Source organism: Pan paniscus, chromosome 12, assembly GCF_029289425.2.
Source record: "Pan paniscus chromosome 12, NHGRI_mPanPan1-v2.0_pri, whole genome shotgun sequence".
Lineage (NCBI taxonomy): Eukaryota > Metazoa > Chordata > Mammalia > Primates > Hominidae > Pan > Pan paniscus.
The window spans coordinates 79,043,458-79,514,129 of NC_073261.2; the positions used below are offsets into that span (position 1 = coordinate 79,043,458).

At 47.1% G+C, this 470,672-nt stretch overlaps 4 protein-coding genes across 15 annotated transcripts; 3 read left to right on the forward strand and 1 right to left on the reverse strand.

Annotated features, from left to right (window-relative positions):
• Positions 1-168,471: 168,471 nt before the first annotated feature.
• On the forward strand, positions 168,472-187,398 carry CALM2 (calmodulin 2). Of its 2 annotated transcripts, XM_014343809.3 has the most exons (7): positions 171,336-171,451; positions 175,439-175,484; positions 177,132-177,162; positions 184,911-185,054; positions 185,180-185,286; positions 185,706-185,841; positions 186,757-187,398. In XM_014343809.3, the coding sequence occupies exons 1-7, from the start codon at positions 171,351-171,353 to the stop codon at positions 186,783-186,785; spliced, it is 594 nt and encodes a 197-aa protein (XP_014199295.1). In that variant the 5' UTR covers positions 171,336-171,350; the 3' UTR covers positions 186,786-187,398. The 2 variants fall into 2 exon arrangements, with proteins under 2 accessions (XP_008974499.1, XP_014199295.1); XM_008976251.4 differs by lacking the exon at positions 175,439-175,484 and having other exon boundaries at positions 168,472-171,451.
• Positions 187,399-188,173: 775 nt separating this feature from the next.
• STPG4 (sperm-tail PG-rich repeat containing 4) lies at positions 188,174-260,680 on the forward strand. 2 transcript variants are annotated; one of them, XM_055108006.2, is made up of 9 exons: positions 188,174-191,016; positions 191,136-191,307; positions 192,119-192,389; positions 194,544-194,603; positions 196,046-196,303; positions 217,322-217,386; positions 217,587-217,641; positions 257,234-257,338; positions 260,477-260,680. In XM_055108006.2, the coding sequence occupies exons 3-9, from the start codon at positions 192,309-192,311 to the stop codon at positions 260,591-260,593; spliced, it is 741 nt and encodes a 246-aa protein (XP_054963981.1). In that variant the 5' UTR covers positions 188,174-191,016; positions 191,136-191,307; positions 192,119-192,308; the 3' UTR covers positions 260,594-260,680. The 2 variants fall into 2 exon arrangements, with proteins under 2 accessions (XP_054963981.1, XP_054963980.1); XM_055108005.2 differs by lacking the exon at positions 188,174-191,016 and adding an exon at positions 233,259-233,351 and having other exon boundaries at positions 191,037-191,307.
• Positions 260,681-271,804: 11,124 nt separating this feature from the next.
• On the reverse strand, positions 271,805-430,521 carry TTC7A (tetratricopeptide repeat domain 7A). 8 transcript variants are annotated; one of them, XM_055108008.1, is made up of 21 exons: positions 430,015-430,521; positions 429,316-429,409; positions 396,065-396,228; positions 389,572-389,740; positions 371,488-371,618; positions 368,429-368,544; positions 353,866-353,944; positions 352,880-353,037; positions 352,195-352,258; positions 341,282-341,419; positions 340,617-340,700; positions 335,903-336,007; positions 325,357-325,474; positions 323,871-323,928; positions 322,977-323,049; positions 317,951-318,111; positions 300,882-300,998; positions 297,267-297,364; positions 295,434-295,568; positions 286,370-286,572; positions 271,805-273,664 (listed from the first exon to the last, which is right to left on the reverse strand). In XM_055108008.1, exons 2-21 carry the CDS (start codon positions 429,395-429,397, stop codon positions 273,443-273,445), a joined length of 2,475 nt encoding a protein of 824 aa, XP_054963983.1. In that variant the 5' UTR covers positions 429,398-429,409; positions 430,015-430,521; the 3' UTR covers positions 271,805-273,442. The 8 variants fall into 8 exon arrangements, with proteins under 8 accessions (XP_054963983.1, XP_034808962.1, XP_063451035.1 ...); XM_034953071.3 differs by lacking the exon at positions 429,316-429,409 and adding an exon at positions 388,028-388,085 and having other exon boundaries at positions 430,015-430,437; XM_063594965.1 differs by lacking the exon at positions 429,316-429,409 and adding an exon at positions 388,028-388,085 and having other exon boundaries at positions 395,869-396,228; positions 430,015-430,437.
• MCFD2 (multiple coagulation factor deficiency 2, ER cargo receptor complex subunit) lies at positions 430,506-444,696 on the forward strand. Of its 3 annotated transcripts, none has more exons than XM_008976249.4 (4): positions 430,506-430,615; positions 437,426-437,580; positions 438,631-438,790; positions 441,005-444,696. In XM_008976249.4, exons 2-4 carry the CDS (start codon positions 437,432-437,434, stop codon positions 441,134-441,136), a joined length of 441 nt encoding a protein of 146 aa, XP_008974497.1. In that variant the 5' UTR covers positions 430,506-430,615; positions 437,426-437,431; the 3' UTR covers positions 441,137-444,696. The 3 variants fall into 3 exon arrangements, with proteins under 3 accessions (XP_008974497.1, XP_014199294.1, XP_008974498.1); XM_014343808.4 differs by lacking the exon at positions 430,506-430,615 and adding an exon at positions 430,748-430,872; XM_008976250.4 differs by lacking the exons at positions 430,506-430,615; positions 437,426-437,580 and adding an exon at positions 430,763-430,872.
• The last annotated feature ends 25,976 nt before the right edge of the window (positions 444,697-470,672 follow it).

Here is a 470,672-nt window from a genome sequence, read left to right on the forward strand (position 1 = left end):
ATTTTGTTCTGTACTAAGAGAAATTCTTCTGCCTTGGGATCCTGTTGATCTGTGACCTTACCCCCAACCCTGTGCTCTCTGAAACATGTGCTGTATCCACTCAGGGTTGAATGGATTAAGGGCGGTGCAAGATGTGCTTTGTTAAACAGATGCTTGAAGGCAGCATGTTCGTTAAGAGTCATCACCACTCCTTAATCTCAAGTACCCGGGGACACAAACACTGCGGAAGGCCGCAGGGTCCTCTGCCTAGGAAAACCAGAGAACTTTGTTCACTTGTTTATCTGCTGACCTTCCCTCCACTATTGTCCTGTGACCCTGCCAAATCCCCCTCTGCGAGAAACACCCAAGAATGATCAATAAATAAGAAAAAAAAAAAAAAAAAAAAGAAAACTCAGATAATTAACTTAAGCACGGGGGAGTTAGTTGAATGGAGAGCTGCCCCAGTGAAGACCAAAGGTGAGGGATGGTGGGTGATGTGGGTGGCAAAGCTGCATGAGGAAAACGGATGGACAGCTCAGGCTGGTGGGTCTTCGGGAGCTTGGCACAGCTGCTGGGCCTCAAGTCTATTTGTTGAGGCTGATAGTATAGTCCCAAGTTCACCATTAATTTCTTTTTGTTTTGTTTTGACATGGAGTCGTGCTCTGTTGCCCAGGCCGGAGTGCAGTGGCACAGTCTTGGCTCACTGCCATCTATCTCTGCCTCCGGGGTTCAAGCAATTCTTCTGCCTCAGCCTCCCGAGTAGCTGGGACTACAGGCGCCCACCACCATGCCTGGCTAATTTTTGTGTTTTTAGTAGAGACGGGGTTTCACCATGTTGGCCAGGCTGGTCTCGAACTCCTGACCTCGTGATCCACCCGCCTCGACCTCCCAAAGTGCTGGGATTACAGGCGTGAGCCACCGCGCCCGGCCTCATTAAGTTGTTTTTCTGCTGATTCTGAACTACTTTTCTGGAAGCAGCCACTCAGTCATTCTTTAGGAGCCGTGGCTACTTGCAATCTTATATCTTCCAGGCCCAGCATCCTGCAGCAAACAAGTCCAAACCATGTGCTAAGGGTACTAAAAATTCATTTCTCAAACCTCAGCACTATTGATATTTGGGGCCAAATCATTGTTTCTTTTATTTTATTTTTATTTATTTATTTATTTAGAGACAGAGTCTTGCTCTGTTGCCCAGGGTAGAGTACAGTGGCACGATCTCGGCTTACTGCAACCTCCACCTCCCCGTTCAAGCAATTCTCCTGCCGCAGCCTCCAGAGTAGCTGGGATTACAGGTGCCTGCCACCACACCCGGCTAATTTATTTGTATTTTTAGTAGAGATGGGGTTTCACCATGTTGTCCAGGCTGGTTTCAAACTCCTAACCTCAAGTGATCTGCCCTCCTCGGCCTCTCAAACTGTTGGAATTACAGGCGTGAGCCACCATGCCCGGCCAAAATCATTGTTTCTTATGGGGTGCTATCCTGCAGGGCAACATAGTAGGATATTTTGCAATATCCCTGGCCTCTACCCACCAGACGCCTTGCAGTATCCTCCAATTATGACAACGCAAAATGCCTATAGACATCACCAAATGTCACTGTATGCCAAATTTCCCCCATTTGCAAACCACTGCATCATACAAATTTTTCTCCATGAAATGCTTCACACAGGGCTTCCATGAGGATTGGAATTCATTAGTCTAGTTCCAGAGCAAAACCAAGAAACTCAGTATTGGCCAGGTGCAGTGGCTCACACCTGTAATCCCAGCATTTTGGGAGGCCGAGGCGGGCGGATCACGAGGTCAGGAGATAGAGACCATCCTGGCCAACATGGTGAAACCCCGTCTCTACTAAAAACACAAAAATTAGCCAGGCGTGGTGGTGGGCGCCTGTAGTCCCAGCTACTCAGGAGGCTGAGGCAGGAGAATGGCGTGAACCCAGGAGGCGGAGCTTGCAGTGAGCCGAGATCACACCACTGCACTCCAGCTTGGGCGACTGAGCAAGACTGTCTCCAAAAAAAAAAAAAAAAAAATGAAACTCAGTATCACTTTATGTTGAGTTTATAACAGTGCTTCTTCCCAATTCTACCTTCGACGTGGGTAAGTAGATTCCTACTCAGGGCCCCAGACCTTAAACAGACCTGCTCTAGGCTTGTTTAAGCCAAGTCTCCTCCCATGGAGGAGGGAGTCAACAGGGCGAAGAGAATATGTCCACTGGAGCCTGTTCCCTCTCTCCTAGACCATTCTGGGTGCTCGCAGGACATCAAAATTTCTTGCACAGAAGGGTCAAGTCTACCTACAGGGCATACACAGCTTTTTCGCAGGGTCACTTCTCCAGACTGGGCCATGACACTGGGGTGGCCCACGTGGGGTCATGGAGTGTCAATGTAGATGGAGCTTAGATGTGTGGCCTATGCTATTTTTGGCAATGTAAATGGAGCTTAGATATGTGGGCTGTGCTATTGCCCCAGATCCTGCAAATGCAACACAAGGGCCTGCTCTCTCCTTCTTGAGCCACCAGCTCTCTTACAAGATGTCATTGAGATCGCTAGCAACTCCAAAGCCTCTATGTACCTTCTCCACTTTCCTCAATCTCTACAGAAGGTGGTGATAAGCACTCACCCCAAGTGGAGAACCAGAAGGGAAAATAAGAGGTTCCGAGAGCCCAGAGAATTCCCCCTCAGAGCAAGCAGGGGCTAGACAGCTTTGTACCTCTCCACTGAGCAAAGAGCACTACCCCGTGATCAGTGAAACACTCTCCAGAAAAACACCAGCATTCCTGGTAGATAAGTTTTCCTTTGCTTGTCTCTAATTGACACACAAGACCTTCTCTGGGCTATGGATTCCACAGTCAGATATTTAGAGAGATGTCACCACTGCCTTCTCCTCAGTGAAGCAGTCTGGCTGATGCTCCCCCAGGGGAAATGAATCACTCTCTTGATTTTGAACTTGCACAGCCTGTTACTCACACCTTGGCTAGTGACTGACCTGTTCCATCACACCTTGTGTAGAGGTGAATCCTATCAGCTCCCCTAAGGCAGCGGCACCTGACTCACCTGGCTTCCCCACTGGGCCTAGCACAGGGCTCACACACGGTGCAGCTGCTCAGGTGTTCTTCCCTGAATCAATTAACTTTAAAATTCCACCTGGTTGGGATCAAAGTCATTGAGATTTATGAGAAAAACCAGTCCAACCAGTCCCCACTTCATGATTTTCCCCTGTGGCTCTTAGATCCTGAATCTGGTTTATTTTGTCAACTTAATATCCTGCTATCAACACTCACTTTATACTTGGCCCATGCATAGGTAGGGGCGGAGCTTCTTTACATTCTAAAGACTGGGAGCATCAAAAAGAGGAAGTTTTAGAGATTGTATTAGTTCCCTAGGGCTGCTGTGACAAAATGCCACAGACAAGGTGGCTTAAAACAACAGAAATATGGCCGGGCATGGTGGCTCATGCCTGTAATCCTAGCAGTTTGGGAGGCTGAGGTGGGAGGATCACCTGAGGTCAGGAGTTCGAGACCAGCCTGACCAACATGGAGAAACCCCATCTCTACTGAAAATATGAAAAAATTAGCCGGGCATGGTGGCGGGCGCCTGTAATCCCAGCTACTTGGGAGGCTGAGGCAGGAGAATCGCTTGAACCTGGGAGGTGGAGATTGCGGTGAGCAAAAATCACGCCACTGCACTCCAGCCTGGGCAACAAGAGCAAAACTCCATCTCAGAAAAACAAAAAAACAAACAAAACCCAGAAATATATTCTCTCTGGTTCTGAAGGTCAGAAGTCCAAAATCTAGCTGTTGGGCAGGGCCTCACACTCTCTGAAGGCTCTCAGAGAGCCTTCCTTGCCTCTTTCTTACTTCTGGGCATGTTCCTCAGCTTATAGATATCTATCATTGCATGGCATTTTCCCTGTGTGTCTTCTCTGTGTTCAAATGTCCTTTTTTTTTTTTTTCTTGAGATGGAGTCTTGCTCTGTCACCCAGGCTGGAGTGCAATGGTGCAATCTCGGCTAACTGCAATCTCTGTCTCCCGGGCTCCAGTGATTCTCCTGCCTCAGCCTCCCGAGTAGCTGGGACTACAGGTGCCTGCCACCGTGCCCGGCTAATTTTTGTATTTTTAGTAGAGACAGGGTTTCACCATGTTGGCCAGGCTGGTCTTGAACTCCTGACCTCAGGTGATCCACCGGCCTTGGCCTCCCAAAGTGTTGGGATTACAGATGTGAGCCACCACACCTGGTACCGCACCCCCCCCCCCTTTATAAATAAGGACACCAGTCACTGGGTTAGGCTTTACCCTAACTCAGTATGACTTGATTACGTCTGCAAAGAGCCTATTTCCAAGTAAGCTGACTCTCTTGGGTATGGAGGTTAGGACTTGAACACGTCTTTTGAGGGAATACCCACTACAGAGATGAAAGTACTTAATTCCCGCAGCCTTTGGGGAAACTGTCTTGTGGCATGTGTGAGCCTAACCTCACATCTCCTCTCCCCACAAAAAGCTTCAAATCTGGAAAGCTTAATTTGGATCCTAGCTCCATCATATGTGCCACCTCGGATAAACTGCTTAACCCAGAATACCTTCAAATGTTATTATACTCCTCCACACAAAATCGAAGAGCTTTATAACAGTCTATTCTCATTTCTTCTCTTCTATCCTTTGGGCCATTATTTTCTTTCTTTTTCTTTTTCCCTCCATTTTTTCTTTGGAGACAGAGTCTCACTATGTTGTCCAGGCTGGAGTGCAGAGGCCATTCACAGGCATGATCATAGTGCATCACAGCCTTAAACTCCTGGGCTCAGGCAATCCTCCCACCTCAGCCTCCTGATGGGCTATTATGATTATTCACTTTACTTCTACATATGTTATAAACCTCATAAGGCATTGTTATTATTTTTTGCTTTAAACAGTTTCAAGTTTAGAAAAATTTTGGCTTTTTTTTTTAGCCTTCCCTCATTTTGGGGGGGCTCCAATTATGTTAGACCACTTGATACTATCCCACAGATCACCGAGGTGGTGTTCATCTTATTATGTTATTTTTATTTTCATTTTTAAAATCTATTTTTATTTTGGCTGGGCGCAGTGGCTCACACCTGTAATCCTAGCACTTTAGGGGGCCGAGACAGGTGTATCACCTGAGGTCAGGAGTTCGAGATCAGCCTGGCCAACATGGAGAAATCCCTTCTCTACTAAAAATACAAAAATTAGCCGAGTGTGGTGGCACGTGCCTGTAATCCCAGCTACTTGGGAGGCTGAGGCAGGAGAACCACTTGAACCTGGGAGGTGGAGGTTGGAGTGAGCCAAGATAGCATCACTGCACTCCAGCCTGGGTGACAAGAGTGAAACTCTGTCTCCATAAATAAATAAATAAATGTAAAATAAAACAAAATAGAAATGGCCGGTTCAAAATTCATGAGAAAAACATGGAGAGGGAAGGTGGCTCCTGGAGGGAGTGGTGTGGGACCAGTAGCTAAAGGAATCCAGTTTCGGTGAGTTATCTGTACCATAAAGATGAAGTGTCATGAGCCCCTTGCTCCACAAAGCTTGTGGAAATAGAGAACCATGAATTAGATCCAGAGGCAAGCTTCATGAGGAATCATGGGTCCTTTTTTTTTTCTTTTCTTTTCTTTTTTGTGAGACAGTCTCTGTCGCGCAGGCTGGAGTGCAGTGGTGCGATTTTGGCTCACTGCAACCTTTGCGTCCCAGGCTCACCTGCTTCAGCTTCCTACAGGCAGGTGCAAGCCACCATGCATGGCTAATTTTGTTTATTTTTTGTAGAGACAAGGTCTCAAGAGTTCTCACTATGTTGCCCAGGCTGGTCTTGGACTCCTGGGCTAAAGCGGTCCTCCTGCCTTGGCCTCCCAAAAGTGCTGGGATTATAGGCATGAGCTGCCATGCCCAGTCTGAGATCATGGGTTCTTTAACTGTACCCTCTTCAGACCTTAGCCCAGTATGGGATATAAAGGAGCTTCTCAGGATAGATTGACTATTATTTGCAAAGGTAATCAGAAGTGAGTCTGTGCTTGGAACAGATACCAGAGAATGCAGCCTCTGTGATGAGATCATCTGGGCCCTGTGAAAGAAACTGTTTGGCAGAGACGGTTGCTTATCAAAGCTGGCTGGGTGTGTTTTGGCCCTGTGTTATCTGTTTAGAGTCAAGGCTGGCCTCAGTGAGGAGCAAAGAGCCAGCTAGTGGGTGGTCTAGCCTCCTGCACTCAAATATGTCTCCCCCAAAAGCTGAGAGTCCCTTTAGAATCCAGTTCCTTTCAGTTATTTCTGCCTTGTTCAAATGTGAACACCTTGTCCTGAATGGTGAATGAATTTTTGTCTTCCTCATTTGGGCTTCTAGTTGAAAACCACACCCTACCAGATGAAATGCAGAAGTGAAATTTGTGGAAAGTGGTCTGGGTGGAAACCCTCCTCTAAATCCCATCTGAGATCTCAAAATACACTGGTTCTCAGAAGAGCCTAGAAGACAGAGACGGGGCAAGGAGGGGTCTCACAGCTGCCCAACACCAGCCAGCACATAATTTGGGCCAAGATTTGGTTAATTGTGGATTGGGACAAGGTGAAAGAAAACATGGCTCACAAAGGAAGTCCAATGGCACCCATGAGGCAAATGTACGCTGGGCTCAGTTACAGATATGGGGAGGAGCAAGTTTGGAAGCCGCAACTGTCACCATCAGGGACAGCTGGGGCCATAGCTGGGAGACAGGACCTCTAGTCAGAGCTGCTGGTGCTTCAGGGATGGAAGACTCAGACGCTACAGGCTTGACCTGCCTTCAAGGTATGAATGATGGCAGGTATGCTGAGAAGTTTACTTGCCTCCCGCAATGTTTTCCCTACCTGCTCACAGATGCCTGACATTCCTTTTAACAGGGAACAGGCCTTGTATTACAGAGCAAAAGAGCAAGCTTAAAATGGCCATTGGAGGAGAAACTCATATCTGAGAAAGACAGCAAGAGGGGGAGAATGGTGTGTGTGTGTGTGTGTGTGTGTGTGTGTGTTTGTCTAGGATGGTATAATTTTGCTCAAGGCCATGGAAATAAGAAAATTTGGAGGCTGGGCACGGTGGCTCACAGCTGTAATCCCAGTACTTTGGGAGGCTGAGGCAGGCGGATCATTTGAGGTCAGGAGTTTGAGACCAGCCTGGCCAACATGGTGAAACCCTGTCTCTACTAAAAGTACAAAAAAATTAGCCAGGAGTGGTGGCATATGCCTATAGTACCAGCTACTCAGGAGGCTGAGGCAGGAGAATCACTTGAACCTGGGAGATGGAGGTTACAGTGAGCCGAGATTGAGCTATTACATTCCAGACTGGGTGACAGAGCTAGACTCCATCTCAAAAAAAAAAAAAAAAAAAAAAAAGAAAGAAAATTTGGGGTCCTGTTGGTGGGGTGGGAGGAGGGACAGCATCAGGAAGAATAGCTAATGGATGCTGGGTTTAAGACCTAGGTGATGGGTTGACCTGTGCAGCAAACCACCATGGCACATGTTTACCGATGTAACAAACCTGCACATCCTGCACATGTACCCTCGAACTTAAAATAAATACTGATTAAAAAAGTAAAAAGAAAATTTGCTTTCTCCCCCACATATAGCAGTAGCAGCAGCATTTCAGAATGGCTTTAACTTTTCCCAGCTTTAAGAAGCTGAGGAAAGCAAGGCCTTTCTTCCAAGCAAGAATATGAAAAAGGGGGGGGGGTTGTTGCTTTGAGGGAAGTTACGCTTATTTTTTTTTTGTCTTTTGTTTTTTTTTTTTTTTTTTCCTTTTTCTGGAGAACGGGGTCTCGCTATATTGCCCAGGCAGGTCTCGAACTCCTGGGCTCAAGCTATCCTCCCGCCTCTTAGCCTCCCTGAGAGCTGGGATTACAGGCGTGAGCCACCGCGCCCGGCCTCTTATTCTCGATTGAAATTCTTTCATAGATCTCAAATTGTCGCTCTGAAATGCAGTACTTCCCTCTGCTGGCCATAGGGTTGTATAGCTCATCAAAAACAAGGATGACTCCCAAGTCCTCTCCCTCATCTAAGACTAAGGAATTGACTCAGGACATGAGGTGGGAGATAAATCAAATATAGGATGATTTTCCAACCCTCACACCCCCTCAGAAAACATCCTTGAGTGTCTTTTGGCTCTGAATTTAAATAGGTTTATCTAGCTTCTCCAGCCTGTGCTTAGCCAATTAGGTCACATTGGCATGAATGTGCAAAGAACAATGGCTTGGAGCCCCACCCACCCAATTGCAGGACCTTGGCCCCCTCCCAAAACCTCCCTCAGAGATCCTGGAATACTTTCAGGGGGCGGAGGCTCATGATTTGGGGTTTGGGGCCTCACAGAGAGTCCACCATGTTCTTCTTGCTGGCTTCTGTCCCTACACCATCTCTTGGTTAAAAAGCCCCTCAAGGGCTCAAGCCGGGCGCAGTGGCTCATGCCTGTAATCTCAGCACTTTGGGAGGCCGAGGTGGGCGGCAAAAATTAGCTGGGCGTGGTGGCACATGCCTGTAATCTCAGCTACTTGAGAGGCTGAGGCAGGAGAATCGTTTAAACCTGGGAGGCAGAGATTGCAGTGAGCCGAGATAGCACCACTGCACTCCAGCCTGGGTGACAGAGCAAGATTCCATCTCAACAACAGCAACAAAAGCCCTTGAAAGAAATTTCCTGCTGCTCTATTGTCCTGCCTCAGCCAGAGTCTGCTAATTTTCAAGTCTGCCTCAGTTGCAGTCCTGCTAGTGCCAGTTTCTGTGCAGATGTAGGAAAAAGGGCTCCACAAGAGAGTTGGAATTTATTCTGATGTATTTGTATGACCAAGTAACAAGTTACATGCTCTCCATTGCATGGTGGTGTGTTTTGGTTAAAAAGCTACCATATCCTAGCAGGGTGGTGGTGATGTGTACCTGTAGTCCCAGCCACTCAGGAGGCTGAGGGAGGAGGATTGCTTGAGCCCAGGAGTTTGAGATCAGTCTGGAAAACATAGTGAGACCCCGTCTTTAAAAAAAAAAAAAAAAAGCTACCGTGCTTAGGGGGCTTTTTTCATTCTTGTGAAACTGAATTTCCACAAATTGATTCTGAAATCAGAGTGAAAACTCTACTAGTATTTTCTATTTCTTTAAGATGTTTTATTTATTTATTTATTTGAGACAGAGTCTCTCTGTCACCAGGCTGGAGTGCAGTGGTGTGATCTCGGTTCACTGCAACCTCCGACTCCCTGGTTGAAGTGATTCTCCTGCCTCAGCCTCCCGAGTAGCTGGGACTACAGGCACGCGCCACCACGCCCAGCTGATTTTTGTATTTTTAGTAGAGACGGGGGTTTCACCATGTTAGCCAGGATGTTCTCGATCTCCTGACCTTGTGATCCGCCCACCTCGGCCTCCCAAAGTGCTGGGATTACAGATGCGAGCCACCGTGCCCAGCCAAGATGTTTTATTCAAATTCTACTTTGATTTTATTTGAGGCCTTCAAAACCTTCCGTAATGAAGGGTGGATATGTCCCTTAGGATGAGAAATAGAGCCTAAAGGAGATGTTCTCAACGTGACTCTCCAGTAAACAGTGGTAGTAAGTACTAGGGTCAAACCTCACCTTGGGGAGAAAAAGGGTGTTTATAGGTTTATGGGCCTTTCTCAAAGGCACACTGAAAAACACGAAACACAGGTCTCATTGTAGAGGCTGAGAAGTGGGAGCATATCCAGTTTTTAAAAGCAAATAAAATACAAGTTATTACTTGTGACACAAACAAGCTGGAACCCCAAGACCCAGAGGTGCTTCTTGGCATCTGGAAGAAGCTGATGCGGTGGCAGTGCTCTGAGTCAGGGGATGCTCAAGGATTACTCCGTAGGCCTTCAGTGATGTGTTTAGTGCTGCAGCGGGAAACTTCACCTCTCTTTTAACGCCAGTCTAAGGCCTCAGCTCAGCTCTGATAGGAGCTACTGGAAGCAAGTGACTTCTCAGAGGACCTCGACTGTAAGAAGTTCGCATTGAAAGTTGGAGCCAAGGTCGGTTTCGTGGGTGTGCATCAGGCATAGACAGGGCCTCGTGCTCAGAAGAGCTCCGTTCAAAAGGGTCCTGCACTGGGGGGCTAATGTTCTATGACACTGTCTTAGAATTCTTTTGTTTTTTTGAGGTGGGAGGTCTCGCTGTGCTTCCCAGGCTGGACTCAAATTCCTGGGCTCAAGTGATTCCCCCGCCTCAGCCTCCTGAGTAGCTGGGACTACAGGTATGTGCCACTGCACCCACCTTGTCTTGAAATTCTTAATAATTTTTTCGTTGCATTTACACTTTGCAAGTGAAGTCCAATGGGACAATGCAGCATGCACTGAGGGCTTGGAGTCTTGGCCCATGCGTGGTCTGCCTCTCCCTGCTTCCCTGGAACAATTCTCAGCTGCCTGTTCCCCGCTTCCTGGTTCCCCAGGCCCCACCTGACTTCCCCTTCCTTGCTGACCTCTGCCTGCTGTAAGGGCCTAGCTGTGGGCGCAGGGAGAATTGGGGTTGAGCTGGTGTGCCCTATGGCATTTTGGGGAGAGGCAGGGTGGCAGCCATCCTTGCCCTGGGCTGGCAGCGCCATGGTGCCTTTGATGAGCAGCAGCAGGACCGGGCCTCTCAGCCATCCCCTAGCCAGGTGCTGAGACTGCTTTGGAATGGAGATTTAATCCCCTGGAGGTCTCCCAGCAGCCATGGGTTGGGGCAGCAGGCCTGTGGGAAGGGAAGATTGACGGCCTCACCTCATCCTTGCCCCTGGGCAGAGATGGCATGTCAGTCTGGTGGTCTAGCCAGAGGAAGACTCCTGGAGCTGGTGAACTGTGCATGGATATGCAGTCATGGGCAGCCCACCTCCTACTCCTCACCCTCCCTGTGCCTGTGAGGGTCTGCACTCACCCTGTAAGTATCCCTGTGCCCAAGGAAGCATAGCATCAAATAGTAAATAAGAAACACCAAGAGAGGGCAAGAGAGAGACCACAGAAGAAAGGAAAAGTTTGTAGTTTAGTGCCTCTAATGGCACTTTTTTCCCCTACCCATCTTTTCTTTTCTTCTTTTTTTTTTTCAGGGTCTTGCTTTATTGCCCAGGCTGGAGTACAGTGGCGCAATCACGGCTCAGTGCAGCCTCAACCTCTTGGGCCCAAGCAATCTTCCCACCTTGGTCTCCTAAAGTGCTGGGATAACAGGCATGAGCCACCACACCTGGCTGAGGCCCCACATTTTCATTTTGTGCTGAGACTTGTACATTAGGTAGCTGGTCCTGGCTGTAGCAGACGGTATAGATTCTTTTTCTGGCTCTGTTTTTGTGACATCTCAACTTACTGGGCTCTTATTAAAGGTGATTTAGGTGACTTATCAACTTTTCATGAGTACAGATGAAGAACTCTTCTAGGGCAGGGGTCCCCAACCCTTGGGCCACAGACCAGTACTGGCCTATTAGGAGCCAGGCTGCACAGCAGGAGGTGAGTGGCAGGCAAGCAAATCAAGCTTCATCTGTATTTACAGCCACTCCCCATCACTAGCATTATTGCCTGAGCTTGGCCTCCTGTCAGATCAGTGGCGACCTTGATTGTCATAGGAGCGTGAACCCTCTAGTGAACTGCGCATGGCAGAGATCTAGGTTGCACTCTCCTTGTGAGAATCTGATGCTTGATGATCTGTCACTGTCTCCCATCACTCCGAGATGGGATCGCCTAGTTGCAAGAAAACAAGTTCAAGGCTCTCACTGATTTTACCTTATGGTGAGTTGTATAATTATTTCATTATATATTACAAAGTAATAATAATAGAAATAAAGTGCACAATAAATGTAATGTACTTGAATCTTCCCTAAACTATCCCCTGCCGCCCTAGTCTGTGGAAAAATGGTCTTTCATGAAACTGGTCCCTGTTGCCTAAAAGGTTGGGACTGCTGCTCTAGAAGGTATGGGATTGGGAGGTGGGGGTAACACAGATAGCCACTGACAACCTGAGAATAGTGACATGGGCCTGTAAAAACAGATCAATAGGTATCTGTGGAAGGTATTGATGAATACATGAATGAATGAATGAAACAACAAACTAAGAAAAATGGCATGGCATGCATGAATGTGTGATGGGCTCAAAATATGATCCTCATAGGGATATTTGCCTTAGAAAAAGGAGGCAAAGGCTAAGCTGGAAAAATCTGTGGCAATTGAGAGCCCTTGGGGGCTCTGGGTATGGGTGGGAGGAATCTAAAGTCTCTCTGTAGAGACTACTCGTGGGCCATCCAATCTTCTCTGCCCGCTACAGCTAAGCCTTTTTCTGCCCACTACAGCTTCCCACATGCTGCTTGAATGTTGATATCTTGAAGAGGTTCCAGCCTGGCATGGTGGCTCACACCTGTAATCCCAGCACTCTGGGAGTTCAAGGTGGGAGGATTGCTTGAGCCCAGGAGTTCAAGAACAGCCTAGGCAACCTAGTGAGACCACATCTCTACAAAAAATTTAAAAATTAGCTCAACGTGGTGGTGTGTGTCCATAGTCCCAGCTACTCAGGAGGCTGAGATAGGAGGATCACTGGAGCCCACAGGCTACAGTGAGCAATGATTGTGCCACTGCACTCTAGCCTGGGTGACAGAGCAAGACATTGTCGCCCAAAAAAACAAAAAGAGAAAATAGAAGAGGTTCTTACTGTACAATAGGACTTTTTTTTTCTTTTTTGGAGTCAGAGTCTTGCTTTGTCACTCAGGCTGGAGTGCAATCGCACGATCTCAGCTCACTGCAGCCTCCGCCTCCTGGGTTCAAGCGATTCTTCTGCCTCAGCCTCCTGAGTAGTTGGGGTTACAGGCATGGGCCAGCACGCCCGGCTAATTTTTATATTTTTAGTAGATGGGGTTTCACCATATTGGCCAGGCTGGTCTTGAACTCCTGATCTCAAGTGATCTACCTGCCTCGGCCTCCCAAAGTGATAGGATCACAGGCGTGAGCCACCTCACCCAGCCACAATAAGAGCTTTTTAATGAGAAGACAGAAGTCTTGATAGAGAATTTCTCTTCCTGAGAGGAAGTACCAGCATGTTATGAACCTTAGCTGATTTGTCTTTAAAAATCTCAAGCTGTAATAATTCCCAATTGCTCAGTGCACAGTGAATGAGGCTGATATTTAAACAGAATGCCTCAATGGCACCCGCTGTGTCCACACTTTCTCCCTGCCTGTCCTATGCCTCTCCAGGTGATGTCCATCTTCTCCTTGAAGCCCTCTCTGGCTGCTCCAGTCCCTGAGCTTTCCTTCCTGCACTCATACAGCATGAGGAAGGCTCCATCTTTTTCTAGATGTGCTATTTTTTTAGCATTTGCTGTGCGCACTTTAGAGGCTCATTGCCTCTTTGAGACCAAGGATGGCACTGTCCCTTCTGTCTAGTTGCTCTGAGTGCCAAGCACAGCCCTGAACACCAAATACTTTGACTCTTCTCTGGCTACTCAACCCTCCTGGCTGTTCCTTCATCACCCTGGACCTGCCCCCACTCCAGGGTCTTTGCACTTGCTCTCCCTCTGCTTAGAAAGCCCTTCTCCCTGCAATCTGCAGGGGCTTGATTACTCTTCTCTTTCAGGCCTTTGCTCAAATGTCACCTCATCAATGCACCCTTCTCTGACCATCCTATTGAATATTCCAAATCTTTTTTTTTTTTTTTTTTTGAGACAGAGTCTTGCTCTTGTCGCCCAGGCTGGAGTGCAGTGGCACGATCTTGGCTCACTGCAACCTCTGCCTCCTGGGTTCAAGTGATTCTCATACCTGAGCATCCTCAGTAGTTGGGATTACAGGCGCCCGCCATCACACCCGGCTAATTTTTGTAGTTTTAGTAGAGGCAGGGTTTTGCCATGTTGGCCAGGCTAGTCTCAAACTCCTAACCTCAGGTGATCCACCCGCCTTGGCCTCCCAAAGTGTTGGGATTACAGGTGTGAGCAGGCCAGGAACTATTGTGCCATGGATATTGTTGGTAGCCTATCCGTCTTCTATGTCCACATCTGCAGGGGAAGGGGACCCTACCCTCAGCTCCTGGGGTGGTCCCTGGTTGGCACAGCCAGTTGGCACAGTCCATTCTCCTGAGCACAGTCACAGTCTTCAGAGGGGCACCTGGGACCTGAGCTGTCCAATCAGGGAGATTCTTGGGACTCTTACCTGTAATGTTGGTGTAGACTTGTTTCCTGTTCTTCGTGGAGACCTTGTTGGCCTGACTGAGCCATCTGGCCACCAGAGTGAGGATGTGGACAACATAAAGCAGAGGGCAGAACCGAGGGAACCCCAGATAAGGGGAGCCAGACCTGGATTAAGGCAACTCTGAAAGGCAAGACTCTCTGGATACTTTTTAAGGCACTTGGGGACTAAAATAATAGAGAGTCTAACAAAAAAAATTTAAGATGTCCATTATATTGTTCAAAGTATAAAGAAATATGGAAATTCCTTTGCTTACAAACTTCCAGCTTCCAATTAAGCAGAGACCCCAAAGCTATAGCCCAAAGCAAAAGTATGTTGCCTTTAGTAGGGGGCACCTGTCGCAGACTCCCAGGAGTGTGGAGTTGGGAACTAGTTGGCATTTTCAGTTTGTTCTAGAAGTCCAGGACTATGTATCTTGTCTTCTTAACCTGAATGGGATTCTCCCAAGTTCAGGGAACCAGCTGTGAGCTTTTTTTTTTTTTTTTTTTTTTTTTTTTGAGACAGGGTCTCACTCTGTCGCCCACGCTGGAGTGCAGTGGTACAATCATGGCTCACTGCAGCCTCGACCTTCTGGGCTCAAGCAATCCTCCTGCCTCAGCCTCCCAAGTAGCTGGGACTACAGGCATGTGCCAACACGTCCAGCTAATTTTTGTGTTTTTTGTAGAGATGGGGTTTCACCTTGTTGCTCAGTCTGGTCTCAGACTCCTGGACTCAAGTGATCTGCCTGCCTCAGCCTCCAGAATTGCAGGGATTACAAGCGTGAGCCACCACACCTGAGTTCTCTCTTATTGTAATGAAAGTTTTCAGGGGATCCACATTTCAGTTCCCTGTACCCCTGTAATCACAAGAGGGACCAATGCTGTAATGTCCTCTTAGCAAATAGCCAAGAGCACACAGATCTGACACACGTGGAAGGTATTGTGAGGCTGTGTTCTGAAAAGGAATAGTAAACTAGGAAAAGTTTCTCTTCAAACAAACAAACAAAAACCTGGCCTCTGACAAGCAAGTGCTTCTCTCAGGTTCTTGGCTTCCCAGTTTACTACCTGGCATATCTGTAGCAAATGGTCGCTGAGAACCTGGAAGCAATTCCTCATTTGCAAGTCAACGGCAGATTTTTTTTTGTCCTTTTTGAGACAGTCTCGCTTTGTTGCCCAGGCTAGAGTGTATGGTGTGATCTCAGCTCACTGCAACCTCAGCCTCCTGGGTTCAAGTGATCCATTCTCCTGCCTCAGCCTCCCGAGTAGCTGGGACTACAGGCATGTGCCACCATGCCCAGCTAATTTTTGTATTTTTAGTAGAAACGGGGTTTTGCCATGTTGGCCAGGCTGCTCTCGAATCCCTGACCTCAAGTGATCCTCTCGCCTTGGCCTCCCAAAATGCTGGGATTACAGGCATGAACCACCACACCGGCCAATTTTTTGTGGTTTTCGTAGAGACAGGATTTCATTATGTTGGCCAAATTGGTCTCAAACTCCTGTCCTCGTGATCCACCCGCCTCGGCTCTCCAAAGTGCTGGGGGATTACAGGCGTGAGCCAATGCGCCAGGCCAATAATCACTGCTAGCATTCTTGAGTGCCCATATGTGCCACACACTGTTTTTGCAAAAATTATAACTGAAGAAATTATGACAGTGAAAGAGATCAGACCTAACCAACTCCATCTTGCTTCTAACCTTTAAGCTGTCCTTGTACATTCCTGGGCATAGGCCGAACTAACTTTGGGAAGGAATTCTGTTCACGGTTTGACTCCGAAACAAAATTTATAACAGCCCTTTTCCAAGGCCCCCTTCTTGCCTGGGGACCAGTCTGCCTTTGCAGGGCTAACACATTAGCTACAAGATTAGAAATTACGGGTTAGTGGTAATGCAGCCTCTGGCTCCAAGAGTCTGAACCTCCTCAAATTGCTTCTGGGGATAACATCACTATTGTAAAACCTAAGATCAGTGCTTGAGATATTTTGCAGACCCTGCACTTGATGGATCAGCTGACATCACCCGGACTGGTTATCTGGCTCAACCTGTTCTGCCATCCCACCCAGGAACAGAAGACAGTAAGAAAAACTCACTTTGACCCCATATGATTCCATCTCCAACCTGATCCATCAGCACTCCCCACTTCCCGAGCCCCTACCCGCCAAATTATCTTTAAAAACTCTGCTCTCCGAATGCTCCGGGAGACTGATTTGAGTAATAATAAAACTCCAGTCTCCCTCTCCCGCACAGCCAGCTGTGTGTGAATTACTCTTTCTCCATTGCAATTCCCCTGTCTTGATAAATTAGCTCTGTCTAGGCAGCAGGCAAGGTGAACCCACTGGGCAGTTACATATTTACATTTATTTATTTGTTTGTTGAGACAAGGTCTGTCACCCAGCCTGGGGTGCAGTGATGTGATCTCTGCTCACTGCAGCCTTGACTTCCCGGGCTCAAGCCATCCTCCCACCTCAGCCTCCCAAGTAGCTGGGACTACAGGTGCACGACACCATGCCTGGTTAATTTTCATATTTTTTGTAGAGATGGGGTTTCACCATATTGCCCAGGCTGGCCTCAAACTCCTGGACTCAAGAGATCCCTCTGCCTCAGCCTCCCAAAGTGCTAGGATTACAGGCATGAGCCACCGTTCCCAGCCCTTGCCTTACATTTAATCTTCACTATTAATACACACATGTTATAAATGAGAGCATCAAAGTATGGAGAGCAGAAGCAACTTGTCCAAGGTCATACGCAACTAGAAAGGAGTGTAACTGGTGTTTAAACCCTAACAGTCTGGTTCCAGAATCCGTGCTTTGAAAGTCAAGATGAAAAGCATGTCTGGGCCTTGACCCTTGGAACCCACCCCTACCACACAGGCTTTAGCTAGCAGAGGGGCAGCAAAGGAAGACAGCAAGAGGTGGCCTCTGGTCGTAGCTCTTTGTGGTTTGCCAAGGCTTTCTGGTTCACTGACTCAAAAGGGTTTGGGGCTTTACAGACTGGTAAGATCTCCCAAACTGGGTAGTTGTACTTAAATTTTGTTAAGTAAAAACACTTTTAAAAATCTGCTAACATCACTATCATTTCATAAAGTAAATGTAATTTCAATGCAAATAAACCCCAAGAAAGACACAATCTCAGAGTACAGTCCAGGCCTTTAGGTTGAATAAATCTACCTTTGTAAACACCTCCTTTGGTTGTCCTTATTTTCCTCATCTCACCGTGGGCTGGTGAAAACGTCCTCATGTGTAGCACCTGTTTAAGGACTGCCATCCAGGAACCACCGTGGTACTTCATACGATCCCCATAAACCCTCTGCAAGGTAGACAGGGAAAGTCTTGTTTACCCCACTCTACTAACGAAGAAATCGAGGCTCAGAGAAGTCTTGTTTAAGGACACACAGCCTGAAAAATGGCAGGGCCAGGTTACAAACCCATGTTTTCAGACTCCAGGGGCCCAGTGCTGTTTCCTTCTATACCTCAAAGCATTCACAAAATGCACTCACTGACCACCGGCTTGGTTGCTGTGTGAGGACCTAAATGTTCAGAAAGAGAAGAAGCGTTTCCAAGTGCCATTTCCATTGAATGGAGTAGTGCAGCTGGCTGAAAGGCAGCCCCTGGATTCAGGGCGAGATGGGAAGCCCCTCAGGGGCAAGGTAGGAGTACATTTCCTCTTTCATTCCCAGGCTCAGCCCACACAGGGATGAGCATACAGGGCTGGCAACAAATCCTTGCAGCTTAGAAGTGTGAGTGTGGTTTTTATTTATTTATTTTTAATTAAGAAATTTTTTTTTAGAGACAGGGTCTTGCCATGTAATCCAGGCTGGTCTCAAACTCCTGGGCTCAAGCTATCCTCTCACTTCGTCCTCCCAAAGTGCTGGGATTACAGGCGAGAGCCACTGGGCCTGGCTGGAGTATGCTTTTTTTGGTTTGTTTTTGAGATGAAGTCTTGCGCTGTCCCCCAGGCTGAAGTGCAGTGGTGTGATCTCAGCTCACTGCAACCTCCACCTCCCGGATTCAAGCGATTCTCCTGCCTCAGCCTCCTGAGCAGCTGGGATTACAGGCATGTGCCACCATGCTCAGCTATTTTTCATTATTTTTAGTAGAGACGAGGTTTCACCATATTGGCCAGGCTGGTCTCGAACTCCTGACCTCAGGTGATCTGCCCACCTCAGCCTCCCAAAATGCTGGGATTACAGGTGTGAGCCACTGAACCTGGCCTGGAGTATGGTTTTAAATGCTAGTTTTTATCTAACAGAATTTTACTGTGGTAAGAAGGGAGGAAGAAAAAAAATCCCAGACTTAATTTGAGAGGATGTTACTGGGAGTTGGGAGAAAAGGATGAAATCCAGAAAAGACTTGATGGAGGCACCCTGGGCAGTGAGGGGAGGAGGGAGGCAGCAAGAGGGGCCTTATCCCTGAAGGAGGACAGCTGGCAGGGAGGCAGGAGCACTGTCTGTGGTGTCCCACTGTCTTAGGATCAAGACCACACCCCTGATATTGCCCCCCAGTGCCTAAGGCCTTGCCCTGCCTACTGCCCTAGTGTCACCCGCACTACTCTTGTTCTGGGTTTCTGAGCTCCAGACACATTTCCTTAAAGATATCCCCATGGGATCCCACCTCGGGGCCTTTTTGTTTTTTTTTTTGTTTGTTTGTTTGTTTTTTGTTTTGGCAGGGTCTTGCTCTGTTGTCTAGGCTGGAGTGTAGTGGCACAATCACAGCTCACTGCAGCCTCTACGTCCTGGGCTCAGGCAATCCTCCCATCTCAGCCTCCTGAGTGGCTGAGACTACAGGTGCACACTGCTATACCCAGCTAATTTTTTTTTTTTTTTTTTGTAGAGACAGGGTTTTGCCATGTTGCCCAGGCTGGTCTCGAACTCCTGGGCTCAAGCCATCCTCCTGCCTCGGCCTCCCAAAGTGCTGGGATTACAGGTGTGAGCCACTGTGCCGGGCCCACCTCAGAGCCTTTGAGCATGGCATTCCCGCTCCTGGGTTTCCACCAGTACTTACTAATGCCTATTCATCTTTTGGTGACTTCCCTGACTCCTATCTACCAGCTGGAGGCGTAGACAGCCCAGAGCCACATCAGCCCACTTCCAGAAGCAGTGAGCATTTCAATGTCCACAGTGTGCACAGGCCCCAGGGGCAGTGGCTTCACCAGGAGGTGCTCATGAAGCCCACGGTAGCACCAAGGAGCACTCCTTATCTTGTCCTGGATGGAGTCAGCACCCTGAGCCTTCCCTTCAGATCCTTGTTATAGTCTGCAATTACGTATCTGGGTGATTGTTTCGTTAATGTCCTTCTCCCAACTAAATAGTCAGCTTCCTTTTTGTTGGCCACGGTATCTGCAGCCTAGCACGGACCCAGAGGCCTGGACGGTGCCCGCTAAGTGTTTGTGGAATGGCTTCCTTCCTTGTTTTGCCAAGGGGTGCCAGAATGTGCCACTGGCATTTGCTTTTCATTTACACTATTCTTGTGGCTAGGGTGGAGTGGGTTGGAGGTCATGGCCATCTCTAGAGAGCTGTTCCAAGACTACTTGAGGTTGTGTTTTCTTCCCAGCCCAAGATTCAGAATCCACTGGCCTTGAGTTCGCCCTGTCCTGGGGACAGTGGGACCTGTCACCTGCTGGCCAAGGTAGGGCTCCAACTTTGTGAAAAGTACATGCGGCAGGTCTGACCCTTAAACAACTCTTCTGATGTGTGGAATGCAGGGCGGGGCGGGAGCAGCCGGCACACCTGTCATTCACTGTTTAGCCACTGAAGGGCAGTGTTGCTCCACAGGAAGGGGCCAGGCAGATGTGCGCCATCACTGTGGCTCTCAGGTCGGAATGAGGATATTAGCTAGTCCCTACCAAGCACCAGTGGTGTGCTAGTCACTTTGAATATAGTACTCGTGCAATCATGCAAGAGAAAGTTGATGACCCGTAGTGTAGTGTAGTGTAGTGTAGTGTAGTGTAGTGTAGTGTAGTGTAGTGTAGTGTAGTGTAGTTTTTGAGACAGGGTCTCACTGTTGCCCAGGCTGGAATACAGTGATCAGGGCTCACTGCAGCCTTGACCTCCAGAGCTCAAGTAATCCTCCCGCCTTAGCCTCCCAAATAACTGGGACTAAGGTGCACACCACTACACATGGCTAATTTTTGTATTTTTTTTGTAAAGATTGGGGGGGGGGGGTGGTCTCACTGTGTTGCCTAGGCTGGTCTCGAACTCCAGGGCTCAAGTGCTTCTCCTGCCTCAGCCTCCCAAAGTACTGGGATTACAGGTGTGAGCCACCACACCCAGCTGACCCTTATTTTAAAGATGAAGTAAAGAAAATCAGAAAGATTAAATGATGTTTTCAATGTTTCATGACTAGTAAATGGCTAAGCCAGAAATCAACCTCAGGTCTGCCTAAATCCCAAACCCCGTCAGTGCCTTCACCTGCTCTCCCTCTGTCATGATGGCCAATCTTTTCTAGCATGTCTTCCTAGCAGCCACCTGCCAGGGTAGTGCTGAGTGCACAACCTTGTCTCACTCAGCTGGCTCAATTTAGCCAACTTTTGATTACCGAAATTAATACAGGGGTCACTGACTTGGGTCTAAAATTTTAAAATGGGTTATTAAAATGCTTGCTTTGGCCAGGCGCAGTGGCTCACGCCTATAATCCCAGCACTTTGAGAGGCTGAGGCAAGAGGATCATTTGAGGTCAGGAGCTCGAAACCAGCCAGCCAACATGGTGAAACCTCATCTATACTAAAAATACAAAAATTAGACAGGTGTGGTGGCACTCACCTCTAGTCCCAGCTGCTCGGGAGGTTGAGGCAGGAGAATCACTTGAACCCAGGAGGCAGAGGTTGCAGTGAGCCGAGATTGTGCCACTGTACTCCAGCCTGGGTGACAGATTGAGACACTGTCTTGAAAAATAAAATAAAATGCTTGTTTTGATTCTAGAGACTGTTATTTGGTATGCATGGGATAGGGGGAGGAGGGAAAACAGATTTGTCCTTCCATAGTCCTCTCTCTGATCTCATTCTGCAATCTTTCCTCCCCCTTCCCCACCCAGCCCTCACACAGCTGCCAGGCAGCTTTCCAACAGATTTGATCAGATGGCTCTCTCACTACTGTACTGGGCCCCCTGTAGCTTCTGGAAGAAAGTCCCACTCCTTGGCAAGCAGCCCAGGTGCTTCCTAAGCTGCCAGCTACCTTGCCGCCAGACTTCTTCCCCACTGGCTTACGAGGGTGCACTGTCAGACCCAGCCCCCTGAGCCAGAGCATTCAGTATCTAAAGCTGTAATCTCTCCACTGCAGAGTGAGAATGAAGATACTGGCCACCCAGGTGGTTGTAAGGCTAAAACCACCACCTTTAAAGATCGCTTGGCACAGTGCTGGCCACAGTGGGGCTCATCACCACGTTTCTCACCTTCCCTTCCTCAGCCCTTGGAAATATGCAAGTATAGTACAACCTACAAAGGCAAATCCATGTGGTATAGCGCTCTGCACAGTGCAATCCCTGTGTAAATATTTCTAGACACAGAGAAATGTCAGCTGGGGCATTATTTTGCTCAGGCTGACACTGAGGAAGACATTTCCTGGATTTTTTTCCTGTGCCCATGGTGAGGTCCAAAGTGACCCAAATACCACCTAAATCCCTGGATGCTAAACTCCTTGAGGGCAGAGACAGAGTTATGAACCTCTGGGTCTCCCCATAGGTCCAACCCAGCACTAGGTCTTCAGTGGCGTCTCTAAGAATGTCAGTTGGTCAATTTGTTATTGAATGGGCACATGACAAGTTGCAGGAGTGCACAGGTGCTTTCAGGGTATCATCATCTCAAACAGAAACAGCATTGTTTCAAACAGCCTGTAGGAGTCCAGAAGAAATACAGGACTTTCTTCTTCCTTTTGCAGAAGCTGGCAGTTTAAAGCCACAGGGCATTAGATCAAGAATGCCATGAGGCTGACCAGTGAGGGGCTTGACTTTGAGGGCTCTGGGCTGGTTGGGCTGGCCATGCTCACACGTGGAAAGCAGTAGGACCCATTCCCTGGTTTTGAGCATTCAAAGTAGCCTTGGCTTACTCTCTGCTCTGACTTCTCACTTCAGTCTTCCTATTCTGAGGTTCAAAGAACTGCAAATAGTCCTCAGACAAAGCCTGTGCTGTGTCTCCCTAGATTCCAGGAACTCTCCAAATCAGATAGACCACGATTATGAAACTCAGCCTTTTCTATTAAGGGTCCCACTGGATCCCATAATAAGTGGGAATTCTACCCTCAGCCCAGACTCTCCTGACTCCAGCCCAATCTCAGTCTTAACCTCAGGGTTCCAGCTTTCCTCCGTCCACTGCCACATCAAACTTACCTGTTCTGGGTTTGCATGTCAGGTACATTTTCTGATCAATATGCATTTGCCTATTCCTATTCTGTGACTAAGGTATTCCTTGGGTATTGATGGGTCTGCCTGCGTGTGTTCTCAAATCTAAAGTCATCAGCTACCCTTTGAACATTGTAAGCATGTTATATACAGATTATTTTTGCCTTTAGTTATCTCAGTAACATTATATTCCATGTTATATGGCATTTAAACTATCTGGGTGGTCTTGTATATAATACTTTACTTCCTTCAGAACCACAGGAAAAACTAATTGCTATTATTTCCATGAGAGATGGGGACTCTCAAGGGACTTGCCCATCACTTTACAAAGTAGTGATGGGGCTGGGCGTGGTGGCTAATGCCTGTAATCCCAGCACTTTGGGAGGCTGAGGCGGGTGGATCGTTTGAGATCAGGAGTTCGAGATCAGACTGACCAGCATGGGTAAACTCCATCTCTACTGAAAAAACAAAAATTAGCTGGGTGTGGTGGCGCATGACTGTAATCCCAGCTACTCAGGAGGCTGAGGCATGAGAATCACCTGAACCCGGAGGCAGAAGTTGCAGTGAGCTGAGATTGCACCACTGCGCTCCAGCCTGGGCAACAGAGTGAGACTCTGTCTCAAAAAAAAAAAAAAAAAAAAAAAAGGAGCAAAGCCTCTAGCTCTTGTGTCAGCAGTCTCACCAGCCAGGGCTCTGTTTGTGTTCTGTAGTAGCCCCCACAAGGCTACAAGCGAATATATTGCAGTTGCAGCCAGTAAGGATGATGCAACTGAGGAAGGCTGGCGGGCAGGTGGGTGCAGCCGGGGATGGCCAGGGATAGCCAGCCAGGCAGGGAACTCCTGAGCTGAGGCTGCTGAAAGATGGATACTTCTGGGCCCCAGAAACAGCTCTCGGCTCCCAAATACCCTCTCAGCTTCCTGAAAACCTCTAAATAGCTAGGTGCAGTGGCTCATGCCTGTAATCCCAGCACTTTGGGAGGCTGAGGCAGGCGGATCACTTGAGACCAGGAGTTCAAGACAAGCCTGGCCAACATGGTGAAACCCCATCTCTACTAAAAATACAAAAATTAGTTTGGCCATGGTGGCACGCACCTGTAATCCCAGCTACTCGGGAGTCTGAGGCAGGAGAATCACTTGAACCCAGGAGGCAGAAGTTGCAGTGAGCCGAGATTGTGCCATTGCACTCCAGCCTGGTCATCAGAGTGAGACTCCGTCTCAAACAAAAAACAAGAAACAAAAAACAAGCCTCTAAATAGGGAATAAATCTTTACAGTTCAAGTTGACACACCTGGGTGCAAAACCCAGCTGGGCTCCTCACTGGCTGTGTGAACTTGGGCAGGATACCTAACCTCTCTGAAATTTTGTTTAATCATATGTTTTTTAAAAATTTTTAAATTTTTAATTTATTTTTATTTTTGAGACAGTCTCACTCTGCCATCCAGGCTGGAGTGCAGTGGCGCCATCTTGGCTCACTGCAACTGGCACTTCCCGGGTTCAAGTGATTCTCCTGCCTCAGCCTCCCAAGTAGCTGGGATTACAGGCATGTGCCACCGTGTCCAGCTAAATTTTGTATTTTTAGTAGAGATGGGGTTTCATCATGTTGGCCAGGCTGGTCTCCAACTCCTGGCCTCAAGTGACCCGCCTCCCAAAGTGCTGGGATTACAGGTGTGAGCCACTGCGCCCGGCCTTGTTTAATCACATGCTGGATGGTGATTTAAATAGTATCTATAGGTTGTGAGGATTAAATTTGAAAATAACATAATGGGCTGATCACATTTTCTGGCTTATACTACTCAACAAGTCGTTGTTTATTGTAAATGTGCTGATGGTAGGGTTATGGTGTTTTTTATGTTTTCTTTTTGCCTCTTTGGGTTTTCAGCAAATTAACATGCCTTGCTTTTGTAGTAAAAACGAAGAAAATATAATTTTTTTTTTGAGATGGAATCTCTCTCTGTCACCCAAGCTGGAGTGCAGTGGCCTGATCTCAGCTCACTGCAAACTCCGCCTCCCAGGTTCAAGCCATTCTCCTGCCTCAACCTCACAAGTAGCTGGGATTACAGGTATGTGTCACCACGCCCGGCTAATTTTTATATTTTTAGTAGAGATGGGCATGTTGGCCCAGGCTGGTCTCAAACTCCTGACCTCAAGTGATCCACCTGCCTTGCCTTCCTAAAGTGCTGGGATTATAGGCATGAGCCACGGTGCCCAGCAAAAAAAGATGATTTTTAATAATAAAATGTAGGCTGTGTGCGGTGGCTCACACCTGTAATCCCAGCAATTTGGGAGGCCGAGGTGGGTGGATCACCTGTGGTCGGGAGTTTGAAACCAGCCTGACCAACATGGAGAAACCCCATCTCTACTAAAAAATACAAAATTAGCCAGGCGTAGTGGTGCATGCCTGTAATCCCAGCTACTTGGGAGGCTGAGGCAGGAGAATCACTTGCACCAGGGAGGCTGAGGTTTCGGTGAACCAAGATCGAAGCATTGCACTCCAGCCTGGGCAACAAGAGCAAAACACTGTCTCAAAATAATAATAATAATAATAATTATTATTATTATTATTAATACCCAGACAGGGAAAAAGAAGATATGATTAAAATTTATAACAGAGGCCTGGTGCAGTGGCTCACGCCTATAATCCCAGCACTTTGGGAGGCCAAGGCAGGCGGATGACTTGAGGTCAGTTTTGGAGACCAGCCTGGCTAACATGGCAAAACCCCATCTCTACTAAAAATGCAAAAATTAGCTAGGTGTGGTGGCCCATGCCTGTAATGCCAGCTACTTGGGAGGCTGAGGCAGGAGAATCACTGAGCCCAGGAGGTGGAAGTTGCAGTGATCTGAGATTGCACCACTGCACTCCAGCCTGGGCAGCAGAGCAAGACTCTATTTCAAAATAAAAAGTAATAATAATAATAAAATAACATTTATACTGAGACTTAAATAAGGGCAGACTCTTTCCGAGGAAAAATGTAGAACTTGCATTTATTAAGTACCTTTAATTTAAATAATTAGCACAGCAACCCTATCAACTAGGTATGATTATATCAGCTAAATATCTTTATCCCCATTTTATAGATGAGGAAACTGAAGCTCAAAGGGATTTTACAATTGGCCCAAGTTCACAGAGTTAGTGAGGAATTAAATTCAGATTGTCTGATGGTGAAGTCTATAGTTTTTCTAACAACTCTTCGGCCTAACTGGAAGGGGTAGCATGGGAATGGGATGAAAATGAGATGGTGGAGGGAGGAAGGGAGGGAGCGGAGGAAGGGAGGGAGCACAGGAAGGGTGGAGCCAGGGCCACTGGGCATTTAAAAGGTTAAGTGGGGCTGGGTGCAGTGGCTCACGTCTGTAATCCCAGCACTTTGGGAGGCTGAGGTGGGTGGATCACTTGAGGTCCGGAGACCAACCTGGCCAACATGGCGAAACCCCATCTCTGCTAAAAATACAAAAATTAGCTGGGGGTGGTGGTGCACGCTGGTAGTCCCAGCTACTTGGAAGGCTGAGGCAGGAGAATCACTTGAACCCGGGAGGTGGAGGCTGCAGTGAGCTGAGATCGTGGCACTGCACTCCAGCCTGGGTGACAGAACAAAACTGTCTCAAAAAAAACAAAAAGTTATGCCAGGCGCGGTGGCTCACGCCTGTAATCCCAGCACTTCGGGAGGCCGAGGTGTGTGGATCACTTGAGGTCAGGAGTTCGAGACCAGCCTGACCAACATGGTGAAACTCCATCTCTACTTTAAAAATACAAAATTAGCTGGGCATGGTGGTGCATGCCTGTAATCCCAGCTACTTGGGAGGCTGAGGCAGGAGAACCTGTTGAACCAGGGAGGCAGAGGTTGCAATGAGCTGAGATCGCGCCACTGCACTCCAGCCTGGGCAACAAGAACGAAACTCCATCTCTAAATAAATAAATAAATAAATCAGGGATAATAATGGCACCAACCCACATCACATCATAGGTTTGTCAAAGAAAAACTCTGAGGCAAAATCTTCAGAAAAGGAAGGCAACAAATGACTTGCGAAGAGTGCAAGAGTTAAACTTCAGGACTGACCCTCCAAATATAAAAACATAACCGTAGCATTTCAGTAAAACAAACAAACCCTCAAGACCACCAGAGCTAATATAATGGGTTGAATGGTGGCCCCCGAAAAGATACGCCCATGATTTAAGCCCTGGAAGCTGTGACCTTATTTAGAAAAAGGGTCTTTGCAGATGTAATTAATTTAAGGATCTTGAAACGAGATCCTCCCGGATTAGTGACATGGGCTCTAAATCCAATGACAAGAGTTCTGATAAGAGGCAGAACAGGAGAAGACAAGGGCGACAGAGGAGAAGGCCATGTGAAGACAGAGGCTGAAAAGGAAGTGATGAGGCCACAGACAAGAAATGCCTGGAGTCACCCACCAGAAGCCAGCAGAGGCAAGGAAGGAGCCTCCCCTAGACACTTCAGAAGGGCATGGCCCAGCCAACACCTTGATTCTGGACTTCTTGTCTCCAGAACTATGAGAGAGTAAATTTCTGTTGTTTCAAGCCACCAAGTTTGTGCTAACTTGTTATGGCAACTGGGAAACTAACATAGTTTACATTTGTCTGCTCATTATGAAAAACAATGACTTTCTCACATGATTACTACATTTACTAAGGCCACGACATCTTTAGACACCAGCATTAACAAAAACTAGGGACAGGAATTTTTGTTGTTATTGTTTGTTTTTTCAGAGACAGGGTCTCGCTCTGTCACCCAGGCTGGAGTACAGTGGTGTAATCTCGGCTCACTGCAGCCTCAACCTTCCGGGCTCAAGTGATCCTCCCACCTCAGCCCCTCAAGTAGCTGCCCGGCTATTTTATTATTTTTTTTTAAATTTTTTGTACAGACGAGGTTTCACTGTGTTGCCCAGGCTGATCTCGAACTCCTGAGCTTAGGCAACCTGTTCACCTTGGCCTCCCAAAGTGCTGGGATTACAGGTGTGAGCCACCATGGTTGGCCAGGAATTGTATTTGTTAAGGAGTCTCAAGTTCACTGACAATAATCAAGATTTTATTATTCTGGGTACCACAACTAGTTGGAGTTGAACCTGCTAGTTTTGGTTTATCTTGGGTTGCAAAATATTTTGTTTTTGTTTTCCTGACAATGGCATACTAAATGTTTGCTAACTTTGGAAGCAGAGCAATTTTTTGCTTCTACAGATTGTGGTGTGATTAAACAAGTTGGTCAATGTAAAGGCCCTTAGAACAGCTGGCACTAGTAAGCATTCTGTGTGTTGGCTGTAGCTGTTTTTCTTCTTTTTGTTTACCTGTTTATTATAAACTTTCTGCAGTGGGTATTTGTGCCCATTTTTTCCTAGTTCAAATGCTCACTCATATTAAGTCCTAGGCCAGTTATGGTCAAAGAGCCACAAGTACTTGAATCAGTTTCTCTAGGCCCCAGCTCAAGAGACTCAAGTTAACAGACCCTGCTTAATCCCACCTCCTTCATAGCTCTGGGACTCTGGTTCATCCCTCTAGGTGCCAGTAGCTGTCTTTTTAATAATAAAGATTTATTTATTTTTTATTTATTTATATATTTTTTACAGACGGAGTCTTGCTCTGTGGCCCAGGCTGGAGTGCAGTGGCGTGATCTTGGCTCACTGCAACCTCTGCCTCCTGAGTTCACGCCATTTTCCTGCCTCAGCCTCCTGAGTAGCTGGGACTACAGGCGCCCGCCACCCCGCCTGGCTAATTTTTTTGTATTTTTAGTAGAGATGGGGTTTCACCGTTCTAGCCAGGATGGTCTCGATCTCCTGACCTCGTGATCTGCCCGCCTTGGCCTCCTAAAGTGCTGGGATTACAGGCTTGAGCCACCGCTCTCGGCTATTTATTTTCGAGACAGGGTCTTGCTCTGTCACCTGGGATGGAGGGCAATGGTGCAATCCACAACTCACTGCAGCTTTGATCTCTTGGGCTCAAGCAATCCTCCTGCCTGACTCCCGTGTAGCAGGAACTTCATGTTGCCACCACACTCAGCTGATTCTTGATTTTTAATTTTTTTTTTTTTTTGAGACCAAGTCTCGCTCTTGTCCCCCAGGCTGGAGTGCAGTGGCGCCATCTCGGCTCACTGCAACCTCTGCCTCCCAGGTTCAAGCGTTTCTCCTGCCTCGATCCCCTGAGTAGCTGGGATTACAGGCGCCTGCCACCACAACCGGATAATTTTTGTATTTTTAGTTAAGATGGGGTTTCACCATGTTGGCCAGGCTGGTCTCGAACTCTTGACCTCAGGTGATCCCCCCCGCCTCAGCCTCCCAAAGTGCTGGGATTACAGGCATGAGCCACCGTGCCCAGCCAACTTTTAATTTTTTTTGTAAAGATGGGGACTTGCTTTCTTGCCAGACTGAAATTGTTTGTGTTTGTTTGTTTGTTTGAGATAGTTCTCACTCTGTTGCCCAGGCTGGAGTGCAGTGGTACAATCTTGGCCACTACAGTCTCCACCTTCCAGGCTCAAGTGATCCCCCAACCTCAGCCACCTGAGTGGCTGTGTACCACCATACCTCATTAATTTTTTTTTTTTTTGAGACGGAGTCTCGCTCTGTCGCCCAGGCTGGAGTGCAGTGGCGCGATCTCGGCTCACTGCAAGCTCCGCCTCCCGGGTTCACGCCATTCTCCTGCCTCAGCCTCCCGAGTAGCTGGGACTACAGGCGCCCGCTACCACGCCCGGCTAATTTTTGTATTTTTAGTAGAGACGGGGTTTCACCGTGTTAGCCAGGATGGTCTCGATCTCCTGACCTCGTGATCCGCCCGCCTCGGCCTCCCAAAGTGCTGGGATTACAGGCGTGAGCCACCGCGCCCGGCCTACCTCATTAATTTTTGTATTTTTTGTAGAGACTGGGTTTTGTCATGTTGCCCAGGCTGGTCTTGAACTCGTGGGCTTAAGTGATCCACCCGCCTCAGCCCCCCAAAGTGTTGGGACTACAGGTGTGAGCCACTGCGCCCAGCCAGAAAATTTTGTTTTTAGAGAAAGGCTCAGGAGTGTGGCTGGGTGTTGGACAGCCCCCTACTGGAGCAAAGGCAACCAAGCTCTCAGTGGTCCCAGTGGGAGAGTAAGAAGGGTGGGGAGCAGCTGGGGTGAAAGGATACAGTCAGCATTCATCAAGGGATGTGCTGTGAGCAGGGGTGGAGCTCCATGTAACCCCCAGCTTTCCCACAGAGAGAGACTGAGGACAGAGGATATGCAGTTACCTAAGGGGCAGCTCAGTCATGGGGTTCAGATGTGACCAGTGTGTGCATGAGCCCAGAGGCCAGGAGCACAGTTGTGAGAAGGCTGGAGCATGGCCTGGGATTAGAGGGGCTGTCCCTCTGACTGTACAGACAGTCAAATACCTACACCAATCCAGGAAGTTCATTCATTCATTCCTTTATCCAGCAAGCATTTCATTCATTGAGTCTGCAGATATTTATTGAGCACCTACTATGTCTCAGTTCAGGCATTGAGGGCTATAGCAGGGAACACAACAGAGAGAAGTCCCTGAGGAGTTTATCTCTAGTGGGAGAGACAGATGGCAAACAAAATAAACAAGTAAAATTTCCAGTGGGTTAAATAGTGATGAGCGCTAAGTAGAAAAACAAAGTAGGGAGGAGGATAGGAAATGTTGGAGAGGGAGCTGTGATATTAGCCCCATGGAAGTCCTCACTGATAAGCTGACGTTTGAGTCAACACCCAAGAGAGGGCGGTGACGGAAAGAGTCATGCAGGTGTCTGGGGAAACATGCATCGAGCTTCCTAGGAAGCACAGCCTCCATGGGTAGGAGTCGGGGGCCCAACCCTGGTAAAAATCCAGTGGAAAGCCACAGGAGGAACAAGCACCTGGGTTGGGTTTTTCACCTTGCAAAGGAATATACAAAATGTTCCCCCTTGTGTGTGTTTATAAATGAAAACTGAGGATCATGATAAACTACATTCAGTAAAGAACAAGACACGTGATTTCAAAATCTGTACCAAACTTCATCTTCTTTCTTCTAAGAGATTATTTGTATAAATTATAGATCATAGCATAGAATGGTACTTTGGTAACCATCTGGTGTTCATGTGTTGAACTTGCCAGATGATTAGAATCCACCAGGATGCTAGGTTTAAAGATACAGATTCCAGCTCCCTGTCCCCACCCCTGATTTAGGGAAGGGGCCTGTGACTTTGTATATTTAACAAACACTCAAGGTTATTCTGTTACAGGAAAGTCTGGGAGACACAGAAAGGTTTCAAAATGAGGAAATAGAAGCCCAGATAGAGGGAATGTCTTGCTCAAGGTGGAACTGGTCAGTCAGGCAGAACTGGGAATAACATCTAGATTTCCCAACTCTGTTAGGCCAATGAAAGTTTTTTGCACAGCACAAAGATCACTTATGAAATTTAAGTTCAAGATACAACAAGACACAAAACATAAAAGCAGATGCCAGGTCAGACATCTATTAGGAGCACCAGATGTACCTGGGACGAACTGGTTACTGTGACTGATCACTAAACTCAGCAACCAAGGGCTCTGGCAGCCAAGTCTGCAGCAGAAATGGGTTGGGTTATTCCATTCCATTCATGGGGTCCAATAAAGTGATGCATAATAATTTCATTTGATAAGAAAAGTTTTTTCCTTTAACAAATTTTAAAATCTTCCAAACCCTCAGCTTCCTATTATGATAATTACAAGAGAATAGGAAAAATAAGGATGGAAAAAAAATGGTAAAAGGAGAGATCTATCCTGTCCCAGTGAGAATGATTTCTTCAGTATAATTTATCTCCTGTGGGTAGTCTGGAGTCTCCACCCTCTCATAGGCCCTCAATGACTATGTGTTTGAAGGACCTTCAGGATAGACTTCTTGAAAACAGATCTTTCTCTGATAGTGCCTAACATTCTTCACAGTGTGGGCCATGAGGCCTGAAAAGGACAAGCACGGTGAGACCCATGGCGAGTTGTAGGACCCTCTGGGCCTTTGTGGCCCACCTGGGAAGGGGAATGTATTAGTCTGTTCTCATGCTGCTAATGAAGACATGCCCATACTGGGTAATTTATAAAAAAAAGAAATTTAATAGACTCATAGTTCCACATGGCTGGAGGCCTCACAATCATGGAGGAAGGCGAGGAGCAAAGGCACGTCTTACATGGCAGCAGGCAAGAGGGAATGAGAGCCAAGCGAAAATGGTTTCCCCTTATAAAACCATCAGATCTCATGAGACTTATTCACTACCATGAGAGCAATATGGGGGAAACTGCCCCCATGATTCAATTATCTCCCACTGGGTCCCTCCCACAACACGTGGGAATTATGGAAGCTGAGATTTGGGTAGGGACACAGCCAAACCATATCAGGGAATAATAAAGCCATAACCTCCTGAAGGGGGTGGGTGTGATGCCCTCCTGAGCCCCTGCAGCTGGAGCATCTGTGACGCACTGCCCAGCTAGTCTGGGCAGGAGCAATGTGTTGGAGTTTGTGCACATGTGTGTGTGCTGGGCGTGCGATGAGCACCCTGCCACACATGTGGGAGCTCAGATGCCACACTCTTCCAGAGCTGTGCCACAGTTTGACTGATCTGTGACTGCAACCGCTCCAGCAAAGCTGGACACTTGGGGAAAGAATTTTCTCTTCCCAAGCCTGCTGTGTGGGCCTGTGGGGAGACACACAATTGCCTTTGTCATTTGTTCTTCCTGTGTGGGGACAAAAGCCCTTTCACTTGCTGTGGAATGTACAAGAAGTTCCGTGCCGAAGGGCTGCCAGGCGCTGGCCTGGAATCCGACAAACAAGGAGGAGTTGGGGAGATGGCCGTTTCAGCCTGAGGCCCCCCACCTCCTGGTCCTGCCATGCATCTGTGTGGTCGGGGACTGCCAAGAGGGTCCCCACCGTCTGCTTCCTCACCACTGTGTGCACCTGCATCACTGCCACAACCCTGTCTTAATCATGGCCTGAGACACTGCAGCCTGCCACAGGCGGGCACTGTGCCAGGCATGGGTTTTGTCAACTCATTCAACCCTCCCAACGAATGCTGTTATTCCCACTTTGCAGCAGAGGGAACTGACCTTCAGAAGGGAGGGTCTGGGAGGACAGTGCTGAGACTGAAACAGAGGAGCTGGGACATGGTAGGAGGAACAGGACACCACAACCCCTCACCCTGCACTCACAGCTCTAGGGCAGAACGGAGCCTCAACCCTGGGTGTTTATGCTGTGAGCTGAAGTTTAAGCAGAACAAAAATAGAGAACTCAGGTGGGGTTGGGGTGGGGGTAGAACCCACCAACACGAAACCTCATTGTGGCACAAGTGGCCTTTTCTCATTGCTATTTACATCCCCGGGTGTTTCTATCAGCCCAGAGCCAGAGGCTCACCACAGAGCAACCTGTTGCCAGAATGCTGTGGGGGCTGCGCTATTTTAGGAGCAAAGTTTTCCCAGGTGGCTATATTGTCTGCATTTTTCTCACCAGGGTAGGACAATTCATAGAGCCACTAAACCCAACCACAGTGTTGAACTCTGCTCTAATTTTAAAATGTAAATGAGCAAGCACCAATGGGAAGTGGCCAGGAGCAGACCAGGGCAATCAGCTCCCAGGGGAGCCCCAAGCGTCAACTCCCAGGTAGGGGGTAAGGGTGAGGCCTGCTGGGTGGGTAGTGGACTAATACAGAGGGCTGGGAAAGAAATGTGTGTGTCTAAAAGCAATTTGCATTAGGCCTTTCAGAGCCCAAGTCTCTGGGTTGGCTTGCACAATCTTGCAATCTTACAAGCAAGAGAGGAAGAAAGGAGAGAGGGGAGCCAGGGGAGAAGGGTGTGGGGATCAGACAGGCTTTTGTATGTGATCTTGTTTAAGCAAGACTCTTATCAAAGAGTAATCCTAAACTTTGTGCTTTCTGATCACCCAGCTCCCTGGGGAATGGGTAGGTGACTTTTGAGTTCCACAAGGGAGGATTAAATTGCCTGTTAGAGATCAGAGCTCCAAGTAAGCAGATAAGGTTGATAGAGGTGGGTGGGGTGTGGTGGTTTACTTGTGTCCTGTGGAGATGTTCTTTGCTCTTATTATCTAGATTCACGTTTTCTGTGCACAAGCCGAACACTGAGGGCTGAGGAGAAAGCTGCCATCTAGTGAACAGAGCAGCATTGGAGGGTGTGCCTGCTCTGTGCCCCATGCTGCAGATGCTGAGCAGGGGTTGGGATGTCAAGGAATGAAGGAATGAGCCATGCTGCACTGTTCAAGAAGGTCCAGTTCTGTGGTGGTTGTGTGAATACAGGACATTCTTTTTTTTCTTTTTTCTTTTTTTTAGACTGGGTCTCATTCTGTCACCCAGGCTAGAGTGCAGTGGCAAGATCCTCAGGCTTCCATAACAACTGTGAAAGTACTGGCTGAGTAGTTAAGTTAAATATTAAAAGCTGAAAGGGCCAGTGCCCTTATACAAAGACTGGAATGTAACAAAAGCCCACCAAGAGTTTTGCCTAGGCCTTTCCTGGGCCTTAAAGCATGACAAAATAATGGAGGAATTCTTAACAGGATCCATTTAGGATTAAACAAATTTTATTGGGGGTCTGAAGAGACTCCCCAGGCCTCCACAGACAAGTTTATTGGGGTCCTGAAGGAACTCCCCAAACCTCTGTGATTTAGCAGGAGACAAGAGTAATCAGCTGGGCACAGTGGCTCATGCCTGTAATCCCAGCACTTTGGGAGGCTGAGGCGGGTGGATCATCTGGGTGGATCATCTGAGGTCAGGAGATCGAGACCAGACTAGCCAACATGGTGAAACCCCATCTTTACTAAAAATACAAAAACTAGCTGGGCGTGGTGGTGCATGCCTGTTGTCCCAGCTACTCAGGAGGCTGAGGCAGGAGAATCGCTTGAACTTGGGAAGTGGAGGTTGCAATGAGCTGAGATTGTGCCACTGCACTCCAGCCTGGGTGACAGAGCAAGACTCCATCTCAAAAAAAAAAAAAAAACATAAGGGTAATCACCCCAGCACCTGGATCCATTTAGATTAAGTAAATTTACTGAGGCTCCAGAGGAAGGTCTTCAGGAATCAGACCTTAGTTATAGATTAAAAGAAGTTAATTACTTATGTCTTTTTTTTTTTTTTTTTTTTTTTGAGACAGAGTTTTGCCCTTTTTGCCCAGGCTGGAGTACAATGGTCCTATCTTGGCTCACTGCAACCTCCGCCTCCTGGGTTCAAGTGATTCTCCTGTCTCAACCTCCTGAGTAGCTGGGATTACAGGTGCCTGCCACTATGCCCGGCTAATTTTTGGTATTTTTAGTAGAGACGGGGTTTCACCATGTTGGCCAGGCTGGTCTCGAGCTCCTGACCTCAGGTGATCCACCTGCCTCGGCCTCCCAAAGTGCTGGGATTACAGGCGTGAACCACCCCGTCCGGCCTACTTATGTCTTTAGATGAATGCACTCTTACATATAGAAATATAGCTTAGAAGGTATATAAGCTCTGGAAAACTTTGTAATTTTGAGTTGGCCTCGCAATAATTTCCAGGTCTTCTCCTTGTAAGCTGTTGCAGAAATAAAAACTCTCTTCCTCCCCAGGTCATCTGCATCTTGTTATTGGGCTATGAGAAATAGCAGCCCAACCCTCAGTTTGGTTCGGGAATAATGGCTCACTACATCCTCCAATTCCTGGGCTCAAGAAATACATCTGCCTCAGCCTCACAAAGTGCTGGGATTACAGGTGTGAGCCACCGTGTCTGGCTGGCATTCATTTTAAAATGTCTATTAAATTGCTATTATGTAGCCAACACTCTGTATAGTGCTCTGGGAAAAACCCTAAATAGCTGACATACAATTACATGTGTATTTACTGGTTACCACTTTCACAGTTCTGTATTAAAGAATGAACAACTGGCCGGGCACGGTGGCTCACACCTGTAATCCCAGCACTTTGGGAGGCCCAGGCAGGTGGATCACCTAAGGTCAGGAGTTCCAGACCAGCCTGGTGAAAATGGTGAAACCCCATCTCTACTAAAAATACAAAAATTTAGCCAGGCGTGGTGGCAGGCACCTGTAATCCCACCTACTCGGGAGGCTGAGGCAGGAGAATCGCTTGAACCCGGGAGGTGGAGGTTGCAGTGAGCAGAGAGTGCATCATTGCACTCCAGCCTGGGCAACAAGAGCAAAGCTCCATCTCAAAAAAAAAACAAAAAAACAAAACAAAACAAAAAAACACACAAAAAAAAACAACCACAGCAAGGAAGGTGGTAGAGCGCCACCTTTAGGTGGGAGGTGGTTAGGTTCTGCACTCAAACTGCCCATCTTTGAAGATAAGTTACCTCTCTTTGCCTCTATTTTCTCACCTATAAAATGGGAATAATTTCTGAAGTGTTTATCAAGTTTAAATGTAAAGTGCCAGCCGGACACGGTGGCTCACGCCTGTAATCCTGGCACTTTGGGAGGCCAAGGCAGGTGGATCACTTGAGGTCAGGAGTTCGAGAACACCCTGGCCAAACTGGTGAGACCCCATCTCTCCTAAAAATACAAAAATTAGCCAGGCATGATGGCGCATACCTGTAATCTCAGCTACTCGGGAGGCTGAGGCATGAGAATGGCTTGAACCCAGGAGGTGGAGGTTGCAGTGAGCTGAGATCACGCCACTGTACTCCAGCCTGGGTGACAGAGTGAGACTCCGTCTCTAAATAAATAAATAAATAAATAAATAAATAAATAAATAAATGTAAAGTGCTTAGCACAGGCCTGAAACATAGTGCTCAATAGACATTAACCATTATTTATTATTATTATTATCATCATCATCTAAGACTCTTACCCCTGCCCTTCAGGTGTTCACAAGCTAACAGGGAAAGCAAATAAGGTGTGTTCTGAAATACGACACCAACTGCCCTGGTTATTGTTGATAAATGTGCTATGGATGGCAGAGGAGGATAAAGACCCTTCAGTCAGGAGTCATTAAAGAAGGCTTTGGGGAAGAGATGAAGAACTGGGTGGAATTCAGAATTGGGTGGAATTTAGTAGGTAAGAACATTCTAACTGTGAATAAATAGCACACACAATTTATGGAGGCAGGAAAAGGCAAGGCGTGTTTGTGGGGTGCCTGGTTGCTTTGGCTTGGCTTTAACTAAGGTCTCTATAGAAGCGTTGTGAAAAATAAAAGGTAGGCCGGGCACAGTGGCTCACATTTGTAATCCCAGCACCTGGGGAAGCCGAGGTGTGTGGATTACTTGCAGTCAGAAGTTCGAGAGCAGCCTGGCCAACATGGTGAAACCCTGTGTCTACTAAAAATACAAAAATTAGCCGGGTGTGGTAGTGCATGCCTATAATCCCAGCTACTCAGGAGGCTGAGGCATAAGAATCACTTGAACCCAGAAGGTGGAGGTTGCAGTGAGCCAAGACAGCTCCACTGCACTCCAGCCTGGGTGACAGAGCGAGACTGCCTCAAAAAAAAAAAAAAAGAAAAAAAGAAAAGAAAAGAAAAAGAAAAGTTAGACATTAGGTGAATCAGTGCCAGGTAGTGGAGTACAGAGTTTGAACTTTCTTGTGTCCAACAGGAAGCCACTGGGAGGGTTTTGAGGACTAGAATCTGCATCTGCCTCCCTCGAGAGCGATCTGGGCTCAAATATTGAGATGTCACTGAACCTACCGTCACCAGATCTGCAGCAATCCCTAGCAGCTTTGGCTTCTTGCCAACTGGCATGCTTTAGATGAATGCACTCAGGAGCTGGTGGAGGGGCTGGCAGGCAGGGGCATCCAGTGTGCAACATGGCTTTTTCCATTTCTTCCACCCTTGGGGCATTTAGGACCAGTGGCAAAATGATCTGAGAATGGGGATGAGGTGGAGGAGGCTGCTGCAGGTCACCGGAAGGAGCTAAAATTGGTCTGAAACTGCACTGTCAGCCACTAGTTCCTTGTGGCTACTGGGCCCTTGAACTGTGGCTGCTCCAACTGAGAGCTGCTATACAGATAAAATACATACCAGATTTCAAAAACTTAGCACAAAAAAATACATTTCATTAACAATATATTTAATTTTTTTTTTGAGATGGAGTCTTGCTCTGTTGCCCAGGCTGGAGTGCAGGTGCGCAATCTTGGCCTACTGCGACCTCTGCCTCCCAGGTTCAAGCGATTCTCCTGCCTTGGCCTCCTGAGTAGCTGGGATTACAGGCGTGCATCACCACGCCCAGCTAATTTTTGTATTTTTAGTAGAGATGGGATTTCACCTTGTTGGCCAGGCTGGTCTTAAACTCCTGAACTCAAGTGATCCACTCGCCTTGGCCTCCCAAAGTGCTGGGATTACAAGCATGAGCCACTGAGCTCGGCCAACCTTTCTTCTTTTTGATGTGGCTACCAGAAAATTTAAAATGAAGCCAGGCGATGGGGTTTCACCAGCCTGGCCAAAATGGTGAAACCCTATCTCTACTAAAAATACAAAAAATTAGCCAGGCGGGATGGTACGCACCTGTTGTCCCAGCTACTCAGGAGGCTGAGGCAGGAGAATTGCTTGAACCTGGGAGACGGAGGCTGCAGTGAGCCACAATCTCACCCCTGCACTCCAGCCTGGGCAACAGAGGAAGGCTCTGTCTCAAAAAAAAATTAATAATAAAATAAATAAAATTTAAAATGTATTTGGCTTGTGTTATATTTTATTGGACAGCACCAGTCTGGAGGGTTGGGTGATGTATGCCCTAGGTAGTTACTAGGGCTATAGCTGTACACCCGTATTAGCCTGGGTGGGATGCCTGCCTTCTCAAGAAACCAGGCTCAGATTTGAACCTAGTCAGCATTATGCTTAGGATAAGAAGTTCAGGGCTGGGCGAGGTAGCTCATGCCTGTCATCCGAATACTGTGGAGGCTGAGGTGGGAGGATTGCTTGAGCCCAAGAGTTTGAGACAAGTCTGGGTAACAAAGCCAGACCCTGTACAAAAAACAAACAAATAGGCTGGGCATGGTGGCTTATGCTTGTAATCCCAGCACTCTGGGAGGCCGAGTGGGGCAGATCACCTGAGGTCAGGAGTTTGAGACCAGCCTGGCCAACATGGTGAAACCCCGTCTCTACTAAAAATACAAAAACTAACTGGGCGTGCTGGTGCACACCTGTAGTCCCAGCTACTCGGCAAGCTGAGGTGGGAGGATCACCTAAGCCTGGAAGGTCAAGACTGCAGTGAGCTGTGATCGTGCCACTGCACTCCAACCTGAGTGACAGCAAGACACTGTCTCCAAAAATAAATAATGAAAAAAAAAATTTAAAAAGTTTAGTGAGGAAAGAGTGTAACAATTGTTGTGTATCAGTTCTCCACATGTCTCCAAAATTTGGCTCCAGAATTCTGACTTTCAGTTGAGGCTAGAAGGTGGCAGGATAAGCCAGGCATGGTGGCTCACACCTGTGATCCCAGCACTTTGGGAGGCCGAGGTGGGTGGATCATGAGGTCACGAGTTCGAGACCAGCCCGGCCAAGATGGTGAAACACCGTCTCTACTAAAAACACAAAAATTAGCTCGGCATGGTGGCATGTGCCTGTAATCTCAGCTACTCAGGAGGCTGAGGCAGGAGAATCGCTTGAACTTGGGAGGTGGAGGTTGCAGTGAGCCGAGATCGTGCCATTGCACTCCAGCCTGGGTGACAGAGCGAGACTCCATCTCAAAAAAAAAAAAAAAAAAAAAAGAAGGTGGCAGGGTATAGCCTTATATCCTTGTGGGGTCACTTTGAGGGATTGAGGAAGTCTTTGCCCATGAGAGTAAAGGGAGAAGCTTCTGGGAGAAGCTCATGAGTCAGGAGCTGGTGGAGGGGCTGGGATCCACAGGCCTCTGAAAAACACCTTGTACACGAAGGAAATATATCAAGCTGTTTTAAAAGATTATCTCAATTTTGTAATTATGGATTATTTTATTTTCTTCCTGTGCTTTTCAGGATTTTCTTAATCTTCTACAGTGAAAAATAACCAGAAGAAACTTTTTTTTTTTATTTTTTTTTTTAAGAAAAGAGCAGCACTTTTTGGAGCAAGAGGAAAGCAGTACTGAGTTCACAAGTGCTACTAGAAGGAAGCTGGTCAGGGAGGGGACTCAGACAAGGTGCTGCAAGTCCCAGTCTTAATGTAAAGCAAATCTTAATAGAGAGAGGTTCTTTTTGTGGAGGCCAGGGAAGCTGCATCAAGCAGCCTGTGTAGGCAGTACTGACTGTTGAATACTGATGTAGTGTGGAAATTAAGAGGATTCAGGAGTCATACAGAACTGGGTTCAAATTCTCACTGTACGGCCGGGCGTGGTGGCTCATGCCTATAATCCAAGCACTTTGGGAGGTCCTGGTGGGCAGATCACTTGAGGTCAGGAGTTCAAAACCAGCCTGGCCAACATGGTAAAACACCGTCTCTACTAAAAATACAAAAATTAGCCGGGCATGGTGGTGCATGCCTGTAATCCCAGCTACTCGGGAGGCTGAGGCAGGAGAATTGTTGAACCCAGGAGGTAGAAGTTGCAGTGAGCTGAGATCGCATCACTGCACTCCAGGCTGGGTAACAGAGGGAGACTCTGTCTAAAAAAATAAAAAAATAAAAAATTCTCACTGTACAGTTGACGATTTGTGTGTCCTTGGCAGACCATCTACCATCTCCAAGCCTCAGCTTCCTCACTTGCCACAACATTGCAATATCTTTTAAGGTAGCAAATACTCAATAAATGCTAGCTATCCTTATCATGGAGATTTAGCCTTTCAAACATCCCAGGGATAGGAAATTGCAAAAAGATGCTGAGCCTCCACCATGGGTATTTCACTAGCCTTTTCAAACAAACAAAACCAGAAGGGAACAGGTTGCAGGCAGGCTTGCAGGGAGATGGAAGCCTCAGTTCCATGAGGTCACTCAGCTATACACAAGCTGTATTCCAATGTTGCACTTTTACATTCCATTCTGAATGTCAAATTCTCTGGGTAAAGTCTGTGGTCCAAAAGCTCTAATTAGGTGAAGGCAGAATAATGGTAAACATTTTCACAGTGTACCTATATCAACAACCTGCCTGGCACAGAGGAGAAGAAAACGTGTGTCACCCTCTCTAAACATCCTCACTGGTGTTAATCAGGGGCTCTAGTTGGCTCAATGCCAGGCCTAATTGGGCAGAATTTCACTGCCCAGCTCTGGGACAAGCACAACATGTTGCTTTATTTTTCTTTCCTTTTTTTTTTTTTTTTTTTTTGGAGACAGTCTCACTCTGTCACCCAAGCTGGAGTGCAGTGGTGCAATTATGGCTCACTGCAGTCTCAACCTTCCAGCTTAAGTGATCCTCCTGCCTCAGCCTCCCAAGTAACTGGGACTGCAGGCATGCATCCCCGCGCCCAGCTAATTTTTAAATTATTTTGTAGAGACAGAGTATTACTGTGTGTTGCCTAGGCTGATCTGAAACTCCTAGGCTCAAGAGAACCTCCTACCTCAGCCTCCCAAGGTATCGTGATTACAGGCGTGAGCCACCGTGCCTGGCCACGATGTGTTGTTTCATTGCTATTGGGCTCTACTGATGTTAATAATAAATTGCTTCAGAGCTTTCCACGTTTTTGCTTGTATCTTTGTTCTCGGTGTTTTATCTCTACTCAGAGACCAGACCATCCTTGTTACCCTTAGCTTGCTGTATTTACCTGTTCTTTCTCCCCTAGTGGCATTTTCCAGGCATGTTGAAGTAGTGGGTGGTGAGTAAGGAACCATTCGCAATTGGGCCCAGAAGTCCAACAGGAGCATGGTTTCTCTTGGGCTGCAGGTCGCTGTCCTAGGGCCACGAGCACAGGAGCCCTGATGGCATATGGAAGAACCGAATCAGCTCACAGAGGACCTGTTGACTCAGAAAAATCACATGCAGATCACATACACTATCACAATGTCTTAACCCAGTGGCTCTCAACCCAGTGAGCAATTTTACACCCTAGGGGACATTTGGCAATGTCTGAAGACTTTTTTTTTATTTTTTTTACATAGGGTCTTGCTCTGTTGCCTAGGCTGGAGTGCGGTGGCACAATCACAGCTCACTGCAGACTTGATCCCCCGCAGCTCAAGCCATCCTCCCACCTCAGCTTTCCAAGTAGCTGGGACTACAGGCACGCGCCACAATGCCCAGCAAATTTTTAAATTTTGTTTTGTAAAGACAGGGTCTCACTTTCTTGCCCAGGCTGGTCTCAAACTCCTGGGCTCAAGTGATCCTCCCGTCTTGGCCTCCCAAAGTGTTGGGATTACAGACTTGAGCCACTGTGCCTGGCCTGAAGAAATTTTTTGTGTCATGATTTGGGGGCAGAGCACACAACTGGGGATGAGAGTACTATTGGCATTTAGTGAGTAGAAATCGGGTGTGCTGTTAACTATCCTACAATGCACAGATGGTTTCCCTGTTCCCCTCACCCCACACACAAAATAAATGATATGGGCTGGGTGTGGTGGCTCACACCTGCAATCCCAGCACTTTGGGAGGCCAAGGCATGTGGATCACCTGAGGTCAGGAGTTCGAGACCAACCTGGCCATTATGGTGAAATCCGCCTCTACTAAAAATACAAAAATTAGCCAGGTGTGGTGGTGGGCGCCTGTAATCCCAGCTACTTGAGAGGCTGAGGCAGGAGAATGGCTTGAACCTAGAGGCAGAGGTTGCAGTGAGCTGAGATCGTGCCCCTGCACTCCAGCCTGAGAGACAGTGCAAGACTCTGTCTCAAAAAAAAAAAAAAAAGATCCGGTTCAAAATGTTAATATAAATGAGGTTGAGAAACTCTGGGTTAAGTTGACTCAGCAATCAATGCTCTCCATTCTGTGCCCCTAATCCACATATCCAACCATTGTTCCCCAACATGGGGAACAACGTACACTCAGGCAGGTCCTGTCCCTATTCCTAAACCTGTTCTTCTTAGTTCTTACCCTGTGCCTTTGTTCATGTGATTCCCTCTGCCTGGAATGTTCTCCTATGCACCCATCTGAACCATGCCTATTCTTCAAATTTCAAGCATCTCCTCTCCTGTGACACCCTAGTCACTCTAACCTCTCTGACTTTCCTCACTTGCAATTCCTAGTAGGTTGGCCTTGAGGGCAGGAACTGGACTTGGATATATTTGTATCCTCCACAGCATTTAAGGCTCCCAGTATATATTTGTCGAATAACTACACACCTTTGCCGTCCAAAATGTTTCCTCACTGTTCTATTGAACATTATTCCTGTATTTTAAGAAAAGCGGTTGAAAGGTAGAAGTCTTGATTGGCTGAGCTCAGGAATTCCTTTGACGGAATTGGATTTGATCTGCATGGCCCAGAGAGAGGAATTTTGTAAATTTCTAACTCTTTAAATGAAACAGCCACCAATCCTTCCTGTAAAAAATCTGTGATGACATCTACAAGTCAACAAATAATATAACACTGTTTGCCAAACTGCATTCCCAGAAGCGGAACAGCAAGGACCCAAGCTGACAAGCTTCTTAATTTCCCTAGTGTCAGAGCAACAGCTCTATCAGTCTGGAGGAGTCTGAAAAAGTGGCCCAGGCCACACATTTATGACTTAGGATATTTGATATTTCTTTGATATTGTCTTGCACGGTTTGAGTTGAAAAATCTTTTTCTTGTGTGTGTAGTAGAGTGGGGTTGCACAGTAGGGGAGAAAAAAAACTTTTAAAGAAAAAGCATAGGCCACCGTGTCAGATGTGTGAATGTGAGTATTGATCTCAGTTCTATTATATTCCAGCTATGAGACTTTAGGCAATTTCTTTACCTATCTGAGCCTCACTTTAGTTTCCCATCTGTAAAGTGGAGATATAGCACCTATCTTATTATGATCTAGTGTGGATTGATAATGCCAATTGGCTGGCACAGAGGCTGCTACATGAGTAAGCTTACATAAATGATATTTTTCTCTCCTTTACTTTCCTTCCCTCCTCAGCCAACAATGGTATGGTCACAGCAACAATGTTATAATACTTTGTATTTTTGAAGAATTTTTATGTCCCTTTGCTTTCTTTAAAGTAGCCAAGGCAAGGATTTTTCATTTGTCAGATAAAATAATTCCAAGGTTAGAGCTGCAATAAAGTAATACAAATAATATAGTTATAATTTCTTACAGGTCCTCTCTGCAAACCTAGAAATGGGTTGGTTCCTGAAAGCTAGCATTCCTTCCCTAAAACCTTCTCTTTTTCTTTCTTTTTTGTTGTTGTTGTTTGTTTGTTTTTAATCTACAGATGGGTGGAAAGGAACATTATTTTCTTGTACATTTTTGCCTTATGCAATCTCATCCACTCACTGGTCCATAATGACCATCTATACATAGATGACTCACAAGGATGTTCAGAGTTTATCTTTGAGTTCTAACTGGCACGTCTAGCTGCCTGTTTATCATCAATGCACCCCAAGTTCAGCAAATAAAAATCGAATCCTGCAGCACTCCTGCTTAAAATGCTTTAATTCATCCCATTATTCTCAGGAAAAACATGAAACTAACATAGCTGTGCTGTACATCGTCTAGCCAGTACCTCTCTGGCATCACTTTACATCAGCCCCCTGTGGAGACCCACTTAGAACCTCCGATTTAACATGAAGATTATTTTAAGCTGAAGACATTTGAGGCTCAACCAGTGTAGAAAGAAGCCTTCTCAGAGCTTCCCTTATCTGACTAAAAGCAGAAACTTTTGGGAAATGAGGCTGTCATAAATTCCTTCTTCAGGGCAGCTTTTACTCCCAGGAAGGAGATCAAGAATAAACCTACATAAATCCCCACTCTGGGGGAACTTTTTATGGCCACTGAAGAAAATGGAAAGAACACTCATATCTGCATGAACAAGCATTATCACAAATTTTTTTTATCTTTCATTTCTTCTTGCAGAAACCCATTTGTCTTTTCTAAAGAAACTCATTTGGTCTTGTGATAAAGACCTTTTCTCTCCTTTCCCTTTTCCCTCCTAAATTAGGAATTTAAGTCTCTAACTTAAATCATTTATTGTGCTGCTACTTTTGTAAGCTCCTCTATGCATACAAATAAATGTTTCTTCCTGTTGATCTGTCTTTTGCCAGTTTAATTCATGGATTCCTTGATACTAAACATTAAGAGGATAGAGGAAGTTTTTCCTCCTGACACTGCCTTGATCTCTGTGCTCTTACTCTGGCTCTTTTTAGTTTTTGTTTGTTTTTTTTTTTGAGATGGAGTCGTGCTCTGTCTCCAGGCTGGAGTGCTCTGGCGGGATCTCAACTCACTGCAATCTCTGCCTCCTGGGTTCAAGCGATTCTCCTTCCTCAGCCTCCCTAGTAGCTGGGACTACAGGCGCGTGGCACCACACCCAGCTAATTTTTGTATTTTTATTTTTTATTTTTTTGAGATGGAGTTTCACACTTGTTGCCCAGGCTGGAGTCCCATGGTGTGATCTCGGCTCACTGCAGCCTCCACCTCCTGGGTTCAAGCGATTCTCCTGCCTCAGCCTCCGGAGTAGCTGGGATTACAGGCATGTGCCACCACGCTTGCCTAATTTTGTATTTTTAGTAGAGATGGGGTTTCCTCTATGTTGGTCAGGGTGGTCTCAAACTCCCAACCTCAGGTGATCCCCCTGCCTCGGCCTCCCAAAATGCTAGGATTACAGGCATGAGCCACTGCGTCCAGCCAATTTTTGTATTTTTAGTAGAGATGGGGTTTCACCATGTTGGCTAGGATGGTCTCAGTCCCTTGACCTCGTCATCCAGCTGCCTCAGCCTCCCAAAGAGCTGGGATTACAGGCGTGAGCCACTGCGCTTGGCCATGGTTCCTTTTAGTTTCATGATTCCTCCTGCCAGACCTCTGCCCATAACCTTTCCCTTGCTAAGAATGCTTTTCCTTTCCCCTGGCATTTATATAACTACTCCTTATCCTTCAAACTAGTTCAAACGGCAGCTCCCCAAGGAAGCCTTCTCTGACCTCCCAGTTAGAGACTCTTCGGGCATCCTATACTTTTCCTTTATAGCACTTCTTACACTAGCAATAAAAAATGTGTATGATTATTTGATTAATGTCTTCTACCCTGATAGACTGAAAGTTTCTTGATGGTAAGGGTCCTGCGTATTTTTGCTCACCATTTTATTCTAAGTTCCTAACACAAAGTAGGCACTCAAGAAAAGAACTACTGAATGAACGCATGTTTAGAAGACAGAGGAGAAACTCCACATATGATAGACTAGAACTACGCCCTCCAGGATACCCCTTTCAAGCCAAGGATGTGTTGTCCCCTACATCACAGTTCTTTGAAGTCCAGTCACATACCTGGGGCAAAGCAATCTCAAAATAGCCAGTGCTAGTGTGGGAAAAGCTGTTACTCTATCGGGGCAACTGTCCTGGCCAGAGATTAAGTGACAGTTTACTTGAGAAAGGTTGACCCAGAAAACCATCCTACAATATGCAACATGCATGAGAGAACCTGATCAAATCTAAAAATAGCTCCATCACGGGAACTGGAAAAACTTTAGTGAGGATTCAGCCTCTCTCCTTGCAACCTCTACCTCTATGGAGACTGATCTTTTTCACTGAACTACAGAATTCCAGAATGGTAGTGCTGGGAAGCGATCTAGTCTACTGCTCTCATTTTAATTTAATTTTTAATTTGAAGAATTTTCTATAGAGTCAAGATCTTGTTATATTGCCCAGGCTGGTCTTAAACTCCTGGCCTCAAGTGATCCTCCTGCCTTGGCCTCCCAAAGTACTGGGACTATAAGCATAAGCCACTGTGTCCAGCCTGCTCTTATTTTAAAATGAGAAAATTAGCTTCAGGGAGGTTTAACTAACTCCCCTGTGAGTTGCAGAAGCAGCTCAGACAGGGGCTTTCTAGCTTCACCACAGTAATGCTTGGGTTTGCGATCTGAAAGACCAAAATAGACACACTTTTATCAACTAAGACAGGTTCTAAGGTTAAGGAAACAAAGTTACCTACGGGTCTATCTACTGGTGGAGGGTTCAGGACCCAGCTAGCATGGCAAATTGCTAAATTCCTGAGGCTCTAAACTCCCTAACAATAAGAGATATCAGCCCTCTCCTAACTCAGATTTACAATCCAAACCACTACAGCCCTGACTGGACAGCAGACCAGCCTTACAAAGATTCTTTCCTGAATAAGCTACTTCAGACCTTAAGCCTTAAGCCAGTTTCAGCCAGCTTACAGAAGCTGCACACAAACTGTCTTTGTGTCCTTTAGCTCACCTTTTCACATAAAGCGCCAAATTCCATCTGATTTTTATGCCAAAACCCTGCCCAAAGTGAACATGGAATATATGTTACCTATATGTTTATCCATCATCCATGCGCTAGGCTCCCTTCATAATTATGTATAGCTTTTCCCCAAAACCTGATGAATATGTATGACTCTGTTGTGTGATACACGCCCTGTGAAGCATGAAACCCAAGCTTCCTTCCTCACTTCAAAGAGACGGGACTTTCTGTCCACACTGGAGACTTTCTCTTTCTGGGTTGCAAACCAGTATCACCAATAAAGCTCTCCTTTCCACTATTTAGCCATCCTGGTGGTCTTTTGGATGACAGGTTTGACACCACCTAGCTTTTAGGCATCTTGGATGCTGAAGACCCTGCAAGATTTATGTTCTTGTGGGTCACCCAAAAGGGAGGCATGTGAGCGGGGGCTTATTTCCTACTTCTCTGGTTCATTGTCACAGTGAGCAAAAGTCTCAGCAAGGGAACCCAGGCAAACCACTCAAGTTCTGGGTGAGGGATACCTGGAACAGAGACCGGAATATGGCAAGATAAAGGATAGGAACTTGGGTTCCAAGGGCTGATCTTAGCTCTACCACCAGATAGCCTGGGTTATCACTTGGGAAACACACTGTCCCTCTAAAATTTGTTATATGGGTTAATAATACTGACTTCAGGCTATTGCGAGACTCAAGATAATGTACTAAAGACCTTTAGCACAATGTCTGACATCTGGTGTTCAATAAGTGGTGATATTGCTCAATTTCATTCCAATTCAAACTTACAAACATCCATGGGAAGTCTGCTTTATAGACAAGCAATAGGGGAGCACAGTAATTATTTGGGAGGGGAAAACTCAGCAGTTCTTCCAAGTGACACATTCTTTCTTTAGATATGTTAATAACTTATTTAAAAAAAAATTTTTTTTGAGACAGGGTATTGCTCTGTCACCCAGGCTGGAGTGCAGTGGTGTGATCTTGGCTCACCGCAACCTCTGCCTCCCTGGTTCAAACGATTCTTGTGCCTCAGCCTTCCCAAATAGCTGGGATTACAGACGTGCACCACTATGTCCGGCAGATTTTTATATTTTTAGTAGAGACGGGGTTTTGCCATGTTGGCCAGGCTGATCTGGAACTCCTGGCCTCAAGTAATCCGCCCACGTCAGCCTCCGAAAGTGTTGAGATTACAGGCATGAGCCACCAAACCACTGAGCCCAGCCCTAGGTATGTTAATACTTTAAATCAGGTTGCAGTCAAGTCCTGCTGGCCAGCTGAGGCTCTTGCAATGACTTTGCATATCTGTGCTCAATCCATTAGTCATAGGATTTACACTTCAACATCTACAGCAATCTTTTTTTTTTTTTTTTTTTTTTTCCTGAGAGAGAATCTTGCTCTGTCGCCCAGGCTGAAGTTCAGTGGTGAGATCTCGGCTCACTGCAACCTCTGGCTCCCGGGTTCAAGCAATTCTCCTGCCTCAGCCTCCTGAGTAGCTGGGATTACAGGTGTGTGCCACCACACCTGGCTCATTTTTTTTTTTTTTTTTTGAGAGGGAGTCTCGCTCTGTCGCCCAGGCTATAGTGCAATGGCGTGATTTCAGCTCACTGCAACCTCCACCTCCTGGGTTCAAAGTGATTCTCCTGCCTCAGCCTCCTGAGTAGCTGGGACTACAGGTCCGTGCCACCACGTCCGGCTAATTTTTGGTATTTTTAGTACAGATGGGGTTTCACCACATTAGCCAGGATGGTCTCCATCTCCTGACCTCATGATCCACTCACCTTGGCATCCCAAAGTGCTGGGACTACAGGCGTGAGCCACCGCACCCAGCTAGAGCAATCTTAGTTCCCTCCTTCCCAAATTCTCAAGTGGCCTATCCCTGTAACACCCAGCCACAGACAAAGAGCACTCATCATTATCAAGAACTTTGGAGGCCCTGAGATTCGAGACAATTGAAGGGATCCAGAATAAGCCATTGTGCCATAAAAATTTTTGTGAGCTGAAAGCATTTGGGGTCCTGAAGTCCCTTATCTTCCTAAAAGCAGAGGCTCCCAAAAGAACTCAAAAGAACTCAGTTATCATAAATCCCCTCCCTGGGAACAACTCTAATCTTGAGAGAGAATTTGGCAGCACACCCAAAGAGACATTATCAGAAAACTGTCATATCTCCCATCTGTTCTCCTAAGGGCCCATTTATCTTTCCTGAAAGTCATTTGTTTTTCCATAAGTGCTCTTTCTCCTTCCCTCATCTAAGAAATCATTTATTTTCCTAGTAAGTACTCTTTTCCCACTCTGCGTCACCTATTAGGTGGTATAAAGCCCTAAAGTCTATCCACTCCTTTGAGTTGCATTTCTTTGTAAATGCCTGTACATGATTAAAATTCATCTTTTCTCTTGTGAATCCGTTTTTTGTCAGTTTAATTTTAGACCCCCAATTACAAAACCTAAGAGCAGAGGAAAAAATTTTCTTCCCCACAAGGTCAACCTCTTGTTCATAAACTAAAAACACAAAATACATAAAATAAATATAAGAAAATATAAGTTTCTCAAGGTGTTACTGGAAAGGGGTCCCGAGCCAGACCCCAAGAGAGGATTCTTGGATTTTGTGCAAGAAAGAATTCAAGGCAAATCCATGAAGTGAAAGCAAGCTTCTTAGAGAAATAAAGAAACAAAAGAATGACTGTTGCATAGGCAGAGCAGTCCCAAGGGCTGCTGGTTGGCTATTTTTATGGTTATTTCTTGATCACATGCTAAACAAAGTGTGGAGTATTCATGAATTTTCCAAGAAAGAGGTGGGCAATTCCTGGAACTGAGGGCTCCTCCTGCTTTTAGACCATATATAGTAACTCCCTGATGTTGCCATGGCATTTGTAAACTGTCGTGGTGCTGGTGGCCGTGTCTTTTAGCATGCTAATGCATTATAATTAGTGTATAATGAGCAGTGAGTGTATAATGAGGAAAGGTCACTTTTGTCGCCATCTTGGTTTTGGTGGGATGTGGCCGACTTCCTTACCACAGCCTGTTTTATCAGCTAGGATTGCCTAACTTACTGGGAATGCAGCCGAAAAGGTCTTACCCTTATTTTACCCAGCCCCTACTTAAGATGGATTCACTCTGGTTCAAACGCCTCTGACAATTATGACTATTTTGGTGTTTTGGTTTTTTTTTCTATCAAACTTCAAACTTTTTCAAAAGCCATTTTCTGGTGCCCTGGCTTTACTGGTGCCTAAACATGTCTGTCTATTGTGCAATCCAGCCTTGGGCATTGTTAGTCCTAATTTTGCAAACCTGGAAATAAAAGGTAGGCGTTCAGGGTACACAGTTGGTAGAGTGGAGTAAAGATAAAGCCGAGGTTTATTTGACTCCTACTATACATCTATAGTGAATCCTTTAGCTATTCCAGTTCCTTGTGATCAAGGGGCCAAGGTAAATATTTTTGGGCATGAATTTGGGGAACATGCATCTTCAAACACCTCTGAACTGTAGGAGTGAAAAGGCGTGATACCATTTCTCTCCCATCGTAAAGGTCATAATCAGACCTTCAATAACAAAAGACATGTGAAAAAGAGAAAACATAACACATTTATTTAATCAAAGTTTTGAGAGCACCTTTTCTGAATTACTGTGCCCTAATGAATGTCTAGTGATAAACCTTGTCATAGAAATATATGAATCCATGTGAAAAGTACAAGCTGTGCAAAGCAAGAGATGTGCGAAGGACATGAAAAGATTTCTTGTGGGGTTTTCAGAAAGTCCTTGGAAATAGTTCTTATCTCAGACATGGAAGCGTAAGCCCCCACTTCTTCATGCCTTCCTGGCCTTATTTTGTCTGAGTCTGACAAAAGTGATTTCATCCTGGTATCTGCAACTTTCACAGTCAGAAAGAAGCTTTGCTTCTGAGGCCCTTTCAATGCCCTTCAGTTCAAAGTATTCAGCATACCATACTACCATACTTTGGGGTATCACTTTGTGAGCCCCAACAGTAGAATAAGCTTTTAGAAATGGAATTTTTAACTCAAAGCCTATGAACGCTCTTTTTTTTTCCCCCCCAGAGACAAGGCCTTTCTCCATCTCCCAGGCTAAAGTATAGTGGCTTCATCATGGCTCACTGCAGCCTCAAACTTGGACTCAGCTTCCTGAGCAGCTAGGACTACAGGCATGTGCCATTACACGAAGCTAATTTTATTATTTTTACTTTTTTTTTTTTTTTTTTTTTTGAGACAGAGTCTTGCTCTCTCGCCCAGGCTGGAGTGCGGTGGCACAATCTCGGCTCACTGCAACCTCCACCTCCCAGGTTCAAGCGATTCTCCTGCCTCAGCCTCCTGAGTAGCTGAGATTACAGGTGTGCACCACCACACTTGGCTAATTTTTGTATTTTTCGTAGAGATAGGGTTTCACCATGTTGACCAGACCAGGTTGGTCTTGAACTCCTGGCTTCACATGATCCACCTGCCTCAGCCTCCCAAAGTGTCAGGATTATAGGTGTGAGCCATCATGCCCTGCGTTATTTTTACTTTTATTTATTATGTGAGACCTTGCTATGTTTCCCAGGCTGGTCTCGAACTCCTAGGCTCAAGAGATTCTCTTGCCTCAGCCTCTCAAAGGGCTGGGATTACAGACATGAGCCGCCACACCACACCACTATGAAGAGTTTTGACATGTGAATGTTTCTAAATTGTCTGGTAATATTTTCTCATTTCTTAGGAACTCAAAAATCTTACTTCTTGTTTCTGCTTCTACTTTTTGTTTGTTTTTTGAAAATATGGTTCTGTAAATCATGCGTGTTTGCCTGCCAGAAACTGCTAGAACCTAGTTATTGTCTTTCAGAAGAGTCTGAAAGGCCTGGTCTGGGTGCCAGAGGTGTTGTCCAGAAAAAAAAGGCCTGGTAGACAACTGGAGTTTGACTGTCTTCCAGTTTAAAGGCTAGAAGCCTGGGAAAGGAGCTGGTCTTCCACTGTTTGTGCTGGAAAGTCTGTGAAAGCCTCAAAGGGTGATGTAGAGATCTGGGCTTGCAGGTTTCTACGGTTATTTCTTTGTTTAAGGAATTCTATGGGATGGAACCTTGAAACGTCTTTGGAGTGGGTAGGGAGAAAGTAGTGACCCACAGCCTCTGTCCAGTTTTATACTCTCAGAGTCATATACCTGCAGATATTTATTTTTGTTTGGTTGGTTTTGTTTTGAGTTTTCCTGAAGGCACACTGAAGCTATGGTTCTTGTTTGTGCAGATGTAAATAAGAAAAGCCTTTGTCCTCCCCACAGAGGAAAAGTAACTGGCCGCTTAGGGGGATCTGCTTGCAACTGTAGCCCTGCATACTTGTGGTTGCCTTCTTTGTGGAGAAGCTTGGTTAATAGTGTAGGTGAGGCAAAACTTTTTCTCTATTCTTTTATGTTCTGTGCCTGAAGCCTATGGATTAAACTGACAAAAGAGAGATTAACAGGAGAAAAAAAGGCTTGCAAACTTACTGAATGTTTTTAATTTTATGTGCAAGAATTACACAGAAAACAAGTGAAAACTCAAACAAGTGGTTGGACCCAGGGCCTAAATGTTGTTTTAATAAAGGGCAATAAATTGTGGAAAAGTAACTACACAAAGGAAAAGGGGCTTGGGCTCCCAGTGGAAACAAATTTTGGTAAGGTAAATATATGGGGGAACTAACTGTAGATAAGAATTTTTTAGTAAGGTTTGTTATGCAGACTCAAGTTGGGTGCAGACTGAAGTGAGAAGAGTCATGTCAGGTGATTAATAGTTTTCTCTTCCTGGTATGGGAGAGGGAGACACTCTTACAAACAGGAATTTATGTTACTTTTACAAAAGGGAACTCTATGCTCTGCTTTCAGAAAGAAAGGGGGAGGGCAGAGAGTTCCTCCTGAGCCTGCTAGTTCTTAATTGCCTTCAGCTGAAAATAATCCTAATGCCAAACTAGTATATTTTGGGGTGGCATATTCTGATCCCCTTCCACACACTGTAGGAATCTGTCACTTTTACTCATTATAGGGATCTCAAGAGAAGGAAAGGAAATGCAATAGGTATCAAGATAATATATATATATACATAATATATACAAAAAAGTATATATATTTTTTGAGACACGGTCTTGCTCTGTCCCCAGGCTGGAGTGCAGTGGTGCGATCTCGACTCACCGCAACCTCCACCTCCTGGGTTCAAGCAATTCTAATGCCTCAGCCTCCCAAGCAGCTGGGATTACAGGTGCCTACCACCACGCCCAACTAGTTTTTGTATTTTTAGTACAGACAGGGTTTCACCATTGTATTTGTCAGGGTTCTCTTAGAGGGACAGAATAAATAGAATATATATATATGTTATTAAATATTAACTTACACAATCACAAGGTCCCACAATAGGCTGTCTGCAAGCTGAGGAGCAAGGAGAACCAGTCCAAGTCCCAAAACTGAAGAGCTTGAAGTCCGATGTTCGAGGGCAGGAAGCATCCAGCATGGGAGAAAGACGGAGGCTAAGCCTCTCTCCTGTCTTCACGTTCTTCTGCCTGCTTTATATTCTCTGGCTGCTGATTAGATGGCGCCCACCCGGTTATGGGTGGGCCTGCCTTCCCCAGCCCACTGACTCAAATGGTAATCTCCTTTGGCAACGCCCTCACAGACACAGCCAGGATCAATACTGCAACCTTTAATCAAATCAAGTTAACACTCAATCCTGATCTAAAGTGATCCACCTGCCTTGGCCTCTCAAAGTGTTGGGATTTCAGGCGTGAGCCACCGTGCCTGGCCAGTACCAAGCTAATATTAATAATTAGCAGTCTGTTCTAAAAATGCACTCAGAATTTGTTTCAATCAGGTATGGTAAGACATGCAGACAGAAATGATTATCATGAAGAAAGAAGTTGGCCCTCACAGACGCCTAGAGACGGTTGGCATGCCACACAGAGAGACAAGGGGACACAACCACGCTGGTCAGGAGGCAGAAGCGGGGAGCATGGCCCAGAGGCTTTACTGGGGTTTTCACAGGAAGGAATGAGCCAGGCGGGGTAGGTACACTGAGAAAGTTTAGGACTGGATAGTTTGAATAATTTCAGGGGGCTCTGGGCAATAGGGGGTGTTCCTTAGTTGTTTGGTGCCTGGCTTTGGAGTGATTTAGGGTGGGGAGAATATTGGCCTGATGTGTGGGAGTTTGAAAAAGGAGATGATTGGGGTGTGGGCTCTGGGTTGATTGCTTTGTATATTAAACATTTGTATGTTAAACATTAGCAAGCCCTGGGAGGAGCAGTCTCTTTAGGATCAAAGCCTCAAATGCCAGAGCAATAAGAATACAAAAAATAAGAAAATATAATCAATACCCAGTCATAAAAATATGCTAAGGAAAATTTCCATGAAATTTTGTTTGTTTGTTTGTTTGTTTGTTTTTAAGACAGAGTCTCACTCTGTTGCCCAGATTGGAGTGCAGTGGCGCAATCTTGGCTCACTGCAACCTCTGCCTCCCAGGTTCAAGCGATTCTCCTGCCTCAGCCTCCCGAGTAGCTGGAACTACCGGCACGTACCACCACGCCCAGCTATTTTTTTGTATTTTTAGTAGAGACAGGGTTTCACCGTGTTAGCCAGGATGGTCTCGATCTCCTGACCTTGTGATCCGCCCGCCTTGGCCTCCCAAAGTGCTGGGATTACAGGAGTGAGCCACCACGCCCGGCTTATTACTTCACTTTCAACATCCATGGAAAATTTCTAATTGTCATCTCTCTGGCAAACTTTGAATATCAGCAGTGATTGTGTTGTTTTGTAATCAAAACTTGAGCATAATTTTCAAGATCCTCAAACCACTTTAAGATATTAGGGTAATATAATACAGTATTCCATTAGTTAATGAGACCTCTTTGGTTACACTGAATACCTTTTTAAAAACAAAAATTAACAGAGAGGTAGAAAAAATTACTGTGTCAGCAAGCACAGTTTTTACCTTTTTTTAAAAAAGTGCCAATAAAGAGGTAAATTAATCTTCCAGAGGTTCCTAAATAAATAAATAAAATTAAAAAAAGGTACATTCAGTAAAATATCTACTTTGTCTTGTAATATAAGATTAATTATCTTTTAAAGCTAAGATGGAAGATCTTAATATTGTCATATAACTTTATGCAGAATTATTTGTTTTTTAAAAATATTTTTGTCTTTCCTGCACAGCAATATACATAATTACATGCTTAAATATATATACATATAAATATTAAAATGAATAAATAAAGTATGTGTGATGCAGAAGAGAAGATGCCTGGTTCAAAATTGGTCTCGAAGTTTTTACTCTGTTTTTCACCAAAGGTAGTTAAAAGCTATTTACCTTTTGTGTAATCTGCCAAGATAGCAGAGATGCCTTATGTCAACTGAATATTTTTCTTGAGAACCTGTTAATTTTTAGTGCTTTTGAAACAATCAACAAATGTTCTTCAAATCTAAAAGAGCTATATTACATTGTTATGATGATGATGATGTTACTTTGTGCTATGTTTGTTTTTAAATATTGCATTGTTGGCTGGGTGTGGTGGCTTACACCTGCAATTCCAGCACTTGGGAGGTTGAGGCAAGCGGATCACTTGACGTCAGGAGTTTGAGACCAACCTGGCCAAAATGGTAAAACACCATCTCTATTAAAACTTTTATTTTTTAATTTGCATTCTTATTCTTGTTAATCAGCTAGCCAAGCTAAACCGTTTCTTTTACTTTTTCTTTTTTTTTTTTTTCTGAGACAGAGTCTGGCTCTGTCACCATGGCTGAAGTGCAGTGGCGAGATCTCGGCTCAGTGCAACCTCCGCCTCCTGGGTTAAAGTGATCGTCTTGCCTCAGCCTCCCAAGTAGCTGGGATTACAAGCGTGCACCACCACACCTGACTAATTTTTGTATTTTTAGTAGAGATGGGGTTTCACCATATTGGTGAACAGGCTGGTCTCGAACTCCTGACCTCAAGTGATCTGCTCACCTCGGCCTCCCAAAGTGCTGGGATTACAGGAGTGAGCCACCATGCCTGGCCCCTTCTCTTTTTTTGAGAAAGGGTCTCACTCTGTCACACAGACTGGAGTGCAGTGGCACCAGCCTAGCTCACTGCAGCCTCAGACTCCTGGTCTCAAGCTATTCTCCTGCCTCGGCCTTCCAAAGTATTGGGATTACAGGTGAGAGCCACCACACCTGACCAATTTTTTTCTGTTTAAAATACTCTTGCCAACCAATAGCAATTGTAACACACAGTTTAGTAGGTGGATTAGAAGGACCTTGAGATTTGTCAGTACCTTCAAAGATCATGATATATTTTACCCCAGAATCATTGTGAAATAGTTATGTATTATAGCCCAATAGAGGATTCTATTCTGCTTCATTCTGGTATTGTTGGTTACTGTAATAAATTAACCAGAGTCATTTAATTTTGTCATCGGCAGATGATCTTTGCTCTCCCTTTCCTTTATCTAAAGACCCTTGCTGCAAGCTATAGGTCAGAAATGGAGTCGTTTGAAAGAAACATTAAAACAGCAAGTAAAAGATTCCACAAGGTACTCTTAGCCATTAACAGTACAAATAGACTTATGGGAACAGACTTCCCAGTATGACTGATATTGCCGCAACAACTGATACCTGTTGGCTTGCACCAAGAGACTGAGTTGGGATTTCTAGGATTCTTTTAGCTCAGAAGCAGATGATTTTGTGAAAGTAGACCACTTGCCTGAGATTACACAGAACAAAATTTAATTTTATAGTACCAGTGAACTAATTAAAAATTATAATTTTTTTTGTTTTGGAATATCTTTAGTATTGTTTTAATGTTGATTCTGTTTTAATTTTCTTCTTGGGCCGGGCATGGTGGCTTATGCCTGTAATCCCAATACTTTGGGAGGCCAAGGTGGGCGGATCATAAGGTCAGGAGATCGAGACCATCCTGGCTAACACAGTGAAACCCCATCTCTAGTAAAAATACAAAAAATTAGCCGGGCGTGGTGGCACACGCCTGTAGTCCCAGCTACTCGGGAGGGTGAGGCAGAAGAATCGTTTGAACCCAGAAGGTGGAGTTTGCAGTGAGTCGAGATTGTGCCACTGCACTCCAGCCTGGGCAACAGAGGGAGACTTCGTCTCAAAAAAAAAAAAAAAAATTCTTCTTGATCTACCTTTAATTCTCAATTTAGCAGGATATACCTGTGCAAAGTGGAGTGAGACATTCTTTGAACCTTATTTTATTTCAATTTACCTGTAAGAATTCAGGAAATATATCCTTGGAGAAATTTTTTTTTTTTTTTTTTTTTTTGAGATGGAGTCTTGCCCTGTCGCCCAGGCTGGAATGCAGTGGTGCTATCTCGGCTCACTGCAACCTCCGCCTCCCAGGTTCAAGCAATTCTCCTGCCTCGGCCTCCCGAGTAGTTGGGATTACAGGCACGTGCCACCACACCAGCCTAATTTTTTGTATCTTTAGTAGAGACGGGGTTTCACCGTGTTAGCCAGGATGGTCTCAAACCCCTGACCTCGTGATCCATCCGCCTCGGCCTCCCAAAGTGCTGGGATTACAGGCAGGAGCCACCGTGCCCGGCCCTGGAGAAATATTAATGTAAGTTATGAAGTAGTGAATTTGTCAGGGGAACTCAAGGATAATGATGACTCTTGTAATTGGAATTCAGAGAAATGCTTTTACAATGACTTAAGGTTAGAAAAATACATTGAGTTAAATTTTACTTATTCTAAGACCCATAGTATATAAAATACCACATTTTGGGAGGTAGTGTCATTGGTGGATTATGTGGTGATTTTACAGGATATATGAAAAATATTGATTAGCCTATCCATAAAAGTCCTAGGAGAATAGCCAGATATTGTTACAAATACTTGAGCAAAGCCCCTTTACTTTTAATGGTAATGTAACTATTTTCTTTTTTTTTTTCTTGAGATGGAATCTCGATCTGTCGTCCAGGCTGGAGTGCAGTGACACGATCTTGGCTCACTGCAACTCTGCCTCCCAGGTTCAAGCAATTCTCCTGCCTCAGCCTCCCGAGTAGCTGGGATTATAGGCACATGTCACCACGTCCAGCTAATTTTTGTATTTTTAGTAGAAACGGGGTTTCACCATGTTGGCCAGGCTGGTCTCGAACTCCTGACCTCGTGGTCCGCCCACCTCGGCCTCCCAAAGTGTTGGGATTACAGGTGTGAGCCACCGTGTCCAGCCAATATAACTATTTTCATAGAGTAAGTAAGAATCAGTGCTTCCGGCCAGGTGTGGTGGCTCACGCCTGTAATCCTAGCACTTTGGGAGGCCGAGGTGGGTGGATCACCTGAGGTCAAGAGTTTGAGACCAGCCTGGCCAACATGGTGAAACCCTGTCTCTACTAAAAATACAAAAATTAGCCAAGTGTGGTGGTGGGCACCTATAATCCCAGCTACTTGGGAGGCTGAGTCACGAGAATGGCTTGAACCTGGGAGGCTGAGGTTGCAGTGAGCCGAGATCGTGCCGCTGCACTCCAGCCTGGATGACAGAGCGAGACTCCATCTCAAAAAAAAAAAAAAAAAGAATCATTGCTTCCTTTAACAGGAAATAAATGGACAGATTGCTAGTACAACCAAGGCTATAGTTGGAGTGCCATTAATATTTGAGAACAAGTTTCACCTAATCAGGTATGACAAGTTCACATTAGGGAATAAAGATTGCAATTAATATCCGCAATTAACACCTACAGTGTCTTCCCAGGAAACTGGTGTGGTGCCTGTTCCTTAGTTTACAGTTTCTCTCAGCCTTACAGGTTGTAAAGAAGCTACTTCCCTGCAGGCTACAAACATTGGCGAATTTTAGGAATCTTGAGGAAAAGAGACAATTATAGCTAAAAACAGTAGTGGAGAAGAACTTCTTGATGTTGGCTTCATGGCCTCAGAATAGGTTATTTAATTTTAAAAAAATCAATTAAGAAACCACTTTGGAATGATAAGGCTGTTGAAAATGCACTCCTAAATACCTTGCATAATCTCCAGACAGAAGTTAATCATCAGGCTGCAATAGTTGCTCAGCATCTTATGGCACTAGATTTGCTAACCAAAAGGAGGCTTATGTTAATTTACACCTCTTGCTACATCTGTATATATGAATCAGACTAAGTAGGTTAGAAATTACGTAATAAAAAGGGAACAGATTCAGAGAATACATGGGATGGCTCCCATGGAATCAGTATAATAATGTCTCCTCACATGTGGCACAGCACTCTGATTAATGGGTTCAAAAATACAGTTAGATAGGAGAGCTAAGTACTAGTATTCCATACTACAACAGGGAAATTCTAGTTAGCAATAATTTGTTGCATATTTCCAAATAGCTATATGGGATTTGTAATGTTCCCAACACACAGAAAGATAAATGTTTGATAGATATCCCAATTACCCTGATTTGATCATTATCCATTTTATAAGCTATCAAAATACCACATGTACCCCAAAATACGTATGACTATTATATGTTAATTTAAAATAAACTTAAACAATTTTAAAAGTCTATGGTTTTACAAAATTTTTTGGTCATCATAATCATGTCTGTGTGCTATAAATTATGTCTATATCTAATTTCCATCAAAAGAACTATAGAGGCTGGGCACGGTTGCTCATGCCTGTAATGCCCATACTTTGGGAGGCGGAGGCGGGTGGATCACTTAAAGCCAGGAGTTTGAGACCAGCCTGGCCAGCCAGGAGTTTGAGACCAGCCTGGCCAACATGGTGAAACTCCGTCTCTACTAAAAGTGCAAAAATTAGCTGGGCATCGTGGTGGGTGCCTGTAATCCCATCTACCCTGGAGGCTGAGGCACGAGAATCACTGGAACCCAGGAGGCAGAGGTTGCAGTGAGCCAATATCTCACCACTGCACTCCAGCCTGGGCAACAGAACAAGACTCTGTCTCAAAAAAAAACAAAAACAAAACAAAACTATGGAAAATGGCCAACTAAGCAAGAAGTTCAAATAATGATCTTGGCACAAAAGCATGAGATCAGCCTTTTTACTATGTGATCAAGAATGGTCTTCAGAGATTATTTATGGTCACAGGGGAGACTGTTTAGGAAAAATTATGCATAGTTTGGAAATAAGGCAAAAAGATGACTACAAGATCTTCTTTCTGCAATTTTTTATTGTGTTAAGATACACATAACATAAAATTTACCATCTTAACCATTTTAAAGTGTACAGTACAGTGGTGTTAGATACATTTATAATGTTGTATAACCATTACAATCATCCCATCATCCCTCTCCATAACCCTTCATCTTGTAAAACTGACACTGTAATTCCCATTAAACAATAATTCCCATTTCCTCCTCCTCCGCCACCTCCACTACCCCCAACCCCCACTCCCTGGCCCCTGGCAACCAGCATTCTAGGAATGTGACTATCTGTCTCTAGGAATGTGACTACTCTATGTACTTAGTGGAATCATGCAGTATTTGTCCTTTTGTGACTGGCTATTTCATGCAGCGTAAAGTCCTCAAGGTTCATCCGTTTTGTAGCATATGTCAGAATTTCATTTCTTTTTAAGGCTGAATACTGTTTCATTGTATTTATATACCACATTTCATTTATTCATTCATTTATTGATGGACATGTTGGTTGCTTCCTCCTTTTTGCTATCGTGAATAATGCTGCTATGAACATGGGGTACATTATATTCCTTCACGTCCCTGTTTTCAATTATTTTGGGTATATACCCCAAAGTGGAAGTGCTGGATAAGATGGTGCTATGGTTTGGATAGGGTTTAATAGTCTCCACCAAAATGTATGTTGAAATTGGATCCCCAATGTGGTGGTGTTGGGCCTAATGGGATGTCTGGGTCATGAGGGTGGATTCCTCATGAATAGACGAATGTCCTCCCACTGTGGTGAGTTCTTACTCTCTCACTAAGCGTTGAAGCAGGAGGGTTGTGAAGGTCTTTCTCCACAGAGCACAGGGCTGGAAGGGAATTCTAGCAAGCGCACCAGGTAAGGCTTGAGATAATAGCTACCTTGTCTGAATAGAAAGAAAAATGCCCAGGGGCAAGTTTCAGAACATGGGCTAATATTGCAGTGATCGATCCAAAGCTATGTAGCTGGTTTCATCCATACGCAGAATACAGGGTTTCCTTCTTTACTGCACTGACACAGAGTATACCAATTCCTGGGGTGGGTGGGGGCTCTACAGCCAGGAGAGAGGGGACAGGTGTTAGGAACTGCGTGTTTGTGTCCCCTCCAAAAATTCATATATTGAAACTTTAACTCCCAGTGGGATAGTATTAGGATGTGGGGCCTTTGGGAAGTAATCAGTTTCTGAAGGTGGAGCTCCTATGATGGGATTAGTGCCCTTATAAGAACTGACTGGGTGGGGCACGGTGGCTCAAGCCTGTACTTCCAGCACTTTGGGAGGCTGAGGTGGGCAGACCACCTGAGGTCAGGAGTTCGAGACCAGCCTGACCAACATGGTGAAACCCCAACTCTACTAAAAATACAAAAATTAGCTGGGTGTGGTGGCGGGCGCCTGTAATCCCAGCTACTCAGGAGGCTGAGGCAGGAGAATCGCTTGAACCTGGGAGGTGGAGGTTGCAGTGAGCTGAGATCATGCCATTGCACTCCAGCCTGGGCGACAGAGCAAGACTCCGTCTCAAAAAAAAAAAAAAAAAAAAACTGTGTGTGTGCGAGTGTGTGTGTGTGTGTGTTTCTGCCTCCCCTGACAATGTGAAGATACAACAAGAAGACAGCTATCTGCGAACTAGGAAGAGTGCCTTCACCAGATACCAGATATACTGGCACCCTCATCTTTGACTTCCCAGCTTCCAGAACTGTCATATATAAATGTTTGTTATTTAAGCTACCCAGACTATGGTGGTATTTTTGTCATAGCAGCCCAAACTGACTAAGAAAACAGGAAATATCACTTATAATAATTTTCTTTTGAGACAAGGTCTCACTCTGTTGGCTTGACTAGAGTGCAGGGACACGATCATGGCTCACTGCAGCCTCAAACCCCTGGGTTCAAGTGATCCTCCTGCCTCAGCCTCCTGTAGCTGGGACTACAGGCATGCACCACCATGCCCAGGTAATTTTTATATTTGTTGTAGAGATGAGGTTTTGCCATGTTGCCCACGTTGGTCTTGAACTCCTGGCCTCAAGTGATCCACTTGCCTCTGCCTCCCAAAGTGCTGGGATTACAGGCATGAAGCACTGCACCCAGCCACTTGTAATAATTTTGACCACAACATAGACCAGTCTTCCCTAAAAAGCATTCAGTGTAAATAACCCAAATGATCATCAACCAATGAATGGATAAACAAAATATGGTCTATCCATACAATGGAATATTGTTCAGCATCAAAAAGAAATGAAGGACTGATTCCTGCTACAACATGAACGAACCTTGAAAATGTTATGCTACATGAAAAAAGCCAGTCACAAAAGACCCCATGGTATATATGACCCCACTGATATGAAATGTCCAGAGTAGGCAAATCCACAGAGACAGAAAGTAGATTAGTGGTTGCCAGGGGCTGGAGAAAGGGAGGAATGGGAAGCAACTGCTAACAGGTATAGGGTTTCTTTTGGGGGTAATGAAAATGCTGTAGAATTAGACAGTGCTGTGATGATTGCACAAACTTTTACTAAAACCCACTGAATTGTATACTTTTTTTTTTTTTTTTGAGATGGAGTTTCGTTCTTGTGGCCCAGGCCGGAGTGCAATGGAGCCATCTCGGCTCACTGCAACCTCCACCTCCCGGGTTCAAGTGATTTCTCCTGCCTCAGCCTCCCTAGTAGCTGGTATTACAGGTGCACACCACCACACCCAGCTAAATTTTTATATTTAGTAGAGATGGGGTTTCACCATGTTGGTCAGACTGGTCTCGAACTCCTGACCTCAAGTGATCCACCTGCCTCGGCCTTGCAAAGTGCTGGGATTACAGGTGTGAGACACCGCGCCCAGCCTATTGTATACTTTAAATGGTGACTTTTATGGTGTAGATATTATATCTCAATTTTTTAAAAGAAAAAAAGTGATACTGCTAAAAACAAACAAACAAACAAACAAAAAAACCCATTTATTGTCACCATAAGCTTCTGGCTACAGTTTTCTAAATGGCTACAGTGGCTTTCAACACACTTCATGTAACATAGTAATGGCAACAGATTTAAGAAGCTGACAGCAAATGCAGGTTTTACAGGATTCTTCCCATGGAAACTTACTGCAGAGTTTACTTCAGATTCAAACTGGAAGGTCTATCCCAATGACTTCAGAAGCTGTGACAGTGTGTGCATTATCTCCTAGCAATTGTGATATTTCTTCCTAGTAGAGGCTAATTGTCTATTTAGACAGTAAGTTTTTGAAAAAGAAGAACCACATTTTCTTGTCCCCTGTGTCCCCCATATCTATGTTGCATATGTAGAACATGTAGAAAAACTTCTTCCCATTTTCCCTAATTATAGGAGAAAAACAATGCAGCCACTACAACATGTAATACTGAGTTGTATCCATTTCATTATTTTTAAATAGATGGAAGCAAATGGTGTCTCCATCTCCCTACAAAGGGGCTGGGCACAGGAATTGATATCAAACATGGTTAAGGAAATGCACAGTGTAGTTACTAGGAAACTTTTGCTTTCCTAGTCCTTGACTGGGCTGAAGTACGGGGCACTTTAACTTTCTCGTCTTCATCTTTCTACTTTTTGCTGCCTTTCTCTGTGTGTGACTGTGTGTGATCCCCTTACTTCAGGACTCCTTTATGTGCAAGAGAAAGTTCAACTCAGACTTCCAGAAACTTCAGTTAGAAAGGAAACAAGGAGATGGTGGGTCCAATGTACCTTGGCCCCAGGACATTTCCATGATCCAGAAAATAGTGTTGGCCCCTGGCCTTGTAGGAGGTCTCCAGAACCCTGTCCTAGTTGTAAGGTCTGGGTCTGCCCTCACTGGTGGGCATCTGGCTATACTGGTGATTACATATTCTGAATATCATGCCCACTGAGGCTGACCTCGGGCCCTCTCTTCTGCTGCCAAATAGGCCCCCTATGGCCTGGTTTCTGACATGAGGTTCCAGTTCCAGTCCCACTTCTCTTCCTGGCAGTGTGGGCCTGCTGTCACCTTGCTCCAAGCTGACTTCTGAGTGGCCCCAGGCCTCAGAGCTATATGGCAGACGCTGCCTGGGCCTGGCAACACGGCAGGCACTCTGTGTTCTGCACCACCTCCATGCACTTGATAGGCGGTGCTGATTCCAGATCCCAGATCCCAGATCCCAGGCTTTCCTGGCCTGCTCTGTTTCACTGCAATTAACTGGGCTATGCCTGACAGTGTGTCCAGATATGGCCTGGGAGGGGCAGGGAGGAGCAAAGCACTTCCTCCGCCCCCTTCAAAGGGCCCCCACCCCTGCACCCCAACAGAGGCAGCTGAACAGCCCCTTCCTGTGCGTTTCATCCTCACCGGTGCTACACCCAGCCTGTACTCCCTGGCTGCCATGTGACCCCTTCCTTCTGACTCCCATGCCCATGGGGCTCGGATCCCAGCTGGCAGCCAGGCAAAAAGCTCAGAGACAGAGAGCTACACTGAGGCTGAGGGTGGCCAAATGCATTGTTTCTTAAGGCTACCTGTTCCCCTCCTATTTCACCCTCCTTGGATTTAAAACAGAGTCTGAAGAGAGAAATACGTAAGGCAGAGAGTCTCTTTGGGGGCCAGTTTTCACTTCTGTGGTCTGTCCATCACACCACATAGAGAACCATGGGTTCCATCCTGGTATAAGGACAGGCCTATCTCTGAGATCAGAGAGTAATAGAAGCAAAAATAATAGCTAACATTTTTTGAGTGCATAGCCTGAGCCAGACATTTTGCTAAGCACTGTGTAACCATTTTCTTATTTTTTTCTCCAGGAGATAGATCATCACAGAATTTCAGATGTGTTAGGTGCCTGAGGTGGAGGCTGCTAGCTATCTAAGCCAAAATTCATTCGTTCACCCCTTCCTCCTTGGCAAGAGTGCCCTGATTTAATTTGAAATGGCCATGTACCCAGATAAGGGTCTGTTATTTCCCAGCCTCCTTTGCAGCTATGAGACTAAGTGCAAGTGTTCAATGCCGGGTCTGACCTGCAGACCCTGGCTGAGTGATGGATGAAAAAAACGTATGCAGACACAGGTTTTTTGTGTGGCTGCGCGGTTAGGGGACTGGGCTGCTCAAAGATACCAAAGAAGGTGCTGTAAAGAGTCAGCAGCCATAGCCTCGATAAGCCAGTGCTGCAGGCATTTATTCAGTACAGATTTAATGACAAAAGCCTTGGGTCAACACACTTCTGGGTAATTAACATGGTTGCCCTCCCAGATACAGCAGTCCTGCACAGATGATTAAAGGCCAGGTTCCAAGGCCTAAGTAAACTAACTTATCTAGATCAGTTCTCTTACCCTTCTTTGTTATCTACTCTGAGAGAATTCAGCTGCCTTCAGCCACATTTTTTCCTGAAGCTTTTACAAAACCTGGCCTTCTAAGAAGGTTTGCATCTTTCTGTAAGTTTTCCCACCATCCTGACTGAACTCCTACAGTTTAAGACTTAGGCCCTTTAAAAAGAGTGACATTGTTTTATCCCTTCCCCCTTCCTCCTTCCTGCTGCCTGGAATTCCCAGGTGTTGGCTGGAGCTCACACAACGATAGTGGGCCTAGAATGGAAGCCATGTCTGGCAGAAGAGAAACAAGGAGCCCAGATCTCCATGGACCCTTCATATTATAGCAGCTGAGAACAGTCTCCCCATGGACTTCCTTTATGTGAAATAGTAAAAACTTATATGTTTAGGCTACTGTAGTCAGTTTTTATTTCTTCAAGCTGAACAAAATTCCTAACTGATTAGGGTTTTAGAAATCAGGTATTCAACAAATGATACTGGGAAAACTGGATATTCGCATGCAAAAGAATGATGTTAGACTCTTATCTAACACCACGTACAAAAATTATTCAAAATGGATCAAACATAAAGAGAAGAGCTAGCTAAAACTATGAAACTCTTAGAAGAGACTGGGCATGGTGGCTCATGCCTATAATTCCAGCACTTTGGGAGGCTGATCCTGGAAGATTGTTTGAGCTCAGGAGTTTGAGACCAACCTGGGCAACATAAGGAGACCCTATCTCTATAAAAAATTTAAAAATTGGCCCACTGTGATGGCTCACACCTGAAATCCCAGCACTTTGGGAGGCTGAGGCAGGTGGATCACCTGAGGTCAGGAGTTCAAGACCAGCCTGGCCAACATGGTGAAACCCTGTCTCTACTAAAAATACAAAAATTAGCCAGGTGTGGTGGCACACACCTGTAATCCCAGCTACTTGGGAGGCTGAAGCTGGAGAATCACTTGAACTCAGGAGGCAAAGGTTGCAGTGAGCCGAGATTATGCCATTGCACTCCAGCTCGGGTGACAGAGTGAGACTCCGTCTCAAAAAAAAAAAAAAAGAAATTAAAAATTAGCTGGGCATGGTGGCGCATGCCTGTGGTCTCACCTACTCAGAAGGCTGAGGTGGGAGGATTACTTGGGCCCAGGCAGCCAAGGCTGCAGTGAGCTGAGATCATGCCACTGTATTCCAGCTGGGGCAACAGAGCAAGACCCTGTTTCTAAAAACAAATGAACAAAAAACCTCTTAGAAGAAAACACACAGGAAAAGCTTTATGACATTGGATTTGGCAAGGATTTCTTGAATATGACACCAGAAGTACAGGCAACAAAATAAAAAATAGACCAGGCATGGTGGCTCACATCTATAATCTCAACACTTTGGGAGGCCAAGGTGGGTGGATCTCTTGAGCCTGGGAGTTCGAGACCAGCTTGGGCAACCTGGTAAAACCCTGTCTCTACCAAAAATACAAAACTTAGCTGGGCACAGTGGCTTGCACCTACAGTTCCAGCTACCTGGGAGGCTAAGGCAGGAGAATTGCTTGAGGCCAGGAGGCGGAGGTTGCAGTGAGCTGAGATCTCACCGTTGCACTCCAGCCTAGGCAATGGGAGTGAAACCCTGTCTCAAAAAAAAAAAAAAAGAAAGAAAGAAAGAAAAAAAAATAGACAACTTGGACTTCATCAAAATTAAAACTTTTTGTGGATCATAGGTTTGAAACCATCAGCAGTAAAAAGGCAACTCACAGAATGGAAGAAAATACTTGCAAATCATATATCTGATAAGGGATTAACATCCACAATATATAGAGAACTCCTAAAATTCAACAAAAAATGAAATAACCCATTCAAAAATAGGCAAAGTACTTGAATAGACATTTCTCCAAAGGAGACATACAAATGGCCGATAAACACATGAAAAGATGCTGAACATCTCTAGTCATCAGGGGAATGTGGATCACAATTACAACAATGCCACAACCAGTGAGTACCAAGAAAGAAAAAAGAAATTACAATGAGATACCACGTCACATCCATTAGGATGTTATATCAAAAAGCCAGAAACTATTAAAAACAAGTGTTAGCCATTATGTGGAATAATTAGAACCTTTGTGTACTGTTGATGGGATTATAAAAGTTGCAGCCACTGTGGAAAACAGTATGGTAGTTCTTAAAAAAGTTAAACATGTAATTACCATTTGATCCAGCGATTTCACTTCTGAGTCCAGGAGTTCAAGACAAGCTTGGGCGACATGGCAAATCCCCATCTCTACAAAAAATTAGCTGGGCATGGTGGCACATACCTGTAGTCCCAGCTACTTGGGAGGCTGAGGTAGGAGTATTACCTGAGCCCAGGAGGTCGAGGCTTCAGTGAGCCATGATCACACCACTGCACTCCAGCCTGGGTGACAGAGCGAGACCCTGTCTGGAAAAAAAAATAAAAAAGATTGAAATGCTGATACATGCTACAAGATAGTTGAACCTTGAAAACATTATGCTAACTGAACTAAGCCAGACACAAAAAAACAAATATTGTATGACTCCACTTATATGAGGTACCTAGAGTAGTCACAGTCATAGAGACACAGAGGAGAGTAGTGTGGTGGTTATAAGGGGGGTTGGTAAGAAGGAATAATAGGGAGTTATTTATTTATTTATTTATTGAGACTGAGTCTCACTCTACTGCCCAGGCTGCAGTGCAGTGGTGCAATCTCGGCTCACTGCAATCTCTGCCTCCCAGGTTCAAGTGATTCTCATGCCTCAGCCTCCTGAGTAGCTGGGATTACAGGTGCACCACCACACCCAGCTAATTTTTGTATTTTTAGTAGAGTTGGGTTTTCACCATGTTGGCCAGGCTGGTCTTGAACTCCTGACCTCAAATGATCCACCTGCCTCAGCCTCCCAAAGTGCTGGGATTACAGGCATGAGCCACCACACCTGGCCTGTTTTTGTTTTTTGAGATAGGGTCTCGCTCTGTTGCCCAGGCTGGAGTGCAATGGTGAGATCTTGGCTCACTGCAACCTCTGCCTCCTGGGGGCAAGCGATTCTCATTGCCTCAGCCTCCCAAGTAGCTGGGACTATGGGTGCACATCACCACGCTTGGCTAATTTTTGTATTTTTAGTAGCAATGGGGTTTTGCCATGTTGGCCAGGCTGGTCTCAAACTCCTGAGCTCAAGTGATGCACCCACCTCAGCCTCCCAAAGTGCTGGGATTACGGGTGTGTTCTACCACACCTGGCTTTTTGTTGGTTTTCTTTCCTTTCTTTCTTTCTTTTTTTTTTTTTAAAACAGGGTGTCTCACTCTGTCACCCAGGCTGGAATGCAGTGGTGCGATCTCGGCTCATTGCAACCTCCACCTCCCAGGCTCAAGCAATCCTCCCACTTCAGCCTCTTGAGTAGCTGGGACTGCAGGCACGCACCACCATGCCTGGCTAATTTTTGTGTTTTTTGTAGAGATGGGGTTTTGCCATATCTCCCAGGCATTGTTTTGATGAGTTTAGAATTTCAGTTTTGGATGATGACAAATTTCTGGAGATGTATAGTGGTGATGATTACACAACAATGTAAAGGTACTTAATGTCCCTGAACTGTACACTTAAAAATGATCAAAATGGCAAATTTTGTTATATTAGCCAGGATTCTCCAGAGAAACAGAATCAATAGGAGCTACAAGACACATGTAAAAATTAGCTCCCACCTCCCTTTCCTATACTTTCCTAGGATCTTGTCAAGAAAAAAAATATATAAAATTTACTATAAGAAATTGGCAGCTGGGTGCAGAGGCTCATACCTGTAATCCCAGCACTTTGGGAGGCCGAGGCGGGCAGATCACCTGAGGTCAGGAGTTCAAGACCAACCTGACCAACATGGAGAAACCTCGTCTATACTAAAAATACAAAATTAGCCAGGCATGGTGGCGCATGCCTGTAATCGCAGCTACTCAGGAGGCTGAGGCAGGAGAATTGTTTGAACCCAGGAGGCAGAGGTTCGGTGAGCTGAGATCACGCGATTGCACTCCAGCCTAGGCAACAAACTCCAAAAAAAAAAAAAAAAAAGAAAGAAAGAGAGAGAGAAGGAAGGAAGGAAAGAAAGAAAAAAAGAAAGAAAGAAAGAGAAAAGAAAAGAAAGAAAGAAAAAGAAAGAAAGAAGGAAAGAAAGAGAAAGAAAGAAAGAAAGAAAGAAAGAAAGAAAGAAAGAAAGAAAGAAAGAAATTGTCTCATGTGATTATGGAGGCTGAGAAGTCCCAATCCATCTGTGCTCAGCAAGCTGGACACCCAGGAGTGCTGATGGCATAATTCAAGTCTAAATCTGAGGCCAAAGGTAGAAGAAATTGATGTTTCAGCTTGAGGACTATCAGGCAGAGCAAATTTTCCCCTAAACAGTCTTTTTGTGTTCTATTTAGGCTTCAAGGAATTGGATGAGACCACATTAGGGCAGGCAATCTGCTTTACTCAGTCTACTGATTCGAATGTTAATCTTCTCCAGAAACACTCTCACAGACACATCCAGAATAGTGTTTTACCAAATATCTGGGTACCCTGTAGCCCAGGCAAGTTGATAGATAAAATTAACACTCACATTTATATTATATATATTTTGCCACACTAGAAAATATAAAAGACAAAAGAAACAAAGAAATCAGGGAGTCCAACTTCCCTGTTGGATGAGCTGGGAAATGATTTGTCCTGAGTCACACAACTACCAGAGTAACCAGAAGAACCAAACCTGGGTGTCCGTGACTTGGTCCTAAGCCCTACCCCAAGGCCCCTTGTTTGGTGGAGCACATTCCATCACCTGCTCAGCCTTTGCATCTTAGAAACCTTTTAATCTTTTGATTACCCGCTTGGGGTTTCTACCTGGAGGCTGAAGAGTTCTCTCTTCTGCAAGGGTGGGAATGAAGAGGCAGGGGGCACGAGCTAAGGTCCAGCCTGCAGCCCTATCTATGGGGAGGTGAAATTCAAGACACCTGCTCAGGTAAGGAAGGTAGCTGCCCTTTCTTTTATGGAGATAAGGGATTATGTGGGCACTTTGCCCATGATGGATGGTCTCCCTGTCCTACTCCAGAGCTGGTCCTGTGGTCAGAATGTCCCCCATCCTCATCCCCCTGCCACGCATTGAGCATGACCACTAGCTGCTGGGGTCTCCTGGGTATTTGGCCTCCCAAACCAGACTGTAAATGCCCTGAGAGCAGGGATCACATCTTTGCCAATGTTATCCTCCCTTACCCCACCCCAGCATCTGCCAAGCATCTCACTCAGGGCTCAGCACTCAGTAACCTGCACAGTTCAGGAAACTTTCACAGATTGCTTCATACTTCCAAGCTCACATATCTTGTCAGCTTAGAAATCTGTCTGGTTTCTCTTCAGGTAACTGCAGAGATCCTGAAATGCCAAATCTGGGGAGAGGTAATAAAGGAGGACTTGTGTGAGGCCTGGGAATGGACAGCAGGGTGCATGCAGGATCTGAGCAGCAGAGAATGAGGGCTGTCACAGGCCTCAGAAAATGGGCATGAAAGCCTGGTGCGGTGGTCCTGAAAGCTGTCACCTGGGGACAGCCACATGCCAGGGATAGTCTAAGGAGGGATCATGTCCATCTCCATACCCAGGGCTGCTTCCACCTCTCTGGGCACATGTGGGGTAGATTGCTCTCAACCTTGCCCTGAGCTTCTCTGCGTCTCCAAGGCCAGAAGATGATGGTAAGATGACAAGAATGAGGGTTTATGGGGTATTGGCCAATGGTCACGTGCCTCATCACCCTCAGCTTTGATCACAGCCAGGCAATCATTGTTTTCAACCCCATTCCTGCCCCAGAACTAAGCCTCTGAGCTAGAATCCATTTCCACCTCCAGACAGAGACCTGTTTGGAGACTTGAAAAAAGTTACCAGCTCCATTGGCTGGGTGGTGGCTCATGCCTGTAATCCCAGTACTTTGGGATGCCAAGGCGGGAGGATTGCTTGACCCCAGGAGTTTGAGATCAGCCTGGGCAATATGACAAAACCCCATCTCTACAAAAAAATAAAAAAATTAGCCAAGCGTGGTGGCACGTACCTGTAGTTCCAGCTACTTGGGAGACCGAGGTTGGAAGAGGGGGTTGGGGGCATCTCTTGGCCTGGGAGGTTGAGGCTGCAGTGAACCATAATTGCACCACTGCACTCCAGCCTGGATGACAGAGTGAGACCTTGTTAAGAAAAAAAAAAAAAAAAAAAAAAGGAGAAGAAGAAGAAAAGAGAAAAAATATTAACCAGCTCCCATAGTCCCTTCTAAGATCTTGTCAACAAAAATTGTGAACGACTTTGAAATGGGCAATGCTTCCTGGGTGTCCTTTCAACAATGTCAGGCATTGTCTAGAGTAGAAGACCCTTCCTAGGTTGTCTGATTCTACAGGAATCTGTGCCTTTTATTGTCTTCAATGATGTGGCATCTCTGTAGAGACGTAAGTTAACTTATGGTAAGCTGATGCTTAAACACAAGATTCCTGTTCATAGAAATGCAAATGAAGAGGCCGGTTTTGCATCTATTAGTAAATTCCCTTTAACATCCCTGATTGCCTATATATGTGTCTGTTTCTTGGATTTTCCTGTGAACTGGTTGTAATATCTTACCAGTTCCCTCATTAATTAATGAATTGAATTGAAGTCACTGACATGCTCATTTTATATTTGTTTTTATTTTTATTTTTAAAATATTAAAAAAAATTTTTTTTGAAACAGGGTCTCACTCTGTCACCCAGGTTGGAGTGCAGTGGCATGATCACAGCTCACTGCATCCTCGACTTCACAGGCTCAATCAATCCTCCCACCTCAGCCTCCCAAGTAGCTGGGACTACAGGTACACGCCACCATGCCTGGATAATTTTTGTATTTTTTGTGGAGACAGGGTTTTGTCAGGTTTCCTAGGCTGGTCTTGAACTCCTGGGCTCAAGCAATCCTCCTGCCCCTGCCTCCCAAAGTGCTGGGATTCAGGTGTGAGCCACTGTGCCCGGCCTTATTTTATATTTGCATAAGAATTATAATTTTACCTTTTAAAAAATATCCTTTAACAGTTTTAAATATGGATCTTGTGCTTAAGTTGAAGGAATAGAGAGGGAAAGGGAAGGAGGAGACCAGTGGAACTTGGTAGGTGGAAGGAGAAGTGGGAAAGGAGAAAATAAAAGAAAACCCAAAAGAAGGATTGAGAGGCAGAGATAGGCTGCGGGAAGAGTGGAGGTGAGGGAAAGAGCAAAATAACAAAAGTGGGAGGCAGAGAAAAGAATCTTATATATAGGGCGGACTCAGTGGTGCAAGCCTGTAATCCCAGCACTTTGGGAGGCTGAGGTGGGTGGATCACTTGAGGCCAGGAGTTCGAGACCAGCCTGGCCAACATGGTGAAACCCTGTCTCCAAGTAAAAATACAATTAGCCAGGCATGTTGTCCTGAGCCTGTAGTCCCAGCTACTCTGAAGGCTGAGGCATGAGAATTGCTTGAACTGGGGAGGCAGAGGCTGCAGCGAGCCAAGATCACACCACTGCACTCCAGCCTGGGTGACAGAGCAAGACTCTGTTAAAAAAAAAAAAAGAAAAAGAAAAAGAAAAAGAAAGAATCCTATATACAAATACAAATACTCTCTCTCTGCTTGAAGGAAAGTCTTTATTTTGAGTCAGCTATGAGAGGCCCTCTCCATCCCTCAGTCCAAAAGGGAAATTATTTTCTGCCTCTGTCGTTTCCCAGGTCACCAGTTATATTAAGCCAAGGTCCCTTGGTGGCTGCTGTCTGTAATTTTTCCACTCCCCATCCTTTTGAGTCAGATTGCAAAATAAGGACATTTTGAAACAGATTCTTTGTGATCAAGGCTGTGGACATGTGACTGGGGACTCTTTCAGGCCCTATGGAGCTGGGTAGGGTCCTTATTGAGGGCCCTGTTTAAATCAGCAACAGGAAGGCAAGCAGAACCACCAGGCTGCTGCCACAGGTGCTCTGACCCCAGCCTGCCCACTTGGGGAGGCCACGCAACATTCCCAGGCCTTCCCTAGGCAGGAGGACAGGGTTGCTCCTGCGGTGCCTTTGCCGGGGTTAGAAGTAGGTTCTTTGCCCTGCAATGTCCCCGCTGGCCTGGCATAGATCTGAAATTTAGAGAGCCAGTTGTCATAGTTCTAACATGCCCCTTCATCATGTGACTGCAGCTTCTCTTTCCAAATTATCTCCTGCCATACCTGCCCCACATCCAGTGCTCCAGCCAGGCAAGTCGACTTACCACCCTCTGAACATGTCAAATACATTCACATCTCTATGAGCCTTTGCTCTGACTGTTCTCTCTGCTTGGAATGCCTTTTCCCTTTCTTCCCTACCCGATGACATCATACTCATTCTTTCCTCTTACTTCCAGGCAGAGTGAATTATTTTCTCCCTTGAGCCTTCATGTGTACTTTATATACATCTGTATTTAGACATAGCACTCATCGCTCTGGTTTGTAATTACTTGCCTGTCCGCCAGTCTGTTCTTCAAGGGCAAGAGCCCAGGCTTATTATTCATGGCCTGTCCTGGTACTTGGCTTAGTGCCTGGCACAATCATTCAGTCATTTCACAAATTTATTGAGCACTGACTATGTGCCAGGCTGTATTCTAGGTGCTGGGCCGTAAACAAAACTGATAAAGCTCTCCATTCTTGTGGAGCTTACATTCCGGTTGGGGAGGCAGACGACATACAAATAAACGAAAATAACCAATACGTTAGAGAGTGACAGGTGCTTGTGGAAAATCAAGGGAGCTAAGCACCCAAAGAATGATGGCGAGTATTGTTTTAGACAGGAAGGTCAGAGAAAGCCTCTCTGATAAGGTGGCATTTACTTTTTTCTTTTTTTGAGATGGGGGTCTCCCTATGTTGCCCAAGCTAGTCTTGAACTCCTGGGCTCTAGCACTCCTCCCGCCTTGGCCTCCTAAAGTGTTGGGATTACAGGCGTGAGTCAGGCTGCTCGGCCATGGTGGCATTTAAATAAAGGCCCGAGGAAGGTGAGGGAGCAGGCGGGTCATGGGGGTGTCTGGGGAAGTGACCTTCTAGGCAGAGGGAACAGTGAGTGTAAAAGCCCCGAGGTGGGAGTGTGTCTGGTGTGCTTAAAGAACAGCATGGGGCCGATATGGCCATGGGGAAGTGAGTGGCAGGAACAGCGATAGGAGCTTAGCTCCAAGTGCTTAGGGCCATGCAGGCTAAGGCTCAGCTTTTACTCCAAGTGGCGTGGGGAACCATTGCAGGGATCTGAGCAGAGAAGACCATCTAACTTAAGTTTTAGAGCATTCACAATCTTATGGGACCGCCTGGATACTCTCTGGAAACAGATTGTCTATGGTGGGTGTTCACAAGGTCATCAAGGTCATCAGTAATGTGAGGCCAAGGCAACCAGCCCTTGGGGAGTGTGTCCTTGACCTTGACGGCAGGAAATGGGCGAGTCTGCTCCCTTAACTCTATGTTCCCCTTCTCCTTTTCCCTTAGAGAAGTGTTCCAGCTGATGGGGGCTTTCTGACCCGGGCACTGAACGAGCCTGGACTCTGGTGATACCAGGCAAATCTCGTGGGAAATAAACAGAGAACCCTGGTTTGTAACAGGAGTTTACCCCCAAAAGTCAAGGCAGACTTCCTGGAAGAGGAAGGCTCAGCTATCCGGTGATTAATAAAAGGCAAATCACCGCAAGAGAAACCAGCCTTTCGCGACCCTGGCAGTTGGACAGCATGGCTGTTGGTGCTGGGTCACCTTCAGAACGGCCTTGGCAAATGAGTGCTAATGAAAGCCTGGCTCAGGGACAGAATGAATGATTTAGACTACTCACCCCCTCCAGGCTCTCTCCTAGGCACATTTGGTAAATCCTTACCGTAATAACCAATAAGAGTTGAAGACATCACCTCTCCACCCCTCCAAAGAAGGGAATGTCTAATGGTGGAATTGCAGGCACTGGGTAATGCTGGCTCCTAAGTGCCCTTGGGGAGGAGACTTCCGAGAATGCTTCTATTCCCATTACAAAAAAGGCTCCCATTCCCACCTGCCTTCTCCCAGAGAGGCTTGCGGTGACCACGACAGGTGCAAAAGGGCTCGAGCTGGCGCGGGCGCAAGGGGTTCCTGGTCGGCCCAGGACCGGGGTCCCAGTGCGCAGGTGGGCGGCGCCGCGTGCAATGGAGGCTGGCGGCCGACAGAGGGCGCAGCGGAGCCGCTGGGCTCCCCCCCGCTCTTTCCCGACTACCTCGCTGCCCAACTGCCCTGTCAGCCGTGTTCGCGGTGCCGCGGGGCGTGTGTGGGCGCCGTCAGGGAGGCCTTCCTAGGCCACTCCTCAACCATCATCTGCTGCCGTCCCTGGCCGCGGCCTAGCCCCATTTCCGGTCAACTTAGTCCCCCGCCCCCAGGCCGTCCAGATCTCGCCACACCCTCTGCAGGCCACCCCCACCCTTCCTTCCCTTCCAGGTGTGGTCAGTCGGGGAGGGTGGTGGCCGGGGGTTAGGGGCATGGTCTGGAGGACGTGGGCCCGGAACCCGGGAGTGAAGATTAGCGGTTTTGTACAGGGAAGCTGCAAATGAGAAGCCATAGCTGATTTCACCCCCAGCCATTGCCTTACGCCTCGGTAGCCTCAAGCCTTAGGCCTGGGCGCTGGGATGGGGGCCTAGAGTAGAGTCCAGGGCCCCTGGGGAATGTGGGAAGGCATCTGCCCTGTTTACTTCTGCAGGGTCTGGCTGGTGATAGAGCCAATCATTATTTGTATGAATGAAAGAAAGAAATGGAGAGTAGTCCAGGCACGGTAGCCCATGGTGGCATTGCTTGAGGCTGCGAGTTGGAGACCAGCCTGGGCAACATAGCCAGTCCCCGTTGCTTAAAAAAAAAAAAAGAAAAGAAAGAAAAGAAAAAGAAATGGAAACTGATCTAGGGATCTGTTTGTCTGTTTGCCTAAGACCCAGCTCTGGCCAGCCCTGATGGGTCCCAGGGGACCAGCAGGCTTTGCCGTGCTCCTGTTGCTATGATACTTACCTGGAGCCCTCTCCCTCCATCTTCCCACACCTCACACGTTCCCTTTCACTTCTGCCACTGTTCCAATGCCCTTGCTAGTACTTGATCCAAATCTCTTATCCTAGCTTTCAATGTTCTGCATGGTCTTGCCCCACCCTATGAAGGGTAGCCGAATACACGGCCCTAAAATATGCCACTTGGGCACAAGGATTATTTTGAGCTGAAGGCAATTGAGAAGAAGCAGAAACATGAAAAACTCTCTGCCCTCCCCCTATTTGCCTAAAAGCCGGATATAAATTTACAAGGGTGTCCCTCCTTCCCTCTCAATCAGGAAGGACAAAGGTTGATCACAGAAGACGGCCTTAGACCTTTATCAGCCTGGAGACAGCACCAGAGGAATCTGCATAAAAAACTTTGCTAACTAGCCTTTATCTACCATTATTTTGTTCAGTTATTTGTCTTCCCACAATTGCCACCCCTAGGGACTCAAGGTCCATTGCTTTTGTCTTGTCACTTCTCTAAAATTGCATTGTTTTTTGTTGAAGATGCTATATAAGAGTTCTAAGTCATCTCTTCAAGGTTTTCTCATTTTCCCTGAGTGTCTCCCATGTTTACATATTAGTAAACTTCTGTGTTTTTTTCTTTTTCTTTTTTTTTTGAGAATGAGTCGCACTCTTGTTGCCCAGGCTAGAGTGCAGTTGCACGATCTCTGCTCACTGCAACCTCCGCCTCCCAGGTTCAAGCAATTCTCGTGCCTCAGCCTCCCGAATAGCTGGGACTACAGGCACCCGCCACCACACCTGGGTAATTTTTGTATTTTTAGTAGAGATGGGGTTTCACCATGTTGGCCAGGCTGATCTCAAACTCCTGACCTCAGGTGATCCACCCACCTTGGCCTCCCAAAGTGCTGGGATTACAGGCGTGAGCCACCGCACCCAGCCCTGTTTGTTTCTCCTTGTTAATCTGTCTTCTGTTACAGGGGTCCCAGCTAAGGACTCAGAAGGGTACAGGGAAAATTATATTTCCTCCCTGACACGATCTTACAATACATGCTGGACTCTTCCATTGCTCCACTAAATCGACTTAAAGTAACATAATTTCAACCGGCCTTCCTCTGGCGAGCTGCCCATCCCCTTTTTCCCTATCAAGAACACCTCCCTTGACTTGCCTCCAAATCTTTCTCTTCCTTCAAGGCCAGGCTTCGGGAAGAGAATCCCATTCAGTCCCTTCAGGAAGCATTTCCTGACTTTTTCAGCCCATAATGAGTTTTCACAGCTCTGAATGTGGCATTCACTCCTTGACCCCTTTTTTTTGGTACCAATTATCCTACTGGGCTTTGTCCTATGGTACTTTTGTACCTGCCTTTTCTCTCTAGCTAAATTGTAATAATTTGGAAGGTAGGGTCCAAGTCTTACTAATCTTTTTCTTTCCCCCTTCCATTCATCATACATTTATTGAGCACCGACTACATACAAGGTATAAAGTCTAGTACATAAGGTCCCAAAGGAGTGTAGGACACAGCCCCCACAATGGAGTTCTGGAGAAAATAAAACACATGGGGCTTGAGACAAAATAGGGAATGTGTCTCCCCCATGGAGCACTCATCAGAAAAATCTTGAGTGACTTCCTGTGGGAGCACTCAGCATCCTGAATGAAGAAGCAGTCTCATTCTCAGAGGGAGTGGCTGCCCATTCATGGAGCCACTCACTCACCCGTTGCCTCATTCATTCATTCATTCATTTGATAAATATTTGTTGAGTCCTCACTTTATCCAAGTGACTCATGAGATTGGTCACACTGCAGCCCAGGGCTGGCTGGAGTGTGTGTGGTGGGGGTGGTGGGGGACACCAGAAGCCCAGAAAGCTTTAGGGGTGTGTCACTTCTTTGTCAGTTCCTGTTAAGAGGCATGAGTCCCTGCTGGAAATGGTCTTGGGAAAGATGGGGTGGGCGTGGCAAGGGCAAGAAAGCCTGGAGTTTCATGGAGGAAAGGAGGATGGATACCAGCCTTCTCTGAGGGCAGGGTGCCAAACCCTGCCTGTAGTTCCCTTTGGAACAGTTTGCTCTGCCAAAGAGCAGGTTCCCTTTAAAGTTCTTTCCTTCCGTGATCATTTGGGGCTTTTCAAACAGCCCCATGAGGCATTAGGTCATATACCAGCCAGGAAAGCTAAGGCTAGGAGATTTATGATTTCCCCCATAGTCACTGGGCTATGTCAGGCCTAGGCTTAGGCCTGGCCTCCCCAGTTTCATTGTAGAGGGCTATGTTCTTGACACCTTTGGACCCTGTATGCCAGACTTTACACCTGGTATGTGGTAGATACTCAACCTGCTCTCTCAGCAGGAATCAGTCAGAGGGGAGGAATCTCTGGCTCCACATAGTGAAGGAGGCAGGCCTCTGGAACAGAACACTTTAAATTTCAGACCAAAGTGACGGCCTTCATCATATCTAGCCACTGGCAGCTCTTTGGCTCTCACTCAGAAATTAAATGATAACTAATTACCAAATCCTAACTCCAATTGACTTCCAAACTTTACTTATTTATTTATTTATTATTTTATAAAAATATAAATAGAGAGAGGGTTTTGCCATGTTGCCCAGGCTGGTCTCAAACTCTTGGACTCAAGCCATCTGCCTGTCCTGGCCTCCAAAGTGCTAGGATTACAGCTGTGAGCTACCGTGCCCTGCATTTTTTTTTTTTTCTTAGAGACAGGGTTTTGCTTCACACAGTCTACAGTGCAGTGGTGCCATCATACCTCATTGCAGCCTTGACCTCCTGGGTTCAAGGGATCCTCCTGTCTCAGTTTCCCAAGTAGCTGGGACTACAGCTATGTGCTACCATGCCCAGCTTATTTATTTATTTATTTATTTATTTATTTATTTATTTATTTATTTATTTTGTAGAGACAGTGTCTTACTATGTTGCCCATACTGTTCTAGAACTCCTGCAAATTCTTTTTTTTATTTTTATTTTTTTCTGAGATGGAGTCTTGCTCTGTCGCCCAGGCTGGAGTGCAGTGGCGCGATCTCAGCTCAGTGCAACCTCCGCCTCCCAGGTTCAAGCAATTCTCCTGCCTCAGCCTCCTGAGTAGCTGGGATTACAGGCACCATCATGCCCTGCTAATTTTTGTATTCTTATTGGAGATGGGGTTTCACTATGTTGGCCAGGCTGGTCTCAAACTCTGGCCTCTTGATCCGCCCGCCTCTGCCTCCCAAAGTGCTGGGATTACAGGCGTGAGCCACCGTGCCCGCGCCACAAATTCTATCCTTAATGTCCAAATTCTAACCCCTCCTTTAAATCATTCACTCCTTTATTCTAATGGGAATACATCACTCCACCCCTAAGGGAAACTTGGCCTCTCTCAAATCCTCATAGCCCCCAGTGGGTTCAAGCATCCTGGGGCAATGAGAAGGTCCAAAATAAGGGTTGCATGCATGCCAGGGAGGAGCTGGTGACACCACGAATTTGTCTTCATTATGAAAGTGACCCCCTTTCTCTCTCCAGGTACTCAGGCTATCATGTTGTCCCCAGGCCCTCCTGGAAGGAGGGGAAAAAACATGGTGTTAACCCTTCTAGATATTTTCTAGCAAGGCCTAAAACAGGCAAGGCTTAGCAGAAGAGATGAAGCATTAACAGAAGGAGTCCAGGTACTCAGGCATGAATTCATTTATTCAGGCATGAATCAGATATAATCCCCACCTTCAGGCGGATTGCGACCTAGAGACAACTGATTTTTTTCTAAGAACGCTTACAATGAGTTAGGTACCAGTGTTATGTATTTTCCATGTTATATTTTATTTAATCGCTACAATCCCATGGAAAAGGAACTATTATCCCATTTTGTGGATGAAGGAACTGAGGCTCAGCACTAGTAAAGGGCAAAGCCAGAGACTGAAAGCCTCCTAAGTCCCCTTTCCTGCATTGTTTCCAGGTGGGGCAGGTGAGAAAAGTGATCCAGTAACCCTGGAGGCTGTTTCTGACTCAAGTCACCTCCCGCACCACCTAGGCCCGAGCTGCAGGCTGTGGAGCCAGGAGATGGGTCCAGATTCTCTCCTAGGCTGCACCCACCTCGGCTAGGCTGAGCCTATTAGATTGCAGGCCCTGTGGGCAGGGCTGTTACAATGGTCGCCTGGCGTCAGTGGTCAGGGCCCGGACCCTGGGAGTTCTGTTGTGTGGTTACTGCTCTTTTCCCTGGTGTGTCATTCTTGTTGACCACCAGGGTTCCAAGCCACTGGAGAGCTTCCCACTGAAGTCACAGCCAGACTTGCTTTCTCCACAAAGTACAAAGCCCTGCCTTAAAGGGAGCAATTCTGCTTCCATTTTATGATTATTGTAAAATAATGCTATTTAGTAACTGGTTATGTCAGGCAGCTACTCTATGCCCAGCCTTGTGGAGAGGAATGACCCCTGCCCTTAAGGTGCTTACAACATGGTCATAAAATATATGAACTAATGAGTAGGGCATAATAATAATAATTAATAATAATAGATGACATCTGTAGAGCATTAACTGCATACCCGGGGCTGCAGCTTTCAACAGGACTATCTCATTTAATGCAAAATAACATCAGCACACATTATCACAACTTTACTGCTGCAGTATGTAACAGATGGGAAGAGCCAGGGAAATGGGATCGGAAGAACTTTCAAATTTAAATCTTGTCAAATACTACCTGCATGATGCTTGGAAGGAACCTGGAAGTTACTTAACGTATCTGAACCTCAGCTTCTCTAGCTGCAAAATGGGAAATATTTTAAACCCCTAGGTAAAAAGTTACCTGTGAGTCCTCCAGGAACTCTCTCCTTTGACACACATTCTGGTCAGCCCCACATTCTCCTGGGGGATCTGACTCTTCCAGAGAAAATTCCTGCTAGAGGTGTTAGTCCCTCCCATCCTCAGACCCCATCTACACAGGTGAGCCCCGAGGGCTGAGCACCAGGACAAAGCCTTCCAGCAGTATAGACATTTTTCTTCTTTCCCCCTACTTTGTTGTTTTTTGTTTTGGGACAGGGTCTCACTGTGTCGCCTAGGCTGGAATACAGTGATATGATCATGGCTTACTGTAGCCTCGACCTCCTGGGCTCAGGTGATTCTCCCACCTCAGTCACCCAAGTAGCTGGGACTACAGGTATGTGCCACGTTGCCTGGCTTTTTAAATATGTTTTTGTAGAGACAGGGTTTCATCATGTTGCCCAGGCTGGTCTTGAACTCCTGGGCTCAAGAGATCCATCCACTTCGGCCTCCCAAAGTGCTGAGATTACAGGTGTGAGCCACTGCACCAGGCCTACCCTCCTACCTTTTGTTTGTGTATTTTTTTGGTAACCACAATCCTTGATGTTTCCTAAAGTCCAGTAGAAGGATCTCATGAAAATTGTGGCATTCCCTCTCAGGATCAGCCGCGGCTTTTGCACACTGTTCCAGTTGGAGGAACCAACCACTGAGCATATATTCTTAATAAACACAAAACACACACACACACACACACACACACACACACACACACACACACCTCGGCTCAGTCACCACTGCACCTGGGAAGCCTTCCTTAACTCTCCTGACAGGCTGGTCTCCTCTCTGACGCATGCTCCAGGCACCATCCACTTCCTTCTGCTTTGTTGCTTTTGTCATGGCTATTATTTTACATTTGTTTCTGCAATTATCTGATGAATGTCTTTCTGCGTCTATGCTGTCTCCATCCATGATGACAGGGATTATGTCTGCTTATGCTTCCCGCTGTCTTTCTACCACTCAGCATGTTCTTGCCACAGACTCTCAATAAATGTTGATGCATAAATAATGAATGACAGATGAGATGGATGGATGGATGAGCCTGCAGGATATGACAGGCAGAAGGGAGGGAAGGGATTACAACAGATATGCCTCCAAGGTAGAAGACAGCTTGGGATCAGGGCAGGCTCAATCTCTGCATAGTGGAGTAGGTGGCTGCCTGTAGTGCAATTTCAGGGTCACTGGGAAGGCCCTCCTCCACCTCCACTCCAGTGCATGACAACCATTTTATAAAAGGAGATGAAGCCTTTTGTTCCCCAAAGTGTACAGAGCTCAGGCCTGAATCCCACACTCCTGGGGGTGCCAGAGGGGCTCAGGGGCTTACATTCATAGTGCTAAGGGGTAAATGACTCATAGAGGCTTCCCTAAGAGCAAAGTGTGATTAAGGGGAGGGGGCAGTGTGGAGGAGGAGGGGAGAGGGAACTGGGGAGCTAGGATGGAACCCACATGGGGGAAAGGACCCAGAAAAGGCCAACCTTGACCTGCAGCATTGTTTTGCCTCTGCTGCACACAGCCCATTTCTACTGGGAATTAACAACCTTTTTGGTAAACCTGGTTCTGCAAATATTTGACGTCTGGAAAACTTTCAACAAAGATGGCGTTCGGAAGCCTGGCTCGGAGGCCCCAGGATGACAACCTAATTACATTCCTTTTAATAGCTCCTTCCCAAGTGCTCAGTCAGGGACATCTGCTCTGCCGCGGTTGCACCTTCAGGGAGGAATATTTTTAACACCGTCATGCCACAAAAGGAAGCTTCTGAAGGCTGGATGAAAATGGCCTCTGCGTTCCCAGAGCCTCAGGGCCCAGGTAGGGCCTCAACTTCTCCCCCACTCCTTTCAATACCATCCCCCAAAACAGGGCCAGGCTCCTTTCACAAGCAGAGCAGGTGGCTGGCTTACTAGGAAGTGTCTTTTTTATAATCTTTTTAAAAAATCTTCCTTTGTCAGTTTTCACAGAGGTAAATTCAATGTGCCAGGCCATCTCAGCCTCGCCCAGCTTTCCGTGTTAGCAGGGTGTCTGAAATAACCGTCCAGAGCACAGCAGAGCCACTGGCGCCAGCCCTGCGCGCTCCCACTGGGCCCCCATCAGTCAGGGTGCTTTCTGCTCCTGGCTGCTTCTACCTGTTTACTGGACTTACCTCCACACCCCAGCTGGGGGTCCCCCGCCCAGACCCTTGCTATGGCAGAGGCCCCTGGGATCAACAAGGAAAATGCAAGGAGCCGAGAGGTAATCTACTCCACATTCTCTCCCCGCTTTCTGCAGACAAGTTACCTGAGGCCCGGAAAGGCAGAGAGTGGCTCAAGGAGTTAGCATTAATGCCGGGTTCACTCCCCTATTTTCAGCCAAAGAATGTGTTTGGGTGAGAGCTGCTCTGTTCATAAGTTCATCAAAAACACATCGGCAGGCCCTTGATTGAAGAGTGACCTCTTTATCTAGCAGCCTATTCCCTTTGACTGAGGAAGACCTCTGGAGCAAGAGGGAGCATCTGACCGGCTCTGGCCCCAACACCCATGTGCCTATCAGAAAGGAGCTGCTGAGTGGCGAGGGGGCGCTGTGCCGTGTCTGCACTGATGTGATTTTTAAGGATGGATGCCTTTTTTCATGAGAGGCTCTAGCACATGACAAGGGCACCGTGGAGACTTTGTACTTACGCTTCCTCAAAGTCCTTCCCGTACTTTCAGTGAAGACAAAGCAGCAGCATTTCCCTGCAAGTGCCTAGGAGCAAAGAGTGAAAGCTTTACTTTACCCAGTGGAGATCTTCATTTCTCAGCCCACAGTCTGCTGGCCATCGGCTGGGTGCTGTTCCTTTCACTGCACACATAGTCTTTGTTGCCTTTTCCCTTCAGCTCTGATTTTTTGGTTGTTGTGTGTGTGTGTGTGTGTGTGTGTGTGTTTTGTTTTTTGTTTTGAGACAGGATCTTGCTCTGTCACCCAGGCTGGAGTGCAGTGGCGTGATCTCTGCTCACTGCAACCTCCACCTCCTGGGCTCAAGCAATTCTCACGCCTCAGCCTCCTGAGTAGTTGATACTACAGGTGTGCACTACGAGGCCTGGCTAATTTTCGTGTTGTTAGTAGAGACGAGGTTTTTTGCCACGTTGGCCAAGCTGGTCTTGAACTCCTGGCCTCAAGCGATCTGCCCACCTCGGCCTCCCAAAGTGCTGGGATTACGGGTGTGAGCCACCGCACCAGGCCCGGCTTCAGCTCTGATTTGACCATCATAGACGTCCCTGGTTCCCTCAACTCTGGACTTAAGCCTCCATGGCTAACCAGCTGTCCGTTCTTTAGGCCTTCCTTTATTCGAATTCTGGAGGAGGGAATCTGATGGACTCAGTTTGCCTCTGGCTCCGGAAGCCCTCCCTCTAGGGTGCCAGTGTCTGGATGCAGTGGTCTTCAGTCAGGTGGACCTTCAGGGCTAATCCTTATCCACTTTGCATGATGGCAGGCCTGTGCTGCTTCCCTGAAAGGACTCTTGGGCATGGTGGACAGTCCACTGCTTGGCCCGGGTAGTACACAGGGGTGCTGTAGCTTGCAGGAAAGACCAAGGAGGCAACATGGCTGGGCAAAGGTGGGGCAAGACCTCGGTGATGTGGTCCAGCAGGGACCGTTAAAATTGGAAGAACAATTAAGTACTCAACAAGCATTATGATGGAAAATTCTCAGGGGTTTTGGGGGCAGGAGGGAAGTGCACTGTGCGTGCAGCAAGGCTGGTGCCTGTGGTGAACTTGACTTATTCACCACCTCCACCAAGGCCATGATACAAGAATCAAATGCTGCCACTGCTACTACTCCTAGCCAACACTTAGTGCACGCCAGATATGATTCTATGTGCCTTCCATTTATTAACTAATTTAATTCTTTCAATGCCCCCTGAAGTAACTGCCATTCTCATTTTACCTGTGAAAACATGGGAGGCTCAGAGAGATTATGTAAAGAAAAGGTCACATAGCTAGTACATGGAGGAGCTGAGATTCAAACCCAGGAGGCATGTGCTCTTTTTTGTTTTCTTTTTCTTTTTTTTTTTTTTTTTTTCTGAGGCAGGGTCTCCCTCTGTTACCAAGGTTGGAGTGCAGTGACGTAATCATGGCTCACTGCAGTTTCGACCTCCTGGGCTCAGGTGATCCTTCCACCTCAGCCTCCCGAGTAGCTGGGACTGCAGGCACACACCACCATGTCTGGCTAATTTTTAAATATTTTTTGTAGAGATGGAGTTTCACCATGTCACCCAGGCAGGTCTTGAACTGCTGGCCTCAAACGATCCACCTACCTTGGCCTCCCAAAGGGCTGGGATTACAGGCCTGAGCCACTGCACTTGGCCGGCTTGTGCTCTTAATTGCTTTGCTATACTACCCCGCTGATAGAAGCAGGCGGCCACCTCCACCAAGCTGTTTGAGGAATGACATGCAGTCCTAACTGCCTTAGAATTTCTCCCCTCAGCTCTGTCATGCTTGTCACCTTTCTTAGGGTTCAGAAATTCCTGCTCTCAGTCACTAGTATAGTGGAAGATAGGGTGACCTCTGGAGAGCCCTTTGCCCTCTCCCATTAGACTTTCAGTCCTAAGCTACTACAAAATGAGCAGGGTGCATGTACTCTTAGGAGGAAGGGAGTTTTCAAAGGCTGGGGGTTGAAGGCAGTAACAGGTAATCTGGAGCTAATCTTGTACTGAGGCAGAGAAAGAAGCCAATAATACTTAGCTTGATTTGAGAAGTCTCAGGGAAGAAACTCACCACCCCAATACCTGTCATTCCACCATCGTAGTTTGAGAGCAGCACTGACCCATATAATTTTCTGTGGTGACGAAAATGTTCCATATCTATACCGTCCAGTTCAGCTGCATGTGGCTAGAGAGCACTTGAAATTTGGCTGGTGTAATTGAAGAACTAAACTTCAAATTTTAATGCATCCAATTTTTTTTATTTATTTATTTTTGAGACAGAGTTTCACTCCTGTCGCCCAGGCTGGAGTGCAGTGGCGCGATCTCGGCTCACTGCCACCTCCACCTCCCAGGTTCAGGTGATTCTCCTGTCTTAGCCTCCCGAGTAGCTGGGATTACAGGCATGCGCCACCACACGTGGCTAATTTTGTATTTTTAGTAGAGGCAGGGTTTCTCCATGTTCAAGCTGGTCTTGAACTCCCAACCTCAGGTGATCCACCTGCCTCGGCCTCCCAAAGTGCTGGGATTACATGTGTGAGCCACTGCACCCAGCCTTATTTTATTTTATTTTATTTTATTTTTGAAATGGAGTTTCGCTCTGTCGCCCAGGCTGGAGTGCAGTGGCGCAATTTCGGCTCACTGCAACTTCCACCTCCCAGGTTCAAGCGATTCTCCTGCCTCAGCCTCCCGAGTAGCTGGGATTACACGGATGCATCACCACACCCGGCTAAGCTTTTTGTATTTTTAGTAGAGACGAGGTTTCATCTGTGTTGGTCAGGCTGGTCTCAAACTCCTGACCTCAAATGATTCGCCCGCCTCAGCCTCCCAAAGTGCTGGTATTACAGGTGTGAGCCACTGTGCCTGGCCATGAATCCAATTTTAAATGAAAATTGCCATATATGGCTAGTGGCAGTTATAATGGACAAGGCAGTTCTCGAGGCCTCCTTTAGAATATACATCCCACTGGGAGGATCGTACCTTTAGCAGTTATCTGCCAAAACCTTAGTTCAGGTAGTGCAGGCTGGGGACAAAGCTGCCAGGCAGGTGCCTTTCATCTGGCCAGCATCAGGGCTGAGGATCTCTAAGTCTGAATGCCCTCGGGCAGGGGAGGTGCTGTCCAGTCTCCATACCCCCTTGTTTTACTCCAGAGCTGAGTCACAAATTTTGTCACCTCTGAAGGCAATCCCTTAGTAAAGCCCTTCAGTCATTCTCAACGGTGTTTCATTTACTCCTTACAGCAGCCCTGAGATGGAGATGGGATTAAAATTGTATCCATTTTCTGGGTAAGAAAATGCAGGTTCGCAGAAGCTCCCAGGAAGCGCCGTTCTCCAAAGCCAGCCCTACCTTTCCTGTCTCGTTTGAATAGACATTAGAAGCCAAGGACTTGCATCTGGGGCCTCCTGTCTGCGGAGCCTTGTTTTGTCCTGGCCATCAGCTCCTGTTGCCTTCAGAGTGCCTTTTCCCCAGTGCTCCATTCTTGTTTTTATTCAACCATCATCTTGATTCTTTTTTTTTTTTTTTTTGAGACACAGTCTCGCTCTGTCGCACAGGCTGGAGAGTGCAGTAGTGAGATCTCAGCTCACTACAACTTCCGCCTCCCGGGTTCAAGCAATTCTCCTGTCTCAGCCTCCCAGGTAGCTGAGATTACAAGAATGAGCCATGACACCCAGCTAATTTTTGTATTTTTAGTAGAGACAGGGTTTCACCATGTTGGCCAGGCTGGTCTCCAACTCCTGAGCTCAAGTGATCTGCCCACCTCAGCCTCCCAAAGTGCTAGGACAGGCGTGAGCCATCGCGCCCGGCCTTGATTCACTTTTAATGCAACCCAGCTGCTGTCCCATGGCTTACTTCATCCAGCACATCCACTTGCCCATGCACCTGCCTGCCTGCCTGCCTGCCTGCCTGCCTGGGCTTCCAGCCTTCTGTGATGCTGCCAAAGTTGAACCATCAGCAGATTTAACTGGGTGAACTGGGAGGGAAGATAATCCTCCAACTCTACCACCAGCCCATGCCTGCACCCCAGCCTCCACTCCACATCAAACCTGATCCTACCTGCATCCCAGTTGTCCTTTGACTTTATGCTGCTTTTCTACCAGCTTCTGGAATTTAACACCTGCTTGACTCATGCCCCCTTCCTGAATGGCCGCCTCTGCCCCATCAACCACCTGGCAGGACCCACACTCACCTTTCTTGTCTCTCTGACCATGGCAGTCCACACTGAGCTCCGTCTGCCTCTCTGACTTCCCTATCACTTACTTCCCCCTTTTTTGACTTAATGTTTACACTACTTTTTGACAGAGTAGTCAAGGAAAGAGCCCTGCCTGCAATTAGGAGGTGCAGGTTGTGTGAACTTGGGTGAGTAATAATTTGGCCTACCGGATTCTCCATTTCCAAATTTTGGGGATTTTCAGGGATTGGACCAGATCCATAATTTTTCAAACCGGTTTTTTTCAGGAAGGTTCTTCAGAGGTTGTTTTGATGGGTAGAGAGTGGTGGGGAAGGAAGCCAAGTCAATAGGAGCTTTAGGTTTCCCCTATTCCTTTGCACTAGAGATCCCACTCTGAGTGGCAAATGGACTCGGCTTCTAAATGCTACTGAAAGAAGAAGGAGAGGAGAGAAAGGAAGAAAGTGATTGAAAGCCCCAGATTTCTGGGCCTGGTGGCTCATACCCACCTATTATCCCAGCACTTTGGGAAGCCAAAGCAGGAGGATTGCTTGAGCCCAGGAGTTCAAGGCCAGCCTGGGCAACACAGTGAGACCCCATCTCTACAGAAAAATTAAAAATTGGCTGAGCATGGTGGCACAAGCCTGTCATCCTAGCTACTCGGGAGGCTGAGTTGGAGGATTGCTTGAGGCTGTGGGGTCAAAGCTGTAGTGAGCAGTGATCGTGCCCCTGAATTTCAGTCTGCAGAACAAGACCTTGTCTCAAAAAAAAAGAAAAAGAAAAAAGAAAACCCCAGATTATTCATAATTAGATGATCCAAAGAGACTCTTGCAGCTCTAATATGGCAGAGTCCAAGTCTTTTCCCCCGAGGTGAGTTTTAGGCATCTTGAGGGCAGGACCCACACCTGAGACATGGTTGTGTGCAGACCTCACAGTGGGAGCCCAATGCCTGTGGAATGAAGGAAGGAACAATGAACCCTCTCTTGTTCTCATCTGTGATGTTGCAGTATATCTCCCCTCACCAGCCAGACTGACAGGCTTGGTTCTTGCCCTTTTTGTGGTTTTGCCAGAGCTCCTAGCACAGAGCCTGCAGTCTGTCCACAAACCCTTCTTTCTAATTAGATGACCTCATCAGGTGGGGGTGAAGGAAGGACCTCTGGAAGACACAATCTGTGAACTATAAAGCAGTGACTTTAAAGTACAATAAAACAGGCTGGGCGTGGTGGCTCACGCCTGTAATCTCAGCACTTTGGGAGTCTGAGGTGGGCGGATCACCTGGGGTCGGGAGTTCGAGACCAGCCTGACCAACATGGAGAAACCCCATCTCTAGTAAAAATACAAAATTAGCTGGGCATGGTGGCACATGCCTGTAATCCCAGCTACTTGGGAGGCTGAGGCAGGAGAATCGCTTGAACCCAGGAGGCGGAGGTTGCGGTGAGCCAAGATCGTGCCATTGCACTCCAGCCTGGGCAACAAGAGTGAAACTCCATCTCAAAAAATAAATAAATAAATAAAATTAAGTACAATGAAACAATGTCAAAGCCCTGGGTGTAAGTCCTGCCTCCTTTACCACTTTCACCATCTCCAGCAAGTGACTTAAGTCCCTCTGAACCTCAGGTTTCTCAGCTGGATAATAATGCTTATGGTTTGCTTAGTATTTTGAAGAGACACTTTCTATCTAGACCCCTAGGCTGGGTGGGTAGGGTCATAAGAAATTCCCCTCTCGCCCTGAAACATTGCGCTCTCCCTGATATGGGCGGCTGAGAGGTATATTAATTGCTTCTTCATAGTCTGCTAGGCCCAAGAGGAAACCACAACTGAAAGATTCATGGTTGAGACGTGAGAAGCAATCACTTGCTAATAAAACCCACACAGTAAGATGAGCCTTATAAAAACCACCACAGAGTGACAGTGGCCAGAAGAGCTGCTTGGGAAGGGAGGGGACAGGACAGGGTGTTTCACTGAGGGAAGCCATGGGCCAGCCTGCTGGGACCAGCTCACAGGACACAGAAGAAAGCCATGGGGTTGGCGTGGCCTCAGAGATGTCATTTCATCTGCCAGGACCTGTGTCTACAGACTGTGGCTGGTGGGCCAGGCACAGGGCCTTCCTGGGGGATAAAACAATGAGGTCAGAGGGATTCCCCCCAGCATCACACCTCTCCTTTCAGTGGCCTCTCCCCTCCTTCCCATCTTCTTCAGATGCCCAAAGCCTCTGGAACAAGAAAGAAGGAGAATGTCAGGCACTAGCAAGGAGTTCATTGGAGCACCTCTCCCGCCCACCCCCAGGACCTCTCTCAGAGGGGGCTGCATCTCCAGGGAATCCTGGAGAACTTCAACAGAGTTTTGTGAAAATATAATTGATGGGATTTTAAAAAACCAGATTTTAATTAAAATGTAGATTTCTGGCTTCTTTTGGAAAATGGAAGAACCAAAAGGGCTTGTCTCACATTCTCACTGGGTATGAATTGGAGGAGCTCAGCAGCTGCTGCCCTCCATAAAGGAGGCATTTATTTTATTATTATTATTATTTTTTAAGATGGAGTCTCACTCTGTCACCCAGGCTAGAATGCAATGGCGCAATCTCAGCTCACTGCAACCTCTGCCTCCCAGGTTCAAGCGATTCTCCGCCTCAGCCTCCCGAGTAGTTGGGATTACAGGCGCATGCTACCAGGCCCGGCTAATTTTTGTATTTTTAGTAGAGATGGGGTTTCACCGTGTTGGCCAGGCTGGTCTCGAACTCCTGACCTCATGATCCACCCACCTTGGCCTCCCAAAGTGCTGGTATTACAGGCATGAGCCACTGCACCCCGCCCGAGGAAACATTTATTAATACTTCTCGGTTTGCTGCAGTTCCTGCCTCTCCCAATTGTTCCCTGTCATTATCTGGCCTCTTTCTTCCATTTGTGCCACTACCTGGCTCCTGCAGCATCTGAGCCTGTGGCCTTAGACTTTATTCAAAGAAATTACTTAGCAGGAGGAGGAGCACAGAGACGCATGAATATTTCTGGGCAGAGGAATATCTCCTTGTTCCTAATACCATTCCATTCTGGAGGCCGTCCCTCCTAAAGAAGCGAATCCTACCACACAGCTTCACAGATTGAGGTGCCCACTAAACTGCCAAAGGATTAGGAAGAAAGTTTGCATCGATCGGCACAGCTCCCTGCCCCCACAGCCTGCCTCCTCCAGCACCAACAGCTGCCTATTTTGTTACCACCAGCGAGTTGAGGCTCTGATCCCTCATCTCTCTGTGACCCAGGCTGGAGTCAGCTTTGTGTCTGGACCAGCCTGACCTTGCAGTTTGTTTTGTTATCAGGGCCTTTTGCTTTGTACCTACAGACTGCCTTGTTTGGGGTAGCCCCTCGCCTGAATGCTTGCCTTGGTTTCCTACCAGCCCCTCAAAGCTCTAGAAACAAATTGAATTCTGCCCTGCCCCTCCCACGCAAAGTCTGCAGCTGAGCCTCACCCCTGGAATGCCTGTTGCTTCTGCTAGACTCCTTAAGCTGCAGGGCTTCCTTGATCCACTTCTGCCTATCCTGGAGGCTGACCTGCTCTGATCCCCTAGGACCTAGTGACCCGCAGTATGCCTCACCTATTGCCTGCCTGGCCCTGTGCAGGATGATGCCAGCAGAAGCAAAACTTGTTTGGAGAGTAGGAGTTAGGTGGGATTTTGACCCCCACATACTCCCTCGGCCAGGCATCTTTGTGCACAATGTATGATGACCCTGAGTATGTTCTCCTGGGCCTTGAGCACCGGGCATCCCTATGTGGCCTCATCCTCTCACTAACTCAACCTCAATTCTGATACTCACCTCCCAGTTTCCTATCATTTCCTCTTCTTCCTTGTCTGACTCCTAATCCTGGGGAAGCAAATGGTTAATATAAATAATAATAATAATATTGAGATTCTGTTTGAGGCAGTGTACCAAGCATGACACATACATTATTTTATATATATATAATATACCATATCATACCATATCATATATATCATATATAATATATGATACATTATATGTCATATATAATATATGATACATTATATGTCATATATATGATATATTATATGTCATATATAATATACAATATATTATATAATATATCCCATATATATTATCCCATATATATAATATCCCATGTATAATATATGATATATTATATATCATGCATATAATATACAATATATTATATAATATACAATATATTATATATTATATAATATACAACATATTATATAATATACAATATATTATATAATATTCAACATATTATATAATATACAATATATTATATAATATACAATATATTATATATTATATAATATAACATATATATTATATTATATATTATATATCATATATATTATATTATATACAATATATTATATATTATACAATATACAATATATTATATATTATATAATATACAATATATTGCACCATTACGCCCGGCTAATTTTTGTATTTTTAGTAGAGATGGGGTTTCACCATGCCGGTCAGGCTAGTCTTGAACTCCTGACCTCATGATCAACCTGCCTCAGCCTCCCAAAGTGCTGGGATTACAGGTGTGAGCTGCACCTGGCCCATTATTATATTTAATTTTTGCAACAACCAAGCAAGATAGGATTGTCATTCCCATTTTCCAGATGAGGAAACTGAGGTACAGAGAGGTCAAGGAATTTTCCCAAGGTCCTTCACTAATGAGTGACAAAACTAGGATTCAAACCCAGATCTGTCTGTTGCTAAACCTTAAAGTTTTAACCACTCAGCTCTGTCTTCCAAACCAAAGAAACTCGAAAGGAGGCTCAGAGAAGCCAGTAATTTGTCTACGGTCACACAGCACATCAGTAACAGAGCTGGAATTCAAACCCAGCTGAGCTTCTGTCACCAAGTCCAAAGCTCTTTCACGTGCTGAGTATATTCTTGGGGCTCTTTGCCCCTTAGTTCCTGGCTGATGGGCACACAGGAGGTGTTTACTTGCAGACAGAAGGACTTGCCTCATTTTATTTGATATGCCTAGATTGAATCAGTTTCTTATAGACTCTCTCCTAATTGCTTTGATATCAGCCAGGATGCCCTTGTCCTTAGGTTAGGTGTTAGCTCAACCCCCATTTTCCCAAACCTGAAGGGCCTGGATTTCCAGTATGGAATGCAGATTTCCTAGGGTAGGAGAGGATAATGAATAGGATTTGATGTCCTAACATCCTAGGATAAATGAGGTTTTCAGAAGGTTTTCTGACAAGAGGGGCTGGCTGCTGGGAGGGGAAAAGAGGAACTGAAGTGCTGGTGGAAGGTAGCTGGGGAGCAGGTGGCAGGCTGAATCTGCTGAGCAGGCTGAATCTTCTGAGCAGGATGTGCAGACAAATTTTATGCAGTGTGGCCAGGCATGTTGGCTCACGCCTGTAATCCCAGAACTTTGGGGGCCGAGGTGGGTGGATCAACTGACGTTAGGAGTTCGAGACCAGCCTGGCCAACATGGCGAGATCCTGTCTCTACTAAAAATACAAAAATTAGCTGGGCATGGTGGCATACACCTGTAATCCCAGCTACTTGGGAGGCTGAGGCAGGAGAATCGCTTGAACCCGGGAGGTAGAGGTTGCAGTGAGCTGAGATCATGCCACTGCACTCCAGCCTAGGCAACAGAGCAAGACTCCGTCTCAAAAAAAAAAAAAATTATGCAGTGTGATTTTCTGGAGATCAGAGCTTCTTGATCCTACTTCCTTGAGCTCTGTGTCTCTGCGTCTGACCTTGTCTCTTGGGCTCCAGAGGCCCCTGGCCCAGGCCCCTCTTCCTAGCTAGGGACACTAGCTCATATGCTCCTGGAGTAGAGCTGGGGATGGGAAAGCCCTGGGATAGGGCAAGCAGAAATGCCAATTCCACACAGCAGGGCTTTGCATCTGTCTCCTTCAAGTGGTCCTAGCCCTGGCCACAGCCCCTGGGAATGGTCCTGCCAAGCAGCTTGGCTTGCCAGCAGCTATAATAGACAATAAACTTTAAGAGCTGTGGATCCCCAGCCTACCTGGTAGAAATAGGTTTCTCAGAGTCCTGTGCCAAACTGAGTTCCTGGCAGGCTGGTGAGGATAAACGACTTTCCAGAACTTTCACCCAATCCACTTTAAATGAGCAAGGATTTACTTAGCCTCTCTTTAGTGCCAGTACTGTTTTTGGATACCAGGATAGGAGACTCCTTGCTGTCCTCCTATTCCAATCCTTTTTAATATCCTGATAGCAGCTGAATTTTCTCAAAGCCAGCAAGGTATTGTGCTTAGGGGCTTTGGAGTAAGATATGCTTGGGTTCAAATTCCTCTGCTGCTGGCTAATTGCATCACACATCACTGAGCTACAGTTTCTTCATCTGTAAACCATCAACTTCACAGGGCTGAATATGAACATTAAATAAGACTGTGCGTGAGCTTAGACAGTTTAAGACCCTTCCAAGGTTCATCGCCTGGAAGGCTGTGATTGTCAATAGCAACGATCAAACCAATAAGCAAATAAAACCAGAAAGCCTTCTCTGTCCCCATCAGAACATCCCTTTGCTCAGGCATCTCCCATACTTCCCTACTACTCATGTGACAAAATCTTTCCTTTTTTACTTAGTATTCAAGGCCTTCCACATAAGGCCACATTTTAAGGGCTCAATAGCCACATATGACTTATGGTTACCATATTGCTTTTTTTTTTTTTTTTTAGACAGAGTCTCTCTCTATCGCCCAGGCTGGAGTGCAGTGGTGCAATCTTGGCTCACTGCAACCTCCATCTCCCGGGTTCAAGCGATTCTCCTGCCTCAGCCTCCCAAGTAGCTGGGGTTACAGGCGCCCGCCACCACACCTAGCTAATTTTTAGTATTTTTAGTAGAGAAGGGGTTTCACCATGTTGGCCAGGCTGGTCTTGAACTGCTGACCTCAGGTGATCCACCCACCTCGGCCTCCCAAAGTGCTGGGATTACAGGCGTGAGCCACTATGCCCTGCCATGGTTACCATATTGTACAGCACAGAGTAGCACATTCCCATCGTTGCGGAAAGTCTATTGGATAGCTCTGCTGTAGGTGATATTATAGCTCACTCACCTAAGCCCCTTTCTTTGGAGCAGGTTTCAATAGGAGTGTGGCATAAGGATGGTCAGCATGAGTGGGCACCATCAGGCCAAGGAAAGAAGTCAACAGCGCTCAGGGAAATGAGGTCAGACCACAAGGGTAGCCATAAACCACTCCCCACCACCACCCTAACACCACCACCAGTAAGTAACCCTTTATTCCTTTTTCCCATTTTGGCCTTAGCTTCCCTAGGGGTGGCCCTGGAGGATAAGGAGAGTAGGCGCCAGTAGAATGTAAGAGCAGGCACTTGGACTTGGTGGGCCTCCTTCATTTACTGCCTGTGACCTTTCTGTCATCTGCTTAATTATACCTTTATCTCCAGTTGCTGAGACGAGTAAAGACTTAACAGTTGGCCCCTGCCACACACCTAGGGAGAGTTTATCAAATGATGGACCCTTTCCCGGCTTAAAATAAGCCCCATATATAAAAACCTGTCTCTGTCAAAGGGGTGTGTATGTGTTTTAATACAGCAAAAAAGAAAAAAAAGAATAAAAAAGTTAGCAGACTTTCCTTACAAGAGCATGTTACCTTTATCTGTTTTTGTTTTTTTGTTTTGATTTGTTTTGTTTGAGAAGGAGTTTTGCTCTTTGTTGCCCAGGCTGGAGTACAGTGGCGCAATCTTGGCTCGCTGCAACCTCTACCTCCCAGGTTCAAGCGATTCTCCTGTCTCAGCCTCCCGAGTAGCTGGGATTACCAGTGCCCACGACCACACTTGGCTAATTTTTGTATTTTTAATAGAGACGGGGTTTCATCATGTTGGCCAGGCTGGTCTGGAACTCCTGATCTCTGGTGATCCGCCCACCTCAGCTTCCCAAAGTGCTGGGATTACAGGCGTGAGCCACTGTGCCCGGCCGCATGTTACCTTTAAAAAGCATGCTGCTACCAGCACAGCGGCTCATGTCTATAATTCCAACATTTTGGGAGGCTGAAGTGGGAGCATCACTTGAGCCCAGGAGTTCAAGACCAGCCTGGGTAAGATGGCAGGACTCTGCATCTATTAAAAAAATTTTTTTTAATTAAAAAAAAGCACACTCCTGTTTCACTCCCAAAAAGTTGAGGGAAGATGGATAAATGATTGATTATGAGTTCATAGTTTTTTTTAAAAAAAGATGAGGTCTTGATATGTTACCCAGGCTGGACTTGAACTCCTGAGCTCAAGCAATCCTCCTGCCTCAGCATCCCAAGTAGCTGAGAGTAGAGGTGCACACCACTCCATCCAGCAATTAGTTGAGAATTTTTGAAACTCGGCTATAGTAACATGAGGGTTCATCATTTTAGTCTCTCTGCATATGCTTGAACTTTTTCATAATTTCCTTGGAGCCCCTTTCCTTGGAGTCAGTTTCAATAGGAGTGTGGCATAAGGATGGTCAGCATGAGTGGGCACCATCAGGCCAAGGAAAGGAGTCAACAGCGCTCAGGGAAGTGAGGTCAGACCACAAGGGTAGCCACCAACAACCTCCCCCATCCTAATACCACCACCAGTAAAAGAAAAATATAAAGATGTATACAGTGGCTCACACCTGTACTCCCACCACTTTGGGAGGCTGAGGAGGGAGGATTGCTTGAGCCCAGGAATTTGGGATCAGCCTGGGCAACATAGTGAGACCCCCATTTCCACAAAAAATTAAAAAGTTAGCCGGGTGTGGTGGTGTCTGCCTGTTGTCCCAGCTACTCGGGGGGCTGAGGTGGGAGGATTGCTTGAGCCTGGGAGTTTGAGGCTGCAGTGAGTCATGATCGCACCACTGCACTCCAGCCTGGGTGACAGACCGAGATCCTATCTCAAAACAAAAACAACAAAAAAGAAAAAGCTAAAAAATCAAGCACATACTCCCACTAAGACCTAACGTACCCAAGCAGACCACTGGCTCCCAGACTTCTAAGGACGTCTCTTTCTGTAGTATGAAGGGCACCTGTTCCTGATGACGGGTCGGGGGGCAGTGAGTGTGGGGAGGGGCAGCGGGTGACTGTTCACTCTGGATGTTTCCATCCTGGGATCTGTTTATTTTGCAGGGAACTTGAGCCTGTGGCCTCTCAGGTGTCATGTCTGATTCCTGACAAAGGAATCTGAGGCTGAGCCCTGGTGTCCAGGTGTCCTGGCCCCCAGCCAGGTTTTCCAGTCACTTCTAGGTCTCAACCCCAGCTGGGCTGGGCTGAGAGCCTTGATGTCCTGGGGTGAAGAGCCATCGGTCCCTCCTGGCTCTCCATCCTATACCTGCTCAGCCTGCAACTTCCTTTCTCCCGGCTGGAGCTGCCCCGTTCCCATCCTCCTGCAGCCTGCTAGTACCTCACCTCTGAGGGCCACTTCACATCTCTAGGCCTTACTTTCTTTTTGAAGAGACAGGGTCTCACTATGTTTTCCAGCCTGGTCTCAAACACTTGGCCTCAAGCAATCCTTCTGCCTCAGCCTCCCAAAGTGTTGGGATTACAGATGTGAGCCACCACACCCACCTATCCTAGGTCTTTCTTCTCAACACCAGGAAGCAGCTGGACACTCCTTGGGGAAATCACTCCTCTGGGGCCCTTTGCTGCACCCTATTTTGCCCTAATGGTTTCAAGGGCCAGTCTGGTCTCTCTGGCTATTATACCAGTCCCAGAGAGCCAAAACTCTATTATCTCCTTGTTTATTTCCCACAGCACCTAGCATACGGCTGAGTACACGCCGAAGGTAAACGAATGAATGAATGAACCAATGAATGAGTGAATGAATGAATGAATACGTCTGACAGACAGTGAGCCCCATGTTTTTCTACCTACCACCATGCACAATCACCAGGGGCTCTGAGCCAATGTCAGGATTGTGAGGGATGGTCTCTCATCTGAATTTAACTAGGCCAGTGACTCCAAGCATCAGTCAGCCACAGCGACGCTGTCATTCTGTCTGTCTGTCCATGCTAGGGGAATGGTGGGAGACTATATGTGAATGCTTTCACTGAGAAGAGTAGTGGGTACTCACATCTCTAGAGAGTGATATTGAAAGAGAACTGGAAGAAAAAGAGACAGGAAAGTGGGGGTGGAGTAGAAATAAGAGACGTGGGGGTGGGGAGGCACAGGGAAGAGGACAGGAGTGAGGGAGAAAGGGACACAAAGAGAGAGTGATTCTTGCCTTGCACATCTCCAGTCCTCTGACGTGGCTGTGCCGATATCCCCTGCACTAATTGCTTCAATTAATAATACAGCTCTATAAAATTTCAGCAGCCGAGAACAAGTGCAAGGAAAGATGACATAATGCATTAATAATGCAGGCAGGCGATCGGGTTGGGCTCCTGGGGAGCTCCATTAAGGAGCGGCTGCTGCAGTCCTAACACCAGCTAACACTCCAGCAGGGCAGTATGTGTCCTTGGGCCTCTGCAGACCACGGACTGTGGAGCTGCGGGGGCAGAGGTGGCACCAATGGGCAGGAGGCTGGGGAAGGCTTTAACCTTCTCATAAACTCCAGAAAGCACTCCTTCCATTCTTTGACCTGGGCAATTGATGTTTTCTCAATCTTACGTAAGTGCTGTGCAGTTTCAAGATTGCTGCTCTACATCCCTTTGACTGCTCCTTTCCAGATGCAGCTCACATTAGCGGACCTTCTGGCTAGTCTCTCTGATTGTTGTTGCTATTGTTGTTTTTAAAGATCTCTAATCCATTCTTTCTCTCTATATCTACATCTCCCTCTTTCTGTCTCTTTGTCCTTGGATTCTTAAGAGCTTTTAAGGAGGCAATCCTCTCTTTCAGGACAAAGATTCTGTATCTAAAACATGCTGAGCTGGTTTCTCTCAAGTCAGCATCACCCCTCACCAAAAGGCCCCCTTAAATGTCTGCACATGCACACAGTCCATCCCCAAACAGTACGTAGGCCTGGGGCTGAGTGTGAGTCTGGAGCAAGGGGTCAGCAGCAGGCATCCCCGATCCTGAAGCTGGAAACCACTAAGTGATTTTGTACTCATGCAAAGCCAGTTCCTTTCCCATTTCCTGCAGAAACTAGGGCTGGATCATTCCAAACAAATCCCTTAATTCAGGGCTTCTCATTCCGCAGTCTAACGAGATGCTTCAGAGTGTTCCAGAAACCCTAGAAATGACATACGACAATCTTTGTACATATGTGCATTTCTCTGACAAGAGGGTCCACAACATCTTCTGATCTCTAATGAGTCTGCGATGGCCCCAGGGATGCGGAAGTATAGCTCTAGTCTTCTTGGGCAGGCAGGCACTTAGACAAAACCTTAGATCACCGAGGCATTAGACGGACCCTTCATCTCTGCATCTGTGGCTCCATGTTTCATCCATGGTCTTCCTGTTTCTCACTTGGATTTCCTCAAAGTTTATGTCAAAAGAGGTCAAGGGCTAGAAATAAAAAAGACAAGAAGAGGCCCAACATTCACCGAAGACTCAAGTTAAAATGAATACTGGGGCCATGCAGTGGCTCACGCCTATAATCTCAGCACTTTGGGAGGCCTAGGTGGGAGAATTGCTTAAGCCTAGGAATTCAGGACGAGTTTGGGCAACATGGTGAGACCTCATCTCTACAGAAAAATTTAAAAATTAGGTCGGGCGCGGTGGCTCCATGCCTGTAATCCCAGCACTTTGGGAGGCCGAGGTGGGTGTATTACCTGAGGTCATGAGTTCAAGACCAGCCTGACCAATATGGTGAAACCTCCTCACTACTAAAAATACAAAAAATTAGCCAGGCATGGTGGCGGGTGCTTGTAATCCCAGCTACTTGGGAGGCTGAGGCAGGAGAATCACTTGAACCTAGGAGGCAGAGGTTGCAGTGAGCCAAGATTGTGCCATTGCACTGCAGCCTGGGCAACAAGAGCAAAAACTCTGTCTCAAAAAAATAAATAAATAAAAATTAGCTGAGCATGGTGGCTGGCACACACCTGTGGTCCCAGCTACACTGGAGGCTGAGGTGTGAGGATTGCTTGAGTATGGGAGGTTGAAGCTGCAGTGAGCTGTGATGGTGCTACTGCACTCCAGTGTGGGTGACAGAGCGAGACCCTGTCTCAAAAACACAAAACAAAACAAAACAAAAAACCCAGAGCAAAGGAAAACTCATGCTTCAAGTTTTGGCATCCAAGCATAGCCTGGTTCCTCTATTTCACAGTAGAAATGAAGTTTGTGTTGGCAATTCAATGTGTTCTCCAGAACAGCCTTCCTTTCCAAAGAAGGACAATTGGAGACAAATGTGTTGGGCACCTTCAGTGTGCAAGTTTCTGTCCCAAACAGTCTGATGTGATCCTGAGCACATTCCGAGGAGACCAGACCCTCCAGTTCTACTTCATTGAGGAGAAACCTGAAATTCCCAAAGGTAAAGAAACTTGAGTAGCAAAGCCAAGATGTGAATCCAGGCCTTTTTGCTACCAAAGTCCATCTCTTTCCATTACCCAACATTGCCTGCATTTAAACAGTAGCTCTTAGGGAGCATTTATTTTGGGAGCAACCCTGTCTAATCCCCACCTCCAGGGTCCTATTTCTCATTGCCTGTTCTTCTCCACCTGTCCAAGTCCTACCCTTCTTTGAAGACTTAAGTTCTACTTCATTCCTCAAGACTTTTCTAGACAATTTCAGCACAGAGTGATCTCTCAGTATGGGATGAATGATGTGAGCAGATATTAGGTATACAAAGGGGAGGGCTGCAATGGACACTTGATTTTCACCTAACAGCTAGTTTCCCATTTATTGTTGTCTAACAGATCCTGATTTCTGATTCCTTTGTAACTAAGTGGGCACTGACCCCATCACAGTTCTAGGAGTGGATGGAGCTTGGTCTAAACCAGTTGCAGAAATGTTAGCCCCCTCACCAGTGGTCAGGCCGGGAATGGTTTTATAACCAAATTCTGGCCAGTGGAAAGAGACCATCTTTCCTTCTTGAGTGGGATGGTTCCATGTCTAGAACTTCTGTGGGCTTCCTGCCACCCAGCTTGGGGGTGAAGCCCACATGAGGATGGCGGAGCAGCAGGGAAAGGAGTCCTTGAGGTGCCGTATCAAACACCTCTGGCCTGCCCTTCCTCTGAACTCCGCTGAGACCTGATACACTTCCTTGCAGCTAATTCCAGTTTGAGTTCAGGGTTTTTTGTTACTTGCTGACAAAAACATCACAGCTGCTACTACACTCCCTGCTTTAACACAGTGTTTGTACTGTTCTCCCTGACACTTACCACCTTGTCATCTCTATTGTATTGCTGCTGTGTTGTTATTTAACTTTTTCTATGTTCATATCTTGTCTATGAAGTTGACATCAACTCTTCCAACCCATAGGAATATTTTCTGAATTCTCATAGAGCTCCCAAATAGCCGTCAAATCTGTCATCCCTTCATTCCAGAAATATTTATTGAGCTCTACTATGTGTAGGAACTGGGGATATGCAGTGAGGAAGGCAGACATGATCCTACACCTATGGAGTTGAGAGTCCTCGTGAGGAACTCAGATGTCAATAAAATGACCTCAGGAATAAGCCTGGAATGATGACTGGGAAGAGTTATGAATGAAGGTACCCAGTGCTATCCTAAGGCACAGTAGGAAGATCTGCCTTGACCTGGGGGTCAGGGAAAGTATCCCAGAGAAACTGAGATCTGAAGGATGTGTGAGAGTGAACTGGGTGAAAAAAAGAGGGAAAATGCATTCTAGGCGGCAGGAAGAGTATGTCCTCTCCTCTTCATCCCGGTGGCCACTGCCTCCATCACTTTTGACCAGACCATTCTTATTGCTTTCCAACTGGCTGTCCTGCTTGCAGTTTCATTCCCCGCAGGTCCATCCTCCTTCCAGCCATGAGACTTATCTGTGAAAACCCTTCGGTGGCCCCCAGCCTCTACTAAGAGAAGGTCAATTTTCTTTCTCTCTCTCTTCTCTTTTCTTTTCTCTCTCTTTCTCTTTCTTTCTTTCTTTCCCTCCCTCCCTCCCTCCCTCCTTCCTTCCTTCCTTCCTCTCTCTCTCTTTCTTTCTTTTCTTTTTTTTACACAGGATCTCACTCTATCTCCCAGGCTGGAGTGCAGTGGCATGATCTCGGTTCACTACAACCTCCGCCTCCCAGGTTCGAACGATTCTCCCACCTCAGCCTCCTGAGTAGCTGGGATTACAGGTGCATGTCCCCATTCCTGGCTATCTTTTGTATTTTTAGTAGAGACAAGATTTCGCCATGTTTGCCAGGCTGGTCTCAAACTCCTGGCCTCAAGTGATCCACCTGCCTCGGCCTCCCAAAGTGTTGGGATTACAGGTGTCAGCCACCACGCCCGGCCAAGGTCAATTTTCTTAACAAGGCTCTTCATGATCCCATCTCTAATCACCTCTCTAACCTTATTTTCTGCCTCTCCCTGCCTCCGAGAACTCCCTACCTGTGATTCTCAACCACACTAGGCCATCAGATCTTTTCATAGTGTCCTCTCTGCCTTGAACATCCTTCCAGGCATCTTTGGCATGGCTGCCCTGATGCAGCACAGGCGTCACGTCACCTGGATTGGCCTCAGTGGCCCTTCTCTGTGCTGCCACTGCACCTTGTACATATCCAAACTGTCTGTTCATGGGTGTCTCCCCAATTAGAACTGAGCATTTCCAGTGAAGGGACCATGTCTCACATATCTTTGTATCCCTTAGAACCTAGCACAGCCTGGCACACAGTATGCCCTCAGGAACAATTCGTTAAACTATATTTCAGCACTTACTGTCTTGCCAAATAATTTGGCATTGCTCATGTTCCATTTGACTGTATTGCATTTCATTGGCTCTTTCACGTGTGCTACCATTGACTGCTCAGGTAGATCTTAAGTTCCTGGAGGCCAAACGGCATCTTACATTTCTCAGCAGTCCTCAGAGAATTGAACATTTGTCCCTAAATAAGCATGCAACAAGTGCTAAATTAATAAAGATTTCAGGCTGGGCGCAGTGGCTCATACCTATAATCCCAGCACTTTGGGAGGCCGAGGTTGGTGGAAGACTTGAGGTCAGGAGTTTGAGACCAGCCTGGCCAATATGGTGAAACCCCATCTCTACTAAAAATACAACAACAACAACAAATTTGCCAGGTGTGGTGATGCGTGCCTATAATCCCAGGTACTCAGGAGGCTGAGGCAGGAGAATTGCTTGAACCTGGGAGGGGGAGGTTGCAGTGAGCCGAGATGGCACCACTGCACTCCAGCCTGGGTGACAGAGTAAGACTCCATCAAAAAAAAAATTAATAAAGATTTGAAAGCATACATGAATGGATGGAGTTAAATAAATAGTTAAACATATTCCTTGTACCTCTCTAGTAGGGAAATTACAAACGAGTCCTCTTGCTGCCAAGATTCCTGCAGGCAGGCCTTGAGAGGAAAGGCATCCTAGAAAAGTGAATATCCACAGGGAGAGGGGGTCACTGAGCCACTCCCTTCCCTCCCCAAGCACTGCCCTGACACCTTTGCTGCTCAAGCTGCCTTCATCCTCCTGGATGGGATGGATCCTGAGGGATCCTGAGGGTTCCTAGAACATGTGGTCCTGAGCTTTTAGAAGGAGCCCACCATTCCCTCCTCCCTGATTGCACTGCTCGGCAGCTAAGTAAGCCTTGTGGATTACGGCCCAGGAGCTCCGGCCCTTCTCTTCTCCTGCCGTGATGGCTTCCTTGGCCCAGGAGACCAGATGTGCTCCTGCTAGTGGTCTGGAATTCCTCTCTCCTGTCGATGCAGGCTCCTGGAAGGTCTTGAGAGAGGCAGAACTCTGGAGAGATAATGCAGGCTGCTTACTCACTCCTGGGGTCTAAACTCTGGAAACACTGAGCAGGCTCGGGCCTGAGGTAGTCCAGACGACAGCCAGCAAAATTTGCTGAGGGTTTGCTGAGTGGGCTGAGTTATAGCGTGGACCCTGGGAGGCAGGCAGGGAGCAGGAGCTGAGGAAGGGAGCGGGGAGTCCTCTGTGAGGTGTCCCCCTTAAAAATCCATCACCCAGGCCCGTTTGCAGATGGGACGAGGCCTTGCCTGCTGCAGGAAGCAGAGAGAAGCCCTGGCAGAGGCTGCTCAAGTGCCTGGACCGGCACCTGGTCTTGCCTGGACTTCGACACTGACCCTCAGCCAATCCCAAGTGTGACTGGCCTGTTGCTTTCTGTTTCTGAGCTTCAAAATGTTGCAGAGGGACAGGATAACTTGGTCTGGTACAAAATGAAAATGTGGGGTCCCCTTTTCCAAAATTATTAAGAATTTACTATATTTTTTAAACTTTTGTTTTAGTATTTTAGTTTTTTTTTAAGTATTGCTTTTTATTTTTCTTATTTTCCAGAAACTGCTAAACAGGAGAGTATTAAACCAAGTGCAGGGCTCGTCTAAGCTGGAGCTCACCCATCCATGAAGCCGGCCCTGCAGAGGGGTTACATGAGAAAAGCATGAGTGGGAGGCTCTCACCTGTAATCCCAGCACTTTGGGAGGCTGAGGCGGGTGGATCACTTGAGGTCAGGAGTTCAAGACCAGCCTAGGCAACATGGTGAAACCTGTCTCTACTAAAAATACAAAAATTAGCCAGGCATGGTGGCACACGACTTGTAAAGTCTCAGCTACTTGGGAGGCTGAAGCATGAGAATTGCTTGAACCTAGGAGGCAGAGGTTGCAGTGAGCAGAGATCATTCCACTGCACTCCAGCATAGGCGACAGAGCAAGACTCTGTGTCCCAAAAAAAAAAAAAAAAAAAAGAGGGGCTATAATTCGGAGAACCTGGCGCAAGGCAGGTTTTCCTCAGCACCAGCACCTGCCCTCAGGTTAGCCCCTACCACATACTTTAATAAAAGGCAGAAACTTTATATTTGTAGGGGAGAAAAAGTTACCCTTCCCTCACCCATCACAAGACTCATTGCTACTGCTCCTATAACAAAAAAACAGGTTAAGGAGAGAAAAGGACCACAAATGTATTTAACCAAAGTTGTTTTTTTCTGTTTTTGTTTTCGTTTGTTTTTTTTTTTGAGATGGAGTCTCACTCTGTCGCCAGGCTGGAGTGCAGTGGTGCGGTCTCGGCTCACTGCAACTCCCACCTCCTGGGTTCAAGCAACTCTCCTGCCTCAGCCTCCCGAGTAGCTGGGATTACAGGCACCCGCCACCTTACCTAGCTAATTTTTGTATTTTTAGCAGAGATGGGGTTTCACCATGTTGGCTAGACTGGTCTTGAACTGTTGGCTAGAGTGGTCTTGAACTCCTGACCTCAGGTGATCTGCCTACCTCAGCCTCCCAAAGTTCTGGGAATACAGGCAAGATTGACTTCCTGTGTGTGGTATGGAATGAGAATGAGCGAGGCCCTAGGACCTAGAGTCTAGGTTGGCGGTCAAGGCAAAGACATCCCCAGGTGGCTATTTGTCCCAGTGCCTTTTGGTTTAAGTTAAGGCATGTAGGCAGCTCTCTTTAAAAGTGTAATTCACCTGATAACCAAGGAAGAGATAACACATTCCCTGCTTAGCGGATGAGATTCTATAGTCTCTTTGCCAAATAAGCCTTGAAGGCAGGTAATTCAGAGCCAATATGGAGTTTTAAAAAGTATTTGGACAGCAAGATTTTATTCAAATGAAAAAACATATTCTAATCTGAATAGAAAAACTCAATTTTGTAAAAGTTGAAGGGTGGCAGAATATGCCACCTCAAAATATCCCCCTTTGGCATAAGGGTTATTTTGAGCCAAAGGCAAATGAAAACCAGCAGGTACTGGAAGGGCACTCTGATCACTCCTTTTTCTTTCTGAAAGCAAGAACAAAAGCCCCATATGAAAGATGTCCTCCTTACACCAGGAGGAAAGCAACATTCTTTTTTTAAAAAAATTTTAAATAGGAAATAGAGATGAGGGTCTCCCTATCATCAGACCAGGCTGGTCTCCAACTCCTGGCCTCAAGTGATCCACCCACGTCGGCCTCCCAAAGTGCTAGGATTACAGGCGTGAGACACCACACCGGCCAGAAAGCAACAGTCTTATCACCAGGGACAGGGAGAGGAGGCTGAGAGGGATCTGTACAAACTGACCTTGGAAACCAACATTCCTCTTCCCAGTCACTGCTCACGATCATCTTTCCCAGCTCAAGCCCCCTTGCCTTGTCACATTTCCATCATTTACTTTGTGAAACTCTTTGTCCAACTCAGTATATGAGTGTTTGACTCTAAAGTGCTTCTTTGGGTCTTCATTTCCTTATGAGGGCTCCCATCTCATGTAAAACTTTTTAAAATAACTGTGTTTCCTTTCCTCCTATTAATATGTTTTATGTTGATTTAATTCTTAGGCCCTGTTGAAAACCCTAGGAGAGTAGAGGTAAATATTTTGCCTCCCAAACAAGGTAAAAAATTTTTCCCTAAACTAATCTATTAATTTGGTATAGTCTCAGCCAAATATCAACAGGATTATCTTTGTTTTGAACTTGGCAGAAATGGTATTAAGATTGATTTGGGACTGGGAGCTGTGGCTCACGCCTGTAATCCCAGCACTTTGGAAGGCCGAGGCAGTTGGATCATTTGAGCCCAGGAATTTACGACCAGCTTGGGCAACACAGTGAAACCCCATTTCTACAAAAAGTAAAAAATTAGCCTAGTGTGGCGGCACGTACCTGTAGTCCCAGCTAATCAGGAGGCTGAGGTAGGAGGATCACCTGAGCCTGGGAGGTTGAGGCTACAGTGAGCCATGATCTAACCTGGGTACCAGGGCAAGAACCTGTCTCAAGAGAAAGAAAACAAACAAACAAAAACAAACAAACAAAAAAAAGGATTTATTTGGAAAAATAGACATGGGAGGAGGATCAGGGAAATTTAAAAATAAATAAATATTAAATGACAGAACCTTAGATATTAAAGCATATTTTAAAGGGCACATAAAGGGGTTCCTGGGACCCTAGGTGGGCCTCAATTCACAGGGGTCTTTGCGGGTTGCCGTAAAACTCTGCTCCTGCAAGGTAAGACTTACTTAAAAAATCATACCGGTTCCTGTTGCCAGTCCTCTCCCATCACCCTGAAGGCTGGAGAGTCATGAGGCTATACTTCCCCCATGCCCACCCATGCCATTTCCATCAGTATGAGCTGAGCAGAAGGTCTTAAACAGGAAGGCAACGTGGAGCTTATATACACGTGTTGGGCTGTCCAGGCCCCTGGCATGGGATTTCTTCTTTCTATTGGTTATTACTTGGGTCCTTGTACTTTGTCTTCCTTCAGTGTCTCCATGCAAAATTCAAAGCATTAATTTAGGCCGGGCGTGGTGGCTCACACCTGTAATCCCAGCACTTTGGGAGGCCAAGGCAGGTGGATTACCTGAGGTCAGGAGATCGAGACCAGCCTGGCCAAGATGGTGAAACCCCCTCTCTACTAAAAATACAAAAAATTAGCTGGGTGTGGTGGTGGGCACCTGCAATCCCAGCTACTTGGGAGGCTAAAGCAGGAGAATCGCTTGAACCCAGGAGGCAGAGGTTGCAGTGAGCCGAGATCACGCCACTGCACTCTAGCTTGGGCAACAGGAGTGAAACTCCGTCTTAAAAAAAAAAAGCATTAATTTAAAGGACAGAGAACAATTAGGGTCAAAATTTGCTTTAGAGGGAAGTTCAGTTGGTGGAAACTGAGTGTGATGTTTTCCGGGTGTTGGTGGTGGTGGCTTGCCCTACCTCATCCCTCTCCCCAGCCCCTCTCATTCCACAGATAACTGAGAGTGGGGACTATTCCAGAAAGCAGTGGAGATCCAGCCATGTGGATATTCTTATTCCTTCCCACAGCCTTCCCAGCAGCCCTGGACTTCATTCCCAGAAGGGGCACCTGTTTTACTTGCTTCTCTATCAATTTGCTTTGGGAAAAATGGTTTGCAATTGAGTGTTTGAAGCAAAATCCCACAAAAGCAGTTTTTCCCCTTTGCAGAAACCACTCTTTATTTTGGCAAACACTGGGTACTCAAAGCAATTTGCCTTTTGTCTAAACTGAAAGCAGAGATGTTGTTGGGCCTGAGGTGGATTTCTAATCTTTCCCTGCCTCTGACTAAGGACCAGTGGCCCTTGTCCTGGATGAAGTTATCGCAGGGGTCTGGGAGAGAAAGACCAAATGTGCACATGGCATCAGCCCTGCCCCCAGGAGGAGCTGGAGTGGGGTCCTCTGTGTTGACACTCAATGGCTGAGACTTAGATCAGCCATTACTGCAGACAGAGTCGCTTCTTTTTTAACACTGTGGCAGGAACCAAAGCGCAGGTTCATGCAGCTCAAAGGCAGCAGGGGCTGGAGTTCAGGGCATCTGGTTTTTAATGGGGCCCCAGAACAGGTCTGCAGCACTGGCTTCCTGGGAGTTTGAGAGCTGGGGGCCCTCCACCCAGCACCACACCCCTCCTCCCAGCCCCCTCGCCTGCTGCATTGCACCACTGATTTAGTGAAGACATCATCCTCACCCCCTTCCGAGAGCTGCTCGCTGCTCTGTTCTGACAATTACACTAGCTGCTGCAGAGAAGTGCTCATCCCCACTGACATACGGCTTTTTAAAGTGATAAATTGCATTAGCAAATTTCTTATTAGCTCTGCTGTCAGGAGGGATCTCCTGCCACGTTAGCTTGCTGAGGCTGATGCATAACTTCCTGACCGTTAATTACCATGCCAAGGGCTAAAGGGACTCAGCAGCTAGTAGGTGGATAAGTGGAGGTCCTGTTCTCTCTTCCCCTCTCCATGGGAGGTCAGGAAGGCTTGGCTCAATGGCCCTTAAACTGTCTTTGGTCTGGTTCTGCAGTGAGCTCTAGACTTTAGGCTCCTGATCTTCGTGGGTAGGGCACAGGATACTCAGATACCATCTGGGCTGCTTGGGGTTGGGTTTTCCCTCAGGTCCTTCAGGACTTGGCAGCTTGAATCTGCACAGCATCTCTTTTGGAGCTGGATGTTCAAGACAAACCCTGGACTGGGTCCTAGAAAGGTGCTCTAGCCTCTCTTTGGGGGTTCAAGGCCAGTGATCCTCCTCATTCCTCCTCTTCTCATGCCAGACAGCTGAAGAGCCTCCTCCCCGAAGATGACATCATGTCTCTTGCTTAGGTCTTTTCTTGGTGGCTCTCCAAGGAACTGCATATTCAGGATGTTCAATCCCAACTTCCATGGACTCAGGCTCTCCTTTTATACAAGAAATTGCATAAAACTCAAACTCACTGGGGAGCAAAAATGAAAAGAGAAACATTTTAATTTCTTGTTTTACCTACTACACAAAATGAGTAACCATTTTGAGGGTCTCTGACTTCTTTGAGAATCAGACAAAAAAAATTGATCCTCATCCCCAGTAAAAATGCACATACAAATTTGTGCATTCAGTTTCAGAGTCTTTCCAGTCTCTCTGCAGCCCATTTATGAATCCACATTTTATAGGTGCCCTTTCCAACACCCTCTGACTGCCCCCCATCCCCCGACCCCAACCCCCACCTCAAGCAGCTGATCCCTGGGAACTGACCATATCAGCAGCCTCCTGCCACGAGAAATGAGTTAGCCTGAAGCAGCAGAACCAGCTCCCCAGGGCAACCCAGGGCACAGTTTGGGTGAAGTCCACTAGAGGCAATTGCATTATTTCTTGAGTTACATTAGACATGGTGAGACAGAAATGTGCTCAGCGTGGCAGTGACTTTGTGGCCAGGTCTACATTAACTACTCATTCTGAGAAACTAGTTCTTGTGGCTGGGAGGCTTCTGTAGTAGCATTTTCTTGTCCTGGTGTGCTCCTGCTGAGAAGGGAGGTGAGAGAGGAGGAGGAGGAGACTGCAGCAGAAAAAGAAAAGATTCTGAAATGGGTGCGGGGGAGGGTATGTGTGTGTGGAGAAAGGCAGAGAGAGGGGGTGGGGATGAGAACTGAATTCTTCATTATTCAGCCTAAGGATGCTTTAGATGGAATCTGAAAAATTTGTGAGGATGAATTTGCACTCTTTAAGACACGTGGCCTCAAGTTCTGTCTCATCTTGAGCTTTGGCTAGGAGTGATGCTCTGCTCTGTAAAATCAGAAAAACACTCTCCTTTCTTGTCACTTCTAGGCTAGGGTATGAGAAATGCCCAAAGGAGGATGGAAAAGTGGAAGGAGATTCTCTAAGTGAATGAGGTGGCCACAAAGTTATTCGCTATCACCCCAAATTGTTTCCATGACTCCCTGGCGGAAGCAAGAGAGAACTACTGCAATAAGACCAGGCCCAGCGCGGGTTTTTTGGAGGGATGGAAGGCGCCGATAACCAGCCCAACACAAATTGCCTCCTTCTCTGAACTTCGGGAGCATGTGTTGCCTTTGGCTTAGGTCCCAGCGCAGCCTCTGGACTACAGCCCAACCAGGGCCTGTCCTCATCAGCCCCCTCTCCCTCCTACCTCCAGGTTGGTGCAGTCATGAAGAAGCTGGGCTCTTGCTGCAATCCTAGCCTAGCATTTCCCTGCCACGTTTCCCAAGTCTCCTTCCAGGACTGACCCGCTTGCCATCCCCTGCAGGCTCCAGCCCATTTGCTCCAGTCCTGATGTTTGGCTCATTTTTTTTTTTTTTTTTTTTTTTAATACAGACAAGGTCTCATTTTGTTGCCCACGCTGGTCTCGAACTCCTGGGCTCAAGCAATTCTCTTGTGCCGGCCTCCCAACATGCTGGGATTATAGGCGTGAGCCACTGTTCCCGGCTCCAGCTCATTTTTGAGGAGGCCAGTACTTGGACTTTCTAGGTCTATGCCTCAGCCCTTTTTGTTTCTCCAGCTCCCACGGTCCAGAGGCTGGGGCATGAGAAACCACCTTGCCAGCACCCGACCTACTCCTACTTCATTCTCAGGACAACCAGCAATCTAGCCACTGATGGGGAAAACAGCAGAGATGTTAAAAGGGCTCAAGATTCTGTGACTCAGATGACTTGTGCTGACTTAGTTTTTCTGAGGACTCATCAGGTCAGGGTTTAGCTATGTCTTCTCCCTGCCCATGGAGGAATGTCCTAGAGATAGATGGCCCTGCAACAGAGGGGTTGGTTCAGAGAAAGAGGGACCCTGTTGGCTGCCAAGAGGATGAAATTCTGCAACGGCTCATGGGTGAAGGGAAAGGAATCTGTCCCTAAAAATGTTCTCTAAACATCTGCCATCTGTCCTGTGTGGCCTTGGCATTTCCTCCTTGCCAGCTCTGGGACCTGGGACTACTCCCTCTGGCTGTCCCATGCTGTGCCTCTCACTGCTTATTCCCTCTGGAATCAGCTCAGGCTTTGTCTGATGTCCAGGGCTCTTTGCCTGGCTGTTGAGGAAGAGCAGCCTCTGTGGCCCAGGAATGTCATCGCATGGGACATTGTTCTCTAAGAACTTAACTTACTTTCAGGAAAGGGTTTGAAATGGGAGAAATTGACTATCTCCCCCAGCTCCCTGTCCTGAGACCCCTATATCCTTACCAACTGTAGCTCCATGGAGAGGAGAGGAAACAAGAATTCACAGAAGTAAATGACCATCACAGCCCCCAAAAACACAGCCAAGGCCTAATTCCAAAGCCCTTCTCTGCTCACTGTATTAGGCTTCCTCCAGCAGTCCTGAGTCCTCTCTCAGCGGGGCGATCCTTCTCACCCCTGGAGATATTGTTCAGAAGCACATACGTGCCTGATGGGGTCAGGGCTTTCTCTTTGAGGAAAAAGGATTAAGTTGGTATGGGAGGATGCAGAAAGCTCTCTGAGTTCCAACACTCCGGCCCAGAAAGTACCCTATCCTGCTGTTCACAGGGTGATCACCCCAATATTACCATTTCTGCCTAGATGGGAGGCAGGAGAACCATCTCTTCTGTAAAGCAAGAACTCTGAAAATGCCCTGACACCAAGTTCCCCCAGTATTTCTCCCAAACCCCAGGAAAGAAAACTGTGGTGCCCACCTCAGCCTCCCAAAGTGCTAGGATTACAGGCGTGAGCCACTGTGCCTGGCCTTGAGCTGAGTATTGAACAATAAAATTCCAACTTCACCTTGGCCTGTAAGTCTTCCTGTCTTCCTTCACTCCCTGCCCAGCCCATTCTGCTCTGAACATACTCAATCTCATGTTTCTCCAGCCCACTCAACTGGTTCCTGCCTCAGGTCTTTGCAAGTGCCTGCACCTCCTTCTGAAATGCCCTTCCTTATATCTGCTCATGTCTGGCCCATCACCTTTCAGGTCCCAGGTCAAATGTCATCTCTTCCAAGAGGGCTTTCCCTTTTGTCCCTACTCAAGCAGCTTCCCCTCCCCCATCGCTGTCTGTCCCATTTCTATATTTTTGTTTTGTCAGAGCACCTATGACTACGGGAAATTATCTTTTATTTATGTATTTGCTTACTAGATGACTGTGTCTCTCCACTGTTCCCTCCTCCATTGCTCCATGAGATGAGACCCTTGTCCTGTTCATTGCTGTTTCCCCCATGCCCAGAAAGATACCTGGCTCACAGTAAAGGTGTGTAATCCATATTTGTTGATATCATGGGGAATTATTACAATCTGGAGGCCAGAGCCAGAGAGCCCACGGGGTGGAAGAGGGAAAGAGGACACTTGGCCCCACCCTTTTCACTATCCTTCTAAAGCTAAGTGGATAAAGTCCAAATATGTTATCCGGACATGCAGAGCCCCAGTCCATCCACCTTCCTAGGTTTATTTCCTGCCAGCCCCTTTGGTCCTCCATTGAATGTGCCAGCCTCTCCAAACTGCTAAATGGTCCTGATGGCTCAAAGTTCTTTCACATGTATTCTTTGCACATGTTCCTGCTGGAATGCCATCAGTTTGGGCAATTAGCAGTTATGGTATCTCCTTTTGGAGTGACTGTGAGGATTAAACGTTGTAGTACAGAATAAGCTCCTAGCACAGTGCCTAGCCAGAAGTCAGTCCTCACTGAGTGTTGGTTAGCAGCCCTCCCTTCCTCTCTGCAGGGACTGCAGCAGCACAGGGGGCACCTCCTCTGTGAAGCTTAGACCTAGCACTTCATTTGCGGTCTCCACAGTTAGAGACCTGTTAGGGGGTCTGTTTCCCTAAGCTGTCTCCCTGGGCAGAGACATCTGTATCTCTTTCGTGCTCACCATGATGGCTGACATATAGTAGATGTGAAATGTGTGTCCGCTGAAAAACTGGAACCGAGGTGGGTCTGGGACCTGTGGAGCAATGAGGTCTGGCGGGGGTGGAAGGCTTGTTGGTCTTCTCAGACCCAGAACACATGTGCCTGCTGACCTCATTGAGAAAAAAAGGTCAGTGTCTGCATCCTCCTGTGGCTAGGAAACCAGGAATGGGGAGGCAGCCTCTCTCCTGCAGCCTAATCAGCCATCTGGGTACACCCAGCCATGAAATTAGAGTCTACATCCTAAGCACCACGGCCATATCCAGTTTTCCATCGATGAAATATTTAGCCGCTCTACAGCCGCAGTCTGTTCTGTGTCTGAAAGGGAGGGGCTCCTCCCCCTCCTCCCTGCAGATGCCACCTCTCAGTTCCCTGACCAGGCCTTTTGCTACCCTACTGCTGTGCCTTTACTAATACGATGTGTGTCCCACTCCCTCAAATCAGGAATGCCTTCCTCCTCCTAGTTGACTATCCAACTCCCTTTCCCCAAGGCCCATCTCCTCTGTGAAACCTTTGCTAGAAGTGATTTTTCCTTCCCTAGACCTCTGACCTCACCTGAACAGCAAACTCACACTTCACAATCCTGGCTGGGTGGAATTAATTCTTAACTGGACCCATTGTCATTCAAAGGGGATGAAGACCTTTGACTCAAAATGATGGCTTAGTGCCGCTGTGGATTTTCCCTATGTAAATTGGGGTGGGGCTGGGGTGCTTAGTAGAAAGTAGGAACAGGAACTTCCAATGAAAATGCTTGAGGGGACTTTCAGGGACCTCTGCCTGTCCTGAGCCCCTAAAACAAGGACCTTGACCAAGGACCATTCTCCAGTCCTGCCCCCACTCCAGACCAAAGACCCTGAAGGAGCAGGGCAGGACAGGGGAATGTTTGGGGTCAACTATGCAGTATTGTCCAGCCACAATGTGTTGCCTCCCAGATGCATGGTGACTGCTGCTTAATGTGGTGAGTTTGGGTATGTTGTGAAGTTGCCAAGTAGTACAAAGCAATGAGCTGAGGGCAGCACACAGGCTGATTTCTGGGAAGAAAGGGCATCAGCATGGGGCCCTTTGGCCAACTCTGTATAATCAGAGAAGTAGGGCCTTGCTTCATGCTTCTTGAAATTAGGTGTAAATAAGATATGAAATTGGATGTAAATAAGATCAAGTCTGGCTGGGCGCGGTGGCTCATGCCTGCAATCCCAGCACATTGGGAGGCCAAGGTGGCCAGATCACTTCAAGTCAGGAGTTTGAGACCAGCCTGGTCAACATGGTGAAACGCTGTCTCTACCAAAAATATAAAAAATTAGTTGGGCATGATGGTGCCTGCCTGTAATCCCAGCTACTTGGGAGGCTGAGGCAGGAGAATCTCTTGAATCCAGAAGGCAGAGGTTGCAGTGAGCAGAGATCATGCCACTGCACTCCAGCCTGAGTGACAGAGCCAGACTCCACGTAAAAAAAAAAAACCAAGATCAAGTCTAGTTTTTATACACATTATTCAAAAGATTTTGACCAAATGGTTCATACAAGGCAACACTGGCTGGCCCATCACCGGCAGGGTGGTGTTGTGTGGAGAACAGGCATGGGACCTGGATTTGGAGTTAGGCAGATGGGGCTTTGAATCTGGGCTCTGCTATTTACTCAGCTGAGTTGGCCACAGGCCAGACCTTGACCTTCCTGTACATCAGTGTATACATGAATGTTGCGTATGTAAGCATGTGTGTGTATAACGTGTTTAGCTCTATAAACACAGCCCTTGCATTTTTCAAGTATTCTTTATGTGCTAAGCACTGTGGCAGGCATTTTATTTTCATTACCCTCATTTGGTCTTCATAACAACTCTGGGAGGAAGACATTATTATCCCCATTTTGCAGTTGAGCAAACAGAAGTTTAATAGAGAGGTTAAGTAACTTGTCATAAGACACATTTATTAATGGGTAGATTTATGATTCAATGTCAGGCTCCAAAGCACAGTGAGATCCCGCATTCCTGTGTAGTGGGAATAAAATATTTCCCTCTGGGGTGTCTGATGAGTAAATGAGGTAATCTGTATGAAAGAGTCTTGTAAACTTTTGTAAAGCGCTATTTTCCAAAGGTGAAGCCTCAGTTCTTGCCCTCAAGGACTTTATAATTTGACTATATTGATTAATAAGAGTTGCATAGTGCTTTTAAGCAACCAAGTGTCGAAATGCAAGTGTGCACCTTAGCCTAGTGATCCAATGTAGCATCACCACTGACAGGACACACAGACATGGTGCACCGCCTGGTATGATGGGATACCATGGGAAGGCACAGCCTCACCTTCATGGCATGTTCGTGTTCAAATGTATTTGACCTGAATCAAATCAGACAAATCCAGATTGTGAGACATTTTACAAGGCAACTTATACCTAGGCTCTTCAAAAATGTTAATGTCGTGAAAAACAAGCAACCAACAAAGGCGGGGTGACTGTTCTAGATTAGAGGAAACTAAAGAAGCATGGTTTAAAGTCTTTGTTGTATACCAGATTGTTTTTTTCTTAAAGTCATATCGCAGTGACTCAGGAGGCTGAGGCATTCAAGAGGAGTTCGAGACCAACCTGGCAACACAGTGAGATTCCATCTCTAAAAAAATTTTTGAATTAGCCAGATATGACAGTGTGTGCCTTTATCCCAGCTACTCGGGAGACTGAGGTAGGAGGATAGCTTGAGGCCAGGAGTGGGAGGCTGCAGTGAGCTGTGATAGTGCCACTGCTCTTCAGACTGGGCAACAGAGTGAGCCCCTGTCTCTAAAAATAAATAAGTAAGCCATAAAGGATATTTTGGGAGAATTGGGGACATCGAAATATATTTATTACATTAGCTAATATTATTGTATGAATGTGAAATTTATTGGATGTGATGAAATTGTGGTTATAAGAGAAATTATAAGAGGAATGCCCTTGTTCTTTTTTTTGAGACAGGATCTCACTCTGTCGTCCAGGCTGGAGTGCAGTGATGTAATTATAGCTCACTGCAACCTCCAACTCCTGGGCTCAAGCAATCCTCACCCTCAGCTTCTCCAGTAGCTGGGACTACAGGCACGTGCCACCAAGCCCAGCTAATTAAAAAAAATTTTTTAGTAGAGATGAGGTCTCACTATGATGCCCAAGCTGGTCTCAAACTTCTGGCCACAAGTGTTCCTCCCACCTCAGCCTCCCGAAGTGCTGGGATTACAGGCATGAGCCACCACACCTGGCCTGTCCTAGTTCTTAAGTGTCATGATATCTTTCAGTTTCAAATGCTTTAGTAAATGCATATATATGTATGTGTGAATATATTTTTATATTCACATATTTTATATTTTTATATTCATATATACATATATATGGAAAGAAAGAGAAAGAAAGCAAGCAAATGGTGAAATGTTAACCCATGGTGAATATAGATAAAGGATTTACTGGTTTTCCAGTATTATCCTTTTAACTTTTTTCTAGGTTTAAAAATTTCCAATAAAAATTGAGAAGTTTAGCAGAGTTTAACAGAGAGAGCAAGTAACTTGCCACAAAACACAATTACTAAACGGCACATCTGGGATGCAACGTCTGTATCAGTGCTAAGGGGCAATGATATTATTTAAAAATGGCTATTTAAACCTTCCTCTAGGTTTAAAGGAACCTAGAGCTGGCCAGGCATGGTGGCTAATGCCTGTAATCCCAGCACTTTGGGAGGCCGAGGTGGGCCGATCACTTGAGGTTAAGAGTTTGAAACCAGACTGGCCAACATAGTAAAACCCCGTCTTTACTAAAAATACAAAAACAAGACTGGCATGGTGGCACATGCCTGTAATCCTAGCTACTCGGGAGACTAAGGCAGGAGAATCGCTTGAACCTGGGAGGCAGAGGTTGCAGTGAGCAGAGATCACACCACTGCACTCCAGCCTAGATGACAGAGCAAGACTCCGTCTCAAAAAATAAAATAAAATAAAAAATAAAGGAACCTACAGCTGAACACTTTTATCATATAAAAAAATCTTCACCAAACTTACTTGTTTGCCACACTTTCAATAAGTAGGAAAATGCAACAGAGGCCCCACATGATCCCAGGGTCTCAGGCACTTTCTCAACTCTTCTAAAGGAATGACTCTAATAGTTTTTCATCAGGGCTGCTTTCCCTTTGGCTACAGCGTAGTCACAATAATTCCTGCCCAGTTTCTGGGTTCCTAGGAGACAAAGCTTAACATCCTTGCCAAGAGTGGTGAAACCTCTGTGGCCCTGGAGTTTCCATGGTGCAAACTAAGTCCTGGCTCTACCCACAGGCCACACCAGCTGCACAGGAGGGACAAAGATGAAAGACCTAGCAAACGTATGTGGGCCATCATCAGTCATCTAGAGTGCTTGTTTAAAATGCCCCATCCTTATGGTGGCTGAGTCCTGGGAACCTTCTTTTTGTTTTTTGAGACAGAGTCTTGCTCTGTTGCCCAGGCTGGAGTGCAATGGCACGATCTTGACTCACTGCAACCTCTGCCTCCTGAGTTCAAGCGATTCTCCTGCCTCAGCTTCCCAAGTAGCTGTGATTACAGGCACCTGTCACCACACTTGGTTAATCTTTTTTGTATTTATATTTATATTTATATATATATTTTTTGAGATGGAGTCTCACTCTATCACCCAGGGTGGAGTATAGCGGCACTATCTCAGCTCACTGCAACCTCTGCCTCACAGGTTCAAGTGATTCTCATGCCTCAGCCTCCCAAGTAGCTGGGATTACAGGCATGTGCCACCATGCTTGGCTAATTTTTGTGTTTTTAGTAGAGACGGGGTTTCACCATGTTGGTGAAGCTGGTCTTGAACTCCTGATCTCAAGTGGTCCGCCCACCTTGGCCTCCCAAAGTGCTGGGATTGGCCAGGCGCAGTGGCTCACCCCTGTAATCCCAGCACTTTGGGAGGCCAAGGAGGGTGGATTACCTGAGGTCGGGAGTTCAAGACCAGCCTGACTAACATGGAGAAACCCCATCTCTACTAAAAATACAAAATTAGCCGGGCATGGTGGCACATGCCTGTAATGCCAGCTGCTTGGGAGGCTGAGGCAGGAGAATCGCTTGAACCTGGGAGGCGGAGGTTGCGGTGAGCCAAGATCGCGCCACTGCACTCCAGCCTGGGTGACAAGAGTGAAACTCCATCTCAAAAAAATATAAAAACCAAAGTGCTGGGATTACAGGTGTGAGCCACTGCTCCCAGCTGGGAACCTTCATTTTAACCAGCATTCCTCTGCAGCACACTAAAGTTTTGGAAGCAACAGTCTAGACTAAAATCCTAATTCCTAAACCTAGCGTTCGAGGTCTTGCAAAGTTTGGCTTTCCTTACTCCTCAACAAGTACCTTCCCCTCCAGCCAGGCTGAAGGGTTCCTTAATGTGCCTTCTAGCTTGTGTCTGCTCAGGCCTGCCCTTCACTGGCATCTTTCCTATCTCTCCTTAATCCACATGATGCCAACTCAGCTTCAAGACCTAATTCAAGTCCCATCTGCTCCCAGCAGACTTTCTGATCACCCCAGCCTCCCTCCCAGGGGCTCCTTCCTTTCTCTGATTTCATTCAACATTAAATTGGTGGCATGCAGTTTAATACTTTATGATATACTATTCATTGTGGTTTTTCACTTGCTTTGATTGAGTTAATGGCATCCTCTTGCAACCTGTGACATCCTCTAGGGCAGGAATCACATGTTTCTCTCTTGCACCCTCCTTAGTACCAAAGACACAATTAAAGTCCCAGGTAGATCCTGAGAACCAATTTGCTAATACCTGAATTGAGGAACAGATGGGAGACAAATTGAGTGAAAAAGGGCGGGAGGGAAAGAGAAGAAGAGGATTGGCCATGGCCGTGTGTGAAGGGCATGGGACATTTTGGTTGAGGCTGGGATCCTAGGCTCAGTGGATGGGTGGAGTATGGGTGACCCCCCCTCCGCCACCATAATTATTTGCATTTGGGGCTTGGCTGCTTCAGGGTCTCTGCCCCCACATAACAATTTGCATCCATAAATTTACATGGAAGTGAAGGAGCTTCCTGAGAGAAGAGACCGGCCTCTGTCGCCTCTCCATATTCCTCCCTTATCATTCAAAGTCATGTGTGGTGAACATGGGGATAGAGGTGCAGGCGGTAGAGCAGGACGTAGAGTCATACGGCTGCACCCCTGAAGGATGCAGCTTAAGGGAGGATGGGAATGCCTGGACTCCTTCCTGAGGCTCTCAGTGATTTTGGTCCCACAACTCCATGGTGGCCTATCTACCCCAGATTCTCCCTCCGCAGACATCTGCCCACCTATGCTTGAAGCAGTTGAGGCCAGCAAGTAGGGCTGTGTGGAGAGGGGCCACCATGGATATTTTCTCATAAATGTAAATGGGACATCCCTTGTAGGCTCAAGAAGATGAAGCTGCCACATTCATGCTGTTCCCAGATCCCCTACTGCAGTTCCCTCTGCCTGGAGTGCCCTCTCCTCTGGCGGCTGCCTGATAAATCTTTGGGGATGGCCTGGCTGGACTCCCCAAGGCAGACTAAATTCTGCTTCCTGTTCTCATAGTCCTGCTTGAAGGCCTCTGTGAACAGCTCAGACTCCCCAGTAAAATAGGAACCGTGACCACTCTCAGGGTGGTAAAGAGAAAACAAGATAATACAAGGAAAACAAAGGGCTTGGAATTGCTTCTTTACTCCTATCTCCCCCATTTCGCTGATAAGGCTGGTGATTCTGGACACTCTAGTGCTGGGTGGGAGCATTCCGAGCAGAGGAGGCTCCCAGCCCTGGGGATGCTTCTTGGCCATGAGCTGCCTGTCCTCGCTCAGACAAAGGAAGGACCCAACCTTAACATCCACGGGAGAAAACCCAAGGCAGCAGATGGAAGAAGAGCTACAAAGATAGCAGTCATTGGAGGAACAAAGAAAGGTCAGTGACCTGTGAATTATAAGGACAGTCCGGACACAAAGAGCCAGAAACCACAGTGGGCTCCTAATGGAAGAAAAGTGAAAGAAAAATCAATGGTGTGGGGAAGCTTCTCCTCCCATCTTTCAAATGGCTGCAGAAGGAGGAGGGGGAGGAAGAGCTCTGAGCTGGGAATATATTAGCTGCCTGATCTCCATCCTGTTACCAAGGGAGTGGAGTCCTTGTCCCCGGAGGCCTCTCAGGAGATGGTAGATAATTACATATGGGTCTCTGGTTTGGTACAGCTCTGTCTCAAGGCAAGGGATGGAATATATGACCCCTTCAAGCTTCTCTTATCTGTACTGGAGCAGGTTACCACGAGACAAAGAGAATTCAAGAGGCTGCCACATAATTATTTGTGTTGCATGCTTCCTTTAGCTTTTGAGAAATCTCGGAACAAAATCTTCAGCGCTCAAGCCCAGAATGAATTTGGTGGTTTCACGACCCACCCCCTCCCATCTTTTATTTAAAATAATTTTAAAAACTCCAATCTCCTGAAATTCTTAAGACAGAAGAAGCTTTAGAGTCAACAAGAACAAGATCTTTTGCTTTCATTAGAAATGTCTGCATTTCTCTCTGGTTAAAGGAGGGTGGGATATATTGGAATATTAATGAGGAGCATTTAGATGAGGCTCTTAATTTGAAAAGAATATGAGAATTAATGCTTGAGTTTAATTGGAGCCTGAATCATCACAGATAGATTTTTACCCTCTTCTCCTTAATCAATTTCACCCTAATTAATTCTTCTGTGGCTAAGTCTTGTTACATTAGATAGTCTGCTGATTATTTCCACAATCAAGAGACTGTATATTCATGCATTTTTAATAAGGAACGACTGCATCCTTTTTCATAAGTGATCCTGCCGGTTGGCGGCTGCAGCCACTAAAATAATTATAGAGCAGATTACTTACTTTTAAAGCATTGTTTGCTGTCATATTCATCCTAGGTGACAATTTGGAAGAGCTCCGGAGGCTGCTGTAATCGCGCAGAGGAGCTGGGTATTTAATGTAGCAATTTTCAATGTCAAGTGCTGTTTATTCATAGGTCATTGCCTTTTTCTTTTTTTTCTGAATAAACACAGGGGTAATTTGGTCTTGCTGACTGATGAAGTCATGTACTAAAGACTGGAAGGCCGTTCTAATTGTATGCTTAGTTTAAAACCTTGACTCTTGGAAGGACCTGCTTCTGAAGGCTGACTGGCACCTTCTGCCTCCATCTGTGACTGGCTCACATATGGTTGTACATATCTGATTATTACTTATATGGTGGGGTGCTCTCATGTCAGACCCTGATACCCTTGCAAGCTTGAAGGTTTGAAGCAAGGCACACAGCAATTCCAAAGCTTCAGCTGTTTATTGTTTAGCAAGAGGAAGCGGGACAATCTACCTAAGGGAAAAGACTGCTTTTTGTTTTGGGAAAAACACTGGGCTTTTTCGTTATGCAGAGGAAAGGCTCAGAGCTGATTCTGGAATGGACAGGTTGAGACAAGAGGAAATAAATGGCTCTGTATGCTAATATAAATGACTGTCATGTGGTTAGTGGCAGACAGAGCTACCCCAGTCACCTGAGAAGAGAGGAGACTTCCTCTTATCTCTTGGGGAAAATAGAAAGTTGGGACCTGGATGCCAGAGAGGAGAGATCTGGCTGAAGGCCTTCCTCTCTGTGGAAGTTAAGTGAGCTCTGCCATCAAATGGCAGGCCTGACAGGCCTGGAGGGAAAAGGCAAGCAGGGCACCCCAGGCCATGGGCCAGTGTACTCCAGGAGAGTTCATAGGCAGCCTCCAACTTAACTGGTTTTTTTTTTTTTTCTGTAATTATAACTCTCTTTTGCCAGCCCCAATAACTTCAGCCTTGAAGGTGTTAACCTTACAATCTTGGAAAAACAAGAGATCCTGTATCTGTGCTTGGAAAAGAGTGTGAAGAAAGGGAGTGTGATCTTCCCTGAGACCACCACCCACCATCACCACCCAAAGCCTGCTCAAGAAAGCATTGTGGTCCTGGAACCCATGTGAGGGGCCACACATTGGCCTTGGGAAGGAGGATACTCATGGGATCCATACAGAGGCAAAGGCTCAGGCTAACGCCCAGCTCAGGTGGACAGGTGTGGAAGTGGACTGAGACAAATTCCTTCCTCATCTTCTGGAGAGAGACCTTCAAAAGGAGAGACTACAACTTGCAAAGCACACAGGCATGGGTTATTGGCTAGCAGCCATCTGGGCTGCCCTTAATAGACATTGCAGTTGGCCAGAGACTCAGAGGTTATCCTGTCCCCCACCCCCTCTTTGCTCTCCACACCAGCTGTTCAGGGAAAGAGCCCAACTGTGGCAACCGCCAGCTCATTTCCCAGGAACGCCACCGCCAGCTGCTCTGCAGAACCCAGGGCCAGTAACTAGTGGCCTCATTGAACCTTAGGTCATTACTCTGACCCCTACTGCAGATGACGAAACTGAACATTTCTGGTACGGTTACTCTCTAAAGCAGCGTCCCTAAGACCACTGAAGGAGTTGCAAAGATTGGAAGGGCAAGACCTGAGCAAGTGTTTGGCCATACAGTAAATATGTGGCAAGCTGCCTGGGTGTCCAGAGCCAGCCCCCTAACCCCTATTTCACTGATAGGAAACCTAGGCCCAGAGAGGTAATTGGTCAAGGTCTATTGATCAGTGACAAGTTCAGACCTTGTGTCCCACGTTCCACAACTCCCAATCCAATATTCTTTCTGGATAGCCCCTCCCTTGGGTCACTTTCTCTTTAGCTAGACAAAGAGGACATCCTGCCAGCTTTACTGTGTGGCCAAACATTTGTTCAGATCTTGGCCTTCCAATCTCCTCAATTCCTTCAACAGTCTTCAAAACATCTCTTTGGAGCATTTCGCTATAGATAGCAACTGCACTAGAATTTTTTAGCTTCCTCATCTGTAACATGGAGATAATAATAGCAGTTATGGCATCGAGATAATTCATGTAAAGAACTTAGAACAGTGTGTTCTTTCAAGCACATAGTAAGTGCTTGATAAATGTTTCCTCAAAACAGGGGGTATGTGAACCCAAATCTCTGTCATCACTTATGAAAGGCTGAAACAAAAGGTAATGCCCAAAGGAGGCTGGAATCCAATGACAGTCATATTAGAGTGGGGTGTTCCTTGGGGGAGGCATTTTGATCTCTAATATTGTATCAGTCAGTAAGTGGTCCCAGAAGCTAGGAGAGGAGCAGCAAGACTCTTATAGCCTTTGGGTCACCTGCCCTGGCCAAACCTTGATGCACGATCAAGCCTCGAGGCTGGGATGCTACAGGAGATGGGGAGAGGAGCCGGGTGATTCACTTACAAATTCATATAAACCGCCCTCCATGGGCTGTTTTGGACTGACTTATCAGGTTCAGTTCTGCAGCTTCCGTCCTGGGTTTGGTGGCCGGGGAGTCTCGGTCAGCCTGGAGGACCCCAGGAAGTTCAAGGTATAGTACTGGGGGGAGGAGAACCTCCATTTCCTCAGAATACCAGGAAACTCCTGGACTACATGTAGGAACCAATTTCATTTTTTTCCTTTATTCTTTGTTCTCCTTTCCTTCATTTTCTCCATTCCCCTAATATTTTTAAGTCCCTCACCCACATCCTAACCACAGCAGTTACTATAAAAAATAAAATCAGACTAAAGGGAAGGGGATGGTTGATGAAGGCATCTCCATGGGCTGCTGTTCTATATGTGTAACTCTTATCTCCCTTAGTAGAGGGGAAGTCCTTAGAACAGAGGCTATATTTTGCATTCCACTGGGGCTCTGTCACCTCAATGTGTTCACGGAAAGTAGTAAGTACTTATGGAGTAAAGTTAAATGTTCTAGTATAGAATTTTATTTTTTGGGAGAAGTCCTGCATGCTAATGTGACACTATTCCCTTTTGGACAGATGGGGAAATTTAGGCTTCCAGTAATTTAGAGAACTAGTACACACTCACAATCAGGGCTGGCCTGCCACTCTTCTGCTTACTTCAGGGCCCTTATCTCCCGAGCTGCCTCTAAAACATGTCTAAAACATGTTTACTTTTTAAATTTTTTTAAACAGGGTCCCCCTCTGTCGCCCAGGCTGGAGTGCAGTGGCACCACCACGGCTTGCTGCAGCCTTAACCTCTTGGGCTCAGGTGATCCTCCCGCCCCAGCCTCCTGAGTAGCTGGGATTCCAAGTGCATGCCACTATGCCTGGCTAATTTTTTAAATTTTTTGTAGAGACAGGGTTTCACCATGTTGTCCAAGCTGGTCTCGAACTCCTAGGTTCAAAAGATCCTCCTGCCTTGGCCTCCCAAATTGCTGGGATTACAGGCGTAAGCCACCGCACCCGGCCACATTTACTCCTTATGGCTTGTTTCGAAAGCTCATTTTCAGGTTTGTCTGGGATTTGTATCCCAAGGATCTACTCACACGAGATCCTAGGGACACACAGCTGTAAGGTAAGATAAGTGGCATCCACAAGAAGGCCAGCTACTGAGGATATCGGGTTAAAGGCACTAAGGAAGTAAATCACTTGGTAAGTTAACTTAGAAAGGCCAAGATGTTAAACTCTGAGCCAACCAGGATTTAATTTATTTGTTATTGAGGTTAATGTCATTTTTACTGCATGCTAATAAAAGCCTGAGCTCTGTTGCCAAGATTCAGGAGAAATCTTAGTTATCATTTTTCCCTCCATTGGTAAGAAAATGGACTGTCAAATTTGGGAAGGCTGGAAGAAAGGGGATAAAGGAGAACATGGGGAACATTTCTCCCCTCTGCTGGTCTGCAATCTGTTTCCAAGACAGGAGGAGTCATGTCATCTTCTCTCATCAGTGTTGCAGCTACCTTCGCCTTAAAAGAGTTTGCTCTGGGAACAGAGATCTCTTCCTGGGGCCAACTTCTCCTCATGGTTAGCCTGTTGCTTCGGACCATGCTATGGTTTGAATGTGTCCACTCCAAAATTCCTGTTGAAACTTAATCCCCACAGTGGCGGTATTAAGCTACCTCTGACAGCTATTGGATGTGTGACTTCAGACAAGTCACTTAACCTCTCTGGGCTTAGTTTTCCTTATCTACAAAATAAGAATGCCTGCCTTACTGACCTCATCCAGCAGCTCATAAGAGCAATGCCATGTTCATTCATTTAACAAATTCTTTTTTTTTTGAGATGGAGTCTTGCTCTGTAGCCCAGGCTGGAGTGCAGTGGCGCGATCTCGGCTCACTGTAACCTCTGCTTCCCGGGTTCAAGGAATTCTCCTTTCTCAGCCTTCCGAGTAGCTGGGACTACAAGTGTGAGCCACCACGCCCAGTTAATTTTTGTATTTTTAGTAGAGATGGGGTTTCACCATGTTGCCAAGGCTGGTCGCAAACTCCTGAGCTCAGGCAATCCGCCCACCTTGGCCTCCCAAAGTGCTGAGATTACAGATGTGAGCCACCATGGCCGGCCTCATTTAACAAAATCTTAACAGAAATCTACTCAAACTAGATCCTAGGGACACAGCTGTAAATAAGACAAACTCAGTTTCCAGTTTCTTTTAGCTTACACTTTGGTAGGGGGATGTAGGCAATCAAATAATCATTGAAGTAACCGTGTGTCCTGGTTATTTATTGCTGTATAAAAAATCATCTCAAAATTTGGTGGCTTAAAACAATAATCATTTAATGGGGATTGACTGGATCCAAGTAGGTGGTCCTTGTTCAGCATTTCTCATGCCATGGCAGTCAGACAATGGCTGGGGCTAGAGCCAGAATCATCTCGAAGCCTTGCTCACTCACATGTGTGGTGGTGGATGCTGGCTGTCAGCCAAAATATCTACAATGTGGTCTTTCTATGTGACTTGTGCTTTCTCCCAGCATGGAGGCTAGTTTCTAAAAGGGAGCTAGGCAGAAGTGTGTGGCATGTTTATGATCTAGCCTTGGAAGTCACATAGCTTCACTTTTGATGTATTCTGTTGGCCAATGCAGTCACAAAGCCCAACCGAGGTTAAAAAAGAGGGAACATAGACCCCACCACTTGATGGGTGGAATGTCAACATCATGGTTCAGGAAGAGCATGTAGGATGGGAAATATCATGGCAGCCATCTGCAGAAAGTACAACTTGCCACACTATGCATTACATGTATAGCGCTTAGATTAGTGCCTGGCACTTAAAAAATATTCGTCAAAGTGTTAACGATTTGCTTTTAGATGCTTTGAAGGAAAATCATATGATTTCTGATAGTTCCTTGAAAGTCCAAAACTTTATGCAAATGTGAGGGCTTTAAAATCTGTGTTTCATGGTACCTTAGTCATTTTAACCGTAAGCGTCCCAAGAGTGGAGACTATGACTTTTCACTTTTTCTGGATTATTTTACCCTTTGACTTAACTCCCTCTGGTTGATTATATAGGTAGGATATTAAAGAGATGCCAAGATGCCATAGGTTACTCTATGAGAATGAAACTAGAAAATCAACACATAATGGGTGAAGTCGTGTGTATATGTGTGTATGTTATGTATTTATGTATTTCATATGTGTGTATATGTATGTTTGTACATATATATTTCAGTAACCTATTGCTGTTTAACAAACCACTCCAATATGTAACAACATAAAATGACAACCATTTATTTTTCAGGATTCCGTGAGTCAGGAGCTTGGCCAGGCTCAGCTGGGACATTCATCTTTGCTTCACCTCATGTCAGCTGCAGCATCTTAGGAATGCAAGACAGCCTCATTCACATCCGGCGGCGGGTGCTGGCTGTCCACTGGGTGCCTTCGCTCTTTTTCAAGTGGTTTCTCATCCTCTGGGGTTTCACTGTCTCCATGTGGCCTCCCTAGCAAGTTGCTCAGATTTCTATACGTGGAAACTGGCTTTCTAGAGGGTAAAAATGGAAGCTGCAAGGACTCTTACGGCCCAGAAGTCCCAGAACGTCACTTCTTCCACAAGTCATAGGGCCAGCCAAGATTCAAGGGGAAGGAAACAGACTCTGTCTCTTCATATTTCAATGGGACAAATTGTTGCAGCCACCTTTGGAAACAACCTACTGCAATACACTACAGCAGTGGACATCTGGGCCCTTACCAGGCGCCAGACGCCGTACTAACAGCTTTATACGGATGAACTCATTTAATCCTCCCAAACTCCATGAGGTAGGGTCTGTTAGTAACCCCCAGTATGCAGATGAGGCAAATGAGGCAGAGAGAGTTTAAATAACTTGAGTTACACAGCTCGTTTTTGTGCTCAGAGCCCATGTTCTATGTGCCATTCCTGTGCTCTATTGCTGTTCCTCTAAGAATTGACACGGCTCGCAGGCTGGGGCAGAATAATCAATATAATATGAATAACAGCAATTTAAACTAACTGTCTATGGAATGCCTGCTAGCAAGCATGATAGCTTTATGAAACTTAACTTCTTTGCTGAATCTTCATCTCCACCCCAGAGCCTTGCAAGCTAGCTCTCATCCTTATTTTGTAGATGAGAAAACACGTGCAGAGAGGTTAAACAATTTGGATATTTTACCCAAGCAAAACGTAATGGCAGCTCACTAAGTTGCATTAACTAATCTGGGGAAAGGATGTGTGGATGAAGGGACAATGGGACAGCCCCTCCAGCACTGCTGTGGGGAGCAGCCTAGATCCGCAAACATCTTGGCCCTGGCCAGGGTGAGATTTGGGGTGGTGAGAGACCACTGCAGCCCTCCATGGACCAGTCAGTACCTGAGATTAATTCCTCGCTTGCTTGGGTCCTTGTTCTGACTATAGCTCATCTCCCTGCGCTGGGAGACTGCCAGGAAAAGGTGTGCAGGGATCCCGGGCTACTGGGCAGTTGTTTCGCAAGGCTCCTTGCCTAGAATGCCTTTCCTCCATCCTGGCTCACAGGCCACCTCCTGAGGGAGGCCTTACCTTGGCCAAGTGTGCCCCTTCCTCACAAGCCCTGCCTACCCCTGCTGTGTGGCCTTCCTGGTGCTTATGATTCTCTGCTGTTATTTACATAGATGGCCATGTTTTAATCTCCCCAACTAGTATGCATGCTCTATTAGGGTAGATGCTTTTATTTACAGCTACCTAGCATATATATAGTAGGTATTCAGTAAATATAAGGAAAAGAGAGAGAGGAAGAGAAAGAGTGAGAAAAGGAGAGAAAGAATTCGTAGTCTCGTCTATATATTCATGTTTTATGATCTTGGTTGATACTAGTCTATCCCCAGTGGGCAAATCTACCCTCAGCCTGTTGACCACATTAAATTTTAGAGCCTGATACAGGTTAGTCCCAGACCTAGAAGAATTCACCAAGGCATGCTATGGCCTTGGGAACACTCCTGCGGACCAGCTGGCCTGTTCCCTTGGTGTTACCCTCTCTCCTGCTACACATCTGCTTTCTAACATCAGCAGATTGTATTTCCTAGGAGTGCTGGTGGGTTTTCAAAACAGAGGGTCTCCTCCGACTATTTTGCCTTGTACAAACGGGTATTTAGTCATGTCCAGCTTCGCCAGGCCTATGTCAAAGAGTACTGCCCAAAAAGTGCTGCCCAAAGAAGCCACTGGCACTGTTCTGCAGGCCGTCTGCTCAAAGTCCACCTGGCCCCAGCCCCTTGGCTCTCCCCAGCTTCTGCCCTTTGCCTCCAGCAGCCTCTGGACTCTGCCGGGCTGCAAGAGTTGATCGGAGTCTGGGTTAATGTGAGCTACTTGGGTGTGTTTATTACGCTCCCAGAAGTAGCTGGTGAGTTATTATCTCTTAGTCTCCCAGGGGCCATTGCTCTGTTGGAGCTGGGAGAAGAGTAACCAGATGGAAAAAGATGGGTGTAGTGATAATATTCTTGACAATGACTAATTTTTTTTTTAGCACTTACGAAGTGCCAGGCCCTTTGCTAAGCCCATTGTCTATATATAATCTCATTTAATTCTCACAAAAACTCTATTAGGCATATTATTGCTATTATTCCCATCTTACGGGTGATAAAACTGAGTCATAGAGAGGGCAAGTACATTTGCCAAGGTTAGGCAACAAACATAGGATTGAAATTCACGTTTAGGTCATGCTTTTTTAAATTTTAGAGATGAAGTCTGTGTTGCTAGGCTGGAGTGTGGTGGCCATTCACAGGTGTGATTATAGCACATTACAGCCTCAAATTCCTGGGCTCCAGCGATCCTCCTGCCTCAGCCTCCCAAATAGCAGGGACTCCAGGCACTTACCACCGCACACAGCTCACGCTTTTCTCACCACACCATAGCCCTTCCTCCCAATATCCCCAAGCAAGAAATAATTTCTCTCTTCCTCACCACAAGGCAGAAGACACAGACTTCGCCCTTAGTACCCATGATGCAGGCTGCCCAGCCTGAACTCTGGGATCTTCCCCAGGGTACTCACCTCATGGCAGCCTCTCCAGGGGCTGGCGTTCCTGATGGAGGGGAACCGGCAGCTTCAAGCAGAAGCCAAAAAGACACCCCAGCCTGGCCCTCCAGACGTCCTGGAGCCCTACTAGCAGTGTCTGTGAAAAGCCTTTCAAGGCGACCTTGTGGGTTCCAACACAGAGTCGTTTAAATGGTTTATTGCCCCATAAACAGGGCTCCGCAAGGACGCTGCAGGCTGTGTTGATTCAAATGCTCAGTATCTGTCTTTTCAGGGTTTGGATTTACCTTTCCCGGCTGCGGGTACTTCCTTATTCTGGGCAGGCTGACCTTTGTCGAAGCAAAGTGGATATACTGGGCTGGCAGAATGCCCTCCCACCTCTCGGGCCTGCATGAGGAGGAGCTGGAGGAATGTTCTTCCTCTTGCTTCTGCCTGAGTGAACTGGGTTTACCTAAGGGGAAGAAAGGCTCAGTGAGGCGGTGAAAGAAATTAGGAGACCTACAGAGTCCTCTCATTACCATCCTGAGAGCCCTCTGCTGGGGCCTCACCTGGGACACAAGCCATGGCTCATTACCTGCTTTATATCATGCAGTCCTCACAACTTCTTTTTTTTTTTTCTTTTTTCTTTTTTTTTTGAGATGAAGTCTTGCTCTGTCACCCAGGCTGGAGTGCAGTGGTGTGATCTCGGCTCACTGTAACCTCTGCCTCCTGGGTTCAAGCGATTCTCCTGCCTCAGCCTCCTGAGTAGCTGGGATTACAGGCACGCACCACCATGCCCAGCTAATTTTTGTATTTTTAGTAGAGACAGGGGTTTCACCATGTTGGTCAGGCTGGTCTTGAACTCCTGACCTTGTGATCCACCCACCCTGGCCTCCGAAAGTGCTGGGATTACAGGTGTGAGCCACCGCACCTGGGTCACAACTTCTTTTTAGGTGTCCCCATCTAAGATAAGGAAGCAGAGCCTAGAGACTGATAACCTCAGGTGATGGCGTAGTTAACCAGTGGCTGCATCAGGCAGGTTCTAATCAGAAGTAGAATCCACTAAATGGTTCTAATGAGGTTTTTGCTTAGGCAGAGGTAGGGTTAGGAAACAAACAAAGCTGATGAGGCAACCCGACTAGCAACAGCAGGAAGCTCTTACTACCTGTTGTGCCAAATCCCCTATTAACCTTAATAGGCGAGGCACGAGGCTCAAGAGGCAGAAGAGACCTCCAGCCAACAAATGAGACAGGAGGTTTTATTAGGGGGTTACATACAGGGAAGAGAGTCCCCTGACAATGGGCTGGACAAGAGAACTGCCTTACATACAGAAATGGTCCAGTGGCTGTGGGCTGGACAACATAACTGCATCGCCCAGTGGCAGGGGCTGGGCAGGAAAATTGCAACTACTGGCCAGGCGTGGTGGCTCACGCCTATAATCCCAGCACTTAGGGAGGCTGAGGCAGGCGGATCACGAGGTCAGGAGAGCCAGACCATCCTGGCTAACACGGTGAAACCCCATCTCTACTAAAAATACAAAAAATTAGCAGGGCGTGGTGGCGGGCGCCTGTAATCCCAGCTACTCGGAAGGCTGAGGCAGGAGAATGGCGTGAACCCGGGAGGTGGAGCTTGTAGTGAGCCGAGATTGCGCCATTGCGCCACTGCACTCCAACCTGGGTGACAGAGCAAGACGCTGTCTCAGAAAAAAAAAAAAAAAGAAAAAAAAAGAAAATTGCAACTACCTGCTAACATCATGCAGTTTATATAGCATTTTCACCCTCCCCCTAAAACCTCCACCTGACAACCTTCATTTAATCTAAAACTCGGCCTCAATCCTCTGTACGTCTGTCTTCCATGGGACAGAATGGGACAGGGGCTCAGCTGTTTATCATACATGAGGAACAAATCTCTGGGTTGACCACTCACAGATTCCCTAGCTCAGAACACACATTCAGGTGTGTCTGCCATACAGGGTCATTCTAAGGGTATCCTTAAATTATTACTCTCAGGCTGGGCATGGTGGCTCACACCTGTAATCCCAGCACTTCGGGAGGCCAAAGCAGGCAGATCACTTGAGGTCAGGAATTCAAAACAAGCCTGGCCAACATGTGAAACCCCGTCTCTACTTAAAATACAAAAAATTAGGCAGGCATAGTGGTGCGCACCTGTAGTCCCAGCTACTCGGGAGGCTGAGATGGAGAATTGCTTGAACCCGGGAGGCAGAGGGTGCAGTGAGCCAAAATTGCCTCACTGCACTCCAGCCTGGGCAACAGAGTGAGACTACTTCTCAAAAAAAAAAAAAAAAAAAAATTACTACTCTCAGGTGCATTTACCTTATAACACCACCAAGCCTAACAGGTCAAGGAGTGAAAAGAGTGCAGCCAGAGATGAGGGGTGAGAACTGGAACCATGGGGTAGACCTAAGAGTCTCAGAGAGACACAGCCACTGCCAGGATCAGGCTCCAAAGCAAGGAGGGAACAGGAAAAAAAAAAATCTCTACCTGTCTTTTCTCTGCCTCTCCCATCCCTCCCATTCCTTCCATAGCCAAACCCATGCAGAAGCCAGAGCCCAAGGCAACCTGGGTGATGCAATCTGAAGAGGTCGGTCACTTGGGCGCAGAGCAGGGTAGACAAGGATGGGGGTTGTGGCAGAAGGAGCATAACCAGTGTAGCAGTGGAGCTGGACTTTGAGCCATGAACTCTCTCTCTGTTTTTTTTTTTTTTTGAGACAGAGTTTCACTCTTGTTGCCCAGGCTGGAGTGCAGTGGTGCGATCTAGGCTCACTGCAACCTCCACCTCCCGGGTTCAAGAGATTCTCCTGCCTCATCCTCCTGAGTAGCTGGGATTACAGGCGCCTGCCACCACGCCCGGCTAATTTTTGTATTTTTAGTAGAGATGGGGTTTCTCCATGTTGGCCAGGCTGGTCTCGAACTCCTGACCTCAAGTGATCCACCCGCCTTGCCCTCCCAAAGTGCTGGGATTACAGGTGTGAGCCACTGCGCCTGGCTGTGCCATGAACTCTTGGGAGTCCCAATGCTTTGCTGTGGTTCTTTTTTTTTTTTTTGAGACGGAGTCTCGCTCTGTCGCCCAGGCTGGAGTGCAGTGGCGCGATCTCGGCTCACTGCAAGCTCCGCCTCCCGGGTTCACGCCATTCTCCTGCCTCAGCCTCCCGAGTAGCTGGGACTACAGGCGCCCGCTACCACGCCCGGCTAATTTTTTGTATTTTTAGTAGAGACGGGGTTTCACCGTGTTAGCCAGGATGGTCTCGATCTCCTGACCTCGTGATCTGCCCGCCTCGGCCTCCCAAAGTGCTGGGATTACAGGCGTGAGCCACCGCGCCCGGCCTGCTGTGGTTCTTTCAAGCCGAGACACCTTCCTACCATGCAGCACCATTGACTCAGGTGCAAGCCCTCTCAGAGATCCAGTCGCTGGTCTAGCTCAGCTATTAATTGGAATGATCCTTTCCCCCACTTTTTTCCTCCTCCTTGCTCCTGTAGGAATTTCTCCCAGATAATGAAATTGCCTGGGCCCAGGCTTCTGGCCAGCTGGATCCCACCACAGCCCTGACTGCTGATTCCACATTCTTTGGGATTTGTGCTTACTTGGCCCTACAAAGGATCCTGGAGAAAGCTCTTTCAATTTCTGACCAACCATCTCCCCTCCCCATCCTTCATCCCCATTAGTCCAGTGTTTCCACCCAAGCCTTGTGTTTTTCTCTGCAGGTTTTGCAGCCCTTGCCATGAGTGGCCAGTTGCTGATAGCATTGCTGCTGCCTGTTGCTATTCTGGGATAGGAACTGAGGATGTGCTGTGATTACCCAGACCAGAAGGAAGCTCAGAAGGCACTGGTCCTCTCAGGTGGCACCCAGATCCAATGTGAGCCATGGGGGATGAAGGGTGGTTAAGTGAAAAGCTTTGGAGTGCTGACAGGTGGTCCCCCTGATATGCCAGGAAATTACTTCCGGGCAAGAGAAACAAAGGAGAGTCCATCTTCTAATGTTACTGGCGCCATACCAACAAGGTGTCAGCTAGAAACCTCTCTCTCTCTCTTGCAAATTCTAGCCTGCAAAACCTGAGGACTGGCCTCAGGCTAGTCAGAAATTTGCCTGAAAACATCATTCCTTGGGGTGGTGGGACTTCTGGGTAAGCCAGTGTGACTTGAATTCTTGATTTCTTATACTCCCTTCTAACCAACCACCTGAATGCTGATCTCTACTGGCTGTCTGTGTGCCTTGCATTTCAATCAGCAGCCTTACAAATGATGATGAGGAGAAGGAGGAGGATGAGGACAATAGCCAACATTTACTGTTCTTTAGCTACTGTCCTAAGTACTTTACAAATACCAGATAATTTTTTCTTCATAACACTGTCATTACTCCCATTTTACAGATGAAGAAAACAAGGCTTAAATAGATCACATGATTTGGTCAAGGTCACTCATGCCACAGAGCCTGAATCCAAATCCAGTGAAGCCTCCAGAGCCTAGTTTCTACCCATGACCCTGTGTTGCCTATTGATGGTACAGTGTAGGTTTTTTCCTTCTTCCTTTTTCTTTTTTTGAAAGTCTTTATTGAATTATAATTGGCATACCATTAACTGCAAATATTTGAAAAATACAATTTTATGAGCTCTGACATACATACACCCATAAAACCATTGTTACAATCAAGATAATGAATATGTCCGTCATTCCCCAAAAGCTTCCCTGTGCCCCTTGGTAATCCACCCCTCACTCCCCACCCCATTCTGTTCCTAGGCAACCAATCATCTGTTTTCTGTCAGATTAATTTGCATTTTCTAGAGTTTTATATATGGAAGCAGACAGCATGTACTCTTTTTTTGTCTGGCTTCTTTCACTCAGCATAATTATTTTTAGGTTCATCTATATTGGTGCATGTATCAACAATTCATTCTTTTCTATTCCTGAGTACTATTCCATTATATAGGTGTACTAAATTTGTTTATTCAACTCTTGATGGACATTGAGTTGTTTACAGTTTTTGGCTATTACAAATAAAGCTGCTATGAACCTTCAAGTGCAAGTCTTTTGTGCACATGTTTTCATTTCCCTAAGGTAAATACCTAGGTGGAGAATGGCTGGATCATATAGTAAGTATGTATATGTTTAATTTTGTGAAAAATGGCCAAACTATTTCCCTGAGTGGTCATGCCTTTTTATATCCCCACCAGCAGTGTATGAGGAGTTCCAGTTGCTCCACTTCCTGAACAACATTTGGTATAGTCTTTTTTTATCTTTTTTTTTTGAGACAGAGTCTCACTCTTGTTGCCTAGGTTGGAGTGCAGTGGCCCGAACATGGCTCACTGTAGCCTCAACCTCCCAGGCTCAAGTGACCCTCCCGCCTCAACCTTCTGAATAGCTGGGACTACCATGCCCAGCTAGTTGAAAAAAAATTTTTTTTGGAGGCAGGGTCTCACTATGTTGCCCAGACTGGTTTCAAACTTCTGTGCTCAAATGATCTGCCCACCTCAGCCTTCCAAAGTGCTCGGATTATAGGCATGAGCCCCATGCCCAGCTGGTATAGTCTTTCTAATTCTAGCCATTCTATTCTAGTAGAAATGTAGTAGTTTTTCATCCAGGTTTTAATTTGCATTTCCCCCTAATGACTAATTATGTTAAGCTACCTATTCATGTGCTTATTTGCCATCTTTATATCTTCTTTGGTGAAATGTTTGTTAAAATCTTTTTGACTGCTTTTTAAAAATTAGGTTGTCTTCTTATAGAGTTGTAAGAGTTCTTTATATATCCTGGAACAAGTCCTTTGTCAGAAATAGGTTTTGCAGCTTTTTATATGTTCCACCTTTTCATTTTTGTAACAATGTCTTCTGAAGAACAAAAGTTTTAAATTTTGAAGTCCAATTTATTGATTTTTAAATAGTTCAGGCTTTTTTTTTTTTTCCTGATGAATGCCTGAAGAGAAGGCATTCTCTGTTTTGTTGTTGTTGTTGTTGTTTTTGTTTTTTGAGACAGAGCCTCGCTCTGTTGCCCAGGCTGGAGTGCAGTGGCACTACCTCAGCTCACTGCAACCTCCGCCTCCCAGGTTCAAGCCATTCTTGTGTCTCAGCCTCCTGAGCAGCTGGGACTACAGGCATGAACCACCATGCCCAGCTAATTTTTGTATTTTTAGTAGAGATGGGGTTTCAACATGTTGGCAAGGCTGGTCTCCAATTCCTGACCTCAAGTGATCCACCTGCCTTGGCCTCCCAAAGTGCTGGGATTACAGACATGAGCCACCATGCCCTGTTTTTTTTTGATTTTGTTTTGTTTTTTGTTTTTTTTTTCAACTGTGGTAAAATATGCAAAACATAAAATTTACCATTTTAACGTGTTTTTTTTTTTTTGAGATAGAGTCTCACTCCTGTTGCCTAGCCTGGAGAGCAGTGGGACTGGCTAATTGTTTGTATTTTTAGTAGAGACGGGGTTTCGCCATGTTGCCCAGGCTGATCTCATACTCCTGGGCTCAAGTCATTTGCCCAATTCAGCCTCCCGAAGTGCTGGGATTACAAGCATGAGCCACCATACCCGGCCTCATTTTAACCATTTTTAAGCATACGGTTTGGTGGCATTAAGTATATTCATACCGTTGTACTTTGGGCTTTTTAAATTCTTTTGAAGAATTTTTGCCAAATCCATGGTCACAAGGATTTTCTCTTATGTTTTCTGTCAAAGTACATAATTTAATATTGTTAGCCTTTATAGATCAATTTTTTTTTTGAGACAGAGTCTCACTCTGTCACCCAACCTCCGCCCCCAGGTTCAAGCGATTCTCAAGCCTCAGCCTCCCAAGTAGCTGGGACTACAGGTGCGTGCCACCATGCCCAGCTAATTTTTGTATTTTCAGTAGAGATGGGGTTTCACCATGTTGGCCAGGCTTGTCTCGATCTCCTGACCTCAAGTGATCCACCTGCCTCAGCCTCCCAAAGTTCTGGGATTACAGGTGTGAGCCAGTGTGCCCGGTCAGCCTCTACAGATCAACTTCAAGTTGATGTTTACGTATGGAATGAGGTAATGATTGAGGTTCATTTCTGCGTATGACTAAACACTTATTCCTGCACAATTTGTTGAAAAGATTATCCTTTTCCTATTGACTTACATTAACACCTTTGTCAAAAATGAATTGGCTGTTTTAAAAACTATTTTCCTGGTTTGCTTTCAACAGGTTGCCTTCTGATTTCCACATAGTGTCTTCCTAGATGGACTCCTCACCTATCACTCTGTTCTGATCTGGCTCCCAAGCTTCCCTTGCTATCTGACAGATTTCTAGTGATACTTTCCAGTCTTACTTAATCCCTTGCCCGTCCCCCAATCTGCATTCAGCCTTGCTCCAGCCTTCCTTGTCTGGGCTCTGTGCCCAGCACCTGAGCAGGCCTTGTTGCTGCCCACAGTCCGGATGCCATCAGAATCCTGGAGGGCAAAAGCTGCAGTTAGGTCCTGCTCAGGGCCCAGGGAGCTCCAGCACAGCAGTCTTTCCCTGCCAGTTACCCAGGAAACCCTGACACTGCGGACCAGAGATCCAGCCATTGTAGCAGTGACCTGGCTGCCAGGCTGTCTCAAGACCTTACCAGTTGTTGTGACCGTATCAGCCGAGTTGTGAGCCCCCATTAAAGCCAGAAATGAGATTTGGCTGAAGGAGTATTGATAGACAAAACTGAACAAGAAGAATGAAGAGCCTTGTAGATCAATGTTCTCTCACATGGAAAGATAACTTTTTAAAGTATACCTGTTTATGGATAGCACTACAAAGTCTCCGTATCTTTATATGATTTAGAGGTAAAATGACCACAAAGGATGATCGGTACCTAATCAGCCTTCATGTCTGATGAACAGAACCTTGGAGAAGCCCTGAAATGACTTCCTTACATTGTTTAGACTTCTCTCCCGAAGGGGGCAGGCAGTCCCCCTAGTTTTGCTCAAGCTTGTTGGGAGACATCACTCTGTATCCATCAGGGTAGATCCCGGGAAACTGATTTAAACAAGAACCATGCAGCTTGCCTCCCAGACTGCTTCATGTTCAGGCCTCAAAGCAGCCTGCAGAGGGGAATATCTTCTAGAAGGATTTTATTTTGAATTCAGCTGAAAGAGGGCACTACACAGAATATCAAAGGTGAAGCTGTATTGCATTTTTCACAAGGAATAAAAAGCAATCCCTGTGGTCAGCACATGTGCAGGGGAGCATTTGAGGGAGGCCATATCCTAGCACAAATATTCCTCCATGCCCAAGAGGCTGGTAGGACAGACGTCATGAATGAATGTGTTGTTGTGCCTAGGCACTGGGCTGAGTTGTTTTTTATAGCCACTAGACCTACTTAGACTGTTGCCTTTGTGAACCAACAGCTGCAGTTTGGGAGGTGGCTAGACATGGAATCAGGGGGTTTTATTTTGGTGATGTTCTACCTGGTTCATTCAGGGATGACCCTATTAACACTAAGTTTTAACCAAAGTCACCACCACCCTGGGCAGGAAGCCACACACTCACTTTTCTGGAAATGCATGCAGCCTGATTCTCTTGTGGGCTGTGTTGAATGGAGAGAGAATACCTGGATTTGAGGGTTACAGAGATATAAGAAAGAAGTGGGGCATGGATTAGCATCATTATATACTAATTAGCCATCTGTCTGTGAGTCTTCTAGAATAAAGTAACTAGGCCAGGCGCGGTGGCTCACGCCTGTAATCCCAACACTTTGGGACGCTGAGGTGGGAGGATCACCTAACATCAGAAGTTCCAGATCAGCCTGGCCAACGTGGTGAAACCCCGTCTCCACTAAAAATACAAAGATTAGCCAGGCGTGGTGGTGTGTGCCTGTAATCCCAGCTACTCAGGAGGCTGAGGCAGGAGAATGGCTTGAACCTGGGAGGTGGAGATTGCAGTGAGGCAAGATCGAGCCACTGAACTCCAGCCTGGTCGACAGAGCAAGACTCTGTGTCAAAAAAAAAAAAAAAAAAAAAAAAGAAGAAAGTAAACGAGGAATAATCTCTTTCCAGGTCCACTCTTGGGAACAGAAGTAAATCAAAGGGGCTTATGCTGGAGCTTGACTCTGACATTTCAGGACTTTAGGGACTCTCATCTCTTCTCAGGCTCTTCATGGTAAATAAAGTCTTATTAAAAATGAAGCATTTTAGGACATAGTTCTTCATGTGCCCAAGTTTCAGGCTATACTCACTGGTAGGCAGATTAAGCAGAGGCTTTTGTGGTTTGGAATCCAAATGGTGTTATGAAAAAAGCATATTCTTTAGAGTCAAATCCAAATGGTGTTATGAAAAAAGCATATTCTTTAGAGTCAGATATATCTGGACTGAAATCCTAGTCCTGCGTCTATCATCTGAGTAAGTTTGGAAAGTCACTCAACTTTGTTTCTTTGTCTACTAAATGAGGTAATACCTGTCTCATAGGGTTGTTATAAAGATTATTACTTTTTAAAAATAGTAGCTACTTTGAATTGAATATTTGCTGTGTGCCAGACACTGTGCTAAACACATGTATTAAATCATTTAATCTGAACTCACTATTTAAGTGGTATCCTATTTGCAAAGTTCCTGGTACACTGTAAGGTACACAGTAAGTGTTCAGTAAATGGTCGTTGGGGCTATTGTAATATTTCAGAGATACAAAGATGGGCTTCTTGCTTCTCTTATTCTTCTCTTCTCCAGACAGTTGATGCCTAAACTGAGAAATGTAGTCAAAAACATAATCATCTCTGGAAAAGAGAAAACACTGGCATTGAAATGAATCCCAAAGCATAAATGACTCATAACATAATCTGTCCTGAGAGTGAGTTTTGATAGGGGAAGGGGGTAAGGAAAGGTGAAGAGGCGGAAGTGGGGAAATAAGATAAACACTGAAGATAAGTTTTGCCAGCCCTGCCTAAAACATTCTGCTGCAATAGAGTTAAGGGGTTGCAAAGCGAGTTTTCATGGGCCAGTAGGAGATTTTCCGTACATTTGTTTTTTAGGTCTGTTTGAGTGGAGAATGGAAGGGGAGGTCAGAGAGAGCTCAGGGAAATTCTGTTTCTGCATCATTAAATTTTAGGCAGCACTTGAAATCAGGGAGATAGAATTTCCTGAGCCTAGGGGAATATCTGTGGGAAGTCCGGGGACAATGAGCAAAATCTATCTCAGAGCGATCTCTGGCCATTTCAGTTCGCATCCTTTCACCTTGGTGATAGTATTACCCAGGAGTAGGGACCCTGAGACCTTCAAATGGGTTTGTGGCTGGCACAAGCTATTCTTCAGATGCTTGCGGTAGGCCCCAAACTCAGGCTGAGATTCTTATAAAAATATCCTGGTTTTCTGTTTCCATAACTTATAATGTGCTTCTTCCAGGAAGCAAACACCTTCAAGGGCAATTAATAGAAAATTTGTGGAATTCTCCAATGCAAGGCAGTATTGAAGCGAAGTGAAATACTTCTGAGAAAAGGTTCTGGGGAATTTATGCAATGAATCTCCAAAGACATATTTATATGTTTATGCACTTTGTTTTGGTTTGCTTCCTTCTGATTTTAAAAATTATGATTTTTGTATATATCAAAATAGCCTTTGAGTTTCACGTCTAGAAACAAACATTTTACAAAGTGATTGTTTCTTATGGCTGCAGTAAAAAACAACACAAGGCAGATCTCTCAAGTGTTAAAAGCATCTACCCAACATTCCAGGGAATGTCAGAAGTATATGCTGAGGGTGGCATGATGGAAAGGAGGATAAAGTGCCAGGCTGCTCAGTTCATATTTGGTCGTTCATTCATTCATCCATTCGTTCATCAAATCCGAACTGATGAATTTTTTGTTTTTTTGAGACAGGGTCTCACTCTTTCACGTACAGTGGTACCATCATGGCTCACTGAAGCCTTGACTTCCCGGGCTCAAGTCATCCTCCCATCTCAGCCTCTCAGGTAGCTAGGACTACAGGCATGGACCATCATGCCTGGCTAATTTTAAAATTTTTTTGTAGACACAGGGTCTCCCTATGTTGCCCAAGCTGGTCTTGAACTCCTGGGCTTGAGCAATCTTCCTGCCTCAGTCTCCCAAATTCCTAGAACTATAGGTGTGAGCCACTGTGCCTAGCTGTGAGCACCAATTTTGTGCCACACATTCTGCTGGATGCTAGGGATACAGCAATGAGCAAAACAGATGAAACTCCCTGCCCTCATGGAGCTTACTTTCTAGTGGGGGAAAGCATGGGCAGAGGCTCAGAAGTGTGAACGTGCCTGGAGTGCTGGAGGAGCAGCAAGAGTGTCTGTGTGGCTGGGGCAGAGGATCAGAGAGAGAGAGCAGCAGGAGAGAAGGTCAGGTAGTGACGGGGTCAGACCATGTGGGCCGTGAAGGTCATAGTCAGGGCTTTGCCTTTACTCTGAGTGAGGTGGGGGAGTCACTGGGAGGATGTGAACAGAAGAGAGGCATGGTCCCACTTACATTATAACAAAATGCTCCTTGTTGCTATGTGAAGAACAGACTTCAGGGCACAAATGGAAACAGGACCTCCAAGGAGGCTGCTGCAATAGTCTGGCTGGATTCAGTGGTGTATGCCTGTAGTCCCAGCTGCTCAGGAGGCTGAGGTGGGAGGATCACTTGAGCCCAGGAATTCAAGGCTGCAGTGAGCTGTGATTTTGTCACTGCGCTCCAGCCTGGGTGACAGAGGGAGACCTCATCTCTATTAAAAAAAAAAAAGTCTGGGCCAAAGGTGTTGGTGACTTGGACCAGGGCTGTGGCAGTGGGAGTGATGAGAAGTGTAGTCTGAGTTCTGGACATGTTTTCAAGACGGCGCTGGTAAGATTTGCTGACAGACAGGATATGCAGTGCTTCCAGATCCTGACCTAGTGTGCAGTGTTTTCGTTTGATGGCAAATATGGGACCTCCAGGAGTTTTTTGGCATCAAGTATGAGACCCTGCTCACACAAAGTTAGAAATGGGGATTTCTCTGGAAGGACATGCAATATCTCACAGACAAGAAGGAAAAACAGTTTTAAGACTGGGCTTGGAAATGATGATCTGGGATCTTAGTACAACAGCAACCAGCAGGCCTACCTTGGGCCACATGATCAGTGGTCATTGCTGAATGGAACCACCCAGATAGGGGAGTAGTGCTTCCTATAGCCAAAATGGGATCAAAAGAAAGAGGGCCAATGGGTGTTAGACAGGCAAAACCCACAGATGTTTAAACTTCATCCCAGTTTAGAGCTTAAGAGATAAAAGAAACAGAGGCTCAAGTTTTGACCAATCACAAGGTAGACAGGGGAGGAAATCATCTGGCTTCCCCTGAGCTGTGTTGAGAAAAGAGTCCTGGCCTGGGGGTCATGCATCTGGTCTGAGCTCTGCTGCTCACTACCTGTGCTACTTCAGGCCAGCGGCTTAACTTCTCTGGCCTTGGGCTTCTAGTGGACCAGAGTAAAAGCTGCAAACCTTGTCTTCACCAAAGACCGCTTTGATGATTTCTCCCACCCACCTCCCTCTTGCCCAGTAAACACATTAATTCATGGCTTTATCCTGTGGAAATGTACAATATGCATGAGACTTCTTGAAATGTTGAGATCAGATGAAGGGCAACTTGAAGCAGGAAGTGAATGGGCAAGGCAGGAGGAAGAGCACAAATGACACAGCACTGCAACATTTCATAGGCAGGATTAGGAAAATCCTCATGTTCTCTCCTGTTGTTCACTTTCTGACTTTATTGAGGCCAGACTTTATTATTGCTGTGTCCTCTGAAAGGTTTGATCCACCCAGGGTTTTCTGAGTGTCAAGATACCATTTGCTACACTGTCACCTTGAATTCCCCACTGGGGTTGCTGCACAGGCTGTAGATGTGAACGCAGCGAATTGCACCAGGTTGCTCCTCCATCCACACTGAGCACTCCCTCCCAAGTGGCACCCTCCTCCCTAGCACTTATGCCCCCTTATATTTCATACCAGCCTATTTAGCACTTGATTACATATTGCTTTGAATTGTTCCCCAGCCCACTCAGATCAGAGCCTCCCACCTTCCAGCCCGCCCACTCCTAACTCCCAGTGTGCTAGATTTTCAACCTCCTCAAAACCTGTAGTCTCTTTCCCCTGCCATTTTTCTGTCACTGCTTCAGAACCTTCCCCCCAAGTTCTTCATTTCCTTCTCTACTTCACCTATGCTTCCTGGGCCATCTCATCACCCTCCTTTGCCTAAGCCTCCCTCCTCTCCGCCCTTGCCCTGCTGCTGCTCTGGTCTGGCTGCCACCCAGCCTTATCAGGCAGCTCTTCCTACACTCTGACATCTGGGCTCCTGGGCTGCTGAGCTCTGCTGGAGAAAATCACAGCCCACGCAGATTGGCGCTACTACAAAGTCATCATCTGCATAGCCTAGTGGGCCGCTGAGCAGCCTAGAAACACTTCTTAGTGTCCCTGTCAGCAAACCTCCCCCTTCCCCACCATGGCCCTTCTAAGTGTTTCCCACCCTTTGAGCTTTGCTGAGAAAATAGAGGCCATCAGGTAGGAATTCCCTTGTTTATATGCACCTACTCCTCTGCCCCACCAAGAAACATATGTTCCCCTCCAGCATTCCTACCTTCCTCCAAGCTGAGAGGCCGTGCTACCTTCTACCTGTCCAAAGGCAACCGCCTCCTGAAAGCTCTGCAGCCTTGGCAGCTTGGCTTCATCTATTCTCCTCTCTCTCTCCTCTACTTTCCATCTCTCTCTAGTTCATCTGATCTTTCTCCTGAGCAAGTAAACCTTCCCTCTCTACCATCCTCTGCCTCTTCTCCTTCCCGTTCTATTAGTCCATTCACACTGCTGTAAAGAACTGCCTGAGACTGGGTAATTTATAAAGGAAACAGGTTTAATTGACTCACAGTTCAGCATTGCTGGGGAAGCCTCAGGAAACTTACAATCATGGCGGAAGGTGAAAGGGAAGTGAGGCACCTTCTTCACAAGGCAGCAGGAAGGAGAAGAGTGAACAAGTGAAAGGAGAAGAGCCCCTTATAAAACCAACAGATATCATGAGAATTCACTCACTATCACAAGAACAGCATGGAGAAACCACCCCCATGATTCAGCTACCTCCACCTGGTCTCTCCCTTGACACGTGGGGATTATGGGGATTACAACTGAAGATGAGATTTTGAGTGGGGACACAGCCAAACCATATCACCAGCCAAATGTGATGGTAGGGCATGTTTGGTGAGGCACAGGCTGCTATGACAGTAAAATGCACAAAAGACAAGAGTGACCTTCTCATTGTCCAGTCTGTGGCCACTTTCAGCTCCTGCCTTGACATTGCTGAAGATATGACACTCTTTTTTTTTTTTTTTTTTTTTTTTGGGACAAAGTATCACTCTGTTGCCTAGGCTGGAGTGCGGTGGCACAATCACAGCTCACTGTAGCCTCAAATTCCTGGGCTCAAGTGATTCTCCTGCCTCAGCCTCCTGAGTAGCTAAGACTGCAGGTGTGTGCCACCAAATCCAGCTGATTTTCTAATTTTTTGTAGAGATGGAGTCTCGTTTTATTGCCCAGGCTGGTCTCAAACTCCTGGCCTCAAGTGATCTTTCCACCTAGGTCTCCCAAAGTGCTAAGATTATAGGTGTGAGCCATAGCATCTAGCCAAGAAATGATGCTCTTGACCCTGTTCTCTTCTTGATTCTCTCCCCTCTCTTGACCCCTATGACGACACTCTGTTCTCCTGCTCCCCCTCTGTATTCCAATCATAGTCTCTGCCTCTCCTCCCTGGCACTCTTCTGCTGAGGCTCCTTCAGGCACTGGCCTCCATCTCCTGGATGAAATCCAGGTTCATTTGGACAGCAGACAAGGGCTTCTCCATTTGGCTTATGCACATGATTTACCCTCCTTCTCCACTGGCTATATCCTCTCTCATCTCTGTGGCTTTGTGCATTTCTTTACTCTGCTTGGAACGCCCTTCGTCCCTCTCTGCCACCTCACTGGGAGAACTCCTATTCATCTTTAGTGATCAGCTCAGGTGTTGCCTCATCCTGTAATAATAATAATAGTAATAATAATAATCATGCCTCATCTGAATTTCCAAAACACTCCGAGAGTGTCTTGGTCTTAGCAGTTATCATATTAAATAGAAATGATCTATTTACCTGTGTGTGCTCCACTAGTCTGTCAGCCATGCTCAATGCCTGGCACAGCTTGGCATACAATTAAATGCTCAATCCATGTTTACTGATTGAATGAATGAGTCAATGTTCAGTTGTTCTTCAGTATAGGTGGGGGATTGGTTCCAGGACCCCCGACTGACACCAAAATCACAGATGCTTGAGTTCTTCATATAAGATGGGTAGTATTTGCATATAACCTATGTAATCTTCCTGTATACTTTATATCATTTCCAGATTACTTATAATACCTAATACAATGTAAATGCCATGAAAATAGTTATTATACTGTATTGTTTAGGGATCAGTGACAAGAAAAAAATCTGTACACGTTCAGTACAGAACGAAACTATCCATGTTTTCTTCCAAATATTTTCAATCCATTTGTGGTTGAATCCACAAATGTGGAACCCACAGACACAGAGGAACAACTGTATTTTGTTATCGTTCCCAGCGTGGCTACTCCTGGAAAATGAATGTGATCAGTCTTCTCAGAGCATTTTAATGTGTTAGATATATTTTCTTATTGGGATTAAAACACATGTAATGCAAAATTTACCATTTTAGTCATTTTAAAATATAAATCCAGTGACATTTAGTACCTTCAGAATGTTGTGCAACAACCACCACTTTCTATGTCCAGGACATTTGTATCCCTATACCCATTAAGCAGTCATGCACCATTCCTCCAACCCCTGGCAAATACTGATCTGCTTTCTGTCTCTATACATTTGCCTATTCCAGATATTTCATAAAAATGGAGTCATATATGTGACCTTTAGTGTATGGTTTCTTTCACTTAGCATAATGTTTTCAAGGTTTATCTGTGTTTTAGCATGTCTCAGTACTCCTTCTTCTATTTATTTATTTATGTATATTTTTTGAGATAGAGTCTCCCTCTGTCACCCAGGCTGGAGTACAGTGGTGTGATCTCAGCTCACTGCAACCTCTGCCTCCTGGGCTCAAGCCATTCTCGTGTCTCAGCCTCCCCAAGTGGCTGGAATTACAGGTGCCTGCCACCATGCCCAGCTAATTTTTGTATTTTTAGTAGAGACGGGGTTTTGCCATGTTGGCCAGGCTGGTTTTGAACTCTTGTCCTCAAGTGATCCGCCCACCTCAGCCTCCCAAAGTGCTGGGATTACAGGCATGAGCCACCACACCTGGCCTATTTATTTATTTTTGCCCACAATCACTAGATGCTATTTTATTTTTTCTTTCTTTCTTTTTTTTTTTTGATCAAACACTTCTTTTTTTTTTCTTCTTCTTTTTTTAAATTTTATTATTATTGTACTTTAAGTTTTAGGGTACATGTGCACAATGTGCAGGTTAGTTATATATGTATACATGTGCCATGCTGGTGTGCTGCACCCATTAACTCGTCATTTAGCATTAGGTATATCTCCTAATGCTATCCCTCCCCCCTCCCCCCACCCCACAACAGTCCCCAGAGTGTGATGTTCCCCTTCCTGTGTCCATGTGTTCTCATTGTTCAATTCCCACCTATGAGTGAGAACATGCAGTGTTTGGTTTTTTGTCCTTGCGATAGTTTACTGAGAAAGCACTTCTTTTTATGACTAAATAATATTCCATTGGATGGCTCTACCACATTTTGTTTATTCGTTCATCAACAGATGGACATTTAATTTGTTTCCACTTTTTGGCTGCTAAATAGTGCTGCCATCAACACTTGTGTACAAGTGCTCATTTAAACACCTATTTTCAATTCTTTTGGGTATATACCCAGGAGTAGAATTGTTGGGTCATATGGTAGTTCTATATTTAATTTATCAAGGAACTGCCAAACTGTTTTCTACAGTGGCTGCACCATTTTACACTTACATTACCATATACATTACATAAGAGTTTCAACCTCTCCACATTCTTGCTAACATTTGTCATCTTCTTCTTTTTTTTTTTTTTTAGTATAACCACCCTAGTCAGTATGAGTGGTAGATATATTTGAGGCATATGCTTAGTTTAAATGATTCCTCTCTGTAAGTGCCTTACTACCATCTGTAGAAGGTGGCTCCCACAGTTATTTACACACAATGTGATGCTGACCTCTGGTCATAGTTGACTGGATCAGGGATGGATTCCTGAGCCAATTTGGGCCAAATATTTTTTTCCACGGGAGTCTGTATTTGAATAGGGGTGTGGTGGATAGACCTGGTTCATAGGGCTAAAATATGAACTTGGGAGCTGTGGGTAAGTATCTTTGCCCCCTCATGTGAGCAGATCAGCAGAGGGAACTCCTCAGGAAAAAGATGAACACAAATACTCAAGAGAGGAAAGGAAATGAAAGATGGACAGAGCACATATCCCCCTGAGTTCTGACAGTTTGCAAATTCCCAGTTCTAGTCCTTCCTTAAGCCTGACTGCATTCTTGTTTTAGGGCCTATAACTTGCCCTTTTACCCTATTGTGGTTAAATCAATGCCAGGGAATTTCTGTTTCTTGAAAACACCAGGGCAACAACTCGTTGCTACTCACAACCTACTTAAGAAGGCCCTGAAACTGTTGGTCAAAGCACAAGAACTATAAGGATGCTTTCATTTTTTTGCCCTAAAAATTATTTCTTGTGACCTCACCGGCCTTGCCTCTGCCCACCAACCCAGTGTAATTTGGAGGCAAATTCAGTATATTAACATCATCCAATATTCATGAGGCATCCTCAAGGGCAGGGTGGTCAGCACTTTGCCACCACCTTGATGTGTCTCTTGGCATCTGTTCTAGATTTTTTCCGCCTAATAGCAGAACTCTTTCGTTTGGCTCACCAAGTGTCATGTTTTCTTGTTTCAGTTATCATTGTAAATTTTCCCACTCTTACAGAGAGCTCTTCAAGGGCAGGAAGGCAACACAGTTTAGAGGAAGGACGTTTAACTGGAATTTCTGAAGAACCAAATTCTGCTCCTGTTCCTGCCACTAACTTTGCTCTGTAATGCTGAGTAAATCATGAGACTCTATCTGTTTTCCCATCTGTGGAAGTGGGAGAGAAAAATAATACTTTCTCTGCCTACTTCACAGAGATGCAAGTTAAAATTAGGTCATGGATATGAACATTCTATGAAGCAAAAGTATATAAATTGCTGTATCCATAATGGCAATGAACCCCTTTGTTTTCTATCCCACTCCCAGACATCAAGTTCAAGGGCCTCACTCAAAAATTACTTGAATTTAACTCTGGTTGATTAAAAAAAAAAAGAAAGTGCCCCTGTCTCTTCATCCATTTTTCTCAAACACTGATAAACACTTTTTAAAATGACAAAAAAAGAAAACAAGAGACACAGATCCTGTTCTGTTCTAAGGCAAGTGAATTTCTTGCCATTTCTTTTTTTCTTTTTTTTTTTTTTTTTGAGACGGAGTCTTGCTCTATCACCCAGGCAGGAGTGCAGTGATGCAATCTTGGCTCACCGCAACCTCCACTTCCCAGGTTCAAGCGATTCTTCTGCCTCAGCCTCTCTAGTGGCTGGGATTACAGGTGTGCGCCACCATGCCTGGCTAATTTTTTTATTTTTAGTAGAGACGGGGTTTTGCCATGTTGGCCAGGCTGGTCTCGAACTCCTGGGCTCAAGCCATCTGCCCACCTCGGCCTCCCAAAGTGCTGAGATCACAGGCATGAGCCATCGTGCCAGGCCTATTGCCATTTCTTAATGGCTGTATTTATTTACCTGTAACCTCGCATGCTATTTCCTAACACGCCTCCATCATGCATATTGCTCATTAACAGTGGTTCGCAAATTTGTCTGCACAGTGAGGAGCTTCGAGAATTCTGATGCCTGTGTCCCACCCCTAGAGATTGTGATGTAATTGGTCTGGGCCATGGCCTTTGGAAGTTTTAAAAGCTCCCTAAGTGGTTCAAATGTATAGCCAAGTTTGGGAGTCACTGTCTTTAGGGTTCTTCTCTGTTAACAGATCTGATTCTTATCATCTTTGGGTTAATTCCCAACTAGGCTCTCACCTGAAGCATTTCCCTTATAAATTGCTGTAAGGAAACAACAGAGGAGATTAATCCTAAATTCATCTTTTCTTCCTACTGTAATTGCCTTGGTCTTCATCACGTTAATTGAAATCCCTTTTGATAAATGCAGTGAAGCCATTAATGGAGGCTTCACTTATCTGCATGCACATTTCCTGTTCTGCTGTGTCTTCCCGCCAACAATTTAGTTGTGGTTTGCATACCTCTTTTTTTTTTTTTTCTTTTCTTTTCCAATTCAAATGGCCTCTCGCTGTACCTGAGTGGCTGGCTAGGTCTAATTGCTATCTTCACTTCTGTTTGGGTAAAATTTTCCTTTCTCCACTTAGGTCATCTCCACCTTTGGGATCTGGCCAGCCAGCTCGATCAGCTTGTCCCAAGGATTTCTTGGGCTACACCTTAGACTGAGACATCTCATAATTTGGAGCTAGACTTGGTAAAGCCATTCTGCACTTCTGTTGTTTATCCATTCCTGGTTGACTGGGGGCCAGAGGAAATCTGCTGTTGATGTGGTAATATAAGCAAACCCTCTTAGAGATCCATGGATGGCTGTGGTTGACCCCACATTGGCTTCAGTCAGGAGCTAGGGCAGATTCAAACCCAAGCACACATTCCTTTGGGCCTTTTGAGCCACCCCCTGCCCTAAGGGATTGTGTGAACTTCATCTCAACATGGGTCTGAATTCCTAAGTAAAAACTAGGACTGCTGTTTCACCCAGGCCATCCTCCCTACACGCAATGAGTCACTGTCTATCATCTGCCTTGGCCCTCCAGGTTTATAACACTATCTGATTTCCAGGGACTGGAAAGTGGTGGGGGATGATAGAAGAACAGAGGCTTTCAGTTCAGCAAACATTACTGAGTCCTGGGCTGTTTCAGGCCATATGGTGCCATGGCCCCATGACTGTCCTCATTCCCTCTCCTTTCCTCTCCTTGTCATTCACTCCCTCCTCCATTGGCTAGAGCCAGAGCACAATCACAACCAAGGGTGAGAATTCCAACTCACCTGTACCATCAACAAAGGGCCAAAAATCATTCCCCCCTCTCTCTTTTTAAGAACTTCTTAATTCTTTTAGTTGTTTAAGTTATTTTATTCTCTCTCTCTTTCCCTGAAGAAAGCAATTTTACATTAAAATATATTTTGAGGTATTTCAAAGAAATTTACCATTATTTACTTTCTTTTTAAATTTTTATTTTTTATTTTGGTGGGTACATAGCAGGTGTATATATTTACAGGGTACATGAGATACTTTGATACAGTCATGCAATATGTAATAATCACATCAGGGTAAGCAGGGTATCCATCCCCTCAAGCATTTATCCTTTATGTTACAGACAATCCGATTATAATCTTTTTGTGATTTTAAAATGTACAATTAAATTATTTTTGACTATAGTCAACCTGTTGTGCTAGCAAACAGTAGGTCTTTATTCATTCTTTCTATTTTGTACCCGTTAACCATCTCCACTTCCCCTTGACCCCGAACTACCACTTCCAGCCTCTGGTAACCACGCTTCTGCTCTCTATCTCCATGAGTTCATTTATTTTAATTTATAGCTCCCATAAATATGTGAGAACATACGCAGTTTGTCTTTCTGTGCCTGACCATTACTTTCAATGACTGGAACATACTAGCATTTTCCAACTTTACCTTTGCTTTAGGGGCCCAAGAGAAATCCACAAGGGCATATGGTGCCTGAGGCCACAGATTAGGTCCAACAAAGGTCTCTTATCTCATGTATTATTAATGCCATATCATGATGAATAATAACTGAACCTATTGAGCACTCTTACTACGTGCTGGACACTATGCTAAGCGCTTTTCATAATTTATTTTAGTGACTCCTTGCCCTACCTTATGAGGGGGGTATTATTTATTATCTCTATTTTATATAGGAGGAACTGAAGCTTAGGGAATTGAAAGCTTACCCCTCTAGTAAATGGAAGGGCTAGAACTCAGACCTAATCTGACTACTGAAAATTCTTAATCTCTATAGTTTTCTGAGATGATCTCCTTTTAGGAAAATGTTGTCTTTAAATCTCAATAACGAAGCTTTCTCTGATTTTGAAAAGTGAGGCCTATATAATTATTGGGTTATAAATATAAGGGATCAAGAGTTTCATGCACTTAATAGTCACTTGAAAAATAATTATCCATGGGTTGATTGACAAACAGCATTTTGTGCATTCAGATTCTGGATAGGGTTCTAGATTTTAGGAAATGATGGAGGGGAAGCCAATTTGGCTTCCTGGGGGTTCATACAGAGGCCCTCTTCAGCCACACCTGTGCCCTGTTGTTGCACATTCCAAGCCTACTCTAAAAGGCTTCCTTACTTCACAGAGATCTAATATAAAAGTGATAGAGCTGGCTGACAAGGCTGAGGAAGGCTTTTGAAGGAAAAGACAGCAATTTCAGAAAATGAATCCTGTGGTTTAGAAAGAAATCAACCGAACTTATGATCTGAGCTCATTTTGTTCTGTTCTATTAAAGAAAAAGAAAAAGAAGAAGAAAGAGAAAAAAATTGCTCTATCACAAAGAAAACAATTTCCTTAAACCTGGTGAATTACAGCCTATCTATGGAGCCTGTATCCCACTGAGATACCTAGACTTTCAGAGCCAAAAAAGGACATTTAAAGAAAGCTTTTTCATCTAAGTCCTGAATTTCACAAAAAGGAAACTGAGGCTCCAAAAGAGTCTGGAACCACACTACTAGTTAGTGGAAACTCTCAGTTTTCCTCCCTTTTTTAATCTTACCCCTTCTTCTTACTTTTGCTTTTTGAATGACAGGATATTCACAGGCCACTGAAAGAAAAAATAAGAATAATTTCTGGTTCTTCAAGAAAGGTCAGTGAGAGCTCTAAAACTTCTAGAAAGAAGAGAGTCAAATTATTTAATCTAATTTCAGGAAACGCCTTGATTTTATTAGCTGAGGGACTGAGTAAGGAGGCAAATCAAGATTTATTACTGATTTCCATGAAAAAAAGAGGAAAATGAATATTGGCTTAATGAGGGTTTGGGTCTATAATTCAATTCCTCACTTCTAGAGAAACAACTCACAGAAAAAAGTTTAATAGATCCTATCAGTGAACTCTTGAGCTAGTAAGGAAAGGAGTCACCTGTCATTTCTACAGGGAACCCTGGGTTCAAAGTTGCTTCTGTGGTATGGAAGTCCAGAAAAGAAGCAATCAATTGGAATCTCATCGGTCCAGAAAGCATGCCAAAATAAGTGTTGTTGCTTCATCAGACCAGGTAACTAAACTTACAGGAAAAATTCCTAACAAAGATGTAGCCAGTGATAGTAATACTAATTCCAGGGGAAGAGTTTGGAGGTGAGATGTACAGAAAGAAGGAGAGATGGACAGAAAGAAGGAAGGCAGAGCTGTATCAATTCATTAAGTATTTATTGAGTGCCAACTATGTAGTAGACACCAAGAGATAAATAAAACCAGCTCTGTCCCTGGAAATGCTTGCAGGTGAGTAGGAACTAGCAACCATGAAGGACTTTGTTCCCAGGATACGGACACCAATATGCAAAACAATCCAGCATCCCCAGCAGCTCATTTCCATTCTTAGACTCTTGTTCTGTTACATTTATTAGGCAGTGCACCTCACTCCTGTGGGCTACAAAACTCCCCAACTAATTAGCAATGCACAGATGTTAACCTAGCAGCTGGGTGCTAGACAAGGCATACATATCCAGCCAAAGTCTGAGAATGCTTAAAAGAAAAAAGAGAAATTCAGAGTCAACTGAACATCCAGTTCTCTTTCCCAGATGTCATCAGTGCAAATAGGCAGCAGGTCTTGCCCCAGCCATGATCAGAAATTCAGCTCTTGAAGGCTACTTCACTCTATCAAGACTTCAGCTGTTGAGGAAAGGGACTGCTTACTTGTGTTTGAAAAAAAAAACAAAACACTATCCATCATGGGATCCAATCCAGGCCAGTGCCAGTTGGATCAATCAACCTTTTAAAAATCTTTTCAGGATAAATATACAGCTACAGTCATGAATTAAAGATGTGAGGGAGAGAAAAATAGTACACAGCTTATAGTGGTTAACAATGGGTTTAAAACCAAAGTGTGACGCTGCATTAATCTTCGTTTGAGGCCTAATAGGAATTGAGTAAAATTTGTTTTAACCATTTCTATTCTGACAAACATTAAAGATTCCTGAGTTTTGTGGAAGATAAGAAGGAGAATGACTTCAGTGGGGAACGGAGAGGTAGGTGTGGCTAACTCAAAAAAAAAAACAGAATTTTCTACCAAAGCTGTATATCTGATTGCTGAATATTAAATAATAATATTATTACAATATTAATATTACTGGCCAATTTTATTCATCCCCTTACAGGTATATTTCCGAGTCATGAGTTCTTGTGTACATATAAGTATAGAAGAGACAAACAGTGACACTCATCGCAATTAGGGTAGCTCTGTGATTCCCTAAGTGAATTACTTACTGTTCTTCTGTATTTTTACAGGTAGAGTTATGTCAAAGATTTCAGGAAACAGACTGGGAAGCAGGGCCAGCTTCATAGGCCTGTGACTAATGCAGTCACACAGGGCTCCACACTAAAAAGGGGGCCCACAGAGGGCAATAGTGTAACACAAGCCAATCCCCACTGATGCAACACTTGACTTTTAGTGCTCTGCGTTGCCATCTTCAAATTCTTAGTAATTTTATCTTTGAGTTTGTATTCAGTAAGTGAAGCTCAATGGAACAATGAAGCATGTGCCTGGGGTCTTGTAACCTTGACTATCCTGGTTTCCTAGGACTTCTCATCTCCCCAGGATGGGTTACTGACAGTCTGCCCTCTGTTTCCTGGCGTACCAGGCCACACCCAGCCTCCCTTTCCCACCTGGCCTCCCCTTCCCTACCCTAGCCCTGTGATTGCTGTCACTCTCCACCTGGGGTGACAGCCAGGTTGCATTAGTGGGGGGTGCCTGTGTTCCACTGTTGCCCTCTATTCCTGGCAGGGGCCTGGGCACAGGCATGGGGAAGGTTGGGTATGCACCCCCTGGCACGTCAGGGTAGAGCAAGGTAGCAGCGATCCCTGTCCTGGGCTGGCACTGCCACAGTGCATTTGGCTGGTGACTTGATGGAGCCCTCTCACCCATCCCTTATTCAAGTACCTGCTGCATCCTGGCATGGAAGCTGTAGTCTCTTAAGGAATCACCTATTGACCCTGGGTTGGGAGAGTGGGCCTATGGGAAGGAGGAGATTGAGTTTCTTGCCCCAGCTAGGGCCCTACATTTTCATTTTGCAATGGACTGTCTTGGCAAGTGGCCAATTTCAAAGATTAGGGATGAGGGAGGGTGGAGAAAAGCCTACTTCTTGATTAATACAATTTTTGTATGACATCTAGCTTGGTACATAAGCTATTGGTAAATACATTAGAAGAATGGAAAATGGGTTCTTGCCCTTGAGGAGCTTAAATCTAGTTGAAAATAGATAAAATCAAAATACACGAAACAATGAGATTTCACAAAGGAGGTAGAATGGAAGAGGGGTCTTGAAAGTAGGATTTAGTTGTGGAGGGAAGGGAGAAAAAGAGACCTGGTTAATGCACTGCAAAATAGAGGGCTAGGCTGACTTGATGATCGTGGCATATTTTTTGGTTCAAGGCCAATTACAGCATGCTAGGGGGAGGGTGATCCTGGTAGGAGGGGGAGCTGTAGGAACAGGCATGGCAGATGTGAACCACTGAGGACAGTGACTTGGCAGAATAAAGAGTGTGGGCCTAAGGTGGGCGATAGGCTGCATGGAGCCAAATCACAGATGGCAGAGAAGAGAAAATGGGTTCAGAGCCTCCCAGCTGTGTACACTGAGGTACAGCAGGCTGCTACTCTACAACACAGCAGGCCACTCAAAGCTCTCCTTCGGAGACCAGCAAAGAAGGAACGAAAGGAATTGACCTTGTGCTTAAGCAAACCATGGAGTGAAGTAAAGTTTCACAGTGAGCTCAATGATGAGGGGGAAAAGCAAATATTCTCTGGTGAAGGTTGACTTAATTAGCCGTTTTAATAATTCATGAGTCTTTAAAATGTTTGCCAGAAGATTCAGAGCTCAGATTCTGCTTCTGGCGTTGAGCTCAGGGTTTTCTCTATCACAAATTGTGCTGGCTCATGCAACAGTGGCAGCAGCACGCCTGGGAATGTGAGGCCCTTGCTCGGATAAACTGTGGACAGCTTTTATCCCTTGGGACTTCAAACCTTTCTGAGAATCTGATGAAAGTACTGAACTTTTATCCTACGAAAAATACATGTATGTACAAATTCAGGGCTTTGGAGACTCCCCTGAGGTTTGCTTTTGAACCCTAGCCTAAGAATCTCTGATTTAGGACCATCTCTAAGGGCTCTAACATTCTATGATTCTTTTTTTAACCTACCCACAAGCCAGCCTGTCAAGATGTCACCTGAAAATGCAGTGATTTTGGGGGCTTGCAGGCAAGCAGCCTCATGTAGATGTTTGCAAAGTGAGAAATGCATAATGCAATATTTGTTCATTAGGATGAAGCAATGTTAATGCAGAAAAGAACTGAATGAATCAAAAGCCATGAGTCAGCTGCCTCCCTAGCAGGTGGCGGGGAGGGAGGCAGCCTGCTGAAGCTGAGGGGGTGGGCTCTAGAGTCAGACAGCCTGGGGCCCTCAAATCCCAGCCAAGGTACTTTCTGGCTGTAGCTTGGGGGAGCGATTCAATCTCTCTTAGTCTCGGTTTCCTCATTTGTAAAACAGAGCTAATAAGATGTACTCTATATCCCTATGTTTTGAGGATGAACTAAGCCGAACTGTAAATCCTCATGCATAGTGCCTAGGCTACAGTAGTGCTCAGTAAAGGCACTTATCTCCCTTAATCTCACCCAGAAGGAGGAGGGGTGCTGTGAATTTGGGGACACTGTGTTGATTTAATGTTGGGGGAGGAAACTGACTCAGGAGTGGCTTGGCACTCTCTCAGAACTCCTGGATATATATAATATAGCCTCTCCCCTTCCCTCATCCCCCCAAAAGCTTCCCCTCTGGGAATGTGGGCTGGCTCAGGAAGCTAAAGAAGCACCCCTTGTTAACAGCCTTGGTCTTCTCCCCTCCTCAGCTGCTCAGGAGTGTGGAGCCTGCAGGAAACAATGGCAGGAGACCTGGGCTTTTTCTGGCTGCAGGCCTGACTGCAGCAGAGAAGGTAACAGAGAAGGAAAGAGAGAGGAAGAAAGAGTGAGAGAGAGACTGGCTTCTCCTCCATTTCTCAAGCAAGCCTTGCCAGCACCGCCCACCGTGGAGCTGCGGCTGGTCCTGGGGCGAATGCAGAGCTGAGCAGCATACAGCTCCTGCTCTCAAAGACCTGGCAACTCTGACATGGAAGTAAGGCTTGCCCAAGAGAGGAGAGTGACTAAGGGCTGCACTGCTGGATGCCTCCAGACCCTTCGATAAGGGGTCTGGGAGGGCAGGGGGCAGACAGTGAGGGCAGGATGGTAGAAAATGTGTTGACTCAGTGCCAGACCCTGAACTAGGCACTTGACATGCACTAACTCTCATTCTCACAGCAACACTCCAAGATAGATGCTATTATCCTGTAAAGTACAGGCGAGGAAACTGAAGCTCAGAGAAGCCCAGTGACTCCCTCAAAGGCAACAGTTATTAAGTGGTGCCATAGGATTCAAACCAGGTCTGCCTGTCTATGAAATACTTTTTTCCCCATTCCCCATACAAGCTTAACTAGGTGAATACAGGGAGCCTCCATAGTCCTAAAACTCTGGGTCCTGTGAAGCCATTACCGAGCTACATGCAACGCTATGCAGAGTCCTGGCTCGGTAAATATTTGCCCCATGAATGGGAAGGAGAGAATGTGCCTTTCTTGGTTCTAGGCAGCTCTTGGCAGTTCACGTGCACTGTTTACCTTTCCTCCCACATTCCCCCGAGAGGAATCATCATCCCTCCCTTCCCTCAACTGAAAACAAGGCAGAGTGGAATGACGTGAAGTGCTCGGCTTAAATAGAGCCTATCTCAGACTTGCCCCACATGGCCACAGGTCTCCTTTCAAACAGCAACCTCAGTCAGAGAATCCCACTTAAGAAAAATCTCTCACATCGTTTAATAAGGCAGACTTGGGAGGAGTAAATGTTTTAAGGCCTTTGCAGCCCCGGTGTTGAGAAAGATTGCATGTGTTCAAGCTCCTACAAGGGAAAGCATTTTGGATTTCCTGGGACAGCCGACATCCCAGAGGCTGAGAGTGGATCAGGGGGAGGAAGGTCTGCAGCAGGCAGCAGCAGGGAGGCTTCAGCCCAGCTTGGGCCTCTGCCGAGGAGAAACCCTGCTGTCCTAGGGAATTTGCTGAGCAGAGTCTCTCGGCCTGATTTGTAGCTAGTGATGTGAATGCATTATCCAAAGCTGGGTGCCAAGCAGAGAGCAGAATGAGACCACCTCTCCATTCATTTCCAGCCATTGATTCGATGATGTTGATGAACTGTGATTTTTAAATGGAAAGGGCTTTGTCATCATGATTTTTCAATACAATTCTAGCATGGCTCTTTATTTTCTAACCAAGGCCCTGGGCATCCTATTTAACATGTTGGGTATGACATGTTCCCCAGGGTCAGCTTTTTATTTCATTGCCATTTTAAGGGTATCAGAATATGTGCTAAGAATTTACATTTGAATAATAGATTTCTGGATGGTAAAATCCTATTATTTACATTTAGTAAAGTCCCTTTGGATAGTAAGAACCAGCACAATATTAATTTTTCTTGCTGTCACTTAACAATATAAATTGGTTTTTGTGTAAGAATGAGGTGCTCATTGGATTGAATTTAGGAAATTGGTAAAACAAATTTGACTTCAGTGGGTTTGAATGATTACAATGTAATAAACATATAAAGGCTAGGAAGCTAATTTATCATTGTGTTTTGTTTTATTTATTTGAAACTCCATCTTTGGAATAAACAGGCTTTATTAAAGATTATGAATTCAATTTCCAAATGAAGTGTAAATGGCTTTCTATAGAGAGATTACTTGATTTGTTGTTTTCCTGAATAAAACATGTTTTTGCACAGTGGGATTATGTAGCCTATATATTAATATTGGAGGATTATTCTGTTGTGCTTGGCATCTATGATGTGCAATGTTTGATTTGTTCTCTGATCTATTTGTCTTCACTCTCTTTAATAAACACTGAGACAGAATGCATAACCTCTTAAGACCTGCACTTCAATGAATCATAAAAGAATGTCTGTCTGTGTAGCAGTTTATCATTGGAATAATAATTCTGGTTCCCTTTAAAAATGTTACAGTGTCTGCTCTTCAAAATAGACTGCAGAGAAAAGCATGAGAGATGCTGTGGGTCACTGATGGGGAATCATAATTGACCTCAGCTTTTGTCGCATGGTAACAGGCTTTCAGGGCATTAGATCATCACATACCACAGAACTACAAATATACTGCCCTCAAAGTCAGGGGGAAATTTTCCATTTTCAATTTATAAAACTACATAGCACAGACTGGTATAAAGAGGCAGCTTGTTGGTTGGGCTGGAACCTCCAGGAAGATAGCCCTTCAGGAGCCTGCCATATTGTAAAAACCTGTTCAACTTCAATCCTTTTGCAAAAGGATTGTGTAAATTTCACAGCCCAGTGCTTACTGGAATAAAGGCATACTGCACAAGTGAAATCACTGAAAAAGGGATCAATAACTAGATGAAATATCTCAGAATGCTGGGGCTGGGAAGAACCTTGGGAGGCCATCTATTTTAACTCCCTCTAGGCTAGTTGGCATATTTTAATGTATTAAAACTAATGTCTAAAGAGCTACAAAAGCTAACTGTCTGAAGAATTAAGATTCTACCTCTCTTCAGGAAACTCCATTTGTTGTTGCTACTGTTTCTTTTATTTTACTGCATCATAAAACTTCAGAATGAAGGATACAAAGTTCTAGTGGAGAGGAAGTCATTAGCCAACATCATTATTGGAAGAAATGATTTTGTACTGTTAATGACAGTATTATGTTCAATCCATAATTCAATAACTGTGAAGCAGTCTCCAATGAAGAGATGTGGATATCTCTGTTCAAACTAAACTGGGCCACAGGCCAAACTGACCAAATGTATTGTTTTTAAGATTTTAAGTTGACTCAATAAATTCCAAAGTCTAGCAATGAAATACAAATAGTTAAATGATTCACTCATAAGTGTGTAGCAGCCTCAGGAATGAGTTGGTCTGGACTAGTACAATTAAAGTAAATCAAACTCCAATCTTAAGGGAACCTGCCCCTTGACGTAGAGGAGGAAGAAAAGACTGGAGGGCCACCAGGCCTACTTTCATGTCCTCACTTCAAACCCTAAACTATGTCTCCTCTTCTTAAACTCCTAGAATATCTCATTTTGTCATTTTCTACCTCCCAATGGAAAATAATTCTCTTTTCCAAGATGCTTCAGACAATCCTAAAGCTCAGCCACTTGTGATCACATCCACAATAAGATATTATACGCACCCCAACCTTGCTTTACTTCTGACTGGGCTGAATGTTCTGGTTGTCTTCCTTGTCTTTCTATCTTCCAGGTGCCCATCATGGTACCTAGCATATAGTAGGTATCCAACTTTTCTTATTGCTGATTGTTTGTTAACACAATTTTAGTGGGATCTGCAAATTCCATATGAACCCATACTTTAGTTTGCCTCTCAGCAGTAAACCTGCTTTCTCAACTCCAATCTCTATTTTCTGTCTGACAAGAATTATTTCTGTCTGCAGCCCATTATATTCTAGAAACCACAGATTTTTTTTTTTTTTTTTTTGAGACAAAGTCTCACTCTGTTGTCCAGGCTGGAGTGCAGTGGCGCGATCTCGGCTCACTGCAACCTCTGCCTCCTGGGTTCAAGCGATTCTCCTGCCTCAGTCTCCCGAGTAGCTGGGATTACAGGCACGGGCCACCATGCCTGGCTAATTTTTTGTATTTTTAGTAGAGAGAGGGTTTCACCACGTTGGCCATGCTGGTCTCGAACTCCTGACCTCAGGTGATCCGCCCGCCTCAGCCTCCCGAAGTGGCGGGATTACAGACATGAGCCACTGCGCCTGGCCTACAAACCACAGGTTTAAATCTTGCCTTCGGAAAGTTTTTAGTTATAAAAGTTTTAGACATCAGAAAGAACTACTGGGAATTTCTGTATCACACATGTTGCCTTGAATTGTATTCTAGCTACTTCATGGATTTTTGTATCTCCAGTTAGAAAGGATATTTATTTATTTATTTATTTATTTTGAGACAGAGTCTTACTCTGTCGCCTAGGCTGGAGTGCAGTGGCGTGATCTCACTCACTGCAACCTCCTCCTCCCGGGTTCAAGCGATTCTCCTGTCTCGGCCTCCCAAGTAGCTGGGACTACAGATGCACATCACCACGTCTGGTTATTTTTTGTATTTTTAGCAGAGACAGGATTTCCATATTGGCCAGGCTGGTTTCGAATTCCTGACCTCAAGTGATCCACCTGCCTCAGCCTCCCAAAGTGCTGGGAATACAGGTGTGAGCCACCACACCTGGCCTCTATTTGTTTCTTTGTTCTCCTAGTGCCTACTTCAGTGTTGGGCACTAGCAGGTACTGAAGAACCTGTGATTAATGAATGAGTGAATGAAAACAAGTACTCCCAAGCAGAAAAGCACACTGTTTGAGTCTGGGATTCAGGCAGAAATTAGTTAGAAATCTGAGACCTACTAGCTGTGTGACTTTGGGCAAATTATGTAAATCCTTTATGCCTTAGCTACTCCATCTGTAAGCTTGAATGGTTGCAGAACTGACCCTATAAGTCACATGGGGATTCAATGTGACACTAAATGTAAAATGCTTAGCACAGTTCCAACAACATAGTGGATACAGTGTTTGAAAAAGTTAGTTACTATTAGCATAATGAGAAGTGATTAAAAATGCACACAGCCTGGGCACGGTGGCTCACGCCTGTAATCCCAGCATTTTAGGAGGCAGAGGCAGATCGCTTGAACCCGGAAGTTTGAGATCAGTCTGTACAACATGGCGAAACCCCGTCTCTTCTACAAATACAAAAAATCAGCCGGACGTGGTATTGCACTCCTGTAGTCCCAGCTACTCAGGAGGCTGAGGTGGGAGAATCATCTGAGCCCAGGAGGTCAAGGATACAGTGAACCAAGATCCAAGATTATGCCATTGCACTCCAGCCTGGGCAACTGGAGTAAGACCCTGTCTCAAGAAACAACAACAACAACAAAATAATAAAAACACACACGAAGAGGTGATAAGGGTGGAAGATGGGGGTTAGATACTCAAGGGGGTTAGATGGGGGTTAGCATACTGCAATTGCTATGGCTGGGTTAGAGAATCAGCAGAATTTTAAAGAGGGTAGCAATGGGAGTCGGTCATTCATATGATATAGGAGACCAGCTTGGAGCCAGGGAAATGGGTTCTAGATCTGACTCTTTCTCCAACTATGCAGGATCTTGGGCAAATCACCCCAACTTTAGGGTCTTAATTTCCTCATTAGAGGGTTGCACTAAATGACCTCTGAAATCTCTTCCCACTCAAACGATCTATAATTTGAGGGAAAGGATTCCTAGCAGCGTGCATGTGCCGCTTTTAGTGAGGGTGAGAGAGAGAGAGAGGCAGAGAGAGAAAGACCACAGGCAGGCCAATTTTCTAGATTTAATCCAACGAGCACCTGGTTCTTAAACAAAACCAATTCATATTGTTAAGTGACAGCAAGAAAAGTTAATATTATGCTGGTTCTTACTATCCAAAGGGACTTTACTAATCTCCTTTAAATCAAGAGATCATGTGACAGACTTGCCATCTGAGGCCCAGAGAGGCTATGCGGGGCTTATTCCAGATGACAGAGCTAGTTGGTGGTGATGTGGATGCAAATCCCTACTTCCTGAGTAGTCCCTGTGCAACATGGGGTCCCCTATACAATGTCAAGTGACTCGGAGACAGAAGACAGCACAGCCCATGAGGTGCTTGCTGGGGAGGGGAAACAGAACGCAGGGCTTGCTGGAGATAACTTCACTTGACACAGAAGGACGCTGCTGAAGGAGACCTTTTGGTCACAACTAAAAGTTTTAATATGATAAAGTTAACTAAGAATCACTGGCAAGTAAAATTATTCCAGTTTTATTTACTACTAAGAGACACAGTAAACCTAGACCAAATATATTCAGACAAGATTGGGTGCATTCAGGGTGGTATGGCTGTATATAAGACAAAATATATTCAAATAAAGAAACTTGAACACAAGAGAAAATTAACATGGGTACAAATAGTCAAAATAATAGTCTAATGGGTTTGTATGAATATTGGAATGGGGAACTGGGGCAACGGCTGTCACTCTTTTTCTCTCCTGACCTTGGGGTCTCCCTAAGGAGACCAAGTATTGAACTCTTACAATAAAGCAAAGCTCCTGTTCTTTCCAAGGCTTCTCTGCCTCCCAGAAAGGCGGCACAAAGCAGCAGCAACACCAGCAGCAGCAGCAAGTGTGAGGATCAGACTGGGGGCTGTGGGAAGATGTGGTCTCTCTGCCAAAGGCAGTTATAATTGCATCCTGCTGGCTGAGGGTCCATGCTTTTCTTTTGTCCAGGCCCTGCCCATCTCAACCTTTCACCTGCCGCTTCCCAGTGGGCTTTATGATATTATCCATATTCCAGTTTGATCCAGTGCTCACTTTTTACACCCCCAAATATGACACCTTGGGGAAGAACTGAAGGAGCTACACAGAGATGGCATGAAGAATTGAGTGCTGAGAGCAAGGGTTCAGGATAAAGGCTGTATTGAGAGGAAATGTTTCTGAAGACCTAGGGAGAGCCATTGAAGTGTTTATGGACAGGATGAGTGCAAAATATATAAAATGGTGACTTTTTTAAAGTTTAGAATGAAAAAAAAAAGGATGCATTAAAAGTCTCTGAGGATCCTTGAATAAAATGCTGATCCTTGGTCCAAGCAGAGAAAGTACAAGGTGAGTCTGGAACACTTTGTGCCAGAAAGCAAGAAAGTAACCAAAAATGGATGGAGAAATATCAAAAAGATAAAAGGACACAGGAGCTGCTTGAATAGTCCATACTGGCCAAATATGAGACAACTTGAGCACCAAAAATTAATGTGAATGCAACTGAATATAACACACTGAATTAGAAAAAAAAATTCTGCCAGTCAATAGTAATGCTTACAACAAGAGAGAAAGGGAAAAGAAAGTACTTCGTTACAAAAAGAATGCTAGCTAGTACATGTAGAAGGGATTACAGAATAGAAAAACCATAATTTTTCAACCTACAATGTAATTATTGATTTAGACAAGGATCATCAATGGGTGATAAAATCACTAGGTAAAGATTTGGGGAAACAGAATATTCACACAAAGACAGAGCTTTGCCCCATAGATGTCTTTATAAGATGACTTAATTAAAGCGGGAAATGTAGCTTTACAATGGTGATGTCTGGTAAATGTCATCATAACTAAGTGATCAAATATATCATCACTAATAGTGGAACAATTGCTATTAGATGCTCTTGAGATTATGCAGTGTGAAATACACAAATATTACCTGCGAAGTATTTTTGCCAAAAGTCTTCAAGCTTAATCTTGTCAAGCCTTTAGACTAAATTGTAATTTATAGGAAATGCAGAGGTAGAGGTACAAGTTAAATGACACTATGAGGAAACAATCAGACAAATCTAAAATGTAAACATTTTAAAAGAAAACTGTCCTGAGTCTTCAAAAATATCAGTGTCATGAATAAACAAGCAAAGGTGGGAGAACTGATCTAGATTAAAGGAATTAAGAGTCTAGGTGGGGCGCAGTGACTCACGCCTGTTATCTCAGCACTTTGGGAGGCTGAGGTGAGTGGATCACTTGAGATCAGGAGTTCAAGACCAGCCTGGCCAACATGGTGAAACCCCATCTTTACTAAAAATACAAAAATAAGCTGAGCGTCATGGTGGATGCCTGTAATCCCAGCTACTCGGGAGGCTGAGGCAGGAGAATTGCTTGAACCTGGAAGGTGGAGGTTACAGTGACCGGAGATCATGCCACTGCGCTTCACCCTGGATGACAGAGAGAGACTCCATCTCAAAAAAATGAGTTGCCTGGCGCGGTGGCTCATGCCTGTAATCCCAGCACTTTGGGAGGCCAAGGTGGGCAGATCACGAGGTCAGGAGATCGAGACCATCCTGGCTAACACAGTGAAACCCCGTCTCTACTAAAAATACAAAAAAATTAGCTGGGCGTGGTGGCGTGCGCCTGTAGTCCCAGCTGCTGGGGAGGCTGAGGCAGGAGAATGGCATGAACCCGGAAGGTGGAGTGTGCGGTGAGCTGAAATCGCACCACTGTGCTCCAGCCTGGGTGACAAAGCAAGACTCCGTCTCAAAAAAAAAAAAAAAAAAAAGAGTCTATTAGCTAGGTGTGGTGGCATATGCCTGTAGACTCACCTACTTGGGAGGCTGAGGCAGGAAAGTCACTTGAGCCCAGGAGTTCGAGGCTACAGTAAGCTTGGATCATGCCACATCGCACTCCAGCCTGAGCAACAGAGCAAGGCTGTCTCTTAAATAAATAAATAAATAAAAAGTCTAAAGAGATATAACTTTGCAAAGTATGGCTCTTGTTAGATCTGAGTTAGAGAAAATAAAACAGCTATAAAAGCATTTGGGGAACAAATGGGGAAACCTAAGTATAGATGAGATCTAAGATGATGTGGAATTTATTTATTTTTTTGAGACAGGGTCTCACTGTGTTGCCTAGGCTGCAGTGCAGTGGTGCGATCACAGCTCACTGCAACCTCTGCCTCCTAGGCTCAGGTGATCTTCCCATTTCAGCCTCCCAAGTAGCTGGAAATACAGGCACACACCACCATGCCTAGCTAATTTTTGTATTTTTAGTAGAGACGGGGTTTCACCATGTTGCCCAGGCTGGTCTTAAACTCCTGGGCTCAAGTGATCCATCCGCCTTGGCCTCCCAAAGTGCTGGGATTACAGGCATGAGCCGCCGTGCCCGGCTGATACGCAATTTTTTAAACAGTTTGATAACGGTGTTGTGGTTTTACAGGAGACTATCCTTGTTCTTAGGAGAAATATGCTGGAATTTGGTGCTGATGTATGATGTCTACAACTTTAAAATGATTCACTTCAAAAAAATCTGCATGTCTGTATGTGGTGTGTATGTGTATGTGTGTATAGAGAAAGGAAGAGACAGAGACAGAGAAAGTAAAGCAAATGTAACAAACATCAGCCATTGTTGAACCTAAGTGGATAGTATATGAGTGGTTAACATACTATTTTTCAACTTTTCGTACATTTGAAATCTTTCAAATTAAATTGAAAATGAAATTTCTAAGGAAATATTTGGTCATTAAAAAGCTTATCCCTTGGCCGGGCGCAAAGGCTCATGCCTGTAATCCCAGCACTTTGGGAGGCCAAGGCAGGCAGATTACTTGAGGTCAGGAGTTTGGGACCAACCTGGCCAACATGGCGAAATCCCATCACTACTAATAATACAAAAATTAGCCGGGCATGGTGGCGTGTGCCTGTAATCCCAGCTACTTGGGAGGCTGAGGCATGAGAATTGCTTGAACACACAAGGCAGAGGTTGCAGTGAGCCAAGATTGTGCCACTGCACTCTAGCCTGGGCAACAGAGTGAAACTGTGTCTCAAAAAAAATAAAAATAAATTAAAAACGTACCCCTGGCCTGGTGCAGTGGCTCACACCTGTAATCCCAGCACTTTGGGAGGCCAAGACGGATGGATCACTTGAGGTCAGGAGCTCAATACCAGCCTGGCCAATATGGTGAAACCCCATCTAAAAAAAAGAAAAAAACTTACCCCTGGCAAAACATAAGCTCTTTCATTCCTAATCAATCCTGTTATTGTAAAGAAGAAAGATATATTCCCTAAGTGACTCCTATTTCCTCATACAGAGGGGAAACTAAGCTCTTCCCTTCCAGGAAAGGCTCTCTGCAGATATTCTGAAGCCACAAGAGGGGAAAATTCCCCAGCAAATATACTCTCTTTCTTGTATTGACGTGATTTCAGAGCATCAAAAATAAAAACGAATAACATGAGGGATTTACAGTGTTCAGGAATTAATCCATACCCTTCCAATCCAGCCTTAACAGGGTACTCATCTGATCCCATGCCCTCATCAAGGTGACAGCTGCCTTCTCGGACTGTCTGGTCCCTGGTTCCTGATTTCCCTTCAGAAGAGAGGTCAGTGCATCTCAAACAGAGAGCAAAAATGGCAGACGAGCTTCCAAACTGACATTGTTACCAAGAGTTCCATGGAAGATATAATAGATAATGTGATCCTGAGCACAGAACAAAGAATATTGAAATATGGAGAAGAGAAAGAAGATGGGTAGGTAGTTCATTTGGAACATCCAAAAAGTCTTTCAAAGCAGACAATGATTTATGCCAAGTTCCACAAGCAGAGCCTAGAAATACTGACTAGCTAGTTAAATGGAAATGGAAGACAGCGTGAAAAAGGACAGAGAGGTCCTCAGCAATGCCAAATTCCCAGCCTTGAGAATGGGCATCCCAATTTCTACCTGTGAAACTTGCCAAAAGATACAAAAAAAGCAAGCCAATATGAAGAAAATGAAGTTACACTTTGAGGTACCTTTGCAAAAATTCACACCTCCATATAGCCTTCCATGCTGCCAACAATACACCAAAATATCAATCACCTTGTTTCTGGAAACCATTCAGAGTGAAAGCACAACATTTTTACAGCTTAATTATTTGGTGGTTAATTGCTTTAATTCATAATTTCATGAAGCTAATATGGTCTGAACCATAAATTCTCTAAATAAGATGAGAAAAACCACAATTTAAAAATTGTATACAGAATTATTGTACAATACAAAAACCCAAAGAAGATGAAAGCTATATTTGAACAAGTATGTATTTAGCATTTTCTTTTCTTTTCTTTTCTTTTTTTTTTGAGACAGAGTCTAACTCTGTTGCCCAGACTGGAGTGCAGTGGCACAAACTCAGCTCACTGCAACCTCCACTGCCCGGGTTCAAGCAAGTCTCTGCCTCAGCCTCCCGAGTAGCTGGGGCTACAGGCGTGCACCACCACACTTGGCTAATTTTTGTATTTTTGGTAGAGACGGGGTTTCATCATCTTGGCCAGGCTGGTCTCGAACTCCTGACCTCATGATCCACCGGACTCGGCCTCCCAAAGTGCTGGGATTACAGGCATGAGCCACCGTGCCCAGCGTATTTACCATTTTCAAATTGATTTAAATAGTAACTTCCATAAGAAGATTAGAATTGCCCTGCTGGCTACTTTCTCTGATTAAAAAAAAATTTTCATTATTTTTAAGACAACATATGCTTTGTAAACACCATCTGAATATTAAAAGCCATGTGAAAAAGGCATGTACAAAATGATAATATTTTTGTTCATTCATCTACCTATCCATTCAACAAAATGTATTTAGCATTAGCTATGTCCCAGCATCATGCCAGGTGGTAAGGGTACAGACATAAATAAGGTCCCTCAAGGAGCTCAGCCTAGTTGGGGCAACCAACCTGTAAGAAAATAGTACCATCAAGCTTTAAGGATATTTTGAGAGATAATGATTATTTCACTTTGAGTCACAAGGAGAGGCACTGGTGGAGATAGGAAGACATCACAGGGGATGTGATGCTTGGGTCAAGTATAAGCAGATGTTCAGCAGGCAGTGGAAAAGGAGGAAAAGACTTTCTAGGCAGAGGGAGCAGCACACGCAAAGATGTGGGAGTGGGAAAGTGCACAGCACATCCAGATACCTGGGAGTGGTTCAGTGTAGCTTTGGTGACAGAGTGAGGGAGGCACTTTTTAATGAGACCAGAATAGAGGAGAGGATGTCTGGGTGAAAAGATCATGTGTTCAGTTTTGGATGTGATGCCTGAGGGCCTCTAGGAGGTGTTGCCAGCAGGCATTTTCAGGACCGTCTATAGACTTGGGTAAGAGAGAAGCTCCCTTAGCCTCCTTTTAGAGGACTCTGTTCTGCCCTTCCTCCAGGTGTACTCCACACACAGGCCAAGGGGACTTCCTCACACAGAGCCCACACACTCCTACCCCTTCTAGACTATACCAGGTCCCCAGGACCACAGAATTCCTTGTTCAAACAGCCCAGAGCCTGCTTCCAGGGCCTGTGGAGGAGGTGTAGTGTGGAGAGTGGACCTGAGGATGATGTTGACAATGGAGATGGTAATGATGATGTCTCTGTTCCTTTGTGTTTCTTTTCTCTTTCTCCACCTTTGCCCAAACTTCTACAGATCACATTCTCTAGGAAGCTCCCTACTTACCCATTAGCTTGTCACCATGTGCTTCCATGGTCTCCCACATTCATCTTTAGCACAGCACCTTTCTAGCACCTCATAGGCTACTGGTATTTATAGAATGAGTGGTCATGGTTTCCAGAGTGACCCACCAACCACCCTGGTTTGCTTGGAACTGTCTGGTTTTAGTATTGAAAGTCTAGCATTCCAGGAAAACCTCCAGTCCTAGGCAAATCCAGGAGACTGATCACCCTTAAACTGACATCTGAAATTTTTTGAGTGAGCAAATAAATGATTGTTAATATCAAAGCTGAAGGTACCCAATTTTTCCTGTGTGTATGTGAGCAGAAACCCATTCAAGGTATCTGGGGGATTCATTTCCTTCTCTGTACTCTTCAACTCTCATCTCAGCAAAACATGACCTGGCTGGATTCCTGACCCAGCTCCGTTTTTTCCCATAATCTTGGAGGAAGGATAGTTTAACTTTCTGAACCAGGGCTCTTTATCTGAACCACAGAACAAGAAATTGATTTCAGTACTATTTTCTCAAGGCAGGTACATAACTAGTACCATTCTAGATGCATAGAAGTTGATTCAATACATAATTCAATGCCTTAGGATATTTAGGGTTTATTTCTTTTATCTGTTGAGAAACACATAGGCCTTAAAATCAAGAATGCTACTGGGGGCCAGACACAGTGGTTTATGCCTCTAATCCCAGAAGTTTGGGAGGCTGAGGAGGGAGGACCTCTTGAAGCCAGAAGTTTAAGACCATCCTGGGAAACAAAGCAAGATTCTGTTGTCTCTACAAAAAATTTTAAAAATTAGCTGGGCGCACTTTGGGAGGCCGAGGTGGGCAGATCACGAGGTCAGGAGATCGAGATCATCCTGGCTAACATGGTGAAACCCTGTCTCTACTAAAACATACAAAAAATTAGCCGGGTGTGGTGGTGGGCACCTGTAGTCCCAGCTACTCGGGAGGCTGAGGCAGGAGAATGGTGTGAACCCAGGAGGCAGAGCTTGCAGTGAGCCAAGATTGTGCCACTGCACTCCAGCCTGGGTGACAGAGAGAGACTCTGTCTCAAAAAAAAAAAAAAAAAAAAAAAAAAAAAAAAAAAAAAAATTAGCTGGGCGCAGCGGTTTGTGTCTGCAGTTCCAGCTACTTAGGAAGCTGAGGCGGGAGGATAACTTGAGCCCAAGAGTGAGGCTATAGCAAGCTATGATTACGCCACTGTACTCCAGCCTGAGTGACGATGAGACCCTGTCTTAAAAAAAAAAAAAGCTACTGTGATTGTCCCTTTGCCCTTCACCTTGGTCATCAGCACAGATGGCTGGAGGAGGGAAGCTATGGGAAGGAAGTGTCAAAGGATAGGGCTTGTGTTATCTCTGACCTGCAAATTGAGGAAGAGGTGTGGAGAGGAAGTACATTCTCACTTTCCCAACATGGGCAAAGGCAGAGAGCTGTAAGGTTTTACCAGTCAGGACAGGAAAATTCAAAGACAACCACCTTCTTGGCCTTGACATGTTGGTCATCACCAACCTTCTCAGTGGCAATTGCCAAAGTCAGGCAGCACTGTATGTCATGTTGTGGAAGACAAATGCTCTATAAATAAATTGACTTGAAACAGTCTCAAATACACATAAACCACAATGGCTTTAAATGTAACTCTTGACTTTTTTCTCATTTTCTTTCTCTTCTAAGAAAGGTCAGCAAGGAAAGTTCTGCAAGAGAGGCTTTACGGAAATTCAACCTAAGAAACCTGGGAGGACTTTTATGTATCTGTTGTAACAAACATATTTCACACCTAAATATTTGTTTAAAAGCTCCTGGAGCCTTTAAACTCCAGAGATGGATACATACATCTCTGAGCACGCACCTGTATTTCAGACTTAACGATGCACTTGTTATATGCTAGACATCAATCTTTTTAAAAACTCATTTTCTAGAGGAGGTGATTATTCATTTTGTCATTCAATTTCCCATCATTAAAAATTTCATGCAGTAAAATCACTGCATACTAATGGGGTACTGTGTAAAGAGAGTATTTTTAGTGACTAAGTTGAAAGAAAAGATCATTGATGGCTCTTCCATCTGACGATTTGAGGAGTAATCAGAGACAAATTTCTGAGGAATACCTTGGAAAGACCTGGAAACTACCAGAATGCAGAGTAATGAAACGGAGGCCTTAGGGCTCCGTTTTCAGCTCAGATTCTGAAGCAGAGGTGTCCGCTTTTAAGTAACATTCTGTCTCAATGGTATTCCATTCACAGGATAAAGTTAATTAAATCTCCTTTCCCCCCACCATCATTACGTCACCACATTAGCGAGGACAATAGAAGCACAGGGTCCTGAGTTTGCACTGACTGGTCATTCATCTGAAAAGAAGGTCACAGGGTTGCCAATGCTAATTGGAAGAGCATTTAATGCCTGGTTTGCATGACTGAAAGAAAGAGGACCCACCTCTCGCCTGGCAAAGAAAAGATTTTTGATGGTGTGAGAAAATGTCTAACTTGGCTAAAGGAGGTTAAATTCCACTGAAGCCTTCCAAGTGGATGCAGGTAGCTGTTAGCATCAGAAATGGTCTTGCTGGGCAGGGCAATGTTCTCTAGGGAGCTGTCTTCAGTAGGCAAGATTTCACCTTGGCTTGCAAAAAATGCTGTTCACTGGGTTTTAAGGGTCTACATGCTTGTGCTTTTTACTGGAAAATTCTCAGACCTTGATATGGCCTGTGATGATTTTTTTTTTTTTTTTTTTTTTCTGAGCTGGATTCTACCAACAATCTTCTTAAGGAACTGCCTTTTGAGATTTAAACCTTATTCCTCTTTAATTTCCCAGCGTCCTCTCTGCCTAACGGGGCTGGCTGTCTACTTTGGGCTTTAGTAATGCCTATCCCCTTGCAACTCCTCCATCATACCACGCAATTACACACCTCCGGGCCTTTGCTGTTACTTACTTCACCCAGAACTTGCTCCCTTCTTTCCTCCCTGCTTTTTCCTAGCCCATTTTATAACATTAGACAATTTAGGAGTTATCTTCTCTAGGAACCCTTTTTGGAACCTCTTATAGAGGACTAAGGTCCTCACCTCTGCATCTCGTAAGCCCTTCTATAGTTACAATTATAATCAAACCGAGTTTACACAGTAGGTGTTCACTATCCACCTGTTAAATTTTTCAGGTATGTACGCCTTTGTTTATTTTGGAAGGGACCAAGCAGTTAGTTTTTATGTGGCTTTTAAAATATTCATTTAAATCTGTGGAGTTAGAAATCCAAAAGGGCAAATTTCCTATGAAGGGGAAGGCATATTATAGTGACCAATTGTTGGAGTCCTACCCTGTGCCAGGTACTTTAACACTTTACATTAATTCTAATCTTTGCATAATTCTAATTTCCTCAATATTCTTTCGAGATAGGTCTTATTGCCTGTATTTTACAAGTGAGGCTAAAAATTAAATGACTCACCCAAGGTCTTGCATCTGAGAGAGGGACCCAACTAACTCATGCCCAGCTCTGTCCAATCCAGAACCCTTTAACCCCACGATAACAAGGGGCCATTTCGAGAGACTAATCCCACTGAAGCTCGGATACTGTGACTTTTGAGTTACTTTTCTTTTCTGGTAAATTACCCCTGGCAAAGAACGCGAAGAGGAAGTATAAACGAAATACCCTTTGAGATTAGCCTGTCAGCTGAACAGCTACATTTGCCCGTGTCCAGATTTACATGGGTTTTGTGAGGGCGTGAAATGAAGAACGTGCGGCTTCCATGAGGCCCAAACACTAGGTTAAAAAGCTGAGTTCAGGGTACGCGTTTATCGGAATCTTTCAGCTTCATTCTTTATCGGCTTAAGGTGTTTTCGTCTACCCCTCAATAAGGGGCGGGAAAGTGGGTGAGTGTGGCAGGGAAGGATACGTGGAAGAGGAAGGTTCTCCAGACAAGCGCAAGGCAGGCGACTCTGCCGCCTGGCGCAGTTGCCAGGACAGCGCGGCCCGAGCAGCAACGGCAGAAGCCGCACCGCGTCTCGGCGGCGGCGGCGGCGGCGGCGGCGGCTGCGAGTCCGGGTGACGCATTGCAGGTACAAACCAGCCAATCAGAGGCCGGCTCAACGACCATCGGGAACGCATCGCCGCCACGATGCTCCTCCGCGCCGCAAAGTAGCGCCCCTCAGGGGCCGCTCCACCGGCCTTTTAACGGCTCGCTGGAAATGAAACCCACTTACGTCATCCGTTCGCCCACTTTCCTTGATCTCTTGCCTCATCGACCAAATAACTGTGAAGAAAGGGGTCCCGAGAAGAGTTTGAGGGGAGGGGGTTGGCCGGGACTCGTTTGCGATGTTCCGTTATCTGCATGCGGCGGAGGGATCTGGCGGAGGGAGGTGTTTATGAGGCGCTGGGGGCGGAGGAGGCGAATTAGTCCGAGTGGAGAGAGCGAGCTGAGTGGTTGTGTGGTCGCGTCTCGGAAACCGGTAGCGCTTGCAGCATGGTGAGTGCATCGCTGAGCTGCCGGCGCTGGGCCTGTGGGGGGAAGAGACTGGAGCGAACTGACTAAAGAAAGGAAACTCGCCTCCCTTACACCTTCAAGGAGTGGTTTCTGCCAGAGGGATGGCGCGAAAGAGGCCAGGGATGCCCGCGACGGTTGTGTCGCAGGTGCTCCCCCACCCCCATTCTCGTCAGGGGGGCTTCCTCTAGTGAGTTGAGGGCCGGACGCACAGTTCCCGAGGTGGTGAAGCTCCTCGGGGGCTTGGCTGGAGGAGGATGGGTCCGGGATGAGGGACAGCCCAGTGCACGGGAAGGAGAGAAAGTGAAGGAAGGGAGAGAGAGAGCGCAGAGACACTTCTGTCGGGCGTCTGGAAAGGTCAAGCAGGGGCCGAATTCAATCCACCCGACCGACGGTTAGTGCGGGCGCCAGGAAGCGCCTTTGTCCGCTTGCGGCCGCCATGCGCCCAGGGGGCGGGAGGAGCGCGCGGGGCCCTGGGGCGAGCGCCGGCGTCGCAGTTAGCCCGCGTCCTCCGCGTGCCGGGATCCAGGGGGCGCGCGGGCGGGCGGGCGGGCGGCGCGCTGTGTGGGCCGAGCCCGCGCGGCGCAGGGAGCGGCCGGTGGGGGCGGGGCGGGCGAGCGCCTCGCGGGACCCGGAGCCGCCGCCCCGCTCGGCCCCGCTCGAGCTCCAGCTGCTGTGCTGGCACCTGCAGGACTGCGGAGATCTCCGTGGCGCTGCGGGGCCGTGGGCGGGGATGGGCGGGGGAGGGGGGCCTCGACGGTTTCCCATCCCCCTCTGGCAACCCTAATCTTCCTTCTCCATCTGGGCCCTGGGGCGTCTTCCACCACCCAGGCCGGATGCTTTAAAAAAAATTGCTTTTTAAAGTGTCTGTCGTTGAAAGAAATTAGTTTTACCCCCGAAGTCAGGGGCGCATCCTCGCAATATACATCTCGTTAGGGAAAGTGTTCGGCTCCAGCTAGGGTTCTACAAGGCGTTTCTTGTTCACCGCCGGAGGGAAGCAGGCTCCGGAGTGACTGCCTTCTGAAAGTCGGTCTTGTAACAATTGGATGGATGCCTTTGAAGAGCCCCTGTCCCTATTCTATGCTTGAAAACAGCGTGCAGTCCTAATGTTCAAGAACCACGACCACATAAAAACATTGCTCCCCTTCTGCTGCTTTGAAAACGATCCCTAAATTCCGTGTAGAAGTTGCCAGGTCGTCTTGACGTACACTTCGTTTGTATGATGTTTGTCTGTCAAATACTGTGATGGAAGAGTGTATGCGGGGGAGGAGCAGGGAATTTTTAAAAGCATTTTCCGGTCACCTCAGACTGGGAGATCATGTTCTTTCCTGAAAAAAAAAAAAAAAAAAAAACACCTAATGAGGGCGATGATCTGTGATACTTACTTTGTGGTTCCTCCTGCCAAGTGGTTACAGCGATGGGTGTGTCCAGGAGGCAAGGTGACATCTTAAACAGGAGTTAGGGATCCTTGCCAACTGAAACCTCCAGCCTGTATGGGTGTGGGGAGAGGATTTCACCTTAAATAAAACTAGCGTTCATTGACGTTTGATGTATTTGCTTCATCTTGATACTTCAAATGTTATTCTGAATTTGAATGTGCTGGTTACATTTGCTTTCTTAAAGATGTAGTTACAGGCATATGTAATAAACAGTACAAGTTGTGGAGTAAGCTTTTTTTTTTTTAATAAATGAAGGGTAAAGTTTTCTTCAATCAGTTTTGATAATTGAATCAGTAATTCGAATAGATTTTTTCTTGGTAGAGTTGGTATCTACGCATTTGTGGTCCCTTGCCCAGTGTTAAGCTTTTGTAGTTACTGTTTGTATCACTGGTGCTTTGGGGGTTTTCTGTTAAATTGACAGCTCTTACTATAAGAGACAAAGTCGAAAAAAAAAATCTTAATAAAAATTGACAGATACCATTATTTGTGACAGATACAGTAAATTTGAAAATTGCCTTCAGATAACTTCATAATTAGAGGACTGAGATTTTACATTAGGAATCCAATTTTAAAAAAATTAGCCGGACATAATGGCCTGTGCGTGTAGTCCTGGCTAGTCAATGGGCTGAGGCAGGAGGATCATCTTGGGCCCGGGAGTTGGAGACTGTAGTGAGCTATGATCACACCACTGCACTCCCTGGGCAACAGAGTGAGACCCTGTCTCTCAAAAAGTAAAAAAATTAGGACCCCAAGTTAAAGTATAAAAAATTTTATATGGAAGTAAAGTAAGATTGCTCATGTAACTCGAGTTTACATGTAATCAACATATGCTCATTGAAAACGGGATTGCTTCAAGAGGACTTTGAGTCCAGGGTGATTAGGTAAGTAAAAGATGTAAAAAGGTAGAAAATTTTCGTCACTTGAGTCTAAATAATTGTTCTTATAAGTGCCAACGCCTGTTTCTGTTAGGCTGAGAAGATCAAAGGATTTGGCTCTTTTAACATATAGAAACCTCTAGCTTCAGCTAGAATTTAGGCCTTTAGTAATAGCCCTAATTTTTATGAAGCCATTTTGTTCCAGTGATCTTTTGGTGAGAGATGCTATGTAAGTACTATTCTTCAGAATTAGGTGTCTTTTTACCCTAATGAAATAATTTAGATTGCTTTTGATACAGGTAAAACAAATATCCTGGCTTCCATAATTGTAGAAAAAACTTCATATAGGAATCCTTTGTTGTATCAAAGTAGCACCTGATGGGAATGAACAGACAGGAATGGATGAAGGATAGCAGTTTGCGTTCCATTTCAAGCCTATGGGCTCACACATTTATTCAGATAAGAAGACCACCTTTCACTAGATAAACTCCAACAGTATTCATGCATACTTTTGAATGGCATGTAGGAAATGTTTGATAGGTACATAATGTATTCACTTCAGGTCACTAATGTAATACAGGGTCGTGCTTCTTAGTGTTGACAGATCACCTATGGTTCTCCAAAATGAACATTCTAGTACAGGAGGTCTAGGGAGGAACCTGAGAGTATACTAATGCCTAGGAACTTTCTCTGGAGTGGCAAGAGCAGTGGGAAGAATTATATCAATAGCTACAGAAATAAGGGAGTAAGAAGAAGTCATCTCTCTAGTGAATTATTCTTCACTTTACTGAGATAAACATACATGTAAATGAGCTTGAGTTTTCCCAAAAGTATAATTCTTCTGGTTCTTCTAAGAAAATGGCACTCCCTGGAAACAAGGAAGAACCAAATTTATTCGCCTTTGTAGCAGTTGGGAAAGTTAGTGCTAGGAAGTCTTCTTGATTTATAGTAGGCTTTAATCTGGATATTGCTGGTAAAAGTTTATTCTAAAACCTGAACTCTGGATAAGTAATACAAAAAGCTTCTCAACCTTCCAAGCAAAATTGAGAGCTTTCAGGTTATGTGAGTAATTTGGTCTCTTGGGTGCTTAATTCATTCCTTGAAGCTCATTTTTGTGATCTCTTCCAAGATTGCATTTGCTTGGAGGTAGGGAGTTAGACAAGATGGTATGAGGTCCCTAAATTTTGACTTTCCAAGCAAAATTGGACAGTGGTTCCTTAATAGCTAACATCCTCGTTTCTTCCTAAGGCTACTCATGTTTCATATATAGTAGCCTTCCCAAAATCCCATCCCCCCCCCCCCCCCCCCATGTAGAGAGAACGAACCTGTCTCCCTTCCTGTACAGAGTACGGGATCCTTCAACTTTCACACAGGCTGCAGTGTCGGCCACACATTTAGCTCAGCTTTTTTTTTTAGCCTTAAAGTGATGTCAGCTGCATCTGTCGCTGGGTTGCACCTTGTGGATTTAGTTTGCATAAATTTTCTCAGCTTAAACAAAGTTAACATTGAATAGAGTAAGCTTACCATAAAGGGCTTAATAAATGCCATGCATGTCTACATTCTGTGTGGAAATTGAGCTAGTCAGGTTGATATTTAACATTGTAGGTTCTTTGTTTAGTTAATTTATATGAAATAATGGTTACCATTTAACTCTTTAGGTTAGCTTTGTACATAGCATCTCACTTTGCACAACAACCCTGCAAGGTAAGTATTGTTGTTCTTGTGCTACAAATGAAGTTGACTGAGAGGAGGAGTACCACGTCCAAGGTCACACAGCTATTAAATGGCAGAGCTGGGATACTGGCCTGTGACTCAGAACTTGATGCTTTCCCCCCACGCCATGCATGCCAGGTTGCCCTTCCTTTCAGAAATGGTGGAAGTCCTGCAAAATGCAATAAACTGAAGTAACGTAGCTTCTATTAATACAAAGTAAATAACTCAGATTTACTGGATTTTAAACCTTATTCCTTGGGTAAACAATCTGTGACTGACTTCACACCAAATATTTGTTGGGGGAGGATTTGGACTTTAGGGATAAAAGTGGATACATTTTTTATTTTACAAACTCTGTATTTGAACTTAATTATTGGCTCTTCAATTTTACGTTACCAGCTTTTTTTTTTTTTTTTAATTGAATTTGATTTACATCGTGGTCAAATAAAAATTGTTGAGCAGGGAAAATAAACTACTTTCTGGATTCCTTCCCGAATTTTCTCATGTTGTGCCCTAGAGAAAATGTGTTCCACATTAAGGTGTTACTTTTCCCAGGGGTGTGTTCATTTAAAAAGAATGAAGCCAGGCAATGTTTATTTTTCTTTTACCTACAAATAAATGAATGGATTAATCATTGTATACTTGACTCCCATGTTGGTAGGGATTTTAGATAGGAGGCTATTTCTTGTCTGTGCTTCTCAATACCCCATAAGCAGTTGCTTCATGGATGTATATACTAATAAGCAGTGAAAGAAAGTGCGTGTTCAAAGAATACAACAAGGAGTCTGGATATTTTGCAATCATCTTTATATATTACGGTGCTCTGAATTAAAAGCTAAAAGTTACTGGGTATGTCTGACACCTTAGTGCTTTATCTTGGTTCTACTAATTTTGTGTGCCCCACTCCCACTTAACCCTAGCCTCATTCCTTATCTGTAAGATAGGGGATAATACCATTGTAAGGTTATTATTAAGATTGAATAAGGATAAAATTTATAATGGGTTTTAGCAAATGGCAGAAAATATTTTCTGAAGAAAACCAAGTGCTATTAAAAAAACATCACAAGCCTTGGGCTTACTTTGGGATTTTAAAAGCCAAGAGAAAATGGATGGCTGAACTTTCAAACATTTGGTAAATATTATAGTATTGTAGTTCAGAGCTCTGGATTCTTTGCATTTTGCCTGCTGGGTGAGAAGGAATAAAAGCTTGTGCCTTTTTTTTTTTTAAATCACTTTAATTTCAAAACAATGTGTTTAACCATTTGTGGGAGTAATTTTCATTTTGTGAGCCTGAAGCATTTTGATTCAGTGGGAATTTCTGGTGATTTATATCTGGAATAGAAGTGAGCTTAAGTTTAGCTATTCTAACGTTGAAAAAGGAAGCAATGTTTCTATTGGATTCTAAAGTATACTTTCAAAAATATTCTGAAGTATTTGTATATCTTAAACTCGGAGTTAAGACAGCTTAGCTTTGAAGATAAGAGAAACTAGATGGGTGCATTTTCCATCCAGATGTGTTTGTTGCTGGAACTAAATGAAACAGTACATGGTAACCCTTGAAAGGTTTTAAACTTGTTTCTGTAACTGCTAATCTACATACTCTCAAGTCACTAACCTTCCTCTTTGATCTCTTTGTAGGCTGACCAACTGACTGAAGAGCAGATTGCAGGTGAGAAATACTCAGCTAGATTGTACCCATTAGATTGTTATTATAAATTGAATAGCCAACGTCAGAATAAGAGACTTGTATGAAATAATTGACTTTGGTATATGTCATGGATACTAACATATGGGTATAATATAATACAGTAATTCAACCTGCTTTGGCAAGTGGGATTGTAAACTTGCCGATGGAAGATGTGCAGGGCTAATTGTAATTAAAGACATGTATTTTAGTTTGCGTGGATATACTTTGGAGCCTTGTGGTGTAGTGGTGGTCTTTGTTTTGTTTTCTGAAGACTACCTTAGTATAAAACAGGAATTCTGGGCTAGCTAACACGCTAGAAAAGGAGGCCAAGAAGTAACTAAGGCAACTTGAAATGGAGAATCAGAAAAGGAACAATTGAATTTACCCTAGTTAAAATTAGCTAACATTTTAACCTAAGAATTGCATGTATAATCAATCAGGGAATAACCATTTCTCAAGTGAAAAAATTTAAGAAGTTGGCATTCTATTCTATAAATGTCACTGTAGCAATGTAGATTTTTCTCTTAAAAAGCAGTGACAGCTGTTGAAATGAAGCTGCTTAAATCTTGTCCCTTTTAGTTTGCTATGGAAGTATGCAAAATTATTACATAAAACCTGATGTCATGTTCTCTTTATGCCATGCCATAGAACATTAATACTTTTGATTTATCCTTGTACTTTGAGATGGCCGGTTAATGTCAATGTTGGGGAAACTTTTTTTTCCCCCCTTGCTGGAGTTTTTTTTTTTTTTTGAATTGTAGTGTTGAAATGCTTTGCAAACTATTCCTTTGTTTTCATTAGACACTTTTATTAGCATGAGCACCAATCAGTTTATTTGCCACAGTTTTCACAGTAAGCAGGAAGGGTTTGATAAGAGCTCAAAAGCACTTGAGCACTTTTTCTTACGCTGGAGAAAACTGAGAAGCCCAGTTGGAACTATATAGCGCATTTAAAGCAAGCTCCCCACTTCCATAAGCATATAGAAATTTGGGGGATACCAGAATTACACTAGTCATCTCAAATACTATTTGATAGGACTGTAGGTAGAAAGCTATTAGTATTAAAGACAAATTTAAGCAGGTTTTATTTTTACTTATTGTGTAATTTGACTTAAACTTAGTTTTTACTTTCTGAGGTTGGTAAATTACGTGTATTGAATGTTATGAACAAAAAGCAAACAGTTTTGGGAATAATTTTTGTTGTTGTTGAGTTACACTGTTTTAAAGGTATCACCTATTTGATCTCATGTCTCCTCAAAAAAAATAGACTGGGCCTGATGGCTGGTAATCTTATCACTTTGGGAGGCTGAGGCAGCAGGATCACTTGAGCCCAGGAGTTTGAGACCAGCCTGGGCAACATAGTGAGACCCCATCTCTACAAAGTAAATGTATCATCAAAGTGTTTTTCTGAAGTAGTTTTTTTATAAATATACTGTCTCCCTCCCAAACTGTCTCAGGCTGTCTAATACTTTCACTCTTAAACTCTGACCTTCTCTAATACATTTCTTAATATTCCCAGTCAGGTACAGGCACCTACTGTATGCAGTACAGCATGTTCACTTTAGGGTAGAAAACGTTACTCAATGTGCCATTGCATAGTTGATGGTCTGCTCTCTTAAACACAACTCTTTAAAAAGAAAGTTTGTTGGCCGGGCGCAGTGGCTCACGCCTGTAATTCCAGCACTTTGGGAGGCCGAGGCGGATCACTTGAGGTCAGGAGTTCATGACCAGCCTGGCCAACGTGGTGAAACCCCATCTCTCCTAAAAATACAAAAATTAGCCAGGCATGGTGGCGTGCGCCTGTAATCCCAGCTACTCAGGAGGCTGACGCAGGAGAATCACTTGAACTTGGGAGGCAGAGGTTGCAGTGAGGCAAGATCGTGCCACTGCACTCCAGCCTGGGCAACAGAGCGAGACTTTGTCTCAAAAAAAAAAAAAAAAAAAAGTTTGTGTCTATTGAATATAAGAGGATCCCTCTTCAGTGATTGATAGCATTTTTATTTTTTGATTTATTTTGAGACAGTTTCACTCTTGTTGCCCAGGCTGGAGTGCAATGGCGCAACCTCCGTCTCCCGGGTTCAAGCTGTTCTGCTTCAGTCTCCCGAGTAGCTGGGATTAGAGGCATGCACCACCTGGCTATTTTTGTATTTTTAGTAGAGATGGAGTTTCTCCATGTTGGTCAGGCTGGTCTCAAACTCGCAACCTCAGGTGATCCACTCGCCTCAGCCTCCTAAAGTGCTGGGATTACAGGTGTGAGCCACCATGCCTGGCCTGGTAGAATTCTTATAAAGAATACTTGTAGTTCATCAAAACTGTGACATTCAGGACCTGTTCTCTTTATTGTCTTTAAGTTAAATCCTATCTTTTCTTGGCTTTCATCATAAAATTAGGTTTCCAATGGGAGTAGAGGGAAAAAAATCTGTTCTTAGGTTCTCTTCTTATCCTACCTTTTCCTAGACCACAGATTTCTTTAAAGCCATTCCTTGGACCTCCAGGTTTCAGTTAAGATTTAGGGCAGAGGAACCAAAACTTCTATGCTACTAAAATAAAAATCATGTGCGGTCAGGGACCTTTTTGTTCTACTTTGTAGGCCCGGTACCTGCCACATAGTAATCATTGAATATTTCTTGAATAAATTTTATTCTCAATGAGTGTGTAACACAAAAAAGTCCTAGAGCACTACTATTCTAAGATTTCTGCCTACTCTCCAAATCCCTTCCTCCCAAATTTGGTATATTTCAGTGTTTACCTTTGCGATTAAGGCAATTTTTTAATCTGGTAAATTGTAATTGTTGGTGGCTGGGCATGGTGGCACATGTCTAATCCCAACACTTTGGGAGGCTGAGGCAGTGGGATTACTTGAGCCCAGGAGTTCAAGACCAGTCTGGGCAACACAGCAAGACCCTGTCTCAAAAAAAAAAAAAAAAAAAAAAAAAGAAAAAAAATTTTTTTTTTTTTTAGTTTTAAGTGTTGGTGACCGCTAACATCCTTGTGTAGATGAAGTTACTAAATTTTTTTTTTTTTTTTTTTTTTTTTTTTTTTTTTTTTTTTTTTTTTGAGACGGAGCTTCACTCTCTTGCCCAGGCTGGAGTGCAGTAGCATGATCTTGGCTCACTGCAACCTCTGCTGTCCAACTTCAAGCAATTCTCCTGGCTCAGTCTCCCAAGTAGCTGGGATTACAGGCGCGCACCACCACACCCGGCTAGTTTTTGTATTTTTAGGAGAGATGGGGTTTCACCATGTTGGCCAGGCTGGTCTTGAACTGCTGACGTCAGGTGATCCGCTTACCTTGACCTCCCAAAGCGTTGGGATTACAGGCATGAGCCACTGTGCCCAGCCTAAAATTTTTTATATTACCTGGTCGTATAGAGCATTCCAGTCTAGTATGACATCACTAACAAGTTCATTTTGTTGATAACTCTGCCATGATGTCATTAGTTGTTGCTGTTTGACTTTTGGAAGACTGATAGGAAAAATGTACAGTATTTTTTCCTTAAGAAGTCTGTACCTAAACTTTCATTAAATTTTCAAGGTCCAAATTTGTTTGATAAAAATATTAATATTACTCAATGTATAGCAACAACTGCATGAAGCGCCAAAAGAGTTCCAGTACATGATCTTTAAGGGATTATTAAGTTCAGAATTTTGTGAAGAAATAGAAGTTAATAAACAGTCATTTGATTTGTTTTGTAATTGTCTTGTGATAACCTATTTTAATAAAATTTTTAAAACGTTATTTTAATAAAATTATATGTTTAGGTAATAAACTAATTAGGGAAGGCCCTTGGAGTTGCTAATGAACAAATAAAACTTGAGTAATAGATTTTTCTGAAAGTTTCAGTTTGGTCAGCTAAAATGGATTTTGGTAGGTTCCTTATACCTATCAATTATGTAGAAGATAGCTGTTCTGTGGCATTTAGGACCTGTTCTCTTTATTGTGTGTGTAGGTTTTGACTCTTGGATTAATTTCAAGTCATTCCTGGGAGTTACTGTTTAGAATTATATGCTTCTGTACTTAAAGATTATGCTAGTTTTGAAGTACAGGTAAACTGTAAAGGCAGGTGAATTAAAATTTTACTTTGGGGTTTATTATTTTGAGTTTTTACAGGTATTTTTTACTCTTTAGTATAAAAATACAAGTAAAAATTTGGAATAAACCTTGACCTTTAACAGAAATGTTATTTGTTCCTTTCTTGAATGAATAACAAATGGTATTAGCATAGATACGGTTTTATTTTCTGCATTTTACTTATTCTAGCAAACATTTTAAGTGTTATTAGATTTTTAAATTTCTTGAAAGTTATACATAGTCTTACACTATGCATCTTCCAGTATTTAGCTTTTTGTTAAATTGTGTAATAGAAAGGTGATTACTGCTAATGAAACATTGGGAATTTATGCACCTAATGGTGGTGTTAAAAGATACCCATAGCAGAGAATGTAATATAAACAAATACCTCAAAGTCCTTTAATTTTCTTGTAACCTAAATTAGGTGAAAGGTGCAATGTGTCTGAACTCCAATATATGTATTTCTAGATATTTCTACATTCTGTTTAAAAACAGTAAAATTGAAATGTCTTTATCAATTGTGCTATTTGTAGGTGGAGACTCCCTGATCTATTTTTGTCTTTAGGTTGATCTAGGTTAGCACTGTATACTATCTTCATAAAATCAATTAGTGTGGTACGAACCTTCTGATTGGTATTAGATGAGTTCCTCTATAAACCAGTAATATTTAAATAAGAAAGAATGCAGTTAGGAGGCAATTGTAATAGCCCCGGCAAAGGACGATGGAGCCTTGAACCAAAATACTGGTTGTAGAGATGGAGGAAAAATCAGGCAGTATTTAAATGATAGAATTCGAGACCTGTTGACAGATTTCAGACTGAAAGAGTTAAAAGTGGCTCTTGGGCTTTTGCTAGTACCTTTAGGGTTGCCTGGGAGTATAGAATTCATTTTCATATATTTTGCTTGTCATCAGCCAGGGGAGCTATATCCTGTAGACAGCCAGAAATAAAGATATTTATTGAGCGAGATGGGTAGACTAAAGATATCTTCGTTGTAAGTGGGTATAGATGAAGTGGCCAAGGAGTGGAAAAAAAAAAAAAGGATAAAATTGGTCACATCTAGACATAAGAGACAGGAGTAAGAGCCTTTGGCAGTATATGGTAGGAGGAAAATCAAAGTACTGTTATGAAGGCCAAGAAAAGTTTTGAGAGTTTTTCCATGCAGTTTTGGATGCTGCAAAAAAATGAGATAGTCTTTATCTTGACATTTATTAAGTATTTATTTGTTGGACATAGTTCTAAGTGTTTGACACATACTAATTTTTTTATGGGGGGTGACCAGGTGAATACCCCTTGTGGGCATGGTATACTGTGTCACCCCACTTACTGGGCGCATTTATGTCATTTCACAGAAATGAGGAAGCTGAGGCAGAAAAGGTTTAGTAGCTTGTCCAGATTGCATTGCCAGAAGAAGAAACAGAGCTAGGAAATTCTAACCCAGTAGTCAAGTTACAAAGTCTCATTTTAGTTTCTATGCCATATGGCTTCACATTGAAGCATACTTGATGGATTGGGTGACTGACTAGTGGTCATTGGTAAACTCAGCATTTTCAGGTGATGAGTTGGAGCTGGATGTCATTTTAAAATAGTGGATTGTTTGGAGAGAGGAAATTGGTATGAGTAGTAGTGCCTTCCAAAATTTGGGGAGGGATAAGGGCAAGCATTTAAAATATAACTAAGGTTTCAATTTAGTTTTAGGCTAAGCGATGTGAAGATATTTATGTGGTAATGGGCAAATTAGTGGAAGAATAGTTGAGTCCAGGGAAGAGGTAATATGGAATGAAACTGGAAGGTGTACGCGAATTGGAGTAGGGATAAGCAGGCAGGGAATAAATTGGCCTTGGACCGTAAAGAAGGTACACCATTTCTTACACATGTGTCACATAGATTTTCAAATGTATGGCTATGTTGGGAAAGCTTAATGGCCCCATGAACTTGGAAACTTTTTGTATTCATTTGCTGATAGGGTCTAATATTTTCTGGGAAATGACTTACTTGGAAAATACTAGCTTTATTATTTACTGATTGGTATAACTTTGCAGTATCAAAGTTAGTCTGTTTTAGTTTCTTTCTTTTTTTTTTTGAGACAAGTCTCACTCTGTTGCCCAAGCTGGAGTGCAGTGGTGTGATCTCGGCTCACTGCAACCTCCACCTCTCGGGTTCAAGCAGTTCTCCTGCTGCAGCCTCCCCAGTAGCTGGGACTACAGGCGCACGCCGCCACACCCAGCTTGTGTGTGTGTGTGTGTTTGTGTTTTAATAGAGACGGGGGACTACAGGCGCACGCCGCCACACCCAACTTGTGTGTGTGTGTGTGTGTGTGTGTTTGTGTTTTAGTAGAGACGGGGGACTACAGGCACACGCCGCCACACCCAGCTTGTGTGTGTGTGTGTTTTAGTAGAGACGGGGTTTCACCCTGTTGTTCAAGCTGGTCTGGAACCCACCTTGGCCTCCCAAAGTGCTAGGATTACAGGTGTGAGCCACTGCACCTGGCTTGTTTTAGTTTATCTGTAAATGGTGAATGAAGCCAGGTAGTCTGGAGTGTTGCACCAGCAGGAGGTTTCCATGTAATCTAGTGATGTATTAGAAGGAACATATAGCCGGGCACAGTGGCTCATGCCCTGTAATCCCAGCACTTTGGGAGGCAGAGACAGGCGGATCACCTGAGGTTGGGAGTTCGAGGCCAGCCTGACCAACGTGGAGAAACCCCATCTCTACTAAAAATAGAAAATTAGCTGGGCGTGGTGGTGCATGCCTGTAATTCCAGCTACTCGGGAGGCTGAGGCAGGAGAATTGCTTGATCCTGGGAGGAGGAGGTTGTGGTGGGCTGAGATTGCACCATTGCACTCCAGCCTGGACAACAAGAGCGAAAGTCCATCTCAAAAAAAAACAACAGCAAGAAGGAACATACTATCACAACAAGATGTTAAGGAATAATCAGTTTCACTATATAAGGTTGGGGTTTTAATATTCCAAAGAAAGCTCAAAATGATCTTTGTTCTCAGTGACATGCATTTAGCTAAAACTGGACATTCATATCTTGATCAGCCCATTGTTATAGACTCTTTATATAGTCCCTTCTCCTGCCTTACTAGAAAGGGAAAGTAGCCTGTTTTAATTTAGTAGGTGATTGATTTAGACATAGTCGCTAACTCTAAACACAGTATACAGAAACAGTTTAATTACTCTGTAGAAATACATATTTGGGTACCAATAGTCTTATTTTTGTTTTGTGAGTGTAGGTTAGGTCTGTAATTTTGAATTATGTTCCACAGAGCAGCTTCAGTGACAGAGGAGCCAGTCATTTGGGGATTTGGTTCTTTTCCTCTGTAAACCTAGGATAATTTTACTTAGGTCAGCATGAAAGTACAGTGGTATGATTGGTCAAAGATATATTTGAAATATTATCATAAGGTATCATAAAGATTGGTTAATCTTTAGGAGTCAAAGTCACATTTCAATTGCTACCTCCATTGGTATTTTTCCGTTAAAAGTTTTTGGGTTTTTCTGAGACGTGGGGTCTTACAGTTTGGCCAGGCTGAAGTGCAGTGGCTATTCACTGGCACGATCCCACCACTGAGTAGGCTTTAAGAGTTAATACGTTTCATTTAGGTTACATTTTATTATTAATCTGTGTATTTGGATTGTGGTCTTTCTTTCAAACAGAATTCAAAGAAGCTTTTTCACTATTTGACAAAGATGGTGATGGAACTATAACAACAAAGGAATTGGGAACTGTAATGAGATCTCTTGGGCAGAATCCCACAGAAGCAGAGTTACAGGACATGATTAATGAAGTAGATGCTGATGGTAAGTCTTCAATTTTGGGGGGTGGGAGGGGTTGAAGAAGTGATACTTAGATGTTTCCACTAAACCTTTGCTGTTTGCTTATATGTTTCCACTAAATCTTTGATGTTTCCACTAAACCATTTCAGGTAATGGCACAATTGACTTCCCTGAATTTCTGACAATGATGGCAAGAAAAATGAAAGACACAGACAGTGAAGAAGAAATTAGAGAAGCATTCCGTGTGTTTGATAAGGTACGTCAAGGACTGGATATGTTAAATTTTGAGGATGAAATGAAGATACCAGGACTCATTATGAAGACTTGTGTTTTTTTGGTTTTTTGTTTTTTGTTTTTTGTTTTTGATGATTTACCAACATTTTAATTACCAAGCAAAAGCTTTTTAAGAATTCAGTATAGACTTTCTAATATATGTATTGCGTTCATCTTGTCAAAGGAGGTGTCACTTGACTTTGGGACTAGGAAATAATGATTTTAATGTAGGACATTTTGCTTGGCTCTTAATGACATTTGTAGGTCAACTGTGTAGATTTGTATGCATTTCTAAAGTATGTTTTTCCCTCAATGTGAAATTTAGTAGTAAACTTAATAAATTTCCATTCCAACTCTCAAGTCTATAATTTGACTCAGAAACTATACTAAATTTTTTGCTAGGATGGCAATGGCTATATTAGTGCTGCAGAACTTCGCCATGTGATGACAAACCTTGGAGAGAAGTTAACAGATGAAGAAGTTGATGAAATGATCAGGGAAGCAGATATTGATGGTGATGGTCAAGTAAACTATGAAGGTAAATGTTTCACTCTCACGCCTCATTCTTCACTTTGATTTTTAAGATAAGAGGTGCTTTGTTAGAGAACTGATCGAAATTAGTGACCCTTCCCCCCAAATTAGGTTGCTAAAACAGTTACTTATATTTAACCTTCTTAAAATTCAGAGTGTTGTCTGCAGACTAGGTAACATTGCTCTGACTTGAGAACTTAATTTAGAAATATTTACTATCAGGTTCTATCCCTACACCTGGAATCAGCATTTTAATAGGATTCTTGAGTGATTCATGTATAAAGTTTGAGAAGCACTGTTCAGTGTTTGTGTGATTGTGGAACAATGTGGAAAGCAAACTTATTCCAACTTTCTTAAAATGAAATTAATGTGACTTTTCTTTCCCTGCACTGTATTATCTTTTTTCTTTAATTGGCTTTAGTCTGAAACTGAAGTTTACATGTGCTTCAAAAGTATCGTATCTATTAACTTTAAGATGGCCATATCAGGAAGCAAGGCATTTAGAAACTGAAGGATTTTGAGTAAAACTTTGTATTTTTTTCATGATGTAACTACTTAACTTAGAAAAGAGCATAAAATGTAATGCTATAAAAATTAAACCTAGCCCATAGCATTGAATTTACAATATTGTCTTGTAATCCAGCAGACTTAAAATTCAAGTCTAAACTAAGATAGAGCCAAGAATGCTCTTTTTTATATTGGCCTATCTAAAGCGTTAATTTGGCTCTTACTAATAAACCTGAATAGTTATGGTTAATGAAGTTCCAGCCTGGGCAATAAACTAGCTTCCATCTGTACTTAATGGTAATTCTGAGGAAAGAGAGGAATGGAAAGAGTACTCAGTAATTGAGTAAATGTGATTTTTTTTTTTTTTTTGGTCTTTTGCTATTGACTCATTTTTTGTGTACTTCTTCTTTTTCAGAGTTTGTACAAATGATGACAGCAAAGTGAAGACCTTGTACAGAATGTGTTAAATTTCTTGTACAAAATTGTTTATTTGCCTTTTCTTTGTTTGTAACTTATCTGTAAAAGGTTTCTCCCTACTGTCAAAAAAAATATGCATGTATAGTAATTAGGACTTCATTCCTCCATGTTTTCTTCCCTTATCTTACTGTCATTGTCCTAAAACCTTATTTTAGAAAATTGATCAAGTAACATGTTGCATGTGGCTTACTCTGGATATATCTAAGCCCTTCTGCACATCTAAACTTAGATGGAGTTGGTCAAATGAGGGAACATCTGGGTTATGCCTTTTTTAAAGTAGTTTTCTTTAGGAACTGTCAGCATGTTGTTGTTGAAGTGTGGAGTTGTAACTCTGCGTGGACTATGGACAGTCAACAATATGTACTTAAAAGTTGCACTATTGCAAAACGGGTGTATTATCCAGGTACTCGTACACTATTTTTTTGTACTGCTGGTCCTGTACCAGAAACATTTTCTTTTATTGTTACTTGCTTTTTAAACTTTGTTTAGCCACTTAAAATCTGCTTATGGCACAATTTGCCTCAAAATCCATTCCAAGTTGTATATTTGTTTTCCAATAAAAAAATTACAATTTACCCAATGGTTGCTCTGCATCTGAGTCATTTAACTGTTGAAGTCTAATAATTTTGAAAATAAAATATGGCATTGGTTTCTGCTTGGTATAGTCTAGATAATTTTTTCTCGTGTGGGGAAGCATATGGAGATGGGTGGCAGAAATAGTGAAGGTGGGAAAGGAAGGAGAAAAGGACTGGAAAAGTGAGAAAAGAGGGAGAGAAGCACAGAAAATAAGAGGAACAAAATAAGGGGTGTAACTAAGGAGAGATTGAAGAGGAAGGCCGAAAAGATGGGGATCTATGGGGGCTGGCTTAGTGTAGTCACCTTTTGGGGGCCACCATCATGCGTGCCCACAACATTCTTCCACCACCATGCCTGTCGTACTGTGCTACTGTGTTAGACCCAGGACACCTGTGAGTTCCCTCTGTGCCCACAGAACAAGATGGTGGCAGTCATGGGAAAAGAGGGGCAAGTTTTTTGTTTTGTTTCTTTATCCAGATTGTATTTGACAACTTCAAAAGGCCCAAATGAAAGACTCAAAAACTTAAGTGTACCTAGCATGGGAATTGGCATAAAGTAGGTATTTACTGTTTCCTACCTTTATAGTTTTCAACTTTGGCGTTTGTCCATGTTGACTTAAGCTGTGCAATGATGTTTTAAATGTTTGCATGTTCAAAAAAAAAAACACCAAATCTAGTTGGGGTGAGCATCCTTATAGTTTTACTTCTATTAACTAATATTTTATTCATTGTGCTTTTTAATTCTATAAGATGAGAATTTTCAGCTTGCCCATCTGCAACATTTTACAAAAAAAGATGTGTTTAGGAGTAAATTGGCAATGACTACACCTTGTTTTAGTTTTTGCTGGCTTCTATCATTGCTTTCTCTATAATTTGAGCTACACCAAAGGTGGTTATCAGGGTTTTTATTTTTTTAAACTACCTTTTAAATGCTTCATGAAAGATTCCATAGCAAATCAGAGCCAAGATTAAAACATTGAGTGTAATTGTTACCTGGTTATTGTAGCTACAAGGTCTTTAACTTCCCAGGGGTAATTCATTATTTGGCAGGTTACTGCCCCATTGACTATCTTAATACTACTATTAGTATGTTTTAGAGCAAGGGAAGTTACAGGCATTGATAGTTCTAATGGTATCACATACTCGGGTAATCAGTTAAATAGGAAGATTTTAGATGTGCACTCTACTCCCCTTAATTCGATGATGTAAGTTTTGTCGAAAGGAAATCCAAACAAGGTTTGTTTTTTGTAGAGACAGGGACTCGTGTTGCCCAGGTTGGTCTTGAACTCCTGGGCTCAAGTGATCCCCCCACCTCATCCTCCCAAAGTGTTGGGATTATGAGTGGGGCTTTTTTAAAAGTTAAGTGAAATAATGAAAGTAAGGCCCTTAACATTGTCCTTGGCATTTGCATTAAGTGTTCCATTAATTGTGCTATTAAACCAGTTATGACCCTGAAAAATGAGGGACTTGGGCAGTCAATTGGTGTTTTTCCAGTGTCATCAATGAGGTTTATATAAATTGATGTCAAGGTATAATTAACAAGGACAACAAAGGTAGGAGAAACATTTTTTGGGCTCTTCTATGTCATAATTGGTCATTTCTATTGTTGAAATCTTTACAAAAGTCACGAAGTCTTGGCATTTTGGTTTTACAGGAAACAAGTATAGAATGATTGTATAATTTAACTGTGGTCATAATGAGCTGGGTTCAAATCTGTTCCAATGCTTCCTACAACATAATCCTATTGGAACCCAGGACTGTGATATCACCTTCAAGTTGTGTTTTTGTTTTTGTTTTTGTTTTTTTTAGATGGACTCTAGCACTGTTGTCTGGGCTGGAGTGCAGTGGCACAATCTCGGCTCACTGCAGCTTCCGCCTCCCGGGTTCAAGCAATTCTGCGTCAGCCTCCCGAGTAGCTGGGATTACAGGCGCCCGCCACCACGCCCAGTTAATTTTTTGTATTTTCAGAAGAGACAGGGTTTTACTATGTTGGCCAGGCTGGTCTCAAACTCCTGACCTTGTAATCCGCCCACCTCGGCCTCCCAAAGTACTGAGATTACAGGTGTGAGCCACCTCGCCCAGCCCCACCTTCAAGTCTTAACCATACTATTAGTGTTATATTAATAGGATTTTGGTAATTGTACCAACCATAATACTGTCTGGCATGTTTGCTCTCAGATGATTCTCCCAATAAACCACTATTGCAGTTAAATATCACCCTTGGTGTAACATATTTTCCTAAAATTTTTAGAAGACAGCAACAATTTTAAAGATCTGATATGTAACAGAGGCACTGTTGAGCTCTATTATAGATATGTATTCTCAAGAGAAATGCCTCTCCCCCTTTTTGAAACTTAAAATAATCTGGAAATAAATCTTAGTGATACTATATAAGATAATGTTTTCTTAAAGGAACATTTTGTTTATCCTACATGCTTAATCTGCTTTGTAGATAGTCCTTGAAATCATTGACCCATGCTGTTTCTATTTTTGAGATACTTAAACTATTTTCTCATCTAGATGTTCCCATCTCTAATGTCACACCTTGTATGGGTTTCTGGACTTCTCTGTACCTTTCATATTCTTTTAGTCTCGAGGGTACCAGTCCCTAGTCTGCTGAGCCAGTTTTACAGTCTCAGCCAAAATAAGAAAATGAAATGAGGCACAGGGAATGGACTTGATTAATCTCTTAACATTTGTGAGAACTTTGGTATTGCCTCTTCACTTTCTAATTTCAGTTGTTCATTTTAAACCTAGTGCCTGTTTTTTTTTTAAGGCTATGTTAAATGAATTTAGAATCCCAGTATTTTAAGAAACTAGATGAAGTCCTTTAGTCTCTTGCTCCTCAAAAAGTCACCTACAGAATCACCCAGGAGCTTGTTGGAAATGCAGAATCTTAGGTCCTGCCTCAGAATTGGAATCAATCTGTTTTTTAACAAGATCATCAGATATTTTGTATGCATATCAATTTTTGAAAAGCACTGCTGTAATCTAGTCTTGGATTTACTTAGAGGGGAAAACTAGTCAGTGGTTTATTCAACAAATATTTTAGTCCTTGTGTTCAAAGGGGTCAATTAAAAACCCCGTGTTTTGGGTGTTTAAAATTAGAGGAGAAACGATTTGTCATAAAATGAATCTTCAACAATGATAGGCACAGGGACCTTTGGGACTTAGTGGATTAGGCTTAGAGGAGCTGACCCTTGAGATTTTCCAGGTGGTCAAAGAAAAGAATAGCATTTCATGCAGAAGAGCTAGCATATGTGGAGACAAACAAATGTGAAGATGGCATGTTTGGGGTTTTTGCAAGCATGATACAGCAGAGCATGCCATCCTAATAAGAGAAGTGGCCGGGTGTGGTGGCTCAACCTGTAATCCCAACACTTTGGGGGACCGAGGTGGGTGGATCATGAGGTCAGGAGTTCGAGACCAGCCTGACAAATATGATGAAACCCCGTCTCTACTAAAAACACAAAAATTAGCTGGGCATGGTGGCGGGCGGCCGAGGTTGTAATGAGATCGCGCCACTGCACTCCAGCCTGGGCAACAGAGTGAGACTTCGTTTCAAAAAAAAAGAAAAGAGAGAAGTGAGAGACTGGATTGTAAATGTTGCTTTTGTCCTAAAGGTAATGACAGCTCACATTTACTGACTGCACTGTGGCAGACATGGTTGTGAACATTTCAAGTTAATCTTTTTTATAACCTATGTGGATAGGTACCAATTTTATTATCCCCTTCTCTATAGACAAGGAAATAAGCACAGAATAAGTCATTATATGCAACCAGCGTCCAAGTCCTGGTAGTCAAGGGAGGAGAGTGATTCAAGAATGAGGGAATAATCAATGCAGCAATGAAAATTGAAGGCCAAGTTTCATAAGAGCTGAAAATCCCCACTGGATTTGGCACTTGGATCCCTGGTGAGTTTAAGTGCAATTTTAATTAAAAGCTGTGTGCAGGCGAGATTAAGATGTTTTAAGGAAAGTATGGGAAGTGAGAAAAGAGTCCATATTACTCTTGAAAGTTTGTAAAGGGAAGCAGAAACTTCATGGTATAGGGCAGTGAAGCTCTAGAGTCAGGTCTGGATTTTAATTCTGGTTCTGCCATTTGTGTGTGATGCTGAGTGAACTGTGCTAAACGTCCAAGGAAACCTTTGTTTCCTCATCCAGAAAATAAAACTAATACCTACTTTGTAGGGTTGGTGTGAAGATTAAATGAGACTAACGTGTGTGAAGTCCCTGGAATACAGTAGGTACTGTATAAAATGAAATTAAGGTTGTGGAGGGTTTGTTTTTAAAGGTGAGAATGTTCCTAGGTTAAGAAGAAGCTACAGCCTAGAGAGGCTGACAATAAAAAGGGTCTATACTGAGAAGAATGGGGTGGTCTGTGGTTTCACAGCTAGTGAAACCGGCTGTGTCTGGTGCTCACTCCACTCTGCAAGTCAGAAGCAAGAGAAGTCAGCCCCAGAGTTTCTATTTGGAGGAGCTTAGAAACAATCTTAGAAAGTGGGTGCTAAGGCAGATTTCTCTAAGTATGCCTACCAAGCACACTGCCTCCCTGTCTGGGGTGTGCGATTGGTGGTGGATTAGAAGGGAACTAATGGAGATTGTGGGTACGCTCAAGCCCTTAACAAGCCTCCCTTTTCGCAGATCCTTACCCGAGGGCTCTCTAGCAACTCCAGAGCCCTCTAGATTTTCTTCTCACATGCTTTCATAACCGTCTCTTTTCGAGGGTTTTCCTCTGCGCAGGTCTTCGCGCGGGACCTCAAAGTGCGTGCCCGCTTCCCTTCCCTGCAGCACTAAAGACAAACCTGGCGGGTCCCCTGGAGCGGTCCCAGGCGCGCGCGCTCGGGAGCCCACGGGCCACACCCGCCTCCTAGCAACCGGACCTCAGGTTCAGCCTAGAGAGAGAGGAGGCCACCATGGACCAGCCAGCCGTCGCCACCGCTTCCACCTCAATAAGGGAAGACCTGGTGGGTGGAGAATCATTCATCACAGCCTCGGTAAGACGGCCTGCCCCTTGCCGGCCTGGCTCCTGCTCCCCTCACCAGGCCCACTACCCTTTTCCCACCGCTCTCTAATCCCAGGCCTTCGTGCCCCTCTGGTTCCCTCTTCCTACCCTTCTCTCCCTGCCCTCACGTACGTCTCCACCTGCGGACCTTCCTTCCTGGTCTTTATTGGACATTTCCTTTGTTTTATTTCTTTTCCCCTTGCTTCTTCCCTTTTCCTTCTCCTTCGCCCTTTGTTTTCTGTATTTTTCCCTTCTTCCCACTACTAATTAAACTGGACAACTGCTTTAATATGGTGATTGGATTTCTTTCCCTTTCCGCTCCATCTGCCGGAAGACTGGGTTTTTCCTTCTGTAGTTTTACTAGACACGTTTTGCTCCGCCTCCTACTTTAATATTTATAAAAATATTTGAAGCTACCTTTGCTACGTTTTTCTTTTAGAGTCTCGCTCTGTCACCCAGGCAGGAGTGCAGCGGTGTGATCTCGGCTCACTGCAACCTCCGCCTCCCGGGTTCAAGGGATTCTCCTGCCTCAGCCTCCCGCCTAGCTGGGGTTACAGGCGTGCACCGCCATGGCTGGTCTTTGTTACGTTTTTAAATAAATGTGGGTGAGGGTTGTTTAACCTAATCTTTTATCTTTCCCCTTAGAGTGAATTTAAAGTGGTAGATAGATGGAATTTGGATCACCTGTCTTGGGCAAAACAAAACAGCAGCTGCCAATTGTCTTCCATTAGATTGATCGCGTTTACTTCTCTCTCCTTCCCATCTCATTTTCCTTATTCTGGGGTAGGAGTGGGAGGCCTGTCTTGACCTGCCTGAGAAAGTTGTATTTCTGTGACTATAAAAGTGCAACAGAGAAGATTCAACATAAATCTCGCGAAGAAGTATCAAGGAAGAAGCTCAGCTTTAGCAGTGTCATGAGACAATGTTTTTTAAAGAAATTAACATATTTCATAATAAAATAAAGCCCAGTGGTACTCATAAGTACAGTAGATTTAAGTTACTAGACAGGAAGAATGAATTATATCAGTTTTACTGATTATTACTTTTAATGCAGTCTTGCTTGATGACCTATATTTTATAGTAATAAAGGCATTATAAATGAAAGGAGAACTCAACATTTTAATGATTTTACCTAGGACAAACAGCAATATACTAAACGGTTGTGTTCTGTGGACAATGGGCTGAAATAAAAATGAAATAATAATGGATGAATGGGTATAGAATACTAAATATGAAGACAAAAGCTTCCTTGGAAACTGAGGAATACCAAAATAATCAGCTTCTTAACTTGGCAAATGGGATGTTAAAAATTAAAGCTACCATTTATTAAGCACTGATTGTATATGCAAGTCTTTATAAGTACAATGCCTTACTCTTTTTTTTTCCCCTGAGGTGGCTTCTTGCTTTGTTGCCCAGGCTGGAGTTGCAGTGATGTGATCTCGGCCCACTGCAACCTCTGCCTACCGAGTTCAAGTGATTCTCGTGCCTCAGCCTCATGAGTAGGGATTACAGCCTTCTGAGGAGGGATTACAGGCATGTGCCACCATGCCCAGCTAATGTTTTTGTATTTTTAGTACAGATAGGGTTTCAACATGTTGGCCAGGCTGGTCTTAAACTCCTGGCCTCAAGTGATCCACCCAACTTGGCCTCCCAAAGTGCTGGGATTACAGGCGCGAGCCACCACATCTGGCATACAATGCTTTATTCTCATGCCAACTCTGGTAGTGCCTTATTTTTATACTACTGTGAGGAAGCATGAGGGTTGGGTAACTCACCCAGTGCACCTAGCTGGTAAGTGGCAGAGCTGAGTTCCAGCCTAAGTCTGTCTGGCTTCAAGCCTAACTCTTTTCTTCCTAAGGACACCACATTTTGTCACATTTAATATACTTACAACATCTCTGTGAGATGGGGGTGTTTATTACTCTAATTTTATCAAAGGGAATTTAGTTATTTGAAAGGACTTAAGACCATAAAATAACAATTTAAGGAAATATGGGCAAATTTATTATTATGTAGCTTTTATTTTAATGAAGACATATCAGTTGGGTATGGGTGTGAATTTCTTCAAGCAAATGTTTTATAAATTATATTTAATTTCAAGGGATCACCTCTCAAATGAATAAGCATACTTTGTGTTTGTTAACAGAAACCAGCCCGAAAGACTTCCTCTTTTGAAAGAGAAGGATGGTGGAGAATAGCATTAACAGTATGTACATTGTTCAGTCTTTCCTATTCACATTATTCCTATTCCATTAATATTTTAATCGATTATAGCTTTTAAGACTAACACTAAATTGTAAGAAAACAGTGATTGTTCAGATCTGCATGGACCTCATGTCATACTTAACATTTTAGTGTCAGCATATGAATAAGAAACTAACTTTTAATTTTGAATGCAATAGAAGCTTGGGAAAGTTAAACAATTCTAGAAATCTAGGTGCTTTACAGAATATCTAGATAAGGCTAACCTATGCTCTTGTGATCTGGGTGAGATTGCAAAACAAAAAAAGCATACATTCTGGAAAGGTGTTTTGGTTTCAGTTTTTATCTTATATGGTAAAGACCTTCTGCAAATGGTTCTTAATATGGTCAATATATGAGAGCAAAATGGTAATATATGGAAGAAAAATGACCAGAAGATCCCCCTCACCAGAGAGTTTCTATATTACAGACATATTTTCTGTCAATGCCCTTCAATAATAGAGGGACTTCATGGGTCAAAGCCTTCTTGGAATTGCAGTAATTTTAAAGGCAGAACTGAGCTGAGTGCTCAGTGGAAAGATGGCCGCAAAAGCAGCAGTGACTAAACGTTCAATTCTGGCCATTCAGCCACACTGGTTGTAATTTGAAAGTACCAAACCTCTTATTGGACCAACTAGGCCATATGCTCTGCCAGTTTATCCTGGTCTCATGTCATTATCCTTTAGCTTCCCACTTGAGGGCTAGAGAGAAACATAGTATTGGCTAAGCAGATGTAGGATAGCTTCTAGTTAGCCAAGAGACTATCCTGAGTGGTCTCACTAGAGGTCTGAAATTCATAGTCAAGCTTGAATCCCAAAGTTGAATCACCGAAGTTGCCTTTTAAAAACTTAAATTTCGGCCGGGCGTGGTGGCTCACGCCTGTAATCCCAGCACTTTGGGAGGCCAAGGCGGGCGGATCACAAGGTCAGGAGATCTAGACCATCCTGGCTAACACAGTGAAACCCTGTCTCTACTAAAAATACAAAACAAAACAAAACAAAACAAAACAAAAAACTAGCCGGGCGTAGTGGCTGATGCCTGTAGTCCCAGCTACTTGGGAGGCTGAGGCAGGAGAATGGCATGAACCTGGGAGGCGGAGCTTGCAGTGAGCCTAGATCGTGCCACTGCACTCCAGCCTGGGTGACAGAGTGGGACTCCGTCTCAAAAAAAAAAAAAAAGTTAAATTTCAACTCTAACCCATTTGCTATAATTCAGCAATTATTTCAGAAAGGAAATAATCATGATTTTGAAATACTCTTCTGTCAAGAGTGTTTACTGTATTTGATATAATTTCATTAAACTTGAAAACAAAGAGAGATGTTACTTGGGAGCTTCCCATCCAAGAATGGTGTTTTAGGAGAAGTTACATGTTTACACAATCTTAAAACTGATGTCAATTTTCCACAGGATACTCCTATACCTGGCACTTACCACTTGAAAACTTTTATTGAAGAATCCCTATTAAATCCAGTGATAGCAACCTACAATTTTAAAAACGAAGGAAGGAAAAAGCCACCTCTTGTGCAAAGAAACAATCCAGTCCTAAATGATCTTCCGCAGTATATGCCTCCTGACTTCCTGGACCTGTTAAAGAAGCAAGTGGCTACTTACTCATTCAAAGACAAACCATGGCCAAGCCCCAGCACACTAGTTGACAAAGATCAGGTAAAGCGCTACTGGCAGATTGCTTTGTGTGGGAAAGCTACTAAGAGCCCCTGAGGAAAGTATTTTTATACGTAGAGTATATCTTCCCCCAGGAGAAATGGAAAACCTTTAAGATGTCTTATTTCCCGTAGAAATCAAACAAGGACTGCCTGATTTGCAAATGTTTCCAGTAAGATTTTTCCCTATAACATCTTCTTAACCTAAGGGGAGTACATGGGGAGAAATGTTTTCCTCTTGGGCAACTCTTGGTGGGATTCCCCTAGCCTGGAGAGCACCTGGGATCTTATCTGTCATTGGGCTATGCTCTTATCTCTTGCATATATGTATGCAAGAGTATATGTGGTGAACCCTCTTCTTTTAAAGAGAAAACCCTGCCTCTCGGGGAGTATCCTTATTAGAGCATAAATATAACTACATACCACAGGGAAGCTTTAAAAAACTTTCTTGTAGAAATGACCCATCTCTACAAAAAATAAAGAAAAATAGCCGGGTGTAGTAGTGCATGCCTGTGGTCCCAACTACTCTGGAAGCTGAGGTGGGAGGATCACTTGAGGCCAGGTGTTGTAGATCAGCCTGGGCAATATAACAAGCCCTCAACTCTTTTAAAAAAAAAAAAAAATAGCTACTTGGGAAGCCAGGGCAGGAGGATCCCTTGAGCCTGGGAGTTTGAGGCTGCAGTGAGCTATGATTATATGACTGTACCCCAGCCTGGGTGACAGAGTGACATGCTGTCTCTAAAAATATATTTTTTAATTAAAATAAAAAGAAAAGAAGTGAGCATGTGGTCCCAGGAGGGTCAGCTTCTACTCTCAGCTCCACCAGTTCATTTGCAGCATTGATAATAAGGAGCACTACTGAGCTCACAGCCCTGCACTAGGCTCTGCGGAAGGAAGATGTTCCTGACCCAGAGGTATTTAAGCAACAATACAAGACAAAGTTTATCAAGTGCTCAGATAAATAGTGGAGCTGGAAATGCCAAAGGAGAGTTCAAGTGCCAAAGGAGGCTGGATTAAAAGGCTGGAAAGCTCCGTGGCTTACGTAGAACTTAACTGGACCTTCACTAATACATGTCTTTTATGTGGCTCTTAATGGTTTACTATGGGCTTCCATGTATATTCTCTTAGTTGCTTCCTTCTTAAGCATTCTGAAATAGAACAGATATTAACTCCATTTTACATGCAAGAAAACTAAGGTGAGTAGAGACTAAATAACTTGTCCAAAGGCACATTGCTAATACTTAAGTAGGTGAAGCAGCACTTTTTACTGAGGGCTTCTGCACCAAAATTTAGTCCTCTTTCCAGTCTACCATGTGCCCCTCGCCTTCAATGAGGGGCAGGGTTTGGGTAGATGGAATCCAAAGGAGGTATTCCGAGGGAGGAGTACAGCATTGTTGAAGGCATGGAAGTGGCAGGAACATGGTCTGTTCAAGGGATAAGAGTTGTGACTTGGACTTTGTTACTTGGGACTTTGGGTACTTGTCTCAGTTCTGTCTGCATTAATATTTCCCATTTATAAATAAGCTAATAATAGTATCAATCTTCATAACTTCATCAGAATATTATTGTGATAACCTGAGAGAAATGTATTGCAGCTGAAGGTTGAATTAAGTACAAGGGGTTGTAATTACTAAAGTGGACACAAAATTTTCAGCAGGATGAACACATGTCAAATCCAAACTTTCTACTACTTTACAAACTGTAGCTTTGAAACAGAACAGAATGATAAGTGTTCATTGGGTATATCTTATCCTGTTTGCTTCAGTGGATGCATATAAACTCTAAATTATACTAGCACCTTTATGGCTTGCTACCAGATAACCAGGCTATGTGTGAAATTGTTCTGGCTATCTCGAATGCAAAGTCTTTCTTACTCTCTTCTGCCATTTTCTTTTCTGCTTCCTCTCTTCTCGCTTTTACAAGTCCCTGAAAATCAGCCAAAGGCCCAGTGTTGAAAGGAGAAAACGTACAAGGATGGAGTTACACAATACTGAAAGTTTTAAAAGACCAAAAGAATTAGGCTTACTCAGAAGGATGGATAAAACCTTCTGAAAACATAGTTTTTCTGTTTCTTTCTTCTTTCCTCTCCACCTCCCACAAAGGATTAAACTCTAGAAACTGGAAAAATTCAGTGTTTTTCTAATTTTCTATTTCAAAGATATATATGTTCACAAGGGGAAACATAAACATTGTTTACTCACCAGTAACATTCAAAATTCTGTTTTAATAGCAGAACTTAGAATACTTTGAATTTGGGGTAGATATAGTATGTATTATTGTTATACATTAAGCTAGAATAGCATTCTCAAATTTTATAATTTTTCACAGAATATTCATTTTATATCTTTCAGTGGCTGCTTTTTATTTGTAATAAAGTTTTCAGGAATACTATGCAGCCATAAAAAAGAATGAGTTCATGTCCTTTGTAGGGACATGGGTGAAGCTGGAAACCATCATTCTCAGTAAACTATCGCAAGGACAAAAAACCAAACACCACATGTTCTCACTCATAGGTGGGAACTGAACAATGAGAACACTTGGACACAGGAAGGGGAACATCACACACAGGGACCTGTCGTGGAGTTGGGGGAGTGGGGAGGGATAGCATTAGGAGATATACCTAATGTAAATGACGAGTTCACGGGTGCAGCACACCAACATGGCACATGTATACATATGTAACAAACCTGCGCATTGTGCACATGTACCCTAGAACTTAAAGTATAATAATATAAATAAATAAAGTTTTCACTATTTTTAGTATCTTTATTCTGAGGCATGTAACTCAACTCGAGAATCTGTATTGGAGAGACTTTTCTATTTTTTTTTCAACTTTTATTTTAGATTCAGGGTCTACATGTGCAGGTTTGTTACCCGTGTATATTCCATGATGCTGAGGTTTGGGGTACGATTGATCCCATCACCCAAGTGCTGAGTGGCTAACTATTAGTACCCAATAGTTAGTTTTTCAACCCTTTCACCCCTACTGAACAGTCTTATTAGGCATATACGTATAGGGGCTATGTGCAGTGACTCACACCTGTAATCCCAGCACTTTGGGAGGCCGAGGCAGGTGGATCACTTGAGGCCAGGAGTTCGAGACAGCATGGTGAAACCCCATCTCTACTATAAGAAAAATACAAAAGTTAACTGGGCATTGTGGCACAGGCCTGTAATCCCAGCTACTTGGGAGGCTGAGGCACGAGAATTGCTTGAACCCGGGAGGTAGAGCGTACAGTGAGTTGAGATTGTGCCACTGCCCTCCAGCCTGGGCGACAGAGCAAGACCCTGTCTCAAAAAAAAAAAAAGGAATATATATATAGATATTTGAATGTGTGTGTGTGTGCATGCATATACTTATCTATATTTGGCCCTTTTCAAAGAAGATTTGAGGTAGCTCTGTAATTTTTCTAATAACCTTTTTCTTAACAGATAAATAGTATATTCACATTGTAGAATATATGTACACAAACGGGACCACCTTCTCCATATGTACAATTTTATGACCTGCTATTTCCCCTAGTGTTGTAGTCCTCCACTGACCCCTGGGTTACTCCCCTTATTCCTTGATATTAGCCCCCTTCCCTCACTGTCACTCTTTTCACTACTCATATCATACTTTCAACACACACATAGATGATCTTTCAACAACCTGGCTTCTCAGTTTCTTGAACTTTCTGCTACCTCAGCCACTCACTCCTTAGATGTTTTTCAAGACCAAGAATTTCAACTCTCTACAATCTCTACATGAATCCCACTCTCTAATATCCCAACCCTAACAATTTTTCCATTCCCCGCAGGCTACAATCCTAATCTATTGCTTGTCCCACCTTTTCACTACCTCTCAACTCCCTTCTTCCTTGCAAAGCTCCAATCCCATAGTTAATCATTATAGTTATTCCCTACATACACTGTCAATTCCCTTGCCCCTAACTGCTCATCTTTTACTTGTTTGGCAAAGCCGCAACCCTGGGTACGTCTCTCTTTGTATTAATACCTGCATCCATGTAGCTGCATGACTGGTCTCATGCTAAATTCTTCACCTCTAATGGGCACTGAATGGACTTCTCTAGTCTGTTTACTTTGCCATTCTCCTGGGTGGTTTTATCTTGTATATCCTATTTATTTATTTATTTATTTAAGACACTGTCACCGAGGCTACAGTACAGTGGCACAATCATAGCTCACTGCAGCCTCGATTCCCCAGGCTCAAGCAATCCTCCCCCTTAGCTTCCTGAATAGCTGGGACTATAAGCACGCACCAGCCACCATGCCTGGCTAATTTTTTAAATTTTTAGAAGAGGCGGTCTCATTATGTTGCCCAGGCTGGTCTCAAACTCCTGAGCTCCAGCGATCCTCCCGCCTCATCCCCCCAAAGTGCTGAGATTACAGGCATGAGTCACGTACCCAGCCACTCTCCCCTCTTTTCAAACCTCCTACACTTCCTCCCCCATCCTCATTTTTGGTTTTTCTTCTCAGCCATTTTTTGCCATCTCTGCTCTTCCCTCATCTCCATCTTGGAGTGCCCCAGGCACTCAGACCTCTGCTCCATCTCTGCTCATTCTCTGAATGGTGATCTCATCCAGTCTCACTCAAGGCTATGAACACCATGTATTTGTTGGTGATTACCAAATTTATATCTGCCACCTAGATTTTTTTCTTGAATTCCAAACTTGTATATCCAATTCCTTTTTTTTTTTTCAGTAGAGATGGGGTCCCACTATGTTGCCCAGGCTGGTCTCAAACTCCTGGGCTCAAGTGGTCCTCCTGCCTTGGCCTCCCAAAGTGCTGAGATTACAGGAGTGAGCCACTGTGGCCAATTCCCTTTTTGATTTATACATCTGTATGTCTAATCCTGGGTTTGTCAAGCTTGGCACTGCTGACGTTTTGTGCAGGATAAATCTTTGTTGTGGTTGGGTGGGGCGGGGGGCTGTTCTGTGCATTGTAGCACCTGGCCTCTACTCATTAAGTATCATTAGCAATCTACTTTTCCAGTTGTAACAACCAAAAATGTCTCCAGACATTGCCGTGCTCCTGGTTCAGAACCACTAGGTTAAAGCAGTATGATAGTGAGTGTGATCTCTGAGTGGCTTTTCTCAAGGCCAGCAGGGATATTGTGAACTGGCTTCATTCTTGACTTTGTCTTACTACTCCCTGTCACTCTCTTCCTGACCCACTTGTCCTTTTGGCTGTATCTTGAACTTAGCACTCACACTCCTACCTTAAGGTATTTTCACTGTACCCTTTTTCTGGGATACTCTTATCCAAGATACCTGGATGGCCTACTCTCTATCCTTCTTCATGTCTTTGTTCAAGTGTCATGTTCTCAATGAGCCCCATTTAAATTTACTATTCAACGCTTCAGATCTTCCCTACCTGGCTCTTATATTTTTTTCTTGGCATCTATAGCTATCAAGTGTACTATATAATTTACTTGCACTTTACATTGATTATTTGTTAATGTGCCTTCTCCCTTGAATGGAGCTTCATGAGGACATGAATATTTATCTGTTTTGCTCATTATTATATCTCTGTCTAGAACAGTGTCTGATGATTAATATTGGTTGAACCTGTGAATGAATTAATGATTACTCAGATACCTGAAATCTGACTGGGCCTTACTCATTTTGTTTTCTTATGTGTATGTGATTGTCTTTAACTGTGTATTGCTCGTAACTCTTGAAAATGTATTTTTGTGAATTCCCCAAGGCCTAAGGTTTGCTTTGGCTTCTGTTAATATGTAGGGGAGCCACCAGTCTGGTACAACTCAAAATGCAGTGTTTATGTCTTCTTGGATCACCCTAGCATTGTGAATTTGGGCTGGAATTCATGAAAGGGACAGCCCATGGTTATAATCTCTCAGGGACGGGTTTCTTCTCCCTCCCAATTCTTGCTTAGGCAACTCTCTGCAGTCCCCTTGGCAGTGGAGTGAGGTGGGAGAGTTTACTTTCAGGAAGTACCTTTCTAGGGTCTCAAATTCCAGTGGGTATCTTCCATTAGACTCCTTCCTCCCTTTATCATGAATAGGCCCAGACTTTGACCCCTGGATTCTTCCAGGGCTCTGAAGTTCCTTTAAACTCAGCTGTGTTCTGTTGAATTTAGTCTGGACCAGCAAACATTCTCTAGACAAAATTAAGCCACTTACCTCCTTGGCTTCTTGCTGTCTTTTAGTTTAGGATCATGTAATTTCCTATACTGTTGGCAATTCCATATCTTTTTAAAAACTCTTCTGTGGCTGGGCACGGTGGCTCACGCCTGTAATCCCAGCACTTTGGGAGGCCAAGGTGGGCGGATCACGAGTTCAAGAGATCAAGACCTTCCTGGCTAACACAGTGAAACCCCATCTCTACTAAAAATACAAAAAATTAGCCAGGCATGGTGGCATGCACCTGTAGTCCCAGCTACTTGGGAGGCTGAGGCAGGAGAATCGTTTGAACCTGGGAGGCGCAGGTTGCAGTGAGCCGAGGTCGCGCCACTGCACTCCAGCCTGGGCGACAGAGCAAGACTTCATCTCAAAAAACAAAAAACAAAAAACCTCTTTTGTTTGTTTTTTTTTAAATATTTTATCTTTCATTTCTAGTTGTCAGCAGTGGGAAGGTTAATCGCCTGAATAAATAACCTAGCATGTAATTTGCAGAAACCAGAATTTCTTCTTTTTAGAAATATATTATTAATCTTTTTCATGTATTCTTTACACATCATTTATTTTTATGTATTTATACATTTGTTCATTTATTTATTTTCTAGAGTCAGGGTCTTACTATGTTACCCAGGCTGGTTTTAAACTCCTGGACTCAAGCAGTCCTCCTGCCTCAGCCTCCCCAAGTGCTGGGATGACAAGTGTGAGCCACCATGTCCAGTCTATACAACATTTTTAATAGCTGCATAGTTTTCTTGTATATGGACATATCCTAATATATTCAGCCATCCCCTGTGGTTAGTCATAGAGTGGAATTGTTAAGAAAAGGATATGTTGAAGTCTGTGTCTTTCCAGATGCATTGCCCAAAGTCCTAGAGAAAGGTTGTCCTATTCTGCAAGTCTACCTTGCAGAGTAGAAGTCCATTACCATTTGAAATGCATCATTTATATTTTCAACTAGAAACATGGATCTAGTGACTTAAATGGAGGATTTTAAAGTATAAGCTTGAAATCAACATGCTAGGGTAACTTCAGGACAACCTGAAGTCAGTTTAAACTGTGCCAGTCAGAACATGGTTCCAGAATCTATCTACAATTAGTGGGACAGGGAGAAGATGGTGATGCTGTCTCAGCCTGTAGCCAGTGAATCATTACTGAACAAGGTCAGTCAATGCAAAAAAACGTAGAGTATTACCACTGTGAAGATGCAAGGGAGTTTCCAGAAAGTGCTGATCACTAACTGGCTTTATCACCTGTATCAAATGGTGAAAATGAGTCATGGTCTTTTACAATCCAATTGTAATAAATATTCTGGTTAAAAATGAGCAAAGGGTGGCCAGGCATGGTGGCTCACACCTGTAATCCCAGCACTTTGGGAGGCCGAGGCAGGCGGATCATGAGGTCAGGAGATCGAGACCATCCTGGCTAACACGGTGAAACCCTGACTCTACTAAAAATACAAAAAAAAATTAGCCAGGCGTGGTGGCGCACGCCTATAGTCCCAGCTATTCGGGAGGCTGAGACAGGAGAATGGCGTGAACCCAGGAGGCGGAGCTTGCAGTGAGCCAAGATCGCACCACTGCACTCCAGCCTGGGCGACAGAGCGAGAATCTGTCTCAAAAAAAAAAAAAAAAATGAGCAAAGGGCATGAGCTGGCAATTCACAAAGAGACACACCAATTACTAAAAAGGAAAGTGATGCTTGGCTTCAACTAATAAATAATTACAGAGGAATAATAGTGAGGCACAATTTTCGCCTATCAGGTAATCAACTATATAAGTACTGTACATTGATACCCAATATTGGCAAAGGGGATACACAAACAGATACTCTCATACGTTGTTTATATGAATACAAACTGGTGCAAATATTTTGGAGGGCAATTTGGCAACCTAGCAACATTCTAAATGCACATAGCCTTAAACTCAGCAATGCCAGTTAAAAAATGATACACCCATACAAATGACATACTGTGCAACCATTACAAATGTTGAGGTTGGCCGGGTGCGGTGGCTTACGCCTGTAATCCCAGCAGTTTGGGAGGCCGAGGCAGGCAGATCACCTAAGACCAGCCTGGCCAAAATAGTGAAATCCCATCTCTGCTAAAAATACAAAAAAATTAGCCATGTGTGGTGGCAGGCGCCTGTAATCCCAGCTACTCGGGAGGCTAAGGCAGGAGATCGTTTGAACCCAGGAGGTGGAGGTTGCAGTGAGCCAAGATCGCGCCACTGCACTCCAGCCTGTGCAACAAGAGCAAAACTCTGTCTCAAAAAAAAAAAAAAAAAAAAAAAAAGATGAGATAAATCTATATGTGTTGATATGGAAGCATCTCTAAGTTGTTACTACATGAAAAAAAATGAAGGTACAAGTCAATATTTAGAGTATAATCCCATTTGTATACATGAAAACAAATGTACATATATGTGATGTTAAATGCATACTTTTTTCCCTTGAGAAATACTTTCATAATCACCAACAGTGGTTTCCATTTGGAAAGTAGAGGTTAGATAGGGAGCAAGGAGACTATTAATTTTTTTCTTTCTGTTGATATTGTTTTCAGTGTGTAAATGATACTCTTTCAATCATGCCCATTTGTAAGTAACTCGAAATTTTTTCCAACTAACAATTTTGTTCTCTTGTTTTCTTTCTTAAAATGTTCCATTTTAAAAAAATTCTCTTATTTACTTCCTAGGTTGGGAACATTTCAATGAAAATCACAATTAAGCAAAAGAAATTTGAAATTTGAAATTTCAATTTAAAGGTTAGCTTTAGCATTGCCTTGGAAGATGGAGCTCATGGAAAATGAAACAAATTTGGCAATTCTATTCCCTCCCTGCCCCTGTATCTTTTTTTTGGTCAAAAAGAGGTAGCCAGGCTAGAAAGGCGCCCCATTAAATTAGAGAATGAATCAAAGGATCCATTTGAATATGTTCAAAATACATCCTTGAACTAGTTGAGAGAGAGGTTGAAAAATCTGGCAGTTAACTCACTGATCTTTGTTCGCTGTGTTTATAGCTGTGATGAGGATATATAGATTAATTTGCAGAATGCTCCATGGTAAAATGACTAGTGAAGGGATTTTCAACAGGATGGTTTTCCTTGAGCATGGTATCAACCAAAGTTTGTGCCCACAGAAGGGCTGACCAGCCACACTGCAGCAGTAATGGTGAACATGAGTGGGCATCCTAGATCCTTCAGTAGCCACACAGCATCCCCAGAGAATCCTCCCGCCGAATGTACAGCCCTCCCCCAGGTGTTCAGTGTGTTCACTAAAGTGGTAAAATGATAAATTTTACTTAGAAAACAACAAACAACAGCAGTGATCTGAACACTCATTTTAGACCTGAAGTGTGTGTTGATTTTGAACAGTTGCACTACTACATAGCTATAAACCATAGGAAGGGTGCCAGTCACTCTGAGAACCCGAGTTAAATGTGGGGATAACAAAGAGCATAATGTAGCAAAGATGAAACAATTCATTCTTCACTTAAATGAAAAAAAGTAGCACTCAAAGTGGTTAGTCAAGCGGCTTATTTAGCAGATTTTTTTTTTTTTTTTTTTTTGAGGCAGGACTTCTCAAAGAGCCCCTGCAAAGTAATGCAGTGATTGTCACTTAAAATATGTGTGGCAAACAAAAGTGAAGTTTGAAAGCTGGAGACAGAGAATTTATCTCAGGGATGACACTCACTTGTAGTTCTCAGTGAAAATTACAAGATATTGGTGAAATTAAGGATATCATTAGTATCATTGGACATGTTTTCTTTCTTTCTTCTTCTTCTTTTTTTTTTTTTTTTTGAGAAAGTCCCATGTTCTTTATTTCTCAGACCTTAAAGAAATCTGAGCAGTGAGTCAGTAATGTTTCCATATGACACAAGAGGCTTTACTTCTGAGAGAGAAGAGACACTTAAAGAAATTTCTATCAAGACCTGGAAATGGCTGGGAGCGGTGGCTCATGCCTTTAATCCCAGCACTTTGGGAGGCCGAGGGGGGCAGATCACTTGAGGTTAGGAGTTCGAGACCAGCCTGGCCAATGTGGTGAAACCCCATCTCTACTAAAAATACAGAAATTAGCTGGCCGTGGTGGTACACACCTGTAGTCACAGCTACTCGGGAGGCTAAGGCAGGACAGTCGCTTGAATCTGGAAGGTGGAGGGTGCAGTGAGCTGAGATCACATCACCGCCTCCCCGATAGAGTGAGACCCTGTCTTAAAAAGAAGAAGAAAAAAAAGTACCTGGAAATATGGTACCTGCCAGCCTTCTGGCTGCATTCACCTTATGATTATTCTAATAGGGATTCTAAAGGTGTAGAAATCCTATTAGAAATCTGTTGCCTTCTGACCCACCTATGTATGGGTCTGGGTTCTCAAAATGGTGTCACGCTGACTTCCAGTTTCCAGTTCTGCATGTAAATAGCTTGGAAGTTGAAGTTCCATCCTAACAACAAGTTAAAAGCTAAACAAACTGAAAAATCAACAATTATTTTAGACTTGTAAGAGAAGTGAGGTCACAGGGCAGACTATCCCCAAAATTGGAGAGATGGCCAGGAGGATACAGAGAATTACAATTTACCAGGGCAGAAAATACCAACTTCTGCAGGAACCATGGCTGGGGTAGGAACACCTGAACTACAACTGAAGAATTGCTGGAGGCTAAGTGTTGGCAAATCTGAGAGTTAAAAGCTCCAGGAGGACCTAATCATAGGGGGTGCCTCACATGTTTTGAGGTTTACCTGCAGGAGCTCTCCCAGGTTCTTACAGAGAGAAATCCTGCCCCTGCTGCTGGCAGAGGAGAGGAAAAGGAACCATTTTGAAATATGTCAGGCACTCTCTTACTAACAAGGCCTGCCCTCAGGAGAAACTATTCAATCAGGACCTAACTGACCTGAGGGAAGGGCAATACCCAACTCCAGCCAGCTTTAGTCATCCTGTGCCACCTAAGGGTGAGGAGGTAGCTGAGAAAATCTTGTGAAATTCACAGTACAGATGGTCACAGATTTTCATGAGTCTATACCAGAGAGAGGTAGAGACTCATGAAAAAGACTGATGCTGCAGCTGGGTGCTGTGGCTCACGCTTGTAATCCCAGCACTTCGGGAGGCTGAGGCGGGCGGATCACAGGGTCAGGAGTTTGAGACCAGCCTGGCCAACAGAATGAAACCCCATCTCTACTAAAAATACAAAAATTAGCCGGGTGTGATGGTGGGCGCCTGTAGTCCCAGCTACTTAGGCGGCTGAGGCAGGAGAATTGCTTGAACCCAGGAGGCGGAGGGTGCAGTGGGCTGAGATTTAGAAGTAAATGGGTGGAGAAAGATATACTATGCAAACTCTAATTGGTCTAACTACACCAATTAAAAGAGAGATTGTTGGAGTTAATCAAAATTGTCAGAGCATAATCTTGTATGTTGTCTACAAGAAACCCACTTTTGATCTCTCGGTAAATATGGCATCATCTGCGTGGAGGATCTGATTCATGAGATCTATACTGTTGGAAAATTCTTCAAAGAAGCAAATAACTTCCTGTGGCCCTTCAAATTATCCTTTCCATGAGATGGAATGAAGACAAAGACCACCCATTTTGTAGAAGGTGGAGATGCTGGCAACAGGGGGGACCAGATCAACAGGCTTATTAGAAAAATGAACTAAGGTGTCTACCATGATTATTTTTCTAATCTGGTCAGTTAATAAACAGTACCTGCTCTCAAATTGAAAAAAAAAAAAAATAAAGCAGGAGTAGCTATATTAGTTTCAAACAGAGCAGACATCAAAGCAATAAGTGTTATCAGGGTTGAAGAGGGGGATTACTTAATAAAGGGGTCACTCTACAAGAAGATATAATTATATTTGGCAATGTATATGTGCCTAACAACAGATCGTCAAAATATGTGAGGCAATAACTAATAGAACTGCAAGGAGAAATAGATGACTTCAGTATAAATACCCCTCTATCAGAAATGGACAAAAACAGCAGGCAGAAAATCAGTCAGTACATAGTTGAAATCAACAGCACCATTTAATCAACAGGATATAATTTATATCTATAGACCGCCTCGTCCAAAAACAGCAGAATACATATTTCCTCCAGCTCACATGGAATATTCACCAAGAGAGATCACATTCTGAGCCATAAAACATACCTTAACAGGGATGGCAGCGGTGGCTCACACCTGTAATCCCAGCACATTGGGAGGCCAAGGCAGGTGGATCACTTGAGGTCAGGAATTCAAGACCAGCCTGGCCAACATGGTGAAACCCCGTCTCTACTAAAAATACAAAATAATTGGCCAGGTGCAGTGGCTCATGCCTGTAATCCCAGCACTTTGGGAAGCGTAGGCAGGCAGATCACAAGGTCAAGAGATCGAGACTATCCTGGCCAACATGGTGAAACCCCGTCTCTACTAAAAATACAAAAATTAGCTGGGTGTGGTGGCACGTTCCTGTAATCCCAGCTACTCGGGAGGCTGAGACAGGAGAATATCTTGAACCAGGGAGTCAGAGGTTGCAGTGAGCTGAGATCATGGCACTACACTCCAGCCTGGCAACAGAGCAAGACTCCATCTAAAAAAACAAATTAGTCAGGCATGGTGGCGGGTGCCTGTAATTCCATCTACTTGGGAGGCTGAGGCAGGAGACTCACTTGAACCCAGGAGGTGGAGGTTGCAGTGAGCCGAGATCACACCACTGCACTATAGCCTGGGTGACAGAGTAAGACTCCATCTCCAAAAAAAAAAAAAAAACCTTAACAAATTTAAAGGAATAGAAATTATACAGTGTCTGCTCTCAGACCACAATGGAATTAAACTGAATTAAACTACAAATCAATAACACAAAGATAACTAGAAAACCCCAAAATATGTGGAGATTAAACAACACACTTCTAAATAACACATGGATCTGTGTTGTTAGAAAAATGTCTGAAGAGAAATGTTAAAATACTTTGAACTAAATGGAAGTGAAAACAAAATTTAACAAAATTTGTGGGATATAGCAAAAGCAATGCTTAGAGGGAAATTTATAGTATTGAATGCATGTATTAGAAAAGAAGAAAAACCAAAAATTAATCATGTAAGTCTGCACCTTAGGAAACCAGAAAAAGAAGAGTAAATTAAATCTAAAGTAAGTGAAAGAAAAGAAATAATAAAAATTAGAGCAGAAGTCAATGAAATTGAAAACAGAAAATCAATAGAGAAAATCAAGGAACTCAAAGCTGATTCTTTGAAAAGATAATAAAATTGATAAGCATCTATCTAGGCTAACTAAGAAAAAAGAGAGAAAACACAAATGACTAATATTAGACACAAAAGAGGAGACATCACTACAGATCCTATTGACATTAAAAAGGACAGTAAAGGAATATTCTGAATAACCCTATTTCCACAAATTTGATTACCTAGATAAAATGAACCAATTACTTGAAAGATAGAATTTTCCACAACTGACATGAAAAGAAATAGAGTCTGAATAGGCCTATATCTATTAAATTGAATCAGTGATTATAACTTTTCAAAATAGACATTGCTAGGCCCAGATGCGTTCACAGGTGAATTCTATCAAATATTTAAGGAAGGAATTATGCCAATTCTTTACTAATCCCTTTCAGAAGATAGAGGGCAGGGGACACACCTCCTAACTCATTCTATTAGGCCAGTGTCACCATAATACCAAAACCAGACAAAGACATTACAAGAAACGAAAACTACAGACCAATATGTCTCATGAACATAGATGTAAAAATCCTCAACAAAATGGTAGCAAATTAAGTCTAACAATGTATTAAAAAATTATACATCGCAACCAAGTGAGATTTATCCCAGGTATGCAATGCTGGCTCAATATTTTAAAAATCAAATAATCTATCACATCAACAGCTAAAAAAGAAAAGTCACATAATCATGTCAATAGATGCAGAAAAAGCGTTTGAGAAAATTCAACACCCATTTATGAAAATAATTCTCAGTAAACTAGAAATAGGAACTTCCTCAATTTGATAAAGAGTATCTATAAAAAACCTACAGCTAGCATCATACTTAATGGTGAGAAACTAGAAGCTTTCCCACTAAGATCAGGGAAAAGGCAAGGATGTCCTCTCTCACCATTCCTTTTCAACATTGTAGTGGAAGTTACAGCTAATGGAACAAGACAACAAAAGGAAATAAAAGGTATACTGATTGGGAAGGAAGAAAAAGAACTGCCTTGTTCACAGATAACATGATTGCCTATGTAGAAAATCCAAAAGAATCAACAAAAATTCCTGAAACTAATAACAAATTATAGCAAGTTTGCAGGATAAAGGTTAATATACAAAAGTCGATTACTTTTCTATATACCAGCAATGAAAAAGTGGAATTTGAATTTTAAAACACAGTACCTTTCAAAAAGCATGCCTTTCTCTCTCTTCCATTGACCAAACATTTGGCTAGAAATTGTAAGATTAGATGAAGTGAATTTACTTCTCTTCCTTCTCAAACTACATGTGTCAAAACTCATGATGATAGAAGGATTTTTGCATTATAAAATAAAATATTACTGGTAAGGTCAAGAATACACACATATGTAATGACTTCACATTAGAACGCCGAAAGATGACATACTTAGGTATAAATCTAACAAAATATGTACATGATCTAAATGAGGAAAACAACAAACTGATGAAAGAAATCAAAGAGGAACTTGGCTGGGCGCGGTGGCTCATGCTTGTAATCCCAGCACTTTGGGAGGCCAAAGCGGGTGCATCACCTGAGGTCAGGAGTTTGAGACCAGCCTGGCCAACATAGTGAAACCCCGTCTCTACTAAAAAATACAAAAAATTAGCTGGGCGTGGTGGCAGGCGCCCATAACCCCAGCTACTCGGGAAGCTGAGGCAGGACAATCGCTTGAACCTGGGAGGCAGAGGTTGCAGTGAGCTGAGATTGCGCCATTTCACTCCAGCCTGGGCAACAAGAGTGAAACTCTGTCTCAAAAAAAAAAGAAAGAAATCAAAGAAGAACTCAATAAATGAAGAGATTTCCCATGGATAGGAAGATCAATATTGTCAAGATGTCAGTTCTTCCCAATTTGATCTTTAAATTCCATGCAATCCCAATAATAATTAGAGAATGTTATTTTGTGGCTATCAACAAACAGTCTAAAGTATATATGGAAAGGCAAAAACCTAGAATAGCCAACACAATGATGAAGGAGAATAGCAAAGTTAGAGAACTGACACTACCTGACTTCAAGGCCTACTTAAAAGCTACAGTAATCTAGAGAGTATTATATTGGCAAAGAATAGACAAATAGATCAATGGAACAGAATAGAGAATACAGAAATAGACACACAAAAATATAGTCAACTGAATTTTGACAAAGGAGCAAAGGCAATACAACAAAGAAAAGATAGTTTTTTCAACAAATGGTGCTGGAACAACTGGATATCCACATTCAAAAAAGAAGAGGCTGGGCATGGTGGTTCATGCCTGTAATCCTAGCACTTTGGGAGGCCGAGGCAGATGGATCACTTGAGGTCATGAATTCAAGACCAGCCTGGCCAATATAGTGAAACCCCATCTCTACTGAAAATATAAAAATTAGCCAGACATGGTGGCGGGTGCCTGTAATCCTAGCTACTTGGGAGGCTGAGGCAGGAGAATCATTTGAACCTGGGAGGTGCAGGTTGCAGTGAGCTGAAATTACCCCACTGCACTCCAGCCTGGGTGACAGAGTGAGACTCTTCCTCCAAAATAAAAATAAAAAAGAGGAAAAGAATCTAGACACAGACCTTAAACCCTTCACAAAAATGAACTCAAAGTTGATTACAAAACTTAAATGTAAAAAGCAAGACTATACAACTTCTAGAAGGTAACATAAGAAAATCTAGACGATTTTGAGTTTAGATCCTACACCAAAGGCATGATCCATGAAAGAAATAATTAATAAATTGGATTTCTTTGGAACTAAAATTTTCTGCTCAGCAAAAGACACTGAAGAGAATGAAAAGACAAGTGACTAACTGAGAATATATTTGCAAAAGATATATCTGAGAAAGAACTGTTGACCAAAATATACAAAGAACTCTGAAAACCCAGCAATAAGAAAACAACTCAATTAAACAATTGGCCAAACTCCTTAATATACACCTCTCCAAAGAAGACATACAGATGTCAAAAAAGCATATGAAAAAACATTTCACATCATATGTCATCAGGGAAATGCAAATTAAGACAATGAGATACTACACAAATATGAAATGGCCCCAATCCAGAACACTGACAACATCAAAGCTGGCAAGGATGTGGAGCAACAGGAACTCTCATTCATTGCTAGTGAGAATGCAAAATGGTATAGCCACTCTGGAAGACAGTTTGGCCGTTTTTTAAAAAACTAAACATACTCTTACATAAGATCCAGCAGTTGTGCTCCATAGTATTTACCCACAGGACTTGAAAGCTTACACCCACCCAAAAGCCTGCACATGGATGTTTATAGCAGCTTTATTCATAATTGCCCACATTTGGAAGCAACAAAGATGTTGCTAAGTAGATGAATGGATAAATAAACTGTGGTACATCCAGACAATGGAATATTATTCAGCACTAAAAAGAAATGAGCTATGAAGCCATAACAAGACATGGAGGAAACATAAATGCATATCACGAAGTGAAAGAAGCCAATCTGAAAAGGCTGCATATGGTATGATTCCACCTCTATGACATTCTGGAAAAGGCAAAACTATGGAGACTATAAAAAGATCAGTGGTTGTCAGGGGTTGAGGGGAGGGAGGGATAATTAGGGAGAACACAGGATTTTTAGGGCAGTGAAACCACTCTGTGATACTATAATAGTGGATACATGTCATTGCACATTCATCAAAACCCTTGAAAGTACAACACCAAGAGTGAGGTCTAATGTAACATATGGACTTTGAGTGATAATGATGTGCCAGTGTAGGTTCGTCTGTACCTTTTTAGTGTGGCATGATGATACTGGAGGTTATGCATGTGTGGGAGCAAAGAGTATATGGAAATCTCTTTCCTTGCAATTTTGCTATGACCCTAAAACTGTTCTAAATAAAGTCAAGTATATGTATGTGTATATGTATATGTATATGGATATGTAGTCACACCAAGAGCTTAGTAAGTAGGGTTGGCTTTTTTCACATTATTTCAGTTTTCTGACATTGATGGTGTTTGGTGCAACATAACTGAATTATATATCCATACTAATACCATCCTGCCACATTCAAGCTCTTATAAGATTTGAGTGCCTGGCCGGGCGCGGTGTCTCATGTCTATAATCCCAGCACTTTGGGAGGCCAAGGCGGGTGGATCACCTGAGGTTGGGCATTTGAGACCAGCGTGACCAACATGGAGAAGCCCTGTCTCTACTAAAAATACAAAATTAGCCAGACGTGGTGGTGCATGCCTGTAATCCCAGCTACTCAGGAGGCTGAGGCAGGAGAATCACTTGAACCCGGGAGGCAGAGGTTGTGGTGAGCCGAGATTGCGCCATTGCACTCCAGCCTGGGCAACAAGAGCAAAACTCAGTCTCAAAAAAAAAAAAAAAAAAAAAAAAAAGATTTGAGTGCCTAATCAGCATGGATTGAAACATTAATTAGTGAGAATCAGATATTTTTACTGGCATCTTGCCTAGATTCTCTAAGCCTTAAAAATGAAGAACTGGCCAGGCATGTTGGCTCACACCTATAATCTGAGCACTTAGGGAAGCTGTGGTGGGAGGATCGCTTGAGCCCAAGAGTTTGAGACCAGCCCTGGCAACACAGTGAGATCTCAACTCTACAATAATTTAAAAAAATAGCTAGGTGTGGTTGCACATGCCTATAGTCCCAGGTAGTCAGAAGGCTGAGGCAGGAGGATCGCTTGAGCCTGGGAGGTTGAAGCGCAGTGAGCTATGGTTGCGCCACTGCATTCCAGCCTGGGTGACAGAGCAAGGCCCTGTCTCAAAAAAAAAAAAAAAAAAAAAAAAAAAAAAAAAAAAAAACTGAGAAGCATATGTTGGAATTAGAAATATATATATGCACATATATATACCATTAGATCCAAGGAAAATGGAACCAAGTTTAGCAATGAACAGGAAAACAGTCTCCTACATAAAGCAGCTGACTATTCAACACTTCATGAAAAAAAAGCCCCCTTTCAATTATGTTAAGTAGCAAAGAATGGTAAATGCCAAGTATAGTAGGACAAATATAGATGTTACAGGTAACCAATATTCCTTTCCAGAGTAATGCTAATAGTTTTTCCGTGAGCACTTCATTATGGAAATCTTACATGGATTGCTCAGTATAGATAAATAAATGACTGCTTTAAGAGGTTTTTTCCCCTTTTCAGTTTTCTTTTTTCATCTCCTGTTTATATCTGTGTATGTGCGAGAGAGAGAGAGAAAGAAGCATAAAGCAAATATGCACATTTTAAAAACAGAAAGCAAACATCCACGTAATTGTCATCAGAATCAGGAAATAGGACATTGCTGGCCCCCAAGAATACCCAGTTTAAATTGTGTTTCTGTGCTTGTATAAGACACAAGAATGACACAAGAATACCTTTGTTTCCTTGGTGTTTATGATGTCAAGTGAGCACTCAAGCAGCACAGGTGCATCAGGAAAATGCATATATTTCACCATAAAATTTGTATTGACTGTTATCATCACTCTATCCACAATAAGCTGCTTCTGCAATCAAAGTTGTGTACTAATATGGGAAAGACAGCTGCAGGGTGAAATATAGTAGTGAACTTCCATGTGCCAGCGAGTGCTGGGAGGTAGATGCCTTTTTAACAAAAGCGGTATTGTTTCTTAAAATCTGACGTAAAAATAATAGGGAGTGGAGGGGATTATTCACTTCAGGTCCTAGGATTTTATAATATAACTCTTCCCCTCCTCCCTGCCAGCTCTGGATGTCTGGATGATCTTCTCCTCCTGGCTTCTCATTCTCCTTCCTTCTTTCCCTACCTTCCTTCACATATCTTCCTATTTTTTTTTTTTTTTTTCAGAGTGAGTCTCGCTCTGTTTCCCAGGCCGGAGTCCAGTGGCACGATCTTGGCTCACTGCAACCCCCGCCTCCCAGGTTCAAGTGATTCTCGTGCCTCAGCTTCCCAAGTAGCTGGGATTACAGGTGCCCACCACCACGCCTGGCTAATCATTGCATGTTTAGTAGAGACAGGGTTTTGCCATGTTGGTCAGGCTGGTCTTGAACTTCTGACGTCAAGCAATCCACATGCCTCGGCTTCCCGAAGTGTTGGGATTGCAGGCATTAAGCCTCTCCTGTCTATTTTAACCAGCTCCTGACATTCTTATATCATAACTTGGGGCTAATGTCCCTAGACCCAGGGGTAATGGAGCCACCCAGGTTGTTTGCAACAATTTCCTGATGGAAATAGTGTTAGATGTGAGGCCCCTCTTTCTTGGAAGACCCTTGCTTGAGCTCCTTGAGGAAGTCCTGCCTTTCTTAAAAGCCTCCCTCAAATCTCATCATCTTTGTCATCTTGAGGTCACCCGGTTGGATTTAATCTCTTCCTACCCCCATATCTTCAATCTGTCTTTTAGCACTGATGACAGAGGTTTATGTTAGGATTGTTTCTGTAGGTGCCTCTCACTCCTGCTGGTCAGGGACTGTAGCTCTCTTAACCACTGTATTCCCTAGTACTAGTGCTGCGCTTTACCCCAGAGCAGGCTCACTAAATGGCTGAATTGATTTGTTGAATCTAGAATATTTAAAGTGTGATCACGGCTGGACATAGTGACTCACATCTGTAATCCCAGCACTTTGGGAGGCCAAACTGGGTGGATTGCTTGAGCTCAGGTGTTTAAGACCAGCTTGGGCAACATAGTGAGACTTTGTCTCTATTAAGACCAAGAAAATTAGCCAGGTATGGTGGTGCGCATCTGTGGTCCCAGCTATTTGGGAGACTGAGGTGGGAGGATCACTTGAGCCTGGGACGTCGAGGCTTCAGTGAGCTGTGATCACACCACTGCACTCCACCGTGGGCAACAGAGCGAGACTTTGTCCCTAAATAAATAAATAAAAATAAGATGTGATCAGGTCAGGTACAGTGGCTCACACCTGTAATCCCAGCACTTTGGGAGGCTGAGGCAGGAGGATTGCTTGAGCCCAGGAGTTCAAGACCAGCCCGGGCAACATAGTGAGATCCTGTCTCTACAAAAAATAAAAAAGTAGCTGGGTGCAGTGGCACACACCTGAAGTCTCAGCTACTTGGGATGTGGAGGTGGGAGGAGCACTTGAGCCCAGGAGTTTGAAGCTGCAGTGAATTATGTTCATGCCATATCATTCTCCAGCCTGGATAACAGAGAACCTATCTCAAAAAAAAGAAAAAAAAATGTGGCTGGGCACGGTAGTTCATGCCTGTAATCCCAGCACTTTGGGAGGCTGAGGCAGGTGGATCACTTGAGGCCAGGAGTTCAAGACCAGCCTGGCCAACATGGTGAAACCCTGTCTCTACTAAAAATACAAAAATTAGCTGGGCGTGGTGGTGTGCACCTGTAATCCCAGCTACTCGGGAGGGTGAGGCAGAGAATTGCTTGAACTGGGGAGGCGGAGGCTGCAGCGAGCGGAAATCACGCCACTGCACTCCAGCCTGGGCGACAGAGCGAGACTCCATCTCAAAAAAATAAAAAGAAAAACTGTGATCAATTTGACATTTTCCTATGCAGCATCTCAGGTATGTTGTCTATAAAATTCAACATGAAGACCGAATCTATGTTAAATGTTTTGAAGCTCCACCTTTGGAAATGTACGTTTTCCTTTTCCACTATTAAAGTAAAGAAGGAATTATCCAATGTTGTATGGTCATAAAATAAAAGATTACGAATGACAGATAACGAAGTGAGTTTACAACCTCTATTAATCTATTGGTGTCCTTGTCCATTCTGTGCAGTCACTTCAGCTTTCTCCGGGGCAATACAACGTGCTTCCTGCACCAGTTCCCAAATATGCTTCCAGGTAATTATATACTGATTAAATAAGCTGCCTTTCTGTTTACATACCTACACGCCAATACTCCTGGCTTTTAAACCTCATTTATGCACCTCATATGCAAATTAACATTTAAAAATATTTAATGAAAGGCAGGGAATAAGTTAACAAAGATCTTTAAAAAATAGATTTAGAAAATCACTTTTCTTTTTTATTTTGAAATATAGGAGCTGTGTATTTCGCTCAACAGTTCAAAGATTCCCAACAACCTATTTTATTCCCGTAAGTATAATGTAGACAGTTAACTCATGATGAATTTGATGTTTAAAATACGCTGTGCTTTCTGGAGTGGAGGAAGGTGGCCACATAGAACCCTCCAGTGATCGTTCCCCCTAGCAGGAACACCATTATCCACACAATTATCCACAATTATCCACACAAGAAAACACCTCTGTAAGAACCAAAAAGCAAGTGTGGGATCGCAATACCAGGTTTTAACATTGTATCAAGGAAAGAGGCACTGAAGAGGGTAGGGTAGAAAAGACAGTCTTGAATTACTGACACTACCCTCCCCCATCCCCTGGCAGCAGCCACGTGGCATGAAGAGAGAATCTGCCCTTGGGGAAGAGGGAATGCCGTGACGGGGGGTCTTTGCACAGGAACACCGTGCTGCCTGTCACAGGGAAAGCAACACAGGACAGAATTCAGCTAGTGCCCGTGGAGGGAGCATTTAGACCAGCCCTAGCCAGCCAGGAATTGCCCATCCCAGCCGTTCGATACTGAGTTCCAGCTCTCCCTACCACTGTGGGCTGAAGTGCTCTGAGGTCCTAAATAAGCTTGAAAGGCAGTCTAGGCCACAAGGACTGCAATTCCTGGGCAAGTTCGGGTGTTCTGCTGGGCTCAGAGGCAGTGGACTTAGGGTACACAAGACCTAGTGAGACACCAGCTGGGGCAGCCAAGGGAGTGCTTGTAGCAGCCATCCCCCAGCCCCAGGCAGCACAGCTTGCAGCTTCAAGAGAGAGGCCTTCCTTTTGCTTGAGAGGAGGAGAGGGGAGAGTAAAGAGGACTTGTCTTGAATCTGGATACCAGCTCAGCCACAGCAGAATAGGGCACCTCAGGCAGAGTCCTGAGGCCCCCATACCAGGCCCTAGCTCCCAGACAACATTTCTAGACACATCTCTGGCTGGAAGAGAATCCACTGCCTTAAAGAGAAGGACCCAGTTCTGGCAAGATTCATCACCTACTGACTAAAGAGCCCTTGGGCTTCGAATAAACACCAGCAGTGGCCAGACAACACTCACTGCAGGCCTTAGCCAGTGCTGTGCTGCTTCAGGTGTGATCCAGCACTTTCCCAGCTACAGTGGTCACAGAGAGAGACTCCTGCTTGAGGAAAGGAGAGGGAGGAGTAAAGGGGATTTTGTCTTGCAGCTTGGGTACCAGTTCGGCCACAGTGAAGTGGAGCACCAAGCAGGCTCCTGGGGTTCCCAATTCCAGGCATTGGCTCCTGGATGTCATTTCTGGACTCCCACTGGGCCAGAGGGGAGCCCACTGCCCTGAAGGGAGAGACCCAGGCCTGGCAGCATTCCCCACAAGCTGACTGAAGAGCCTTGAGTGAACATTAGTGGTATCCAGGCAGTACTTGCTACAGGCCTGAGTGGCATAGAGAGATTCTTTCTGCTTGAGGAGAGGGGAGGGACGAGTGGAAAAACTTTGTCTTCTGGCTTGGGTGCCAGCTTAGCTGCAGTAGAATAGAGTACCCAATAAATTCCTAAGTTTCCTGACTCCAGGCCCTGGCTCCCAGATGGCATTTCTGATCTGCACTGGGCCCAGGGGGCAGCATGCTGCCTTGAAGGGAAGAGCCTTTGGGCCTTGAGTGAACATGGGCAGTAGCTAGGCAGTAGTTACTGCAGCCCTTGGGTGAGACCCAGTACCATGCTGGCTCTGACCCAGTGCAGTCCCAGGGATATTGGCCATAGAGGTGCTTGTGTCACCCCTCCCTCAGCTTTAGGCATCTCAGCACAAAGAGAGACTTCGTTTGTTTGGGGGAAGGGAAGGGAAGAGAACCAGAGTCTCTGCCTGGTAATCCAGGGAACTCTCTCAGATCTTATCCAAGACTACCAAGGCATTACCTCTACAAGTCTACCAGAATCACAGCAATTACTAGGCTTGGGGTGCCCTCTAATGCAGACACAGCTACGGTGACCAAGGACAGATTACAGCACTTAATTCCCTTTGAATACTTGGAGAGCCTTCCCAAGAAGGACAGGTACAAACAAGACCAGCTGCAAAGACTCCAATAAACACCTAACTCTACAATGCCCAGACATCGGCAAACATATACAGGTATCAAGACCATCTAGTAAAACACAACCTCACCAATCGAATTAAATAAAGCACGAGTGATCAATCCCAGAGTGACACAGATATGTGACCCTTCAGACAGACACCTCAAAATAGCTGTTTTGACAAAGTGCAACAAAATTTAAGATGACACAGAGAATGAATTCAGAATTCTATCAGATAAATTTAGCAAACAAATCAAAATAATTTTAAAAAATCAAGCAGATACTCTGGAGCTGAAAAATTCAATTGACATGCTGAAGAATACATCAGAGTCTCCCAATAGCAGAACTGATCAAACAGAAGAAAGAATTTGTGAGCTTGGATGGGGTGCAGTGGCTCATGCCTGTAATCCCAGCACTTTGGGAGGCTGAGGCAGGCAGACGGCTCGAGGCCAAGACTTCAAGACCAGTCTGGCCAACATGGCAAAAGCTTGTCTCTACTAAAAATACAAAAAGTATCTGAGTGTGGTGGTGCACGCCTGTAATCCCAGCTACTTGAGAGGCTGAGGCATGAGAATCGCTTGAACCTGGGAGGTGGAGCTTGCAGTGAGCCAAGACTGTGCTGCTGCACTCCAGCCTGGGCAACAGAGTAAGACTCTGTCTCAAAAAAAAAAAAAAAAAAAAAAGAATTAGTGAGCTTGAAGACAAGCTATTTGAAAATACAGTCAAAGGAGACAAAAGAAAAAAGAATGAAGCATGCTTACAAAATCTATAAAATAGCCTCAAAACGGCAAATCTAACAGTTATTGGCCTTAAAGAGATAGAGAGAGAGATTGAAGTAGAAAGTTTATTCAAAGGGATAATAACAGGGACCGTTCCAAACCTAGAGAAAAATAGAAATATTGAAGTACAAGAAGGTTATAGAACACTAAGCATATTTAACCCAAATAAGACCACCTCAAGACATTTAATAATCAAACTCCCAAAAATCAAGCACAAAGAAAGGACCCTAAAGCACAAGAGGAAAGAAGTAAATAACATACAATGGAGCACCAATACATCTGGCAGCAGACTTCTCAGTGGAAGCCTTATAGACCAGGAGTGAGTGGCATGACATATTTAAAGTGCCGAAAGAAAAAAACTTATCCTGGAATAGTATATTCAGTAAAAAATCCTTCAAATGTGAAGGATAAATACTTTCCCAGACAACCAAAGCTAAGGTATTTCAACACCAGACCTGTCCTACAAGAAATGCTAAAAGGAGTTCTTCAAATTCTGAAAGGAAAGGACATTAATGAGCAACAAGAAATCATCTGAGGCCAGGTGCAGTGGCTCATGCCTATAATCTCAGCACTTTGGGAGGCTGAGGCAGGAGGATTGTTTGAGTCCAGGAGTTCAAGACCAGCCTAGGCAACATAGAGAGACTCCATCTCTACAAAAAATTTAAAAATTACCTGGGCATGATGGCATGCACCTGTGGTCCCAGCTACTCAGCGAGGCTAAGGTGGGAGGATCACTTGAGCCCAGGAGGTCAAGGCTGCAGTGAGCCATGTGTGTGCCACTGCAGTCCAGCCTGGGCAACAGAACAAGACCCTGTCTGAAGAAGAAGAAGGAGAAGGAGAGAAAGAAGAAAGAAGAAAGAAGAAGAGGAAGAGGAGGAAGAGGAGAAAGAGGAGAAAGAAGAGGAAGGAAAGAAAGAAGAAAGAACCCTAAAACTTAACGTGGAACCACAAAAGACCCAGAATAGCCAAAGTCATCCTGAGCAAAATGAACAAAACTGAAAGAATCATATTACCTGACTTCAAATTATACTACAGAGCTATTGTAGCAAAAACAATATGGTAGTAGCATAAAAACAGACATAGAGACCAATGGAACAGAATAGATAACCCAGAAATAAATCCATATATCTACAGTGAACTCATTTTTGACACAGGTGCCAAGAATACACATTGGGGAAAGGACAGTCTCTTCAATAAATGGTGCAAGGAAAACTGGATATCCATATGAAGATGAATGAAACTAGAACCCTATCTCTTGCCATTTTACAAAAATCAAATCAAAATGGATTAAAGACTTAAATCTGGCTGGGTATGGTGGCTCACGTCTGTAATCCTAGCACTTTGGGAGGCCAAGGCAGGAGGATCCCTTGAGCCCAGGAATTCGAGACCAGCCTGGGCAATATAGGGAGACCCTGTCTCTAGTTAAAAAAAAAAAAACTTAAATCTAAGACCTCAAACTATGAAATTATCAAAACAAAACATTGAGGAAACTCCAGGACATTGGTCTGGGCAAAGATTTCTTGAGTGACACCCCACAAGCACAGGCAACCAAAGCAAAAATGTATAAATGGGATCACATCAAGTTAAAAAGTTTCTGCACAACAAAGGAAACAATCAACAAAGTGAAGAGACGACCCACATAATGGGGGACAATATTTGCAAACTATCCATCTGACAAAGGATTAATAACCAGAATATATAAAGAGCTCAAACAACTCAATAGGAAAAAGGTCTTTTTTTTGAGACAGCGTCTTGCTTTTTCACCCAGGCTGAAGTGCAGTGATGCAAACACAGCTCACTGCAGCCTCGACCTCCCTAGTGTAAGCAATCCTTCCCCTCAGCCCCTCAAGTAGCTGGGATTACAGGTGCATGCCACCACATCCAGCAAATTTTTGTATTTTTTGTAGAAATGGGGTCTTGCCATGTTGCCCAGGCTGGTCTTGAACTCCTGAGCTCAAGCGATCTGCCCACCTTGGCCTCCCAAAGTGCTGGAATTACAGGTATGAGCCACCATGCCCAACCTCAATAGGAAAAAAATCTAATAATTTGTTTAAAAAATAGGCAAAAGATCTGAATAGACATTTCTCAAAAGAAGACATACAAATGGCCAACAGGTGTATAAAACGGTGCTCAACATCGTTAATCATCAGAGAAATGCAAATCAAAACTACAATGAGATATCATTGCATCCCAGTTTAAATGACTTAAATCCAAAATACAGGCAATAGTGAATGCTGGCGAGGATGTGGAGAAAAGGGAACCCTTGTACACTGTTGGTGGGAATGTAAATTAGTACAGCCACCACGAAGAACAGTACAAAGGTTCCTCAAGAAAGTAAACATAGAGCTACTATATGATCCAGCAATCTCACTGCTGGGTATATACCCAAAAGAAAAGAAATCAGTATATTGAAGAGGTATCTGGTGTTTGTTGCAGCACACTGTTCACAATAACCAAGATTTGGAAGCAACCTTAGTGGACATTAGCAGATGAATGGATAAAGAAAATGTGGTACATATACACAACAAAGTACTACACAGCCATAAAAAATAATGAGGTCCTGCTATTTGCAATAACATGGACAGAACTGGAGGTCATTATGTTAAGTGAAATAAGCCATGCACGGAAAGGCAAACTTTGCATGTTCTCATGTATTTGTAGGAGCTAAAAATTATTAATAAAACAATCAAACTCATGCAGATAGAGAGTAGAAGGATGGATACCAGAGACTAAGAAGGGTAGTGGAGGATGGAGAAAGGGGAAGTGGAGATGGTTAATGGATACAAAGATATAGTTAGATAGAATGATAAGATCTAGTATTTGATAGCACAATAGGTGATTATAGTCAACAATAATTTATTGTACATTTAAAAATTGGCTGGGCACGGTGGCTCACACCTGTAATCCCAGCACTTTGGGAGGCAGGCGGATCATTTGAGGTCAGGAGTTCAAGACCAGCCTACCAGCCTGGCCAACATGGTGAAGCCCCATCTCTACTGAAAATACAAAAATCAGCCAGCTGTGGTGGCATGCGCCTGTAATCCCAGCTACTCAGGAGGCTGAGGCAGGAGAATCGCTAGAACCTGGGAGGCAGAGGTTGCAGTGAGCTGAGATCGCGCCACTGCACGCCAGAATGGGCAACAGAGGGAGACTCCATCTCAAAAAAATAAGTAAATAAATAAATAAATAAAATAAAAATAAGAGTATAATTGGCATGTTTGTAACATAAAGAAATGATAAATGCTTGAGGTGATGGATACCCCATTTATCCTGCTGTTACTATTACACATTGTATGCTTGTATCAAAATATCTCATGTACTCCATAAATATATATACCTACTATGTAGCCATAAACATTTTTCAAAATAAAATATACTATGAATCCTTTTGCTATAGTAAGATTAACATTTTGCTCATCATAGTAGATAAGCTCTGAATGATTTATGCAATTGATTTAAGATACACATAAAGTATATCTGAAGATATACAAGAAATGAGTAACCAATTTGTGGCAAGGTGTAGAAGAAAATGTTCGGCTCCTTTACTTTCTTTAGGTCTTGACTGAAATACCACTTTCTCAGGAAGGTCTTCCCAAGTCACCTATACAAACTTGCTGTCCCCTTCCTTGGTTTATTTTTTACTTCATAGCATTCATCACTGTCAGACACAATACCTTTTAAAATGTATCTACTCTGTTTTTATCTTTCCCCCTCACTAGAACGTAAGCTTATGAAGGCAGGGATTTCTTTCCTGTATACCTAGCACCTAGGCAAGTGACTGGCACATAGTATTTGGTGAATTAATTAATTAAATCGCTAGAGATATTCAATAGATCATGGTATTAACAAAAAGGAAGCACCTCTCTGTTTCTTTCCTTTTAAAGATATGAAAATGCTTTTCTATTTCTAAATATTTCCAAATGCATGACCATGAGTTATGATAAAAAATGAACTCTTTTAGATAAATAGCTAGTCAGTAGGATGTCAAAAAAATCAATAATTATATAAATCATCTGAAAGAATAAGAAAATATAAAATTGGCTGGGCACAGTGGCTCACGCCTGTAATCCCAGCAGTTTGGAAGGCTGAGGCAGGCGGATCATTTGAGGTCAGGAGTTTGAGACCAACCTGGCCAACATGGTGAAACCCCGTCTCTACTAAAAATACAAAAATTAGCTGGGCGTGGTGGCATGCGCCTGTAATCCCAGCTACTCAGGAGGCTGAGGCAGGAGAATCACTTGAACCCAGGAGGCAGAGGTTGCAGTGAGCCAAGATCACACCACTGCTCTCCAGCCTGGGCAATAGAGTGAGACTCAGACTCAAAAACAAAAACAAAAACAAAACAAACAAACAAACAAAAAACAGAAATAAAATATAAAATTGTTTTGGGATAGTTTGATGCACTATAATTTATTTGTAGTTACAAACTCAGGATCAAAAAAGACTGCATAGCAAACATCTGCAAAAAAAAAATTGAGATAACTGAACAGAGCTCAGAAACAGATCCTAGAATATATTAATACAAGATTTTTTTATTAATACAAGATTTTTATGTTTGATAAAGATGGTATGACAAGTCAGTAGGGAAAGGAAAAGATATGTTAGGTAACTTATTATTAAATAACTTGGAAAAGGTGTTAGATTCTCACTTCATAGCACACATTAAAATAAATTTCATATTGATTAAAAAATTAGATACTTTTGAAGCCATTAAACCAGGAGAAAATATATTAGTATATATCTAAGGAGAAGCAAACTTTCTGAGATAATAGCAATGGAAGAAATTTCAAAGGAAAAGAAATACTAGATTTGATTATATAACATTAAAAATGCTTTGTATATCAGAAAACAAACTGCAAACAAAGTTAATAGGCAAATGTAGACTAGGAAAAGTATTTTCAACATTCCTAACAGATAAAGGATTAATAGCATTATCTATAAAATTATCATAACAATCTATAGGAAAAACAACAGAAAAGTAAAACAGATAAAGGACATAAATAGACAATTCATAAATAAGAAATTCAGATTACAAGTAAAGGTGAAAAATCCTTTGATCTCACTAACATTTAAGTGTGTGAGAGACTAAAAGGCTGATTGAAAGCTCTCTGTATGTGGGTGGTATAGAAGGCTAAATTATAGCCCCCAAAGATATGTCTATGCCCTAATGCCTGGAATCTATGGATGTTACCTTATATGGCAGAGATTTTGCAGATGTGGCTAAGGATTTTGGGATGGGGAGATTATCCTGTACTCCAGGGTGGCAGAAGAATGAGATTACACACACACACACACACACACACACACACACACACACGAGGAGAGGGCAATTCAAATATAGAAGCAAAGATTACAGTGGTGCAGCCACAAGTCAAGAAATGCTGGCAGCCAATAGAAGCTGAAAGAGGTGAGGAACAGCTTCTCCCTTAGATCCTCTGGAGGAAGCATGGCCCTCCTGACGTATAATTTTAGCGCAGTGAAACTGACTCAGACTTCAGACCCTAGAACTATGAGAGAATAAATTTGTTTAAGACACTGAATTTGTAGTAATTTGTTATAGCAGCCATAGTGAATGAATACAGGTGGGGATTATCTCCAGGTGGGTTTCATACTGGATGGGTGGGATAAGGACCTGGCTTTTCCTTTGATAGCCCATAAATATCCGTATCTGTAGGTCTTTTCTAGGATACGTCAGTTGATTCAAAACGACTCATCAGCTTCCTGCCTGGGGTTTAAGCCAGCTGTCAGTGTTCTGGGAGCTGAGTGGAGGGAGGGGCCTGTGGTCTCATCATTCAGTGTGTAGAAGTTCACTTAATTCCAGTTTTCAGTAAAGGCCCACATCCTCACAGTGCTTGGGGCTCCTGAGTCCAGATCTGTGGTGCAGTCCCCTCAGAACTAAACTCCCTGTCTCCTGTAGGGATATGGGAAGGGGAGTTGCCTGACAGCTAGGGGTGAGGGGAGAGGGACCTGAAGTAAAAATATTCAACCAGACCTTCTGCTTTCAGATCTACCCCCACCCCCACTGCACAGGTGCCTGATGCCTTAAATTCCCCAGCTTTGCTTGTGTTCTGTGGAGCAAATCAGCTTGCTTCTCCTTCGCAAGTCCTCTGCAAGGATTTACGCTTCTGCCTTCTCTACACTGCCAGGTCAGCTACTATTCCTCCACACTGCTTCACATCTTCCAAAAATATGTCATTCTCTCATGTTGACTGCTGTCTCTCTCTTGGCTCTTTGTGTATGTGTATGTATAGTTGTGTGTTGCGGGGGTAGGGTGAGATAGAACAGGAACCCCCTCTTAGGGACCTGGATGCCCCACCAAACATAAATGTTTTTTATATTTTAAATTCCTTCAAAAATTTTTTCAGATACCTATTGATAGCTAGCCCTGAGAAGTAAATAATAACAAAAAGATAACAGTAGCCAAAAACAATAGCCAAGAACACTAAAATCACAGGATGTTTGCTACACCTATGACCTCTTAACATAAGACTGAAACCCGGACCCCCACCAAATGAATGTGCCAGGTCCATAGATGTCAAATAAGGGGGAACTGGGACTAAACTCTAACCACATTCTTTTTTTTTTTTGAGACGGAGTCTTGCTCTTTCACCCAGGCTGGAGTGCAGTGGCGTGATCTCAGCTCACTGCAAGCTCCACCTCCCAGGTTCACGCCATTCTCCTGCTTCAGCCTCCTGAATAGCTGGGACCACATTCTTATCCTAAATTTCTTTCAGGTGGGACCTGGAAAAAGTCACACCCACAAGCCAGAGCTAACATTCTTTTCTGCTGGTCCCCAGTTTGTTTGTTTTTTGTTTTTGTTTTTGAGACAGTCTCACTCTGTCGCCCAGGTTGGAATGCAGTGGCACAATCTCGGCTCACTGCAACCTCCACCTCCCGGGTTCAAGTGATTCTCCTGCCTCAGCCTCCCTAGTAGCTGGGATTACAGGTGTGGGCCACCACGCCCAGCTAATTTTTGTATTTTTAGTAGAGAAGGGGTTTCAACATATTGCCCAAGCTGATCTTGACCTCTTGACCTTAAGTGATCCACCCACCTTAGCCTCCCAAAGTGCTGGGATTACATGCATGAGCCACCGCCTCTGGCCTGGCCCCCAATTTTTAAACCAAGCCTCTTTTTTATCCAACTGCAAATCAGAAAGTCTTTAAATGTACCTATGACCTGTAAGCCCTTGCTTCATGCAATCTCACCCTTTTAGGCTAAATAAAACCAACGTATAACCTCCATATATAATTTACAATTTTGCCTGTAATGTCTGCTTTCCTCACATTTAGCCCTATCCTTAAAAATTCTTACCTGCAAGCCACTGCGGAGGTCAGGACTTGAACATTAGCTGTCTGGCCCTCCTTGCTTGGTGCCCTGCAAATAAATGCCTTCCCTTTTGCCACTACAAACCTCACTTTAGGTATCTGGTCTTACTGCACTGGGTGAGCAGCCCCTAGTCTGTTCTACAATAGTTATGTCTGTTTTATTTGATGGGAAAAGAATGGAGATAAATGCATGTGTTCAGTTGGCTTTGGAAGCAAGCAGTTAGGACACCAAGTGTTTTCTCCACTGCATGATATTGTATTTCCTTTGAAATGCATGCTTTTAAATGAAGGCTGTGAGTTAATAATGATTTGTTTACTATTAGTACAGAACAACTGAAAAATAATTCAGGCAGGACAATCTACTTGGTATGTGAAATAGCAGAAGGTAGTTGATTCTGACCATTTCTGCCATTGTTCTATTGCTTTTATGGAGGAGATTTTGGGAGATGCTTACTCTGCCACTTTTACTGATATCACCTCATCCATTCCATTTTATAAATAAAAGTGATTCACTGATTTGGAACATCCTGTCCTTTGAAAAAGTAAAAAGAATACTTTTATGGAAAATGTTCCAAGGCAAAGTAACAGCCCAGGGCTGTGATTCATGTCTGTCTTAAACATGCATTCCCAGAGCCGACTTATGGATTTGGTTTAGATCCACAAACTTATGAACTGCAGAGAGGAAACTCTTTTGATCCCAGCAGTGAGAGATGGTGGCGTGCAGTGTGGGTGTGGTAAAGAAGCAATGTTTGCTGAGAGAACAATGTCTCAATCCTTCTTGTGATAAATGCTGTAATCCTTAGGACATTATAATGTGCCATTCAGCTTTTATACGAAAACTCATTTGGTTGATTTTATCATTCAGTTTAATTGTTCTAAAAATTAGCATCATAGTTATGGAAGTGTGAAGGATTATTAAAACTGGAAGAAACTTTATAAATCAACTACAGCATCTAGTAGGGTTAACTTTGATAATGATCTTGACTACCATCCATTTAGTGTCTTCTGGTGCCAGATGCAATGTTCAGTGACTGACATAGACTGTCTCATGTAATCCTCATAACTTGGGGAGATAGTATTAATTTATCATCTCTATTTGACAGGTCAGGAAGTGGCCATTAATTGCTCAAGGTCGCACAACTATTAAGAGATAGAGTCAGGGCTTAGTTTTTTGGTGACCTCAAAACCTGGGCTTTGAGCTGTCTTACCACTTAGTGCAGCGGTCCCCAACCTTTTTGGCACCAGGGACTGGTTTCACAGAAGACAGTTTTTCCATGGACCAGGGTTGGAGTGGGGAATGGTTTCGGGATGATTCAAGTGCATTACATTATTGTGCACCTTATTTCTATTATTATTACATTGTAATATATAATGAAATAATTATACAACTCACCATAATGTAGAATCAGAGGGAGCCCTGAGCTTGTTTTCCTGCAACTAGACAGTCCCATCTGGGGGTGATGGGAGACAGTGACAGATCATCAGGCATTAGATTCTCATAAGGAGTGCACAACCTAGATCCCTTGCATGTGCAGTTCACAATAGGGTTCCTGCTCCTATGAGAATCTAATGCTGCCGCTGATCTGATAGGAGCTGGAGCTCAGGCAGCAATGCGAGTGATGGGGAGTGGCTGTAAATACAGATGAAACTTCACTCCCTTGCTCGCCCACCCTTCACCTCCTCCTATGAAGCCTGGGGGTTGGGGACCCTGACTTAAGCAACTTGCTTAAAACCTAAAGCCAAGTAGTCAATATTGTGCTGTCAGACCAGGTGCAGTGGCTTAACCATATAATCCCAACATGCTGGGAGGCCAAGGTGGGAGGACCCCTTGAGACCAAGAGTTCAAGACCAGCCTGGGCAACATAGCAAGACCTCATCTCTATTAAAAAAAAAATATATATATATATATATATATATATATATATATATGTTGTACTATCTCTAAAGTGACAACTTCCCCCTGATAACTGAGGCTTGATCATGAGGCCAGGTTTCCCCACTTGACCCCTTTGCAGTAGAATGAGTTCATATGCAAGTTCTTTCATCTGTTCCAGAAATCATTTTGGATGCTTATGTGTGTGACACCCTATGCCAAGTAGGCATTGTTGATACAAAGGCAAGTGAGACATTTTATCAATGCTCTCTTTGTGCTTCAACAGGGCAGGGATAGTCAAAGGTCAGTTATCCAACCAATGTGTATACACGCAAGCACACACAAACTTATACATATTAAATGAGAGTCTGTGATTCACAAGGTGTGTGTCTGGCTAATGTGGGAACTTGAAACATGGCGCCCCAAATTAGACACTGATGACTCAATTTAACATTATCTGTTGGGCCGGGCATGGTGGCTCATGCCTGTTATCCCAGCACTTTAGGAGGCCGAGGCAGGCAGATCACCTGAGGTCAGGAGTTCAAGACCAGCCTGACCAACATGGAGAAACCCCATCTCTACTAAAATTACAAAATTAGCCAGCTGTGGTGGTGCATGCCTGTAATCCCAGCTACTCGGGAGGGTAGGGCAGGAGAATCACTTGAACCCAGGAGGAGGAGGTTGCAGTGAGCTGAGATCGTGCCATTGCACTCTGGCCTGGGCAACAAGAGCGAAAGTCCATCTCAAAAAAACAAATACAAAAAACCACATGCATCTTCTTTCTTCCAACAGCCACCTCCAAAACTTTCCAATACATTTGCTTGATAAGCTTCCCAGCAAGTGCCCGACCCTAGGTAGAGGAAGGAGAAGAGGGCATGGGTGAAGAGAAAGCTTGGTTAAGGCAAGGGGCACCCATACCCATTTCTCGGAGCCTACATCCTAAGCAAAAATCAAATAAACCAAAGCGCTAGGTGTCCTCTCAGCTTTTGGGTCCAAGAGCCTTTCCATAAGGTATTCATTAGTTGAGGGGCCCAGGAAGGGAAATTTGTATTCATATCTTTCTCACTGCAGCAATGCCTGAAACTCCACAGGTAGGGATTTTGATATGAGAGCCCAAGAGTTGACATATACCACCCTTGATTTAACTGTTGAGAAATGTTTTGTGGAGGATTTTGCCTTTTCACATGTCCTCTTCTAAATGCAGAAGCTCCCAAAAGGAGGAAAATATTGATCAAGTTCATACTAAGGCATTAGTGACCTATCAGATTCTCTCCCCTTCTCCGCCATGCTCCCAGGAACATAAATGAGACAAGAATTAGGGTATCTGAGAGAAAGAAAAGGAACCGAAAAGAGGGAGAAATGTGAGACAGTGTCCCACTTATGTCCTTATAACTGTTCTTTCAGTGCATGGAACATGTGTGCTATGCTTTTAGACAGTAGCCTTAAGACAATTCCGTAAAACCTTCTACAAAGTAAGAAAAAATAAAATTTACAGAGTTGCTATGTTGGGAATTTTCACAGATGTTTAACTAGTAAAATACGTAAGTCTGTCGATTCTTATGAGATGAGCAATTTTGACATAAATGTGAAATAGAATAGTTTCAGAGAAACTCTACAACAATGAATGTCAAATAAATGGAGCTCCTGTTTATGTGGGATAAACTGCTATTTTGTGCAATTTGAATATCCTTCTATTCCTTAGATCTGCAGGGAGCCCTAGGGGCCTAATCACCTCTTAAAGTCCACACCTCTGAATACTATCACGTTGACAATGCCTGAATTTTGGAGGGGACACATTCAAACCATAGCATAGGCCAGCCACTGGACATAGGCCCCTTGGGCAAAAGATTGGTGGAGTTTATCCTCTGGAAAAACTCAGTGAACCCAGAGGAAAGAACACTATATCCCAACACTTACGGAACCCTAGGAAAAAGACTGGGTTTGCCATTCACTTGTCTGATCTCAACATATCCTAGCCACATACCCAGAGTTTCTACCATGCAAGTAAGAAAAGCCTTTAGGTCGGGCCTGGTGGCTCACGCCTGTCATCCTAGCAATTTGGAAGCCCGAGGCAGGTGGATTGACTGAGTTCAGGAGTTCAAGACCAGCATGGGGAACACGGTGAAACCCTGTCTCTAATAAAAATACAAAAAATTAGTCATGCATGGCAGAGTGCGCCTGTAATCCCAGCAACTAGGAAGGCTGAGACAGGAGAATCGCTTGAACCCAGGAGGCAGAGGTTGCAGTGAGCCGAGATCGTGTCATTGCACTCCAGCCTGGGTGACACAGCGAGACTCCGTCTCAAAAAAAAAAAAAAAAAAAGCCTTTAATGTGAACAAGAGATGGAGATAAACAGACAGACGGATGGAAACCTGGTTGAAAATAGAACTCTGGGAATAGAAGGGGAAGATTTTTTAAAAATACAATTAGCATCCTCAGAAAGATGAGAACAGGAACATTATTTTCAACTTAGGATTCTATATTTAGCCAAACTAACAATGAATTGTGAAAACAAAGACTTTCAACATGCAAAAACTCATAAAAATTACCTCCCAAATACCATTTTAAAAGATGCCGCTGGTGATAAATACAGCAAAACAAAGGAGCAGATCCAGAAAGAGGAAGGCATGGGACCCAGGAGAAAAGTAGATACAATCTGGGAGAGGAGTAGTGAGGAAATGTCCCAGGTTGACCACTGTGCAGCAAGCTGAAAGAGAAACCAATCAATATAATAGAATAAGAAAATAGGAAACTCTAGAAGGAATGTTTCAAAAGAAAAAGGGGCACAAGAACAGCTGATATGACGGGGAAAAATGAAGAAAATATATGTAGCAAAATGTGCAAGTGAAAAAAAATGAGGCACTAATTGACTCCAGGTAAAACAAAAGGCTGTACAAGAAAAGAAAAGGCATGGTGGCTTATGCTTGTAATCGCAGCACTTTGGGAGGCCAAGGCAGACGGGTCACTTGAGATCAGGAGTTCGAGACCAGCCTGGGCAACATGGTGAGACCCTGTCTCTACTAAAAATGCCAAAATTAGCTGGGCATGGTGGAGCATGCCTGTAGTCCCAGCTACTTAGGATGCTGAGGCAGGAGAATTGCTTGAACCCGGAAGGTGGAGGTTTCAGTGAGCCAAGATCGTACCACTGCACTCCAGCCTGGGTGACAGAGCAAGACTCTGTCTTAAAAAAAATAAAAATAAAAACATGTATTGTTGGATGATCGTTTAAGAATGAGGGAGTGAAACTGACTCACAAAGACATGAACCTGTCTGCAGGAAGGGATATTTGAATAGAATATAATTTTATAAGTGGTCAGTTCATTGGATAATTTGTGTTATAACTTTTGATTACATACACAACTTTGTCATGCAAGAACATTGGTACTCAATGCTCAGATAAAAAACAAATCCTGTGATAAGACGATGCATAGTCTTTTATTTTTATTATTTTATTTTATCTTATTTTTGAGACAGAGTCTTGCTGTGTCACCCAGGCTGGAGTGCAGTCGTGTGATCTCGGCTCACTGCAACCTCTGCCTCCTGGGTTCAAGTTATTCTCTTGCCTCAACATCCTGAGTAGCTGAGATTATAGGCGCCTGCCACCATGCCTGGCTAATTTGTTTGTATTTTCAGTAGAGACGGGATTTCACCATGTTGGCCAGGCTGGTCTCGAACTCCAGGCCTCGAGCGATCTGCCCACCTCAGCCTTCCAAAGTGCTGGGATTACAGGTATGAGCCACCACACCTGGCTTATTTTTATGTTTTTTTGAAAATGGGGTCTTGCTATGTTGTCCAAACAGGTCTTGAACACCTGGGCTTAAGCTATCCTCCTGCCTCTGCCTCCCTAAGTGCTAGGATTACAGGCATGAGCCACCATGCTCAGCTCAATGCATAGTCTTTTCTAAATTTGGGCATCACTTTTGTTTTTGTTTTTGTTTTTCTTTTGAGACGAGTCTCGCTTTGTTGCCCAGGCTGGAGTGCAGTGATCTCGGCTCACTGCAAGCTCTGCCTCCTGGGTTCAGGCCATTCTCCTGCCTCAGCCTCTCGAGTAGCTGGGACTACAGGCGCCCGCCACCACACCCGGCTAATTTTTTGTATTTTTAGTAGAGACGGGGTTTCACCATGTTGGCCAGGCTGGTCTTGATCTCTTGACCTCGTGATCCACCTGCCTCGGCCTCCCAAAATGCTGGGATTACAGGCATGAGCCACTGTGCCCGGCCTAAATTTGGGCATCGCTTTTTATGGATTGTCACAAATGGGATTTACTAAAGATTATATACATGTTGTTGATAAATTTTGACAGACCTTCAGCAATCAAGAGCATACTCATTTCACCAAATTTGTATGTCTTGTTTATCATTATTTTTAAAATATTCATTAATTTGATAGTTAAAAAATGTTTTAATGTTTGATTTGTTTTAATATGATTGTTGTTTTAATATGTTTTTTAACATATTATTTGTTTTAATATGTTTGATTGATTTATGGCTATGCATTCTAATTAGTGTTTATTAACCAGTTACTTGCGGCCCTTCCTGTACACTTTCTGGTTATGGTCTTTGCCCAGTTATCTATTGGGTGGAGTTTTAGTATTCTTTTCTGTTGATTTGTTTAAACTCTATATAGTTAAGAGATATTAGCACTTATATTTGTTGAAGTTTTTCAGGGATTTTTCCTTTTGCTTGTATTTTATTTATACAGAAGTTTAAAATCTAAAATGTCTGTGTCATCAAATTAGGTAGTTCGTCATCATCTTCTGGAATGTAAGTCCCATGAAAGAAGGGACTGTTGTCTGCCTTATTTATCAATGCCCACTACCTCATATAGTGCTGAAAAAATGTGTTGAATTAATGAATGAGATCTATGTATCTTTCCCTTATTTATTTCTTCTACTACTTAAAAAATTCCCTCCAGAGACATATTCACTTTAATTTCTTCTAATTTTTACTTGTGATTTTTTTTTTTTTTTTTTTGAGATAGTCTTGCTCTGTTGCCCAGGCTGGAGTGCAGTGACATAATCTTGGCTCACTGCAGGCTCCACCTCCCGGGCTCAAGCAATCCTCCCACCTCAGCCTCCTGAGTAACTAATAGGTGTGTGTCATCATGCCTGGATAATTTTTTTGGTAGAGACAGGATCTCACTATGTTGCCCAGGCTGGTACTTTCGATTTTCAAAAAAGTTTTAATTCTCTAATTCTTCTGAAATGTTTTCCATTCTAAGGTGGTAGTGTCATTTGAGCCCTGTTGACTTAGAATAGGCTGCCTCAATGTTGATATATGTGAAACCTACAATCACCAGAAATCTGACCTGTAGATCTGGTGCAATATAGTAGAGACCTATAGACATTCACCTAGTCTCTTCAAATACTTTTGAGAATGAGGCTAGTTATAAAAGATACAGGCACCCATCTTTCCTTTCTTTTTTTTTTTTTTTTTTTTTTTTTTTTTTGAGACGGAGTCTCGCTGTGTCTCCCAGGTTGGAGTGCAGTGGCGCGATCTCGGCTCACTGTAAGCTCCGCCTCCCAGGTTCATGCCATTCTCCTGCCTCAGCCTCCCAAGTAGCTGGGACTACAGGCGCCCGCCAACACGCCCGGCTAATTTTTTGTATTTTTTTAGTAGAAACGGGGTTTCACCGTGTTAGCCAAGATGGTCTCGATCTCCTGAGCTCGTGATCCGCCCGTCTCGGCCTCCCAAAGTGCTTTCTTAACATGATCAGTGAAAATGAGCTCACTGAAATATTTTAGTCACTTATACATACAATCTCAAAGGTTAGGCCAGGCACAGTGGCTCACGCCTGTAATCCCAGCACTTTGGGAGGCCAAGGTGGGCAGATCACTTGAGGTCAGGAGTTTGAGACCAGCTTGGCCAACATGGTGAAACTGCATCTCTACTAAAAAAAAACAAAAATTAGCTGGGTGTGGTGGTGCACACCTGTAATCCCAGCTACTTGGGAGGCTGAAGCCCAAGAATAGCTTGAACCTGAGAGGCAGAGTTTGCAGTGAGCGGAGATCATGCCACTGCACCCCAGCCTGGGTGACAGAGCAAGACTCCGTCTCAAAAACAAACAACAAAACAACAACAACAAAATCTCAAAGGTTAACCTATGAAAAAATGAATAATGACCATATGAAGGCATAGCAGATTACTACTTAGTTTTTTAGTTATCAAAAGTACATTAAGTTTGAATTTAAAAATGCTCTAGGATCTTATGTGCCCGAAGGCCTCTTGATATAGAGGAGCTATTCTCACTTGTTAAAAACAAAACAAAACATGCAGCCTTCTTTGTGTCAGGGATTCAGGTGAATTATATTTTGTCCCCCAGTGTAGGTGGAGAAGCAACTGGTAAGGGATTTGGTTGGAAAATGATTTTTAATCTTCACATTACCAATGTAAAGTTGTATACTTATTGGCTATTTAAGTTATTTTCAAAATAACTGAATCATTGGTGATGGATCAGCATCATTTTTTTGTCCATAGGAAAGTCTGTGAGGAGAGTATCTACATGTGCCTTTTGGGGTAGATGCCAGAGGACATATTCTACCATAAGTAAAAAGGGCCATTTTTTTTACCCACAGAAAAACATTGTGTTGAAAACTTCTGCCAGACACCATTCACTTTTAGCTCCTTGATAAGGACCAAGCCTCACAAATCGCAAGACCAAAATGTGTGGTTCACTCACAACAGCATGGTTTAAAGAGGAACAAATCCTAATCATTTTCATCCAAGAGAACTGGACAAAGGAAAACTTTCATCTGTAGTTTCTCCTCCCTTCACTCCTCCCCTTTAATTGATTTTATTGCTTTCATAAGTGACCTAAATAAGTCTCTTGATCTACCTTAAAACTGCATGATTTTATTCCCTCCTGAATGTGTTTCAAAATGTGGGCATTAAGGATATCAGATATTCTGCACTACTTCTTTGAACATATAGGGGCTACTTTTTGATGACTACTTATTAATCCCATTAGAATAAAGAAGAGTGAGAAGATTTTCTTTTTCTAAAGACCACCCGTCCCCACCACCACCAACATCTACTTGGCATTGAGACTATACAGACTCAGTGCTTTTCTTGTCTATTGCTGGTGGGAGTATACATTAATACAACTCTTTGATAGGAGTTTGGCAGTATGTATTAAGGTATAAAAACTGCCTTTTCACCCACAAATTCTACTTTAAGAAAACCCTCCTAAAGTAATTATCTTAAATACAGAAATATTCACCTGTACAAAGATATGATCAAGGGATAATTTGCTCAAATGTGGCTATAAGAGTTTTAATTTTTTTAAAAGGTATAATTTGTAGTAGCAAGATAACAGTAGCAACAATTTAATAGCAGAGGGGAAATCATTTTAAAAGAATATTATGTATCCACCCAAAAAATATTTGGCAGCCATTTTAAACAATGATTGGGAAAATTATTAAAATAGCACCAGAAATGTTTATGATCTAATGTGTAGTGAAAAATGCAGGATCAAATTGAGATGTGTATTGTGATTAATGTCAGAAAAATCATGTGTATGAAAAATAGGAAATGCATTAAAATTCTTTTAATGGCTATGCTGGGACACAGTGACTAAAGGTGATTGCTTATATTTCTTTCTCTTCAATTGGTTTCACAGTATTTCAAAATATAATTTTGTTTGTTTGTGATGGAGTCTTGCAGTGTCGCCTAGGCTGGAGTGCAGTGGTGCGATCTTGGCTCACTGCAATCTCTGCATTCTGGGTTCAAGCAATTCTCCTGCCTCAGCCTCCCAAGTAGCTGGGATTACAGGTGCCCGCCACCAGGCCTGGCTAATTTTTACATGTTTAGTGGAGATGGGGTTTTGCCATGCTGGTCTCAAACTCCTGACCTCAAGTGATCCGCCCGCCTCGGCCTCCCAAAGTGCTGGGATTACAGGCGTGAGCCACCGTGCCCAGCCCAAAATATAATTTTTAAAAGCAGAAAACAGGCAGTGTTTGAGGAAAAGAGCCATCAATATGGTTAAGATGAAAACACTTTGTTATTAAATAAAAATAGTCCCACTTTCTGCTACTTAATTAGGACTCAGTCATTCGTATGATGTTTGGGGTCTCTAGTGATTTACTAAGCAGATTCTTTGCAGTTATTGTTTCTCTTAGTTGTATATATAGTGAACAAATGAGACACACACATCTTTCCTGATAGTGGGAACAAAAAAAAGTGGGTTTCTTTGATGTCAGAAATATTTCGTTTCTGTATTTCTTAAAACCTGACAGGCCTATAAAGAATAAGGAAAGGATTAGACAACCAGGAGTCTGTACAGATACAAATGGTCGTTACATGATCTGTTTCAGTCACCTTTAAAAGTTCGAAAGTATCAGACCTGTGGCATAGACTATGCCCTCAAACCAGCATTGTGAAATGCTGCGGAATCATTCCAACTGTTTTAGCATTTAAGGAATGAGTTCAATTAAAAACTAAGCTGATAGTTTGAAATTCCAAGGGGAACAGAAAAAGAATTAATAAACACAGTCTGGTTGAGTAAACCAGAAAATTGATTTCTGCTTGAATGGAATTTGGAAGCTAAGATGATTAAACTAGGTCCCAGTCTCAGCCTCCTCAAATATGTTTTACTTGTGGGTAACATTTTGGGAAAAATATAACATTTCAAATATAGCTTATAGATGTGCTAGAATTTTTTTTTTTTTTTTCTGATACATAGTCTCACTATCACCCAGGCTGGAGTCCAGTGGCGGGATCTCGGCTCACTGCAATCTCCACTTCCCAGATTCAAGCGATTCTCCGGCCTCAGCTTCACCAGTAGCTGGGATTACAGGTTTCCGCCACCATGCCCAGCTAATTTTTGTATTTTTAGTAGAGACAGGGTTTCACCATGTTGGCCAGGCTGGTCTCGAACTCCTGAGTTCAGGTGATCTGCCCACCTCTGCCTCCCAAAGTGTTGGGATTACAGGCATAAGCCACTGCGCCTGGCCTGCGCTAGAATTTTCAAGAAAATGATGTTTATCCTGGCAATTTTTCTTTTTAAAAAATCTGCGCTGCTTTTCCAACAGCGTTAACATCAGCCGAGTCATGTATTGCCGTCCACCTGTGAGCGTGAAGAATTTCCTGTACTTTCTTATAACAATTTCTTGACTGGGAACAGGAGAGTGAATGTATCAGTTAGAATTTTTTCAGTTGTAATCGACAGAAACCTTCCAAATTAGCTTAAGCAAAAAATAAAAACATAAAGGTGGGGTGGAATGTACTGGTGCCTATAACCTTGGCACGTTAAGTACTGTTTTATCTTCATCTCTCTCCTACTTTGCATGCGCTATCCCTTGGGCTAGGCAAAATGGCTGCCCCAGGGCCACACCCTGCCCATTTAGCAGGGAATGTGAAAAGGCAGGCTCCTCTGATTGGCCAGTTAGGGTCAGGTACCTGCCCCTGGGCCAATCACTGTAATCAGGAACAGGGGATCCTCTGGTCAGTCTAGGTCCCCTACCCATCTCTATGTGTGGTGTGAGGTGCTCTGCTCTACCCACACTGAGGGAGTGACCTTAGTTAAACAGAGACTAGGGAAAGAATGCCAGGAAGCGGGACAACACCTACCTACTACCTGGACTGCAAAAAGAGGGTGCTCATGCTATCTTAAGTGAAAGGAATCTCCAGGACAGAGGTATGAAAATGTGTCCGGAATTGGTGGGTTCTTGGTCTCACTGACTTCAAGAATGAAGCCGCAGACACTCGCAGTGAGTGCTACAGCTCTTAAGGTGGCGCATCTGGAGTTTGTTCCTTCTGATGTTTGGATATGTTCGGAGTTTCTTCCTTGTCGTGGGTTCGTGGTCTCGCTGGCTCAGGAGTGAAGCTGCGGACCTTCGCAGTGAGTGTTACAGCTCATAAAAGCAGTGTGGACCCAAAGAGTGAGCAGTAGCAAGATTTATTCAAAGAGTGAAAGAACAAAGCTTCCGCAGTGTGGAAGAGGACTTGAGCGGGTTGCCACTGCTGGCTCGGGGAGCCTACTTTTTTTCTCTTATCTGGCCCCACCCACATCCTGCTGATTGGTAGAGCTGAGTGGTCTGTTTTGACAGGGCGCTGATTGGTGCGTTTACAATCCCTGAGCTAGACACAAATGTTCTCCACGTCCCCACTAGATTAACTAGATACAGAGTGTGGACACAAAGGTTCTCCAAGGCCCCACCAGAGTAGCTAGATACAGAGTGTGGATTGGTGCATTCACAAACCCTGAGCTAGACACAGGGTGCTGATTGGTGTGTTTACAAACCTTGAGCTAGATACAGAGTGCCGATTGGTGTATTTACAATCCCTGAGCTAGACATAAAGGTTCTCCACGTCCCCACCAGACTCAGGAGCCCAGCTGGCTTCACCCAGTGGATCCCGCACCAGGGCTGCAGGTGGAGCTGCCTGCCAGTCCCGCGCCGTGCGCCCGCACTCCTCAGCCCTTGGGTAGCCGATGGGACTGGGTGCCATGGAGCAGGGGGCGGCACTCATCAGGGAGGCTGGGGCTGCACAGGAGCCCATGGAGGGGGTGGGAGGCTCAGGCATGGCAGGCTGCAGGTCCTGAGCCCTGCCCCTTGGGAAGGCAGCTAAGACCCGGTGAGAAACTGAGCACAGCACTGGTGGGCTGGCACTGCTGGGGGACCCAGTACACCCTCCGCAGCCGCTGGCCTGGGTGCTAAGCCCCTCGTTGCCCGGGGCCGGCAGGGCCGGCCAGCTGCTCTGAGTGCGGGGCCCACCAACCCCATGTGCACCCAGAACTCCAGCTGGCCCGCAAGCGCTGCGCACAGCCCCGGTTCCCACTCACGCCTCTCCCTCCACACCTCCCTGCAAGCTGAGGGAGCCGGCTCTGGCCTTGGCCAGCCCAGAAAGGGGCTCCCACAGTGCAGCAGTGGGCTGAAGGGCTCCTTAAGTGCCGCCAAAGTGGGAGCCCAGGCAGAGGAGGTGCCGAAAGCGAGAGAGAGCTCTGAGGACTGCCAGCATGCTGTCACCTCTCAATCCCCCCTCTAAACAGGACACCCCAACTGCTGTTGGGAATTTGGCCGATGACCATTCTAGCTACTTCCTGCTGGATAGGGGTGATGAAGGGGCCCTGCAGTTGTAGTGTCCTCCAGAGGGGAGGTCTCTAGGCCAGTGGAAGTGCCAGTGGGTCGTTCCAGGGGTCCTTGGTAGAAGTTGTTAGTTGAACTCATTTGGGGTTCCATTTGTAAAACCATCTGTAGCTTGATGGCCTCGATTCTAGAGGAAACAAATTTGATAAGAAGGTTAAAAATACAGGGCCCAAAGGTGAGTAACAGCAAGATGGCTGCCAAGGGACCTAGAAAGGGGAGAAGCCATGTTGCCCAACTCCAGAGGTTGGCATAAGAATTTGAAAGGCATTGTCTGATTTCAGAAGCCTTTTCCTGTAAACGCCGGGCGGCATCTTGTACTATCCCTGACTGGTTAGTGTAAAAACAACACTCTTCCCCTAAGAAGGTGCAGAGTCCTCCTTTTTCAGCAGTGAGGAGGTCTAGGCCTCAGCGGTTTTGGAGAGTCACTGCTGCCAAAGAGTCTATTTGGGATTGTAAAGTAAGGATAGATTTCATTATTTCTTGCAAACTGTCTGAGAAATCCTTTGAGAGTGTGTGGTAGTAGGATAATGAAGTTGATAAACCAGCTATTCCAGTTCCTGTAGCAGTAGCCATTCCTAACCCTATAAATAGGGGTATTAGTTGTATGGCTCTGCGCTGATGGACTTGAGCTTTGAGGGGTACTGAGAAGGTCTGATTTCCTGGGGCAATGTTAATGTTGGGACTTAGAAAGACTAAGGTGCAGGTGCCTGTCCAGTTAGTGGGGAGGCAGATATAGGTCAATGTTCCACATAGAAAAATATGCCTTGGCTGGGTAGACAGAAATTTACCCTGGCTTTTAAAGGAATGGGATACAGTGTTTTTTCTTTACTACTTCCATCTCTCTTTTTTTCTCTTTGACTTCTCCTTTGTCTCTTTCTTTTTCTCTCTGACTCCCTCTTTGGTTCTTCCTCTCTTTCTTTCTCTTTCTTTTTCTCTCTTTCCTTCTTGCTGGTCTTTCCCTACCTCTGCCAGCCACTTATGCTGCTGTTCTCCCCTCTCCTTCCCATTTGGATGGCTTTGTCAGTGTAAGATTCCCACCTCTTTGTATTTTTGCATTGCATGCAATAACTCTATAATTTCCTTGTGGTATTTAATGGGGGTTTCCCCAGAGATTAGGAACTCCTTCTCTTTCCATATTGCAGCATGGGCATGTAGGATTAGATAAGCATACTTGCTATCTGTATACACATTTATTCTTTTTCCCTTTCCCAGTTCTAAGGCTCAGGTAAGTGCCACTAGTTCTGCTAACTGGGCACTGGTCCCTGGGGGAAGAGGCTTGCTTTCAAGTATGGTTACATCACTAACTATGGCGTAACCTGCCCTTCGTATCCCATTCTCCACAAATGAACTTCCATCAGTATATAGGTTAAGGTCAGGATTAGTTAAGGGGACTTCTAAGAGATCATCTCGGGCAGCGTAAGTCTGGACTATAATTTGTTGGCAGTCATGTTCAATTGGTTCCCCATCCTCTGGGAGAAAAGTGGCAGGGTTGAAGGCCACGCAGGTGCGTATTTGAAGCACCAGGCCCTTAAGGAGTAGCGCCTGGTATCTAAATAGGCAGTTGTCTGATAGCCATAAACTTCCTTTGGCACCTGGTATGCCATTTACATCATGAGTAGTCCAGACAGTGAGATCCTTTCCTTGTATTATTTTGATAGCCTCTGACACTAAGATGGCCACTGCCGCAACTACCCTTAAACAGTGAGGCCAGGCTTTTGCTACTACATCAGTTTCCTTACTTAGGTATGCCACTGGTTGTGGGGTTGTCCCATGAGCCTGAGTAAGGACTCCAAGAGCTATCCTGGCTCTCTCTGTGACGTATAAAGAGAAGTTCTGTCCTGTGGGAAGGCTTAAAGCTGGAGCTTGTACTAGGGCCTGCTTTAAGGTTTTGAAGGCTGTTTCTGCCTCTGGTTGCCATTCTACTAGATGAGCATTTGCCCTCTGGGTTTCCTTGATTGGAGTATAGAGGGGTCTGGCTATCTCACCATATCCGGGGATCCATAGTTGGCAAAAGCTGGTAATTCCAAGGAACCCCCTCAACTGTTTTAACGTCTTAGGGCAAGGATAAGCCAGTATAGGCTGTATTCGTTCCTTGCTGAGGGCCCTGGCCCCTCTGGCTAAGATTAGGCCTAGATATTTGACCTGCTGTAGGCAAAGCTGGGCCTTCGACCTAGACACCTTGTACCCTTGATTAGCTAGAAAGTTCAAGAGATCTAGAGTAGCCTGCTGGCATGAGGCTTCCAAACTGGTAGCCAAAAGTAAATCATCCACATATTGAAGGACCAGAGTGCCTGAACTTGAGAAGTGGCCTAGATCTTGGGCCAGTGCCTGACCAAACAGATGAGGGCTATCCCTAAACCCCTGGGGCAAGACTGTCCACGTAAGTTGGGACGTGTGGTCTGTGGGATCCTCAAAGGCAAAGAGGAACTGGGAGTCAGAATGCAGGGGAATACAGAAGAAAGCATCCTTGAGGTCCAGAACCATGAACCATTCTGCTTCCTCTGGTATTTGAGAGAGCAGGATATAGGGGTTGGGTACAACTGGATATAGTGGAATTTCCGCCTCATTAATGAGTCTAAGATCTTGCACTAGTCTCCACTGACTGTTTGGTTTTTGTACTCCCAGAATTGGGGTGTTGCAGGGACTGCTGCATTTCCTTACTAAGCCTTGAGCTTTCAAATGTTTAACAGTATTCCGTAATCCTTTATGAGCTTCATGCCTTAAGGGATATTGCTTTTGATAAGGAAAAGTGGTGGGATCTTTTAACCTGATTTGGACTGGGTGGGCATTTTTTGCCCTTCCAATTGTCCTTCCAATGCCTAGACTTCAGGGTTGATTCCCTCCTTAAGTAGGGGACAACAAATGGGTAACTTGTTCCCCATATTCATGTAGATAATAGCTCCAGCCTTGGCTAATATATCTCTCCCTAATAATGGTGTGGGACTTTCAGGCATAACAAGAAAGGCATGTGAAAAGAGCAAAGTCTCCCAATTACAACTGAGGAGGTGGGAGAAATACCTGGTTACAGACTGTCCCAGGATTCCTCAGATGGTAATGGATCTTGAGGACAGTCGTCCAGGACAGGAGGTTAACACTGAGAAGGCTGTGCCAGTGTCCAGGAGGAAGTCAATTTCCTGGCCCTCAATAGTTAAACATACCCGGGGCTCAGTGAGGGTGATGACATGAGCTGGCACTTGCCCCGGGCACCCTCAGTCCTGTTGTTGGATCATCTAGTTAGGGGCTTCTGACCCAGGGAACCTTCATCCTTTGGGCAGTGCACCTTCCAGTGATTGCCTGGCATAGTGGACATGGACGAGGGGGCAGCTTGTTTCTCATTGGACAATCTTTTTTAAAGTGTCCTAGTAAACCACACTGATAACAAGCCCTACCAGGTGATTGGCCTGCTCCATTTTCTGTCCTCTCTGAACCACCAAGGTTTGTCTGTCTGAGGGCCATGACTAAGGCTGCAGCCTTTCTCTGATCTCGCTTTTCCTTTTGGGCCTGTTCCTCTTGGTCCCTATTATAGAACACTGAGGTTGCCAGGTTTAATAATATCTCTAGATTTTGTTCAGGGCCCAGGGCTTGCTTTTGGAGCTTTCTCCTGATATCTGTGGCCGACTGGGTAATAAACTTATCTTTTGGGGTCAATTGACCCTCGAGTGATTTGGGTGACAGGGGAGTATATTTTCTTAAGGCCTCTCGTAGCTGCTCGAGGAAGGCAGAAGGATTTTCTTCCTTTCCCTGAGTTATGGTGGACATCATTGAATAATTCATGGGCTTTTTTCTAATTTTCCTTAGTCCTTCTAGAACACAGGTCAACAGATGTTTACGACTCCAGTCCCCATGATCTGAGTCAAGGTCCCAGTGGGGATCCATACTGCAGATGGCTTGCTGACCAGTAGGGAATTTGTCCCTTTCGTCAGCTGTCATTCTGTCATTTACTTGACTAAGATACCAGGTATCTCCAAACTCTCGGGCTGCAGCTAAAGCCACATTCTTTTCATTAAAGGCCAGGGTTTGATCTAACAGTAGCATGACATCTCTCCAAGCGAGGTCAAAGGTTTGCCCTAGACCCTGTAGGACCTGATAGGTACATAGGATCTATGTACCTATCAGGATCATCTGAAAACTTCCCCAGGTCTGTCTTGATCTGCTTTAAATCAGAGAGGGAGAAGGGGACATGTACCCGGGTTGGGCCAAATTCCCCTCCCCCTACAGCTTGAAGGGGACATAACCGATAGCCCGGGGTTTTTTATGGTCCTTTGGAGATTTCTTTGCTTACTTCCTTCTGGGCAGGGGAGATTAGAGGAGGCTTATCATTAATAGGAAGGGGAGCTATAGGGAGGCTAGGATATGGGGGTAAGCTGAGGAGTCCTCCTGTGGGATGTAAATTGCAAGCTTTGCATAGTTGTGTGTTCTCTCTCAATGAAAAGAAAGCTTGGACATAAGGTATTTCACTCCATTTGCCTTCCCTCTTACAGAAAAGGTGAAGCTGCAGGATAGTATTGTAATTTGTACTTCCCTCAGATGGTCATTTTTCCCCATCAGAGAGAGAATATTGGGGCCAAGCCATAGTGCAGAAAATAATGAGCTGCCTCTTTTTCAGGGTCTGTGGGTCAAATTGGTCCCAATGGCTTAGGATGCATTTCAAGGGTGGGCCTGTTGATGCCTGAATGTTTCCCATCTGAAAGACAAAACCGCCCGTGGTTTTGGTTTATTTTGTTTCTTCCCCTGCCCAAGAACCCGCAATGGTCCCTGGACGCTGCTGATTGGAATAGTTGCGCTCACCGACGCAGCAGCAGAAACACTAGTTTTCCTCCCAGACCACATGGAGGACCGAGGAAGTTCGGATTTAGTGGTCCTTACCGACGCATTCTCGAAAACCTGCACCCTTGCCTGTCCTCCTAGACCACAGGGAGGACCAACCGAGAAAAATCGGATTTAGTGGCCCTTACCGACACATTCTCGAAAACCTGTTAGAGTCCTAAGCATTCTCCTGTTAGTATTGGGACTTTACCCCTTTGCTATAAAGATGTTATGCCCCAAAAATGAAGTGGAGGGCCATACCCTGAGGGAGGGAAGGGATCTTCAGGGTTGGAAGAGTGACACCTTTTGTCCTCACTTATATGAATAGGAAGGATACAATTTCTGAGGCTCCCCATATCCTAGCTTCAGGAATAGCTTTTGTTAGGCCTGTTAGTCTGAGGAGGGATCCTAAAATTCCAGGTAGTCCCCACTATGATGGGGCTTTGGGCAAAAATTATGTCTTTCTGATTGGTGAACCCGGGTGCCTAAAGAAGGTAACAGAGTCCTGGAGTTTATAGTAGAAATCATTCTTATAGGAGAAACTAGAAAAGCATCAGAGACAGGTAGCAATTTTTAGAAGCAGGACTAACCTCAGAGAAGAGAGGTGAGAGGAAGTTTGTCTGGCAGGCATTAGGACCCAGGGGGCAAGGGTCAGGATAGATAGGATAGGTGGGTGAGTCTCGCTTGGGTGACATGCTTTTAGAGTTCCGCTCATGGCCGCAGGGTCAGCCAACTTGTTGTTGGGACCCTGGAGCTGCATGGCTTTCCTCTCTGTCAACCCTCGGCTCAGCCCAGAAGTACAGGAAAAGCAGAAGCTGGTTCTAGGCAAACCAATGATCCCAACTCTGAAGAGTCGGGGGTTGTTAGAGAGCCCTTTCCCAGAAAGCCTGACACCCATGTTTTTAGTCCGGTGGCCACACTAGTCGCTTTTAGCTGGCTGACAGGTGCCCGGTATTTAGCCCCTGAATTCTAAGGAAAAATAGGACAGAATAGCAAGCGAAAGGGGTCCGATGGTACTCACTGCTTGGCGATAGGTGATGGTCTCACCGCTCGGCGATTGTCTCACTGCTTGGTGATAGGCGAATGTCCCATCTGGGTCGCCAAAATGTGTCTGGAATTGGTGGGTTCTTGGTCTCACTGACTTCAAGAATGAAGCCGCGGACCCTCGTGGTGAGTGTTACAGCTCTTAAGGTGGCGCGTCTGGAGTTTGTTCCTTCTGATGTTCGGATGTGTTTGGAGTTTCTTCCTTCTCGTGGGTTCGTGGTCTCGCTGGCTCAGGAGTGAAGCTGCAGACTTTCGTGGTGAGTGTTACAGCTCTTAAGGTGGCGTGTCTGGAGTTGTTCGTTCCTCCCAGTGGGCTCGTGGGCTCGCTGGCTTCAGGAGTGAAGCTGCGGACCTTCACGGTGAGTGTTACAGCTCATAAAAGCAGTGTGGACCCAAAGAGTGAGCAGTAGCAAGATTTATTGCAAAGAGTGAAAGAACAAAGCTTCCACAGTGTGGAAGGGGACTCTAGCGGGTTGCCACTGCTGGCTCGGGGCGCCTGCTTTTTTGCTCTTATCTGGCCCCACCCACATCCTGCTGATTGGTAGAGCCGAGTGGTCTGTTTTGACAGGGCGCTTATTGGTGTGTTTACAATCCCTGAGCTAGACACAAAGGTTCTCTAAGTCCCCACTAGATTAACTAGATACCGAGTGTGGACACAAAGGTTCTCCAAGGTCCCACCAGAGTAGCTAGATACAGAGTGTGGATTGGTGCATTCACAAACCCTGAGCTAGACACAGGGTGCTGATTGGTGTGTTTACAAACCTTGAGCTAGATACAGAGTGCCGATTGGTGTATATACAATCCCTGAGCTAGACATAAAGGTTCTCCACGTCCCCACCAGACTCAGGAGCCCAGCTGGCTTCACCCAGTGGATCCCGCACCAGGGCTGCAGGTGGAGCTGCCTGCCAGTCCCGCGCCGTGCGCCCGCACTCCTCAGCCCTTGGGTGGTCGATGGGACTGGGCACCTTGGAGCAGGGGGCGGCACTCATCAGTGAGGCTGGGGCTGCACAGGAGCCCATGGAGGAGGTGGGAGGCTCAGGCATGGCGGGCTGCAGGTCCCGAGCCCTGCCCCTTGGGAAGGCAGCTAAAACCCGGCGAGAAACCGAGCGCAGCACTGGTGGGCTGGCACTGCTGGGGGACCCAGTACACCCTCCGCAGCTGCTGGCCTGGGTGCTAAGCCCCTCGTTGCCCGGGGCCGGCAGGGCCGGCCAGCTGCTCTGAGTGCGGGGCCCACCAAGCCCATGCCCACCCGGAACTCCAGCTGGCCCGCAAGCGCTGCGCGCAGCCCCGGTTCCCACTCGCGCCTCTCCCTCCACACCTCTCTGCAAGCTGAGGGAGCCAGCTCCGGCCTTGGCCAGCCCAGCAAAGGGCTCCCACAGTGCAGCAGTGGGCTGAAGGGCTCCTCAAGTGCCGCCAAAGTGGGAGCCCAGGCAGAGGAGGCGCCGAGAGCGAGCGAGGGCTCTGAGGACTGCCAGCACGCTGTCACCTCTCAAAAATAGAAAGATGGCCTTCCAGATTTCCATTCTTCTCAGTGCCCTTCATTCCTTTGGTGCTTCACTTGTCTGAAGTTGCTTCTCCTACTGTTAGCAAAGCATCTGGGAGATGTAAGAGAAGAACTTCCTAGTCCTGCTCCTGCCGGTGCTGAGGCTTTAGCCATTTGCGTTGTCAGGGCAGCTCTCACACCTGGGGCAGCAGCCTGGGGAAGTGGGAGGAGAGGGTTCAGGGCAGCTGCCAGCCCTGTCCAAGTTTGAGGCCAGAACTGCCTCAGATTTCAAACCATTATGGGTTGCCTTCTGCTCCTGCGGCCTCCTAAGAAAACAGAGGATGAGGCAGTGAACACCTACAGCCAGTCTGAATTACCTGGGCGTCCTTGGCATGTGTGTTCCTGTGAAAGCTGCACCTTGAGGCGGGGCAGGTTTGTGATCACTTGGTGTTGCCCCTCCCATGCGACAGCCTAACTAGAAACCCAGACCGTCACATTTTCTGTCTTTGCAGAAATAAACAGTACCAAGGTAGACTTCAGAGGTATCACCAATTACTAATTTTGCAAATGTGAATAATTTTTGGCCCCTAACAGGTTTGCTTCTACCCCATCCACCAGTGTGTATGACCCCCTTCTCTTGGGAACCTGTAGACCAATGTTGACAGAATTCTAGAATTTCCTGAGTTGCATAGGCCCTGCCACATACCACCTCTTGAGTGCCCAGAGAGGTGGCTGTAGCTTTTCTCTGTACCCACCTCCACACAGGATTCTGTCCTCCTTGCTGAGGGGCTTTTTTTTTTTCCTCTTTTCAGCAGTGTATCACACACACCAAATTTGGGGAGATCATTTTTACCACCCCATGTAGTAATTTCAGTTTATGCTGCTTATTACTTGTATTTAATGCATGGATATATATAGATATTTGGGGTCATAATTTTTTTCTGACCCTTTCTCTTTTCAATATATCAACTGAAAGCTGTTTGTGCTAAGATAAATGGGAGTGGATTATGTGCTCTTTCTAGATTCCCTTTAGCTTTACGATTTTAAAGAAAAACAGCTTAGAACTAACTACTGACACTTTCCAGCACTGAGAAGCAAGGCCAGTAACTGGCTCTGGCTGCCACAGCTGAAACGCTAAATCACTGGTTTCTAACCCCGCTGAGCCTCACTTTCTCATCTGTTAAATAGAGATATTAGCACCTCCTGCACCAGGCTGGCATGAGGATGAAATGAAAGTAGGTGTGTGAAAGAATGCTGTGAAGTAGAGATGGCTGCAGGGAGGGGGCAGCTCTCTGGCTCTCTGGTCTGTGGGGAGCTGTCAGTGGGCAGCAGTGAAGGCTGCCTGCTGAACCCGTTTTGGGTCAGGGTAGAGAGGAGGCCTGGAAGACCAGCACCCAAAGGGCTTTCATCTGCTCCTGTCTGTAAACGAGAATTCAGAATGAAGGCTTGCAGAAACTGGAAATACATGGTGACATTTAGATGTTTACATCTGCCATCAGACTGTAAAAACCATTCTCCTGTTCATACACATGTGAAAAGCAAAAAGGTGTTAACGTGAGAAAGTTGAATTTCAGGTCCCTCAGTGCATTTTTTTTTTTTTTTTTTTAAGAGATGGGGTTTCACCATGTTGGCCAGGCTGATCTCAAACTCCTGGCCTCAAGAGATCTACCCATGTGGGCCTCCAAAAGTGCTGGGATTACAGGCGTGAGCCACTGCATCCGGCCCCTGAGTGCATTTTTTGACAGGAGCCTATGCAGACATCTGTGAATACACACCACATGTTTCTTGGTCCACTTAGTCCATTCCTGCTGCTGTAACAAAATACCTTAGACTGGGTAATTTATAAACCATAGAAATGTATTGTTCACAGTTCTGGAGGCCAGGAAGTCCAAGATCAAGGTTGGTGTCTGATGAGGGCCCCTTCCTCATAGATGGTGCTTCTAGCTGTATCTGCACGTGGCGAAGGGCAGAAGCTTCCGCCATAAGAGGATGCAGCTAGAAAGCAGCATCCTTCCTGTCTGAGGAAGGCAGACAAGCTTCCTCAGGCCTCTTTTATAAGCGCAGGAGTCCCATCCCTGAGGAAGAAGCCCTAATGACATAATCACCTCCCAAAGGCCCCACATCTTAACACTATCACAGGGGCCATTAGGTTCCAACATACGAATTTTGGGGGGACATCAGCATCCAGACCATAGCAGTGCACAGAGATTCTTCACCTGGGAAATAGAACGTGTGCGCTTTCTGGGGAAAGATGATTTTTTTAAAGTAAGTTTAGCAAATTCAAGTTGGTTACTATGGAGTAAGATTGAGTCATATCTCATATTAAAGGATTTGCTCTATGGTTTATTTTCCTCATGAGTTTACATGATCTCATTTGTCTTAACAACTTAAAATTAAATTTTGTAACATAGTAATGATTAAGAATCCCTTTTGCACCTGAATCTGAGTGCGCTCCGCCAGTCTCTACCTGCTTGCCCCATGCCTTTGCCCCTCAAATCCCTCCCTCCCTGTCCACCTGTGTCCTCCCTATCTTCAAGGGGTTACTCCAGACCCCTCTTCCCTGGAGCTTCCTCATATCACTTGCCTCTCCCCGTGGCCTCCCCTCACTGTGAACTCATCATAAGCCCTCCGAGTTGGTATACTCACTCATTTCATATTGAATTCTATTCTGTGACAGTTTGCTTTTTAGTTGCTGTGGTGGTGGTGGTTCCTTAATTCATATATTGGGATTTTCACTAGATTTTTGTCCTTGTCTTCACAACTAGATTGCAGGCACCCTGAAGTCAATGATCCTAGACGAAATGTCTTTAACATCTGCCAGAATCTCTGGCCTAAATACCTTGCTCACAGCAGGTTTCAGTGAATATTTGTGGATTTGACTTTTTAAGCTTGGTTTTAATGAGGTTTGACACATTCAACCTAGCAGCAGTCCCTAACCCCCTGGGACATTCATGGTTCAGAAAGTTGAATGGAAGAGAATTCCTACTGTTAACTTGCACACAGATTAAGATATCCCGGCGACCACTAATCATCTGTTCTTTGGTCTTTTCTACTAATTAAATCAGCACAGTCCAGTTAACACTTTTTATTTTGTTTTTGCAATGCAGTGAATTTGTCCCAGCAAGGTTAAAGTGAATAACATCCTTCTCTCTAGGCTTGTCCTCGAGGCCCTGCCCATTTTGGCCTAGCTTTCCCAACACAGCTTCCCACAAACCCTTCCACCAGCCTCAAATGTACTTCCTTGAGAGGCGTCTCGGACCCCTTGGACCAGATGGGTTTACTCTCTGAGGTGCTCTCCATAGCATCCTATACATCCCTTTGTGTGATACTCCCCACATTGTGATTGATTGATTGATTGATTTTTGGTAAGGTATGCCTTCCTTGCTAGAATGTGAGGCTGATGAGCATAGGAAATCCACGCCTACTTGGTCGATGAGGACTAAGTTCTGCTGCCAGTAACACAGACCCTAAATAACAATGTTATAAGCAAGATAGGAATTGATTTCTGTCTTGTATACAGTCTCTGCAGTCGGCAGTTTAGGGCTGGTGTGGCAGCTCTACTGCATCAGACTCCTCCTATGGGCTGTTCTGCTGAGCATGGCTTCCATCCTCATGGTCCCACAGAGTAGGGAACAGGGGCCCAGTGGGCAGGAAGGAGCGTGGGGAAGAAACGCAATATGCCCTCGCCTGAAGGCTTCCCCTTGGAATTTGCATGCACCTTTGCCACCTCCATCCTGTTGGTGCAGGATTAGTCATGCAGCCACACCTAGCTGCCAGGGAGGCTGGGAAAGTGAATCCTTATTCTGGGTAGACATGAGCCCAGTTAAAAATTGTTCTAACACTAAGAAATGAGGAGAGAGCAGCTGTTAGGAGACAGTCATATATCACTGTATTCCCAGCTTCCAGCCCACGGCCTGGAACAATGTATATTGGCTGAATAAAGACATGAGCTGAACACTGATGTATTCGTGTGCTAGGGCTGCCATAACAAAGTACCACAAACTGGGTATTTGTTGTGCCCAGTACAACAAAAATGTGTTGTCTCACAGTTCTGGAGACTGGAAGTCCCAGCCCAAGGTGTTGGCAGTGTGGGTTCCTTCTGAGTGCTGTGAGGGACAATCTGTTCATGCCTCATTTGCAGCTCGTGGTGGCTTGCTGGCATTCCTTGGTCTTCCTCAGTTTAGAGTTCCATGCCTTTGTTTTCACATGGTGTTTTCCCTGTGAGCATGTCTCTGTATCCAAATTTCCCCTTTTAATAAAGGACACCAGCCATGTTGGACGAGGCCCCACCCTAATGACTGCAGCTTAAATAATTACATCTGCAACAACCCTATTTCCAAATCAGGTCACATACTGAGGTACCGGGAATTCCAAATTCATAAGACCTTAAAAACTGGGGAGAGACAGTATTCAGCATGGAAGCCATTTCAACACAATGGAAATTCACAGGACTTATGATTGGGGGGTATAGAATTCGATGCCTAACAACTTGGGACAGTTTCATCTACTCTCATGTTCTCTAGGAGGCATCTGGCATTTGGCTGCCCTGGGCTGCCCCAGAGTGATACACGTCTTCACTCCGGAGGAGTGTATTGATTATACAGATTAACCAGTCCCAGCCTCTCAGCCCTGGGGAGGAGTGTGTGCAGGCAGGAAATGTCAGGCTTACCAAAGGCCTGTAATGTTATACGGCATTATGACCCATCAGAAGTTGGAACCAATAAGCCAGGCTTCTTCGTGGTATGACAGAGACCTAGGAGCTCTCCAGGAAAGTCTGAGTCTTTTGCAGCAAGATGAAAGCTCCTGGCCTTGGCGACATCCCGTAACCCACTGGGATCACACTTAACAAGACAGCCCTGTTACACCAGAGCCTGGTTTGGCATCTGAAAGCCAGGCAGATAGCTCAGCTCTTGCTCAGCACCACCCCAGCCCCTCCTATCTCCATTTATTCTTTTGTGGTGTTTCTGTTTGGTTCTGCCTATATCCCTCACTGGACTCCAAACTCCCCAGAGGCCAAAGAGAGTATTTTATTCATCTGTGTAATAATCCTTACAGCTCCCATTGGTTAAAGTTGCCCTCAAATAAAAGCACAATTAAATAGGGCTTCTTCAAAGGGAAGAGGATGATATTCTCATCAGGAGGGTTGAGATGTAATTATGTACCAGAGCTGAGGAATAGATACCATAAAGGTTCCCTGTTGTTTCTTTTGACATCAAGTTCTAGGACTCTAGGAAGGTGACTATTCTGTTCTCCCCTGGAGACAGAATTTTTGTCAGTGGTCTTTGAAAGGTTTAGCTTCGGGAAACCCACAGTTGCCAAAGCATGACCCTGACAAAAGCAAGGCTTAAGAAACGGCCCATTTGATTTGTGGAAGAGATGCTTAGTGCTGCTTGGTGAATCCAAGGCCTCCCTCTGCACACGTATCATACACAATGTGAGACCCAAGGTCTAGATCACACTTGAGGATCCCCAGTAAAGGAGAGAGCAGAGTGCTCAGCTTTAAGGAAGAGGAGAACATGGTTCAAATGTCCCTCTTGTTTTAAACACCCTCCTATTGAACTGGGTTCAGAAATGGCACATCCCGAGCCATCTGTCCACTCAAGCCGTTCTCGGATAGGGCAGCAGTGGGGACTCTGCTAGAACTGTTTCCTGGCCATTGCAGGGCCCGGCCATGAGCAGTCTCAGAATAGTCACGGCTTTGCCGCAGCATGCCTGTGGCTTTGGAATATGAACTTGGGCTTATATCCACTTCCCCAGTGCTCCCTCTTAAAGATCCCATCTGCCACATGTGGAATAGCGTTCAGTAACTTCTTTCTGCAGCACATCTTAGTCCCTTTGATTCAGATGACCAACTCCATGCAAGGAAACTGCTGGATGGGATGGCAATGCATCATGCTTCATCAGCCTTCATGCCTGGACTCCCAGGCAGCTTGAGACTAAGAAGCTTTAGAAAGCAAAGCCGCATTAGGCCTGGGGAAAAGGGGCAGGTCGCTCCTTAGCCATTCTGCAGATGGCCATCATAGGTGTGGAATCAATGGTCGCACACTCAGCATCATCTCTTGCCCCAGCTACTCACCTGGCTTCAGAGCACTGCATCTTTATGGCCAAACTGAGAGGCTCCTGCACAAACTGTTCCTGTGCAGATTTTCTTGGCGTTTTGCTTCTTTGTGTTTATTATAGCTTAGATTTCTTCAATATGAGTACAGAATTCACACCACACAGAGAGCCTCACCCTGACAGCAACCTCTGTCACACGTATACATCAGTTTGAAAACATGACTGTTTTCATCTCTCTGCCATGAGTTGTAAAAATGATGAGGCGCATCTATCCCTTGATTATCAGATGTGTGCTTCGCTGATAATAACAGACTCCATTCATGGTGGAGTAATTGAGAATGGCAGCCCCGATTACATGGCTGTGCCACCTGCCAGAGAGAATGGGAAAGCCTTGCTTTAAATCCTGTGGAAGGGCCGGGTGCGGTGGCTCACGCCTGTAATCCCAGCACTTTGAGAGGCTGAGGCAGGCAGATCATGAGGTCAGGAGTTTGAGACCAGCCTGGCCAATATGGTGAAACCCCATCTCTACTAAAAATACAAACATTAGCCAGGTTTGGTGTCGCACACCTGTAGTCCTAGCTACTTGAGAGGCTGATGCAGAAGAATCGCTTGAACCCGGGAGGCGGAGCTTGCAGTGAGCCGAGATGGCGTGACTGCACTCCAGCCTGGGCGACAGAGTGAGACTGTCTCAAAAAAAAAACAGAACCGTGGAGGGTCTGCAGTGCAGTGCTTGTTCTGCAAAAACTGTGGTGCTCATTTGTGGCCAGCCTTACCTGTTATAAGGATCTTACAGATACATGTCCCTATTATGACCTTACTGCTGGCTCTCTCTCCTCTACCCTCCCCTCCCTTTCTCCTCCTCTCCCCTCTGCTCCCTTTCTCCTCCTCTCCCCTCCCCTTCTCCCTCCCCTCTCTTTCTCCCTCCCCTCCCCTTTTCTTTTCTTGGGTCTCATTCTGTTTCCCAGGCCGGAGTGCAGTGACATGATCATGACTCACTGCAGCCTTGACCTCTGTGGCTCAGGTGATCCTCTCACCTCAGCCTCCCAAGTAGCTGGGACCACAGGAACACACCCCCACAACTGGCTAATTTTTATATTTTTTAGAGACAAGGTCTCACCATGTTGCCCAGGCTGGTCTTGAACTCCGGACCTCAAGTGATCCACCAGCCTTGGCCTCCCAAAAGGCTGGGATTACAGGCGTGAGCCACCATGCCTGGCCTCTTTTCTTCTTTACCTAATTTCCATAGTCATTTATCTATATATTAAGTATCTTTTTTTCTTGTTTCAGGAGTACTTGTGTTCATTGTAGAAAAATTAGAAAATGCATATAAGCAAAAAACATTTTTTGTTTCCTTTTTATTCAACACACTACTACCCCAAGAAAACTACTGTTTATGAACATTCTGAGATAATTTCATTCCAAGTTTTTTTTATGCACATTTGTTCAGCTTGCATTTTTGACTTAATGACATTTGGGAGTAGTTGTTATGTCTATAAAAACTCATCAACACTGGACTGCTGGATGGAAGCGTTGTAATTTATTTAACCAGGCACATATCATCCATTATTTAGTTTATTTCCCAGTTTTCACTTTTGGAAACAACGTTACAGTCTTTGTGGCTAAATATTTGCACACATTCTCAATTGTTTTCTTAGGGTGAGTGCCTAAAACTGGAATTGCTGGGTCAAAATAATAAATATACGTCATCTTAAACTCCGTTTTGTGAAAACTTGAAAAATATATACAACTTAGAATACTGTATTGAAACCTCATATACCTAGTCAACAATTCAACAATGTTCAATTTTAGGCCAGTGTTTTGGATTAATACTCCCACCCACTTCCCCTAACTCCTGCATTATTTAGAAACAGATCCAAGACATCATGCTAGAAAAACACTTATTTCTGTTTTTTGCCCTGTCCCACTCCTGAGGCAAGGAACCCTAGCTATTTGAAAATGGAGGGGGAAAAAAGCGAATTACTAGGGGAAAAAAAAGATGAACATCATGTTAGCATTATCCAGTGTGGTGTTTGGGCTATTCCCATTTTCCCTGCCACATTTGAGGCTGAAGACTCATCATTTGTCTCCTGGTTTCCTGCAACAACCAATAACCACTCTCCTTTCTTCTTTCTGCCTCTCTGGATAGGCATATATGTTTTAAGCTGTTTCATATCTTGCCAGATTGCACTCTGGAAAGGCTGAGCAAATTTATGCTTCTGCCAGCATCATAAGGAGTGCTTGTGCTGGTTGTTAAAGCTTTGGCTTCCTTCTTTCCCTCTCTCCTTCCTTCCCTTCCCTCCCTCCCTCCCTCCCTCCCTCCCTCCCTCCCTCCCTCCCTCCCTCCCTCCCTCCCTCCCTCCCTTCCCTTCCTTCTTTCCTTCCTTTTCTCCCTCCCTTTCTTCCTTCCTCTCTCTGTTCTTTCTTAACCTGTTTTAATTTTTAGAACCCCCTTCCCCTCACCCCGTGGGGAAAAAAGGAAGTTTGTTTTTTAAATTAGAATTTATTTGGTTATAAATGAGGTTAAAGCCCTCCTTCCTCAAAGTTTGCTCATTGAACGTTTGTATATCCTCTTTATGAATGGCCTGTTGCTAATTTTCCTACTGGAGTGATTGTCTTTTTAAAATTGTGTTCACCTATTTATGTTTATCTCATAGCATTGTGCTTATATCAGTGAATTGCTATGAATACTTTTTTGGACTAAGATAACATATATGACATTTATATGAAAGAATAAGCATTTTTGTAAAGCTAACAGCTTGGAGCAGCAAGTCACCTTTAACAGTCAGAGGGAGAAGTACGGCATGAGGCATGCATGCTGCTGTGAGGGGACGGGGGACCTGAGTGTGGGCTGGGAGCCTGGGGGCATCAGGGACCCTGGCAGGGACAAGGGAGGCAGGTACTGCTCACCTAACCTTCCTTCACTCCTCATCATCGTGCACAAGGAAGGTGAGGCAGGACTTACTCCCGTTTCACAATGACTTGTCCCAGCTCACACCTTAAAGAGATCTCTCGAGACCAAATATGGGATTTTTCTACTATATCACAGTGATTCATATGTTTATTTGTAGAAGGCAAATAGAGCCTTAAAATATATCAAATGTACAATAATAATGAAGCAATTTTTTAAATGTTCAATAGCATGAAGGCCCTGGTCCAGGTCATTATAATGTGAAAATGCCTCCAACAAGCTCTGTCACTTCTTGTTTTCAATCCAGAGTCCCTCGATTCTTGCCCAGCTGTTCAGTAAGTATTCGGAAAGACTGATCGCCCCCCACCCCTAGGGGTATGGTTATGGTGGTAGGTTTTCTGTTTCTATGTGTGTAGGAGGTGCGGGGTGGTGGTGAGATGGGGGAATGATCATGTGTGTACAGTTCTGGTAGATACAGTTGCCTGTCAAGGCAATCAGGAGTGAAATGCTCAAATACCTGGATGTTCTCAACCAACTTCAGGTTCAGAGTGACTCCAGGCCCAAAATCTGTGGCTGAATTATGGGGCCAGTTGGAAGCAGCACATTAATCAGCCATCAATGTTACCAACTAGATGCTTTGTTGGGGGTACCTGCAGTGGCTGCCTCCTGCCAGCCAGAATGGCTGTTCTCTGTGTGTGTGGCTTCTGGGAGCCCAAGGAAGCAAAATTTGAAGCAGAAACATTTTTATTGAACCAAATGGGACCATTAAGGCATTAGCGATCACCCCACCCCCAAAAACTCAGGACAGACAGGGAAGAGGCTCAAGTCCATGGAGAGATACCAAGAAGGTGGATCCTGGGAGCATACAGGACTCCTTCAAACCTAGAGAAGACCAGGAAAGATTATAAAAGCATAATGTGAAGTTTACCAACAGTGGATTTTTTTTTTAATGTCAAAAGACAGTTTTAATTCCCATAGCTTTGTTGCTTTCAGTCTGCAACTCGGTCTGAAAGTCCCCAAGACTTGCTGGTATGTAGACTCATTTGAGGTGGCTGGGGAAACAGAAATACAAATTCTGCCTGTAAGAAAATGGGCCCACCCAGGGGAGTCAAGGGGCTAGGAGGAGAAGTTGGAGCGGTGGGTAGGAGAGGACTAGTACTGCCACTGCCTGGGCTGCAAATCACCTCCCCTAGCCCTACTTAGCCTATATCCCGGGCCATGGCCTTCAGAATCTCTGCCCCAGAGCTGCTGGGCAGCAGAGTAAGGTAGCACAGCCTTTATCTAGAGTGATAATGGGGAGGCTCTGCCAGTAAAATTGCAGACAGACTGACAGCAGGAGGCTGGGGGATCCACACACCTTAGTGGCATCACCATGATCCAGAAACATGTTTGTCAGAGCCCACGGGGTCAGGCATTCTCAGGAACACTGAGTCATGCTGACCAAACTCCCAGGCAACAGAAGATGTAGTGTTAACTTCTAAGCATTCACCATACGGGCGTGGTGACTGGAGCACTGATTGGTGGAGTCTCTCCCTTATAGAAAATTTTCATGGAAGCTGAAGACAACCACAAGGTTGTTGGTGGCAGTGAAATCAGGGGAGGGGAACTGAGCTTGATGTTCTCAAGGTGGCTGAACCCCAACCAGCAGCCTCCTGAGGGGTGGCCTTGTGAGATGCAGGCCCCCTGAACCTTCTTTTCTCTGCCCTGGCCTCCCAGGACTCCACATGCACTTTGAACCCTCATTAATAGCAATAATAAAGGCTTCAGCTTCCTTTGACGTTTGGCCAGGACTTGATTAGATTTCCAGGCTGCTCCTCTGCTTTTGGCAAGGGAAACATCCTGTCATTTAAAGCGGTTTCTGCAGGCAGCTGATCTCATGTGCTCTGGACTGACTGCTCTGCTCCACTCTCGCTGTTTCCTGAAGAGATAAGAAACTGCAGGGCAGGGTGGAAATGACAAGTAGGTGATAATAGTAAAAAATAATAGTGGTGGTAGCTAACTGCTGGCCTGTCCAAGCCTCTTTGTCTTAGAGAGACACCAGTGAGCCTCATAGCACCCTAGAGGCAGGTACTCTGCCCCGTTTGATGGGTAAGGTACGGGAAGCCCATGCCCAGGCTCCCACTGAGCTGTTGGTTGTGGGACTAGGACTGGAACTCAGGCTTGTTGGACTGTAAAACCCTTGATCTTAACCATTACACTGGTGTCTCAAATGCCTTCGGACTTCAAGAATATGTGCATGTGCCACCAGCATGGGAAGACACCGACCTAAGAAATTGAAGTCTTAGTCTATGGAAATGGCATTTATTTGTATTTTATCACTACAGAAGAGAAGCTTTGTTTAAATAATTGGTAAAATAGGGCCAGGTGTGGTGGCGCACCCCTGTAATCCCAGCTACTCAGGTGGGTGAGGCATGAGAATCGCTTAAGCCCAGGAGGTGGAGGTTGCAGTGAGCTGAGGTCCTGCCACTGCACTCCATGCTGGATGACAGAGTGAGAGCGTATCTCAAAAAAAAAACAGAAACAAACAAACAAAAAAAAAACAAAAAACCCCAGCTGGGTGCTGTGGCTCACACCTGTAATCCCAACACTTTGGGAGGCGGAGGTGGGCAGATCACAAGGTCAGGAGATCAAGACCAACCTGGGCAACATGGTGAAACCCCATCTCTACTAAAAATACAAAAAAATTTAGCTGGGTGTGGTGGTGGCGGGCACCTGTAATCCCAGCTACTTGGGAGGCTGAGGCAGGAGAATCGCTTGAACCCGGGAGGCAGAGATTGCAGTGAGCCGAGATAGCGCGCACTACACTCCAGCCTAGCAACAGAGCGAGACTCTGTCTCAAAAAAATATATAAATAAATAATAATATTTGTTCAAGCATTTTATAAAAACAAAAACATGACTTTTAAAAATTAGAACTCGTGGATCCCTTGAGAACACTTCTGACCCTGGGGTCCATGGACCCTGGTTGAGAAACACCTTACTTTAATAACTCTGGGTCAATAACTAAAACCCAACCCGAGTTTGAGAGGCGATTTGGGCTTTTGAGTTAGACCAATCAGGTTCAGAATTAATTCTCTTCACTCACTTCTTGCTAGGCTGAGGTCACCAGGGGGAAAGATGTGGCATTCCTTGGGATAGGAGTTGCCTGGGCCAAGTGCCCTTTGGGAGAAGGTGTGCCTTGAGATGCAGGTGGCATGTGACCCCGCCTCTCCCAGCAGGTTCTAGGCGGCCCCTGGCTTGGCCTGGCCTCTCAGCCCCCCTCCAGCCTCATGGTGAGCCCCTAACAGGAGCAGCCTCTGCTCCAAGGACATGCTCCAATTCGAGGGTCTGCCAGGCTTCAGCCCAGGCTGGTGTGGCCCTGGTCTTCATCCTTGGGGAATTTGTCCACCACATCCAAGCCAGTGGCTAGGCACAGGAGCCTCAGGGTTTTGGTTTCACTGTCTCATCAGTCCCTGTTTTCTGCTCTGTTTTCAGAAAACCCCAGGCCCAGGAGCATATACAACTTTAAGACAATTCCCTAAGCAGTCTCCGACCATAGCCAAAATGGGCCAAGAGCATAGCCTTTTCTTCAACAACACAATTGGCTTTTAAAATAAAGTGATCTTGGCACCAAGCTCTACTTTGAGGTTTAGCACGTTCTCATGTTTAGAAAACTGTATTTTGTCTATTCCTTGGAGGGGTTTGGCCACAGAACATGATTGATTGCTTGAGGTGACTGTCCTGCTTGCTTATCTGGGATAGTCCCAGCATAATTACCAGTTCTCTCTCAAAAGTGTCCTGGTCTGAGCAATAAATTATGTGTTCACTATGCTTATTACCAAAGAGCAGATTCGGACAGACTGTGCCCCGGGCTGCTCTCAGACAGGCCCTGAGATGTCTGGTCTCTGCTCTGTGTGGCCTTGTTCTCTCTAGCTGGAACTCAACTGCATCAGAGTTATAAGGCCTCATGGCCCTCTTGAAGACTTCCGTGGGCGGTCAGCATTAAACAGAGGCCAAGCTGAGCGTCACAGCATCCCCAAAACTGGTTCTTTCTCTCTTTGAATCCCCTGAAAAGAACAATATTGATTCAACCTGATGAATATTTGTGTTTTCAAGTCAACAACATTTTGAGTATCTGCTATGTGCAAGGTGCTGAGCTGGGGTTGGAGAGTGGAGTCTTGAAACAAAGATGAATGAGGCATGTGACTGAGTTTGGGGAGGGTTGTGCCAGAAATGGAGTGTGGGGTAGTGCCGGCTGGGGGAAGGCCATACAAGCTGTGCCAAGGATCTCCTGCCAGTTGCCCTGTGTTTGAAGCTCAGGGGCTGCCCTCACGCGGATGGCAGTTCCAACAGGAAGACGAGCTGTAGTTTCAGGAAGTTGCCAAATCATTGCACCAGGTGCACAGAGGAGCCATTGTGACAAGGAAGGCCGCAGGCATTCAGAGGAAGGAGAAGGCAGTGTGGCCTGAGCCTGGGAGGTAAGGGGTGGCCCGCACGGAGGAGGGTAGATTGGCCGGCACCCCAGGGATCAGGAGGCTGTGATCAGCAGAGGAAAGAGTCAGGGGTGAGGAAGCCTATCTGGGCAAAGGCCCAGGGCAGGAATAAACATTTGCTGGAGGGGAACAGAGGCAGTCTAGACCAATGACAGTGGAGGGTGCAAGTGAGGGTGTGGGAGGGGATGAGGGTCCTCAGAAGGCTGGGACCACATGCTTTCTGCCCAAGGGGCTCTAGCTAGGCAGATCCTATGCATGACAGTGGTGTCTCAGCAAAGGCTAGGGAGATTCCAGAGTGATTAATAAATCATTGCAAAGGGTCTTTTTAAAAAGCTAATAAAATGAAGAGCTAATAAAATGCTTACATTTTGTTATATTTTAGTAAATAGCCCAGCCCCTCCCCATTAACTGCTATGATGCTGGCTTCTCTAGGTCCCCGCTTTGGTTCCCCCGAGAATCCCGCTCTTCCTCCCACACACACATTACCCTCCTCCCACAACTGCCCTGTGAATTGGGCTCCAACCAAAGGGAATGTCTCTTTTTGGCTGCAACAAAGCCCTAGACTTACAGGCCCTTGTAAAATGGTTGTTGAGGGGCGAAAGGGAAGGCCATCATCTCCTGGAATGTATTCACATTTGTGGAATAAACGCCCTACAATTACATTCCTTTGGAGCAGAAAACAGACACTTGGAAGATCAGACTGATGTCTCAGGATAGTGTCTCCTGTCCCACTTTGATGAGAAGATGGCTGCAGGGAAGATAGTTTCCAATTTTATTCTCCAAGTGGGCTAAAGTCCCCTGCATGATCGAAAGTAATGGCTGGAGGTTCTGACGGAGGGTGTTTTCTCTAGGAAGCAACATCTCAGGCAGCACCTGGCACTCAGATGCTGTTCTAGAATGAGATAGAGGCGGGAGATGGCCACGTGTATCTTAGCCAAGGCTCATTGTTAGAAAGGTTAGAGAAACCCCTCAAACTAGCAAGGGGAAGAAGGGGGTCAGATTGTAAGGATTTAGAGGCATCTCATCGACAAAAGTGTAAACCAGGGGCTGGCAAGAACCATCTCTCTCTCTCTCTCTCTCTCTCTCACTCACTGTGTGTGTGTGTGTGTGTGTGTGTGTGTGTGTGTGTGTGTGTGTGTGTGTGTGTCTTGCTCTCACTCTCTCAGGCCTCATGGTCTCCCTCCTCTCTCTCAGGCCTCATGGTCTCCCCTCTGCCTCTCTCAGGTCTCTCTCTCTGTCTCTCTCTCTCTCTCTCTCTCTGTGTGTGTGTGTGTGTGTGTGTGTGTGTGTTCTTGCTCTCACTCTCTCACCCTCTCAGGCCTCAGGGTCTCCCCTCCGCCTCTCTCAGGCCTGCTTTTTTCTCCCTCTGGAGGCTGGCTTTCACTGCCTCTTTATATGTAGAGGATCAAATGCGGCGACCTCAGCCTCTCCTCATATCGCTTTCTGAGTCAACATTCTAAAAGAATAGAGCCGGCACCTCCTTGGTTCAAGTCTCCAGTTCCTAGGAGAGAGATCCAGTTGCCAGCTTGGGTCAGAGGTCTGCGCCTGGGCCATGAGCTGTGGTCAGAAGGGCCCAGACCTTTGCTGCAGGCACGGCTGCGGGGGCCCGTGTGAGGTGCGTGTAATTGGGGTGGAGGGCAGCTCCCTGGCATCCCAGGAGAGAATGAGGACCCTGTTGGAATCATAAGGGGAGAGCGTTTATACCAGCTTGCAGGAAGAGGGTGGGGGCCTGCAGAGACTTCCCCTGGAGGTGGAACCCATGGAGAAGATTCTGCAGGGCCATCTGGGCTGCCTCCGTTTCCCCCAGCGGATGTTTCTTCCTGCTCTGGGCTTTTGCCCAGATAGGGTTCCTTGCCCCTGACCCTCCTCTTTCTCACTGATCTCAGCTTCCTGATCCCTGGGGTGCCGGCCAACTGCACTCCTACATGATTTTCTGGGGAAAGCTAGTGCCTGACCATGACCAGGTGACAGTTGTTCTGGGTAGAAGGACAAGCAAGGGCCTGAACCCATGTGCTTTTGCTGGTCTGATTCTTGGCTGGGGTCCCTACAGACCCCTTGGTTTTGGCCAAGGGCAGGGCTGCAGGTGCATAGAACCTGCCAGGCTCAAAGGGAAGGGGTTGGGCTCTGGATTCAGGGCCTCATGACCTGCCCGTCCCACCCTCCTCTTAGCAGGGCTGGGTGGGCTTTGGGGGCCAGTGCCCAAGCCCCAGACCCTGGCTGGGCTTATTTGCAGCCTCCTCAGAGAAAAGGCAACTCTGGAGAGCAGGAGGGGCCAAGGCTGGAACCATGGGAGGCTAGGAGGTGGTGGGGGCATGAGGAAGGAAGGAGCAGGAGATGGGTGATGGGAGGAGGGAGGACGGAGTGGCAAGAGAAGGGGCTCCTGGGGATGGACTTGTAGGGGAAGGCCTCCCAGTACATACCCCTCAATTGTCTTGTTAACAACAGCCTTGCCCATATTTGAGCCCAGAAAAAGGTGCCATCCTTCTAGACAGTTGTAGGGGCTCCAGGGGGTCTAACTAGCATGGGAGCAAGGTAGCACCGTGACTGCTTTGGTGGGAGTGTGCTTTAGTTCCTGAAAACTGTAGGCAGACAGGGTGACTGCAGGAAGGTAACTCGGGCTATGACACCGCATCTTTGGTCACCAGAGTGGGCTGGGTGGGGGCAGAGGCAGGTACTGACAAGCATTCTATTCACCTCACCCCATTGCAGCCTAGCAGCCTGGGAGGAGGCCGTGGGGGACAGCAAGGCAATGTGCTGGGAGCTGTGCTGGTCACAGGTGGAGTGCAGGGCTTGATGAAGGCTGGCCGCTGCCCCCTCTTCCCTGCTCTGAAGTTCCAGGGCTCCAAGGCTCTGCATGGTCACTGAGGGCCATCAAGGAGGAGGGAAGTTGCTGGAGCTTTCCCGATTGAACAGCATCAGAGTGGACACTTGGAAATATACCAGGCAGGATCGCGCCTATTCAGGCTTCTAATCCTCAGCCCCTCCTGGGCTGGGCATGGGAGCTGGACTTGCAGAATACCCCAAAGCGCAGGTTGACAAAGGCCTCCCTGAGCCGTTGTGCCCATCTGTGCTGGGGTAGCTCATTCACTCAACCCTCTGTATGAATTTCTTGTGGCTGCTGTAACAAATGACCACAGACTTTGTTGCTCAAAACAACACAATTTTATTGCCTTACAGGTCTAGAGGTCAGAAATCCAAAATCATTCTTATTTGGCCAAAGTGAGGATTTTGACAGGGCTGGTTCCTTCTGGAAGCTCTGAGAGTTGGCTTCCTTGTCTTCTGCTTCTCGAGGCCACTTGCATTTCTTTCCTTGCAGCCCTTCCTCCGATCGCTCCACTCTCATTTCCATCATCACATCTCCCCTGTTGACTCTGACCCTCCTGCCTGCCTTATATAAGGACTGTTGTAGTTATATTGGGCCCACTGGATAATCCAGGATAACCTCCTCATCTCAAGATTCTTATTTATTTATTTATTTATTTATTTATTTATTTATTTATTTTTGAGATGGAGTCTCACTCTTGCCACCCAGGCTGGAGTGCAGTGGCGCGATTTCAGCTCACTGAGACCTCTACCTCCCAGGTTCAAGTGATTCTCCTGCCTCAGCCTCCCAAGTAGCTGGGATTACAGGTGGGCGCCACCACGCCCGGCTGATTTTTTGTATTTTTACTAGAGATGGGTTTTCACCATGTTGGCCAGGCTGGTCTCAAACTCCTGACCTCAAGTGATCCACCCGCCTTGGCCTTCCAAAGTGCTGGGATTACAGGCGTGAGCCACCTCGCCTGGCCTCATCTCAAGATTCGTAATTCAATCACATTTTCAAATCCCTTTTACCCTGTAAGGTAATATATTCACAGGTTCTGGGGGTTAGAACATGGACACTTTTGGGGGGACATTTCAGCCTACCACACTACCTTTCTAACCTTTCTCTTTCTAACCTTTCTCTGGATCCCTTACAATGATCTATCAGGAAATAGAAGCCTTGTAGAAAGTCACCTTGAAGTGTGGGGAGGCTCCTTGGATTATTTTGAGTCACAAAATACTATTTAGGGAAGATCTCTTGGCCTGAATAACCTCAGTCATTGCTGGTGTTGGATGCTGATGGAAATCATCTGATGAAATATTTAAAAAAGAAAAAGTAGTAAAGAAATTTAGAACTGATTTATAAATCATCCCCGGAGGTTTGATTTTATGGTTGCTCATGTTAGATGTTATCAACACGCTCTTTGTAGATCACTTAAAAAGCAATCTAGTTAAAAGTTGCATTATGGAGAATGGGGTCAGGGATGGGAAGAACTCTCCTGTTTTACAAATGGTACTTATGGCTCCAGATAAAATCTCTGGTGGCCACATTATTCAAGACTTTTTAAAGTGCTTTATCTGAAATATCTTCATAGACATGAATATGAAAGTTCTGAAAATTGTGTTCAATGGCCCGTGTGTCCCAGAAGATCCTAATGTAAAGATGCATATCTATAAAGTAATTTATAGAATAGGATTAAACATATGTAGAACTTTATTAAGAAAATATAATGACTTTGGGACCAATTACAGGCCCTTGAACAGCCACAATAGGCTCAGGAGGGCTGTGCTTCTGTGTAAAGTCCCCTCCCAGACACCACCAGGGTACAGAGCTGGGATGGTGCATGGCTTGGGCAAGTCCATCTGGGCAGAGAGAGAAGGCCAAGGTCAGCCTGTGGGTGGGGACATGGCGGCCTCACTCCACATTTGTACCTCAAGCCTCCCAGCCACAGGGGCGCCTCCTGGGACCCAGCTTGGTGTTCCATTCATGGGGGCACCCACCAGTGTGGCTGAGCCCGGGTATGTGGAATGTGGGGGTCCAACCCAAGAAGCAGAACCCACAGGGCTGTGCTGGCCTCTGGGTGTTCTGCCAAAGCATAAGGGCCCCGTAGGGTGGGAGGCAGTTGGCAGAGGACTTCTAGAAGGCGTGGGAAGGATCTTAAAGGACAAGGCACAAGCAAGGAGTGGGCATTCTGGAAAGGCGTCTTGCAGGGTGTGGGGTGGGCATGGGAGGCATGGCTCTTTGAGGCCACAGGAGGCCTGATGGACTGGAAAAGAAAAGAGGAAAGGCTGGGTGCAGTGGCTCATGCCTGTAATCCCAGCACTTTGGGAGGCTGAGGCCGGCGGATCACTTGAGGTCGGGAGTTCGAGACTAGCCTGGCCAAAATAGTGAAATCCTGTCTCTACTAAAAATACAAAAAATTAGCCAGGCATGGTGGAGGGTGGCTCCCAGCTACTCGGGAGGCAGAGGCAGGAGAATCACTTGAACCCAGGAGGTAGAGGTTGCAATGAGCTGAGATCACGCCATTGCACTCCAGCCTGGGAGACAGGGCGAGACTCTGTCTCCAAAAAAAAAAAAAAAAAGAAAAAGAAAGAGAGGGAGAGAGAAGAAAGGAAAGGGAAGGAAAGGAAAAAGGAAAGGAAAGGGAGAGAAAGAAGTGAAGGAAGGAAGGAAGGAAGAAAGAAGAGAAAGGAAAGAAGACAAGCACCTAGAAGGGTGGGGCTCCCAGCTCAGAACGTTCTCTGCATGGGGGAGAGCACCCAGCCCTTCTCCTACCTCCCCCAGGACAGGAGGGGCCTCTGTGGGCTCAGCCCAGCTTGCACCAGGCCCTGTACCCTTGGCGTGGGTGTTCTTAGGGGTGGAGTGTGTGTGCTGGGCAGGATGCCACCACTACAGCCACTGAGCCCTGGCCCTTGGGTGGGGGCTGGGGAGTGAGCTGTGTGCTCCTGAGATGGCTCAGGCCTGGCACAGACAAGAGAGAGGAAGCTTGCAATGGCCTCTTCCTTCTGGGCCCAGGCTGAAATGAGAGATCACAGTCAGGGTGGCAGGAGACTGCCCAGCTGTGTGCACCCTTGGGGAGACCGTCTGTGCTCCTGACCTTCACGTGGGGATGGGCCCCACCTCAGGGGTCAGAGCTGCTGCTCTTCAGGAAGTCTCCCATGCCTGCCCCATTCCCAGCTTGGCACATGTGCTCTCTGAGTGGGTGTGGGTGCCACAGACAAAAGCAATCGGTGAAGTTCTGGAACATGTCCCGCTTCCGCTTGTCTGATGGTGCAGGGAAGCAGAGTGAGCCTCTCTCTGGGGATGTGCAGGGCTGCCAGGAACAGACACACTCACAGTCCCTCAAGTCTTCATGGGGGCCACCGTATAAGGAGAGGAGGCAGATGGGACTCTTGCCCGCAGTTAGGCCCCAGGAGTTGGCAAGCTCATTCAGGACGTAATGGAGCTCCAGTGTTTCCATCATCTCTATGCACCTTGCAAGTAGGTGGCCATTTCTTTTGTTTCCAGAGCTCTGCCTGCACAGAGATTCACCTGCCCTTCAGTTTTGCTTTTATCTTCTAGCTCCTACCAATCAATGATTCTCCATTCTCTCAGCCCCTTGGCTTCAGCTGCTTTCTAGCCTCTGCTCCCCCTGGCCCCCCCTGCTGCCCCCCCACCCCCGCTTCCCTCTGCCTACCTCACTGTCACACTGCAGAGGCCAGGCCACTGCAGCCTTCGGCAATGTCAGCATCACAAAAGGCAAAGGGAGAGGAGGAGCTCTTCCAGATTAGAGGAGCAGAAGGAGCTGGCTGTAAAGTGGAGGGTGTGACCCTGAGCTGGAGAAGAACACTCTAAGGAAAACTAGTGCCTAACCTGAAATAGGGGTGGTGGATTAGATAAGAGCACAGTGGCAGTGTTGAATGTCCTATTTGTTAACTCTGCTGTGGTTAGATACAGGGATGACCTTTGTTCTTGGTAAACACATACTGAAGTATTAAGGGGAACAGGGCACCATTTATGCAACCTGTTCTCAAATGGTTCAAGAAACAATGATACGTGTTTTTAAAGAAGTCCACAAGGACTTCTTGCCAAATTCCAGAGACAGTTAAGAGAGTGAGAGACTGAGGGTGAGCGGGAACAAGAACAAGAGAACAATGACAGCCCCCACCTGTGTTGGGGGCCCCTATGTGGGGGTGTCAGCATCTCTGAGGCTGTGGGCCAGCCCATGGGGGACACACTGGTTCTGGAACCTAGCCACGATGCCGTCAGCGAGTGGTTAGGATCGTGGGGCCCCATGACCCAACGCAGTTCCCATGGCTGCCCATGCTTTCGGGCATCTTCTGAACACACTATTTGGGGGCAATGTCCAGCCTCTTGTGTGACCGCTGCTTAAGGGTCCTCTACTCCCACTGCAGAGGAGCTGGGGTAGTAGGCATCGCAGAGCACTGTCATTCCTCTGCAGCCAGTGGGGCGAAGCTGGTGGTGGGGCGGGGCTGGCAAGTGGGGGTTCCGGGCACCCAAGAGGCCCCTGGACCCATGTATCTTCCTCTCCTGGGCACTCCCGTAGAGGACTCCTGGTGATGCGAATTTCCATGGATCCCAGAGGGGTCCTTCTGCTCCGGCGATTCGGGGAGGCTCCTGCCTCTGCCCAGAATGGGTGAGGCGGCACTACACAGTGTCTTCCAAGGGCAAGGCCGTGCGCTCCCAGGCCCTGCCCTGTACCAAGTCACTGAGAGTGGAGGCCCCGTGATCTCTTCACCTTTCTTGGGGACAAAACCCACCTCCCAAGGTTGTCGATTGGAGAGGTTCCCAATCAAAGGAGTGATGAGAAGAGAGTTCACTGGTAAGTGAAGCATCGTATTAGCAGTACAGTGCAGGAGGCATGTTAGTATTCCCATTGTCATCTTCATTCCAAGACCAGAAGCAGGACAGGACCCCTCCATGGATGGACCCTAAGGTGATGATGATGCGAAGGAGAAAGGAGGGTGTTTAAGGGGCTGTGTTCTGTTGTCTGCCCTCTCTAGAGGGACCTGCATTGTACCCATTGCCCAGAAAGGACATGGCATGGCGTGATGGGCTGACACAGGCCGGGGACCAGAAGGGCCCTGGGCATTGCCCACTTAGCACTCCAGCTGCAAAAGCAGCCGTATGTGTCCTGAGGCCCATGGCTCCTGGTCATAGCTGATTGGATCAAGAGAAGGCACCTATCCAAGGAAAATCAGTCTGCGGGCTGCCTAGTGACCCATGGAAAAATGAGTGGGACCAATCAGATCCTCTCGTTCAAGATTTAGCCATTAGGAGGGGAGTGGCCAAAGTGCTGTAGGTGGTAGGTCAGTCAGGGGTGGGGCTGGAGGGCCAGGGCAGTGTTGAATATGGTTCTAGGGGAGCAGCACCTCTCCGTGAAGTCAGTAGCGGGAAGAGGAGGGTGGAGCCAGCAAAGGCAGAGAAGATAATTGCTCACGTGTATTGAGTGATAATTGCTGACGTGTATTGAGCAATTACTATGGGCCAGGCACTGTTCTAGGATCACTTAATCATAATCCACAGAGCAGGCACTATACCACCATTCTTATTGTACAGATGAAGAAATGGCTAAAGAGAGATTAAGAAACTTGCTCAAGGCCACACAGCTTGTAGTGGTAGAGCTGTACCTTCAAGCTCAGACTGGTGACTGCAGTGTCACCCTGCTGTCTCCTTCACAGTGTGTGGCTGCTTTGGCCCCAGGCCTGGGCACTCCATTTCCTGCCCTAGGGCTCCAGTGAGCTCCCTCTTATCTTTTGAGTTACCTTCAGGGTGTCTCTGTTCTTTGCAACTGAAAGAGCTTGATGAAAATTCTAAGAAGTTTCTGGCAGGGGACGGGTGGTGGGGGGATCCTTTCGAGTCAGGACCTCCCTGACCTCTCAGGATCCTTTGGATCAGTACCTCATGGGTCGGTTTCACAGGCCACTTAGGCATGAGGCTCCCTGCCCGTGGGTCATCATCAAAGTCTAGGCGGATGGGGAGGTTTGGTTAGTCAGAGGCTTCCCAAGCCCAAGAAATATTTGCACAGTGACGACATCTGAGTGCTGGGTGGGGGATGGGAGTGCAACAATGAGCACTTTGGTACCAGAAAGGAGTCTGGGTGGTGGCGGCTGAAATGCCATTCATATTTGTGCCTGCAGGAAAGACTATTAATATGTAAGTGCACAACTGGGAGCTGTGTCCTGGAAAGTGGCACGTGGGTGGAAGTCTGAGGGGGTGAGAGGCAGTCTGAGGTCTGTCCCCAGACTCTAACCCTGGTCCCAGCATGGTGTGTTTAGACACAGGAGCCAGGTGCCTCACTCTCCAGTGAGGGTTTCTGTGTGAGCACAGGGCCTGCAGATGGGCAACTGGGGTAAGGCAGTGCCTGGGGCCCTCAGCAGGTCTCCACCGCTGCGTGACTCTCCAACATTCGACCAACTTAAGGTCAGCTTGGGAAACCCTGTTCCCATCAGAAGAGGAAGGCAGAGCCTTCCCTCCTTCCACATTCCCTCCATTCCCCTCCCTGCAGGATGAGTTTCTAAGCCTCTCCCCCAGGCTGGCAGACACCCCCTGCCACCTAAGGTGGCCTGTACTTCTCGCCCAAGGAGGCCATGAGCTGGGGGTTAGGGTACATGACAAGAAATTTGATACCAAGTGTTCAATCACTCAAGCTTGTAAATGTGTTACCTTAAAATAAGGCCACAGCAAGAGAAGCTGGGCACCCAAAGGCTGCAAGCAAAGCCCTTCCTTACGGGGACAGCAATGTCTGGCTGAGCGTGGCACGGAGGGTGGGCACTGGGGGAGGCCAGGCCGCCCGGAGGCGCCGCAAGAGGGAAGAGTCCAGACAGCCAAGAACAGCCCTGGGTTTGAGGGGAAGCCTCAGGGCAGCTGTCTTCAAAATGAGGTGGCTGCAGCCTTGGGGGTGCTATGGTGATCCCCTGGGGTACATGAAGAAACAGAGCTTCTGTGTAAATGAGCAGCGTTCTTTAGAGTTGTTTTAATGCAGGTTATAATATCCACAGTACGTTGGTATGTGGCATAACTTATTAGGGGTGTACTGGTATGGACTTCTCAGCAGAGGTGGCCAATCTGAACAAGGCCCAGGTCCCTCCCATGCCTCCTCTCCTAGGCTTCTTCCCTGCAGCTGAAGGTGGCCCATCAGCAATGCCCGAGGGGATCTCTGTTCAGACGTGAGTCCTGCCTTGGCCTCTCCCAGCAATGCCCAGAGGCAGCAGGGGCTTCAGGGGTCGCCCTGGACAGGTCAGAGGCCAGGATCAGCCCTGCCTGGACCCCTCTTGCCTCCTCCTACCCCCTCCAGGCTTTAGCCCAGCCTTAGCAACACTCTCACCAGCTCAAATCCACATTTTCCCAGAGGGTGCTCCCTCCCATCCTTCCTTCCCCACATCCCTCCCCAGCTGGGCCCAGGTCTTGGCTTCGATGACTTCTCTGGCCTCCCTCATCCTGCAACAGCCCCTCCTGTCCAGGGCCTGGCTCAAGGCTGGTGTGGGAGCTACATGCCCAATGAATATACATGCTGCTTCAGACAAGCCTGCTTCCCCTCCGAGGGTTTCTTTATTCAACCTGCAAAGTCACTGTCAGCAACTTGGCCTGGCCCTCTGCTGCTTCCAACAAGGAAATGCTTAAAAGTCAGGAAATGCATTGGGTGCCTTTCCTAGTACCAAAAATTGACTACAACTACTTTGGGCACCCTGAGATAAACCAACAGCATTTGCTTTTTCTTTACTTTTCTAACAGAATTCCAGAAAAAAAAATAGATCTCTATTTTATATATATAGATAAAAAACTATATTTATATACACACATACATAGAGATCCTTCAACCAAGAAGAGGCAAAGGATCCAGGGTCCTCTGTGGTGCCCCTTGGCCTGGCGCAGGAAAGCCAGGAGGCACCAGCTGTCTTGGGAATCATCTCGGGACATGCAGTGCTGAGCTAGTGTGCCATGGATGGGGGGGTCTCCAACAGCCCACTCCTTCCGAGGAAGGTGGAGCTATGATGAACCAGGGCAGCCCTCACCCGAGCTTTCCACACATCCTGAAATGCAAGCTGTACCTGATGGAGCTTTGAAACTAAAACCCAAAGTGCAGATACAAAAGGATTCCCTGATAGGCCTGGGGGACTGACTCCTTGGGGAAGAGTTCCAAGAGCATCATGCAGCAGGGGCCGGGGAAGCCAGTAGGGAGGACATAAACCCACAGCCCCCAGGCCCGGAAGACAGGTGTCATGGACACACCGGCCTGCTCAGCCACAGGAGAGGGGCTGGGCTCTGTCCCCTCCTCAGGTCTCTCTCAGGCAGGGGAAGCCAAAAGGCCAGGGTGAGGCTCGAATCAAGGCAAAAAAAAGGGCTGTGGGTGGTGAGATGTACTGGGGACAGTCCTAGAAACTGCCTACCTCCATGTTGGTGGCCCTCAAGGGACCTGCATTGTAGCCTAAGACCTGCAGGAGTAATGTGTTGACTCAGGGTATTAGAAAGGACTGGATCTAGCAACCACAGGATCTAAAGCCTACGGAGGCTGCTTGGGCTGGAGCATATTTCCAGGGAGATGGGGTGGGTGGAAATGAAAGTGTTAGGGCCGGTGCTCAGTACCCCTGGTCAGACCCCAGAGGCCCCAAAGGCACTTGGTAGCAGGGGGAAAGAGCAAGGTGGGGCCCAGCTGGTCTCAGGGGGCAAGGAGGGGCAATGCAGGAATCATCTACTAACTCCAAGTCTGAGAAGGGAACCCAGAAATCTCATAGTCTTCCCACTTGCCCGCAGTTTCTTCACATTGTGACTGCCCTGGGCAAGACCTGAGAGAGATCCAGAAGTCTGTACTGTGCTGAGAGTGGGGAGTGAGACCCCCCCCAAGACCCCAAGCCAGAGGCATGGGTGAGGGTGAAGGACAGCTGTGAGGCTCCCCGCTGCCCAGCTCTTGGGGAGCAAGTCTGGTCACCACAAAACTCTCCAAAGGCACTTAGGGTTCAAGTCAGACTGTTTCCCAAGGCACCAACAAAGAAATCCAGGAAGGCCCTCTTGGCCCAGCCAAGATAACGAGGGCTGCAGAGGCGTTCACTAAACATGTATTTCCCTGAGGCCCCGCACCTGATGCCACTGTTGCCCCACCCTGACCCACGTTCCCTGCTGCCTCTCCCTCTGGCCAGCCCCTCCCTCCCTGCGGCTGCAGCGTCGTCAGAGCTCTCTGGGGATGATGGAGAAGGGCAGCACAGGGCTGCTGGCCTCCAGCTCAAGGGCGGTGAGGAAACAGTCAACGGCAGCCTCGTTCTGGCCCTGGGCCTGCAGCACCTCGCCCAGGCCCTGCCACGCCTCGTGGCACGTACTCTGCCTCTCCACGGCATCACGGAGCACCTTCTGGGCCAAGCTCTTGTGGCCCAGCCGACTCAGCATCAGACCCTGTGGACGAAGCACAGGGCAGGGTGAGTAGGGGTGTCCCATGGCACAGGCATCTTGGCAACTGGGCCAAGCACAGGTGCACGGGTGGCAGCAGCCATCAGCTCGAGAGGATTCCCGCGTCTCTGGCTTGGGCGCTGTTAAGTGACTGTGCCTTTCCCCATACAAATCCTACCTGGCCCTGCCCAAGCCCTGCTTTAACCCCAGCCTCCTGGGAAACCCACTGCAGGAGCTCTGTTCCTGCCGGTCCCGAGGAACTGGCTTTCAAGTCAACAGACCTGGCTGTGTCACACCGTTTGGGGGATCCTAGGCAAATCCCAGCTCTCTGGCCCTCAGTTTCCTCATCTGTAAATGGGAAAATCACAGCATCTCTCTCGAGAGCGCGGTGAGGTTGAAAGGAGTCAGGAGGTGTAAAGCTCTGAGAAGTGTCTGGCAGGAGTGTGTTCTCACTCAGTGGGGCCAGGCGTCTCAGTCCTTCCTGCTGCTCAGAGCTGCCCTTCACTCCAGGGACGCAGACAGACGGAGGAGGACGCATTACAGGCCTTCACCACTGCCACCAGGGAGGAAAAGCTCAAACGTGTGCGTGTGCGGTGGCTCCTCAGGAGAGGGTCATGGGAGGAGAGTCAGATGGCGGGGGATGGGGTGCTGGGTGAATGGGCTGGATTGGCTGAAAGATGAAAGGCCTGGGGGGGTCTGGGTCACGCACAGGGAAGCTTGGCCCTGCTGTTTGGCTCAAACAACCCTGTTACCAAAGAGATAGAGGAACTAACAGGAATAGTCATAAGAGGAGGCTGGGAAGTGAAACTGGCACCTTGTCCCCTCTACATCCTCTTCTACCCACACTGGGAAGTGGGTAGGGTGGACAGGGTAGTGAGTGGAGGGAGAGGGGCAGGGCCCCCTTTCAGCCTCAGGTCCCACAAAGGTTGCTTCATGCCGTCCCACTGATCCCTGTTTCAGCCCTGAGGGTGGCATGAGATGACAGCACGGGGGGCCCTTCTCTTGTTCCAAGACGGGAGGTAAAGCCCACCACTGACTTCCTGGACAGGCGGGGGCCGCAGTGGGGGTGGGGAGCTGCCTTCTACGTGCCTGGAGCCCCCTCTCCGGTGCCCGCCCACTGACGGCCATGTACATTTTTAGCTGGAACATTTTCCTCCTCAGCGAGCTCCCCAGAGTTAGGCCCTCTGTTGCTATGGAGACGCGCTGGGGAAGATGCGCATGCCTGGTTTCATCAAGTCCTCGGAGAGCTTGGAACACAACCAGTTCGGTGGGAGTGAAAGATGGCGCTCAGGAAGCCCTAGGAAAAGCCTCTCCCTCTCCAGAGGCGCTGGCTGGAGATCTTGCGGCCAGGGGGCGGGGGAGGAAGAGGCTGTCCTCACAGCGCCTCTGTCAGCCCTGGGCAAAGCCGTAGCAAGGAACCACACACACGGATGAGGCGTGCAGAGGCCAGGGGAGGACAGGGTGGCTGCAGGCGGGGTGGAGCCTCAGGCAGGGTCTTACGCTCTCGCCAGATGGGAGCGGTGCTGACTCAGGGCTGCCTGGGACCAAGGGTAGCGGCCAGGCTGGCCAGCAGGGCACCAGGCCTAGCTGTTCCGCCCACACCAGACCCAAGGGCCAGACCCCAGCAGCTCACAATGGAACACGGCCCACAGGGAGGAGGGAATGAGGCCAGCCGACGGGCCGCCAGACACAAAAGTAAGCACCAAAAATGGAGGGTTTGAGCCCTGTGAGTTCTGCCCAGGAGGGAGCAACACAGGACAGAAGGGAAAGGCCGGCAAGGCCTCCCAGAGAGGGGCAGGGCCGGAGTGGCTTCCACACGGGATTTTGTTTGAAAAAAGGGCTCAACTGCTAAAAACAAGTTTGAAAACCCCTGGTATCAAGAAGTATGTGGGTGTTTGGGAAGGGGCCAGATGTGTCTGCAGGCTGGTGTGTGTGTGTGTGTGTGTGTGTGTATTCTCAGTTTCGGAGGTTTGCAGTAACTTCCTGTGTGTGTCTGTAGGGAGGAAAAAGCTCAGGGCTTGGTGGCCGGAAGCCCTGGCCAGGTTGGAATCCCAGCTCTGCCACTGACAAGTGCCGTGACCATGGGCAAATGGCCAACTTTCTCTGAGCTGTGGTTTCCTCATCTGTAAACCAAAGCAATGAAACAGTCCTTCCTCGAGGGGCTCTTGTGAGGATTCTGCAATGATCAACTTGAAAAATCACCGCGGGGGCAGACAGCAAACAGCAGCGCCTTCAAGATGAGCAGAGGGTCCTTTCAGGTGGGGAGCGGGTGGAGTGGCTGATCTCTCTAGAAGCTGGGAGAGGGCATGGCTCTCTGTGGGGGAGGACTGTAGGCTAGGGTGGGTTGGCTCATGTCCCCCCACCCTGAGATGTTGACCTTAGAACCTGAAAGGAGACACCGGGCTGGGGTCAGGCTGGGGCCCAGAGGCCCAGGGCCTGTAACAGGATCTTCTGCCACCTGCCCCTGACACCAGCCGAGTTCATGTTTGGTAGCAACTCAGCGCTGTTTGCTGCCTGACAACTGGGCAAGACACAGCCCCAGGAAGATGCGAGGTCTCACCTACTCTGCCCTGAGCCCAGCGCTGCACCTAGGACCTGCAGACAATCCTCCTGGCACCCCGACCCTCCCAGAGAACAGGCCTCCTGGGAGATGGTGGGAACAAGAACTGACATCTCAATTTCATCCAAATGTCCCAAGTGAATCCCCCATCCCTCATCCTGGTGAGGGTGTGCCCCACGCTGAGAGAGGAGACCAGATCTGCTGAGAGGCTTCCAGTTTTCGACCGTCCCTTGGGAGATGCCATGGCTGTGCTGCCAGCCCACAGGGATTCGAAAGTGATATCCAAGTTGTTTATGGTGATCAGACATCGTACCTCCAAGGGGGCGCTTTGGGCTGGTTATAGCCACAGACATGGTTCCAGGGAGGTGCAGGGCTCTGGGGGAAGTCCCCAGAAATTCCCACCTCAGGACCCTCCTCCTCTCCCTTCCTGGATCTCAGGGAGTGGGGATGTGTGGCCACATCTCAAGTGCTCGAGACTCTGCTCTCCCAGGAAGCCTTACCCTGAGGGCGGAGCTCCTCCTGACCACACAACCGCCTCAAGGTCACGCTTAGTTACTGTGGGGCTCATGGATGTGATCCCTGTCCTGCCCCTCCCCAGGCTGAGAGGGACAGCGCCCCAGCCTCCTGCCTGCTTTGTTATTCCCCAAAGGACAGCAGCTCAACAAGGCTCAGAGCTCAGGATGTAGCCCAAATGCAGAGCCAGGGAACCCATAGGCACCCACGCACTTACAGATGTGGACCTCCGATCAGGGATGCTGCCCACGTGGAGCCTGGCAAGCCCTGCCTCTTACGGCCACGCAGGTGCAGAACCTAAGGGGCCTAAGGTCTTGCTGGGGTCTGGGCTCACACTCAGTGGGGAGCCTCCCTGTGGGACCCAGGTCATCTGCAGAGGCACAGCGTGTGGCCAGGGGCTGTGGCCTGGGAGGGGATGAGGGGAAAAGGGCCTTGCCTTTTCAGAATTCCACTGCACACCATCCCAGCCCATAAGTTCAGTGCCTGATGATGCCCTCCAAGGGCAGAGCAGCACAAAGGTCTAGGGGTGTGCATGCTTCTTCTTCGAGGGGGGCCTGCCCTGGGAAGCAGCCTTGGCGCTAGGCCAGCTGTGGGCCAGGCTGAGCCCTCCCTCCCCACCCCTGCCCTCAAGTATTTATAGAAGTTAGTTATTTTGGGAATTTTCTTTCTGAGCTCAAGGCACATTCCTGGGATTCTGTAACAGCCTTTCCAGCTGGGAAGCCAGGAATCAGCTGGAAGCTGCAGGAGCCTTCTGGTCCCTGGAGCCTGCCTTTGGGGACACCAGGGCTGCTGGGAGGAGCCTGCTCTACAGAAAGGGCCCTCCCTAACGCCACCCTGGAACATAGACACATCCTTCCAGGGAGGCCGGCATTCCAGCCCAGCTCCAGGCTCTCTGGCATTCCGGATTCTCTCAGGTGTGTCAGCCTCAACCTGTCCAACCAGACCTGGAATGGGAGGGAGGGAGGCGCCTCTCCAGGCTGAAAACCTCCCACTCCCATCACCACAGGCCTCCTGGAGCCAGGGCAGCTCCAAAGCCACAGGGTCCCACTTCCCTGATATGGGGAGGGGAGCAAACCCTTCCAGCCCCACCCAGTGCTGGGGTGGGATGTGTTCACCCCAGAGCCCCCTGGGCCTCAAAAGAAGAGGCTCCTGCTGAGAAGAGCCCAGACTCACAAGGAGCCCAACCTAGGTGGGGGTCTCCTGGGGTAGTGAGTGCCTGTCCCTTTCTCTTCTGGGGTCCTTTACAAGTGAGATGTAGAAGAACACCAGTAGGCCTCTTCAGCTGGGGCTAAGGGTTGTCTGTTTTCAGAGGGGCAGGGACCAGCGGCCAGGGGCCAGATGGGTCACATCCTGGAGGACTCTGCAGCCTGAGGAGCCACCAAGAAATTGACTTCCTTGCCAGCCGTCTCCTCTGGCCAGTGGCTGGGCCTTTTCTCCTCCCCTTCCTGGGCTGGTATCAGGTTCTAGGTCTGTAGGGGCCTCTACCCATCCTGGAGCAGTGCCTGGCCCAGCCCTCCAGGTCAGTCAAGAGGCTGTGGCTAGGCCTCTGGATCCCGGGTTCTAGAAGTGAGTCCCCGTGATGGGGAGTGAGAAGGGGGCTCAGTCACAGAAGCTCCCCTCTCTGGGCAGGAGGTGCAGCCAAAGGCACAGTGAAGGCCAGTTTGGGGAGGGGGCTGCTGGACAGGGAGAAAGGGCTGCGTTACCTTCTCTCTCCATGTAGGGTGAGTCTTTCTTTTCTTTTCTTTTTTTTGAAAAAATTCATTCTGGAGCTTAATTAAGCCAGCAGTGCTCAAGTATCATTCTGATCTGAATCTATGACAGGCTTCCTCATCAGGGTTGGTGATGGACTTCAGGAGCCTACATCAGCTTAAGGTTTTCCCAGAGTCCTGAGCCAGGGCTCAGGGTGTGTGTGTGGGGCTGTGCCAGCCCAGGGATAAGGTGGGTATGGAGGGGCCTCTGATCCCCACTGAGCAGGTGCTGGGGGACACACCCTCATACCCCCCAACACCATGGGCCTGCAGAACCCTCTACTTTCATCTCCTCTACTTTCCCATCAGGGAATGTGACCTCAGGCAGCACTGGCGAGGGGTGAACAGAAAGCTCACAATAAAATTATCTCATCAGAGGTCACAGAGCCAAGACGCTCCTATTGAACTTTCCTGCCAAGCAGAAGCAAGATTCCATGTCCGCTCATGGCCTAGACCCCTCTAAGCCACCTGCCACAGCTCCGGAAACGAACACAGAGAAAGAAGCCTAGAGCTGGTGGTGCGTCCTGGACCCTGAGACATGGGGCATAAGCAGCAAAGGCCACTGGCCCCAGGAACCCGGGACCCTGCTGTTTGTGCACTGAGCCCCACCCAGTGTCAGGGCACCTCCAAAATGCCAGGCACTGAGTGTCATTCCTCAGCTGCTCGGGACATCCTTCCTCCTTCAAGTCAGAAAACAGATGCTGAACCGGCATGGCGGTAGGTCAGGGCCTCCCCGGAGCCTGCCACCACAGAGCCTCTGCCCCAACAGGCGCAGATTACCCAAGGTATCTCCCTCGTCCCTCAGCTCATTCTCCCCCGCAAGGCAGGCTGCCCTCCCCGTAGCTAAGGTCAGGCCGGGCCTTGCACTGTGTGCACTCTTGTCCTGTCCACAAGGCAGCTAGGGTCTGTGGCCTTGGCCAGCTTCCCCTGTGGACTCAGTGAGGATGGAGTGGCTTTACCGCAATGAGTCTTTGGGGCTTGGCACCAGGTTTCCACTCCCCCCCGAGAACCAAGAGCATCTGAACATGGCCCGGCAGCTATGCTTCAAAGTGAAAAACATAAAAATAATCCCAATGACTGGGCCACTAACTTATGGAATTATTTAACCTAATTCTAACAACAGCCCTAGGTGCTTGGTATAGCAAGCCTCATTTTACAGATGAGAACACTGAAGTTCTGAGAGGTTACAGAACCTGGTCAGTGAGTGAAGGCAAAGTGGGACTCAGGTCCAGGTCAGATGAACTTGAAGGCCCTGCTCCAACCTGCAGGTGCCTCCTCCCGAGCCAGCTCTGATACTCATTTTAAAAACCATCCCAGCCAACCAACCGTAGGAGAACCTCGAAGGCATCTTGGAGGTCCCTGTCTCTGCCAGGCACTCCCTCCCTGTCTTCTCAGCACCCTGCTGGCATCACAAGGAAATCTGGGCCAAAGACCCTCATCCCACACTAAGAATGGTCCAACAGAAACCAGCCTGGTCCCAGGTGGGGCTCAGGCTCAGGCCACATGCCATCAAGTCATCTATGTGAATATAGTGATAAAAATGCCCAACGTTGACTTATCTTTTCACAGCTTTCAGTTCACCTGAGCCCTAAAACTGCTCCTTGAAGTCACAAGAGAGTCTAAATTATCATCCCAATTTGACAGCAGAAAAAACTGAGCCAGTGCTATGGATTGAATGTGTCCCCCAAAATTCATGTGTTAGCAACTTAAGCCTCAATCAGCAGAATTGAAGTGTGAGACCTTTAAGAGGCTTTGCCCTCCTGAATGGATTGATGCTGTTATCTTGGGAGGGGGTTCCTGGTAAAAGGATGAGTTCGGCTTCCCCTTCTCTCACACTCTCTTGCCCCTCCACCTTCCGCCATGGGATGAGGCAGCAAGAAGGCCCTCGCCAGATGTGCCCCTCGATCTTTGACTTCTCAGCCTCCAGAACTGTGAGCCAAATAAAAAGTTTCTGCTTATTGTAAATTGCTATAAAAAATATATTTTTTAAAAAGGCCACACATGGTGGCTCATGCCTGTAATCCCAGCACTTTTGGAGGCTGAGGCGGAAGGATTCCTTGAGCCCAGGAGTTCAAGACTAACCCGGGCAACATAGTGAGACCTTGTCTCTACAAAAAATAAAAACAAAACAAAATAATAATAAATTACCCAGCCTCAGATATTCTGTTACAGCAACACAAAATGGACTGAGACACCCAGTGAGGAAAGTAACCCTCAAGCGCCCCCATAACGCAGGGCTGCTTGTCTTATGTTTGTCACCTCTCATATCTGGTCCAACCCTCCATGACGGGGGAGAGGGCCAGCCAGCAGGCGGAGGGGGTGATGGGTGAAGCTCTGTGTGGCCAGAGTTCATCCTTTTGGCCTTAGAGACCAGAGCCTTCTTGTTAGAGTCCCAGAGCACCTAAAAAGGCCCAGCCCAGAGCCTCAGGGCTTGGATGGGCAGAGCTCTGGCCCTCAGTGACTCAGGTCCCGCCTTGGGAGGTACCAGGGGTGGTGGTAGGGAGCTTCTGGGGACTTAAGATGTGCCCCCTCATGCCACAGCCTGGGGTGAGGGATGAGAGGCTCTGAGGCCATACCCACGCTCTTGATCCTGCAAACCCACTTAAAGAATGAGGCGGCCTGCTCCACACTGGCAGCAAGAGGGAACCAATAAAGGGAAATCATTCATCGTCACTCTGTCATCAAGAGGAATGCAGATAACAACACTGTCTTCCTGTCTTTCCAGGGGCATTTGGAGAGAGAAGAAGCTGGGTCACATGCCAGGAATGCTTCAGTAACTGCATCCCAGGAATTACCAAATTAGCCAAAGCTCATGCAGAGCCATCTCCCCACTACTGCTGGGGTGCCTGACAGGGAGAGGTTCTGGAGAGCCTGGAGCTCCCTCACCAAGAAGAAAGCATGAGGAGGGGAGGGGCTGGGGAAGGGGAGGGACCAGGAAACTCCTCCTCTCCAGAGTCTGCCCCTGGGAGAAGAGGGCAGAGTGCCACCCAGACACCTCGCTTGTCCACTCATGCTTGAGGGTGTCAAGTTGTCTCTTGCAGTGCAGACAAGCTGCACCAAAGTGTCCACACTCTCCTTAGCCAAGCTGAGGGCAGGGAGAGTGGGTGGCTCTGTGGCCAGGGCTAGGACCTTCTTCAGGGGCTGCTGAAGGATAGCAGAACATGCCACCCCAAAATATGTCACTTGGGCATAAGGATTGTTTTGAGCTGAAGGCAACTGAGAAGAAGCAGAGAAAAGAAAAGCTCTCTGCCCTCCCCCTATTTGCCTAAAAGCAGGATATAAATTTATAAGGATGTCCCTCCTCCCCTCTCAACCAGGAAGGACAAAGGTTGATCACAGAAGACAACGTTAGAACCTTATCAGCCTGGAGATGGCACAAAGGAATCTACATAACAAGCGCTGCTAACTGGCCTTTGTCTACCATTAGTTTCCCATTGATTTGTCTTCCCACAATTTGCCATCCCCAGAGACTCCAAGTCCTTTTTCTTTGTCTCATTGCTTCTTTTAAATTGTATGCTCTTGGTTGAAAATGCTATGTAAGCCACAGTTGTAAGCTACCTCTTTTTTTTCCTTTTTGAGACGGAGTCTCGCTCTGTCACCCAGGCTGGAGTGCAGTGGCGCGATCTTGGCTCATTGCAAGCTCCGCCTCCCAGGTTCACGCCATTCTCCTGCCTCAGCTTCCCGAGTAGCTGGGACTACAGGCGCCCACCACCACGCCCGGCTAATTTTTTGTATTTTTAGTAGAGATGGGGTTTCACCGTGTTAGCCAGGATGGTCTCGATCTCCTGACCTCGTGATCCGCCCGCCTCGGCCTCCCAACGTGCTGGGATTACAGGCGTGAGCCACTGAGCTGGGCCTCTAAGCTACTTCTTTAAGCTTTTCTCATTTTCCCTGAGTATCTCCCATGAATACATTTTATACATGTTAATAAAGTTCTGTTTGTTTTTCCTTGTTAATCTGTCTCCTGTTACCAAGGTCCCAGCTAAGAACTCAGAAAGGTAGAGGGAAAATTGTTTTTTCCTTCCTTACACTGGGAAACCAAGTCAAGCCAGTCATTCCCTGAGGTGCTCTAATCTCAGCTTCATGACCAACCAATGACCCTCCCACCATGAAGGTCAGGTGACTTCAAAGGAACGCCCTTCCTGGGAGGGCTCTCAATGACCCAACCATTCCACCAGTCACTGTTGGGACTCCCTGGTTTCCTCAGGTACCTCTTCTGCCCTTGGAAGTGCCTGGTGCAGAGGGGATCCAGGGAGGTGGCAGGGCAGACATAAGCTCCAAGAGGAGTGCAGGCTGCCGGGGGTCCCTTCCTGGGCAAGCCTTGAAGCCCTCTCTGAAGAGCAGTGTCAACCAGCGACTCCTGCGCATTCTGGGAGGGCCTCTGCCTTCCTTCTCACGTTTCCCCATTGGCAGGCAGGCAAAGTTCAGCCTTCCCCTTCTTGGCTAGAATTTTCTGCCAGTGAATTCAGTTCTGAATACCCCAGCCGAGTGGGATTTCCAGCTACTGGAGAGAAGTCTGGGACCACACTGGCAGACTGTCAGGACCTGCTCCTGTGATTTCATTTCCACTGCAGAGAGCACACTTCTTTTTCTTTCTACGCTTGCCAGTTTCCCGGAGGCCCCTGGCCATCCTTGAGCCTGGCACAGACGGCAGCCAGCAGGACCAGAGCCTGATGGACAAACCTGGGACAAATTCCGCTGGTTCTCCTGCCCAGCAGAGAACTGCCAAGGTGGCATCTCCTTCCTGCCTGGTCTGGATAGAAAACCCTAAGCTGAACCCAGAGCAGGGCTAGAACCACAGAAACATCCCTTATTGCATCTAGGGCACCGACAGGGGGACAGGGAGAGTAGAGAATCTGCTCTTGGCCAAAGCTTATATTCTTAGAAACATGGGGTCCCCAGCCCCTAAGAGCAAAGTCTTCAACTCCCAGTGGGCTTTCTTCAGCCTCTTGGCACTTGCCAATCCCACTCCAAGGACTACAGGGCCAAACCCAGCACCCACACAGCACACTAAGAATATCTCCACCGACCACTTTCCAGACCTCAGGGAGTGGGACTCACCCACGACCTCAGAGGGCTCGCTCCAGCCCAGGCTTGTGGGTGGCTGTGCCCTCAGGGGAGGGAAGGCTCTCCTTCCCCTTGTACTGATCAGAGGCCAACGTCCTCATAAAGTCACAGTGGCATGGTAAGGCCAGAGTGTCCTCCCTGGGAGCCCGCCCTGACTCCACAGCAGGGATACCTTCCACATTCCTCTCTTGGTAATTATCTAAGGCTGTACCAACCTCCAGAGTTCACAAAGGCTCAGATGACTGATGGACATCTTTCCTCTACTATTTTTACAATGAATCCCTTACATAAATGTGAAACTGACCTAGAATGACAGCTAGTCGTTCCTATCATGTTGTTTCACGTTGAAAAAGATTCCAAGATCACATCTTTGCTCAGTGGGAAAAAGGTGCTGTGATTGCTTAGCAATGTCTGACACTGGTGAGGGACTGAAGGGGGGTGAGATACTCCATGCTGTGCTTTGCCATCTCTGGGATTGCACTGCAGATATTTACACTTTCACATGCATCACCTCATTTGATTAGAACAACACTATGGCCCAGGAACGAGGATTATTATGTACAAAAGGGGACACCAGGAGCATGCAAGTTAAATGTGTCTTTTCCTAAGTCCCCCAAGTGGATCAGGGCCAGAGCCAGGATTAGATCCCAGATGTCCTGAGCCTCAGGCCAGCACAGGGAAGACACTTAGATCTGGGAACACTTGAGATCGACTCACTAAAGTGTTCAAATGTCTTTAGAAAATGAGTGCTTAGCAAATCTTCCCCAGGCTGAACATTTGCTATTCTTTATGCATATGTGTGGGATGCTGGCAGGAACAGAGCCTGTAGACGGGATGGGCTGCCCACGCAGAAGCCGACTGCCCCTCTGGTTGCTTGTAACTTTAAAAGAGGGCAGGCCTGGCTCTGACTTGCTCTAATTTCATCAAATCAGCAAGGCACCCCAGGAAGGAAAAAGGGACCATTTCAGAAACATCTGCAGGGAGCCACTCTGGACGGCTATTCAGTTACCATGGAAACCTACCCTTGGAAACTGCTTCAATTTCAGGAAAATAGCTACAAACAATAATAAGCATAAATGAAAAATGGTACACTGTTACTTCAAAATTGTACTTGTTATTGGATTCTGTTGGGTTTTCAGGGCTGAGCCTGCAGGCTTATATCCGTGAACACAGTGGAAGGCAGACATCTCTGCCTGGCTGCAGGCCCAATGATATAGCCCACACCCTCCCTCCCACTGCCCTAATCAAGTTTCTGGATGTGACCTCTGGCGAGGCATTTATCAGAGAAGCTAATGTCTAAATTGAGGGAAGAAGGAGGAAGCCTCTTGCAGAAAGCAAACATTTGCTGAGCTGACTGGAAGGCAATGCAGCCATGTGGGAAGGAACATGGACAAGGGTGTATGGTGGCTGCACGGGCTTTCTTCATTTGAGGCTGAACATTCACACAGACCTAAGTTAGAAATCTATAGAAATCAGGCAGCGGGAGTAAAAGCTGAGCTGGGAATTTCTGTTGTATTTCCTTTTCAAGGACTGTCAGGTTGGAAAGGACCTGATGAAGATGACCTGGTCTGGCTCCTCCCCATGACGTTGCATTCTCTCGGCAACACTCTCACCAGATGATTACTGAGTATGTGCCTAGACTATGCTAAGAGTTATAACGTTTTCCCTGACATGGCTGAAATCTAACTCCCTGTAGCTTCTCCTCACGGACAAATCAGCCCCCTTTTGGCAATGCCAACTCTTCAGCCATCTGGAGCCATTCTCCTGATGCCTCTGTGCTCTCTACGTGCCAGAAGACGTCAGGGATACCCTAATGGCTGTTCTCCTTAACACTCTCTCACAGGGGGACATCCAAGGTGGAACCCAGACCCTAAGAGGGAAAGATTGTTGCTAACTGTGGGCTCCTAGATTATCCTTCAAAAATCACTTGTGCAGATGCAGGCTTGCAAGCTTCCAGATCACTATATTTATCCGGATACATGTTCTCTGGAAGCAGCAAAGGAAAGCAGGAAAAAATGATCATCTATAGGGTCTAGTATATCACCTGTCAGAGCTGGTGCTCAATAAATGTTGCCTGGACCAGAGGATACCCACCGGACAGATAATTAAAACTAAGGTTCAGAGAAGGTGGCTGATTTACCCATGATCACCAGGTAGAGGTAAGGCCAGGACAAGAGTATCAGCATCCTGCTCCCCAGCCTCTGAGCTTCCCACAGGGAGGCCACTGTGCCCTGGACACCCAAGTCCTGAGCCCATGAATGAGGACCAGGGGCTACTGGATCCTCTTAGCACCCCAGGGACCATTCTCAGTGTGTGCTTAAGTCAGGTCTGACATGACAGCCCACCCCAGAAAACCCCCTGAATCCCACCAAAGAGATGTGGAACTCCTTGGAAATGGAGGAGACAGGGAGGGTCTGGGGACTCCCAGAAAGAAAAGCATTTTGGTAACCACCTAGAGTCTGGATTAGCCTTCAGGGCAAGGGTCTGATGGTTAACAATGAGAGCCTTTTGGGGCTAGATCCCTTTGCGGAAACCTACAGCAAAAGGAAGTCACAAAGAGTATCAACCAAACCTTCTAGATTTTGTCATCAACACAGACCCTGATTGAAGGGAAATGGCCTGTGTCTACAAGAGAAGGCTAAGTATCCCAAGAACTGTCTCTTCCAACAGAGCAGGAGGGAAGCCCCCTCCCCTAGACACCAGGGAACAGCAGTAGCAAGGCACAGGCAGGCAGTGGAGTATGGGGACAAGGAGGGACAAAGCGGGATAAGGGCCCTGAGGCTGTGGGAGGAGGTGGTGGGAGCGCGGGGGGCTCTGACTCACCAGGCTATGCATGATGCGCACGCCATCTGGGTTCACCGTGAGCGCCTCCTTGTACAGCTGCTTGGCCTCCTCCAGGTTGCCCTTCACCTCAGCCAGCCGGCCCCGCATATAGAGTACTGAGTGAGAAGTGGGGAAGAGGCCCGCCGCCTCCTGGATGCAGAAACCTGCTTCCTTGAGGTGCTGCTGCTCCATGAACAGCTCAGCTGCAAAAGCAGAAGGGCAGTGGGAGGTGTGAGTGGTGGGGAGTCAGAGGCATCCTGACCCCCTCCCTGCATCCTCAGAGCCAGGGAACTAGTCTTAGGTGACAAACTCTATCCCACCAAATCACAGCATGGGACACACTGACTATAGGATGTAGTGGGAACACTAGGTAATGGTTTCTGAGTGCTTCCTCTGTGTCAGGCACCTTGCTAAGTGCCAGTCAATGGCACCAAGATCGTCCCAGTTAATGCTCACAAAAACCCTGTAGAACAAGCATTTTTTGTTTGTTTGTTTTTGTTTTTTTTGAGACAGGGTCTCCTTTGTTACCCAGGCTGGAGTGCAGTGGTATGACCATGGCTCACTGCAGCCTTTTTTTAAAAACAAATTAATTAATTTATTTAGAAACAGAGTTTCCGTCTGTTGTCCAGGCTGCAGTGCAGTGGCGCGATCTCAGCTCACTGTAACCTCTGCCCCCTGGGTTCAAGTGATTTTCCTGTCTCAGCCTCCTGAATAGCTGGGGTTACAGGCACGCACCACCACGCCTGGCTAATTTTTGTATTTTTGGTAGAGGGGCTCAGGCTGGTCTCGAACTCCTGGTCTCAAGTGATCTGCCCACCTTAGCCTCCCAAAATGCTAGGATTACAAGCGTGAGCCACCGTGCCTGGCCTCACTGCAGCCTTGACCTCTTGGGCTCAAGCAATCCTCCTACCTCAGTCTCCAGAGTAGCTGGGACTACAGACATGTGCCAACATGCCCAGCTAATTTTTGTATTTTTTTGTAGAGATGGGGTTTCGCCATGTTGCCCAGGCTGGTCTTGAACTCCTGGGCTCAAGAGATCCTCCCACTTCAGTCTCCCAAAATGCTGAGATTATAGGCATGAGCCACCGCACCTTGCACAAGTACTTTTATTACCCCACTTTAGAGGGGCAAAAACTGGGCACAGAGGGGTCAAGGCATGGGACTAAGGCCACAGTGGGAGTAAGTGGTGAAGACAGGGTTTGCACTGGGCTGTCTGACTTCAGAACCTCGCGTGGGGATGTGGCGTCCCCTGAGCTAAGAGCTTGCTCAGGTGACTCCAGCCTCTTTTTCAGTGTTCCTTCACTTTGTTCATTGCATGTCCAGGGAGAAGGGGATGGAAGCAGACCAGGGAGCTCTCTTTGGGCCCCTTGGTCTCCCAGGCAGGGGCTGACTGAAGGTAGGCGTGTGCTCAGAGCCAGGGAGAACCAAATGACCCTGCCAAGGATGGGGTGGGAGGATGAGGGAGAAGAAGCTCAGGGGCAAAGGAGGGCACAAACCAGGCAGTGTTGGTAACAGCTACAGAAACCACCCCTGCGCTGATGGAGAGCTGATGGGCCAAGCCCCAGGTTTGGGAAACATTTTCTCATTAATCCTGACAGCAAGTCTTGGAAGCAGGCAGGTGCTATCATAATCCATACTTAAAAAATGCAGGTGGCTGGGCTACAGGCTCACGCCTGTAGTCCCAGCACTTTGGGAGGCCAAGGCGGGTAGATCACGAGGTCAGGAGTTCAAGAGCAGCCTGGCCAGGATGGTGAAACCCCGTCTCTAGTAAAAATACAAAAAAATTAGCTGGGCATGGTGGTGGGTGCCTGTGGTCCCAGGTACTTGGGAGGCTGAGGCAGAGAGTTGATTGAATCTGGGAGGCGGAGGTTGTGGTGAGCTGCGATCGCGCCACTGTGCTCCAGCCTGGGCGACAGAGTGAGACTCCATCTCAAAAAAAAAAAAAAGGAAAAAAAAGCAGGCTTAGGAGGTTAGGACCCCACTCCATTCCCTCACTGAGAAAGGGCAAAGCCAGGGCTGGACTCCCAAGCAGTTCTGTGGCCTCCCTCCAAAGCAGACACACACCCCTTTGGGCCAGCAGGCAGGGGAGGATCTGTCCTGCAACCAGAGGAGTAGGAAATGCCGCAGTTTCTCCAACCCAGGCCAGCCCACACAAACACATTGCAGACCCACGCGGCACAGGCACACCCCACGGCAGGCACTTTAGGAGACGCGGCTCTTCGGCCTCACTGGGCACTCAGACTTTGTCCAAAGCAGCCCCCAGGCTTGGCTGCCCACTCCTGGGGCTGAGCCTATGCTGAAGGCACAGAAGGATCAAGACACAGATGGGGAACGCAGAAGGGCCAGCAGAGTCTGACTTGTGGTTTTGCCAAGAACCCTGCCTAGCAAAAGCTGACAGCTGAGGTTACCCTAGTTCAGATTATGTCTGGGGTGGGATAGAGAACAGAGATGCCCAAGGGAAGCTCCCAGAAAGAGGTGGAGAAACCAGGCCCAGACATTCCCTCTTCCTGTCCCAGTAGGCAGCAGGAGAGGCCTAACTAAAACCTTGACTGCAACACAGGCACTGAGGTACTTAGCACGAGCATTGCCTAAGGTTCATTGTGCAACCCGAGTAGCCTGCCACATCCTAAAATACAACGCTTTCTGAGTGAGAGGACTCTGGTTTTTCTCTAGTGGAGATGAGAACTTGGGAGGATCAGAGAATTAAACACAGAGAAGCCAGGCTTCCTGGATATGGGAGAGAAATGCGGGCTCTAGTCCCTGGGGACAGCCTGAAATGGAGGTTCCCAAGGCAGAGAGCAGAGGAAATGGGGTCTTTGAACCCAGGGGCAGATGGCTGGTAGGGGGAGGGGTCAGAGATTTGGCTCTCTCAGCCTCAGCTCTCCCTCTCCGCTTTGCTGTTGAGCTGCTGCTGGGGCATCTGAACAGGCTGCCCTCATAACTGAGTGCTTAACATACAACTATTGAGTACTGACTATGTGCCTGGTCTCCCCACAAGGAGGAGAAAGAGTGGGGCCAGGAGTGGGAGCAGCTGAGCCACTAAACCACTTCAGAGACCAGGACAGTGGAATGACAAGTGCCACATCTGAGTGTTATGGGCACTCAAGAGGGGCTAGGTCGATGCTGCTGGTGTGGTCAGGGAAGTCTTCCTGAGGGAGGAGGCATTGGAGCTGGAGCCTGAAGGCTGCAGAGGCCTTTGGACTAAGAAGACAAGGAAGATGGGCTGGGCTCCACTGTGGCAGAATCCCCAGGGTCACGAGAGAGGAGAAGCAGAAGGAAGTGTGTGGGTGTGACTTTTGCAGGGTGGCTGCTTCCTCCATCGCCAGAAGCTCAGTTTAGCTGAGGGCCCAGGAGTCAAGCTCCCCACTCCCCTGGTCTACTTGGCCCTGGCACAGCTCATGAAGCTGTTTACAACTTGCTGCGCTGTCTCCAGAGGCTGCCCCTTGTTCCTCCCTTGGGGACCCCTCATAGTGTATTCACATCAACAGATTTTAATTAGAGGGTACCCCACCCAATCCCAATCCCTCTTGCCTCGGGGCCCTGGTTCTTCCAGAGGCCAGGGCCTTGCTGGGCTGGCCATACACCAGAGAGCACATCCTGAAGAACCGTTAGGGCTGCTCCACTGATGGGCTCCATTCCCAGTTAGACAGGAAACCAGAAGACACAGACCAGAGCCCGAGCAGGGAAGCCTCCTGAAGGCTTCTGGCAGCCTGGCAGACAGTGCCCAGCAGGGCCAGCCTCCAGGGTAGGCCTCTGACCTGCACACAGGCCCAAAGGTCTGGGGTGACAATGCACCGCCCCTTGCTAGTCTCAGTGTCCCTGAGCAGATGCCTTCGGCTCCTGCTGGACGCTTTGCTAGCCATGGTCAGATAGCTGCAGTAGCCCTGGGGCGCCGCATCCACCCACGGCCCTGATCCTTCCCAGCCTGGCCGTGGCTGCCAGGACCCAGTGGTGCCCACACCCATCCCAGCATCCCCTGGCCAGGGCACCACATTTTCCTTGAATTTTCATCGTCAAGGTCATCATCCAGCACACGGGGCTAGATGGGGGGAGGGGTCAGAGATTTGGGCACACGGTGCCCCTGCTGCACCCTCAGCGTCAAGGGGCCCCTCCATTCCTTCACGCTGTCTTCCCCTTTCTGATTTTCCCTCTGCTCTCATCATCCTCCTGCCTACCCCCTGACCTCTTCTCTTGCTTGTCTGTCTCCGGTTTTCCTCCTCTTCCCTCCATCTCTCTCCACCCCCTCTCCTCTGTGCTTTCTCTCCGCAGGCTACAAATGGAAAACATCTGTTCCCTGGAGCTTTGCAAGAGGCCCTTTTATTATTTTTTTGAGGCATCCTGGTCTAACCCTGCACCCAGAGCTGGTTCCAGTCTTCCTGCCAAAGCCGAGGCTCTCCCACCCCGGACAGGGGGATGGGCCCACTTTCCATGGGCTATTTCCACACCCCCTTTGCAGGGAGGGCCTTGCCCGAAGGCTGGCCCTGTGCTGATGAGCAGGGTACAGAGAGCCTGGGCCCACCCCCAAGGCCTCTTAGGGCTTCTCCAGGTGAGTGTGCTTCCTACAGAGACCCTCCCCCAGACTTCAGAGAGGTGAGCCACAGGGCAGGAGAGAAATAGGTTAGTCCCCCCAAAAGAATTCACCATGGCTAGCCTTGACCCTCAGTGGGGGCCATTTGGGTGACCCAAAGGAAATAAGCATCAGACACTCAGAGCATATGAATGCCCAGAAAAAGAAGGAAGGTGGGGAGAGGGCAAGGGAGGAAGGACAGTGAAGATCAAGGGGGCTAGAATGGAGAACGCCCAGGCCAACAAAGGGAATCCAAAGGTCTCCAGGGAGTTCTCAGGTTGGTCTGAGACCCTCCATCCCTGGGACCTAGAGGGCACAAGGCAGTCAGGGGCTGCATGGGCCTGTCCTGAGAGTGGCCTCGCTGCCTCGGGAAGCTGGGAGGAGGGAAGAAAAAGCTGGAGCCAGGGAAGAGGAGGACGTGGGAAGAAGGCACTGAATGAAGACAGGAGGGGGCAGGAAGGATGACAAAGAGTAGAGGAGCATGTAGGACCAAGGGTGAGCGCCAGCTTCTCCCTGGACTATGGCTTCATCATGAACACCCGCTTCAGCCACAGTGCTGGCCACCCCACCCCACCCCAGCCCCCCAAGTCTGCCCAGGAGACACCTGGGGTGGCCTCCAACTGCGGGCCAGGGCACCGGCACCAGACCACAGGAGTCTGGCATCGGGGAGATGAGACTCAGGCCAGCTTCCCCTAAACCTGGAGAAAGCTCAGAGCTGCCCATGAGCCCTTGGACCTCCAGGGCAGGGGCACTCTCCCTACATGCGTCTCCTGCTCTGGCCCACTGTCAGCTCCCAGAGCCGTGACCTGGGATCATGGGGGTCATGGGGGATGAAGGGGTAGTTCTTGCTTTTAGGGAAAGCACCTCTCTCAACACTCAGATCCTGGAGCATCTATGGGACTCTGTGCCTCTCCCACTCTCACACAGACCCGCTGCCCAAGAGGCAATGCCCTGCAGCCCGTCTCTCAAGTGGGTACCATTCATCAGCTTCTCGCACTGGACTGGAATTGGAAGGAGGCTTGAAGAAGGGAGGAGAGGAGGGCAAGAGTTGAGAGAGGAAGGCTACGACAGTCTCTTTGAATTCAACCAAAGAGTGAATTCACGATGGAACTTACTGCCATACAGATTGGGATGCAATTTATCTTGAACCAAACCAGGGGGATTAGCTCCTTCCAAAATGATCAAGGCATCTTTTTCCCTTCCTGCAAATTTGCTGCAGCTGGTGGAGTCATTAGGCAGGGTTTGGCGGGGGGATGCTGATTGTATTCTTAGCCTGGGTCAGGTGGGGGAGGCGGTTTAGGGAGATCATTGCCCTGGTGATCTGGTCCTGGCAGCCCTCCATTCAACAGGTGCTTGGTAGATGCTTGCTAGTGATGATGGCAGCTAGGGGAGGGGAGAGGGCTCAGGGGGTGCAAATTACCCTGGAATTCTCTCATGCTCAGAATGAAAGAACTAGGACACCTTCTCATGTTCCTTTCCTGGCCGTGGCGGTTGTGCACCAGTCACCAGTGTATTCTCCCCTTCTTCTAGCAGGATAGATCCCCTGACTTTTTTTTTTTTTTTTTTGAGACAGGGTCTCACTCCCATTGCCCAGGCTGGCATGCAGTGGCACAGTCTCAGTTCACTGCAGCCTCGACTTCCTAGGCTCAAGTGATCCTCCCACCTCAGCCTCCAGAGTAGCTGGGACTACAGGCATGCACCACCATGCCCAGATAATTTTTTTGTATTTTTAGTAGAGATGGGGTTTTACCATGTTGCCTGGGTTGGTCTTGAACTCCTGGGCTCAAGTCGTCTGCCTGCCTCGGCCTCCCAAAGTGCTCGGATTACGGGCATGAGCCACCGCACCCGGCCTGATCCCCTGACTTTTAATGGGACACCCAGAATAATGACATCTGCCAGAGCCCTCTGCAATTAGGGGCAGTCAAATAACTAAGTTCTGGCCAATGGATCATGAGGGGAGGTGATGTGTGCCAATTCCAGGACATGTCCTTATAGGGAAGGGGGTGCCTTTCTTCCTTGTAAATCGTTTGCCTTGGAATGTGAATGTGGCAGAGAGCCACCCTGGACCACATGGACGACAGTGATACCCTAGGGACAGAAGAGTCGCTGTCCCAGTCAAGGCTGTCATCTGTAAACTGTTACATGAGAAAGAAATAAGCACCCACCTTGTGCAAGACACTGCTATTTTGGATCTGCTACATGCACCCAAACTGGTCTCCTAATACTACACTGCCTGACCCTGATGCAGCGCCACATTCAAAGCATTCAGATGCTGTTCTCGGAGTTCTCTTCTGTGGAGTGAATATCTAAGACAATGACCAAAGAAGAAAGGCTCATGTGCAAATGACTGAAAGGCATGTGTTTCTCTTGACATTCCCATGTCTAATTACTGGCTTCAGGAGGGCCTTTAACCTTACTTGGAGTTATCAGCACATGCTAACATCCCTAGTATAAAGCAATATACAACCTGAGAACTGCAAGCAAGCTTGTGATGATGGTAGTAAACAAACAAGACAAATCAGGCCGGGCGCAGTGGCTCACGCCTGTAATCCCAGCACTTTGGTGGGCCACGGCGGGCAGATCACTGAGGTGAGGAGCTCGAAACCAGTGTGGCCAACTTGGTGAAACCCTGTCTGTACTAAAAATACAAAAAAAATTAGCCGGGCATGGTGGCACACACCTGTAGTCCCAGCTACTCAGGAGGCTGAGGTGGGAGAATCACTTGAACCTGGGAGGTGGAGGTTGCAGTGAGCTGAGATTGCACCACTGCACTCCAGCCTGGGCCACAGAGTGAGACTCTGCCTCAAAAAACCAACCAACCAACCAACCAAACAAACAAACAAAAAACCCCACCAAAAACCGGCCCACCAAAAACCAAGGCAAATCATTCAAACAAAGGCCTGGGAGCTCTGGTACAGGCAACCCACAACTGCAGAATCTGATCACTGTGTTACGCTGCATTCCTTAAAGCTGGTGAAGATTCGCATCATGGGTGCGAATCTGTGGGGGCTGGGGCTCCATGCGGCCCCTTGGAAGTTGGAAGTCATTATTTTAGTCTTAGAAGTCATTAGAATCTTAGAAGACGACGGGAACCTTTGCCTAAGGCAAGGCCTTGTTTATTATTCCTCTGGATTTTTCAACATCCCTCTTCCTACTTAAGACCCAACAAGCTGACTGTGGAGCAAGTGCAGCCTCCGCCCACCCCCAGCATCCGAAGGGACCCTGAGATGCTAACTGGGACAGTTTCTGCATTGTTAAAGTGCTCCCATGTCTAGCCTTCCTGTGAATCCTATCCAATGTTTTTTGCAGATTCAGAACCTACAGTGGGGAGAGTGGGGGCGTACTGCATACTAATGTGTCCGTATGTGAGGAACATGCAGTGGGAAACCTTAGATTCTCAGCTAACAAGCATATTCGGACTCTGACTTACCAAATCCCCATGTCCCAGTAACAGATCATCAACTTTCGGTTTCTTCTCCAACTCCCCCCCTGGGGACAACAGCACACCCCCATGATGGAGAAGGAGCAGAGAGGAGGGTAATCAGAGAAAATGCAAGAGGTACTCCTGGGCCCAGAACTTCACGTGGGCAGCTCTAGGCCAAGGGGGTGTGTTGGCCTGGGGTACTTTAGGGGTTCATTTAGCCTACCCTCCTCCTCTGTCTTCTGCTGCCATTTTATTTCATTCAGGCACTTGTCATCTTTGGCTTTGGCTCTCTCTCTTTCCACTCTGATCTACCTCTCACACTACTGTCAGGGTAAATTTTCAAAACTCTTGGCAGCGAGTCCCTCCCGGGCATTCATAAGCCGGTGTTAGGACACTCGCTGTCCATGCGGCCATGCTGCCTCTTCCTCCACCATGACTGCCATGGACGAGACGGAAGCCAAACACCTTTTGCTGAGCACTTGTAATGGCCACCCTGACTGTGTCACACATTGGCTCGTTTCAGATCAGGGCTAGCCAGCTGTGGGCTGCTTTCAGAACCCAGGTCTGTGGAACTCTGGAGCCAGGCTTCCTACAGCCTGCCTCCCCAACACTGGCTGGCCTTCAGATGCCTGGTGGCAATGGTATCACTTAGTTACCAAGAGGGACTGTCACCTGAATGGCAACCTCAAAGTTACCAGTCTTTCCTCCATCTTCAATGAATTCTACCCCCAGCCCTCTCTTTCTTGGGGCCTCCACACCTCCCCTCTCTGAGCTCTCCAGGGTTTGAAGCCTGTTTTTGAGACTGAGACAACTGTCCATCTGTGTGGCCTCTCAGGACCTCCAATCCTCTCACGTTTGGGCTTGCTGCCAGAGAAGCTCTCCCAGGCAGGAAGGCAGACACCATCTCCACTGGGCAGAGAAGGATACCCACAGCCAGAGGCGAGGACTCTGTAACCCGCGTGGGCCTAGCAAGGTGTCCCCACCTCCCCACACTCCCTTCTCCAGGACAGGGCTCTGAGAGCATGGGTGGCCTGCAGACAGGCTGTGTGTGTCACTGGGACCAGGGCACTCACCAGCCTGCAGCCAGATCTGTTCCAGCGTGGTCCACAGCTGCATGGGGCCCTGCTTCAGGACCGAAGAGGGCATAGTCAGCTCTGACATGGCCTCCTCCAGCCGGGAGGCGGCGATGGACGAAGCCCGCCGGGATCCTGCAGAGCAAGAGGGCACGAGCCGAGCAGTGGTCAGAGGTCCACACGTTGCAGGCCCCACGAGCAGTCATTGCCCAGCACCATGGGGAGACAGGGCACCCTGAATCAGGGTAGGGTGGTGCGGCTGGGCAGCCAGAAAGCAGCTCACAGACCCACTACGGAGGGCCCACTATGTCCTCTCACCCACAGCTGGGGAGGGGAGCTCTTTGGAGGAAAATCAGGCAGAGATCCCACTAGGATCTATTCCTAGGAAAACAATAATGTCAGCAAAGATGCTCTTTACGTGAACACAACAGAAATAACCTCAGTGTCCAACAATAGGGATTGATTAAAAATAAGTGGGGGTATAATCATCCCAGACTCTGCGGTCATTAAAATAACAAAATACAAATACAGATATCAATGTAGAAAGATGTTCGCACTATATAGTTAGGTGAAAACAAGCAAGTTACAAAAGAATAGGACCACATTTTTATAAAAAAGAAATATGGGCATGGAAAAAAGTCTGAAAGGCCATTTATTAAGGTCTAAGTGGTGAAATTAGGAATGATTTTTCTTTTCTTCCCTTGGCTATTTTCACTTTCTGTTTTCACAAGTGCATATTCTCATTTGTTTGTAGAAAGGTACCCATTCAAGGCTGTGCTGTGAAGGACTGGATAGCAGCTCAAGTCAGAACACTGCCCTCTGGAAAACCTCTCTCAGTGGCAGTTCTGGGTGACATGGGCTCCGGTTCAGGATATATAAGCTGTTGACATTTATAATTCCCATGCAGGTGAAATGTGAGCACTTTCTCTCTCTCTGTCACAGACGCAATAAAGGCTCCAATAAACTCAGGAGACCTCAGGGCAAACCACGGATGACTTCAGTTTATGAGACAAGTGTACCTGGAGTCCTAATAACTTTGTTCATGATTCTTCCTTCTTTAATTGCAAGGGAGCTAACATTCTCCCCTCCCTTAACCATTCCCTCCTGGGAGACAGAAGCTCTGCATACAGCCATACACCCCTGAGATGTGCCTCTAAAGTTGGGTGCTAGGTTTGGCTTCTGAAATCAACTCTGTCACTTGACAACAAAGGTGCAAGGCTTTGTCCACAGAAAGGCTCATGTCTACAGAAGTGAAAAAACTGAGCAATTCCACTAAATACAACTCCACTCACACTTTCTTTCCCATGACTAATTCTTGTGTTTTTGATGAAGGTGTTCTGCTTTAAGCAGGTCCTCAGTTAAAAAATGTAAGTCTGCAGTTCCTGAACTCATTTGAATTTCACAAGCCATGGGTTTCAGGATGAGTTTTTCCAGAAAAGAGTCTGCTTTCAGCTTAGAATTGTAAAGAGCTCAGTCCATTCCTTTCTATTTGACTTGATCTGCCAAGGACATTACGTGGACTGTGGCCTCTGGCTTGAGCCTAAGGGGAAACGGTTTCTGTGCTCTACAGCCACCTTTTCAGCCAGGCTCCTCTTTCTTCACCCCCATGCAGGAGGCAGGGTTCCTCCCCTGCCCACTGCCCACTGTGGGACCAGCAGCCAGCCCCTACCCAGAGCCAAGATCAGCCCTAGAAGTTGCCCGAGCTGGCAAGGAGCCAGTGGTGGGCTTGGCCCGGCTGGGAGAGGGCCCGGCCCCTCCCCGTGTTGGTGCTCTCAAGCTGGGAGTGTGAGCTGTGGGTCCATGCACACAGCTGCCCAAGGAGCTCGTTCTTACCAGAGTCTGCATCATGGGCATCAGGCAAAGTCAGGTGCATGCCACTCTGCTTCTTCATGGTGAGGCCCTCACCGAAGCTGCCATCCTTTTCTAGGCCTCTGGAAGGCAAAAGAGGGCCAGGGTCCGGTAAGGTAGAGGGCTAGCATCACAGGGCCCAGTGAGGTAGAGGGCCAGCATCACAAGGACTGGCAGGGAGAATGGGACAGCCTCACTCCAGGCAGGCTCTGGGGCTGTGGGTTCAGGCCCAAAGACAGAGCTGAAGTCACCAACATCACTAGAGAGGCAGGAGGGATCAACGTGGGTCGCATACCACACAGGCTGAGACCTGGAAACTCTCCCACACTCCCTACTATCTTCTCTGAAGTGGGTAAGGCCAGAAGCTCCCCAGGCCAGGGGGAGCAACATCCAGCAGAGTGCCAGGCAGAGAGTGGGGACTGTGGACTGACTGCCAAGGAAAGCCTGGTCTTCATAGGGCACTAGAAGTGCTGCAACCCCCAAACCCCTATGGAAAAAGGGCCCGGATATCACCCCCTGCCTCAGGCTTCCATTCCTTGGGCTGCCAGGGGGTCCCCAGAAGAGCCAGCGGAGGCCCCTGGGGTGGCAGATCTCCAGGGGTAGCCCCTGGAGATCCCATCTTGTCCCCCAACCCTTGTCCCCAATTTCCCAGATCCCTGCTGCTATACTGCTGGTGGGGGGAGGGGTTCCTCTTTTCACAGAGTGGGGGCAGCGGGGAGCCAGGAAATAGCCTCCAGCTTAAGCCCGCCGTGGCCATCCTGGGGCACAAGCAGCCCCAGCCAGCACATTCCCACTGCCGAGGAAGCCCACAACCTTTGACCCTGTTGACTGGGGAAACTTAGAGAATAGAAGCAGAAGGCACAGGAGAGGAGGAGGCAGGCCAAGCCTGGGCAAGAAGGTTTCTTTCCTTCAGAGAAGCACCAAGATGATGATCCCACAATGAATACCAGGGGTGTCCTTGCCATCGTAACTCAGGCTCACCCTGGCTTCAACTCGGGCCTGGGAATTTTAGTGGGCATCAGAGGAAACCATCTATAAAACCACAATGGCTCAGGGCTGGCTCCCTTCCTCTCCCACCCCTTCCCATTCCCAGGAGGCACAAAGTGTGGTGCAAAAAAGCCAGAGACAGGCCAGGCATGGAGGCTCATGCCCATAATCCCAGCACTTTGGGAGGCTGAGGCAGGAGGATCACCTGAGGGCAAGAGTTCAACAACAGCTTGGATAACAGAGTATGACCACATCTCTACAAAAAATGTTTAAATTAACCAGACATGGTGGTGGGTGCCTGCAGTCCCAGCTATTTGGGAGGCTGAGGCAGGAGGATTGCTTAAGCCCAGGGGATAGAGGCTGCAGTGAGCTGTGATCCTGCCACTGAACTCCAGCCTGGGCAACAGGGCAAGACCCTGTCTCAAAAAAACAAAAACAATACAAAACAAAAAAGCCAGAAACACTAGGCTGGAATCATGGGCCACCTTTCTCAGCTTTGTGACCCTTGGCAATGCTACTTGACCTTTCTAAGTCTTAGGTTTCTCATCTTGAAAATGGTCATGAGAATGTCCATCACACAAGGTGGTCGTGGGGAGTAAAAGAGACAACATGGGCAGATCCTGGTGCAGGGCTGGCATGGAGCAGGGCTGGGTGCAGCTTCCCATCCTACTCTTTCTCCCATCCCGTGAAGGGGCCTTTCCTAGGGCTCCACAAAGAGTCCATCTCCAGGACTACACTTGGTTCTAGGCCAATGTACAGCATGGTCCCTACCTTGAAGAACCTTACAGCCCAGATGGGGAGAAGGGACCGTTCAAGTTGAGCAGTTAGCAAAAACCCACATGAGAGGGTTGAATGAAGCATTTTAGAGGCTGGGTGGTTGGTGGCTCCATGAAGGAGGGGCATCTGGACAGGGCCTGAGGGGCAATTAGAACATGAGACCAGCAGTGTGGGGCTGGCCCAGGCAGAGCAGAGGAAGGGGGTCAGGGAGTTCAGTGGAAGGTGCGGCTGATAGTGAAGGTCTGCTAGGCCAGACCTGCAGGCTGTGGTCTTAATCCTTGGCTACCCCAAACTAGATTCTACCCTCAGTGTAGGGCAGGGCTATCTGGACCAGGAGCCTGGATCCAATATCCTCCTGGCTTTCCCAGGAGACAGGGAGGATTCTTTTCTAAACTTGGGGCCACAGATCAGAAACCAGGGCTTATAAAATCTAGTTTGGGGCAGCCAAGGAGAGGTGCTTAGGGGCTTCCCGTTGTGACAAGCCCCAGCCCTGTAGTTCTGCTGCTCCAAGGGAGGCATAGGCCAGGTCTTCAATGCTGGGAGACAAGGCTGCAGCTCAGAGGGATCCCACCACGACTGACCACTTGGAGGAAGAGACAAGCAGCCATCCAGATAAGGATGCAGGAACAGAGCGGCCAGCTCTGGGGCAACCCCCTTGCAGGAGGGGAGCCGGGTTGTGCACCTGCTTGTGCGGCCACAGCCAGTGAGCAGGAAAACAAGGCCATCGGAATGCAGGTCCCTTCACCCAGAGTGTGGCCCTTGGCTTCATGCATCCAGCTGCCAGGTGGCTTCAAATTCTCATTCTGAAAAGTCCCTCAACCCCAGAGCCTCCTTCCGGCAGCTTCCACCCACTGGTCCTCCTCTGCCCTGGTCTCCCAGGCCTGAAAAGTGAGGGCTGACTTTGCCCAAGGTGTTTTACTCTGTCTGATTACCCTCCTCTGTAAATTTCACTGTTACAGATGTTCCTCTGGGGAGTCTGGAAGCCTTCTGGGCTCCTAAAGTCTCTGTGAAAACACAAATATACACCAGACTGGGGTCCCCTGAGGCCTCAGGGAGATGACACAGCCAGCTATCCCAAAGAAGGACAAGAGGATCAGGAAGAGGCAGGGCTCCTGACCTGAAGGAGGCCCACTTTCCCTTTGGGCCACATAGGCTAAGCCTAGGCATCCCATTGGGTTTGAGCAAAGACTTCCTGCAGATTCAGCCTGGACAAGAGTGCCCTGCTCTGGCCCATGAAAGACCCAGGTCCCAGGCCAGGGTCTCCAGCAGGAGACAGGAGGCATGAAGACTGTGGGTGACTAGGGAAGAAGGGGTGGCCCTTCAGGAGTCCACCTCCTCCTCCTCTTCTAGCCTCCAAATGGAATGAGGAAAGAAGTGACAGGCTCCATGCGCTGGAACTCAGGAGACCCAAGTTCAAGTCCCAGCACTACCACTTACCAGGCGAGTGATTCTGGTAAGCTATACATAAAGTCTCTGTGTCTGAGTTTCCTCACTGGGCTGGGAATAAAATCTGATAATGCATAAGCTATAAGCAGCTGAGGTGTAAGATAAAGGAACAAGCCCAGCACCCAGCTCCAGTGCTCAAGAATGATTTCTCTTCCTTCTTACCACTCTGAACCTCAATGTCCTACGTAGGGTCTCTATGTACTTCATAGAGGACTGTCAGGAGGTTCAAATTGGACTATGGATGTGAAAGCTCTGTGGGCAGGAAGTTCCACGCTCATTCAAAAGCCTCACTCTCCTCCCCATCTTGGCAGGCATGGTGGCCACCCAGCTGTGGATTGTTGCCCTGGCAACCACCCTCTGGCAACCCAAGAGACAATGACGGCCACTCACCCCAGCTGGGAGAAGCTGTACAGGGTCTGCCACAGCCTCAGCATTTGTCTGCAGGTCACGAGGGCTTCCTCTGGGCCTTTCAGCACCTGCTCCAGCTTCACCTTGGTGAACATCAGGCTGTGGGGAGGGAGAGTGGCCATCAGCACACCCCAGCGAGGGTCCACTTTCACCTGGGGATCCTGCCCCACCAGGGCGGCCCCACATGCTCACCTCCCTAACTCGCAGAAAGCAGAGTCATGAGGGCAGCAGCCTCTGCCATGCCCCTGGACCGCTTGCTTTCTCTGTGTGCCTCAGTTTCTCCCCATCTTTGCTGCCAAAGCATGAAGCACTCCATGAAGCATTGTCAGTGCCCACACTGCTGATGCCCCGTGTCCCCTGACCATGTGCCATCCTGCCCATCTCTGAAGCACTGTTCTGTGAGTCCCGGTCTTGCTCGGTTTGCTCTTCCTACTCACATCCTCCACTAAGCAACGCCCTGTGCCTACTGATCGTGGGACCAGGCTTACACTCACCTTCCCCACAGGGCCCAGCACGGGATCTTGGATAAGAGACCCATCCAGACAGTGACTTAGAATCTGTGAGTGAAGGTAGAGCAAGGAACTGGCAAGGAGGTCCCCTAAGGACAGAGCTCCACTTCCCACCTTGCCAGCCACAACAGTATAGGTGCCCAAGCAACACCTCCTAAGTGGAACTGCAAAGTTTGCTTCCTGACCCTGGAGATACACAAAGAAGGCGGTGTTATGCTTTATCAAAGGATTCTTCCTTGGATTTCCCAAAATAGCCAGCTCCCCTTATATAATCCATAGGATTAAAGTGACGTGAAATCCTTTTCAATCACCATTTAGGGACAGTTACTGTGCAATGAGAGCAAGCAACTTCAGAATTTCTTTCGACCTGAAAACCTAAAGTCCTCTGAGGTAAGACCAGTGTGGGGAGTGGCCCTTAGAGTGGTTGAGAAGAAGAGCTGGTTCCACCTGGAGGCAGGACCTCAGCGGGGATGGCTGGCTCCCTCCCTCTACCCTGGACACAGCAGGCACAGCCAGAATGCTTCTCACAGGCCAGTCATGACACTTGCTCATCAAGAGCTGGGGTGGAGCCCTGGAGGCCCTGCTGTGACTGGTGTTGGCCCTTCAGATGCTGGGGAGGTCTGGGGGTTCTGGAGGGGTCCAGGCAGTGGCTATACAGCAACCAGTATGGAAGTCCAGTCATATTTTCACCCTGGTACTGCCAGCAGTACCAACACACACCAGCTGCCTGGGCAGCCTGTGAAGAGTTTGAACCACCGAGGGCCAGACGGCAGCACCTCCCGGTTCTCACCAGTGGTGAGTAGTGAGGCCCCTTCTTCTCAATATCACTGATGAGCAAGACCACGGTACTGTCAGGGCCTGCACTTGATCACTGCCCGGAGGTTCTACCAGCCCACCTGAGGGCAGCACACAGGCCTGCTCCATCGGAGGGTCCCCACCCAGACTGCGAAGGCTGCCACCCGGTGAGGCCAGGCCTGCCCCTGGCAGTTGCCCCTCTGATCTTCTCTCTCAGCTGGGCCTCTGCCCTAAGACCTGGGTTCCCAGCTTCATGAAGCCCTCTGATGTCCTTACTCTCTGCCCATCTTTCCATACTTTGTCTCTTAGATTGCAACTTGGTAGAGAATGAAGAGGGTGGAATTTGCCCCAGGATTTTCAGAAGAGGGGATTTCTGGACAAGTATTTTTCTTCCTCACTGCATCCCCAAAATGCCTTTCCTGACCCTGCACACGGTTTGCCCCCCAGATACCACCTCTCCTCTTCATTTTCATCCATCCCAAGCCTGGCTTTAAATCCCACCTCTCCCAATTCTTAGGATGCCCTGCACCCATCTTGGAACATAACTAACGACCACCTGGCTTGCCTATCAGGTCCCAAGGGCAGAAACCGGGATCCCCCTAGCATGGACTGCACGGACCTGAGTGCACAGCTGGCAGGACACAGCCCTGAGTAGGAATGACCCCAGTGGGCAACTGCTGGGGACAACTGGTCTTGCCACTGTACTCTCCTTCCGCAGGTTTGCAAAGGATCCAACACTCCCTAAGTATCAGGGGCCTGTGCTTTCAGAATATGAAGAAGAAAACACAATGGCTGCCTTCGAGACAACAATTAGAGCGCTATAAATGACACATTGCCCAGAGAATCAAGGGCTGAAGTTTTGGATCAGACTCAGTACAGGGGAAGAAACAGGAAAGGGGTCTTGCTGGAGCTGGTGTTTGGTGAAAAGCAGGGTGGAGTGGGACTTGGCTGGGAGTCAGGGAGAGAGAAGAGGCTCCGGTGTGGAGGGTGGGGCAGCTGGTTGAAGCAGCAGGTGTCAGTGAGGTGGGAAAGCCCCTCCCTCAGTCAGCCAAGTCCCCTGGGCTGGGCTGGTTCCTGGGGACAGCTCCCTGGGCAGGCCAGCCCTGCTGCATTCCCCGGGCCCTCTGCAGGCATCACACTTCTCTCTGCCAGAGCCCCCTTCTCATTTTCTTCATCTTTGAGGGCCGGAATGGGTCTAGGGCAGACCCAACCACACCATGTGCCTGGCAAAGAAGTGGATGAAAACTGAGCTGGCATCACAGTAAGTTCTACCAAAGGCAGGCTGTACCTTTGCAGCTGCTGACATTCCATTAGCATGAGTGGCCCAGAGCGGATTTTCTCAACCCGACCACATCCTTTCTGGGCTGGGGCAAGTGCTCCACCAGTCACTCTGGTCTGATCTTTCACTCCAGGATCCTGGGAGGATCCAGATTTGCTCCTGAGATTTCCTTGGGCTGGCAGGTGAGCGCTGCCAGAGGGATTTTCTTCCACAAAGAACCCTGACCTGTGGTCCTCACCTTCTGTGCCTCTGTATGGCCTTCACAGCCTTCCCACTCTGGCTCTACCCTCCCTTCCTGCCATCCTCCCCATGACCTTGGGCGCTGGTACACTGATCACATGGGTATTAGCAGCTCCCTGAGCCTCGGAACAGGCTCCCGGACTCATCCGTGCTGTGCTTCTGCTGTAGCCTCTGCTGAGATCACCCTTTCCCCTCTGACATTCAGCCAGCAACTAACCAGATGTCGCCCTCTGGCTTTCTGTATCCCCATGGGGGCTGTGCACAACCCCCTCTAAGACAGCCTTCCTGATGTCAGGATGTGGTTATCTGTGCCTCTGCTGGCTTGCCTCTAGTTCACTGCAGAACTTTCTCCCACTTCCAACAGGGATCAGCAAACAACTCCACTCCCTCAGAAGGAGCAACTCAGCTGCTCTTCTGACTAAGGAGCACAGGCCCCCTCTCCATCCTGTCCACTGCAACGGGTAGCTGCTTCTCCTCACCCACCTATCAATGCTTAGCCCATTTCTTCAGGAAGCCTGGCGGAGCCCTGGCATGCCATCAGGACTGGTGGGTGACATTCTGGGGCCCTCAGAGCCAGGGGGAATCGAAGCTGTGGCCACAGCCTCACCAGAACGCTGTGACTCCTGGGGGAAGCTGGGGGGAGGCTGCTGGCAGTCGGGGCTGGGGATAGAGTAGGCAAGCCTAGGCTCCCCTTCCCCTTGCTTACCTGTCTTATAAACCAACTGAGCCTAAAACACCACTTGAATAAAGGATTCTGAGACTAAAAAAACTATTTCAATCCCACGGCTCCAGCCCTCCTCCAAGATGTCCCTATGTTACCACGCTGTCCTTCTCTCAATGTCTGGCACTGTGTTCCATTAGCACTTAATTACTTTATATATATATATATATATATATACACACACACACACACACACACACACATACACACACACACACACACACTTGGGGCTCAGGACACACCACCCTAAAATATGACTGTTTGAGACCAGAATATGCCACCCCAAAATATACTTTGGCATATTTTATATTTTGAGTTGGTTATTCCGAGAAACTGCAGACACAGAGTAGCTCTGAAAAGCTGCCCTTTTATAAAAGAAATTTCCCTTTTTTTTAAAGAGACAAGGTCTGGCTCTGCTGCCCAGGCAGAGTGCAGTGACATGATCATAGCTCATTGCAGCCTCGATCTCCTGGGCTCAAGCAATCTTCCTGCCTCAGCCTCCTGAGTAGTTAGGACTAACAGGCATGGGCCACCACACCCAGCTAATTTTTTAATTTTTTGTTAGACGGGGTCTCACTATGTTGCCTAGGCTGGTCTCAAACTCCTGGGCTCAAATGATCCTCCTGCCTCAACCTCCCAAAGCATTGGGATTACAGGCATGAGCCACACTGCCTGGCCTAGAAACTTCCACCTCTCAGGGAAATCTACATTAGTAAAAGTATCTATAAAGAAGAGGGCTGTTCCTGACAACTTCTATCACCCGAGAGATTTTTATCTGCATAACAAGAGGACCTTTATTCATCATCTCCTCTCTGTCACCCTCCTATAACTTGTCTCTACCACCCGCAGGAACCCCAATCCCCTTTTCCTTTCTGTAGCTCCAGATGCTATTAAGCTTCAATCATCCCGTCTTTCTTCGAATCTCATACTTGGTGGGATTTCTGTGCATACGTATATAATTAAATACGTTTTTTTTCCCGTTAATCTGTCATTTCAATTTAATTTGTAGCCCAGTCAAAGCCCTCCTCCCTAGAAGGGTGGAGGGAAGCCATTTTCCCTTCCCCTACTATGTATATAATCTTTTTTTGCCACCTAGGCTTAAGAGTTTAATAGTAAACTCATAATAAGCTTTTTTTTTTTTTTGAGACGGAGTTTTGCTCTTGTTGCCTAGGCTGGAGTGGAATGGCGCAATCTTGGCTCACTGCAACCTCTGCCTCCTGGGTTCAAGCAATTCTCCTGCCTCAGCCTCCTGAGCAGCTGAGATTACAGGCATACGCCACCAGGCCCGGCTAATTTTTTGTATTTTAGTAGAGATGGAGTTTCTGCATGTTGGTCAGGCTGTTCTTGAACTTCTGACCTCAGGTGATCCACCCACCTTGGCCTCCCAAAGTGCTGGGATTACAGGCTTGAGCCACCGCGACTGGCGTATCAAGCATTTTTAATGTCAGACATTATAGAATCAGTGTGCAGCCAGCCCGGCCTATAGATGGTGAAACCACCGTTTATCTTGTCCTGTGCCTCATCGTGCGTCCCCACCTGGTCTGCAAGTGCCTGCAGGAAGGGCCCCGCTGCCCTCCCCAAGCGTCTGGCACAGTGCTGAGCACACAGTATCTGCCTAGTCCTGGAGCCTGTTACTTGATTCCCCATAGCTGCAGTGTGGGCTGGACTCCCACAGCTGACAAGCAGACCGCTGGCCAATTCCATTCCAAACTGTCCAGAAGCAAAGGCTTCCTCCCTGTGAAAGCAGGACCTGGGGAGGAACAGTGGGCTCCAGATGTGGAATCTTCTGGCTCCTCCTGACTGGGGTGGGGGTGGAGGGCCTCCATCCCAGGGGACAGTCACTGGGCAAGGCCAAAAAGTATCACTGAGGAGAGTCTCTGTGATCGAAACGCCTGAATACCGAAATCCAGCAGCTTTCAACATTTATGCCCTCCGACAAGAGCCATTCCAGAAGAGCAATGGTCACAGTACTGTCCTCGAGCCTCACACTGTGTCGTTACTCAAAGTGAATACACACTGGCCCAGGAATTAGAAACCCAAGCCAAAGTCCAAGCTCTGTGGTCACCCAGCTGGGCATGTCACAGGTCCCACACCTGTACAACAGGAGTAAAGTCACCTGTCCCACGAACTTCCACCAGGCTGAACTGTGACCTCTAAGTAGCAGCTGCTTTCAGCTCTCCAGCACACAGGGAAGGGACTCCTGCTTTGAAGCCGCAGGCCGGCCCAATCCCAAGAAGCACGTTTCTAGGCCAGGTGCCTCTGAAGGCTCCCAGAAAGCCCTGAGCTTCTTGGTCTGTTGAACTAGGCCCTTCACTCCTAGGACCTAAGACAGGCTTATGACAGGAAGACGATGGAAGGAGATGCATAAAGCTACAGGAACTGGGCTCTGGGCAAAGCATGCTCGCTGTGACCCCTCTTGCAAGCATTTTCCTGTTTAAGCTGTGGAAGCCCATGTGAAGTTAACACTGAGGTCTTTTAAGGCCGAACGCCCTTGCCACGCCATCGGCATCGAAGGATGATATGAAAGTGAGTGTTCTGTCTGAGAAAGGGGAAGGAGCGTGGGTCAGTGTAAACACCCCATGCGCTTGGTCACACTGCTGGGGCTAGGGAAGGACGGCCGGGTCCTGAGATGTGCCCCATCCTTGGTACTCTCTGCAGCCCCATCCAGGCCATGTGGCACACAGGCCCTGGTCTGGGCGGGGAGCCCAGTGCAGACAGAAGCCCCCTCTTTATGTGCTTATGCCCTCGTCAGGATGCTGCCAGAGCCTTCAGTAGACCACACCGGCCACCCCACACCCAGGCTCGGTGTTCCCTCACCCATCATCCTAACCACCGGGACCTGCCAACTCCCATGTCATCTGCAAGCAAGATGCAGCACCCAGGGGCACAGAAAGGCACTCAGGTGACCTAACAGAGTCAGCCCCTGCTGAACCAGGGGACATCTCAGCCCACAGGGTCTGTATGTCTAGGGCAGCACTGATTCTGTGGAGGAAGTTAGAGACCAGTGAGGTTGGTGTCTCTGTTCCCCGTTAGAAAATGGCTATGCCACAGGCCACCGGCTTTGCCAATCTCCCCAAGCGCTCCAGCTCAGGCTGATGATGGAGGCTCCCAGGAGAATGTTGGCATCTGCCTCCTCTTCCTCCTTTTCTTCCTAGCCATGCCTCACCTGCACTCCTAGGGCAGGATCACACTGCTAATTATTTGTCAAAAGGATTAAGACTTGGACTTGTTCCCATGTGAGGCAAAGATAAACAATTTCTTCCCAATGCTATAAAGAGCTCTTAGGGTGAGACTCCTCAGAAATGAGTAAGTACGGCTTTTCCAAAAACTTAAAAAAAAATCGTTATCTTGTAGATAGGGGATATTTTTGTGGTGTCTCTGGCTAAGCCAAGCACAGTCCTGGGGTCAGAGGTCATCTCCATCCCCTTACCTGGGGGCACCAATCTTCACCCTCCCTGTGTCCCCTCCCTGGCTGCTCACCCCAGCACACCACTCTTGCTGGTGGGGGAAGTTGGCAGAGCAGAGCTGGCTGCAGGGAAACACACAGGCTGTGTGGGCAGCAAGCACGTCGGGTGCACATTTTTACTTTCATATTCCTGAAAGCAGCTCCCTGTAGTTACTCAGCACCTGCAATGAATACTTGAACACAGTAACTACCATGTACATAAGGGAGCCACTTCCCTGTTGAGACAGGGCCTTCAGCATCAGATGATGTGGGTATACTTCCAGGCTCTGCTGCTTCCTAGAAGTGCCTTCACCTCTGATGGTGCCTATTCATTTGCAAGGCAGGACAGTCATGGTACTGCCCAGGAGGGTTGCTGGGAGGACTAAGGGGAAGAGAGCCTGTGCCTGGCGCATGTCACCCCTCAAGAGAGGTTAGCTGTCATTCTCAGTCATCTTTGCTGTTGTCAGACCTGTCTTCCTGCGAGATCCTTCCTTCATCTGGGGGAGAACTAGGTCTTTCTTATCTTTGTATCCTTGGTGCCTGCTCTCATATCACTCAACAAATTGCTGAAGAACGGAAGAGGAAAGTTGAGTCACAAGGGCTCACCAAGGCCTGGAACACTGTGGGTATTCCCAGGATTCAAGCAGCTCCAAGGAAGTGAAGCTGCAGGGTGTTCCTGAAACTCTCCATTCTTCCAGGTCCTACTGGTCCCATGTGTGCTCACTGGGCCCTGGGCAGCAATTCCGGATCCCTCTGGCTCCTGGCCATTCTGGGAACCCTCTGTGTGTCGGGGGGGGGGGGGGGGGGGGGGGGCGGGTGGGTAGGAAGTGGCAGCAGGTGTAGTGAATGCATAGAAAGGGGCATTATCTCTTAAAAGGACAGTAATTAGTAATTGCAGCTGATGGCTGTGCTGAGCTGTTTTAATGAAGAGTTCTATTTTTATAGAAAACACATAATTGAGTGAAAAAGCAGGCTATTCTCTGAGTCAGGCGGCCACGCCTCTGGAAAGTCTAATTCCTTGGCCAGGAGGCCAGAGCCTGCATAGTAAACGGTCCCCAGCCTGGGCTGCACCAAGTCGGACTCAGTGGTGAAAAGCAGGGTCCAAGTCTGATGACCAAAGTGTCCCTCCTTATAGCCATGTGACCTTGGGCAAGTCACAGAGCCTCAGCTTTTTTCTTTCTTTTTTTTTTTTTTTTGAGATGGAGTCTCGCTCTGACGCCCAAGCTGGAGTGCAGTGGCGTGATCTCGGCTCACTGCAACCTCCACCTCCTGGGTTCAAGCGATTCTCCTGCCTCAGCCTCCTGAGTAGCTGGGACAACAGGCATGCGCCACCACGCCTGGCTTATTTTTTTTTAATTTATTTTTAGTACAGATGGGGTTTCACTATGTTGGTCAGGCTGGTCTCAAACTCCTGATCTCAAATGATCCGCCCGCCTCGGCATCCCAAAGTGCTGGGATTATAGGCATGAGTGACCACGCCCAGCCTAGAGTTTCAGTTTCTTATCTGTAAAATGAGAATGACAGTGTCTATTTACCCTGAGGATTGCTGCAGGACATCGTGCACATAAAAGGCCCAGCAGGGGCTGGCACTTCAGAAAGGGTTCAATACATGTTTGCCCAAACTTTCATTCTCAGTCCCCAATCCCCATTACGTGCAGGTGCTTACTTAGGTCCTCTGTGCCTCTGTTTCCTCATCTGTAAAAGGGGAATCATGAGTTTCTATCCCTCTTAGGGCGCTGAGAGGATTACAGAGCTAATGCAGCAAGGTGCCCACAGCAGTGCCTGGCTGGAGCCAGCACTGGGTGCATCATTGTTATTGTTATTGAAGCTCTTGGAGTTCAAGTATACCAGGGCGGTCCTGCCAATCAGCCGGCATGGGTTCTCGCCTCTGCTCCACCACTCATCAGCTATGTGATCTTGAGCTATCATCTAACTTTCACATTAGTTTCTTCATCTTTAAAACAGGGGTGCTGTAAAGACCAAAAAACAGAGCAACCAAACCAAAACAACCAAACTGGGTGAGGGGTGTGACAGTACTCTGGCTGTGATATCCCCAAATCCCCACATGGTTCTCTTCCTTCCAAAACACAAAACAGCTCCCTCCCATTGTCTAGCAGCTGGAGGGTCCACTGGAGTGTGTTTTGTGCTTAGTGGGGGTTTCCCTACCATGGGGGTAAGCAGGCAGAGGAGAGGCCAGTCTCTGCTCCAAAGGTACTTCCAAACTCAAACAAGACATCCAACGCATTGGGAAACACAACAAGAACAGAATCTGGTACTCAATTGAGTGGTTCAGCTTTGAAGTACAGGGGCTCCGGGGACAAAGTGGACCTGAGGGGGTCCTCTGAAGATGGGCAGGAAGGGCAGACAAAGGCCTATAGTGGGAGAGAGGGGTCAGCCTGACAAGGTATGGATACCCTACCTGCACAGTAGGATGGGGCAGGGAGGGCCCTCTGAGCAGGAGCCAGCCTGCCCCTCACCCCCATTCAGGTGTGATCACCCAGACCCTGGCCAGGATGCGGGGGATATGCTGAGTGATCTAGGTTTCCCAGACACACGGTCTCTCACCCATGTTAAATCCAACACATGCTCAGGACTTTTTTAAAGAGACAGTTCTGTCACCCAAGCTGGAGTGTAATGGTGTGATCACAGCTCACTGCAGCCTGAACTTCCTAGGCTCAACCAATCCTCTCACCCCAGCCTCCCAAGTAGTTGGGACTACAGGTGTGTGCCACCACGCCTGGCTAATTTTTAAAATTTTTTGTACAGACGAGGTCTTGCTATGTTACTAGGGCTGTTCTCAAACTCCTAGCCTCGAGTGATCTTCCTGCCTTGGCCTCCCAAAGCCACTGTGCCCAGCCTAGAGGGTATGATTTTTAAAAGGACTCTAACAGGCCTTACCCTCCCTGAAAGGGGGAGGGCCACAGTCAGCCCCAGTTTTATTACCTTCCCAGAGACTAATCCCTAACACAGAAGGGACATTTTTTAGCAGCTCTTCTTAACCCTAAAACTAATTATTTTTCCTTCGGTCTGGAGGATTAGACTGACCCATGTCCTCTAATCTTATAAGGCTCATGATGATCCTCCACCTCTTAATGAATTCATTTAACGTGATCTCACTTTGAAGCTTTAAAAATCAACAGCCTGAAAGCTTTGGTTTCCTGAAGTTAGCGCCTTCTTACTTCAAAGACTGTCCCCGACCTGGTGAAGGGCCCCAGGGCTGCTCTGAGAGCAGCCTGCCCCTACCCTGCAGCTGGCCGCAGGGTTACATGGCATTCTTATCTGTTTCTGGGCTGACACAACTGGCCTCCGGGTCTCGGCTTCCCTCCCTGCAGCTACCTCCAGCTACCTTGAGAGGACTTCCCAAACACAAATTCCTGATCTTGAAAGACTTAAATGTAAACCACACAGTGCCTTTTCATTGCCATTCAGGGGTGGAAGAACTTCCCAAAAGAAGACGCTTAGGTCTTCTTACCTTAGGAACAAAGGCAGGTTCCCAGCCAGGGCTGAGACACAAAGAAGCAATTGCCTTGGTCTCTCTGCCCTGTGTCAGACCCCCAGGGACCTGAAGATCTCCCACTGCAGAGGAGAGGTCAGCTCTGCTTTGTGGACACGGGCCTTCTACCAGGCGCAAAAAGGCTTTGTCTTGGGGCTGGGCCTCCCCTGCTACAGAGAACCATGTGCCCTGGGCCACAATTCCTGCCTCCAGCCCCTGCTGCAAGCAGAGAAAGCAACAAGTACCAGAAGGAAAGGGTTACCATCACCTTTGAAAACAAAACCTGAAAATACCTATGTTCCTTTCTCTTTCCTTTCTTTCCTCTCTTCCCCAGACAAACAAAACAACCTGTGTCATCTACCCTAGAAGTCTGAATGTAGGCAGACCACTAACTGGAGAATGACGACCATCAACTTTCACCTGTACATGTCACACAGAGCAAGGCCACAGAGGTTCTCACGGGACAACCCACGAAGGGAAATGCTGAATGTCAACTCAGCTTAGCTAATGAGGAACTGACCTTTGGGGAAGGATCCGGCGCTGCCAGTGATTATGACTGGCTTAACACTTCCCTCTGCCACGTGGCTTGCAAGGTTCCCCCATGTCTGGTGTCCTCCTCAGGGGCTGTGGCAGCCAAACGTGTTTAATGAACCCAGCAAAGTGATAAACTATGTTTGTGTTAATACCTTTGATTCCACCCCCTCACTGGAGTGTTGGTATGCTAAGCATCCTTTTGATGTACTACAAGTCCTTAATAAGAACAATCAAATAAACACACTGGGTTTAAGTCAGAAATGTTAACAGAAGCCCCGGGACTCATCCCCCCTGCTCATTGGAATATACCACGAGAAATATACAACAAGCGCCACCTGAAAAAAAGGTGAGGCACGCCAGGTAGATCCCAGGGGTGCCCTTGAGCTCCAACGTTAGCCTTAGCTGAAGTCACTCAAGGTATGGCCCCAGCTAATGCCTGGTTATCAGCTCAAACATTTTCCAAAACAGTCTAGGTTTCCTGGGGCAGAAGGCTGTGTGGTTCCATTTGTTTACAGGCACGTGCTCTGGCTTGTGGGGAGGCCCATATTATTCCTGTACTGGGGAGGGTCTCCGGGGCTCTGAAAGCTTCCCCCAGGACTTTCCAAGTCCCCCGGGACCAGTACTGGGCCAGCAGAAACTCCCAAGAGGGCCTACCCCGACCGACGGAGGTTCCAGGGGGTGGGAAGAGGTGGCCTTGCCCACTGTGGAGAGGGGAAGGGGAAATTGTTTGTTCTTCCCTTGACCTATGTATGGCCTGGGCTTTCAAAACCAGCCTGGCAGACTGCCAGGCCTGGGACGGGAGCCGTGACAGGCTGGTTATTGGAAAGCTCCCATCATGAGCTGAGGAACTTTGTTTGGTTACTATGGTGACCTTCACTACAAGCGGCCTGACTAAAGCCCAAGGAATTTGTTACCTAAAACCATCGCCCCACAGAGCCCATGGCTTCAGGAAGGACGCTTATCAGTGGCCCGTTCCCCTTCACCTCATATTCCTGCCCCTCCCTGGTCGGGCCTCCCAGCTGCCTCTCATACCCAAAACAAGAAGAAAGGACTCACACAGGCATCTCCAAGCGTGCACGGGACCTTTCACATTCCGCGGCTTGGCCCGGAACCCAGGCCTGGATAGGGAGCTGCTGCCCCCTGAGGCCCCCTGCAGGCCTGGCCTCTTGGCCAGGGACAGCCCGGCTGGCACATGTGTCCAGGGCTTAGTCAGAAGCCCACAGGATTTCAGGAAGCTGCTCGGGGTGTCTGGTTCCCACCGTGCGAGGTTTATGCTGTCCCTGTGGGGCTGTCTGTCTCTGCCTCATCACGTTTTTTGCCTTTTTAAACCCAAGCTCCACTAACTAAAGGTCATCCCACAGCACAGAAATCAAGATCCTCTTTGCCGTGCTTTCTAACCCCTGAATTCAGAAGGCTTTTCAAAAGTTCGACTCCACGAAAGCCGGGTTTTCTCCGGGAGCCTAGAGGCTGCCTGTATGGGAGTGGCGACTTCTTGTGCAGCCAAGGAGCTCACTAACCTTTCCCCAGAGCTTCCTTCCCTGCCTCTGTCAGGGCCCAGCCTCGGCTGCCGGCACCTCCTGGACTACCTGGCCTTCCCCAGGCACTGCCGCCCTGGGGACCCAGGATACAGCCTCACGCTGTTGGTGGGCAGCCTCCTCTCCCCTCCATACTGCCACCTTTCAAACACGGCTGTCCATCGACTGTGTACCCTCTCCTGAGTCTCATGATAAACCTCGCAAGCCAGGGGAGACAGAGCAGGTGTCTGTCTTTTGGCAGATGAGCAAACAGGCAAGGGGAAGAGGATTAAGTTGCTGCAGGTGGCACAGGTCAGTGACAGACATGACTCAAGGGCTGGGACCTCACTGTGGCTCTCACACAAGGACCAGCTCACATGGACAGGGGTCCATTCCCCCACCAGTTTCCTCCCCTGTGGCAGGCCTCCCTGAAAGCAGTGAAACAGGCAAAGCCCACGCCCAGCACCAGCCAGCTTCTGCCATTCCCGAGGCAGGCTCTGGGATCCCATGCAGATGGCCTCTAACACTGATGGCTGAAAAGAGATGCCTCTAATAGGCCTCAGGCACTGGGATAGCCCTCTGTAAGGTGACTTTAAGTGTCCTGTGGATACAGATCTTGCTGGGGACGATGAGGTCAGGACAAAGGGAGTTTGGTTTTTGTTGTTTTGCTGCAGTGATATTTACCGGACCGGTTGTTTAATTAACTGCCTTGGCAACAGCTGGAGCCACACAGGGCTTCTCCTCAAATGCAGAGCAGCTGAGGAAGCAAGGAGCAGTGTCAATCGAAGAGCAATGACATTTTTCAGTGATCCCTGACCTGTAATGGACTCAGTGACATTTCCTGCTAATCCATGGGTTTCTATGCTCTGAGGTTTCATCTGTGGGGAACAGTATTGACTTATTTACAAAGAGATAATGGTCATACCCTATGGTCACTCACCATAGTCTGGCGGTACATGGACTTCTCAGCCCCACCCCAGCCATATATATAGTATTATATCTCTATAAATGGTATATAGAGATACAATTTTTTTTTTCTTTGCTTAAAACAACAGAGATTTATTCTCTTACAATTCTGGAGGCCAAAAGTCCCTGTATTTTTTCTCCCAATTAGTTTTGCAGCCTTTTAGGGCCAGCTGGATCAAAACAGAGCTCCTCGGGATCCTGGAGGTGAGGAGCTCATGGTGGCTCAAGATGAAGAACCTACTGCTGCTTCCCCCTAGACCCACAGCCCTGGACAAGCAGACTAAGGAAAGTGAGGCACTACTGGGGGCGGGGCCTGCAGATCCCCAAATGCTTCGCAGCACACTCTATAGTGAGTGACAGGTTGCAGAATAACCTCCAGAATCCCTCAGGGCATGGAACTCGAATGCTTTCCTCTGACCTCAGAGCTGACTCCCCTAGGCCCCACCCTCCACAGCTCCTGAAGCCCTTGCAGTCGCTCTGCGATGTCTGCATGGGTGAGTTGTTCCCACGGCAGAGGCTCCTGCCTGCAGACACTGCTCTCCAGGAAGCTCCTTGCAAGCCTTGGGGAAGCACCCGAGACAGGGGCACAGTTACTCTGCACATTGACAAACAGCACAGTCTGCACCAGGGCTCCTCAACCTTTTTGAGGTCGGGCTCCCTTTGAGAATCTGCTGAAAGCCATTTCCATGGACTCAGGCTCACATGCACAAAATGTCATAGTTCAGGTCCAGGGGTTCTTGGAGACCCAGATGTCCACCCTTGGGCCTCCTGGGGGCAGTCACCAACCTCAAGGCAGCCCCTGACCAACGGCACTGTCAGTGAGTGGAGCACTTCCTGGGGAAGGAGTCAGCACCTGAGTAAGCGTGGGAGGAAGGGAAGCGTGGAAAGTGCACGTGTTGAGGCAGGGCAGCAGCGGGGGCACACACTGCCTGCAGGGAGAGGGACAGCTTCCTAGCCCAGTCCAAGAGCCTGGGAAGATGAACGCAGGAGGCACCCCTGGGGTGAGAGTCAAGGAAGCTGATGGGGAGCCACGAGTGGGTCCCCCACGCTGGGCAGACCCCATTTTCTGCCACACCTCACAGCCTGGGCTGCAGCCAGATTTCCAAAAAAGGGAGTTAGCCTCCCCACAGCAGGCCAGGGGAGCTGCTTTAGCCTGGCAGAAAGCAATCAGCTCAGAAGTCAGCAAGAGATGCTGAGGGGTGAGACGTCAGGTGCTGGGATGGAGGGGCCCCCTCAGCTGGAACTGGGCAGGTACAAATCACCTTCCTTGGCTCCATCAGAGCAGCGGTGCTCCCGCCTGCATCACAGTCTCAGTTTCCAAGGAAGATTTCATTAGGAAATTCTGATGCCGAGCTGAGGCAGGCCTCTTGCTTCTCCTGTGCTCCACAGACCCAGGGTGGACAAAGAGCCCTTTCCTTTCCCCAGCCTAAGATTCTAAATCTTTCTGCTTGGCCATTTCGGTTTCCGATGAAGCCTAACTGAAGTGTAAACACATACAGGCACGCAGGCCAGTGGTAGTGGGTCAGACCCTGCCAGAGAGATGAGAGGATGGAGCTGGGATCAAAGCAAGGTTACTGGCACTAGGAGTGGGGAACCTACATCTTTCGTGCATTTTCATTAAAAATAAAATGTTCTTACCTTGTATTACTGTATTGTACTTGGAATTAACAAGACAAGGCCACTAATCCCTTGTCCACACACTGTTTTCTCTGTGTTAGGATTTCCTAAGCTACTCGCCTTTGCGGGTGAAGTGACTGGAATTTTAGCAGTCTCTCTCTCTTTCTTTTTTGAGACTGAGTCTCGCTCTGTCGCCCAGGCTAGAGTGCAGTGGCGCAATCTCGGCTCACTGCAACCCCTGCCTCCCAGATTCAAGTGATTCTCCTGCCTCAGCCTCACGAGTAGCTGGGATTACAGGCACCTGCCATCACACCGAGCTAATTTTTGTATCTTTATTAGAGATAGGGTTTCACCATGTTGGCAAGGCTGGTCTTGAACCTCCTGACCTCAGGTGATCCACCCGCCTCGGCCTCCCAAAGTGCTGGGATTATAGGCGTGAGCCACTGCGCCTGGCCTTTAGTAGTCTCTTGAATGCTGCTGGGGCAAGGCTCAGAATCAGGGCCAGCCACGAACACAAAAGACAGGCTGTGTCAAGTTGGCCACACACTCTGCTTACACCTGGCTGTGAGCAGTGGGGACCTGCCTAGGCCAGGATGGAGGGGGAACAGGTGGGGCAGGGGTTAGTGTGGACTAGGGCAAGCAGGGCAAGGCTCAAGGGTCTTGGGGCTGCAGACCAGGCTGACCAGCAGGATGAACACCCATTGTTGGCCTTGGCCACTGGGGCTCCCCTCTTCAGGGAAGCACATTATGGGGTTTATATTTAGGAAACACTGCCACTCCCAAAGAACCTTTCTTTAGCTTTGGGGAGAAGGAAGCCATCAACAGCAGTGCTCGGCACGCTGGCAAAGGCCACAAGCAGAACTATCTGCTATCGTCTGAAGGAGGCCAAGGATGCAGGAAAACCTGAACCCACCCCTGTGGTCAGCCCTGCCTCTGATGGGCTGGGGATGGACAGAGGTGAAAGCCCAGTGACGGGAACCTCCCTAGGCTGGGACCACTGAAGCTTCCCTTCAACACCCAGCAATTTTTTCCTAATCCTTTGTGAACCTGTTTACACAGCGTGAGTCACCTATCAGGGCAGCCAGGACTCTAGCTTCTTCCTTGCTGTCTGCAGGGGGACAGCCTTGGGCTGGTTCTAAATTGCCTTCCTTCAGACCCTAAGGTGGAACAGGGGGAAGTGGGTTACTTAGGGGTCCCTCATCTGGGATCACAGGATTCTGAGAAACAAAGCCTGTTACACTCAGTGTCACCTGCCCTTAGGGGCAGAAGGCAGAAATCAAAAGACTCCCCCTAACTCCCCTGACAGAGCAACACATCCTCTCACCTCAGGTGGCCCAGCACGGCCTTGTTCCCAGTGTCCTGGCTGGGTGGCAGCAGGTCCTCTGTGTCCTACCACCACTTAGGCCAAGTGCAACTTAAACCCTGCTCCAAGAAGTGGGACATCTGGCTGATGCAGTAAATGAGGGAAGTGGGGAGGTATGAAGGAGCAGGACCACCTTGGAGGGCCATAACCCCTGTCTCCAGCTGCCAGCCCAGCTCATGTTAGAATCCCATCCTTGGCTGACTGTGTCAGGGCTATGATTAACTTACACAAGTTACTGTCATCCTGAGGCTCACGCAGAGCCCAGGGCAGGCAGAAGCAGCCCAAACACATGCATTCAAGCAGTCTCCTTTGTGGCCCATGCAGACCCCACCTCATGGAGGCTGAGGAGCAGCATGTGCACCCCATTACCCACCAGGCACCTCCTGGTGCAGAGCACCACAGCTGTCTGCTGACCCCACCTGTCCTCACCCCTGTCTCTCCACCAGGGATTGTGCATGCAGCGGGTGCTTACTTCATGTGTGTTGGCTGACACCATGGCAGGGCAGGTGTGCATGGGCGCCTACTGCAGAGGCCAGCCAGCTCCCCCACTGCCAGAGTGTTCCCAGGGCACTCACTTGAAGTTCTCAGGGTGCTCGGTGATGGCCATGTTGACAACATCCAGGGCATGCTGGTGGTGCTTCTGGGCAGAGAAGAGCAGTGCCAGCAGGTGGAGGGCGTGGGCATCATCCTTGCGTACCTTCAGGGCCTCCTGCAGCTGCTCCATGGCACTGGAGATCTGTTGAAGGAACCCGCCAGGTTAGCCTTCCCCAGGCACATGCTGCCCTGGGACTCAGGAGCCACGTGCCAGTCAACAAGGGCACTCACACTCAACTCAAGGGAGCCCCAGGCACTGGGGGCAGGGAGGCTGCTGTGAGAAAACACCTGCCCCGGATGGCCTGGCGAGGAGGGGTCTGCTGCCACACTCAGGAATGAAGAGAAGCAGGTTTGTGGTGTGGCACAAAGGACCATGGCAGCCACCAGGAAGCACTTCCTAAATGGGAGGAGTGGAAGCCACAGGGTGAGGCAGCCATGTGTGGAAACGTCACCCTGGAGTTCTGCTGATGTATCAGGAGACCCTGCCTTCCAGGAGGAGATGATGAAAATGGGGTGCTCCAGGTAGGGGGTGCAGCTTGACCACAGGAAGGGAAGTGTGCAGAGGCAAGTGCCTAGAAGATGGGGAGAATGGCCTCTAATGTGGGCACAGTGGGAATCTGGGACTAGAATCCAGATTCTAGTCTTGTGTTTTGTTTTCAATTCAACAAATATTTATTAAGCCTGGTTCTGGACAGATGGGATGAGGCCAGATTATGCAGGGTCAGGAAAGCCACATTCGAAGGGTCTGGATTTGGATGTGGCCTCAGGAAAGCCTTTCCTTCCATGTGGTGGGGAGACCAGAGGTCACCATGGGTCCCAATTTTCACTGGCTTGAGTTTGCTGCCTCCCTTCTCGGAGCACTGCATGAAAGAGGGCAGGCCCCAGCTGCTCCAGTAGCCCAGTCAGTGAGCCCAGGAGGGGCTGGTGCAGCATGGAAGGGCACCTTCTACTGCTCCCGCCAACCCTGCAGGCAGGACTCCAATGTTCTACTGGATCTGGCTGCAGAGGGCACGGGTGATTTGCAGCTGTGGCCAGGGCCCCACCTGCAAGAGGTAACAGGGTTATGGGGTCAGTCAGTGCCCCAGCACATCCTATGGGGACTATCTCAGGGCTGAGACCACACACTTGCTTGGCTGCCTGCCACCTTGCCAGGATGGGTCTCTGCCCATAGCTGGACTTATGGGAGGATATGGAAGGTTCAAGGAGCCCTTTCCTGAAGAGACCATTCTCAGCACAACACAACACCCCCAGGATGGGTCCCAAGAGTCCCCTGGATGCAAAAGACACCCGAGGCCCCTCTCCTTGCCTCCGATTCTACCTCCCCAGACCCATCTACATTCAGCTGTGGAGGTTACTACCCTCAGAGAAAAAGCTCCCCACCCCATGGGCCCTGGCCTGCACACTCCTGACAGGGTCTGGGGAATGTTTCCACAAGCATTAAGGAGAAAAAAGAATTCTGGCAGTTACCAACATAAACTCTCTTCTTCAAAAGAGGCTGGCCAGTCCTGGTGACTATAGCAGCCCCTTACGCAGTCCCATGTGACCTGTGAGGTGGCCCGCTGCCCCCCTTACGTCATCTCCTCGTTCTCTACAAAACACCCCAGAGTCCCTGGCCCTTGCACCCTGCTGGGCACCCCTGCACCATGCCCTGCCTAAGGCAGCCCCCACCTGCTGCCTGTCATCTGAGCTGATTGATCCTGCTCGTTTTGGCAAGTGGAGGGGTCCTATATTTGTGAATACACAAGAGCTGGGTTCTAGAGTTGGTGCTGCCGCTCACTCGCCTTTGTCCCTCATTCTCTCTGAATTCAGTTCCCTTATCTGCAAATTAGGCATATGCTTTTCCACAGAAGGGTTCAAAGAGCTAATGTACATGCAAAAATGCTATCTTCTATCCCTTCCATTCTTTTCACACAGCAGAGCAAGTTAGCAGCAGAGCAGGCGCTCCCAGGTGGGGGTCCTGACTCCGGGCCAAGTGCTCTTGTGTGAGCTATGCAGGCTGCTAAGCCTGTGTTTGGTGAGTGACAGGCCTGGCCTCAAAGCTGTCGCAGGTCAAGGCCAGCCCTCCTTGTGCTGTGGGTCCAGGCGCACGGCAGGGCCCAGCTGGCCATCTCCTCCTCATCCCTGATTCCTAGCACCTCCAACCTGGCCTGATTCCCCAGGATGCAGGGAATCCTCTCCCCCACACACTGCTGCTTCACTGAGCAGTGCCCTTAGCTTGAGGTTCTGCACCCTGTAGAAAGGCTGTGACCAGGTCTGGAAAGAGAGGGTTGGGAGAGAAACTTACGGCAGGCTGGAGGGTGGAGGGCCAGGGAGGCCTGGCCCTGGGATAAAGAATCTGCCAGCTACATACCCAGGGCTGACGAGGCCCTCCCCTCTGAACATGTTCACGAGGTGATGTGGAAAGAATCTGATGTGTGGCTGACAGATAAACACCCTCTCCTGCTCAGAGGCTCTGGGGTGAGGTTGGGGTGTGGCTCCTGGCTCTGCCACTTCCCAGCTGGCACCTTAGGGCAAGAGGACTCACCTCTCTGAGCTGCAGTTTCTCTGCTACAAAATGAGGATAATGGTTAAACCTATTTCAGTGTCCATGAAGATGAGACACTATGAAAAATGCCTTGCAAAGTACTGGTGGAACAAACACTTTTAAAGTGTGCGTTTCCCTCTTCAAGCCCCAAAGCCACAAAACTAAGCAATAGGACAGAACCTTCCTTCCAGCCTGAAGGCACGTGCTCTCAGGCCTGGGAGCTGCGTTAGCTCCTGTGACTCTCTCCATGTCAGCGTTCCATCCCTGCAGGAACCCCATGAGTCTCTTTTTAAGAGTCCTGCTCCTTGCCAAACCTCAGACCCAGCCTTCCACCCTTCTCGCGGGGCCTTGGGTCCCCAGTCTGCCTGGCTTCTGTGTTGGTCTCCAGCCTGGCCTCTGTGCAGGCTGTGGGCACCAGTGCCAGGCCCGGAGTTCTCCCCGGGCATCTTACTTTGTGGATAGGTCAAGGAGCATACGAGGAGGACACTAAGATCAGCGGGGCCACTGGCTCGGCTTGTCGGTGGCCCTAAGGCTGCTCCTGTGCTGGTGACTCTGCTAGAGCAGACCTGATTATCCTGGGCTACGTATCCAAATCCACAGCCATCACTGTGCCGGCCAGCCAGATGTACTCTTGGCAGGATGGGCTGGCTGGGGGCCTCAGAGACCCAGGCAGGCTAGGACTCTAGCTTACAGTCCATTCAGGGAGTTCTCGAGTTCTCAACTCCCTGAGGCTGCCAAAATGAGGTCTCCAAGGAAACTGGGCCCTAGGCTCCACTGGCTCCGCTGGCCTGGCCCGCCATCTCTCTAGGAGGATGGATGCTATTCATCAGAGAGGGATGAATAACTGAACAGGTTAAAAAATGCATCACCAAAGGTTTATCGTTCACTAGATTAGCAAGAAAAGCACTGGTTCTTTTACAGGGAACTAAAAATAAAGTTGGTGTTCCTGGGAGGGGAGGGATGCTCCTGGAGGGGCACAGAGGTGCCCCGTGCCTGTCCAGGACCTGGGGTCAGGAGTGAGGAGTGGGGACAGGGTGGGGGCGCAGCCTAGAGGTGGAGGAGGATGGAGGGAGTCACAGGGGGAGGGGCAGTGCAAGAGGAAGGGAGCGAAGCCACCAACGACAGTGGAAACAACAGCCGGAATGACATCAGGGCCGTTGGGGAGAAAATGGTTGAGACAGAAGGACCTGGAGAGGGAGACAGAATGCCTCAGAAACAGAGTGACAATTCAGGTCAGGTCAGGACAGACACAGGCACCGGGACAAGGGTCTAGGCATGGGGTGAGAGGGAAGGGGTCCCAGCACTGAGAGTAACTGTGACGAGAGGAGGAGCCAGGCTGACGCAGGGCAGAGCCTGGCTTGCCCCAGAGGCAGGAGAAATGCAGCCCGCCGAAGTGACCGTAAGACCAAGCCCCGGCTGGTGAGCATGCTCTCAGGGCCCCAACTCCAAAAGGGTCAGGGGAGCGGGGTACCTAGACTCCGTGGGCTGTGGATCAGAGAGGCCTGGGTTCTATGCTGGCTCGGCCTCAGTGGTGTCCTCCGGTAAAAAATGGGACTGCTGTGGCCCGCTCCTCAGAAGGTAGGGCTTCCCCAGGCTGCTATGGGGGACACAGCACCATCCCCAGCAGGCAGGGCTGCCCTCCACCTGACAGCAAATACATGGGCTTCTTCGGGCTTCCCTCCACCAGCCTGGAGCTCAGCCCATTTCCTGGGTGGTGCAGGCAAGGAGAGCTCCACTGTGAGAGCCAAAGGCTTGTCTGCAATCCCCAGGCAGTCAGGTGGGGGCATCGGCAGGCATCAGGGTCAAGCCACCTGAGAGGTCCTGTTTCGGAGGATGTGTGTGTGCCCAGAGCGCCAGCCTGCAGGCTGAGGCGCCACAGGAAAGTAAAGGAGGCTCTGAAGGACCTGAGGTGGGGAGTCCTGGACACACCAGCATTCTCTCAGCACCCCTGCGGAAAAGGCGGGTCTGCCTGCAGAGTCATGGTGGAGGTGGTCCTGGGGCTAAGGTAGTCAGCAGACAGGAGGTCCCTATGGGGCCCCAGAAGCCAAGGCCTGATGGTGGTGTCCACACAGTGAAGGAGTAGCTTGGGGGTCACAGAGAAAACCCAACATGCAACAGCTCCATGAGCCTGCCCATCACTCCATCCCCAAGACCCTTGGGGAAAAGCCAGTGGAAGGCGAGGACACAAATAAATGAGTGACAGGTGGTCACTCATCAACATCTCAGTCCACTGAAATGTTGTAGGGGGAGTGAGGGCGGAGAACACGCCCTTCCTGTGTACCCGCCACGGCTTTACCCACATTACCTGACCTCATCCTTACTGGCCCCTCTGATGAGGGCTCAAACGGCTTACATGACAGATAAGGAAACAAACTCAGGGAGGCAAAGTCACTTGCAGAGGGTCACAGAGCTGGTAAGCTGGGTTTCCAGGAGAAGATCCGCAGCCCCCGAGGACCCGGGGGTTAGGAACAGGGACAACCCACCTGTCGGACGAGGGCCAGCTGCAGCGAGACATAGAGGATGACCTGGGGGTCACTGGGCGCCAGCTGCTGAGCCCTGTGTGGGGAGAGGGAGTGACAAGTCAGGCACCAGGGGTTGAGTAACCAACGTGTGACTCGGGCCTCCAGCATGCCAGCCCTGTGCTGGGCGCTATGAGGCAATACCCTGGGGGATTCTGCCAGGCTCTGCCTCAGAGGGGCATCCAGCTGGCAGATGAAGACCAAGGAAGGCGGCCCACAGGCAGCCCAAGGCAGGGACAGTGGGCCTGAGGGGGCTGGCACTCACTGAGGTAGGGGCCATCTGGGAGGGCAGCCCTGGGGTGACAGACCCCAAAGAAGAAAGACGATGGGATGAATACACAACCCATGGGCAGAGAGGGAGTGACAAGTCAGGCACCAGGGCAGAGAAGCTAGCCTCACTGCTCTGAGCATCTGCCAGGAAATCCCTGTAGGGGCTGGGGATGGTGGGAGGGTTGGCTGGGTTTAGTGGGAGGGGTGGCTGGGGAGGAGCTAGAAGGAGGTGAATGCCATTTTTGAGCCCCTGTTACACATAGGATACTGTGCAAGGTGCTTTTTCTGCTTTATCTTCTGTAATTACTACAACAGCAATGGGTTACTATACCCATTTTAGACCCCTGAGCCCTGGGAGAGCAGGAACCGAGCCTTGTGGCTGCTGGAGCCCCCCAGAGCTGAAGGCAGGGCTCGGCTGCCTGCCCAACCCCAAACGCCTATCCCTGCTTGCTGTGTGCAGTTCCCTCATCTGTAAAATGGAGATAGAAATGTTTGTTCTGCCCACATCAGAGGGTCTGATGACGTAAAGCTTGTGAATCTGCCACCAAAGGCAAGAGGGGCCTCTGCTACAGGTGGGAGCCTCCTCACCTCTCCAGCGTCTGCAGTGCCTTCCGGTGCAATTCATCTTGCTTGGACTTCAGGGTGGCTGCAGGGGACAGGACAGAAACTGAGCCATCAGGGGTCACTGAAGGGTGCCGGCCCAGCCCTGCACCATCCTCAAAGCACACAGCTCTGCAGATAAAGGCCCCACCAGGGTCCCATCTGGCAAACTTCAAACTCCAGCAGCCTGGGCCAATGCCCTGGCTTCTAGCACATTCCTTGGCATGCCAGTTGCTTCTACTGCATTGCCTTCTCCACCGCCTGAACTACCTTAACCCTTTCAAAGGCCAATGCCTACAAGCATTCCACGACATGGGCACCCCACCCAGGAGGCCCAAGCCTTGAGAGAGGGGCCACCACCTCTGCCTGGCCACATACCTTCCTAGGCTTCCTGACCCACTAGGAAGTTTGAACCCAAACCAGGCACTTTTCTGGTAAACTGCATCCCATTTAAAATGCAGCAGGGCAGGTGTTCTTAGCCTTGGCTGCACACTTAACTAACTACCCAGGAAGGTTTAACATGATTGCATCCAGGCCCCTCCCAAACCTGATCAGAATCCCACTGGCGAGGACCAAGCATTGACAGTTGTCAGAGCTCCCCAGATTCGAAAGCTTAGAAAGCAACCGCTATTTGTAGAGTTAAAAGGACAAGGAGGGTGTCTTGCTCAAAGCAGACTTTGACAAAGGGGCTGATGACTCCCTCACTTGACCAGCATGTGCAGACCCAGGTGTTCCTTATGCAGGGCTCATTTATACCCGATGTCACCGTGACTGCCGCTCCCAGCAACTGGCGTTTGTGGGAGGTGGGCATGGGCTGATTACTATTCCAGGTTTGGTCTGGGTGGCGGCCCGTCACTCCCCATCCCTCAAGCTACAAGATGAAAGTAGGTGGCTGCCTGATAGACGGGGTAAGACACATGGCTGAGCTGGCAGGGTTCGCAAGAGAAGGCCAGGTGTGGGGCAGGAAGGAGCAGAATCCATTAGCCGAGCACAAGTAGTTACTAAGCACCTGCTGCGTACCCAGCCCTATGCCACGTATTGAGGGGGATTTAAAAGGCTCCAGAAGATCATAGCAGTGCTGAGGTTAAAGGCAGGCCTGTGAGAACCAGAATGGAGACATTGTGGGGTGGAGGGCTGATGGCGCATTACAGACAGGAAGCAGGAGTTCCACAGAGAAGATCAGCATGGGCTTTGCTGGAGCTGTGGCTGGGCCTTGAGGCCCATGAAGAGGGGAGAGGAAGGCATGCTTGAGGGTGGCGACAGCCTGGGGGAAACAGTGGAAACGGGTCTGAGGGGTGCGTGTGTGTATGCACGTGTGTATGTGTGCACACATGGGCATCTCTCCCAGAGGAGTGCATGGTGTCTATGGAGGCATAGCCTGAGGGGAGGGGTGCTGGTAGGACAAGATGCCTCTGAGGCAGTTAGGAAGCCTGAGCCATCCCCAAGTAGAGGCCTCCTGGGGCCTGGCACTCACCGTCGGTGGCCTGCAGGCTATAGGTGAGACCCAGAGCCAGGTAGCCCTTGGGGAGGAACTCCCCAGCTTCCTCTCCGAGGCTGATCACCATCATAGCAAAGTGCTCTGCTTCCTCTAGCTGCAAAGAGGAGAGACAGAGGTCATGGAGGAGGGGTTGGAGTTTCCTCTACCAGTGAATGACTCCCTGGACCTGTTCCTGAAACAGAAGCCTTGTGCTCAAGGTCACAGGGCCTTACTCTCACAGGGAGAAGCTTCCCTTGCCCCAGAGATCCCAGCTCCCCAAAGCTTGTTCTGCTGAGAGCATGAACCCAAGACCGGGCCAGTTTGGGCCAGCTCCTTTCCTCCCATGGCCTCTGTAGGGGCCTGTGTCTGTGCCTGTCCTGCTCGGCACAGAGAGGGAAGCCAGGGCCGGGGCAGGCAGGGGTCTGTGGCTGGGCCTCACGAACATGTGCCTTGCTGGATGTCCTCAGCCCCATGGAGCAGGCAGGCAGCCACTCTGGCCCCGTCCATGAGCTCGCTCCCTCTCTGAGACAAGGAGCTCAAACTTTCAGGGGAAAAAGGCCTGGGGCTGTTTTTGTCCTGGAAGCAGGAGGGACTGTTCCAGTTGGAAATGGACCAACCGGTATGGGTCACATGTGCACACATCATCACACGACATGGGACACAAAGAGAGGGGCACGCACAAGGCGGGCCTGGGGACACTCTGGGCCCCCATAGGAGTCAGGCCGGTTTAGGGGGCAAGGGATAGCCAGGGGCCTTTGTCATGCCCACTCATGGCACACATGCCTCCAAGAAAGGCCCCCTTCCTCCCATCCAACCCAGGAAATGGCATGCCTGGTGTGGTAGTGTGCCCAAGTTCATGTCACTGAAAACGCCAGTTTCCAGAGAGGGCAGGGATGCTTCCTCTGTCACTAAGACTGGCGCTGACCCACAGCAAGAGACTGAATGCCATGTGCAAACCCTTCAGTGCCACCCAGACATCAAAGCCCCAAGCCATGGGCATCTCTCCTGGTCAGAGGCTCACAGAGTCAGGACACCAGGGAATGAGATTCAAACCCAAGTTGGCTTCTAGCCCCAAAGCCAGTGCTGCCCCTGCCTGGCCCCCATCCCTGCTCAGGCCCATCCCGCTAGCAGGAGATGGGCAGCTCTGGGTATCTTGGGCCTGACCACTGGACACAGGAAGAGGGGCAGTGGATTCTCTCTCTCTGGAGTTAGGAAGTGAGATCATGAGACAGAGGCTATTAGCCAGGGTGAGCTATGTGCAAACTGAAAGAGCAGAGAGGTAAGGCACAGAGAAGCCGAGAAAGCTGCATGATGGCCTGGAGGGAGACGGCGGGAGAGGCTGTCTGCCCACCATGCCCGACTCAGCTGACCAGAGCAGCCCTACAGCCACCTCGTGGGCGAGCTCAAGCTGCCAGCCTGGGCAGTGGGCTGCTTCCTGATTGCCGGGCTGGCCACTGGAAGGATGAGGATGTCTGGGGAGCTGGGTTTCTGTCTTTGGCACCAATAGGCCCCAGAACCCAGGGCTCATGGGAGGCCATAGTTGGGGAAACCCCACAGCTGTCTACAGCTCAGCCTCAGCCGGCCAGGTGGACCCAAGGCTATAGACGCTAAGATCTGTCTCCTAGGCCACATGGCAGCAGGACTCAGGAGGGCTGCTGGGGCCTGAAGCCAAAGCCACATGGTGAGAAGAGCACTGGAAGACAAGCCCCAGACAGGCTCCACTCCTGGCTCAGCACCTGACAGCTGTGGGGCTTGAAGAACACACTCAGTTTCTGTGTCCCAAGGTCCTCATCTGCAAAATGGCAGGTTGGACCCCCGCTCCTCCCCCCTCCCCACAGCCCTTCACTGAGGTTTTTGTAGCACCAGGCCCTGTGCTAGGCCTGGCTGAGGAGCTGACACAGGAGGCACACACCTGGCAGGACCAGGTGGCCCCTAGTTAAGGCCCCACTGTGTGGTGCTGACATAGGGCTATTGGAACTCCAAGAGCTTATCAGGTGGCTGTGGTTACCCCAGGAGGCAGCAGAGGTGGAAAAGGAGGCAACAAGGGAGGGGAAAGTAAGCAAATAGCACACTCTTTTCTTCCTAATATACCCCTGGCTAATGAGGCTCATCTCACACACTATCTCAGGCATTATGAAGCTCCATTCAAACAGAAAAAGCTTTCTTATAAACACCAAGCACAAGTTATAAAAAGAATCCAGACACCCGCTGCACTCCATGAATACATGGCCATGTCCTTCTGCTCAGCAAATGCCAGCTTCAGCTCCTGCAACCCATGCAGAGAGGGTGCCAGGAATACGGCTCAGCAAATACTGGCAAAGTATCTGTTCTCCAGTTCATATACATCATATTCTAGATTAAAAGAGCTAATCATCCTTTAGCTTTATAAAGTGAAGACACACATCCTTAATGTGTCCAACTTGTGATCCACTCTGACCCCGAGATTAGTAGCACTCCTTGTCCAGTACTTGCCAGCATTGTCCACGTAGTTTAAAACCGTCTCTAAGCCTGGTGTCAGCATTTGCCTCAAATCAAAATCCCAAGGCTTAATGTACCATCTCCCTATATGGCCAACATAATTTAATTTCTTTTTGTGTGTGTGTGTGTTTTTTTTTTAAATAGAAAATGATGTCTCACTATGTTGCCCAGGCTGGTCTCGAACTCCTGGGCTTAAGCAATCCTCCTGCCTCGGCCTCCCAAAGTGCCGGGATTACAGGTGTGACCCAACACATCCGGCCATAATTTTGATTTCTATTACCATACTACAAGGCAGGCTTTTTGCATGCAGAGTCATAGCAGTGATTAGGAAGGAAAAAAAGTATGATCAATTCTATTAAGTATGACAATATACAATACAATAGCACACAGTATTAATATACATGGGTACTGTAGCTGGCAAAAGGGGAGAATAATGTCACAAGAGTGTAAATCCTAAAGCCCTTGAGAATTTGACTTTGTCATCTCTGAGTTACTATAATCCCACCCAACTCCGGAATCAGCCCCACATCCATGAGTAGGCACTTCATGCAAAGAGGCAGGGCAGTCTAGCAGCTAAGAACACAAGCTCTGGGGCCAAACACCCTGGTCCAAATCCTAGGCTGGTCACTTGCTAACCTTGGGCAAGTCACTTTGTTTTGTTGTGCTTCCTTCTCTCTTCTGTAAAACGGGGATAACAACAGTGTCTCTCCCTGGATGAGGTGCTGGGAGGACAGGATGAGATAAGATGGGGCAATGCTCACAGCAGTGCTTAAAAAAAAATAACTATTATTAATAGTTGTAATTTATATATCTATATATTTACATATGTAGATATATAACTGTATATTTCATATATGATATCTACTTTCTTATATGTATATAAGCTTTGATATAATAATATAAGCTTTTTTTTTTTTTTTTTTTGAGATGGAGTCTCACTCTGTATCCCAAGCTGGCGTGCAGTGGCACAATCTCAGCTCACTGCAACCTTCACCTCTGGGATTCAAATGGTTCTCCTGCCTCAGCCTCCCAAGTAGCTGGAACTAGAGGCACACACCACCACACCGGTTAATTTTTTTATATTTTTAGTAGAGACAGGGTTTCACCATGTTGCCCTGGGTGGTCTCGAACTCCTGAGCTCAGGTGATCCACCTGCATTGGCCTCCAAAAGCGTTGGGATTACAGGTGTGAGCCACTGTGCCTGGCCAGCTTTTTTTTTTTTTTCTGAGACGGACTCTCACTCTGTCACCCAGTAGGTTGGAGTACAGTGGTGCGATCTTGGCTCACTGCAACCTCTGCCTCCCAGGTTCAAGTGATTCTTGTGTCTCAGCCTCCTGAGTAGCTGGGATTACCAGTGTGTGCCACCATGCCCGGCTAATTTTTGTATTGTTTGTAGAGATGGGGTTTCACCATGTTGGCCAGGCTGGTCTCAAACTCCTGACCTCAAGTGATCCACCTGCCTTGGCCTCCCAAAGTGCTGGGATTACAGGAGTGAGCCACTGCACCTAGCCAGGTTCATAAATATATGTATATCAATTACAACTACTCATATATATTAATATATATATCCATATTTTGTATATGTATTATACAATTAATCTTCCATGGTTTTAAAAATATCTCAGCCTAAGTCTCTGATGGCAAGTGTCATCTGAGTATAGTCCTGGTTCCTCATAGCTACATGACAAATTGGGAAGTGGCATCAAAGACCCTCTGGAATCCAGAGAGTAGACATTACTGCCTGCCTTTTGTCTCTCAGCCAGATCCTTAGCCACAGAGGAGTGACTCTACATGAGCATAAGTTGGCACCTCCGCAGGCCCGCACAGTCCACTATGCTGAGCTGGTCGAGCTTTCCATCCCCTATCCAGGGTCCACTCACCCCACTGTGGGTAATACACTGGAGTATTTCCTATCTTATTCTCTGATAATCTACAGTCTATTTCAAGGTTTTGATTATTTTATTTTTGAGATGGGGTCTCGCTCTGTAACCCAGGCTGGAGTGCAGTGGCATGACCATAGCTCACTGCAGCCTTGACCTCCTGGGCTCAAGCGATCCTCCCACCTCAGCCTCCCAAGTAGCTGGGACCACAGGCACGCACCATTGCACCAGGCTGACTTTTTACCTTTTTATTTTTATTTTTTGTAGAGATGAGGCAGGGTGGGTCTCACTATGTGGTCCAGGCTTGTCTGGAACTCCTGGGCTCAAGCGACCCCTCCTACTTAGCCTCCCAAAATGTTGAGATGATAGGCATGAGCTACCACCCCAGTCTCAAATTTTTTTTTTTTTTTTTTGAGACAGAGTGTCGCTCTTGTTGCCCAGGCTGGAGTGCAGTGGCATGATCTTGACTCACTGTAACCTCCGACTCCTGGGTTGAAGCGATTTTCCTGCCTCAGCCTTCCGAGTCACTGGGATTACAGGTGCCCGCCACCATGCCTGGCTAATTTTTGTTATTTTTAGTAGAGACGGGGTTTCACCATGTTAGCCAGGCTGGTCTCGAACTCCTGACCTCGGGTGATCCACCCACCTCGGCCTCCCAAAGTGCTGGGATTACAGGTGTGAGCCACCTTGCCCGGCCTCAAATTTTTTTTTTAAGAGTTCTATTTCACAGCCCACTAATGGGCCCCACCTGCGATCCGGAAAAATTGCTCTAATCAGATGGCTGCGGACTGGCCCAGCGCCTGCCCTTCTGCTCTACTCCAGACGTCTTCCTCCCTGCCTAGCACCTCATGTGCCCTTTCCAGACACTTCCTCCTTGTGGCCTCCAAGTTAACAGCTGGTGGCTCTGTAGTCCAGGCTGCTGCTTCTGCAGCAAGCTCAGGTTACAGCACCGGGCCCTCCTTGCTCATCAAAATACTTCTAGGGTGAGTTTCCAGAGTTCTCTTCAACCTTCCTTCTCCCAATGATACACTGCTCTTGAATGCCTTGTTTATCTAGGGCAGCCATGGAACCTTGCCACTAAAACCCAGGTGAAGATCTTTCCCTGCCTCGTCCTCTGCAATTCTAGAGTGATTAGGGGCTCCCCTGGCATTTTCACAGCACCACAGCTACCTGATGGCATTGGTGTTTCACAGCAGAAGGCGCTGAGGGCACAGGGAGCTGAGCTGAAGCTACCTATCCAAGGTCACCTGTCTAGGAAGTAGCAGAACTGTATTTCCAACCCCAGTCTCCTGATGCTGATTCACAGCTACCTTCCGTAGGGTTTCACTTTTCTCCTCTCTGACCCTTTGGAAAAGGATGCATTGAAGGACATAATGTTTTGATCCTTTGTTTTTGTGTTACATAAGTAAGGAAAAATTTCCTGTGACTTTACAAGTTCCTCTATCTCTCCAGTGTCTCGAATTTGGTCCCTACACAGACTGGCTTCTTGCTCACACACTCTGCTAATGCCCAGGACTGCCTTCCATTTCAAGGGTTACCTCACCTTGCAGTGAGCCAAAAAGGTTTACCCTCGGAATCTTCACCCTCGTTCCTCTCTTTCTGGGAATTACAGAAAGTTCATTTCTGAGCCTGCAGAGTTTTTAACAGCACCTCCAGCTTCTCCTTAGTTCCTTCCCACGAGCCCGGAACCTGCTGTTAGCTGCTCTACTGAAAAATCCCCTTTTTTTCTCCCTGGGAGGAGTAGTAGGCACTCTTTCCAATTTCTACAAGCTGGTGGCAGGAGGGCTGGCATTCTTTCTCCCCTGCCTCATCAACACTTAATCCATCTTCCTGGCTCTGCCCACCCCTGAATTTGAAAAATGAAGTCAAAAACATCAAGGCGCATCCTTTTTGTGTGCCTGCTATTTTCAAGGGGCTGTAACAGTGATAGCAACCATTCAGGTACCCGCAGCGTGCTAAGCAGGGGCACTCTTCATGTCATCTCTGATATTCACAGCTACCCTATAACGGTGGACATGATTGTTTCCAGGCTACAGATGAGGAAACCAAGGCACAGACAGGGTAAATTACTCCCTCAAAGTCACACAGCTAGTAAGTGGGAGTACATGGGTAGGCAGAAATTTGAACTCTACCATCTCTGCCTCCAAAGCCTACGCACTTTTCCACTACCCCCTGCTGCCCTCCTCAGGAAGGAGGTGAGAGATGGCATCAGAGACCTTTCCAAAGATAAGCATGCCCTGTTTCCATTTTGCAACTCCTCTGCTGTCTGTGTGACACCACACATGCATAGCCTTTCCTCTTTGCCTCCTGTAAAGGTTTCAACTTTTTAAGTTAAATGAATTTTAAATAATTGGAGGGATACAAAAAAATATTTACATCTCTCTTTCCTTCTGCTGCAAAAATAGGGACCCTGGCAGGAGGCTGGGCATGCCAAGGCAGAAGGCTGCCATGCAGGCCTCTCTGATTTCAGTGCTGGCGTCACTGAGTCAGAGCCTGGGAAGCCCTCCCTCACCAAGGGGAGCTTCAAGCTAAGCCCCAGGGTCAGTGCTCTCCCATTCCAAACCCAAACCTGCTCAGCTACTCCCACCCTGGTGCAAACCCCCGAATCAGCCAGCCAGCACGTGACCATGCACGTCCCTCTGCCTGCCACAATCCCCAAGACACAACCTTGCTCTCAGACCCAGACCCGGTATGGGGTGTCCAACAGTGGCTCTGGGCATGAGGACAGGATGTGGGAAGAGCAGGTGCTCCGCCTCTGGGCACATGGCCACCCAGTCCAGCTTCACCCAGCACAACTCGTTTTTCAAATGTCCTAGTTTCAGCCTCCCTTTCTGCAACCCAGGCCAAATTGTCCACCCCCAGATTTCTGTCCCCTGCTCATGGGGCTTGGCTGGGCCTGCTGGGGGCTGACGTGAGCCAGAATAACTGCGAAGGCAGGAGACGAAGGGGGTGTGAGCCGCCTTTTGGGATCTGTGCCCTGCCTCATGCACGAACACCCCCTGCCTGCCAGGCAGACCCATTCTTTTCACTGTGAGCCTCAGGAACAGAGAGTACAGGGCTGACCCACTCTGGGCCTCCCTGTAGAACTAGGGATGGTGAGGCAGGAACCCAGCAGAAGGATGGGGCCAGTTTCCAGTCCTTGAGAAAAAGGGGCTCAAACACGAAATTTGTGGGGAGCTTGTTGCCTCCCTTCTCAGAACCCTTGGATATACCACAGCCTGATCTCTTTACAGTGCCACCTAGGGAGCAAGAATTAGGTGCAGAGTGCTGGGAGAACCCCCAAACCAAATACAGATCCCTCATCTGGTCCCTTCCTGGCAGGTTGGGATGTGTGTCGCTTGGTCAGTTACTAGTATAGCACCTACTATATGTAGGCTTCCTGTGGGGGAGAGGGGGTCAGAGTGCAAGACATGGCAAGTGAGCAAGTTCCCCATCTAGTTGGGAAGTCATGCACCACATAAGACAGAATTCATTGCCAAGTGAATGTGTCCATCGGCAAGAAGGATCCATCCAGCGAGCACCAGGCATTGAACCCTGGGCTGGGGTTTCAAAGAAGAGACAGATAATTCCTGCACTCAAGAAACACAGATGATCACAATGTGATGTGATCTGTATCCAAGACAGGTAGGAGGTGCAGGGGGTGAAGCTTCCAGATCAGGGAAGGTTGCCAGGAGCCCACCCCCGGGCCACCCATGGGACATAACTCTGGCCTGTGCCTGATTTAAACCCTGGCTCAAACTAGCCCCTGAACCCAAATATGCTGCTCAGCTGAAGTTAAACAGCTCACCCTTCTCCTCGATTCTGATGACAAGTCTGCATGTTTAAGTTTCCTTTTGGGCTTTTCTATTTATGTTGTCATTGATTACTTTGCTCCTAACTCATCTGATTTCAATTTGGACTGATTTGATCCTAATTTTATTACCATGTAATCTGAATGCACATAATTACTGTAATTATGCTGCTGAGGGAAACAGCTCCTGCATGGTGGGAAGACCTAAATTTAGGGCTTCCTGGCAAGGGCGGCCGTTGGCTGGGTGGACCCACAGCTACCTCAGAGCTGGCAGCCTTGAGGGGCACAGATGCCCTCCCCCGCTACACCCCCTCAGAGATGGGTATTTTGGGTTTCATCTCAGAGATGAGCTTGAGGCCCCTCTCAGAAGCCCTAGGAGCAAGCAGCGGCCTGAGTTGGGGTCGGGGAGCCCACCTGCTCTGCACACTCTGGCTCATATCTCCACCCTCTGCTGCACGTGCTCAGCACCCATGGGCCACCTGCATCTGAAGTGCTTGCTCACAAGGTCGCCCTACCTCTGGGTGCCAACTGTCTTCCCCAAAAGACCTGGGAACCAAGGGTTCCCTGATACTCATGAGGTGGGGGAAAGCAAGCTGTGATGCAAGGGCCTGGTTTTGGCCCTCCTGTATCCTCTCTTGCCCTCTGAGTTCAGTCTGAGGCTGTCTCCTCCATGATGCCTCCCTGACCTGTCCAGCCCTCTCCCTACTTGGTCATTTATGTCCCACCCGAGGAGACTTACTGTTTCCATTTTACAGATGAGAAAACTGAGGCACAGTGAGGTTAGGTGCCTTACTCTAGGGTACCCAGTGGGTGGGCAGTGAAACTCTTAACTACCTCATTACACTGCTCCTTCCAAAGCCCAGAGCCCATTACAGGACTGATCTCACGTAATTCTCCCCAGCCTAAATGACAGCATAAAGAACACGAGCCAGATGCCACACTTTCCCTTCCTCCTGATCAGCCACAGAGGGGATGGGGCACTTCAGACACAGGGATCTGAGAACCAGGTGGAAAAGGGGAAAGGTGCTCTTTTCATCCAGCCTCTTTGTGCTTGGGAGGACTGACTCCCTGGAGCAGAGAGAAGGCAAGCCCTGCTGCGATGATGAGGTGGGGACCCAGCAGAGGGATGGGGCCAGTTTCCAATCCCAGGGAAGAAAGGTTGGAACATGGAATTTGTGGAAAGCTCATTGCCTCCCTCCCCAGAATCCATGACTTGTTTGTGTACAGGAGGGAAAGTGGCAAGAAGAGTTGTAAAGGCTGCTAATTATGAAGCTCCTGCTGTATGCACCCAGAGCCTGGCCCCCATTGCCTTAAAAACAAGCTGGGCACACAATGGTGAGGGGGTGGCTGAAGGTGTCAGGCCAACTGGAAGACAGGGAGGCCATCTCCAGGGGAAGTGCCCACTTTAGGAGACCCTGGGCCCGGAGAGCAGATGAAGGAACTGGGGAGATGTGGGTGGAGAAGGGCCTGATATCCATCATGTGGGAGGGAGGATGCGCTTGCTCTGTGTTGCTTGAGACGGTAGAAATAGGAGGCTGACATCAGCAAGCTGATTGGGACTGAAGAAAGCAAAGATTATCCAGAAGTGGGCCCCCAGTCGGAAGAGATACCTGCGCAGAGGCCCCATTGCTGGGGCCCAGTGCCGTGGCCCAAGAGCCCCCATAGGCCTGGAGCAGCATCCGAGCAGACCCAGGGCAGGAGGACTACAGCAAGGCGGGGGACCTGGGCTCCTGGCACTGTTCTCCTTCACTACTCCAAGCTGCTGATCTCATGGGAGTCTTCAGGAGCCTGCAACCCCCAACTGGGGGGTTAAAGGCCTCCAACTGGGGAAAGAGCAGACCTGGAGCCATAGCCTCCTAACAGTTCAGCTGCTTCTGCAGAGAGCAGTAAGCAGGCAGCGGAGCACAGAGCAGGGCCCTGGAGGGCTGGAGCCAAGAGGAAGGAGAGGGGCTGACAGAAAAGACCAACTTCCCATTCCGCCAAGAGCAGCTCTGCCCCCAGAATCGCGCCTTGCAGGCCCTTGCAGATTGGATGCTAAGGTCATCTGAAGCCTCAGAAATGATGAGGCTGGTCCAGGTAACTCAAGGTCTTACCTACAACTCTGCTGCTGGGCAGGTGGGGAACACCTCTACTTCCTTATGTTTCACTCTCTGGAGGCCACAGTTCAAGGCTGAACTGCCAAACCAGACACCATCCTGAGTCAGGGGACCCTGCCATTGGAGGCTGGCAGCTAGCTCCTCAGAGACTTTCTCCCTGCCCAGGCCCATCTGCCTGGTAGCTCCCATCCTTTCCACCTTCTGCATGCACCCTCACATACACGTCAAGACGTGCACAGCCAGCTGCTGCCACCCTCCCCACAGGAGGCCTCTGGGACCTGCCCTCACAGCTCACTCACCCAGTGAAGGGACCCGATGCAGACCTTCGCGGCCATCAGGGGCACGGTGGGGTCCGAGGGCCGCAACTTCACACACTCCCGCAGCAGGGACACAGCGTAGGCTGACTGCAGAAAAAAAGAGCAGGAAACACTGTCACTCACAGTCCTGGATCTCAAGGGCCCACAGTGGGGCGAGCTTCCCAAACAACCAAGCCTTGCTCTGTATCCCTTTGCTCTCAGGAGCCAGGAAGAGGTCCAGGGCAGAGAAGCCTAGGCAGTGTCGGCAGGCAAATCCCTCCCTGGGCCTCAGTTTCCTCATCTGAAGATTAGAGGCTGTGACCCTTGCTCTTTAGGTAACATGATGACAGCTAACATGAAAACGAATGGAAGGTCTCCCCAAGGAATTCAAATTTCAAGCACAGAAATTTTAGAGGTAGAAAGGGGCTCTCTAAATGAGGGCTGGGCATGGTGGCTCACGCCTGCAATCCCAGCACTTTGGGAGACCGAGGAAGGCAGATCACTTGAGCTCAGGAGTTCGAGACCAGCCTGGCCAACATGGTGAAACTCCGTCTCTACTAAAAATACAAAAATTAGCCAGGTGTGGAGGCGTGTGTCCATAGTCCCAACGACTCAGGAGGCTGAGACACGAGAATCGCTTGAACCCAAGAGGTGGAAGTTGCAGTGAGCCGAGATTGTGCCACCGCACTCCAGCCTGGGTGACACAGTGAGCCTGTGTCTCAAACAAACAAATAAATAAATAAGGACTCTGGAGGCATGGCCAATGGCCGGGTTGGGGGTCGTATAAAGGCTGGCAGAGAGGAAGGGGAGATGTTCTAAACTGGCAGAGCCGGAGAGAACCTCCAGACAGTAATCTGAGGATCCCCCCAGGCTTCAGGGACTCAGACTGGACCTGCTGAGGACGGCCAAGTGTGAAGGAGGGCTGGGCGGCGCGGGGCAGCCACAGCCAGACAAGAATGTTACCAATAACAGTAATGAGAAGAACAGCAGCAGCAAACACTTATCCAGATCTTGGGATGTGCAGGCATTGTCCTAAGTCTGGGGATGGCAAAACAGTTCACAGGCCAAATCTGGCCCTCTGCCTATTTTTGTAAATAAAGTTTTACTGGAACACAGCCATGTGCATTCATTTACATACTGTATATGGCTGTTTTCCTGATACAGTAGCAGAGCGGAATAGTTGCAAAAAACTGTTGGGCCTGCAGAGTCAACAACGTCTACTATCTGACCCTTTACAGAAAAGAGTCTGGAGACCCCTGTTCTAAGTGCATTTTAAATACCAAGTGATTTAATTTTTACAGCAATCTTATGATGCAGATACTCTGACTCTACTTTACAGATGGGAAAACTGAAATGCGGAGAAGTTAGGTAACTTGTTCAAAGCCACACAGCCTATGAATGGCTGAGCTGAGGTTTGAACGTAGCCTGGCTCTAACCACTACCCTACACTGCCTCTATGATGAGCAACTTGGCCAGAAAGGCGGCCTGTTTCCCTGCGCGCCCCCTCCCCTGTCCCCCCCCACCACCAAAAAAAAAAAAAAAAACACACACACACACACTCTCTTTCTGGGCTGGAACCTTTTCTAAGAAACTCAGCAGTAATCCTCCCAGTGTGTACACCCCTGTACCTGTGTGACCTCCAGGTTTACAGGTACCTGTGTGTAACTATGACAATTCCCATGTACTGGGCCCTACTGTGGGCCAAGCAACCCCCCATTAATTAGCTCTCATATCCCCCCAGCAACTCTGGAGGTACAGAAGGAAACGGAGGCTCTGGAAGGCTCGCCTGTCTACAGCAGGGTATGAGCAACTGGCAGGTGCACAGCTAGGATCCGAATGGTCTATGTCCACCCTGGACACCCCGCCTCCCTCCAGCTGGCCTCCCCTTTTCCCCGCCATCTAAGGAAGAGCTTTTCTCAACCCAGACGTGATAGATTTCCCTGGGCTTTGGCTCAGACTTATTAGGTTAATTGCGGGTGTCTTTGCCGAGGGTGTGCTCTCACCCAGTACTGGGCTAGGCGTTGTGCGGTCACTCAGGAAAGGGGATGAGGTCATGGCTCTTTCCTCAAAGGACCCCACAGAAAGGGTGGGAGAGACAAAAAAGGCCACCACCCCCATGGCTCTCTCTGGAAACAAGAGGGTAGGAGGCCAAGCACAAGAGGGTGTTAGCAGGTGACCGGCTCCTGCAGGCTGGGAGACTCCACAGGGTGCCCAGTGTGGGCGGGTGCCAGGGTGCCCGAGGGGCTTGAAGGCACTGTCAGGCTATCTACCTCCTCCTGAGGCCCTGCCCTGGGAACACCACTCCAAGTCCCTCCCCAAGGCCCCTCCATCCACACCCCAGCAAGCCTCAGGCTTCTCCTCGGCCTCCTTCTCATGGCTGCTGAACTCTGGATCCTTGCCACACAGGGTTCTCTAACCCTGACCCTCTGCATTCCACCCCCTTCCACCCCACCCCCACGTACACCAAAAAACGCTGCTATTTAAGGAGCCATCTGAGGACTCAGCAGCCGGAGCAGCAGCTTTTTTTTTTTTTTTTTTGTCATGCTGGTTACCTAGCAACACAGCCAATGCAATTGCCGCACAGAGAGCAAGAGAAGGAACGACCTAAATCATGTCACGGAACTCATCCATTATTCCTGCAGGTTCAACTACCCAGACTCACCTTCTGGAAGGCCTTTCGGGCATAATCACAGATACAGGCCCTTGATTCCACCTTAGGCTTTCAGCAAAGGCAAGGTCTGGCCACTCTTGAGGGCTGCCTGGGACAATCAGGCAGACTGATTTGGTGGGCAGGGTTCCCAAGGGGGGTGGAGAATGCTTTCCAGAACAATCTCCTGCTGCACCGAACACACAGTGTCTCCAGCCCATGAAGCCTCATGCATGAGCAACTGGCCAATCTTAACTCCCTGATGCAAGCCCACTCCCGGGCCCACCTTGCTCGTCTGTGAAGGAGCCAAGTCGCGAAACCAGCTCCCTGGATGCTGGGATGGTGCCAGGCTGTGTCTGGATCTCTCTGAGTCCAGCTAGTCAGAGGCAGAAGACTCCTTACCTCCCAGGCTATCACGACACCTTTGACTGAGCCTGGAGAGCGTCTAGGAGCCTCTCTCAGATTTAAAGCTAACTTGCACGTGCAGTGAATTTTTCTGAGCAGGAGTCCTCAGCTTCCCTTACCTCCTGAAAGGAGTCCAGGACCCACAGAAGGGTGCGAACCACTGCTCTGGCCCTAGGCCTCTCCCACCTGTACTCACTGTCCCAAGATTAGACGGGTTTTCTGTGTTTCCCAGAGGTAGGAAGAACCTGCCCATGCAACTGTGAGCTGTCTGCCCAGGCTCCATGGAAGCTCCAGCTCCACCTCCTCCCGGCCCTGTCCCTACTACCCCAGGCTGACCGGTGCCTTCAACACCTTCCTGTCCCCATCCCCACGGCCAGCTCGTCTTTTCCAGCCCCTTCACCGTTGCCCACATTGTCTCCTTTGCCTGCAGTTCTGTAGGAGGGTTTCTCTCACTCCCTAACCCTTGGAGGGCCAGGGCCTTGCCCTGTGTTCTGAATTCTCCCTGAGCCTTGACAAGACCCTGCTGAGCACAGAGCCAAGGAGATCATGCTGTGACTTCAAGATGCTCTGTGAGGTGTCCGATGTGATGGGGGAGAGGAGAGAGGTTTGGAAAGACACATGCCCAGCAGATGGGGGCAGGGAAGGCTCCCCAGCAAGCCTCTCCCCGCACTCAGGCTGCAGCACCTGCTCCTCTTCCCCCTCCCTGCCAGGGCCTGGCCTGCCTCGGCTGCCGAGGCCCCGAGCTGGCTGGCACGCCCTTGATGCGTGGAGGAGGCACTGGCAAGCCAGGAGGGCCCTCCTCAGAGACGGCTGCAGGGCCAGAAATGGAACGTGGCACAGATGGGCCAGGGGGGCGAGGAATTCCCTCAGCCCCATGAAAGGGCTCTGGATATTTACAGCTCCTGGAACAATCTGCAAGCTCATGCCACCTTATTTCCTGCATTCATAGCATCCTCAGCCCCAACACCCTCAGAACTCAGCTCCAGAAAGGTTTTCCTTTCATGTCACTGCTTAAAATAGAGGCTTATGTAAGTATAATTCTGATCGGAGCAAAAAGCAGGGGTGATGGCACCGGAGCTGGGTGGATAGAGAGTGAACTCATGCCCGGTGCTCCTTGCTCCGGGCAGCGTCCTGCCAGGCCCTGTCCCCATGCAGGTGCTCCCAGCCCCATGCATCATGCAGTACTCCCTCCGAACTCCCTTGTGGGTGCTGCTGTTCTGCTCTGCCCTTTAAGCTTCCCCTCCAAGGCAAGTCTCCAGTCCACAAGCAGGCCATTTCCTGATGCTATGCTCAGTGGACAGGATGAGAACTACAGCCCACGTGGAACAATGTTCACTCACCTGGATGCACCTCATATCCACCACATGCAGTCACATTATTGGCTCTTCAGCACAGAGGATACAGTGCTCCCATGCATGTACGCACGCTCAGAGAAAAGCATCCACAGACTCACACCTGCACACCGGCACGCTCATAGCTCGCACGTGGACAGGAATTCACACAAGGTGTCTGTGTGGCCCACCCCACGCCCCTCACTCTCCCGGAGGTTCAAACCAGCGGCAGGATAATCCCCACCCTCTCCCCTGGCCAGAAAAGCCCCTCTGTCCATCTCAGCAGAGCCCCCTGCGGGTGAGTGTGCAACCCCTAGCGCCCCCTGGGCCTTACCTTCCCACAAGCCACCATGGAGAGGGCCACCTGGTACCAAAGGTGAAATTCTCCAAACGCAAACTTCATGGCTCGCTCCAGGCACTGGGGAGGGGAGATAGTCAGCACTTACCCACCAGGGGTCCTCCCACCCCAGCCATCCGCACCCTTCCAGGGTAGTTACTGCCCAAGTCACCGCTTTTGGGAGGCTGCAGGAGGCCCGCACTTGGCTCCTGGGAGACACCCTGCCGAAACCCAGTTCCTGCCCCTGGCATGCTGTGTGACCCTACTCAAGTCTCTCACCCTCTCAGGCCCTCAGTTCACCTCCTTAACATGTGAATGATCTCACAGGGTGATGGCAAAGAGCAAATGGAATAAGATTTGTGAAAGTGCTTTCAAAACGTAGACATGTAATAAAAATAGCAGCGAACATTTATTATTACTGTGCATGGCACTGTTCTCAGCCTTTCACATGCACTCTCCCCAACAACCTTGTCAGGTGGGTTCTCTAACTACCCATATTTCACCAATGAGGAAGCTGAGACTTGTACAACTTGCCGAGGTCAAAGCGGCAGAGCAGCCTGGCAGGGGAATGACAGGTGGAGAAGGGACAAATGGCTCTGTCTGATTTCCTTTACAGACCACCTGACTCCGGAGAGTGCGGTGGGCTGCATGGCTGGCCGTACCTCCGAGAGCATGACGTACTGTCCCCTTCTGCCCAACGTGATGCTCAGGAGGTCATAGATGGCTGCGGCATTCTGCAAGCTCACTGTCCGGTCCTCCTCCTGCTCCGGCACCCGGCTCAGCACCACATCTCGAGTTGCCTGTGGGTGGGACATTGTTTGGGAAAGAGTGAGGAGAGTAGATAAGCAGGTGTCTGTCTTCGCAGGGCCCCCACCTTGCTGGCCCAGCCGCTATCACCTTTTTGCCACTGCCCCAAGCCAGAAAGATGGCCACACTCCCAGAAATGGCCTTTTCCTATCTCCACAAAGGCCCTCTCCAAGAGAGAAAATCCTTCACCCTTAGCCCAGTTTAGGTGAGGGAGCAGTTCTGAGGGGTCAAGCTTCTGGTATTCAATTTGTTATTCTACAAAATTTCAAGCCTACGGAAAAGTTGCAAGAATAGTCTCATAACCGAAAACCCTTCCTCAATGTTCCTCTCTCTATATAACTATTATTGTCCAGGATCCAGTCCAGGATCATACCTTGTATTCAGGTGCCATGTCTCTTTAATCTCCCTGTATCTGGAAGCAGCCCTCCACTTTTCTCTCTCATGACACTGGCATTTTTGAGGAGCACAGGCCAGTCGTTTTATGGAACAGTCCCTGGTGTGTTTGCAATTCTCACAATTACAGCAGGAGTTTTGGCTAAGATGTGAAAGTGCCTAGATCGGGTAGGTGGCTCTGCTGCTTGACTCTTGGTGGGGAGGTTGGGCTGTGGCCCCCAGTGCCCTCTTCTCTTCCTCTTCAGCCTCTCAAGTAGCTTTGACAACGACATTCCCAGAGCCCCCCCTCCCTTCCTCTCTGTGTCCAGCCCGGACCCTCTCCTGGCTCCTTCCAACCATGGAAACTCTCCTCCGTCCCTCCCCAGGGAGAGCTTCCCCACACTCAAGAACTCTGCTCTTGGCGTCCAGCGCCGAGGATTTCAGTAGCTCACAGAGTTGCCAGATGGCTGCTGGGGGTGGGGGTAGGAGAGGGAAATGTGCTGTATGAGCGGGAAATTCTGTCTAATTCCAAGAGGGGAGCTCCTCATCACCAAGCCAGAAGCTCCCCATCAAGGATGTGGGACTCTTGTGTTCTTTGGTATGTGCAGGTAGTCCCACCCCTCTGCCCACCTCTGTACCCTGGGGGCAACACGCAGGCTGGGGGCAAAAGGGTGGAAAGGGAGAAGCTCCGCAGCTGCAGGAGTCACGGGGGCCTCCAAGCAGCCACAGGGCAGGGACTTAGGCAGAGGACACTCTGGGGCCAGAAATGGTAACATATCCACCCCCACTCCAAGGGCTGTGCGGGAGCTGGGCAGAGCTGTGTTCTGGGCAGATGCTGCTGGGGGCCGCCCCCAGCATCCTCCCTTCTCCTGCTCATTCCCCTCTGCCAAATGGGGCTGTCTCCTGCATCTCCCTCCCTCTGTCTGAGCCTCCTTCTGTACAATAGTACTTGCCCTCCTCTGCTTCCATACACAGGACCTCAAGGCCAAGGACTCAGCCTTCCTAACTGAATAAAAAGGAGCTGCCAGCCCTAAAAACCCAGATCTCCCTCATCAGAGCTACCCCATCCCTCCTATGCAGCAAGTGGGCCTCACAGCTTCCCTTGGGCAGGACTGCTCTCCCCTCCTCCAGGTGAGGCGCTGGAGGCAGAAGCCCAAGCCCCTGAGGCCTCCAGACCACAGGCTCTGGGTGTGTCCTGCAGTGCAGGGCTGGAGGGAGTCCTCCCAGAAGCCTCCGGAAGCCAAAACACCTCCAAGACCCAAGGAAGTGACTCACCCTGGGGGACAGCTCAGTCACTGAGAGACTGGTGGCCAGGGGTTCTGATGGCTGCCCTGTTGCCACAGTTGGTGAGTGCTGCCCATGCCCCCATGGACTTAGATGGCCCAGGAGAGGGTGCCGGGATGCCTGGAAATCCCGGCAAGGCTGAGCTCTGGAGTCAGCCTGTGGAACAGGAGCCGCTCAGGAGCTCCAAAGGGTTGAAGGAGAGGAGTGGAGAAAGAAGGTGCCAAGAAATCCCCCTCCTTCCCAGTGAAGTCCACCCACACAGCCACCAACAGGAAGAGAGAAGAAATTCTAGGGAGAGGGTTGGCAGGAGCTAGTCCCCTGAGCCAACTAGGAATACAGCCCTCGTTCTGTCCCCGGCGATGTACTGCCCCACTCCGTCACCTCCAGCAGCTCCCCAGCTCTGGCCACCCAGGGTGGGGACCCACAGGGGCGGCCTCCAACAGGCAAGAGTGGCTCGGGAGTGAGAGGACGGGGGCACAGAGGCCCTGCCCATGGGGAGAACAGGAAGGAGCAGCATTATAGGATGCACATCCCCGAGTGGAGGCTGACCTGGAATTCTGGTGGAAGCAAGAGGTTATGATGGGAGCAGGTGGAGCCAGGCAGTCTGCAGGGGTGGGAAGAAGCTTGGCTGGGCACATCCAGGGTCTGGGGACCCTCCTGCCTGTCCGTGCAGACCAATCTTGTTCAGGGGATAGTGGGCTGCGAGCCATCACTATGGCCATTGGGATAAAATCTAAACTCCTTTCTGGGGCAGCCTAACTGGCGGGCTTCTCTCCAGTGACATGGAACCCCTTGCTGGTCCCTACAGTCACCATGGCCCATCTTCGGTCATGCTGCAGTTCCCTCTATCAACCTGGACACCTTCTACCTCCTCACAACCCCATTCAGGACCACCCTCTTACAGCACCATCCCTAACTCATCTCACCAGGAGAGGTCAGGCCTCTCCTGTCCTCCCCCAACCCAGCCCATGCCTCAGCTGACATGCCCCCGTCTGGTTCACCAGTTCTTGCTCATGGCTAGACTCCTGGCCCCAGGCACAGCCTCACACACAGAACTTGACTCAACCTGCCTTCGCAGGGTGTGACACTCAGGAGAGAAAGATTCTGGGCCTGGAGTGGAAACCTCCCCCTGTCCACCCTAGACCTTGACCTTTAAGAGAACAGTGTCTGAATTTGTGTCTGGCAGAGGGAGGGGTGGATTTTCAGAACTGGGCGTTAATTAGGTCAGAAGAATAGGAACAGAAGAGAGGAGCATACTAGCAGCAGCGGCAGCACAAATCCTCAGGCTGGTGATAGGCCCTCAATAGGCAGGCAGCCAGGAAGGCTCCCTGGGGGTCCTAGGGACTGGTGCGAACTGGGGCCTGTGCAAGAGAGGGCTGTGATTCCCCAGTCAGAAGCAGAAGTGGGCTGAGTGATTACTATGGCTTTGGGGCAGGGCCGAAGTGAAATATTCCTGGTGGTTGCTGGGCAGTGCCTGTGTGTGTAACCATGGCAACAGGGAGGGGTAGGGGGAAATGGGACAGAGAAAAGGCAGGCATGGGGGCTGGTGGGTGAGCCACAGCAGAATAGAATTAATGTGCAGCTCAGGGGCCAGGGCCAGCCTCTGAGGCCAGGGCCTCAGACACTATGGGAGCATCAGTTCCTTCCCAGCACCCCCAGCTGTCCTGCTCCCTCCTCCCTGGCTCGCTGCCCTCAGGCCACATGGTGTACCCCCATGCTCTGGGAGTAGCTCTGACCTAGTCCCAGCCACATTCTTTCCCTTCCACCATTGAAGTGGCCTCAGAATCCTGCTTTCTTTCATTAGAAAATCCTCTAGATCAAATGCAGTAACAGATGTGAATGCACTTGTGACCCTTAAAGTAATACATGAACATTAAATCTTCTCACCATCTCTTCCTCACTGTTCTTAGAATAATGACAGAATGTTCTCCTCTGGTTTCTCCCTGCCTAGTGTGCACTGCCATAACCCCCACACCCACCCCAAGGCTGCCCAGCGCTGGGGATGCACTGCTCCGTTTAATCCATGCATTTAATCCCGGGATTTAAACCTAGGGCTTGTGTAGTTGTCCTGCTCCCAGCCTTTGTCCTTCCGGCTGTTCTCCTAGGGTAGCCCCTCCTCAATTAAAGAACATTCACTGCAAGCCTTCTGGCAGGTCAGAAGAGGAGAAGCCAAAGAAACAACGCTAGTCCCCATACACCCATCACCCAACAGCTCAGCACTGCTAGCATAACACATTTCTGGTCTTTGACCAAGTATCCATGAAGCAAACATGGGACCTTAGGGAAAGGCCTCAGGCAGGCTGGCCCGTGACAAACCCAAGGCAGGGACTACTCTTGGTCAAATAGCCAGCCCTATGCGTGTGACATGCATTACTCTTTGTTTTTTTTTTGAGACAGAGTCTCGCTCTTGTTGCCCAGGTTGGAGAGCAGTGGTGTGGTCTCGGCTCACTGCAACCTCCGCCTCCTGGGTTCAAGCAATTTTCCTGCCTCAGCCTCCCAAGTAGTTGGGATTACAGGCACCCACCACCACGCCTGGCTAATTTTTTTGTATTTCTAGTAGAGACGGGGCTTCACCATGTTGGCTAGGTTGGTCTTGAACCCCTGACCTCAAGTGATCCGCCCGCCTCGGCCTCCCAAAGTGCTGGGATTACAGGCGTGAGCCACCGCTCCCGGCCTGCATTACTCCTTTAGAAGCTGAATTGTCACATCCACCGTCTCATCTGGCCTCACAGTAACCCTGGGCAGGGATGAAACCACTGACCACCCCCCACCCTCTGCAGATGAGGACACTGAGCCCCAGAAGATGAACTACCTTGCATAAGGTCCCAGGGAGCTGAGGCTGAACCACCCCCCATTCCCTCAGTTGGCCAGTCTGGGACTGCTGCTGCTTGCCTGAGCTCTAGCTGCCTGGGAGCTCCTCTGCCAGCTTTTTCCAACCTAGTAAGATACAAGACTAGTCCTGATCCTTTGGTGGCTGCAGGGCCACAGGCAGCACTAACCTCTCCTTCTGCCCAGCCCTGTTTCTCCTCTCTAACCCTGGACATAAACAGGGCTCCAGTCTAAGAGAAGGAAAGGAAACTACCATGTGCAGCATGTTCTGTACGGCATCTCACAATGCTCACAATAATCTTCTGTGTACTCTCAGCCTATTTTACAGATGAGAAGACTAAGGGAGGCCAGGTAAGCTTTCCAATGCATACAAGACAGGGGGATGGGACCTAAATTAGAGCCTAGACATTCTGACTTCACTCCTGGCTCCTTCTGTACCTCCAGGTACCTCCGAGGAAGTGCCCAATAGCCTCATCCATGCCATAAGAGACCCTGGGCTGGCTCTGCTTACAAAAGAACTGAAGCAAAACACAAGGCCAGGCTTCTCCCATCAGGCCCTGGGTGCTGCTTCTCTGCAAAGAACATGTTCCCTGGGCAACAAGTCCAAGGCCCTGATCAACCGCATTCTCAAAAACAGGCTCTCCATTGGCCAAGGAACAAGGCTCAGGGCCTGTTGCTGCCACCCTCAGCCCCCGCAAAACTACCCCAGAAACAAGTCTCCTGGCAGTATCTGTACCCAGCACCTGCCCCCTCCCTGGAGGACACTGTCATGCTCCCCCTGTGCTGTCGTCCCCACCAGCAGACATAATTACCACTGGCTCTCGAGCTGCCAGTCCACAGAGCCAAGAAATAACATGCTCTGTGACATGTCCCATCCACCCAGCGACCCAGGCCAGGCCCACGCCAGCCTCCGAGCTCCTGCTGCGTCAGGTTCCTGCAGCAGAAAAAACAGCTCTTTCTGCCGGTTAGAGAGAGAGGCTCTCCCACCTCCACTGAACCAAGGGCTCTAAGCTGGCAGTGTTATCAGACCCTTCACCGCTTCAGCCTTCAGCAGAGCAGGGCCTTGTGTTAGAACAAACCAGATCCCAAAAGCTGAAACAATCTGTGCTCATCTGCTGAATCCCTAATGGAATCAAGCCCAGGAAGCACTTTTTTTTTTTTTTTTAACTGAATGGCACCCTTAATCCAGTTTATCTCCCAATCAGACCTGAACATTTTCAAAAATGACTAAGTCAGAATCAAGTATTTATCAGGACAGAATGAGGACATTTATCAGGACATATTGAACAACCAAAATGTACCAGGCACTTCACATTCATTTTCTTATTTAATTCACCAAAGTCATACAAGAAAGATCTTATTAGCTCCATTTTACAGATGAGAAAACCAAGGCTCAGGGTGGTAAGAAGCTCACCCAGGCCACACAGATTGTGAATGGTAAATTCAAGATTCAAACAGCCAGATGCCCAGCATTGGGCATGGCACAAAGTCTGTTAATCTGCAGAGTCCCAGGACCCAGAGACTTACCTATCCACCCCACTCTCAACACCAGGGCTCTGTACCCTTTCCATTTCTAAGAGCAGCAACTTGTTCGCCAGCTGAATGAAACAGGGATCCAAGGGTTCAGTTTACTTTAGCACATATTTTTATGCCCCAGATCAGTATTTCAGAAATAAGAAAGATTCCTGTATCTCCTAGTTCCCCAGCTGTCTCAGAAAATCAGGCTGGTTTGATACACGGTTCTTTCAAAAACAAGAATTTACATTTGAGGTTCAGCAGGCTGGAGTCATTCCTTCTGATTTGGGGACCAGGATTTCCTCCACATCCCTGGGTACAAACTGCAGTAGATGGGAGTCCATTTGGGACAGGAACTATGATTGAACTGTTAATCGTTGTCTTTACATTGCTGAGCATGGTCCCGCAAGCTGTAGCTCCTTGAATAAGATTAGATGGATACATGGTGGGTGGATAGACAGATGAATGGATGAATGGGTAGGTGGATGCAGGGTTGGTAGGTGGCTGGATGGATGAATGGGGGATGGATGGAATGATGGGTGGATGGATGAATGATAGGTGGATGAATAGGTGGATAGATGAATGGTGGGTAGATGGATGGATGAAAGGGTGGATGGATGAATGGGAGGTGGATGGATAAATGGATGAATGGGTAGGGGGATGCATGGTTGGTGGGTGGGTGGGTAGATGGATGAATGAATGGGTGGATGGATGGATGGATGGTGGATGAATGGATTAATGGGTGGATGGATGGATGGTAGATGAATGGATTAATAAGTGGACGAATGAATGGTGGGTAGGAGGATGGGCGGATGCAGAAATGATGGGAGGGTAGATGGCCAGAAGGATAAATGGTAAAGTGGGTCGGTGATAGATATATGAGTGAATCAATGATAAGTACGTGGATTTTTAAATGTCATTTTGGCTCCGAAGACCCAAAACTAGGTCCAAAACAGAAATCATCTTCAACCAGTTATATCTTATATCCTCCTTGCATTCCTGTGAAAGCATTAGTAAGGTTTCTATTTACCTCTTGAAAGACAAGGTCTCCCTCATTCATTCTGATCGCACATAGTCAGCTTGTAATAAAAACCATATCCAAGGTAGCAGCCCCACACCACACAGTCACTCCTGAGTTCCAAACCACAAAACAAGGAAGCCTGCAAACACCGTTTCCTGCAGCAGCTGCTCTGGATGTCCTGGAGGTGGAAGCAATGATGATGATGCCTCCTGGGTTGGCTCTGCGGAAAAAGCTTTCACTGCAGCATAATGCATTCTGCAGGTATTAGGAGAACCTAAGTAGCCGCCAAGGTCACCAGCTGCTGTTCTAGAGGTTTCTCCCCAAGCCCATCATTTGTAGCCAAACCCAGCCAACATCAAAGCGGGATGAGGAAAACCCTGCAGGTACATGGAGCCTTGGGGTTCAGCTGAGAGGTATCAGGGCAGGAGCTTGGGAGGCTGGTAGAGTGGAACCCATACCCTAGTCCTCTCACTGATCAAGAATGAGATTGGAGGTTGTGGGTGGATAGCTTGAGGTTGGGAGTTCGAGATTGGAGGGAAGGAGAATTTAAAACAAAGGCAGGAGAAAAGGCAGGTCTGGCCACTCAGAGAAACCATTCCCAGCCACAGAGGCCAGATCCAGCAGCCGGGGGAAAGGTCACTGCAGATGAAACACTAAAACTAAGTTCATTGCCAATACTCTCCCCCAAATCCCTCAAGTTTCTGAATGTCTAACAGGCTGGGTGTGCGTAAGGGGAAACAAACCAGCCAACCCCACAAGAGGTGCCTCCTCCCAGCCTCAGTGCAAACAGCGTCTGGGCAGTGCCTCTGTTTCCTATGCCACAGGGAATCTCCCAGGACACCACCTGGCCAGCCAACCCAGACTCACCCACCCCATAACCCCTAGTCTCTGAGGCAGGCTGCCAGCCACACTGTCTTACAAAAGGGAAAGAGCTGCTTGGAGGAGATCGCATACTCAGGAAAACCCACCTGGCTCCAAGCACGGGCCATGTTTCTGTAAAAGGCCATTCTCCACTTGGAGGGTTTGGGGGTGGGTGGACAGCCTTAACTGAAAGGCATCTGAACTCTGTCCTGAGGACTCAGATCAAGCAGAGGCTACAGAAAATGACTTGGGAAGACAGAGCTCAGCTTCACTCCTACCAGGAGAAAAATTATGACCATCCTCACCCTGACAGGCTTGTCCCTTTTACAAAGCCCTCTGATCCCCAAAGTCACCTCCTTGGCCTTTTACACTTAAGACCAAGGATTAGAGCAGTGGGCAAGGGAAGTACCAGGATGGAAGTCCAGGAGCCCTGCGTCCTGGGGCTTGGAAACTGCTGAGGGAGAAGGACATGTTTGAGTCATGGCTTCAAGGCTTATTAGTATATGACCTTGACCAACAGCCATACCTGTCCTGGACCTCACTTTTGTCATCTGTAAGATGGGAACATACAGTATTAGACTGAACTATATGAAACTGTTGTTTTTGCAGGTCATAAACCATTGAAAATTGGCAATTTCATATGACTCAACATAATGCTCACCTAATCAGCTTGGAACCTCCCTAGCTGAGAAAGGACCTAACAGACGACCCCGTTTCCAGCCTTTCACCACCTACCTGTAAATTGCACTGGAAGCCTCAGTACACAAAGGCCACAAAATAACCAGTGTTTAGGCCGGGCACAGTGGCTCATGCCTGTAATCCCAGCACTTTGGGAGGCTGAGGCAGGTGGATCACCTGAGGTCAAGAGTTCATGACCAGCCTGGTCAACATGGTGAAACCCCGTCTCTACTAAAAATACAAAAATCAGCCAGGTGTGGTGGCACGCACCTGTAATCCAAGCCACTCGGGAAGCTGAGACAGAAGAATCGCTTTAACCTGGGAGACAGAGGTTGCAGTGAGCCAGGATCGCACCACTGCACTCCAGTCTGAACGATAAAGGGAGACTCTGTCTCAAAAAACAACAACAACAACAACAACAACAACAACAACAACAACCACCACCACAAAAAAAACCCTGTGTTTCCAGACAGATGATTCCAGGGCAGTCTCACTGGAGGGTGAACGTGGTGAAATGGCGGAGAGGGGATGGGAATACTGGTCTGCATCTGGGGTTCCATATTTCAAAACTAGGATTCAGTCTGTGGTCAGAGTAAGGGCCCATTTTAAAAAGTAAAAAGCACACTGTTCTCCCATGAAAATCAGATGCGGCACATGGTCCCTCTATCTCCACAGCTGCTAACCAGCAAGACAGCCCCTCCCCTGGGCAACCACTTACCCACCTCACAGGCAAACATTTTAGGGCAACACGCTGGCCAGCTGGCACTCCCATCCAAATATCCACACCCTACACAGAAACTCTCAGATCCAACATGGACCAGCCCCAGCTGAGGCAGGATGCAATCCCTCTGCCCCACAGGCCAGCGCCTGCTCCTATTTGCTGGGAGGCCTGAGGCACCAGAGGCAATCTGATTACCAACGCTATCTAAGCAAGCCCTGGCATCGCACGGTCCCAGGCATCCAAGGGAACATTCACTTCCGGCTGTTCAGGGATCCAGCTCATGGGATCTTGGTTTCTTAACCTCCATATCCATACACTGCTCTCAGATGCATCGTTTTTTTAAAAACCTATTTCTCAACCTGGTGGTTCCCAGCTCACCAGCTCTGATGGGCCCCTTGGTCGGAGGACTTGGACCTGACCATGTAGATGACTCCTGTGTGCTTGGCTTCTGATGCTCCTGCCCCACTCTTCCTGTGCTCCCTTTGGACCAGTCCAGTCCATCCTTCATCTTACCACCTCCTCAACCACACAGCCACAGTGCACTCTCCTTTGCTGAGCACCCAAAGTGCTTAGCCCTGGGCAAACATTCCTTGGTACCATGGCCACCATATGTGTGCAAGCACGAGTGTGTGCGTGCATCCACGTGCGTGTGTTTGCCTCATCTTCCTGCCCAGGACATGAGCGATGGGTCCTGTAGAAAAGTCTAAACAGCCAACTTCATGTGTGCTTTGTCTAGCACGATTTGTCTTCTCCTCTGCGTTCTTTTCCCATAGCATTCACGCGTGGACATCCTGCATATTGTAGTTTTTGATTAATTTACTGCCTGCTTCCCTTTACTAGAATGTAAGCTCCACGAGGGAAAGGACTTTTCTCCATTTTGTTTGCTGCGGCATCTCTGGTGTCTAGAGCAGGGTCTGGCACAAAGTAGATGCTCAATAAATAGCTGTTGCGTGAATAAATGAACTCCTTCCATAGGCACGCTTACCTTTGTGAGTATTGTTATATTACAGGGGAGAAAACGGAGGCTCAGAGAAAATAAGTGATGTGCCCCAGCCCTCAACTAACACGCAGAACTGGAACCTGATTCCATGCTTTCTGACTCCAAAGTACACATTCCTTCCATTCCCTACCTGCCACGTTCTCATATCTGTCACAGCACCCAACACACAGCTATGTAACATTTTACTGTGACCTTGTTGATGATCATCTTTTTAATCCCAAAAGAGGTGGGTGGGGACTTAGGCACTCAGTCTCTACTTATTTGGGGGCAGAACGCAGGCCTCCAAATGAAGCCTTCGACAGCCAATTCCAAACCTAATGAGCAAGACTTGCTGTATGGCGGCCCAGGGCCAAGAACCATCTACTTTAGGAGTATCCCTGGGAGACAGAGTTTGGCTAGGTCACGGGTGGCCTGTACCTGGGGCCCCACAGCCCTTCCCCACAGGGTCAGAGGGCCAGAGGCCCCTGAAGGACATCCTGGAGCCTACCATGGATTCGCTGATGAGGAGGAGCAGGAGGGCTTCCTCGATGTTGTCCTTGGGGCAGTAGAGGCTGAAAGACACAAATGACAGGCCTGGCTAGAGCACACACCTCACCAGACAGCACCACTGACCCACCATGCCAGCCTTCTGCCCCAGAGTCAGCACCAGCTCGGTAAGGTGACCTCTTCCTGCATAATTCATGGGCACCGGATACCATATGCCCCAGAGTGATGGATCTGAAAGGCTGTGGTGGGTGGCGGCTGCTGGGCTGGAATAGTACGGATTCTCCCAGGGAGGAAACATTCCTCCCAGCACCAGCACTGCAGGGAATGGCTGGGGCAAGGAGCAGGGAGAAGCCAGAACTACGCTCTGCTGGTTGGCTACAGACCGCACCTTCGATGAATGGCACAAGCGAGAGAGAGGTGTATCAGACAAGACTACTGGGAAGACAGGTAACCTCCAAATGATTTCTTTGGTCTCCGAGTGCCTTATAGGATTATCTCCACAACCTGGACCCCAACACCTGCCTTCTCTAGTTCATCTGGCTCCTGCTGAGACTGAGGAGGCTGGCTGGCAGTGTGCTGAGTGGACACTGGAGGAGGGCATGGGGCAAAGAGGAAGCCACCAGTGGGGACAGAACCCTGCGTGAGACGTGAGACTGGCAAGGTGCAGCAGGGCAGGCAGAACTTACTTGTCTCCTTCATAGAGGTGAGGTTTCCGCAGGGCCTGAGTGGCGAAAGAACTCTCCTCCTTGCCCATGAACTCAGGCAGAGGGTGGGACAGGGGGCTCCAGTAGCACTCCTCACTCAGGGAGTGCAGCAGGACCCCCGCCAGGTGCTTGGCCGCCATCTGGCAGAGAGGGAAGCACTCGGACCCAGGCACAGTTGTCAGCTCTACCCCAGCATGACCTAGAACGCCCTCTGCCCATCCCAGCTAAATCTGCCCCGCTTGCAATGTGCGGCTCTTTGGGTAAACTCCCCAACCCCACTCCCAAGGAGCCCCCTTGCTCCTTCAGTCCCTCCAACACTGGGGCTCCCACCCCTCTGCTGGCCTCAGACGGCTCCTACCTCATCTTTTCTCTTCTCTCCTCTCCTAGACAAGAGGAGCATTTCCTCCCTCTCCTGACCCCTTGGAGCCCAGCCCCACTCTGAGTATTCAGCAGGCCCTTGCAGTATTCGGAAGAGCATAATGCCACAGGCATGGGCAGCTCTCTCTCTCTCAGGTGCCTTTCTGATATTCGATGGAGAATTATAGCATAAGAAGCAGCTGTGGCTCTCTGGTTTGGACAAACTAAGGACTAGGAGGGCAGGCCTGTGTTGGGGCAGGCAAGCAGGGTCATTGCTGTTTATTAGGATCATAAACAAATCCCTAAAAGTTCGCATAGCACCTTGCTAGTGGTGGTAGCAAGTTTGTCAACACAGTTTGCCCAGGGAAGCGCTGGCAGTAGATCTGAAATCTGATTTAACATGAGGGACTATCTGCAATGCCGTGGGGGGAAAGAGGCTGCACCTCCCTGGCTGCGTGGGAAAGGATGCTGAGATTGATTACCAACCTCTGCCACAAGCAGGCAGGAGACCTACTGCCACCCCTGCTTCACAGGCTCCCTGCAAGGACTTCTGTTGTCTCCCACCAAAGCTGACTCCTAAATAAGCCAGCACTGCCAGCACCCCACATTACCACTTTGAAGTTCTGAGTTGCTTTGGTCTCCACAGTCCGCAGCACCTCCCGGAGCTCTCTCATGCCCTTCACGATGTTCCTGGTGGGAGGACGGCAGAAGTAGATTTGTTACCAGCCTAGCTCACAAAGAAGGATGCTCTCAGCACACCAGCAGACCCCAGGAGGAGCTGACTGCTGGAGTTTTATGTGAACACATTCGATAACTGGAGTGAAAAGTTAGAGTTGTAACACCAGGACTTTAGAGGCCCAGGACATCAACAAAAAGGAGGGAGGATCCCTTTTCCCCTAGTCCCTTTCCCTCTTTCCCCCCAGCAACTTGGGCTTCCGGTTTACCACCAAAGGGGTACCAAGATTGAGTATCTCAAACAAGGTGTGACCTTGGCCTAAGAGCCTTGGGCTGGTGTCAGACTTTCTGACCTCAGTCAGTCTCAAATTCTCCAGCTTCACTTGCTGTATCCGATTGATGCTGGATTCCATCCTCCCCTCTCTGTCCCTAGTACCATGGCCCCAGGCTGGCCTGCCTCACCTTGGGCCTTGATGACCACACCAGCCAGTCTCGCCACTTTCAGTCAGCCTTCTGTGCCTTGAAATAGTTTTCAAGCTTTTAAAAGTGTGAGCCATAGTGACAAATACATCTTACATGGCAACCCATTACCCACATACACTTCCCTGACACAAAACCGAAGTTTCTCGACAAAATACCCATCTCTCCTATGTGCAATCAACACTGAGGTTTTCCATTTTCCTTCTACCTCTACCCCCATTTTGTAACATGCTGGCTGCAGCCCACTAAATAGATCTTGCACTCCCACTAACAGGCTGTGGCCCACAATGTGAAAAACTGCTCCCACTGCGCCTTGGGGGTCTAGTGGATGCAGGATGGTCACCTGGATCCTCTCAAGTCCAGCCCTACAGTGGCCCCAGGGCTCACAGAATAAGCCCTCAGCGTAGCTTCCTGAGGCTGTGGGGCCTGCCCCTCACCTTTCTCCCACCTCAGCCCCCAGCACTCAAGCAAGTCCTTTCTGAATGACCGCAGTCCCCTATATCAAGTCTCGGCACTGGCTTCTTCCACTGCCTTACGTGGCCTTTCCCCACTTCATCCTTCAAAAGCAAGTTCCAATGTCACCTCCTCCATGAAGCCTCCCCAGACCCCTCCCCATGCTGCCCTGCCTGTTAATTCCTCTTCTGAAGCAAGTAAAACCACTCAAGGTCATTTTCTACCTGCAGGTCTGACCCTCGCACACTGTGGCCACCTGAGGGCCAGGCGCATCGCTCCCATGTTTCTAAAGCTCCACCCAGCAGCTCCTGCCACGTAGCACATGCTCAGGAAAGTGTAAGGGCTGCCCTGCTCATCCACTCAGGAGGTTCCCCGGATCACACCACACAAGGGAAAGCAGAGGCTGCTGGGCTGGCGAATTCAGAAAAATTAAGATCACAGAGGGTGAAGAGCCAAAGCTGGCAGCCAAGAAAGTTACATAAGCCCCTTCTTCAATTTCATGCACAAAACAGGCTCCTGGGGGCTTTAGGGCCTGGGAGCCATGAAAGGACACATTTGCAGATCAAGTCCCTTGCCTTCTGGAAAGCTCTGGCCTCAGGACACGCAAGCAAGATGGACCCTTGTCTTCAGAGTTGAGAATGGAGGCTCCTGGGGTAGGATCAGAGTTACAATGACCTTCCCTAGCCTGCCAAGTGCTCTGAAAACCTGGGAGTGGCAAGCAGGACAGGGAACCTCAGCCCCCTTAGAGACTATCAAGTCTGGGTGAGGTCTGTAAAATGAAGACTTCACTTAGCTCAGTGTCTCCCAGACTTCTGTAGACTGCATACCTCATTCACCATGTTTACCACTGTTAGTCCTAATAATACTATCACCGGTATTATTATTTATGTCATACTTTTCCTTATATCTTCCTTCTTCTTTTAAGGTGAGTAAATAACTCACCTTCCCTTAGAAATAACAGAAGTATTTTTTAAAAGTTAGTGTGCACATCACTTAAAACCACATTGTGTGTCACTAGAAGTACTTGTCCCACACTCTAAGAAATGATAATTTATTTTATTTGCAGAGATGAGGTCTTGCTATGTTGTCCAGCCTGGTCTCGAACTCCTGGACTAAAGTGATCCTCCCACTTCAGCCTCTCAAAGTGCTGGGATTACAGGCATGAGCCACCACCACGCCTGGCCAGAAATGATAATTCAGACAAGAGTGCCTCAAAATGTAGTACTTGGACTAGCAGCATCCGTATCCCAGGGACTTGTTAGAAATGCAAATTCTGAGACCCCCACCCAGAACTGCTGAATTAAGAACTCTGGGGTGGGCCACGTGTGGTGGCTCATGCCTATAATCCCAGCACTTTGGGAGGCCGAGGCTGGCGGATCACTTGAGGTCAGTAGTTCAAGACCAGCCTGGCCAACATGGTAAAATCCCATCTCTACTAAAACTACAAAAATTAACTAGGCTGTGGTGGCGCCCGTGCCTGTAGTCCCAGCTATTCGGGAAGCTGAGGCAGGAGAATTGCTTGAACCCAGGAGGCTGAGGTTGCAGTGAGCTGAGATCGCACCACTGCACTCTAACCTGGGCAACAGAGCAAGACCCTATCTCAAAACAAACCAACCAACCAACCTCTGGGGTGGGGCCCAGCAATCTGGGCTTTATCAGATCACCAGGGGGGTTCTGATGGACACTCAAGTCGAGAACCACTGGTTTAGGGGATGCCCTGGGGTCTTCTAGTTCTCCTAGTTCAAGAAGTCGGGCTTCAGAAGGGACAATCTGACACAGTAACCCCAGCTTTGCAGCCAGTCCCTAAGTCTGTAATCTTGGGAAAGTGAGGCAGCCTCCCTAAGTCCTAGTCTCTTTTCATTTCCTCATAGTCCTGTTAGGAAGATGACATACATGTGGCCCCAAGCACACTCAGGCATGTGGCAGAGGTTCATTAAATATTCTCTTCCTTTCTCCTTCTAATTTGGGTCTTGAAGATCATATGACTTATGTTCTGACTTATGTTAAAGTTTGGAAGTTTGGGAGCTCATGAGTAGGGGAGAGGACACAAGTGCCTGCAGGGACCCTTCGGCTTTGTGACCACCTTCCGCCTACCAGCCCTCTGCCCCACAGAGGACAGAAGAACAGGAATCCTGGTAGACAAGCCAGGCCCAAGGACAGGCCCGGGCCCCCCACAAGAAGCTCCTTCGGTTCCACTGAGGCCTCTGTCTCAGGAAATAACCCAGAGCTGGAGAGCAGGCCACAGGGCAGGCCAGCTAAGGGGACAGCCCAGCACCAGCCACCACCAGAAGACAGGAAAAAGACAGACTGCAGCAAACTAAGTAAAAGGACAGACCTCACGAGCTCCCGGAAGAGAAAAGAACTGGCTGATTCTGGGACATCAGTCTAGGACAACCCTGGCAGCTGGGCCCAACAGCAGCAGGCTGAAGAGGGCTGGACCCCGGGGCTGCCTAGGGCCCTGTGGCCTACAGGGGGCCGGCAGGTCCTGGCACCTGCTACCAAGAGGCCAAAGCCAAGAATGACTGTGGCCCCTTCTTCCCACTCCACCGCAAGGACTGTCCTCTCTCTGCATTGCCGAATGAGCTCAGCCTTTAGCCTTTACATCATCAACGCTCTTGGACCAGCAGAGTGGCATTACCTGGAAGCTTGGGAGAAATGCAGACTCCCCTCCGAAACACACACACATAGATGCACACACACACACACGCAATTAAAGAATCAGCACTGCACATTATGCATCTTAAGATTCTGTATCTAAAAGCTGTGTCTTTTTACTCTAGCATATAAGCTCCCAGGAATTCTTTTGCAAACCAAATAATCACCCTCAGGCATGTTTTGGGTAAATCCCAATTTTTATTGAATGCCCTTCAAGAAAAAAAAAAAAAAAAAAATAGAGAGGTCCCAGTGGCCAGGGCTGTACAGGGAGAGATCTGGGGTCCCAGCTAACACTGACCTGGGAATGCCCCTCTGCCTCAGCTTACTCCTCTGAGAAATGAGAAAGCACACGGGGCTTCTCCAGGGCTCTGCAGATGGCCATGAGCCTGAGCAATCCCAGCTCTGAAGCTGCCAGTGCCAGGTGGAGCTGGGGCTTTTCCGAGCCATTGCTGGCTGCCCTGCCAGAGGCCAGCTTGAAAGATCTCTTTGTTCTTGTCTCTCATGCTGACCTTTCTAAGCAAAGCTGCCCACTTTTAACAATATCCAAACAGGGCCTCAAACAAACCCTGGCCCAGAAACAGCCTGCGTGGGGAGAAGCCAGGAAGCCATTTATTCCAAGTCAAGTAAAGCCTGGTTGGCCAGGAACAGAAAGACAGATGTGGGTGTGATGATGGGTCAAGGACACGGCTCACCTTAGGGGAGCCTCTGGGTGGGATGTGCAAGGGGCTGGCAAGCTCCCCAGTCCCCTAGGTGGCAGCAGGCAGTGCTACACGTTTCGCGGAGCCCTTCCTTTACCTTACTCAGTCCGTGCAGCTTCTAATGAGGCTGGTGAGGGAGACAGGCTTCATTATCCCTGTACCAGCACAATGTGTGGTGCATAGAAGGTGCTCAAGAAATGATCACTGAATAAATAAATCCCTATGTTCCAACAGGAAAAAGAGCCTGGAAGATGCCTGCCTTTCCAGGCTGTCACTTACCAAAAGGGAGAGGCAGGCTTAAGGCAAGCACAAAAGGGTTCAGATTTTCCTCTCTTTTCACCCCGAGACCCCTGAGAAAGACAACACCTGTCTCTTGACCCAGCGTGGTTACATTTTCTTTTCCTGGCCATGTGAACTCCAGAACTCCTGGGACTCAATTTGCTAAGTCTTTACAAAGTGCCAGCTGCCTACCAAGTGCCTGGTCATCAGCTCTGTTCACAATAGAGATTAGCCAAGTATTCTGCACACAGTAAGTGTTAAAAAAATATTTGGGGAAGACTGGGTTTGAGCTGAAACAGAGAATGAGAAACTACATGGAACTGATGGCTGAATGGAACCTAAACAGATACTAGTGCATATGGCCCTGGCCAGATGTCCGCATTCCAGGGCCAGTACTGCTAACTGTGTATGAAAGGTTACCAGTCAAAGACCCAGAAGAGCATAGCTAGTTGGCAGATCCCAACAGCTGAACGGGTGAATCAGGGGACAAGGTCAGGTGAAGTTCAAATGGTCATCAAACTGTTCACCCCTGTCGCAGACCCAAATCCTCTGTTTCAAACAGAGGATTCCTCTTCACCCCCAGCCTCAGAATAGGGCTGTGACATTTCCCTCCTGTGGCACCAAGGATGTTATCCAGGTGCCGGGCTCTTTCCTTTCTAGTGAGGCGGGGGATGGGGGTGGGGAAGGTTGAGGAGGTAGTGCTAAGTGTAGACAAAGGCTGTGCATTCAGAGAGGCTGGAATGGGCCTCAGAGGTTACCCTGTGCCCCAAAGCATGACGACAGAGCACCAGGAGGCTCTCAGAATGAGCTTCGCTGTTGGGTGACTGTGGCCCTGGAACCCCAGATTTGTGAGAACAGTCTGACTCCTGTCCTCCCCTAGCCCTGCAGATACCAGGTGGCTACTAGAACAAGGCAAAATTACTGATGGAACCCCTCATGGGGGTCACACCAAACAGCAGGCTGGGCTTTCTAAGGTGCCTTTGCTGCCTCTCCAACTCGGCATCCAGCTGGAAAGGTGACACACACACACACACACACACACACACACACACACACACACACGCGGAAAGGGACAGTGCTTTCACCGGCCTGAACAACCTGCCAAAGCCCTGGGGAACTCCCTTAGAAAACACATCCACTCCCTTCTCTGTTGTTTGATTTTGGTGCAGTGAGCACCTGTTGCTTTACTAATTAAAAAAAAATTAGAAGAACAAGCACAAAACCTGCTGCCCACCTGGTTCAATGTGCACGGCCCAAGCTCACTCTGGACCCAGAGCAAAGAATAGGTGCTGCCAGGTCTAGGCGGAAGGAAGGGAAAAACCAACTCAGAGAGAAATGGGCTCTTGCCCACTCTGGGTAAAGGAGCAGAGTCGGCTCACATTCTTGTCCTTGGGAGATGCCCAGGCACTCGTCCTAGTGCAGTTAGAGCCACTGACAGGGACAACCAGCTTCTCTGGCACTGCACGGTCCCCCTCCCCTTTCAGGCCCCCACTGCTTCACTCCTAGAGCTGTTTCATGCAAAAGAGAACCAAGCTCATTTCTGGAGCCTCCCCCATAGTCTGGACCCTGGCCCCAGCAGCTATTGCCCGCCTCCCCAAAAAACATGTCAGAAAGGTGCCCCCTTCTGGCAACCAGGTGGCCGAACTGCCTGGGGCGAGGCTCCAACCAGAGTCCACGGCTGCCCTCTAGTGGCGGTGAGGGGAAGAGACGCCCTCCACCCCCACCCACCGAGGGCTCTTTTGCACTGGGGCCTCCCAATTCCTGATGGTCCTTTCAGGCCTGTGCCTTCAGTTCTAGCTCAATTAGGAACCCTGTCATCAGCCACAGAGCAAGGGGCAAGAGCCATCTGGGGGAATCAGCTACTGAATCAACAGGGCAAGACTCCTGGAGGAAATTAACATCCCTCAGACATTCTGATGAGGAACTGGGCAGCAGTCTCAGGCTTAGCCAGAGACAGGGAGGCCCAGGCTTTCCTGAAGCTCCAAGGAAAGCGTCTGGGGTCCAGCAATCGCCACCCGCCGTACACAGTGGACAACAGCACACTCTTTAAATTAGGTCAAGTCCTCAATGGGAGGGACGAGCCGGACTCTGGGGGCGGGCACTGCCTGTGGCCATCTGGCCCCACCCTGTTCTCAGCAGGGTCTCCTTAGTCTCGCTGGCAGCTGGGTCCACCCAGGCCCATGTGGGAATGAGCTCAGGCAGGAAGCAGGCTCCACCATCCCTCCCTCTCCCTGGGACTCTGAGGAACTGCAGCACCTCTGCTCCACTCTTGGCCCCTTGGGGTGAACTGCTCCTCAGACACCTTCAGGGTCCACCCCACCCCAGGCAGTACCCCCACCTCTCTGCCTCTTTCCCCCCCAGCACAGAGCACTGCCTGACCGTCTCCACCACAGGCTCCCCTCTGGGACGGTCACTCCACGAGGGGAGGGGACCTCCTCCTGGCCATAGCTCGAACCCCGCAGTGAGGGCGGGGCATCTGGCCCATGGCAGGCACTGGGAGGCAACCCAGGACAGGAACTGAGGGCCTTTCTCTGGGCTTCATCACCTAAACCTGACTCCCCTCACGGGGTAGTAAGCTCCCTGAACACCGAGAAGGGTTTCTCCCTGCTTCCCAAACAACCCAAGAGGCCAGGAGGGCAGGATGGAATGTAACCGGCAGAAAATGCTGCCTGACTCCACAGCCCTTTAACAGACCATTCAGAGATGCCCGAATGCAGATGAGCTGACGTCAGTATCTGACAGGTATTCTGCTTCTAGCACCTTAAGCTAAGACAGCGGTTCTCAACTGGGGGCAACTGTGCCCCCACCCAGGACACGTGCCAATGTCTGGAGCCATTTCCAGGTGTCACACTTGGCCAGGGAGAGTGGGGGGATGGTGCTCCTGGCATCTAGTGGGTGGAAGCCAGAGACGTTGCTAAAACCTACAATGTATAGGAGAGTCCCATGATGAAGTTATCTGGCTCAAAATATCAGCAGTACTGAGGCTGAGAAACCCTGGGCTAAGGTATCTTTATATTATTTTTTAACTTCCTAACAACAAATGCATTTAAAAAAAATACTGAAACTGATTATTCACCTATGAGGATATCACTGTGACCAAGGGACAATGTGGTATTACACAGGCTCACTGATGTAGACATGCCATGGGCAGGCTTTGTGCTGGGCGTGCTGCCATGGGCTGGACAGACCCAGCTTCAGCACCAGGCTCATGGGGTCTACACCTGTGAGCTCTGACTTTGGGCAAGTTACTTAACCTCTCCTTTCTTCAGTAAAATGGGGATTGTATTAGTTCCTGCATCACAGGATTATACAGAAAGGCATTCGCATTCTACCTGGCATGAAGTTAAGTATTAAGTATTCAACATATATTCGCCACAATTATGAGGAAAGGTGCACAGAAATTATTTACAGTCCAGCCACACAGGCTGCAACTCCAGCTCCTCTGGGCTGGATGGGCCACAGGAAACAGACACAGGGGCTGAGTAACTGCCACGTGTCCTGGGACTGCTACTTACACGCCAAGACTTTCAAGACTTTCAAATGTTTGGGCTGTTTCCTTGAAAAGAAATGATGACTCAATTTCTACCCCTCTTCAGGGTGGTGAGGTTGGGACAGGGTGGAGCCAGGATCCTGGCTGTAAGGACCAAAACATGTGCCTCAGGAAGAAAGAAGAGGAAGGGAGGGGGTGGAGCTACAGGAACAGAAAGTGACTGAAAGCACTTGGGCTTTCTGGGGGGTGATGGTCAGTCAACACCTCCACCCACTGCAGCATTGCATACCCACTGACCCACAACCCTCATGCGTGGCCTCAGCACAGAGTGCAGACAGGGGGAAGCAGGCTCTAGGGAGGGTGGGACCACCTGCAAGGAGACATCCTTTGAGAATGGTGATTCAGGGTCCCAGAGGGGTGGGAGTCAGCGCACCGTGCATCAGCTCTATGCTCCCGCTGTCACTAGGCCCTGGCTTCTCCCACACACCCACGGGCTGCCCAGGCTGTCCTTCCATGCCCCAAAATTTGGAAATGGCATGAGTTTCCAGGCCTCTCAGGCCCGAAGCTGGAATCACAGTGGGTAAGCTCGGGCAAGTGACTCAACCTCTCCAAGCCTCCCTCACTAGTGAATGGGGTCACCTGGCCTTCCCAGAGCACTGTACACCAAGCACATGGTTCAGCCAGGCCCCCAGCAGAAGCAAAGCATGACTGCCACTGGTCTCTCTCCCTCTTTCCCTCCTGGCTGTCCTTGATGTTCACATTAAAGTCATACCTGCAGAAAATTCAGTTGTGGGGAAGGGGAGCAGGCAGCCCCTAGAGGTGGCTGTGGGGGGGCTCTCAATGGAGAGGAAGTTAACAGCTGTGAAAATACTCCAGGTGTTTTGCATTCCTTCCCTCTCATTGGACCCTCACACCCTCTGGGACATGGACAAACAGAAGCCCCATCTTAGAGGGGAGAAAGCCAACTAGAGGGGCAGAGGGGGAACCTGTTCAGGGCCACAGAGTGGCCTCCAACCCCAGGGCCTCACCCTTACTTCCTCCAGATGGCGAGGGCACCCACCAAAGTTTTCAAAACCAGAAGCTGGGACACAGCACCTGCAGGGCGTGAGCATCCCCAGGGGCTCAGCTCAGTAACAGGATTCCTGCTGTGGGCAGTGTAGCCTATCAGATAAGACCGCCAGCTAAGAAAGTCAGCCGGGCCCTGTGCACAGAATCCTGGCTCTACCAAGGACAAGTCATTTTTGTTCCCCGTGCCTCGATTTCCCATCTGTGAAGCAGGGATGCTAACTATGGTGCTTCCCTCAGGGAATACTGGGAGGACTAACAGACATGCAAGTGCCTGGTGTGAATTTAGCACTTCCTAAGTGGCATGCATTATCCTAAGAAATATCCCTGACATGGATGAATAAAGGAGACAGAGTATTGAAATTAGAACTGTCCCCTCCCCACGAAATCCACTCCAGGAAGCTTTCATAGATTAAGAACAGCCCCTCTGGCCTTCGTGCCTATACAGGTCCTTGGGAGGGAGGGAGGACTCCTTAACCTCTGTAGTGCAGTGGTCAGCAAACTGTTTTCTCTAAAGGGCAAATAAAGACAGCAAATTTTACAGACTTTCCCATAAGGTCCCAAATGCAGCCACTCCAGTCTGTGGTGAGATTATATGCAAATGAAGGGGCATGGCTGTGTTCTAACAGAAGTTTATTTACAAAAAAAGTGGCGGCAGGCCACCCCTGCCTTACAGGCACAACCGCCCCAGGTCCGTGCCGGGCTTCATAAGTCACTGAGGAGTTAGAGTGGTGACCCCTGCTCCTCCCAAATCTCTGCAGACAGAGCTCTGCAGGCAGAGCTGAGGACGGCCTCTCTTTGGGTCCCCCAGACTCATCCCTGGGAGCTCACAACTGGCAGAGGGAGACAAGGGGGCTTCAAGCAGCAGCCGTGGGGGAGTGGTGATCTCCAGCTTCAACTGCCAGGCCATGAAAACAGGAACCAGCCCTCCAGGCCACCGTTTCTCTGAAACCAAAGCTCAGCAACCGAAAAAGGATCAAAAAAGCAGATGGTGGAGGTGGAGCGAGGCAGCTGTGCTTCTCAGTGCCCCGGGCCGTCCTCAGCCCCATCTCTGGCACAAGTGGTCCAAGCAGCCCAGGACTCCATGGCAGGCCCTACCCTTGCAGGTGAACTGCCTCGGGTCTCCCAGCCTCCACATCCACATATTCCAGAGACACCACCACCTCCCTGGCCTACCACTTGAGAAATTACACAAAGAAAACAAAAGGTGACTCATATTTGGGCCAGCAGCCTGTCCAGCTGTGGGCTACACAAAATAATTAAACAAATGATAATACTGGCTTTGATTTTCCTTTTCTTTTCCTTTATTTCTATTTTATTTAATTAATTAATTAATTTTTTTGAGAGAGGGTCTTGCTCTGTTGGCCCAGGCTGGAGTGCAGTGGTGGGATCATGGCTCACTGCAGCCTCGATCTCCTGGGCTCAAGCAATCTTCCTACCTCAGCCTCCCGAGCAGCTAGGACCACAAGTGCACACCACGATGTCCAGCTAATTAAAAATAATTTTTTTTTTGTAGAGACGGTCTCACTATGTTGTCCAGGCTGGTCTCAAACTTGTGGGCTCCAGCAATCCTCCTGCCTCGGCCTCCCAAAGCTGTGGAATTACAGGCATGAATTCCAGGCAGCTGTGATCTATCAGGCACCCTGGTGGATGGGTGAGTGGGTGTTCACATATAATTTGATCCCCACAACAATGCTATGAGAAGGCAGGCACGGTCCTTACCACCACCTTACAGATAAGGAAAGCAGAGGTTCAGAGAGCTCAAGGGACTTGCCCATGCACACACAGGCTTGTCATAAGAGCTGGGATTCACTCCCAGGTGTGCTGACTTCACAGCTGTGGTTCTCACTCTCCTGTCTGCCAGGCATGAGGAGAGAAAGGGAGGCAGCCTGTTTCTCAGTAGGGGCCCTTCCAACCTATTCTTTTTTTTTTTTCTTGACAGAGGGTCTCACTCTGCTGCTCAGGCTGTAGTGCAGTGGCACAATCACAGCTCACAGAAACCTCCGCCTGCCAGGCTCAGATGATCCTCCCACCTCAGCCTCCCAAGTAGCTGAGACTACAGGCGCATGCCACTAAGCCTGGCCAATTTTGTTTATTTTTTGTAGAGACAAAGTCTCCCTATGTTGCCCAGGCTGGCCTCAAACTCCTGGACTCAAGCGATCCTCCCACCTCAGCCTCCCAAAGTGCTGGGATTACAGATGTGAGCCACTGCTCCCAGCTCCTTCCACCCTATTCTTTCCATTTGGAAGATAGGGACTCGTGCGTGCCTGTCCCCACAACTGCAAGGGCAGGGTGGAGAGAAAGAGAAAAGGGCACAGGCCTCCCCTGGGTCAAGGGTCCTGCTGGGGCAGGACTGCCTCCCCAAGGCCCAGGTCCACCTGCCTGCTGCAGTCATCACAGCCACTGCCTCCTGGAAGTGACCTCACCACGGCCTGTTCCACATTCTGGACAAACAACTCCACCTCCTTCTCTTCCAGGCAATTGAGAACTCAAGCTCAAAGTTACTGATAAGCAGCTCCATTGGGCAGGGATACCTGCTAGATGGAAAAGCTGCCTGGGCCAGAACCGTGTGCTTTGGTCAGAATGCTCCCCTGGCAGTCCCAGAGCACCTGGAGACCCACTCCATACAAGGGCACCACATCGAACAGTCAGCAGCTTCATGGGCCTTTGCCGCCTCCTGGAGATTCATGACCCACTTCAGGCTCCGGTTCTAGAGAGTCTCAGAGGTCTTCAATCCACTGTTTCCCAAACTTATTTGGCCATGGACCCTCTCCTGCAGATTCCTACTGTCCTACAATCCTCAGCCTCATCCCACCCTCTCTGCCCCTCCCAGACTCCTCCCATTTCGCCTGCCCCCACCAAGGCCCAGATCAAGCCTGACCTGCCACAGTCCACTATGTGCCCAGCCCCACATAGCTCTGAGCTCACCTCCTCCTCGACCCCCACATCGAGCAACTTTGTGGGGAAGGGAGATAAGCAGGAAGGAAAGAGGCTCACAGCCAAGCCTGGTTGGAAAGAGCAAGCTACAAGCAGTGTGTCCTCTAGGATACTATTTTGTTGTGGTTGTTAAAAAAAAAAATACATCTGTGTATCTACACATAGAAAAACACGAAAGATGTATCAAAATGTTTAAAGTAATTATTTAAAGTGGCGGGGGGGATCAGCAAATTTTTTCTGTTAAGGGCCAGAGAGGGGCTGAAGGTTGAGCTGATCACCAGTGGCCAATGATATAATACATCATGCCTACGTAATGGAGCAGCCATAAAAACCCAAAAGCATGGGCTTGGAGAGCTTCCAGGTTGCTGGACACGTGGCAGTGGTGCACCCAGAGGGGCCCTGGACGCTCCGCATGCCTTCCGCATACCTAGCCCTATGCGCCTCTTCCACCTGACTAGGCTGTACCATTTTACGTGGTACTGTACACCAGTCATCTAGCAAGTAAACTGCTCTCCTGGGTTCCATGAGCTGCTCTGGCAACTTATGGATCTGAGAAGAGGTTGTGGGAACCTGATTTGTAGCCAGTTGAGACAGAAGTTGTTGGTAACCTGGGGACCTGCTATTTGTGACTGGTATCTGCTATGGAAGGCAGTCTTTCATGGGACTGAGCCTCTGTGCCCCTCCCAGACTCCTTCCATTTCCCCTGCCCCAGCCAGGGCCCAGATCAAGCCTGACGGTTAGCATCAGAGGTGAATTTAATTGTTGGAAACCCAGCTGGTGTCAAGAGAACTGGTTGTGAGTCGCGGAAAAAAACCCCACATTTGGTCACAGAAATGACCTGTGTTGTATTGAGTATAAAGTAGGGCCAGGCACAGTGGCTCACACCTGTAATCCCAGCACTTTAGAAGGCTGAAGCGGGAGGATCACTTGAGTCCAAGAGTTTGAGACCAGCCTGGGCAACAAAACGCAACTCCCTCTCTACAAAAAATACAAAAAATTAGCCAGGTGTGATGGTGCATGCCTGTTGTCCCAGCTACTCAGGAGGCTGAGGTGGGAGGATCACCTGAGCCAAGAAGGCAGGAGGTACAGTGAGCAATGATCACACCATTGCACTCCAGCCTGGATGTCAGAGCAAGTTCTGTCTTTAAAAAAAAAAAAAAAAAAGAGAGAGAGTATAGGGTAGAAGAAAACAGTAAGTTTGCTTTATCCTACTAAACAAGTACCATATGCAACAATCATGTATTCAAAAGCATGTAATGAAAAGAATGCATAAAGTGAAATGTAACAAAATAAATCACACTAAAAATGGCACACAGGCCTCAGAGAACTCCAGGCAGTCAGTGACAAGAAAGCTGTGTGACCCTGACCTTGGTTTCCTTGTGTGTGAGGAGGTGGTCACACCTACTGGGCCTGACCCATGGCCATGGGAGGCTGAGTGAGGCAGGGTGTGACTACGCACGGGGGACGGCTGCACTTGGCACCTATGGGTCTGCTCCTCTTGTCAGTGATGTCCTCCAGCCCCAGCCCATTGTGTCTGTCTAAGGTTGTAATGATGCAGAGGAAGGGGCCCAAAGCCTCTGCTGCAGAGACAGGCAGGAAACCTCAGCTCCCGCCTGGGAGTCCCCAGACTGGTGGAGATGTTGCCAGCAGACCGGACCAGTTGCGGAATAGCCATGAAGCGACACTTGCTGCCAATATGCACTCCTCATCTTGAATCTTCTCCTTCCCCTGCCACCACCCAACACACCCCATGAAACAACCACTCCCGGCCTAACACCAGCCACCCCCTCGACTATTCAACAAGGCAGGTCTTGCTTCACCCAGGAGCAAAAGCCTACGGAAGGCATTCCAGGCACTATGGTTCTTAGGTCTCAGATAGGCCAGTATTCCAGGGACCTCAAGACAACCCACAGGAAAACAAGCACTTCTGCTGCTTCGTCAGCAGGGACAGCCACAGCCCCAGCGTGACGCCAGAACTTCACTTCTACCATACTTTCCCTCGTCCTTCATCACTCCTTAAAAGCCGGAATGAACAGGAATCTGCCTTCCCATTGGGTTTTTGGGGAACGTGAGGCTCAGAGGAACCAAATAACTTCATTCACACTGCAGACAACAGTAGACAAAACCAGACCCACTGGCCAGCTCACCGTCCTTTGCTTTTTCAACATCACCTCCCAGATGCCCTCCACCCTCCCCTCTTGAAATGCCCACTCCTGTTTCTCTTCTTGGCAGTCTCCCCCAAGCACACACAGGCTTTATTGCTTCTGTGGCTTCTCTGCACACTCCTGTCTGACAAGATGTGACACAAGCCAGTTCCCACCAATCCTCTTGGAAGAGCACGTGTGCACAGGCCAGAGAAGAGGGAGAGCAGCCTTAAGGCCACGTCAAAAGCCTCGGCCCAGGGGAATCGTTCTCCCACTCACTCAACTACCAGTGACCTACCCTTTCTTCAGGTTTTTCACATAGGCGCTCTGGAGGGCGGCTTCCAGGAAGTAGGTGAGCTCATAGTCAAGCGGCTGACAGCCTTTCAGATGCCTCGACGTGCTGTTATTTGTGGTCTGGGAAGGGGAACAGAGAGAGAGCCATTGTCTCAAAGTTCTGAGGCAGAGGGTCACTCAGCAAGAGGAGGTGGCCTCATCACCATCCCAGTCCCAGTTGTTCAGGGGCACATTGTTTGCATTTTATAGATGAGGAAACTGAGGCTCAGAAAATGTCTAAGGTCAAAAGTGTCAATTACAGATGTGGTGGCTCACGTTTATAATCCTAGCACTTTGGGAGGCCGAGGCAAGAGAATCGCTTGAGGCCAGGAGTTCCAGACCAGCCTGGGCAAAAGAGTGAGGCTCTGTCCCAATCAATCCATCAATAATAATTTAATGCCTAAGATCACAAAGCTGGTGTCAGTCCGGACCTCAAACTCAAGCCTAGCCAGGTATGGATTTCAGGCTATTTCTACTATATATCAGTTAATTCATTCCACAAACATCTAAGTGCCTGCTATATGCCAGGCACTGTACTGTCCCTCTCAAACAAGCATGGAACGTCAGAACATCCAGAGAATTGAGACCCCTCTGGTTCCAGGAAAAGCTGAGGAACAATTACCTCATTAACTGAGCTGTTGCTTAAAAGCCTCAGCTCTAACAGGGTCCTCCTGCCCAACCAGACAGGCTTGCCTTCTGTATACCATTTCCTTTGTCTAATCTGAGGGGAAAAAAAATCAATGAGGCATCCACCTCCTCTTTCAGAATCCAAAGGAGATTTAAGAGAAGGTCTTAGTTCCTCAGAGGTCAGGACTGGGTCTCAGGAGGGACACACAGTATTTCTGAGGATGCACAAGATTCTGTGGCCTGCCCTCCCTCAACTTAGATAACAACTATAGGGTCCCATTTGTCTGCCCACTGCTACCAGGCACTGATTCCAGCCCTGGACATCATCATCAGACCTTTGACAGGGACAGTACAGTGCCTGGCATTATAGCTCATCGCCTTAATCCCCTTTTGAAAGTCCAAAGCCTAGGCTTCCAGCTGAGCAGCAGACTTTATCTTTTCCATGAAAGTTTCCTCCCAACCACATGCAATGCAAATATGAAAAGCTCCTAAAACACTACTACTGTCTAGCAGTGACCCATTCCCCCTTGGTGGAGGTCAACTCAACCATGCTGAGTCTCTAAGTGGCCTCTGCCAAAGAATGGGCACTCAAGTCCTATATTTGCTGAGCCCATCGGTCATTTCTCCTTTCCTCCTAAAGTCCAATCAAGCAGACATCTTCTAGAGCAGTGGCTGTCAGCAGGGGGGTGACTTTGCCCTCAGGGGACAGTTGCCAGTAACTGAAGACATTTTTGGTTGTCACAACAAGGGGGATAGTGCTACTGGCATAGTGGGGAGAGGCTAGGCATGCTGCTAAACATCCTATAATATACACAGCAGCCCCCCGCCCTCACCAACAACAAAGAATTCTCCAGCCCCAAATGTCAACAGCATTGAGGTTGAGAATCCTGCTCTAGGGGAAATGACCTGGCCTGGCGTGGACTCTTCCAAAATGGCCCATCACAAAAACGGGTACTGGACTGACACTTTGGCATCTGCCAAGGAAGGTGAGGTGCAAGTGTCTCTTGGGCTCTTAGTCTCTCGGCCCATGACCACCTCCTCCTTCAGGGCACCAATCCTAATCTATGCTGCTCTAGAACCTTCCATCTAACATGTTAAATTATCTATTCCACAGAATACCTGAGCATCATCCCCAATATCTTCCCCACGAGTATTCACAGCCACACTCCCTGGGTTCAAATCCTGCCAATAGCACTTATTAATGAGGTAAACTCTGGGAAGCTAACTCTTCTTCAAATTTGTTTTCTTACTTGTAAAACGGGAATGACAACAGGACCGATTTCATCCAGTCAGTGTGAGGGTTAAATTATAGAATGAATGTAAAGTGTTTGGAGCTGTGTCTGACACAAAAGCAGGCACTCAAGAAGGGCTAGCAGGATCTCTGTTGAATATAGTTGCCTGTCCCCTTAGCATTGAACCAAGGGCCCCTCATGGCATAGTATTAAGATGTGGAGGGAAAAAGAATAAAATGGAGGCTGGGCGCGGGCCTGTAATCCCAGCACTTTGGGAGGCTGAGGCAGGTGGATCACCTGAGGTCAGGAGTTCAAAACCAGCCTGGCCAACATGGTGAAACCCTGTCTCTACTAAAAATACAAAAATTAGAAGGGCATGGTGGCAGGCACCTGTAGTCCCAGCTACTCGAAAGGCTGAGGCAGAAGAATCGCTTGAACCCAGGAGGTGGAGGTTACAGTGAGCTGAGATCGTGCCATTGAACTCCAGCCTGGGTAACAAAGCAAGCAAGACTCCATCTAAAAAATAATAATAAATAAATAAAATGCATAAAAATTAAAAATAAAAGTAAAAAAATACATTAAAATAAACCAGAGCCTCCCAGAAGGGGGAGGGCTGGGATACTTATCGCAAACGCTGCTACCACCTGTACTTGATACCCTGCAGACAGTTAACCCAGACCCACCACAGGGAGTGGGGAGGGAGGGGGATCTGAAAACTGCCAGAGCCCTGCCGACCAGCTCTTTTACCAGCCTCTGAAAGGCTCGGAGAAGGAGTCCCAAGATCCTGCTTCCTCACAGGATCCAGGGAGGAGCTTCTGGGACACCGAGAGCAGGGAAGGATGTCCAACTGCAAGACCCAGGCAGACTCCACCCCTGCCAGGGAAAGAATGGTGAGCAAATGATTCAATCTCCTAAAGCTCATCTATTAAACATCCTAGCGGATGGCATGGACTCATTTATCAAACTATTTTCCAGTAAAGAGTCTCATTCTAGTGGAATCAGTATACTATAATGAGTTTTCCAACTATGAAGTAGAGTGTCTTTGGGGGACAGAGAAGGTGATTTCTTCTAATTAGCACACAGGTGACCTATGGGTTTAGTGGGATCCATAGACATAGGTGCTCAATAGAGAGCAGCTCCTACCACGGTGTTATTTCCAGCTCACCTTCTCCAATTCCTGCAGGAACACCTGAGCGATCCAGGAGGCCCTCTCAAAACAGGTGATCACTTCCTCCTCCCTCTCTGTCAGGCGGAAGCGGGAGGCAATGGAGTTGGGTAGGCGTTCCAGAGAGAGGCCTGCGGGAGGAAGAGGGTGCCTCAGACCTGCCCTGCTCGGGCCCCCTGACTCCAGGCCCTCCCCATGGGCCGAAGGTGGGCTCATCCGAGGGGGCACACACTCTGGTGCAGCCAGGAGGAGGCGGAGGTCTGCGGAGGGGAGGGAGGAAGCTGAAGCGACGGTGGTGTTAGCAGTGGCTGGGAGTAAGCGATGGGACAGCACGTGGGGAATCACACTGCATCACCCCAGCCCAACTCCCCGGGCAAGCCACTCCTGACCCCTCCTCTGTAACGCAGTATCCCCATTTTTCTAAGCGAAAGAGAATGAGGTTTTTAAAAAAAATTTATTTTTTTCTTTCCTCTTTCCTCCTTTTCCCTAGTTCCCCATTTCCTACTTAGCTCTTTAGAAATGCAATAACCTTTACCTTCCCTTCACCAGACACTCCCTACACAGCAAGCTTATCCATGTGCTGACTTAGAAGCTCCAGATCCAGAACTTTCCCACCACAAGACTGCCTCTAGAGACAACAGTCAATTTACATCCTAAAGTGTGACTGAGAGGGAACTCTCTCCCAACTGGAGAGTATCTTGCTCACTTTACAACCTAGCTCTGCCCGCGACGGTGCCAGCTTGACCACCTGGTAGGTAAGGCACCAAGGCAAGTCATGCAGACTCTGCACTTGCTTGCTCCCTCCTCTGCATGGCATTCATGCCAAGTACCCCTTTAAAAGCCCCTGCTTTTTGCCCAGGAACTGAAGTGGTTATCTTTAAAGGCAGGAGCCTGTACCTTTTCCCCTAAGTTAAGCTTTGGAATAAAGTCACTTTCTTTATTCCAGACCTCGCTCTTGTTAATTGGACTCTGCAAGTGGCGAGTAACTGAACTGCACTTCAGTTACAATTTTGGTGGCCCCTATGAGGACTGCAGCACACTTTGGACGATTGAGCCTATCAGCCTGGTTTCACTACCAGGCAAGGCGGGGGCTGCCTGGGAGCGCCAGCTGCTCCTGGCTACTGGACTCCAGGATGGGAATGTTAAGGGGATTTCTCAGCAGCTGCCAAAACGTTCTTGTTTGGGGGAAACCTCCCTTTCACCCCCTGGCACGACATCTGCTGCCTCCAATGCTTCACTGGTATAAAGAAAGTGACCTCTGAAGAAGCCGGCAACCTTGAAACTGGGTGAGCAAGTTGGACTGTACCCGACTTTTTTCTGTCTCTTCTGGGTATCCTGGGACTTCATTCTGTGCAGACTTGGCCGCTACTGGCACCATTTGGGCATTTTGAGCATTTACATTTGTGTCACTACAGGGACTCAGCTGCCTGTGAAGGTATCTGGAGCTGAGGCAGGGGGTTCAGAACTCCACTCAGTCCCTCGACTGGGGATTTTGTTTGGAAGCACGCCATTTGTTTGTGTGAATGTATGACTTTGTGTACAGGCTTCTTTCTTTCCTTAGCTCCCTCCAGGTGGAAACAGTTCACCTCAACCGGCAACCTGCGGCAGTGGGAGGGATCCATCCTCCGCCGCACTGGGCACTGAGGCCCTCCCTGAAGGGGGATAAATGAGGGTAGCAAGGGTTTCCCTGCACCATGCGGTGGCTGGAAGGCTCTCGAGCTCCTCTTCTGCCACTCTACTTTTTCCTCTCTCTTTCCATTCTCTCTCTCATGCCACTCTTGGAAAACCTGGCTGTGCTGCAAAAGCCAGCCAGATAGTCCATACTCTTATCTCCTCCATAAAACACGAGGACAAGTTTCTCCCCTTCCCTTCACTTTGCTGTTCCACAAGCCTTAATTTCAGGGGCTCCATTCTGCTCCTGGGCGTTGGATTTAAAGAGGGAACAGGATTGGACATGGGCAACAAGGTCTTTGTCCCCTCAAAGAGCCCCTCGGGGTGCATTTTGGTTAATTGAAAAGCATACAGTTGTGAGCCCATGACTAGGAAAAAGAGGATGTTTTACCATAATACTATCTGGACCCAATACCATCTGGGCCACAGTGAATTCTGGCCTGAAGATGGGGTTACTTGGTTACATTTCCAGTTGTTAGAAGAAAAACATCCACCCTCCTGGTGCTCACCACTTTCTACACTATATTTTGGCCATCTCTGGCCAGCTCTTCTCTCCCCAACTAGCTGAAAGCTCCACGAGGGCAAATGTGAACCTTTTTGGACAACCACAACCCTAGCACAGCACCTCACACAGTAGGTGCTCGAGTTATGCAGCATTTTACATGCACACTTCCCATGGAACCCAACAGTTCTTCCCTGCAGAAGTTACCCATGCTCAGGTCTCTGCCTGCAGGGGACACCCACTTTCCCATTTATCAGTAATAGCACCTTGCTCTCCTTTTGACCACATCTCTTGCAATCTCAGCTGATCATGACAGCCACGGCAATCAGCTAAGTGTGGGCACATGGCCTAATCTGGGCCAATAAAAACCAGTCTTAGAATTGTCGCTCTTTCCACTGGGGTTGTTAAGCTGGTACCAGACATCAGCTTAGAAATGTTAGAGAAAACCTGCCTTAAAATGAAGTCTACACAATGTGAACATAAATAACACTACTGAAGTGTACATTTAAAAATGGTTTAGATGGTAAATTTTATGTTGTATGGGGCTTTTTTACTGCGATTTAAAAATTTTTTTTAATAAAAGCTTCAAGGCCAAAAACAAAAAGCTCAAAAAAATAAAAACAATCTGTAAGAAACACAGAAGGGATATAGCATTGTTAGCCTTACTAGAAATTAATGCTGTATGGAAAAACAACTGTATTTGCGTCAGGTTACTTTTTTTTTAAGAAGGAAAAATATTGAATAAACTCTTAGTCATGAAAAAAATGAAATCCGTGCAGAGAAAAGACATGACATGACAGAGAAGGGTGGATTCCTAAAGAGACTGAGTACCTAGATCCAGCTTTGCCTGAAGCTCTACCTGCTGGAAATTTCCAGTGTATGAGCGCCATTAAATAGCTCCCATGTCTCCTTCCTCCCTTCCTTCCTTCCTCCCTCCCTCCCTGCCTCCCTCCCTCCCTCCCTTCCTTTCTTTCTTTTTTTTTTTTTTGTCACTTGCAGCTAATATAGACCTGACTAGAGAGTGCTGTCCTTCTGAACTATTGGTTCCCAACGGGGAGAATCAATGTCTGTCCCATGTTTGTGCCCACACAGTACACTTTAGGTACTTTACATGTAATAAGTAGAGGCTCAAGATGAACTTACTGAAGAGATGTATAATGGAAGAATCCTCAACTGTTTCCTGCCCTATAAGCCCCAACATCCACCTAATGACCAAGTCCTCAGCACTTCAAACCTTCCCTTCCTCTCTTCCTATTACCTTATTTCAGGTTTTATCTCCTGAGTGGATGACTACATTGGCCTCCTAACTGGCCTCCCTGCCTCCAGTCTCACTCTAATCCCCAGGGGGATCCTTCTAAAACTCTCCAGGGGTCCACACTGCTACAGAGTAAGGTCCAACTTCTGGAAGCTCCATACCAGGCCCTCCTGGTATCAATTCTCCAGCCTCATCCCTCACCTTACCTGCCATATCCACAACTAACCTCCTGCTCCCAACTGCTAGGTTGTAGGATGCCTTCTTGACTTGCTCAAGTTGTTCCTCCTGCCTGGAATGTATCCACCCCACCAGGTCTACCCAAAATTACTGTTCACATTCTGACCCACTAAATGCCACCTCCTCTACAAAGCCCTTCCCGATATTCCCTGGTATAACCAAACATTCCTCCTTTAAGCCCCAGTCTATACATATTCCTGACTCACCATTTCTTATACTTATTTGTTCATATGTTTCCCCAGACTGTAGGCTCCTTCAAGACATCAACCTAATCGTGTTTACTTTTCTACCACCTGGCACACAGTAGGTACTGGACAAGCATTTGCTGGCTGGATGAAAAAACACAAGCCTGGTCATGTCTGACAAAGTGCAAAGTGCTCTGCAAATATAAGGTAAGGAATTATTATTGTTTTTCTTAGCCACATTCCCATGCACACAGATTCAGTGACCTTGTCCCTTTGCCAGGCTGGGGTGTGACCAGATCCAAAGTTCGGTTGCCTTGGCCTGGAGGAAAGCGGGCAGAGACCATGAAGGTCCTTGCTCAACACAAAGACCCAGGTGCCCAGGACACTGGGTGTCAACGACTGCCAAATGACTCACAACCAGGAGGGGGAGGATCCTTATTCCAGAGGACTAAAGGGGGAAGAGGAACCGAGAAAGAATCAAGGAGGCAGGCCTCGTTGCTCACTGCCAGAGCTGGGCCAGCCCCTGCTCCCCAGACATGCAGCCTATCCACCTTGCAGGAAGGTGGGGCGAACCTACGAACTGTTCAGAGGCCTGGCCCAGGAGACCAACTGCAGGTGGCAGGGCACAGCCAATTCCAGGGGACATGGAGTGGATCTGTTTCAACACAGCTGCCTTGTGGTCCCCGGAGAGATGTGCTGAGGCTGGGCTCCCTCTTGCCACACCTCCGGGTCCAGCACTGGGATGGGTGATGCCAGCTACTGGCAAGTTCAAGCTGCCAGCCCCAAGCCTCCAGAGGGCTGGCCACCGCAAAACTGTGAATTCAGGAACAATGGTCTGTGGGCCTCCGCCTTCCCTGTTTGGCATTTGTTCCTTCCACTCCCCGCAGGGGCCTCCCCATCATGCTTCTCCAAGAACCCCAAATCCCATCCTTCTTGAAAGCTCAAAGCAGGCCAGGCGAAGTGGCTCACACCTGTAATCCCAGCACACTGGGATGCCCAGGCAGGCGACTGCTTGACCTTAGGAGTTTGAGACCAGCCTGGGAACATGGTGAAACCCCGTCCCACCCAAAATAGAAAAAATTAGCTGGGCTTGGTGGCGCACACTTGTGACTCAAGCTACTCAGAAGACAGAGGTGGGAGAATTGCTTGAGCCCGGGAGGTGGAGGCTGCAGTAAGCCAAGATTACGCCACCGCACTCCAGCTGGGTGACAGAACAAGACCCATTTCAATTTAAAAAAAAGCTCAAAGCAAAGCCACCTCTTCTCTGAAACCCTGCCAGGTAGAGTTAAGCCTCCCTGTGTCTAAACCAGTTCAACAGTCTGGCTGCATCTCCTAAGTATGTGCCTTTTTCCTGCATTGTCATCATCCTCTCTACCCATTTCCGACTGATCTTTGCACCCCAGTGATGGCCAGGGCCTAGGGTTTAGGAAGCATGCAGATGGATGCGTAGATGAATGAGCGTATTCACGTAGCCAAGTGTACAGCCCAAAGGAGTTCCTCCCTCTCTACTTAAAAAATATTTCCTGGGCCAGGCGCGCTGGCTCATGCCTGTAATCCCAGCACTTTGGGAGGCCGAGGCGGACGGATCACGAGGTCAGATTGAGACCATCCTGGCCAGCATGGTGAAACCCCGTCTCTACTAAAAATACAAAAATTAGCTGGGCATGGTGGCACATGCCTGTAAATCCCAGCTACTCAGGAGGCTGAGGCAGGAGAATCACTTGAACCAGGGAGTCGGAGGTTGCACTGTCGCCCAGGCTGGAGTGCAGTGGCGCGATCTCGGCTAACTGCAAGCTCTGCCTCCCAGGTTCACGCCATTCTCCTGCCTCAGCCTCCCGAGTAGCTGGGACTACAGACACCCGCCACTAAGCTCGGCTAATTTTGTTTTTGTATTTTTAGTAGAGATGGGGTTTCGCCATGTTAGCCAGGATAGTCTCGATCTCCTGACCTCGTGATCCACCCGCCTCGGCCTCCCAAAGTGCTGGGATTACAGGTGTGAGCCACCGTGCCCGGCCCAGATTTTTTTTTTTAAAACAAACTCTTATATACACATAACACAAATGAATTACTTAAAAATTACATTGTGCAAAAGAAACCAGACATTAAAAAATGCATACCGTATGATTTCATTTATTCAAAAAAGCAAATTAATCTATATCAATAGAAAATAAGGCCAGGAGTGGTGGCCCACGTCTGTAATCCCAGCACTGTGGGAGCTGAGGCAGGGGATCAATTGAGCCCAGAAGTTCGAGACCAGCCTGGGCAACATAGCGAGACTTTATCTCTTAAAAAAAAAAAAACACAAAAACAAAACAGAGGTTGCCTGGGGTGGAGACCAATTAGAAAAGAGCCCAAGGGGACTTTCTCTGGTGATAGAAATGTTCTGTATCTTTATTAGGGTACTGGTCACATGGATATTTACACTGGCCTAATTCATGAAATTATACAGTTAAGATTTGTACATGTCACCATATGAAAATTTATCTAAAAATAATGGAGATAATGCATTTTTGAAGGGAGCTGTCATGATTCAGAGAAATAAAAGTTCAAAGTAGAGGGGTACATTCACGGAGGCGGTCCTCTATAAAGCAATTTCCAATATACACAGGGCCAAAAAGTTTCTGGAGCTGGCAGTGGCTTTTCCTAAGCAAGGTCACAGTCCAGTCACCCAGTTCTGCCCATAAAAAGGGGCCGGGAACCTTGTATTTGTCCCCTGGTTGATAAGGTCTATTTTCCTGTCCACAAACATCTGACTGGAAGCCCACCCAGGTGCTGCAGGCTTGGGTTTCTTTTCTTTACCTTCTGCCCCGTGAGCGCTTCTGCACAAACGGCCAGACCACAGTGCTCAATCCAGGATGAAGGTGGGCTGCCCTGCGCCCAGTCCTTGAGGCATCGGAGGCTTGTAACGCAGCCCTGCAGGGCAGGCACTGCCTTGTGATTCCCACCAGCGAGGGCCTTTCTGTGCCAATACCCAGCTCTAGGAGAGGTCCCTTGCAAGAGGAGGACTTGCTTTTTCATTAACTCAGAACTTTCAATTTGGAGCCAAGCTGATCCTGGCACAGCCTCAGGCCCAACACCAGGCTGGTCCCAGCTCCTTCAGTCTGAATGACTCATCACATCCCAGGCAGCCACCCTTCCAAGAAGCCCCACCCTTGGAACCCTGGAGCCTTGGGCCCTGGATGCAGAGGTAGAAAACAGAAAACATCCTCAGCAACAGAACCCCTTCCCTCCCACCTACCCAGCCTGTCAAAGGGCACGGGGACAGCTGCAGCACCCACGGAAGATGAATCCCAGACTTGGGTACCCTGCAGCCACGGGAAGAAGCGAAAAAATGCAATTCACTCAGCTCTCGGGGGGAAACCGAAAGGCCAGGTAGGAAAGAACCCTCACAGATCACTCTGTTAAAATTAGAACATTTAAAAATAGAATTACCATATGATCCAGCAATTCCACTTCCAGGTATATACCCAAAAGAATAGAAAGCAGGGTCTCAAAGAGGTATTAGTACACTAGCATTTATAGCAGCATTATTCACAATAGTTAAAATGTAGAAGCAACCCAAGTGTCCATTGACAGATGAACAGATAAACAAAATGCCACATATACATACATACAATACAATATTATTCAGCCTTCAGAAGGAAGGAAATTCTGACACATGCTACAATATGGATAAGCCTTGAGGACATTTTACTAAGTGAAATGAGCCAGACACGAAAAGGCAAATACTGTATGATTCCTCTTACATGAGGTACTTGCATAATCAAATTCATAAAAACAGAAAATAGAAGAGTGGTTGCCAGGGGTTAGGGGAGGAGGGAATGGGGCGTTGCTGTTTCACGGGCATAGAATTTTGGTTTCGCAAGGTAAAAGAATTCTGGAGATTGGTTGCACAATAATGCAAATGTTAAAAGAGTTCAGGAGATTGGTTGCACAACAGTGTCTTAGTACCGAACTGTACGCTTAAAAGTGGTTAAGATGGTCAATTCTATGGTATGTATATTTAACACTTTTTTTTTTGAGACGGAATCTTGCTCTGTCACCCAGGCTGGAGTGCAGTGGCACAATCTCAGCTCACGGCAACCTCCACCTCCTGGGTTCAAGCAATTCTCCTGTCTCAGCCTCCTGAGTAGCTGGAATTACAGGCATGCGCCACCACGCCTGGCTAATTTGCATATTTTTAGTAGAGATGGGGTTTCGCCATGTTGGCCAGGCTGGTCTTGAACTCCTGACCTCAGGTGATCCACCCACCTCAGCCTCCCAAAGTACTGGGATTATAGGCATGAGCCACCGCGCCCGGCCAACACAATTTTTTAACGAAAAAAAAAAACAAAAAAACAAAAAAACACAGGCAATTTGGCTTCTGTATCAAAGTCTCCAAAAAATGTATACTCTATGATTCAGTAATTCTACTTTCTAGGAATTTATCTTCGAAAAAAAAAAAAAAAAGCTGGGGGTGGTGACTCACACCTGTAATCCCAGCACTTTGGGAGGGTAAGGTGGGAGGATTGCTTGAGCCCAGGAGTTCAGGACCAGCCCTTGCAACACAGACCCCATCTCCACCAAAAAAAAAAAAAAAAGTGATGTATACAAAATTTAGCTTCAAGGATATCCATTTCAGTATTGTTTATAATGGCAAAAAAAAAAAAAGATTTAGCATACGGGTCCAATGACGGGACTTCACAAAATTAGGATAGAACGTTACAATGAAATGCTATGAAGTTACTTACAGTGACATAGAGGTGTATTGAAAAATGACTCATGAAATACTTTTTTAAAAAGCAGATTATAAAACATGACTGTATGAACTTACATTAAAGCATATATAATCCTATAGGGAAAAAAGACTGGAAAGATATACCTCAAAATGTTCACGGAGTGCTAAGTCTGTTTCCGCAAATACAAAATGGAGTTACTAATAATGCCTAGCTCGTAGTGTAGCCATGATCATTAAATTAGATGAAATATTATAAAGAGTAGAAAGTATGCAGGCCAAGCACAGTGGCTCACACCTGTAATCCCAACACTTTGGGAGCCTGAGGTGGGAGGATCATCTGAGGTCGAGAGTTCAAGACCAGCCTGACCAACATGGAGAAACCCCATCTCTACTAAAAATACAAAATTAGCCAGGCGTGGTGGCGCATGCCTGTAAACCCAGCTACTCGGGAGGCGGAGGCAGGAGAATTGCTTGAACCCAGGAGGTGGAGGTTGCGGTGAGCTGAGATCGCGCCATTGCACTCTAGCCTGGGCAACAGAGCAAGACTCCACCTCAAGAAAAAAAAAAGTATGCACTTAGAAAATATTTTCAAGTGATGCTCACAATAACCTCTTAGGTAAGGGTTTAACCCTTCTCCAGAGTTACAAATAAAAAATCTAAGCGGGGCATGGTGGCTCACGCCTGTAACCCCAGTACTTCTGGAGGCTGAGGCAGGCGGATCACTTGAGGTCAGGAGTTCAAGAAGAGCCTGGCTAACATTGCGAAACCCCATCTCTACTGAAAATACAAAAAATTAGCAGGGTATGGTAGTACGTGCCTGTAATTCCAGCTATTCTGGAGGCTGAGACAGGAGAATCATTTGAAGCCAGGAGGCAGAGGTTGCAGTGAGCCGAGATCGCATCACTGCACTCCAGCCTGGGCAACAGAGTGAGACTGTCTCAAAAAAAAAAAAAAAAAAAAAAAAAAAAAATGAATCCAGGGAAAACAGATTAATTCCAAGACCCCTCAGCTAAAAGCATCAGTGTCGACTAGCTCCAGGTCTCTGGCTGGATGAGGCCTGATCCCCTAGCAGCCTGCTCCTCCTTCTCCATCTGGAAGCCAGCCTCTCACCTGGGGCCAAGACAGCAGTGCCACAGGGACTGAGCTCCTATCCATGTGAGGCACACAGCCCACACCCCTTGGAGAGGGAAGCCAAAATCAACAGTGAATTCCCGCCATACCAGGGCTAAAAACACAAAAACCAAGTATGCTATCATATCCTGTCCTGGAAGCAGCGTAGTGTTCTTTCTTTTTAAAAAGTTTTAATCAGCCACACAATTCCAGGTGACAGCAGAATACCTTGGGGTTGCACTGACCAAAAGAGAACAGTAAAAAAAGAAGCCCATCTTCAACGGGCGGGGAGAGGAGAATCTGCAGATCATAATCCTTCTGGCTGCTGAGGGCATTTCACCTTTTGACTTTGCATAGCAGCTTCACAACCTAGCAGGTCACTGCAGTGCACAGTTCATGTGCACCAGGGTCAGGGCACCAGGACCTCCTTGGCGCTGGGTGTGAGGTAAAGGAGAACACGAGCCAGCCAGGCTGACGCTGGGGGCAGGACCCGTTCTCAAGGGGCCTGTGCTCCACCTATGGAGCCACAGTGAACCCTAAATTAGGCACCAATGACTAAGGTCTGCCAGGCTCAAGGTAGAATGAATGGCTGGAGAAATGGGAGTCACCCTCCATGCCCTTAGCACACTGAGCTAGTCCTAGAGAAATGGAAGAGACCCACCGGAGCTTGGGGAGGCTGAACAGGCTAAAGCTAGAGATGTCCAAAGAGCAGGCCCCGAAACATCCTGGATGCCAATCAAAGCCAGGGAATAACCCTCAGAGCTCAGACCAACAAAAAAGTGGGTGATTTGTTACCCTGGATCCACAAAGGCTTCATCCTAGTCTAGGGCCCAGACCCCTCAGCTCCAGACCCTAGAGAAGATTGCCCCAGACAGCGTGCTGAACCATAGGTGAGCCTGATTTGAGGGGGAACAGGCTGTGGTGCACCTCAGGGTGTGGTGACCCGCAGCCAAAGTTCTAGAAACCCCAGTGAAGAGAGACACCCTGAGCCTTACTGTGGGCTCTCCGCTCTGGGCCCTCTCATGGGGCCCCCCTGGCCCTCACACTCATTCCCAATCCATCCCCCACACACCTCCTCTTGGCTCCAAGCAGTATGATTACACTGCACCTCCAAACAAGCCACCTCCCCTTGTTTCCCCGGGGGCTTCCCTTTGGCCTTCCCTTGCTGGAAGGCACCTCTTCCCCTCAACTGTAGGTGATTCATCCTCAAGTTCAGGCTCACCACCCAGCTCGCCTGTGAAGGCCCCACAACTAGCTGGATCTCACCTCCCTCTGCAAGAGTGCTTCAATCGAACAAGCCCGAATGCTGGAGTCAGAGAGAGTGATGTCCACAGCCTGACCCTGCAACTACTGGTGTAACCTGAGGTGAATCATTTCTGCCTGCGCTCTGGGGCTCTGCCTCCATGCCTTTTACCTACTTTCATAACCGTACCCTGGTTTTCCTTTGAGGAACCATTCCCACATCTCAGTCCACAGGATTCAGGTGGGGGAAATCCCACCCCTGACACCAGCCCAGTATCCTAGGTGCTGGGCACAATTGGCTCCAGGGTGGGCATGAGACCAAGCCAGGTCCATGAGAAGCTTCCCCAGGCAGTCTCTCCTTCTGAGTTTACGGGTGCCATGCTGCAAGAACCATGTACTCCTGGAGCTGCTGAGGAAGACCTCAACAGACCTCAATAGCTGAGCCCCCAGATTCAGCTATGCCTGATGCCATGCTGCTCCAACAACTTTCTAGTACAAGGGGCCATAAATATCCAGCCCCTCCTTTTTGTTGTGACTTTCCAACTAGTTGGAGTTGCACATTGGTTATTATAACCATAAGTCTGGTTATGCAGAAACTGATCCCCAGAGGCATGGTGTCCGAGGGGAAAATTCCTGAAATACAGGATTGGCTGGGCTGAGGTCAGGTGGGGCAGTGAGGACTTTGCCATCTCCAAGCTAAGAAATTGGAATTCCAGATACACAGCAGCAGCACTACCGGCTGGAATGCAGCCTATTTTGTCTTGAGGTGAGACCTTGGGCATGTGGTGGAACACTTCAGGATACTGGCCTATGCCGGATGCTTCTTGGGGCCCATGCTAAGCCCTATAAAAATAAGCCTTACAAGCAGCACTCCTGGCAGCCTCTCGGAATAAGAAAGCTTTGTCTGTATAAAACAATGCAAGACAGCTGAGAGTGAAGTCAGATAAATGGAGTTGAAAATTCTCTGTCCTTGCTGAAGGCAGTGCCAGAGGAGACAGGGGGACCAGACTCTATTAGGAGACAAGGCTGGAAAGGCCTGAATCCCTCCCCATGCAAACCTCACAAGGACCCCCTGCTGCAGCTCTCACTGCACTGCGAGAGAGCCAGGGGTGGGTGCCTGAGAGGAGCCCTGAGGCCTGCTGCTGAGCGACAGACCCTTGAGGCCTGGATCTAGATCCATGGACTTGAAGTCAACACCATCTTTATCTCTAGGTTCTCACCCATGAAGATGATGCAATGGCAATTGCCCAAAGGCTTATTACTACAGAGTTTTAAGGAGCTGTAGAGGCAGACAGACCCCAAACCTGGCAAACAAGCCCTTGCACTGCTCAACCTATCAGGTAGGCTCAAGTGTTCCACTCCCATCAGGGGCTGGGCTGCCCAGAAGCAGCAGCCCAGAGGGGACTCTTCACCAATGGCCTTTTCTGGTGGCCAAAAGGCCAAGAGTCAAGGCAGAGCTTCCCATGGGACAGAACTAGAGACAGCCATATGGCCGAGACACCATGGCCAGGCAGGAAGTCTGCCATACTGCCCCAATGAGCCATGGTAGGAGCAGCAGACCAGCCACTCTGGGGTCTTCCAAACAGCTGCTTCCCCTGGAGCTGCATCCCTCCAGGAGCATGCTTTGCTCACCCACCTGCCACTCCCTCAAAGGAAGTGACCCTAACTTGGCATTCCCGGCAGGTGTTTGCTGAATCAACTGCTGACAAATTTTACTTCCTCCTGTGGGAGGTGGGCCAGGAGCCTTGGGGGATACAACTGCAAGAGGTCAGACGCTCGGTGGAGGAACATACTGACCCCTAACTGGGTAGAATGGACGTGCATACTGAGCTGAGGTCCAAGTGAGCTGGGAGGAGAGAGAGGATGTTGCAGGCTGAACAACCAAGGGAAGCTCTCAGCACAGGACACACTGAACTGTGTCGGAGGAGAATGTAAGGAAGCAGCTATGTGCAGAGTGAAGAAAAAAGGCAAGGACAATGTCCCAAGAAGAAGTGAAGGGAAGAACTTCACAGATTATGTTGGACACCAGGAGCAGACCTCATTAGGCAGACAGGTGGGGCTTCAGGAAAGGAGAGAGGGAGATTGGTTGAGGGTACAAAAGAAATGACCACCTGTACTCAAGAGGCTTGGAATTCAGTGGAAGACAGGGCTCACAGCCATGAGCACATGGAGTCAAATGCAGAGGGTTCTGCCAAGGGAGTGGGCAGCACTGCAGACAGGCCATCCTAGAAGAGCCTTGAAACCAAAGCATTCTAGATTATTTTTGTTTTTCTGAGACGGAGTCTTGTTCTGTCACCCAAGCTGTCGTGCCATGGTGTGATCTCGGCTCACTGCAACCTCCGCCTCCCAGGTTCAAGCGATTCTCCAGCCTCCCAAGTAGCTGGGATTACAGGTGCATGCCACCACGACCAGCTAATTTTTTGTTCTTTCTTTTTTTTTAGTAGAGACAGGGTTTCACCATGTTGGCCAGGCTGGTCTCAAACTCCTAACCTCAAGTCATCCGCCCGCCTCGGCTTCCCAAAGTGCTGGGATTATAGGCATGAGCCACCGCACCCAGCCTAGATTATTTTTTATTATATTTATTTATTTATTTATTTATTTGAGATGGAGTCTCGCTGTGTCACCCAGGTTGGAGTGCAGTGGTGCGATCTCGGCTCACTGCAAGCTCTGCCTCCCGGGTTCATGCCATTCTCCTGCCTCAGCCTCCCGAGTAGCTGGGACTACAGGCACCTGCCACCAGACCCAGCTAATTTTTTGTATTTTTAGTAGAGATAGGGTTTCACCTGCATTAGCCAGGATGGTCTTGATCTCCTGACCTCGTGATCCGCCCACCTCGGCCTCCCAATGTGCTAGGATTACAGGCGTGAGCCACCATGCCCGGCCTGATTATTTTTAATACAGAGTAAATGGATGATGTTCCCTTTTTACCAAACAAGAATGGTAATGGAGCTGTTTCATCTGAATATATATCTGTCACCTGCACCTGGAATTGGCTGGGAACATTTCCTTTCCAGGGTCTTCCCCTGATCTGACATGGTTGGTCAGGGGTCAGTGGGCTGGCGGAAGTTACAAAGGGGCCATGGCAGGGCCTGGGGAATAGGGTAGGAGAGGAGTGTGCTTCCACTCTAGACCAAGATGATGGATGTTAGGTTGAAATAAGAAAGCAAATTTTCTGAACAACTCGTCCACAAATACCCAAAAACAGCCCTGGGAAAGCAAATGCCAAGAAAATGGCTGCAGGGCTTCACCAGGGCTGTAGCCCCTACTCAAGCCAGGGCTGAAGGAGGCCCAGAGAGGAGAAAGTCCTCATCTGTCTGACCCATCTTGGAGGCAACTGTAATCTGCCTCCCAGCACCCTCTGGTGGGCTCCTCTGTTACAGGTGGGACACAAGCTTTAGAGACATCCATCTGGCCACCAATGCTACTTACAGGCTGCGTGACCTTCCTCAGCTTCTTCATCCTTAAAATGGCCACCTCCCATTTACAGAGTAGAGATGAAGGTTAACCATCAGTCAACAAATATTTATTAAACAAGTGTTCCAGGGCAGTGTCTCACCAACGGTAATGTGCGTGTACATCATCCGGGAAAGTTGTAAGGTGTAGATTCTGATTCAGTGAGTTTGGGGAGGGCCCCTGCAAGCTCCTGGGTGGTGCACATGTGATCATCCTGCTTCCCCCCATCCCCCTACATGCACATACATCAGAGACATACATCAGAGGCTCAGCTTCCAGAGGGATGGGTCTGTGCCCCATGTTTCTGGGAATGCCACCAAATATCAGGTATACCAGAGGAGCTCAGGAAATTGGTACCGGGGAAATGAAGAATCAAACAGGGGATTCTGACAGGCAGGGGAGGCTCTGCCCAGGGCCATAGGTGACTTGGGAGCAGCTGACCACAGAACAGGGCATTACTGAGCAACAGGTCAATATGATGACTTCTCTGCAGCCAGGAGCAGCTGAAGGCAGGACCAGGGAAGAGGTGATTCTTCTTCCAGAGCCTCCAGCAGGGCCCAGCCCACCTCCCAGGTGCTACCAAGAGGCCCTAAAATCCAGTCTCCTACTCCTGGCTGGACCTGGTCAGTCTGAGCACATGTGTGACTCAAATGTTAGGGGACCAGGAATGCTGGTGGCTGGGCACAGACCACCTGGACATGGAAACAATAGGTCTTTCCATGAAGTTGTCTTATTTTTCTATCTTAGTGGGGGAACATGTGGTTTTTCTATTGTTTCTAAGCAAATGTGACATGGACAATAACTCTTTTCCCCTCAGAGGAGGTGGAGGTTATGTACTCCCCCACACCTTATATACACAAATACGCATGTGATGTCTCTGCACTCTGGCTAAGGAAAACCCAAGACTGCTGCAACTGCCCCTTCACTCAGGCTCCTGGGTTGATGTCTAAAGCCTCCCCGGGAATCAGAAAGCATCTTTGGGTGTAACACACAGAGGCACATTTCAGAGGAAGGCAGGGCCTTTGTGAGTGATGCCTCACAGGGTCACAGTGCAAGTCCCTCTGCTCTGATGGGGAAAGAGGGTGAGGGGAATATGTTTTTATGTCTTTTGAGGGTGGGGACGAAGAGACACAGGGCCTGCTCCTGACTCCCCTAAAAAGAACAGCAGCTCCATGTTGGAACCGCTCCACACTGGGGCCTCCACAGAGCCTCCTAGCCTGACCAGCTCAGGCTCCCCTGTGACACACAAGCCCTGTCCTCCTCCTCCAGCCAGATGTGCCTGAGACCCAGACTGCCCACCCCCTGAGAGTACCAAACAGAACCACAGAGCAGACTCCTGTGAAAAATGGAGTCAAGCCATGGCCTAATAGTCTGCCAAGGAGTGCTGAGTGTGGGTCAGTCAGGCTCCTGCAGGCAGCCCAGCATCAAACGGAGCCCAAGACCGAGGGGCTGCCTGGGAAGGAGGACTCCAGTTCAAATACATGCTAACTGATGTCCTGAGTAAGCTGCTTCCTTTTTGTCAGCCTCAGTCTCCTCAACTGTAACATGAGGGCTTGGCCTGGATCACTTGATTCCTTTCATCCTAGGATTCTCAGCAACAGTATCACAAGCTCCAGCTGCCTGGGTTCAAATCCTGCCTCTGCCACTTCCTGTGAGACCCCCGCATGAGTCACCTCACTTCTTCCAACCTTAACTCCTCATCCGCGACATAGAATGAGGGGAACACCAGCTCAGAGGGTTACAGAGGGGGCTCAACGAGGGCCTACCTGGCAAGGAGGGGGGCTGCATAAATATCAGCATTCTGTGAACTCTGTGGCCCCTGCTGCCACCACCCTCATGCTCACAGACGGAGTCAGGACCAACGACCAGCGTCCTCAGCCCCCGAAGGGTGTGGCCTCTACTCTGCATGGGAAGACCCACCGGATCCCCCAAACCCAGGCAGATCAACATCATGCACACCCCGGTGGCCACGTGCATGGTCTCAAGCACACACAGGGTCAGGCAAACCTCAGCATGCCGGGCAGCAGGCGTGGTCACTGCAGCAGGACAGGGAGGAGGACAGGCAGAGAGGAGGCAGGCAAAGGGGAGGCCATGTGCAGTCACTGGGGAACGGGAGCTAGCACAGCCTGAGACCAAGCAGCCCGCGCCGGCAGCGCCCGTCTCCTTACCTCCCCTGCAGGACCTCTGACCACCGGGACTGTGTTCCCCAAAGAAGCCGGAGGCATGCTGGAAAGAGGAGAGAGCAGGAGACAGGGGGCAATCCATCCTGAGCCAGGCTCAGGAGAAAGTCCCGGAAAGGAAGCCCGAGGAAGGGGGTTCCGCTCAGGGCGTCCATGGCTGAAGAGGTTTCTAAGAGACCCGAAAGACCCAAATGCCAAATGCAGATCACCCCCAAGACTGGCCTGTGCCAGAGGCGCAGAGCGGGGGATGAGAGAGCAAAGGACGAAGACCACCCACAGTGACCATCTTTCCAGGTTTCCTGGCATGGTGTGGACCCAACGGAAAAGGGATCCAAGGATCTTGGGTGGGCGAATCCCCTCAGAAGTCCCACCAGCCAGAGTCAAGGAGGGTGTGCCCTCCACAGATGTCACAGTCACTCCTCCTGGGACCCAGGGGAGACAGGGGAAACTGAGTGTGTGTTGCAGGGCCTTGGAGGACTCACACTCCAAGGCCAGAGTCAGAGCATGGAGGTTCTCATCCTGGCTCCACCATGAATCTGGGTAACTTTGGGCAAGTTATCCTCTCTGGGCCTCAGTTTCCCCACAAGATGGTGAGAATGTCCCTATCTATAATAGAGTGTGTCACATAGTCTACAAATGCCAGGCACCAAATACCCACTGAGCCACAGGCATCTTTTCTAGACTTTTCTCTGGGGGTTGGTTTGTGCTGCACTAGGGAGACGATCAAACATCCAAGATTCCGGACAGCAGGCTGGGCAGAGGGGCTCCCGCAGCCAGGGATCCAGGGAAGAAGGAGCCTGAAGCACAAAGTTTGGGGTAGGATGACTTTAACATTGAACACATTTGGGGTCCAGTTAAATGGCACGATTTCCCCAGCTGGGCTGTCCACAGCCCCCTCATAAAATTCCTACATCACTGACCCATGTCCCTAAATCCCCTCCAGAGCACCCCTTGACCCTGGAAGGCTAAGAGCTCCTCCAGGAACTGGTTCTGACCTGTTCATCACTGGGTCTCAGCCCCTGCTCCCTGGGCCACTCACAGCAGGTGCCCGACAAATAACTGAGGAGTGGCAGACTCCTACAGCATCCAGCACCTGCTCTGGGGCCAGCGCCAGTCAGCAGAGCCAGCCTGCCAGTGAGAGGTCATACTTTGTAAACCTTTCTAAACCTTGCTACACAACTCTGCTGATGACTCTTGGCATGGTAACCCTGGGAGGTCAGGTATTACAACCGTATCTTCCAAACAAGTAAACTGAGGCCAAAGGAGGTGAAGAGGTGATTGCCCAAGGGTACACAAAGTAGGGTAATTGTTGTTGACAGAGCCAGGGCGAGAATCTGAGTCTCCTAACGTCCCAGGCACCAGGCAATCTCAACATGGCCGGTTGCCACCGGCATCCACCTTAGACACCAGTGCCAGGGCATGGGCACTACCACGGGTGAAGAATCTGGACACGAGCCCAGCAGGGCCCTGGGAGTCAGAGTGCAACGAGCTGCACACAGTGGAGGGGAGCCCAGGCTGGTGCCCACAGCTACCTTTGATGACAAAAGCCTCCGACAGCAGCCGCATCTGATACAGGGGCTTGTTCTCCATGGACATGTCATCAATCCCGGCCCGTGCGTACATGCTGATGGCATCTCGGTATGAGCCCTCCACGTAATGCAGTTTGCCCAGGATCAGCATGGCCTCACACATGTACTGTGGCTGAAATGACAAGGACATGTTACCAGCGCCTGACCCAAAGTTACCTTGGGGTGAACACCCCCACTGAACCTGGACCCTGTTTGCCTCAGACCTTGCTCAGAACTCCCCTCCTCCTCCAGAAAGCCCTCTTTGATGCTCAAGCACATGCCGACAGCTCCCCGCTCTCACCCATGGTCTGCAGCCTACATTGTGGTTCTCAATAAAATTCTCCTATGAGTCCCTAATTGTTTCATGTGTGTGCGTTTTATGCCCCCAGCAAGACTCCAGAGACCTTGCAGACTAGGCCCTGTCTTCCCTCTCCTGAAGCCCCCCAAAGACTGCAGCCCAGGGGGGGCACTCAGAAGCTCAGGCATTTATTCTAAACACAAGTGGGGAGTCAGAGATGGAGTTAAGTTTTGTGGAGCCCCAGGCTTCTCATTTTGGGAGTCCTCTTGTGTACATGTATATGCAAATCATAATTAGGTGAAAGGCCTTAGAAACAGCCTGTGGGGACCCTGAAGCTTATGCCTCCCCCCACAGTGGCAGAGGGACAGATTGAGGAGGAGAGGGCCTGCTGCGTCACCATCCTCTTCCTATCAGAAATGGGTCAAAGTGCAGAATCACGGAGGCCAAGAGTGGCTGAATTTAAACCTGTTTTCTTTCCCCTCCTTTTTCAAAAGTTGCTTACATCTCAATCTCCATCCCACAGAGGAACTCTCAGGGCCTCCCTTAGGGCCTGCAGTGGTCTTGTCAGCCATGATCACCCCTACTGTGGCTTGGGATCCTGTGCTGTTGCCTGAGGGAGGCTGTGCTGGCCCTGGGCTGTGCCACCCTGGCGCGTGAGTTCTGACCTTGGACATGGCCCCAGTTCTCCTTGTAACCTCCCGCCTCTGCAGGCCATTTGCTCTGGCCCCCTGCCTCTGATCCTGTCCTCAGCTGGCTCACAATGCCTATGGGCCAGGCCCTGGGCACTGCTCCCGCCACACAGGCACCAATCTGTCCATAAAGCTCCCTGAAGATGCAGCTCTCATCCCACACCTGGCATTTGTCACTGGCAGGAAGGTGCTACCCCTGTCTCCCTGTAGGGAGGTAAGAGTCTGGGGTCCCTGTGACCCCAGGGCAAGCCTCCAGCACTCCTTACCATCTACTGCCCTCTCAGAAGCCAAGAGAAATGAAGCGTGGCACAGACAGGCTCCAGGGAAGCCAAATTCACCTTCCCAACTGGTCCTTCTGGCTTTTGTAAATCCACATTCCTCTTTTGCCTGTGTTTCCTCAGGTCCCCTTCCCCCTGGCCTAACCAGATCCTCTTCTATCCTTTGGGGCCTTGCTCAGGCCCACCTTCTCCTGAAAGCCTCCTTGACTACCAGGGAGCTCCCTTCAGCTGAACTCCTCCAATGCCTCTACCAATGGGCCCATTCAGCCTCTGCACGCCTGACCTGCTCTCTCTATTAATTAACTCTCCAAAGCTGAATCTTTTGAGGGGATTTGCTAGTCTCCCCAGATAGGCCATCCACTCCCTGGGCCAGGGCCACAGATGACACATCCCAGAGGTATGTGGCCCACAGTCCTTCCAAGCTGGGCAGTGACTCTGCATTCCCTGCACTGGTCTCAAGCCACGGGCTCATTTCCTCCCTGCTCGGGCTGCGTCTTCCTCGTGGGTGAGGGAGAGATAATAACACCTACTCCTCACCGCCTATCACAGCGATGCTGAAGGCATTAATAGGGCAAAGTCCAGAAAAGAGCTTTGAACTTTTCTTTGGAAAAGAGCAAGATAAATACAGGGTATGCGTAATTATCATTATCCTGCACATGGAGACAAGGGCAGTGAGGCAGAGAAGGACATTTCAGACATGCTGATGGGGTGTGGCTAGTGGCGGTTCCTGGAGGACCAGTGGCAGTTTACAACAGAGCTTCCACCAAGCTGGGGAAAAATTAGACAATGCAGGGCATATTTTATAAAGCCACATTTACACTATTTAAAAAAATGCTCGGCCGGGTACGGTGGCTCACGCCTGTAATCCCAGCACTTTGGGAGGTCGAGGCAGGCGGATCACCTAAGATCAGGAATTTGAGACCAGCCTGGACAACATGGTAAAACCCATCTCTACCAAAAATACAAAAATTAGCCGGGCGTGGTGGTGGGCGCCTGTAATCCTAGCTACTTGGGAGGCTGAGGCAGAAGAATCGCTTGAACCCGGGAGGCGGAAGTTGCAGTGAGCCAAGATTGTGCCACTGTACTCCAGCCTGGGTGACAGAGCAAGACTCCATTGTCTCAAAAAAAAAAAAAAAAAAAAAAAAAAAAAGGCTCTTAGTTCTGAAAGGATATCTACCTTGCCCTTTCAATGCTAAACTGTTTTTCTGTTATAGCACAGTAAGAGCAGAAGATGGTATAATTTTGCTGCTATTTTTTGCTTCTTAATGTCCTTACTTGGCAACATTAAAAGTCCACTGCACTCTGTGGGGCCCATGCATTTGAATGTGAAATATTCTTGGTCTATCAGTACAACAGTCAGGGAACGGAACCCCTTGCCCAGTGGGAGGGTGCCACGGGGGAGGTCGCTTTACCAGAGGAACAATCCCCTCTACTGTGTGGATCAGCGCATCACCTACTCCTTTTGTGCCTCACTGTCCCTGTCAATAAAAGGGGAAAAAGGACTTCATGGAGATATCCAGGTATGAGGAAAGAACGGATGAGGAAATACTTCACAGACTAACGTGAGAACTATAAAAGTGGGGGTGTGATCACCATCTTTCACATGAATCCAACTTTCCCAGTCATTATTTTATTTCCACCCCAGTACTCTGGGAGGCAGTACCAAGAAATGAGAGACAGCATTAGAGCATGGGCTGTAGACACTAAAGGCCTGGGTTGTGATCACCTTTCTTGGGTCTCAAGAGATGGGGCTTGGCAGGGCACAGTGGCTCACACCTGTAATCTCAGCACTTTGGGACACCAAGGCAAGAGGATCGCTTGAAACCCAGAATCTGAGACCAGCCTGAGAAACACAGTGAGAACTGTGTCTCTACAAAAAATTGAAAAAAAAAAAAAAAAGATAGAAAGAAAAAGAAATGGGGCTAATAGTAAATACCGTTGCAGAAGGTTCCTTGGAGGCCTGCATGCGATGGTGCAAAGCCTCAACCTAGTAGGAGAACAGAGTTTAGGACAAGTGGCTTGTTTTCACTGATCTCCACACAACTGAGCTGGACAGGGTCTTAGAGAGATAACCAAGAGGAAAGGGTTTCAAGCTTTCCCAAGGAGGTGCCTCAGGACCCACCTCTCCCAGCTCTCCTTCTCATCCAGCAGAGCTACTTGGATGCACAGGAATCCACCTGAGACTGCATCAGCTGCCAAGAAAGGTCACGCCAACTATGACCTGATCTTTGGGGGTGAGATAGAGAATACTACAAATGATGGCCAGGCATGGTGGCTCACGCCTGTAATCCTAGCACTTTGGGAGGCAGAGGTGACAGGATTGCTTGATCCCAGGAGTTTAAGACCAGCCTGAGCAATATGACAAGACTTTGTCTCTACAAAAAAATTTAAAAATTAGCTGGGTGTGGTGGTGCATGCCTATAGTCCCAGCTACTCAGGAGGCTGAAGCAGGATGATCACTTGAGCCCAGGAAGTCCAGTCTGCAGTGAGCCATGTTCACGCCACTGCACTCCAGCCTGGGTGACAGAGTGAGACCCTGTCTCAAAAAAGAATCCCACAAACGACATTTAATATATTATTTTACAGATCAACATTAAGTTTTTGGCTCTGGCCTGGATAACAGTAAATTTCTGCACATTATTGGTGCCTATATATGTCTTTGTTTAACAAAATATGGTACAATTTGTATTTAATAAAACCGTTGTCACAATACATGTGGTTACTATTCAGCCAATACAAAGAATGAGACAATACTGGCATGGAGAAAGCTCTAAATAAAACTTCTTGGTGAAAAATATATATCTTACAACTCTATGAAAAGAAAAATCTGTGTGTATATATGTTTGTAAATGCACAAAGAAAGGCATAGGAAATGCACATCAAATACTGACCAGTGCTCAACTCTGAGGATGGGTGTGGGCATGAGGGTGAGGTTGGAAAACAAGAACTTTTTTTGTGTGTGTGAGACAGGATCTTGCTCTGTCACCCAGGCTGGAGTGCAGTGGCATGAACACAACTCACTGCAGCCTCAACCTCCTAGGCTCAAGTGACCCTCCAGCCGCAGCTTCTTGGGTAGCTGGGACCACAGGTGCAAGCCACCACACCTAGCTAATTAAAAAAATTTTCTGTAGAGATGCGGTCTCACCATGTTGCCCAGTCTGATCTCAAACTTCTGGCTCAAGCAATCCTCCCACCTTAGCCTCCCAAAGTGCTAAGACTACAGGCGTGAGCCATAGGCCAGCTGGGACTTTTATTTATCACTCAAATTACTTATTTGTTGACTGGAATTTTTACAATAAGCCTGAATCATGTTTATTTTAAAAACAATTTTTAAATATTTAATTTAACATTTAATTATTAATTTAATATTTTTAAAACGAAAAGAGGTCTTGGTGGGAAAAGCTTGAACCCCACCAATCTGGTCCAACCCTTTTGACCAGCAGATGAGAAACTGGAAGGTCTGTGGGGTCAAGCATGCTCAGGGTCAGGCAGCTATTTTAACCCAATACAAACCTCCCAGTGCTACAATACCTGTCAAGGAGCCTAAAAGCAGTAACCTTAAACTTCTAGTACACACTCCCCTCTCCCCTGGCCTTTCCCTCCCTTACAAAATAAGCCCTGCACATCCTGGCCTGGTGTTCCAGTCTGCCCTTACTAGCCCCAAAGTACCTTTACAACCTTGTCTAGATCCAGCCCCAGAAGGATCCAATTCTAGTACTGCCATTACTCAGAGTCTGCTCTCTGCTTATCCCCAAAGAGCATCCCCCTCAGACTTGCTTCCTTGTGGATACCACTCCTATCACGGTCTACCTTGGAGGAAGGCTATTTACTTGCTGATAGGACTTATCTTCCCAAGAGACGTGCAACCTCCTTGAGGGCAGGGTCCATACTGGATTCGTCTTGATTGCCTTCAGAGTGCACAACACAATGCCTTGCACACAGTACGTTGGAATAAAAGGTTTAAGGAAGTGAATATATTACTTTGGAATAGCTCTTTAAAAATCAGCTGGGTGCAGTGCCTCACTCCTGTAATCCCAACGCTTCGGGAGGCTGAAGTAGGAGGATCGCTTGAGCCCAGGAGTTGGAGACCAGCCTGAGTAACACAGCGAGACCCTGAAGAAAATAAAGACAGACAGAAAGACAGACAGAAAGAAAGAGAGAGACAGAGGGGAAGGAAGCAAGGAAGGAAGGGAGGGAGGGAGGGATCACTTCCTCTTTGAGTTTTTTTTTACCCCCTCCCCCTCCTCTTTGAGTTTCTAATGACATACCCATGCCACTATTATAGCTCAGGATACATTGTAATCTAACACAGCCACAGCCTCAAACTTGGATGCACATATGAATCACCAGGAGAGCTTGTTAAAACGCAGATTCTAATTCTTAATTGCATTTCTTTTTTTTTTTTTCTCTTAATTGCATTTCTAACCAGCTCCCCAATGATGCCTACACTGCTGGTGGGTGGACCACATTTTGAGCAGCGAAGTCCAGAGAAAGTTGTGACTATAGTCCTTCTGGGAGGGAGAGGTGGGTCCTCTACCTCCCTCAGTGTCTTGTACTCAGTAGGTGCTTGATAAATACACGTGGACTTAAATGGGCTTGCCCTGTTATGGAGCTCTTCTGTCCCTAGCCAACTCTGCATGTTTGCCTGTTTCTAAGTAGGTCACAGGTTCACTGAGGTTTTATTTTCCTGAGAGCCCCCTGACCCAAGGAGCCCAAAGGGCCAGGCACATATTAAGTCAACCAAGCACTGTCCAAAAAAATATAATGTAAGCCACAAATGTGAACCACATGTGTAATTTAAAAATTTCTACTAAGATTTTTTTTAGTCACACTGAAAAAGGTAAAAGGTGAAATTAATTTTAATAACATGTTTTATTTAACCCAATATATCCAAAATATACCATTTGAACATGTAATCAACATAAAAAGTTACTGCTCTTTTCTATTCTTTGTTTTGTACTAAGTCTTTGAAACCTTGTGTATGCTTTATACTTACAGCACATCTCAATGCGGACTAGCCATACTCCAAGTGCTCAAGGGGCCATGTGCAGCCAGTGGCTACTGTAAGTGCAAGGGCAGCTTGTAAGAGAGACTTGTTGCTCAGGTGACCAAATGACTCAGGGAGGACTGGACAGATGCGAGGCAAGACAGACGAGGAGAGGAGGTCTCAGGCTTGAAGGCTGACGACTTACCGAGAGCCTCCCATGGTTAAGGATACTGCTTAGATAATTTTTGGCTTCGCTCATCTTCGGCTCATTCTTCTCCAGCAAAGGCATGGAGTCTTTTATTTTGGCATGGTTCTCCTTCAAACACTGCTCCAGGAGGGCCTCAGCCAGCAGCAATTTCCCAAAGTCATCTGAAAAGCAAAGTAGGGGTCAGAGCAGCAAACCCCGAACAAGGCGGATAATGGAGGGAGTTGCACACTCCTGGACCCACCCAACCACCCATACCCAGTACATGAATGGCTCAGGTCTGAGAAAATAAAGGCACATTTTTCATAAATTTCAACAGCGTTTAAAGAGAAGACACAGGCATTCTACTATGGTCACAATACAAATTGCCCCTTGGATTTATTTTCTGCTGTAGTTTAATGGTTGGGAAGACAGAGTTCCCAGGACTCGGGGACAAATTCCCAGAATTTCAGAATTTAAAATAAGGGACAAAGTCCTACATATGCTGTGCTGTGGATAATAAGTTCTTAAACCAAGAAGAATTCTCCCCAAATGATTGAAGAGAAAAAATACATGAAGTGGTTTAATAATGTACTTTCACATGCTCCTAATTTCTATGTAACCATAATTGGTTTTCCCCATTTTTAAGTGTTTTTGTTTGTTTGTTTGTTTTAAACAGAGTCTCACTCTGCCACCCTAGCTGGAGTGCACTGGCATGATCATGGCACTCCCAGGCTCAAGTGACCCTCCTGACTCAGCCTCCCAAAGTGCTGGGATTACAGGCATCAGCCACCGTACCATCCAGTTTTTAAGGTAATTTGACATGACTCAGGATAACCTAGCAGCCACAGTAGAGTTAGGTGGGAAGCAGATCCACTTGTTGCCAAGGCAAATCCTCGAACATGTTGAATATCTGCATTTTCTGGAGTTCTCTCACATATAGGGTATACCCGCAAATGAGGGTAGCTCATTTGCATCCCTCACCACCTGGTAGGTGGTTTTATACTGCTTGGTTTAGCGAGCGCAGTGCCTCACACCTGTAATCCCAGCACTTTGGGAGCCCAAGGCAGGCAGATCACTTGAGGTCAGGAGTTTGAGACCAGCCTGGCCAACATGGCAAAACTCTGTCTCCACTAAAAATGCAAAAATTAGCCAGGCATGATGATGGGCACCTGTAATCCCAGCTACTCGGGAAGCTGAGGCAGAACTGCTTGAATTCGGGAGACGGAGGTTGCAGTGAGCCGAGATCGCACCACTGCACTCCAGCCTGGGCAACAAAGTGAGATTCTGTCTCAAAAAATAAAAATAAAGATAATATACTGCTTGGTTTATTTGCTGCCTCCCTTTACCACACTGAAAACTCGTCTTGTGACCACCAGATTCCTGCTACCTACAGCAGAGGTGGCTCGACCATGGGAGCCGGGTGTTCAGTGTGCAGGGTCTGAGGTCAAGATGGTTTCACCATGGTTCTTGGGTGGCTGTGCTCATTGCCCCTCCCAGCAACTGGGGTGAGGAGCAGGCCCACCATTCAATATAAGCACTGAGTAAATACCTTTTTGAGTGAATTGGATCCTCTCAACTACCCCACAGGGAAGCCATCAGGATCGAGAGTTAAGTGCCAATCCAAAAACATCCCTAGGAATGCCTGCTTGGTGCCATCTTTTTCAAAGTGCTCTTTTTGCTACCAGTACAGTGTTCTCAGATCTACAGGGCTGCCATTGCCTCCTCACTCTCAGGATACCACAGTCTGCTAACATCTCATAGCCACTAGTCCAAAACTGCATGCCTTAGCTGGGCACAGTAGTGCAAGCCTGTAGTCCCAGCTTCTTGGGAGGCTGAGGTGGAAGAATTGCTCAAGCCCAGGAGTTCAAGACCAGCCTGGGCAACATAGGGAGACCTCGTCTTTAGAAAAACACAAAAAACTTCATGCCTCTGAAGAAGAATCTCTCACCGTAAGGGAGATTCCCCACAGAGAACGGTTCTAAAGCCCAGAATCCCAAGAACACCATCGCAGGGGGGTTTCGTTCTGAAGGCACCTGTTATGGGATCCTTTGCTATGTACCTCATGACTTTTAAAATTAACATTTTAAGGAAATGGTCAAAAAAGTACCTGGTTCAAACTATCATTCATTGCTGGCAGACTATAAGTTGGTAGAACCTCTAGGGTAATTTGGCAACGTACATCAGAATTATTTTTGAACATCCCCATAGACCCAGTCAGTCAGAGCCACATTCCAGAGCTGTGGGCCTTGGGGAAAGTTGCTCCCTGCTTCTAACCTGCTTTGCCTCTGTAAAGCCAGGGGTGGGGTTTGAAGTCAGAGCCTAAAGAGGGAAACACACCCCTCAGGACGCTGGCCCCGCCCCCCAGCTGGTCCCCGCCTTGTTGCCCCCTTTCCTCTGTGCACTGGCAGGACTCGCGCCCTTGGGCCACCGTGCCACCAGATAAGGCACCATCAGTGGCCATCCCGTGCACTCTGCCATCCACCTGCCCGGACCAGAGCTCCTCGCTTGGTTGAGCTGTTTGGTTGGGTACTTTCATGCCAAGAGAAACCAGCTTCCTCCCCAGAGCATGCCCCTTTGGACCCAGGCTGCTCCAAGTGCGGCTGGCCATGGCCTGCGGGTCTCTCCATGCTTGTGATCCAATACCAAGGAGATGAGTGCAGAAACTTAAAAGTACACCTTAGAAATTTGACAGAGTAATTTTAAATCTGTTGAAATCTAATACTAAAAAATTGGGAGGTAGTACTTTGTGTATTTTTCTTTTATTTTTCTAGTAATTCATTTTTATTGTACTTTATGAAAGTATCAGAGCATAACAGATTGGGAATTTATTTTGAGACAGGGTCTCTATCACCCAGGCTGAAGTGCAATGGCACAATCTCAGCTCACTGCAACCTCCACCTCCTGGGTTTAAAGGATTCTCCTGCCTCAGCCTACTGAGTAGCTGGGACTACAGGCACGCACCACCACACCCAGCTAATTTTTTGTATTTTTGGTAGAGATGGGGTTTTACCATGTTGGCCAGGCTGGTCTCGAACTCCTGGGCTCAAGTGATCTGCCTGCCTCGGCCTCCCAAAATGCTGGGATTACAGATGTGAACCACTATGCCTGGCCAGATTTGGAATTTAAAGAAAACAAAATTGATCCTTCACCACATATCTCTAAACCATAAGAGTGACTGGCTGCGAAAGAGGCACTAATATTTGTTGAAGGCTTAGTATGGGCCAGACACTTTTTTATATAGCATCATTTCATCTCTACAGCCCTGAAAGGTAGGTATTATCACCATTTTATAGATGATAATAAAGATATGCATTATTGTTAGGGTCACAGCCAGTAACAATAATAAAACATAACAGAGCCAAAAACACCCTGTCTCTCCTGCAACCCATGCACAGCGGAGCTGCTGGTAATTTCAAAATAAACAACAGTCTTAACAACTTAAAAGAGTACGTTAAAAGCTAGTTGTAAATCCAAGGACAGGGATAAGAACTGTCCTTACCTTCATATACCTGTGACTTTCAGACTACTTTGTTGATTGACACTTCAGGTCCTTCACAGAAGGCTTTCTGCCTGCCCCTTTCAGCCCCCAACTCAATCTACTTGTTGTTTGTTTACCATGGTAAACAAACATGGCCAGACACTCAGCAGGCAGCAAAAATTCACTTTCTTTTCCTCCTTTGCTCAACTCTCCTCTCCCTGCCCTACCTCTCTCTTGCCTTCCTCTTTTCTTTCCATCCAACTATTCTCAACTGTTCAGTCTATGGAACTGAAGGATGTTTCGGAATTAGAAGTTCTAGACTTATAGTTGTTAAACAAGAATTCAGGCCTGGTGTGGTGGCTTATGCCTATAATCCCAGCACTTTGGGAGGCCGAGGTGGTAGGACTGATTGAGACCAGGAGTTAGAGACCAGCCTGGTCAACATAGTGAGACTCTGTCGCTACACACAAAAAAAGTTAGCTGAGGTTAGAGGTACACGCCTAGAGTCCCAGCTACTTGGAAGGCTGAGGTGGGAGGATGGCTTGAGCCCAAGAGTTCAACGCTGTAGGGAGCCATGACTGTGCCACTGCACTCCAGCCTAGGCAACAGGGCAATACCTCATCTCTAGAAAATAAAAATTAAAAAAATTTAAAAAAAAGAATTCAGGTGGATAAAGGCTTCTCTGTCCTTCCAAAAGGAAAACAAGTTGCTTTTTATCATCCTGTTGTCCGAAACCTACTCCCTATCCCAGTTCTGGTGAAATGCTGCAGCTTCTCTCTACCCAGGGGCATTTAAGAAGACCTTCCCATCAGACCGATAGTGAATCTGACTCTGGGTGCTGATTCTGCAGCCCTGCTCAGCACCTTGCCCTCAGCAAAGCCCCAAAGCCCCATTTACTGGCCACCCAGTCTCCCAACCCCATCGTGTCTGGAAGGCCTCAGTGCCCACCTTCCTTACAGCCCCTTCAGCTCACATCCCCTCCTGGCCTCTCCAAGAGTGCCAGGTCACAGGAATACCCTTCAAGACCCCATGTTTGGATGACAGTGATCCCCTCTCCACAACCCACCCATTCACAGTCAGGAAACATTGGTCTAGCCAGCCAGGCCAGGATTCAGACCAGGCCCTTCCCCGCTGGGGCAAACGGGCACAGTGGTTTCTGCAGCTGCTCACCTCCCAGGACTATAGAAGGCTGGGACCTGCCAACCACAGCCAAGAGGAAAAGGCTGAAACTAGCAAGAGACCATCTGCCTCAAACAAACCCCTTCTAACTGAAATGGAAGAAATGTTCAAAACAATCTCCAGTCTTAAGAAGAAGAAAAAAAAAAGTGGGGCGGCGGGGAGGGTGACTACAGATTAAGAGACACTCAAAGACCGGGCACGGTGGCTCACACCTATAATTCCAGCACTTTGGGAGATCAAGGCAGGAAGATTGCTTGAGTCTAGGAGTTCAAAATCAGCCTGGACCACATAGTGAAATCCTATCTCTACAAAAAATAAAAAAATTAACTAGGTAGCTGGGCACGGTGGCTCACGCCCGTAATCCCAGCACTTCGGGAGGCCGAGGCGGCTGGAACATGAGGTCAACAGATAGAGACCATCCTGGCCAACATGGTGAAACCTCGTCTCTAAAAATACAAAAATTAGCTGGGTGTGGTGGCACGCACCTGTAGTCCCAGCTACTTGGGAGGCTGAGGCAGGAGAATCGCTTGAACCCGGGAGGCAGAGGTTGCAATGAGCTGAGGTCGCACCACTGCACTCCAGCCTGGCAACAGAGCAAGACTCCATCTAAAAAAAAAATTAACTGGGTGTAGTGGCATACACACCTGTGATCCCAGCCATTTGGGAGGCTGAGGCAGGAGGATCACTTGAGCCCAGGGTGAAGTGAACTATGAGAGTAAGACCTTGTCTCTAAGAATAAAAAAAAATTAAAAAGAAAGTCTCAAGATGAGTAGAGAACAGATATGTAATAAAGCAAGCACAGCAAAAGGTTAATAGGTACACAGGTGTTCACTGCAAATTTTTTTGACCTTTACTGTATATTTGAAATTTTCATAACAAAATGTTGGGCGGGGTACAGAGACCTAACCTAACAATCAAGTGCAGTTATGTGGCCTAATTTGGATCCTGACTCTAATAACTAATTGTAAAAGGTAATTGTTAGATTTTTGTAAGGTGTAATAATGGTACAGTGGCTATATTTTTAAAAAGAGTTCTTATTGCTGGGTGTGGTGGCTCATGCCTGAAATCTCAACACTTTGGGAGGCCGAAGTAGGAGAATAGCTTAAGCCCAGGAGTTCAAGACCAACTTGGGCAACATAGCAAGACCCCATCTCTACAAAAAAATTTGAAAATTAGCTGGGTTTGCTGACGTGTGCCTGAGGTATGTTGCCTGGGCTGATCTCGAACTCCTGGCCTCAAGTGATCCTCCCGTCTTGGCCTCCCAAACAGCTGGGACTACAGGTGTGTGCCACCATGCCTAGCTATATTTTTTAGGGGAGTAGGGGGTAGAGATGGGATCTCACTTTGTTGCCCAGTCTGCCCTTCCTTCTAGTCAGGAGGCTGAGGTGGAAGGTTCCCTTGAGCCCACGAGTTTGAGTGTGTAGTAAGCTATAATTATACCACTGAACTCCAGCCTGGGTGAAAAAGCAAGTTCTTGTCTCAAAAAAAAAAAAAAAAAAAAAAACAAACAAAAAAAAAAACCCAAAATACCAGAGTTCTTATTGTACATACTGAAAAACTGAAATGTGGAAGGAAAAGGGTTGAGCATAGCTCAGGCGAAACTTCGTGAGTTCGTATCACTGCTGTTGGTTGATGGATACAAGGGACTCATTCTTTCATGTTCTTTAATGTTTTGAAAATTCTTCATAATAAAGTTGTTTTTTAACCACTTGGATGGGCTCTTTGTTTCTATATGAACAAACCCCAGCACAGCAAGCAGGACTCTGGGGTTCCCCTGCTCCATCCTGACCAAATCTAGACCGGATGTGAGTGAGGAGACAGTAGCAAGCACCTTCCCCCTGGTTGGGTGGTGAGGAGCAACCTTAGACAGGAAAAGGGTACAGGGGCCTACTCTGCTGAAGTATCTCCTGATCTTTCATCCCCCCAGATCAGAAAGAGTCCCCACAGCTCATCTTCCCTTTCTGCCCCCCTGAATCTACCTCTGAGTAGGAGGTACTTTTCATTTCTGTAGGAAATATCAGACACCGCTGGACCTCAAGGCCTCAGTAAAATGGGTTTCAACCCCATCTCAGAACCTTTCCCAATTCTGTAACTGTGGAAGCTTCAGATCACTGACTTGTAAGAGTCAAACAGGCCAGGTGGGATGTTAAGAATCTCCCTTCAGGGCTGCAGGGGAGTCTGCATCAAACCCCAAAAAAGAACAAGCTCTCAATCCCTTGAGTGATCAAGGAACCCTGTAGAGAAAGGACCAAAACAGCAGTCAATCCAAACAATGCTCTACGCATGGGCTTTGGGAGGCATTTTTTTTTGTTCCTCGTGTTTCTGTGTGTGCATATGCATGTATGACTATGTGTCCCAGTGTGAGTGCATGCTTTGTGATAGTGTGTCTGGATTTAACTGGGAGAAAAATCATTCACAGACCCCAAAACTGGCAGGAGAGACCCTGCTGACCCTCCATCTCCTTCCTTATACTGGCCAGTTCCCACAGTGAAGCCAGCCCAGGCTCCGTGTCCCCAACTCTGACACTAGGAGACTTGGTGGCAGAGACTCAGGCTTGAGTACAGGCTTTAACCACATACACATTATATGACCTCTCTGGGCCTTGGTGTCCCTATGTCTAAAATGGGGACAATAACTCCTGCCCTCCTAATAGGGTTGTTTACAAGAATTTTAAAAATAGAGAAAGCGGCCAGACACAGTGGCTCATGCCTGTAATCCCAGCACTTTGGGAGGCCCAGGTGGGCGGAATGCTTCAGCCTAGTTGGAGATCAGCCTGGGCAACATGGCGAAACCCCGTCTCTACTAAAACTGCAAAAATTAGCCGGGCATGGTAGCCAGCACCTGTAGTCCCAGCTACTTGGGAGACTGAGGTGGAAGGATTGCTTGAGCCCAGGAAGTTGAGGCTGCAGTGAGCTGAGATCGCACTATTACACTCTAGCCTGGGTAACAGAGAGAGACCCTGTCTCAAAAACAAACAAACAAACAAAAACAAAAACAAAAAGACAACCAAAAAAACCCCACAAACAATTGCCCTCCGATCACTTTCTTGCCTCCCCATTCACTGTGGGAGCTCTCCAAGGGCAAGGATTTTGTGCTGTACATCTTTGAGAGGTAATAGTGCAAGTGATTTAAAGGATGTACTCAGAAACCTGGGCACAAATCCTGGTTCCACAACTTATTGGCTAGCTGATCAAGTTATTTAGTTGCTCTGTGCCTCAGTTTCCTTATCTGTAAAGTGGGACAAACAAGAGTACCTGCTTCACGGGGTTGATTAAAGTGCTCAGGACAGTGTCTGGTACACAGGAAGCACGAAGTAAGTGTTGACTATTACTATTACTATCACGATCTGTCCCTCTCAGAGCCTTCCACAGGCTGGGCAGTCTTTAAAAATTATTTATATCTGTATTCATTTATTCCCTGCCTCCTTCCACAAAGCCTCCTAAGTGATTGTGCCCACAGAGAGGACTCAGGGAGGGTAAGCTGAAGGCCCCAGGAACAGGATTTGAGGTTAGAGACTGGGGCGGGGTGTTCCCCGCTGCCACATCAGGGTGCTTTCCCGCCCCAGCACAAGAGCCCGGCCCAGCCAAACCAGCCCTACTGCTAAAGCCACCGACTGCTAGAGCTGGATGTGTCCCGAGATCGCCACAGATGAGGAAACTGAGGCTGGCCAAGCCGCTTCCCCATTTCTCCACCACCCCACCCTGGAGCTCGTCAAACCCTCGCCCCTGTCTGCTTCGGACGGAGCTCCGTTTTCAACGTCACTTGCGAGAACTGTGGACAAAGACGAGACAGACACACTTCACCTGATGGAGTTTAGGGACACCCCACCCTCGGACCGCGGTGGGGGGCAGAGTCCAGCCAATGCACTGATCTCATGATATGCAGATACCACCATTTCACGGTAGACAGAGTTAGCCACATTATCCTAAAGGACAGAGAGCAAAAGCCGTTTCTCTTCCCTCCAAGCCCCCAAACTACATGTGATTTTTCTCTCGCGGCAGAAGGACTTTCCTAACTACCCTGGCTGCTCTTAAGACTAGCACGGTGGGCTGGTAGGCGCCCGCTGTCGGCCGAGGACTGTCTGGGCGCGCTTCCTGGAGGAGGCGGTGCGTTTCGCGCGCTCGCTGCGGGCGAGCCAGCCTCTTCCCTTACTCACCGGTGTCCGGAAAGGTGAACGCTGCGCTCGGGCTGCCTCGCCTGTTACCTCCGCCGCCGGGCATGCTCAGCGTCTGCAGCTGCCGGACCAGCTCCGGCATGCGGTCCCAGTGGCCCTCGGCGCGGCAGCGCTCCAGCTCGCTCTCCACCTTCAGGTGGGAGCCGTGCGCGCCCTTCGCAGCCATCTTCTCGCGGGCGCTGTCATGGAAGGTGCGGCCAAGAAGTGGAGACCCGGCCGGGGGCGGCGTCCTGGCTGGGGCGCACTCGCGGGCGGGGTCGACGGGGGCGCAGATGACAGCCGGGGCCCGGGCGGCAGCGGGGGCCCGGGCGGCGGAGGGTGGGCAGCAGCAGCAGCAGGAGCAGCACCAGCACCCAGCGCACCGCCCGGCGCCTCCGGGCTGCGGCTCCGGCCGAGCGGCCCGTACGCGTACAGGAGCAACCTCCGCCTCTGCTGTAGCAGCTCCTGGCGCTGCCGCCGCCGCCGCCGCTGCAGCTGCTGCCACAGCCTCCGCCCCGGGCCCCGGCGCCGCCAGCTGCGGAGCCGCCCCTGGCCGCGGCTCCACCCCCGCGGGGGCGTGGCGAGGCCTCGGCGAGCCGGGCTCGCTGGCTGCCAGCGCGGCCACAGCAGCCAGGCGCGCGAAGGGCGCTCGCGGCCGCCCGGGTACCCGCCCCCCGCCGCCGCCCCCGCCGCGGAGTCCGAGCTCACTTTAATCCCGCGCGGAGCCCCGGCGCCCGGGGGCGCCTCGCTTCCCGCCCCCTCCCCATCCCATCGGGGCTCTTAGCCTGGGAGACCACCGCCCGACGACCTGGCTTTGTGTGGTGGCCCCGTCACCGCTGCTGCCCCTGACACGTCACAAAAATGGGGAGAGGCCGGCCGACGGGCCCCAACGCCGACGGCGAGCCTCCCGGGAGCTGGCCTGCCGCTGTCCGCCCCGCCCTGTTGCGATGCGGGCCAGGCATGCTCGCGAGGACCCAGGCCCGTTCCCAGGCCCGCGACTCTCTGGACGCCCCTCTGCTGGGAGCATTTGTATTTTCTTATTTTAGCGGAGTTCCTCTTTCCAACTTGACTTCCCTAACCCGTTGACCTGTCCTCTGTGGAATCTCTGTTGCCCTGGATTTCTTAAAGGCTTTAGGCTGTTTCACCACCTTGGTATTTATTTATTTCTTCATCCTGGTCTAAGACTGTGACCAAAGCTCTATGGAGCGCTTAGCAGGGTTTAGCCCAGGGCTGTGGGGTGCCCAGAAGTTCACAGGACTACGGGGCGGGGCCTAGCGGGGGCAGCCGAGGTCCACCCTTGGGGGGAGACCTCTTACAGGGGCCCGGCCCCGCTGCCGCCGCAGCTCACAGACCAGTGCTGGAGAAGCCACAGCAAGACCCGAAACTAAAAACCACCGGCATTTAAGTGACACATTGTATGGTCCAGACTGAAGACTCAAAAGACAGCAGGGTCAGGGCAAACTTTTGAGCAGACTCCTAAGAGTTAGAAGGTGCTCCACGTCCTCCCTCTGGAGTCTTCACCACTGCCCTAAATGTTTTTGGACAACTGTAACCGAGGGAAGGTTTTTATGTCAAGCAGAACCCAGGCTCCTAGTGCATAGTCCCGTGTGGCCTTTCACATGAAGCCACACAGGGTGATTAGTTGAAGACAGTCTTCCTGTTCCCACTGACCCCCGACTCCCATGTGGAGGCCCTCCTCTCCGGGTTCTAAATGCAGCTCCAGTCCTTGTTTGGTGGGCAGGATTTCCTAACGGTGGGTGCTGCTCTGAGCACCTGGGGACTGTTCTGAACCCCCAGAGGCCAGGAGGTAGATGAAGGGAAGCTGAAGCTGCTCTGGCAGTTGGAATTTAGAGACAGTTTAGTCAAGCAGTCTGTAAACTCCTGGCTTACTCCAGTCAACTCCTCAAGCTGGCTTTTTGTTACCCTTTGGCTGCCTTTGATGGTCACCAGAACCGGATTTCACTTGGAGAGAGCGGTTGGATTAGGGTGACCCGAGAACACACTGTGATTTGCCCCACGCCTGGCATTCCTGGGAGTCAGCCCTGGGGCAGGGAGTGAACAGCAGGGTTGATAAGAGGGAGGCGACCTTGGCAGAAATAAGACCTCCTTTCCTGCCTCTTTTTTCCTAGTCCTTTGCCAGCCCTGCCCCCAGGTTGTAGAGCACCTAGTGAACTAACTGTAGAGGGAATCACTGCTTGTTGCTTTAAGGGGGTCACCAATACTCATGTATGTGTGGGCATAAAGGAGTGTGGGGAGGAACAGTTTTCATGGCTCACATTTTTAATGAGCTCTTCCTCAGCATACGCCGGACCCCTTCACAGCTATTTTCCAGTAGGGACAAAACCCCAGCCCTCTGATGACCAACATTTCTCAGGGGTGTAAAAAAACTAGGAATAAGAACCCACCTTGGCCTCCCAAAGTGCTAGGATTACAGGCTTGAGCCACTGCGCCGGGCCAGTTTTATTCCTTCCTTAGTGACTTGTTTTAGAGGCTATTGTACAATTTTGGGTAGAGGTTTAGATGGGTCAGTCTGAACCTTGATGGGTTTAGCTCCTGTAGAGTATCAGTAAAATTTTTACTTTATTTTACTATTATTTTTAATTTATTATTTTGTTTGTAGAGACGGGATCTTGCTGTGTTGCCCAGGCTGGTCTTAAACTCCCAGCTTCAAGCGGTCCTCCCACCCTGGCCCGCAAAGTACTTTTTTTTTTTTTTTTTTTGAGACAGAGTCTCGCTCCGTTGCCCAGGCTGGAATGCAGTGGCACGATCTCAGCTCACCACAACCTCCGTCTCCCAGGTTCAAGCAATTCTCCTGCCTTAGCCTCCCGAGTAGCTGGGACTACAGGCGTGCACCACCATGCTCAGCTAATTTTTGTATTTTTAGTAGAGACGGGTTTCACTATGTTGGCCAGGCTGGTCTCAAACTCCTGACCTCATTATCTGCCCGCCTTGGCCTCCCAAAGTGCTGGGATTACAGGCATAAGCCACCCCACCCAGCCTCCAAAGTGCTTTGATTGCAGGTATGAACCACCCACCACACAGGGCCCATAGAATTTATTGACTATAAGAGAACTTCAACTTAATGCTTGATTTACACACCAAAGTACTGATAAATCAATATCCAAATTAGCTATGACCTTATTATGGATAGGAAGGGCCTCAGGGACTAGAAGGAAAAAAATCCTCAGGAGAGCATGTCATGTGGTAACTCCATTCACACAATGAATCCCTCGCTATTAAGTTATTAAAGTATAGTGTCACAAAGTAGAAGAGAATACCCCCTCGGTTGAAGGTCCGAGGCACAGGTTTAGGCTGTGGCATAGGGGAGTTGTGTTGAGGATTATTAGATAGGCGTATGACCCAAGAAGTTTACTGATATTAAGGAAAAAAAAAGGTATAATAGTGATCAAGTTTAAGATTGATATTTTGTTCCTATATCCATCAAGTTTGTAAGGTTGTCCTTTACGTTTTAGAGAAATGTTTCCTTGTGGGTTTAAAGGCTGAATGGGAAATTGAACACCTTCATTGGTGACTTGATTTTTGCTTTTTTCTTTTTCTTTAGTTTCTTAATTCTAGGGCTCTTTCAAAATGTTCAAGGAGGTTTTGGAGATCTGGCCATGGGGCTGTTTCCCATTCTAGTTTTTGTTTGCATAATAAATCCCCTATTTCTGGTTTAAGGCCATTCACAAAAAGAGAAAAGAGTCCCATCACCTCTGCTTCAAGATCTACTCCAGAATTCTGCCACTAGATAGTAAAGGACCTAGCCCTGAAGTCTCCATCAGACTTCTCTCTTTTACATATATATACACAGTATTTTTCTTCAGTCCATGACCTGCTGAACAGACTTCTCTCTTGACAAAGAACTAATTAGAGCACATTTTGCTTTCACAGGGAAGACTGCCGATAGCCTCCAAAAGACCTTGACTAACGTTCACAGCTTCCCCAAACCCCTTCAGCTTCCTATGCAATCCATGGCCTTTGAAATCACTGTTGGGCCAGGCATGGCAGCTCGTGCCTATAATCCTAACACTTTGGGAGAAGGAGGTGGGAGAATCACTTGAGTCCAGGAATTCAAGACCAGCCTGGACAATCTAGTGAGACCCTGTCTCTACAAAATAAATAAAAAATCATCATTGGGGGGTTTTCCATTCTGACTTTTTCATCCAATGTTTTGCTTCTGAGGCCCCTACTGGCATATAAATGAATTGCTATAAATCTGGCTGCTCTGGATGATATGTTCCTAAAACAATTCGAAGTCCCATTTAGGCCTTGAAGAGTCTTTTACAATGGCTTTCAGCTAAAAATGAAAACAGGGCTTAAAATCCACCATAGAGATTTTTTTTTTCTATTCTGAAGTTAAGTGAGCTTTGGGGTATCTAGCCAGCCAGGAGGAAAGGGGAGTGGATCTGAGGGAGAGAAAAGGGCAGAGGGAGATGGAGGAGCATAGGGTAGGGGAAAAGAAATAGTAGGTTTCAGCTGTGATATTGGGGCAGGGGAGGTCTAAAAGATAGTTTTAAGTAGTTCAGCTTTTTATTTTGCTTTGGCCAAGAAATCTGTTAAGGAAGTAATTTTTGGGGTTGGGCATGGTGGCTCACTCCTGTAATCCCAGCACTTTGGGAGGCCAAGGTGGGCAGATCACTTGAGCTCAGGAGTTCGAGACGAGCCTGGGCAATATGGCAAAAACCCATCTCTACAAAAAATACAAAAATTAGCCTGGCATGGTGGGCAGGTGCCTGTGGTCCCACCTACTTGAGGGGCTGAGGTGGGAGGATCGCTTGAGCCCAGGAGGCAGAGGTTGCAGTGAGCTGAGATCGTGCCACTGCACTCCAGCCTGGGTGACAGAGAGCCTATCTCAAAAAAAAAAAAAAAAAATTTTGGAATCCTGTTTCTTTTGTATGCTTGCTCATGCTAATGAAAAAAACGAAGACCACTGGATGTTTGGAATTGTGTTCACTTTGCATTCTAAAGTGAATACTTTTGTGCATATCAGAAATTCCTCATAGTGGCTACCGCAATTCTAAATTATCTTTGGGGAAATGATGATGCTGTCTAGAAAAGTAAGTGTACACATTTGGGTGACAGCATAAATACATGCAAGAAGCAGAAGTCTGGCCCGAGGAAGCCATAGACAGGTTGATATTAAGACAGACCCATGAGAGTCTGCGAATGGTGAGCTGACAGTTGCTTGTGTATCCTGTGGCTCAGGACCCCCCAGCCTCATAGCTAGACCTTTTCCAACTGTAATCCTGATGAATTTACAGTTCCCAGCAGACAGAGGGTCCGGAGAGATTGTCCTGAACCAAACTCTTAAAGACAAAATAAGACACGTCTGAGAAAAGTTCTCATAAAGTTTTGATCAGAGACAAAATTTGTCCCTGGGCCAGCTAAGGGACAGACTGAGACCTACACCTATCCTCTTCTCTAAAAACTTTCCTCTTACAGATGCACAACAAAAAAATGACAAGGATGAACACAGACAAGTAGTAGCGTTGTTAGTAATAAGGCAGATATCCACCAAGGAGAAAAGATTTTCAAATATGGTCAGATAAACAAAGAGTTCTTTATTGGTAGAAGAGAAAATAAGCTCAGTATTTGGGAAGCTAAATAAGCAAATATATTTATTTCTTATTATTTTTTATGTTTTTAGAGACAGGGTCTTGCTCTGTCACCTGGGCTGGAGTGCTGTGGTGCAATCATAGCTCACTGCAGCCTTGAACTCCTGGGCTCAAGCCATCCTTCAGCCTCAGCCTCCCGAGTAGCTGGGACTACAGGCACACGCCACCACCCCTAGCTATGTTTTCTGATTTTTTAAGAGACTGAATCTTGCTATGTTGCCCAGGCTGGTCTCAAAACTCCTGGCCACTAGCAATCCTCCCACCTCAGCCTCCCTAGTCCCTAGGATTATAGGTGTGAGCCATCACACCTAAAAGAAAAATTAAAAAAAGAAATTGGAGCTTGGGTCCAATACAAGACTTGCATCTCTCATTGTTTCAGTCTGAAAGAACTCCAAGCAGGAAGCTTAAGAGCCTCAGAGGATCACCCTATTTCCGAGTCAGGGGTCTTGGACTGCAGTGTTGAGGAGGTCTCAGTTGGATCACTGCGGGCCTCAATAATTGAATGCTATCTAGAAAAGTAAGTGTACACATTTGGGTGACAGCAAATACCATCAAGACAATTTTTGTGATAACGCAAAGCTTAGCTTGTTCTCATGGCAGGAAGGGAGAACACTACCCTGACAGAGTCATAGCAGTATCTGGAATAGGGAAGGCAAAGTTGGAATAGTTATGAAGTGTTGGGGTCTGTTTTGTTTTTTTATTTTTTTTGCTTAAGCTCAGTGGCAAGAAAGGAGTTTATTTTAAAGCAGCTCTTCCAATGACGGGACTTGATTAGGACTGGGCAAGGATCATGATACAGCAGTATCATAGTTCACTGCAGCCTTGAACTCCTGGGCTCAAGATGAAAAAGTGTGGGGAGGAACAGTTGTCATGGCCCACATTTGTAATGAGCTGTTCCTCCACACACGCCTGACCCCTTCACAGCTCTTTTCCAGCAGGGACAAGCCTTCAGCCATCTAGTGACCAACGCTTCTCAGGGGTGTTGGTCTAGTAATCAAAGGCCTTAAAGACCAGTAGTCTTAGGGCTCGGCGTGGTGGCTCACACCTGTAATCCCCACACTTTGGGAGGCCGAGGTGGGTGGATCACGAGGTCAAGATATCAAGACCATCCTGGCCAACATGATGAAACCCTGTCTCTACTAAAAATACAAAAATTAGCTGGACGTGGTGGTGCGCGCCTGTAGTTCCAGCTACTCAGGAGGCTGAGGCAAGAGAATCGCTTGAACCCAGGAGGCGGAGGTTGCAGTGAGCCCAGATCATGCCACTGCACTCCAGCCTGGCGACAGAGCGAGACTCAGTCTCAAAAAAAAAAAAAAAAAAAAAAAAAAGAGCAGTAGTCTTCATACCTTATTCCAGGATTGGGATTGTTGGGATAGGGCAAAGTGATGGTTTTGAAGTGTGGGTTTTTTTGTTTGTTTGTTTTTGTTTTTGAGACAGAGTCTCCCTCTGTCATCCAGGCTTACTGCAACCTATGAGGGGAGGGTTTTTAAAGTGTTTTAGAGAATAAAAAGCAGTTTGAGTCTGTCTATTGAAAAGTCACAGGCCGGATTGGGTGGCTCACACCTGTAATCCCAGCAATTTGGGAGGTTGAGGTGGGTGGATCACTTGAGGTCAGGAGTTGGAGACCAGCCAGTTCAAGACCAGCCTGGCCAACATGGCAAAATCCTGTCTCTACTAAAAATACAAAAATTAGCTGGGCGTGGTGGCATGCATCTATAATACCAGCAATTCAGGTGGCTGATGCACAAGAATTGCTTGAACCCGGAAGGCAGAGGTTGCAGTGAGCTGAGATTGTGCCACTGCACTCCAGCCTGAGCAACAAAGCAAGACTGTCTCAAAAACAAAAGTCATCGAGTTCATTTAAATGGGTTCTTCTGAAAACTTCTGCAAAAAACAGTGAAGTTATTTACAACTTTTATCATCCTGGGTAAGAGTTTCCTGCAATAGTAAAGCCATGTCAAGGTCAACAGTACCTTAGGTGTAGATGGTTTCTGTTCTTCCTGTGTACTGACTTAAAAATTTATTATGGATGATTATTATGACATTCTCCTCGCCTTCATCAAATCATTCTTATATTAGTTGTCACAGTGGCTGTGAGTAGTTGGGCTGGAGGTCACCAAGTGCTCCCAGCCATCAGAAGTAGAGCACCAAGCCTAATGAGATGCCCTCCCCACCTTCCACTCTGGCCTCTTCTTTCATACTTACCATGTGGGGTCCCTTAGAGCCCTGTGTTCCCAGCACATGCTAGATTTCTGACCAGTGCTCTGACTTTTTTATGACACTCCACCTTGCTGTCACCCTAGAAATCCTAAATTTAAATATAAATTAAACATTTGCTTCATGATCAACAGTCATTTCAGCCACTCAGATCATCAGTATATGCGAAGTAGAGCACAATGACAACTGCCTTCCCAATTTTATGTAGTCATGTGCATGGCTCAGGATCGCTACATTCGGAAATCAACTTTTACTCATTACCATGATCATTGGCTCAGAGCATATCTTGCCCATGGTATCTTATGTCTTACTTAATTTCAATACTGAACCAGCCCTCCCAGAATGTTGACATTAAAACTCTGCCAGGAGCTGGCTATATGGTCTTTTCCTTTGTCAGCTGCCAGAAAAACTACATGTAATCATTACGCTAAGAGATGAAGTCCTACAAAGGCAAGCTTCAGAATCATGAATTCTTTGTGCTTGCACATAGTAGACACTCAGTAATTATTTGTTATATTAATTTTAGAATCTCAGAATGTTGAAGATTTTCCCACACTTGGGAGATGAGAGCTTTGGGGTGTTTTTTATCCCCAGCCACTCACTTCATGATTGAGATACCAATATCTCTCCAGGCACTGCCCTCCCTCCCACCATCCCAGTCCCTTCTGTTCCTCGGGGTCCCAGGTGACTCTTAATTCTTGTTAGTGGCTTCTGTGTCATTTTGCAAGACTGCTACAATGGGCCCCTCTCCAGAGCAGGAGCCCATGATTTCTCCATCTTGCCCAGTGCTGGTTCTCTGCCCAGCTACTGCCATCCTGAGGGAGAGAAGCCATCCCAACCCACAAGGGCTCAGAGCCTTTTCAGTGCAGCTTAGCTGGTCTGGTTTTAAGTCCCATCACTCCTAAGGCTAGCCTTGAGTGTCTGGCCACTCAGAGATTATAGCAGTTTTGAGCCTTAAAATATATCTTTGCTCCATCTGTTTTTTTTTTTTTTTTTTTGAGATGGAGTCTCACTCTGTTGCCCAGGCTGGAGTGCAGTGGTGTGATCTGCGCTTGCTGCAACCTCTGCCTCCTGGGTTCAGGCGATCCTCCTGCCTCAGCTGCTTGAGTAGCTGGGACTACAAGCATGCACCACCACGCTTGGCTAATTTTTGTATTTTTAGCAGAGATGGGGTTTCACCTTGTTGGCCAAACTGGTCTCGAACTCCTAAACTCAGGTGATCCACCCATCTTGGCCTCCCAAAATGCTGGGATTACAGGCCTGAGTCACTGCACCTGGCCTCCACCTGCTTCTATATTAATCTTTCTTTCTCTTTTTCTTCCTCTTTTTCTTCTCTTTTAAAAACATTTTTTGTTGTGTAAAATAACACAAAAGAAAGTGCATAGATGTAATTATTATACAGCAAACTCTTATTAACCATCAACTAGGGTCAATAAATAAGGTTTCAGGCTGGGCACAATGACTCACGCCTGTAATCCCAGCACTTTGGGAGGCCAAGGTGCGAGGATCATATGAGGTCAAGAGTTTGAGACCAGCCTGGTCAACACGGTGAAACCCCATCTCTACTAAAAATACAAAAATTAGCCAAGTATGGTGGGGGCACCTGTAATCCCAGCTACTTGGGAGGCTGAGGCACAGGAATTGCTTGAACCGAGGAGGAAGAGGTTGCAGTGAGCCAAGACCCCGCCACTGCACTCCAGCCTGGGTGACAGAGCAAGACTCTGTCTCAAAAAAAAAAAAAGAATCCCAGAAGCCCTACATTGCTTTCTGATATCTTTTCTCAGATTTAGGAAGTTTTTTCTATTCCTAGTTTGTTAAAGGTTTTTTAAAAACATTATGATTGAAATTGAATTTTACGAATACTTCTTTGCACTTACTGAGATTGTCATATGATTTTTCTTCCTTAGATCTATTATTATGGTGAAATACTTTGATTTTCAAAGGTTAAACCATCCTCACATTTCTGGAATCAACTTAGTTGTATTAATTTCCTATTGCTTCTTAACAAATTAGCACACATTTAAATGGCTTTAAACAACATGTATTCATTATCTTAAAATTCCTGAGGTCAGAAGTCCAAAGTAGGTCTTATGAACTAAATCAAGGTGTTGGCAGAGCTGCATTTCTTCTCAAATCTACTACTGATGATTTGACAGGGATTTATCAATTTTATTTATTTATTTATTTATTTATTTATTTATTTATTTATTTATTTATGTCTGTTTTTGTTTTTTCCCTCAAAGAACCAGCTGGCCTCTAGAAACATGAAAAGGGAAGATCAGTTCTAGAGGCCGACTGCATTCCTTGGCTGGTGACCCCTTTCTACATCTTCAAAGCTCATCACTCCAACCTTTGCTTCCATGGGCACCTCTACTCTCTGACTCTGACCCTCCTGTTTCCCTCTTAGAAAGACTCTTGTGATTATATTGGGCTCATGGAGATCATCCAAGATAATCTCCCCATCTCAAGGTCCTCAATTTAATCACCTCTGCAAAGTCCTTTTTGCATGTAAAATAACGTTCAATCTGAGCATGGTGGCTTATGGCTGTAAGCCCAGCACTTTCAGAAGCTGAGGCGAGAGGATTGCTTGAGGCCAGGAGTTCGAGACTAGCCTGGGCAATATAGCCAGACCCTGTCTATATTTAAAAGAAATTTTTTTTTAATTAGCTAGGCATGATGGTATATGCCTATAATCCCACCTACAGCTGAAAGCTGCAGTGAGCCATGATTGCACCACTGCACTCCTAAATAAATAACATTCATAGATTTCAAGGATTAGGACATAAACATCTTTGGGGGCCATTATTCTGTCTATCACATTGATCAATATGTATTTTCCTTTTTATATATTATTTGATTTGAATTGCTAATAAAATGTTTTGTTTAGAATTCTGGTATCCATGTTCATGAGATACGGCTAAATTTTCTCATCTGGAACTGTCTTCATTGGCTTTTGGTCATCAAAATTATGATAGCTTTGTAAATGAATCAGAGGGTATATATATTTTTTTCTTTTCTCCAAAGAGTTCGTATAAAGCATTATTTTTCCATTCAGCTATTTATGGGAAGGTTTAAAAAATACTGATTGGATTTCTTTAAAAATTATAGGACTTCAGGCCGGGCGCGGTGGCTCACGCCTGTAATCCCTGCACTTTGGGAGGCTGAGGCGGGTGGATCACCTGAGGTCAGGAGTTCGAGACCAGCCTGGCCAACAGGCTGAAACCCTGTCTCTACTAGAAATACAAAAATTAGCTGCACGTGGTTGCAGGCGCCTGTAATCCCAGCTACTTGGGAGGCTGAGGCAGGAGAATCGCTTGAACCTGGGAGGCAGAGGTTGCAGTGAGCCAAGATCGCGCCACTGCACTCCAGCCTGGGGTACAAGAGAGAGACTTTGTCTCAAAAAAAAAAAAAAAAATTATAGGACTTCAAATTTCCATTTCTTCTTTGGTCAATTTTTGGTAAGTTTTTTTTTTTTTTCCTAGGAATACGTTTCATCTAGCTTTTTACATTTTAGGCATGAAGTTAATTATAAAATCTGCTTATCTTTTAAGTGTTTGTAGAATTTATAGTGCTATTTGAATTTTCATTACTGGTATTCATATTCATTATTTGTGCATTATCTCTTTTTAAAATTTTTCTTGATAATTTTCCAGGGATTTGTAAATTTTATTACTTTTGAAAAAAGAACCAGTTTTTGTTTATAATGATCCTCTCTATTACATGTTGCTTTCCACTGCATTAATTTTATCTTTATTATTTCATTTATCTTATTGTATTCAAGTTTCTTCTGTACTTAAATAACAGTAGGGAAAGGTTAGGTTATGATACATAGTAAAAAACTCCCACCAAAATCTCAGGGCTTTCACCAACTTAGTTTATTTCTCACTCCTGCCACCTATTCCACCCAGCTTGGCTGGGCTTTTCTCCACATTTCTTCACTCTGGGGCTCAAGCTAGCAAAGCAGCCACTGTCTAAAACATTGACAATTATCATGGCAGAAGGAAAAGAGATGATATGGTGAACCATATGTTGATTCTTAAAACTTCTGTCTAGGTGTGACACATAACACTTCTGTACATATTCCACTGACCAGAGGAAGAAATATGACTCAGCCTAATACCAATGCCCAGAGATGGGCCGTGAATCTTTGTGAATAATAATATAGCATCCCATATCTTATTTTTCTGGCTTTTTGCAATTCAATCTCAGCTCATTAATTTTCAATCTTTCTTATTTTTAAGATACATGCATTTAAGGATATATATTTCTGTGTTGGCTGTACCCCTGTGTTAGCTGTAAGCACTGATACACAGAAATTTTTTTAACATTCAGTTCAAAAATTTTTTTACATTTCCTTTATGATATCTTATTTGACCTACATGTTATTTAGAAGTGCTATTTATTTCTTTATTTATGTATTTTGAGACAGGGTCGTGCTCTGTTGCCCAGGCTGGAGTGTAGTTGCGCTATCATAGCTCACTGCAGCCCCAAACTTCTGGGCTCAAGCAATCCTGCCTCAGCCTCCCAAGTAGCTAGGACTACAGGTGTGTACCACCACAGCCAGGTAGTTTTAAAATTTTTCCTATAGAGATGGGGTCTGGCTATGTTGACCAGGCTGGTCTCAGAACTCTGGGCCTCAAGCAGTCTTCCTACCTTAGCTTCCCAAAGTGCTAGGATTACATGCATGAGCCACTGCACCCAGCCTAGAAGTGTTTTTTTGTTTTGTTTTGTTTTATTTTTTTGGGACAGAGTCCCACTCTGTTGCCCCAGGCTGGGGTGCAGTGGTGCAATCTCGGCTCACTCCAACCTCCACCTTCCAGGTTCAAGCGATTCTCCCACCTCAACCTACCAAACAGCTGAGATTACAGGCACCCACCACCACACCCAGCTAATTTTTGTATTTTTAGTAGAGACAGAGTTTTGCCATGTTGGCCAGGCTGGTCTCAAAATCCTCACCTCAAGTAATCCACCCACCTCAGCCTCCCAAAGTGCTGGGATTGCAGGCATGACTAGAAGTATTTTTAAATTTCAAAATAAATGTGGCTTTTAAAGCTTCCCCCCCTACCCCTCTGGTGTAACTGCATTATACCAGTGAGTAAACTTTATATGATTTCAAACGTGGGACTTTTTTTTTTTCTTTTGAAACAGTCTCACATTACCCACGCTGGAGTGCAGTGGTGCAATCACAGCTCACTGCAGCCTCAACCTCCTGTGTTCAAGCCATCCTCCAACCTCAGTCTCCCAAACAGCTGGGACCACAGGTGTGTGTCACCACATCTGGCCGATTTTTATATTTTTTGTAGAGACAGGGTTTTGCCATGTTGCCTAGGTTGGTCTCGAACTCCTGAGTTCCAGCAATCCACCTGTTTCGGCTTCCCACAGTGCTGGATATAAGTGTGAGCCACCACACATGGCCCAAGTTTTTTTTTTTTTTTTTTTTTTTTTAATTTCCCTTTCCACCACCTGAGCTCGAAAGAGAGCTTTGAGCCTCACATGAGATTCTAGCCTCAGTTAACACCCTGATTTCAGTCTTATGATACTGTGTGGAGGACATAGTTGATCCCGGCCTGGAGTTCTTTTTCTTTTTTTTGTAATGTTTTTTCACAACCTGCCTAGATTTCTGATCTACAGAACTGTGAGATGATAAATGGGTGTTATTTTAAGCTGCAAAACTGGTAGTAATTTGTTATGCAGAAAGAGAAAACTAATACAAGGCTGGGTGCAATGACTCACGCCTGTAATCCCGGCACTTTGGGAGGTTAAGGTGGGCAGATCACCTGAGCCGAGGAGTTAGAGACCAGCCTGGGCAACATGGCAAAAACCCATCTCTACAAAAAATGCAAAAACTAGCTGGGCGTGGTGGTGTATGCCAGTGGTCAGCTACTTAGGAGGCAGAGGTGGGAGGATCACTTGAGCCCAGGAAGTTGAGGCTGCAGTGAGCCATGATCGTGCCACTATACTCCAGCCTGGGTGACACAGTGAGACCCTATCTAAAAAAAAAAAAAAAAAAAAAACAAAACACCAAAAAAACCCCAATATTAGTGTTTCTGCTGGTGGATAAATCACTCAGTTTTTTTCTAAAAATGTCTTCTCACGTTTACTCTTGAAGGATATTTTAGCTGGCTGTAGTATTTTAGGTGAACAGTTTTCTTTTGCACTTTGAAGATATACTGTTTTCTGGCTTCCACTGTTCCTGTTGTGAGAAGTCAGCCGTCTGTTGCTCCTTTAATAATAATCTTTTTTTTTGCCGGGCGCGGTAGCTCATGCCTGTAATCCCAGCACTTTGGGAGGCCGAGGCGAGCAGATCACGAGGTCAGGAGATTGAGACCATCCTGGCTAACACGGTAAAACCCTGTCTCTACTAAAAATACAAAAACAAAATTAGCCGGGCGTGGTGGCGGGTGCCTGTAGTCCCAGCTACTCTGGAGGTTGAGGTGGGAGAATGGTGTGAACCCGGGAGGTGGAGCCTGCAGTGAGCCGAGATCACGCCACTGCACTCCAGCCTGGGCAACAGAACGAGACTCCATCTCAAAAAAAAAAAAAAAAAAATCTTTTTTTCTCCTCTATCTTTAATATTATTTTTCTTTGGTTTTCTACAGACTTATTTTAATGTGCTTAGCTTAGGTTTCTTTTCATTAACTTTGCTTGGGATTTGTCACTCTTTTTGATCCTGATCTTGTAATCTTTCATTGGTTCTGGAAAATTTTTAGATATTATCTCTTCAAATACTGTCTTTGCTCATTCTCTCCTCTCCTCCTGTGACTCCAACTACATACAAGTAAGACCTCACTGAATTCTCTGTGACTCTTATCCTTTTGTATTTTCTATCTTTTTGTCTCTCTTCATTCTAGATACAATAGTTTCCTCTGGCATATTTTCCAATTTACTTATTCTCTCTTTTCATGTGTCTAAACTGTAGTTCAATCTATCTGTTATATTTTTCTGTTCACAAATTTCTATTTAGTTATTTTTTCTAATGTTATGTTACTTTTTGTAGCTTTTAGCTCCCATGTGAAAATTTTTAAATTTGGCTTTTATTTCTTTGAAGATAGTAAGCAGTGCTTAACAACCTCTGTCTGAGAATTCCAGTGTCTCAAGCTGTGTAGGTCCATTGATTGCTCTTTCTTCTAGTTTGTGTTCACGCTGTCTTGTTTCCTCATGTCTAGTTGTCTTCAATTGTGTAGGACATTGCATTTGAAAAATTATTGTAGAAATCATCTGATGCTTAGGATAATTTTATATTCTTCTGAAAGGACGTCCAGTTGCTTTTTCTAGGCACCTGGGGGGGCTCTACCAATCTGAAATCACCTTATTCAAAAAATCTGGGCTTGAGAGTTTCTCAACTCAGACCAACTGACATTCGGCTGTGGTCCATGAGAAGGCTCATCTATTCACTCCTCTATTTTATCATAGAGGGAAGTCTTCCTTGACTCTCCCTATCCTCACCATAGGCTTAAGTGCCCCCACTGTGTGCTCCCATGGCGACCTGGGCTCTAACAAGCATTTACCATTTACCATATTATTTTACATTCTCTCCCCATCTAGACTGTATCTTGAGGATAGGGAGCATCACTTACTCTGATCTCCACTGTTTAGCACAGTACCTGGGCAATGGCATATACTCAGTGTGTGGAACTAAACCAAAATTAACTAAAGATGTCTCCCCGACCATCTAGCACTGCTCCACTCTGAGGAGACGGTAAGGCTTCAGTAAAGTCTTCACGACTCACAACTGCTCTGTGTGGGAGGAGATTCTTCTGTGGAGGGAATGCTAAGAAATGCTGATTTCTGCATCCTCACTGATAAGGGGGCAGGGTGGGAAGCAAAACAGACACAGAAATAAGAGACTAAGGGCACCTCATGTGAGTAAGTCTCTGAGAATGAGCAGATATTACCGGACAAACCCAAACTTTCCAGGTTAAGTCTGATCCCATTATACCCAGACCTCCAAAAAATAAGATCTTAGCTGACACCTGGGTGGCACTGTTGTAGTGTATCTAAGAACTCAAGGCAGAATGGTTTTTAAGAAAGGAATCTTGTGGAACTGGTATGCTGAACACATAGGAAGTATGGGTTGTATCCACAAAAGCCACTTTATTTTTATCTTCCATTGACTTTTAATCCCTTTCAACGGGGGTTAACATGGTCTTTCCCTAGCCAGAATCAATTATTAATGTTGCTTAGGGAAAAATGAAAAATAAACATGGGTTTTTTGGGGGGAAGTGGCAGGGGAGAAGTCAGCTTAGGAACTGGTTTGTGAATTGCCTTTTCACATCAAATGAGTCAGTTGATACAGTCAGGTTAATTTATTCTGACCAGGCATGTGTCAACATATTATTTATTTATTTATTTATTTATTGAGACACTTTGTTGCCCAGGCTGGAGTGCAGTGGTGTAATCTCGGCTCACTGCAACCTCCGCCTCCCAGGTTCAATAGATTCTCCTGCCTCAGCCTCCCAAGTAGCTGGGATTACAAGCGCCCACCACCACGCCCGGCTAATTTTTGTATTTTTAGTAGAGATGGGGTTTCACCATGTTGGCCAGGTTAGTCTCGAACTCCTGACCTCAAGTGATCCGCCCACCTTAGCTTCCCAAAGTGCTGGGATTATAGGCATGAGCCACTGCACCCAGCTCAACATATTGTTAAAAAAACAAGTGGGTGTGGTGGTGCATGCCGGTAGTCCCAGCTACTCAGGATGCTGAGGTGGGAAGATCGCTTAAACCCAGAAGTTCAAATCTAGCCTGGGGAACATAGCGAGACAACCCCCATCACTGAAATAAATAAATAAATAATTGAAAACCAAGTGCAGTGCAACGAACAGATCTGCATTATAGAAAAATACTGAAAGCTGAATGGCAGCAGCCCATATCCCTAAAGGCCAATTTGTTGAAGGATTAGTTAGTTCAGTATCCAAGCTACCCCATTTGCCAAATGTATGATTTACCAAAAACTAAGAGTACTCTTGAAAATATCCAATGAAGGCTGTGGCAGGCTGGCTCACGCTCATAATCCTAGGACTTTGGAAGGCCAAGGCAGGCAGATTGCTTGAGCCCAGAGCTCGAGCCCAGCCTGGCCAACATGGTGAAACCTTGTCTCTACAAAAAATACAAAAATTAGCCAGGCGTGCTGGCAGTGTGCCTGTAGTCCCAGCTATTCCAGGGCCTGAGGCAGGAGGATGGCTTGAGCCCAGAAGATTGAGGCTGCAGTGTGCTGAGATCGCACCACTGCACTCCAGCCAGGGTGACAGAGCAAGACCCTATCTCCAGGGGGGAAAAAAAAAAAGAAAATATCCAATGAATAGTAAGGTACTCTTATGAATATCACATGGTATATTTTCATTCAAGATTTTCTTCAAGTTTTCTTCTCATATTCTATTCAAAACACTCATACTCAATATATTTTATTATTTTTCTTTAGAATATTATTATACTCAAATACAAAATATAAATTCTTCACAAATATGATTATATTCCATAAATGTAAAACCCAAGCTTTCAGTTAATTGGAGAGCTAAGCTCACAATAAAGTAGGGAAAATTCTCAATATTCAAAAAACTAAGAAGGAGCTAACTTAGTGGAGAGAAGGGAAGAATGTTGATGAACTGATACTAAGGCTTCCCTGGGGGGTTTACAGTTTTACTGGTTTACAGGGACTTTGAGATTTTTTTTTTTTGGTTCCTTTAGTTGGGTTTTTTTTTTTTTAAAGAGACAGGATCTCATTCTGTCACCCAGACTGGAGTGCAGTGGCAGGATCATAGCTCACTGCAGCCTTGACTTCCTGGGCCCAGGCGATCCTCTCACCTCTGCCTCCTGGGTAGCTGGGACTACAGGCCCACACCACCACACCTGGCTGTTTTTTAAAAAATTTTCTATAGGCCGGGCACAGTGGCTCACACCTGTAATCCCAGCACTTTGGGAAGCCGAGGCGGGTGGATCACCTGAGGTCAGGAGTTCGAGACCAGCCTGGCCAACATGGTGAAACTCCGTCTCTGCTAAAAATACCAAGAAAATTAGCTGGGCGTGGTGGCAGGCGCCTGTAATCCCAGCTACTCTGGAGGCTGAGGCAAGAGATTTGCTTGAACCTGGGAGGCGGAGGTTGCAGTGAGCTGAGATGGCGCCATTGCACTCCAGCCTGGTGGACAAGAGTGAGACTTTCTCTCCAAAAAAAAAAAAGAAGTTTTTCTATAGAGACAGGGTCTTCCTATGTTGTGCAGGCTGGTCTCAAACTCCTGGACTTGAGCGATTCTCCTGTCTCGGCCTCCCAAGATGTTAGGATTACAGGCATGAACCATCACACCTGGCCAATTCTGAGTTTTAATGGAGACTGCAACAAGGGAAGAAATTTTGTGTTAAAAAGAGTAAAGAGACAGATCTGATACTTTCACATATGGCTAGGACTCTCTAAGGCCTATACCTTCTGTGATACTGTGAAATATATATTTGGTCTTTGACCCTGTTTTCTAGCATACAACTCCTACAATCCTTAAAGACTCCACAGTGATGTCTTCTTGTAAGCTAATGGTTGACTGATGGCTGGCAGCCCCCAGGTAACTTCAGAATGACAGCTCTTTACTGGAAAGGCCAAGGTGTGATTAGAAGGTTGGGACTCTTAGCCCCACCTCCAACCTCCAGGGAGGAGAGAGGGGCTGAAGGTTAAGTTGATCACCAATGACTAATGGTTTGGTCAATTGTGCCTATGTAATAAAGCCTCCATAAAAATCCAAAATAACAGGGCTTGGAGAGCTTCCAGAGAGCTGAACACATGGAGGCTGACAGGAAGATGAATGAGAAGACATCCACGGGCCAGGAGGGTGGTGCACTCCAACTCCATGGGGACAGAAGCACCTGTGCTCAGGACCCTTCCAGACCTCACCCTATGTATCTCTTCATCTGGCTGTTTATTCGTATACTTTAAAATAGCCTTTGTAATAAACTGTAATAAAGAGGGGGTCTTGGGAAATCCATCTAAAAGCTATTCGGTCAGATGTTTTAGGGGCCTTGGACTTGCGACTGGTGGGAAAGAGAGGGCTGTTTTGTAAAACTGAACCCTCAACCTGCGGTTTCTGAGGTTATCTCTAGGTAGATGGCATCAGAATTGAATTGAATTGGAGGCCTCCCAGCTGGTGTCTGCTGCAGAATCGATGTGCTTGCTCCAGTGTGGGAAGAGCCCCCCGCCCCTCCCCACATTTTGGTAGAGATGTCTTCCGTGTTTTTTGTTGTTGAGTGAGAGAATGGGAGAAACTCTGAGTGGTTTCTACCTCTCACACCTTCAGGGACTGAAGTACATATGAACCAGAAACAAAATTTGCAGAGATGCACAGAGAAACACAGTAAAGCTGTATATCTTGGCCTTGCCCCTTGACTGGGGAAAAAAAAATTTTCCCTGAGCATTTATAATTACACTCTGCCCGCACTCAGGTCTGGAGTTTAGTCTAATACTACCTATATAAACCAGGAACCCACAAGTTAAAAAATTAACTAAAAATGTATAGCAGGCAGATAGAAGCAAACATCAAAGCTCTTTGAGGAAATATAGCCTCAGCCCAGGCCACATAGGACTCCCATAGACAAAGCCCCACTAAAAATGAACTCGTCATCAAAAATTATAACAATGCTCAAGGAAATAATCAACCATGAGTAAGAGCTGAGAAATTCTGAGGAGGAAATGGTATAGGCCTAATGCAACATTATAGTATCAGCCTGGCACAAATACTCCATGGTTAAAATCTCCAGGTCATCAGAATCTATTAAGTAACTAAAGTTGTTGTTTGATGACCCTAGCCAGCCTGCTCAAGGGCACGCTTCACAGACTAGACTCTTTGCTGGATGCCAGCTAATCAGCTTTCCTCCACTCAAATATAAAACCAAAAAAATCCAAAAACTTATCGTTCCCAGAATGTCTTTAGTTTTTTATTGTTATCTCCCTTATTTCTTACAGGGGCCCTCACCCCCCAACTAGTGTGGGTCAGCTGCACAGCAGGAAGTGAGCACTGGGTGGGCGAGCGAGCATTACCGCCTGAGCTATGCCTCCTGTCAGTGTCAGATCAGCGGTGGCGGCATGAGATTCTCACAGGAACGCGAACCCTACTGTGAACTGCGCATGTAAGGGATCTAGGTTGCACACTCCTTATGAGAATCTAACTAATGCCTGATGATCTGAGGTAGAACAGTTTCATTTTGAAACCATTGTCCCTCCCCCCACCACTTCCATGGAAAAATTGTCTTCCATGAAACTGGTCCCTGGTGCCAAAAAGTTGGGGATTTCTGTCTTACAGATCCTTTTTTTGTTGATAGAGTTTAATGACTATTTTCTTTAAAGTGAGCATATCATTTGCATGAAGATAACTATTGTCTTTGAGTTATGCTTTGACAAGAGACAAAAGAGTAGACACTATTGCAGGACTAGAGCACAAGAACTTCAGAGAACAGAATGACTAGACTATTAAGACAAAGTATGCTTTCAATAACTGAATTAGACTTGCCCCTGAGTATTTCATGTTCTGATGCTATTATAATGGTATTTTAAGCATTTCCATTTCTACTTGCTTATTGCTCATATATAGACATATCATTAATTGTATAATGTATCCTGTGACAGTGCTAAATCAATAGCTCTAGTAGCTTTTTTCTACGTTATTTAGGATTTTCTATGTGCATGATCATATTATCTGTGAATAAAGATAGTTTTACTTTTTCTTCCCAGTCTGCATGCCTTTTATATCTTGTTCTCTAACGGCTTAAAGCTCTAGTATAATGAATATACTAAACCACTTTCAATAGTGTTGAAGGTGGACATCCTTGCTTTGTTCCTGATATTAAGGGAAAAGCATTCAGTCTTCCACTCTAAGAATATTAACTGTGGGTTTTTAACAGATGCCCTGTCAGGTTGAGAAAGTATCCCTCTATTCTCAGTTTGCTGAAAGTTTTTTTTTTTTTTATCACGAATAGGTATTAAATTTTGTCAGATGCCTTTTTAAAATTATCATATAGTTTTTCTTATGATCATATATTTATTTCTTTAAGTACCGAAGGAAAATAACTCTGAAGTTTTGTAGACAGCCACATTTTCATTTTAATGTGAGAGTAATACAAATATCCTCAGGCAGGGGAGACCTCAGAAGTTTGCCACATAAAATTCATCATGAAAATGCCTTTGAAGGAAGTGTTCAAGTAGATAGGCAAGTTCAGGAAAAATTTCAAGAGATATGGGATGTCAGGGCGATCAAAATTTTTGATAAATTTATCTATTTTTTTTTTTTAAAAAGCCTAAGACTAAGGCCAGGCATGGTGGTTCATGCCTATAATCTCAGCACTTTGGGAGGCTGAGGCAGGCAGATCACGTGAGTTCAGGAGTTCGAGACCAGCCTGGCTAACATGGTGAAACCCCATCTCTACTAAAAATACAAAAAATTAGCTGGGCGTGGTGGTTGTTGCCTGTAATCCCAGCAACTTGGGAGGCTGAGGCAGGAGAACTGCTTGAACCCAGGAGGCAAAGATTGCAGTGAGCTAAGATCGTGCCACTGTACTCCAGCCTGGGCAACTGAGCAAGACTCTGTCTCAAAAAAAAGGCTAAGACTGAAGAAGAGAATGTTTATCTAGAATAACTAATGTCAAAAACTCCAAACAACAACAACATGATGAGAAAGGAGAGCGAGACAAAAGGGATACTAAGGAATGCTAATTTATGTGACTTAATACATACATTATGTATTAATGTATACATAATTAATATATATACCTTCCCCCAACATGAATTTGAAGAAATCAACAGTCAGACTTTTCATTAGGAGTGATGTGTGCTTTGATAAAGTCAGGGACGGAAGAAACAAGGTCATCAAATGCAGATGGCCATCATATTCACCACCCCAGTTTATAGTATATCTGAATTCAGAACAACACAACACATGCCAAAATTCCAAGCTTTTAACACCACAGTTCACCCTTATCAGAAATATGAATAAGGGAGAGAGAAATACAAAGCCCCATCCCATCTGACAGGGGAGCCTAGAACATGCAACCCATTGAGGTCACCCTCATGCAATGCAAGGGTGATAGAGCAAGACCTTTTCTCTAAACAAAAGAAACTGCAGTTTCTTTGGTGGCAGTGTATTAAGTTCTCAGTTGGAGAATCTGGAAGCCGCACCCTTGTTTTTTCCTCTACTTGTGCAGAACGCACACCTTTCGCATACTACTCCCTGTTAGAAGGAATTCCAGGGTTCAGAGATTACCACAGGGCCCAACAGCAAGAGACTGTTGTTAACCAGGCTTGAGATTTTAGGGACACAGGATTACCTCAATCATTTGTTAGACTTCTGATCAATTTCATGTATAGTAATCACAAATAACTTACCTAAAGTCTTATTTATTTATTTAGAGACAGAGTTTAGCTCTTGCTGCCCAGGCTGAAGAGCAATGGTGCGATCTCAGCTCACCTCAACCTCTGCTGCCCGGGTTCAAGCAATTCTCCTGCTTCAGCCTCCCGAGTATCTGGGATTACAAGCATGCGTCACCACACCCAGCTAATTTTGTATTTTTAGTAGAGACAGGGTTTCACCATGCTGGCCAGACTGGTCTCGAACTCCTGACCTGAGGTGATTTGCCGCCTCGGCCTCCCAAAGTGCTGGGATTACAGGCGTGAGCCACCACACCCAGCCTATCTAGAGTCTTTAAATTGTTTTTATTCAATATTTTTCTATTTATTTTTCCAAATAAGTAATATGTAGTTTACAACATCAAAGCAATACTAAAAGGTGTAAATTGAAATCTTATTTTCACCCCTATTCTCATCCACTCTGGAATCCCCTACATAGGTAAAACATTGTCTTGAGACAATTCAAAACAGCTGAGGAAAGAGATGCCACCTAGAGGCCATTCTGGTATCTTGGGATGGCCGTCCTATCTCCTGATAAAGCCACCTCTCTGTCTCTACTTGTACTAGTTTCAACCTGAGTACACAAAGTAAATGGGGTATTTCAGCAAGGTTCCAAGTTATGAGACTCTTGGTTGCAGGTAAAGAGATCCTCTCTTACCTAGTCGTTACTTTCTTTAATCTCTGCTTTCAAATCAGTTATTTCCAATGTAGAGTTGCCCTTCTCTTGAAGGAGTCTGCTGAAAGCTACTAAAAAAGGCAACACTCACTAATGTTCCATATTGCTCGTGAGATTTCTCCAAAAACATAGCATTGGTTGGCATGTGGCCTATATCCAAGGTCCAGCAAGTGACAGTTTCACTACTGCTTATAAGGGTCACCAACTTTCCAGTTTGACATACAGTCTTTTAACACTGGCTACCTTAACCTCCAGTTAGCCAATTCCATATTTTAGTGCCTTGTTTTTAGCATCCTGCTTCTGGTACCAAATTATTTGCCTGTTAGGAATGGGTTCAGCTACAAGTTACAGAACACCCACCTATAAAATGGCTTAATCAAAGGTGGCTTCTCACTCATGGACTACAGTAGGGCAAGAATGGAAGCAGGACGGTCAGTTAGGAAGCTCTCTCTCAAGTAGTCCAGCAGCATCATCTACTACTGGACTAGATGGTTTAGTGGAGGTGGAAAGAAGTCAAAGACTCAGGATATATTTTGATAGCATCAACAGGCTTTGCTGAAGGATTTAAAGGTAAAGGGATGAGATAAATCAAAAACAGCTCGTAGAATTTTAGCTTGAACAACAGAATGAGTACCAGTGACATTTACCAAAATGGACAAGACAGAGAGGTGCAGGTTTGGGGGTGAAAATCAAGATTTTGGGGGGACACATTAAGTTTGAGATGCCAGTCTGACATTCATATGGAGACATCAAGTAGGCAGTTATTTACAGGAGTCAGGAATTACACAGAGAGGTCATTGTCAGAGAGACATATTTTGGAGTCATCTATTTATAAATGGTACCTAAAGCACAGGACTAGGTAAACTCACATAGGGAGAGTGGATAGAGAAGGTGACTCAGAACAGAACCCTGGACACTTTGATAATTATAGATTGAGAAGCCAATTAAGAAGCCCAAGAAAGGATAACGAGTGAGGTAGCAGAAGGACCCAGAGTGTGTGGTGTCAGAAAACAAGAGAAGAAAGTGTTTCTAAGTGAGAGTGGTTGGCTTTGATAAAACAGTGTTGAGAGGGCAAGTAAAATAAAAACAAGAGATCAAAGAGACCACTAGATTTGCATGGAGATTGCAGTTTCAGTGGTATGGCGGGGGAGAAAATACAGCAAGTTTATATGTTGATGGGAATTATCTGGTAGAGAGGGAGTGACTGTAGATTCAAGAGAGACATAACACAGGATAACATCCATAGGAAAAAAATGAAAGCACTGGCTAGAATGAGGACACTTTATCCATCTACCAGACACCAGCTTCTTGACACTTCATTTGTCTTATTTGTATCTCTAGTAGCTCCCAGTAGAGTGCCTAGTACATAGAAGATATTCAAGAAATGTTATTGAATGAATACATGAACAAAGGGAGGGGTGGATGAATGGATGAAGAGATGGATGAATGGCAGATGCAGGGTAGAAGGAGGAACTAGATCAAACTAATCCAAAGTTCAGAGTAAGGAAAGAAGAATGGGTCTTGAATTAATAGGGTTTCCTCAAAACTTAGGGATTCTTTGTCCCGGCGCGGTGGCTCACCCCTGTAATCCCAGCACTTTGGGAGGCGGAGGTGGTGGGAGGATTGCTTGAACCCAGGAGTTCGAGACGAGCTGGGCAACATGGAGACTCTTTTCTTTAAAAAAAGAAAGAAAAATTAGGGATTATGGGATTTTTCTCTGGGACAGGGGTGGCAGATTTCAATCTCAGATGAAGGTGGGAAAAGGAACGAGACCATCAATGGCAGTGGCGTTAGCCAACTTTCAAGGCATCTAACTACTTAGCCACTTTCTTTGTCTTTCCTGTCCGGACCCAGGCTCATTTGAAAAACGATTATGTACCTTTATGGACAGAAATGGGAGAAGGGCTTTAAAAAAAACGACCGTCCTGCCGGGCGTGGTGGCTCACGCCTGTAATCCCAGCACTTTGGGAGGCTGAGGCGGGAGGATCAAGAGGTCAGCAGTTAGAGACCAGCCTGGCCAACACGGTGAAACCCCGTCTCTACTAAAAATACAAAAATTAGCCGGGCGTCGGGGCACGCGCCTGTAATCCCAGCTACTCGGGAGGCTGAGGTAGGAGAACAGCTTGAACCTGGGAGGCGGAGGTTGCAGTGAGCCGAGATCCCGCCACTGCACTCCAGCCTGGGACAGAGCGAGACTGCGTCTCAAAACAAAACAAAACAAAACAAAAACAAAACGACCGTCCTACACTCATTTATCCATCAGGTCAATAGATACTCACTGAATGTTAATCTTGTATAGGAGCACAGGTGTAAGGGCAGGATTATACAGGGATGAATTCGATACAGGGATGATGTATTCGTTTCCCTATTTGTTCATGAGTCTGTTTTTAAGTAATCTGTCCTCTCTTGAATGACAAAAGCTGCTGATTTCACGAACGGTACATGGAAGATGGTATTTTAACTGGGTCGCATAGTCTTGCTGGGACTCCCGTGGAAGCGAACGGGGACAGCGGCTGCCGCAGCTTGTGCAGTGGAGCTGGCAGACGCTGGAAGCAGGCCAATCTTGAAACGTAGGGTCTAAGGCCGGCTCCAGCGTGTTGTGGTCGTTTCATCAAGAAGGAATTAGCATTCCTATTATCTTTCTTCCCAAGTTGCAGCAGGACGAACCAAGAGACCTGAACCAAGAGCCCTGTATGGCGGGGGGGGGGGAGCGGAGTTGGGAGCCAGCTTTGGGGTCCGCCCCATCCGGATCCGCCATCCTACGTCGCACGTGGAACTACGTTCCTGAGGGCTTCCGGCGTTGCCTAGCAACCTGCCGGGCCCCTAGGGCCTCCAGCGGCCCAACTGGAGTGGAGCCGAGTGTCACCCTTGGGAAAGCAGGTAGAAGAACTGCGTCAGTCCCGCCAGTGCTGGGCGCGGGCCCATTACACGTGGACTCACGCGAGCCGTCCTCACAGCCCGCCGCCGCCAGCGGGAGGGGCCCGGCGGCGCCAATGGGCGGACGGCAGGGAGCGCGCGTGCGCAGGGCAGGTCGGGGGGGGGCGGGGGCGGGGCGAAGCCGAGGAAGAGCGTTTTGGGGACGGGGGCTGGTGAGGCTCACGTTGGAGGGCTTCGCGTCTGCTTCGGAAACCGTAAGGGTGAGTGAACTAGCGCACTCTCCGCAGCGGCCGGGATCCCGGCGCCTCTCCTGTGGGCTGGAGGCTTGGGCTCAAGATGAGAGGCAGGAGTAGTCTGGGGGCGGGGGCTGGGCCCCCAGGCCGTCTCGGGACGCTTAACCGGCTAGGAGCACGGCCTGTCTCCCGGGGCGGAAGCCTGTGCCCCACCGGGGGCTCTGGAGCCAGACGGGGCCGGCTGGGCAGATCTCCGCCGCCTTCCCTGGTCCCTGGGGGCCCGAGGATCGGCCTGTGGGACCAGCTGTGTCGGGTGGACACTGCTCCTGGCCCGGCCCAAAAGCAGCGGGCCGGAAGCCTTACTCTCCCTCTGCTCCTTGTTCCCCCTCTCGGGGAGACCACAGGTCCTGTCGGGCCCGGCGGGGGAAGCTGATCTCCTATTGTATTCCCTCTCTGGGCATGGCCATCCACCCGGGTGCCCAAGCCAGAATTGGGCATCATTCTCACTTGCTGCACTCCTTTACCCACCCACATCGAATCCCTTGCAAAGCTGTCTTGGATACGTTCATTCTCCAGTCCCATCCCCCTGCCCTACCTAGTTCAGGCCAGCTTTTCTTCTCTGGACTACCTCGGGGTCTTCCTGATGATCCCTGCATCTCTTCTTCATCCTCTGTAGTTTGTTCTATACAGAGAGGCTACAGCCATGGTCTTAAAACAGAAATCTGATCATGTCACCAGAAGCGTCCCCCCATTCCCTTACCACCCTTTGGTGGATTCTCATTGCTCTTCCAAGCTCTTGAACGGGGCTTGCAAAGCCCTTCATGACCTGTCTTCCTTTAACTTTAGATTCATTTGTCTCGACTGTACTGTGTCTTCAACCATACTGAATCTTTTTTGGCTCTTAGATCAGAACAAGTTCCTTCTGGGCTTACATGTTCCTTCAATAGGTTCGTTATGTCTGAGGCACTGTCCTTTGGTTGAAATAATCCTTCTTATCCTTCATGTGTTATTTCAGGTGTGAGTTGGGGATTTCGTGGTACCCCATGGGTGTCTGCCTGCCGGTCTCTCTTTTCTACCAGGTTGTAATCTGTGTGAGAGGAGTTTGTCAAGGTCATAGTACTATCTTCAGTACCTTGTGCTGTTAGTACGGTCATTAAATGTATAAGTGAAGCATGGGTGCTCCTTGGGCTCCCTAGATGAACAAATAGATCAAGTTATTAATATTAAATGCCTGCTTTTTCAGAACCAATTCTCAACCCTCAGTCCGTGTAGAGGTTTCTTTAGCTTAGGAAGTTGGTTATTTTCTTGCCTTCATTCCAGGACCATGACAGGGGTAAGTGAGAAAGTACTGGTCAGTTTTTCTTTGGCATTGGCTGTGGGTACAGGATGTCTGGATGTTGGTGAGTTTGGCTGCTTTGGGTTTGAATTCTTAACCAAGGGCCCCTTGAGGGAGAAGCTGCTACTAGCTGCTGACAGGAAGGCTGGCCCCAAACTCTTAGTGCTTATAGGACTGATGACACACCAGGAAGAAAGGGTTGGGTCAGGTCAAACCACTGGAAGCCTCCAAAGGAAGTTCCAGCTTAGGCTAGATCCGCTGTGGGATAGGGAACAATACACCTAGGTGCCAAGACTCACTTCCCTGATTCAGCGATGAGCCAGGTCAGCTCAGAGGAGATCAGTAAGGTAAATGAGAGCCAGAAGAGAGAGGGTCCTGACTCTCAGAGAGGGAGGAAAAGAGAAAAATGGAAAAGGAGAACAACCTGTGATCGTATGTTCAGGTCAAATGAGTGTGAGAGGCTGGAGACTGAGGTCGGATGAGAGAGCAATTGGTCTTGGCTGGAAGAATCCTGAAGTGACATTTGAACCTGTCCTGGAAGGAAGTTGGAGATGGACAGATGGAACCAGTAGGAGCGGAGGCTGTGGTACAGGAAGAGGCTGGCAGAGCAGGAGGGGAGCACTGTGACAGCCAAGGCACTGGGAGGCGCACTGCTGCTGATGGTCCAGCACTGCCCTCCCAGGACTGAGGCTGCGCCTTGTGAGGGCTGTCTTAAGGTATGGGTTGTGCCCTGAAGTCCCTTTGCAGAAATTTCTCCTCCGTTGGGTTTTTCTTCAGCCTGGCCTTTATAATTTCCTAAAGAAGGCCAGTGGGCTGGGGCTTATCTTCAGGCTGTTTGCCCATGGCCTTGAGCTAAGTAGTTAGAGCATGGATGATGCAACCTGTTATTTGGGTAGAGGGAGTTGCTTATGCTTTCTCTTGACTGTCAGCAGTTTAATTTGTTAGGTGGCAGTTAGATTCCCTGTTTTTTATCTTTCCCTCCCTCGCCTGCCTTCTTTCCTTTCTTCCTCTCTCTCTCTCTTTTTCTAATTAGAGAGGGAGTCTCACCATGTTGTCCAGGCTGGTCTTGAACTCCTGGGCTCAAGTGATTCACTTGCCTCAGCCTCTCAAGGTATTGAGATTACAGGCATAAGCCACCATGCCCAGCCCGATTCCCTGTTTTCAGTGTACCACTTGGAGGAATTTTTTTCTTTATGTTTATCGATTTGGCTTTTGTTGCATTCCAATGATTAGAAACCTGCAACAGCAAACCAAAGTGAGACAAGTTCAAAATCAGTGATTCTTGGCCTTTATCCCACCTCCCTTAAAGAAGGGATATTTTGGACTCATAGTTACTATATGATTAATCACTTGGTTGCCTTTTGGTGTTATCTAAATAGAATTTCCCCCACCCCCAACACACACACACCAAATTGATATACTAAGCATCCAATCACATAGTTGGAGGAAATGGTGCCATGAGTTCCATGATAGATATCTCCAAAAGAAAAGTTTCATCTTCAGTTACAGTGACATTAAAAATTGGCAGCATATCTGCAAAGGTGGTAATCCCCTCAGCTCCCCAAGGACCATGGCACACAGGCTAAGAACCAGCAGCTTCTGTTCCAGGCACTGTGCCTGATAATGGGAATGTGGATTCAGTCCAAGTCCTCTCGAAGCCCATCCAGCAAGGGGCACTGACAAGTAATCAGGCAGTTTTTCAAGAATTCATTCACACACAAGAAAACAAAAGAAAAAAAAGAATTAATTTGCAGCTGTCATCAGCTGTGGACGGGAGCCTTCTGAAGGGAAGCACTTGGGAGCCTGCAGGACGAATACCTTACACCAGACTTGGAATTGAAAAGACCTCACTGGAGAAAGAGACATTTGATGTAAATGAGTCTGAAAGGCTTGGGAGGAGCCTGATTCCCTTCTCTGATCCTTCCTGTCCCAGAACTCTAAGATGTGTGGTCAGAACAAGTTGTTCTGCTATGGCCTAGGCAGTCACTCCTAGGAGCAACCTGAAACCTTGTTTTGTGGTACCAGGTACAGTGGCAGTGGCCTTGTCAGGGTCTGGACACTTTAAAAAAATTTTTTTGAGACAGTCTCACTCTCTTGCCCAGGCTGGAGTGCAATGGTGTGATCTTGGCTCACTGCAACCTCTGCCTCCCGGGTTCAAGCAATTCTTGTGCCTCAGCCTCCCAAATAGCTGGGATTACAGGTGCACGCCACCATGCCCAGCAAATTTTTTTTTGTATTTTTAGTAGAGACGTGTTTCGCCATGTTGGCCAGGCTGGTCTCAAAACTCCTGACCTCAAGTGATCCGCTTGCCTCGGCCTCCCGAAGTGTTGGGATCATAGATGTGAGCCACTGTCCCTGGGCAAGGTCTGGGCACTTTTATTTGGTAAAATTGGAAGTGTAGTTTCTGACTGTTTCTGAATTATTTTGTGGAGATAAGAATTAACCGGAAACTCCTTTTGTATCCGATCCATATAGTATTGGGACAAAATTATGGGATAGATTACATTGAATACATATTCATAAAAAAATGTAGCAGATCTCGGCTCACTGCAGGCTCCACCTCCGGGTTCATGCCATTCTCCTGCCGCAGCCTCCCAAGTAGCTGGGACTACAGGTGCCCGCCACTACGCCTGGCTAATTTTTATTTTTGTATTTTTAGTAGAAACGGGATTTCACCGTGTTAGCCAGGGTGGTCTCGATCTCCTGACCTCGTGATCCGCCCGCCTCGGCCTCCCAAAGTGCTGGGATTACAGGCATGAGCCACCATGCCAGCTGAAAATCACAATTCTAATCTCATGTCTCAAGATAATCTTTGTTATTAGTTTGTGTAGGAAATACACAGTTTTATTTTACAAAAGTGTATTATTCTTTATCGCTTTTTTGCAGCCTGTTCTTTTTCATTCAATATATATTGAGCATTCTTTCCTATTACGTATGACATATTGCTTTTTTTTTTTTTTAAACTACGGATATAAAAGGTCTGAGGTGGCCGGGCACGGTGGCTCATGCCTGTAACCCCAGCACTTTGGGAGGCTGAGGCGGGTGGATCACCTGAGGGTCTGGAGTTCGAGATCAGCCTGGCCAAGATGGTGAAACCCTGTCTCTACTAAAAACACAAAAATTAGCTGGACGTGGTGACATGCACCTGTAATCCCAGCTACTCGGGAGGCTGAGGCAGGAGAATTGCTTGAACCTGGGAAGCGGAGGTTGCAGTGAGCCAAGATTGTGCCACTGCACTCCAGCCTGGCGAAAGAGCAAGATTCTGTCTCAAAAAAATAAAAATTAAAAAATAAAAGGTCTGAGACAGATTGCATTTTGATGTCACTGTTTAGAAGTAGACTAGATTCTAGGTGCTTTTTAGCACCCTGGAAGTTTCTTCTTTTTTTTTGGTGGTGGAGGACAGGGTCTCACTCTGTTACCCAGGCTGGAGTGTACTTCAGCCTTGAACTTCTGGGCTCAAGCAGTCTTCCTATCTCAGCCTCCTGAGTGGCTGGGACTATAGGGGTGCACTGCTACTCTCAGCTAATTTTTTATTTTTTGTAGAGATGGGGGTCTGACTGTGTTGTCTAGGCTGATCTCAAACTCCTGGCCTCAAGTGATCCTCCTGCCTCAGCCTCCCAAAGTGCTGGGATTACAGGTATGAGCCACCATGCCTGGCCTATCCTGGAAGTTAGACATCCCAGTGACTATTGTCCCCTTTAAGGAGGGGGCCATGGGAAGCAATACTGGTAATGGGAAAAATGGATTTGGGAAATTTTTCTAAGTGTTGTAGGGTGGCATACTCACACTTTCAGGGTTCTGCCCTGAGAGCCTTTTAGGATGGGTAAGAGGGACTATAACACCTCTACCTCTCAGCCCCAGGCACAGAGACAGCTGCAGCTTCTGAGCTGAGCCATGTGTATAGCATGTAAAGGGGATGACCAGTGCCTTATGGTTTGTCTTTACCACTGCTGGTTTGGGGCTGTGGACTACAATTGGCCTGTTAGAAATCCCTGGCCTTGTTATCTAGCAGAATCTGTTTTGCCTGTTGGGAAGTGAGTGTTCAGTCAGGTCTTTTGTTTTTGTATGTAGGTCACCTGGCTGTCCTTCACCTTCCTTTTTGAGGTCAGTCTGTCAGCCCTAGGACAGACCAAGACTTTCCATTGAATCAACAATTATTAAAGGCCTGCCTGACCCTTGGCGGGTAATACTGGTGGGATTAAAGTTCTCCCTGCCCTCCGAGAGCTTGCTCTGTAGCTGACTGTCATCTTATTGACCACAATTCCAAGTGTGGCCAAACCCTGGGAGTCCCTGATGGCATCCTGATTTCTCTGTAACTTTTCTTTCCAGTGCCTGCTCACTGTGGTTAAGTTACTTGCACTGTCACCACCCAGGAGGTACAGAACCTTGTCCACTGCCGCAGACCTTGATCTGACCCGCCTTACCACTTCCCTTGGCTACCATGCTCCTGCCTCTAGTCTTGCTTTTGCCACTTCATGCCTTCCCCACTGTGCCGCCAGATGAGTCATTCTGAAACCAAGCTCTGATCTCACCTCCCATTCATGAATTGTAAGTGACTCTCCTCTCTTTCTCTGCAGGAGATGTCAAGCCCTGGCCTAGTGTGCAAAGCCATGTCCAGTACAGCCTGTCTAGCCCTTGGAGCCACCTCTGTCCTGTCTGCTTCCTACCCTCTAGGCTGCAGCCCAGCTGAACTACTTGTAGTTTCTTTCCCGCTTGTGGGCACCTGCCACTCTGCTCCCACCATTCCTGTGGTCCTTCAGTCCCTGCATATCTGTCCAGGCCCAGCTGAAGTGTCACCAGCTCAATCAGCCTTCTCTGATTTTCCTCCACTCTGAGGAGATTTCTTCCCCTGAACTCCTAGAGGGTTTTCTCTTTCTCTGATAATCTGATATAACTTGCTGGCTGCCTTTCCTGGTGCTCTTGATGGAAAATATTTCTTTCAGTGGACCATAGCTTCTGGGAGGCAAGAATAATCTTCCAGTCCCTTCAAGCTTTCACGTGTTGCTTGGCACTCTGCAGGCACTTCAGGAAACCTCATGAGCCTTCCCCTGCCATTTGAGTGACTTGGAGTGCCCAGGGTCATCCCGCAGTCTCAAAGCAGAGCTGGCATTGGGCCCTGTTTGACAAGCTCTCTTCCTAACCTTACTGCTTCATCAGGTTTCCCAGGATCATACCATGTCAAGCCCTGAACGAAACCTTTGCTCTGATGCTCTGCCTTCCTCTTCTGTGTTTCCCATCTCACAGATATTGATGACCATGAGATCCCTGCTCAGAACCCCCTTCCTGTGTGGCCTGCTCTGGGCCTTTTGTGCCCCAGGCGCCAGGGCTGAGGAGCCTGCAGCCAGCTTCTCCCAACCCGGCAGCATGGGCCTGGATAAGAACACAGTGCACGATCAAGAGTACGTATTCAGCCCGGGCTGTGGTCCAGTGGCCTCCCCATCATCTGCAGCTGAGCCAGCAGCAAGGGCATGCTCAGTCCTCCTTTCCTTCTTCCTGTTTCTATGGCTCCTTGACATTCTTCAAGGGTGATTCTTATTCCTTATTGCCACCTATAAGTCAGGTATTCTTTTTTCATCATTGTATCACAAGTGGAAGATCTTTAGGCCCAAATGGGACACATTACTTGCCTGAATCCAGTCTCTCCTTTTTTTCACCACAGACAGACATACACACATACAAATAGACACACAGGTACACATACACAGTCATAGTAGCAGAATCCAGAAAATAGCTAAGGTTTCTTGACTATAACAAGACCTTTTTTAAATCAACACATTCAAACATTGAATCATTTGTTGCAGCTTTTGTCTTGGGCCAGTTAGCCTCACGCATTATACTCGGTTATCCTTTGTTTTTAAGGCTGGGTGCAGTGGCTCACACCTGTAATCCCAGTGCTTTGGGAGGCTGAGGCAGGTGGATTGCTTGAGCCCAGGAATTCGAGACCAGCCTAGGCAATATAGGGAAAACCTGTCTCTACTAAAAAATTGCAAAAAATTAGCTGGATGTGGCAGTACATGCCTATGGTCCCAGCTACTTGGGGGGCTAAAGTGGGAGAATCAACTGAGCTTGGGAAGTTGAGGCTACAGTGAGCCAAGATCATGCTCCTGCACTCCAGCCTGGGTGGCAGAGTGAGACCCTGTCTGAAAAAAAAAAATGTTTTAAAAGACATATTTTTAAATTGATGGCCTGAAAATGTTATAACAAAATTCTAATAATAAAGAAGAAAGAATACCCTAATCCTGCCAGCATAACAGATGGTCTATTTGACTTTTCCTGCTCCTCTCAAGGCCTTGTCTGTCTCTATGTAATCCTCGAGTGTGGTCTGCCACTGCTGGTGTTTGTTTTTCTGAGCTGGAGGAAGTTTAAGATCTTGAACTTTTCAGAGTCCTTAAGATTTCAGCATGATCCCAGTACTGTTAATTGGCCTGAACCTGACTGTTGATTTTTAGGCATATCATGGAGCATCTAGAAGGTGTCATCAACAAACCAGAGGCGGAGATGTCGCCACAAGAATTGCAGCTCCATTACTTCAAAATGCATGATTATGATGGCAATAATTTGCTTGATGGCTTAGAACTCTCCACAGCCATCACTCATGTCCATAAGGAGGTAGGTCTGGCAGTGGCTTGGGGGACTGTATCACAGGAAGGCTTCCCTTTGTTAATTTGGTCCCCAGTCTTGTTGACTTGTGTTGTCCTTATGTGCCAAGAGTGCTGCTTCTTCACTGGGCATGGTGGCTCACATCTGTAATCCCAGCACTTTGGGAGGCCAAAGTGGAAGGATCACTTGAGCCAGGAGTTCAAGACCAGCCTTGGCAATATAGTGAGACCCTGTCTCTACAAAACAAGCAAAACAAAAATTAAAAAATTAGCCAGGCCTGGTAGTGCATGCCTGTAGTTCTACGTACTCAGGAGGCTAAGGTGGGAGGATTGCTTGAGTCCAGGATGTGGAGGCTATAGTGAGCCATAATCATGCCACCGCACTTCAGCCTGGGCAACAGAGTGAGGCCTTGTCTCAAAAAGAGAAAAAAAGAAAAGAAAAAAAAAGGTGCTGCTGCTTCTTTCTCTTCTGTGTTCTGCCTCTTTCTGTCCAACGATCCTTCCCGCAAAGGATAACTTGCTGAGGCAGAAGTCCCAGGGCTGGGCGTTTGTATCTTTAAGTGCTACAGGCATTTCTGTTACACACCAGAGTATGAGAATCAGTGCCTAAAAGAGAGACCGTATTCAAACTGCAGAGCAAGGGAGAAGTTGTTTGGGAAGAATGGTGAATTGAGACCAAGGGATTCAGGGACGTGGCAGTAATTGAGGGCTTGTGTGATACTGTATGGTGCTCCAAAGTTTCTGAAGCCCTTTCAAGTAGGTTAGAGATCTCCTTGGATCTTTGCAACATCTTGAGTAGGCAGTGGCAGGCATTGTTAATACTTCCATTTTCAGTGGTGCATGCCCGTAGTCCCAGCTACTCATGATGCTGAAGTAGGAGGATCACTTGAACCTGAGAGGTTGAGGCTGTGGCAAGCTGCGATCTTGCCACTGAACTCCAGACTGGGCAATAGAGCGAGACCCTGTCTCAGAAAACAAAAAACAAACAAAACCCTCCCATTTACTAGGTGAAGACACTGAAATCAAGATCTTGTGCCAGGCTGAGCACAGTGGCTCATGCCTATTATCCCAGCACTTTGGGAGGTTGAGGCAGGAGGATCGCTTGAGCCCAGGAGTTCAAGACCAACCTGGGCAGCATGGTGATATCCCGTCTCTACAAAAATTAGCTGGACATAGTGATGCTTGCCTGTAGTCCCAGCTGCTGGGGTGACAGGGGGTGGGAGGGTAGTGGGGAGGAACACCTGAGCCTGGGAGGTCGAGGCTGCAGTGAGCTGTGATCGTGCTATTGGACTCCAGCCTGGGTGACAGAGTCAGACCCTGTCTCAAAAAAAAAAAAAAAAAAAAATCCTTGTGCCTCCACATTTAATGTCATTCCCCTTCTGCCACACTGCCCTCTATAGAGAGGAAGCAAGGCAAAGTTAGCTAGGTGAGTGGGATTACATTGGCTGCTAGGAGTGCAGGTGAGGTTTGAAGGCAGCAGGGAGCATGAATGATTTTGCACAGGAGAATGGCATTGTTTAGGGAAGATCCTTGGCTATGGGAGACAGACTGAAGGATATGAGGAGAGACTAGTGTTAGGCGGAGGAATTAGGGGTCAGCAGTCCTGGCAGATGAGGATAGTGGTGGTGATAGGAGAGGGAACGGTGAATGTGGGAGATGTGGCAAAGGAAGAACCAGCCAAGGATGTGAACAGCCTCAGCCCACTACCCCTGCTCTTGGAGCATGGGAAATACTTTCTCCTCAAAGATCATAACAGGTTCTGCTGATGGGCAGTGCCTTCTTCCTCTTGTTTTGATGCCAACTTGTTGTCCAATTCGTCACTGTTTCTATTTTGTCAGGCAAATTTCTGCACAGAGCTGACCCTCAGGAGGAATGGCACTTTTCCAATTAAAGAAGAATGACCCGTAATGAAACAAATAAGCAAAAGCCTATTTTGAAGGGCCTTCTTTTAACTGGCAAATGTAATTTCTAAACTGGATTATGATAAATTGACTCAATAATACATATTCTGTCTATATATATCTAGATACCTAGAAGTAGCCCCATACTCCATTGAAAGTTTTTGGACACATATGAGCGTGGATATTTTGTTGTTTTGTTTTTCCTTTTTTTTTTTTTTTTTAAATAAACAGTGCCATGAAAGAACATGGATATTTTGGACGTTAGCTAAGCACTTCTTCCGGTAAAATGCGCAACTCATCATTGTCTAATTTGTATTTTGTAGGAAGGGAGTGAACAGGCACCACTAATGAGCGAAGATGAACTGATTAACATAATAGATGGTGTTTTGAGAGATGATGACAAGAACAATGATGGATACATTGACTATGCTGAATTTGCAAAATCACTGCAGTAGATGTTATTTGGCCATCTCCTGGTTATATACAAATGTGACCCGTCATAATGTGATTGAACACTTTCGTAATGCAAAATAACTCATTTCCAACTACTGCTGCAGCATTTTGGTAAAAACCTGTAGCGATTCGTTACACTGGGGTGAGAAGAGATAAGAGAAATGAAAGAGAAGAGAAATGGGACATCTAATAGTCCCTAAGTGCTATTAAATACCTTATTGGACAAGGGCTTGCTTCAAGCATCTGTATTAGTCTGTTTTAATGCTGCTGATAAAGACGTACCCGAGACTGGGTAGAAAAAGAGGTTTACTTGGACTTACAGTTCCACATGGCTGGGGAGGCCTCGGAATCATGGCGGGAGGTGAAAGGCACTTCTTACATGGCAGCAAGAGAAAATGAGGAAGAAGCAAAAGTGGAAACCCCTGATAAACCATCAGATCTTGTGAAACTTATTCACTATCACAAGAATAGCATGGGAAAGACTGGCCCCCATGATTCAATTACCTCCCCTTGGGTCCCTCCCACAACACGTGGCAATTCTGGTAGATACAATTTCAAGTTGAGATTTGGGTGGGGACACAGCCAAACCATATCATTCTACCCCTGGCCCCTCCAAATCTCATGTCCTCACTATTCAAAACCAATCATGCCTTCCTAACAGTCCCCCAAAGTCTTAACTCTTTTCAGCATTAACCCAAAAATCCACAGTCCAAAGTCTCATCTGAGACAAGGCAAGTCCCTTCCACCTATGAGCCTGTAAAATCAAAAGCAAGCTAGTTACTTCCTAGATACCAACAGGGGTACAGGTATAGAGTAAAGACAGCTGTTCCAAATGGGAGAAATTGGCCAAAATAAAGGGGTTACAGGGCCCATGCAAGTCTGAAATCCAGCAGGGCAGTCAAATTTTAAAGTTCCAGAATAATCTCCTTTGACTCCAGGTCTCACATCCAGGTCATACTGATGCAAGAAGTGGGTTCCCATGGTCTCGGGCAGCTCTGCCTCTGTGGCTTTGCAGGGTACAGCCTCCCTCCTGGCTGCTTTCACGGCTGTTGTTCAGTGCCTGCGGCTTTTCCAGGTGCACGGTGCAAGCTGTTGGTGGATCTACCATTCTGGGGTCTGGAGGACGGTGGCCCTCTTCTCACAGCTCCACTAGGCAGTGCCCCAGTAGGGACTCTGTGTGGGGGCTCCCACACCACATTTCCCTTCTGCACTGCCCTAGCAGAGGTTCTCTCCCCTGCCGCTGAGAGGGCCCCTCCCCTGCAGCAAACTTTTGCCTGGGCATTGAGGCATTTCCATACATCTTCTGAAAACTAGGTGGAGGTTTCCAGATCTCAATTATTGACTTCTGTGCACCTGCAGGCTTAACAGCACATGGAAGCTGCCAAGGCTTGGGGCTTCCACTCTGAAGCCATAGCCCGAGCTGTATGTTGGCCCCTTTCAGCCATGGCTGGAGTGGCTGGGACACAAGACACCAAGTCCCTAGGCTGCACACACATGTCAGGGCCTGCCCTGACATGGCCTGGAGACATTTTCCCCATGGTGTTGGGGATTCACATTAGGCTCCTTGCTACTTATGCAAATTTCTGCAGCTGGCTTGAATTTCTCCCCAGAAAATGGGTTTTTCTTTTCTATTGCATGGTCAGGCTGCAAATTTCCAAACTTTTATGCTTTGCTTCCCTTATTTATAAGGGAATGCCTTTAAAAGCACCTAAGTCACCTATTGAACACTTTGCTGCTTAGAAATTTCTTCCGCCAGTTAACCTAAATCATCTCTCTCAAGTTCAAAGTTCCACAAATCCCTATGGAAGGGGCAAAATGCTGCCAGTCTCTTTGCTAAAACATAACAAGAGTCACCTTTACTCCAGTTCCCAACAAGTTCCTCATCTTCATCTGAGGCCACCTCAGCCTGGACTTTGTTGTCCATATTGCTATCAGCATTTTGGGCAAAGCCATTCAACAAGTCTGTAGGAAGTTCCAAACTTTCCCACATTTTCCTGTTTTCTTCTGAGCCCTCCAAACTGTTCCAGCCTCTGCCTGTTACCCAGTTCCAAAGTCACTTCCACATTTTGGGTGTTTTTTCAGCAGGTCCCAATCTACTGGTACCAATTTACTGTATTAGTCCGTTTTCACGCTGCTGATAAAGACATACCCGAGACTGGGAAGAAAAAGTGGTTTAATTGGACTTACAGTTCCACATGGCTGGGGAGGCCTCAGAATCATGGTGGGAGGCGAAAGACACTTCTTTCATGGTGGCAAGAAAAAATGAGGAAGAAGCAAAAGCAGAAACCCCTGATAAACCGATCAGATCTCATGAGACTTATTCACTGTCACGAGAATAGCACGGGAAAGACTGGCCCCCATGATTCAATTACCTCCCCCTGGGTCTCTCCCACAACACGTGGGAATTCTGGGAGATACAATTCAAGTTGAGATTTGTGGGGGGACACAACCAAACCATATCAGCATCCTTTCAAGAATATTAGATAATTGGAGCTGAGTACTCAGGAACCTGACTGTAGTAGAATACTGCTAGTTTCTTAATTTTAATTCACGTTACCTGAAAAGTAAAACAACAGGCTTTGCCAAGTGGATGCTTTTCAGTAACAGTGAAGTGGAGTGAATGCCAAATGTTTGCCCTGGTGGTTCCTATCTCTTCAGGTAAACATGGTCAGTATTCTGTAAAGTTCCCCTGGCCTAAATGATTACTTGCTCTGGGCAAGTGGATATTTATTAGGCTATTTCAAAGCCACAGCATAAGAATGTCAGCCTAGCCACAGAGTCTAAGATTCTGTATCCTCTGACATTCTGGAAATGATACACTACTGGCTTAAGTGATGACTCTTTCAGATTTTCAGTATTTTATACAACTACTGCCACATCCTTATACTTTATTGCTTTTCTGTCTTCTTCAACCTGGGAGAGACCTTGAATTTGAGTGTGTTCTCTAATCAATAGTGTTTTAGCTTTCTTTTCTATTTCACTCGTTTCTAGGGTTTTTCATTTGCAGTTTAGGAACTATTAGGAATGTCAGGACTTTATCAGAAGGGGTAAAACTACCACCTGGCCTAGCCTAAGTAGGAAGTGAAAAGATAATTCACCAAAACAATGATTAATCAGATAGAAGTTCTAGTCAAGAGGGATATTGTTGAAGTTACCTCTTTTAGCCTAGATACATGGATTCTTTTCAAATCAGGAAAGAATAGAAAAGGAACCCAAAAAACCCTTTAACAGTGTGAATCTTTATAGTATTTGAAAATGAGAAGCAGCAGCAGATTGTAATTTCGTTTATTGGATGTGATGGACGTTTTGTAATAGAAAACCTGAAACGATGATTGAATGGGAAAAAGAGACTCTATAAAATTTGTCATAAGATGTATACAGACTTATTTTCTTTATTACAGTATTATAAGAAAACACACGTATTTGTAAAAATGGTTTCCTGTGTCAAGTATTTGTGCAGTCAGAGCTGACTTGTAAACTATTCTTGTAATAGCTCATTATTTTGAAAGATTTATATATGATGAATTCTGGATATATGACCAATAAAACTGATGAAGCAAAACCTCGAGCAGTTGATTTTGTTCACATCAGCCTCTCCTGCCACATGCAGGGTGTGTTTAATATAAATGTTCACATGTGCCTGCTCTTATCATAGTTCCTGTGACTATCTTCGGCTATACCCTGCTCCTTTTGCAGGAGTCAATTCTCAGAATTCAAAGTTACTTTCCCCTTTTAGGCATTTTTTCTTCTGAATGAAATCACTTTTGGATCTTCATTCTCTGGTCAAATTTAGATTATGACACCATTCTCTAGGAGACTGCATAGCGTTTTCCCCTGGTCTGGCGGCTGTTTTTTAATTTGATAGCATTATCGAAAACATACCAGACCCAAGCAAAAAAAACAGTCTCCCCTGGCATTTTGAGAAGACACACTTTTTTCTGCCTTTTAAAAGGAAATTATCATTGCCTCCCTCCCTACCCTCTGAGACCCTCGGACCTTGCACTGACCCTTCTTCATCCAGAACTACCCCTCTGGATGGATCTAGTGAATGGGCTCCCAGTTGTTGGCAGCTGGGAGAGGGAGAGAAGCAGATCCTCAGATAGTGGAATCACCCCATCAAACAGATAAGGCTGGAACACCTTCCTTCTCCACAGCTGGCTGCTGTTAGTAACTATTCCATGCTGGCCTTTGTGGTCCTTGCCTGCCCTTCCTTATAAAAAATTCTCCTGATGGGAGAGGTTCCTGGGACATCAGGGACACAGCATGATGGGCCCTTCCCTGCATATGCCCTCTATCTCCCACACGTGAGGCCTTGGCTTCTTGCAGCCTGCCTCAAGAATTCTTCAGAATGTATAAGGAACATCGCTGCACCCCAGTTTCCTTTTCTCTAAAATGGAGGTAAGTATATCCAGCAGTGGCAGCCTTATATGAAGAAAGAGCACAAGCTTTGGACTCAGGCATGCCTGAGTTGAAATCCTAGGCCTGTTTCTTAGCATTGAAGTTTCTATACTTCAGTTTCTCAACTAAAATATAACTATAATAAAAGTTACCTGCAGAGGATTAACAGGATTAGCAAAATGAGAGAAAGTAGATAAAGCACCTAGTGCTGTGCCTGGCACAGAGTAGGTGCTAAATAAACAGTCATCTGTTCCCCAGCCTGGCTGAAGAGCCTGAGCCCCTTCCTCATTGAAAACTAGGGGCTGGAGGGGCTTTGAAGAAATTGATGACTCTTTAGGGGCAAGGTTCAAAGGGTCTTCTCAGCTTCTTACATTCTTCCATATAAATGCTGAGTGAATGAATGGATGAATTAATGAGTGACTTCTCTCAAGGAGGAACTAAGGGGCATGGCAAGTACAATGAACAACACAAAAGTATTGACATAGGAGCCAGACCAAAGGAGTTTGTGGTTCACCTCGTCTGACAGGTGACTTCTCTGTCTCTTCAGAATACTGAAGAAATTGAGCCAGAGAAACCCTCAGCTTGGAAATACCAAGCAAAAGAGAGCGGGAATGAGAGACCATGGTGAAAACACAACAGCAATGAACTACATGTGATCACAGCAGCCAGGTTCGCATGCCCTAGGAATGAGGTTAAAGGTTCTTTTTCTAGAGAAACTGAACTGCCCCCAGGGAAAGGATCTTCAAGTCCTGACATTTAGGAGTTCCTATGAAAAATCTGGCTGGCCTCCTCCCCCAGCAGAGAAGCCACCAAACTGAGCCCTTCCATGCCCCGATAGCATCAGATCAGCTTTCTAGTGTCTCACACTTAAATCTAAATGGATTCTTTAGAATCATAAGACAGCTGAAGGAAAGCATTTTTTGTTTGTTTGGTTTTTTTTTTAGAGTCTAACTGTCGCTCAGGCTGGAGTGCAATGGCACAATCTCGGCTCACTGCAACCTCCGTCTCCCGGGTTCAAGCGATTCTCCTGCCTCAGTCTCCCGAGTAGCTGGGATTACAGGCGCCTGCCACCATGCCCAGCTAATTTTTGTATTTTTAGTAGAGACGGGTTTTCACTGTGTTGGCCAGGCTGGTCTCAAACTCCTGACCTCATGATCCGCTCACCTCGGCCTCCCAAAGTGCTGGGATTATAAGCGTGAGCCACCGCACCCAGCCTGAAGGAAAGCTTTAAGGTGAAACAGAAATCAAAACAAACAGAAAGGAAACATCAAGGAGATAATGCAGGGACTAGAAGATAACTTTTAAAAATTATAATCAGTATCCTCAGAGAAGTAGGACTTCATCACATCCATGAACAACATTCAGATGCCAAGAAAACAAGGAACAACTGGAAAAGAGAATCTAGAAATAAAAATGATGATACCCCTCCCCCATGCTTTTTCTTAAAAGGGTTAAACCATAAGCTCAGGGAAATCTCCCAGAAAGCAGAACAGAAAGACAAATAGATAAGTGATAACAGAGAATGGATGAGAAAATAAGAGGATCTATCGTGGACATTTAATATCCAATCAATAGGAGTTATTAGGAAGAAAAGACAACATGCGATACGGGGAGGAGAGTAACCAAAACCAACTCAACCTGGAATGAGAAACAAACGGGTCCAGGAGGTGGGAACGTAAGAATTTTTTTGCCAAATTATGAACTGGCTTCAGACCAGACCAAGTCTAGAGCTCACCGTGCCACCAGGCTCTGCTCTCCTCCCCATCTTCAGATCTGCATTCTCCGGCTCCGCGTAGGAGCAAGATGGCGGCGCCCGCTCCAGAGCATGCGCCTCAGCTTCAGAAAAAAGCCTATCACGGCACTCCTATGCCACACACCTGTGCCATGGCTGACCTAGAAGGCTCTATGGCATAGTGCTAAGAGAATGAACTCTGGCGTCAGACTATCTTGGTATCAGTCCTGGTTTTGCCACTTATGAGCTGTGTCGCTTGGGCATGCTACTTAGTGCCTTTGTGCCTCAGTTTCCTCATATGACAATAGGGATAATAATGATGGTATCACCTCATCTGGTCACTGTGAGGGTTAATTGAGTTAACATGGTAAAATCCTAATAACGAAGCCAGGATAGAGGAAGCACTTTTTCAGTGACAGCCAGCATTATTATTCTCAGTCCACCCCTGGACAAATCACTGAGGCCAGGGCCATGCCACATGGGCCAGTTGGCTCAGGCCTTGGTTATGTGCTGCATCCTGGGTGAGGGGCTGGAGCCCCACTCGTAATAAAATGATTGACAGTGGGGAGGAGGCATTTCAGAGAAGGAAATCCAGGTACAATTACCGGAAGAGGCGGGTGGGGAGCTGCTGCACGGGATGTCATAGCATGATTGGCAATGGACTATTTGCTTCTTTCAGAGAAATCTCCTTCCTCGCCGCTATCTGGTATTCTGGCTCCATGGCTCTGCTGAGGCCATTATTATACTGTATTGGAAGGCTCGGGCCTTCAGCAGAACAGTCCAGAGGGCCGTGGGCACCGTATTCTCGCCTGTGCCCCCACCATCAACAAGTGGGGAAGCTGTGTTCCCTATTCTTTCTGTCAGCACATCATCATCCAGTTTTGCCCCCTGACTGCCGGGAATCACTCAAACTTACCTCCCAGGAACAAAGACTAGTTTTCAGACACGATCCCATCTAAAACCATTTTAGGAAAACAAAAATTATTCAGCTATGCAAGGGCCATTTGAGCCGATCTACACCTCTCTACTTCTTAACCCAAAGCATCTGCACTGGGGTTGCTTCCCCTCACCCCAGGCATTCCTTAGTAGGGAGGAGTGCCTGCTTTGCAGCCAGGAGACTGCCAGATCCCTTCAGGGGGATGCTTCCTGAGCAAGCGGGAAGGTCTGCCTACAAAAATTAAGTCACCCACCCAAGTCTTATAGCCAGGAAGAGAGAATAGAAATATGCCAAGAAGGCGCATGAGAGATGAGATGGGAGGCAAACGGGAAGGTCAGCCATGTTCTGGTCTGTGCCCAGGATTCGATGGCACCAGGGTGCTGAATTGCAGATGGGAACAGGACTGGGAAAGTCTACAGGATATTGTGTGAGGATGAACATTTAGCAGGGGAACTCAAGGGAGGGGAGTTTCTATGTCAAATGTAATTGAGTTTTACAGTAATGCTCTTTAAAATGTATAAATGTGACATCTTTTCCCACTCTGTGCTTGACTACACAACTGTAATTCACTCTGTCACTCTTGGTACTAAAGGAATAAAATGCTGGTGTTTTATTATAAAAAAAACTTTCATTAAAGATCATTTGAAAATATGGAATAGAGGAGGGATGAAAATACAATCCAATTGTCCAATATAGCCATTGTATTACGGTCTATCTCCTTTTGATATTTTTTTCCTGTTTCTATTTTGTTTGTTTCTTACATAGTTGTAATCGTGATATTTATACAATTGTATGTTTGTTTGTTTTATCAAAGGCATGCTCATGCATAAAACCTTTTCTATTTTTACCATTATTTTTTGAGGAAATTGAGTTACTGAGGTTTGAGCAATTTTAAACCTTGGTCAATATTGCTAAATTGCTGTCCCAAAGAGTTACTCTAATTAAAACTTCATTCACATTGTATATAAAGAGGCTATTTCCTTTAGCTAGACTCATAGCATATACTAACAAGTGTTTCCCTAAACATAGAGCAACGAGATATTAGTGCTTTTAAATTTCTGGTCACATTAGTGCTGTATACACCAGCACTATATATATCTACCATTTTATTCAGTTGTGTGTTTGTTTATTTGTTGATTCATTCATTGGATATTTATTGTGTGTTTGCTATGTAACTTCTTTCGTCTAGGCTCTGGAGTTAAATAGCTTCTGAAGAAGAGAAAAAGCAAGAAGACTTTTTGTTTCTAATTTTTTTTTTTTTTTTTTTTTTTTTTTTTTTTTTTTTTTTTTTGTAGAGACTGGATCTCATTGTGTTGCCCAGGCTGGTCTCAAACTTCTAGGCTCAAGCGACCCTTCCACCTCAGCCTCCCAAAGTGCTGGAATTACACGTGTGAGCCACCATGCCCAGCTTAAAGGCTTCCCCTGAGAGTATTTTCATCAGAGGACACAGATGTATTTTTGCATAGCATCCTCAATAAAAAGAGCTAAGTCACATTTCCACCTCAAGAGAGAATTCATTCTATTAAGAACTCTATCTAGCTATCTGTCATCTATCTATCTATCTAGCTATCATCTATCTGTCTGTCTATCTATCTATCTATCTATCTATCTATCTATCTATCTATCTATCATTTCAACCACGGAATTAATAGCAGAAACCATGAATATTATATCTGAACTTTTTGGATCTTTAAAAACCAAGCAGGACTTCTGCTTCTAGGAAGATGGAGTAGAGGCACTTCCCCCTAATTTTTCTTGCAAATTACAACAAAAACCCTGGACATTATAAAAACAACAACAAGAAGATTCTGAAAAGTGGAGAAAATAAAGCAGACTGTCCAGGGACCTTGCGACCTGAGCAACAACATGGCAGTGAGTTCCCTGGTTTTTCCTTTTGCCTCATATATGTAGACTTGGAGCTAAGGAAGCAGGAGCTCAGAAACACCAAAGGATGTAGAAAGGCCCCAGTAAAAACTTGCTGTCTCTACCCAAAGGATGAAGAAAAGGACAAGCAAGACAGAAAGCTTCTAGATAATAACCGCTCTGCTCCAACCAAACACCACAGGAAGGCTGCAGCCCCACCTGCATCCATGGTAGCAGAGTGGGGAGCCTAGACTTCCAACCTCACCAGGCCTCGCCAAGGCACCCCTCCTTCTTTCTGCTATGGTAGCATCAGAGGAGGCCAAGGAAGGAGCTGGGATTATCCCTGGGTGGTAACGAGCCCCCCTTCTGCCCACGGGGTTAGTGGAGAACATACAAGAAGCCTGGACCCCTAACTGTCAATAGGGAGGCTCCCCTCCCCTTCCTGCTGGATGGTGTCAGAAGAGGCCTACTGGAGAGTCAGGACTTTCAGCACTGCCCAGTGATAACAAGGGGATGTTCACCACAGTGTCAGGAGAGACCACTTGGGAGCCCACACTCCCACCCCTGCCTAGCAGTAATGAGGAGTCCTTTCCTTGAGTGTCACTGGAAGCAGAGCAGGGAGCCTGGACACCTGTCAGTGATACAGTGGCACACCTCCTTTACCCTGCCAGAGGGGTGTCCTAGAATACCAGCTAAAGCAGAAGGTTTACATAAGATCCAGTCTTATAACATATTACAAAAATATTCAGGTTTCAGTTAAAAAATAAATAAATAAATAAATAAATAAATAAATAAATAAAAATCGGTCTTCATACCAAAAACCAGGAAGATCATGAATAAAGGAAAAAAGATGTCAACACTGAGAAAACAGATATCAGAATGATCTGATGAAGATTTTAAAGCATCCATAGTTAAAAGTGCTTCAATGAACAATTATGAACATATATAAAACAAATGAAAACAACACATCTCAGCAAATAAATATAAAGAAGATATAAAGAAAAGTCAGATAAAAATTTTAGAACTGAGACATACAATAATTGAAATAAAAAACTCAGTGGGGCCGGGTGCGGTGGCTTATGCCTGTAATCCGGGCACTTTGGGAGGCCGAGGTGGGTGGATCACGAGGTCAGGCATTCGAGACCAGCCTGGCCAACATAGTGAAATCCCATTTCTACTAAAAATACAAAAAATGAGCCGGGTGTGGTGGCAGGTGCCTGTAATCCCAGCTACTTGGGAGGCTGAGGCAGGAGAATTGCTTGAACCTGGAAGGTGGAGGTTGCAGTGAGCCGAGATCATGCCACTGCACTCCAGCCTGGGCAACAGTGCAAGACTCCATCTCAAAAAAACAAAAAAACAAAAAAACAAACAAAAAACAGTGGATAGGCTCAATGGCAGAATGGAGGGGACAGAGGACAGAATTAATGACCTGGGTGACAGAACAATAGGTGTCACCCAGTCTGACCAACGGAGAGAAAATAGACTGAATAATGCATGCTCAGAGCCTTAGGGACCTGTGACCTATAACAAGAAACCTAACATTCCTGTCATCAGAGTTCCAGAAAGGGAAAAAGAGAGTGACTGAAAAAAAAAAAACTCAAAGAAATGGATGAAAACTTCATAGATTTGACAAAAGACATGAAGCTATAGACTTAAGAAGCTGAGCAAACCCTCAAGAGAGTAAACTTAAGTAAAGCTACTCCAAGACACATCATAGTCAAACTTCTGAGGACTAAGGACAAAGGAAAAAAATCTTAAAAGCAGTGCAAGAGAAACAACAGCTCATATATAAAGGAAAAACAATGGAATGACGGCAGCTATCTCAACAGAAACCATGGAGGCCAGAAGGAAGTGGCACAACATTTTTCAAGGCCTGAAAGAACTGTCAATCCAGAATCCTATGTCCATTCCAAATATCCTTTAGGAATGAAGGGGAAATCAAGATATTCTCAATTAAAGGAAAACTAAGAGAATCTGTCCCTAGCAGATGTACCCTAAAAGAATGGCAGAAGGAAATTCTTTTATTTATTTTTATTTTTTTATTTTTTGAGACAGAGTCTCACTCTGTTGCCCAGGCTGGAGTGCAGTGGGACAACCTCGGCTCACTGCAACCTCTGCCTCCCAGGTTCAAGCAACTCTCTGCCTCAGCCTCCCCAGTAGCTGGGATTATAGGTGCCCGCCACCACGCCCAGCTGATTTTTGTGTTTTTAGTACAGATGGGGTTTCACCATCTTGGCCAGGCTGGTCTTGAACTCCTGACCTCGTGATCCACCCACCTCGGCCTCCCAAAGTACTAGAATTACAGGTGTGAGCCACTGCGCCCAGCCAGAAATTGTATTTTTGTTGTTGTTCTGTTTTGGTTTTGTTGTTGTTGTTGTTTTCTTAGCATCTACATTAAAGGCGCAAACTGAAGAAAATTCTTTAAGCAGAAAAACAATACATAAGAGAGACTTAGAATATCAGGAACATGGTAAGCAACAATACAGATAAACACAATAGACTTTCTCCGCTTGAATTTTCTAAATTATGGTTAGTGATTGAAGCAAAAATTGTAACATAGTCCAATGTTCTAAATGTATGTAGAGGAGATATTTAAATGGGGGGAGGGTAAAAGAATGTAAAGAAAAGTAAGTTTTCTACATGTCACTTTAAGTAGTAAAATGACACATGTAAAATGGTAGAGCCACCCTGGAAAGCAATTGGCAGTTTCTTAAAAAACTAAACACATAACTACCATATGACCCAGCAATTGCATTTATGTTCACACAAAAGCCTGCACATGAGTGTTTATAACAGTTTTATTTGTGATAGTCAAACCTGGAAACAGTGAATGGTTAAACAAACTGCGGCACATCTGTTCCATGGAACACTACTCAGCAATAAAAAGGAGCAAACTCAGCAGAAAGGAAACAAACACGCTACAGCCTGGATGAATCTCCAGAAAATTGTACTGAGCACAAAAAGCCGATCCCAAAAGGTTATATACTGTATGATTCCATTCATACTGGATTCCTCAAATGACAAAATTATAGAAATGGAGAACATATTTGTGGTTGCCAAGAATTAAGGAAGGGGTGGGAACAGGAGGGTGTGGGTGTAGCTATCAAAGACCAACACGAGAGATCCTGTAGTGATGGGGATGTTCTGTTCCTTGACTGCACCAGGGTCAACATCCTGGTTGGGATATTGTATTATAGTTTTGGAAGATGCTATCATTAGGGGAAAACAAGGTCAAGGGTACGCAGCATCTCTCTCCATTATTTTTTACAACCTCATGAGAATCTACAATAATCAAAATAAAAAGTGTAATTTAAAAAAAAGTGTTAAGGCCGGGTGCCATGGCTCTATAATCCCAACACTTTGGGAGGCCAAGGCGGAAGGATTGTTTGAGCCCAGGAGTTCAAGACCATCCTGGGCAACATAGTGAGACTCTGTTTCTATTTATATTTTTAAAAATTAAAAAAAATTAAAAAGAAGTGTTGAAGGCAACATAATCTTTTCAACACCACAATGGCAGTTTGAAACTTCAGCCCTCTGGGACAGTATCTCACTAGGCCCATTACTGGGTGTTTAGCCCCAGGGACTGTATTGGTAGTGCTCTCGATAAAAGCCTGTTTCAGAGGCTTTCAGAGAATTGGCTTTGCTCTGACAGAATCAAAAGGAAACCTAATCGCTGGGCATTGTCTGTCCATGGATTTCCAATTCCCCCCTGGGAGGCTAGGGAAGGACTGCAGGTCATGCCTGTCCAAAGTGATGAGCCCCGCTGCCCAGGGAGGGGAGGGAGAGTTTGAGGGGGTGGTGTAGGGCTGGCCTCAGTGGCTCAAGTCCCACAGGACTGAAGCAGGCTGAGGGTCCCCTGCCCCCAGCTGAGGGTATAGCCCAAGAGGACAGGATGGGGCATGGCCATTGACGGCAAGCCTGAAACCAGAGATCCAACAGGCATGCAAATCAAGGAGATCTTGGGGAGAGATCCTGTGTCTCTCGCATGCCGGGGAATCAGAGTGCAGGAGGTAGTAAGGGCTTAGCCATGAGGGGGTCTCAGGTGTCTGTAGTTAAATTCCTGGGCTCTGGCCGGTATGAGAAGGGAACAAGGTAACCGTCTCTAAAGGGACAAAGATGTGGTGGATGCTAAGCCAGGTGCCCCTGGTCTTTTCTTAAAGGGTTTTGGAAGTGCCTATTCTTGTAGCCTGTGGGTTAATGGGAGCCCAGGAACCCATCCATGACAACCTCGTCAACAGCCCAGCCTTGGGGTCCTGGAGCAGGTCACGGGATGGGAAGAAGGTGGCGCAGGTGGAGCAGAGGCCGATGGTAACTGCACGGAGTCCAGCAGGGGAAGTCTAGGGCCACAGTTGACCACCTCCCCTGCCTCAAGGTGGGGCCTCCAGGCTACAGCTCGGGCACCTGTGTGCCTCCCTCTCTGCTCTTCTCACAGTTCATCCCCTCCACGAAAGCAGACCTACCCAGCCTCACTGACCACAGCTTCAGAGCTAGGCCTGGATGCCTACCCAAGCTGGGCCAACACATACTCTCCCCTGGGATTTGACAGGGCCTGAGAAGCACAGCGGCAGGCAGGAGGCATGGGAAGGCACAGGAGTGGTAGAGCTCCGTGCCCTTGCTACTCAGAGTGTGGGCCACATACCAGCAGTGTCACCCAGGGGTTTATGAATGTGGAACATCAGGATCCACCCAGGTCAGTTGAGTCAGAATCTACTTTTTTTCCTCCAGATCCCACAGGACTGAAGAATCTACTTTTCAACAGATCCCCAGTGATTTGCATGCTCATTTAAATTTGAGAAGCTCTGCTCTGGAGAGGTCCCACAACACTTATCCCCAAGAGGCCTGGGCTGCCCAGTTCCTGCTGCTCTGAGAAGGGGGGTTCCATGCTCCCTTGGATTCAAAGGCTCCTGTTGACTTGCCTTTTTCTAACTCTGGCCAGCTTGGTTTCTGTATTTCTTTTTTTTTTTTTTTTCTTTTTGAGATGGAGTCTCACTCTGTCCCCCAGGCTGGAGTGCAGTGGCGCAATCTCAGCTCACTGCAAGCTCCGCCTCCCAGGTTCACGCCATTCACCTGCCTCAGCCTCCCGAGTAGCTGGGACTACAGGCACCCGCCAAAACGTCCGGCTAATTTTTTGTATTTTTAGTAGAGACGGGGTTTCACCGTGTTAGCCAGGATGGTCTCGATCTCCTGACCTCATGATCCGCCCGTCTCGGCCTCCCAAAGTGCTGGGATTACAGGCGTGAGCCACCACGCCCGGACTCTGTATTTCTTTTAACCAAGAAAACCTTATCGATGCATATGGGCATGTCTGGCGGGGACAGTATGATTCAAGGGGAGGCTGACCTTGCCCAGAGCATCAGGCAGTTTGCCATACAACCAAACGCCACCCACAGAGGGCCAGTCCTTTGTGTTCATGAATGTTTTGAGTCAGGGGAAAAAATAAATAGGCCAGGTGTGGTGGCTCATGCTTGTAATTCCAGCACTTTGGGAGGCCAAGGCAGATGGATTGCTTGAGCTCAAGAGTTTGAGACCAGTCTGAGCAACATAGTGAGATCTTGTCTCTACAAAAAATAAAAAATTAGCCAGGCATGGTGGTATATGCCTGTGGTCCCAGCTATTTGGGAGGCTGAGGCAGAAGGATCACTAGAGCCTGCGAAGTTGAGGCTGCCGTGAACTGTGATCACACTACTGCACTCCAGCCTGGAGGACAGAGCAAGACCTAGTCTGAATAACAAATAAAATAAAATAATAAATAAATAAATAAATGCTCTGAGTCTTGTTAAATGAAAATCCTCCTGAAATGAAAGTTTCTAGTCATTTATCCTTTAGTATGAAGTACCTTCTCAGATTCTTGCCAAAGAGACCACTTTCTAGGTTGGACATAGGAGAAGTCACAGAAACCTTTCTATTTTTACACTTTGATTAAAGGCCTGGCCCTGCTTCCTCAGAGAATGCCTGTATTGAAATTGCCCTGGGGCTCTCTTTTTTTATTTTTTGTTTTTTGAGACGGGGTCTTGCTCTGTTGCCCAGGCTGGAGTGCAGTGGCGCAGTCTCCGCTTACTACAAGCTTGCAACCTCCGCCTCCTAAGTTCAAGGCAGCTCTCCTGCCTCAGCCTCCAGGGTAGCTGGGATTACAGATGCCCACCACCACACCCAGCTAATTTTTTTTTCCCTTGAGACAGAGGCTTACCCTATCACCCAGGCTGAAGTGCAGTGGGGCAATCTCGGCTCAATGCAACCTCTGCCTCCCAGGTTCAAGTGATTCTCATGCCTCAGCCTCCTGAGTCACTGGGATTACAGGCGCCTGCCACCATGCCCGGCTATTTTTTTTTTTTTTTTTTGTATTTTTAGTAGAGACGGAGTTTCCCATGTTTGGCCAGGCTGGTCTTGAACTCCTAACCTCAGGTGATCCACCTGCCTCGGCCTGCCAAAGTGCCAGGATTATAGGCGTGAGCCACCGCTCTCTTTATTAAAAGAGAGCTCCTGGGGCTCTCTTTTAATAAAGTGCAAAGTCCTGTGTCTTTTCTCCTCTGGGAAGCCCTCTCTGCCTTGTCCAGCCATGGTCACCTGTCCCTTCTCTGAGACTCCAGAGCAGTGATCCTTTACCTTTTGTGTGTGTGGACACCCTTACAGAACAATGTTTTCAAATGCATAAAATAAAAAACAAAGGATTTCGAAGAAATTAATCATATTGAAATGTAAGCATCAAAATATTTAAAAATGAGTGATTTAGTAACATATGTGCTTATTATTTTTCTTTTTATAATCCTTTGTCAGAATATATGTGCTTCCTAATTAGCATAGTAAGATCTAGTAGCAGGTCTACCAATCTCTTGTCATTTCTTTTTTTCTTTTTTTTTTTTTCGAGACAGAGTCTTACTCTGTCCCCCAGGCTGGAGTGCAGTGAGGGATCTCGGCTCATAGCAACCTCTGCCTCCTGGGTTCAAGCTATTCTCATGCCTCAGCTTCCCAAATAGCTGGGATTACAGGTGTGTGCCACCACACCTGGCTAATTTTTGTATTTTTAGTAGAGATGGGGTTTCACCATGTTGGCCACGCTGGTCTCAAACTCCTGGCCTCAAGTGATCCGCTTGTTTCAGCCTCCCAAAGTGCTGGGATTACAGGAGTGAGCCACTGTGTTGGGCTCAATCTCTGTAATTTCAAAATAGTGATGGCTCTGTCACCCAGGCTGGAGTGCAGTGGCGCAATCTCGACTCACTGCAAGCTCCGCCTCCCGGGTTCACACCATTCTCCTGCCTCAGCCTCCCGAGTAGCTGGGACTACAGGCGCCTGCCACCACGCCCGGCTAATTTTTTTGTATTTTTGGTAGAGACGGGGTTTCACTGTGCCGAAGTTTTTATTATCAATCCTGACAATCATTGAACCCCTTAGTTCTCTAAATACAACATTTGTCATTTGCAGATGAACCACTAGATGGCAGCAGTGTCCCACAGAATGTCCTTTTCCAGGCCTTAGTATCCCATCCAACGTTTTTACGTGTCACTTCTATTTCATTCCTGCAAAAGCCAGGGACTCCTCTTCACCTCTCCCTGTATCAAATGGCCACCAGAAAAACTCCACAACACACACACACACACACACACACACACACACACACACACCAAAATCACTCGAAAATGAATAAGAATGTGAAAAGAATCAAAACGCTCAGACTTACCTGCTTTGGGGAAAGGAATTATTAGCCTTTCCCCAAACATAAGTGATGGTCAGACAAGGGAGAGGTGACGGTGGTGCTGTGGACCCTGTAAACCCTGAGGTGTCCAAAGCAGTTTGCACCTAGACCTCGGAGAGGGAATCCACACCCTGTCAGCTCCCTTGCCACTGTGCTTTCTTGCACCAATACAAATACCTCCTGAAAAATTCCAAACTGGTAGCAGCTGAGCAGACGGGAAAAGGCATTTTCCCCACCCTTTCATGAGGATGGCTAACCAGGGGAGACGGCCACCCCAGGGGCGGCAGTGAGTGTGGGGATGAGCAGATGAGCGACATGGGATTCAATGGCACACAATCTGAATTTGGACAACCGGGTAGATTGAAAGGGCCAGACCCCGAGGGAGAGAGAGGGAGGGCGCTGACTGCTTTGCTCCCTGGGGCTTCCATGGGAACATGAATCCTTAAGTTTTAATTTCAGCAAGTCCTCCAGAAGTTACCAAAGCTGAGAAAGCTCTCCTGCTACCATTCGTCTTCAAAAAGTCTGAGAAAGCTAAAAGTCCAACGGAGGTGAGAAAATAAGGTAACTTTGCTTTGTAAAATGTTATCCATCCTCTTGCAACACAAGCACCAAAGAGAAATCAAACAGGTTTATTTATTGTCAAGCCTTGAGAAACAGACTAAGATAGTAGTGCTGTACCATTCTATGTTGTGAACTTTTTTTTTTTTGAGACAGGGTCTCACTCTGACACCCAAGCTGGAGTGCAGTGGTCTCAGGTCACTGCAGCCTCGAACTCCTGGGCTCAAGGGATCCTTCCACCTCAGCCTCTCAAGTAGCTGGAACTACAGGCGCATGCTTCCATGCCTGGCTAAATTTTGTATTTTTTCTAGAGACGGGGTTTCACTGTGTTGCCCAGAACTCCTAGGCTCAAGCGATCCACCTGTCTTGGCTTCCCAAAGTGCCAAAATTACAGGCAGGAGCCACTGCACCTGGCCTGGTGAAAACATTTCAATATCCTCAAGGATCTCTCCATATTGTGAATGGTATCAGGAGCTTCAGACTCGGGATTCAAGTCCCAGGCAGGGTTCTTACTAGTTACATGGCCTCTCCAAGCCCCAGTTACCTTTTCTGTAAAGTGGAGAAAGTCTGGCACCTACTTCATTGGGTTGTTATGGAAATTAAATAGAAAGTGCTTGGTGCAAAACCTGGGGCATTTATTGATGACTAATTAATAAGTTGTCTATTTTGATATGTTGCTAGGCATGTATTCATTCAACCAAGCCTGCTGGATCTCTGAGGACATAAATTAAGATGAGTAAGACCTAACCTCAGGCTTCAAAGTATAGAATATTTACTGTGCTATTGTAAAACTGGGAGATAAAGGAGTGTATATACACCCACTGATAACATATTTCATGATTCTTAGATGTACTTTTTCGTAGTTTAACATCTTTGACAACAGTTTTTATTTCTTGATGGTAAAAAAAAATAATGATGTGACTTACAATCAGTAGAATCTTAGATTTGGTGAAAAGCAGCATAAGCATAAAGAGAGTTTAATGACAGAGACAGAGCGATCAGCTTACCACCATGATTCAGCCCATAGGAACCCAATCAGAATTCCAGTACAGGGGACAGCTACAGAATGCTGTCTTCTGTCTCCTGAGACATGTCTGCTCCTCCCTGCAGTGCTTTTGGGAGACAGGAGTGGCAGAGGCCTTTGATCTTGGTGCTGAGGGCTGGGTGGTACCTAAATTACAGTGCACGTATAGGTCTTTGTCTAGAATGCAGATCCTCAGCCCCTGCCTCAGAGGATCTGGTTAGGTTGGTCTGAGGGTGGAGGCCTAAGTGATCCAACCAGCTCTGGGTCCTTCCTGGTGTTAGGGGATTCTTTGCTTGGGGAGGAGTGTCACTGCCCTGGGCTCAGGAAATGATCTTTACCCGAAATTAGGAAACCTGAGCTTGCATTCAAATGCAGCTCCTCCAGTAGTGTGCAGAGGCTAGCTCATACCGGTGGGCATGAAATCAGCCACAGTGGGAGCATTTACACCACAGTAATGGGCAAGCTTTTTTTTCTGTCTCTTTCTTCAGAGTCACTTTACCAGCACAGAACTGTGAGTTTTCTTCAGTTGGGTAACCTTGAAGATATCACTGAAAATCACTCCAAGCCTGTTTCTTTCCATCTGAAAGGGGATTATTATATTTCTAACCTCACAGAGCTGTGGAATAAATGAGTCTTCAAGTATGAGAAAGCATCTAGCCCAGTGCTAGGCTCTAGTGATTAGTAGTTTATTCTTTTGCTCTAGAAGTTTCCTATAATGTTTTCTCCTTGGGAACTTACCAGGGAGAGAATGAAATGAAATGAACATACTTCATGATGAAATTCAAATCTCAGTGTGGATGATTAGCATTTAGCGGAAGGATAATGGTAACTTTATGTAATCTTTTACAGTTTAACAAGCTGTATTTCATGTGGCATAACCTTATACCACAAACATTTTCCAGATGAGGAAACCAAGGCTCATAGAAGTTGACTTGCTCAGAGTCATGTGGTGTTTAAATGAGGCAGAAACAAAAACTTTCGACGTACTGCTGTCCCTCAGTATCCATAGCAGATTGGTTCCAGGACCCACCCCCCAAGGACACTGTGGATACCAAAATCCATGGATGCTCAAGTCCCTGATAAAAAATGTTGTATTATTTGCATATAATCAATACACATCCTCCCGTGTACTTTAAATCATGTCTAGATTACTTATAATACCCAACACAATGTAAATACTATGTAAATAGTTGCTAAGTTGTATTGTTTACAGAACAATGTTGAGAAAAAAAGTCTGCATGTTCAGCACAAACACGATCCACTTTTCCCCTGAATATTTTTGATCTGTGGTTAGCTGAAATCCACGGATGTAGAAAACACAGATACAGAGGGCCAACTGCGCTTCCCCACATCCCATCCCATGACAGTAAAGCCTGTGTACAGAGACCTGGGTGGGCAGGTGGTGTTAAAACAAACCTAATACCCAAACCGACAAAATTCCTAACCAAAGCTTAAAGTTTAGTTGGAAAGCTTAAATACCCACATGGGAATCTCCTGAGGATGATGACCAAGTCAAGCCCTGGAGGTCGCCATTGGCAGATGGGCTAGTGAATTCCCTTGCCCAGACACATCGAGACTATCCTGCCCATGCAGGATAGTCTCACATCCTTCACACTAACCACCTGCACAGCTACCGTCTTCCTTGACTGGATTCCTTGCCTGCATTATGGTTCTCCGATCGTCACCCCCATCTTTGTAGAGAAAAGCAGCACTCAGGCTGAAGCAGCATTTCCTTCTCACTCCCTTGGCTGCACTTAGCCTCTCAGTTTTTTCCAAGACAAACATAAAATTCTTGAGAGCTGAGACTGTCCACCCTGGGTGTGAATGCAAATGGTGGTTTAGTTTTTGGTTTCTCAAAGTCTGAACTTTACTGCCCAAGCTGCTTATAGACTTACGAGCTGATTAAAATAAAGGAAAAGAAAACCTCTCCCAGCTGAAAATATGCCCCGGACCTTTCCAAAGTTTAAGTGAAGTTGAAATTCAGCAGAAGTTGGGCTGCAGTTGAGAAAAGGGGCTTTGAGCCAGATCCAGCCTTCATAGTAAGAAGGTGGTAAAGGGTCCAGCCTTGTAGCTCCAGGAAAGACAGCATCTTCCCTTTAAAAGAGAAAAAGTTAGCTTTCAAAGTGGATTCTCTCAACCTTGGGCTTTGTGGAAAAGGTAGAAGCAGCTACCTTCCCTTTCTTTCTTCTTCTTCTTCTTTTTTTGTTTTAGAGTCGGAGTCTTGCTCTGTTGCCCAGGCTGGAGTGCAGTGGCACAATCTTGGCTCACTGTAACCTCCGCCTTCTGGGTTCAAGCAATTCTCCTGCCTCAGCCTCCCAAGTAGCTGGGACTACAGGTGCCCACCACCACACCCGGCTAATTTTTGTAGTTTAGTAGAGACAGGGTTTCACTGTGTTGCCCAGGCTGGTCTCAAACTCCTGAGCTCAGGCAATCCACCCGCCTCAGCCTCCCAAAGTGCTGGGATTACAGGTGTGAGCCACCGTGCCTGGCTCCTTCCCTTTCTTAAAGGAGTATGCCACTGCAATTCAGAGTTCCCACCATTTCCCAATTATTACTGCCACTCCACTCACCTGTAGAATAGACACCCATTAAAAACTCTTTCAGCCTTAGAGATTCCATGATTAAGATATTTATGATTCATCCACATTTTGAAATACAAAAAAATCATTTTGTTCAAAAATGCTTGCTGCTGTGGGAAAATGCTCACAATATAATGCTCTATACACTGCTGGTACTGGGAAGTCATGTACTAAAATGTGAACCATGGTCATATCTGGGCTTTGAGATCACCAGTGACTTGTGTTGTTTTCACTTTCTGCATTGCATGTCATTATAATTATTAGTTTCTCTCTGACACTCGACACTCGGGGGGAACTGTAAGCTCTCTGAGTACAGGGTGTTTGACTACTGTATTTCTTGATGTATCCACATCCCTAAGAACCAGAAGGCACTTGATACATATTTGTCAGATGAATGAATGAATGAAAGCCTTCTTGAATTCAAAAAATCACTGCACAATGAGCATACATAACTGTTGAAAGGCAAGGGAAGCAGTAGATGCAAATATTAATTTTAAAAAGTGTTCTGATGAAAACTCATACCCTTAAATGCTTTTCTTAGAAAACAACATCAGAAACAAAAACCCACAGAAGTTTGAATATTGTGTAATTAACGAAATGTTAAACAGGGCTTATCCTGTCACGTCAGTTTCTAGGAGAAGATGTCAAGTCCAGGAAACTGTAGGCTGGTATCTCCAGCCATGGGGAGTCTCCCAAGAACACACCGAATCTTCCCAAGAGAGTCAGTGCTGAACACACCTGAGAATCCAGAGCACACGCAGTTTAGCCTGATTGGGCTGGGAGTCGGCAGGGGCGATGTTTAAATTGGGTGAGAGTTTGGACCTTTGATATGCAAATGAACTAGACTTTTTTATTATAGAAAATGGAGGCTGGGTGCAGTGACACACGCCTGTAATCTCAGCACTATGGAAGGCTGAGGCAGAAGAATCCCTTGAGGCCAGGGTTTAAGACCAGCCTGAGCAACACAGCGAGACTCTGTCTCTACAAAAGCAACATATATATTTACATATGTATATATAAATTTTAGTATATACATATGTAAATATATATATGTGTTTATATACGTATATATGAAATACATATAGCTGGGCATGGTGGCACGCCTGTAGTCCCAGCTACTAGGGAAGCTGAGTTGAGAGGATTGCTTGAGCTCAGGAAGTCCAGGCTGCAGTGAGCTGTGAGGATGCCACTGCACTCTGCCGTGGATGACAAAGGGAGACCCTCCCTCTTCCTGAATCCTCCTGTTCATCAAATGAATGGATTCGCCTCATTATGTGATGAGAGTCACTGTGGCCTTGAGGGCACAGGCACAGTCGCCTTTACCTCTGTGTCACTAGCTCATATGGGCAGCACACTGCCCAGCACCATCCTGGTGCTCCTCACATGCCTGAGGTGGTCTGCAAATGTTTGTAAATGGAATGAATGGGGATTCTCAGGCAGGTGGGTCTGCTGCTTTTGGATATTTGATGAATGACAGAGGAAAAAGAGAGCAGGACCAAGAGGACGTGTACACATGTGATGATGGCATTGAGGGGCAACAGTTGTGTGCAATGGTGGGAGCCCCCAAACAGATCCAAGTTCTATGAAGAAAAATAGAATTGGCGAATGAGGCCCAGCAAGGAACTAAGCGAATGAGAAATGAATGCATGTGAAAGGGGCAAGGACAGACGCTGGTTTGCTGGGCCAACAGGTATTGCCTCAACTTCCAAAGCTGACAGTGGTGAGCAGAAAACTAGTGAGATCCCCACGTGGCTCCCAAGTGCCCTCTGGGTCTCTGGGCTTGGATCAGATATAGCTTCTGCTCCCTAAGATGCTACACCTTGCACCCTGGCCTCCTCCCAGGGTCTCTGTTGCCCATGGGGGCTGGGAGTCAGCAATCTGGCTTCATGTACACAAGCCACATGGTCAGCTTCTCCTGGGCAGGAACTCTGTCCTATTTCTGATTCCCTCCCCAGTTTGCTCTTGCTAATAGCTTGCTGCTTGGCTGATTGGCCAGGCAGGGGAAGGTCCATTTAGCTTTCAACCTCAGCTGTACATGAGAATCACCTGGGCAGCTTTTAAAGTCCAGGGCTCATGCTCCACCCAGAACAATGACATCAGACTCTCCGGGATTGGGGCCCAAGCAACAGGATGTTTGAAAGCCCCTCTGCCGTCCTTTCCTCTAGAGTTGCTGCCAATGAGCAGCTGAGGTTGAGAGCCAGGGGTTTACCTAAACTTGGCTCTTTATGCTGCCTGCCCTGGCCTAATCCCGCTCTGGCCAACCCCGGGTACTCCTTCCAAAGGCTTTCCCGGCAGGTGGGAGCTGAGGTGACCCCCGCCGGCTGTCCAGGGCAGGCTGCCTCTGGCTGTAGAAGAGGTAACCATGGTCACCAGCCTGCGTGCACTGATTTCTCACAAGTGCAATTTATGAGGCAAAAATTTCTCTCTCTAGAAAAGTTCCACGCTTCGGTCATGAAGGATAATTGAGGCTTTTAGCTTCTGCGTCACAGTCATTATCCATTTCCTCATGAGCCTAGTGGCTATTGCCCACAGGGATTTAAGTCATATTCTCGGTCAATGAGTAACAGAGAGGATATGAAATGGACATCCAGGCCAGGTGACTCAGCCGGGATCCCAGAGGCCCTGGCGAGCATCTCTTCCCAGCCCCAATCCCTTGGCTGAAGTTTAGAATGGGCCTTTGCATCCTTGTCTGTAAAAGGGGGTGAGCATGTTCACTTTTTGAGGTTGTGATGAGGGTTAAGTGAAGTAATAAATGGGTAAGTCTGGTGCATAGTGAGAGATGGCTCATTTCAGCCACCTGACCGCTGCTTTCCATTCCCTTGCCTCCCCCATACTCCACGGGGCCCAAACACATGCACCAGCACACAGTTCATTTGCAGCAACGGCAGAGTAAATGCTTGGGAACCGAATTCCAAACAGCTGTGAGTTAGGGTTGGTGTTGCCGGATTTCCAGCCCATGCCCTGGACCTGCCAAGGCTCCCTGTCCACCCGTCAGCATCAGCACACAGTCCAGACAAGGCCTGCCCCTCCTCCCACTTGAGGCTGAATGGCCCACGACTCCCAGCCTGCCTCCTCACCTCATCTGCAACCCTGTGTGGGGTTGGACCTGGGAATAAAATGTTTATTATTCTTCCTACTGACAGATAAGGAAACATGCATCAGAGGAAGTAAGCTATTTGGCCAGGTCACAGAGTCAGTTTCTCTTTTCCAAGTGTTTTTCCAGGGCCATCTGCATTCAGGAGCAGGGTGTCCCCTGGAGGATCCTCCTCCCTTTCCCTGGGGGAATGGAGCCTGGGAAGGAGACAGCTGGTGCTGGGGTCAGGGTAGCAGCTGGAGATGGGGCAGCAGGGCACCTCCCGAGACAGCATCGTGCACCTGTGAGCATCTGGAGTTGGTCCAGGCCAGGTCTACTGCTCCAATGCAGTACAGACACCTACTGACCCAGAAAAAAACGGCCAATTGCTGACAAACGAGTGAGTTTTGTTCCCTGGAAAGAGCCCTGGAGTGGAACCAGAGACACCTGCATTGTGATTTCAGGGCTGCTCCTTGTGATCTCAGGACACTGAAACAGTCATGTTTGGGAGAGAGCATGGGACGGGCATGGCAGGGGTGAGAGGTTGGACTAGGCAGGCGGAGGTGGGAAGGGTTCCTAAGCCTGGCTCTACCAGTTACCAGTTGAGCGATCTTGGGCAGAGTTAGCTAACTCGCTGTGCCTCAGTGTTCCCATCTGGAAAGTGACCATCTCTGGAAAGTGACAAATTTCCATCTGGAAATTGATTATGTCTATCAATGAGTTGTTATGAGGATTAAGTGAGTCAATACATAAAAAGCACTTGCAAAGTCCCTGGCCCAGAGCAAACCTCTGTAAGTGTTTGCTATCATTCTAACATCCATGAAGGTGCTGGCACATGGAAGGTACTTGTTGCTCAGTGAATCTGAATTCACTGGCTCTTTTCCAGGGAGCAGGAGACAGCAAAGCCCTCTGTCTCCAGATGCCCCATCCCACGGCCCCATGGTCCATGTCCACAACCCAGTTCTGCCTGGTCAAGGTGGGCAGCAAGGTTCAGGCAGCCCAATCTGGTTTCAGGTTTCAAGCATAGAGGATATTCTCTGTGCACTTTTTGTTTGTTTGTTTTCTGTTGTCTGGGTGAAATGTTGTGTTATTTTTATTGTAATTTGCATTTTCCTGAATACCAGTTCTACCCTTCCCCCACCCCACCACTTTATTTATTGGGTTGCCTTCTAATTTCAACCCAGAAACATATGTAATTTTGCATAGCATGTGACTTGAGCTTTACAGTTTACAAAGCACCCTCATACATAAGAGCTAACCCAGTCCTCACAACCAGGAGATGGAGGTTTTCTTATTGTCCCCATTTCACAGAGATGTGGAAAGTAAGGCTGAGACATTACAATGATGTGTCTGAGATGCAAGTGGCCTTAATACAGATCTTCTAATATCCAAGCCTTTAGTGTCCCCTGGTCCACCAAAATACCTGTCCCCTGGTTTTCTGCATAGCTCTACACACTTATACATTTTAAACTCTTTTCTTACCTAATATTATTTTCAGAAATGTGGTTCCCTTTTCTATACTACTACTCTAGTCATCATCTGAATAGCTGCACAATTTAAATTTTAACTTAATTTACTCAGCAGCTCAGGTCATGGCTCAGGCCACTCTGATTTTGCTGTATTAGAAGCAGTGCTACTGCAAACTTTTGGGGCCAGAACAATTTTCTTCTTCTGAATAATTAAAAAATGACATTAAGGATTCAACAAGTATGAATTTATGCCTCTTGATTCACCTTGGTGTTACTGACCTAAATAAAAACCCTGGGCCTATTTACTCATTACCCATAAATGCATGCATTCATTGCTTCGTTTAGCCATCCGTCCATGCATCCATCTACCTACCCACCCATATATCCATCCACCCACTCACCTACTCATCCATCCATCCACCCATCCACCCATCCACTCACCATCCATCCATTCACCTACTTACCCATCCATCTATCCATCCATCCATCCATCCATCCATCCATTCATCCATCCATCCACCTACCTACTTACCCATCCATATATCCATCCATATATCCATTCATCCACCTACCCACCTACCCACCCATCCATATATCCATCCACCCATCCATATATCCATCCATCCATCCATCCATCCATCCATCCATCCATCCATCTACCTACCCACCCATTCATATATCCATCCATCCATCCACCCACCCATCTATTCATCCATCCATCCATCCACCCATCCACCCACCCACCCACCTACCTACTCACCCATCTATCCATCCATCTACATATCCACCCAATATATGCCTAATTTCCTCTAAGCCTTAAATATATTGCAGAAGTTTCAAAAAAGTGTACATTCTGGTATATGTGTGTGGATGTGGGAATAGTGGGGGAGTTCCCTGCCCTCCATCCTATTCCCCAATGTCTACCCTTTGGCTGAGGGACTTTTCTTAGAGTAGTCCCTGTCACTGCCCTGGCCACCCCCGCCAGCAACATGTTCCCAGGCTCTGCCCCCACCTCACTGCCCTCAGCCGACTCCCTCGTTGATGCTGGCAGTCCTGGTTCCCTTGACTTTCCTTTGCTTATTTTGGAAGGCCTGGTCATTTAGCGGCAGGCACTGCAGTCATTTGGTTCCAGCTGTTTCCCTCGGGCCTGGCTGGTGGATGGTCTGTGCTGGAGACAGCTGGCCTGAGTCGGGGGAAGTCAGGGCCCTGCGGGACAGAGACCAGCAGTAGCTCTGGGACATGCTCAAAGGACAGTAGCCTATTGTGGGAGAATTGACTGGGGCGGGCTTGGCTCCAGCTACCCCTTGTGGCCTTTGAGGGTCACAAGATATTTCTGAGGCACTCTGCTTTCTTCTGCCTACAGCCTGTAGCCCACCCAGCCCAGGCGGACACTGTGTGTGTGTGTGTGTGTGTGTGTGTGGTGTGGTGTGTGTGTATGCGTGTTTGCATGTGTGTGGTGTGTATGTATATGTGTGTGTATGTATGTGAATGTGTGTATGTGTGGTGTGTGTGTATCTGTGTGGTGTGTGTGGTATGTGTATGTGTGTGGTGTGTATGTGTTGTGGTGTATGTGAGTGGTGAGTATATGTGTATGTGTGTTGTGTGTATATGTATGTGGTGTGTGTGTGATGTGTGTGCATGTGTGTGTGGTGTGCGTGTATGTGTGAGTGTGTGTATGTCTGTGTGGTGTATATATGTATGGTGTGTGGTGTATGTGTGGTGTGTATGTGTGTGGTGTGTATGTATGGTGTGTGGTGTGTGTGCTGTATATGGTGTGTGGTATGTGTGTGGTATGTATGTATGGTGTGTGTATGTGTGTGTGGGTGTGGTGTTGGTGCTGGCATGTGAATGTATGTGTGGTGTGTCTGTGTATGTGTGTGTGTGAGTGTATGTGTATGTGGTGTGTATGTATGTGGTGTGTATGTATGGTGTATAGTGTGTGGTGTGTATGGCATGTATGTGTGTATGTGTGGTGTTGGCAGAGGCATGTGAATGTATGTGTGGTGTGTCTGTGTATGTGTGTGTGTGTGGCATGTGTATGTGTGTGGTATGTGTGGTGTGTATGTGTGTGTGTGTATGTGTATGTGGTGTGTATGTGTGATGTGTGTATGTGTGTGGTGTGTGGTGTGCGTGGACTGTGTGTGTGGTGTGTATGTGTGTATGTGTGTGGTGTGTGTATATGTGTGTGATGTGTATGTGTGTGTATGTGGTGTGTCTGTGTATGTGTGTGTGCATCTATGTGTGTATGCGTGTGGTGTATATGTGGTATGTGTGTGGTGTGTGTGGTGTGTCTGGTATGTGTGTGGTGTGTATGCGTGTATATGCGTGTGGTGTATGTGTGGTGTGTGTGTGGTGTGTGCGTAGTGTATGTGGTGTGTGTGTGGTGTGTGCATGTGTGTGTGTGGGTATGTGGTGTGTGTGGTGTGTATGTGTGTGAGTGGGTGTGTGTGGAGTGGGTGTGTGTGAGTGCGTGTGTGTGGAGTGGGTGTGTGTGGCTGTGTGTGGTGTGGGTGTGTGTGGGTGTGGGTGTGGTGTGTGTGAGTGGGTGTGTGTGTGGTGTGTGTGTGTGTGAGTGGGTGTGTGTGGTGTGTGTGTGTGACAGTGTGTGCGCGCGCGTGTCTGGGGGACATCAGGAAACTCTCCAAGAGAATCTTTTCTCCAAGAGAATCTTGGCAATGGGTTTTTTTTAAATTTAAAAAACCCTCCATTTGTTTATTAAATAGGTAAAATATCGCCAAGGTAGAAAATACTGATAAGGAATCTTAAAATCTCTCTGATTCCACCATCTAGCAGTGCCTGGGCTAACACAGGGCACACTCTCCTCTAAGGCACTAGTGTGGCTACCGCGCGGGGACCTGGCTGGGTGGAGGAAGAAGTGAGGCTGGAAGACGGGAGTTGGGGCCAGATGGTTCTGTGTCATAGATGGAGAGACAGAAGCCACATGGAGAAAGAGCATGAACCTTGTCCTCAGACGAGGTCAGAGCCTAACTCTGGCCACTCCTTAGCTCTGTGACCTTGGACAAATTACTCAACTTCTCTAAGCGTTCACTCGCTCATCTGAATGAGAACAATCATGTCTACCTTGCAGGACTGAATGAGAGCAGACCTATCTTGTGCCTGACATGTGGTAGAATCTGTTCAATAGATGTCAGTCCCTCCCCAGGAAGTTTGGATTTTCTCCTGCGAAGCTATATTTTAAGCAGCAGAGGGCAATGTTTATTTCTTATGACGGATGAATTGACTCCTTTAAAAGCATTTGCAGGATCATAGAGGCCAGTGCTGGTGCAGGTGTGAGGGAATGTGCACTCTTATAGGCTGCTGGAGAGGGAGGAGTTTCACTGGTACAGTCTTTTCTTGGTGGTTAGGTATTGTCAAATACATTTACAAGAGCCCGAGAGTTTCACTGGTACAGTCTTTTCTTGGTGGTTAGGTATTGTCAAATACATTTACAAGAGCCCGAGAGTTTCACTGGTACAGTCTTTTCTTGGTGGTTAGGTATTGTCAAATACATTTAGAAGAGCCCATTGGTTAGGACTGAGCCCCTGTGCTAGGATGGGACAGACCAAACCAAAATGGAGTCACTCGTGCTGAAGCTCCACCCCAGAAAGCCAAAAATAAGTTGTTTATCTGACCTTCCCAGAAATCAGGAGAGTGAAAGATAGTAGCCAGATTGCCAAACAAGCCTCTGTTTTAACCCTATAAGGAGAGTAACTTTAAAATGACCGAGATCCACTTTTTGTTCACTGTGTCTCCTTTCCTCAGCCCTTTTCTGTCTATAAAGCCAGTCTCCTCTGTTCAGCTGTTTTGAACACTCATTCCAGAAGAGGTGTTGCCCGATTCATGAATTGCAAATAAAAAACAATGAAGATCTTTAAACTAGATTTGATGTAATTTTATCTTTTTTTTTTTTTTTTTTTTGAGACAGTCTCACACTGTCACCCAGGCTGGAGTGCAGTAGCATGTTCTAGGCTCACTGCAACCTCTGCCTCCCCGGTTCAAGTGATTCTTGTGCTTCAGCCTCCTGAGTAGCTACGATTACAGGCTCACACCACGATGACTGGCTAATTTTTAGTGGAGATGGGGTTTCACCATGTTGTCCAAGCTTGTCTCGAACTCCTGGCCTCAAGCAATCTGCCGGCCTTGGCCTCGCAAAGGGCTGGGATTACAGGCATGAGCCTCTGCACCTGGCCTAATTTTGTCTTTTGACAGTGTTAT

What these genes read in the sequence shown, in the direction of transcription:
- CALM2 (XM_014343809.3), top strand. Translation starts at nt 171,351, where the DNA reads ATGAGGCGCTGGGGGCGGAGGAGGCGAATTAGTCCGAGTGGAGAGAGC. An exon ending in CCGGTAGCGCTTGCAGCATG is followed by an intron (nt 171,452 to 175,438) that starts GTGAGTGCATCG and finishes TTAACTCTTTAG; the next exon opens with GTTAGCTTTGTACATAGCAT. An exon ending in CATTCCGTGTGTTTGATAAG is followed by an intron (nt 185,287 to 185,705) that starts GTACGTCAAGGA and finishes ATTTTTTGCTAG; the next exon opens with GATGGCAATGGCTATATTAG.
- STPG4 (XM_055108005.2), top strand. Translation starts at nt 192,309, where the DNA reads ATGGACCAGCCAGCCGTCGCCACCGCTTCCACCTCAATAAGGGAAGAC. An exon ending in CACTAGTTGACAAAGATCAG is followed by an intron (nt 196,304 to 217,321) that starts GTAAAGCGCTAC and finishes CATTCTGTGCAG; the next exon opens with TCACTTCAGCTTTCTCCGGG. An exon ending in CAACAACCTATTTTATTCCC is followed by an intron (nt 217,642 to 233,258) that starts GTAAGTATAATG and finishes TATTTTCAGTAG; the next exon opens with AGACGGGATTTCACCATGTT.
- TTC7A (XM_003822666.5), bottom strand. Translation starts at nt 405,043, where the DNA reads ATGGCTGCGAAGGGCGCGCACGGCTCCCACCTGAAGGTGGAGAGCGAG. An exon ending in CACCTCTATGAAGGAGACAA is followed by an intron (nt 352,259 to 352,879) that starts GTAAGTTCTGCC and finishes TGTGTCTTTCAG; the next exon opens with CCTCTACTGCCCCAAGGACA. An exon ending in TGCCCATGATGCAGACTCTG is followed by an intron (nt 295,569 to 297,266) that starts GTAAGAACGAGC and finishes CTTGCTCTGCAG; the next exon opens with GATCCCGGCGGGCTTCGTCC.
- MCFD2 (XM_008976249.4), top strand. Translation starts at nt 437,432, where the DNA reads ATGACCATGAGATCCCTGCTCAGAACCCCCTTCCTGTGTGGCCTGCTC. An exon ending in AACACAGTGCACGATCAAGA is followed by an intron (nt 437,581 to 438,630) that starts GTACGTATTCAG and finishes GTTGATTTTTAG; the next exon opens with GCATATCATGGAGCATCTAG. An exon ending in TCACTCATGTCCATAAGGAG is followed by an intron (nt 438,791 to 441,004) that starts GTAGGTCTGGCA and finishes TGTATTTTGTAG; the next exon opens with GAAGGGAGTGAACAGGCACC.